This window comes from Astatotilapia calliptera, chromosome 13 (assembly GCF_900246225.1).
Source record: "Astatotilapia calliptera chromosome 13, fAstCal1.2, whole genome shotgun sequence".
Classification (NCBI taxonomy): Eukaryota; Metazoa; Chordata; class Actinopteri; order Cichliformes; family Cichlidae; genus Astatotilapia; species Astatotilapia calliptera.
Window position 1 is genome coordinate 24,317,858 of NC_039314.1, and position 510,277 is coordinate 24,828,134.

General features: G+C 38.4%; 12 protein-coding genes and 4 long non-coding RNA genes across 29 annotated transcripts; 7 read left to right on the forward strand and 9 right to left on the reverse strand.

The window, feature by feature from the left end:
* Positions 1 to 16,421: 16,421 nt before the first annotated feature.
* On the reverse strand, positions 16,422 to 111,482 carry LOC113034749 (contactin-associated protein-like 4). 4 transcript variants are annotated; one of them, XM_026189729.1, is made up of 25 exons: positions 111,465 to 111,482; positions 96,946 to 97,238; positions 79,987 to 80,097; positions 68,516 to 68,709; positions 63,644 to 63,791; positions 61,927 to 62,130; positions 52,750 to 52,925; positions 52,505 to 52,630; positions 50,515 to 50,779; positions 49,688 to 49,837; positions 49,286 to 49,457; positions 43,181 to 43,287; positions 40,835 to 40,954; positions 40,458 to 40,658; positions 39,664 to 39,826; positions 39,265 to 39,392; positions 38,956 to 39,126; positions 34,652 to 34,870; positions 32,681 to 32,920; positions 28,296 to 28,535; positions 22,864 to 22,997; positions 22,560 to 22,647; positions 21,008 to 21,226; positions 19,100 to 19,171; positions 16,422 to 17,284 (listed from the first exon to the last, which is right to left on the reverse strand). In XM_026189729.1, the coding sequence occupies exons 2-25, from the start codon at positions 97,178 to 97,180 to the stop codon at positions 17,088 to 17,090; spliced, it is 4,080 nt and encodes a 1,359-aa protein (XP_026045514.1). In that variant the 5' UTR covers positions 97,181 to 97,238; positions 111,465 to 111,482; the 3' UTR covers positions 16,422 to 17,087. The 4 variants fall into 4 exon arrangements, with proteins under 4 accessions (XP_026045514.1, XP_026045513.1, XP_026045515.1 ...); XM_026189728.1 differs by lacking the exon at positions 111,465 to 111,482 and adding an exon at positions 97,446 to 97,589; XM_026189730.1 differs by lacking the exons at positions 19,100 to 19,171; positions 111,465 to 111,482 and adding an exon at positions 97,446 to 97,590.
* On the forward strand, positions 78,123 to 81,855 carry LOC113034750 (uncharacterized). Its single transcript, XR_003274233.1, has 3 exons — positions 78,123 to 78,249; positions 80,003 to 80,132; positions 81,063 to 81,855. It is a non-coding gene; the product is annotated as an uncharacterized LOC113034750 (long non-coding RNA).
* A 31,586-nt stretch (positions 111,483 to 143,068) lies between the features above and the next one.
* On the forward strand, positions 143,069 to 147,207 carry ciao2b (cytosolic iron-sulfur assembly component 2B). Its single transcript, XM_026190145.1, has 5 exons — positions 143,069 to 143,308; positions 145,751 to 145,830; positions 146,088 to 146,213; positions 146,356 to 146,401; positions 146,508 to 147,207. Exons 1-5 carry the CDS (start codon positions 143,182 to 143,184, stop codon positions 146,606 to 146,608), a joined length of 480 nt encoding a protein of 159 aa, XP_026045930.1. The 5' UTR covers positions 143,069 to 143,181; the 3' UTR covers positions 146,609 to 147,207.
* Positions 147,208 to 149,524: 2,317 nt separating this feature from the next.
* Positions 149,525 to 173,342, forward strand: wipf1b (WAS/WASL interacting protein family, member 1b). 3 transcript variants are annotated; one of them, XM_026190325.1, is made up of 10 exons: positions 149,525 to 149,710; positions 155,960 to 156,067; positions 167,674 to 167,782; positions 168,705 to 168,834; positions 169,010 to 169,159; positions 169,258 to 170,008; positions 171,307 to 171,407; positions 171,573 to 171,749; positions 172,259 to 172,372; positions 173,224 to 173,342. In XM_026190325.1, exons 3-10 carry the CDS (start codon positions 167,720 to 167,722, stop codon positions 173,274 to 173,276), a joined length of 1,539 nt encoding a protein of 512 aa, XP_026046110.1. In that variant the 5' UTR covers positions 149,525 to 149,710; positions 155,960 to 156,067; positions 167,674 to 167,719; the 3' UTR covers positions 173,277 to 173,342. The 3 variants fall into 3 exon arrangements, with proteins under 3 accessions (XP_026046110.1, XP_026046109.1, XP_026046111.1); XM_026190324.1 differs by lacking the exon at positions 155,960 to 156,067; XM_026190326.1 differs by lacking the exons at positions 149,525 to 149,710; positions 155,960 to 156,067 and adding an exon at positions 155,845 to 155,897.
* Positions 173,343 to 176,171: 2,829 nt separating this feature from the next.
* Positions 176,172 to 184,342, forward strand: gpr155b (G protein-coupled receptor 155b). 2 transcript variants are annotated; one of them, XM_026190752.1, is made up of 20 exons: positions 176,172 to 176,303; positions 176,752 to 176,960; positions 177,071 to 177,218; positions 177,306 to 177,435; positions 178,230 to 178,408; positions 178,585 to 178,737; positions 178,840 to 178,907; positions 179,248 to 179,419; positions 179,658 to 179,813; positions 180,016 to 180,099; positions 180,233 to 180,356; positions 180,480 to 180,564; positions 180,759 to 180,846; positions 181,113 to 181,338; positions 181,484 to 181,561; positions 181,827 to 181,981; positions 182,341 to 182,436; positions 182,538 to 182,602; positions 182,698 to 182,835; positions 183,529 to 184,342. In XM_026190752.1, the coding sequence occupies exons 2-20, from the start codon at positions 176,803 to 176,805 to the stop codon at positions 184,037 to 184,039; spliced, it is 2,814 nt and encodes a 937-aa protein (XP_026046537.1). In that variant the 5' UTR covers positions 176,172 to 176,303; positions 176,752 to 176,802; the 3' UTR covers positions 184,040 to 184,342. The 2 variants fall into 2 exon arrangements, with proteins under 2 accessions (XP_026046537.1, XP_026046538.1); XM_026190753.1 differs by having other exon boundaries at positions 183,471 to 183,596.
* A 2,911-nt stretch (positions 184,343 to 187,253) lies between these two features.
* On the reverse strand, positions 187,254 to 194,793 carry LOC113035265 (transmembrane protein 41A-B-like). Of its 2 annotated transcripts, XM_026190718.1 has the most exons (6): positions 194,539 to 194,793; positions 194,250 to 194,445; positions 190,592 to 190,742; positions 190,309 to 190,470; positions 189,977 to 190,115; positions 187,254 to 189,886 (listed from the first exon to the last, which is right to left on the reverse strand). In XM_026190718.1, exons 2-6 carry the CDS (start codon positions 194,387 to 194,389, stop codon positions 189,651 to 189,653), a joined length of 828 nt encoding a protein of 275 aa, XP_026046503.1. In that variant the 5' UTR covers positions 194,390 to 194,445; positions 194,539 to 194,793; the 3' UTR covers positions 187,254 to 189,650. The 2 variants fall into 2 exon arrangements, with proteins under 2 accessions (XP_026046503.1, XP_026046505.1); XM_026190720.1 differs by lacking the exon at positions 194,539 to 194,793 and having other exon boundaries at positions 194,250 to 194,525.
* Positions 194,794 to 195,351: 558 nt separating this feature from the next.
* LOC113035309 (uncharacterized) lies at positions 195,352 to 196,636 on the reverse strand. The gene is made up of 4 exons (XR_003274335.1): positions 196,554 to 196,636; positions 196,376 to 196,463; positions 196,213 to 196,290; positions 195,352 to 195,530 (listed from the first exon to the last, which is right to left on the reverse strand). It is a non-coding gene; the product is annotated as an uncharacterized LOC113035309 (long non-coding RNA).
* Positions 196,637 to 199,446: 2,810 nt separating this feature from the next.
* Positions 199,447 to 256,766, reverse strand: bean1 (brain expressed, associated with NEDD4, 1). Of its 2 annotated transcripts, XM_026189862.1 has the most exons (6): positions 256,172 to 256,766; positions 255,898 to 255,951; positions 248,816 to 248,935; positions 220,814 to 221,017; positions 220,222 to 220,357; positions 199,447 to 203,355 (listed from the first exon to the last, which is right to left on the reverse strand). In XM_026189862.1, the coding sequence occupies exons 3-6, from the start codon at positions 248,838 to 248,840 to the stop codon at positions 202,965 to 202,967; spliced, it is 756 nt and encodes a 251-aa protein (XP_026045647.1). In that variant the 5' UTR covers positions 248,841 to 248,935; positions 255,898 to 255,951; positions 256,172 to 256,766; the 3' UTR covers positions 199,447 to 202,964. The 2 variants fall into 2 exon arrangements, with proteins under 2 accessions (XP_026045647.1, XP_026045646.1); XM_026189861.1 differs by lacking the exon at positions 255,898 to 255,951.
* A 7,992-nt stretch (positions 256,767 to 264,758) lies between these two features.
* cdh5 (cadherin 5) lies at positions 264,759 to 333,688 on the reverse strand. 3 transcript variants are annotated; one of them, XM_026189707.1, is made up of 16 exons: positions 333,559 to 333,688; positions 300,315 to 301,126; positions 289,203 to 289,436; positions 288,682 to 288,961; positions 287,857 to 287,976; positions 287,508 to 287,675; positions 287,161 to 287,342; positions 284,017 to 284,121; positions 283,512 to 283,654; positions 283,291 to 283,424; positions 282,185 to 282,294; positions 281,301 to 281,403; positions 275,980 to 276,110; positions 275,668 to 275,782; positions 271,126 to 271,258; positions 264,759 to 270,108 (listed from the first exon to the last, which is right to left on the reverse strand). In XM_026189707.1, exons 3-16 carry the CDS (start codon positions 289,434 to 289,436, stop codon positions 269,724 to 269,726), a joined length of 2,343 nt encoding a protein of 780 aa, XP_026045492.1. In that variant the 5' UTR covers positions 300,315 to 301,126; positions 333,559 to 333,688; the 3' UTR covers positions 264,759 to 269,723. The 3 variants fall into 3 exon arrangements, with proteins under 3 accessions (XP_026045492.1, XP_026045490.1, XP_026045493.1); XM_026189705.1 differs by lacking the exon at positions 333,559 to 333,688 and adding an exon at positions 332,945 to 333,003; XM_026189708.1 differs by lacking the exon at positions 333,559 to 333,688 and having other exon boundaries at positions 300,315 to 300,721; positions 300,864 to 301,301.
* An 8,428-nt stretch (positions 333,689 to 342,116) lies between these two features.
* mtx2 (metaxin 2) lies at positions 342,117 to 347,090 on the reverse strand. Its single transcript, XM_026190290.1, has 10 exons — positions 346,897 to 347,090; positions 345,727 to 345,774; positions 345,603 to 345,649; positions 344,816 to 344,888; positions 344,478 to 344,554; positions 344,266 to 344,358; positions 344,114 to 344,152; positions 343,912 to 344,037; positions 343,561 to 343,637; positions 342,117 to 343,173 (listed from the first exon to the last, which is right to left on the reverse strand). Exons 1-10 carry the CDS (start codon positions 346,934 to 346,936, stop codon positions 343,014 to 343,016), a joined length of 780 nt encoding a protein of 259 aa, XP_026046075.1. The 5' UTR covers positions 346,937 to 347,090; the 3' UTR covers positions 342,117 to 343,013.
* Positions 345,787 to 353,905, forward strand: LOC113035046 (uncharacterized). Its single transcript, XR_003274275.1, has 3 exons — positions 345,787 to 346,782; positions 349,639 to 349,702; positions 353,631 to 353,905. It is a non-coding gene; the product is annotated as an uncharacterized LOC113035046 (long non-coding RNA).
* LOC113035045 (homeobox protein Hox-D4b-like) lies at positions 351,111 to 353,634 on the reverse strand. Its single transcript, XM_026190291.1, has 2 exons — positions 353,108 to 353,634; positions 351,111 to 352,441 (listed from the first exon to the last, which is right to left on the reverse strand). The coding sequence occupies exons 1-2, from the start codon at positions 353,541 to 353,543 to the stop codon at positions 352,122 to 352,124; spliced, it is 756 nt and encodes a 251-aa protein (XP_026046076.1). The 5' UTR covers positions 353,544 to 353,634; the 3' UTR covers positions 351,111 to 352,121.
* A 16,217-nt stretch (positions 353,906 to 370,122) lies between the features above and the next one.
* Positions 370,123 to 374,622, reverse strand: LOC113035579 (homeobox protein Hox-D9b-like). Its single transcript, XM_026191236.1, has 2 exons — positions 373,277 to 374,622; positions 370,123 to 372,078 (listed from the first exon to the last, which is right to left on the reverse strand). The coding sequence occupies exons 1-2, from the start codon at positions 373,959 to 373,961 to the stop codon at positions 371,834 to 371,836; spliced, it is 930 nt and encodes a 309-aa protein (XP_026047021.1). The 5' UTR covers positions 373,962 to 374,622; the 3' UTR covers positions 370,123 to 371,833.
* Positions 374,623 to 387,371: 12,749 nt separating this feature from the next.
* On the forward strand, positions 387,372 to 399,485 carry lnpk (lunapark, ER junction formation factor). Of its 3 annotated transcripts, none has more exons than XM_026190436.1 (15): positions 387,372 to 387,532; positions 388,501 to 388,571; positions 390,757 to 390,798; positions 390,994 to 391,044; positions 391,137 to 391,273; positions 391,488 to 391,546; positions 392,101 to 392,141; positions 393,254 to 393,337; positions 393,431 to 393,482; positions 393,646 to 393,762; positions 394,007 to 394,111; positions 394,426 to 394,531; positions 395,184 to 395,254; positions 395,577 to 395,747; positions 396,928 to 398,269. In XM_026190436.1, the coding sequence occupies exons 2-15, from the start codon at positions 388,545 to 388,547 to the stop codon at positions 397,050 to 397,052; spliced, it is 1,188 nt and encodes a 395-aa protein (XP_026046221.1). In that variant the 5' UTR covers positions 387,372 to 387,532; positions 388,501 to 388,544; the 3' UTR covers positions 397,053 to 398,269. The 3 variants fall into 3 exon arrangements, with proteins under 3 accessions (XP_026046221.1, XP_026046219.1, XP_026046220.1); XM_026190434.1 differs by lacking the exon at positions 396,928 to 398,269 and adding an exon at positions 398,277 to 399,485 and having other exon boundaries at positions 387,373 to 387,532; XM_026190435.1 differs by lacking the exon at positions 396,928 to 398,269 and adding an exon at positions 398,277 to 399,485 and having other exon boundaries at positions 387,373 to 387,532; positions 394,025 to 394,111.
* A 2,193-nt stretch (positions 399,486 to 401,678) lies between these two features.
* On the reverse strand, positions 401,679 to 421,469 carry LOC113034940 (acetylcholine receptor subunit alpha). Of its 2 annotated transcripts, XM_026190123.1 has the most exons (12): positions 421,211 to 421,469; positions 414,259 to 414,399; positions 413,582 to 413,713; positions 411,036 to 411,172; positions 405,693 to 405,737; positions 405,218 to 405,327; positions 404,876 to 405,071; positions 404,540 to 404,777; positions 404,215 to 404,438; positions 403,995 to 404,109; positions 403,769 to 403,893; positions 401,679 to 403,122 (listed from the first exon to the last, which is right to left on the reverse strand). In XM_026190123.1, the coding sequence occupies exons 1-12, from the start codon at positions 421,263 to 421,265 to the stop codon at positions 402,994 to 402,996; spliced, it is 1,647 nt and encodes a 548-aa protein (XP_026045908.1). In that variant the 5' UTR covers positions 421,266 to 421,469; the 3' UTR covers positions 401,679 to 402,993. The 2 variants fall into 2 exon arrangements, with proteins under 2 accessions (XP_026045908.1, XP_026045909.1); XM_026190124.1 differs by lacking the exon at positions 414,259 to 414,399.
* Positions 405,896 to 434,662, forward strand: LOC113034941 (uncharacterized). The gene is made up of 2 exons (XR_003274265.1): positions 405,896 to 406,803; positions 433,962 to 434,662. It is a non-coding gene; the product is annotated as an uncharacterized LOC113034941 (long non-coding RNA).
* The last annotated feature ends 75,615 nt before the right edge of the window (positions 434,663 to 510,277 follow it).

A 510,277-nucleotide genomic window follows, 5' to 3' on the forward strand; every position in this document is an offset into this window, starting at 1 on the left:
TCGGCAATGGCTGCCCCACCCTGAGCCTAGCTCTGCTGGGGATTAAAAGGGAGTACTTGCTCATAGGGGGTCATATGATTGTTGTGGTGTTATCTATTTTCTCTGTACTAGTGAAAGGTCTTTACCTTACAGTATTAAGTGCCATGAGGTAACTATTGTTGTGATTTAGACCTATATAAATGAAATTCAAACTGAGATCATTTTTTAATAATTAAAAACAAATATCTGTTATATGTTTCACCACAGACACACATACACACACCTACACACAACCACACACTATAGTGAGTGGTAAGGTGAAAACAAAGTGACAACAGCTACAGAGACTTAGGAGCTCATCCAAAGTCTGTGTGCACATGTGCCTGTGTGTCTGTGTGTGTGCGCACGGCGAGCATGTGTGGATCATCAGGGATTCATTATGTGTTTGATCGCTATTCTCTCAGAGGAAGAGGAGGAATGCCAAAAGGAGAAAAGATGTGAAGACACTGCAGCCAGCTGAAACAGTGTCTGATGGATGACCTCAGCTGCCAAATTTGCTAATCAAATTAGTTTCTTGATCAATTCTGCGAGTTGGACGTGAGTCACACAGACTTTGCAGCACTGCTAACAGCAGCTTTTAGATGCTTCTGAGCACATCTTGTTGGGAGTCTGTACTCCCTGCATGCTAAAACAACTAATTGGCTTTCACTAGAACTTTTGTAAAAATTATCAAACATAGCAGCCATGATGCCTCTAGCATTTATTCCTCAGGGTTTGTTTTAAGCTTCAATTTAGTGTTGTCAATTTAATTGCCATTGACTCAAAGAAATAACCATGCTCATTTCTACTCACATTTGCTTTAATTTGATTCTAATTGCTGTGTTCTGTATGGATGGTTCTTGGTCCTAAATTATTTGACGGGTTCATGTTGGGCTGCTCAGACTCATTTGCAGTCCAGACAGCAAAGCGACACAATCCGTATTCCTGCAGCTGGTGTAGACGTGCTCAAGAAAATGGAAAGCCTCCTGATTTTCTGAAGGTTTTATTATCTGGGAAATACAGCTAAAAGAACAAATGTGTGGCCATCATGTTTTGAAGTTGCATGTGGTCATTAATTGCTTTCAATATGCTTCTTTTCACCAAAGCTTGATATCATGCACGCGATTTAGTTAACCACACATTGCTATTGTGTGGATTGTCACAAGCTCCTGAACTGTCCAAGTCCAAGCTCATGAGCACAGCTAGGAGGATGTTCACTGTTTTCTTCAACATTTGGTGAAGGTGTTGGAATTTAAAAATATAATATGTGCAAAGGATTTTTGCACATTTTCTGCTTTTAAGTTGTCACGTCATCCCAGAAACAACACAATAGCTTTGTGCTTTTTTGCTGGAAATAATTTAGCTGAAGTTCAGCTGCAGGACCATGCCTCATGCATTCCCCTCCTTCTCATATGTCTATAAATGCTCCTGTTTGTTCTCATTTCTGTGGTCCAACCTCTCTTTTAGATCAAGAGCAGGAGCGCTCAGAGACTATTTAACAGGGGAAACTGGTGGAGACCAGCCAAAAAGCATAGTGACAAAGAAAAACAGACAAGTGTAATAGTTAAGGAAATAAATTACAAGAAAATATACAATATATAGAAATACTTAAAAGCTCTTAAGCATATAAAAGCTGTAAAAAAATGTGTAAAAAAAACATTTCCACAACAGTAACAGAAAGACTCAGTTTTGCTTTTCGCAGCTGAGTTGACTCTCTGTCTCGTGCTGCATGTTGAGTGTTACTGCTGAATCTGGCCTCTCCTCTATGCTGGATGTCCATAGCAAGCATAACTCCACAGCCTAAGGCTAAGGCTTTCCGGTCACAGCTTTCTTTACATTCCTCTGTGATTTCTGCTCACTCTGTTTTGCGGCCTTTCTTGTTCTTACACCTCCTGTCCTCTCACCTGCATATTAAATTTCTGCACATTAAAATATGGCCTATACAATGGCCTATTAAAAAAATAAAATCACTTTCACCTAGTGAAAACAACTTTGCATAGCATACCAATCAATTAAAGATCTTCTAATTGTGGAAGATCTTTAGGATCGGTGTTTTCACTGGAATACCATTAAGTGTACAGTGCTTTCCCCAGCTGGACTGAGGAATTTACAGGACATTATTTAGAATCTAACCGAGTTTCTTAGTAAACTGTTTCCTTCCTTTTAGAAAGAAGTGAACCCCCGCCACAAAAAAAAGACAAACATCCTAGTAAAATATTTCCGATGGATATGTGCAAGCTTCTTTGTATGTGCATGGTTTGTTGTGTAGTAGAGAATTCCTGAATTGGCCTGTGGCATGGGTTTGTGGGTCAGTCCTAACCAAACTTTTCTGAAACCTCTGATTCAGCCTGGTTTGAATGTTATAAATGTGACCTCATTGTAATATGACTAATTCTTTGTATTTGTTAACCTTTTCCTCACTGGAGTTTCCTACAGCAGTGAAAGTGTGCATCTATTATTAAACCTCATTCTGCTGCCATGGTTAGGGGGCTGGCACATTTAGAGTGGAGGCCACCTGGTGCTACTGTAATTAAAACAGATGCAGGATGGTTGTGCTTCATTTCCATTGTCAGAGCTGAACTTTCAGAACAGGTTCAGTAAAATCAGGGTTTCATTTGTAGAAGACTGTTATTTACAATGTTTAGAGAGTTTCATCAGACGAAATCATGTTTTAGAATTTGCTCTGGCCTGGTGATAGGATCGTTTAAAAACAACATTTTTCTCAAAATGTCTGTGATCCAAGCTGGCTTCACGTTTGGAGTTTTTGATGACTTAATTTTTGATTTCTCTTTTTTTTTTTTTTACGGTTGAAACCATAAGAGATTAAGCCATATATCAGGTTGAAAAATGACAAAAATTCAGTCGTGCAAAAAGCTGCAGTTTCTCCAAACAGTTTTAATATCTATAATTAATATCGTCCTACATAATATCTGCATGTTATTTTTTAGAACTCTTCTGATTGAATTTTAAAGGTTATGGTTCGTGCCACCAGGGCAAAACTATTTTACTGACAGGTGGCTATAACCACTAGCTGCTTGCTAGGCTTCATCTCAGCCAGTCTAAGTTACTAAACTGAGGAGTGGATAGTGTTTGCCTGAATTTTCTCTTTAATATGGGCAAGTGTGTGTGATTATTTGGACCAAGAGACAATCCAAGAAGTCTCGTCCTTCATCTTTGGTCACTAAATTCTACCATTTATTAGTTCATCTCTCTCTTTTTTTAATCTTAGGGATACACTTTATTTTTGTAAACCCTCTGCCTTGGAAGTACATCTCTATATTTACACCTACTGAAAATAAATGATGCCATCATAAATGAAATGATTCATACAACTCACCTTTCACCTTTCAACATACACTAAGGAGTATTTGATAGTTAAAGCTAAAGCAGAAGCCTTAACTATATTATCATTTTCTTTATCAGTATGCCCCATAATTACCTTACGAACAGCCAGGCTGTGTTTGATTCAAATATTTAATAAAAAGAATACCGAAGCAGATTAGGAAGAAGTCAAGCTGTCGCAGAAACAAGACGGGAACAAAGTTCGAAGTGTTTGCTGGTGAGGCCCACAAATCAAAAGTCAGATCATGACACTTGTATTTACACAGAGTCAATGGATTGAAGATTACCCATGAGCCTCTGGGACTGCACTGTGGTATGCTGACAGTGTCTGAGGATTTGACAAAGTAGGAAACTCTCAGTCATCAGTCCACAGGGAGCAGCAACAGACTGAATACTGAGTAAGTTTTAGAGACACCTCAACACTTCAAATACCGATGACTGAACAGCTGCTCATTCTTTAACATCACTGCAGTGATTCAGTACTCTGCCCACCTACACACAGTAAAAAACAATACCACAGATTATTCATACTGAACATTCTGTGCTGCAGAATATGAAGTTTTTAAAACTAGAATAAAACTGAATGCAGGTATGCAAGGATTATTATGTTTCTCCTGCTTGTTTAATACAATTTGTCTCTCTAGGGGCAGAGGTTGTGCAGTTATTAAGTACATATGAAAACCACAGAAGTATTGATGGGATAATGGCCAACATTCACTTTCACTGAAAACCCCTCTTTGGACTCCACCTCCTGTCCGTGCATATTCTTAGAATATCTGTTGGAGGGCTTTTGTAATAAAGACTGGTAACCTTTCCCTGAGCTCTTGTGCTAAACCTTAACAGAAACCATGTGTGTAGTTGCAAGAGATCAACTACACACATTATTCAATATTTAACTTTCTTTGGAAGAATTCGCTGATAAGTCGGATACCATGTTTGAGCTATAAGAGCCTGGCCTTATTTCCAGTGTCTACTTCTGAGGGATGAAGAACGAAGCATGTGCCAAAAACTGTAGCTCCAACCTCGTATGAACTAGGCTAACTTTGCGTTAGTGTATGTGGATTCTTCTCATAACCTCTGTAGAGTGGATGATTTTTTTTACTGCTTTGATTATTGTGTGTGTGCAGCTGGAGCCGATCACCTCACCTCCACTAACTCAACTAACTGAACTGGACCTCAAAATCATGTTTGTGGTTATGAAGCGCTTTTTAAATAGAATTATCTACCCAACAGCATGTTGTTGTGGTGGGGTGTGGTTTGTGGCTCAGCTGCAGGGGAGGGGTGAGGTAGTGGGGGGTGTCAGGGGAGGCTGACTCACACAGCTGTTCTCCATCACCATATCATGCATTCCCTATTTCAATGGGATGCCGAGACCTGACGGGAGGTACTGCATGTGTTGTGCTGAGCTGAAAGAGGCAGCTGAAAAGCTGCGCAAGCTCAAGGGTGAAAAAGACTTGAACTCCATTCAGTCGGTCAGCTGTAAGTCGTGTTTCTTTGCACCACCTCCAGTCTTCACCCTTTTAAGTGAAGACAGGCTGTGTTGTTTCAGAAATGCTTTTATTGATATTTAGTTAAAAGACTTCTTACACATGGAGCTTTTATTAATGCGAAATCTTTAGACATGGCAAGTCATGTGTTTTAACCCCTAAAAACATTTATGGCAGTGACCCTGGTGTGCCTCTTTCTGGGAACACAAAAAGTGTACTACACAAAGAACACCTGCTTGTCTTTGTCTGCAGCTGTCCATGGACCAAAGTAATGCTGTGTTTCCTTGTTATAAAAGGCTCCTTTGGTGCCCTCGTGATACAGTGGGGACCAGAGTCTAGATTTCCTGAGGTATAATAGCGCCATTTTAAAGAAATAAAGTCTGCATCACAAGGTTGGAAGTGTTGCATATGGTGTTTGCCTCTTATTTCTTCCTTATTCTTGCTGAAACCGTTATGTTAGGCATCTGTGCATTTCACTTATTTTCCACGTGATTTTTACTTCTGTTTGACCAGGTTTTGACGCAAAAAATTTCCTAGTTTAAAGCCAGTGGCTTTCACAAAAGAATGGGCTGCATATAGCCATGGCATAGATACTAAGGGTGAAACTTGTAGTTGTATGACATTTCAGTGACTTTGATGAATGGCAGTGTCTGCCATGCTGGGAATAAAACGTTTGCTTAAAATAGCTTAACATAGCATTTACACAAAACACAGAAAGATGCAGATGGCATGGCTTTAAAAATAAAATGTTTTGTACCAGCAAAGCTCCCTAAGGCACCCAACACAGGATATATACACATATACAGTAACCTAGAAAGCTTCTTAATTCAAACAAACAACAAGAAAAAGTGTTTTGTATTCCAGTGCTTAAAAAAAAAGCAAACAAACTGGTAGAAATGTGTTGGATAATTCTGAATCAGAACACACACACACACACACACACACACACACACACACACACACACACACACACACACACACTCCAATTTTATTTCAGTAACAAGTTCAGCAGAAATCATGAATATTTATTGAACCTGTGTGCACTCACGCACAAACACACCAAACACACCATCTGTGGATCTTTCCTGATCCACAGATAAACTTTACAACAAAATTTAATTAAAATGTTCACATTTGAGATGTCGTGCTAACAAAATATAACCTCCACAGAAGACGTAACAACGGTTCAGTGTGGAGCTGAAAAGAACTTGTTTTTGTACTTTGAGCCAAAAGTAGAGAATGTAATATGTTGACTGAGCAAGCAAGATTATTGTTTATCGTTCATCCTCTTGTGTCTAACACAGACATTAGTGAACACGGTCCAAAACTCATTTCTGACCAAAAATGAAGATGTTGCATTTTCTTTTCAGGGTAGAAAATGTAATATTTGGTTTAACAATAATGATGGAGCCTGATTTTTTTCCATCAACTGGGATATTGGTGTAATCTGTGGAGTACATGAAAATTTTAACTTTGGAAGTGTTAACTGCGTACTGAGAATAGATGTTAACGCTTAATATACAATGTGCAGATATCAAAATGAGAATAAAATGATGTTATAAGATGCCATTTTCTGTGTTGGTACGCTTGTGTATGGAACAGCATGCAAAGAAAATGAGTTTCCATTTCAAAAATTTGATAAAAACTGTTTCTGAGGCAGCAGAATTTTCCGAGTCTAACTTTTCTGCATCATTTTTATGACTAACCCACAATAAAAAGCACCCTCTGTGGAAACCTGGCAACTTTCTACCTCTGATCTGCATGTTTGTGTTATCTGTGTGGCTCTCATGTTAGTCCTGAGTTGTGCTTTTAAAAACTTTGGAAAGTAACAATTAAATAAAAAAAAATAATAAAAAATTTATATATATATATATATATATATATATATATATATATATATGAAAAAAGAGGAAAAAAAAATAGAGCCACAACACAGCTTAACAGTTGGAGATTTTTTTTAAACACAAACCTGTAGCCCATACACACATATTCATCAATGAAATGTTACCCAGCTGTTATATAACTTGTGTGGACTATAACACCATCACAACTGTATACTCTCACTAGACACTTTACTATTAGGTACACATTGCTAGTGTGGATTGAGAAAGAGGTGTTCTTTGTATATCCAAAACATAAGAAAAACCATCAAATACATTCTTTCTATGACAGGAGCAGAGTGGTGATCAGCAGCTATAAGAAGGGCCTCTTTCCAGTAGTCTAACAAATTAACAATAAAAAAAAAACAATTCAAAATAACCAAAAATAAACTAATGTGCTGTTTAAAGCAAATAAAGTAACTATTAGTACTATGAAGTTGTTAACCACACACCAACTGCTCTAAAATAAACCAAAATTAATATATTAAAAACAATAAAAGCCTTTCATATAACACACAAAGATGTATGTGTAAATATTTGTTGTTTTAAAAAAACCTGACCGGTTTCAAGACACGTACCCAGGTCCATCAACATCCAAAACAAAATTAAAAAGGAGGCAAAGCAAAAAGCACAGCAGTAGCAGATCTGCTTTAAGGCTATCTGCCCAACAGCTCAAATGTCCTGTGATGTTAAAAGCAATGTTGACATTAAAAAATGATAACCACCAAAATAAATCCAAGCTTGTGACAAGCTGAAGTTACAGATCAAATCCAAGTCATCCCAACTGAAACAGTGTTCTCTGTTTCCAGGACAAATTCACCTGTTTCTTGGAAGCCTTCCAAGAAAGTAAGAATTGGGTTATTTCTACAAAAGCAGCATCAAACAGCAACAATGCAAAACTACTCAAAGTGAGGGAACAGCAGAGACTCCCAGCTATTTATAATGTGACCACATGTGATGGACCGAGTTGAAAAACAGGAGGAGTCCCAGGAATTATTAGAAAAATATGGTTTTCATTTATTTAACCCCCTCCCAAAATTATATTTACAAAAGTAATAAATGTTGAGCTCATAAAAGAGGTCAAAGAAACAAAACTGAATTCAGGCAAACACTGCAATCACAATTATAGTATAAATGACACATTAGGCCAATTACTTTTATTTAAACAGTGATTACATTAGTCAGATTAGAGTAAACTATTCTGAGAGAGTGATTTAAAATCACAGGCAAATATAATTTCAAGTAATTCCAACAGGTTTAGTCAGATAAAGTGCAGGAGTAGGGAACCAAACGCCGGACACTGTAGATTGCAGTGAAATCAAGCTATCTATCATGCAGGAAAAACCAAAATGTGAACGTAACAAAAGTATAAAAGTCATAGACTGCCAGCGGGCAGTGAGAAACCAGCTGTGCACAAGAGACACTGACAGAGAGTGAGGGTAACACAGGACTATATATACACAGAGGGCTGATTAGGAAAGTGGAGACAGCCGATTAGGCACAGGTGCACACAGTTAACAGACGGGGAACAATTAGGAATCATGGATTACAACGACAGGAGGTAAATTAGGATATAAAATAGAATAGACTAGACTAGAATAGAATAACTTTATTGTCATTGTAACCAGCACAACAGAATAAAAATCGTCAATCCCCATGGCACTCATTAAAAAACAAGAAAACATTATTATTAATAGTAATAATATTAATAGATGAAAAAGATAAACACATGTAGGTGCACACATAATAGACATATGACAGACATAGAAGGCTGATCTTCAAAGTAAAACAAGAAGCAACAGAAAAGACACCTGCTTGGAGTATGTAAACAAGAAGACTCGCATTAGAACATGAAAACAAAGAGACAAGACAGACAGGAACACTGAGGGAAGTAAAACATCCATCCATCCATCCATCCATCCAACCATCCAACCAACCATCCAACCATCCATCCATTGTCTTCTTTCCTCTTCTTTTTAGAGAAAAAAAAATTAAACCATAAACCAAAACACGATTACAAAACTCAATTTTATCACTAGACTGATCATCAAGTCAAATGAAAAACCAAAGACTCAAGAATAAAGAACTTAGCCTAATTAAAAAGAGGAAAAGAACGAGCACTAGAAGCTCAGTGAAACCAAAGAGAACTTTTTTAATGCATGAACAGTGCGCCATGCTGAATCTGACTGATTATCATGCTCAAATCTGCAAAGAGACACATGCTAAAACCAACACAAACAACAATCACCACCACAATACACCCTGCACCACGAACAATATACCTTTTACACATTTATCCACATTATCTTTGTGCTTTGTGGTGTTTAAAAACAGAACAGGTTGCACAGACTGTGTTTTCCAAAGCTTAGCGTTTTTTGCTTTCAGGTGGACATGTAAACTCAAACAGTGAGCTCAGAGACTAAAGCGCTCTGTACAATTGAAGAGATTGTTGATTATCTAGATGGAGCAGATTGGGTAAAAGACAAATGAAGGCACACACAGGAAAACTTTTAGGTTGTTTTACTTTGAGAGGTCTGAGGCGTCAATAAAATGACTCAGAGAAAAATGTCTTTTTTGATTTGCTGAAATCTGTCACTGTTCCACAGAGTTCAAGACTCTGAAAAGCAGTAATCCATCACCGCCTCATCTCTGTGGACATTTGGCCCTGACCTTGAGCCATAAACAGCATTACTGATGTATTGTAGCCACCGAGACTGAATAATTACACAGCAGAGGAGAGGAAACTTAGCACATAACCCAGCTGTCTCTCGAGTGGTTATAAATATGTATGGAGAGGTGTAACTTGAACACAGATGCTGCTGCAAAGACGATTATGTGCAGAGTGAAAATCACTGCGTGTGGGTGACCGTGGTGGAGCTGGAACGTCCCCTTGCGAGCATACCGTCACTCTGAACCTCCTATCGGTGTTTAATGAATATTTGCATGACTGAAAATGTGATTGTGGCGGAGGCGTGGCCCCGGGCGCAGCTGCAGGGGAGGAGTGCAGCAGAAGGCTCAACAGGGCGGCGCTGCGAGGCCGGTAAGAACAGCTGATGGTGTTTATGTACTGATGATGGTTTCCCTCCGCTGTTTTTTATAGTGAGACGGGGAGGGGCGGCCAGGGGAGAGATCAGCTGGGCTCGTGAGCTGTCAGACTGTACGACTGAGTCAGCTGTCAAAACTCAAAACTCAAAGCTTCAATAAATGTGGAAGTTGGCAGTACATACCTGTGTGTGCGTGTGTCTGTGCCTGGTGTATTCCACAGTGATATGTAGACACACACTTGATGCACATAACACAATTAGTCGGTGTTACAAAAAGTCATGTGAGACGGTTTTGTAATGAGTGAATCAAGCTTGTGCAGAGGTGCCCTGACTACTTTTGTGGAAGGCAGTGATAAAATGATAATTAGTAACATTACAAGTTCATCCAAAAAATGCTCCTAAACATCATATAGTTCTTTTTGACTTCCCGTGTGTTTCTGCTTCACTACTATATTTAATCATTAGTAATTATTAAACTTGGGATCTCTTGTATATTGTGTCTTTTGTCCTGTCTCTCTTGGTCTGTACTCTTTCCATCTTTCCCTTCACCCCACTCTGAGCCTGGTTCTGCTCGAGGTTTCTGTCTGTTAAAAGGAGGTTTTTCCTTCCCACTTTCAAGTGCTTTGACGTAGTGGGTTGTGTTATTTAAAGTGAAGTGAATAATTAAATTGAAACTGATTATTAAAAGAAATGAAAAGTAGTAGGCATTGTGTAGAGTAATATCTATGAAATTAGACACAACTGCAGTGACATAAATTAAGCATAACATGATGTAAAAAAAGTCCTAAACTCGACAGAGTTAGAAAGTCACTTAGGGTGGGCAAACAGACCAACAGTGCGCTGACTTTTAAAAGGCACAGACACATGGCAGCGCCTAGAATATAGATCTTTGTGTGCATCAGCTTTTCATTTCACTGTGGGACAAAAGCCACTGAATGTTTTATATTCTGTAAAAAGAGTGTATTTGAACTCAGACCAGATCTTTTGCTAACCACACAAAGTACTTTTGGAAAGCTTAAAAAGGAACTGAAACCAAAACTTAATACTGATGTCAGATGAGAGCTGAACTCCATTCTCCTTGTCAAAAGTTGAGTCTACCACCTCCGAACTGACTGCACCGCATTTTTAAAGTATAAACTCAAACTGAACTTTTACTGCTTTTAGAATTCAGTCTGTTCAATAAAGTCTTCTTTATTGAAGAGCTGCTGATCAAATACTCGGACCTGATTACAGCTGCTTGCCAAGTTTCACTATGTTACTACCACAGGCGATGTGGAAGTGGATGAGCTTTGAACATGCTGTTGTGAAGCTACATCTTCAAATCAGGGTTTACTTTAAGTTTGTACTGTGTAAAAACAGAAAACAAGGAGAAACTTGGGAAAATTTAACTCTGCAAATGTATTTTAAAACATCTTTAAACAAAGGTGAGCAGGATCTTTAGAAATGTTAATTAGTCCTGACCTGTCTTGCACAACAGCTCTGCAAAAGGCCAATGTATTCATCCACTCAGAAGCAAGGGGGCTTTTTTGAAGTAAGCAATCAAAGACTGAGCTATTTCAAAAATGTTTGTGGTTACCTTAGGAATATGAATAATGCATTTGCAAATGGATCTGTTTAAGCACTGATAAGTTTTATGCATTCATTTGAGATTTCAGGAACCCAAGCCAGCAAAGATGTGTGATTGCTGTAGTTTGAATTACCCTCCAAAATTTTTTACAACATTTGGACAGAGCCAGTGATGAGGACCAATAGTTTTGTTTTTGTTCACAATGATGTTGTTAATATGTCCATGAAATGACAAATGATCTCATCCATGATGAAGAAAGCCAGGCTTTGTGTTAACTGGCTAAATCTCTGGTTATAGTATGGTTAAGTGGTATCACATTGGTGGTCATCAACTTTCTTTAACCCAGAGTTTCTTTTTCAGGTTCACACAAAAGGGCGTGCCGCACAAAAAATTGGACTCCACTTCCTCACAAACTTGAGTGAGTAAGTAAGTGCACCCCACCCTACTATATATATATACACATATATATATATAATTTTACAAGTCACACTTAACAAGAAATCCTGTGAAACCAGCTGTTTCTAAGTAATATTTTTTGTGGCTAAATCCACTTTGTTTAAAAAAAAAACCCACCCATTTCTTGTGCTTTTCACTCACAAAGAGACTCAGTCACATCTTCAAACACTCTGATTAAAAGTTGTCCTCTAGAGCTGTTATTTGGGAGTTACAGATTAGTGACATCCCCTGGGTATATTCATTCTTCATTGCAGCCAAGCTCAGTTTTATCTCAGTTCAGCTATGCATCTGATGTTCAAATAAAATAATCTCATAGATATTCCCCAAAGACTCATTGCAGTTTGGGGCCATTTCTATAAACCATAAAAGACTGTTAGACTTTCAGAAGGGCCATTTAAATTAACTCTCAATAAAAACAAGTCATTGACTGAGGAAAAAAATGTTACAGAGCCAAACGAGACAGACAACAAACACCATCTGCATCAGCAAAACATCCAAAATACAAGCTCTTCAATTTAATACTGAACATGGTGAATCACGTGTGGGACTGCTACTAAAGTGGTTACACTTATTCCAGTAGTTACATAGTGGCCACTTGAGGCAAGCTCCAAAAGTGAGTCAGTCCCCACAAATTCAACTGAACCGCCAGTGTTGAGGTCCCACAAACTGCAGCTCCTTGAATACTTCAGGCTCAGTGTAATTGTGTTTAAAAAACAAAGAAACAGTTGTAATACGGATTATACACACATCTATACGCCACATTTTCCAATCCAAACAATTTAATTCAATTTTATTCAACACTAAACACAAATGATATGATATATGGCCTGGAAGAGCCATTTACCATCCAGTTAGCTGACAACCCGTCATGCTCTGCCCCAAAGATAAGAGATCAAGTCAAGTCAAGTGGCTGTATTGTCATTTCAAACATGTGCACTGTTACAGTACACAATGAAGCGAGATAACATTCCTCCAAGACCATGGTGCTACATATAATATATAACAGAGAATCAGCACAGGACTACATATAGTGCAAGTGTGCAAAAAATGCAAAAAACAAAAACAGTGCAACACCAGTCAGAACAGATCGATACACACACAAGACAGTGCAGACATACCAGTGCAATAGAAAGTGCAACAATGATGGTGGTTGTGCAAAACAAACAATGACAGTGGGTTGTGCAAAAAGACTGAGAAAAAGATTAATGATAAGCTAGTAGCACTCGATCCAAATGCAAAAATAGTAAATGGCAGGTAGTTATGATGCTGTTTTGATCTGCAGGTTGTAACCACGAAATAATTTTGCATGCGCTAATTTTACATCCACTTTTAAGAGGCCACATGGCGGTGATATTGCTGTCAGTATCTTATATGAAGAATGGACATCAATGGGAACCGGTGTGTGATTTGTCCCACGGGTGCTGCAATCACACAATTCAGAAAAGTAGAAGTTAAAAGAAGGGAGGACAGAATAATAACCCTGCTGTGGTCACTAATGTGGTGGAGGTTTAAAGAAAGAAAAAGAAGAAGCAGCTGTTCCTATGATTCTCGTGGTCCCTGTCTCATTGTGTCCCCGTTGACTTCTTCAGCCACAAAATCATCACACACAAAAATTGTCTCGCCTGAGCAGTCCCGCCTGTGGCCTGCGTGCTGCTGACCCCAATGACATCACTGTTGGTGTGCAAGCACAGAAGGTCTGCATGCTGTCAGCGAGGTTTCTTTAACATCGCTGACCAGCTGACACGAGTCACAGCAGGATCTCGAGTCTGTCAACAGCAGATTCTTACAGTATCAAAAACCTGCATGCACATTGTGGACACCCTTTTCTCCCTCATGTTTACAGTGCATGCAGAAACACAAAGTCAGTGATGATGGTATTTATGATGATGGGAATTTTTACACAAGTAAGTGAGTTTATATTGGTAAACTCCCATGAGATTTACAAATTACACATGGCTGTCTGTAATCCAGACTGTATATATAATGTACTGCTTTTTACAGTTTAAGTACTTCCCAAGCGTGTCTGAGGAGATTACTGCTGACTTGACAAAACCTAAAACCCCAATCAGAGATGATTGGTATCACAATGGTCTTGTGAATATGGTGTATTTTGGCTTTATGTAATTAAACACTGTAAATCTTCTCTATCTGTGTACTATGTATACAAAAGCCCAATAGGGGACCACAGTTGGAAAAAAGCAATACTTGTAAACTCTGTGCAGTACATCAGTTCCATGCTCTGTTTTGGACCAGTGTTAAACTACATTGTCCCTATTAAATTAAAGCTTAAAAAAAAGCTTTTAGTCTTTCCATCACCATGCAATAATAGTCGATTCTGTTTTTCTTCCCTCGCCTTCTTAGAAAATCTGATTCCATCTGCTTCATTGGCTTACAAAAACAATAGCAATTTCTCAAACCAAACCCACAGTTTTGGTGTCAGTATCTCCTTAGGTAATCATCAAATCTAATTTAAGCAATCAGAATAACATCAGCCTTGTCACGCATTCACACATTGCTGAAAACTTGCTTTACCTCAAATAACTGACAATAATCTTGACTCGTGATCTGATTTGTTTCCCTCCGAGTGCCGCAGCATGTGTCATTACAACAAGTCCTTTTCTTGTTCTCCCTAATGAGGTGCTATTAGAGGCACCGATGTGTCTCTTCCTGTAAATAATACCTGCTGACAACCACCCAGCTGCTGTCACCTGAATCGTCATGGCATGTGTGTGTATGTGTGTGAGTGCATACAAAGTAGGTGGACAGCAATCGTGGGAAGCACAGTCATGTCAAAGCTTTGTGTTCACGTGTTATTGTTATAGCTCGGAGAGAGGCTAGGTGCACATCGACATCTTCTGCACCTGAATGCATCACAAAGCAGCAAACGGTGAAGTTATCTCCTCTCTGCAGATAGATGCATATTCATATCCATTAGAAATGTCACATGGCGAAGAAAAAGTCCCACCTAACTTTTATAGAGCCTAACATTCAGAGATGTAAATGTATGGTAATTAAATTTGCTGTTTCGACTTAATTTAACAGAGAAATAATTGATTCAGACATTAGCTGTCTAAATCTCAATTGATGGAGCGTCTTGCAAGTACTAAAAGCCGCTCATTGATCAAGCTCTAAAGCTCATGTTCATCGATTCAACTCTACTCTGTACCATTTCGCAGAGACTGTGCTCATGTTAATGGAGTCAGTGATGGAAAAATTACAGCTTCAGTAACAGAACAAAAAGGTTAATAATGCAATAAAATTGCAGGGTTATAATTCAGGTGAAAGAAAAGATAAAGCCACTTCAGAAAAAGATCATTTATTTTCAATTCAACGAACAAAAAACCGTGTTTGTTACTAAAATAGCTGTACAAATTAAACTCTAACAACAGGTCACTCTAACTCACTAACACCACAGTAAACCTTCAGTACGATTAAAAAGGATTGTGCTGCTATAGTTCAGAAGTGAAGCACTACTAGAAGAGAACCAAACCTATCAACACCACCTTGAAAAGTACTCTTCAAAACAACTCAACACGACATTCACTAAAGAGTTCACACTATATAAACTGATTCAGTGTCCTCTTTAGTCTGTGGTTTTGCATTTAATCAACATTATTATTTGGTCTTCTGTTCTTCATTACATCCACATCCTCCAGGCCCGTCTGCATGCTTCTACATGTAGTGGAGTGATAAAGCTATGTCGTTTTTCCCAGCATGCCCTGCATCGTCTTCAAGCATTTGGTGCCATCACTGAAACACACTTCCACGACTTCTCCTCAGTTCAACTCGGGTTTATCGTAGGGGTCATTTACTCACTTTTTTAATGAAAATTTTTAACTTGCACACGAAGATGCTGCTGAATCAGCTAATAAAATCTAATGACATCTGGGATGAAAAGAGAAAATACAATAAAACTGAAATCCAGTCCTTGCTTAAAATACACCATAGAAAAAGACAACTTACAATGTTCTCAGCAAAAACATGACCATATACTGTGTGTGCAAGCGGTTCACTACATTTAATTTTCACACCATTCCCGGCTAAGAGCAATGAACACAATGAGAGAAACTGAAGAATTTAGATGAGGTTTTTCAAATCTCACTAACCTTCCACAGAAAGGAGATTGGGGTGGAGTGATGGGTTGACAAAATATTTTACATAGTACAGCAATATATTTCTTGTGTTGTTAAACCAAACCTTGATAAACCTAAACAAGTTGTTTTCAATGAAGGTGAAACTTATAGGAGCAATTTGGGTTTTTTATTTGGCCAGAGAGTGGGTTGGAGGTACTTGGCTCAAAATATAATATTTATGTTATACATTTTTCATATAGTCCATTGGTCTGCGCCAGTTGATACATAAAAATGTTGTTCATACTTAACTGACTTTCAGATAAAAGGAAAAAAATGATATTGGGACAAAAAGTGGAATGCCTTCATAGGAACCGGAGGCGGGAAGTAATGAAGTGTGGTGTATCCATTACTGGTGTTTATCATGCGTGATATAAAAAGATGTGATAGAGATGAAAGACGAAAAACATATATGCAGGGAATATGAGTGGAAAGCAAAGACATGCCTGCGCTAGAGAAAAGTGACATCGTGAGAGAAAATGAAGACATTAGTCCGCTATCGTTGAACCAAAATAGTCAGCAATGTCCTTACATAACCAAAGCCTTTTGGTTTTTACTTACTTGAGCAAAGAAGTTAAATCAGTACCTCAACTTCTACCAATCTGTGGTTTCCACCTTTGTTCAGATAACAGATTTCAGAAAATGAATACAAGCCACACTTTGCTTTGTGTAACAATGAAAGAAGCATGAATAACAGATGTTAAAGAAAAGAGAACACAAACATGTTCATTGTGAACAGATACACTTTTCTTTCCCACCATGAAATATAACATTAAAATAAATGAACTGAGCTCACTGATAAAATAGCAGACATTCATTATCAACATCATTCCTGTTCTTGTCCTGTTCTTTCAATAATCACAAGATTGGTTGATATAAAGTCAGAATTGTAACATTTACATCATTTTCTATGTACAGTTTTTCCACCGATGATATTGACATATGACCATCTTTAGAGTCTGTTTAAAAACACTACCATAGAAGCAAAAACAAAGCAAACAAAATGAAAGAACATGAGTTTCTGTCTGCGTCTTCCTGTCTTGTTGAGCCAGTAGTCAGGCTCAGTTTGTTGTGTAAAGCACTGAGGCTTGACAAGGCATCTCTATCTCTGTCTGTCCCCTCAGCTCCAACACTGCCAGGTCAGAAGCAAGTTGAACCGTCACTTAAATAAAATATTCCTTCTGGTTCTCAGTGGGACCGTTCTGTGAAGTGATCCGACTTCTGAATGGCAACTCTGGATTGTCTTCGGGTTTCACTGTTTTTACTTCCTGGCGCTGACATGTGCATTTCCTCCTGTAGAGGAATCGGGCCATTATGGCTAATGAAGACACGGTTACAAAGATCACCACAGCTATCACACCTGCAAAGCAAATAAATGGACAAAGTTATAACAGTATGGCAGAGGCAATATAAGTATATGTTAAGGACATCAACCATAGACTTCACATAAACAGTGGATGTAACTTCTCAGTCTGAAAAGCTGATACTAAAGTGCCTTAAAGCAGCCAATAGGAACATCCCTTAGCTTAGGCTCCAGTTCTGTAGACATAGAGAATTGTTGGAGACTTCTTCCATGCAAACTGTATACGACAACAGCAGCCTTACTTAAAAAAGCAAATACAGGGTATGCAACTATGAGGTGCAATCAAAAAGTTCTGATTTGACTCACAAAAATAAAAAGTGAACAGTGAACAATTCCATTAACACACCTGAACAGTGTTAATGGAACAGTTTTAAAAATGTAATTTTGAAATTCAAAGCATATTTTTTTGCCTTTGATAAAAATGAAAACTCTTGTTCATAATTTCTTGGTATCATACTAGCATTTTTCCTAAAAGTCAGTGTTCGTAGAGACAATCTGTTTGAGTCTATGTTTCTGCTTTTTCTTCATGTCTAATGAAAAACTTGTGAAATTCTCAAGCCAGCAATTTGTGGATTGGACTGAGTTTTGAACATTTCAGGGAATTTCAATTGGCCTTATTGGGACATTTTTTTTGTCTTTCACAAGACTTCCACAGAAAGCCACAGCACATATCACCCTGTTCTAAGGATGTCATAATTTTCTTTTGTTTGCTTTACATGATTCATCAGAACCACAAGTACGGTGTACACAAGCTGTCAGTAAAGGAAAGAGAGTCGGGAGAAAAAGGAGCAGCAGTCTCTAATGAAACACCCAGCCATATGTGTAACATGGAGGTGAGATATTATTTTATAATACGTTGCTGAAAATATACCTGCAACAGTTTAAAATATGTCAGAACTGTATGTGATCAAAAGAAAAAACGTTTTATGCATCATGAATTGTTAACACCTGTTAATTGTCAAAGCTGAAATTAAAAGTTTCTTCAAGTTTGCATACATCTTAACATTTCTTCTTGTAAAAATAACTGCAACTCTCTTAATCCTTTACATATTGAAATAAAACCAGTTATAGACTCATGGCATGTGCCTACCATCTGGACTACTTTATGCAAATCATAATGCAGGACACACACAACCTCTGGAAACTCCTGAAAAAGGCTGAAACTATTCATTGCTGTTCTACAATGAAAGCAGATTCAGGAAACTAAACTGGTTACAATTGAGTGCTTTTGTCTTATTTTCAATTGGAATAAATTATCACCGGAGAGCCAAACTGGAAACAAAACATTATGAAATAAAACTCCTATCTGAAGGCGAGTGGTCAGTGGCCCAACAGACACAGGAAACAAAATTGCTTTGCTTCATCATTAGTACTGCAGGGTCCACATCTTCTCCAGGCTCCCTGGGCAATTTGAGCTATTAGAAGGTATCTACACTGATGTTAGCAATAACAAAAACTGACAGGAATTGTACTTGGAGTCGAACGTAATTTGTATTCTAATTAGCCATGTTTTCCTTTGTGTATTCAGACACAGTCAAGCTGTTTGAGAGGCAGCTGTGGGCTTTCATTTGCACAACCTGCAGTTCAGTTTTAATCATCATTTCAATGCCAGTTCCTCTGCACTGAGGTGTGTCAAAAGAAAGGTATAAATGAATTCCAATAAAGGAAAAAAGATGTGATAGGAGAACAAGTTTGAAACTGTCTATTAACTGACTTGACATCACATTATCCCCGTGGGCTTTGTACACAGTTTCTGTCTCATGATTGATGATAATGGCAGAGCCACATTGAAACAGGTTGCTGCCACAGTACCTCCGATGAGAGCTGAGTCACTCCTGATGGCATTCACTAAAGGCTGACCTGTTCCCACTGATCCAGACTGGCCTGCAGAACAGAGACATAGAAGAAAAGGTGCAGGGAGAATGAAAATATGAAAGAGAAAAGAGGGAATTTGCAGCACAAGCATCACAGGGGAACTGAAAGAAGATGATGAAATAAAGTACAGAGAATAGATAAGAGAAAAAGAAAAATAAGGAAGCAAAGGATGGCCATTAGTGAGGCAAAAAATAGATATTGCGACATGCTGAAAAGAGAATGCAGAGAGGGGGAAACAGGAATCATCTATGGTGGGACTTCAGAGTGGATTAGATGAGTGACCACAGGGGAAGGATATGACAACGCAAACTCTCACCACTGGTTCAAATTAATTGCCTCATTTTCTAGCCGTTACTGCAGTGCACAACAGCATTAGAGTCATCCACATCATGAAGTTGGAGAGGTATCACCCACACAGAAGTGCCTATGATAGGAATTTCAGTAATATTAATTATTTGAGTCTGATGGGAAACATAATCCCGTGGCTGTGCGGTAAAGGAACATTACAAATATTGGAGGATGTGTTTGCTACTCACTATCTGACCTGTGTGGAGGATGCTGTAGCTTTCACAGATGAGACATGTCCAAGCGTTGTCCCCTAACTACAAATCTGTGTTTTAATATATGCCTTTATTTTCTGTAATACGTTTAGGCTGACTTTTACAAGAATAGCACATGACCTTTATGACTGTTGTTGCTCCGCTGTGCAGAAACCTGAGACATGATAAGTCTGAGTGGTAAGCAGTTTAGCATCTTTCTTTTCTTTTTTTGTAGCAGTGTTTATTTGAAAATCTGCAGGGGGAGACCAGACATTGCATTTATGATGATATTCAAAGCTATTTGGATGATGTTCTAATTATGCAAACCACCAGGATAATGTCATTACATTTAATTCCTTTCCCTGACACATGCATTTGCAATTGTAAAAAGAACATCTGTAGAGGCTGGCATAAAAAAACTGATGTTTGACACTATCCTAGTCGCAGGAATAATGCAGAAAAACCATCATCCAGCAGAAATTGCCCCATGAAACGTCGAGATTGTCTTCACCTAGTCGTTATGCGTGGTTCCAGATCTACATATAACACAACTGAGGAAGCAACAGCTCATTAAATAGGATGTGCAGCTTTAGAAATTCAGATATCATTGGTAGAGACACAATATTATATTTTCAAAACGTATTAATAGTTTTAAACACATATACGGTCTAAAGTGAAAGTAAGTAATACTTTTTCTGCCCATGACACACCAGTCCTTTCTAATTTTCATTCTCATTTGGCAAAACACTTGCTGTCTCGGGTGTCCTTTGGCATTTCTGCTGTGGCAGTAGCAGTGGTGTCATTCTTAACTCGTCCCATATGGATGCTTTTAAAGGATCTCCTGATGCCACATGCACATGCACAAGCTAACTGACACTTTGCAACATGCAGAGTTAGTGCAAAGAGGCCTGAATTAGATGCCTAAACTGAGGTGTCCAAAGAAACAAAAATAAAAAGCACCTGAAAAGAAAAGAAATCAGCCAGTGATTTCAAAGCAAATCACTCTGCGTCACGCAAACAGCACCAGCTCTATTTTTTTATGTAAGCCATTTCAAGCTGAACAAATCAGATAAGGGGAGCAGGAAGTCAGATACAGGAACAGCAGAGAAAATCCAGTCAACTCTCAAAACAGATGACCCCATGCAGACAACATGCTCTGCTTCTGAAATTCTCTCTGCGTGATCTGAAGCCATGCGAGGGACAGAACAAAACTGTGTTGGAGACACAGTTTGACCATCATTGCCACCACTCCAATCTCCTTCAATCTCCAATACCAATAAAGAGAGCAAGGAAATAACCCTCTTACCTGATAGATGGTGTGTGGTTTCTGTTGCATGAGAGAGGTTGGCTGAAGTAAAGCCACAAATGGACTGGATCAGCGGACCAGTTACGGTAACTGGACTAGTTTTTGGGTGGAGCAGAGCAGCTTTCAGAGGGCTGATGGAGTTAAAGAAGACAGCAGATAGACAGCCAGTGAAACCCAGAGAAGCAATCTGAGCCAAGTCCGGATCCAACCCTTCAGAATCTATAGAGAAAAGACAAGCACACAGACTGTGATGTTTTATAAAATGTACAGTAAGGATGGTGATTACTTCACTTTTTTAAAATTGATTTTGCTTTAGCAGTGCTACTGTAACTCTGCTAAAGAACAAAAAGGAAAAATAATACTTTGGGCATAGCAAAAGCAGATAATAAGAAAACAAGCTGAAAGAATATTGCTTCAAAGTGGTAGGTGCAGCGGCTGATTTAGAGTATTGACCAAATAATCAGTGTCTGGTTTTCTCTCTTCCAAATAGTCTGAGGTCTATTAACTCCACTACAATGCACTCATAATTACTAGGAGAAGATGACAATGATGAGGTTACTGATGCAGTTTCGCTATGAGGTAAAAACTGGCATCAATGAACCTTCTATTAAAGATGCTAATGTCGTACATTTAGTTGTTACAAATGATCAAATGTTTTACACAAAGACAAAAAAAAGGACAAATAATGCTGACAAATGGCTGGGAACAAAAACAAGGTTACTGGAGGATCCAACAAAACAAACAAAAAAGTCCCAAAATACTCAAGAAAGCATGAAGACACATATGAAGCTTTTCTGTTCTTTGGCTCATTGTCTCCTCTGTACTTTTTGCCTGTGACGTGACCCTGAAACGAATCTTAGTGCATTTGAGGTCACTGATTTTGTTACTTGTTGAAAGTCAAGCTTTAGCTGCTTGGCTGGAGTCGGGACACACAGCTTTAACCCTTTAAAGCCTGAATGATTAAATAGTTGCCAGAAAATTCAAATGTTTATAAAACAGAAGTTTTATTAAGCCATCTGATGAATTTGCATAAAAATAATTTAACTTGCAATGTATTTTGCTGCATCTGGCTTTTTAAAAAAAATTCCTTTAAAAAATATTAAGCAATTGATTTAGTTTTTTCAGAAGGGGAAAATATACATAGATGATCTAGAAGTCTCAAAAACAGAAAACTGAATGCAACCAAGATTGCAATGGCAGAAACATTCGTCTCAGTCTTTCAGGAACCGGTGGGTGATGTCACAGCAGCTTTCATTTTGTATACTGTCTATGGTTAGCACTTAATGAAGTTGTAAAGTTGTAGTAAAGCTGGTGTTATGTTAACAGCAGGGAATAGTTGTTTCTGGCCTGGAAGGAGTTTTGTTCTTGTCATTTTGTGCAGTAAAACTGAAAGCAAACCTTGTGTCGTATACACCCTATAGTCTAGACAACACCGCCTCCAGTGAGGGAACCAGTGAGGAAAGGTTTGAAAGCCTTATTGTCTGATATAGCAGAAAAAATAATATTCTGTCTGAGTGCTCTTCAGCCTGAAAGGCCTTGCTGTCTCACTTACCGTGCACACTGCCAAGAACCAGCGACCTTATGCCATTGAATTCTACACCAGATGTCAGGTTGAAGTCCTCTTTGGGATTCTGGTCAATCTGACAGAAAATAAAAGGTTTCCCTTCAAAACGGGCTTTCAAATAAACGCCAACACTTGAATAGTTAGTAAGTACTTTGGTAAATACTGATTTTCAGAGAGGTTTTATTTCATAAACCTCCTGTCTGTTGCTTTTTCCGCTGACAGAGGCTGACTTATTGTTTATTATTGACTAAGAAGACGGGTTGAGTGCTTTTTGTTTGCACGTGTGTGTTACCTGCATAGAGACAACGTCTGCCAGTCGACTGATGGTAATAACATGCAGCTGTCGGTCGGCGAGGTTCTTCACTTTGCTCCTCAGTATCTCTGCATCTTTGCTGCTGTCCAGTCTGTACCTCACCTCTAGCTTATCTGTGGTTAGCAACAGCACAGTAAACTGCTATATTTCTGTGTGGCACAAAAGACAGGACTGAATAACATTGAATACATGTTTAAATGGGAAGTTTCAAAAGCTCCTGTAGTTGAAGAAAATATTGTCTAAAATCACCTTACATAAGAGATATTCTTCTCCGATTATATTCAAAAAAGAAAGCTTTCATTGCCGCCATGCATCCTTCCTCTTTGCCATCTCTGTCCATTGTGTGGATTCATTGTCCCTGCCTTTCTTTTAATAAGCTGGCGTTAGATATTAAAATACCAAATTAAGTATTGGAATTCCTTCATACCAACTGATTTTTGTGTGGCTGGTGTGGATCTCATGCATATTCTAGACTATGTGATGCTCATTTTCAAGAGCATGCTGAACTTTATAAGGTGAAGAAGAAATAAAAAAATAATTCTTAACCTCCTAGGACCTGGCGTCAACATATGTAGACATCACATTTTGGGTTGTCTAGACCCAAAAAAACAAATTTTGCCCCACAGGGGCCTGATATCCACTTACGAGGACATTATACTGCCACTGTTCTTTTGAAATTTAAAATGAATGTCCTCATATGTGGATCATTTTTGTCAGAAACAAAAATCAGGTAAAAAATAAAAATCAGGCAATTCTTTGTTTTCACATTCATCAGGTCCCAATCAGCCCAAATAGCAAAGAGAAATTAAAAATGCATGCCATGAAAGAGTTCCAGTCTTAGGAGGTTAATATGAAACAAAAACAGCCAAGATTTACATTTTCTGTTTTCAAACTCACACACCACTGTCAATATGCACAGTTTACCTTTTCAACTTTACTGTGAATGTTATCAGTAACTTCATTTATATAATAGTGTGCTTTCATTGTAGGATTGTTTATATGATCCTCTGTTGCTTTTTTGCTTTGAAAGTTATTCGAGCCATCTTTCTGGAAACTCACATTTCCTTTCCTCCACTTATGTGTTAATGAAAATTGCACTTCTTCCCTAGAAAAGTCTCAATTGCAGTGTCTAATAACTTGAGGTGTAAATGGCAAATTTAGATGCAAATTATGAAGTGGAGGAGTGTCTACATCCAGTAAATAGTTTTTGTCATGTCTCAGAACTGTTTATGTTGTTTCTGCCTGATCTCATCCACTCATCAACCTGTTGCATATATAATGCGGTCGTGTCACTTACTCTCCCCTTGATTTTGCTATCAGTGTGGTATCAAGCAATGGTTACATCCTTTTTGCACATACTCGTTCTTACTCTGTAATGTTGCTGTCAATTTATTGATATTTATTTATAATCACATCTGTCAACCCTGAATATTTATTACTTGGTGACTTGTATTTGTTGTATATATTGTGCTATTCCTCATATATTAACATATTATATTGATAAATAGTCTAATTTGTTATTGTTAATGCTACTGTTCTTTAGCAACTGTAACCCACAAAATTTCTCTAGGGATTAATAAAGTATTCTGATTCTGATTCTGATAACATTTGAGTGATTTTTTGCTCTTCTGCAAAGGTTTTTCCACTTCCCTCCTTGTCCACTCTCTGTTGCCATTTTCATCACATTTACTTGATGTGCTTCCTCTTTTGACATTTTGACAGCTCTCTATATTGGTGTTATTCACTCCATTAAACCTTTTTAAATGCTCCAGAGGTCCTTGTTCTGGATCCTCCAGCCTGTGCTTAAAATAAGGGGGGCTTTAGAAGTTCTGCTGCTGAAGTTCAAACCTAGCATGAGTATAAAGGTGTCACGAAGAATTGAGAGATTTTTATAGACAAAACATATTCCTAACCAGTACTATAAAAACTGTAACTAAGCAGCCGGTGAGTGCACAATTCCTAATTTCAAACCTTCATGACTTAATTCCAAACATAAACCTTTTACGTTTGTAGCATTTTAAAAGCCATCTTCCTATTTATATTAAAAATAGACCCAATCAAATTTTCTCCATAAACATGCCTCATTATATAATCATGAATATATTGAAGATTATATTAATTCAAAAGATCTAGCTCTTCAAGGGTATTAGCAACTGAACAATGATCCAAAAAATATCCCGAAATAATTCAGTATTTGGAAAAGCCAGGCTCTCTACAGCATGAAGTACTTTGATTTTCCTCACACCTTTTTTAAATGAATAATGACTGATCTCCATTGGTTGTAGGAAGATGTGTTGCTGATCAGGCTTTTCTCAAAAGCAAATGTTCCGTCATCCACTGCGAATTTAAACACATTATTTTTAGTTTACTCCTATTCATATCAGCATATCTTTAATAATAATTTGCTTATGAGAACAATGACAGGAGAGACAAAGTGAGAGCAGCAGAAAAAAAATGGGGGTGAGAAAGAAACCTGTTCCAACTTTCAAATCATGCATTATTCATATTTTCAGCTCTGCTAATAATTTTTTTTAAACAATTTAATACTTTTAACACCCGTTTGGCTTCTGAACCGTGCTTATTAAAGGTGAAGAAACAGCAGTGAGCCAAAGGCAGTTATAAAGTGTGTTCACACTGTAATGACCACGATTAACAAGTCAGGGGAGGTGATTGCTGAGCTGACAGACTGAAATTACTCCACAGAGAGAGTTTGTCAGCAAGCTTTAAGCTAGTAGGTGGTAAAAAGTTAGCAAATACTGAAGATGAAAGGTTCAGCCATCACTAACAACACCAGGTGCCAGAAGTATAAAACTCTAGAGATTCACAACTAAAACTGTGTGGAAAAAAAGAGAAATTTGCATGCACATTGTTTTTGTTCAGTCTATTAGAAATATATTATCTGTATGTGCCCGAGGCTAATTTCCGCTCTTATCATCATCCACGAATGGATGTAGAGACTCCCTAAAAAAAGCCTATAAAATGCTGTCTAAAACACATTTTCCTGTAGAAATAACAGTTCAAGTGTGGGAAAAGGCATTTCCATGCTTTTACTAGATGGGTCTAAACTAGAATAAGTCTGTTTACAGACAGTCAAATCACTCTTTCACTTTTACCGCTTTCAGGTAGCTAAAATATCCCACGAATGAATCCCAAATTTCAGTGCACCTGTTACCTCTTATGTACTTATTAACCACATGTGCTCAGCGGTGGAGTTATTAGATAAACAAGATGAAATAAGAGGTATTAATTCTGTCATTTCAGCAGTCTGATATTAAATGGTTGAAAGTGAAGGTGGAGCCTCACTGATTTAACAACTGGTTTCACGAATTATAAGCGTAAAAGTGGAAACACGGCTTATAAAAGGAATTTCAGTCAGCTACCGAAGACAAGCCCCTTCCTTCTAACCTTTTTAAAACAAGAAAAAAGTATAATTATGGTAAATTATGTAATGATACTACCACATTCAAGCTGTATTCAGTATAATTTTCACTATTGTAGCTCCCTGAATGCAATGCTTTAAGCTCTAAATTCTTCAGCATCAGGATTTTCAAAACCTGTGTTCACTCACAGCTGTTAGCCTACAAGACAACATTAGCTTCATAACAAAACACTGAATATTAGTAAGATAAATTTCACGAGCTGACTTTTCCACTAAAATTCAAATACAGTGCAAACCATGTTTACGGTCCCAGAATCATCTCAATGTGTGTGGTGTGGGCTAAAACTGCCAAAAGGATGAAGCTGATGACATTTTCTGTCAAAGAACAGATCCAGGAATAGTTTAATCAATCTGGTGTACGACTTCACACTCGCCTCTCTTTACGACAGCAGAGAACAAGACCTGAAAATATTGATTGGTGTCAATTGTAATGGTGCATAGACTGGTGTTCATGCAGTACTTTTTAGCCTTACTGACCATTTAAAGCACTTTCACACTAAAATGCCATTTTACAGACCTTTGTATCTTACTTTTTTCTAGAACATTTCAACATGCAGTCAAGAGGAGACAGGGACCAACTTTGCCTTCTGAGCCCAAGTGCCCCACCAAAACATGGTGGTAGATTGGTTAATCATTGGCTTGATCATCTTTTTTATTGACGATCACAAAAGTACTGAATTTCAGCAGACGTATCCTTTATTTAGACATGCGATGAAATATAATCTTCCTGTTTAAAACTACAGCAAAAATAAAAATGTTACACAGGTGCAGTAACAGCACAGCAGCAGCAGCGACACATCAACCAAGCTGCTCGCAGTCTTGGCACAGAGTCTTTTCACCAGAAAAGGCTTGTCCAAGAGTTTTAATGGGGTGCTTCAGTTTATTGTCATGTTGACTACCTGATCACCATGGAAACTGTGTGACCTCCTGGTCATCAGCTTCCTCCTGGGTTATTAAAGCAGCCGATTCGCAGTCTATTTACAGCTAATTTAGGTGGTATCCCACTTTCAATAGGTCTGTCAGCCTTCTTTGTCCTTTCCGACACAGATGGGCCCCTCTTGTCTCTTTCTTTGGCTGAACTCACAGTGAGTTGATTAAACACAGAAGTGAACAGGAATAGAGAAGAGGGGAACTTGATGATAGGAAAAAGAAGGTGAGTGAGGGCAGGAAGACTCGTTGTATTAAAAAAAAGAAGGATGACAAACGGAGACGAGCTGAAATTATGGATGAGGCCTTCATAGCCTGAATTCTTGATTTTGATGTCATTCACTATTACATGCCTATTACAGAAACACCAATAAATAGCTTTAGGAATCCATTTAAATCTGTTATTTTGATAAGACTGAAAAAACGTTTCATTTTTTGTAACACTCCTCACTTTTTTTTTTTAGTTACACCTGTTCAACTGCTCACTAAGGCAAATACGCAATCAGCCAATCAAATGGTAGCAACATGGAGGCCCATTGACCATGACCATGTCTACATTTTGATGAAACTGAGCATTAAAACAGGGAAGGAAAGAGATTTCATTGACTTTGAATGAGACTGTCCGGGCTGGTTCTGAAGCTTACTGGTTTAGAAGCAGGTGATTTACTGGGATTTTCCCCATACAATCATCTCTAGGATTTACAGAGACGGTCTAAAAAAAGAGTAAATACTGAACACATCTGGTTGATGTCAGAGGAGAATAGACAGACTGATCGAGCTGATAGTAAGGCAACAGTAACGCAAATAACAACTCAAACCCTGAATCATATGGGCTACAGCAGCAGACGACCATACTGGGTGCCACTCCTGCGAGCTAAAAACAGGAAACTGATGCTACAATTTTTGCCTTATGCTACAACACCACTGTTACAACTTATAAATATAAGCAACAAAAGGTCATGGTTATTTTATAAAGGCCAAGTCAAAGTATTTGATGCAAGAACACTTTCCTTATTAAAAATACAGAGAGGATCTCAGTGCTCACCTGGCTTGCTGAGCAGCACAGCAAAGTACTCTCTGTGGTAGGAGCTGACGTACAGGAGCAGAGCAGGACTCTGGCTGGTCCTGAAGCTCAGGGACACATTTTCTGCTTTTAGGGTTATGTCAGAGTAGATGGAGGAGGGGAAGGAGCTGCTGCTGCTGCTGCTCCTGTTCAGCTCGTTCACCATCTGCTCCTTGAAGGCATAGGTGACTGATGTTTCTGACTTGAAGCTGGCTGAAACCTCTGTAGGGAGTAAGTCGATAAATTGAATTACAAACATAGAAGTTACAGCAGTTATGCAGTAGTTGTGGCGGGCATTATATTTTAATATGTAGATGATTAATTTACAAGCTGTGAAAGATTTTACTTGAGCTTTTAGATTTTAGCTAGGAGTTCTTCTTCCTCACATCAAGCATTTCTTTACCATTTCATACACATTATACCTGATAAATAAGCCCCGGAAACATTTTATCCCAGTCGTGTCATTTCACTGAACCACATCATTCTGCAGATACTGTATAGTATGATTTACATGGCTATAAATAATATGTCTTTATACTGACAACTAATCTCACAAGAGACAATATCAATGATTCATATATTTAAATGTGCTGTGCCTCTGTTTCATTGACAACACCTAATTAGTGAGCTGGTGAAAAGGCAGCCACAGGAAACCAGCTGACAGGTGAAAAAAAAAAACAACAAATCTGGCTCTCTAATTATAACAGAGTCGGATGTCAGAGTTATGATTTCCACTGTAGATAAAAATGCAGAGTTATAACAAGCAACACAGCTGGGATTGTTAATAACTGAATATAGATAAGCTGTGTTACTATGCCGATGTAATGACTCAATATTTCTCTGATAACTTAAATAAAAAGAAGTATGGGTGCGCACTAGTGTTATGACAGAATCCCTCCATCAGGATGCCCAGCAGGGGCTTCTTTACTGACAGTTTTCGGAAAATGAAACATTTGTCAGAAAAGTTCAGTTGAAAATCTTCACAAAGCTTCTGGTTTCCATTTTAAAATCCTCCTCTTCTTTTGGCTTCTTTAAGAAGTCAACATAACTGATCTTCCTCTCTCACCACATCAATACGTCTCCTCTTTGGCTCTTATCTTTTCCTCCTGCCTGGGCTGGCTTTACTCCTGCCATTAAGGTTGCAAGCTTTTGCACTCTCAGTGCCGGGACCAAGCCAAAAATGAATGCGAAGCATTTTGGCTTAGATTTGACGGCAGATGCCACATCAAATACACCTGCATGCAGCAGTGTTGGTCAGCAGCGGTACTGATCCTTTTTCATCATAGTTTAAAAAGGATTTGAGTAGATTTTAAAACTTAGTTTTGCCTTTCAGAATGAAGACACAAGTGATAGTACACTATGTCTCAGTCACACTAAACCGAAAATAGGACAGCAACCTGCTAAAGACAGGAAAAACTGGTAGCTTTAAGGTGATAGAAAAGGTAGCTGGTAAGCTTGTATCTTTTATGTTCTAACAGTGTTGTTCATTCATTTGTTTTATTTATTTATATTTTCTCTTGATTTTAGGCACTTTTTGACCTTGTTTGTGTTTTATAAATACGTTTTAATTTTTTTTTTTTTTTTTTAGTATTTATTTATTTATTGTCATTGTCAAGAACAATGAAATTGCGTTTGGGGCTTCCATACAACCCAAAAAAAAAGAAGAAAATAATAAATACCCCTTAAAACCCAAGTGTACATATTTAACCCAGTGTGACTCCAATGCAATAAGACAATCCTTAGCAATAATGTTCGTAGAAATTCAGACAAAGACCTGAGAAACATGACAAAGTACAACAATGCAACCCATTCAATATTATTGTACTGTGAGATATGATATCAGATATGATAGTTATCTATTTAAGAAAGAGGGGGGGGGGGCAGGAGGGGGAAGAGAATAAAGATATGATGCACCAATGCAGACCAGTTCATTGCTATTAAGAAGTTGGATATGGTTATTGTCCGTGAGAGGGGGGCAGAGAGTTCAGGAGCCTCACAGCCTGTGGATACAGGCTGTTGGCCAGTCTGGATGTTCTGGCCTGTATAGACCTGTACCTTCTCCCTGAGGGCAGCAGATGGAAAAGGTGGCGCGCAGGGTGATGTTGGTCCCGCAGGATACTGTGCACCCTCCTCAGACAGCGAGTGGGGAAGATATTACTGATCTCTGGCAGACTTGTTCCAATAATTCTGCCAGCTTCTTTCACCACCCGCTGGAGTGCTTGCTGATCGGCCTTGGTGCAGCTGGGGAACCACACTAGAAATCCATACGTCAGAACGCTGCTGATGGCACAGTTGTAGAAGTTCAACATCAGAGATCTGGGAATGTGTGCGCTCCGCAGTCTCCTCAGGTAGTAGAGGCGCTATTGGGCCTTCCGTGCAACTGAGGTGATATGGTTGCCCCAGGACAGGTCCTCGGTCACAGTTACCCCCAAGAATTTAAAACTGCTCACCCTCTCCACCGCCTCACTGCCAATGAAGAGAGGCAGATGGTTGTTATGACCCCTCTTCCGGAAATCTACAATGATCTCCTTGGTCTTTTTGGTGTTTAAGACCAAGTTATTGTCGTGGCACCATGACTCTAGTTGTTGCACCTCTGTCCTATAGTTTGTCTCATCATTGTTGGATATAAGTCCGAGCACTGTGGTGTCATCTGCAAACTTAACAATGTGGCGATCGCATCCTCGGTTGACCGGTTCTCCCTGTATGCAAACTGGTGCGGGTCCAGAGATGGTGGAAAAGCAGCTCTGATGTGTTTAATGACCAGTCTCTCCAGGCATTTGGCGGGAATGGGGGTGAGTGCCACAGGTCTGAAATCGTTCAGACATGTGACATTTGACTGTTTAGGGATGGGAACGATGGTTGCTGCTTTGAAACAGGATGGTACCAGTGAACAGGACAGCGAGGTGTTATATATAGAGGTGAAGACGTCCGCCAGGTCCGCAGCACAGTCTTTTAGCACCCGGCCCAGCACTCCATCCGGCCCGGCCGCCTTCCTGGTGTTAATGCTCCGGAACACACGCCTCAGCTCATGAGTGCTCAGGACCGGAGCAGGGTCGGTTGAGGGGAGAGGGGACAGGACAGGGTCGGTGTTCTCCCTATCAAAACGGGCATAAAAGAGATTTAGATCCTCAGCCAGAGTAGAACTGTCGGCTGAGGGTGATGGTGTTCTTCTTTTGTAGTCCGTGATAGCCCTGATGCCCTCCCAGACCTGCCTTGGGTTTGTGTTGTTCTCAAACCTGGCCTCGATACGCCTCCTGTGCTGCTGCTTGGCAGTCTTGATGCCTCTTCTCAGGTTGGCCCTGGCAGCACTGTATGCCTCCTGGTCCCCGGATTTGAAAGCGTTGTTCCTTGTCCGAATAAGTTGTTGAACTCCGTGTGTCATCCAGGGTGGATTATTAGGGAACACACAGAATCATTTCCAAGTTGTTACATTGTCCACACAGAAACAGATGTAGTCCAAGACAGTGGAGGTGTAACTGTCCAATGCGACACGATTGTCAGTGTCCTGCACCTTGAATACATCCCAGTCTGTGCAGTTGAGTTTGTACACATTCACCAACTGATTACAAGTAGTTTCAAATAGTTAATCTGAAGTTGGGCATGTGACACTGCCTCTGGGTTACCACTTTTGATTGCCTTTTGATTGGGAAGCAACTTGTCTCCTATTGCTGTCCAGCTTTGACTGATTGCAATCACTCTCAAACGGATTGCTAAAGGTTAGCAAATAATTCCTGTCTAATTCATAAATATAAACAGAAAGGCCAACATGTCACAATCAATTACAGTAGTGTCGATAAGTGCAACTTGTCTATGATGCATCTCTTAATCTTTATCTTTAAAACTACTATTTCAAAGGCAAAAACAGCACACGTCTGATGCACATCATAGCAATACTTTTGGTTGTACTTTGGTCTCCAACACTGGTCGTCGTACATCTACATGTACAAACCAAACCTCTCAGCTAATCCTTGTGTATATACAGTAGAGTATGCAGAGTGTGCCCCAGCACAGCTGGGTGTGACCTCACTTATATATGACATTACTGTATATGTGTTTTATTTATAGGCCATCCAAGTGCTGCACTGTAGCGCATATGAAGGTGGCTGTGTTGGAGGTCAGCAACTACAGTTGCTCAAGAGATGCTGACTGGGTTTTTAAAAATTTCAAAAGATACACTCATTCTTCAGGTTCCTGTGTTAATTTGGATTATGTGACTTTTGATAGAGGAAGAACAAGAACTGCACTACTGCTAAAGTGACCCAAGGCTACATATTATTAAACCCCAAATTTAAGCTTTTAAGTGATTTTTAATGTAATTTTCAATTTGACATTGTGCATCTTTGAGCTTGAAGACCAAGTCTCTGTACCTTTGTTGCAAAAAGGTCCAGTGTAAGCGGATGAGCTGCAGTCGCAGGAGAAGCTGGTGGGTCTCTCCACACAGCGACCCTGATTTTGGCACAGCGAGCCGTAGCTGCTACAATGGCCTGGGCATCCTGCCTGAACCCCAGGGGTGATCTTTGCTCTCTCCTCCAGGTCCAGAGTGACGCCATTCAACTGCAGAGAGCGGATGCAACCTCGAAAGCCCTTCTGCCTTGAAGCTGTGCCTCCTGAACACACAGGAGACACAGAAAAAAAAGCATACACTGTAATGAATTTTCTCTGTTGTCTATTTTATTCTACTTATGTTTTTGTGCAAACCACCAATGTGAAATAATATAATCCCAGTGATGTTTAAACATTTAACAGTTGCCTTGAGAACAAGTTAAAAATTGCAGGTTTGTCCAAGACCCAAAATATATTTAAACACAGTGGCATAAATCACAAATCCTCGCATTTGAGAAACAGTTGCCATAAAACTAATCTAGCAAATATGGTTCTTGCACATGCAGAAAGGCTCTCTTCTTGAAAGCTGATGTATCTATTGCTAATTTAAAAAAGAAAACACCTTTTCTAACTGTGGCAGTCTGTGGGAACATTTTTAGCCACCTGGTCTTAGGTTGTCTAGGATTTACCTGATGAATAGGTGAAAAAGAGATGCAACATTTTGATAATTGGAACTAACAAAGTTATGAATGTAACTGAATGTAACTCTATTTTAACCAGTTTATTTTTATATATTTATCATTCACAGTGAAATAAAAGTGCTGCAGGACAATGCAACTTAGGAGACATATTTGCAGTGCTTTATCTTTTTAGATGTAATTTATCTTAATCTAAAACACTACCTATATGATTTTTATGCATTCATACTGTACAGACACGCATGAATGACAAACAATCTGTGTTATCAACCTCCAAGAAAAAAAGGCCTGTCATCGGTTTCATACTGAATTTTTAAAATGAAGCACAATGAAACCCAAACTGGCAGGTGAAAAATTCCAGAAATTGACATTTCACTGGCTGTGGCTCTGCTCACCCAGCACCAAGCTGATTGTTGTTATCTAGAAAGTTAGCGACCTGCCAATCGCTCTGACAGTCTGCTTGTCCTGTCTGGTTGGCTGACAGTGACAGGAAAATATTTTTTTTTTCCTTCCAGGTCAGAATTTAAACTCAAAAAGTTATTGTTTTCTGAGTTTTCGCATCACAACCTCCAGCTGTCCTCAGAGTTCACGCTCTGCAACATTATAATTGTCTCAGACTGCCAAACTGGCAATCTCAAGACTGTTATGATGAGATAAACAGTTTCCCATGGCTGCAGAGTTGATGAGGTTCGTATCAGGGCCAAGAGTTTCATCAGGACCTGTCAGGAAATGACTACCTTAACTAATGGACTGAGTTCAAACACTCTACCAAGGTTACTGCAAGGACACTGACCACAAAACTGTGACTTTTTTCTACACATCCCCAGGGAATTTCTATCACTTTGTGGGGATTTTCTATTAAGTCTATTAAGCTTATATCGAAGTAAGGTTTAGAAACAAGAACTGCTTTACTGTGGACTTGTTTAAACCTGTCAGCATCAATGCGGATCAATAAGCAGACAATGCAATATGTTCTTTGTGCACTATGAGGGAAGTGTGGAGTCGTGGAAGATTATATATTCTGTGACGAGAATGCAAATCCACCAACCTCCCAGGGGGTCAATGAAAATGTACCCTATGAGCACAGAGCGGTTTTGTGTGTAAAAATAAGGGACACAATGAAACAAAGACCGAGCAGAAAACAGACTATTTGAAAAAGTTTAAGAAATAAAAGTAGAAATCTGACAGCTCCAACAACAAGCATGGACTGAAATGAAAGAAATCCTAATCTCTAATAATAATTACATGAGTAAAAACCAAATGTCGCATTGTTTTTGTTGGGACCTCAAAAAAAGCAGCTTTGAATTGATTGCACACCTATAAATAACTGGCTGTTCAGCTGCAGGTGGATGTGCCCATCAGCCGGCGCCTCCTGCGTGACAGCAGGAAGCTCGTCGAGGCGAAGCGATGCCTCTTTAACGTTTCGCTCGGCTTGAATACGATGCCACCTGTTGTCATTCAGAGGTGATCCAGCTTTCACCGAAACCTCCAATGGACCATTACCCACGTCAAAGGAGAAGAGGACCTCATTGGAGGCTGCATCAGAGAGGAAAGAAAAATAAGACTTATTTTAGAACATGTAAGAAGCACCTTCTGTGTCTCCTGTACCTTCCTGCAGCTTGTTTGGTACTTGTTGCCCTGCACACAAGGCAGCTCACACACAAAGATGTGCTCATTATTTGCATGATTTAACTGAGTGAGCTTTTGTTTGTCTAACCTCTAACTAATTAATGGTGGGTAACAAGTGTAAAGGAAAAAATATTATCCTACTAATGTATTGAGCTATTACCTTGCCAAAAGAAGACCTTCACTGCATCTTGGTATTGATTCTCTGCAGAAACTCAAATAGACTTTCAGGTGGCTTGAGTTCTGATGACTGCAAAGACCATAGCATATGATTCAAATCATTTTCTAACATCATATGGATGGGAGCACTTCCACCTTGGAGGAGACCGCTTTGTTCAGTGGTAATTCTAGAGTCGGTTGAGGCGCCAGGCAACAATTCACAGGAGGCCTCTACAACCAGCATTCATCATAGTTATGTTATAACTATTTTGACACCATCTAAAAACATTGTGAATATTGGTTGGGGGCCATGATTTGTGCAAATGCTGTTTATTACAGTATGTCCCTCAGGCTCAAAGACTGCATTCGGTCGGTAAGCAGAATGAGTTGAGTCAGGCGGGGCCAGGTCAAGTCAGGTCTCTCCCACTGTCACTGCAAATTTTGAGCATTGCCACTGCTAAAGCTTAAAGTTTGGCAGCCCACTGCAGTTTCCTGCCTTGCCTGGTGAGTCTCTGACTCAGGTAGGTTAAAGGTGATCAACTCAAAGCCATTTTGTATTGATTTACAATAACCTTTTAAACTGAAGAGACAGGTGGACACAAACCATGCCAGTAAAACACTATCCACAGCTAAACACAGCCACTGCATCCACTCACTACAATGTCCTTTAATTTGTCATCTGTCTGTCATATTTATTTATTTTCCCCCAGAAAATAGAAAGAAAGGACACAGAGCAACATTTTCATAGCCAAATCTGATCACATCAAGTTGTTTGCATGCCAGGAATTATTACCAGTAGAGCATGTTCCTTTGTTTTGAACACCAGCAACTTTGTGTTGTTTTATAGTGGAACCACAAAGGATCTTTTATCTTGCTAAACTCTTTCTTGCTTTCCCCTTTTACTTGTCAGCATGCTCACTCTGAAGTCCTCATTCTCTGTTAGAACTACAGTACATCATCTGTGGAAGAAAGATAAGGAACAGAGGCAGCTGACACACGAGCACCACTGGAACTCTGATGAGAAAAAACACTTTCAGGCTGAAGTAATGTATCACCTAAGTGATGCAAACACAACCTGACACCAAGCAGCTCGTAAGCATGTCACATAAAACTGCCGACAACTTTGGAAGATAAAAATGAAGTACTGTAGTTGTGACAACCAGCTACAAAGATAAAGCACTAGTTTGTTTTCACAGAAACAAGCTAAAGTTATTGATGTAGAGTCAATGTCCATCCATCTTCTTCTGCTTCACAAGGCCAGCAGCCTAATTGGAGAAGCCCAGACCTCACTCTCCCTGACCACCTCCTCCAGCTTCTCTGGGGAAACACCAAGGTGGGCCAGCACCCAGGGCAGCCCTGGTGGAGTCCACACCTACCAGAATGAGTCTGACTTATTGCTAGCTATGTGGACCAAGCTCTTGCAAAGAATGGGGCAGACACCCCATACTCCAGAAGTACATCCCATGCACCCTCAAATTTCCCTGAGAGGGTAAAGAGCTGGTCCAGTGTTCTGCAACCTTGGACGACAACTCCTGAATCTGATGTTCGATAAACAGATGGACTCTCTTTTCCAGCACCCTGGCACAGACTTTCCTGGGGAGGTTGAACCTGTGATTCCCATATAGTTGGAACACACCCTTCGGTCTTCACCATCCTGGTCTGCCAAACCAGAGGTACCGCCCCTGATCTCGATGCAGCATTGAAGAGCTGCGTCAACCAAGACAGCCCTATAACATCCAGAGCCTTTAGGAACTCAGGACAAGCCTCATCCTGGGGAAGTTCTTTTACTACCTAAGTAATATGAAGAAATATATCACTTAAGTAGTAAAAGAATCAGTCTTGTACAAGGAATTCATGGTGTTCACAGGAGGAGAAATTATGTCAAAAATATATATGCTGTAAATGTTTGCCATTTTAAAATTCTTTTCAGGGTTTGCTTTTAAGGAACGTCAGGCAGGTAGGAAAGTAGGAAAAAGGATATTTGAAAAGATCCTTATTCTTTTCTCTTCTTTTCCTCACTTCTGAGTTCCCATGCTACCAAACTCAGTTTGTTCTTAATTCTGTCATCATTCCCCTGGCCAAATAACCTCCTCATCCACCTGCTATCAGTCCGTTAGTCTCTAATCCCTTTTCTGGATGTTCAGAGAGCAGCAATCCACATCTAAGTTCAAGGCTAGCTCTCCCTCTTCCTGTTTTCTATCTTCAGCAGGACCGGCTCTCCTTTATTGCTTTGTTGCCTTCATCCTTTTTATTACTCAAGCTCTAATTATTCTAACTGAAATATGTTGCATGTTGAGCTAGCTGCTTAGTCTGGAAAAGAAAATGAAACAAATAATATAAGAGAATATAAAAAAGGAAAGGAAGTAACAGTACCTCCACACTGCAGATACTGTCTTGCTTACAGTGCAACAGTTGTAGCCTTACGGCAAAATACTGTGAAAGTACTGAATCGAGTGTCAGATCTGATTGCTAGCCTTAAGCATATATAGTTACATGGACTTCTTTTTAAGGTAAAACCAGCTACAGCGGTAGATTCGATTTCTTTTGCAATCACATGAAGTGAAGCACCTCATCAAGAGAGGAACAAAGAGGAAAGCAACAACAGCACACACATCAGTGTTTGAACTGGAGCAATTCAGTCAAGCTGAACTACAATAGTAAATAGACTTGTAAGTATATAGACTTGCATTTATACAGCTCCTTTGTAGTCTTACTACTCGAAGCACTTTTTGCTGTACAAGGCAATTCAAGCATACATTGCATACACCACTTTATTCTGCATACTTTATCAATAACACTACACACACAATCGATATGCTGGGCATTCAGTAGTTTGCCTGGGGATACTTTGAGCATGAGACCCGTGATCAAACCACACTCTTTCTGATTACTGGACAGGCTGCACTGCCTCCTGATCTACAGCGGCACATCATATGCTCTCAGTGCAAGTTCACATAAACTGACACACAGACCATGCCAGCATCTCTTTTTTAATACTATGCTAGACTAGTCTGTTGTCATATTCAGGGGTACACATAAGTGGTCCGCAGGTGCGCATACACTGTCAAAATAAAAAACGCGCACCAGATAAGAAGTTGCAACACCCGTTTACGTACATAAGATTTTCTGGAGAAAGACAGACATTTGTTTAGAAATTTTAAAAAAGTCGAAGAAGCTCCTTTAAGCAATTACTTTGGTGTTCCTCCACCTCCAAAGAAATTTCAGAAGGAGTCCGAACCGCGAAAGAAGTGTGTATTCTCGGAAAAGTGGTTACTGGAGGTGAGCTGCCTTCAAACAAATAATGAACAGAGATGTGGTGCAAAATATGCCGTGAAAATCCCTCCAGAAAATCTTATGTACGCAAACGTGCGTTGCAACTTCTTATCTGGTGCGCGTTTTTTATTTTGACAGCACATGCACACCTACAGACCATTTATATGCACCCCTGGTCATAATGTCTGCTCTGCAGGGATGTCTGTGGGGACTTCCACCAGCAGATATAAATGACTGCAGGTGGGTCAAATGTTTCTTTTACATGGTAGTTCAGTGTTTTAAGTAGAGTGATAGAGAGCTACACGCTCTGGTGGTTATAAAAGCACTGCAGCTGGCTGCAACAACAACATCAAAAACAACAATTCTGTGATTTCCCAGAGGAGGAGAAATAAATGGCAGTGCTGCTGTAAAGTATTTCTTTTGAAGGGTTGATGGACACCATCACCTCGGCTGAGTTAAAACCACATGAAACTTTAACTCGGAGGACTCTTCTTCCTGCTCAGTTTGTACTCACATCTAAGTGAAGTCTAGATTAGACATCTCACCAGAGAGGTTTTACTCACAGTTGAGTTCAATTCGAATGAAGTCTTTGATGCCCAGGTTTTCCAGGAAGACACCAGATGATGAAGTGGTTTTAAACAGGAAGGAGATGTCGGCACTCAGCTCTCCATGTAATGTAGGAAAGTGGAGGTATGATGTCTCCTTGTCAAAAAATGCAGCATTCCAAACATTTTCTGCAAAATGCATGAAAGCATTTTAAACATGAAGCAAGGTACAGGAATGAGTTTACAACTCTGACATGACACACCTGCATCATTTTAAAAACATGTACAAAGTGACAAACTGACATTGGCACTCTGATTTCGACTTACTGTCTCCATGACAACGGAGAGGTCCCACCTTGTAGGTGCTTTCGGAGCCAGGTCTCTGGATATCACCCAGCACCAGAGATCTAACCGGGAGTGTCTCCTTATGGGTCAACAGGCCTGAGTCATTAGTCCTAAAAAATAAGGAGCAGAATTTTTTTTATTAAAAACAAACTCCAAACTAGAGGAGGGAAAGACATATCTATCTTTAGCATAAAATGTGATTCACTGTAAAGGATAACACATGTTGTTGATTTATGCTCTTGCAGCTGCCACACCTACAAAAATCTGCTGCACTGGCAGCAAATTTGGTGACTTATAAATGCAGTGAGGATATGAGCTATTTTTATAGCGGAACACGTCACACTATAATTGTTTTGATATGAGTATTATGATATACAGTACCATTCATTGCTGTCAGCATCACAGTTGCAGTGATATCTGGAGTCCACACAGTTATTTTGCAGACTGCAGGCACATTGCTGGCTCCCTGGTGGAGCTCCGCCCCAGTGAGTGTGCATTTGTCCCACACCTGGGCCTCCTACCCACCAGCTGAGGGGAGAGCCCTCTGAAACACACAGACATATCACTTATATCAAGTGACCGATCCCCAGATGGTAGCTATGTTTCTATAATGGGACACATTTTTGTAGACTATTGTAATCAATAAAAAAAGAAACACAAAAAGAAAAAGACATGGCTATACTGAATGATTTTATACCACAACCACAACTATATGGTAGTAAATTCAATCAAAAGGTCCATCCAATCATTCGCTTCCACTTATCCTTTTTTAGGGTCATGCTGGAGCCTATTGCAGCTGTCATAGGGCGAGAGGCAGGGTACACCCTGGCCTGATGGTGGAATTGAACTCAGGACCTTCTTGCGGTGCAGCAACAGTGCTAACCACAGTGACCTGTGCTGCCTTGAGTCAAAAGGTCCTACTTTTTTATTACTGCTGGCTGCCAAAGGTAAAACAGACATTCTGTTGATCATATCTCACATTATAAAAAACAATTAATTATTATTAAAAACAGAAACCTGTTATGATGCAATGTGATACACAATACACACTATGCAAGAGTCTTAACTATTGTCTTGAAGTACCCATGCTTGGTCCAAAATAACTTCAACTGCCTGTTTAAACTGCATCACAACAATACATAAATTTGGCGTTAAAGATCATCCAAGGTCTTTACCTGGTGAGGTGAGTAGGCGTGACTTCCTGCAATGATAAGCAATTTCCTGTTCGCAGTGCTCTGATAGGCTTATGATTGCTGCTAGTTGCTCCTCATCAGATGCATATTCAAAATGCACTACATGTGTATTCACTTCTGGTGATGGCTGGACTCTCGTTAGGTCTGTGTTGTTGTGGTGGATCACCATCCATGTGTTGTCCTCTGGTGCAATGAAAGAAGAATAAGGGAAAGCGTGTATTTTTAATTTTCACCTGTATCTGTATTTGTATGTATGCAGGACTGAAAGAGGAAGAATAAGGCAGGATGAAAGAGAGAGGGGAAGAGATTGTGCGCCAGGCATGTTGACGCGTGTGTGTTTTGATGTGTGTATCAGCTACCTGTCATGTTGCAGTATAACAGCTGTGGCTTGATGGGTCCGCTGCTGTCCACATCAATGTAATAATACCCCGAAATGTTGCCTTTGTGTTTGTAAGCCTCGCAGGACTGCTCGTATATTGCTGAGGAGAGAGAGACATCCTCGTCATCATCACTGCAGACATTTAAGTTTGTTTTTCTGTCTATGCAACTGCACAGTGGTTGCTCATTTCGTTTTTCAGCATCTGGTCTTGTTCAACATATTGCAAGTAACTTAAGATTTTTTTTACAATGTAGATGCAGAGGGACCAACTTTTCTCCACTGGATTATCTGTTTAGCTACATTTTAGTGATATTATTGTTACCATTTAATACACTCATCACTTTAATAGGTGCACCTGTGCAACTGCTGCTTAATGAATATGTTAAATTACTTCATCATATGGTTCCAACTCAATGCATGTGAGCATGTAGACATGGTCAAAACAATCTCATAAAGTTAACTATATACTATATAGATCACCAGCCCACTTACTATTTAATTTAATGCACTAGTATTTTTTAATTTATGGAAAACATTATAACTGAGAATAAATGTGACTGACTTTGAACATGACGTGATTGTTGGCGATAGAGGGCTGATCTGAGTATTTCAGAAACTGATGATTTTCCCACACAACCTTCTCTAGGGTTTAGAGAGAATGGTCTGAAAATGAGAAAATATCCAGCGAGTAGTAGTTGGGTGAAAGTGACTTGGTGATTCCAGAGGTCAGAGAAGAAAGGCCAGGCTGCTTTGAGCTGATAGGAAGTTACCAGTAGAGCTAAGGCATTCAGAGGTGCATGTCACATCTTGACGCAGATGGGCTACAGCAGCAGAAGACCACACTGGGTGCCACTGAGGAAGAACAGGAAACTGAGACTACAATTCACAGTTCACCAAGACTGGACAATAGAAGATTGAGAATCATCAGACTAGAGAACATTTTTTCAAGTCCAACCAGGTACAAAAAAGGTGCACCTAATGGTTGCAAGTGTATCTGGCTATATATCTTCAAGGTTTATTGAATAAAGTTTATGCTAATATATCTGATTTAATTTTGCTGGTCTTTTTTTTTTTTAACTCTTATATTAGTGCAAAGCAACAAAAAATGAATTATTGCCTAATAATTGTAATTATTATATTAATATGAATTATGATTGTACTGTTTATACTGGTCAAATTAATGAAAAAAAAATGGAAACCTCAATAAAAGCTGAAGATATATTCTCTAAACCCAAATCTATGTCCACAGGTTGGTGCACCTTGATTAACAAAAATTATTCAGCAGCAGATGAATAGATGTGGATATCATATCTTGTGCTCTTGTGCTTGCTTGAAACCACTTGAAAGCATGGAATAAAGCACACTGTGAATGGGTGAATATAGTGAATGGGTGTAAAGAGCAATTTGAGTGCCCAGTTACAAGAGTGCTACATAAAGCTCTATACAAGCACCAGTCCATTTACCATTTAATTTAATGCACTAGAATCTTGTAATTACCACTTATCGTTTACAGAGGCTGCTGTTGCCACTGCTGAACAAAGACTGCATAGCCATGCTTGTCCTGTAAAATATCCAGTGATTTTCAGTTTTGTTAGATGGTCAAAAATGAGCACTTTACAAAGCCCTGAAAAGAAGAAAAAAATAGCAACGCTTTTGCAAAGGAAATTCATTAATTTGCTAAAAAGAAGCACATGTTACATGCTCGTCTTAGAAACTGCCTCATGGTTTAAACTAAAGTGCTTATAAAGGATGTATTTTCCAATAGAGTTGTGTATCACTTCTTTCATTATTTCTTGTGTGACCTCTAAATCACTCTGTTTTTGTGCTAAGAGTTATTCCATGAGTGCTTACAATCATGACTGCTGGAAAGAAGTTAGATCTCTGCTTGACCTTCTGCCACAAAAATGTCTGAAGGGAAAGTTAAAGCAGCAGGCTGTCTAATTCAGCGGTCCCCAACCTTTTTTGCGCCACGGACCAGTTTATGCCCGACAATATTTAAGGTGTCGTGGATAAATACAACAAAATAAAACTAGTACCGGTACCGAAAAAAAGAAGATTTATTCATAACACACGTGAAAAGACCCAGGAAAACCGAGTTAACGATAAAAACAATGACAACGCTGAAAACTGATAAAAACCCTGAAAACCATACATTTCACACCTGAGCCTCAACTCTAGCGGCCTGGTACCAAACGACTCATGGACCGGTACCGGTCCGAGGCCCGGGGGTTGGGGACCGCTGGTTAACGGAAACTCCCAAACATGAGTTGAAATACAGATCTGTGACCTTTGAACGACACCACTCAAAAAACCATCATGGCCTTACAGCTGTGACAAGTGGCTCCGCTGTACCCGGTCCCAGAGCAGTTACAGTGGAAGGTGCTCCATGACTGACTGCAGCTGCCTCCATGTTCACAGTGGCTGGGGGAACATCTGAGAGAGAGACAGGAAAGAAAGCACACGTCTCCATATCTATGTAAAATACCCCATCGTCATGAGAGAACAGTGCAAGTAGCTCTCGATGCCCAGTTTGGTGGAGAAAGGGAGAGAATGCATCAGTTCTGGGGTCTTATTAAAACTTGTTTGCTTAGTCTCAAAGACAAAGGCAACTGAAGACAAAAGATGGGTACTCCGGCTTCCTCCCACAGTCCAAAGACATGCAGTTTGTGGGGATAGGTTAATTGAAAAATCTAAATTGCCCATAGGTGTGAATGCGGTAGTGAATGTGAGTGCGAATGGTTATCTGTTCCTGTGTGTTAGCCCTGCGACAGACAGGCGACCTGTATAGGGTGTACCCCACCTCTCACCCTATAACAGCTGGAATAAGCTCCAGCACCCCCCGCGACCCTGAAAAGGATAAGCAGAAGCGAATGGATGGCTGGATGAAGGATTTCATAAATCTATTTATAATAAACTTCACTAGCTGGGCCCACGTCCTCATTTTAGGTTTGACAGTGCTTCAGTAGGTAAAGGTGAATGGCTTGGACATGAATTGAGCTGCGGTTTGGGGAAGGCCTCAAAGGGGACTGGTGATGGCTCCCGGGCCTGGCAGATCCCCATGTACTAAATAGAAGTGAAGAAGTTAAAGAATTGAAAAGGAGAGGGAAGGTGGGGCCAGTAAACAAGAATGAACAGCTTGGTGAACTGGGGGAACATACATAGGTGAGAACCGAAAGGTTAGGAGGGGTGGACCCACTCCTGAAATTTATCTCCAGTAATGTGTACATTACACAAAGTCTAATGGGCTTGAATTAAGAATGTTAATATCTGTTCATAAGATGGACTACAAAATGAGTATCTTACCGCTACTCTGTTATTTTAAACTTTTTACCACAACATAAAAATAATGCCATTACAAAAGTTGGAACTTTAAAGATAACATATAGGCTTTCTGCTGGAAAGTAGTCCAACTCAATTACCCCTCCTTGGTTTGGAGTTTTGTGACCAAAGTTAAATTCACTTTGGTCACTTACCACAGCTGAGTCAAAGTGAAAATTAATTCATCATCATTTCCAAGGCATTAGTAAAGACAACTGAACTATAGTGAACTTTAAACACACTTTGATCAATTAGCACATAAACTTGATTTAGAGAGCTCATATAGTTCTATGCTCTTCATGCAGGGGAACATCTGGACAAGAAGCAGATTTTATTACAGCAGCTGCACCAGCTGTGAGTTTGACAGCCTGTTGTTAAAAATTCAAAACATACCAGCAGGTCATGCAAATGGAAAGCAAATTTATTATTAATATTTACATGATGTGTGCCACTTTGCCTATTAAGTTGATATTTTTAATAAATGGTTGGATGGCGCCTCATTTTGACATCTGGGATGGAATGATCTCCTCTCCTCGCATAAAAAGATGGTCAATAAAGGCAGTGGAAAAAAACAAAACTATACACACATAGAAACACAAACCCAACTTATATAAAAATCTAAAACAACAAATATATTACAAACCCCAGTGACAGGTGGAGGGGTTGAAACAGACAGCAAAGCAGACTGGTGCCAGTTGTACAGAAATAGACCACTAAATTAGAAGGTTGGGTTTGCTATTTGTATGTGCAGGTGTGTGTATGACACACATAACACGCCTATGCCAATATCTCAGCTTCTGCGACAATTTTCTTTACATAAATATTACCTTTTTAAAAATACCCACACTGGACGCAAATCATTATTCATTAAGAGTCTATGAAAGCCCACTGCTGGCTAAACCTTGTTCTTAACCACTGTTATGTTTCCTTAAAAAGTCCAGGGGGGTATTTAAACTAAAAAAAGTTCCATCAAAATAGAGAAGTGTCACGGGCTGCCGGGGAAAGCCGTGTGAATTTAACAAAGGACCCAAGATGCGGATATACAGTGAAGTGAGAGGGCTTTATTGACACAGAACCCGAGTGATAACAAACAAAAGGAGAGTGTGGCGAAAAACCAAACTTAGACATAAACTACACTGGGAAAACCAAAACCTAAACAACAAACCTGAACACGAGAGACAGCAACTTGCAGGGAGAATTCACAGGATGCCGGTAGGAGATTCACAGACACAACAACACCAAATAACACAGACAAACCAGCAACAGGCAGGAGAACACACAGGGCTTAAATACACACAGGAGGGAAGCACACCTGGGTGAAATCACAACTGACGAGGCAGGGGAAACGTAAAGTGAACACACTCACATAAGACAAGGACCTTCAGAATAAAACAGGAAACTAACAGACACAGAACCAGACAAGACACTGAACATAACAGACAAGACATAACAGAATAAACACGAACACAGAATATTATAAAGAAACACAGAGCACTGAGTCGTCGGACTCAGGACCATGACAAGAAGACAATAAAACTGTAAGTTTGTTGCCAAACAAAACAGTAAGTCAATAAGACAAAATGACTGAAGCACAAGCCAAACACAGCTCACAAGCAAAAGCTACAAAGGCTCTCAGGGCTGGAGCGCCCCCCCGGTCTTTAATACTGTGGCCTAATTGCTGAGTAAAATCAGCTGCACAGGAGGGTGTCACTTAAGGCCAGAGGGCAAGTGAGACACCCTCATACAGGATAAATCACTACAGGCCCTGCTTGTGCTGTATGGACCTCACATATTAAATACTGCAAAACCAGATTAATCATCCACAAGAAGTGATGTTTAAATTCAGCACAGCCATTACAAAACCTCCTATTTATGGATGCAAACAGAACCATCGGTGTGCTGAGCAAATACCACCTCAAGTTGCTAAAATATTTCATGCCTTTTAATGTGAGTGTGTGTTAAATAAAGTAATTGCACCTAATGCATTGTGATTTTACTTGGATGAGGCATTGACAGCTTCAAGCATGAGAGTCAAGCCTGACCTAAGTGGAAAATATAGAATTATAAGATTGAAAGGAAACTTGCAGATTTACAGTACACAGTTGTATATGTGAGAATAATACATCACTGGACAAAAGTACCTGAATTTTCACAGCAATTCGTGTCAAAATTACACACCATAGAACAAGTCTGAGAAAACTGTGCTGCTGTTAACTTTTTCCTCCTCAGTCTTCCTGTGTAAAACACGGAAAGCAGCAAAGCGGATGACTGGAGGAAAAGAAGCGGAACATCAGAAACAGCGAGAGGAAAAAAAGAACATGGAGAGAAAGGAAAGGGGAAATAAAGTTTGGGGTGTGTTGAAGGAGAGGAATGAGCAACAAAGGGAACGAAGGTTGGATGAACAGAGCAGTGAATGAGTACGTAAATATATTTGGAAGGGGAAATGAGGTCAGCAAATTGTGACTGCGGAGAGTGAAAAAGAAGGGGAGGGAGAGCAGCATCTATTTTTAATCTTTTAGTCAGGGGGAAATTTGCTGTTAGAAAAAGACTTACTCAGCAGCTCTGTCAGATGGTAAAGTTTGTTTTTTTAACACCCAATTTCTTTGCTTCTTTTCTACTTAACCTTTGGTAGAACCTCAAAATCCCATCCTTTCGTGAACCTCGGGACCAAAAATGGTCCCGCCCCAAAAGTGCTCTAAAAATGTTATATATCAATATTTTTTTCTACTTTAAATTAGTCAATCTTTTAAAACTACTTCTGCTTAAAATATCCATGTCAAGTTTTAATTATATTTTCATTGTTTTAACCCTTTAAATCCCAGTTTTATTACATGAGCGCCCTGTTTTTTTAGCCCCAAAAAACAAAAAAACTAAATATTTTCCAAAAAAAACATTTGAAGTAATATTTGTTTGTTATTATAATTAGGCCTTTAGATGGACTAAAGATTGGCACCAACACCAACAGTCATTTTATTTTTTTTCCAGGAGCGCATTTCATAAAATGCACACTATCGACCACGCCCAAAAAGTGCTATAAAAAATGTATATATTAATATTTTATTCCACTTTAAATTAGCCAATCTTTTAGACCTACTTCTCCTTGAAATATTCATGTCAAGTTTTAATTACATTTCGCAGATTTTAACCCTTTATATCCCGGTTTCGTCACATGAGCGCACTGCTTTTTTTGCCCCAAAAACATAAAACATAAAACATAAAATATTTTCCAAAAAAAACATTTGAAGTAATATTTTATTGTTATTATAATTAGGCCTTTAGATGGACAAAAGATTGGCACCAACATTAATTTCGATCCGTTTTTAATTTTTTTTGCAGAAGCCGAAAATGTCCCCAGGCGGCGCTGCTGCCTCTGCCGCGGGTGTGTTTCGCGCAGCGCCGGAGCATATGGTTCGGTTCCCGTGTCTGCAGCACACACTTCCGCTACCACGTGAAAACAAATACGTCATTTCCTGTTGATTAAAAAAAATTAATGCACCCTCAAACGATCCTAAGGGCAGAAAATGGTCCGGAACGAGCAGCGGGCCAAGCTGCTGCTGCACGCGGGAAATTAGTCTGCCTTTTCCGGGTATCTGTCTCGAGCAGGCCGCTGGAGAAGGTGTGTATGTTCCAGCAGGCGTCACATGTGGAACAAGGGCGCCACCCGGTCGCCAAATAAAAAATTACAATTCTAAGGCCCTGAGTCCAGAATGAAAGTGAAAGTTAAGCCATCGCCACGACGTTAATGGTAATAATTGTACAGTGAAAAATAGCGTTTATAATGGGTTTCAATGGGGCACAAATCGGCCACGAGGTTCGATAGTGGATGTATGCCTTTTATTCAGCCATTTAAGCTCATTTAAAAAACTCAGACTGAAATTTTAAAATAAAATGGGAAAAAAATACATGTTTGAAAATTTGGCTATACTCCATTAAACACAGTGGAAATGGCGTGGAATTAAAAAACGGAAAGGCCACGAAATGGTCCCAGGTTCTACCTTAAAGTAAGTTGACATGAAGCCAGGTGCAGCACTCCGTATTTCCTCCACCACTTTAAATATTTGCATTTATCATTCTTTTTTTTATACATTTTTCAATCAAGCCTGAGAGTCCACTGATACATTTGGTATACATATGATCAATCAAGCACCACTTATTTCAACAAAGTGTGCTGTGGGTTGGAGGTGAGGGGTTGGAGAAATGTAAATCAATTTTTCAAGTTGACATTTTATTGAAACAAAAGCTGCTCTGTGGGTAATATGTGTGCCATTCACCAGTGGGCTCTAATGATTTGGAAAAAGGTCTAATGTCATGTTCTGAGAGCAATGTGTTATTGCTCACACACAGCACAACATTAAACTCACACAGAGGAGCTTAACTTGACATTTTCTGCAGTATGGAAAGAGAAAATAGACATGTTAGTGGCTGCAGTTGCTCGACTATTTTATGATATGGAAATCCCAGAAATATCGATTCTGTCAGACGGTAAAAAAGGATTTTTCAGCTACAGCATTTTAGTCCCCAGCATGTATGCATACATGGTGCTGGTGTCCTTATAAAATGTTATACTGTCAATACAAAGCACAGCACCAGATGCAGAGCACAGCCACACAGATAACCACTGGAAGAGCAGGAATGAAGAGGCAGCAATCAGGAAACTTGAAGAAAAGTTTAATCAGCACGCTGCTGAACACTAATTGCTTTGGAGTGTGTGTGTGTGAACGCCTCCAGGTTTATTTTCCTCATACCAGTTGAAACAGAGACAAGCTACATGAAAAATTATGACGTTTTCTTAACCAGAACACATTTCGGGAAACATTGACGCCATATTGCGTTTGTATCATATTCACTGTTGCCTAATAATCCACATGCGACCCCATTTCACAAAAAGGCTTCAGAGGGAGATTAAGGAGGTTTACAAAGCAAGCGTGACAACAAAATCAAACATTTTAATGCCAGTGAATCCTCTTTTCTGACAATCCTCGTTAATACAACAAATGCATTACATAGAATAATGCGTTTCTTTTCCTGGACAAATGGAGAGACAGACATAAGCAATACCCAATACATGGCATTTACATAAATCAGTGTCGCAAACGGCCCCTTTAGGTCTTACCTGTCAATAATGCCGCACATATCGATTTGCAGGTGACTGTAGTTTCCGATCAGCCTCTGCTGCACCTTGATCAGGTCCACTGGCCGGTTGTCCACAGTCAGTAGACGCATGCAGCCCTGGAAAGCTTTGAAGGGGTTCAAGCACTCCTGGCTATTTTCTTCAGCAGGACAACCTGGACAGAAGAGAAAACATCAATCAGTAAATGAAACACAAGAGAAATCAAGCCATCATTCTACCATACCACTGTATTATTGTAGGGTCTCTAACTTGCAATATAAAGAAGTTGTTGTGATTTGGCGCTATATAAATAAAACTAAACTGAATGCGCTGCGATGCAAGATTAGATTATATAGACAAAGATGAATAATGATGCATGTGTTTTATCGTTCATTTCTCGCTTACCACCAAAGAATATATGACCTCCTGTGGTAATTAAAAATGAGGGGCTCGCGTGAGCACTGGCTCCTTCATCACCATCCACTGTGATGGTCAGACGTCCTCCTCCTGATATCAAGTCCACAGAGTGCCACTGACCATCATTCAGAGCTGAACCTGAAGAGCCACACATATATGTCTAAGTGTTTTTATGTTGATATCATGTTTCAATTATAATTTGTTGAAAATGGAAAAAATAGAAGATGGTTCTTGCTCAGGAATGTCTAAGTGTGTGATATTACAACTACTTTAACATAAGAACTCCCAACAATGCTTGAAGAATAATTTGCACTTTCTCAAATGCCACACAGCCTATAACAGGACATAGTTTCATTCAGTTCTATTATCACTCCTGGAAGTAGTTTCTATTAGGAAATGGTGACACTTGGAAAAATCATGCAAGCATACAAAAAGAAGAATACCTAAAAAATACCTGTGTAATTCTCACATTTGAACACTCAGCCATCAAACAGACTTCATACTACAGACTTATTATGGTTCACTTTGGACATCTGATGTTTGGGAGTCAGTTTTAACCACAAAAATGTCTTTCTGGAGTTGGTCAGGATTTTGTATCTTGATAAGTAAATTTGGATGTTTAGATGATATCAGCTTGCTGCCTTCCAGTGTTTTGGGCTCAAAACAGAAATTTTTTATCACGATTTTTGATACTGAATTTCTAACATTAAGCTCCTTTTTTACATCACGGCTTTAAATTAGTCCAGTTAGTAAGTGCAGGCAGGATGGAGGCACCCGAGAAAGAGTTTAACATGATTTTGAGTTGTCAGACTGACCTGCGTTGAGCTCCAGGGGTGCCCTGCCAGACTTGTGGATCTGTAAATGTGCTCTGGCTTTGCTCAGGTAAAGCCAGACTCTGCCTTCTCGATTTGGGAGTTCAAAGGTCAGGAGCAGCCCGGCCTTGTTCCATGTCCGAAACTGAAGTCCCACTGAGATACCCAGTGAAGATTGATCTATCCTTGGTAACCGAAGGAAACTCTGGGGGCCGGTGAACGTCGTGGCAACAAAAACGGGTTCAGAACATGAAAAGGTCACATTGCCCTGAGACAGATGGAAAAGAGAAGAGGAGACAGGAAAATATATGAATAGAGAGGAATGAGTATAGAAAACAATCATGTCTGAATATAAATTAGTTCCAAGGCTGTCTGGTGCTACCCAAATACAAAAAGATGTCATCAGCAATTCTCCTTTAAAAAGCATAGGAGCATTACCATGATGATTATAGTCAGGCTTAATATAAGCACAGATCTTAGTGAAGACCAATGTCAGCCAAAAGATTTCTAAGGTCACACCAGGGAGCAGAAGTTTGGAGAGGCAAAAACAGATAGCGAGAGAGTGAGAAGCAGGCTTCGAGAAGTGGTAATTGCAGTAAATCCACCGCTGGGGCAGCAACAGTGATACGTTCCATTCCGTGTCCTCTAGTGGGAATACTGGGTTTCTATTTTCAGTTCAGCACAGAGCACACTGACACTTGATCAAATCTAAAAGCTCTTTGTGGGGTAGTCAAAGCAATATAGAGTAATGCAGACTGAAGAGGTGAAAGCTAAAGATGGTCAGTTTTCTTGTACATATTGCTGTAGCTTGATGAGATCTAAAAGCCACGCATACATTTTTATGTGCACAAACACACACACACAAGCAAACAAGATTAATTGGTGAATTTAAATTGACTGCAGATGTGGACGCAAGGTAAATAAAACAAGTAAAGTGCTGCATAAATATATGTGATGAGGCACTTTGTGACCTGCAGGCATAAGTACTTTGAGTGGTCCACTAAAGACTTGAACGACACTATATAAATGCCAGTATGTTCTCTTATGTGTTGCATTTGTAGTTTTCCACCATTTTTACTAAAATATTTGTTTTTTACCCGACTTCATCATTTCAACATCCATTAAAATTGTCTCTACAAAGTGTGTTTTTAGTCAGTTTCAGCATCCATGCTCATTATAAACAAATATTCCACATTATGAATAGTTAGAGATTTGTGTAGATTGCAGAAGGGCCTCCAGAATTAATGAGAAAAAAGAAGAAAGTCAAACTTTCCTCTAAAAAAACAGGACAAGAAAAATGAGATACAATATGTGCCCATGCTGTCAATATGTGTAAAGCATAGACATAAATGTAAGATCACTCTGCTAGTAATGAGTCTAGGAGGTGGATGCCATCCAGCCAAACAGGACTGGCAAGTTGGAAGATGATACTCCCCTCACAGAAGGAGAGAGACTCAAAAGCTATCAGTGTATCAACATCTGGAAGTTTTAATCTCACGGTGTGAGATTCAAAAGCAGCTGGCCAGGTGAGGTCATCATAAAATCATCACCAAGCATCACCAGAGAAGCTCTAACATGCAATGAAGGAAAGAGAAAGAAAGGACAGTCAAGAAACACCTGGACAGAGACCTCCAGGCAGACATCAAGAGGACAGAACTTACCTGGAGTTTAGATTGACTAGATGTTGGTCTGAGGTGCCATTTTTATCACAATAGAGGCCTGACAGAAAATATTTAATATGCAGAGAGATACATTGAACTATACTGAACTTTTTAAAACTAAATTAATTCCTAATCACATTTTTACATGCATTTAAATACATGAATATTGTGACATTATTTTTACATCGGCCCCTTTAAGAATTATTTATCTGTTTATTGTTTAAATCAAGTACTTTTACTTATAACTAGGTAGTTCTACTTTGACTCCTGTCTACACATTGTGAAAGATACACAAAATAGCTTTTTCAGCAGCACACTATGAGCAAGTTTACCTTCACTGTAACCCGCTGGTCTTTTTGTTTAGCGAGGTCTACCAGGTTCAGGCCATTGTAAACTGGGTTTTCCAGACAGCCATAGAATGACGTATAGCTGAAGCCCTGCTGTGCTCCCAGTATCATCTGTACAGGAGACAGAGTACACAAACAAGCAGATACAATAAAATGTCTGCAGCTGCGAGGTGGGTGTCTTTCTGCCATCTGTCTTTTCATGAGTTGTCATCCTATCCTCAAATACAGACCTGATCATGGTCCCAATGTGCAAATGTTGGTGAGATGTGCACCCACTCTGTGCTTTTGTCCACTGTGAGCTTGAGGTGATTGCTGTGATGCTCCACTGCAACGTGATGCCAGTGCTGGTCGTCTAGCAGGCTGCCCAGAGTCACAAGATACCGGCTGTCAGGAGACAAACTTTTTCCTGGCGCGTGGGAGGAAGACGAAGAATGACATGATCATGTAGTAACAGTGGTTAAAAGAGAGAACAGTTGAATCTTAAAACCTTTTTCTTTACCAATGGCGATAAGTATTACATCACTGACTTTTCTTTCTGCAGGCTGTCAGGATCTTTTCCATGTAGAAACTGTTTATTTTAATTCTGTTTTCCTCCAAATGATTTCTGCAGTGAAAGAATTTGACTCTGACATATTTATTTCTAACTGCACAGCAGGAGCTATCGCTTCTCCTCCTCCTCCTCTCTGGAAATGAAGTTTCAAATTTCTCATCAACTTGAACTCCCCGCTGTTTTCTAGGTCTCTGAAGTGGTGCCACGGTGTCACAGTTTTCTGCTGGGGTTTATATCTTGGAAACAAAACTAAGGCTAGGTCTACATTTCAGAAAGAACCAGAAAACGCAGATGGCGAAACATTCAGTAATTAACACTAAATGGGGTAGAGAAAAAGAGAAAGAGAGGTAGATGGGTATAAAAAAAATGACCAGTGAAATGCTTCTGATTCTTTCTACTCCCTAAAGTGTCAGAAGAGTGAAGCACTTTCACTGAGTGATGGGGGAGCTAAATGCACTCTGTCATTAAATATGAATTAGATATTGTTTGAAAGGAGACTACTTTGTCTGTGTGGGGAAAGAAAGAATGAGTGAATGAGAAAGGGAGACAGACTGGGGCCAAGTTCACTGTGTTCTGTCATCAATCATAATTGATCTGTCAAACAGATAGTTGGCACAAAAGAGGGAGAGACCTGAGAAAGAGATGGGAGTAGTCATCACTGATCAGCAGACTGATGTCTGCACCGCACAAGGATGAAGAGAAACAGGGAAACTGAGCAAAGGTGTAGTCTACTGACAACTGTTTTTTTTTCTTTTTATACTAATAACTTCTATGTTTTGGGTAAAATATTCACTCACAAGCCACTTTACACCTGGTTCAGCTGCTCATTACACCAAATCACATGGCAGTAACTCTATGAATGTAATCATGTAGACATAGTTAAAACAACCTGGTCAAGCTCACAATGAGCATCACAGTGGAGAAGATGATTTAGGTGAGTTTGAATGTGGTATTGTCACACTATCCCAGGCAGGCTGGTTTGAGTATTTCAGAAACTGCTGAACTACTGGGATTTGTCTGCAGAACCATCTCTAGGGTTTAGAAAGAATCAACAACAAATGCCTTGTTGATGCCAGAGGTCACGGGAGAATGGATAAACCGCTTCGAGCTCATAGGAAGGCAACTCAAATAACCAAAACAGGACAACATCAGAGGGACAACATTCCTCTTCACCCTCTACACTGCAGACTTCTCCATCAACTCCCCACGCTGCCACCTACAGACGTTCTCTGACAACTCTGCCATAGTCGGCTTCATCACAGGTGAGGATGACTCAGAGTACAGACAGTGGACTCTGGACTTTGTGGACTGGTGCCAGCAGAACCACCTGCTGATCAATGCTGGGAAAACCAAGGAGCTGGTGGTGGATTTCCGGAGACGCAGACCCACCATACTGACACCGGTGAACATCCAGGGAGTGGACATTGAGATAGTGGACTCGTATAGGTACCTGGGTGTTCAGCTGAATAATAAGCTAGACTGGAGCCACAACACTGATGCTCTTTACCGGAAGGGTCAGAGCAGACTCTACCTGCTGAGGCGGCTGAGGTCATTTGGAGTCCAGGGAGCACTTTTAAAGACCTTCTATGACTCTGTGGTGGCATTTGTCATTTTTACAGCGTTGTATGTTGGAGCAGCAGTTTATCGGCAGCTGAGAGGAAGAGGTTGGATAAACTCATTGGGAAGGCCAGCTCTGTTCTGGGATGCACCCTGGACCCACTGGCCAAAATAACATCTTTGCTGGACAGAGTCTCCCACCCCATGCATGTAAATGTTGCTGAACTGCAGAGCTCCTTCAGTGACAGACTGCTGCATCCTCGATGCATGAAGGAGCGTTTCCGCAGGTCCTTCCTCCCTGCAGCTGTCAGACTGTACAATCAAAACTGCTCCCAAAAAACATAGATGTTTACATCAGCGCTGTAACGTGCACTATTTTATCAACCGATTCACACTATAACCAGGGTTTGCCTCTTATCTGTATTTAATCTGTTTTTGATAACCATTGTCCTTGATGTAAATATGTAAAAATTGTGTATGTTTCTGTTCTGTGTCTTGTGTACTGCTTGTTTGTATATGTGTCTTTCTTGCTGCTGTTACATCCAAATGTCCCCTTGTGGGACAATTAAAGGATTATTCTAAAAGCAGGGAATGCAGAAGAGCATCTCTGAACACACAACACATAAATCCTTGAAGCAGATTGGCTTAAGCAGAAAAAGACCACACTGGATGCCACTCTAGTCAGTTTAGAACATAAAACTGAGGCTACAATCCACGCGTGCTCACCAAAACCTGACAGCAGATGACTGGAAATATTAATAAAAAAACCACCATCTCTCGTGCCAGCTGAGTCCACATTATTCTTCTCTCATGCACACACATACCAGTGATGCAATACACCTTCATACCAATGGTTTCACAATATTCCAGTGTTAAACAGCTGGCAACAGGTGCCAAAGAGACAAATACATTTATTATAATTATTACATCATTATGGCACCGAAAGCAAGAGAGAGGTTTGGGGAAAAAAAGAACATGGAGGTAAACAATTCAATACAAGTTCAAATTGTGCAAGAAGTCAACTTTAAAAATGTTTTATGAGGAAGGAAATGCATTCAGCACATTTGTTGAATGTATACATAATTTTTATTTACCAGAAAAGTTCACATGACATCTTTAAATTATTCGAAACAGGCCACGAAGATAAGCAAAACAATGTGAAACTCTTGAATTTTTTATCCCACCGTAAAAGCTTTTTCCTGTCCAGAAAATCCTTCTCTGGAATATTTGTTGTATAAGTATCTGATGGACTTTTGGAAATTTCCCAGTATGACATCATCTTAATTTAGAGTATGCCCTCAGAATAAAAAAGATTTTTTTTACTGTGAAAAGTATCAAAGCTGTTTTAATTTTCACATAGGTCCTTGTTTTAAATCATTTCAGACAGCTACCCAGGGCAATACCTCCTCATAATCTGCTGTCTACTTCTGCATTTCAGCACTTCGCTGCAGCTCTAAATCTAATTTTGTTAGAAGGCACTGGTAGATGACAGACTGATATAATTGTTTCAGTGTTTTCATTTTATTCTATTTAGAGTAAATGATTGAGACGGTGTGCACAATCAGTCAACACAAGCATAATGAACAACCTCTAAATGTGCTCACAACACAAGCTGCTGCTCCAGGAGCAAAAGTTTCTCAAGCAAGCAAAAAAAAAAGTAAGCAAAAAAGAAGGAATTACAGTTTAAAACAAAACGGAAGCAAGAAACATAGCAAATCAAGTCGATATGAAGAATTTCCAGTACAACTACTCTACTGCTGGATTGTTTCTGAGATGCATCAAAAAGTAAAGCAAGTGGACATGTACCCGAGTTGTTACATTGTTAAAGAATTGGCTCCTTTGGAGCATAAGCAATATGGAATATCCAGAAGATCATATTCAGTAGTTTTTAAACATAGCAAGCAAATCCAAAAACATTTGGGCCTGCTCCAAACTCAAGACCATCCAAGTCTCACAGGGCTTACAGCTAATCAGTTTACAGTTGTGAGTCAAACATAGCCTCTGTGTCACTGAAATGATTCAGCTGTGGGCTGTAAAATTAAACACAGTCGGCTCCTTCTGACATGAGCATGTTGCTTCTTGGATGAAAGCTAAGCAGCTTATTTGCAACCCCGTAAGACTGAGTAAACCTGCAACGCCTTCGCATCAGTCAATACAGGCAGAGCAGAATAACAAGGTAAGTCAATATTGTAAGACGGTATTGAACATGACATGCAGCCCACCATTCACTGTGACAGCTGAGCTGGCAGAATGAGTCATCACCTGCATCCAACAGCAGGGTCGAGAAGAACAGCCACTAAATGACAGGAAATATTTAAATATTTTACACCTGTAATAATTCATCATGTGCTATAAAAAGCTCTGAGTGCTCATAATAATGCAGGCGATTCCCAGCTGCCTGTTGGGAGTAAAATACGACCAGTCACTTTTGACATGTTCGGCATTCTGATGTGCCGCCTAAGACTCCTCAGTTTGTCATTTTGATTTGTCATGTGTGCCTACATGGACAGTAAATGAACTGTACTCTGTTTGTGCAAATGAGCGTGAGTAAAAGAGACACACTTTATCAACAACTCTAAATGCATACTGTTGTGTACAGTTACTGGCCTTGGGACATGACCCCTCTGTTTAGTGGAACCTCACTATTTTGGGGAAGCCTGAAGGAGTCCCTTTTGGAGTTTTTTCCCCCTCTCCTGTGGTGCCTGAAAAAAGGGCCTTAAGTAGAGCTTTCCTTGTTATTACTGCAAATATCTACAGTGTGTTTGTAGGAGCTATAGCGAAAACTCTGGGGATGTTGTCTGCTCATCTGTCATTTTCTTGATATTACATATTTCTGCAAAAAAGGCATTTATATTTTATACCTGTCTCCTAAGGGATTATTTTTACATGTAGAAAACTTCCAATATTTCCATGATATATATGTATATATTTATATCTTATACCTGGTAGGCAGCTTCTTTATTTTACAAGAGAAAAGTGCTACATTTTTTAAGCAGCACTGTCTTCATTCTTCACCTAACAAAAACACTTGACCAGAGGGCACAAGATCAGTGAACAATGACTGCTGGCAGATTTGCTTTCACTAAATAATCAAAAGCCAAAATAAAAGAGAACTCAGCTTAATTACAAGCTTAAATAGGTATGACCCTGAGAACTATAATCCAAGAATTTGATGAATGTATAGTAACCATGAAATGGTTTGCTTCTGGAAAGAACCCATGAATTTTAATGAGCCAGCGTATTTATTCAAACTGGGCTCGAGAGCTAAGCATCGTCTGTTAAATACTGCTGAAGGCTGCATTGTGAATGTGGGCAAATAAAACTCTCAATCTAATGCTGGTACAGGTGCAAATCAGTCAGTTATTACCTTTGCTGTAATTTGGAAAGTTAAACTTTTAAAGAAGTGCACAGAATGACAAAGGGCTGAATTATCACAGAGTGATTCACTGGGCCAACAAAACTGATCAGACATAGCACGGCCAGCTCTATCCATGCAGTTCTGTGAATATGTGCAGAAAAAGAGGGACATCCAAAAATGCATGTTTCAGCCATGTGTGAAAGTTAAGCTACACTGTCCTTTCTTCTCTTTACCTGTGAAGTGTTTTGAAGAATCTCCTGTCAGTTTTTTTTTACATTAACTCAAGGTTTGATCCAAGGTTGATCTTTGGCTGGTGTTAAAAAAACCTGATTTTCAAATGCTGTCATGATCAAGAGGTCAGCGTTCAAAAAGCTCTGTCATCTCAGTCAACTTCAACCTGATTTTTGAATGTTTTCATAGTGATTATCTCAGTGGGCTGCATGCCTTTTGCATTTATTCTTTTCAGCATCTTGGAACAAACCCACAGATCGAGGATGGATTCTGGATGAACTGATGTTTATTCATATGCTCTCTAAAGAAAAACACATTCAGCAATAAAATTTGCTTTAGGCCAAAATTCAAACACAAATCACAGAGAGCTGCTTCAGACAACAACTTCCACCAGAAACTCACGACAAAGTCTCATATCTGTGTAGCAGCTAAAAGGAAAAAAAGAGAAAAGATCGTGTTACAAAATCAACCTTACTGTCGCCATTCCAACAGTGACATTTTTGTCATGGCCAAAAATGTTTTTGAGTGAACTCATTCAAGCTTGCATGTCCAAAAAGTGAAAAAACATAAATCTATTATCACACAGTTCTTTAAAAACCTTCAACAAATTTAAGCAATCTGTGTTGATCATGTTCAAGCTGAGGAATTTGTTTTCGCTGCAGTACAATCAGGAACTACAGTTGTAAATTAGACATTTCAGTCAGGTCTCATGGGTCAGCATAACTTTGAGACCAGTGTAATTCAAGTGGAATAATGTGTTGCCTCTCACCCCCTATGTTTTGGAACTTTACTACGAATTTCACAGAAATGTATATTTTTAAGTTGTTAGTTGTATATGCAACCTGAAAGTATTGCTTTCAGGTTGCACATATATAGGAAGAAGGGGGCAAGTAGGTGGGAAAATAATGAGAGAGAATAGGACAAATAAGCACAGTCCCACAGTTAATGGAAGGTAAATGACTCAATTTCAAAACAAAACATAAAAAGAAAGGCAAGCAGAGAACTGGAATGACATATTCAAAGGATGGTGATAAATTACTAATGCAGAACTGTTAAGGCAGAAGAAGAGACTGAGTGCAGAGGGCAGAGGGGCAGTCCCTATGATGACATACTGAACCCAGATAGGATCTAGGATATTTTCATTTTATCCACATAAAAGTAAAATGAATATCCTGTTTAGTGAAATAAATTAAACAAAGCGCAGCAGAAGTATAAAGGTTAGACGTTTAATTAAAACCAGAGAATTACTTGAAGGAAGATCTTTTATGAAATATTACTGTACTACACGTGGTAAATGTAAATTCAGCATATCCTGTAGTGATGAACTGAAGAAGCATAAACCATAGATAAATGTGTTCTTCTCCACCATAAAATCTCTGGGATAACATTAATAAAGCTGGCAAGTTTGCCAACCAAATGAAAAACCAATAAAATAAACCATTGAAAGGTTATCTTGTGGCAGCTGGTTCTTACTTGAGTTTTTCTTTAAAAACTATATATATATATATATTTTACAGTTCTTTTAATATTATCTAACATAGCAAACTTCTTTGAAATAGCAGTGTGATGGAATAAAATATTGTGAAAAAGAAAGTTTTCTCATGACTCTGTGCAATAATGGAAAAAACAACCTTGTTGCTTCCAGAGGAATCAGGAGGGTAGGTAGCAGCCAGGTGCTACTAATCTAGCCCACCTAAGTGATCATCATCAGATGTGACATCATCACCTCCATAAAAGCAGAGGTTTTGGCATTCAGGTGTGTGTTACTACACAATGCCAAAATCTTCTCAGGAGTGGGTGTCCTAGCAAATTCACCTCAAAGTCAGAAAATGCAATGCTTCAGATAAACTGCAAGACAAACTACATCTCAGACTCTAAAGTTATCATAACACTGCAATTAGAAAAAGACTGAACAAGTATGGTTTGGTGAAAACCAAACACAGCATATCAGCACCTTATACCAACTGGGCTTCTTTCTGTCATTGAGTTGACCATGAACTCTTCTGAGTATCAAAGTACTCTAGACTCAAACATGATTCCATCTCTTATTTGCCAGACAAAGCTTGAATGATACTGGGTCATGAAACAGGACAATAGCCCAAGCACATTAGCAAATCTATAACAGAATGGGTCATGGACCCCTTGTTGATCCTCTACCTAATCACATGAGCCAAGGTGTGAAAACGGGTGTGGGTCACAATCAGCCAAGGTCTCGGCTAGGGATGGGTATCCGGTGTTCTGACATAAACGGTAGTAACCAGACCGAAAAGCAGCGCACATTTCAGTGCTTTATTTTGGTGCTTTTTTTCCCTGAGATGTCATACACTTTTGATTCGAGCCAATCATTTTCCCTTTCCAAGGATAGTAGGCAGACCCAGGTACGTACGTTCTTTTAGAGCAGAGCTACAGATTAAAAATGCCCAAGGCAAAGCGGTCAAAAGTCTGGCTGTACTTCACAGTAAAAGATACAAACTCAGCAGCCTGCAACAAGTGCTTTAAGCTGATACTGTGCAAAGGAGGTAACACCTCGAATCTGATGAAACACCCGGCAACGCATAGTGTTTTTTTAAAAGCCGAGAAATGCACGTATTTGATAGCTTGCTGCAAGACCTCACACTTAGCAGCACATCTACTGCGGGTGTGGTGCCTGTTATCAGTCCCGGAGTTAGCAACATTCCCCAAGAGTCCTGGCCCCTAGCCCTGCCAGTGTAGCAGAAATGATGACGGATGATGATGGCAGCAGCAGCCGTTCTTCTCTGGGTGAGTGGCTTAATGTTGTTCATGTGTAATTTACGTTGAGTAGGCTAACCACGTTATTAAATTAATGCATGTAAGGTGAACTAGCAAACACCGTCATAGTTACATGCAGCTGTCTTCTTGTTTGATGGCAGATACTCCCGTCACCCTGGCCAAAAAGGCTAAAATGACCAAAGAAAAAGTGGAAAACAGCTGAACATGAGAGGTTTTTGGACCAATTTTGTGTTCTCCATTCCATAAGCACCGGTTTGAGCACCGTTTAAGCACAGGCACCGTTTCAAAAGTACCAGTTTGGCTCCGGTATCGGATAAAACCTAAACGATACCCATCCCTAGTTTTGGGTGAACACACTGTGAAAGCTAGCCTACCCTATCAACTACCCTATCATGTGATTTACTAAGATCAATTGGCCCAGGAAGTGAGTGGGCGTTAAGGCCCACTCACTTCTGCAGAAGAAAGGGATCTCCCAGAAAATGAATCAAGGTGTTGCAATGGTCTAGTCAAAGTCAGACATCAATCCAACTGAAATGCTGTGGTGAGAACTTAAGAGAGCTATGCATAAATGAAAATCCACAAACTTCAAGGAGTGCTGTAAAGTTGAGTAGACCTTGAATGATAAGCCCTGACCTTGAAAGTGAGGTTTCCCTTGTAGTGAAATTTGTTTTCATGTTTTTATATTATTATTATTATTGGGAAGTCTTTGCTCTTTTCATCTAAGAGTTAACAGGTGTAAGATTATGCATATACACAAACCCCTCTGTCTAATAACAATGATGACCAAGCAATGTTCAAGAAATACATCCACCAGAAAATGCTGCAATGTCAACACAACTTTCATTTTATAGCTACTAGTAATTCACCAACAAATTGTTTGTTAGTTCTTTTAGTTTGTTCAATAAAAACAGCAGCACAGGCAGTTTCCACACTGCATAAATAAAAACCTCAGATTTGTACCTTTTCTGATGAGCAATTGAAGTTTTCCTTTTTCTAACTCCAAGGTGAGGCTGTGCCCGTTCTGTCCCTCTGCATGAAGCAGTATCCCAGAGTTCTTCAGGGTTTTAAACTTCAGGCTGATGCTCTCACTGGACATCTGCCTCGGCCTGGGAGTCAACCTGTAGATGAGGCTGCTTTGGCCATTGAAACTCAACACGTCAGAATCTTTAAAAAGACACACACACACACACACACACAAAATCATTACCCTGGACTCAGATGCTTGTAATTGTTATAATTCATTACACTCATTAAATATTTAATTATGCAACCCTGCTTTCCAGAAATCCCATCTGATATGCTGCACATTTTGCAATTTTCTGTTGCAAAACATACATTCTGGATTCTTCATCTTCTACCTGCAGTGTTCATATACATATAAAATATTACAGTAAACGCTTCCCAAAGGCAAATTAATATTTAAGCATCAATAAAAGAAGAAGAGAAGCTAATATTCAAATGATGTCTGACTATAGAAAGCAGATTAATGACCACTGTGCAGCTTTCATGTCACTCTGAAGAAAATTATACACTAATGGTGAAAGTGTTGCTTAAGAACACAAATCTCTAGCCTACAGTGTCTCTATTGAAGCGTCAAATTAGAAACGCCAACTCAGACACATGAGTTATTGGATCCAATGCATTTGAACTTCTACAAGTGACAGAAAGGCTGAAAGCACCAGAAAAAAAATATGCCTTGAAATTGTTCAAAAGTTTGTCTGTCAGGGCTGGTATATTATATGCTTTACATAAATCTTCTTTTCTACCACTGTTACCAAAGTGTGTACACTGAAGTTAGTGCAGGTAAAAAAAAACAAAAAAAACAACTGAAAAATTAATTTAAATTCCTTAATCATATAAGATTTTAATAAGTAAATAAAATGAACTCATATAAGATGCCCTTATGTGGGGTAAATCTTTGGGGATCTGAAAGACTTTTGTTTTTTTATTTACAAAGTGGGAGATCACATACAGTTACAGAGTTACAGAGTTGTGCGGAAAAGTCACAAAACGTTTGCGCGCTGCCAGCAACATGTCAAAGTCTAATTAAACACATTAGCATCAACACCATTAACAGTAAAGCTGCAAGGTTATATTTTCACACCGTGCTGAACCAGCATGGCCATAGCTCCGCCCTAACCCTCTCCATCAACACTTCCTCTGAGCAGGTGTTTGGTGAGCTCCTACTGTCTGTTTCACCTGTGGCTCATTTCTATTGTAATCAGCATTGATCTGCCGCCTCTTCACCAACCCCCAAGGTACATTTACATCCCCTGTTTTATGTACACATTGTTTTATTTACGCCTTTTGAGGAAAGAAATCTTTGGTAAGGTTCCAAAGGTAAAAGAAATGAAATTTATTGTTTAATTCTAAAAATTGGTTAACAAATGCATTGATGTCCAACCCTCTCACAAGGCTAGATGATGCAAACCTGTCCCTATTAGATGCTAAGCATAACAAAAAAAAAAAATGAAAAGAGACACTGAAAAAAAACCATTTTGGTATTTTACCCCCAAAATATGCTTCAAAGTCACACAAATAGGAATATACAGTAAATACAAAGTGTTATATAATTTTTTCAAGACGCAAAAACAAAATTAAGTGTCTAATCTACTGTCATGCTTTCAGTTAATGTCTGTAAGTGTAGAGAAACAAGTACTGAAAAACAAAAACTGACTGTAAGGACATCCATAGGTTTCCAGTCTGAGTCCAATCCGACCATTTGGATTCCAGTTGAGAGGAATCAGGCGGACGTAGCGAGCGATCACTTGGTGCTGTAGCTTATGCTGAACCACACTGTCTGCATTACTGTTACCTGCAAATGCCTTAAAGAAAACAAACAAAGACATAAAATCACAGTTAGCTGGTTTTGTGAATTTGCATTCATGCATCAGTCGACTCATCTTTTGTTTGTGAGACACTACAAAGATAACTAAAATTTCCTCCTGTGGACATTTATTGTAGTAGGATTCTTACAGAAAATGAACATTTCATCTCTTCATTGAAGCTGAACTACTATCCCCAAGGTATCTGTGAGAAGTGATGTGTTTGATTTTTCTCCTAATGGAGGGAATATTGTTGAGATATGGCCAGGTTTCTGGTGAATGGTTTCTCAATCAGGTAGAAAATTAGATTTGTGAAGCAGTAGTTGTAGTTTTATGTGCGTTAAATGCTTTGGTAAACATGTGGTCCGTGGAGAATAACATTTATTAACTTCTGCAATCCTAAAACAGCCTGTCTGCATTTTGTTTTAGCGTTTCAGCTTCAACTTGGACTTAACGTGATGCATTAAAATTCCTCTATGTACGTTTTAAACCTTTAGCTGACTGTTTTTCTTTTCTTCTCCCTCCCAGAACCCAACAGGGACATAAGTAAAAGACTTTTAATAAGTAAATGACTTCCATTATAAATTGCAGAACCTAGTGTGTTTTCCTAAAATACAAGTGCTTATGCTTTTTCTTAATATTCCCTCTCTTGGTGCTTTTCAATTAAAATGTTTCACTTGAAAGGTTACTTTGTGTACCTATTCTGATCATTATTTTTAATTAATATGCAAATACTGTAAACTCAACCTAAACAGCAGAATTGTAGCTCTGCGCGGAAATAAAGGATGGCTCAGTGAGCAACGTCCTTCACATGGAGGACATCTGCCCAGCTGGAAAGCCCTTAAACAAACCATTCAGTCCCCACTTGCTCGAGGCTCTGACAGGAGGGTGTGGAGCATGAGGTTAGCCGCTAATTCAAATCACTGCATTGGACTTCTTGACCTTGTTTGAAGTGCCAGGTAGGTTTGATTAGATAATAATAATAGTAAATTATTACTCAGGTTATCTTTATCTTACATTAACATATGTATGATGATCCAAAGGGAGCAAATACTTCTTTCATAATAACTTGTTTTGTGAGCAGCAGTAGGTTTTTCAGCTGGTTGTGATCAGCTCATATTCACTGCTTTTTGAGGCATCATCACCTTAAATATAGACTCATATCTAATACCCTTGATCTACATCCTAACATTTGACCATGAATGCCACAGCCTCTGTGCACCAAACATAATTCAGCAACACACGTTTAGATATCACTTGCTTTACAAACAGTAGTTTAAAATGAACAAGACAATATATGCATAGTTTAAGTTTCCATTTTTTTAAACGTCACTGATGACACTCAAAGTGTCAAATATGTAGAACAAATGTGAATTTGATAGAGGACACATTTTGTGACAAACTGCACAGAAATGCTAAATGCATCCATGTTTACATATGATGATATGTGAGCTGCTTGAATAATTTCATTTGAAATGACCGGCCTCTTAAAAAAGAAACGTTTTTTCATTTAAATTGTGGCCAAGACTTTATTTACATTTTGACTATGAACAAATTCAAGGGAGGAGAAAACAGAAGGGATGTGTTGAAGGTGTAAGTGGGCTGTGGGATGTAATTATTTTCTTATTACTGGGCAAGAAATCTCCATGCTGTCAATCTACAGCACACAAAAAACGAACTAATTAAATCATAATATGTATTATTCTGTGTATAAGGTTTAATTGCTTGTGAACTGAAGGTGCCAGAATGCTGCTTCAGAACACTTTAACCACTACTAAACCTACAAAGTCAATGAACATCCAGGAGTCATAACATAGACCAGGACAAATCTGCTCCACTAACATTAACAGAAAAATAATTAAGAGACAATCAGCATCAGAAGGAAATGAAAATATGTTATGCAAATCTAGTAAATTTACCTCTACTGACACTTAAAGAATTTGTATTTCTTAATTAGAACAGTATATACATCCCCAACACAACCTGCTCTTTTATACCATAACAGCTGATGCGAAGCATGAAAGAGGAGACGATGAGAGCGAAAATTGGAGAATGAGCGCTTCACTCAGCCTCACAAACTCTGTCCTCTAAGCTTAAAGGAAAAAGAGGTCCTGGAGGAATTGTGACTGATGAAGCTGCTCAGCAGTCGACTCTGTACCCTGAAAGCCGTGATAAACTAGGCTGACTAATATGCAGAGCTTTGGAAGGACTTCTGAGACATGCCACAGATTTATACCGACTTATGCTGTGTGTGAAATCAACAAGCTCTTAAGCTGTGAGAAGTCTTTTTTGTTCTCCCTCAGAAGGAGTATTAAGCTGACATTAGTTTTACCCTTGCTGTGAAAGTCTTAACTCTCCTAATCTTTAAAATAAAGCTATTTGCCACAGCATCAGCATGACTGGGATTCATTACCCACTAGGTGTGGTTTAAGCAAAAAGTTGTTAGATCTTAGAAAGTGATCAGAAAATGCGATGCTAATTACTTTGGCTTTTGTACATTTGAATAAACTGGAAGGTAGTTGTTAATATTCAGTTTCTGGCCAAGCAAAATTATCACTAGTAATGAAATGCAGACTCCTGGAAAGGTGATCTTTTTATTTAGTTGACTGAAAAGCTATCTGCTTTACTGACTTCTGATATTTTATATTTTTGCTGCTTACTTTCAACAGATTTCTGTTTTAGATCGAGCATTTTAGTCAAGACAATGCATTTGGATGTAAGCCCAAGATCACCTAAGAACACACTCTCGGTCATATATTTTTAACAGTTTCTAAATTATTAATGCTGTTATAATAACATAATTTTTTCAGTCTTGCTTCCACCAAAGAAGACATCAGAACATAGAGGAGAAAAAACACAGAGGTTTAAGAAAGAAAGTAACAATAGCTGAATTTCATTTAGCTCCTTCAGTTTCACTGCCATGACATTGCACTGTTTCTTTCCACGTGGTTCTAGACTCCTTTTTTAATTTCAGCATTTTTTTTTTAAACCTTTAAAAGAATAACTGAAAATATAAAAATCTTTGTAATTTTTTCTGTCCTTGCCACAACTGGAAAAATTGGTTTATCAATTCTACAAAATAACATGGAACATTCTCAAGGGCAAAATTGATATATATATATATGTAAAACTTTTAAATGCCACCCAACCTTTAACTCTACCAATTAGTGTTGAAGACTGATGTTATATTAGCAGATTAAACAACATTGGATCTTTGCCACCAATGACGAGAAAGCAGCGTCACCTAAATTAACACTGCAGGGGATTTTTTTAGAATTGGTTCCCCTAAATTTGGTCAGGTCAGAAGAGGGAATGCAAGCTTGGCAACTTACTAAATACACATATTTATATAATACAAAATTAAAAAGCATATATTTTACAATAAAATGAATAATGTATGTTTTATATTTTTCAACAGTAACTCCCTTCACATCGAAATCCCCCAAAATCAGTCTGCAATTCAGCTGGTCAGTCTCCCCAGGCCCCTGCCACTGCACCCCACTTGGGTCACATTGCACCTGACCTTAGTGTCTGTCTTGGCGTGTGGTTAACCCACAGGGCGGCAAATTGATGCTATTTTTTTCCCGCTTCAGGGCAATATCTCCAGTGCAGTTAAGTCAGAGGTCAAAAGAAGCCAGCTGAGATGGTTCAGGCATTTAATTAGGGTGTCTCATATGTGCCCAGAGGCGCCATTTGCCACTAGTTAAAACTAGAAACTGTTAGGGCCCCAGGTCAGTGGGGAGACCCCCAAGGGCTGACAAACTTTTAAACTACAACAGTGGCCGTGTACAAGAGACTTGACCTCCCTCAAGGGGCTCCATCTGACTACACTCACTGCCGTCGAAGTTGTGTACATGATTCTGTTTAAGCAAATGTAATGACAACAAAGAGGAGTTATTCTTCTGTGACTGACAGGAAAAGAGGAAGAGGGAAAAAAAAGTAAGACAGTGGTGAGTGGAGCCAATAATAATCAAATATTAATCAATAGATCCTGCGCCCTGCGTCCTGCATTCGGATTCACTACTGAGTTGAACATGTGGAGTTAGAGTTGTGACACTAGCAGTCAACTTGTTAGTATAGCTAGCAGGGCGAAAGATCATAAAGCTCATAGTTACAGTATTAAAACTTCATAACCAGTAAATAATAACATAATGGTCATGAACACTATAGTAGTTTGAGGGTCTTTCTGTGGATATTTACCTCCATCAGACCCTGAGGTAGACCCAGAACCTGCTCTAGAGATTATATATCTGGTGGAGGAATACATTGGGATCCCTCAGGAGGAACTGGAAAGCATTCCTAGAAAGCAGGACGTCTGGAATAACCTGCTTAGCCTGCTGTTCCCACTTCATATAACCAGTGGATGGATGAAACAACTTCTCCTGATTAGCATTAGAAAAAACCTGACTTAACCAATACACTAAATAAATGAAACACCATCCTGATTTTTTTTTCTTTCTTTTTTTAACACTAGAGGTTTGACTTCCACATTTTAAATCTCTCTTGATGCTCTCCCTCTGCAGTAAATTAATAGCAAACACCTGAAGACTTAGATTTGTTCTCTATTTCCACAGCTCAAAATGTTCACATAATTGTAGATGATGGAAACCTTAATACATTAACACCTTTACTTGATTTTTTCAGAAAATGTTGTTTTCTTTAGTCACGCTTCAGGCTCACTTTCCTCCAACTCTGATGACTCTGAGCTATTACAACAAACTCACCCCTATACTGCCTTCCTGTCGATACTGTTTCCAGTTGTGCCCTGCGTCGCTGAACATCAGCAGGTAGGCTGTCTGCCAGTCAGAACTGCCATAGCGGCCTTGTGTTGCAACAGCAGTGATTCGTGTCCGCCCACCCAGGTCGACTTCCAACCACTGATATCTGTCTGAACTCAGAGGAGACCAACCTCCAGCTCCTGGGCAGAGGGAAAAAGAGAGAGGGGAGGGAAAGAAAAACACCCTTAATAACCAGAGGAATTGAGAGTTGACTTTTCTATCTCATTATATATTTTTTGGAGCTTCAAAAAAAAAAAATGGTTAAACCTTGACAGTACAATACCTTTAAACTTTTCTCAAGAAAGTTAAGACTAAAAGAACACCAAAGGGGAATAAAATAAATTAAATAGTATCAAGAAGCACTAAGCTATACAAAAACATCTGCTGAATGCTTTAAATACAATTTCATAATTAAGAAGAACAAAAAAGCATTCAGGCAAATTTGAGCAAGTTCTTCCGAAACTGATTTCACTAAACAAACTTCTTTTTGTAGTACAAGCACCTTAAATGCAAATGCTTTATCAGCTTCTTTCTTTAATGTTTCATTTGGAGTAAAGAGTTTAATCTCTGGCTTAAAATATTTTCTGTGCATAATAAAAGCTGCAACTAAGACATTTCAATTCAAGTACACAATAATTGCGCCCTGAGCTCATGGGCTCCATATTACCACCGTACATGGCAGAGGCTCATAATACGGTGAAGACAAGATAAAATCAAAGAATTCTTCCTCCCAGGATGATTTCTTCCTGTCAGAAATGTTAAAGAAAGCTATAAGGCACTGCACCAGCATTTTTCTATTTGGCCTCTACCTCATTATGTTTCCTTTGGAAAAACAAATGACATGTTTGCACAATTTCACTGACAAACAAGCAAAAACAAAAACAAACAGCTTGACAGGCAATTATTAAAATACCAAAAGGTGATTTTTATGTTTGCAGTACTGGGTCACGTTCAACTGAAATTAGATAATAACAATAGATGTTACCAAAAAAAAAAAAAGTTTTTTGTATACAAACTATAAACAGATGCTTTTGTTAATCCTGCTTCTCCCTCATTAGCAGATCTGATTTTTTTGGCTCATAACTTAACTGCCTTTCTTATAGAGTTCATAACTCTTTTTCCTATTTTTTCTTTTAATTTGTTTGCAAATTAGTCATTAACACTTTATCTCAAAAATATCCTGCAGGTTGTGACTACAGGATAATTTAAGGACTAAGAGTCCTGGCCCAGTACTTTTGACCATATAGTGTAAGTATAATCATAGGCAAGTCAAGTCAAACTTATTTGTATTGCACTATTCAGAATAAAGGTAATTTAGAGTCCTTAACAGAACGCTAGATGAACACAAAGAGATATTTAAAACCTAACACAATTAGACACAAGAGACAACCAACACTAGAGTTGTTTCCCATGTTTGCAGACACCTTGTTATATATATCTGCCACACTAATAGATGTGACTGTCACTGTGAATACAAGTTGTTTCCACTGAAAGCTTAGTAGAAACAATGTCAGAACAGCAGTAAAACTATGGGAGGATCATGTCCTTTATAGACAGCTGTTTTATTCTGCCCAGTAATGACTGATCTTTAGACCATATGTGGACACAGAGGACAACCTATGAGAGGATCTGTTCACAGATGTCTATTTATATATTTTGCACTAATGTCTTCTGTAGCCTACAACTGTCCTTGTACACTAAGGATAATGGGTAAAGCAATTAAATAATATATAAATAAAATAATATGAAAAAGTCAAATCTGTCATCAAAGTAAAAAACAAAACAATATCTAATGTAACTATAGATATAAACAGTACACAAGTGTTCAAACGTATTTTGTTAGTAAGAAAAAACAATATTTAGCAACTTCCTATTTGATGAATCAGCAACCCCAGTTTGAATAAGATAATTTGTTCTCATAAGACAACTATCTTATCAAGATAATAATTTGAACACATAATATATTTTTTAAATGTCTTTTTGGACTTCAGGGGTTCTGTAACTCTCAGTCAATTGTGCAGCATCAGTCACTTTTTATCCCAGGCCAAGCTGAAATTATAATCAAAGCATAAAAAATATTATTCAACACACTGAACAACTTTGTGAAGGTTAAAGGAAACGGTCCTTATAGAGAAAGTGTGATTATACCAAAAACAGCTATAATTCGTTCTGATGTTAAAGCAGCTTGTGCTCAATTATATGTGTGTTTTTGGCTGACAAATCTATTGTTCATTATTGTTGTTGTTGTTTTTGTTGTTGTTGTTGTTAGAGAAATTAGAGAATGTTACGCCATAGTTCTTTGTTTTTTTGTTGTGTTTTGTTTTGGGTTTTTTGTAGCTCATTCCATTTATAGGCAGCAAAGTATTTAAATCCAGTTTTTCCAAGCTCAGTTTGAATAAGAGGTACAGCTGATGTTAAAGTGTCCTGGGATCTGATATTGTAAGTGCTGTGTTTAAATTGAGTCAGAAAGCAGAGGTAAGCAGGCAGTCTTTGCAGTATAGAGCCTCCTAAATAAACACCGTACATACATGGTTATCACATTTTTCATGGCTGACGAAGAATCACCTGTGATGAGTTGTAAGGTACAGTGATACACAGAATTGAAAGGTTTAAATGTGGATTTAGGAGAATGCATACAGATATCACCAAATATCATCAGTATCATTATCTTCCCAGCACAATTCTTTTTTATAATGAAAGACAATGATAATAGAAATATATGAATGCAATGTCTGCTTTTTTGTGAAAAACTTTTGAGTCTGTGATTAAAGCCCGCTGAGTCACTTGGTATCAGTAGAATTAAAAGTTTGAGTTTGAGACTTAAGCAAAAATTAAAGAAAAATCACTTCTGCTCTGCTCACTTAATCCTTTGTATCTTCTCAAGGAGTAGGAAGTTCCAGAATTTTCTCCGAGAACATTAAAGGCCTCCCAAATCCAATTTAATGTAGAAAAAGTTAAATGTTTTTGCATAGCCAGTGATATTACTTTCACACAGCCAACCCTTTTGGAACCAGAATCTGATAGTTCTTCGAGGAATCAATTTCCCTCCAAACGAGATATTATCATTTTGATTTCCAGCTTTTCTACTTAATTACAGTGAGATTACACATTAGGATTTTGAAGCTGACCTCAAAGTTGGGCCCTGCATGTTTGTCCAAAGAGACAGATGATTGAATACCCTCATCTGGTAGTTCAGATGTGTTCAATGCCATGGCCAGATTGCCTCAATAGTGACAGCTTCACAATTAGCTGCATGTAGCTAACAAAAGTCTGTTTTCCCATTATTTCTGCTATGTGAGGAAAAAAGGGAAAAGATTGAAATGGGGAAAAGCAAGGAATGGACAAAAGACATCAAGCATGTCAGTCTCACTGCATAAATTATGTCAGGCTGAGAAAAACTGGACAGATCTAATTAAAGATTAAAAAGTACTGTTCTTTGTGGACATTTGATCGATCATAAGTTAATAGAAATGGGAAAAAAAGAAAAAAATTGGGCTGTCTGATCAGCTGCTTGATTGATTTTTTTTTTCCAAGGTGTGCTCATCTGTCCAAATCTTGTATACCGCAGCTCACCAAACCTATCCAAAAAATGGCAAGTTATCTTGTCTGTACTTGAATGTTGCAGCAATTTCTGTGTGTAGCAATTGAAGCTTTCAGGTTGAACAGATCAGAATTAACGTATTGGGTGAGAGAGAGAGGACCCAAACACAGGACACATAAGCAGGTTTTAAAAAGAAAAGTGAATTGTTGAGTTTTTGGCTCTACAAAAGTCCAACATGATCTGACAAAGAGAATGCATGCACACATGGAGGACATACATGGGGACGTACATGGGGCAGGTGGAAAAAATTAAGTCAGGATAGACAAACCCAAAGACTGGAGCACTACTGTAAACAAACCACGAGTGCTCTTTTAGCAACTCACTGGTTTTATTCATATGATTCATATCATATGACTGGACTTTGACAGCCCTGTTTCCGTGTATATTCAAAAGAAGGTATAATATCTTATCACATGTTGTGAAATGAATTAAAAGTAGTCATAAATGTAAAAAATATCATTAATACTATTATATGTCATAAAGTAGAGATGTAGTTGGGCGATGAACAAAACTATTTATGATCCGATTGCATCAAACATCATAATTAATTGACACTTTAAAATATTTGATCCAAGTCAAACAGGTCTCATTTTGTTACATATTTTTTTTTTTTTTTTTTTTTTTTTTTTTTTTTTTTTTTTTTTTTTTTTTTTTTTTTTTTTTTTTTTTTTTTTTTTTTTTTTTTTTTTTTTTTTTTGTTTGCTTTGACTCCTCTCCTTTTGCATCTTACTTTTGAAAAAAGTAATCAGATTACAGTAACGCGTTACATGTAACGCGTTACTGTAATCTGATTACTTTTTTCAAGTAACGAGTAAAGTAAGGGATTACTATTGCAAAATCGTAATAGATACCGTTACTTTCCCGTAGGAACGCTGCGTTACTGCGTTACTAAAACCGTGATTTTTTTTGCGAGAATGTCTCATGACAGTGACATAAGCAAGTGCGACGTTGGTGACAGCAGCTGTGTGCAGATCAACAATGGATAATATATCGAGTGCGGGAGAGAGTATGAGCGTGCAGCGTTTAAAGTGTGGAAGTACTGACCTTACTTTGAGTTTGATTCCATAAAAAGTGACAAAAACATTAGCGTCCATCGTGCGTGGGAAGAAAACTTCTTTTTACAGCGAAAAAAACCCCTAAACTTCCGAGCAAGCACCCGAGTAGCTATGACGTGATGGGAAACTCACAGAGACACTCGCGCGGATTCTTCAACTGACCGCAGCACACCTGCACCAGGGTAACCCTCCGCCTACCCTGCTCCTGCTTTACAGGTGAAAATAGAGCAAAAGGACCGCTGAGTCTTTGACTTTATTTATTTTCTGCTGTGTTTTACTTGCATCTGTTTGAAAGAGTGAGTGAAAACACAAAAAATATTTTATTTTATGTGCTGGAATGTGTAGAAAATAAGTTTAAATGTTAAACTAATTTATTCAAGTCAGAGAATGTTGCATATAATTAAATGTTTTGCTTGATGCATAAAGTTAAAAGATTAAAACTGATAAAACAAGTTAAAAAAAGAGACTTTTCCATTTGATTACATTTTGTATGATGGATTATGTAGAAAAAGTAGAATTGGGCTGAAAGATCTATCGCTTTATCACCTCTTCAGGTTGTAAATCGTGTTTTTAAAAAGTAACTAAGTAACTAAGTAACTAAGTAATTAATTACTTTTGAAAATAAGTAATCAGTAAAGTAACGGGATTACTTTTTGGGGGGAGTAATCAGTAATTAGTTATTGATTACTTTTTTCAAGTAACTTGACCAACACTGGTTTTCAGTGCACCCCTGCATTTACTCTCATCTAATTTAAGTACTCCTGATTAGCCTGCAGTTCACACAGAATTACATGGCTGAATAGGTTGTGCACGTTTCTAAATGTTAAAGCAGTTTTTCTGATTTGATTTTGGTGGGAAATCAGTTAATGTTTAAACAGTTTGTTTCCTTCAGCTCATTTTTATTTATTTATTTTTTAGAAATCATAGAAATAATAAACACATGGTAGCTCCATTTTATTTTTCCAATAATTTGTTCCCAAATATTTAAATTAAATTTGCAAAAAAATAATAAACAAAATACAGTAAAATAAGGAAACAATAACTGTTTTAGGATATGAAGAAGGCCAGTTAGAGGTTTAGGCAACATTTGCATAATCATGGTTGCTCACAGGCTAATGCTGGGGTTAACAGTGCAACAAGACTGATGCGCAGTGATTCGAAGCAAAATTAGCAATCCATTTCTCTTAAACATCTGTGTTGTTCCATACGAGTCTGCTAAATGTGCTGGTAAATTAACTCTGAATAAGGTGGCTCCTTAGAGAATAACTATAGAGTATGAGGAGTGTTAGCAGCAGCTGGAGGAGACGTAAATGAACAGAAGCTGCTGATTTATTCACTGATTTCTTTGGAGAACAGTTGGGACTTTAAAATAAAAGCAGCTCTGGTTAATTAATCTGTTAACATGGACAAATTTTGGATTCTTTCTAGTTTTTGTGTTAATACTTTCAAAACGAAATGCAATCTGTTAAGGAATCCATAGTAATTCAGCTTTAGATTTAGAAAACTAATAAGGCTTTGTAACCTTAATGATCCCAGCTGTTAGTGCAAGAGATAAGTAAATGAAGCATTTCTTATTATTAGCAATAACTTAAATCCTCACTGATACTAAACAGTAGAGCCTGCAAGATTCTGTATTAGCAAACAGTTAAACCTCTCAGCTCAGAGGCTCCATACTGTCTCATGTTTAAAACATATTGTACACCTTGCATGCAAATCAGCTGTATCTTGCTGTGCATGTGTATATACCAATCAATATGAGTAAGGCCCTATGGTGGGTAACATATTTCCCTAACAAGTGAAACTTCACTAACTTGCGGGTTGCATCACGAAGGATATCTAGTGTAACAATATGCCAAAACAAAATGTGGAGCCAAATTAAGTACCATAGAGTGACACAGTACACATGTACAGGCAAAATGAGTGCTCTGATTTAGAAATGGTAGTTTCTTGTTTGCACAAAATCTGACGCACATCATTAGCTTCAGTTTCGTTTTTATTCCAAGTTTTATTCTATCTTCATCTCCTTGGTGATTTTTTTTTAGCCGTGCGGGGAAAAAAAAAAGAAAAACTAACTGATGTTGTTCAGATGTACTTAATCTTCCTTCAGAAGCAACACATCTTCTGTTATGCAGATCAAACTCGGATCCGTAAACAAACGGAACAGGTTGACAGAAGTGGAGAAACACAGTGGGTGTGTTTGCTCACAGCTTTTGCCATCAAACACACCGAGGAAACAGAAACCTGCAGGCTGCGCTTCCTGCTGTCTGTTAGGTGGTGAAAATCATTCACATCCTGAGTTGTGTCAAAGACAAAGACATCAAATTTCCTTTTTGATTTATGTCTCTGGTTTGAGTGTAAAGAAGCCAAATGATGGTGACTGATGCACCAAAATTTTTTCCCAGTGACCACGTAGCCACACATTCAGTTGTTGACCTCTATCTTCTAATGTGTTTGCAAAATATTCTCTTTGCCGATTAGTCAAATCACAAGGTGTCAGTTGATGTGAATCCAGCTGAAATGTGTCTTTAATGTTGCATGCTGCACCATCAGACGTGCTGCTGCACCATCAGACGCGCTGCTGCACCATCAGAGCAGAAACAAAGGAGAGCTTCCCTCTACATCTGCTCAAGGAAAACACTGGAGAGTTAAAAAAATGACAATGATGCAGCAATAATTTATTAATGTTAAACTTCTAAATTTTATATGTGAATACTTGTGAGTATAGCAGAGGGAGGGATAGAATAGTTAAACTATTGTAACACTCTTTGGCTTAACTACATCACCAACCTTGCCTGTTACCTTTGAGCCTGTTTCCTGAGATGACGAGTAGATGTCATGAAAAATTTTAATCTAAAACAACAAAATGTTGGTAAATGCCAATGAGATGGCAGGATCCTGGGGTTCTGAAGTGCATACATCTGGTTTAAAGACAGCTACCTCTGAGGCGTGTTCAGGAAATTCGCTCAACCCACCAGTGGAATTAAAGAGTGAAAATGAGAATGTTTATCTACAATAAAATCTATACATCTGCGTGAAGAGGATACATTTTAAAAAGTTATGACTTGATCAGAGTGGAAAGGATTCCCATAGCTGGTTACATTTTGCATCAGTGTCCCAATTCTGGTCAAATAACAGTATTTAATAAGATGGAAAAGTTATTGATTTGAATAAGCAGATAAATAAATAAATGATTGCATCCACTCTATTTTTCATCATAGGATTCAGTGGTGAGTCACAGAAATATGAAAAGGTTTCAGAAGCTTTCAAATCCATTATTTGATTTTTATTAGCTTTAAGAAATATATAATATCTTTGACACAATAGGAGAACGCTCTATGAATCTATTTTGGAGGATCGCACCTTCTATTTTAAAAGTCTTGCAAGCCCAGGATTCCTTTTATACTAGAAGGCACCGGTGAAAGCACAGACTGAAATATGAGCATTGAAAATGTCACTTATAATACTTCTTCAAAAAGAGGGGAGGAATATACTAAATTCCTAATACGGTATATGAAGTTTCCTATACCTCTGTAACTCTGTGTCATATAGTTTTATATTCAGTTTATGTTATTGTTTTTCTTTGTTTTGTAGGTTTTCTTTAATATTCTTGGGTTTTTGAATTCCTTTTATTTTGCATCAAGTCCATCATCATTCTGTGTTTAGTCTTTAGGATTTGTAGTTTTTAGTTCTCACTACTTTTGTATTCTATTTTCTGTTAGTGTTCAGTTATATTTAAGCCTTTGTGCTTTCGTTTATTCCAAGCTTGTATATGTTTGTATCTTATCAATTGGTTGTCTCTATGTTACATGTTTATATGTTATGTTACTTCCTGTCTTATTTTGATAGTCATTTGTGTTTTGTTCCTTACTTTTACTTGCCCATAGTCACGTCCAAATTCGTGGGCTGCATCCTCCTGAGGACCCAGCCTTTGCGGTCTACGTGGGCCGGGTCCTCAGAAGGTCAGGTAGACCGGAAGTAAACGGCTGTGACGGTCTAGCCTTCAGATCTGCGTCACCGCTGTCTCGGTGGAGTTTAATAAACTCAGCTGTCTGCTCCTTCCTATCTAAAATATAACAGGACAGTGGTGTAAATTCTCGACCATCTCTCACTTCTGTTTAATCGGTTTTCTGTTTGATGTTTATTCAGCTGTGTGAAAACCACCCGGGGGATTAAAAAAGTTTTTTTTATCAAATCTAATCTAATGACTTTAATCTCAATCAAACCGATTTACTCACGAACAAATTAAACACTGAAAAAAGCCCAACAATAACATTTTTAGGTTGTCTAAGTGACTTATAAATTACGTTTAACCTGAGTAGCGAAAGAATGCGGTGATCTGAAAATGATGTGCCGGGAGTTGTGCCGTTCTCGGTGGCTTCAGTGACCCTCGAGCTTCCGGCTAGCTATCAAGCTGGTGGATAACAGACGTCTCCGAAGACGTTTTGCAAACATGTGATATCTTGATAAACTGAGCATATTTGAAGTTTACACAGCTACATTCTCGCCTGAAAATATGTTAAAAGTTTATTTTGTGACCCAGAAAGAGTAATAAGAGTAATTTTAAAACTTAGTACCTGTCATGATCCGGAGTCTGTGACTCCGTGTTTATGTTTTAGTTTATTATTATTATTCTGTGGTTTTGGTTACCTTGGGTGTTTGTACTCTTCTGTTTCATGGTTCATGTTCCTATGTTCTGTGTCCCCCAGTCTGTGTTAAGGTTGTGGGTTATGTCATTACGTGTATGTTTTTCCTGTTTTACTTTGAAGATCCGTGTCTGATCTCAGTGTGTTCACTTTACTTTTCCCCTGTCTCGTCAGGCCGGATTACTCCCAGCTGTGCCCTCCTTTTGTGTCTCATTCCCTCATTATCCTTCTGTGTATTTAAATCTTGTGTCTGCCTCTGTTAGTTGCTGGTTCGTCTGCGTTTCTCCCGCCGTCATCCTGTGTGGTTTTTCCCTATGTTCTTCTCGTCGTCGTCGTCGTCTCCGTCTCCCTGTATCTCGGTTTCTTGTCTCAAAATTTCAGGTTTGTTTTTCCTTAGTTGTTCCCAGTTTAGGCTTTCTTAGTTTTAAGCTCACCCTCACCATCTCTGTTTGTGTCTACTTTTGCTAAATAAACTCACTTGCACCAGAGCTGCCGCATCTTGGGTCCTAAATAATTCACACACGGAATTGGTTGAGCCGCGCTATGAATTCTGGGATATGGTAGGCCACGAAGGACACACCGACCCATCCTTCAAATTCGGGGAAAATGAGGATGCATTTGTCGGCTGCATTTGAGTCTACGAATTTGGACAGCCTTCGTCGCATCGCTGTGACGTAATTGGCCTACAAATGCGGCCTCAGGAGGATGCAGCCCGTGAATTTGGACACCCCCTCATGTCTCATTTTCAGACTTGGTTCAGCTGTGTCTTGTTCCCCTGGTGTTTCCACTCTGTCCTAATTAACTTAGTGTATAAATAGCCATATATTTCCTCTGACCTCTGTTAGATTTTTTTTTTTTTGTGTCCCTTGCTTGGTTGTTGTCGTCCCTCATGTTTGCTGGGTGACTTTTGATTCTGCTGTTTATATTTGTTTTTTGGATTTGTGACTGACTTCTATAATCCAACTAACTTAGGTTCAGGTTGTTTATTAAGTTTTGCATTGAAACCTCTTAATTTTTGTCCCTTTTCCACCACTTACAACACTGGTTATATTCTAGTCCATGCATTTCTAACTTCTAGCCTATACATAATTTCTTGTTATTAGCTTATTCTCAAAGCTCCCAGTGAAGTTATTCAGTTGAGTTTAAAAACCACACTGAGAGCACTATCAGGGAGGAGGGAGAGAGATCATATTTCTCCTAAATGTCAATGCCAGATTTAATTTGTGAGTAGAAGGGATTCAAACTCTTGAATGATCAGCCCATAATATTTAGTCATAGTACATCATTCTCAAACTGCAGGCTTACTTGCAGGAGTTTCCAAAAATAAAATGGGAGGCTGAACTTTTAGCTATTGGTCTACTCTGCTGTGAAAACTATTCCTAGTTGGAGTTCAGGAAATTAGGCTTAAAACTTCTTGATTGAGTTTATAGTTAGGGCTGGGTCAAGTTGCAATAGACTGAAACTTCAGTGGGACTCTCAATGACTCTCAATTTTTATTTATTTATTTATTTAAACTCTGCATGCAATCTCTGCCACAACTGCATGTCATTACCTTTTGTCTACTCTGTCCTGTACAGAGGTATTGCTTTTCTTTTCTTTCCTTTCTTTACCCCTAAGCCTCCAGTGTGTGGGAGGGAGATGACTGCTGCTACTTGAGCCTTGGTTATTTCAGAGCTATCTTGCTCCCAAGCATCATGCTGTCCTTGTGCAAAAAGGACTGTTAAATCATTGGCATTAACTCTCTAATATTGTAGGTGTTAAGGGGCTTTTTACCATAATATAAGTGTTTGTGAATCTGTGCTATATAGAAAAACTAAACTTTAGTTTATCTAGCTTCTTAACAACAGCTCCTTTTAGAGTTATGCCCTCCAATTTCATATTGACAGTTGTACATCGGTTGCTGAAACACAGCAGTGGATGGAGTTGCTAAAATCTGCAGAATCGCTCATATCACACAGTTTCACACTTTCGTTTGAGTAAGTATTAATATGAAAAGTAATGCCTACCTTGTGCCCTAAGAACAACACTTAGGAGAATCCATGTGGAAAGCTAATGGAGTTTGATTTATTGATCAAAAACATTTCAGCCAAGACAAATGCAGTAATTACTGTTACTCACCTTCTCTCCGGTTCAGCTTGGCAAAGCCGGGTCCATGGCTGCCGGATAATTGTGATGAGCTCCTGAACGATGATGGTGGCAGGTTGGATACTAGCGGACTGTGACACACCTCTGAGAATCAGAGAACACATAATTTAAAACAATAGGTGAGCATACACCTCGTCATTGTTGCAAATGTTAAACAACAATAGAGATTAATGTTCATGATTAGCTTTAAGCTGTGTAGTGTTCTCGCCATCTGACAAAACACATTCATTTAACATAATGGCCAACAGTGGAGTGGATCAGTCATGTCATGTGAGGCTACTCATACTGTCTAATTCTTATTGACTATATTAAATTGATGCCGAGTGTGGTACGATACAACATTTAGCCTTTCTTTCAATTTACAGACTCAGCAGCATCTTTCAGCTTTATCAGTTTCTCCAAGGATTACATGAATATACATAATTACATTTTTACGTTCATTTAAAAAAACACTGCAAGCATAAGTTCAAGGCAACATTTTGTCAGTTATAAGCAATAAAGAAAAGAAATATGCAGATTTTTGTGCATTCATGTCTGATAAACAGTTATTTAACAAACTAAAATGTTCAGTAATCCGCTGAAGTGACTTGAGGATTGGACTTCAGCTAAATCCTCCTGCTAGATGATCTTTGTGGCCGGGAGCCAAATATCTTAGAGAGCTTGGAGAGAGAGATATCTCTTGGTGAGATTATATAAATGAAGCATCTTAAGCTTTGTTTAGTCTAGATTTAATCAGACTTTGCCTTCCTGCTTTGATATTGGATTTCTGCCTGTTCTGGGAAATTAGACAGAAAGTTTGACTTTGCTTTCACTTTCATCATTTTAATTGTGCTTAAACAACACGGTACAGCGATTTTTGCAATGTAAAAAGTAAAGCATTAAAAATCAAGTACAAAATTACTCTGGATTATAAACAAAAGTACTGACATTAAGGATAAAAATGATCAGAAGCTAAATACAATTGAACTTTTTGATAAAGCGTAAAAGGCATTTGTGTGTTTACACAGTTTAAAGATTATTTGCATAAAATGTTTTTGTTTTTTTTTAAGATTCTACTCTGAAAGATCTACATCTGTGCACTTCATCTCCAAACAAAAGCACCTTTGTCTGGCAGCTGATAAAGGGGAGCAACTTAAAGAGAATGCATAATTATAAAAATCTACTAATGTCTCCTTGATACTTGAAAGGACTTCCACAATTGTCTACAGTCAGGTGTTCCTGTTCCTATGACAATTGATGATTTGCAATATATTTTTAGTTTTTCACCCCACCCCTTCCTGAATGAAAGTGCCATCTAGTCTATCTTTTCAATTATCAACTGAGAGAGGTGAAGCTGACAGCTGCATTTTTCATCCCCTTTCAATGTGTATGAAAAAGACACTTAGAGTCTGGACTTGAAAATTAAGGTGTAAACAGATCTTCTTTCGGTGAAACACCGAAGATTAAAACCGTATATATGTTTAGGCATACCATGGTGTTTGTGCCATTGCCTACACGAAACAAAATACCTATATAGATTTCCAAGAATGCCAAGGTTGGAAATTAATATGAAAGAGAGGTATAATGTGTACTGTTTGTGGTTTTGTGTGTCTAAAATTATGCAAAGATAAGAAATAAAGTTTTCATGAGTAAGAGATCATTTGATTCTTTAAGCGGAGAAGTTATTATGTAGTCGGTTTCCATTTCTGTGTTGCTGTCAAAGCTAATTTTGAATACAAGGTGTCCTTTAGCGGCAGTGTGTAGCGACAGTAGTGAGATGGATAGCTCACTTCCAACTAGTCACATATGGGTGCTCATACGTCACGCTTTCCTGATTTTTTTCAAACATTTATTTAAGTTAAACCAGACCATGTAGTTTTAGTTAGTTTTAAGTAAAAAAAGAAACTTGCAACACAAATGTCCAAACAGGACATTAACCACAACACCCTGCTAACTTCCAAATCTAGACCTTGTGCCTTAAAACACAACTGTTTTAATTTCTCAGGAAAAATATTGCTGCATTAAGTGCATCAAGGACTAAAAGCAAAGGTGACATTCTACATAGTGAGACAGGTATTTCACAAATAGGCAGAATGTGATGATGCAGGATGACTAGGCGTTGGTTGTATTTCCAGCAAACATATGTGATAAAGATATAATTCAAAACTGCAATAATAATAATCAGTATCTTTGAATATATTGTTCGAACTCCTATGAAACATTATAATACAAGATATTTCAGGCATTCTTGAATGTCAACATTTTAATGATTTAAAATATATTTGAAATTTCTCGTGTCCATTTAAAAAGAAATTTAAAGAGAACTTCGAGACCTTGTTCTTATTTTGTTCAGTGTCCAGTTATTCATTTATTACATATTTGAAATGCAGCTTTTTGTGGGTTGAAATTAAAGACCTTCACTGAGTTCACCTATGCACATTTAGCAACAGAAAGCACAGGATAAAGTCATAGGCTGAGGAGTGCAATGCTTCTGAAACTGGACCACATTTCCTGGTTCCACTTCTTAAAAAGGGTGACCACTGTCCGGTGTCAATACAGAGGCACTATCCCTAACGTCTATCTGACGCTGCAGAGGTGTGTCAGTCAACTTTAAGAAACCCAAAGCAAAGCTTTGTCACTTTTTGACTGCTTCAGTGACCTCGGCCACCCTGATAAGCGAGTCATCCCCATCGTCCCCTGCTCTGCTTCCACTTTGAGGATCTCCTCAATTCCTCTCACATTCTTTAAAGTATTCTTTGCAACAACTGACTATAACCTCAGTTAAGGTCAGCACCACTCTGTCCCCACTGTATACACTTTGAAAAGGAGGTTGCTTGCCCTTCTGCAGTTACCTGACGGTTTCTCAGAAGTGCCGTGATGTTGGCTGAAAGTCTTGCTCGATGGCCTACCTAAACTCCTCCTACATCCAAGTTTTTGCTTCACGTACTGCAAGGACCTCACTCCAACTGTCCTTTTTGTACCTGTCAGCTGCCTCCTGAGTGTCACAACCTAACTAAGCCCAATAGAACTTCTTCTTCTGCTGTTTCACACTCATGTATATGAAGCTAAACCTGTGGATTGATAAATGTTGTAATTTTTCCAAATTGGATTCTAATGGTTGTAATACCTTTTAAGGGCTTCTCTTAAGAAAACTTAAGTTTAACTAACTTTAACTATTAGGTCTGCACTCACTCAATCATAACATTTTATAGGTCCATTAGCTGGTGTTGTTAGCTGTGAAGCTGCATAGACAATCACAGAATTGTGCATAATGAATTAAGATGGCTCTGAACACTTACTGCTTACTCAACTGGAGCTCAGTTTCTCATGGAAGAGTTAAGACATAAAACAGAGACCACACAGTACAATTAAATTCTCTGGTACTCATTATACTCACTTTTTTGGTTATTTCTTTCCAGATTTATGTTTCCAGCCTTAGCATATTTTTAACACCATGTAGAAGCAGACAGTGTAGGCTCTCAGAGGACTGGGTGTTAGGGCTAGTAATGGAGTGCTAGCTTGACAGGCCTCAGCCTAAATAGTGATATTGTGAATCATTAGCCCTGACAGCTCTTATAATCATAACTCCTGTGACTTTGAGAGTGCTATAAAAAGAGAACCCCTCCCAGTGCTCTGCACGCCCATGGCATGTATGAAATAAATATATATCCAAAAGAATGAACTTTACACACATTCTCTCATGCATCCTGCCATCGTGTTGTGTCACCAAATAGAGTCAACTTTACTCTGTCAGTGAAATAGCAGAAGCATTTATGAGTGGCTTCACCTAAATGAACAAGAGCTGTCAGATTTATTGGTATGGAGCTCCTTAATGATACTGGACTCTCAATACAGTGGTGCTTAATGTCTAACTGACTTTATTTTCTAGCCAGTAATGCCGAGCAAAAAATATTAGAGCCTCAAACTCAAATCTTCCTCAATCCTCCAATAAGAAGGTGCCAGTTAAGCTCACTGGGAAGAGGAGGCGGATTCGAGTCCGACCTGTGGCCCTTTGCCGCATGTCATTCCCTCTGCTTTCCTGTCACTCTTCACTGTACCCTTTCAAATAAAGCTGTAAAAAGGCATAAAATAGGTTTTTAAATCAATCCTCCAACAAAAATTGTAAGTACTTATTGCAAATACAACAGTTTGTTTCAGTAATACATACCAGGAAGTTAACTTTAATCACAGGATACCAAAAGTATACAAAGAAAAAGCAAAGTATTTCTGGGGATAACATTTAATCATTTGGCATATTATTTATTTCGGATTTTGCAATGCCAGGCTGGCTTGCATTGCTTAGGGGCAGATGTTGAAAAAATTACTAGGTGATAAATTATTATACAGATAATAGTGGAGTCTCTGGATCACTGTGAATTATGTGCACCAGAGACCATTTTGCAGTAACATCACACCGGCAGCAATGCCCATTACGATGTTTATATTTCTATTTGTGAGCACCTAGGGACTACTTGTATTGACAAATCTGTCCAAAGAGAGAAAGACAGACTTCTAAACACCTGTTGAAGTACTTAAATCCATCCCTGTGGTACTTCCCACTACAGTTGGGATCTCAGGACTGCATTTTTTCATGATGGCGCGCTTACACAGACCCAATTAAGTATGTGTGTCTTCAGTTGTGTTTTAATTAAAAATAAGCTTCGTAATGTCACGTTTTTGCTAGTGTATATAGGTAGCAGAATGGGGCATTTCATCGGGGAGATCTCTCTTCTGCTCTGACTTGCGTGCCTTCATTCCAGCATGTATCTCTGGCTTGAGACAGGAGCCTGCCTATTGAATAGCTCCTGAGCTGCGACTGAATGCTAAAAAAAATGTTTCCAGTCCTGCCTTGTTATAAACACCTCTGGCATGCTGGTATTGTTTGAAACGGATGCTTATCCACTCAGAAACTGCCGGTCAGTAGCTCAGTTCACTGTCAAACACAGTATCCAGGGCAAGTCATATCTTGCAAAGCGTATTACATCTTTCTTTCTTTTTTTTAAAGAGGCAACATGAGTAGATTTATTTTCAAATACCTAACAATGACACATAATGTCTTAATGCTGATGTTAAGTAGAGTTATATTTGAGGCTGGATATTGTGTTAGACTGTGTTACATTGCTGTTTCTATTGATCGTGTAACACCTTCAGAAATACAGTCACTACTCGCTGACACAAATTTCAGTTTAGCCAGTCATATGGCTCAAAGCATGTAGGCATGTAGACATGTTCAAGACCACCTACTGAAGTTCAAACCGAGCATCTGAATAGGAAAGAAAGGTGATTTTTGTGACTTTGAATATGGCATGGTTATTGGTGACAGATGTGCTCTGAGTATTTCAGAAACTGCTTTGATTTTCCTACACAACCATCTCTTGAGTTCTTGAGACCTTACTCTAGATGAAAATGACTTGTTGTGTGAGAGGAGAAAGCCCAGACTGCTTCAAACTGACAGAAATCCAACAGAGAATCAAATGAAATCGATTGTTATATCCAAGGTATGAAAAAAAGCATGTTTGAATGAACACATCAAACACTGAAGCAGATGGGCTACAGCAGCAGAAGACCACACTGGGTTGCATTCCTGATGGGAAACTGAGGCTACACAAAGAATTTAGTGTAAACAACATGGATCCATGTATCACCGTAGTGGTAAAACGGTGGGGGGAATATTTTCTTGGTATACTTTAGTACCAGTTGGGTATCATTTTAATGAGTACTGTTGTGTAACCATGTCCATCCCTTTATGACCATATACCCATCTTCTGATGGCTGCTTCCAGCAGGAAAACATTTAATCTAACTCTTAAACTGTCTTCTTGAACATGAGAGTGAGTTCACTGTACAGAAATGGTTTTCACTGTCACCAGATTTCAGTCCAGTAGAGCAATTTTAGAATGTGCTGGATTGCAATAATTGCATTATAGTTGTGCCGCTGACAAATCTGTGGCAGCTGTGGGATGTGTCACATAATAACTTGTACATGTTGACGTGTACAATAAAGCCAACCGGAGTTCTTTGAGTTAGGGAAGATGTTTCACCACTCATCCTACACACGTCTTCAATTCTAAAAAAAAATGAACCACAATCACTGAGGAATTTTCGCAGTTCATTCTTTAAGAGTAACAGATAAAAATAAGTTCACAGAGACAATGTTTTTCTTTAGTATGCAAATATAAGGTTCTGGAAATTCTGGTTACAAATAAAATAAAACAGAGACCAGAGAGAAATCAAAGAAGAAAAAGGAAAAGAAATATGTAGAAATGCGCTACGCATTAAATCTCCACTGGGCTCCTGCACTGAGCAGAAACTGTGGCTTCCTCCCCTGGTGGGAGGGCCTGACCCCTGTGTATGGTGCAGAATTCTAACAATATCAAAGCATCTTTGTGCTCATTGCAGAAATATTTAGGGAACAAGACAGGTAGAAGTCTTTCATGCTGCTGCAAAACCTTGTGTTCGCTCATGCATGTCCTAGGTACAATCCTTGGCACATTCGCATATAATTTAGGCCAAGGGCAAAGAAAAAAGTAGCAGCTCGGTGAAGCATATTTTCTGACCAAATTTAGATTCAATAAGATTTTGGCAGCATATCAAGAGAGCTGTCTACATTACGAAAATGTTTTCAAGTGAGAAACAGACCTTTACTTGAGATGTGCAGGTGACTGTAATCCTTTGAGTACCAGAGGAGCAATACTCTGCATACACGTTTAACTTCCATCCCATCTGCAGTGACAGAAAACTGAAACCCCTGGTTCCTCAGTGCCGGAAAGGTTACAGAATACGGCAAAACAATGCAAAACGTCACAGACTTCAATTACTGATAAAATATTGGACTCCCAACTACTCACGTAATGCGGCATAGAAATCAAAAGGAACATACTAAAAAAACAAAAACAAGTCATTGCTGGCCGAGCTTGTTGATGGTTCCTGTTTTGCATTTTTGAAATACTGAATATTCAGCTCATCACATTAAGTCTGTCATTTGCTGGAATAACTGGGAGCTACTAGTTAATGATATATGCGTGAAGAGGAAGCCTTTTTTTGTCACAGCATGACATTTTTTATTATTATCGTTTTGCAAGTTTTTAGTATTTCCCATTTGAGAAAATAACCAAGAGGCTAATTCCAAAAACTGGATTTTACCAGCAGATAAATTTACAACAGTGCAAAGACAGCACAGCGTGGACTTCTCTTAAGCTGTTGCTATACACCTGAAGCCATTTCATCTTTGTACATTTGTGCGTTAAAGACAGATTGGGTGCATAACTTATATGACAGTTACACCAACTGCCTTAACCTCCATATTTAACTCCATACTTCATTATGGCTTCATGCTACTGCCTCTACCCTGAGGAGTTTATAGAACTATCAACAAAAGATTTTATTTTACAGCGTTCATCTGCCTTTCTTTCTTGTGTCTCATTGTATTGGTTCCTGAACTAGTAATGCACAAGTAGATTAGTCCATATACTAATGATCAGCACTTTTATAGTTGGCAGGGATTCATCGTTACACACAAATACATTTTTAGTAAGGTCTGTTGACACAGGAGAGGATATAAGACTTCCTGTTGGGAGGACATACTTCAAAACTTGATAATATTAGTAATTTCCTAAATTTGGGATAAATTAAGTATATCCCCCTTTAAAAACCAATCCTCAAAGGGTTAATGCTTATTTTGGTTACCACTGACCTTTTCCTGTTTTTTTTAACAAAGTGCACAATATATGTTAGTAGAGATTTAAAACTTTAAAATTCCATTCAATAAGATTCAATGTCTGAAGGTTCACTTAATTTTTTGAGCATGTGAACACAATGTAAACATGTGGATAGACAAAGGAAGTACAACAACAAAAGGAACAAGCGCAAGGAAAATCTTTGGAATATACACTCACCAATCACTGCTAGTATCAGTTTGGACCCCACTTTGCCTTCAGAACTACTTTAACTTTCATGGTATTGATTCAACAAGGTACTGGAAGCATTACTCTGAGAGTTCGGATCATATTGACAAATTTAGTGAGCCTGTGCACATTATAGCCTTAGTTTTCCTTTTCTTAGCACTTGGCACTCGCTGTGGTCTTCTGCGGCTGCTGTAGTTCTTCAGGGTTCGACATGTTGTGCGTTTACAGATAATCTTCTGCACACCTTTGTAACAGTGGTTATTTGAGTTGCTTTTGGCCTCCTATCAGCTTGTCAGTCTGGCTATTCTGCTCTGATCTTTGGCATCATCATGGCATTTTGGCTCAGAGAAGTGCTGCTCATTGGATATTTTTTTATTAGCAATTAGCAATTAGCAATTTCTGAAATCTTCAAACCAAGTCTGTCTGGCATCAGCAACAATTTCACATTCAAAGTCACTTAAATCGTATTTCTTCAACCATCTTGATGCTCGGTTTGGACGTTCACCAGCAGCTGAACAGGGGTACCAGACAAAGGGACCGGTTAGTGTACCTATATCATTAAAATTAAATGGGCTGTAGCAAGCAGTGACCCTAGAACTAGGAAAAGTAAACATGGAAACCAGAAGCCAACGAATACACCAAAAAGCCAACAACATGACAGGATGCAACATTGATGCAACAATAACTGTTATATTTTCTTTTATTTATGAAGAAAAAATTAATTTTGCATGTATTTGTAATTATTTAAGTGTTGCTGCGAAATCTCATTTTCTACACATTAAACTTGAACTGAATTAGGTTACTGATCATATTCTTATATGATTTTTCCTAAATGAAACAATGTTTGCTACTCATTATCTCATCTCAGAGAGACGCATTTATAACCGTGGCTGTCTGCGCCTCTGACAGATTTTATGATTATTACAAACAATTCTCTGCTTGCTTCTGGAAGAAGGATTAGTATGCATGAGAGGGAAGGATGAAAACAATTCAAATGAGATGATGCTAGATTTTAATCAGTGAGAAATATTTATGTCACCAGCTAATTATTATTATGTAAAATGCATAAGTTTTAGCCTATTCATAATTTGGGGTCACAGTAGTTACAGTGGGAGTTTTCTCAGCTGTTTGGTGTAGATTTTTGTCTTTGAATTTTTGCCAGCTGCTGGGATGCTATTCTCAAACTGATTATATAGTGAAGTAACATAAAATGAATGGAACTGAAAGTTTCAGTACTCTGACGGTGCACACTCATCTTTCTCTGCTATTTCTTCAGCCTCGTTTACTGAATCGTTAAATTGCTTGTCAGATATACATTTCTCTTACATCTCAAAGTTTTAGCTTTGACTCAGCTTTATCCCAAGGTGTTCAATATCAGATTATGTTTTGGCATTTCAACCGCTCTCACATTTGCCACGATGCTGCATCTAATCTAATTACAGTGGCAGCTCTGAGTGTGGTAGGTTGCAGAAGATGATTTGCAGTCCAAAGGAATGTGAGGATGACAAAGCATACATGTGGCAAGCTAAATTATTTCTGAATTATGAATACATTACGTTGTCCCTGTTCTTCGTAAAATATGCATGTTAGAGATGACATTCAGCTGTCAGCGACATCCATTAAATCAACCTAAAGTTAATGCATTACAGTCAGGGCAGGTGTAATAAATGACCGGTAAACAATGTACGGTACGTGCAGAATAAATACGTACAACACCAAACACAGAAGGAATACTGCATGCTTACTAATTAAAACTAACAAGTAGAAGTATTATAACAGTACATTATAAATAATAAACTATGACCCAGAAGTACTGTAGAAAGGCTTTTATGTAACTGAGGAGTTCCACATTCTAATTTCTGTGAAGAAATGCATGTAGGTACAACATGTCTATCAGCTAATGAGAGAGATACAGTGCATGAGCTCAGACTTGGAGCAGAATGTCACAGCTGCGTTGGTACAAGGGTAGTATTTTTACAAAAACTGTGAAAATCTTGTTTTTGGGGTCAAGTTGTCAGGGTGTGACTTGGCAGTGTAGCAAAATAGAAATAGACCTTTGTAACATGGGGTTATTATTTGGGGTTAACCCAATTTCTTTTTTCCTAATCCTAACCACAAGCTTAACAAAGAGCAAGTTAAAACAAAAAGAGAGACTTCTTTTTGTTTGTTTGTTTTTTAAATATAATGTGGAGGCCTACATATTTACCCTTCAACGATGTTTTAAGTGAAAAAACTATATCGCAAAACTATCAAGGTCCAACAAACAAAGCCAGTGTCCTTGAAGAAAGGATTTTTACTCACGAACAATCTTCCAATCTTCTTATGAGAACTTTTCTGTTTTTTGCTGTCTTCATTACCATGTCTAATATCCTTTTGTGCAAAGATTGATTTTACGTCCAAATTAAATAAGAATGCACTGAAATTCCTTTTCTTGCTCTAAATGTCACATGATGAGTCTGCATATTTGATTTCACGCAAATTTGATGCAAGATGGCCTTCCTGACACACATCCCTCCCCCGCTGGGAGTGCTCACAAGAATATTTGCTTGTAAGCTGAATGTATTAACCATGACACTATGGAGCCACTCCGCTCATAGCTAATGATGGGATTTTAAATCTGGCTAATCAAACTTTTGAGCTCCTTGAGAGTTTTAGAAATCTGAAAAGAATACATCTGGCCCTGAGTTAGGTTTAACATCACTTTATTCTTCTAGTATGTTGGGATTCTCACACTTTGCTCAAGTGATTCTTTACAGCAAGGTTTAAATCTTCAACCAGTAAATTGAAGTTCTCTTCTTATACAAACTAGGACCCACAACAATGCGGTGACCGAACACAATGATCTTAGCAGAGTTTGACAGATTCTTGGACCAGCTACACATGATCTACAGTGATGACAGGACCCTGTGATAAATGAGCGTGTGTTTAGGGAGCCAGAGATTCAGGGGCATTGGCCTTGAGCAAATATCAGTGTGTCACAAACTCAGATGGATGGACCGCACAGGACTGTCAGTTTTATCACTTAACTACTTGTCTCTGGGTTAATAAATTCTGATTCTTGACTGACAGCTCCAAGTTTACTCTGATGGGTGCCGCCGCCGTAACGTGGCCTTGACTTCATCAACTCACATTCATGACTCGCCTTCTCTGAACACACATTTTCATAAATGACACTAAAGAAGAAATATGACAAGGGGTTCTCCTTAGCTTCCTCTCACTTTTCTCATCTCTGCTGTCACAAACCAGTGTCTCATGAATCATTCATCACCATCACATCAAAGGCGTAAAGAAATGCACAACACTTTCCTCACTAATGAAATTTGCAGGTTTATGTTTATATCAAAACAGTGAAAAGTAAAAATTTTATCTGGATATTCTATGTGAAATGGACAGTCTGAAATCAAATCGAATCTTGAAGGAAAATCACATATCCAGCATTTCATTAATTACCCACTTTGTCTAGTGTAAATCTCTTTAAAGCTCATTCGACAAAAATCCCTAGTTTTGAATTTGAGCTAAACTTTCACACTCATATTCACACCTACAGCCAATTTGGCATCACCAGTTAATGTAATGTGCGTGTCTTTGTACTGTGGGAAGAAGTCATGGTATCTAGACAGAACCCACACAGGGATGGGGAGAACATCAACATTCACAGTGATGGGGGACAGCCGGGCTGTAGATTCAAACCCAGGACCTTTTGGCTGTGATGCCACATTGCTAATCACTGTCTTGATGTGTTGGACCTATGATGTACTGGTCATCTGCCTAGGGTGTTATTTGATGCCCATTCTGGGAACCCATCAGCTTACATCTTTCTGAGGACTAGGGTGAGAAATTAACATCATAAAATGTGAAAATGTAACATCCAGTGACAAAATAATTACTTCTGATTTTCATTTTATGAATGGAATATACTAACCACTTAAATATTTTACTGGAATTTGGCTTGTGGCAGGTGCTAATTTACCCAGCTCATGCAATTTTCAACCAAATTTAATCATCTTGAGAGTACTGAATAGATTTTATTTTCCAAAATGTGTTTAAAAAACAGACACACACTCTATAGTGTTCGAGGGTTTTTGGTTAAAATCAGTTTTTCATATTTGAACATTAGACTATGTTATGAGCACATAAATGTGCTGTGTCAGAAAATGCATCTTCAGTCTGTTTGTGAACAAAAGAATGTCGGCTTGACCAAACTGTACTTCCTCTTGTGGCCACTTGAGGCTGGCTCCAAAAGGGAGTCAAACCTCATACACTAACTTGAACAACTTGTGCAACTTGAAACAAGGCAACATTTTGAGAAAATAACTCAAAATTTCGAGTTAGCCATTAGAAAATCAGGAAACTCCATAAAATATGTAAATTGGGTAGTGACTGTATCAGTGAGCTAATAATATATATTAAACATGAATACATTGCTGCTATGCTGATAATAAGAACAAGCGATTCAGCTAGTGATATAAAGATTTCATCATTTTTAAAACCCCGCAGAGAGTACTCAAAAGTTGATTCATTCATGACCAGCTGCTTTAGCACCGGTAGCTTAGCTCAAGCACTGATGGTAAACTTTCAGCTCCTGCTTCCAGGTAACAAGGAAATGACATACCTTCACAGAGCTTCCTGATTGGCTGAGCTCACTCTGAGAATGATTGCAGATTAGATGGTGATCCATGAGATGAATCCTCTTGTTCATATTATTCCCAGGTTATTTTAATTTATTTAATAGAAAAGCAATATTTGGTTTTCCTGTATCGATACAATATTGCCAAGCAATTATTGTAGTTAAAGTAGAAGGTGGCTGAAATACTGAAGGTTCACATAGCAGTTTCACGTTAATATGACTGTTTCAGTTCCTGCAATTTAAGTTCATTTTGCATTTGTTTTTTTAAATTATGTACATATATTTTCCTAATTTCTTCTACTGGCATAAATATCCGTGCTTGAGATTAATGTCAGTCTTCTATAAGCTTTAGCCTCCGTGCCTTTGATCATGTTTACGTTTATTAGGCTGAAATATCCTCAGATTTTTGTTTTTTACCCTGTCTGAAAATAAGGTGATCTATTTAAGGTCACTGGAAACTTTTTTTGTTCTATTGTGTTTTCCCCAGAATCTCCACAAGTGCCTGCACGACATTAACTATAAAAGGAAACTGAACTTAAAGAAGACAACACTTCCTTGTGCTTTTTTGTTTTTACGAGATGCAGCACCTACTGCCAGTTAAGTACCGTATATGTGTTTCAGTTTGGAAACCTCTCTTCTTGGTTATTAGTATGTGTGAAAGACTGGTGATTCATGCATTATGTAAACATTTTTTAGCCATCATGTGTGCATTCACAGGCACATCTCTTATTAGCATTCCTTTGCTCTGCTTTCATCATGTTCACACATCCTCTTGTCAGAGGATGCACACGTTTCACACATCAGCGCATGCATGCTCCTACGCACAGACACACAGGTTAGAAGAGAAGTGGTATTATCTGTCATTAGGCCCCGGGTGAAACACACATTTCACAGAGTCCAAAATCAGCTGAGTGAAGAGATAATGATCCCACGTTGCACTTTAGAGACAAGTAGAAGAAGAGAGAGAGAGAAAAACATCCCTCGCACCTCTTTTAGGTGTCTAAAGTCTTGTGTGAACAGACACAGCAGTCTGGACGCGTGCTTTGTCTCGTCATTAGCGGTCTGTGTTTGTCAGCATGTGAATTTGGAGGAACGTGGTGTAGATAATTGGAGGAGATAAGTAGTTCTGTGCATTCAGCTGGATGTGCCAGGTTCACACAACCTATGCGGGACCATTTTGGAGCAGAAAAACGTGTCTTTGAAGCACGGTGTAACAGAGGAAGGCTGTGGTTGAAAAAGAACCTAAGCTTTTAATTTTATAGATGACAGAGAAATAAATAAATAAAGCATATTCGTGGTAAGATCATAGCTATAGTAATAACCACATCATTATGCAGCAATATAATGGGAAAGTTTTGCTTAAAATTTTCTTATATATACTGTAGGGAAGGATCATGGGTTGGCTTTCTTAAGCACTCTAAGGTTTTTTGCTGTCATTGTTAAAAAATTCACTCTCGTTGGTTACGGCAGACTTGTAACCTGCGAGTAAAAAGAACCACTTTGACTGTTGGTTTGAAATGAGAAACAAACGGTTATTGAAAGTTGGATGTGAATTTAATGAATGCCTCATAATTAATGAGAAGAGAGTCATTTTTATTGTACAATGGCCTGTGGAGACACGGAAAATGTGTTTAGGTGAGTGGCCTTTTATCATCCAAACAAGATGTCGTTTAATCTGTAGTCAAAAATCAACCACTGTTGTCTTTCTTCAGGTGAGACTGGGGAGACTTGGAACAGGATATCTAGTCACGCTGGGATGTGAATGATTCTGATAAGATGTTAACAGTTAGGTGCAGTGTTAGTGAGATATTAGCTATATCAGCTTCATCTTTCCTCCTTCCTCAGAGTTTTCGTTATCAGCTGTCTTTACTTTGCTGTTCCTACAGCCACAACTTCATTAGGGAGTTTGGTGATCCTGGACAAATCCCACCACTAAATTGCATCTGCGCTTTCTATGATCTGCAGAAAATAACTGTACAAACAGTCAAGGGCACCAACTGAGCAGCTGTTTTAGTTCATCAGGAGCAAATTACAAACAGATTGTGAACACAAATTGATTGAAACACACTGGAGGGAAAAAAAAGTTCTTCTTTGTGGTTCTTTGGTCCAGAGGGATGACTTAAAATTGTAAACTATTCCTCAATCAATGTATATCAGTGTACACAGCCCTAAAACCCTAAGAATGTTAAAACTGGACACTTATGCTAATTCTTAATACATTAAATTACCAGTGGGTGTATGTCCATTGTTAGCATCTTTCAAATTATTCTGTAGGACATGACTGATTGAAGCAAAGCTTCCATGTGTGCAGACCATCACAAAGTCGCTTCCACACAGGTAGCGATTCAATTTTTTTCACATCACTATGAAGCTGACAATTGGTTACTAACGCACATTCCAGGTTCCAGTTGCCTAGGTAACCCTCTAATGCTCTTCTGTCATGTGTCAATCACTCGTATCTTGTGCTCTTAATTTAGTTACTTTAATTGCTTACCTCAGAGTTGGGCATAGAATGTCACTGATTTTCATCCGCGTTTGGTCATCACGCCAGTTCACACAACACTTCCCATGTGGGTACACTTTAATACCCACTTCTTTTTTTTTTTCTGGTATCATTTGGAATTCATAAGATGGGATATGGCTAATATCAAAGAACTTCCTACAACATTAATGATTATAACCTGAGCTAATTCATGTATTCTCTTGAAATCTTTGCTGGCACCCACTAATCAGAACACCTGCTGTTGTTGATGTTGAGCCTTTTCATTCGTTAGAAGTCTTCATAGGGCAAACAGGCTGCCCATCACAGACCTGTCTGAAGCCTGAATTGTCATGTCACAGAAATGTTTGTCCAGCCATCCACCTGCTGCTTCTCCCAAAAGAACATTGCTGCTTCAGTACTTTTGGGAGAAGCAGCAGGTGGACGGCAGGGTCACTGTGACCAGCTGCAGAAACAGAAGCATCTGCCCTCTTGTGACGGTTTTACCTCCTTTGTTCACTCTGACAAATAGCTTGAGTCAGACCTTGCCTATGGCACTGGCTCAGCACTAACACAAAGTCAAATAAAATGTGGAGAGAGGTCTGGGCACTGGAGATTATTAAGTGGATGATGTACTGTATGTTTGCTTTCTGAGAGTGCAGAAATGGGTTACAAGTACGCCTTATTGATTTGAGAGTGACCGCTGCATTTTCTTTTGTTTTAGTTATAGTTTCTGGTAGGCACTTTGTTCAGCCCAAACCATTTCCTCCAAGGCAGAGAAATCTCTTTATCTCTTTTTTTCACTCTTTCAAAGCCCATAATATCAGCACATCTCCGTGTCCAGCGGCTGCTGTCTGTCAAGGGGAATATAAGCCTGACGTAGTAATATCTACCATTTATCTGCCTGTCCAATGCTGCCTCCACCGAATGAAGCCTGTGGTGTTTCTGAAAAGCTTAATAAATCGTATTTGTTCAGGCATGTTGACTCAAAATACAGTTTAATACACCATCACCTCTAGGAGAGGAGAAATTTGCCCACTTCATTCCACTGTGTTAGCAGCTTTGTCACTGATACACCAGTGTGTGGCACATGCAAACAACTCAGATGTAAAGTGATCCCTCTGTTAACATTTCCATCAAAACAGTGTGTGATCTGGATCCCAGTGGTGTAGTGGGATTATGTGACACAAGCATTTTGGGATATATTTCACTTTGTGAGGGCAGGATACTTTGATTCATGCCTACGGTTGATCTTTTATGCTTTGCTAAATCATCAGCAATTGTGCTTCAAAAGTTCCAAATCAGAAAAAACACATGGCAACTGATTTAAAATAAAAAAAGGGAGAAATAAATCAAAAGAAACGTGTTACTGCAAAAGAATTTGCAAAACACAAACAGGGAGAAAAAGATGAAAATAGTAAAACTTAGTGAATTTAGTCTGAAGTTTAAGTTTTCAGAAACAAACAGGCCTTATTTCTCACACTCTGAGCATTTTGATATCTACATTCTACTAAGGAAATAAATGAAGAATTATTAAAGTAAAAAACAACAACTTATTTTATCTTTTTTCCCTGGTTCACAATGTTCATGCTTCTAAAGTATGCAGCTTCACTGGAGCAGGTGCCTTGCTCAAGGGCAACTGCTTAATAAGGTTTGGGAGAAGAAATTGTTTCTTGTTCGCTTTTCCCAACTCCATGCTTCATGCACTGGTTCCCAGTGCCTTCTTTTAACCGAAACAAAATCAATGAAAAGATTTGAGTGCATTTTCCCAAATCCAGATATTGTTTTTGTAAAAAGCATGTGAAACAGCAAAGTTAGTTTTTATGGATGACACACAGAATGCAAAATATCTGAGAGCTCAAAAACTCCAACTCCAAGGCAAATGAGCTACTTGTATTAATGCAAACTGCAAAACAACTTTACATGACATCTCATTCTACTCACCAGCTTTCACTGCCCCATACAAGCTGAATAATATAAGGGCGACATGTGCATTAATTCCCAGGACTGTTTTACTCCAGAGATCCATGACGAAGTGAAACGATGCTGAAGAAAAGCACGGGGAAGGAGGGAGACAGTCTGCCTCTCCACTCCTCTTTACTTCAGTCCTCCAGACTCTCTCACTCCCCAGATCCCTGATGAATTTTTTTGCTTCTGCGTCCAACGTGCTTACCAACATCCGCCTGGCTCCAAAGAGATAGCACCAGAAGCAAGGCTGCTCTCTGTTTGGCTGCACTCTGCAGAGTGAGGGGAAAGAAGTAAGTGAGGGAGAGAGGCACACAGTCAGAGAGAGAGAGAGCGAAAGAGAAAAAGAGAGAGAGAGAGAGGAGTGAGAAAGCTTTCATTATGTCACAGCGCCAAAGCAAGGTACTTTAGTCATTAAGAGGACTTAAAGAAATTCTAGTGTGCTTGAATCCTTTGGTGGAAAACTATGGAAAACCCACTGCAGGCTGGGCTATTGTGTTCCAGCAACATTTGAGAAAAAGAGTCATCTTAGGTCCCACTGGGCTCGGGGCTCCTGCTCACGGTCTGTTTGTAATCCAACAGTTCGGGTCCAGTGGTCAGTGACGGGATCCCCAGCACAGTTACTCAGTCACTGCAAATCAGCCAAAGCAGCACAGTGAAGGATGATACAGGAATTTAAAGGATGACTTCAAATTAAAGGTCTGATTCTCAGCGCTGTTACTTTAATCTTTACTCTGAGCGAAATCTAGATCCAGAAACTGTCCCAAAAATACATGAAAATATTTTTATGGCAATAAATGCAACATATGCACCATAAACTGGTTAAAATAAGGTCAATGCACAAATATATAACCACTTTGAACATACAAGCTAATCACCATCTGTATTATTTTCCAAGTATTTTAGTCAATCAGCTTTAATCAATGAAGAATTATAATTATAATGAGTTTACGCCCTCTTGTAATCACATCCAAAGATTTTAGCACTACACTGGCTTTGGTTTGACAGTATAAATTCCTGCTGGCAATGAGTGCTTCATAGCATGAAAACAGAAGTCCTTTTAATTAGGTCTGAAGTTGTAATTTGCAAGTATTTATATACACTAGTCCGAACTCCTCCGACATCCAGAACAATTTATTCTCTGCTCATGGAAGCTAGAAATCAAAATCTAGGCTTCAAATTTTCTTCATCTCTATATTCATTTGATACATTCGAGTCCAAGCATGGAAAAATCTAAACTCCAACCAATTATAAACAGATATAAATATTTATTGCTTCTAAAATGTATATGGCAATATGGCAACAGCTTTAAAATAGTAATAAAAAAAACTGCCAAATCGAAACAATGCTCTTGGATTGTGACAGAAAGTCTCAGGTATTGTTTTTTTTTCTTCTCGCCACCTCCAGTCTTTGTACTCAAACAAAAAGACAAGAAAAACAGGCCTGATAAAACACCACCTGTCTTAAAAAATACTCTTTATTGTTCACTTGAAAAGTCCGACATTGCTGCGCAGTCATCTGTCATTTGAAACCAACACATAATGAGGAGGTGAGAGAAGTAATTTCTCTGTCTAAATTGGGTTTTCACACATTGATGTGAATACTGTGTAAATAGCTCACTTCTTCTGAATGAAGAAGTAGATAATACGGCGGTCTTTGTGGCATTATCACAGTTAATATAACTATTCCTGGATCACGTCACTGTGCTTGTTTTATCTGCCATGATGGCTTACCATGCAGCCACTCAGGAATGTGAGAGAGGCTTTTCAGGAGCAGGGAGGCAGGCTGCATATGAATGAGTAAGCACTGTGACAGAGAAACTAGAGATACGGGCTGAAGCTGCCTGCATCTTATTGAAGTGTAATTTTAGTTTTAAACGTTTCTGAAAGTGAGAAGCTGAAACCCACTCTCATCCTATCACGCACAAAGAACATGCATTGGGTATTCTGAGTATTTATATGTCAGCAAAAAGGTCATTCAGAGTCAGAATTACATTTATTGGCAAGCTTTTACACAAAGAGACGTTGGCTTGGTGCCGTGCAAAGAGTGGTACAGAAATGGAATATCCAGATGTGGTCAGATGTTTACATAAAACCATCATGAACATGAATGTCATGGTAATTTGGGGGGTTGATTTCTGTTCTTTCAGGGTGGAATGATTGTACAGCATGCACCTTTAATGACTTTAAAATGACTTTTAAAGAAAAGAATTAGGTTAACAAGTTTGAATTTAGTTTGGATTTTCTCTAATCCACACAGGCTTAAAACTCTACGTATAGCCTCAAATATATGCATACACTCATTAAAATATTTGAATAAATGGTACTGAAGAGTCCAAAGTATCTTTTAACTTCACAAGACCAAGGCCTATTAACGTCACACTAGTGATTATGATAAAGTAAGACTAATAGTTTCTCTTTGCCAGAAAAAAAGTCAAAAGCATTCGTTCTGATTGACCAATACAATCAGAACGGAGAAAGTCCAGCAAACTCGGTGAACAGACAGAGACAGAAGACAGAGAAGAGATTTAAGTTGGGATAAAATTGAGAGGATAAGAGAAAAGTTAGGAAATTGGTTAGGCTGATCAGGAATAATCCAAAGTCTCAAGCCTGCCATGCACTGGAAATTGTTGTAACACGAGCATCACTGTCCACAATGAAGCAAGTTGTAGATGGACTAAGAGGGTGGAAACCAAGCTTCCCAAGTCTGGAGAAAAGTTTAATGGTGAGAGGGGAGGAAGATTGACAAGAAGACAAGACACAGGAGTAAGGGTGAAGCTTCATAATCTTAACAACCTGCTGTCAATAATGGTAACCTTCATGTCAAGCATGGTGATGGCAGCATCATGATCTATAATCTAACAAACCATCTTAAATAAATTCTACCAATTTTGCTAAGAAGAGTGGTTAAATCTCCAGCCTTTATTATGACAGAAGCTTACTGACTAAAACATCTGGCAAATATTTATACACTTTTCACTGAAACACTAAAAACATCTGATTGAGGTACAACTTGCAAAGGGACAGATAAAGATAAGATTCAAGGAAGTTTTTGAGCCTGGATGCATGTTTTTGACAGCAGGCAGGGAGATGTGCAAAATGTAAGTGAAAGCATGATCTGCAGAGTTTCTAATCAAACTAGTGTGTAAAATGTTACAGCCTGAGCAAATAAGTGTGTTATCGTAACACATCACCTATGTCCTGACCAATGGTAGGTTTGCGAGTGGGGTGTAGGGTATGTTAAGAAGTCCAATGCATGAGGAAGGAAAGTGCTCATGTGCCATGAGGAATCTGTCCTGATGAACCCTAACTGCAATCTCCAGGGGGATGGGTGGGAGAGCACGCTTTCTTATCTCAGTATCCCGGAGGTGTGCAAGCAATAATTACCATGCATTAAGCTTATCATTGCTTCATTTCTAAAAAGCATGACATTTCCAAAAAGTTTCTACTCTGCATAGACTTTATAAAGTGACAGGATGACACTCAGTGCCCTGTAGGGTAATGACCAAGCTGACTGTAAATATTTCCATGGATAATATTTACTCAGCATTTTCAAATATTTCTGTGTGTCATCAGCAGATTCACTGTGTAAATACTGATGTAAAAACCATCTAGTGATTATCCATCATTTCAGTGGATCTTTGAAAAATATGATGATTTTCTTCTTTATTAGGCCACCCAGTGATGCAGAAGGTCCTGGGCTCAGCAGACATCTGTGGGCCTTTGTACTGTGGAAGGAAGCTGGATAACCCAGAGAGGACCCATGCAGGCACAGGTAGAACAGGCAAATGCCATGCACAAAGGCATATGTGGTCCCTGGGCAAATGAAACTTTACAATAACCAAGATACACAACAAAAACAAAAGCAAATTCAGTATCTTACAAAGGTGAGCTAAATGTGACCACAGATCTGGTTTGCCATCATACATTGTTTGTGTAGAGGATGTGTAGAGGTTTCTTTCATTGCCATTCGTATGCTATTCCAATATTTGGTTCCCTTTACTGAGAGCAGTTTGTCTAAATATGCTGCACCTATGAAGCAACTAAAACATCTGGTTAATAAATTCACTTAATTAATTTATATTTTTTATTCAGATTGAGAGCTGAGAATATTTTTTGATCAAAACTAACAAATACAGTATTTTGTACATAATGCAACAAACGTATCATCCATTCGATTTCTTGTGGTACAACTGAGTACAGCCTTTTCCAACCTAATTTACTTAAGTCACATATTAATAGTGTTCCTTTAAGTAGATCTTTGCTAGTTTCTTTTTCCTGCTGTTTCATCCTGGATGCAGAATTATTTTTTCATTTTTGAATCAACAAATCTACCATCTGGGTTATAATGTGAAAAATATTTTTCGACCAAACCATGCCATTTTTGCTCTCTTAGAAAAAAAAATGGTATAAATTATGCATGTTCCTATAGTAGTTGACTGGATGTCATTTCCAAATCTGCCTGGTGGCAACTCAAACAGCTAATGAATTCCTATGAATTGTATCAAAGTGAAAATAACTGAGATTACTTTGACATTGTGTTTTTGGTGCATTAGTGCTTATTTTGCCTTGACTTTGTCCCTCTGCTTTGCAGCTGTATTTGAGGCCCTCTGAAGCCACGTGTCAGGGATCATTTATTGAAATCGTTTTTATTGTTGCATACCAAATAAAGCCCACCAATGACTGATGTACTCGCACTCTGCTTCACTTCACTGTCTGTGTAAAGATTTTGTCTTTGGGGAAAGCTAAAATTCATCCTGTTTTTTTATATTTATTATTAACTTGCCAAATGTCAAAACAGGGAAATCCAAGACTTTTCTCACAGTCTAAACTAAATATGAATTTTGTGAGGTTACAAATGTATCCTGTTAATGGTACAATCGTATGGGTTATTGACACTATTATCATGTTGTTGTCAGGCATCTCTTAACATTTTTCTCATATGCACTGTTATTGGTTTAAGTACTTGGACATGAAATAAAAAAAGGGGAAAAATATTGTATGTCCACCACATTTCCATCACTGACAACGAGAGCTGGAGCCAATAAATACCCATGACCACTGCAGAACAATCTGATCCAGGAATTACTGCTGATTTTACCCTGTGTAATGACGACCAAGGACAGTTTTTAATGGTGGTCAGTGTTTTGATTTTGCTTTTTGCTTTTTTGCGGTTCATTGTGAAGTGGGTATGAGTGGTTACAGGGTAACAGTGATGTATGGGTTGTTTTCCTAATTACAATTACAAGTGTTTATCATAAATGTTAGGAAGAGATGTTAAGTGTAACTTCCACTGAGAAAAATGCTGTCAGTTTTGAAGTATTTAGCAAATGCAGAGCTGTTTTTTGGATTTGCTTGGAGTTAGATTTTTTTGCTGAGCAGAAAATGTTATTTATACATAAATAAAAGCATGATCTTTTAGTCAAGGTCTAGTGATAGCCATGAAATGGTAAGCATTTAAACCGGTGATGTTGCTCTTTTTCTCTTCATTCACTGCATTACGAAAAAAAAAGAAATTCACAGATTTCTTTGTTAACACCTTAAAAGGGGGAATAGTGTTGGTTGTTAATGTTCAGTCTTTGGTCACCTTGAATATTAATGAAAATTTATCCTGCAACAAAGAAACTGACTTATTTATGAGGGGTATCTGCAAACCACTGGCATGCATTGTTTATTTGGCAGCCTGGAGCACTTTCTTGCAGAAAAGTGCATCTTCACTTTGGTAGCAGCAGTGTTTGCCTAGCTGATTATTTGTTTCAATTGAATGTGCAGCTAATTCTTAAATAATATGACTAAGAGCACTTTAGGTAGAATTCCTCTACATGGAATGCTGCCATGGCTAATTTCACAGAAGTGGCTGTTTCCACTATTGACTTCACTTTTTTCACTTTCATTACTGGCCATGAGAAATGCTTGGTTTCTTTGTATTTCAGCTGAACTCCAAAACAGCTAATGCATGAATAATTTTAATAAACATTGATGAAACAGACTGATTCATACAGCACTTGTGTTTCTTGTTTTGAAAAATCAATGTCATCCATGAAAACTGTGTACATGCATAATGTAAGATTTGGTAGCTTAGCTTTCAGTCAACCCTAAGAATGTGGAGAAAACAGAGGTTGTAATACAAGGGCAAATTAAAGTACAACAGGGCCTCAGGGCTCTGACTTTTTCAAGGCAATCCCTTCCCCCCATTCACTTGCATGACAGAGCTACTGCACCGCTCAACCTACCAAAATATCAGCCACTCTAAATTTCCATATATTAATGCCCCAGCAATCAATCATGACAGCAGATTAATTTAATGACTGTCACGGCACCAAACACAAGTCAAAAACTGATTATGAGACCACAATGGAGCATGCATAAGAAAGAGGATAGTTCCATATCAGTCCAAATAAACAGCATATCTGTCTGTGAAGCTGATGAAAACTCTGGATACTCTCTATGTTATAGAAATGTATCCAATCAGCATTGTGCACTCCTTGTTACTAGTCTACATATGGCAATATTTTGGTGTACGCTTTAATGTCAAAGTATGCATAATAATGTAATTACTGCTACAAACACACAGCCCACTGTGAGACTGGATAATAAAAAAAATCATAATAATTTGGCATGATAAAAAAATATTCAGATATAAGATAAAATGCCTGTGATGGAACCAAGGGCTCATCCTGAGGACGGTCACTGTGTAACAACAAAAAGCTATTTGAAACCTCCATGTTTGACAGCTTACCTGTCACAATGTTAGACAGCTGTGGATAAAACCCAAGCTGCTTCTCTGCAGAGACATATGCATAAATCAGCACAGCTCTCTTACTTCAGAGATGCTCACACTGATCCTGCAGAGATTTAATACATTCAGAAGAAAAACTGCTGCAAACACCTGGAAGCAGACCGTTTCACCTCCTGTTAGCATTTTTTGTCTTCTTCACTTTATATTAAAATTTTAGATGCATTTAAGTTTTTATAAGATTTGAAACAATATTTTTCCACCACTTTGTTTCGGTTTATGGGGTGCGTTTCTGTTACCCACAGTCCAAATCTTCCCACAATCCAAAGACAACTGATGATTTTAGAGTGGCTTTGTGTGTGTTTGTTTGTCCCTGTGCATATGTGTGTCTGTGTTAATCCCATGACAGGCTGGGCACCTGTTCAGAGTGTGTCCTAAAACAGCTGGGATAGGCTCCTGTGTCCTTTAGTTGGATAAGCAGAAGAAAATGGATTGATAGTCTCCCACAATTGCTGATTTCTGTCCTTAGTGAATGAAGGTTCAAAAGCATTAAAATAATCTTCGCATGCTTCAGGCCACACAAAACTTTTTTCTATAAATCTCACTAGTGTGTCCCTGCGTGTTCATTTGGCACGAATGTCTAAGCTGGGCTATTTGCAAAAAAGTCCCTATTACATTAATATGTTAACTTTCAATTGGATAAGATTATAAGCAGAATCAGCCGGTCACTACTGATTAATGATTTTAAAGGTTGTGACATCAAACAAACAAACAAAAATCTGCAGTCGACCACCCGAGCTGCGATCTTTAGCTGAAAAACTGACTTTCATATTTATTGTCTGGCTGTCTTGCTGATTGAGTGACTGCTCTTACACTTCCCAGACATATGACAGCTGATTTGTTCTTGGTGGCTCCGACCTCAGTGAGCAGTGGGGTGAATGAAAGCATGTCCTCTAGTGTTCTGGGGGCATTTAGGCTCAGGCTGGGCTTTTTCACGGAGCTGCTGGGTATTGACCGGTTTGTGAAGCGTGATATTAGCTGCAAGTCTTTGAGCCAAGATGCCTCAGAGCCTTAACGATTTCGGAGCAATGCTTACCCATCTGCAGTGACTGACAGGAGCCACTCAGCTGGAAGAAAACACCACTTTGGGGGTGTGACTTTTACTAGCTAGAGAACAGGATAAGTGCCAGAGGGTAAATTTGCTTGGGACAGAGAGGACGTACTAAACCATGCAACATTTATTATAACATGAATTTAAATCAATTCAGCATACGGTTCCTTTTGTTGTATGCAAACCACTTCAAAACAAGCACATTTCTTGCAAATAAGATGTGCCTGTACCTGCTGAGGCTACATTCACCCTTTATTTACTCTGTCATTATCCAGCGAGATGAGGATCTTGCAGCCAGAACTGGTGCTGAGATAATATGGAGTTGAGTCAGAGGGTTTGATGATAGGAAAGACCTTAGTTCAATGTGCAACTCTGGGGAGACAATGCACATCAACCTTAGCTTTGCCGTTTATAAAAGGAAGTTTCCAGCAAGGCAAAAATATACTGGAAGAGATGTGGATAAATCTCACCAATAACCAGCAAAATTAGTTTAAGGATTTCTCACTCTATCTGACCTGCATTGCTGTTAAGAGCATTCAGTCAGTGAATCTGTCATTGTGGTGACCTCTGACCCTTATAGTGGGTTTGTTTAGTGTATAATCTGTTCATAAAGTTGAATTCTTTCTTCCCCCACCATTAGGCACAGGAGCACTATAAAGTAAATATCCCACATATGAGGCTGCCATTTCATTTCTCAGCGAGTGCTCCATTAAATTTATGTAGGCGACAAAAATCTCTCTGAAACGGCTCGGCAGATTTCTCAATCCTGGCTTATGATGCAGTGATCAAGACCAGGGACAACGATAACCTCTGGTTTCCTACCCACTCTCCATCCACATCCAAGCTAACAATTCTCTCTCTGTCTACCTCAGCTCTTTGTCGTCTCTTCATTTGTGTCTCTGACGTCCTTTTTGTCTGTCACTGCCAACACCAATTTCCTTTCAGACAATCTCCTGCTGACAAGAGCTGTGTTAATCTGAGTAAACTGATTTTCACTCTTACAGGAGGTAAAGTACAGCATGCCTTCCTTTTTGTTATTTTTGTAACCTCTGCAAGTTGCAATTAACTCTGAAGTGTAAAGTAACATATGTTTATTCATTTCTTTCTTCTAAAACCAACCATTTCAACGGGGTTTCTCTGTTCAGGTTCAGTCGTGCTCACAGTGATAATCTCCTAACTTTTACTTGAGGAAATAGCTCCATTACTTGGGTTAGCTACATTACTTTTCAAGTCAAGATATGACGATCCAATATTTCTATACTTGGATGACTGGATGGTTAAGTTCTGGGTTTTATTTTTGCTGTTTACATTATTTCAGTGTCATTAAAGACACGTGAAATCCTTAATTTTTCATTCAAACTTGACAATAAAAATACATTTTTAAATTTAGGACCTTCAGTGATCTCGTATTTAGGATAGGACGTTTTTGTCATTTGAAGAATGAAACTTTGAATTCATTGCCTTTCCACATGTCTTGATTTGCAATTGCTTGTGCAGTGCACCATAAATTCCTATTGCAGTTTCTCTTATTTTACTTTTTTATATTACCTGCAAAGATCCTATTAGTCCATCCTACTTTATATTTTCATACATTCTAAATTATATTCAGCTGTTGTTTTCAACATCATTTGCCAAAAAGGAATGATTGATCAAATAATATTGAAAATAACTATATGAATCTAGGAGAGATACTAATTTGTGATTTATATTCCTTTTCCTCAGTGAAAGTTTGTAATTAATCATGTATTTTGCTAAAGTAATGTCATTAAATGAAAGCTGCTCATAAGTAATTCTTAAGCAGTAAGCCAAATGTAACTGTGTCTTATTGCATACACAGCTTCCTAAAGTAGCTCTTCTTTTAATTATATGAACCTTAAGCTTCTTCCTGTCAGCCAACAAATGACATAATCTCAGTAGGTAACTCTGCAGCTTCATCTTCTAAAATTTACATAGCTTTGTGAAGTGTTATGAATACATTTTCATCTCAAATCCATATCAGTCACTGAATCTGTGCACATTTAATCATTTGGCTGATTGAACTGCCTGCTGCTGGCAGTTTATTGTGGTAAACCAGCAGTGTATGGAGATGACGAATTAATGGAGAGCCTAACGGCATTACAGGATGGTAATGGAGCTTTTTTGTGCATCAGTGGTTCCAGGTTCACCAGGCTAATGGGGTATTACTTATCTAAGACAGCGATGACAAGTAATGCGCTATAGAGAGATGTGAGAAGGACAGGATGAAGCATGTAGGAGACAATAGGAGGGTGAAGAAATGCAAAACTAAGAAGGGAAAACAGAGGAAATGAGACTGAAGCATTATCTGGATACTGTTTCTGTTCTCACTTCTCATAAGTATAGTTAACGTTTGATGACACTGATGTTTGGTTTTAATTGCAGTCAACTACTCATTGCCGTTGATCAATTGCAATATAAACCCAAAGCAGAAGGTTAAGGATCTGGTTGTGTGGAATATTAAACTAGATGAGGGGAATAGTGTGATGACCTTCATGGAAACAAAACCAAATGCTCCACACTACTTTCAAACTGAACATACTCTGTGGTCTGGCAGGATGATGCAAGGTGGTGACCGCCAGACCTTCTGTCTTTATATTTGTTTACCTACATGTTTAGTTACACAGGGAGTGGGTGGGGGTGACTATTCTACTTCAGAAAATGAATCTAGCCCCTTTAGACGGGGTGAAACCTGAAACCTTGAAAATGCAGAGGATAAAGCTTTCTGACATTTTTTAATGTCGTACTTTGAGTGAAAACAAAAGCAAAAAGCAGTTGTAAGAGACAGAGGTTTGGTCTCTAGTTCAGCTCCAGGAAGAAAGGTGGGACAGAATGACTCGGAGAGCAGGTGACTTTGCAGCCTGTGCATGGAACACAGAACAGACCTAGAAAGCTGTGAACCGTCCAAAAGAGACTTTGCTAAACCTTCCTGATAGGTCAAGTGTATCCATGCTCTTTACAAAGTGCACAATGTTGAGTTTGTGTGGTGTGTATCCAGAGGAGCAAAGAAAAGTCAGGTATTCACATGTCAGCAGCCTGTCTATCATTTATACTGAGAAGAATGAACTGCTATGGAAAAGACTCAAAGACCTTTCTAGTGGCCAAAAGCTGTGTGTGTGTCCTGCTTCTTGCTCCCTTGCTTCATATATAAGACAGATTTTATTGATTCTCACTAGTGAAAATGCCCCTAAATGTCATTTCAGACAGGCTCACAGGTATTCAGAATCAGAATACTATTCAATCCCTGAAGAAATTATGTGCTCACCGTTGCTCCAAGTAAGTAGGGACAGTAACTAAACTATATTAAACAATACAACACATTCAAAAGTTACTAAATGTAACAAAATAGCTCTAATTATAAATATCTCACTATTAGACTGTAGTAGCTGTTAGACTGGAGGACCAAATGATAGGAATGATTGCTCAGTTACAGAAATCTATTTTGTTCATCTTGGTTCTGGTCTGAGACAAATTACACACAAAATGAATATGTTCTGCGTAATGTCAAAGACAAAATATTTCAGACATTTTCATTTTCTGTAGATATTCATATATTTCGAGTTTCAATATTAAAATACATGTTATTCAGTGTCACACTCCTAATATCAGCCTGGATATTAGAGTAAAGAGTCCCTTACCATAAATGCACTCGTAACTTAGGCAGAGCCTTAACCTGTTTGTTTTAACCACAATTTAGGTACTGCTACCATTTGATTACACTATACAGTCTTCAGTTGTTTTACTTGTGTGGCAGTTTTGGACTTTGCATTGTCTTTTTGTTGTGTTTCTGCTCACTGTTGCACTGAAGGTCGTCATGTGGGCAATTTTTCACCCGAGCTAAAATTAATTTTAGCTGCCTGCCTCTACCTCTGTCTCTCTCTGTCTGTTTGGAGGAAGAGGATGATAAATCAGATAACTAAACTTTTCCTTTTGTCTGTGGGGCCAAAGACACTTGCAGTGGTAATAATGAAAAAATTAAATAAATAAACAAAAAAAACTTCATTTTTGCTGAAGTAAGACTAACTTATTTTAGTGCAGTGTCATCAGTTATGCTGAATTGTTGTTTCGTTTTTGCAGCTTGGATTGTTTTGTTAATAGCTCTGGAGTTAGCACTTTGCTTGACAGTCTTAGCATAGGCAATGTTTCACAACTATGACAACGTCTGCTATCAGAACATATTATTTTATTTTATTATTTTTAGAATTGTTCTACCAAATCTTGGAAACACACAAACAAGAAAAAAAGCATTTTTTATTTATTCTAAATAAATGCTTTTTTTTTTTTTTTTTTCAAAAACATAGTTAGGGTTAGTTAAGACTGAGACCTCCTATGTTAAATGTTTTTAAAACTATTTTACCATTATAAAAATGGAATAAAGGCATTTTGAGGTGGGCACTTTTTGATTTTCTTTGAAAAGGATTAACCTGAAACGCTAATGACCTGCTGAGCACATGAGAGATGAGCACACGGAAGAGACAAGAAGCTACATGATAAACAGAGATCACTGAACGTCAATGAAATTCGGCAACTTGAAGTGACGGGAAGAAAATTAATAGTGGAGTAAAGTCGATCGGTAATAGGTTAAATTAATCTGAACTGTGAGCTTCAGGTTTGAGGCCAGCATTAGGAGCAAAGGATACTGTTAATTGAAAATATGTCATCTGAGCAATGACAGCATGGAATGTTAAATAGAGACCAGCTGTCTGCTAGAGAGCAGTTTTATACATAGACAGGGTTTCAAGAGTGAAGATAAATTTATGGTCATATTGGCTCCGACAACACCAGAAAAAAGGCAGTTTATCAGCAGTGGTATAGAAGTAGAAGTAGAAGCAGGAAGAAAAGATATCAAGTTGTGGTTTTTTTTCCCCAGTTTGCTCTTGAATGTCTGTTCCAGAACATCACCTATCAAGCTGTTGCAATCTGCAGTTCATGAAAGCCAAAATGATACCAAAGCCTGGTGTGCACCAGCACTTTTGGCCACGGTCCATGAGAGTCACAACAACAAGAACAAACTGGGCTTACGTGTAAGAGAGACTTGTTAAACTTGCATTCCCTGCACGGTTCGGTCTGTGTATCACAAGGCCACCTCCATATCTGAAAAATGAAGCCAACAAAGTGGCAAACACTAAAGGCTGGTTCCAATCAATCACCACAGACCCCCAAGCTAAAATGCCCAACTTTATAGCACAAGAAATTATTACTATTATTAAAAAAAACTGACAGCCTGTTATAGTTTTGGCCTCTATTGATAGTTTCGCCCATTATAACAACTGATCTAAAAAAAAAAAAATCAGTCTCTATAATTGAATAAGGAGTATTACCACACTGATACTGTCTCCTAACATGGGCAGCTGGAGCCAGTCTTTTAGGCCTCATTCACTACTTTGAGTCATTAAACCTGCTGATGGTGCCCTTTGGAGCATTCTAATGGTCCACAAAGCACTAATGAGTCAATGTGTGCCTGTGCATTTTACACATATGGTTTATGAATAAATCTACAGAACATAACTGTAACTAAATACACCGTTATACTGGTGTTCATGTGTGTGTATTGTCCAGTTATTACTCATGGTGTAACAGAGAGTGGTACAATAGATAAAGGATATCATGGTGGGAAGGTTAGGATTGGTGGGAATTTTTGCACACTTGGTGAAAGTATAGACATTCTATACTTTAAGTAGAAGTACAAGCACTACTGTTTATAAATACTCCAGTAAAAGTACTGATTTAACTTCTTTACTCAAGTAAAAGTAAAAATGTACAGTCTCTGAAATATACTCAAAGTAACAAACTAAAGAGTAGCTCTTTGGAAGATGTTTCTATCTTTGTGCAAACCTAACACAACATTTTGCCATTAAAACATTATAATAAGAAAATATCAGTAGATAAGAATACAAACTTCAGTCTAACTTTTTTTATTCTGCTTATAATCAGCTTGAATCTGAAGAAAAAGAAGAAAAATAAAAAATATCTATTTTCTGTTGCTTACACTGTAGAGGGTGACTTTGCCTCTGAACAGCAGTGAGTGGGATTCAGCAGATGGGGGAACCCTAAAATTGGTTGTAATTGCTCAGTTTGAGGAAAAGAATCACAACTCACAGTAATTTATATTGAGAGCTCGAGTAGATTTTCTTAGTGCACAGCTGACCTGCTGCTCTTTGTGGATGTACACAACTGAATTTAACCAGATGTCAGCAGATGTTTCATGAGCTGTCCTGGCTGATTTCCATCCTCTACACTGACAGTACACTGTTTATGCTGTCTTTTTTCTAGATGGTATGAAGGTGGAATTCAGTTGATGAATATAAGCATCATCAGCCAAAATTCATATTTGCTACACTACATCTGCTACACTTGATGTAATCTACCTCTGACCATGAAACCAGTGCAGCAGCCACACACTGCAGGTCAGTGCAGGATAAACAGATTAGATTAGTTTAGTCTACTGTGATGGACTTAAAGTAAAGAACAGAGTATTTTCATGTTGCCTTTAAATAACAGTTAGTCTACTTCAGTTTGTTTTGCATGTTTCACACTATGAAAAAACACAATGTCACATGTACAAACCCAATATCTGATTTAAAAACATGAGGACTTTAAATTTCCAGTTTATTAAACACCACTGAGCAGTCCTTACCTTTAAATATAACATCTCTTCTTCGTCTCCTGTCCTGTCTTTCTAAATTTCTCCATCTCTAAGTGAAGTTCAGTCTCTTTCTTTTCTCTCCCTGTGAAATACAGCAATTGGATCTTTAGCTAGCACACTGTCAGACAAACTCTTTGTTGAGCTGATAGAAATGTTGCATTTTAAATTACCTAACACTTTTAAAAAGTCACTCCCTTTATGTTTGCTCTTCTTTTATAGAGTTAGCCAGATGCTGAGTTGTTCAGGTGCTGTGGCATAAAACAGGCAAAAACAAAACATAAAACACCATCCCACTATAACCCCTGACTTTGACACACATCATCTCTTTTTAAGCGACATCTTCTGGTGATTAATAAACGAACATGAGTGCCATTCATTTGTTTCTATTTGGGCTCAAATCAGTTTGATGTTCGAAGGCTTGAAGTGACGAAATAATAACTCCTCCCAATTGCGTTAAAGCAAAAGTAACTAACCTTTTTTGAAATGTAAAAGTACAAATATTTGTTTTAAAATGTAAGCAGTGAAAATAAAAAAAAACTACCAAAGTAAAGTATAGATACCTGAAAATTGTATTTAAGTACAGTAACAAAGTATTTGTGCTTCGTTAATTCCCACCTCTGGAATTATGGTTAGATGTACAGGAAATTAAATACAGTCCACTGTGGGTTTTTGGTGTTGTGATATTCTTGTACTTGTTTTAGGCAGCAGGATTTTTAGTAAATTTAGTCTCTGCAAAAAGTCAACATGTACTTGAAAGATGTAGGAAGAGACAAACTCAAATCACTGAAAATTGCTTCCAAACAGGGGTGAGATTAACATATTAAATTGCAACAAACAGCTGAAATTGGGTCCTTCATGTGCATTAAATGATTATCAAGAAGTGGTGACAAAACCCAGCCAGATGAAAGGACTGTATTCACTTTGGGACACACAGTGAACAGCCTGTTTAATGCATTCCTGTCCCTTTGTAAATTTGTCATTTCTTGCATTTCATTCTGTTGTGTGCACGCAGTGATAAGGGAAATGGAAAAAGGAGGCTTGGATCTCCTCCTAGTTTTTAAAAATTATTTTCCCCTTTTGTTGTTCTTCATTTGAGAAGGTCTTGCATGCTCTAAAAAATGTACTTTATCTGAGATTCTTTGAAGGTCCAGTGCATGTCATGAATTATTTGCATTACTGCTGAGCCTTTTTAAATCCTACAAAAATTTTGAATAATATACAAGCAACTGATGGCTACACTTTCACTTTCTAGCGCAATCAAAGAAGCTCCAACACCAAAGGGTTTATCAGTAGAAGATACTTTGTCAGGAAGCTAAATATAGACTGAATTTCTTTAAGATTTTTGTCCCATTTTTTCTCCCTAGACTTCCTCACCTTGTGAAAATATTTGTAAAAAGGCAGAAAACATATAAAGCAGAATGTGTGCAGTGAAGACTCCTTTTGAAATATATCAGCAGTGATGCAAGCTTACATACCACAACATGACTGATCAATGCATTTTTTCAAAAGGAGCAGAGCTTAAATGGACGCAAACTCATATATAATCATGTCATCACAGTCAGAGTGAAACCTCTGAAGAAAGCTTCTGCGATTTCCTCTGCGTTGTAGTCAGAAAAAAAAAGAATCCTCTAAATGTTCTTCAAAGCCTTTTCACTTTTAGAGTGCAGCTGCTCCAACGCTGCCATTTAGTATTCTGTTTATGACTGTGGAATCAGAAACTGTGTCATTTTCACTGCTCTGCACAATCAAAGCCAATCCGAAAGCTGTGATTACATCTTAAAAACAAACATTACAGTTTTCTGTCAAACCTGCAGTGGGGTCTGCCTGTGATTTGGGTTCTCTTGTTTGTCCAGATAAATCTGGGATTGAGAGGTTTACCTGTCATCACCGCCTCATACATATATAATCTTAGAGTAATCAGCAGTTGGAACAGCCTCTGCATTGCTCCGTTAACAGAATGAAATGGAAGTTGAGACACCGGCTCAGTGAAATATGGCCCGAAGAAGCCAACTGTGGTTGGACTGCAGAATCACAACTTTTGTCAGACTAACTTTACCTAACTTCTACGAGGATGCTGATGAGCCACATTTGAAATTTAATCCTGTTCCTGTATAGAAGGTTAAATAATGTGATCCTAAATCTTATGAACCAGTAGTCCCACCAGAATCTGTTTTACTTTAACCCTCTCGAGGCAGGCGTTGCCGAATTGCAACAGTTAAAAATTAACAACCTGATTACCCCACATACATATTTTACAAGGTTTTTTTACTCAGAAGTACCACTGCAGGACTTGGTTGTGCATTAGTGTCAAGAAATATACTCTAAAACACTTCTTCAGTAAAGACTCAGAGAAGAGAAAAACACAGAACTTCTTGCTAGCAAGGGCAGCCTCCAGAACTGAGACTCGCACTGAGAAACTGCCCCGGTCTTTATTTATATGCTTCGGTGAGTGTTTGTTCCTTACATTGAAATGTGGAGGTGTGTGTGTGTGTGTGTGTGTGTGTGTGTGTGTGTGTGTGTGTGTGTGTGGTCAGAGTGTGACCCCACAAATGACTTCTCCACACCTGCTGGTCTCGAAGTCCAGTAGTTCATCAAACCAAAAAGCACTTAGACTAAGACAGATATAGCTACGTTAATCCTACCGTAAAACAATAAGACAAGGTACGACCTCTTCCCATGCTCCCAGGATGTGGGGGTGAAGCTAGAGCACCTTGGAAAGTTACAGGCCTCCTAGGATGAGACATTCTTTCAATATGCCACCAACTATATACTTCTAAACACTAATGATTACATGCAGTATTCTACCATATGCAAACTTATATCATTAAAAGATTATACTGACTACTAAGTACAATTTCCTATTGACAATTAGCAACAAAAAGTTTAATTTGAGCCTGAGAGGGTTAAAGGTAATAAAATGTCATAAATTACATGGTACCAACAAGTATATGCATGTTATACAAGCACACATTTACTGCAGGCATGAGCTGTTCAGATATAGTCTTACCATCAGTAAGAAATTACAGAGTCTATGTTCACTGCCTGCTTTCTTCAGCTCCTCTAGACACTTGTCATTTTAGCTTCAGTCTGATGCCGTTTCAAGGCAGACAGCTCATCATGTTGAGTGACATGAGGGGATGTGAGCCACTGAGGTCAAGTGTAATGGGAGTCACGCTTTCAATGGTGCAAGGCAAAAAGCTGCATAAAGTAGTTTTAATCATAATAATGTGCTTTGATTTCTTTCTGTGGGGAATTTATCTTTATATTTGTCCTCCTTCAGGGAGTGTAAAGGTCAAGGGCAGATGCAGCAGCACAACTGCAAGACATTCACAGTCAAGAACACTAGATCAGTGGATATGCTTTCCAAAAAAGCCCAGACTTCCTGATCAGCAAACGCCTTCGTTGCACTGGCTGTCCTCTACTGGCCTCCAGCTGAATCTGGTTGACTTTAAGGTTTGAGTCCTTGCTGCTGAATAAATAACTGGATTTTCCCCAAGTGTATATTGCAGAACTTTCATCATCCGTTAGATCTATACTGAAAGCGTTTTCAAATGTAAAATAGACATAAAAGTCTGTCGGTTTCAGGGGACTTCAGCCTTATCATTCAGGGCTGAAATAAAAATGCATTATGTTTAACTATGTAAGCTATGTAAACTAACTATATAAACTATGTAAGTTACATTATAGGAGCCACAAAATATCTGTGATAAAAGCATAAATTAAATAACTTTTTTTGTTTTGTCTGCTTGGTTAGGAAAGTGCACGCATCACTGGAAGCATCACCGGAAACATTTTTTTAAGAGACATGATTTAGCAATGTTACTTATATTGATTTAGGCCCAGGAAATGCTAAAAAGTTTGATACTTTAATATAAGTAAATCAGGAGTTAATTCAGCAGGGTACAGGTGGATTTGCAAGGTGTGCAAGCAGACCAGTAATCAAAACTTAGACAAGTATTCTCAGGTTTACGAGCAAGCAGGAACGCCACTGAGTGCTGGAATGTTTAGTTATGCAAAAAGATTCATAGTCTCTGGACACTCTGCAACCTACGATCTGTTTCCTGAGAAGGTAGATGAATTCCACAGTAACGACCAATCTCCCTTCTCCTTGCTGGATACCAGTGACTGTGTTTGGCCCTTGTAAAGCAGCGTATTGCACGCAGAAAGGAGTGGGAATAGCAAACAGGCACAATGATAATGGGATGGGTTTTCCAAAGAGGATCCTGAGCAAAGGAGAAGAAAGGAGCACGAATGTTTCATAGATTACTCGGCACCAGCAGATATTAGAACCTGAGCAACACAATACAATTAGATGAGGTCAACAAACTGCAAATGAGTAGTGGAGAAGTTTGAGCTTAAATACCAAGCTTGATTGTAAATGGATGATACTTGTACTTACCAAAGGTTTTCAGGGACCACACCTGCTGTCAGATGAGATAGTTTGTCGCCATTCATGCCCACACTTGCACAGGCAAGTGTCTTTGTCTTGCTGTAATATTATATTGATATTAAGACTTGCCTTTAAGAAGGTCATGGTCCTCCTAGCCACAAAACCTGGATAAGTTCCACCAGTGACTTGTGATGACTGCTGATTTGGTTATTATGCACTTTAATGATTAATTAATTCACAGATTGGTTTACTAACCCAAATTACAAGATAACACCAAAACTAAAGACATGCAATGATTAGTAAATTAAGAGAACCCCTATTGCCTAGATGTTTTTTGCCCTCGTTTGGCGCATCACATCCCACTTCTGAAACCATGCTAACTATGCGTGGGGAGCAGGTGGTTGATTGTTTTTGATATCTTCTGCCTCCATTTCCACACTGAGCCATGGAGATCTGATGAAGTTTAATTAATGATTTGATAACTATCGATGCATTAAGAAGGATGAAGGCATGAAATACCACTGAGGAGTGGGAGCATGGCTAAGCGGGATTTCTTTCCACCTGCTTCTCCATATGCTCTGCATCTTGTTGTGTTTACCCTCTCTGTCGTTGTCCTGCCTTCTCTGTTTTCCATCTGTCTCACTGTTTCATTCAATGTACCTCCTGCTAGCCAGCTTATCGCTCTGTTTTTAACAAACTCACAGACACACGCCTCAAGCAGCAGGAGGTATGAAACTGTGTAGGAAATCTGCGAAGAGCCTTGCAGACACTTTGGTGTCAGAGCTAAAAGGATGCAGTGAGAAGAGTGTGTTATTTTGTCTCATTAAAAAACAGCCGTGGTTCCACTTGTATCAGGACAGTGTCGACAGTGCATCAGTGATACTATCTGGGAGTCAACTTGGATGAATAAACAGCTCTGCACAGTGAGAGTAACACACGATTACCAACTGTGGGCTGTATCTGTTCTATCGGACCTTATCTGTGTGCTAGTGTGTGCAACAGTAAAAGGAGGAATGTGTGTTTTTCACTGTTGGAGGTGATAACAGTGTATTACCTGGGAATGCATATATAAGTGTAACATTATATATTCTGTGCAAATGCTAAAATCTAACTTTATAAATGTTAAAATTGTCACATAACTGAATAACTTTAACGCTTAATTAACAGGGCTGATTCATATTTACACACTGACTTAAAATGAAATCTTCTGAACACCTGTGATAAATAAATGTGTATGTATTATTGTTTACAGTTTAACTGTAGATGGGCCCATTTGTTAAGTCAGTCGTTCCCAACTTACTCCCCAACTTCAGATTTTGAAATACAGAAATCCCACCTGGGATCATCATGCCAGCTTAAGCTTTTTTTTTCCTTCTTGAAAAATTTATGTTGACCTTCTTGAGATTTGCTTGTTAGCGTCGGTTATTCATTAATAGATTCATTTCCACCAGGTAAATCTGAAAGCCAGTGCTTCATTTTATTTGTTTCCTGCAACTGATCATGTATGACTTGAGGTTCAAAAGTTTTTTCATTAGTTCAATTTCTTCTTTTATTATTAAACAATCTAAATTTTGAATTGTATGAAACCGATGACAAATTTAAAAGAAAAACTACTTGGAAGAATATTTATTGTAAATTACTTCTTGTAACCAAATTGCCGGTGTCTACACAGGAACTTTGAGGAATCAATACTTTAAATGCACCCGTCCTTTTCATTACTTCCCAAACTACCGGGAGATGGAACGTCACCTGTCTGGTGAGGATGGAGCCTGAACTAGTGCGTAAGGATAGACATAGTCAAGCTCACCTCAATGCTGTGCTTGGGCTCTGGAACCAGTCTCCTGGAGAGGAGGTGATCTTTATTCCAGTCTGGGTTGCATTCAGAAAAAGCGGCATGTTGGTGGTTTGTTGGCGTCAGTTTTTACCAGTGGATTCGAGGGGATGATTGATCCATACATAAGGGATGTATGGATGAACTGACTGATGGATTGATGGAAGGCACAAAAATTCCAAACCAAACCACAATCCAAACTAGAATATATCAGGAAAGGGATGGAACTTGGACAGAGAAGGACACACTGAGGCTGCTTTTGGTGTGCCAAGGTTTCAACAATGAAATACTCATAGAATTAAAGCTGAAAGTCTGCACTTCATATCATCCCCATCCCCTTAAAATACTCTGTTGTACTGTGAAGAGGCCAAACAAATTAAGGCCCTAATCGTACATGAAATGAATTACACCTATTCTCATTAGTTACAGCTGTACATTATGGTATGTATCATGTCAGTGTAAACCACTTTAAAAGCACTTCATAGCAAGGGTTATTCAGAATAAACTATTTGGCAAAAACAAGAACAAATTCTGTATGCAAATGTTTGCATGCCAGAAATGTAGAGGTGGCAGCTGCACAATAACAAAAGAAAAAGAGAAAACTCTCCAGCTTAGGATGATTAGTTATTAAAATTCCTGAATTTGCATTGTGTAGTGTTGTACTCTGCCTGCTTGAACTAACTGGACTGCCAATAGAGAGGCACTTGCTTCAGTTCTGGCTTGGCTTCCTCATTATGTTCAATATTTCATATTCTGTTTGATTATATATGCACAGAAAAGGGTTCACTGGTACATGTTTCCATCCCACCATCTATGTCAGCTGTGAACCAGGTTCTGAGTTTATATTTCAGAGAGTAAGAGGATGACACATGTGGAATTACTTCCATAAAGTAAAAAAACAAACAAACCATAAAACCACAAACATCCTCATCGCAAGTGTCAGTCTAGATGCTGGACATTTTGGCTTGGCATTCTCTCCACTTTGCCCTCATCTGTGTCTTTTTTCTCTGTGGTTGGCAGTGTGCGAAGAGGAGCCATCTGTTTGGGAGGAAAGCTCATCCTTTGGCTGTCTCTTTGTTGTTAGAAATAAAACATCCCCTGTGCTTATGCTTTTTTTTCTGATCTTTGAAATCTGAAAGCGCCACATGTTTCACAATCGTTGCTTGCCCAGATTTTCAGGTTAGATTTGTTGAATATGTATGGAAATACAGTATATAAGACAAAAGCAGATTTTGAACAATTCTAATTGATAATCAATATTTGGTATGACCACCTTTATTATTTAACAGTCTGAATTCTCTTAGGAAAGCTTTCTTAGAATTTCTTGAAGAAGTCTTTAGGAAAAGCTCTCAATGATACTTGACATTTCAAGTTTGTCTGTTTTCTGTTACAATATCACAACACTGCTTCACTAATGTTACGTCTCAGGCTACGAGGAGGCCAGTCCACTGTGTGGAACACTGTTACTTAAATTCAGGTATGCTTTTACTAAATTGGCTTTGTGGTTTAGATCATTTAAATGTTGAAAACTGAATCAGACAACTTTTCAGATTATTTAGCATGGCGCACTTTTCTGTTTAGAGAATTCCATCAATGTCAACAGAGCATGGACCATGTTTTACAGATGTGTGCCGATCTCATCATTGTTCCTTTCTCTGGAGCCCCCCCCCCCCATTAAACCTACTGCCACTGACTTCCAGTGCTTGTGTAATGTTTCCCCTCCTTCATGCCAGCCACCCTCCCACAGATACCATTTCTGACTTTAGCAAACAGTAGTTGATCACCTAAAGGACCACATGAATCTGTCAGGTGTTCCTCGTGTGACAGGTCTTTGCTGGGTTTTTTTTTTTTCCCATTTTGTATTTTCTTCAGCTAGGTTGTCTATTACATATAGACACTGGTTCATCCCTTGAGGTAGGTGCCTTTTTTTTAACACTTGAATAACTAATAAGTCAGTTTTAGGTGGCTTAAGAAAGGACAAAAATAATGTTTCTCAGAAAATGGTAGAAACGAAGAAGCCTGAAAACTTAGACACTCAACACTGTAAAATAGTTTTGTTGCTAGTCCAAAGAATCTCCTCATCCTATTAGCTAGAAAACAAAAACTTTCATTCTCAAAATTCTTTTTGCTCTCAGACATTTTAACAATTACCAAAAAATATATAAGAAGACAAGAGTATGCTTTTAAAGTCCCATTCTTCTGTTCTTTAGGTGGGAATAATGACATAGAGAATATTTATGCCCATACACAGTCCTATTTGTTAGCAATAATTGCACCAGTAAAACACAACTTGACAGTGAGTTGGTATATATTGCTTATTTAACAACATCAGCAAAAAGTGGATGTCCAGCTTCCAAACTCCAATATGATCAAAGAATCACATCATCTTTATTTAGACAGACTCCACTGGTGGGCCACCATCTCTGAGTCTCAGGAGGGAATTAAGAAACCTGCTGTATATGTAAAATAAAGAGTACCATACCTCATTAAAATGATGCTTTGGCACAACCACTGATTTCTCCTGGATCATCTCATTATTTAATTAAGGTAACGGTGCATAAAGTTATAGAGAGATACCTGGATACAGAGAGACCTGGATGGAACAGTGCTGAGTTTGTTTACAGAAATACCAACATGTGACAGCGCTTTGCCTGCTGTTTACTGCATGAGCACATTTTGGCATTGCTTGCTGTCAAAGAATCACCATAAATATAAACTTGCATTAAAGTTCTACGAAAGCAAATTAAGTTAAAAACAAATTATCCACACAAGGCAGCATATGTTGATATTTTCATTTTATGTACAGAAGGTGACAGACTGTCACATCTTTCTGATGAAAGTAAACTGACCACAAAGTTTTTCAGAAACTGCTGTGTTTGACAAATCTGAGATGCAGCTTGTGTTAGAAGTAAGTGTTAGAACCAACCACTGGTGTAAGAAGGAAACTTTTAACATGTCACCACTTTACTTCCCTTTTTTCCAAACTCTTCAGCTAAGACAGGCCACAGAGTCAAGCTCAGCCATAATCCCAGAAGACCAGGCCAATATGACCTCATGTAAGGTGATAACTCTGCCAATTTCCCTCAATGCATCCGAGTAATCCAGAGCTATTTAAGCTTCTTGAGCCCGTCTGCAGCTGATGCAGAGCTACAAGCCACGTTGCCAGCCACCTCTTCCCCAGCTCATTAAATGAGAGAGATTCTGCTGAAAATGTTTATGTTAACCTCCAATTGATAAGATTCTTTGGTTTATTTTCATACTTATAATCTGAACTGAAACTCAACTGAAAACAACTGGCTTTTATAGCAAGTGAAGTTAATTAGCAGAATCTAAATCTTAGCGTCTGTGATCCATGTTACTTAACTGAAACTGGAGCACAGCAGCTCCAGTTTCAGTCCTGTCCATCTGAGTTACAGAGGCATTTTACTAAAAATGATGTTAAAAAAATTGGTTGGTAGAAGCATTTGCTGTTTAATGTACATAATTTAATAGAGCACTTTGTTCTACCCTGGTAAGTCCATAATTTCCTGTTGGATAACCTTTAAAATTCTGTGTATATTACTCAGTATTTGAGTACCACTGTGGCTTCATTAGCTGCCATTTATTTCCCTAATTGTAGTTTTAACAGGCTCTCCATTATAGCACCCTGTGTTTTGCAGAAGTGCCAGGTTTTATCTAATCATCTTGCCCTCGGCTTGAACAGTAATTCCATAAAAGGTTATTGTGCTTAGGGTCATTGAAAACCTTTCACGGGTAATTATGATTTTTTTCCCCTTTTTTTTCTGAGCTGCTTACATTCAAAAAAGCCATGAACCAACAACTCTGTCTTCCACAACAGGCCCGAGTACTCAGAATGGGAAGCTACCTAGAACAAATTATGTCTATATTTTGTAATAATTTAGTCAAGAGGAGTCAATCACGAGGACCATGAGGTGAGTTTGCAATGTTGGTCATCAGCAAATGTTATTGATATAAGTAGGCACATTTTCCAAAACTAGTGTTTTTAAATAAAACAGAACATCTAAGGGCATGTTGGTGGCTAAATAACTACAAAGTCCAAGGACTAAATCCAGACTGAGATGTTTGTTGTATGTTTAAAACTCTTTGTCTCCCTCTCTCTCAAAGCAATTTTGTGATATTGGACTTTCTAGTGGTCAGGGGGATTGTTAATCTACCGTTTACGTGGTGCCACACGGTGCTGTTTGGTCTGATGTTGCCTGTTTTTCATCAGTGGAATTGTGTGTGCATCTTTGCAGGTGCATCAAGACACCACCTGCAAAGATGCACCTACAAAAGGGTGCTTCTGTTTATTTATTTGTTTTTTTAACTGCCTTTTTAAATTGAGCTTTTTCCTGCTTTTTAGTTTTAAGCATTAAAGGGTGCTTGCTTTAAAGCTTTAAAGCACTTAGGTAAAGAGAAAGATTGGCTGATAACATGGCCTTTAAATTCTTTGCACTGATAAATGATGGGTTGGGAAAGACAGGCCTGTTATACTAATCCCATAAGGTGGATTTTCAGGCACAGCCACCACAGGACATCTGTGGTGTGTAAGTGAGACACCAGAAGCTTTGAAAAAACTGTATTTTGTTCACTTAGAATGAGAATGCCCTGACCAAGCATCAGAACTTGTTAAGCGTCACCATTTGACATCCATGAGGGTAATTACATTTTTTCCCAATTCTTAATGAGCTCTTACTGTCTGGATCCTCAAGACAGAAAGATCAGAATTCTGGATGCAACCATGTGTGGGTAAAGCCAGCAGAGATTTCACTTTTTCAGTAGCTGCAAAGTAAGTGGTGATTTAAAAAGATTTGCATTGTATATAGTATCTTCTCTGTAACCAGATTCAAGAAAACTCTTTTCTAAAGACCTCACAGCAAAAATCAAACTCAGGGGTTTCCAACTCCAGTCCTCAAGACTAACTGTCCTGCAGCTTTTAGATGCATCCCTACTCCAACACGGCTGAATCATAATGCCGTCAAGTTTGGCAATGGCCTAATAACAAGCGATTCATTTGATTAAGGTGTGTCAGAACAAGGATGCGTCTAAAAGCTGCAGGACAGTAACCTTGAGGACTAGAGTTGGACACTCCTGAGCTAAGTGAAGGTAGAGTTATGGAGTAAATCTGAATGCTGACATTGGAACTAAAAAAAAAAAAAAAAAAAAAAAAAAAAATATATATGTATATATATATATATATATATATATATATATATATATATATATATATATATATATATATATATATATTGTGCCAAGCATGAACTGCACATAAATACATTTTGGAGACAGCAGAGGTCAGCTCAGATTGTATATGCATCCCTCAATTTACATCCTCATTGAGTGCATTTAAAAATTTGTTCATTTTCTGCAAAAAAAAAAAAAAAAAAAACCCCTGCTAGTTTCAATTAATCAGTATTTGCTTTAGGGTTGATGATTTATGTTTACTACTTGAGCGTGTAGTGTCCTCTTGTGACTTGTGGGTCATAAAAAAAAAATAACACGTCACAGCAGTTATGTTTGTCTTTTGCAGCCTTTGATTACAAATGCCTAATAAGTTTCATTTAAGCTTCTTGTCCTTTGTGTCGACACATCAGAAATATTCTTCTGCTTTTGTTGCTGTTGATGGAAGACAGTTTCCCTATTTAATCCAGTGGGTTTTGTCAAGAAAAACTGGGAATGAAAAGCAGGAAGTGAAAAGGGAAGTGAAGGGAAAATGAAAGACAATATATTTCTAAAACCTGATCTTTTCCCCTTCTTTTTTCCAAAATCATAGCTTCACCCTTGGCTTGGGAAAATAAAACAAGTTTCACCTGAAACACCCAAACCGTATTTAAATCACCACCAGCAGCTGGGTGATTTCTGCATGGCAGCAGCAGTGTGGTAAAGCAGAACCAACTAATCAGTCCTAAAGTAATCCGCGCTGAAAGACTTTCACGTTAGCAGAGCTGCCTATCCTTGAAGCCGTTAACATGCCTTACATGGAGCAAATTGATTTTTCTGGCCTGATTAAAATTGCCCTGCCTGTGATTGGTGCTGTTGACTGACAGTGATTCTGGAGGCTGTGATTGCTTGGCTTGTTGTGTTGGCAGACACTTCATTTAAACACAGATTAGTAGAAGGGAGCATGGAATCTTTACTTTCAAAGAAAAGGTTTTCAATCTTCTTAAAAAAAAAAGTCTTCTCTCCACTTTTGTTTATTGTGTTCTTTGTTTTATATAATGTCAAAAGTCAGCCAGTAACTGATGGTTAGTGAGCTCTTACAGAAACCTAGCACCCACACATGGAATCAAAATGCGTGAATCTGTCACATTGTATGCAAACTTTCACATGTTTAGACTTACAGAAAATAATTATATTTATTGTAACCTAATTGAAATTCAAAGAAAGAGAAGGAATAAAAGAAATAATCATCGCAATGAAGAGGACGTGTCACTTACTTGTGGTGAACCTTGCTGAGACTGATGAAAGTGAACTTGACCACCAGATGTGGCAGAAAGTCTGTGATGGTATGGGGATGTGAATGATCTTTTGAGGGGGCAAAATCATCAGCCCCTAAACTCAGAAACATTAACAGGTACAAATAGTTACAGATGGCAGATTGTAGAGTTTTGTGATATTTATTGACTGGCCTGTTTTGTAGGTTTAACACATCCATTTCCAAAAGACCAGAGAACACTCTGACGTTCATCGTTCAGATACTTCCTTGTTTTATTATTTTAGTATAAGTTTCCTGGTTTAGCAGTTTGTTTTCTTCCTATTTTCTTTCTTCAGTTGGAAATGAATGATGGTGCATATTTAGTTAGTCGGCATATTTGAAAACTATTCATTAAATTCCATACAATTCCATACAATTCCATACAATAAGATAAGATAAGATAACCTTTATATGTTGAACACCTACATGGACATCAACATCCTCAACTTTGAATGGATGTTTTTAGTGCCATTTATATTATAATTATTTAGAATTCCTATTACAGAACCAGGTTGAATAAGTAGATTTCCTGTGGCACAAGTTGTTGCTGTTAGATCTCTGTCTTTTAATTGGTTATGCTGTTTTTATCCGTTGTTGTCTGTACTTCTTATCGTATTTACCTGAGGTAAAGTGATGCATATCTAACCATGCCTCTTTTCACTACTCAGAGGAACCAGCTGTTTACTGTGGCTTTCAAATGAATAACCCTCATTCTTTAAGGACCCCAATAATGGATTTAATGGTGTGAAGTTAGAGTCTTGTCCTCTTGTTTAGCCTGTGGGGAAAGTCTGCTGTTCTGGCCACTAAATGATCAGTCTAAAAGGGGATGAAATGCCATTCGATCAGCAGATTGGCCTTTCTGGATAAATCTCATTAACTCAGGAACATGCCATTCCCTCGTCACTCGTCAAGCCAAAATGTCACAGAAAATTGGCACCTTTGCTCCGGGTGCACAGAAATTTCATATGAACCCATGAAATGTTCAGCCTCCACTGCACCACTTTGCACGTCTGGGTCTTCTTTTTTTCCACTGAACACTCTTCTCGGCTTTAACTGGTTCAACAAAGTGTTCTGGATCAATTTCCCATTCGAATAACTGAAGAAAAGTATCTTTATATAGCACACATGCTTCTGAGTGAATAAGACAGGAAGAGCTTGGAAATGTGCCTGAAAGACTTTCAACTTGCTATATATTTGACATTTTATATTTTCTGAGCATGATCAAAAAGATCACAAATAAACACTGAATGTGAACGTGCATTTTGTTGGAGCATTGCACTGTACTATGTGTGTGCAATTGTGAAGCATATTATCATCTTTCCTCTATATAATGCTTACTTGGTTTTAGTGATTTTTGTTGTGAACACTTCAGACATTCTCTTGGAGCCTTTTGTTTTCAGTTTTGAAGTAACCCAGTGATGGTGGTCAGGGGTTCCTTTTGTATACAGTAAAGGAAATATTTGTTTACAAAGTTGATTCACTGATGATTTTGCAAGGCAAATCAAAGCAAAAATGAAATAAATACTTATACTTACACTGTAAGGCATGTTATTTAAACCTAATCGAGTACTGTTAACTGAAGAATAAACTAAAAAGTTTGTGACTATTTGATTCATTACTGTTTAAGTGAGGGCCAACTTGCTTCGAAACCAAAGGAGACATCACTTCAATTTGTGTGAATAGAATAAAACTCCAAGAGCACAGTTGCCTGCGAGAGTGTGTGTGCGTACGCCCTACAGCCCTCAGAAAGCAGAGGCTGTCACATGCATGGTGGCTGTTTTGTACGCTTGACTTCTTTGTTCCACACATGTGGTTTGCTGAATTTGCAGATGAGGACAGTAGGTGTGTGCTTGTCTGATGAAATGTATGTCACTCAGATTCAAGTGAACCCGAGCAGATTCACAGACATGGAAAGTGTAATCAAGACTAGAGAAGTTCTTGTTTATTTTCAGGTTCTGTTGCTTTATGATTTTTTGTTTTAGTTTTCCTAATTGTGCAGTTTTACTCAGTGTCATGAGTTTTTTTCCCCCCATGGTTGTATTGTAGTTCTAGTTTCTTTCCTGTATTTATAGAGTTTAAGTTCATGTTTCTATTTTTTTAAATTATTGTTAGTCATTTCATGCTTTACTTAGTAGTCAAGTGTTTCTTGTGTTTAATTATACTTCTTCCCCTGTATGATTAATTTTATTGCCTTCACCTGTGTCTAGTTTTGTTTCCACTACCCCTGCCTGACTATCTATCTTCATGGTGATCTGTTATTTTTAAGGCATTATTGGATTTGTTCTTGCATCAGCTTCTGTATACAAAAAAATAAAAGTTACTTGTTTTTTTCCTGGGAATTATTTTTCTACACCAGAGGTTTCAGTTGATTCACAAAAATAGAAAAAAGTCATCTAATTTGTTTTTTTACTCAAAAAAATACAGTTCCTGTCATGGTGCTGGGTCATTTGACCGAGCCTTTTGAGTTTATGGTTTTTTGTGTTGTAATATTTGGGTTTTTTATTTTCTGTGTGTCTTAGTTACGTGCTTCCTGTTTTATTTTGGTAGCCTCATATTCCATGTTCAGTGTGTTTAGTTTTGCTTCCCCTGTGGCATCATGTTCATTTGTATCACCTGTGTTCCCCATGTGTTTCCACTTCCCTTGTACCCTTCTGTGTATCTAAAACCTCTGTCTTCCTTTGTTCATGTTGTCTGTTGTCATCGTCACATGTCCACAGATTTCAGGTTTCTTGAGTCTCAGTTTTGTCATGCTCCTGTTCATTTATTTGTTATGCTTTTTCATATCTAGTTTAGTTCTCCCAGTCTAGGTTACTGGTAGTTTCACCCTTGCCCTTTGTTTGTAGTTTCTCCTAACAGCTTGAAGAAACTCATGTGAAGAAACTCAGCCTCTCGTGTGTCTGCTTAGGTCTGCTCCACAAACTCACCTGCCACTCGGCCTTGACAGTTCCTAAATCAAGCTCGTATTTTCAATCCTGAATATCCAGAACATCCGTGCATAGGTTATTGCAGAGCTTCAGTATGAGACCCTTAATTTACATAAGATTATATGCAACCCAGGTTTCGCATTGATGTGTTACAAGTTATCGTTTCACCCTTTGTATAAATGATGTCTGAAGTAAATTACTTCACCATATTGTAGATGGGATTCTATACAATTTGTCTCTGTGTTATGAATAATTGATGAATGATATCTTGTTAATTCCAAATAAACTGTCATAATCGCAAGATGAAGTGAAGAACTGATCAAGGAATGAAAAATGCCGCTATAATGTTGGGCACATGATCTAAAGCAGGGGTAGGGGGGGACTCCAGGCCTTAACGGTCAGCGTCCTGCAGGTTTTAGATGTGTCCTTGATCCAACACAGCTGATTTAAATGGCTAAATCACCTCCCCAACATGTCTTGAAGTTCTCCAGAGGCCTGGTAATGAGCTAATCATTTGATTCAGGTGTGTTGACCTGGGGTGAACTCTATAACCTGCAGGACACTGGCCCTTGAGGCCTGGAGTTCCCCAAGGATAATGAAAGCAGGTCTGCTTTTTTGTTCAAGTTTAAAACTTAAAAAAAAAAAAAAAAAAAAATTCTCTCTGCAACCATCGGCCAAAACTCATAAAAAGGTCAGTCCCTTGAAATCTGGATAATGTTGCAAGGATCAGGTCTGGAGCAGCTGTCTCACACACACAACAGGAAATGCCTGGATGTTTTCCCACGACTGGAAACTCTGTTCATTGAAGCACACTCATTCACCCTGAACTCACTGGAAAATTACCTTTTTAGCTAAAGAGTTGGCAGAGTAAAGGCCCTTTAATATCCTGCTTCAGTCAGTTGGAAAAAAATTGGTTATATTTCTTATTAATTAAAAAAAAAAAAAAGATAAAACAAACATGACAGTAAGATCCCAGCATTTTTATGTTTTTGTCTTTTAGCCAAGGAAGAAATGTTTTACACAAAAGTTTCAGAGATGCTCTTCTGCATTCCTTGGTTGTGAGGAGTGGTTATTTGAGTCACTGTTGCCTTCCATCAGTTTAAAGCAGTGTGGCCATTCTCCTCTGACTTCTGACATAAACATGGCAATTTGACCCACAGGACTGGATTGGGAAATTTTTGTTTATAGGACCAATCTCTGTAAAATCTAGAAAAAGCTTTGTGGAAAAATCCAAGTAAATCAGAACTTTTAATGATACTCAGAACTACCTTACCCATTCTGATGCTCGGTTTGAACTTCAGCAGGTTATCTACATGATTAAATGTACAGAGTTGCTGCCATGTGAATTGATGATTACATATTTGTGTTAACAAGCGGTTGAATAGGTATGACAGGAAGAGGAGTGTTTACACTTCAGAATTTAAGCTAAACTCTAATTAATTCCAAAAGCATCTGTTGTTGTTCGGAGACATACAAGCAATGCCAAACAACACAGAAAATGTATATCAGTTTACACACACTGTTATCACAATTTTATTTCTATGCTGTGGGGTTTTAAATTGCTGGTCTTGAAAAGAGGGATGCAAGCATGGCAAACCTCCCTCGTAAACACAGACAAAATAAATAAAACAAAACAGCCGGCCCTTTGTTCTAATAGAGTCCATAAATAGGACAAAAGAGGCCATAAATACAGAACAGTGCTCTGTGAAGCAGAACAGTCTCTCAGGAGGTATATTCAGCTGGTGTTGTGCTCGTCTTCCTCTCTGCCCTGCTTCAGCCTGGTTTGAATTGCTTTCCATAATTGAGGACAGAGGGAGGCTCCTCATCTCCTAAAGCCTGCAGTCTCAGCCTATCTTAATAGAGATCTCCCCTCTCAGACTGAATCCATGGAACCTCATCAATCTGGCAGTGAATGCCACCTGAAAACAAAAGATGCTTAAGAGTTACTACCTGTAGGCTGAAGGGGAAAAACATGTGCTGATGATCAGATAATGATTAATGCTCAGCAGCGTAGGCTGAGGTTTCCAAAATCCACCAGTACCCCAAAATATCAGTGGTGTTTATTAAATAAGTTGTATGATCTGTCATCAGAGTAATTTAAAAGCCTGGTAATGTAAATTAAAGGCACAGAGGACTTGCAGCCCTCAAACAAGGCTCTACATTATCTTAAATTGAAAAAAATGCTTTGGAACTGTTAATCAGATTTCCTTGATTGCACACAGATTGCAGAGAATATATACGGCTAATCTCCATGCAGACATAAAAATCGAATAAGTTAAGGTAGCATGTGCATTTCAAGTCACAGTACTGATGAACTAAAAATGCGTCAAAAAACATAGATACATTGTTAACACTTAGTTTTTTTTTTAAGAACGGACAGAGTTTGGGAGGAAATTTTCAAAGTATTTATGGGCTGCAATATCAAATATTAGCTCTTTGGGATACTGTTAAGTTAAAATTTGAATGCACAAGTCGAGTAGCCTACAAATGTGTGTGTCTGTGAGTGTACCAAGCAATGCAAATCCTCAGATCTCTCAAAACTCAGACTGGACTCTAAACAAAATACTTTTAACTGAGTCAGTATCCAGAGTTGACAGTTATTTTTTGGACACATATTTTTCTGTAAACTGCAGACTTTGCTGCAAACTTGTATGGTCCTCTTCTCTATGCTCTCTAATATTTCTTATCATCATCATTCCTGTTTTATTCAGTTATTCTTGTTTAGATCCTCCACTTTTTGCTCTTATTTTGTGATTGTTTTGCCTGTCAGAATGTGGTCTGTGAATGATATTCTTCACTTATGAGTATTTGAATATTTCTTTCCCTTTTTTCATTGTTTTTCTCCTTGGATAACTAAGATGGGGGGGAGAGCTTAAAGTGCAATGAGTTTAAAAATGATTCAGACGATGACAACAAAGAATGTGAACCAATAAATACAGAGGGTCCAGAAGTATTTATTCACAATTAAAATAACATCCCCAAAACATCCTACTGTCCTTCCATTTTCTTAACCATATATCCGATTCAGAATGATGAAGTGGCTAGAGCTTCATCTTCTCATAGGGCAAAAGGCAGGATTCACCTTGCACAGGACCGAATCCTGAATGACATAAACTCTTTAGGAGTTAAATATAAAATTTCAACTTAAACAGCAGTTTTTTTTTTTAAAAGAGTCTCTGGGGTTTGCTGCACAATTGGCTTGTCCAAGTGTGGCTGTTCCTGCTGCGAGAAGCTCCTTGAAACTGACTTTCTCTACTGGATCAGACAGCGGTCCCTCGCCTCACTGGTTTCAGCGTGGAAAAACACCCTGTCCAAATTGTCCGGAAACAGCGTCTTTTATAAGAGTGGGTGTAAACATGTGCAGATTTTTAGTGCAGTTAATAAGTTAAACTGAAAAGGAAAACTGGGATCAATTAATTTGCCTGAACCCATGACACTAATAAAGTGTAAATAAAACACTTGCTCCCAGTAATGAAAGCCTACAATGCAGTATTATGGCCACATAAGGGCAAAATAAATATTGATCATTCTGAGAATCAAGTTGAAATTTCTAGATTAAATCTATTTTGAGAATAAAGTTGAAATACATTTAAACAACAAACGGTTGTTTTAAGACAACCTGCCCATAACCTCAGTGAAATCGTTCTTCAGATTCAGTATTAGTTACACAGAAGGAAATGGTTGCTCATTTTGCACATAAACACATTGTTGTGGTGACTATAAGGGTGTTAAAAAGATGGTGCAGAAACTGCATCTTGTGGGATGGAAAAGCACACAAATGTGGAAGAGTCAATCGATGCAAGGTTACCCCCTCGTGCAATAAAGAGCATGTATGTAGTATCACAAGGCGGCCAATCAATTTGTTTCATTAACTCATATACACAAGGCATTTTGTAGAGGGTATAACAGCCGTGGCAGTTTGTCTTAAAACAACTGTAATCTGCACATTTCGACTTTTCTCTTAAAGTAGTATTTAGTCTTTTTTGCTATATGCAATTTTGAATTTTTTCAAGATAGTATTGCAACTGCATCTAATATTTACAAAATGATTCTTAATGTAGCCCTAATACTCCTTCCTCAAAGCCCCTAATTTTAGCAGCCTTATCATTTCTTCACGAACCTTATAGTGTGACGTGGGTTTAATAATCTTGGGTATGACATCAAGTCTGTCCATGTTGACTTACATTGATATTACATACTACAAGAGGACCAAAACACTGTAGCTCAGTTCAGCAAAGAAAATGTCTGTTCACTTGCCTCCATTCAAGGACATTTCTGCAACTATTCTGTTCTTTGCATCATTTCCACTTTAACACTCTTTAACCTTCTGAGTTCTCTCAACAGTAAACTGGACTAATAATTTTCATGCTCAAATAATGCAAGCCAATCAGACTCTGCTCCCAGTGCTTATAATATTTCTGCGCTACGTCATTCTGCCTTTCTGACTCTCGTTCATGTGACCTGCCTCCTTTCCATCCCCACTTAATCCTGGTCAATCAGAGAGCTTCATCCAAGTTTCAGACTGCTTCATCTTCACCACCACTCCCAACATCTAGATTCTGCCTTACTTTCTACGATTGCTGGGACTTCACTCTGCTATTATGTTGCTTTACTGAATTCCCAAATAGTTTTATTTAAACTCTGAAAGAACTGGATTTATTAAAGCCCAAATAATCTCTTTATGCTAACAACTGCAAACCATATTTTAACTAATTTCCTTTTATGTTGGCATCCAAAACCTTTCGCTTTGCATGCTTTACTTTCATGTATCCCAGTTGGATTTGTTTTATTTCTTTATTTATTCTCTGCATGTGCCAGTGTTGAGTTGATCAGTACCTTCCTGTTGATCAGTAAGTACAAAGTAGGCACTTTGTGAGATGGTGACCTTGGGTATTTTTTGTGTGGGAGAGTACAAAATCACGCAGTCACCATCCAGTTTTAGTGTTCCCATGTGTTTGGCCTTGTTTGTCCTCCTACTTTCTGCCTCTACCTTGTCCCTTTGGTTTTGTTTGCCTGGCTGAACTGTTCACCCATGTATGAACCCGTTTTTTGCCTGAAGTAAAGTTTGTCTTTTTAAATTTTAACTCTCCTGTCATGTCATGCATCTGAGTTCCCCAGTTTCTCCCTAATAATTATTTCAAAACTATATTTTACACTTGCTGTTTGAAAAATATCTTTATTCCATAATTACATCTGTTAGAAAACATGCCTCTAATCACAATGGGACTCATGTTAAAAATGTGGAACTTGCAGCCTAAATGGCTATCAGTTCCTTTTATGGTTCAGTAGTGCAGGAGACTACACATATGGCCAAGGATTTCAGTACAAACAACCCAGATCACTATACAGAGAATATTAATGAATCTTTATTGATCATATATTCGAGCCAACATCTTTTTTTTTTTTGCCAACTTTCTAATTTGACTAGAAATCCAAAGGCCAGTGTAGTAAGTAGTTCACTCCCAGAATACTTCTATATATGACAAAAATATAGCAGCCCATATATCCCCATAGGAATTTATTCTACTTAAGTGCTTTGAAATTATTCATAATTTATTTTGGTTACACTCTTTAAAGAAAAAAAGTGTTTTTCTTTTCTTTCTTTTTTTTTTAGCCCCAATCTTCAGTTATCTTAGAAAAGTAGGACCCATACTGAGGTCATTTTCCTCCAAAACCCTCTGTGCTGACCTGTTTGCTCTCTCCTCAGCCTCTCCTCTACCAGGCTATCAGGCCAGTAAACCCTGAAAGCCCTCATAGATCAAATCACGGCATCAGAGCTATACTTAAAAAACAGATCCATCCAAACGGCGTCTCATTTTGGAGTTAAATAGGTCGGTGCTCAGCTGGAAGCTTCTACTGCCCTGGAAAAGTAGAGGGCCACACAAAAGAGCGATAGATAGATAGATAGATAGATAGATAGATAGATAGATAGATAGATAGATAGATAGATAGATAGATAGATAGATAGATAGATATTACTTATTGTAAGCTTAGTTTTACAACTGCCTTATTTCTTTGCCATTTTGCAGGGAGTCTGAGCGAAATATGAATTGGACTGAGAGCAGCAGACATGCCGCCCTGACAGAACATAATTACAGTAAAAGGTCAACAGAGACCCAATCTTCTCTAATGACAGGATAGGAAATGTTGTCTGGGCCGGGAGTGTTAGACGCTGGCAGAAACAGATACAGCTGTTGGTCGTTACCGAGCTGTTTCAAGCAGAGCATGTCCACTTTAGAAATTGTATTAATGCGAGTTTATCATTAACTGGCTGTTTATATTTGGTGTTACAGAACATGGTCATCATTTTGCACTGTCAGCATATTTCTGTGTGGGTCTCTTCAGGTGTGCCCTACTTCCATACTGCTTTACAGTATCTATTATTGTATACTAAATTGCATCCTGTAAATGAATAAACATGAAATGAAATTTAATACTTATGAAATTAAGTAAACCAGCCAAGTGTCTTCATAACTTGGATTGCAGATGAGTTTAAGTTTCTTTTTCAAATGCAAGCTCATGCAAATCAGCCAAAATAATAAACAGTTTCACATTCAAACACCTGAATCCCTTGTCCCCTCCCCTCTACATGAGGTCACCAGGCAGCTCTATTATATGCATGGATATTTTAGAGGTATAGTTAGAGACCCTTGTCTCTTTAGAGGAAAGGTCAGTCTGAGTGATAAACTTGATCGTACTATGCATATTAATAGGAGTGTTCTTTCTAGAATGAAATTACCCTAATTCACAGGGCAGAAGGTTTGAGTGTGAAAATAATTTGCTGTGACCTTTAGTCATCAGATCTCAATCTTCAGTCAAACACTTATGGGAGGTTGTGGACACGTTACAGAACATTCACCATCATCAAAACATTTGAGGGAATATCTTTGGGAAGAATGGTGTTTAAACCTTCCTGTAGATTCCCAGAGATTTGAGAAGTTAACACTGAGGTACATCAGGAGCATTAAAGCTGTTCTGGTGTTCAGCAGATCAAGACCAACTTGGGCTTTTTTTTGCCTTTGTAATGTTATTGTCTGTTGATATATCATTAATGAAAAATACAATTATTGTTATATTTATTTATTGAGAGGGGTTGTTTTGGGTTTTCAAAAGCTTCAATGTCTTTTATTGTTTCATTGTTTTACTTTGTCTCAAAAAAGAGATCCTACTACCCTAACACCATGAGACCCGCTTCTACATGTTCTCCAAACTGCATGGCACAAAACACACATCAAAGAACATGCATGCCTGCAGTATGACATCAATGTTTCGTTTATCAAGGGTCTTGTTTTCTCTTGTTAAAGTACATCTCAGCCACCAGACTTAAAACAACAGCAATGTGATGCTGCGTGCTGGAGAAAGGCTGCAGTTATGCGAGGCAAATTGGTCATTGCCCACTTGAACTGTGACATAAGCTTTTTATATTTGCACTTGAGGAGCACTTGACTCACTGCAGTCTTCCCAATGAATTTCAGACAAATTGATTTCGCAAAGTGCCTCTTGGATGGTTTGGGAGACAGTGTAATGGCAAGCTGTGATCAACAGTATTCACGGAGCAGCAGGAAGGCAAAGGTGAGGTTGAGTCATCAGTAGCAAAATGATCACTTGTCACGCAAACCAGTGTGGTTTCAGTGGAAATGTGTATAAAAGGTTATACTCACCAGACACTTTGTTGGCAGGGTGGACCTCCCTTTGCCTTCAGAACTGCCGTAATTTTTGTGGCATATATTCTGGACTGTGTATCCATGATGTGAATCTCCCGTTCCCTCACATCTCAAGGCGTTCTATAGGATTAAGATCTAGTGACGTGGAGGCCATCTGAGTAGATTAAACTCATTGTGACAAAACCAGTTTGAGATGATTTTAGCTTTCTGATATGGCACTGTATTATGCTGGAAGCAGGCATCAAAAGATGGGTACACTTCTGATGGCCTCTGATGGACAACATTACTCAGAACGTGCCATCTAAACAATGCTGATAGGAGTGGCACTCAGTGTGGTCTTCTGCTGCTGTAGTCCATCTGCTTCAAGGTTTGATGAGATGTGCATTCAGATGTTGTTCTGCTTGCATTGGTTGCTACAGTCTAGCCATTTATCTCTGACCTCTTTTCCTACAACAATAATATTTTCACCTAGAGAACTGGATATTTTCTCTTTGAATATTGTATGATTGTTGGTGCCAAAGAGGCTCATCTGAGTATTTCAGAAAGTATTTCCCACATGACCATCTCTAAGATTTATAAAGAATGATCTCACAAAGTCATTTAAAAATCACCATTCTTCTTCACTGATGTTTGGTTTGAGCTTCAGCAGGTCATCTTGACCATACCTTTATCCCGCATTGTATTGAGTTGCGGCCATGTGGTCATCAGATTACATGCTGACATTAAAGAGCAGTTGAACAGGTGAAATTTGTAATGTGGCCGGTGAGTTTGTAACAACATGTAACAACTAACGTGTGTTCTTTGGTTGTTTTCAGGTTGGTGTGAGCTCACCATTGAGCTGATGTGTCATGAGAGAATGACTATAGGATTTAAACACGGCAAGGTTTCAGTTTGTTGCTGGTGAAACTTTGTTGGGCTTATTCTGTTTGTGTGTGAGGCTGAATCAATACAAAATAATTTCTCCCTCTATACCCTCATATGTCACTGTCTGAACTCACTCTACTACAATCTTGTGATCCTTTCAGACTGAAGTCTCCCTCTGAAGTCCTGTCTATGTGCTTCTCCCTCTTCTCTCTATGGACAGAAGGTACATTTATCACAGTCTTTCCTACATAAATCTGACTGAAAGAGAGAAAAACAACCAGCACCCTCTTGTGAAGCTATCCTGAGGTTCACTGACTGGCTGCAGGGCCTCTGTTCTTGTCTTCCTCTCTGCTGTCACTGCTTAGAAAATAAACAAGTTCACAGCAGCTGGCTTCCTTTACATAAAAAGCTTTATATTTCTTCCCCACCTTTGCTAGAGAACTGAATGTTATATTTGACGTAACAACCTTACAGTCACATATAGTAATATTCATTATATTGCGTTTTTTTAATGTGCTCTCATTTGGTAATGAGACATGAGGCTATGGCTTTCAAAAGAGAGCAGAGGCAAGCCTGCTTTAAATATCTTTTTAAAAGGTGTTTTCAGTACAAAACTAACCAAAATGCCCTGCAGAGAGAATTCAAAAGTCCTGCCAAAGCGAAAGGCACTGAGATATAACTGCAGACCGAACAAGAAACATCAAAAAATATTGCAATCTTTCAGTTTTGTGTGCTGTGAATCTCACACACAAGAGCAGTTGAAATGTTTAGCAGTCAGTGTGAGAAAACACAAGGGACGAGAGCAATGGGGGAAAGTCAAAGCATTGATCTATATCTCCAACATCAGAAATATTTCCACAGAAAAAAAGGACCAGCTCATCCTCTGTTCTTGCCAGCATGAGTTGGGCATTAACTGACAACTGCTATGTCTGGAAATGTATGACCTCCAAGGGCTCAGCCCACACCAAACCTCAGCGTTGTGGTGGGAATTTAATGAGCTTTTATTGATTCTAGACTTGTCGGATGGACCGACAGAACAGTTGGTGGGAAAAAGGCCTCTTTCATTTTAATTTCAAACATTTTTGTGTGGAATAAGTTGTTAACTTTTATTTAAATTTATTCAGTTCAAGGGACAGTTTAATCTGGAATTTCCTTCTCCATTGCATTTTCATGATAATTAAATATAAAATACATTATTCACATTAGTTTGAGGTCTATCAATATGAGATCACTGAACATTTAAAGGCCTGGAAGAGTATCCAGAAGTATAATTGCAGCCTTTCTTTGTGATGCACCACTAGCTGTTGAAAAGCAAGTAGTGGTGTAAAGCCCTGTGCTTGTCGTAAACATTTTTATTGGTCAATAATTCATTGTTTGCTCCATAAAATTAAGAATACACTCATTGCATTCACCATTTTCAAGAAGACATCTCAGCATGTTTCATTTTTGTCTGGCCCGCACTGGGAACGTCTCATCAACTGTTGTTACACTAATAGATTAAGATAAAATGGCTCAGTTGACATCCAAAGGCCTTATCTTCTGTATAAAACTCTTCAAATGTTCAAATATTGTGTATTTTATTTAAATATTATAGTCACAAAACATCCTAAGATTAAAAGCTGCAGTGTTGCTAGATGTTTTTAGATTAGAACACTTACATTAGGACCCTTTGTTCCTTAATCTTTCTTCCTCTGTTGTCCCTCTCCTTTTGTTTCCTGTTTTTGCTCCCCTTGCTGTTTCTGTTTGCATCTCTCTGGCTCCACTCCAACCAGTATGTACCCCTGTGGCTCATTGACTTGAGCAGTATATGTACCCTGGCTCTCTGCTTACACTCCTGCTTCAGTGATAGTTAAACTGAGCCAAAGATCAAACCTATATTACCTTTAAAAGCTCCTCTTAAATAATCGTTAACTTGTCTTCGAGTGCTGTGCATCTGGGTCGCGAGACTGACATTGTTAATTAAAGACCAGGTTTTCTGGATGATCTCCTGTATTCTTGATGAAATGATCAACATTATTTATCAGCCACAGTGATATGTGTGTGCATATGTGATTGATATGTATGACTAGTGTTGCCAGCACTGGAGGGCAGATATCTGTGGAAATAAACTATTACATATTAGTTTTCAAGAGCTGTCATGTTGATCATCCCTTATTTAAGGCTCATTTCCCCACAAGTCAGTGAACAGCCAGAAAACATTGATGCCTGATTTGATGTGATGGTGGATAAATACACAGAGAGTAAAGATGTGGGGAGGGAGAACCCCACAGCAGGAGGACTCTCGTGTCAAACCTATACCACCTTGGAGGAGATCACATCTTTTAGAGACGACCTGGTCCCTGTGAAGCTGAATGACACTAAAACTGGAAGAAAGAGAAATAATTGCACTATTAGAGGGATGCAAGTCAAAACATGAAAACAAACAGAACACTGTCCCACTTTTTATTTTTTACAAAATCAATAGGCTATATGAAATAAAATGAAAACAAACCAGAGGGTGTTCCATGTAAAGTTGCTGCAAAAACATTAAGGATATCTAAGGAAAAAATGACTCAAATATAGCTGTGACTGAAAGCATGCTTGCTATCTCATTACTAGTGTGAGGAGTCAGCAGTCGAAATATAGAGAACAGTAGAGATTCAAATTGGCTCCTGAGAGGTTTGAAAAAAAAATGATCAAATTTGGAAGCTGGATTTGCATTTGCAAGACATTTAACACATTTTAACTGGACCCTGAACAGATGAGTTGTTCTTTAAACTGAACTGGTTAGTCTTCATGTTTTTGAACTGGAGTTTACTTCTCTATGTGGTTGAACTTGAGGGTTTTTATCAGCTCCCTTGACATCCAGCAGCTCAAACTATTATAAGAGATGACAAGTGACTGTTCCAAAGTATAAACCTGTTTCATCTTTTACACCTCTCTCTCTTCCTCTGTAAGACTCCCGAAACCTGTGCTGCTCCCCTCCCTGCACAAAAAATGACGAAATTATTAATTAACTGATCCAAAGGAGCAGCCATATCATACTATAGAGTCCCACTAAACCTGCGCTTAAAGAGCTGAGCTTACATCAGCTTAAACAGCCCATGAAAGACATTTACTGTATGCGGTGCTGTTTTGTCGCTGGATGATATTAAATGAGACACACAAAACGCTGAAGCCGCTCTTAAAAATTGTGAGCTAGTTTAATTTACGCCTTCAATAAATGTTCTGCCACATCCTTTTTTTATAAATAGTTGTTCAAATGATAGTCTCTTTGGCTGGTTCCTTCACCTAATTCCCCCGAGGGCGAGGTAAAAGCAGAAAAGAAATTCTTCCTGACTCTTCGAAATTGCTTTCCAAAGTAAGTCATCTTCTGCTGTCACTTTGTGACTGCTGCAGTCACTCTGAATATGCACATTAATGTGAAACAATGAGCAAACTCCTGAAAAGGAAAATGTGAACATTTCTAAAAGGCAGCAATTATGAAACACATAGTTATTAACTTTTCAACTGGAACGATACATCATTCTAAAAGACTGAACAATAATTTGTCAGAACTGATACTTTCCTCTTTGAGAGGAAAATGCAACCTGAAACTTAAAAAGAGGCACGATGTCTCATCCATTCTCATCTCACAGTATGGGGTATAAACCATGAGTTAGATAAATAATTTAAAACTAAAAGATCTTGATTTTGCCATTTCATGTTTAATTCAATGAATAACAAAACATAGGTTTAGCATGAGTGAACACATCATATAAAAGCTTATGTTCAAACTTCATTGTTCACTCTGGTTGTAGCTTTTGTAAAGAGAAAAAAAAAGTCTGGTTCCTATAGTTTGTATTTCTCCTCCAAAAGTTTACCTTTGACCTCGTATATTTAATTCAGTATTTCAAAAATGATGAAAGGCATCTCATTTTCTGACAAGACACAGAAACTCTTTGTGAGACTGCAAAGTTGGCCTCAATATGTATAATATATTTTATGCACTCCAGTGGCCAAAACCCATAGTACAAAAGGTCATGGCTTTCTGGGCTTAATTACAAAGCTGTAGCAAATCTTAAACAATATAAATGTCAACTTGAATTATCAGAATTTACACAATATTGGTCAACTTTTTTTTAATGTAGGTTCACAAATATGACATGGCAGCAGTGTACAGGTGGAAATCACTAACCTGGTAAGGAAAAATGAGCTTTTATGCTGATGTGGCAGAGATTTTTAAAGCATTTAAATGATACAGTTTCACTGATGTCTTTAACTTTATAAACTTAAACCATGATCCTAATAATTCGCAAGTAAAAGTGACAGCATGCAAGACAAGGCTTGTTCTCCTGGAAGTATTTTTGTTTTATTTTGCTTTCATTTCTGTTACAAAAATGAATAATTAAAATGATAAAATCTCTCTAAATTTTCCAGGATTTGTATTCCCACACTGGTGATTTGCGTAGCTGCCTGGATATGCAGAGAGAGGGATATGAGGGATTGAACCTCCAAAAAGCCATCAGTGCAATGCCCTGCACAGGTCAAATAATGACTTGTTGCAAAGTTGACTCGAACAGAAAAGAGAGCACGAGCAAAGCTCACCCTTAACAAGGAGAAGTGTGAAAACATCAAAGATCAAGAGGGAAAAAAAAACAGGAGAAGCACAGAGAGCTGCACTGGACAGTTTCCATTCTTTGATAATCTTTTTCCTTCACTACAAACTTCTTTGCATGTTATGACTTCTTTCTCCTCAGCTGCAGGGGCAAAGCTACAGAGCTACCAAGTAGCCGAATCATGAAAAATAGCAGTTGACATTTCTGGTTATTCAACCTATTTTTTGCCCGGACCCAGGTGACAGTAGACAACTGTTATACACAGACATGGGTCTACAAAGCTCTGCCTGGCACCTATGGACTACCATCACACTAACATGCAGGGTGCTTTAGTGATTGTCTGCTTCTTGCTACTGTTCTTACATCACATAGCAAGAGTGAAATTTACACTCCTAATGTCAAGCACTGACCTCCGTTCTGGTGTGACTGCTGTCCATCAAGTGGATAAATCACATTTACATTGTCTTTAGTCTTTATTTTAATGCCAAAAAATTAGTTACCGTAATTTAAAAGTTGTCTTGAGAGGGAAGTTCAAGCCTTCTATGCTTTTCCATTTCTCTGCACCTAATTTTTGCACTGTGTATTTCAAAAAACTACAAATACAGTCAAACCTAAAGACCTCTTTGCAATAAAATTTGCTAGTCCTCCATAATCCATTTTTGGGAATACATTGTGACATTAAGGAAAAGAATCTACCCATATTTCTTCATATTGCAAACATTTGCTGCTATTTATATGGCAAGCTGTGAACTGGTTGTCTGCAGCTTTGTCTCATTATGCACATCAGGTGTGCTGCTCCGGGCTCAACACCACCAGTGGTTCTCTATAAATATGGAATCCCACCATGCTCTGAACACAAAGACCAAATGAGGAACAATCACATAATGCACACAGTGCATGGCAGCAGCAAGCTGCTCTCCACAGGTAGCTCCATTTTATTATCAGTACTGTTGAGAATTTTAAAAAAGACTTCTTTAAATTCAGAAGCTTAAGAAACCCATGTCTGACAAACAGTGTTCATTTTTCACAAATGTTTTGACTTCAGAACAGGATATTATTTCCTTCACATTCACAATGTCAGACCATGAAAAACTCACCTCTCTGGACTCTCTACATTATGCAGCAGCAAACTCTTACTTCTCATTCTGATAGTGCACTGCATTAATGCGAAACATTAAACTTTACTGTTTGTGCCTCATTTATCTACATGCTTCTAAACTTTTCATCCCCAAATGCTGAAGGTTGTCTAATCAGGTGTTCTGATTAGACATTAAGCTTGTGAGATATTTAAGACTGGTAATGTTGATATGATTTTAATTTAGCAGCTCATTAAGATTTTGCCTTTTATAATGAAAATGTTCAGTCTTTTTCATGTAGTTGCAAGACACTGAGGTTTTGGAGTCATATGTGCTGATAATGCAATTCTTGCATAAATTGGACTTAGCAGTGAACATTTTTTCTATCTAATTTCATAGAAACAACTATTTATAAATAGCATGTTACCACCTGAAACCAGAATTGTGACTCTAAAGGTTGTTAGTCCATATTGTCACAGTTAGGAAAATATTTTCGCCCTTTCAAACTGTCGCTGCCCTTATCCATGACATTTTTGTTAAAACATGTGTCAGCGGCCGTGCGCAGTCTCATTATATGCACATTTTTTCTCAAAAAGGTGAACATATCAGGCTGAAGTAAAACTTCACATCTACCGCACTCCATATTTCCAGTGACTGCAGCAGTTCATTAAGATTCTGACTTGATAGAAGTAGGTGATGGTGGTTGTGTAGTACAGAAATGAAGACCATATGATAATTTAATCTTTAAATAAAGTGCTTCCATAAAGGGGTTTGGCTGAAAGGCTGACACAAATATGTAATACCTGTGTTCTAACCAGTTTGTTTTAATTTTTTCAAAGATAATCATTGCAGTGAGTTTGTAGGGACTTAACATCAAAATGGTGAAATTACTGTGTTTAATTGAGTTGTAGATACCAGTTTAGCTTTGAATACAGTTACAAATTCTCATTATCATACTCGAACTTTGCAAACAGAGAGAAAATTCTAGGAAACTAAAGCGAGAACTTACAGGTAATGGCATAAAAATCAGGAATAGCTAACCCACCAATCTAAACTACCACTGGTGGCTTGTCATAAATTAATTAGGATACACTTTTTACTCTGCACAGATGAAAAAGTAGAATCGCTCTTCTTCCCGCTAACAGGTCAAATGTGTTTGTGTACAAAATAAAAGAAATGCGAGAAAAAGAAATATGTTTGTGTTTAAAAAAAAAAACACAAACTAAAATATAGTAAAACAAACAAACAAAAAACAATAAAGTAATAATGTTTCATGTAAAAATTCCTGTGAAATTAAGATTATTGTGGTCAGTATATTGTTATTGCAATAACACTTTTATTAAAGCGTATTCTGTGTTAGTGTCAAGTGCTAAAATGGGCTGTATCTGCCATCTGCCGGACAAACAGGGAAACATATGCCAGTAAAAATAATATATATATTTCCATGTACAGTCTAAGCCTTCAAAATGGGAAGCCTGGGGAAATTTGAAAATAGCAAGAGAATAAGCAAAGACTAGGAAAGGAAATTTAAATGGTATTTTTTAAACATTTGTATAGGCTTACACGTCCGAAAACGCACGAAGTTAACTGAATATCCTACTAAAAGAATGTGTATTTGTATACGGATTATCCATTGTTTAAATATTATATATATATATATATATATATATATATATATATATATATATATATATATATATATATATATATATATATATATATATATATATATTTTTTTTTTTATATATATTGAACGTCGCAATGTTGGCAAAGAGAGGAAGTGACGTAAGATTTGCGCATGCGGTTACCGATTGGGTTTCCGGTACGGATCGGGTAGAGACAGCAATCTCTAACAAAATACGAGGTTTTTTACTGTTTAACGCGGACTAAAGTAAGCGCTGAAGATGTCCGAGGGGACCCGCTTGGAGAATGCAAACCCTGTGATTTTTCAGCGGTCGGGGGACAGAGTACAGACGGCGTCCGAAGAGGATGAAGACGTCCACGACCCCATCGACGACAGAGAAATATTCGATATCCTGTTTTCATGTTTTACTGTGGTTTAGAGTGCATTTACGCTTTAGAGATATGCCCTTCATCATTTTTTTTTTACTGATGTTCATGTATTCTGTTATTTGCCTGACTTAAAAGCTAATGCCAGTGCCATTCAGCTAGATAATGAAATGGAGGGAGTTAACAGCAGTTTAAGAAGTAGCACGATTGTATCTGGGTTTACCGACAAGTAACAGTAGTCACATTTTTAGTATTGAAAGCGTAACTAAACATTTTGAAGTGCAACTGTGTTTTAATAGGTTAGTTAACCATCGTAGATTAAAATTATAAACACCGTTAATGATTTAGGTTGCTCAATTCGTATTCTCAGGAATGTAAAATTGTCTCATTTTTGTAAATATATTTTATTATATAATTTGAACAATTTGACAGTTTTTAATTGAGTTATTGTTAAGCTGATGTTAGTATTTCTTGGACTTAGGTACAGTGGCTATGCAAACAGCTTAAAGTTTGTCTTTTTGTCCTTTCTTTCCCCTCCTCCCAACTGGTTATGGCCAATCTCTGTACTTTGAAAAGCCTGATTCTGCTGGAGGTCTCTCCCTGTTACAAGGGAGCTCTTCTGTTCCACTTTTACCAAACACTTGCTTCACAGGAGATATCGTTCTTTGCGTTTCTTTCTAATATTTTTGGATCTTTACTTTAATATCATTAGTACACTGATTACAGTAGTGCAGAAACAAAAATATTTATTATTTGTATTACAGAGGTGGGACCAAGTCATTGTTTTGCAAGTCTCAAGTAAGTCTCAAGTCTTTATCCTCAAGTCTCAAGTCAAGTCTCAAGTAATGTCAGGCAAGTCAGAGTCGAGTCTCAAGTCACTGGTGTAAAAGTCCGAGTCAAGTCACAAGTCTGAAACTTTGAATTTCAAGTCCTTTCGAATCTTTAAAAAAAAAACGAAAAAATAATGTTGCAGTTATATGCTAAATGTAAATATTAGACCATGTAATTTTAAAATCTGTGTTTTTCTCAACACATGACAAAATAGTGAACTTAGAAAATATACACAAATTGTGAAATTGCACCTCTTTAAAATGCAGCTCAATTAAACCTAGCTCCAAGAATAATTTTCACCGACAGTTCTGAGATAAGCTGCATGTTATTCTTGGATGCGGTTGTAGGACCGGCTTTAAAATCGCATGACAAAAATATCATACACATTAAAAAAAACTGCATCACCAACGTAGCCTGGACAACATTTGCTAGTTAGATGAAGTCAGCTATCTCATCGTAGCATATTTATATGCATATTTATAATTATACGCTTCTTGGAGTGAGTGCATACACTCATGAAGTTTAGTAACTTCAGGTCACTGCAACAAGCACGGATGGGTGCAGGACCTTGAAATGCACCGTGTAGAACGAAAGACCATCGTACATATCATAAGTTTACCAGTCTCACAAATTCTCGTCATAAATACACATTCGTTAACCGTTTATTAATAGGACCTTTGAGCTCAACGGTAATTAATTAGTAGTGGAAATAATTTCTGGTACCCATCACAGAAATGTAGCAGTGACAATAATATTGTATGCTGTAATCGTACTGGGCAATTAGTGATACAAAAACCTGTTTTATCCTGTGAATAAAAGTATATGTTTTTGTCAATGTACCATAATAACAGAAGCGAAACGCAATATTGTGTCAGGACAATTCACTATTTATGCACAATAAACAAAGGAGCATAGCGCGACAATTTCTGTTCAGCGCCAGACTTGCTTGTAACCTATATCACCAATTATGTTATGAAAATGACGCATTAACTACTACAAAACACTGACCTTCGTGTAAATGCTTGGAGCAGACTAACCTGTGAGCTGGAGTGTTCTGGGACGTTATATTTGATCTTTGAATGGCTGCAATCCAGGCCATCCGTCGCGTCTTTGTTACTTTGGAAACATGGCTCGAACAATTTCTCTTCAACGACGTAATTCGATAACAACCGATCTCTTTACCCGTCGGCTTCCCGTGGCTGTCATGCGACCGGCTATTGCAGTTAATAATACAACGGCTTCTTGACATTTTTGTGTTTCTTTTTATCACTGTATAACTGATTTTAATTGAAAGCCTGCATGCGCTAGTACCGCTTGCCACGAGTTCCCAGAATCCTTTGCGGTTCTACCCGTGAATGACGTCACATTTTCAATCTCTATATAATATGCATGTTAAATTTTATATTTGGGGTGAAATATCAAGTCTTTTCAAGTAAACCGGTTCAAGTCCAATTCAAGTCCCAAGTCATTGGTGTAAAAGTCCAAGTCAAGTCACAAGTCTTAGAACATTTTTTCAAGTCAAGTCTAAAGTCATAAAATTAATGACTCGAGTCTGACTCGAGTCCAAGTCATGTGACTCGAGTCCACACCTCTGTTGTATTATACCGTCTTGAATTCTTTAACTAAAGTTACATCTGATCAGATCTATCAATGACCCAGAGCATCCACTGTCACTGGAAGAGCTCAATGTTGTGGAGCAAGTTCGAGTTAAGGTATGGGTTTTTTTTTTTGCTTCCTATTATCTTATATTTTTCCTATGTTTGTAGTAGTGTGAATAAAGAAATAAAAAGATGCTCTATAACACACTTGCAGATTACTTTAGTAAAGACATGGTTGAAGACAGTTGAATCCAACAACAAACATTTCATTCAAAAGTATTAACAGTGAATTTCATTGATAAATGAATGCAGTATGCTGTTAGGAAGATAAATTGATGAATGAAGTTTATTATTTGTGTATGCTTCCTCAGGTTAATGATGCAGAGAGTACTGTGGGTATTGAGTTCACGCCCACCATCCCTCACTGCAGCATGGCAACACTCATTGGTCTGTCCATCAAAGTCAAGCTTCTGCGCTCCCTGCCAGACAGGTTCAAAGTATGTTTATGCATGTTTTTTCACATGGCATGCACATTTAACCTTAAACATATTTTACAGTGTCAAATTTTTATGTGCTTTAATTTTTTGTTATTTTCAATTGTGGCCTAAATTGCAGTATATTTTTTCTATTTTCTCTCAGATTGATGTTTGTATCACTCCTGGGACTCATGCTTCAGAGGAAGCAGGTAAAACTCCATAGAGAGAAACGAGGCGAGATGGAATTTTAGACCATTTTTACCAGTATAATCGAATGCATTATTTATCATACTGCTTATGTCATTGTGTGTACAGTGAACAAACAGCTGGCAGACAAAGAGAGAGTGGCAGCAGCTCTGGAGAATGCATCTCTACTGGAGGTGGTCAACCAGTGTCTGTCGACCAGGAGCATCTGAACAGTCAGCCAGCTTTACTCTTGTCAGCTTTTAGACTCAGATTTTTGCAGGAGGACTTGTTTGGTTTCTTTGAAAACTTGGTTTGTATCTACCAACTATCTGCACACCCCTACTCCTGGTATGAGTAGTGGGAATGATCAGGATCATACAGGTTCTGTACATTGGCAACATTTACTGAATAAGAGTGCAGACAAAGCCAGTTCTTAAATTGCCAAAGAATAATATAATCTGAGTGTAAGCTCGTAACACAGAGTCGTTTGGACAAATAAATTATTCTTCCACCTGGAAATTTTAACAGTGTGGAAATGCAGAGAAACTCTACCTGTTACATTTGTCATATACACTCACCGGCCACTTTGTCAGGTATACCTGTTCAACTGCTCGTTCATTTAATTATTAATCAGCCACTCTTATGTGAAGAACCAAATGCATTTCAACATATATACACGAGAAGGGTCATCCGCTGAAGTTTCAGTGCTAGACTGGCTGGCCTGAGGATGTTATAAAATGCTTATCTAGTGGGGTTTCCCCACTCTCCATCCACTTGTGGGGTTTACAGAGAATGGTCTAAATAAAAAAGAGAAAATATCCAGTGAGAGGCAGGTTTCTGTTAGATTTGTATTGTTGGATTGTCATTTATGCCTAGAAATATATATTTATATATGCTTAGCTTTGAAGGTCTGTAACAACTCTGTGTAGCATGAAGAGGGGAGTGCGTTCACTCCTCTTCAGAGGGTTCTGGCATAGATCACACACCTTCTAGGAGAGGTCGTATCTTCTCTTGCTGATATATGGTATAGCAAACACATGTATATCTGTTTAAGTATAAGAGCCTTTTGTTCAGATGGACCGCTAGACTCCTGGCACCAGCTTTGGGGAGTCTTCACAGGGTCACATCTTGACCTCACACAGACAAGGTATTCTTTGTCCACATGTATACCTATATGAAATGTCATATGTTAATGAACCTATACATATTCATGTAACCACAATAAAAGGATTGCTATGGGAAACCTGGTTGAGAGTGACGGAGGTCAAGTGGGTGGAACGACACTTGGCTCCAGGCAGGTCTCCCTCATGCATGAGTAACACAAAGAACTTTGCTTCCAGCATCATTCCACAAAACTGAAGTCTACTCACTGGTTTCTTGAACATGCCAATTACTTCACTGTACTCCAATGGCCTCCACAGTCACCAGATCTCAATCCAATAGAGCAGCGGTTCCCTTCATGGGCCACGGACCGGTACCGGTCTGTGAGTGGTTTGGTACCGGGCCGCGAGAGTTGAGGCTCGGGTTCCAACGTGATAACAGTAAGGTGTACCTAACAAAGGCATTTGTGACTCATAATTTCTCTGCAATAACTGTTGTATATAATCTTAATGTTTTTGAAATGTTATTAAAATGTACAGCTTATTAAATGAAAATGATGCTTTTGTCTTTTTTCCCTGTACGTGTACTGTGATGTAGAACTTCTACTACAGAGCTGGTAATTTATGGTTAAACACGGCAACTGTTTATTTAGTAAAACTTGTGTTTACATTAGTCCACCAGGAGGCAGCCTTGTCTTATTCGTGTAAGGCGGGCCACGTGAAGCTTATGTCCGTCAGATGTGAGGAGGCATTCTGGCAGAACAAACTGCACCTCTGATATGTCCAGCATGCTTGTCCACCCACTCACCAATCAGCTCGGGTTTCCTTTAAGTCCTTTTTTGCAAGAAGGGCTTCTGCATTGTCACAAGCATTTCTGAACTCATGTTGTGTAAAAGACGTGTAACTTTAGCACAAATATGAAAATAATATGTGAGTAAGATATAGTTCAAAATGTTAAAATCAAGCAAAAGAATGATAAAACATGGATTTGTTTTTGTTTTTTTAATTTTAAAAGTAAGTATCGCGATACAGCTGTTTGTCTCGCTGGGGGAAAAGGGTTATGTAATCAAACTGTTGACGGTCTTCTCTCTGAGAGTGGAATTTGGTGTTTCTTTCCAAATTCAATGACGTCAGAAACCCTTATATATAGTGTTTGTGTGTCTTTTGAGAAAATAACTTTTTCAGGTTACACTAATGCTGTTTTTTCTCTCTCTTGTTCCACATCTGGAAACATTGCATCACTATTAAAACTCCGGATAAGAGACCCTGCCGGCACAGCTGCATTGGCCGAACCCAGAGTCATACCTTCAAAGAGTTGAGCCTAGGAAGGAGGAAAAATACTGTCATCTGAAAATGAAAATGGCATGAACAGAACAGGATCATTTTAGGTCTATGTAGATGTAAAAGATGGGGGTAGAAATGACATTTGTGGGGAGAATAGGAAGACAAGGGGGGACCAAGAACAAGGCAGGAGAACCCGACAGGAAAACAAAATGTTTGATCAGGGATTTTAGAAAGCATGGAAACACTGCATATTATTGTGTGCATCATTTGCAGGCCTGTGCAGCCAGATCAATGCTAAGACATGAAAAGGGTTACATATCATTTATCATTTTGTAAAGAATAGCTGTTTCCAAAGTGGCAAACAAAGTATTTAGCCATTGAAGAATATGTCAAAATTCTACTGAAGTAGCATAATAGTACTGATTCTTCTAAAAAATAAAATATATAAAGCTTAAAACACCTAAAATACAAATGCATATTTGTTACCTGCCATTCTCTTTACAGTATTTTGGCAGTTAGCTGCACCTACAATCCTTTTTCAGGTCTGGCCAGTGCCACCACATACCTTCCCCTCTAGACACACACCTACATCTTAATATTTACTGGTAACACTACCGAAGTTATTACAATGTTTTATGACTAAATGTCTTGTGTTGTCTATAGAAAGTATAAATATTATTTATGGTCTCATTTAGCTAAACTACATTTTCCACACAGTCACTGTGATCATGAAACTACTTCCTCATGTAGCTCTCCTTCAGCAGTCTTTGCTCAACCCACTGTGCACAAGGCTCTGGATGAGGCGAGTGTGGCAGGGCTGTCTGTCTGCCTGCCAGCCCTCTGCAGACTTCAGGATTGGCTGCGTAGCGGTCCTCAACATCAACCATATTGTGTTGACGGTCGATGGAAGATTACATCGGCCGTGGACAGCAATTCGGTCTTGCAGAGGTAAGTTAAGCAAACATTGTCTTAAATTTCGTTGAAGTTTTGCTTTTGTGTGATTGTGTGGAGAAAATAAAAAGCTTCACTTAAGCGGAAACCGTGACAGACGAGTTCGCTGTACAAGCAGAAAGAAGGAGAATTGTCATCTTTCCGAAAGCAGCTGGGAATGATTTGAGCAGAGATGGAAACAACTGTTTATTTCAAGATCAGAAGAGTAGTTTACACGCTTAAAATACGACTTTAAGGCACTTGCGGGGATCTGGCTGGGACTTTGGGCACAGGCCAGGGTTTTTTTCCTTCTTCATTCCACCCACAAATAGTGCTCAGTGTTGGTTTCTGTTAAAACTTCCGATTTTTCATAGATCATGAAGATGTAGCTCGTCTCTCTTACAGTTAAGCTACACATAAGGCATGCGTTTCGTGTTGCGTAATTGTAAAGAGAGCTACAGGCGTGCGGGGACGGGCTGCAATGTTGGGTTTTATTTTCAAAGAGCCTTGTAAAAAGCAGGGGCCACTTGTGGCAACACACACACACACATACAAAAATGCACTTGACTACAGCTGCACAGAAGAGATATTAGGCTGAAAGCGTATAACGCGAGTTTGTGTGCGTCCACAACCTGTTTGGCAAGCAGTATCTCTGCATGCACTTACACAGACAGATTCATAAACCCGAGCTAGTACTGTAAACGTTTAGTTTATAAGGCTACTTACTTTGAATGGAGGAATGGCGACAACACATTAATCAAATGGGGAACACAGTACTGCTTCCCTTCTCTGCAAGGCCTGGAGAGTCATTTTCACAGTTTAGCAGCCACTTTATCTGACATTTCTTAGCTCCAGTCTGACTTGCATGGCTTTATCAGTAGTTTAAATCAGTTGACTTTTTCTTTCTTTCCACTGTGTAGCTTTTCTTGATATTGTGTAATATCTCACCTGTTACTGTTGTTCAAAAAACTTTACGTTTTGGTGCCTGGGTAGATAACTTTTTTCAGATATGGGGAGTCGGCAAACATGCTGGTATAGTTCGGGACACTTGACACTAAAAGGAACACTTGTAAATTAACCAAGTATACATTTCGTTCTGAATGGTGTGAAATTGACTTGAATTCAGTTTTCCGTACTGAAGCACTACTGAAATGCTATTTGTGCATTTGTCAATATGTAGCCACTTCTTATTTCTTATATCCTCAGTGTATTAATTCACCAAACCTCCTGGTTTGTCCCAGACCTCTCTCACTTTATTTACTTAATTGCATAATGTATTCAGAGCATTAGTGCACCAGTAGCTCCAGGGATGATGATCCAGTGTGATCTGTGCATTTCATCAAAGCAATGTCTAGAAGGACAAAAGAATAGAGTAGGCTGTAAGTATCTTGGATCTTAATGACTCATTTTATTACCCCCCCCCCAAAAAAAAAGGTTTTAAATGCCTCTTTTAGAGGGGATGATGTTGTCGTGTTGTTCCTGGAACTATGGCACCTATAGAGATTTGTTTCTTCCATTAGAAAGTTTTGTTAATTTAAGATTATTAGAGATGCTTTTAAACTGAAAGCATTACCATACAAGCACTCATTGAGCTTTGTTCCATCCTCAGTAAGAAGCAGGCTTTATTGCTCATAAGTAGAGCCTCTTGAAATCTGCAGTGAAGTCAAGTATCCTTAACTGGGGAAATGGACTGTATTCTTGAAATTACTTTTAACTGACGACAGTTTAGAGCACTTTACATTTACCTATGCTGCAAGAGCGCCTGTATCAGCTACTGGGATAATGTTTGGATACATTGTGGGGGCTCAGGGTTAGGATTATGTGTCTTGACCTTTAGTATCTTGCTGAAAGTTACTTGACTGCGTGAGTGAGGATGACTAGAAGTGGTGCTTTTTGGGATCCTGAAACTTGGAAAAAAATCCAATACTTTCACGTCAGTGCCATCACATCTTCTTTGACTTGACCTTTTCAAGCTTTGTCTATTAAGCGGCCTAATAAGGTAGCTGTGTGTAAATATGTGGTGTTCCTGTGTAACCTTATTTTGGACTGAACCTGTTACTTCTCTGGATTACAACCTTCAAAAAGAGCAGCACTGTGTAGAAAGTTTTGTTCTACTTTATGTCCGGGTTTCATTAAAATCGTTTGAGGTTTTGGTCATTGCACAACAGAGGGCAGCCTCGTGAGTGTGCTCATATCGCCCCCGGTTGTATTTCATTCATGTGCCTCGTCACAGAACTAGTATTAGCTCAGAGTTCTTTTCATTCCACAGTGCGCAGTGGGCCGAACCCAGCGTCAGTTAGGAAGCGAGGAGCTTCCACTTCTGTCATCTCCTAAAATAACTCAGAAAGACATGTTCTAAGAAACATCATACCATTTCCTTCTATGAAGGCTATGATGTGAAAAGAAATGCACCACTGTTCAGATGCATTTGTGTAGCATGTGCGGGTAGTAGTAAAACCAAAAAACTTGTTTTTTGTGCTCTGCTCGGTTTCCTGTGTAAAGCATGTGATTCTGGCACCACTGTGTCCGTCCAGTACTGAAATTCATGACCATGTGCTTCATGTGCCATTAATGTAACCAGCCAAAGCTATAAACAGGCACAGTCACAAATGAAACAATGATTTATGTGGTCAGGAAATGCCAGAGTGGTTAAATTCCAACGCTTGATTAGTATTCCTCCAATTCAATGTCACTATTCATTCTGGTACTCTACGTTTTTCCCAACTGCATATCAATCATGGGATAATTATTTTAACTTAACAGATGTACAAGTTAAAGTGTTTCTTCAAATAAGCATTAGCTGTTGCATATTTTCCGATGTTTTTTTTCACACTATTGAAGCATTTAAGTGACACAATTGTGTCATCTCTGTTTAACCTACACTATATGAGTCATATGCGGTCTGATGTGTGATCACAAAGCATCTAAAGTGACTGAGTGGCCTGCAGGCAAGTTCCACTAACACTCATGTGACTGTGACATACAGCAAAGGATGAGTCTCTTCTCTTCTCTTCTCTTCTCTTCTCTTCTCTTCTCTTCTCTTCTCTTCTCTTCTCTTCTCTTCTCTTCTCTTCTCTTCTCTTCAGCCTAATGAGTCTAATAACAGTGTTTGATGTTTGCATCTATATTAATACCATATTTGAGGTTGTGTGTTGAGATGCAAAAAAAATCAATAAGCATTTGAACCCCATGACATTCCTTCCTGAACTCTATTGAGAGTCCTGAACTCTATTGAGACTTCCCTGTGTCTACACAGGGAAGTGTGTAATATATAGACAATATAGACTGCAAGCCGTATTATCACATTAATACCACACTTTTTGTGCACTAGGCTGCTGTGTAGTAGATTTATATGCTGCTGCTTTACACCAACACCTGCCTTTATTTTGTCATATTACATTTTTACAACTGAAAAAAAACCCCACTCTGGAACCTATAGACTTATCCATGTTTGTATTGGTGATGCACTGCCAACATATTCCCCTTACATATATAAGTGCTGATACCTCAGCCAACCCACCAACCCTGGGTTGACTTACTGAGTTGTGTTACCATTCAGCCTGACAAAAGAAGTATAAATGAACCTAGATACATGTTTCCAAAGATAAGGAAAATATATCTTGGGTATGTTGAACTTGCTTTATAGTACATGCTTTAGGTGTGGTTGTGATGTCAATGGTAACAAAGAGGAAATACTGAGACACAACTCCGCTCAGACTGTGAATCTGATAGGGCTGAATATGCCCGAGACACAACAAGAGTGCCTGCTGTGGTTGTGAAGACTACAGAGATGGTGTGTAACCTTTTCAAACTCTTATTACAGTATATTACAGCAGCACTTATATATGTATATATATATATATATATATATATTATATGACACTTAAGTTAATTTAAAATTTGACATGCCACAACAAATACATCAGCATTTCAGGTAGAAGCCTGTGGCAATTTTGGAATATGGAGTCATCCACTTGCTGTTACGAGCTAGACAAAAAGATTGATAGCTCTCTCATATCTGTTAGTTTAAGATCAAGCTACAACCAGCACCGACTTAGCTTAGTACGGAGTGGAAACAGGGAAACGGTTATCTTTGCTTTGTCATAACAGAACTCACCCACAAACACCTGACTAATGAAAACGTGTCTGGTATGAAACAGTGCAGACAGCCTCTGTTCTATAGGGAGGTATAAGAACAAAAATGTGACTCTGTTCCTTTAAAGATGCATTTTCCTAGATTATTTTTGAGATTTACTACAGTTGCAGCCCAAACTGCTGATGCTGCAGTGACTAAACACTGCAACATGATGTAATGGGAAAACATCTTAGACATAGTGTTGGTGCATAACAAAAAATAACCCGTGCATTTCCAAAAAAGTCACACACTGAAAGATACTTAATACTTAATCTCTGGATTCAAAGCTTTAAGACTGTTTAATTTTAGCAGGATCTGTGCAGAATGAGTAAAAATACACTAATACACACTGCATGCTAAAGTATTGTAATGTAAATCACCATGCTATTGCTAGGGATGCATTTAAGCAGGGCTAGAAAACATGGAAGGATTTTGCTGTTGATCTCTTAAAGGTTAATGTTCTTGTGTTTCAGAATGTTTCGAGGAGATATAGAGGGATGTTTGTTTTTTGAATGCTTGCTTCATTCTCAGTCATTTATCAGTCCCATCACCTGCAATGAGTGTTTAAATCTGTGTTTGCTTTGTTTGGGTGAGTGATGATTTAACAGAATAGGCATTTCTTTGATGGATTAGCCAGTTGCAACAGTCTCCGTTAAGGGAAACAGTGGCCTTTTATATGGTTAACTGAGGTAACTACCCAGACGTGTTTTTTCCCCTCACTGGAGACTCGATTCTGGTAAAGAAAAACAGCTGAGTACATGAGAATAAGCCAAGGTGTCTCCTTAAGACGCTGCTCTGTTGCTGTAGTTGGATGGAAAGCGGAGACATGAGGGAGAGTATTGAAGTGCAGCTGACGGTGGCTTGGCAGACCGCCTCTGACTGTGTGGTGAAGCAGGAAGTTTGACACTGAGAGCACAGGAAGCGTCTGCTGTGGAGCTATGCTAACCTTTATGTCCAGCCACATTATGGGCCGGAATCAATCAATTCACTTTCAGTTAAATAACAGCTGCACCTGATATTCTGTCATTAAAAAGCAGGGGAAAATAAATAAATATATATATATATATATATATATATATATATTTATTGTGTGTCTGTGTGTGTGTGTATATGTATATGACACAGTCATGTCCCATTCACCACACAGCAGCTGAAGACACCAAATTGTAGCAAAAAAGAAAATGTTTTGGTGTCATCACTAGGCTTCAGTTTGCAGGATGCAAAAAGACTGACAAAGATGTTAATGTTCCTAGCTGGTTCATCTCAGTACTCACTTGACTCTACTGCACTCAGGTGTTGCATACCAAAGAGCTGTTAATTTTATAAAATATATAAAAAATGTCTCTTGATAATAGTGTAACATCTATTTATCAATTAGTGAAATTGGCCATTAAGGCCACCTTTAGAATCTTAGATCTTAAACAGTCGCACAAAATAACACTGCCTTTCTATGTAAAGAAGTATCGAAATCTGGTTGTGCAGGAAGGTCACTGCAACCAAATAGGTCATCACATCTTGTAAACTGAGTGAAGAGCAAGCGAGCGAGGGTGCGCTAATTCCTCTTCTCTGAGGTTTCACCTTTTTTATAGTCGCTGTTTGTATCACACACAGTGTGCAGATGATCTTTACTTGAAAAGAACGTCCTTTAAAACATGAATTGCAATGCTGATGAACTACTGCATTTAACTTTTAAAAGTATAATATATTATAGATACATTACTTCTAAAAACTCTAGAAGGACCTTGTTGTGCTAGATTATATAACAAAAAATAACTTTGCATATTTCTTCTTATTTAGTGAATTTTGCTGCCTCAGTGTACGATTGCATTCTAATGATATTGCTGGACTCCTACCTGGATGAATAACCTCCACAGAGGTCAGATATTTGCTGGATTTCTATTGGCCCAGACTTCTTTTTAAACTCCAGCTCCCCTCCCCCTCCACCAGGTGGGGGAACTGAAAAAAGGAAGTGGTGCACGCTGTATGTATGCTCTGTATGTGTTTAAGAGGGACTTCTCTGAATATGTGATATGCAACTTTAGAGGAAGTGGAATCAAGAAGTCCTACTTGGTAATGAATGTGTGTTGAAGACTTTTAGATGCTACTAATCTTCCGTTTTTTTCCGTTTTCAGCTGTATGTGGCTGCTGTTCGCATTTTGCCTTTTTATGAGGAATGAGCTAAGGTGCTTTTTCTACTGTCTACTGAATATACTGCTGATTCTTCTATGGACACAGATTGAGTAAGTCCATTCACTTCTATGTTCTTTCCACTGTTTTGCGTCACATTAAAAAAAAAAGACTCTAAATCAGCCTGAAGTCTGTTGTTAACCTGGCGGCCCCTTTTTTGGAGTAGTTTAGTTGAAGTTATGAGCTAAAAAATAATTTGTTCCTATGGTGAGGAAGTTTGAGGGCAAAGCCCAGTCTTGGTTAAAGCCAGCTGAGCATCCGTTAGAATTCATTTCCTGGATTCTTTTAGTAATGTGAAAGTACATTGCATTGAGAAACTAGATAAAACAAATACATTAGGTAATGAATGCTGACCTTTTACAACATAACACTCAAAGTTTAGGTTCTTCAAAAGCAATTAGATGGATAAACATAACACATTGACTTCCTGGAGTTGTTAAGCCCACATTAGCAGACTTGCTATATTGTACATGATGATGATCTTACCGGGCCCCATTTAGCTCTAGCTTATTGTGGTCTTTCGCTGTCTTAAGCCTGGTCTTCACTGTAACAGGTGAGTTACTTAGTATGCTGCAGATTCAGCATACTAGATCAATTTCTTTGCCCTGAAAAGGTCTTTATTAGGTTTGGATTTATGTTCAAGAATATCATGTTTAACAAGGATATTAGTTTTGATGCATTTAACTGAATCTGAGCACAAAGAATGTGAAACAGCAGTACAACAACACAGTAGTTCAGCTGGCAATAATTATTAAGGCAATAGCATAACAGAAACACCACCAATATGCAGTCACATGCTTTCAATGCTATTTTCCGGTGTATTTTTTGCCTTAGCCTTATTTTGTTTCAGCTCATTGGGCTGTGACTCAGGAGCCTACATTTGTATTTGCAAACTACAAATGGGCCTTTCTGCTCTTTGAGGATTAATGATCATTGTGAGTTTATATTCACAGTAATCCTCAAAATTCTAGCAAAAGATAGATATGCATGCCTACATCTTAGATTATCATTATTATTATTATTGATTTTTTTTGCACCACGTAGCTTGACTGTCAATTCAGTATGTTATACAAGAACATTATATATAATAATATAATGTTTCTCCTACTTCCCTGTTATATTTTCTAACATATGTTGTTAGAAAGTATCCAACTGTTTTTGAGTTTCATCTTCACTTGTGTGGTCATCTCCTATCTGAGTCTTTTGTGCATGATCTGTTTTTAAATGACATACTGCTGCCCAAACAGTGTCTCTGGAGTCTATATAGCCTTGAGGTGACTGTTGTAATTTGGAACTATATAATTAAATATAAACTGAAACATAATAACTACATGTCCAGTTACTTTGAAAGCCCTTGCAATCTGGCTGTTGTGTTAAAAGAGGTCTTTGAATAACCAACTCTGTGGGTAGTTATAGAATGTACCATCAATTTAAAAAACATAATTTTTTTTATTTAAAAGGACTGTATTGAATCATCCTTCAGCCTGCTTCAGAAAAAACACACATGATGAATCGTAAAACAAAATCTTTGAATGGTAGCCAAAGTCAAGGTAAATACATTGTCTTTTTTGTAGGAAGTGGTGTAGGTATGGAGGAAAACCAGAAAAAATGGTAAAAGTGGTTAGAAATCACATCACGTCGCCGAGTGGTTTCATATGCCTGTCCAGTCTATATTTGTCTTATGTGAATTTTGTGCAATAACCTTTTTTTCCTTTTCTGCTTAAATGTTGTCTGTCCATATTTCAATGCACGTCAGGGGAAAAACACAAATCCACAATACTTACAATAACGTTTTTTGAAGAAAAACTTAGGTGTTTTTTTTGTTGTTGTTGGAGGAAGACACATTCCCATCACAAACTATTTTCAGCTTTTAATTCTATTTTGGAGAAATGTTTGAGAGGTAAAATTACCCTGCTGAGTCGAAGACTAAAACAGCAGCAATGGAACCACATCTGTCAACATTCAGCTGGTGTGTGTGTCAGCGGGTGTGTGTATGTGAACACACCACAGGATGTTAGCTTAGCCACTCAGCACTGTTTCTGCTTAGTGTCAGACACATTTATTACTACCCTGGGCTTCTTGTAAAGTGTATAATATTACAGTTTTCCTGCAGCTCATGTTTAAAATCACCTCACATTCGGATCCTTTTGGAATTGGCATCAAATTTTTTGTTCGATTTCCAATGCATGAAAATGTTAAAATAGTAATTTGTAGTTATAGAGTTAAAATTTTTGAAATACACAAAATGTGTCTGATTTGTCTTATCGTTTATGGTAACTTAACACTCACTACTGAACCTGTTTGCAGCTTGGGTGGAGTTGAATGAAAAGTGATTGCAGGCTTCCCCTTAATGATAAGCCCGCTTCCACCCAACATGACCCCTTTGAAATTATTACACATGCTTATACTGACAAACAGCTTTTTAAAAAATAGTTTATACACAGTCTTCCACATTTCTTTACTTCCATATGAATGTAGAATCAATCTTTGGAAAAGTTACTATTTTGGCCATTCATCTGCACGTAATCAAAATGTTGAAGTCAGTTTGAGATAAAATCAGCTTTTATTTATTTATTTATTTTTTGCCTGTCCCTGTGTGGGATTGTCAATATTTGTCAATGCCATTTCCATAGAGAAGCACTGTCCACCCTCCCACCCTGCAAGCATAGTGCATGGCACAAACGCAAAAAACACAACAGCTCTTATCAACATTACAGATGGAGAGAAACGCACACTGGTGAGTTCATTTCCCACGTGCAGGAAAAGAATAACAAACAATGTATGTAATAACAGTAAGGGAGCCTTGTTCACATACAGTGATGAATGACTTTTGGCTCACGGTAACGGTGAATACAAGTGGATGGATACCAGAATACCAGCTATATTATCAAGTCATTAAATGGTCCTTGTTTCTTCTTTACTTGTTTCTTTTTGTCTTTGTGCTAACCTGTTTGTTCTTGTATACGTGTAAAACCGAAGTGCAATTTGTGGAAAGAAAAAAATAACAAAAGGGGGGCGGATTCCTGCTCTAATTCACGAACCACAGCGTTCCTGTATGCTCTGAAGCCTGATAGTGTTTGTTACTGCTGTGCATCTAACATTTGTGAACTTTAAATAATCAAGTTTAGAGCTTGAAAATAAAATCACAGCATTTACAATATTGTGATGTATTTTTTTAATTAATCATTATGCACAATATTCTAAATGCCATATATTTCTTTTCAGACATTCACCATCGCATGCAATAATGTAAATGCTTTAAGATGCCAGAATTAAATTTCCCTTCCACTTAGCTAATTCCACTTAGCTATTTGGCTAGTTGTGCCATTTAACTTTAACAGTGAATATGAAATAATGTCAAAATACAGGAGTGCAAATTTCTAAGCTCCATAAGAAAACGCTCAGCTTTGATGATGGACTTTCTGGCTTTCATGTGGAGCATGTCATGTCACCCCTCTTTTATCCAGAAAGGGACAGAGGTGATTCTGTTCGATTAACTGAGAACAGTAGTAGACTTCTGAAGTCTAAAAGTTAATGTGTTAATGTATGTGAATTCACTCTATAATGTTATTTTTACAGTACCAGGCTTTAACTGTGAATGATGCAGTGAATCACAGTCAGATTAGGGTTATTCTTGCCACACAGAAGTGTGGCTGCTCCTTTGTATCTGCACATCATAGCTCCATCGCTTATGAAGCCAACAACCTGTGCACGTTAACGTTTTTTCAGAGACACCCTTTAGAACAAGAGTTTTCAACTTTGGGATATCACAAACAGCAACCCCGAGGTATAACGGCTATTTAACAAGTTGTAAAGAAAAGCTGCAGATCTGATCTTTGTAGAGAATTATTGCTGATCAGGCACATTTTAGACTCAGCAGCCTCTTTGATCAGAAATATTTTTTAGAATTTTTGTGACGTTCCTATGAAATTTGACACTCTGAATCCTTTTAATTTCTCTTTTCATTAGATAGCTTTCTTGTTGAAATGGCAACACTATTATGGCGGTATAATAAAAAGTCCAAATGGTATGGGAGTTAGATGGTCCTGTATATGCAGTGCCATCTCTTCTGTTTACAGACCACAAGCACTCAAAGTCAATTTCTAATTGTATTGTGGTTTGCGACATAGACTATTTGAAGATATAGTGCTAAAAATCAGAGGGTTTGTGGGGGTTGTATTCCTACGAGCCGTAATACATATTTTTGCAAAGGCTGTAGCATGTAGACTGGGGGGTCTGCCCATCCATTTTCACAAAACAGACAGAGATACAATCCCTCTGCTTTCTCTCTTTATGAATAGACACTTCTCGCTAAATTCAAAGAGGTTAGATGTGTGAGCATGTATGTCAGTTTGTATGTGCATGCACGTGTGCACAAGTGTGTATGCACGTGAGTCATGTATGTCAGTTTGTATGTGCATGCACGTGTGCACAAGTGTGTATGCACGTGAGTCATGTGTGTTGGTTCAGTGCAAAGATGCCAAGATGAAAGTATAATGGGGCCGATTAAATTTAATGTGTTAGTGGGAAAACACTTTGACTGGCATTCGGTTACCGATAACTCATTGCAGCAAGCCCAGCCAGTGGTGCTTTGGGGACACATAGACGTGACTTAATAAGCTACCAAAATGTGATGTTTCCATTTTAGGGAGCCTTCAGTCGGTAAAATGCATCAAGTTAGCGAGTCACCAAGCAATGAAATGTGGAGATCTTAACAAAAGAACAAACTTTGTTCTTCTTCAGGGTAGCAGTCACAAAGTCTGTGCTTTGTAATATGAATTTGTGTATGTATGATTTTACTTAAGCAGTAAATCTAATGAGGATGTGGAGCACAGGGGGTTCAGTGGCGGGATGAAGAAGCCTTTTTATGACCATTTGTAAACTGAAGCATATGTTAGAGGTTGAGTCTGTGTTTTCATGGAGTCTCTTCAAAGTCCCTCAAATCTTCCTCCCTGCTTCTCCCTTCTTGCTCCTCTCTGTTTGTCAAAGGAACCATTGTGAAGTGCTTTGCTAATATTAGGCTATGTGTGAATAAGAGAGAGGGAGAGAAGTTTTGAAGCGCATTTTACCATTTCATCACACAAGCCTGTTTCCTTTGGGGAAGTTGATGTCTTTCTGCAGTTAGTCAGAGCTGTTTCAGCATTATTTAAAAATGCAGCTAGCACACAGCTCATAATGCAAATTAATTCTTGTTTTGTTGTTGTCACCTTAAATAACTTACATGCTCACTTTCAACTATATAAAACCAGAAAGGTGGTTTTAACCACAGCTTCACTCCCTTGCCAACATACGAGAGTGGATGGATTGTGCATTGAACACAATGACCAGTTGTCAGCAGTGAATGCACCCAACAATTAACTGCACTCTTCAGATATTGCACCAACTGACATCACACGAACTGTGTACTAGGGAACTGGCAGGTGGAAAATCATTCAACTATGTCGGAAATTTGCATTCTCAAATGCATTCTGTCAGGTATTCAGGGTTCAATGCATGTGTGAAAAATGTCTTTGGTAATCCTGACGCTCACTTACCAGTCTTCTATCTGCAGTTGTATCAGTGTAATTTCATCACTGGGAGAGGAAATGAGTTGATGCAGCAGTCTTGGTATTTGGCAACTTAGGCATATTTGGAGAAAATTTACTACAGATAAAAGCAAGATCAGACATCCCTTGTTGTTAGTCCTTTACTGATTACCAGGATATCATGAATTAACCTCTTGCTAGTAATCTAATCCTTGCGCTGTCTACTGTGATTTCAATGTTATTTTTTTTCTTTATGTAGCATCAAATCACAACAGCAGTCACCTCAATTGTAAAGCAAAGACCCTACAATAATACACAGAAAAGGAATGCCTTAAAATAGCATTCTTTGTAATGTCTTTGAGGGGAATTAGGGGACTTCTCTAGCTTCAAAAATAAATCTGTTGTATAAAAGTCTATAGACCAATAGGCTTAGGGGCTCACTCATGAGTTTCAAATCTTTTTGAATACTGCATAATGTTTATTGTATGATTGCAGGTTGTATGAGCATAAAATCACACAGTTTACCAGACATTTAATTTTAGTTTCTTGAGTTTTTCAGTCTCATCCAACCCTCATCACAGCCAAACGCCAAGATGGATGAGGCTTCACAGCAGGACTTCACTAAGCACTAGTAGAAATCACAGTTGTGTCTCTCTCATACAATGTCTGGTGGTAACTCAAAAAATGAATTGAATTTAATAATTCTGTGGGGTTGGCTTGGGCCAGCTTCATCTTATCAAGACAACTTGGACAATTCTATGTTTCAAAATTTATGGGAGCAGTTTGTTCAAGCATGCCTGTGCCCCAGTGCACAAATCAAGGTCCCTAAAGGCATGGGCTGGGTGCCTTTAGAGACCTTGATTGTGGAAGAACTTCATTGGGTCGCACAGAGTGCTGACCTCTACCGCACCGTACACCTTTGGGACACATTAGATTGCAAGTCAGGCCCTGTTCTACAACATCATTATCTGTCCTCAAAATGCTTGGGAATTCTGGATGAATGAGTAAAAATTCCCACACACATACTCCAAAATTTTGCTGAAAGCCTACCCGGAAGAGTAACGGCCTTTATAACTGCAAAAGTTACTCCACCTATTTAAAGTGGATTGTCCTAAAAGGTTGTGTAGAAGTGTAGGTGGCTTCGTATCTTTTGTCTATGTATAATTTCTATGATTATCATCTACTTGTACCACAGTAGAAAGCGCAAGGATAAATTATATTGCAAGTATCAGGATATAATGCTTGTCTTCAAAGCCAAATACATTGCTACTGTAAGAGGAAAACTCGTTTAAAACAAATATATATGTCATTAACTAACACGTTAGTTTTTCCTGTGTATCAGTGTTGACAGAGCTACTCTGTGATCACAGAGGTTAGGTAAGCTCGGGCACAGTAGGCAAGAGGTCTTTCACAATCTTCAAAAACACCCCACACGAACTGATACATTATATTTCCAAATAAATGTTATACACTGAATTTTTCAACTCTGTAGTTTTTAAAACAGAAATATTTAGGAATTGGTGAACATCTTTGTGCACCAACACACAATTTTCTTCTAAATCCTCTCTTTACTCTTCACCGAATCTGTATTCTTATTACTGCTAAATATGACTAAAGAATGTATGAAAGGAATTGCAAATGAGAAGTTTCCAATTTCTGAGTGACTTAATTACTTGAGGTGGTGTGATATACCAGCCCTGACACTGATGCATGTTTACGGTACATGCTGTCCTCTTTAGACTCTGTTCTCACTCAGTGTTTTATCGTTTGTTTCTGCAGCATTTACAGGCTTTTTCTTGCTCTACATTGAGAAATAACTGCCTAATGTTTCAACTTCTTACTAATAATCATGTTGAATATTATTGTTATTGTTTTTTTGCTATAAACATGTTCTTTTGTCCCTGTAACAGATATACAGTTGTTATAATGGAAGTAAATTTGTATGACATTTGCTGTATCCCTATAACAACCCCAGTACGAGATGGGGATCATTTTTGAAGACCCATGTATGCCTTAAAATAAGATTTGTGTTGCTAGCTTTAGGAAGCAGACAAAATCTAAACTTCACTTTTCGCTGTTTTGAGACACTGAGAGCGACAAAGGACGCAGGAACCAGTGAGACTGGGCGATAGGGAAAGGGCATTGAGTGAAACTGTCCGAGACTGAGAAAAGAAGGCTGATAGTTCATGCAAGGGTGAACATGAAGGCACAAAAAAGGAGGAACATGGGGGTTATACACACATGCAGGGTGTGTGTGTGGAGTTGGGGTGTGGTTTGGCGATTCACAGTTGAGAGAAAGAAAATGAGGTAGGAGAATATCAAAATGATGCGTGGCTGCGATGTAGAGGCATCGGATGGCAACCGGATGGCTGCGGTTCTTGAGGCGCATCGTGACTTCCTGTTTGTCAGCAGCATACAGGAAGTAAGAGGCCCCTTGAGGATGGTCTTTTTTTATGCGTGCAAATAAAAATGAAGTGAGAACGTGAGGTGTGTATTTTTGTGAGATGAAACAGTTGATATGGATAAATACAAGTGAAAGTTAGTCAATAAGGTTAAATGCCTTTTGCCTACTGTACGTGGCCTCGCCTAACCTCTGTGATTAGAGTAGTTATGTTGACACTGGTAAACAGACAAACCAATGAGTTTGTTTGTTATTTGCATTCAGACTAGTTTGCCATTATGATAGCAATGGATTAGGCTTAGAAAATAAATATTATATTATTTATATATTCATCTTTGGAGTAAATCAGTAATCACAACCCTGCCTTGATTGCTTCGTGGCTTTTTTTACATCAACCTTTTTTATCAAACAGGTAATTTAAACTATCCACTCAGATATCGACTCAGAAGTCTTGTTCATTTTCAGTTTATTTGGGGAAGTGTCAAATGTGAGTGACGCACTGGGTTTCTGACACCTTCCTGACATCATTTTCTCTGGTAGTAAACAAGTCTTACTCTTTACTGGAATCTTAGTCCTTTTCTCATAGGGTGAAATGTGACTGGTGACATGGCCACTTGCATTGGTGTAGTGTTCTGGATACATTGCATTACAGACAGGGATTGCATTTATTTGCCTCATCGATGAGAGTTTACATTCAAGAGATCCAATTGAAAAGAACTTTTAAACTTAAGCACGTAATGATGGAGATCCAGCTCATTATTTTTGTTTTTCTTTGCCATCCTTATGACACAGTTACTGTTATACAAACAGACAACTGTACTGAACATTTCTATCTGACTTAACTCTTGAAATGCAGGTAAACCAGTATACTTGCATAACTACACGTCAGCGGTCACATAAAATAATCTTAGATTCAGTTAGATACATTGGTATCTTGTGATAGGTTAAGAAAAACTGAATCTCTCCCTCGTGAAAAACAACGCATAGTGGATGCTTGAAGCAAATGAGTTTAGCAAGTTCATAGTTCTGCCTGATGTTAGAACAGAAAGCTGCTGCTGCACAGCTTCATGGACATGAGAATCAGTGGTCTGCAGCTGTTTCTACATCAGCCATGTTCAGTTTGTCCTTAAGCTGCATGCATTCACTATTCACGTACTGTTTTTCTTTCCCCTATTTTCTTCTCAGTGGAAAAGAGCAATGGTAATGAGAATAATAGCAGCTAATACATTATCACAGTCACAGGATGGTGTGTTAATCATCAGTATTTTATTATAAGCATTATAAACTCTTGGACTTCCCATTGGCATTTACACAGAATGAGCCCTTGTAACATTGTCTTCTGGCTTTGTAAAAATAAACTCTTTATATAGATTTACAACACTTTTTGAAGCTGTGGTTACAGGAACTGAACACTCAAGTTCCTTAGTGATGAAACTTTTACTGTCAGTTTGCCGTTGTATGTGAGATCGATATCAACTGATTTGTTGTTATGACCTGCTACTCCTCATATTTCTGGAAAAAAATATTTCCTTCTCGAGCGATCTTGTCTCCGTCGTTTACTTTCAGTTCCTCCAAGAATTCAACATAGCATAAATACATGACATTATAGTGCAAAGGGTGATACATTTTCCAGTCAGAACCACTTTTATTAGTAATGTTTAGTTAAAAAAAGACTCGACTAAAGAGGAAGTCATATCATAGAGAGCCTTTGCTGCTGTCTTTGCAGTTGCTGGACTCCCCCACTGATTTGTACAGCAGGCTAAAACCCAAGTGGAGCTCAGATGTAGTGAACGAGCACCACCACGATAAATGATTGTGATGTTGTGCGATCCCTGCCAGTCAAACAAAGTAACCTACAGTTTTTGTTTTTTTGTTTTTTTTGTATTCTGCATATTTTCAGACTTCTCACCAAATTTAAGGAAATGAAAGTAACTTTCTTTAGCCACTGTTTTTTGTGTGCAAAATATATAGACGCATGCACTTCAGTGCAGTCAGCTCATAGTATCTACTGTACTTGTCATTAAATAAACTACAGCTTAAAATACTTTAAAAAGGATTTCCTTGTGGTATTTTTCTAAACAGTTATTAGCATCCATATGTAGTCCTATCAATCCCTGCTAGTCTGTGAATGACAGAGATTTTGCTAGAGAAATGATCATCAGAGTGTGCTTTTGCTGTTTGGCACGAACATAATGAGAACTGTTACTTCCACACCAACATTTTGTAGTTTAACCTTTTGGTTTGTAGAAACTAGTTGAGGAAGTCAGAGAGTAACTCACAGCACAATACTATCACATCAAAGCTATGTATAATGTTGCGTTCCTGTGATATTTGAAACACGAAACAGTTATCTGTAATCTACACACATAAGCCACACTATTAGGTACACCTCACTACGTATTATATAGTTGTGGCAAATTTGTCAGATGCACATCCAAGATGCAAATCTTCTGTTCCACAACATCCCAAAGGTGCACTGTTGGATTGAAATCTGATGACTGTGAAATACATTTGAATACAGTGAACTCACTGCCATATTCAAGCAGCCAGTCTGAGATGATTTGAAATGTGTCATCCTGCTGGACGCAGCCATCAGTGGCTGGATGGACAATAGCAGGTTGGCTGTGAAGTTTAAACAATGCTCAGTTGGTACTAAGGCTCTAAATGTGTACCACCAACCTGAACCACTGGCCAGATTGGATCCATGCTTTCATGTTGGTGAAATTCTGACTCTACCATTTGAATGTCATGGCAGAAATTAAGACTCATCAGACTAGGTAACTTGTTTCCGATATTCATTCATGCAATTTCGATGAATTCGTATGAATCCTCAGTTTCCTTTTTTTAGCTGACCTGAGTGGCAACAGGCGTGGCCTTCTAGCCCATGTGCTTCAAGGCTTGCTGTTAATTTAAAGATCCTCTTCTGCTTAACTTGGTTTGTAAAGAGTTCTTATTTGAGTTACTGTTGCCCTTGCATCAGCTCAAAGCAGTCTGGCCCTGGCATCAAGAAGGCATTTTCTCCCAGAGGACTGCTGCTCACTGGAAACTTTCTCTTTAGGACCATTCTCTATAAACTCTAGAGACGGTTGTATGGGAAAGTCATAGTAGTTCATAGGTTTCTGAAATACTCAGACCAACCGGTCTGGGACCAACTGCCATGCCAAATTCAAAGTCACTTAAATCACCTTTATCACTCAATCAGATGCTTCATTTGAACTTCAGCTGGTCATCTGTTTCATGTCTACATGCCTTAATGCTTCGAGTTGCTGCCATGTGATTGGCTGATTAGATTTTTATGTTAATGGGCAGTTGAACACGTGTACCTAACAAACTGGCGAGTAAGTGTATCACAAAAACCGTGTAACTGAAGGAGGAAAAAAATGTCCCTAAAAAGGCAAAAAGCAATGGCAATCACTACATTGTGATGTCAGCAGCATACAGCATTTTTGTCACTATTTTTGTGATTCAGTTTTGTTTGCCGTCTGCCATTTTTTTACTGTCTCTACCATCCTGTGGTGGAGTCATGAATAATATAGTCATCAGAAAAGCCTTTAATTGATAAACAAATTGTAAGAGGAAACACAAATGTACTGCAGTGCAAGCATCCTGCCTCATCCCTAATGGGACACTGGGATGCTTTAAAAATGCAGTCTGCTGCTTAAGAGGTCCAAACATAATTCAACATCAGCTTGTTTTCCCTGTTTTTCAAGAATGTCTGTGATCTGTATTCCAGGGTGCGGCATCCAGTGCAGATAGAGTAAAACAGAGGAAAGCAGAAGATGCCAGGACCACCTCCACCACCGCCACCTCCAGCAGCTCCCCCTCCTCCTACTTTTGCTCTTGTGAGTTTTTGTTTTCATTTATCTAAATCAAGCCAGATCTGTTGCTCTGTTCTACTGAGCTAGAGACATCTTGTGGCCATATAATGTCATAACAAATCTTTTTTTTTTTGTTATTTTTCATTCATAGTTTCATCTACATGGCCTGTCACTTTAAAGTTGAAGTAATTTAAGAAATGACAGTTTTCTCTTTCTTTCACTGACTGTTTATCCATCTCTCTATAAAATGCTATAAAGTAATGTAGTGTTGAAAAGCTTGCTCTAGAAATCTAAAAGCTTACAATTGACTAGGTACCCTGCCAAAAATGAAAGAAATGTCAACATTTTAATCACATCCTCAATGTAATAGATTGACCTTACCTCTTTGAGCATTTAATAGCAACAGCATCTTCACCGTTTCACACTGAAGAATATGTGTTGGAGCTTTTTTTTTATTATTTCAAAAGGAAAATGCTATTTAATTTCCAGAAATTAGTCTTTTGTGACAGACGAAAAGACCACCCACTTTGAGGCATTTGACTGGTTGAAGGCATGGCAGATAGCAATCAGCAGTGATGCGACCAGCAGAAAAAGGGCAGTGTAATTTCTGCCAAGAATTTGAAGGGAAAAGAAAGCTTAAATATGTATTGAACACTGGGTAATAATGAACAGTATCATCCTTTGCTGAGTTGCGTTGTCCAGTAATATCTGAAAAAGAAGTGCAGGCATGTTCAAAACAACAATATTAATGTTAGATGTATTATAAATCCCTTAATCAAAAATATATCAAAATAACTTGTAACCTTGATTTTAACCACTAACATTTTGCTTTAATGTTAATTTAATGACATCTTTTTCCAATTAAGCATAACTAATTACAATTACATGTATTTCTCAATTTGCTAGTGGCTTCCAAAGGCTGACAGTGTTTGTGTGTCTTTTTCAGGCCAACACAGAAAAACCAAATCTAAGCCGTTCAGAGCAGCATGGAAGGAGTGCTCTTTTGTCTGATATTGGTAAAGGAGCCAGACTAAAGAAAACTGTTACAAATGACCGCAGTGCACCCGTATTTGACAGTAAGTCGATGTCATTTCAGTGACTATTTCAGTTATGATTGCAAAGGAGAAATAATGGGAGTTAGTCATATTAACTTAGTCACAAGTAATGAGGAAATAATATGATTCAGTAATGAATGTCCTCCACATGTCGCAAGAATGATTAACTCAATATTTGTTTGTTTTTTTCTATCAGAACCCAAAGGAGGAGGAGGAGGTGGGGGAGGAGGAGGAGGAGGCGGGGGAGGAGGAGGAGGATGTGGTGGTGGGGCTCCTGCTGGCTTAGGAGGCCTGTTTGCGGGTGGGATGCCAAAACTGAGATCTGCAGCGAACAGAGACTCCAATGGTAAAAAAAAAAAAAAAAAAAGATACAAAACAATGACAAACAACAAAGAAAATTTTGTGCAATCTCGTAGTTTATTTTTCCGTTTTGTTCTCTGTCAGACTCGGGACCCAGCCGAGGACCCATTCTCCCACCTGGAGGCCGATCCGGTGGCCCAAGCCCTTTTGGTGGTGGTGGCCCAAGCCCTTTTGGTGGTGGTGGAAGCCCTAGCGGCGGACCACCTAGACTTCCAGGAACCCCTGCTGGTGGCCGTAGCAGTGCCCCTGATCTTCCCAAGGGCCGCCCAGGTTTTCCATCCAGGCAAGACTCTCCAGGAGGTGCTCCTCCTCCCGTACCCAACACACCTCGACCTGCTCAGTCCTTCCCATCTCGTGGGGGCCCACCTCCACCATCACTCCCCACAGGACCAAGGCCGGGCCATGGATCTCCATCTGGACCACCAAGCATTCCATCAGGGAGGCACGGCCCTCTTCCTCCGCCACCAGGAGGTTCCACACCAGGCCCTCGAACAAGCTTCTCCTCGCCTCCTCCACCTTCAAATAGCAGCAGACCTCCCTTACCACCTGCTCCAGGAGGGAGGCCCCCACTTCCTGATGATCGACCGCCACCACCACCTGCCCCTGGAGGACACCGGCCATCCATACCACGTGACATGCCGCCACCTCCTCCTCCTTCAGTCAACTCCAAACCTTCTCCGTCTGTTGCTTCTTCCTCACCTTCGCGTCCCACACCCGGTGGGGGTGCACCTCCTCTTCCACCAGGACGTCCAGGGCCTCCTTCCTTACCTCCCACCCCAGTAGGAGGTGATGACCCCTCACCTCGTCTACCCCAAAGAAACAGCTCGCTCAACAGGTACTGACAAAGTTTTATCTGATATGCCACCTGAAATCTGTTAAATCTTAATGGATGACTGCAAGAAATAAGAAATGCAGCGGTGCATTTCTTATCAGACAATGTGAGCATGGTATCTACTTTGGTCGACATATCAGAGTTTGCATAGATTCAAATCTAATAGCTGTTCTATGATGCTGCAGTTCACACTTCATGCAAAGGAACCAGTACCTTCCTTAAAAAGGCCACTCGCAGTTTGAAAACTTAAGTTGAATGTTGATAAAATCTTTTTTTTTTCTCGAATTTAATTTGACTTTAAACTAAGAGGTTTCCTAGTCTAGTCACAGTCTAAAACATACATACCACTAAGCACTTACTCTAGCTTTGGAAGGTTCCTGTTGCTACTGAGGTGGGAAACCTACTGTTAAATTAGGTGTTTGCTTTGCTATTAAGCAGTAGGTAATCGTCCCAAACCACAAAATAAATGACAAACAGATAAAGCAAAATTAAGTACACAATAAAACAGCAAACTTGCAAATTGCAAGGAAAAATAAAAATAAAGCTAAACTACCTGTCCACACCAAAAAACACAAAATAATGTGTGTATCTATAAAAAAGTTAAGTCTACCCCACTCCTCAGCTTTCAGGATGATCTGATATCGTCGTGTTGGTGTTTTTGCTGGAACAACATAGTAAATGTTGCTCCAGGATCAACATTGCAAGTGACCAATCACATTGTTGTGACGTTATTCTTTGGCGCGCCAAGCCATTCGTGCATTTATGAAATTCCAATGTTGCAAGGACAATATCAATTCTGCTTAGTGTTTATTAAAGGGTTAGGGTTAGGTAAAAGTATGATGTCACAATATTCTGATTGGTCACTTGCAATGTTGATGCTGGAACAACATTTACTATGTTGATCTGGGAACAACACCAACATGACAATATCAGATTGTGGCAGGTTTCATCTCTTAGCTAAACTCCACCTGGTGTCTGCTTACAACATTGGCTGATTTAACAGATGGCATTCAAACATTGCTAACTGTGGAGAACAGAAGGAGAGGTGCACACAGCAACATCCAAGTTTGCTTAACTAAAATGGCAAAAGTGACTGGGGTGCAAATCTGAAAGAAGAGCGATTAGTGTTTGATGCTCTATGAAGTTAAATCTGTATGTCGTATTTCAGATATGCAGTTTAATCCTCAAGGTTTTAAAGTAGTGTGCACAATGATTTATATTTCCTAAGGGATGTGTGCTTAAAAAATAGGGATACTTTAAAAAGGATTAACATAGATTAATATTACATTTATCTTCGCCAGCCATAGTCCAGCACCACCACCTACCCGGTCAGGACCTCTCCCTCCTCCTCCAAATGAGAGACCACCAGCTCTTGGAAGGAACCAGTCATCAGTACGCTCGGGTAAAAAAGAGCTCACCTGTTAATTGAACTATGAATTACTGCAGCATTCTAATTTTATATTAGACATATTTATGATATAGCATGCCCATTAACATCAAAAGTTACTGGATTTTATGCCACTTTGGATCATTTAACATCCTATTGTTTTTTTCTCCCGCTCCAAAGGCCCTCTACCTCCTCCACCTCCTGCAGGTCGACCTATGGGACGGCCAGGCCCAGAGCCCCCTCGTGGTGGACCCGGAGGCAGGCCTCCCCTTCCTCCTGACAGGCCGGGAACAGGAGGTGGGTTTCCTCCACCACCACCCATGGGGAATGGTTTCCAAAACCACAACCAAATACAAGGTGAGAAAAACCTTTAATATGTCATTAAGGTTTATTTGAGTAGTCTATAAAATAATTTTGCTACTTTATGGCAAGACGATGCAAAAATAAAGAGGAAAATAGCACTGAAGTATGTCGAGTCTGTTTAAGGAACAACAATAAAATCCTAAAACCAGCACGTAAGCCCATGTGTACCAGTGGTTACTTTCCAAACAGAAGAGGCTAACTCTGACTTCTAAAGGACTTTTTCAGACGATATCCTTCAGCACTGTTTTTAAGACGTAAAGTCTGTTATGTTCAGTTATGGCAAAAGAACTCACTCACCTCCGCTGCAGTTGTTTTTACTCCTTTAACCAAAGTAGTAAGATTGTAAAACGAGTTTACAGGGATCCATTTTTTAAAATTACATTTTTAGTCATGTTTCATCCAATTCTAAACAAATACAATATCCTTTATACATATACTGTCATAAAGCTAAGTCACTCTCCTGGAGAAATTAACACTGACACCTTCATTCTTTCCATTAATAGATGAGTGGGAGGGTCGGTTCAATTTTCACCCAGTGTCAGACCTTCCTCCACCTGAGCCCTATGTGCACTCCCAGAAGACCTACCCCAGTAAGCTTGGCAAAAATGAAAGCAAAGGTGAGTTCTGCATGTTATCTGCACTCAGCATCGTTAGATGATCTTCATGCAGTTTTCAGTTTGCTTAGTAACCTGTTAAAGACACTGACAGACCAGTGCATAACATTACATATTTTAACATTACTTTGGACATGAGCCACTTGATCCACAGTCCTTTACAGCACAAAAAACATCAGAAAAAAGGAAAGAATACAAAACAGGAAAAAGTGATGCTGATTATAACATTACAAATTAACGATATATTATTGATTTAATATATTCAATATGAGATTCTAATCAAAGCAAAGTAGTTTATCAGCATTCCTTTATGGTTTGTAAATTACTTCTGATGAACTGACATCTGACATTGTAGCTCCTCATTTCAGCCCAGGCCACGTTCTGGTACCAGTCCTAATTGTGTTGTCTGTGGCCTATTACTACTAGCCTCAACATTAATTTATCTCTCTTATAATCGTCTGCAGTACTTTTCCGACATTTGACAATAACTCCCATTTAACTCCCAACATCAAAGTTTGCTGTCCCTCCCAGTTCATTACTTTGCTTTTGTAATCTTCTTTTCAACAATCAATCAATGTCCCAACTGTAAAACGTCACAACATTCAGTTTAGTTCTGTTAAGTCTTTCTGGCTATAATCAGACTACCTTACAATATTTAAGCATTTGTGCACCATTAAATTAAAAATATTGAACTCACTAAAGATTTTGGCTGATATTTACATTATATTAGTCCAAACTTCCAAACAAGTGGGAAAACTGTTGATCTGGCTTGTCAGACACTGCCATCTGGTGGAGGAAAACATGCTCTGTTACTAAAGAAAGCACTAACTTTGTGTGTCTTTGATTCTTTGCAGGTTCTGGTAAAAAGGAAAGAGGAGCACCTCCTCTTCCTCCTATACCCAGGTGAAGATAAGATGGAAGCTATCGCAACACTTGGAACTACCCCCTTTGTCTACCTGCCCTATTTGTCTTTTTTGTTGCGCTCATTGTGCTTTGACCTGCAGCATGTAGTTCAAGTAAGAACTGCAACATGTAAGATGGACCTGAAATACAGTTGTCCAAAAAAAGGACAAACTCACAATGTGGAGTTTACATCATGTGCCTCTGTAACAGCAGAATGACACATTAAATGACCAAAGCATGTTTATATTTTGGTACACTTTGTCTAGGTTTACAACCATGCCGTTTTATTTGGGTGTCCTGAGTCATAGCTGCCTCATGAGCAACAGTGGTTTCATGACCCTTTATGCACATCGACTTTATTCCAATAACTTATTTAGTCTTTGCTTCCAATGTTTGGATTGCATAAACTGCTTGCTAGTTATTCCATTCTTATCAACCAACCAGTTACACTTTTGAAAAGGAATAGAAAAGCATACTTGACAAATGTGGCATGTAGCACATGTGACTTTCTGGGACTATTTATGGATTAAAACGGATTAAAAATCTTATGACTATATTTTAGTTCCAGGATTGTTGTGTAGTGCAAGGCTTCTTATGCAATCAGTCATCTTATACAAGTGTTGAAAAGCTGCAAGCTGTTATTTTATGAACCAGTGTTTCCCTAGTGCCTTTTCTATTCATGATTATACTTAAGGTTACTTAAAGGAATTAGCTAGAGATGCCTTTTGTGCCTTATGATGCTTATGCCTCATCTGTTTGTTAAGTTGGAACAACTCTGGTGATGTCAGTGTTGAAACAGAAGCATTGACTACCAGATCATTTAGAACAGAGGTTCTCAAAGTGGGGTTCAGGAACCTTAGGGAGTCCACAACTTAAAGGTCCACAAAATAATTTTCTTTAAAGAATGTGGTATGACTGAAAATTGCATACGTACATACAGGGACCATTGGCGCAACTACAAAAAGCATCATTCCCACATTATCAATAAAACAGTTAGAACATCAGTACTATATCAGCGTGTCATACTTACATAGACCTAGACATGGAACCAAAGTGTAAAAGGCCTTAACTTCCAGGCTCCACTGCAGAAAACACATCAGGGGGAACATGAATGTCTAATTTGCCAAAACCACATGTGCCTTAACAATGTGCATCTGTGTGTTTCTGTTGGAGCCACTGAATGGTACGTTTTTTTGTTTGTTTGTCTTTTACAGTTATGTGTGACATGAGCTTGCTTCTAATGTTTATGATTGAGGTGTTAAAATAAATTTTGTATGGGAATATGGCAACATAATTGAACTGATTTTTGTTTTGCGTTTTTTTGTTGTTGTTTTTTTTGTTTGTTTTTTTGTCAAAGCTCCCTTGACTTAATATGAAGGTCATGTGTTTGTATCAGTATAATTTCAACAACCAATATTGAATGATGGTATTATTTTAAGTTATGTTTAAGAACTGTGCAGTATTATGTGTTTGCTTCACAAAGCATTGCTTTAAAACTGTCCGGTATACATGATCCATCATGTAGGGATCATGTATACATGATGGATCGTACATATACAGTACATGTATGGATCGTGTATGATCCATATATATGATACATGTATGGATTTTGAAACCTACATGTCAAAAAGGAACTCTTAAAGACAATCATACACAAACTTATTTACTTTAAAACAATGCTTTATGTTCTTTGCTTGGGGGTGAAAATGGAGCGCTTTTATTCTGTTATGCATTGTAAGTAATTTGATATGACTGTACAATGATCATGTGATAAAATGGGAACGATGCATTGTAGTGGCAGGATCCAGATGAAGTGACTTTTCTTTTGTATTGCCAAATAAAAATATGCATCTTTTACATATCTGTGCAATAAAATCAGCAAATACATTCTTCTGAGTGAGATCAAAGAAGGCATTGTCTGTTTTATTGTTGTTTTGTTTTGTTTGTGTCTTCTGTAACATAATTAGGCAGAATTATAGTATGTGCAACTTTCATTACCCAGCAGTATGACTGTTTATTATTTCACATTGTGTTACTGCAAGTGCAGGCTCGATCTCAATCTTTTCTTGAGCTGCAGAACTTGGGAGTCGTCTCAGACATTTTGCTCCTTTGGCATAATTTATCCCTGCTTGATGTGGTGTATCACTCAAATCACAATGTAATGTTAAGAAACCCACCCTGCTGAATTAGAGTTTAAAAAGCCCACATTACAAAACTAAAATATAAGAACTGTTTTGCAAGTATAAGATCATCCATTTTTTTTCTTTCAGTTTTCAAATTTCATTATGTAATCATTTTTAGTTAGATGAAATTATGTCAGTAAACTGTGTCTGCCCCTTAACATGACTGTCACTTCCTTTAGTGATATTGAATCCACACCCCTGATGTAAACTGGATGGATTTTCATCTCCCCATCGTCTTCCCCTTATTTTTACCCCTCCTTCCTCTGAACTGATTTATTGTTTCCCATCATTTCAGTTACATACAGTCTTCTTCACGTTACTTTAATAAGTATATCACTTCTGTGACTACATACCAGTTCAAGTCTTATTGATGGACTTGAAATCCAACAGTTTTCCTTGCGCAGGCTCAGTCATACCTCCTCACATTTGCTCAGTATCATCAAGTGAAGGATTTATTCAGTAATTGCTTAAACCGTAAAGGTATGTTTATAAAATCATCACCTCTGGAACTTACAATCATTATTTGAGGCACTATTTCTTTTTTTCCACAGAAAACGTGCAACAAACATTTATAGCTGATAAACGACAAAAATACCTGCAATTTTTTTGCACACTTTCCCTAAATTCAATAAATCCAGCGCACATGACGCTGCGACACGCCAAACTTTTTGAAAACCCAATCACAGTTGTGTGCCAACATACCTCGGCTCTCATTGGCTGAATCATCTGTCAGTCATTTTTCAGGGCGTTGCCACATCTCAGCAGCTGTCAGATTGTATCCAAATGACAATAACACGGAATTGCACAGCGAGCTTTTCTGCACAACGATGTTCGTCTAAAATAGAGAGGTAGGAGGTGTCGCTGTGAAACAAAGTATTTTAAACAGCACACTCAGTCAGATGTAAAGTTACCGCGCCCCCGTATTCGTTTTTAGCATTTAATTATGCTAGCGCTAACCTGCGGTAGGCAGTAGAAACGGTGCTTGTTTGGAAAATAGCATATTTTGTATCAGCGTTGGTAGACTTTAAATATTTCCGGATATTGCATTTAAAAAAAAGGCACCGTGCTAACATCGCTTATAGTGACGCGGATGCGCAAATAGAGATGCTGGTAACCCTGAGACTCAACCAGTCGCTAACCTTTCATTTACATATTTGTCTAAAGCCCTTTTTAAATTCTATAGACGTGACGTTGCAATTTGCTCTTAGTCTTAGTTTACCCGCTGTTATATTTCTATGTTGCCTGTTTTTGAATCGCTCCAACCTCTGATAGTTTCCTCTCGGCGTCCTCCCTTAGTGTGCTGATATTCCTCACCTGACCTCTCTGATCACCCTGTCCCACATCACAATGGAGACAACCAACAGCTATGTGTTAATCCATGGGAAGAACATCTCCCATAGCACTCTGACAGGGCCTGCTGCAGGACCTCACATGTCCATAGACAAGCTCTTCCCAGCACTCCTGGAGTGCTTTGGCATCATACTGTGTGGCTATATAGCAGGCAGGTAGGTGATTGAGAATTAGACCATGTTTTTGCCCAGTTTTCCCAAAATATTGGCTGGGAAATGTAGTAAGTGCCTAGTGTAAATGTGTATTTATCCCCCCCCCCACCCAGGGGTGACATCATCACAGAGAGCCAGGCTAAAGGTTTGGGGAACTTCGTATCCAAGTTTGCTCTTCCAGCGCTGCTTTTTAAAAACATGGTGCTGTTGGACTTCAGAAATGTCATATGGGCATTTCTGTGGAGTGTCTTGGTTGCTAAGGTTTGTGTCTAACCACTTGTAAGTTTGCATTATGCTGAAGATTTATAGAAAACAAAAACCTGATCATCACGCTTCTGTCCTGTGTAGGTGACAGTCTTTGTGCTGGTATGTGTGCTGACACTGATGGTAGCCAGTCCAGACAACAGATACAGCAAGGCTGGTCTGTATGCCATCTTTGCTACTCAGAGTAATGACTTCGCCCTTGGATATCCTATAGGTAAGTGCAACAAAACATTACTGTTTGCTCTTCATTCAGGGTTAGCAGTGGAGAAAGTCCTCTCATGTCAGGGAATAACACAGAGTATAAACAGGTTCGATATGAGCTACAAAGTGCTATCAAGGCTGCCAAGGAAGCATATTCCCAATAATTTAAGTGCTGCTGCTGAGATATGTGGCAGGGAATCAAAGTTTTAACTACCCATAAACAACGGAATACACACTGGTCAGGGATCCAGGACAACACCCTACTGGAAAACCATAATGACCTTTCAACGTTGATATCAAACTTCAGGTAGCACACATATAGGGTCTCAGGGCATCTCCATCCTAGACTTCCTTGCTCACAGATCACCGTTGGTGACGGTACAAAACAGCTCTGCCAAGCTTTCAGTCAACACAGGAGCCTCCCAAGGATGCCACTTCAGCACCTATGATTGTAAACCTTTGACTGTGCCTCTACTCAGAAAAGATCACCATAAAGTATGTAGATATGGTTATGGCACAGCCATCCTCAGCTGCATTATAGAAGAGGAGTCATGGTACAGGGGACTGGCAAACGATATAACTTGCTATAGACAGGAGAATAATTCCTCTTCTTAACATACGGAAAGCCAAAAAGCTGTCAAAATGGATCTTGATCTTTAAGAAGATAATTTTGTGAGAAAGACTGATAAATCCACCAGCAGCTGTACTGCTTTGTGCCAATGGCAATAAAGTCTATCTTAATCTTATCTAATTAAGACATAGAGAGTGTGTATATATTTCATTGCCTCTCTGTCTTCACTTTTCTAGTTGATGCTTTGTATCGAAGTACATATCCAGAATACCTCCAGTACATATACCTGGTTGCTCCTGTATCCCTCATGCTCCTCAATCCCATCGGCTTTGCTCTTTGTGAGGTGCAGAGGTGGAGACAGGCCAGCCATCCACAGCACAGTAGTCTTGGCATCCTGGGAGTTGTTGTCTTACAGGTACTAAGCATGCAGGTGTTTTGACAAGTGCATTAATACACCTGTATATCCTAAGGTTTACTTTATTTGCAAACTTTAAGGACCCAATTTGTACATTTGTAGCTGTTTCCCACTTTGACCTTTTGCACCAATTTTAGGTCTTCGAGTTTTAATTTTTATTATTTTTTTCACTCTAGGTGTTGAAGAACCCAATAGTGTTCATGGTGATAGTGGGAATCATCTCTCACTTTGCGCTGGGCCAGCAGATCCCTGCTGTGTTGTCAGAGTTTATAGATGGTCTCGCAAACTCTTTTGGAGGGGCAGCGTTGTTTTACCTTGGCCTCACTATGGTGAGTTGCACTCTTGTGTTTGTCTATCTTTTTTTCTTCTCCTAAGGATAACCTGTTTTACTTACCATGAAGGATATCATCAGCTGCCGTCTTATTTGGCAGGTTGGTCAGCTTAGAAAATTAACCAGAGACACTGGAGTTGCCTTGATATTGCTCATCACAGCCAAACTGTAAGTGAAGCCTGAATGGAATAGTGTGAGCGTAATTGGTTTAAGGTGGCCTGAGCTAGTGGGTTTTTGTATTTGACCATATTTTGCATGGTACATATTTTTGTGTTAGTTGCCATTATTTTGTATATAATATGTAATGCAAGATACACTCTGTCTTCAAAAATACGGAAATGCATCTTTCTAAAATGGCAACAAGCCTTTAAGCTTCACCAAGAACTCTTAAAGAAAATGAACAAAATATGAAGTACAGAAGTGTTTTTAATAGTCAGTTTGGTTTTTGGTTGATTACACAGCTCCATGAGTATATTTTTGTCTGTCTCTCTCAATGTCATCCTTTCAGCTTGATAATGCCGCTGGTCTGTAAAGACATGGTGGATATTCTGGACACTGGAGTGAACAGCACGAGTGCCAATCACACAAGTTTGTCCAACTTTGCTTTCTTATATGGAGTTTTCCCAACAGCCCCCAGTGTGGCCATCTATGCTGGACACTATAACATGGAGTTAGAAGTGGTATGTTCTCTTAATGTAACAATCATACTTTAAAAAGCTGTATGAAAGGAATATTACTTTTTGTTGTTGTTGTTGAAACACAAAGAGAAGAGGACTCCCTTGTGACTAAAATGTTCCATCTTTCATGCTACTGGTAATGATGGCATGGAAACCCACATGGTCGACACTTAGCCAGGTATTTTAAACTTGGTTTTTACATTCTCTCACCCCCAAATCCTGTTTGTTTGGGTTTTTTTAGGTAACGTCAGGGATGGTAATCAGTACATTCTTGTCGGCACCAATCATGTATGTGTCCGCCTGGCTATTAACAATCCCTTTAATGGACCCAACCCCCTTGGTTACAGAGCTTGAAAATGTAAGCTTCAACATCAGCATTGTCAGCCTTATAGCTCTGGTAAGTGCCTTTGAATTCACCCCAGTGCTCTGGTTGGATCAGTGGGACAGGGAAGAATTTCAAAATGATAAAGAAGAAGCACAGAAATGCTTTAACAACACCTAGAGCTTAAGCACAGGAAGTTGTGGATGATAGCTGGTGTCATGATTGATTTTCCAAATATAGACATATCAAATGATCGAGTATGATTATCTTCATTCAGGTGTGGACCATAGCGGTGATGCTGCTCAGCAGGAAATTTAACAAACTCCCTCACCTATTTGCGCTAAATCTATTCCTGGCCCAGGTCAGTCTTATTTCGAAAACATTTTTTAAAATGAGATTTCAGTGTTTAATTCAATTGATTCATTCATGAAATGTTAATTGAGAACCTTGTATAGGTACATGTTGTACCTTAAACTCTGTACTTTTCTCTATAGTTCCTAGTGTGTGTCAGTATGATCCTGTGGAATTTCTTGGTGAAACAAGAGGACAACCTGCTCGGCAAAATTCTCACCTTCACTTTGCTCTATGGGTCTCTTTACAGTACATACATTTGGACAGGTAAGTGAATACCTGTAAGTGGTTACACCTGTTTTATGAATGAAATACCCCAAAAGTCAAATGATTTGTGTTTAGCTGGTAGATGTTGGTGATTGTATTTGAATGTTTTGTTCTCTTTTTCAGGTTTAATCCCTCTCTGTCTGGCTCTGACTAACAGAGATGATCTGCTGAGACTCCGACCAGGAGTATTCATGATTTTGGGTTGGGGGTAGGCCACCACAGAGAAATGAATAAGGATATTTTAATTGACAATAGAATAAGAGAATGAAACATTTTAAAACTTTTACTGATTGAAATGTGACTTTCTTTTTCTTTGTGGAGACAAGAAAAGAAGATCATATCAGAGAATATGATCTAAAGTCTAAGTAATAACAAAATTATTCAACCTTTCTCCACGCACAGGGTTCCTTTCCTAATGGTTGGTGGTCTTCTCATATCAGGAGAGAGGAGTGATACGATAGACTCTGCCTTCTTCTATGGCAGAGCCCAGGTTGGAACAATACCTGCTGTAACTCTACATTACACTTTCTAAAGAGTCGTTCTGAACTCTTTGTTTATTTTTGTCCAGTCTTTTTCCTTTTTTTTTTCAGCTCAAGACTTTTTATTTTAAGTTCAGGTTTAATGCGGTATGTGGAGAAAACGCACTGAAATTCTTTTACCAAATTAAAGTAATATTTATAAAAAGCACACTTCAGGAATTCTAGAACAAGGTTTGTTTGGGAAGTTTAATTCATAATCTCATCAATTCTCCTCCAGATAATCAGCACTGCAGTAATTCTTGCGGTCAGCCTGGTTCTCGGTGCAATATCTTTGATGGGTCTCAGCCAGGGAGACTGGGAGCAGAGCGGCTACCAAGCCCTGAGCAGAGCTACTGTAACGGGTATCAATGATGAGGTGAGGGTCCCTGGTGGCCTGGAGGATTCACACCAACAGCAAGAGCAGACACAGATGTCAAATTCACCTGCCTGTGGTATCAACTCGGGTAACTCCATTCTTTCACTTTGTCTTTAGTTTATTCTAACTTAAACATAATCTGAGTCTGAATCTCTGTTATCTGTTGTCATTGAGTTTGTAACCAGATGATGTGCAGTAAATATGTTCATTCATTCTGTTCTGTTGCTGTGCAGACCTCCACGGTTTCTCTCCTCTCCAGCCCATACCTGATATGATAGCCAGTACACAGAGGGACCACACGAACAGCACAGGTAATAAACATACATTTCACCTCACCATTCACCGTTCAGAGTAAATTGTGACATTTCATTAGTTTTATTATGAATTCTGTTATTTTAATTCTAACAATAAGTAAATGACACAAATTTAAATGTTTGTCTTCTGTGGTTGATTATTATGCATTTTTATAACTAAACCAAGTGTATAGCCAACAGTAGTCTGTATAATCCAATAAAGATGGTTTACAACCATAAAGTTGGCTTTGTCATCTTTACTTGGAATTCTCTTCCTCTCTAGGCCACATTGGGGCGCTGTGTGATGGGCATCAGCAAAGTACTTCCTCCTCTGAGCAGCCGCTGAATCTTCCACCACCCGGGCTTCAAACCACAGACGATAAACAGACTGTGAGACATGTTCTGCTCTGTCTGCTGCTCATTGTCAGCCTGCTAGCAGTAAGGATGAAACACTCTTTATGATTATGTGTGAGAAAATGTGTGAATGGACTGATGCTGTTGTCATCCACATTTAAATCACCATTTATATGGACATTACAAGTGTATGAAAATTGCCTTCAAACAGTGTTATCAGTTAGATGAATGAGACCTTTAAATATAATAAATCCTTTGTAGTGTTGTCTTTATCTACTTATCTATCTTGTTTATGATATAAACATCTGGATTAATATAAAAGCTGTTAATAATTAGTAACCTTATGCTACGTTGGATTACCTGTTTGTAAAAATGGAAAGTTGTAATGCATGCCATAACAATGTCCTGGTGCCTGATTGGTGAATGTTTCTGCCTAAATGAAGAACCTGTCCAGCTGTCTGTGGTGGTTGTTCAACAAAGATCCAGGAAGGCTCTACCTTGAACTACAGTTCTTCTGTGCTGTGGCTAACTATGGACAGGTATCTCATACATCAGCTTATTGTATATATGAAGTGTTGCGAGTAAAAAAAATACTATGTTCAGTTGTATCTACTACATTTTGTTTTCTTTTTTCCCCCAGGGCTTTTTGTCCTTTGGGATTTTTGGTCTGGACAGACACCTAATCATCTTGCCTTTTAAGAAGAGGTGATCTGAGACTTCATTGTGGTTTCTAAATTAATTTGTGATCAAATAAATAAAACAATACTAGAACAAGTTTTTTTTGTCTGCATTTTCTTTAGATTGCTTAGCCTGTGGCAGGGCAGGGACATTGATGATTTGAGTCCCTCGGGTGTACCAGAGGAGGTCAGGCTCACCTGTACTCAGTTTGTCCGCTACCACAAAGACCAGTGTGTACAAGACATAGTACACACACGCAGGTATGAGTACTTGTTTACATGTATTTGTGTGGGGTTTTCTTTAAGGACATTTGTGTGTGTTACATAGTACAGTTTGTGTATATGATTTGTTTTTAAATCACCCCTCACATCATCTGCTTATAGAATTTATTCCCTCTAAGCAAAATATTTTTGAAGTAAACACGGGAAAAAAATTATTAGAGATCTCCGTTTTTGAGTTTGAATTCTCTCTCTCTCTTTTTTTTTTAAATTGTGTTCTTGTTCAATTCTGAGCATGTCCAAATAATTACTTCTGATTTTCCAGTTTGTCTCTGAATCCTCTTTGCATGTTGCATCAGTTTCTGGGTTTCCCTCTACATAAGAATGTTATTTTTCTTAAAATCAAGTCTAACCATTTTAATTTTATACTCTGCCGTGCCTGTTTTAAAATACTGAAGATCAAATTTAGTCACCCTACTACAAAACTAAAACTTTTTTTTTTTTTACAAGTCCTGGGTGCTATCGTTCTAACACAAAATAATTTATATTATCTCTATACCTTCTTTATGCCTTATAATCCTTCCTTTGCTTTCTCTTTTATTCCTTTCATGTACCCTTCCTTTCTTTTGCCTGCCCATTCCCTCTTCTTTTCTTCACCATCACCATCATCATCATAGTGGCTCAGGGGAGAGTGTGAACACTTCGACAGGTGAATCCTTCCTCTGATACTAACAGGTTTGGAGGAGGACTGGAGGATGAAAATGAAGTTCTGAGACATTCCTCAGCCCATGAACCCCTTTACCTAAACACAAATTCTAGTGATCAGGGTCAGCTAAACGATCACTCACAGATTCTTAACCGAAACCACAATCCAGATAAATCCAGCAGCCAGTGTTTGCTTCCGAGTCAACCCCACCTAGAGCCCGAGAATGAATTGCAAGCGCATATTTCCAACCCTGATGCACCAGGAACCTCCCTTGACCACGAACCCACCAATTCTCAGCATGGTAATGCTTCAAGCCCTCCCCAGTTTCATCAGTATCCCCAGTCCCATCTTGAAAATGTGTTCCAAGGCAGTGACTTAGTAGATTGGCTGGTGGAACGAGGCCTCAGCGCTGGACGAGCCGAGGCACAGCTGTATGGTGCCCGTCTTCAGCGGGGAGGAGTGTTGACAGGTCAGCACAGCTTCAAGGATGAACCCAACTTTCTTTATCACTTCACGCAGCCAAGACGGGAGGAAGAGTAGGAGGGATCAAGATGATGAAAGTGATGAACAAAGCTTTCGGCATACCAAGCGACGGCCACCATAGCTGAGTGCCAAAGCAGAAGTGCCTTATGGTGCAGCTGCTTCAAAGGCCACTTAAGGTTGAATCTGGATCATATGAGACACTCATTTGCCCACCAGAATTGGGTTATTTGTCCTTGTATATTCAGGGTGGTTCCCAGTTGAATATCAACTTATTAGCTAATCGGGAGAGAGGTTGCGCTTGCAGTTGCTTTAGAACAGGGGTGGGGAACTCCAGACCTCAAGGGCCGGTGTCCTGCAGGTTTCAGATGTGTCCTTGATCCAACACAGCTGACTCAAATGGCTAAATTACCTCTTCAACATGTCTTGAAGTTCTCCAGAGGCCTGATAAGGAACTAATAATTTGATTCAGGTATGTTGACCCAGGGTGAGATCTAAAAGCTGCAGGACATCGTCCCCTGAGGTCTGGATTCCCCACCCCTGTATTAGAAGGAACTTAAACAAGGAAATTGATGGTTGGGGTTAAAAAGTTAAAAAGGCGAAACGATCACTTCCGACTGTTACTTGCCTCCTTTTGGTTGTGGAAAGAGCCCTTTGGAATTTTATTATGGCTATTATATTCTTCTATTTTATTTTCATCGATTATTTTGCTCTCAGTTTTCTCACTGGAATCACTCTGAGATGTAAACAGTACAGAATCAGTCCCAATTGTAGCAGGTAAAAGTTTTATTTCCTTGATTGCTTTCTGGATATATTTTTCAAAGAAATTAACTTAAATGACCATGCTTGAATAAATAATATTTAAGATAAGCATGCACGTGGTGAGAAGACCAGAAAAGCCGTCAGTAAACTACTCAGTGACAGCCTGTGACATTTCTATCAAAGAACAATGTCATATTTTCTTTCAGGGGATATCAAAGCGTCCAGAATCTGCCTGTTAGTTCAGTTATCATTTTGCACGCTGTGTCTTTTTTAAAAGCTCCAGTCTATGCTGACTGCTTGCATGACTCAGCAGTATGGACTTCTCCTCAGCAATGAGCTGTTTGCACTAACTGAATAAATACATTCTTCCCTTTTTTTTTTCTTTTTTTTTTTTTTTTTAAATTATGCAACTCACTGGATAGCTGTCTCTTGGTGATGCTGCAGAGGAAGTTTGTTTTCTTTGCAACTGTAATTGTGTTGCAGCTGTTTAGTTTTAAATATTTGTTCAGGACTGATTTTGAATTCACTCATCCATGGTGGAGCACCACCTCATACGGGCTTAATTTGAGAATTCAGCCAAAATTCCTCTCATGTTCTTTGCCTTTGAGCCCAACCTACACAACAGAAGACAAAAGCACGTACAGTAGTTATTGGAATGACAAATCTGTCCATTTGAATGAAAGACAGGTAAAGCCAGAGGGCTCACGTTGTCACAGATACAGTCCTGTTTTTGTTTCAAATGGCTTATCTTTCTTTACAAACCACTGCTAAACTGTTTACATCTGTAAGAAAGTTCTACTACTCTGTCCATTTAAAAAGATCCTGTTCAAAATGTGTCGAGTCTACGGTAGCAAAGTCTGCGGTCACTGTAGACGGTTACGTCTTTTCATTGGCCCGGAGTCTACGGTGAACGTAGACACTCTACGCTCTGGTCCAATAGGAGTGCTGAATCCCACTGTAGACTAGCCAACATCTAATGTATTACCCCCATTTCTAGTCAGTGGCGACACTAGAAATTTGTGTTATAAATCCAGATGCCCCTGCATGTCGTCAGCAGGCCGGGTGTTGTGAGCACAAGAAAACGATTAGAATAAAATGTGATGAAGTTTGTTTAGATGATAGGGTCCAGCTGTAAATCAGAGGAATAAGAAAGGATTTGTGAATGTGTGTGCGTGTTTTAGGCTGGTTTAGCTATAAGCCTGAGTGTGTGTGTGTAATTTGTAACTGTAATGTAAAAGTGGGGGTCTGCCTGTCATAAAAGGAAATAGGAAGCCACAGTTGGGGGATGCTAGGAATGTATGGAACAGAAACAGGAAAGAGAGAGGAAGTTTGTTACCCTTCTCCCTGAGGTGCAATGAGGGTACGGCATACCCCCACACATCCTGTTTGATAGGGGCTTGAGCATTGGTGTCACACACAGACACATCAGCTACGTATATCCATATATGGTCATTTAGGAAAGTTGTGTTGGATGCTGTAAATGACCATTAGGGGTGCGCCCACCAAGTATAAATGTAAGGATCTGCATGACTGCCCCTAATTAATGTCTAATTATTGGGGGGGTCATACCCCCCTATCCCCCCCTGGAAATTGCGGCCCTGATGGTCACCGTAGACCTTGTGCTACCCTAGACTTGACTTCTCTGTGAATAGTGAATACAATCCCAGTAGTGCTCCAGACCTAGTGTGTTTCCTTTGCGTTTGGAAATCGAAGATGTGCAATTGAAAGTGGTCAAACTGGGATGTTCAAGGAGTGTCATCCTCAGGTGACATTAAAGCAGGCTTGAGCCGAATTTAAAAAAAAAAAAATTAAATGGTTGTTGGATGCAATTTTATTATTATTACTTTTTAAGTGGGCAGAGTTACAAAACTGTGTGGTTGCACTTTCGTAAATACCTGTTACGTTGTTGCTGTTTTACACTATTGCTACTATGAAGTTTACAGTGTGTTGGCGAAGTTATAAAAGGTGGATGGAAATATATGCATGTTTAAAAAATGTCAGGGACACAGATCATGTTAATGTCAAACTAATGTTTGCTGTGATTTTTTTTTTTTTTTTTTTTTTTTTTTGACCTACTAATGTATTTGGTCCCCATGCATATATTTCCATCTTTTGATCCTCTGCCAACAAACACCATACTGGTTCATGCAATCAACATCAGGTCCTTGTGTTTATGATGTTTGATAAAAATGTGATTCACCTTTTTTTAAAGAGTGCCTGCCTCAGTTAACATGAAGGTGTGTGTGTGTGTCTTTGTGTTTGCATGAACAAAAATGTCTGAGTGTGTATGCGCGTGTTGCAAAGCACTGAGATAAAGTAAGACATTTTAATGTCGGTCAGCAGGTTCAGTGTAACAGTGGATGTTTTTAGTGTGTTGCTTTAAGTTAGTCGGGGTCAGTGACTGTAACAGAAGGCATAAATAAAAAATGTTTGCATCTAAATTCGTTTTTACTTCATCACTAAACTCGATTATTGATTCTAATTGGAAATTCACAAGTAAAACAAAGTAAAAAACATTTTAGATTTTTATTACATTACATACAACCATAGAATATAAAATGATGGATAACTCCACCATGATGTCCCATTTTGAAGCGTGTAGATGAGCCTGTAATTTCATCACTAGGCCACTTCCCATAGGCTCCCACAGTACTGAAAATCTTGTTTGCCCCATGATGGGCATTAAATAGAAGGTTTAAGTCAAAAACATTGGCTTCACTTTTCAGATTTGTAAGCTAAATCCATCATTTCTGCTGTCTATGGCTAAAACATGATGGAGGGGGGAAGAAAAGATTTTTGATCAAACAAGAGGAAAATAAAAATCCTCTTCCACCCACACAAAAAGCCCTTTAAAAATAAAGGCAGCATACTTAGCAACTCCCCAGCCCCCCATAAATGTGTAATTTCACGCTGCTGATAAAAAAACAAACAAACTTGAATTTATTTATTTATATCATGTAGCTTTGACAAAATTACAGATAAAAATAAGTTAGGCACTTTGGGTGTTTTTCACATTCACAAATCAGGGAAAGCAGGAAAAGTTCACACACTGGGAGGCTACATTATAAAATGTGATACTCTAAATCCTAAACTGTAGTATATTGTTGAATATCAAAAAACAGTACATATACATATACTCAAACAATTATCCTGAAATGAGGTTGATCATGAAATGCCTCTAAAATACACACCAGACAATTCAGATTTCTGTAAGTAAGGTTTGTCATTTTCTCAGTTAAGGTTATTTGTTGCCCCTCTGTTGCACCTAACATTTGTTTTTGTGTGTTTTCTTTCATGATATAAATAAAAAGCTAGATTTTAAGACTCCTTTCTAAAGACTTTCTTCTCTCAAACATTGACTTAATAAATAAAGAACAATTCCAGTCAAATGTAAAGTGCAACACCACACGTGTTAATAGGAGCACATTATACGATTTTCTCATGTCTGTAGTTTAAATATTTAAAAATGACACAATAAAAGGCTGGAAAGCTGATTTTAACTCTTCACTGAATGAATTGAGTGATTTAAGTGTTTTTCTACAAGTGATTATAATGTCTCTCTTAAAAAACAACAACAACAAAAAACAAGCTAGTTCATTACTGTAAATGAGTCCAGAAAAGCTCCACATTTCTGCAACATTTAGAGCATGTTGCTCTAAATTATCTTTGTTGAAACCACCATGAAACCTCACACCTCTCATGTCAGTGAAAAACAGCTTCATTAAGACACATGTGTAAATGCTTCAGGAAATACAGGTACAAAACATTTTAAAGTCCAAATATATTTTCTCCATGAAGCTTCTTTAACAGCAATGACTACCAAATTAGTTACTAAATAAACATATGTAAGAGAAATGTTAGTCTAGCTGCTCTCTTCTTTATGAATAAAATAAAGAACATTGTTAAACTAATATCTGTAAAGAGATCCAGTCCAGTGTCCATGTAATATGTTAAAGTTATTAGAAAAATAGTTACGTAGGACTTTCAGTCTAAATCTACCTTACATATTTTGTGTGTATTTTCCACCATGACAGATCCAGATCAGAGAGACAAACCCTGAATAGCAGCCAATGGAAACTTAGGGGGAAAAAAAGTCATTTTAAGGCACTAAATTTGATTATATTTTTGAAAGAACACCAAAATGTTGTATATCAGACACCCTTCAGTTTGCCCAGAAATGAAACTCACAGTATGACAAACATACTCATAATCATCATAAAAGCCATATCCATAAGAACTACTGAGACTGCACGGTCCGTTTCAATTATGTTTTGTTTGTTTTAGGATTTAGATTGGGATCTGTAGATGGGGAAGTTCAAAAAGTTTCTCAGGGTCATTACGCAGGGTTAAAGAAAATGACATGAAACAAGGCACTGTCGAAAAAATAAAAACCTGCAACTATTTTTAAGGTAAAATATTTTAGATTTATAGATTGTTTTACCTTCTCACATGCTCTAATGTGCAGCTTTTCTTCATAATATCTGATTAATAATCTGAACATTTCTAGATTTTGGACTGCTTAGCCTTATAAAAATGCCAGTCCTGTCCTGTTTAATTAAGACAATAGGTGCAGATCATTACAGCGTATGTATTTAAACAATACCTTTATTGTTTTAGGGCATTTAATTGCCTCTGTATTGCTGTAACAAAGGAGCCCAAGACATTTCCAGCCCCATCTCAGAAAACTTACCCCAAACCTTTAGGGAACCTTCAGTATTAAAACTTGGTGTAACATGATCAGAAGCCAAGTTCAGAACAGATCGTACTGTAGGTATGATAACTCTCTGGCGTGACCTTACAGAAATCTGGAGTCACCAAAAGGTCACATGCCAACCAGCGGTCAGTTTTTCCTCACCTCACTTCTTCTCACATTAAGTTACATTTAGGTCTTCTTTTACCTCACACTCCGTCATCGCCTCTTCCGTTCCTGCTTGATATCAGTCTCACTGATTCCGTTGCTATCCATGCCATCCACTGTGAGGCGACCTTTGCTGTAGTGTTTAATCAGTGCTCCGGGTAAGAGGGCCACGAGGGCGATGGCGAGGAGCTGAGCCAGCGTCCCCCAGGAGAATATGTCATCCAGTGAGGAGATCTCTGAGAGGATGGCTCCGGTGCGAACACATATGAAGTTGTAGGGGATCAAACCTGAAAGCGAGAGAGTGGTGGCTGACTGATCAGTACTTGTTTTGTAGGTTTTTTAGTCTGCATGTTTCATGTTTGAAACTATGGTCTCACCTATGAACACGGAGAAAAAGAAAATATGCATAGGGATGTTGAGAACAGGACAGGTGATGTTAAGGAACCAGTTAGGAGTCATAGGGAAGAAACGAAGGAAAAGGAGGAAAAAGAACAAACTGCTGCGGTTTTCCTCCACCTGACGGAGGGAGGAGAATGGGTGAGGAGAGAAGAAGATAAAAGGAAATGTGAGAAAATTAAAACCTAGACAGCAAATGATAAAAAAGACATAGAGAGGAAACTGTAATTGGTTTGTCCTTCACTGAATAAATGATTTGCTGCGTAGTATAAAGTGAGAGAATAGGTGAGAAGGGGATTTAAAACATGCCTACCTTCCTCTGCAGCAGGGCCACCTTCTCAGGGAAGAGGTACACCACATACTGCTTTCCAAATGCTGCAGATAGCAGGAAGCAGAACGTGGAGCCTGTGGTGGCGAGCATGCAGGCCAATACCAGACCCTCCCAGGGCCCGAATATTGCACCAGCTAACATGTTCTGAGGAAGAAAAGCAGTCTCTGTTTAAAAGAAATTTGCACGTAGGAATAAGATATTTATCGGAAATCAACAAGACACAGGATTGGTTCGGATCATTGGTTTGCATTACTGTGTGTCTCACCAGAAAGGAGGAGCCAGGTATGGCAAAAGACTGTTTGTACAGGTATGCGCTACAGAAGAGCAACAGAACATAGGCGTAGTGTTGTCTTTTGTAAAACTTGAGCATCTCTGCGAGCTCCCGTAGCTCGACCAGGTCAGATGGGAACTTTAGCCTAGATGGAACAAACACAAGAATGCTGTGTGCATGGAAATACAGTATAAAAGGCAAAAACAGAGTATGTACTATTCTAACAAGTTGTGAGCTTTTTTTTGGTTTGACTACCTTTATTTTTTCAAAATGATTAAAAAAATAAATTGGTATTGATTTTTACCATTGTCTGCTCACATGTGATGCTACTTCGCTACCTGAGTACCGTGAACAATAAATGATCTGATACGTTTTAAATCACCTTCATCATCTTATTTTCTGCTTTGTGGTAATTAAAAATAAATGGAAAAATACAGTGACAGACAGCACGTACATGGCAGTATATAAGTAATCTGGATTTTATATGAGAGCCTGAAATTAAACCCCATTTACTTCTACTGCATTGGTTCAGTGGTTGAACTACAGCACCCATAGGCAAAAATGTCAGCATGACTATGATGCAATTGTTTTTTTGAGTTGTATATATAGTATTTTTTAAATTTGATAAAAAAAAAAAAAAACACACACACACACAAAGTGTAAGAGAAGTGTGTCTATCTGTGCGCATGTGTGCACCAAAGCGAATCAGAGGGTAACAGGATATATCTGATTGAAGGACAGAAATAGTGTTGCTGCCTGTAGACTTGCGCAGAGGGTAGGAAGACACTTCTCAAAGCTCACATGCACACACAATAAAATCCCCCCAGTTGAAACTCAAGATGCCGGCTTCCTCTGCCAGCTGCTCTGGCATTCAGTGTTCCTTGTTCCCACTGGTCAGTGGACGAATATTCTGTTCTGTCATTGGTCCACAAGTTGATGATGCATGAGGGTTCAGATACATGAAACTGCATGAGTGTATGTACTGTATTCAAGCAGCTACAAGTGTCATCATGGGCACTTTTAAATTTTGCTAATACACAACCTTATGCAAAACACTCTGTATCTGCGCACACACACAACATTCATATATAGCTTTCCACTAGCTTGATATTAATATGAAGCCGGACTGTATTAGGCTGACTGTAATCTCCAGCATTAGAAGATGTGACTGGGGCTGATATATAACTATTAATTAATTTCTTGTTTCTTTCAGTGATAAATTTGGTTACAGGTTCTCACTTATTCTCATTATTCAGCCTGAACCTCTGATACAAGGAAGGATGGATCCACGCTTTCATGTTGATCACTCCAAATTCGGACCACAGCAGAAATTGAGATTTATCAGACCAGTTAACATTTTCTTCAGTGTTTTTCGAGTCACTTTTGGTGAGCTTATGTGAAGTCTATCCTCCGTTTCTTGTTCTTAGCTGAGAGCAGTGCCACCCGGTGTGGTCTTCTGCTGCTGTAGCCCATGTACTTTAAAGTTTGATGTTTTGTTCATTCAGAGATGCTATTCTGCATACCTTGGTTGTAATGAGTAGTTACTTGCTTACCTATCAGCTCAATGCAGTCTGTTCATTCTCGCCTGACCGCAACAGGACATTTTCATCTAGAGAGCTGTCACTGGATATTATCTCTTGTGAGGGTGGTCAGGTGGAAAAACCCCAGTGGATCGGCAGTTTTTGAAATACCTATATCAGCCCATCTGGCACCAGCAACCATACCAACCATGTCAAAGTCACTTAAACCACCTTTCTACCCCATTGTGATGCTCAGTTTGTTCAGATTAAAGTCATTTGTAATAAAAACAATAACTCAGAAATTCTAAGATTAAAGTTACAGACTCAGAAGAAAGCAACTAAGATTTTGTAAGGAATGGCATAACCTTCCTGTGCAAGCATCTGATCACATCTCCATCTTCCATGTATCGTACCTGCAGTGGATGACCCTGAAGTTAAAATGATACTTTACAACACAAAAAAGTAAGTGCGTCTGGACTTTCAAAATCCACTGCTGTATACTGGAGCTAAACAAAATGGGGAAAAAATTATGTACTGATGTTGATGGGGTGATAGTTTGTTTAGCTGCACATCCTCACTAATGTCTTTATGGAGCATTCTCTGTGTATGTAGAGTAGTGGAGTAGATATAACATTGCAGAGGCTGTGCGATATGACCAAAATCTCATATCCCGATATAAGAATTCTATCGTCCCGATAATGATATAAATCACAAAAATTTAACATTTTCTGTAAATTCTGTGAATCTTGTGCAGCTCGACTTGCGGGAAGTGTTTCCTGCTGCGCGTCATGTAGCTGGAGTCGAGTGTTTTAACAGAGGCATGAAACTATACATTTTTAGACATAAGTTGTAACGGCCACCGTTTTCTTTGTGAGTATTTATTACACGGCGTGCTGCGGGGAAAAGCCTGTTCTAACGTTTGAGTCTAAGGTTTATTTTTTAGCACCTGGCGGCTCTTTTTTACTTCTCATCAGACAACACTACTTCTCATCCGTAAATAAAAATAGAAATTTTTATTGAAAACGTCACCTCACCAGATCCACTCACGCTATGCTTTTACTTTATAAGTAACAAAATATGGGTAATATCATTTTACTGGGAGTGCACCCTTTCTCTCTCCAACACACACACATACACACTCAAGGATCCTACTCTTGGCTTCAGAGTGCATTGGTCTGCGTTATTCTATCATCTCTAGACAACCTCACACTTGACCGTCTGGCACATTACAACATATCAGTTTCATAACTCTCTCTCTCTCGCTCTCTCTCTCACACACACACACACACACACACACACACACACACACACACACTGAGACACACATATAGAAAATAAATCACTTCAAAACACTAATACACACACACATAAACACTTAGAAGTGAGTTAATCGGTCCAGTATAGCTTGGGTCCAGTATGTACTTGAGGAGACATGATGTAAATATCAAGCAGATAATATTTTAGTGCAACAATAACAATAATAATAATAAATTATTAATGTGATACTTATTGTAGATGTGATACTTTAAAAACAAATATCCTTTATTTTAGGCATATATAATTTTAGACCTTCATATCTTTAGATGAGTTCACATCATGTTCCAACTAATTCAATGATGGGAAGGTTATATGTCACTACTGCTTTGGTTTTCAAGATGGGGGGAGGCCAGGGAATCCCCAAGGAATTTTAAGACAGACTTTAGGGGTGTCATAAAACAAATGTATCCAGGAATTATTTTATTTCACTTTCCTCCTGACTAAAAATGTCTCAGATAAAAGCGTGTAAGTAAAAAAAGAAAAAGATTTCTCTGCACTAAAGCCACAACCCACAACCTTCTCTCAACCAAGATTTTCTGCTTATGAAGAGTATTAGCACCGTGCTTTGGTGAAAAATGCCTGCAGTCCAAATTCAGATTATAGGCAGATAGATTTTAAAGAATGGAGTACCATAAGTACCAGCTTTGTCAAAGACACCCAATAATACTGATAATAAGGAACAGGTTAATGTAATACTGCTATGATAATTGACTTACCTGCATATCCATCAGTAACACCAAGTGGCTCTAATAACTGAAAGTAATATTTTTGCCCAAACTTGAATTCTGCATGTAAAGTATGTAAAGTTTCCTTACCTGTACTCCTGGACCTCCTCGTGCTCCCCCTGGGAGCCAGGCTGGAGCTGCTTGGGTCCCGGGGGAAGATGCGTGGACAGCAGGTAGAGGTAGACACTTGCCGCCCCGACAACTGCAGCCAGTCCCGTTAAGGAGCGCATGTTGCTCCCTACAGAAACTCCGTGATCACCGGATAAAACTCCGCTGACAACTCGGGCTGAATTTAAGCAAAGGGGAAAACCGCCGATGAGATAAAGTCGACGTGCTGCGGTTCAGTTGGACGGCAGCGAAAAAAGTGGGTGTCGCTTACCGAGAACCAGGCTACGGTGACGGCTGACATTCTGGCCGGTGTTCGGCACACGGATCACATGGCAGCCGGGCAAACTTTCTTTAGACTGATGGAAAAGAAGCTTTGTGCCCACAGTTTCTCCCCCAACACGTCTTATTTAAAATAACACCAAAAATTCATCCCAACAGGTCGTAATAATCAGGATGAGTTAATGGTCGGTATATATCTACAGTTACACTTATGCGACCAGCCACCAGGGGGCGCTAAAGTCCACGATGAGTTCAGAGTAAGATGATACGATCTGATATTGTGCAATGGTAGTATTTATAGAGCAGGATCCTAACTGTGTATCATTCAGATTTAAACGCTAGGTTATAACAGTAATAATAATAATAGTTGTTATTCATACATATATAAATACAATAAAGACACTTAAAGCAGTCACACTGGCAACATTTTAAAGCATATATATATATATATATATATATATATATATATATATACATACATATAATATACCTTTTTTTTCATCTTTACAATGCAAAAGTTTTGTTCTTGCAAGTCTCTGTTTAGTGGATTTATATTCTTCTGCAAGGTCCTATGCATTTTATATATTATAAAAGGTAGCAATACTGCAGGAAGGTTTGATCAACCTAATTAAGGTTAAAGTTCTTCATTTGTTTTCCATAGCATACATGTGAGTTCTGTGAGGTAAAGATCAAAAACAAAGTAACGTACCTTTTATTTTACTAATTATTTACCATATAAGAAAATGTATTCTTATAATAATCTAAATTAGAGCATTGTAAATTAGGAATTAAAGATATCAGATTATCCTTTTAAATCCAAGTTGAACTTTATTATTTTTCTGTATATAATATAACACAAAATATTTACATTAGCATTATTTGTATGATTGCCATGTTTGTTTATTCAGCATGCCTTGGGTGGGAGCCACATTTATAAGAAGCTTTTGAAAACCTCTCTTTTCTGTCATGGATCATCAGGTTTCCCTGCAATAAAAAAAACAAAAGATCATTAAGTCACAAACACTACTTCCACACCAAGTACAACCAACATATACTCTGAGAAAGGTTTAGTCTGTTATCCTGAACTCTACAACTTTCTGGTTTCATAGTTGTTCGAGGTCTAAGTAAATACATTTCTGGTAAGTTTATGTACAGCACACCTGTCAGTACTTTCAAAATTGTGCTGAGGTGCAACCCTGAGGTACTGCATGTACAGTTTTTTATGGCAACTTCATGGCCATAGTGGTAAAGACTTTAAACACAAACACACTTCTTTTCATATCTTAGTGAGGACATCTGCTTGACTTTATGTTTTCCCTAGCCACTTACCATAACCATCACAAGTGAATGGCTAACTCTAACCCTTAGCCTAAACCTAACCATAGCCTAACTGTAACCCTGACACTAAACCACATTTTGAGCCTTAAACATGTCTCCAAACTCGTGGGGCTGGGCATTTTGTCCCCATAAGGGCTGTTGGTCCCCACAAGTATAGTAGCATTCCAATTTTTGGTCCTTACAAAGATATCTAAACATGGTACACACACACACACACACACACACACACACACACACACACACACACACACACACACAAATGTGAGCAAACACAAAACTATTCTTAGTCAACATACCTCCTGCGCAAGAAAAAAAAAAAAAAACATACCTCCTGCATTTTCTGGTATAAATGGCTTCAAAGTTCCATCTCTCTCTAGCTCGTGTAGGGCTATGTAATCTGGAATGACTGTAAGATTGAAACCATCATAAACAAACTTAGTGTTTAGTAAGGGCTGTTTGAGTATTCTCTAAGTCATACACACAGGTCTTACCTTTAGAGTCCTCATTGGGATAAGCAGGCATCACTGTAAGTCCGACCACAAGAACAAGGATCAGGAGCACAATATGAGCTTTCATTTTCTACAGGAGAAATGAGGTTTAGTGTAGTCCTTTGGCTTCAATTCCACATTAAGGGGAGAAAAACAGATTTTTAATAATAGCTCATCTTACCTTTTTATTCACGAGCAGTAGCCTCTCAATGGGTCTTTAAAGTTATAACTGCTGTTTACAGTGTCTCAGACTGACTTATAAACCAGTCCAGCAGGACTTAAGCTAGGTGTGCACATGTCAGAAGCATCTTAAAAATCTACCCAGGTCAGTTTTGGGAAATAAAGTGTTCTAAAAATAAATCACATGTTCCCTGTATTCAAAAGCACAGAGCTTGGCGAACTGAACTAAACTGCTCACACTGATATGAGGTATTTGACTGGGTTAGCAATAAAGAGCACTCAAAGCAAACATACTGACGCTAAATAAAAACAATGATTGTGAAATAAAAGACTTGAAACTAAGCTTCAATTTAAATTTGCACGTATAAGCAAGGCAAATAGGAGTTGAAACTATTCATCTACAGTCACTCTGTTTTAATGTTACAAAAAGTCAAACCCTTTTTAAAGTAATCACGAAAACCTGTGTTTTTGTTACAATGAGATCCACCAAAAGGGCTCCGTATAAACGACTCCTTCTGTAATTCCTAGTATTCTATGTTGCAACTTGTAAACAGTAGATGAACAGATACATCATGACTGCATATTTTTCAGCAGTGTAACTATGTAGCTCTAAAAAAAAAAGAAATAGAAAAAGTGTGCCATTTGCATGTTGTTTTTCATTTCCCCAGATGACTGCAATTTAGAAACAGAGTAACTTCATATTTATCAAAGATTTTGTTTTGTCAAAGAGCTTGTTTTTCTTAGAGTAAAATGAGACTCCCCTCCTCCGCAGTTCTGTAAAAAAGTCAATACAAACTCAGAAAATCTCCCTGTGACTCTTCAGCTAACCTCTCCAAATATCTTATTGTCAATACTATTATTATCACTTTTGTAACTGCTATTGTTTTTGCAGAATAACATACCAGACAAAAACAAAATGTAGAAGAGAATAGTATGAAGTTAGAAGATGTCAAGGTGTGTGGAGTGTAAGGCTGAGGATTCAAATGCAGAACACAAGAGGTCGACTTCAGCAAAAAGTGAGCCTTTAATATGGTTTATAAGAGAAAGTCTAAAATAGCAGAGAAAAGTCCAGAAAGTAAAGAAACAATAATCCAATAACCACAATGAGTGAGGCTAACAGTATGCTGAGCACAGGGAACAAACACGGGAAATGGAGTAGATGCTGTGAAAAAGTATAAAGGCTGATTAGGGAATGTCCAACAGCAGAGTAAGGACTGGCAAGGACAATCAGGCAGATGAGAGCAACACTACACAGGGCATGAGAGAAACAAATCTTCACTGTAAAATAGGAAAAAATACAATGGGTACTAACACTTAACATGTATGAAAGAACATGAAGACTAACACTTAACACAAAAAGATGTGACAGAGAGAGGAGCAGATAGGGAAATGCTCAGGGAACTTAAACATCTACCAAAAACACGGAAAATAATAACACAAAATCCACAGAATCACAACAGCCACACAGAGGAAAATGTCAGGTTAAAATAACCCATAATTAGCCAACTTTTAAAAATCTGTTTAGAAAAAAATGGATAAATCTAATCACAAGTTTGAATTTGCAAATGTCACACTGATGCAATATTTCAACATTGTAGAGCCTCTAATGTGGGCCTTGCTAGTGTTTGCTCAAAAAACAATTTATTTAGATTATGATTGGTTACATGTAAACCATCAAAATTGTATTTACTTACAGAGAATGCACCTGCAAAGTAATGCAATCCTAGCTGAACAATTAAGTTAAAGACTGAGACACTTTAACTAAGAAAGAATTCACACAGTTCCTATTAACTGCATTAAATCAGACAAATTTAATGATCTTTCCATTTTACCTTTTGTTTAATCTTATAAAGGTGTGACACATTCCTCCTCTGATACAGAACGTTGTGTAGTTCAGTGTTTCCCAACCGTTCCACCTGATTAGTACTCTAAGCAATCGGCATGAGTAACGGGCAGGATAATTACCTTCTCTTCCTGCTCTAATTAAATGGTTTGCCAACTGCCAGTGAAACAAAGACAAAGAAGCAATTGCGTAATAGTCATGCTGTGAGACGCGTAATAGCAATAGATAAAAAATTTTTTTTTTTTTTAAAGTAGTCAATCTGACCTGGGTCCTGGAGAAAATTCTGACCCAGATGAAGGCCCTAGCATGAGTAGCGATCAGAAGAAAGCAAAAAAGGTATACTGGGGACAAACCAAGCCAATTCCGCTATACCTAATGCACGGGAAAAAAATATAATATGCTTTTTGTGACATTTTTGTTTGGTGGTGTGCTGTTTTCTAATGTAAAATAAGTGCCGTGGCTCCAAAAGGTCGGGAAACACTGCTGTAGTTAGATAAATGTTCTCACCATTCTGTGTAGACTATTTTGTTCTGCAGCGCCCCCTAGTGGATAAATGTAAAACTGGCTTATCATAATGTCTGATTTTTAAATATTCTTCCGAGACCCAGCATATTCATTCATGGTCATTTGTCATTTTGGTCTTTATAACTTTTGACTTATTGGAGCTACCCTACTAAGTCCTGATGTGCCTAATTGTGGAATTTCCTGGTCTTTCTGATGATATCTCATGTGTTTGGGTGGTCTCTTTCAGTTCCGAAGAGACAGGAAATCACAAAAAAGTTCAACAGGAAGATACTTTTTTCCTCGGTTCTCAGGAGAATATGGTCAAAATACATAATTGGTTTAAATGTGCCTGTCTGAATCTTTGCTAGCCTGGGTGATTCTATCACGTTTGTTATGTGGCTTATACATCTTCTCATAAAACCCATCATTTTTATTTCATATTATTTTTACAAATGATTTTACTCTATACTTTTTCTATAGTATATAGAAGTCAGAAACATGAAAGAGAGGAAAATAAGTAAACATGAATAGTGCAGAAACTTTGAAATGGCAGACAAAAACGTTTTATTACAACATATGGTAATCCATCAGAGAAAATTACTCTTGACTGAATGCTTAAAATCTTAAAAGCAGTACTGAGATTCTAACGTAATGAAGTAAATGTTGTGAGTGGCTCGTTTCCAGGTGCTAATTTGAGCCAAAAGACAACCAGTGATTAACTAGAACCCTTAAGAACAGCTTGAAACAGTCAAGAAAATGGTATCCTTTAGTAAAATCTGTCATCACAAGGCATTTAACAGGGATTCAGTTACAATAGCATGCTTTTACCTACATCACAAAATCAGTACATCACCAGAGATTTAGCTCAAAGCAGCAGATTGGTTGCCTTGAGATAATTATGGCTACAATGTTCAAGCTAACAGTCTGGGGGCTAATAGGCACATCTTTAACTAAAACACTATGTCACACGTAAAGATAATTTTAAAAAAATTGTCAATTTCTCAAATTAAACTAACATTGAAAAAAAATGTTATTAAAGCTCAGCCTTTAGTGGCTTCCTGCTTCAATAACTGGTGAATGATGATGTTGTCTACAGGTCTTAGTGTCTCCAGGATAGCCCCAATTTTAACTCTAAACACTTCATTCAAACATTTTGTGTATTTGTGACACATATAGTAAATTATATAACATATGTACACAGACACCTGAGGTGATAGATCAGGTTGCCTGGTGACCATAATGCAGGTATATTCATATTTTGTGCACCAACAGTGGCTGTCTGGGTTTTTGTTCCATTTTGGTTAAGTTAGAAAAGTTTGTGATTTGTTCTGCTTTTATCCAACCGGGCTGTTCAGAGATAACACCCACATTGTAAAAATCCCCCTCTGAACATGTCTATGTCATGGTAACTGTACCATGTTTGTTGTACTTTAAAGAATTTCCCAACTTATTATGTTTCAAACTCAAACACAAAATAAATAATGAACAATTTAGATTTCTTTGGAAACTAATTGCCCTGATGTTTCCCCACATCTCATTAACAGAATGGAGTGTGTAATGATTGCATGGTCCATTTGAAAGAATGGCTGCAGATATATATTAAAATAACAACATTATCTCTCCGTTATTAACTTATTTACCGTTTTAATGCTGACTAATTATTAATTGGCAAAATTGTTCACTACAGATGCTTCCGACTGGCTTTACTTCCCCTTTGCTCAACTCAATTTATGTACAGCTGATGCATTTTAGCTCATATCTATTGCTTTGTTTCTGATTAGGAAATGATGCATAAATGGTGAAACATCGAAAACATTTGTATCTGGATTTACTTTGTTTACACTTTAAGCAGTTTGCTCAGCAACAGTCAGCTCTGATGCATATTAGTGTAAATGACCACCAATACACAGCATTACCAGATCACCCAAACCACCTGCTAATGGGATGCATTTGACCACATATCTGCTGTTGTATAAACTAATTTCCCCTGATGCATCTACAGCAAAATAACAAGGAAATACTGTATCAAGGACACAATGATAATTTTATTTTGTCTTGTCTTGAACCATTTTGCAATTCTAACACTTGGAACAGTCCATACATGTTTATCACCTTAAACATTTTTAAATAATGCCTGTAAAAGAAGTCTGGTGCCTGTCAGGCAGAATGATGTAATAACCTTTCAAGGGGACCCTTTGATTTACAAGTACCAGCAGAAACTTTGCAGCTGACAGTTACATGTTTAAATGTTGAGATACTGTAGCGGAAACATTTTTTTAGAATCAAATGCGAAAGGCTTTGCATATTACAAAAAATCTTACTGGGTCACTCTGTCTCAAATCATCGTTGTCCTTCAGCTCAGCCATCTTTGACTTTCCTAAAAATATTCATGGTTTGCATATATGCCATGATTGCTATGACATTTTGCTTTCATGCTATGACATTTTGCCCCCAAAACCATCTCACGTTGTCAAAGACCACTATTGACAAAGTAATTTAAATGTTCAAAATTTAATGTAAAATGAAACACACAGAATGCTTTTTGACCTAAAAATGCTATTTTCACTAAACTTCCATGCTGTTTTAAATTTTTCATTGTGTTTAGGATACGTGCCTGAATATTACACTAATGTGTAAATTAATGTTGTTGTTTTTAAAATCTAGAAAGGTATTTAATATCTTAAGGTAAAATTTCACAACAATTATCATACAGAATATATACAAACTTTGAACATTTCGTCGAAAACAAAGGTGGCTGAAAAGAGAAGTTACTAGAAATTTAATGAGTTAAGATGGAATGACCCAAAAAGTTTCCACATCAGTTTATTTTGTTCATTAGTAATTAGTTTAGTGGCTATCGCAAGCCATGTGTTGCTCACCTGTGTGCAATACAGAGAACATTTGTAACGGTTTAAGCCAAGTGAATTATTTTATGAGAGCAGAACAAGAACAACAACGCAGAAGCATCCCTTATGAGTGAATAATGTAATAAAGTCTACAGTTTACTGTGTTTCTTCTCCGTTGCATCAACCCAACCTCGACAAGAGGAGAGCTCCAAGCTACATTTTGCTGCTGGGATCCAGTTACAGCATTGACATTAAAACCAGAGCCCTTGATTGGAAGAATTATGACAACTTATACAGCTGGACAAGTTGAACTCCTCTCTGGTGATGACAGATTCAAATGACATGCTAGCAATGTTTTCTATAGCATCATCATGGTGCTAAAAGGTAATACAAATATACCTGGAAAAATCGCATGTTGATAATTCCTTGTCCAGGTAGTTCCCCTGTTATACACAGCCATTTCATCACAAACTCCTTCTAATCAAACTACCACAACCAACAAACTAACACTGGAGGTTGCCATAAACCACGCTACTGTCTGCACACACTATAGAGATTGTAAATCAGCAGTGGTGTGCTGGTAGTTGACATGTTCTATATAACATCAGAGCTAAGTACAGTTTTTTCCCAAAACATTTCTAAATACGAAGATATGTGACATCACAGCAAAATAAACTCAGGGATGGTACTGAGTGTGCTTGTGTATACCTTAAACTAGACTACTAAAACCCACATCTATACTGTTCATACTCTTTCTTGTAAAGACAAACTCAATTTCCTGTTGTCTATGACATGATGGATAAATGTAAATGCATTTGTTTGGAAGCGATTCAGACTAAACTCCACACAAGACACACAACTCTTGTATCAGTCCTACTTCAAGGAGACGATAACAGTCAACACATGGCAAAACTAAACTAAACAACATAGAGGAGAGCCATTGAGAGAAGTTGCCATTCCAGGAACTTTGCAGTATAATGCAGTTCTTGAGTTTTATTTTGTCCATAGTCAAACAACAGTAAAATGGTTGAAAGCTGGAGTTTTGACTGCACTGCAGTCAAGCTTCAGCCTCTTCAGGTCTTTGCAACCGTGTGGAAGAAATGCACATCTTTTGGACCATCGTTTGGTGTCACAGCTGCTAATGAAAGCTATTTTCCACACATCCCAAGTGTTTGTTTAATTCACCAAGCCCACAGGTGAGAGAAACAAATTAACTGTCCTATGAGATCTGGTTCGCAGGGAGTTGCTGGGAGTTGCCATCATCCCCCCTCTCTGATTGGTGTTTATAAAGGTCACATGGCATGAGAGGGAGGGGCTGTCCCTGCTCTGGCAGCATTGACTCATAAGGTGGTGCTGCCTCCAGTGGGAAGGAGATGGATGCAAGATGTTGATGCTCCTGCTCTTGCAGTCCCAGTGGGTAGTGGGAGGGAGAAAACCAGGCAGCACTGGCTGAGGTCTCTCCGCAGTGTGGGGAAGGATCTGTAAGGGAGTAGCAAGGCCGTTCATCCTGCTCTGCTCCCCCCTGACAGGGGTCCACCAATGAGTAAGGAGGTGGGTCATCTGTAGGGATGTAGATCTGAGTCGAACCTGGACCGACACACTCATCATAGCTACAGGCAAAAGGACAAAAATGAAAAAGTTAGATAAATTACAGAACATTGATTTTATATCATAACATCAGTTACTAAGTTATGTTCTTCTTTGCCATTTGTGCATGTGGGTGTCTGGAGGTGGTTTTCTTTTCTCTTTATTATTTTTTTAGCTTACTCCAAGTGCAGGCACATAAAATGTATCCTTCCCAACACAGGAAAAATGATAGCAACTGCAAAATAACTCATACTTAAAGGGAGTAATCTGCTCAAACTCTTAATGGGCATTTTGTAAAGAAACATGTCTTTAGCAAATTTACAGTTGTGCTGACAAATGGTTCATGTCAGGTAGTGCGCTTGCTGAACTCTCCCAATGCTTATCTTTTTAATAAGCCGGCTTTTAATCTGCTATTTCATGATAGCTTGATGCCATTGCCTTAGATTTGTATGTTCATATGTATGTATGTTCAAATACATCCATCCATAATAGAAATTCACAGGAGAATACCATAGGAGACAAGATGGACCCCTCCCACCATCAGACATGAGCTGTTGCACTGAGACATTCAGTTTCAAATATAAAGACAGTTTTAACTATGCACAATCAAGCAATATCTACAATGTGCTCTATATAAAACCATCTAAAACATACATTTGGAAGATAAATAGGCAAGACACAAAAAAATATAAACCTGCAGAATTCAGCTGTAGTCTAGAAAAGGTTTATGTATCTTTAATGCAAATTTTAAATACAGTTGTTCAGTGTTCTGGTAGGGAAAACCAAAGATGCACACTGTTGGCACTCAGGACTGAGCTGTTAATGAAGCCATAATATTGTTTTGCTTGACTAGTGACTCTATACATGCATAGCTGCAGTTATTAAGTCTTAATGAAAAGTGAGATTAAAGTTCCATGGCTTTTGTCAAAATATTCACTTAAGGTTTATAAGTGGGCTTAATCCATGTAAAGAAAACTGGAAATTCAACCTTAAAATTATGAAAGATTTCTGCAGGTTAGATGGATTATAACTGAATAAAAGACAAACAAAATACAAGCCAATGTAAAACGTTTCTTGTTTGACAGCAACTGCGTCATGTTGATGCTGGAAAGATGCAAAGCATGGGCACAATGACGTGACTGGTTCAGCTGCTGTTGTTCTGATCATTGCTCTGCCACTGCAAACCATGAGGAGCCCTAGAATTTTTATTTTATAAAATAGCCCTGTGGAAGTAATGGTAGATGAGAATGGGCCGTAGGAAGAGGTAAATCAGCGTAACTTAATCAGCACAGTGGTTAACAACATCAATACACAGCAGTTTCTTTCTTTCTTTTTCAATTTCATTTTAGTTCAATTCAATTTTATTTATACAATACCAAATCACAACAGCAGTTGCCTCAAGGCGCTTCATATTCTACAATAATAGAAAGAAAACGGAGAAAACCCCAACAATCACATGACCTCCTATAAGTAAGCGCTTAAGCGATAGTTTCTTTCACGTTAAATTTGTGTCTTTCTGTGTATAGAAAAAGTGAGTGAGAGCTACTTCCGCCATGATGTGAAGATAACAGCTAATGTTCACTCCAGTTGAACATTAGCTGACGTCATTAGCTGTTTCCGGGTCAAAACTCTTCAGGTCTCAAAGTCAAACAAACACTGCGGCATCACTAAGAGTTAGAAAACTTTTCAAATAATGTAAATATGTAAGAAAATTGTGTATGTTTCTGTTCCGTGTCCTGTGTACTGTTTGTTTGTATATTTGTCTTTTTGGCTGCTGTTACAACCAAATTTCTCCTTGTGGGACAATTAAAGGATTATTCTATTCTATTCTATTCTATTCTATTCTATTCTAAATTCTTTCATCTTTAATGACATGATCAGTGTTGCTGCTTTACCAGGTGTAACAATTAAGTTTGACATCCAGGCATCCATAAAAACAGGATTTATTAAGTTTAACAGAATTTGAAGTTAGCAGGGAGTTAGCTTGCTAGTTTCCATCTAAGGTCTATATACCATGCTCTGACTGAGAGATATCTGAAAAATTAAAACGTACAGCTCTGCTATCTCTTCCGACATAAATGAAGATAGAAAACTAAACAGTGATGTTTGTAGGGTTACTGAAGTTGGGCTTGCTGGTATATAATGATGTGCTACATGGTGGCTAGCTACATGGCTATGGTTAGCATAATATAAACACATGAAGCTGGAAGATGAACACAATCACTTTTTTCCACTTGATAAAAGTTAACATGAGGAGAAATATAATACAAAAAACATAATATAGAAAAATAAAGTTTTCTGCGATGGCTTTAGTTATAATTATTTATTATTAAATATTGTTTATCATTTATCATTTATCGTCTTTCTCTTCTCTTTCTCACACCCCCATATAACTCAGGGTTTCAATAAATATATTCATGTGGATTATTTTCACTTGCCTCATGCTAAGAAATCTGACTGTAAACATCAGTGGCATGACAGCACGTTGAGGTGAAAATTGAAGACAGAGGGAAAGTGAGCGCTAGGCACGATGAGGTGTTGTAACACACTCTAAATCCCTGTGTCTCTTGTCTCTGAGGAGCTATATGCTGCTCTGTTCCCACTGTGTCTGTTTCTGCAAACACCTCACACTAGATAATGAATGAGGTGTTTTACACCTTTGTGTGTTCACTAGCATGTGTGTTAGCAGGGTGTGGCAGAATAAATAATAATTCGCCCCCTCTGGGAGACTTGCTGGGAGCTGCACAACTGCTTTTCTGTTTGTTGTTTTGTTTGTTTTTATCTGCTGCTTGTTTCTATTTAAAGTCCAGACATATCATGTAAATGAAATTCAATATCAAGGTATTAATTTATTAATAACTTAAGGATGCTGTTGCTTGGTGGCAAACAAACACATTGACACAATCCTCATGCTACAGTTTGGGAAATCCATGTTTCAACGTTTTTCCTGCATAGGCTGGCTGCTTCTGTCAATTAAGGCTAGGTTTATCTACTAGTTATTTTGCTATTTTATGCAGCTGTATGGAGGTTTGCTTTACAACAAAGCAACCCCCCCAAACTTTCACATGCAACCAATAAGTGAAGCCTGTCAAAAGCAATGGATGAAGTAGTTTGCCACTGATACAAGTGTGAAGAATGTTGCTTTTTCATTTTTCCTATTAACAGTCATGGTTTATTTAAACCCAGATATTTCCCAGACTTCTAACCTTGACCTAAAAGATTTTGTCTTAACATTTGTCACAGTAGAAAAAGAAGTCAAATGCACACGCATGTCAGCAGAAAGGGAGGACCTCTGGCATGTATTCATGCAATGGTTATGACGCTCTACAGAGCTGAACACCACACAGCTCTTGCTTACAGCATATGGTCTCTGTGTGTCAGTGCAAGTGTGTGTATTTGTGTGTGTAAAGCCAGCATGTTTCTGCTCTTTACCACTGTGAGAGGTTCTTGCCTGTGGAGTTAAACTGTAGATGGTGCTGCTACTATGTGTGAATCATACCCAAAACTGATTTGATTTTTACAGCATAAAGCAGAAACAATATGAAACCTCTATATGACATTCAACAAATCAGTTTTCATCATATCAAATTACTCTTAGTGCCAGAAAACAATAATCAGGTGTCTACTTTCATTTTCCTGCTTTTCATCTCTTTACATTACCAGTTTGTGCACAGTGGGAAGATTAGTTTCCTCCTATGAGATGACAAGTGACACTGTGCAGAAATTGCTTTACAGCTTAATAACATGAAAAAACGCTTCCTGTATTTGTCAAACACTTGCAGTTAGTGTCACGCAGCCTGACACAGCAACGGGCAAATTATTGCAAATGCCTCAGCTGCTCCTAAACATGTCATTATTGAATGTTACGTGAAAAGTCACAGATGCAGGCTACTGTTGCTCCATCGTGGTTTACTGCTGTACAACTGGTAAAACACAGGTAACATCTCTGACTGCCTGCCTTTGCAACATGTAATTTACAGTTAATTACATATTATATATCAACAAAGAAGCAAATGTGATTCTAAATTCTCTATAATTCCAAGCTTAAAATACAAATGGATAAACTGTAGTTTTCCATCCATAGGTCATAGTATCCATAAACTGCTGACCAGAAACTAAGATGTTTCCACTGTTGTAGGCAGAACTCTGGATCAGAATCGGCAATCAGACCAGCAGCATATGCTGTGACACTCGAGACCAGACATAATAATGGGCAAACCTCAGCCTAAATTTGAGCAACATGACATAAATATTCCTTTTCACATGCTCACCATAACAGAATTGAAAAAATTATATTAATAGATCAGTGTCTGGACACATGTAAGTGGCAAACACAAAACAAATCAAAAGGAAACAAAGCTGTGACGTTAATGCTTATTTAAATCTTCTCAATACACGATGAGAATGTCACACGTGCCTTCCTACACTATGTGCTCACCAATGCTATTATGCAAATCAAATCAGAAAGAAAGGAATCTGTGTCCATGCGTGTGTGTGTGTGCTTGCTGAGCTTCTCCCTGAGAGGAAGCAGAAGCTTTCAGTCTCCACAGGTGAGGCGCTGATCCGCAAGCGTGACTTTTTTTCTTTACCAGACTTTGTGTGTGTACGTGTGTGTCGGAAGTGTAGCGTTCACAGTCGCAGCAGGTGAGCTGTTGATCTGAGTTCTCTGAGTTTTCCTCAACCATCTGTGGCCTACACACGCAAAAATATGCACGCCCACACACGCTCTGATCATATGACTGCAACTACCTGCTTCTTCACAGGGTACCAAACAATAATTTGCCAGCACTATGGTTACAAAAAAAAGTGTGATTCGAATGTATGGATGTGAGTGTATGTGAGTTTATGCATATGCGTTGGTTGGCTGCTGTCCTGTAGTCCAAGCCAAAAAGTACGTCTCACACGCAGGCGGTCCAGAACATTCTGGTTTCCTGCCAGAGTACTGACGTAGCGCTCTAGCTCCCCTTCCTTTTCCCTGCTCTCCTCTTTGCTTTCTTTCCTTATTCTTGATAGAAAGCTGAGGAGTTCTTCACAGTTATTCTCACATTTCCGCTGTTCAAACTGAAATTCTCTAACTGCGTATGGGCACAATTTGTCGCCCACATTAGGCTCAAGCATCATTTAACACCACCAAACCCTGCTGCTACCAGGTGCATCCCTTCACATATGAGGTTTGACCAAAAACAATAGCAAACTTTACAATTGAAGTCCATATGGGGCTTTTTAAACACTGCACAGAGAATAAACTAAAAGGAAAAAAAAAAAAACCCCAATAACTTAAAAATAACAAGGTCATGTCTTAATTTCTTTTTTATTTCTATTGTCATATGTAACAAAAAAAATGCATTTTTGCAAACAGTGTTTGTCAGGGAGACAAAAGGTTAACTCACTTAAAACAATGTGGTTTGTAGTTGTAATACTCTGATAAATATCAGTGGTATTTATTTTGTTTTCATGAGAATAAGTTAAAGAGAAAATAATTGTTCATGGTGAGGTTAAGAGTGGTATAGATATGTGATATAACTGTTTGTATTAAAATGCATAAATAGTGTATGAAAAAATCAGTTACGTTAAAAAACCATAATTTCATGGAATGTGAATGTCTGTTAAAAGAGAAGAAGTGTAACTTGTTTTGTATGCTACGTCACGAGAGGTCATGACTTGCAGATGACTTCCGGGGGAAAGAGACTCGGGAGGAAGAGAGGAGAAAAAGAAGGATTACTAAAATGGCATAGACAAAGCATGGACTTCGGGACTGCTTATGTCACCAAAGTTGTTCGGCAACAACATATCACCCGTCTGCGGACTTCCCGGTAATCATTCGGAGCGTTTGAGCCGGGCTTCCCGTATCTTTTGGTGCTTGGCTAAGCACGAGGCACGTTTGGCTACATTGGCTAGCTGGAGCTAGGCTAACGCCACGGTCCTGGCTAACGGAGATTCCGCCGGAGCGGAGAGACGGAGTTGGAGAGTTGTCTCGGGAGAGAGTCGCTAACCGTGGATGATTCGCTGCTATCTAAGGAACCGGAGATTCGTTGCTCGCTGCCGCGAGTGGAGACGGTTGCTACCACAACGAGCGAGTTATTCATCGGAGGAGGTGGAGACATCACGGATACTCGGAGGTATTGTTGTTATTATTAAGAGCTCCAACTAAAGCGCGCCAACAACAAAAATAAACTAAGAGTGCACTCTGGGAAAAGAATAACATTGGACAGGTTATGGGAAAAAAATACTGAAATCTATCCCCCGGGGGTTTATTGTATGTTTTGTATATGTGTTTTTTTCATGAAGAAAAAAGGGTTGGATGTGAATTTCCTGCAATTGTTTAATACATTTTCTAACCCTGAGATCCTGTGTTGGGTTTATTGCATGGTGTCTTATCATTTGAGTATTCACATGTATTAGCCTTAATCGGTTAAGTGTATTTCCTTAGCCTCCGCTTGTCTGTGTAGACACGAGAATCATATGAACCCTAGACTGATATTTATTTTTCGAGATGTATCTTTTATCACAGAATGTTTAAGTAGAGTCAAGACTGCACCCGAGGGCATAAGGGGGGAGTCTTGTCACACGAGCCGGTGGTAAAAGTGTTACATTTTTGGGGGCTCGTCCGGGATTGTATGTAATTTGTGTTATGACTGACCTGGTTTTCCGTTATTCACCAAAGAGAGGGAACTAATTTTTTTTTTGAGATTGCTAAGGAAATTATTTTCATTGTCAAGTGTGGTTACATTTATTGTGAGATCTCTTACTGTTTGAGCTAAAAAAGAAAAAAAAGAAAAATGGAAGCAGTTGAAATTGAAGCTTGGTGCAAAAGGAAGCAGTTAGCTTATGGACATGCAGTTGTTTTGAGTGATGTGGACCCCGATGTCACAGATGCAGTTCTGCTATCGGCCTTGAGCCAGGTCAAAGTATTTGGAAAATCCGAGATAGTTGACCGTTGTCTTGATGTAGCTTCTAAGACACAGTTGGTACTGATCAAGACTTCAACTGACTTAAAAAATCAAACCGTACCGGATGTTGTTGGACTTCCTGGGGAGGCGGGTCCATGGCCAGCTCATGTGCTCACTGCTCCTGCAGAAAATGATGAGTTTCAATCTAAGCTAATGTCATTCCTGAATGCGGAAGGTAAAACTCTTACTGACGTTGGTGGCTTACTTCAGCCTTCACCCCTTGATGTGAACACGGCTTTGATACATGCTATCAGTTCCTTAGTGGATAAATGTAACGCCACATCTGTTGATTCTCAGAGCTATCGTAAGCTGCGCATGTTCTCTGGTGTGAAACCTACGCCCAATGGGGAGGAAGAGTATGATGCCTGGGCAGAACAGACAACACATCTGCTAGATGAGTGGCAGTGCAGTGACAACATAAAGAAACAGCGAATAGTGGAAAATCTGAAAGGTCCAGCTGCAGACATTGTAAGGTTCTTGAGAGTGCAGCAGCCCACTGCAACTTCATATGACTACATGCAGGTTTTGGAGACGGCTTTTGGAACAACTGAGAGTGCGTCCGATCTTCTGGTGAAGTTCAGACATACCTACCAAAATGTGGGCGAAAAGTTGTCTACTTACTTGTTGAGGTTGGATAAACTGCTGCACTGTATTTTCAGAAAAGGAGGCGTGGCACTGTCTGACATGAATCGATTACGGATGGAGCAGGTTGTGAGGGGAGCACTGCAACAAGACATGATTGCACTCCGTCTTCGTATGACTCACAAGCTGCGAGAACCCCCTTCTTTCAGTGAGTTGCTAAAAGAAGTAAGGGAGGAAGAGGACATGCTCCAAAGCAGAAATGATAGCAAGAACCCAGTAATGTCACAGTCTGTAACTCCTGTTTCTAAGTCGGCACCTGAACAAGAAGTTGATCCTGAAGTGGCAAAGCTGAAAAAAGAGATAAGTGTCATGAAAGCTGAGATGCTTAGTCTTAAAGCTGCTACGGTTGCATCACATCCAGACACCCAGATTTCACAACCAGAAGTCCCTGCCAAGCCACCTTATAAAAGAAATGCTACCCCACAAAGGTCTGGCTATCAAGAGGATAAACCTGGAATATTTTGCTACAGATGTGGGGAGGATGGACATTTTAAGAGAGAATGTGAAGGTGAAGAAAACCTACTCAAAGTCAACAAGCGCCTCATTAAACTGACAAAGAAATCGGGAAACTACCGCGGGGTCCAGTAGAGGAACGGCCTGGCATCCCGGTGGTTGTAACACGTTCCACCAAGTGCAGCACCTTAGAGGGAAAAGTGAAAGACACTGTACCTGCAGGCTTAGTGGGCCCTAGCTCTGTAGTGTCGGTACAGATTGAAGGCATCTACTCTAAAGCCATACTCGATTCTGGTTCTCAAGTAACCCTGCTGTACAGATCCTTCTACGACAGATATTTGACACACCTGCCATTGACGTCTATCGACACGTTGGCGATATGGGGTCTCAGTTCCGCCGAGTACCCTTATGATGGCTATTTGTCACTTAGGCTGGAGTTTTTGGAAGCAGATGTAGGTGTGAGTGAGACCATTGATGCACTTGTGTTGGTATGTCCCGACCCAGTTGTGAGAGGTGAAGTTTCCCTGCTTGTTGGCACTAACACACCCACTGTGAGTTGATTGCTTAGCCACTGCAGGGAAAAGGGAGGAGAAAACTTTGTGAGATCCATGCACATTCACCCAGTCTTCAGAAAAGTTTTCAGTGAGATCTCAGTGTTACCACCTGATGCTGACAGTAACCAGAGGGGAACGGTGTGGTTCACCCAAGCCAAACCTGTCACCATACGGCCTGGGGGAGTCGCCCAAGTGGCTGGGGCACCAAAGTTTCATGGAGTGCTGAGCACTCAGACAATCCTTGTAGACTCACCTGATGACCCTGAGAATGAGTCACGGTTTCCCGATGGACTTCTGGTGAGACCAGAGTTGCAGACCTCCACTGGTGTGACGGCCAAAAGAATTACTGTTCTGGTTAGAAACGTGTCAGCACGGGAAATTACCTTGACCAGAGGGACACCAATAGCTCATCTGTTTCCAGTCGACGTCGTGTCATCTCTACCTGGGAGGGAAGAGTCTGAAGTCGAGTTCCCTGGGAAGCTGAGCCCCTCTTCTTTCAACTTTGGAGACTCACCAGTTCCTAAGGAGTGGAAGGAAAGGTTGGTGACAGAAATGATGGAGCGAAGTGAAGTTTTCTCTCTGCATGAGTTTGATGTCGGATGCAGTAAGGGCACCCAGCACACTATCAAAACCACAGAGGACAAACCATTTCGGGAGAGGTCTCGTCGGTTGCCACCTGCTGACGTGGAGGCACTGAGACAGCATCTAGCGCAGCTAAAAACTGCTGGTGTTATTACAGAGTCACGCAGTCCTTATGCCTCACCCACTGTGGTCGTGAGAAAGAAGAATGGGAAAATAAGGATGTGTGTGGATTTTCGGACTCTAAACCGCCGCACCACTCCCGACCAATACACGGTGCCAAGAATTGAAGATGCTTTGGCATGTCTCAGTGGAAGCAAGTGGTTCAGTGTGCTTGACCTTCGGAGTGGATACTATCAAGTGCCCATGGCAGACTCCGACAAGGAAAAGACAGCTTTCATTTGCCCGGCTGGATTCTTCCAATTTGAAAGAATGCCACAGGGAGTGACAGGGGCTCCCGCTACATTTCAGCGGGTAATGGAACAAACTGTTGGAGACATGAACTTGCTTGAGGTGTTGGTCTATCTCGACGATCTCATTGTGTTTGGAGCCACGCTTGAGTAGCATGAGATCCGGTTGCTGAAGGTGCTTGACCGTCTAAAGGACGAAGGACTGAAGCTGTCACTGGATAAATGTCAGTTTTGTCAGCCATCGGTGACTTACGTTGGGCACATATCTCATATCTCAAGACGGGGTGTCTACTGATCCAAAGAAGACTGAAGCTGTAACCGCATGGCCAAGACCCAACACTGTGACTGCGTTACGGTCGTTTCTTGGATTCTGTGGGTACTACCGGCGTTTCGTGAAAGATTACTCCAAGGTAGCTCACCCATTGAACCAACTGTTGTCTGGTTACCCTTCAACTGCAAAGAAGAAAGTAAAGGAGAGACAGGATGGTCCGTACCTTAACCCCGCAGAGCCCTTTGGTGGTCGATGGAGCGGAGAATATGAGGCAGCCTTCGAGGAGCTGAAGCGACGACTTATTCAAGCTCCTGTGTTGGCCTTTGCCGATCCTCAGCTACCTTATGTGCTGCATGTAGACGCTAGCCGGGAGGGGCTAGGAGGAGTGCTGTACCAGGATCAAGGCAAAGGATTGAGACCTGTGGCTTTCGTCAGTCGGAGTTTGACTCCTTCAGAAAAGAATTACCCAGCCCATAAATTGGAATTTTTGGCGCTGAAGTGGGCGGTAGTGGACAGACTGCATGACTATCTGTACGGGACCAAGTTCGAGGTGAGGACAGACAACAACCCTCTGACATATGTGCTAACGTCTGCCAAGCTAGACGCGACGGGTCACCGTTGGCTTGCTGCCCTGTCTACATATGACTTTAGTCTCAAGTACAGAGCAGGAGTCCAAAACATTGACGCTGACGCCCTCTCTCGCCGGCCACAATCGGGGTCGATATCCAAATCCGAGTGGGACGACGTTCCTGCAGCAGGAGTGAGAGCCTTGTGTCAAATGTCTGGGGTGATGAAACATAAAAACCCACGATCCAGAAGAGCCATTGACTCTTTTGGCACTTCTCCACAAGCTATCCCACAAGCTTATTGCAATCTGGCTTCTTTGAGTGTTAAGAATATGCCCTTTGTGAGTCTTGCTGAGTTGTCGACCGCTCAACGGGAAGACCCCGGCATAGGACAAGTGTGGACAGCTCTGAGTAATGGGAATAGTAACCAAGTTGACAAGACCAAGCAACCAACTTGCTCTTTGCTGTTGAGAGAGTGGGACAGGTTAAAGATGCAGAAAGGAGTGATGTATCGCATTGTAACTCCTCCAGGGAAATCCCGCTGTTCTCAGTTGGTACTACCAGAAAAGTATAGAGTCCCTGTACTGAAATCACTGCACGATGACTCAGGTCATTTGGGCCTCGACAAGACATACGGTTTGGTAAGAAACCGGTTCTACTGGCCTCGGATGAAGTCAGAGATTGAAGAGTATTGCAAGTCTTGTGAGAGGTGTATAAAAAGAAAGACTCTACCCAAGAGAGCTGCACCTTTGTCGCATTTGCAAAGTGAGGGACCGTTCGACCTCGTTTGTATGGACTTTTTGTCCATAGAGCCTGATTCGAGCAGCACAGAAAATGTTCTGGTCATTACCGATCACTACACTCGTTATGCTCAAGCTTTTCCAACAAGAGACCAGAGAGCCTCTACGGTTGCAAAGGTGTTGCTGGAGAAGTATTTCGTTCATTACGGACTGCCACGGAGGATGCACAGTGATCAGGGCAGAGATTTTGAAAGTCGCCTTGTCCATGAAGTGTTGAGTTTACTTGGAGTTGAAAAATTAAGAACGACGCCCTATCATCCTCAAGGAGACCCTCAACCCGAGAGGTTTAATAGGACATTGTTGGACATGTTGGGGACCCTGGAACCGAACAGAAAGAAAAAATGGAGTCAGCACGTCGTTCATTTGGTTCATGCTTATAATTGCACTCCAAATGAAGCTACAGGTTTCTCTCCTTATTTCCTTATGTTTGGGCGTGAAGCTAGGTTACCTGTGGATTTGTGTTTCGAGACTTCTAGTGATGGCACACCACAGAAAACTTACCTCAAGTACGTTTCTGACCTGAGGAAGGAGTTAAAGGCTGCCTATGAACTAGCAGAGTCCGTCGCTGCCAAACAGAATGAGAACAATAAGCAGCGGTATGATAAAAGAATTAGGTTCGCACAGCTGCTACCGGGAGACAGAGTCTTGCTACGAAACCTCGGGTTGCAAGGGAAACATAAACCGGCCGACCGCTGGGCGTCAAAACCATATGTTGTGGAAAGTAAGATGCCGAACCTACCTGTGTTCCGGTTGAAACCCGAAGATGGTGATGGACCAATCAAGATCCTCCATCGGAATCACTTGTTGCCTCTTGGGGAGAGGATATGTCTAGACTCTGCATCCCATACGGATCTCACCCCTACAAGGAGAGTTTTGCAACGGAGGAAACAGAAAGAATGCACAGACAAGCCTGGAAAGGAAAAGACACTATCGCAGAGAACGGCAGATAAAGACTCTGAAAGGGAAGGAGTCACACCCTGGAGCTAGGCTAACGCCACGGTCCTGGCTAACGGAGATTCCGCCGGAGCGGAGAGACGGAGTTGGAGAGTTGTCTCGGGAGAGAGTCGCTAACCGTGGATGACTCGCTGCTATCTAAGGAACCGGAGATTCGTTGCTCGCTGCCGCGAGTGGAGACGGTTGCTACCACAACGAGCGAGTTATTCATCGGAGGAGGTGGAGACATCACGGATACTCGGAGGTATTGTTGTTATTATTAAGAGCTCCAACTAAAGCGCGCCAACAACAAAAATAAACTAAGAGTGCACTCTGGGAAAAGAATAACATTGGACAGGTTAAGGGAAAAAAATACTGAAATCTATCCCCCGGGGGTTTATTGTATGTTTTGTATATGTGTTTTTTTTCATGAAGAAAAAAGGGTTGGATGTGAATTTCCTGCAATTGTTTAATACATTTTCTAACCCTGAGATCCTGTGTTGGGTTTATTGCATGGTGTCTTATCATTTGAGTATTCACATGTATTAGCCTTAATCGGTTAAGTGTATTTCCTTAGCCTCCGCTTGTCTGTGTAGACACGAGAATCATATGAACCCTAGACTGATATTTATTTTTCGAGATGTATCTTTTATCACAGAATGTTTAAGTAGAGTCAAGACTGCACCCGAGGGCATAAGGGGGGAGTCTTATCACACGAGCCGGTGGTAAAAGTGTTACATAGTGTTTTGATTTTTAAGTTCATATATGTAGATCAGTTCCAAAGAGCCCAAAAACAATCATAATCCAGGAAGCACTACATTTCTTATTTACCTTCTATGTGAACTGAGGAGATGAAGATGGGAATCCTTGATTATGTCACATGCAGCAGTTCTGTGATGCTCAATACATTGCACATGACAATTACTTTGTAACTACATAAGAAAAGAGCAAAAAGCTGGATTTCTTTCCGCAATGTGGTGCCACTGTGTCTAATTATTACTATTATTATTAAATTTCAGTGAGTCATTTCAGTAAATTATCTCTCTGATATCCTCGTTATCCCTGTTGTCTGACAATAATTGTGGAAGTGATAAGATGTAATGTCATCTCAATCACGTACTACAGATGGATGATACTCCCCGGATAATCATGAAATAGAGTGTACACTTGGTGCCAGCAGAAAGGGAGAACTGTAAGCAATATCCTCTGATAAACCATAAAATAAAATGATATGTTCAGTCGTATGACAATTATTCCCTCTGAGTTATAGACTACAGATCATCCACCCTTGAACAGAGTAAAATGTTTGAACGGTTCTAAAGAACTGTGATGAGAATGAAGCACACACATATGCACTGCAGGGGAGGGATTTATGTGAATTATTAAAGTTGCCAATTAGACCAGCTGACATTTAGATCAAAAACACCATGACACCAGCTTTTAGCAAGTCCATTCTCTCTCTCTCTCTCTCTCTCTCTCTCTCTCTCTCTCTCTCTCTCTCTCTCTCTCTCCCTCTTTCTCACACACATGCACATATTCACAGCCAACCTTGCAATGGGCACCAAAGTTAGCACTGCTCTCTAATAAATGAATTACCACAGAAAAAGGTCAAACCAAGTGGCCAAAGAACAGTGCATGATAGTGTATGAATGGTCACTTATATTTCATACTTGACATTTCACATATATGTCAAAGGAAAGGCTCTTCTTTCTTATTTTGACAATAGAATGTAGTGTGTAGCTGAGGAAAGGCAAAAAATTCCATTTGACTTGTTTTTTCTTAATATTTTATTTTCAACTTTTGCCAGAAAAAAGGAATTTTCCAAAACCAGAGACCTTCCTGCGCCGTTAAATCTAAGTAATTATCAAATGGTATGTGTAAAAAAACCCAAGCGTCCTTCTGTTTCCAATTTTAACAGGTGTCTAGCAGTATTTTAGTTTCATATTTAGTATACAGACATCACTATGGTACATTTTCATTTACATTTTGTTGTAATAAAGCAATAGATGTATAGTAGATTAAACTTTAACTTTTTTTTTTTTTTTTTTTTTTTTGGCCTGTCCCGTTTGGCTCTTTTGCCATCAGAATTGTTGTCTAAAGGCAAAGAAAGATGCCCAACGGATTTACTTTACCAAACTGACCATCCCAGCCTTGCCGTAATGGTCCATTTGATTCACCTTTTATTGTTTATTTTATTTTCACTTACTGAATACGGGACAGACTTGACTGGGGGAAAGAAGGGGAGAAAGAAAGAGGGAAAGAGAAACAGCTGAGAAGAGGGACGGGGAGAAGGGCAAAAAACAAAAACCAACAGAATGAGCAGAGAAAAAAAATGCATATATCAATCACCTGGATCACCTGCTGAGAAAGAAAAAAGAAAGCAAGCAGAAGAGAACAAGAGTAATAGAATAAACAACATCACAATGATATATGGGAATATGACAGTAAATACTAAATGTTAAACATTATTGTGCAGCACATAAGATCAACAGAACACAGTGTGCTTTGAGGTAGGAGCCAAAAAGGGTGTAGTTTGTGGGTGTGATCACCCGTGTGTACACCTGTGAGCATGGACGCGCTTGTTTTTTGTTTTTTAAAAGGTTCCTTCATGTAATAATCTGCTAGAGGGTGTGGGGGGGGGGGCACAGCCCCGTCCTCCAGGGCGTGAAGCAGGTGTGGAGGAGATCAAAACTCCAGACATCCAGAGGCCCCCAGAACACAAGAGACCAAGGAAGACCAACAGAGGGGCAGCTGCGCCACTGTCCCGGAAAGAGCTGAGGAGAGTCCCAGATGAGGGCTCACTCAGCAGCCGCGGAGCAGAAGCCAGGGGGAGTTGCAGTGACGCGCCCGTGAGCTCCGCCGGCAGCCAGCTGCGCCTGAGTGACCGAGCCCCAGGCCGAGAGGCCGGGGGCACCCCACCTCCGAAGTGGCCCGAGCGAGCCCCAGGCTCCAGGCCCCGATAAGCGGCCGCCAAGGAGTGAGCCGGTGTGTACCTGGACGCCCATCCCCGGACACAAAGAACCACCAACGCACCGATGTCTGAGGGGGTCCGCCACTGGCAGGGGAAGTGGTGGTAGGGGGAGATAGGCCTCCAAACCTTGGAGGGCCTGAGATGTCCCCAGAGAGGTGGCGCCTGACACCCAACCTGACATATAGACACAGACATACGGGCACACACAGATACAAACATCCATTCCCACCCTCATGCTCTCATATGCACTTACTCCACACTCAACCAACGTGGAGACAGACATAAAGAGACGTTGTACACACGATCACACTCCCCAAGCGTACTCTACAAACCGGGTCTAGGTGCCCCCGCCCCTGGAGGGGGGAACTGCACCCAGACCCAGGTGGTGTTTCCCTTTTCCCTGTGGTGGGGGGAGGCAGACCGCCCCGACTCCGCAGCAGCAGGAAGGCTCCACACTCCAGACCGCAGTCGGACGGCCAACTCCTCCTCCTAGTCCTAGCCCCCCTGCTCCAGCAGGTCGCAGAGAATGGGGGTGAGAGAAGACTCCAAACCTCCCTCCACCCGCTCATTGTAATGTTGATGCATGTGTGTTCTAAGGTGCATTTAAAACCCAGGAGGGCTTGGAGCTACCTGCCAGAGAGCAGCAGGTAAGCGCATGGTCCCTCCTGCTAGCCCTCAATGTCTACGTGTATTTAAAATTGAGAGGTGGGCAACGATGCCAGGGGTGGGGTGTACACCCTGATGGTACTTTGGACTCCGTGTATCGTGCCCACCCCCAAGATCCTATATGTATGTGTAATGAGAGTGTGAGTAATGTGAATGTCTAAGTTGTGGGATAAAATTGAGGCAGAGGCAGCCAGAAGGGGACAGAGGGGGGGGTAGCCTCCTCTGCACCCTGGTGACATACCCCTACTCCAAGGCCCTGCATGTGTGGTGGTTGTGGTGGAGCGGGAAGAGGGAGGCAGCTGGAGATGGGGAGGGAAGGAAGGGAGGGGCAAGTGACCCCTCCCTGGGGCCAGCTCCCCCGCTGACCCCAGTAGGCACCCCCATACTCCGCGACCCGCCAGGGAAAGGGGGCCCAGGCCCATCCAGACCGGGCCCAGTGCAGCAGCGCCGCCCGGCCCCACAGAGCCCGGGACAGTCCACCCAACCCCACCACAGAGAAAACTGCACCCACCCCACCATCCACTCATCTTCCAAACTACATAAGACAATAAACACCCAGGCTGAGATCTTCCTCCACCTCTCCTGTATCTCCCCCTCCTGCAGAGGGAGCTCCTGAGGAGAGGAAAGCTCCTGCAAGATGTGACAATCTCCCCCACCAGTTGAAGAGCCCCCCAGGTGGCTCGACGCACCGGCGGCACCCTGCTCCAGGGCTGGGCCCCCATGCACCCACCCGCCCACAACCCCGGCAACACACCAACCAGGACCCAAGCCCCCGAGGCCCGATCCGGGTCCCAGCCCAGAGACGGAGCGCCCCCAGAACCTCACGCCCATCCCGGACCCACCCAGGGGCAGCCAGGCTACCAGGTCAGTAACCCACGTCCGTCAGCACAGACCCTCCCCTAGCCCCGCTGCACGCAGCCGCGAGGAAACAGTCACCTGAGAGCCAACAGAGCCCCTAACCGGACATGACCGCTACCCCGGGTTGAGCCCCCCAAGGAAGATGCCTCCGGGGAAACTTTAACTCTGAAAAGAGGGTTTTTTATTTGAATACTGACATCTGTTACACAGGCTTTTTAAATTCAAAAAGCACTTACCGTGGTGGGGAGTCAGGATACACACTGTTTATCTGAGACTCTCTGTATGAGTCAAAGTCTAAACCAGGAGGAAAGTCTTCCAAGCAGCTAGACCTCAGTTCACCTGCTGAACCTCCATAAGAAAAACTGTCTTGTCCTGTGGAGACACAAAAATCAACTTCATGCTGTGCTAGAATCAGACTTTTGTCATCTGGGGACATTCAGTTACTTCAGCGTGATGAACTATGGTTTATTTGAACCTATTATGTGGTGCTCTTCTACATGGCATCTCATCTCATACTCCAGCTGTGCTTTACAGATCAGCACCGCACCACTGTATTTAGAGCCAACTTTTGCATATTTCAGTCTGGTATCATGTCCTGATCCTCACCGTAATTAACCCCAAACCTAACCAACCAATTTACGTCAATTTAAGCTCGTAGCATGACACTCAAAAAGATTTAAATGTATAGTCATACCTGAAGTCGTGGACATTGTATCAAGTTGCGTATTAACTTAATGTCTTACGATGCTGTATTTACATTCCAATGGGAGTCTGAAAAGCTACCAAAAAGGAAGTTCTAGAATATGTCAAGGTGTGTCACAGACTGACCATAGCTTGCTCGAAGGTGAGGGTTTCGGAGTCGACTGTCTTTGCGCAAGCTGCCGACGATGATGGTGATGCATGAGAGGAAGAGGACTAGACCTATAACGATCCCCGCCACCACCAGCGGAGACACCAGGAGAGATGCCTCCCCTCCTGACTCCCTCTCACTCCGGCAGTCTGGGTACTCCCCATGGCTCTGGTTGGAGCTCACTGTAGGGAAACAGAGAGAGATGGAGATCAGGGTGGAGTGTGTATTTGTGTGATTCAGTGTGTTTAACTACTTTAAAAAATAACTGAGGTTTGAGGGAGTGCACCCTTAAAGTTAAATATTAAACTGTTTGCAAAAAGCCAACAAAAAAAAAGAAAAAATGAAAAAAAAAAACAAAACAATAAAACTTGATAGTCAACACTAAAGAAAATGTAAAAAGCAAATTTCCAAGAATTATGAAATGTGGGCTTAATAGTTTTCCATTTCTGTTTTATTAATAAATACTCATAGACATGCAGCAAATGGTACAATTTCCCCACATCTACAAAGACAGTCTTCTAGTGCTATCTGTCCATCTGTACATTAAACATGTATCCAACTTGGTGTTGTGAAGCTGGAGTTGTGAAGCCAGTGTAACCCAATGACACATTTCTCAAAATCAGTCATCACAAGCTGCACTGCTGAAGCACTTTCAGCTGTCATCTCTTGCACTATCCGCCTCCTGAACCGTCAGAAATAGCATCCATCTATTTTGTGAATCAGTGAATCAGTTCAGGGTCAAAGGAACTGGAGCTAATCCCAAATGTCGTGGGGTGAAAAGCAGGGTACACCTTAAACGTGTCACTAGAACATTACAAGGCTAACACTGAAAAAGACATCTACGTATTTATGGCACAGAATCGCCAAGAATCACCAATTAATCCAACATTCATGTCTTTCCATTGTGGGTAGAATCCATAGTTTCCAGATGAAACCATTGTCCTGTACCTATAATGAGCTGCAGCACAGCTGGATGTTACAGTCATGTCAAACATCCCATGGCTTGTAGAACCACCTTAAGCAGCAATCATTTTCCCTATGACTTTATCAGTTTCTCACGTCGCTGTGGAAGAATTTTGACCCACTCTCTTTTACAGTGATGCACTGGTTTATTGAAGTTTTTGACATTCGTTTGTACACAGCTCTCTTAATGTCCTACCAGACCATTTCAATCAGATTGAGGTCTGAACTTTAACTGGACCATTACAACACCTTCTTTTTCAGCCATTTCGTTGTAGATTTGCTGCTTTGCTTGGAGTCATTGTCCTGTTGCCTGATCCAATTTTAGCCAAGCTTTATCTGTCTGACAAATTGCCTCACATTTGACTCCAGAATACTTTGGTATAAAGAGAAGTTCATGGTTGACTCAATGCCCAGGTCCAGCGGCTGAAAAATCAAGGTTTTTACTAAAGTGATGCTGTGCATTACTTTTCGCAAAAGGTCGGCATTAAGTTCTGTGAAACCTCTCTTTGTCACATGACTGTGGGGGCATTTGTTTCTCAGTAACATGTGAGTGCTTTAAATTAGTATAGTCATGTCCTTCCTGCGAAAAGCCCTGATATTACATTATGGAGCATTATCATACATCATCAGCTGTGCATTTGTCTGTCTCTTGTGGTAGGCAAAGCATGCTTTACCTACTACATATATGGAAGGCAGAAGCATTTGTAGTTATTCTCCACCACCAGATGACACCATAAGTTAACATACAGTGTTGTTTTCTGAAATTTTGTTCCTCTACATATTTGGATTTACTTGTCCATAAATAAATGAAAAATTGGTCAAAGTTAAGTTTTCTACCCATCATCCATCTGTTGATCAGATATCTGGTTTTATGACCACAACAGTATGCCAGGGGGTCATGTTATGCAACTGTTGTCTTGCCCTGTACACATAGTACTGCCTCCTCATTCTTTCTCCTTCCCTTCGTCTTCCCCCCTCTTTTCCAGCTCTCTCTCCCCGAGGACTTATTCCATTTCAGTGTGTGACAGATAATTAGACCTAGAGTCTAGGCACACAGTCCCTCTCTCTCTCAGTCATCATCATCATTAGATTACAGACCGATCCTGTTCCTCTCCATTTCTGTTTAATGTCTCATCTGTCTGTTTGTTCTGCTTCTCCAGCATCAGCCTGTTTCTCTGTCTGCCTTCTTATCTGTCTTCCTGCCAATCACTTGGAATCAGTCTGTCTACATTCACAATGCAGGTGAAAGAGAAGACTTCTTTATTCTTTTCCTTTATTTTTCTGTTGCAGTTGTTTTGTTCACTCTGCACCAAAAGTGTTCCGATATTGTCAAGCTATTTATTTTGTTGTGGATAATTAATGCCATTTAGATTTATTATTTATGTATCACTGTGTAGTTTAGATGTTATTTCTCCATATTATCGGAGGATGAGCTCATTGATGCTTCTATTAAAGGACCATTGTGCAATTCTATAGCTCACCCACTGTGTGTACTATACCAGTTCCTCAAAATAAAGTATGCATTCTCTGATTTGACCTTAATTATCTTCTTAAATGATGCAATGCTGTTTTTATGTATTGTTAAACATGCTGTAAATGTACTGTATTTATTTATTTAACTGTAGCAACACAGTGGAGATGAATATTTATAGAATCAAAACCTTAAAATTCAATTTACTTTTCATGACTAAATTCATGCTAACACATTCATCATGTTTCTTTTTGTCTTTAAAAAGGCAGTGATTTAAACAGAAACTGTATTTAATCCATATATTGAAGTTAAATATCAATAGAAAAAAATGGTCCCATGATCCAGTCACGTTTTGTCTAGTTTTTTGTTTTGTTTTGTTTTTTGTGTTGCTGATGATAATGGTTTTAAATAAAAGCAGTCATCCTAATAATCAGTTTCACAGTTTAACAGGCAGGGTAGAAATCCCTGCCTGTAGAAATCCGTGGGATAGAGGCAATTCGAACTGGGCAAGTCCCTTCACCCATCTGCTCCATTTGAGCTCTGCACTGCCTCCTGGGTACGACTCATCGGATCAGAGACTGGACTATTTAAACAGACAACCGATCCAAACTTCCTGTATTGGGGTGTTGGTTCCACAGATCGACACAATATAACAAAAGTTAGAAAATAATGATGATAAATGAATGAAAGTGCCTATCAATTATTTATTCACATAACATGCACATGCAAGAGACAATGTGGATACTGTGCCCAGTAAATCACTTCCTTAAAATTGTTTGTCTGCTTGCCAATCAATTCCACTTGAACTTGCGGTACAATCAGCTGATTTCAGGAAAATAGTGATGCAGTCTACAGCACGGCTATGGACATCACTTTTACTTTTTTTTTTGCACAAAAGGACAAGAGCATGATGGTAAAGTGCAAACTGTGTCCAAGACAGAACTTTGAAACACGCAGACAGCATCCTAACACTAAGCTAGCCAAAACCAGAGTGATGTTAAAGCTGAGTGAACCGATCTTGAACTTCAACAGGTAACAAAAGCAGTGATGAAGAGTCAGGCTACAGCCTCCATTTATACCTGTTCATGTTTCTCAGGAACCCAATGGGAATCAGTAAGAGCACTGATAAGGAGTCAAGTCGATAAGTGATGCTGACAATGGAAATGGAATTGCTAAATTCTTAATTTCAATTAATGCTTGATTTCCATCCTTTGTGCACATATTAATCACAAATTCCTTCTGGAGTTCAATGAGGGACTAAAATATTATTATTATTAACTTAGGTTTGTGTCTTGCTTGTATGTGCATTTGTGTATTTTAAAACATGTTTAAAACAATTTAACTATTATCTGGACTCAGTATTCAACAAATACTGAGGTTATGGAGGTGCATTTGCATGCAATCCTCCTTCAAGCCCACAACTCAAAGGCTGTGTGTGTTGTGCTAAATGAAACAAAGATGAAGGAAGAAAGGATGGAAATCTTGGTTTATATTTATCCACAGCAGAGGCAAAGCTAAAAAACAAACACTAACACAAATCAGAACTACAGCAGCCCACGTTACCAGTTGCCAAATATTTTTGGCAATGCAGCCAAGTAGCCGTGGAGAGATACAACATATAGAACTGCGCATTTAAAGCTTTGCATAGCATTTACACCAAAACAACACAGGAATATTTTGGAGTCACTAGAACTGGAGTCTGGAGACACAGATGGAGACATCCATCTGATGTTTCCTTGCTGTTTCCTTTTAAAAAAATATTTCTGTCTTCAGCTGCAATGAATGTAAAGCAGGAGGAACAATCAAAGTCTCTAAATGATTTACAATCACAATATTATTTTCATTTCAGTCTCTGGGCTTCTCCATTGCTTTTTTCTTTTCTCTTTCTCCCTTGTATGTCTACGTCTATAATTCTGTTGTCAACAGTAATTTGGTTTAACACATTTCCCCGAGAACAGGAAAATGTTCTCTCACCCCAAATGATTCTCAGCGGACCTCTTTACTCTCTTGGTAATGTTTCCTTTCTCTCACACTTCTTTGTCTCCTCTTTCTCTCTCCCCTAACATGATTTTCTCTTCAATTCTCTTCTCATCTCTTCCTCAAAAACTCCATTTTCTCTCATTCTCTCTAGATAGAACTCACAAGGAAATCTATAATTGTATAGATTTAAATTTGCATAACCCTTGCTTCCTTCCTTCCACACATATGCACATAAACATCTACCTTTGTGAGGAGATTCACTGACATAGCCATCACAGCTGAACACCTAACCCTAGTCCTAACCTATAAAATACACTGCACAAAAACACTGCCTTAAGGGGACACTAAATCACAACAAAACAAAAACAAAAAAGTCAGTTAAACTTCAGGAATATCAGTCTCTGCAGTTAGGAACCATAAACAATTGTGAATCCAGTTCACCTGCTTTGACGTATATGAAAGTGACAACGGGTGCACTGGAAAGGCAGCAACAAGCCAATACACCCCACAGGGAATAGTTTTGCAGGTGGTCCATTCAAGTTGCACAGGCAGTCTAGCTCATGGCACATCAGTAGGTGCTGTCACAAGAAAATTCATCTCCCAGCACAGTGTCAAGAATGTGGAGGAGATACCAACAGATAGCCCTTTATACAAGCAGAACTGGGCAGGGCCATAATAGGACATCAATCAAGCAGCAAGACCAGCATTTGCTCCTTTTAAGGAACATGAACAATGCTTACACAATGATCTCTGGCAATCTATTCATGTGCATGTTTCTGACCAAGCTATCAGGAACACACTCCATGATGGTGGTGGTAGACCCCAGGATACCTTAGTGGGACCTGTGCTCGCAGCCCAGCGTCATGCAACTGGCATTCACCAAAGAACACCAGAAATGTCCACTGACGCGCCGTTCTCCTCACTTAGATTGCAAACATCCTAAATTTTGCAACTGTGTCTCTAGAATCTTTCAAACCTGTCACATGTGAACCTTCTCATGTTTGATTCTGACAGGTTGGTCAGAAACATGGACATGAGCCAGTACTCTGCTGAACGTTATTTTGTAGAGCCCTGGCAGTGCTCCTCCTGTTCCTCCTTACACAAAGGAACAGATACCAGTACTGCAAAGGTTGATGCCCTTCAGTGGTCCTGTCCAGTGCTCCTTGTGTGTCTTGATATCGCCTTCATGCTCGAGACTATGCTGGAGGACATGGCAGATCTTCAGCATGTAAGAATTTGTCATCCTGTTTGAGCTGGACTAACTATTGGTTTAAAACTATTTAGACTATTTACAATGTTATCTTTAATGTCAAATATATAAAATAATAATCTAACACATCTGTTCATTTGCATACTTAAATTTCTAATCTGTTTCCACTCACAGTGGCAATCACTTTTGCTTACGCTTCAATAAAATAAAGTTTTATTAATGACAAATAAAGTGTGACTGGTGCACATGTGGGACATATTTGTCGGGGGTCTCCTAAACGTCTCCCGAACAAATGCAGGAGTAGTCAGGAACCATTCAGTGTGTATAGTTTATTCCTCCCAGGTGCACAAAAGATTATTTACAAAGAAAATAAACAACTTACTTAATTCAAAACAAAACCATAATCTGTATACAAAACACAAGCGGCTGAGCCAGTCTGCATGTTACCCTCAATGTAACATCTCACAGAATGCCCAGGTAGGCCCTGACGGCCCCACTGCCCCTCCCACTAGGCATAATAGTCATCCCTTTATCATTTCTTTCCCCCAAACACTCTTTTTTCCTCAGCATATTTCCAGCTGTATTCCTACAATACATATATATATATATGTATACACACATTTATGGCCACTTCCAGGCAGCCTACAGTGTTTCACAATAACAAAAAACAAAACAAAAACAAAACAAACCAAAATAATGCAGTTCACGTGACCTTTCCAAGGGCGCGCAAACCCACTATTTGAACCCCGGAACACCATACCATCGGCTTGCATAACCACTCGTATGATCGGCGATCACGGAGAGTCTACGCGACCGGCTTTATTAAAGGTGAGTAAAAAAAAAAATATGTTGGCCACCCTCTGTGCCGCTCAAAGTATACCTCTTACCCCTTCCTGTTATCTGCCCGGTCGACTAAAAGACGCGCAGCCATGGTAACCCAGCGCTACAAGTGTAGAAACTAACGGTGGTGGTGCGTGTATGCGCTCAGGTCAGCTGTCTGCGGCCCGGGACGGTGTAACTCCGTCACATATTTAACAGCTGGTTCTCTCAATTGGTCTGCAGCTGACATTATTTACAATTCTGTGTATCTTCACAATTAGAGATTATCGTGCTAATTTAAAGACCTCATAATGTACCTGCTGAGTGATAAAAGCTATGTTGTTAAATCCCTGCTATAAGGAAAAATTGCTCTTGGACATTCACGATGCATAGTCATTTGAGCTTGCTCACTGGGATTGGTCAATGCTCTCTTACAATATCTTAGATCATCATATAGCTTCTTACTTCTTATTGAGGAAGAATTTGCTTCATACAGCACCATGGATTTTATTGTCCTATAAGGCAGCTGGGCAAGGCTTTTGTTCTTTCCACTTCCAATATGATTTAAGACAGAAGGAGAACTTAAGTGATACATAGAGTAAAGTAAGAGCGCAGGGAGAAGGCAAGCACAATAATTTTGGAGTGAGGGCGCAGGAAAAGGAAGAGGGAGGGAACCCTTGTAATAAAAGATGATAGTGTTATATTTCACAAAACCCTGAGGGGACTGGATGCACCTGCAGAGATAAGGTACAGAAGGATGAGAGAAATTTTGCTTGTATGTATGTGTTGGTGATTCTGGGTTAGATGAGCCTTAAAGTGTAAATACTATTTTAAAAAATTACATTTAGATAAATAGGTTATGAAGCTTTGACAACACAAACTTCCACCAAAGCTCACAGGGAGAAGTTTAGTTCATAAACTCAAACTTTGTTAAGAGAAGCTATAAACTTACTATGGTATGGAAAACATGTGGTTTTGTGTTAGAAGGTTTATGCCTATTATCCCCAAAACAAAACATTTGGATGTATTTATTTGTATTTAATCGGATGTATTTATTGGAAGTAAATTAATGCAGACTTTAATTCTAAGAATTTCAAATATACACCAAAAATTATCATAGTAAAATAAAAGCCATGCAAATTCTGACACAATAACCTGAAAAAAGAGAAAATGCAGATTAAAAATATACACTAAAGGTACCGACTCACTCAAGACAAAGCATAAAAGTAAAAACACTTGAGCACCTGTCATTTAACATAAAACATGAAGTAGCACAAAGGACCACTGTGGCGGGGCGTGGTCTGCGATGCCGCTGCAGGCGAGATGGACACGCCTGCGTGGCATCTGCAGTCATGCCTCACCTGCATAAAAAGCTGGTCCTGACTGCCATGATTGTTGTTGTTGGTATGTTGGTAGTTGAACTGGCAGCGGGAGAGCTGCAGCTGTGTGTTTGAACAGCAACCATACGTGTGAAAACTGGTGTTAATAAAGATGGTGAAGAGCACAGGAATGTCATCGGGTCTGCCGTGGTTTGTTACAAGGACTAATAATAAAAATTCCAGACAATTTAAAACAGACAGAGGGAATGAAAAATAAGTAGGAGTCATCACAAAGAACACTTTTCATACAACAGCCACTAAAATTATCTTGAAATTCATTCTGAAGCAGACATGAAGTCAATGCAGAGACTTCATAACTGGTGTAGCCATGTAAACCAGGGTGTCATCAGCATAAGTATAGAAAAAAAATGCAAACAATTGTGATGAAATATTGCAGTTAATTTTAAATTGGTTGAGATGTTCAGTGTGATGACTTGCAAGATAATCTGGAGATTAGTACATCACAGTCATAATGGATTTATGACCTCAAAGTTTGACTGGACAGGAGCCAGGCTGACCCACCAATAAAGGGCCTGCTGAACCTCACAACCAAAGAACAACTGAGTATCCAGTATCCAGTTCTTTTTCTTACCCGTGTTATTATTTTATTATTTAATTTGAGTTTTTGATAAAGAAAAAAAATGTTTCTTTCTTTCTTAAATATACACATCCCAAACATGCTTTTCCTGAAAAAAAGCTCTCTGAGCTGTACTTCATTATTGTTTCAACTCTTACCTGGGAGCATAACTGCAAGAAGTAATATTAGTGCCACATTAAAAAGAAATATATTCATAATTCTGAGAATAATCTAGAAAGTTTGAGGTTGAAATCAAAATACTATTCCAGGAACAGAAACAATTCGGATTGGATAAATCAGATTTATTTAGGTACTTTCAATTAAGACACTTTTACAATACAGAAATTAGAAAGAAGCTCTCGAGAGAAAGAAATCGTATAATAGGAACAATAACAGGTGCATACAAAAATCTTCCATCAGGAATTCTGTCGAAATTATATGTTGGCCTACAAAATTCGAATAGGAATGAAACATTATATATTAAACAAAAGTGGGAATCGGAACTACAAATTGAGTTGTCAGAGGATGATTGGCGATCCTTATGTCTCACACAGCATAACTCCACTAGCTCTAGACGATGGAGAGAATATGGCTGGAAAAATGTGATTAGGTTTTTTATTACTCCGTATATCAAAAGCAAGCAGTTGAAAACACCCCAACAATGCTGGAGATTATGTGGAGACTGGAACGCCAATCACTCACATGTGTTTTGGAAGTGTAAATATATTAAATCATATTGGGAAAGAATCGCGGCAACAATGACGAAGGTGCTGGGGTATGAAGTACTGTGTGAGGCACGAGTAATGTATTTTGGAATATGGGAAAATGTAAAAAAGGAGGACTGGTATTTGTTTAAGATTATGTTGTTGTCAAGCAAAAAGGTGATAACAAAGAATTGGCTGAAAAGCGATCCTTTAAAACTGGAAGACTGGATGGACGTAATCGAGGACATATATACAATGGAAAAAATGACTTACACTCTGAGACTGAAATCTGACAAACACCGAAAACAGTGGACAAAATGGATAACTTATAAGTCTCAGTCAGCCTTATAGGGCGGGACCTCTCGTGGTTTTTTTTTTTTTTTTTTTTTTTTTTTTGTGTGTTTGTTGTTGTGTTTATTATTATTATTGTCTTGTCCGTATGTAATACAAAGGAAAAAGTACAAAATAAAGAGTTAAAAAAAAAAAAAAAAAAAATACTATTCCAGGAAAAAAGAAAAAGAAAAAAGAGAATAAAGTCAAAATGTGGAGATTAAAGTTGTCGTTTTAAGCCAAACAACTGCCTCGACTTCTGTGTGATCTATACCTTGTGTTGATGTATTAGTGAAACAGCTGGATCAGCTGTTATATTATCTCTTGTGATACAACGTACATCCTCTTTATTGCACTGGGGTGTAGCCATTAGTATCATGCCATGCCTCCTGATAACATTTCCTATGGGTAGCATTAGATTTTTCCCATTTCCCATTGTTATTATTTTAAGCTTTTCATTTTCTTACTTTTTGCACTGTACTGTATATATCTACTTTTGTATTGTTTTGACTTTTTTTCAAACTGTTATTTTGATTTTAATGTCAAAATTTTGACTTTAATTTCAAAATGAACTATTTTTTTCCTGAATGTGGCCCTAATGCCCCGTTGTAGTCTGTGTTTATGTATGTGGAAAAACTTGGAATAAACATAGCATTTTAATCAGAAAACAAACAAACAACAAATAAATAAAAGAAAGGTCTGGCATGTACTTTAGAGGTTTTATTAAAGCTGTATTTTAATGGTTATTGGAATTTTTTTTCCAATAAGAATTGTGCTTTGTACATATATGCACACATTCCTGTTTCATATGTCTCATTACTGAAAAAAACAAACAAAACGGATCCTCCAAACAAGCTGGCTAGGGCTTTTGTGCCCGGGCTTCTGTACGTTGATGATTCGGGCATGAATATAAGCATGTATCTAATTTCACAATTAATCCTTGGATATTTATCTGGTGTTAAAGGTCAAACTGCATCTAATAAATGCATGTGTACCTATCCAGACTGGTGACTCACTAAGGGTGTCATAAACTATAAAGGTTAGAAGCTTCTCATATTGACTGCTGTTGTGCATGCTGCATCACTTTATACATTAGCTGCACAAATTATACAGAAGCATCAAGCAGCTGCTCGAATTCAATCTGACAGCTTGTCATTATGTGTTACAGCCACCTTCTCTTCAATATAAAGTATACCATAGCACTGACTCAGTGTACATCCATTGACACTGAGGCAGAAAGAGTTTCTCCTGGAGAAGGGTTTAATAGGAAAAAAGAAAAAACTTAAGAAAAAGAAATCAGCTCAAGCCAATAGTGACAACTCTGTCAGACAACGAGGATCAAAGAAAATATCTTAAGGTATATGACACTGAACTCAAAGTGTAGAAAAAGTTATTTGTGCCTTATTTTACAATAAAGTTTCATTGTGAGGAAGCATGACTGATTCTCAAAAAACTGCTATAGGGCTTATTTGTTGACTCCAAACGACTTAGGAAAATCATGAAAACCTAAAATGGTATTTTATCAACTCAAATCATAAATAAATTACCTTTTATCTTTTCTCTCATCCATCTAAAAAGTTAACATTTTCTTAGTACATCTCAACTGAAAGCATAAATTCATCCTTTATTGTGGGTAGGGTTTTTTTTTTTCTTGAGCGACATTGTGTTTTTTTACTTGTATTGCTATGTATCACTTTTATTTTATTTATCTCTTTAGTTTCAAATAGTTTTACAGCACTTTGTTTGAAAGCTCTTTATAAATAAAGTTATTATTATTATTATTATTATTATTATTATTACTACTACTAATGGAAAAAGTGCTAAAGTGTGCCTCATACGCCAACAGGGAGTGGGTTTTTAAAACTAACAGGGACACCAGTAAGAACACAAAACATAAACATTGCAGAACCGAGAGACGGCGTGCCATGACCCCCGGTGCCATCTTGAACACATACTCGGATCGACTCATCATGGGTTGCCACGACTCTATTCGGATCGACTGGTTTTCCATTACAATCCAGTACTACCTAATGTGCGTGATTTCGTCATAGCAACACTGCAAAGCGGGGTGGGACACTCTCACGACTCATCGAGTGACGCTACTGAACAGCCAACCGGTGGCATGAAGTCTGATGACTTCACATTTTAGTACCTGCTCAGATCACTTGGAACCCCGGCCGAGCAGGTACTAAAAAAGTACCTGGTACCACGTACTATGACCTACTGGAAAACCCTGAAAACCATGGTGAACCGCTGTGACTCAATCCGAGTAGGTACTAATGGAAAAGGGGCTTTTGTGCTCCTTAGTAACCATCTTCTGATGGCTGCTGACAGAAGGATAACATGCCAAATCAGAAAACTCACACTGATGGTCAACCAGATCTCAAGACAATAGAGCACATTTGGAATGTGTTAGAAAAGGAAGCTGGCATCGTGGATGTTTAGCCAACAAATTTGCAGCAACTGTTTGATGCTCTCATGTCAAAAGAGACCACAGTTTCTGGGAAATGGTTCCAAAACCTTTCTGAATCTTTGCCATGAAAAATTTAGGGAATTAGGTATAAGTGGGTCAAATCAAGTGCTAGCAATCTCTAACTAGTGCTGGATTAGTGATTAGTTATATTGTTATGAAAACAATTATTATATATACAATATTATGACATTTTGTTTTTTTTGTAGGTGTACTGCGATATACATTAACATAACAGCTCTGATGAAATATGATTTGCCCTGTAAAGCCTTAACCATTAAATAATTGCCAGGAAATTATATTTTTTGAAACTATAATATTTACTGAACATTCCAACAAATTTAATTAAAAGAAATAAAATATCAATTTTCATAATTTTGTATCACTTTTACTACATTTGTGCAATTTTTGCTCACAGTCACACTGTGTGTGTCTGATTGGTTAGCTACAATGGTAGATAAAGTTGTGTCGAATAGCAGATGTGTATGTTGTGACTTGAAGAAATGTTTATTCTATGTGAGTAATAGCAGAAACAAAATCTCATCTTCAAAAGAGTATTAAAGTTTGACCACCCTTTGTAATAATTATTTAGAAAAAAAGATTAATCAAGACGCACTATACAGTAAGTCATTAGGAGATGTTTCTCATAACATAGCATGGAGGATTGCTGTAGGCAGTAGAAAGATGAATTGGTTTTGGTGATTTTTCTCTTACCTTTAGTAACATACCAAGTTAGTCCTGTTCATCTAAATATTTGCCTAATTTATATAAATAAATGCATTTCTTGCATATAGTTTTTTTTTTCTTAAATAGGATCAAAGGAAGAGTTTTTTCCAAGGTAACAACACACGATCAAAAAATTGCATAGGAAGTAAGTGAGTTGTTTTTAGGTGACTGATTTTTTTCAAAATCTCTGTATGTCTAGAAAATGTGTTTTAAGTGAGCTCATTCATTAGCTAATGGACAACATTTAGCACATTTGACACTGAGGGGCAATTAAGGCAGTTACACATAACAATCAGTATCAATGCAATTCGTTCAGGATGCTCATTAGGGTGCATTATCATCATTGCAAGTGTCTGACTACACAGCAGGGGTTTCAAGCCAATCAGCCTAAGTGATATTGAAGACATCTCAACCACAATATACGGCCATTTACCTTGTTAGCATGCAGTCAATTAATTAAATGTGCTTTTCAATTTGAAATGGGGACATTTTGACAGCAGTATTATGGATACATTTACAGTTGCACATCTTTTGATTTAAATACTATGACTGATTTTGTGTCATTCAGTATTCTTTAATAGCTGTATGTCTGTTTCTTTTTGACCTCTCCAGTCTTCAGCGTTAAAATAAAATCTTCCATTAGTTTTTTTTTATGAACCTTTAAAAAAAATCAAAAAACTCTTTGGCATCCAAAAAGGGTTTAATAAATTAAGCGTTTTCTATCATTGAGGAACACATACATCCTTTCCCTCCAATTTTTATGTACATTTCCTGTTCAGGATTCTGTAGTTACAGGCAAATATGCTTTAAATGTTCCTGTTGTTGCTTTTTTGTGGATGGCTATAGCAGAGGTGCTAGAGTGGGGCATCTACAAATCAAAAGGTCAGTGGCTTAATCCCTGACTCCTACAGTCTATGTGTCAAAGCATCTTTGGGCAAGATCCTCAGCAAATTCATCAGTGTGTGTGTCAATGTTTGATAAAAGTAGTTAGGTATAGGTAAGCTGAATGAAAGTGTGTGAATGGGTTAATAGATAGTAGAAGAACTATGAGTGCTCAAATTGAGTAGAAAGATGCAGTACCAGTATACCATTTGACAATATTTTGACTAATTCTATTCTAGAATTTGGGCCATAGAGCCGGCATTGTTGTGCATCGATCATAGGTAGAGCCTAAGCGCAGCTTAGCGGACCAACATCTAGATGTTGCTGCTCATTATCACCAAGGTCCAGTTTCAAAAATATGTGGAACAATATTTCTGTTGGATATTCTTGCTTGTGCTCTTTTGGGTCTTTCATCCAGCGGCCAAGATAACCAAAGTTGTACCATACAATGAGTTGATGTGAAACTCAGTGTTAAAAACAATGGAAATTACCACTGTCTGTGTTTCTTAAGCTGCTTTTTTGAAAAATGTTTATTCTTTTTTTTCTTTCCCCCTTCGTAGTAAATGACACAGTTGCTTCCTTTTCATGGTCAGGCCAAATTTTTTGCCAATCAGTATTCAACCTGCACAAAGCTTCATCTGTGTCACGCTAAACCCATCTCACTTTTTTGAAGAGTGCATACAAGCACATCTGGTTATGTACGTGCAATTCTTACCTCTCCACAGCTAAACGGACACAAATGCACTACTTTTCCAACCAGACAGCACAGACATACAGGGAGTGCAGCATTATTAGGCAAATGAGTATTTTGTCCACATCATCCTCTTCATGCATGTTGTCTTACTCCAAGCTGTATAGGCTCGAAAGCCTACTACCAATTAAGCATATTAGGTGATGTGCATCTCTGTAATGAGAAGGGGTGTGGTCTAATGATGCACACCCTATATCAGGTGTGCATAATTATTAGGCAACATCCTTTCCTTTGGCAAAATGGGTCAAAAGAAGGACTTGATGGGCTCAGAAAAGTCAAAAATAGTGAGATATCTTGCAGAGGGATGCAGCAGTCTCAAAATTGCAAAGCTTCTGAAGCGTGATCATCGAACAATCAAGCATTTCATTCAAAATAGTCAACAGGGTCGCAAGAAGCGTGTGGAAAAACCAAGGTGCAAAATAACTGCCCATGAACTGAGAAAAGTCAAGCGTGCAGCTGCCAAGATGCCACTTGCCACCAGTTTGGCCATATTTCAGAGCTGCAACATCACTGGAGTGCCCAAAAGCACAAGGTGTGCAATACTCAGAGACATGGCCAAGGTAAGAAAGGCTGAAAGACGACCACCACTGAACAAGACACACAAGCTGAAACGTCAAGACTGGGCCAAGAAATATCTCAAGACTGATTTTTCTAAGGTTTTATGGACTGATGAAATGAGAGTGAGTCTTGATGGGCCAGATGGATGGGCCCGTGGCTGGATTGGTAAAGGGCAGAGAGCTCCAGTCCGACTCAGACGCCAGCAAGGTGGAGGTGGAGTACTGGTTTGGGCTGGTATCATCAAAGATGAGCTCGTGGGGCCTTTTCAGGTTGAGGATGGAGTCAAGTTCAACTCCCAGTCTGCATCCTTCAAGAAAAACATGATTTTCATGCAGGACAATGCTCCATCACACGCGTCCAAGTACTCCACAGAGTGGCTGGCAAGAAAGGGTATAAAAGAAGAAAAACTAATGACATGGCCACCTTGTTCACCTGATCTGAACCCCACTGAGAACCTGTGGTCCATCATCAAATGTGAGATTTACAAGGAGGGAAAACAGTACACCTCTCTGAACAGTGTCTGGGAGGCTGTGGTTGCTGCTGCACGCAATGTTGATGGTGAACAGATCAAAACACTGACAGAATCCATGGAGGGCAGGCTTTTGAGTGTCCTTGCAAAGAAAGGTGGCTATATTGGTCGCTGATTTGTTTTTGTTTTGTTTTTGAATGTCAGAAATGTATATTTGTGAATGTGGAGATGTTATATTGGTTTCACTGGTAAAAATAAATAATTGAAATGGGTATATATTTGTTTTTTGTTAAGTTGCCTAATAATTATGCACAGTAATAGTCACCTGCACACACAGATATCCCTCTAAAATAGCTAAAACTAAAAACAAACTAAAAACTACTTCCAAAAACATTCAGCTTTGATATTAATGAGTTTTTTGGGTTCATTGAGAACATGGTTGTTGTTCAATAATAAAATTATTCCTCAAAAATACAACTTGCCTAAGAATTCTGCACTCCCTGTATTGCTGTGGTTATCCACTGTGTCGGTACCGGAAAGCATGAAGACATGTGTTTACTTATTAGGAAGAGGTAGTTCCTCCACTGTTTATTGCTGCTTTATTATGAAACATCTCTCTCTGCACCATCCACACAGAGGGATATTATGGTGTTAATGTAGTTCTCAGTCACAAGACATTGAGGTAACGTTACTTACCTTTGCTTTACGGATAGTCTTTCTCTGAAAAGATGAAAAATTGCCTTTTTCTTTTCAGTAGAGCTCCAACGATTTAATGCCAAGGCACAGTGAACCTGTGTGTGCTAGCTCACAACCTCACAGCTAGTTTTAATTGGTTTCTCTTTGACTCGTTACCTGACTGTGTCTTTAAAACAGCTAGTGCTCAGCAGGACGCTAATGAAACTAAGAACATGTCACTTTGTGCACATATTCTGAATCAGCATGTTTATAATTGTTTTTCTTTCCTTGGCACTGAATCATTGGTGTCATTTAAACATGATACAATCACATTCTTGTAAATTTCTTCTTCACAATGACTGACATTTTGACACATTCTGTAGTGGGTTCATTATTGTATCTAAAGGTATACAAGGGAGACTACTGAGGGTTTATTAGTCTATTAGTTGTATTTTTCATAACCACATTTTTTAAATAATTGCTGGCAGTGTCTGGTCGGGTGATTTGTTTTGTTTGACATGAAGCCAAAAGTGTTTGTGCTCCACACATTATTGTTTAGCTAATTAAAAAAAGACTAGAAAGAATAGAAAGTTGGCACTTTACTTCAATATGTCTAACTTACCACTGCTGGGAGAGTCTTGACATGATTTAATGCGCCTTTGTACAGAGTTTTCATGCTTAGCAGGGACTGCGGAGATTTGAGTGTATTTGAAAACCCCTCTGTGTGCATCTAACCCATGCTGGATTTGCATCAGCTAGCACAGACACTAATTAACCTCTCAGCTGGTGTTTTTTTTCAAATGCAATGTTACATTTATTTGTTTATCATTACAAAATAAGGAACATTTCCAACCTAATTGTTTTTGGTAGAAGCCTTCAGGGTCTCTCTTACTTTGGCTATGAGCTTTTTTTTTTGATGGTTTCTTTCAGTAAGACACTCTTCCAAAGTATTTCATGAAGCTTAAAAACCCCCCAAAACTAGTGACATACACTCACGCAACTACACATCTGCTTGTTAATGCAAGTATTTAATTAGCGCCATGATGTATTTAAGAATGAAGACCTGCTAGATGGGCTTTTCTGAATATTTCACAAACTGGAAATTTGCAAACAACCATCTCTAGGGTTTACATAATTTTATTAGGGATTATTAAAGCATTCTGATTCTGATACAGAGAATGTTCTGAAGAAGAGAAAATACGTCCTTATTACCCATTGAGAAGCGGCTTTATGGGCCAATATGTCTTGTTAAAGTCAGAGGCCAGAGGAGAATAGCCAGAGTGCTTTCAGCAAAAGGATAGGATAGCAAAATTAATTCAAATAACCACTTGTTACAACTAGAGCACAATAGCAACTCTGACTTCATAAAACCTTGAACCTTGAAGCAAATGGGATAAAACAGGACAGGACCTCACCAGAAGTCACACAAGTTAGCTAAGAACAGGAAACTAAAGGTACAATTTACACATGCTCACTAAGTTAGACAATAAAACATTGGAAAAATGATGCTATGTCCGATGAATCTTAATTTCTGATGTGACAATTTCAATGGTAGTGTCAGAATTCAACATAAACAAAGTGAAAGCATGGATCCATCCCGCTTTCACATTTCCTCAGGCTGCTGGTTGTGGTGTAATGTTTTAGGTACACTTGGTCCTCTTAGTATGAACTGAGCATCATTTAAACTCCACAGCTTACATGAGTAGTGTTGCTAACCATGCCCATACCGTCATGATCACAGTGTACCAATCTTCAGGTGGCTGCTTCCAGCAGGATAACACACTGTGCCATCTCGAATGGTTTCTTGAACATGAGAATGACTTCACTGTACTCAAATGGCCTCCAGTCAGCAGATCTTAATCCAATAGAACTCCTTTGGGATGTGTTGGAAATCTGCAAATCAACTGTATGATGCCATCATGTCAATATAGACCAGAATATTTGAGGAATGTTTCCAGCCTCTTGTTGAATGTATGCCACAAACAATTAAGGTACTTCTGGAGGCAAAAGGGGCCCAACCAATAATTGCAAAGTATAACTAATGAAATAGCCATTTTTACACAAAGCTTATGTGTCACACTGTGAAGTTAACCTGCTGCTTCTGATGCTGAACACAAGTGTTCAGCATCAGAAGCAGCAGGTTAACATCCAGTCTGTGAACTTGTCTGGGTGGCAGAAATATTGCACTGCTTGCAGAAACAATATTTTTCCTCCTTTTCTAACATGTGATCAGTCTTGACACTAAAACTATTGCTTTCAGAATGAATCAAGCCAAACATGGCTATTTTATATGGGATATTCAGGAAAAAGAAAAACCTGTACCTGTGAGGTACTGAAACTAAAGAAAGAGGCTTGCAATGAAAAAATAAAACAAAAGGTAGTTCTATGTTGTCAATGTCCTTCATTTAACTAATTTGCAGATAATAATAATAATAACAATAATAATAATAGTAATAATAATAGTAGTAGTAATAATAATAACATTTACAGTCTTATGAAAAAATGTTGATCCTCTAAATGCAACAGAATTTTTTCAAACAGTGTCAATTTGTGAGTGCTGCAGTCATGACATTAAATGACGGATGTTATCTCTTCACTTGTGCAGTGACTGGAAAAGTTTTAAGCTTCCTACTGCCAGGTCAAAGGACAACAGGAAGCACAAAGAGAACATCTCTCACTCAACCTCCTCTCTTCCTCTCTCTTTCAATGCTGTCTTGCTCTTCTCCTTCCCTTTCGGTCTTTAATCCTTCCTGTTGTTGTATTGAATGAATGCCAGGAAGACTGGCATTGGACGAGGGAGAACATTGTCCATTAAACCATCATGTTCCATTACCAATGGAGCAGGGAATGGAGGAGGAGTTGGAGAAGGAAAAACAGGAGGACCTACATTCGCACTGGAAGAAAACAACAGCAAAGTGCCTCGCATGTGCCGAAATATTTTCTTCTAGTTTCGGGTTCGGAGTAACTTCACACCTCACAAAGAAAAGCTAAAGCACTCCTCTTCTCTCTGGATGAGAGTGTCAAGTGTGTTTGGGTGTTGTACTTTCTGCTACATCCAAAGTGATGCTGCTGAGTCCTGGAGTACATCCACTATACCACGGGCAGAATGTCAGCCATGGGTCACAGAAGCTGTTAGTAAAGCTTTCTAATGTTACCAAACTGTATACTGTTATTTCTGAACACAATACTTCAGTGTGTGTCCAAATTAGAGTTCCACTTCAACAATTTGTCATTTTTTTCTGCTTATGCTCAGCCGACCTTGGTTTAAAACATAATTTTCATAAATTATGTAACTGTGGATTTTATGTTAGAAGCAGGGTTGGCTGTTCCTCGTGTTTAGTGATCCTTGCTCAAAGGTTTAAAGTATTAAAATACAGCACTACAAAATCATAACAGCCATTAATAAATACTGAAGATTACATAGGGTACACCATTACTTCAGCTTTTTCTGATCGATTGGACAATATAATTAAAAAGCAGCACATTAGGTGAACTATTTGTATTACATAACTATCCCCTGTGTATAAGCTTATTTATTGTGGGCTGGCTGGTTATGTCTGTATTCACAGGTGCAAGAAAGTGAAAAATAATGGTAAAAGTAAGAAAAGAGTAAAAAAGAAAAAACATAAATGCATGCTTTAAGCGACTCAGCAAGATGGATGAGGGTGATGCCTGTTTAAGGCATTTTTCATTTATCATATACTGAGGATTTGTTTCTTTTCACAAAGCTTTATGCAAGCTTTACACACGTCATCCTGATGAACGTCATCAAGATGATGGACAACTACAGTAGTATAAACTGAGTGATGACTTGGCTACACAACGCTGATTCAGCAAAGATGTAAAACAGGCCAATGTCTTATGAACAAGAAACAAGCACAAACAACTCGGCAGGGCTTATTCCTGCAGTGTGAGGAATAGTGATGTTTTAAATCACTTGCCCATGGGCCTGTGATCTATTCATATTAAGCTATTGCCATGCTTATTAGGGTCTATACAACTACTACAACTATTCCCAAGAAAGGTTGTGCAATCATTGGTAAGTATAGATGATCAGATTGCTCTCTGATGTTATCATGTAATATAAATGTAAAACTTCTGAAGTGCAACATTGAAATGTAATAAAATAAAATATATTATCCACTATCAAGTGAGCTGCCAGGATCTTTTGAAAGCAAACCACAGAACATAACAGAATGTAGGTTAACCAGCTTTAAAAGCTTCATATTCTAGGTACAACTGTGCGTTCATTCTTGATAACGCACAGAAAGCAGTTAGTCACACACATGTTAGTATAACATTTAGATGTGTAATTGGACGAGGTAGTATGTGGGTCACAAAACATGCTGTGTGTGAGAATATGGGTCAGAATACATCATACATCCCCTTAATCGCTCTCTGTCTCTCGCCCTCCCATGTGAGATAGATGACAGAGAGACATATTATCACACCCTGCTGGCCCATATTCCTGCTTTCCCCTCATTTAATCATCAACCTCTTTTCTAATTCATTCATCTGCTACCATCCTTTATTGTTGTGTTAATCGCTTGTTTGGATTGCTTATCTCCATAAACAACTGCTGGCACACTAACCAGATAATTTAGATGATATTATCAATCATGAATTGTAAAAAATAATCTGTCAGAGGATTTAGGTTATCAGTGTAGCATTGTCAAACTAGCCTAAATACTATATCTGCTTTGTTAGCATTTACATGATGAAGAATGAGTCTGAAGCATACCGAGGTTCACACTTGGCATCAAATTAGAATTTTTAATTCTTATTGTATTCTGGCTTACCTATTATTTAATCTAGGAGGAAATAAATACTTACAGCTGTCAAATTAGGTCAATTCCATGCTAATGACGTAAGACTGGTGCCACTCTCTATATTGGTGATAGGCAATTAGCAAAGATTATCCAAACTCCGAAACATAATTTAATTAGCTAATTAATACAGATTATAGCCAAACATAGTTTCTGAAAACAAGGTCATAGTCATGGTGACATCAGCCAGTGGTTTCTAGGCTTCATAACCCTCAAATTTAGTTTTTTGCCTGCTATGTTGTTGGTTTTTAGAGCTAGAAGTTACTGTCTTGGACACAAGAGCAGAATTAGTTAATGTCAGGGTGCAGGTGCTAAAAGACTAATAGAATACTAGTATGTCACTAAGCAAAACTAGAGCACAAACTATAGCTACACACACCGAACTTTAAACCTGATAAAACTTGCAGTTGTTATGAATTGGGGACCATAAGCATACGACAGGTTTTTATAGCTAAAATTAGGGATTTCAACATAAGTGTCTGTGGGGATCTGTGGTTTCTGGTGCTTTCACATTGGCTTCATTTTTCAGTCCTAGAACATGCTGATTGGTTATAACATGCAAATGTGAGTGCTCAAAGGGTTGTTACAAGGTAACTATAGCCAACTATTTGTGTCCATTGGTTGTAGAAGCAAATAGGCTGCCATCGTGCTGAACACAAGCATAATAAGACAGGTGATCTTACACGGCTCCAAACAAATTCCTTCACTGGTCCACTTAGTTAGTTAGTTCAAAGTAAAATGTACTTGCAGCTGTTGGCGGTGTTGATTTGGCAAGAACCAGGAAGGGAAAGTTTTTAATGAGCAGGTGCATCAGAGACCTGGGAGGTTTACGGGGTGTCCTGTGAACTAGTTGTGTCAATGTGCAGAGGAACAGAAATATGTATTAATATTCTTTCATGCACATATGAACCACATAGTCAGACTGTGGTATCTCAGTGGTGTGCACAACACTGAATAAATCCTACCACTGATTGCAGTATATACTTTTTGTGATTGGTCAGTCATCCCTGGAAATCCAGTTTTGATTTATAATAACTGGAAATTATGATTGCTCAGTGAGCAGGATGGAGCCAGTACAGACTGGAAAATGGGCCATAGGAATTCAGGGAGCACTTTATATCCAGCTATGATTGGTACTGTAAATCAAGACAGCAAAAAATAGCATGTTTGTACACACACACACACACACACACACACACACACACACACACACACACACACACACACACACACACACACAGACAGTAAACACACCATACTGTCTGCTGTGTGTTCCCATGTGCACCCTTGACCATTTTCACTAAAGTCTTGTGGGAAAATTCACTAAAATAAAGTGTTTTCTCACAAGAGATTGTGAAGCTCAGATGCATTTGTAGATTAAGTGACTAATTTCCTGTCGCTGAGTCCTTCCACAAGTCACAACATAACACCTCCAGTCCCCTTTGCCAAGTGGAAAAAAGCCTTGAGCATAAAGGATAAAGGATAACATTTTACTGTTACCCTTTTTACATTTTAGAGCACTGTCACTTCACACAAAACACCTCAGTTGAACTGGTTAGAGTTTCTGCATGGCTGTTTCTTCTTGAGTGACAGGTGCCTTACCCTATCACACTTGACTGTGAGGTGACAGCTGCACCTGCTTACCCCACTTCTGTTCTCTTGTGGTTCCACATTGTTGCTCTAAGCAGCTGACAAGATGGCAGTACACCCTTACTCGCTTGAGAGTGTCCATCACTGTCTGCTTTCATCCATTTCTGCTGTGTCTCTGAAAAGGCACCCTGGGATGCATGCTGGGGCGAACACCAGCATCACTAAACTTCTTTAGTAAGTAGACCAACTGAAAAAGAAACTTCAGATTTTGAAAGCTGCTGGTGATAAAAACTGAACAAAGAGACATTTTAAGACTTTGTGGAACTGTTTCACTACAACTTACTTTTTTTTTTTTAACTTGAAAAGATGCTACATTTCTTTTGTGCATTGCATTTTGGGAGCATTTGTGCTTCAGTAGCACACTCAAAAATGACTCAGAATAACTCTTCTAACAGGAACACATTACAAACTAAAAACCTGTTTAAAGCAAGCGTGTAGTACAGCTAAGATACAAGGTGCAAGAAAGTCAGGTCACGTGGACTAAAACAATTACTTTTTAAAACTCCTGTTCTGCTTATATTACCAGTCATCCATCAGACTTCATGACTTGTATGAAAGCCAAAACACCATGAAGTCAAAAACAACAGCTGTGGCTCAGGAGGCAGAGCCAGTTGGAAGGTCGGTAGTTCGATCTCCAGCTCCTCCAGTCCACATGTCAGTGTCCTTGGGCAACATACCGATCGCCCAAATTGCTCCCAATCCGATTAAACCCCCATGCAGAGTTTGAAACTGTGCATGATAGGCAGAGAATACTTATAAAGCTCTGTCAATGTCTGAATGTGATCAGAGTAGAAATGTACTATGTATATAATAGTTAATGTATCTATGTTTTATTCTTCTTCTTATTTTTATTTGATAAGTTTATCTGATAGAGTAGATTTGAAAATTTGATGTAAGAATTTTGTTATAAAACTTCCAGTTGATATTTTACCTTCATTAGTAACACTGTTGAAACCTGCCAATAATAAACTCTTCGGTTGACTGAAAAAAAGTGGTCATCATTGCGAGTTCCAAAAAATGACTTTTTAACAGTTTTGTGATGACTTTCTTGTTACACAATTATCTCCATAACAACATTATCACCTTTAAAGCCTGACTGAACAGACAAAAGCTGAGAAATTGTTCTGACATTTTAAAAAGAAAGAAGCAGATTCAGAAGTGTCCACTGAGAGTTTGACAGGCGGCCACATGCCCAGCTGGGCAATTTTTAGCCTCTGCGAACAACACTCATAAGGTTAGGTGAAAATTCAACTTGGAGTTGTTTGGAAATGGTGTTGAAATCTATAATGTTTTTTCTTTTGCAACTGTATACTATCTATTACATCTAAATCGGTCTGCTTCTCGCAACTTGTACTGTATCTGATATCCTTCACTTATATTGAATTGCAGTAAATGCGTTTCTGTCTTTCTGTCAGGTCACTAAAGTACGATTATACCAAGTCCAGCAAGTGCTGAGTGCACAGGGCCAACTGGAGCAGTCTGATAAATAAAAAACCAAAAAATCTGTAACATCATATCACAGAATTCCATTTCAGACAGACACCTCCCCTTTGAATTAGAAGACTGATGTCTTTCTTTCCCTGACCCTTTTCCCCTCACATGCTGTCTCACTCTCTCTTTGGGTTTCAGTGTGTAAATCCTTGTGTTGCTTTGCCCTTTTAGGTCTTTCTCTTTTTTCCTTCTTTGTCAGAAGTGCTGTGCAGGGGATATAAGCCAGAAAAGGGTGGAGAGGGATAAGATGATAAAAAAAATTTAAGGGAGGGGATGAAAAGCAATGTTTTAAATTGTGTTAAAACAGCACCTGCACCCCCTTTCCTGTCTGGACTCAGTCATAGACTGATACTAACATTTCCATGGATCAAGATGTTACATAACATGATGGTGTGCTATGAAATTGTATTATGAACCACCAATCATTAATTCCATTAATCGATACAACTGACTGTTGTGAGAAATTAGATGAGTAACATCCTCTGCCTTTGACTATCTAAGTAATCTTTACACATCTAACTAATTTTACATGTGACACTGTTAACCATTTTTGAATGTATTCTAATGTTTGTCTTGATTATCTACCTCTATCTTTCAGAAGATGGAAGCTGAAAGTTGAATGGATGGATTTTTTTTTTCTTAACTGTCCCACCTGTTCCTAATTTGGTTAATTGACATTTCACTGTTACACAGTCCACCCTGTCAGGAAGTAGCCTTGAAAAAATAATTAGTTCTCACTGAACATTGACACTGAATTTAAATCTCAGAAGCTCATATTTCCATTAAGAAAATGTGATGTTTGGCCATCCATCTGTCCGTCTGGCCATCCGTCCGTACAGCCGTCCATCCATCCATCCAATGTGATGACAATGAACAACTGAGCCAACAGGTCCATTTTCTAATGACAGAGCTAACGATCTGAAGAGGATGCAGTAAGTGTACTAAAGTCAGAGGGAGCCAGTGTTAGTCAATATTGGCACCAAAGACATTAGCAAAGACATTTACCCTTCACTTCTCCTTCCTCTCCCCTCCCTTGCACTTTCTGTTTTTTCTTATTCTTTAAACTGTTCCAAGACACCTCATCCAGTTTGGCCTTTTAATCTTAGAAGAGAAGCAGTTGCTTCACTCCTTTTAATTTCAGCCATGATTCATCACTTCTGTCGCTCATTTCTTCAGGTGGTGATAGATAGATAGATAGATAGATAGATAGATAGATAGATAGATAGATAGATAGATAGATAGATAGATAGATAGATAGATAGATAGATAGATAGATAGATAGATAGATAGATAGATAGATAGATAGATAGATAGATAGATAGATAGATAGATAGATAGAATTATTTCTCATACACAATCACTTATAGACATAACTTTGACCACCTGTGGTATGTACTAAATGTCTATGGGCCCTGAGATCAGGGGTTAGTGAGCTGGAACAGCTTTGATATTTGCTGACCTGCCGGGCCGTGAAATATCCCTGTATATGCCCACGCCTCATATCCATTTAAATAGATTTAAATAAACAACCTCATACTGTGTCTGGATTGGATGAGAGCTCAGACAGATGGATGGATGGAGGGACAAAGAGAGATAGGTAGGTGAGGTAGAAGGTAAAATGCCGTTAAATGCAGTTTTTCCTCCTATTACCATAAAGCATGGGAATGTGATGATTGATGGTTTGGTGGAGGGATATGGCAAGCGCGGATAGACGATGTGTGCAGTGAGGAGGAACGGAAGAAGATTCTATTTCAGATCTGCCTTCATCTGACACACACGCATGCCATTGATCTTATATGTAGATTATGTTTAGCTTTTATCTCCTGCACAGACTTTTTCACTTAATACTTAGACAATATAAGTGTTCACTAGAACATAAATTCTCTTAATTCTCCCTGTACAACGCATCCACTTAACACACTGTTTGCTGCTACAACTACACATGTTTCTTTTCCAAATATTTATTTATAAGTGACTTATGTATGTATGTATGTATGTATATATATGTATATATTGTACTATTCTTAGTTAGCGTATTGTCTGTCTTGTCTTAATGTTGGTTTAAAATGGAGCACTGTAACAAAAAATAATTTCCCCCAGGGATCAATAAAGTATTCTGATTCTGATTCTGATTCTGATTAATTGTTCAAATAACCTTTATGACATTGTTACATCTTTACAGTTCAATACCATTAACTATTTCATTATTATACCTTATGATACATTTCAATAGATGCCGTTTATTATATGATCATTAGCAGTTAATGTTCTTAACATTTATCATTTTGAATACTTTCAGCTCATTGAATAGCCATTTTCAGTTGCTTTCAATTTGGTGTCATCCTCTTCCTACAAGGAGTCATTTATTACCTAATCTTAGTTGAAATTTGGTTGTTTTACTGCATTGAATGGAAGTTAGAGTTGGTGTTCAGTTTAATATAGCAACAAAACTCCACCTTTGGAGACTGGTGACAGTGAGTCAGTGACTTAAAGCACTCAGTTGTAACATTAGTTTGAGTGTCAGCATTCAGCTTCAGTACTCATTCTGTACTTGGTTTTGGTTTGGGTTAAAATACACCCATTAACACCTTATTATGACATCTACACAATGAATTTATGGACATGCTGAAGGCGGAAGAGTGTCTGAATAAATCATATATTTACTCCATGAATATCTTCACTGACTGCATTTTCCTGTCTTCAAGAAAAAGAAGACAGATGTGGATGTTTTTACTGGCAGCTGGGAAATGCATGCCCTTCTCAGGGGCACAGCTGCAATGAAGCTCAGGGATAAACTGCTGCCACGTGTCATCCTCAAAACAACCAAATGCAGTGACACTAAGAGCTCAATGAAAAAAATTCACAACATGCTTTGAAATTCGGTCAAATATTGAAAAACACTGCAGTTAATACTGCATTTAAGCTCACTAATGCTGGATACTACGCTTCAGTAATGAGCAAAAAAAGAAAAAAAAACATTTTTGGCAACAGTTCTGTGTTGAAAAACTGCAGCAACATTGCAAATGCTCTCCTTTTCAGCTCTGTCTGAATGCTACCAGCTCAGCCTGGAAGAAATACCTTGGCATATCGATAGAGCCACCCATACCAAAGCTTTTTATCTATCTCTTCACTCTGTTCTTTTATTCATCATTCTATTTCTTTTCCTGGGAGGGAAGCACTGTCGGTGGAGGCCTAAACACCCTGAAGGGGATGGAGAGATTTCAGGTGTCAAGGGAGAAAGAGAAGAGTCAGAGAGGGATGTGAATAATAGATCAGAGAGGAGAACGAGAAAGTGGGAGAGAGTCAAAAGGAGAGAATGACGGCGATATTAAAGGTGTGAGCAACAGAGTGGTGAATAGAGGGAAAGAGAAACTGATAAAGAAACCGAGTCATATTCTAGAGGAAACTAGAGAAATTTACAGGAGTGAAGAAGGATGGATCCTTTTCTCGAAGGGCAACCTTGACAGAAAAAAACACATCTGCAAGAGTCATGCATCTGTCCATGCATCCAGCAATCCATCTGCTTCTCCATCTATCTATCCATCTGTTCCTCTGTCCTTCCATCTCCTGTCTTCATTGTGGTCAGGAGTTGTTGCATAAGACAGCGATTCATCTTTTATTGAGATGGGGAGCTTCTATAAATATGTCTAACTCGTTCTCTGGGGTTTAAAAGCTCAACCTGTAATCCAACTAAAAATAAACAAAGGATTACCTCAATAACAAAAACAAATCTCATTATGTCTGGTACCAGCACGACATAATAACTTTTGCCTTTTTCTTGATTAATTTAGAGTAAAACTGATCAATAGCATTGTTAAAGACAATTTATGTTATATGTGTTTTTTTTCACACACTGTGCTCCAGACTGCATGTGACCAGGTTTGGGTTAGGCTATGTTTTAGCTGCATGCTAAACAAGACATTTTCTAGAAAATATTCCATAAAAGAATAAATTTTCACCTTTTGAATGAAGTCCCATAGATGCAGTTTGACATTACAATTGTTCATTTACAGGCTTTTGAATATCAATATGTCATACTTGTTCCTTACCTGAGCAGATCAATTTCATCAGCATGAACCCCTGTTCAAAGTGTTTCCTATTGGCACATCTCAGCAGGCAGGAAGCCAACTTCTACTGGTCTGTATGACACAGTGCTGCTATACATGTAACTACAAAGACAGACAGAGAACAATGGGAAGGTCAGCACATTAGTGAGAAAAAAATGTGTGGTGTGAGCCTAAAGAGGGCAGGGAAAGAAAACAAACAGCAGGCGGGTGGATGGCCAATGAGAAATAAATGAAAGAACGTGAGAGATGCTGTGTTGCTTTACTGAGAGATGGAGGAAGAGAGGGAGGTAGCAAAGAGTGATGTGTGAATTGCAACCTCCGAGCTTGGCTGTTTAGAAAGCCCCAGGCCACATGTGTGTGTGTCTGTGTGTGTGTGCAGGTGTATTTGTCTGTCTGTGAGGCAGTCAAGTGGCCACCCACACCATCCTTTGAGTGTATCTATGTGTACATTTGAATGTGTGTGTGTGTGTCTTTATTGCTCTTTCAGGAACATGGCCAAAGGGTTGAAGCGTTCCAATCAATAGCTGAACCACACACACATATAAAGGCAAATACTAGTAATTTACTACAAGGATCTAATACTTGTAATACTGTATACTGAAGGCTTTAACTCTTCTACTGTAGTTGTGCAACAGCTATGCAAAATAACAATGATGCCAGGAAAACACGTTAGCATCAAAAGGATAATTTTTGTAAGTACGACTTTGAAAAATCTGAAAGCAAGAAGAAACCTGTGGATAAAACTTTCTCTGATTTGCTTAACTTTAGAGCAGTCTCTCTGTAAAATGATTATGCTTATTCCTCCTCATAAAGGCTTGTATTGCTAATTTATTTTCAGGAACAAACACCAAGATGCCAGCTTGAAGCTTTCTTTGTTATATTTACTTTTTCCATTTATTTTCACCACAACTAAGCTAATGTTTTTCACATTTCAGAAAATGTATTAGTGTTGCTTAGGCTGCTTTTACCTCAGGCATAAATTTTGCATTAATCAATAGAGGCACTTCCTCCGTTTCATTACATGTCGACTTCTCTTATTCATCACATCGCTCCACTGACTCACTATTGACATTAATGACACAGCCATTTTTAAAACCTTTTATTCATCAAGAAAGTATTATTGAGGGTCAGGCTTCTTGTTTTGGAACTCGGAGATGAATTGCATGCCATCCGATGTAGGAGGATCTCTATTTTTACACATCCAACAGGCTTGTTTAATTGTGAACATCTTTTTTCTTCTCAAAAATCATGAACAGCTGCTGTGAACCAGTGGAGACGTAGGTCTGTATCCCGCATTCAGATACAGAAATTGGAAAAGGTCATTACAGACAGAGTTGAGTTTGGTAAACACATCCCGTGCTGTCAAACACATTGTCTTTGTCAAGTCAAAGCGATAATATGTCACGCTACAATTTGTTCTGATTCTGATAAATCGTGAACACGTGGAAGATTGTAATGCCTCACTTCCTGTTCGCAGTGAGAGTGTTAGGAGCCTGCATGTGTGTGTGTGTGTGTGTGTTTGTGACTCATGAACCTGTGATGCTTTCTGCATTGTTATTATATAACTGTCCCTGCACACACAGACCGATATTACGGACAACACACTCTGGCAGCTAGACGGAACGATCTCTCCTCTCTCACACATAGTGAGTTGTTCTCACTCCAGTCTTGTCCTGGACTATGTTTATGTGTGTGTGCGTGTGTGAGAGAGAGAGCAGAACTTTCAATCCCAAACAAACATTCAATAGGATGAGCTGAAGCTAAGAGAGGAACTGCTTAGAGGGATGAGTGAACTAAATTAAGGGGGGTCTGTCTACTGATAAAGCACACTAAATTTCAATTAAATTAAGTGGAGATTTTAGTTTAGTGTAGCTTTGTCTGCTTTTTTGCCTTTTTTGTAGTAACATGTTACACTGTGGGCAGCATGGTGGTTCAGTGCTTAACACTGTCACCTCACAGGAAGAAGATACTAGGTTCCAATCCGTGTTTCCGTGTTCTCCCTCTGGCTTCCTTCCAAGTCGAATGAGGTGGGCGTTAAGTTAATTGGCGATTAAAAATTGGGTGAAGCTGTGGAAGGTTTTCTGTTAGCCCTGTGATATGTTGGTAACCTGCCTATGGTGTACTCTGTCTCTCCTCCATGACAGCTGGGATAGGCTCCATCCCCCCCGTGACCCTGAATTTGATAAGTGGAAGAAAATAGATGGATGCTGCAGTGCTTGGATTTTTGTGTTAGCTGTCAGCCTTTAACAAGACAACAAAGCAGCACATGCTTTGTCCTTTTACTGCATTTTACAAGTTTAATTCATCCATACCTTTTTTTATTGTAATTTCCCAAATCAAAAAGCTGAAAGGAACTTGCAATCTACCATCAAGCATTTCCATAAAAGTGCTTTGAAATAAATCCTTTAAATTATTCAGTACCAAATTAAGACAACAGAAAGTAAAGATTACTTTTGTTTTTTTGTCAACATGTAAGTACTTTGGCCCCAAAATATAATTTTATGTATATAGTTATGTTTGAATTCACTTTACATGAAGCTCTATTACAGATACAACAGCAATGCACATCTTTAAAGTGAAAATTTTGAAGATGCACTTTATTTTTTATTACATATATAAAATGTTATATGTAAAAGTTTAAAAGCTCTAAGCACACAGAAATATATAGCTTTCAAAGGAAAACAAGGGAAGCAAACGAGAAGCAAAGCAAATGGCTCATCACATCACAACAGCTACAAAAACAAAAACAAATACTACCCCCACACAAACACATTATATTTATATACAAGTTACTTCAGTGGGAAAATGGACCGGATTATTTAATCCACTTTATGGGCCAGATTTAGCCCACTGAAGAGTCCAGCCTGGCTGGATGTGTTTTTAAAACACTGCACAGAAGGACTTGTGACAAACTACTACTAGTTCACTATTTGTTTTTTCTTTAACTGGTTTCTTACAGACAGTGACATAACCAATGTCATGCCAGACCACAAAGCATAGAGAGAGCTGGTGCTGGCACAGTTATATTTACCTTCAGTGACATTGCTGAGATATTATGGAAATTTCATGTATTTTGCTTAAGACAAAAACAATTCGAGTTGCCTGTTATTTGTTTTGTAGATGGACTGTTCATTATTGTGATTTAGGTGTTTTCTTTTCATTTCTTTGGTATTTTTTGTGGATTATTATGCAATGGTTTCAGTGGCCTGGCCCTCTTGGGATCAAACTTGGCTCTATGTGGCCAATGAACTAAAGTGAATCTGACACCCCTGATTAAATAGAATGCACACAAAAGGAAAAAATGCACTAGATATTCAGTTTTTATAGCTGTAAATTTCAAAATAGGAATAATGTCATTTCTTCACAGAGCTGAGCTCTACGTAGTTGCCAACACAAGACAACTGCCAATTTCTCAACATTCCATGTAAATGTCCTTAGAGAGAGTTTGTTGGAGATAAAAGGCTTGTGAAAACTCTAACTGGACAAGCAGAGTGGGAAATAGTATTTATATCCTTTAGATTTTGTAATCAAACACAGAAACTCATCTACTATACCACAATTCTCCAGAGCTTCACATATGTTGCAACACATGACAACATGCAGACGGACTGATGACACTAAATACTGTTCTCTCTCTAAGCAGCCAAAGCAATAAAGTGTGGCAATACTACATGCATAACAGTATAGGGTTACTAATAAAAAATAATAATAATGATAATAGTAATAATAACATCAACATCATTTGGAACAATAACAACGATTATTATCAGTTGTAAATTGAAATGACTGTTGCCTCACAGCTGACTGGCTCGAGTGCTTCTATGTGAAGTTTGCATATTATTCTCTGTGTGCCTGCTTGGGTTTTCTCTCATTACTCAGGCTTCCTCCCACAGTTTAAAGACATGATTTTTCGATTAAGTGATTCTTAATTGTTCGTGGCTGTAAATCTGACTATGCATGGTTGTTTGTTTCCCTCTATCCGTGGTGTTCCCTGCCTCTGGCTCCACGACAGCTAAGCTATGTCTCAGGTCCTCTGCGACACTGACCTGGAAGATATGGATGGAGATGGATGAATAGATGTATAATTGTTAATATGAACTAAATAGTAAAAATAATTTTGTATGTAATGAACTGCAGGGTTATTGTAAAGTGGTTTTTAAAACCTTTGTTAATAAATACTATATAGTGAGTCTGTTCTTTTATTTAAATGCTATTATAAAGGTACCATACACTGTATGTAAAAGATGGACATAGTCACTATGACTTCAGTCAGCAAATAATAATTTAATAAAAAGAATGAACGTTAAAGGCGCTTGTACTGTTGCGTCACTTTTCAGACCCAGAACCTACACCCATCATTTATGCACCGTCAGTGGTTTAAATGAATGATTACAATACTATTTTAGAAGATGGTGATAAGCAAACCTGCAGCTTGTGTCTCGTTATACTTACCATTTTGATTTTTTTGATACTTTAGTTTATTTGTGCCTTTACTAGCTGGTTTGGTTTAGACACCAGACTTACTGGGCTGGGTATTGGTGCAACACGGACATCACAGGCTTAATGCTAAAGAGAACTTTGTGTTTAGGCAGCTTTGACTTAATAACTGTATTTTCTGTTCTGGGAGTGAGAATACATGATTCATAAAACATACACCAACCAATGACTGATAAACATTTAGCATTTCATTGGTTGCTAGCAGTATTTTATTTCCTAAATTTTAAAAACTAATAGTTTACGATTTATAAGCAATTTTGGTGGTTTTATACAGAAAGTAGGGCCCATTGTCACAGTAGCTATCACACATTTCTAAGGTGCTACACTCGTTCTGTAGCAAAACAGCTCCAGACACTGTGTAGAGCTTGTAATACCCCATAGATTAGAGAAAAGCAGGCGATGATAGGAAAAGAAAAGGGGGTGAGGGTGAGGGACAGGAACAGTTAGAGAAAGAGAAATTGAGGGAATCAGATATTGCCTGTAGCCACAACAGCACTCCATCATTTCTTCAGCTCTATTTTCTGGTATTCCCTCTCTCTGATGTTCTTTCGGTGTCCCATTCTCCCTCTTCTCATCCATCTCCTCACAGCTCTCTCTGACAGTCTATTTGGCCCACACAGCCCTGTCATCCATTCAACCTGTCAGTCCTGGGTACGGCACCAATCTCAGAGCAACTCCTGATTGGAGCTGGGCAGACAGGACCCTTGGTTAGAATGTCCATGCCACCCTTTAAAGCCCAGGAGTTCAGCTCCTGTGACGGGTGGGTCACAGAACTGAACCCCACAGTGAGGGGATCGGAAGTTCAGTCCCCGTGGAGCTCAGTGTTCATCGCTTGTTTCAAGGTTGTCACTTAATCTACGTTAACCCTGTTACTGCATTAAAGGATCCCCTCTGTGGAAAATCACTAAGTTGTCTTAATAATACATCACATACAACGCAACCACATGTATCACATTTTTAAAGACATATGGTGACATTAGTTATGTAATTTGTAGCATAGAAAGCAGATAAAGAGCATCAATTGATCTAATTCCACTGTGAAAGACACTGTAAAATTGTTGTGCACACAACTAACAAATAATATTTTGCTTCATTAAAGAGAGATTGGTGGGGTTTATGATAATTGCAAGGCTCTGTCATTTTTCCACATCCTCATTAAATCTTTGGATTCAAACATGCAAACATCAATTTCCTAAAGTTAACACATGTTCTTCCTTTGTTCTATTTGCACCTCCAGGCACATTTACACTGAACTATTTAACCTGAAAGGTCACTGCACAACGATACCAAACATGAGATGTCATAAGTTTAAAAAAATGTATAAATAAATTTTTAAGAAATCTCTCAATACCAGTGTTTACTCCAAGTTACAGTGTATGTGTCAGAGTAAAGTCAAAGGGCTTTTTGCAGCATTGACCTTCATAGCTGAGTGGAGACAGGCACCACTTAGATAACCCATGGCAGAGCTTTAATATTCTCGGGGGACTCTGAGCACTAAGAAGTGCCTGCAGCCCTGACACAGCAAGTCTCTTTTGATCAAACCGTCAACCCACATGTCACCGAAAATGTCACACATAATAAAACTGGAAATACGTCTTTTAACACAAGGACATAGCTAACTACACTTTTACCATGTCTGGGGAATTTTATGTTTTTTGTATTCTCTAGTTGATAAGCATTTATTTTTTGCTATTTTGATTTCTCTTATAAAGTTGACCTATATGCTATCTGTACTTCTTCTTCTATGCCTCTTTTATAGACCCGAATATTTGTTACACAACCTAGTATTTGATCTAAGGGATAAAGTGACATTGGGCTGCAGCATTCCTCTTTGTTAGTTTTAATGTAACTGCAGGGTTGTAAGGCTACTGTACTCCACTGCTGAAACAAAGGAGTTAAAGTGTGTGGGAGGAAAGCCTGGGAGGAAAGCTGAGCAAGCGAGATAGAGATGAGCCTATCCAAAAATCACTACAACACGCCTACAATACTCCTATAGGGACCTACGGTGTTTGTGGTACCCAACAGTAAATTTGCCTTACATGTAATTGCCTCCTACAATTTGTGTTTTTTGTATTTACGCTTTTATTTCTCCCCTGTGTCACAGAGTTCACCAATAATGTGCCAGTGTGGTGGATGTTAGATAAATGTAGAGTATGAAAATATATTATTTTACTCACAATATGCATTTATTCAGCATTTGTTCATATTCACGTTATAACTCGTCAATATGAATTAATACTTAGACACTTTTCAATTAATTCAACAGTTCAAAAGCCCTCTCCCACATGTAAAACTTTAAATTATAATTAACAAAACTACTTAAAATAGCAGTAAAAGCCACTAATTAAGCAGTTAGATTCTATTAGAGTTACTATACATCAATTTATAGACTATAACCACTAATTTCACAATTTATGAACAGCATTTGTTTGCAAGTCATGCTGTAGGATATATTATATGTTGTGTGTATGTTTTTAATTCAAATGATCAAGCATGCAGTAACTTTAGTACTTTTAACTAGAGTGCATGTACAGTGTGCATGCAAGTAATAAAATAAATGTACTTACATGGCACCAGCTAACACTTTATAGATTCTTGTTAATCTCCTCTCTGTCCACCTACTGGAATATTACATAATGTTAATCCGTGGGAGGCAAAATACTGTGAGGAAGAGGTCAACATGAACTTACTGCAACCACCCCTCCCTGTAACTCCCTATTTAGTGTTATATCTTTCCATAGAAGGGTGCAGTTTTTGCAGCAATATGATCACCAGAGACAGAGAGAGTTTTTGGATGAGGAGAGAGACACAAAAAGCGATACAGAGCAATTTGCTGCTTACCTGCAAAAATGTAGGAATATGTGTCAGGATTCCTTTCACCAGCTCCTTAATGTCGCCTCACATCACTGACAACAGAACAACAACATCCCTGCTGGATCACCGGCACTCAGTCCAAAGGTCCTCGGAGAGCTCTCTCTCTCTCTCTCTCTCTCTCTCTCTCTCTCTCTCTCTCTCTCCTGGGACTTGGCCCACCTCCTCAGAATAGCGCTTCGTTAAACTCTCGGTGATACCGGAGGTTTTACCCTGCACAATGATCAAAACTGAGCGAGCAGGTGCTCCGAGCGTCCGAGCATCCTCGCCTCTGCGGTCCCGTACTCACAATCCAAACTGCCTCACGATCAGCATCACCACTGTTACTATCCTCCGATCCCGCAGAGCTTTATTTTCCGTTCTTCTTCTTCCGCTTCTTCTACGACCATTCCTTCGTCGATAGCATCATCACTCTCATCTTCATCCCCGTCCTCGCCATCATCATCGTCATCTGTCGCGCTTTTCTTACCCGCATCCTCACCTCCCTCGCCTGCCTCTGTCCTCTTGCTTCCTCGTCGTGTTTCTGTCCCGTGGCTCTGCAGCCAAGTAAGTGTGTCATGCCTGGGAAGAGAAGCGCATCATCCAGGGCAGGCATATGCCAATAGTAAGACAGGCAGCCAGGAAATCCCTCACCAAAAACAAAGCGCAGTTACGCTCCGATACATTTAGGATAGCATTTAATTTAGGATGTATGAAAAAATCAGTAACTGAAAGCGAACTGTTGAAACCATTAAAAAAAAGTTTGAACGCTAATATTTTAATGATGCCCTAACACGCAGTGGTCCACACTCGGTTAATCTTGGAGGTTTGATGGAGGTTACTCTATTACTCTAAGGTTATTAGTTAATGTTTCTCACCTGGACCATCCAGCCTATAAATGATGCCCCGCTAGTTAACCTGCTATTAGGCTTCTGCGTTTGCACTTTGAACAACCTGGCAACTCATATGGCTCACAATCACTCACTGCCTTGCTGAAATTACTGACTTTCCCATATATATATATATTTTTTAAAGTTTAATAAAATACATTTATTAAAACTAAACTACATCCCTTGCCATTTCCAGCTGGCCACTTTCCCAAAGCTAGTTTTTGACAAATGGGGGCCTGTCCTGTATTTAAACCCCCAGGACCTCCTGCACACCAAGAAACGATCAATATTACAAATCCAGCAAATGTCATAGTGTGTTTAAAGCTTGCAGCCTGGAGGTTTCTACTTCAGTCCGAGATGTAACGGGAGCTTCTTTATCACAGATCTTGAGGTCAGACTGTGCATTCCCTTGGGCAGCTTCTGTGTTTGTAGTAAAGAAAGCTAAAGTATAGCATGCATGTGTTTTTCAAATACATCTATGTTAGCAGCATCATTTTGCACAAACCCATGAAAAAAATGAAAATGATGTTCCCAGTTCAATATGGAAAAACAGGCAGCCAGGGCACAGAGCCTTAACCTAGACCTCATCCAATACTGTTGGGCTTAACTGCATCCCCAACTGTTAGCCAGGCCTTATCACCCAACATCAGTTGCCAGACCTCATTAATGCCGTTGTGGCTGAATGGAAATCCCTTCAGCCATGTTCTAAAATCCTGTAGAAAGTCTTCCCAAAACAGTGCAGGCTGTTACAGCAGCATGCTAATGCTTAGGTGTAATACTGAATCCCCACAGGTGAATTTGATTTTTGCTGGTTAATTTACAGGCATATGCGACTGACTTTTCTGTTTGAGCAAGGCTGCACTGTCACGGTAGACCTTTGCATTGCTGTAATAATTATATATCAGAATAGAAAATAAAATGGAAACAAAAACAAACAAACAAAATAGAAAATTCTATTAAAAAACTTGATCAGACCATAAAAAGGATTTTCTATTAAAATAATGCCTATTTTGGTGAGACAGTGGAGGTGTCAAACTGATGTAATGTCATCTGAGATTAATCTTTTAATCTGAAATGGGATTAGTGTTTTTAATGACTGGGGTTAGAAGCATGTAGATGTTCAGAAAGTTGATTCAAACATGTCTTGAAAGACAGTGAGAAATTCAGATTGACCGTAAATATGATCTGTTCGAGAAAGAAGCTTCAGAACTGAGGCTCTTCACAACAAGTATTTTAACATTCGCTTTTAATCTATTTTCCTTATTTACATTTTTATGAGTAAGACGTCTGAGTCTCCTGAGAGTTCTTACAGTAAATCTCATCTCACATAATTTCCAAAACAATAATAAGTAGCACTTTTCCCTACAATATTTGCTGTAATCAAGGACTGTTTTTATAATGCTGTTGTAGATTCACCAACCTTATGGTCTCAACTGGCACCAAATTTCATTCTTCTTGTTGTCTATTTGTCATAATTCTGCCTTGGGGTTTGCCGTTATTGGCCACAACATCGTGCATCACACTATCCACCCACCAGATGTCCTCAGTCTTCCATTGTTTTCTACTAGTCACCTGCCTGCACGAACCCATCGCACCTGGTTCTAATCCCCTTCAGTCAGCTCACTTGCGTCCACTTCCTCGTTTTGGTGATCCCTCAGAACATAGTTCCCCACTCTCCACTTACCAGGTTGCATTTTGACCTTCATGCTGCTGCATCTAAGTGACCATCTGTCTGTTTTTGACTCTGAAACCTGGACTCGGGCTTTGACTGCTCCGTTTTCTGTGGTTGCATTTTGTTCTTTTGACGTTAGACATGACCGGTTTGCTGTATAACTCTTTTCTGTTATACCTAAACAACAAAATCCCATAAACAACATTTAGTTCGGAGATATAATGTGATTATAATATGGAAATTTTCTTTAGATTTATTTACATAAAGTGAGTGTCTCATTTTGTGGTGCTTTTAAATAATCCTTTTCTTGAAAGGAAAATCCTGTTTCATATCGTAATCAGGATATCTTTAAGTAACGGATTGAAAAGTACTATTATGTCTTACTCATCTTCTTAACAAAATGAACCAAATGTCTAGGAAAACCATGGAAGGATGTATTTAACGGTTTGAACCACAGTGTGGAGACAGCGCACTTCCAGTTTTCTTATAGAGCTAGCTGTCTGCTCAGGTAGTGCTGTTTCCCCTTTGCTGGTAAATACTGCATCTCATTTTGAGTGCACATTAACAGTATCAAAGATACAAACCTGTGACAACTGCACCCCTGCTACAATGTTCACTCCTAACCAAAAAAGTATGTATGCAGTGCTTTTCTCCCTGTACATCAATGCACATTTCCATCATATCTGAAATTTATATTTCATGCATAATTAATCAATAGTTAAGATAAAGCTGAACTTTTTTAGTGCTTTCATTATTTGCGCTGTCATCATTGGTGCAATATTTTGACATCATTTAAAATCGCCTTTGATTCAGCAGTACCAGCTGTTCCAAGGCTCCTTAACAGGATATGGAGAAAACAAAGAGTGTTGAGCATGGAGAGGATGGAAGGAAAAAGAATATCTTTTTCTTCACATTGTGAAGCGTTTATTGTTCACAGGCAGGATGTTAGTCAAACAGGTCTCCTTGTTGTGTGGAGAAACATCTCGTAGTGCATTTTTCACTAGAAAATGCCTCGTGTGTCTTTTCTTTAGTCAAACAGGGAACCACGGCATGTCTGTGGTTCCAACAAATATGAGCTTTTAGACATGGGCAGTGTCTGCGTTTGTGCTCCTGTTTTTGTAGGGCTGTTTTGAACTTGGGTTTATTTGTCAGTGTGTCATTGGGATGTTTGATGCAGCTCTGCTTTTGTGATGGTTGACTGCAGTGCTTTTTAAACCAGGAATGAGGGCTAGGACTGCTGCCAATGGGCATACATTTGGGAGGGGTACTGGTAAATTTCAGTAATCTGCTCTGCCATGACTTACACATTGAACCTTTACATCTGGCAATTCCATGATCTACCTATTTATCTACATGCCACAGCTTTATTTCTTCCCATTACAAAGACAACAGCACATCTGCTTTACAGACCGTCAGAGGACATGAAAACAAAAGCAACCCAATTGCAAATCCTCATGCACAACACGAGGCCAGAACCTTTGTATGTCAGTGTTTAGTCTGTAGATGTTTGTGTTACACCACACTGAAATATTTGCACAGACAAGCAAAAGAAAACATTTTTCTCCTTCTGCAATAACAACAGAGACAGACCGTTTTATTTACGAGATTTTATCGAAAGAGCTTGGCGAGAAGACGAGTTGGAAGGCTTTATAAAAAACATCAGTTTATCTGTGACAATGGAAGAAATTCTTCATGTTTGATTGGACAGAAAGAAAATCCATTTTCGAAAGATTGCTCCCTGTTAAAGCCCATTGACATTTATATTGACTTCTTTTTACTGTAAGATCAAAGTGTTTCAGATCCAAAATACCACAGTGCACATGTAATTAGGCACAGGTGCATGAGTTTGTGGAAGGCACAACATTTAGATTTATTCATTTAAAAATAGTTTTTTTTAATGTCACCCTCTTTATGCAACATTTCTTTGAAAGTTTCTTTTAAATGACTTCTAAATGAAAACATTCTTTGGTTGCATCATAGACATTTTCTCTTGGCTGCACATGAGTTGGAAAATTGAAGACATTTGTGCATTTCTTTTCCATTATTTTCTGCTGAGTCATTTTAGATCTGAGATCACAGTTTTGACAGTTTGAAATATTCTTTAACTTTCATCTAGCATCTATAATGAATGTCTAAAGGGTAAATCTAAAGGGTCTAAAATATAAATGTTTCTTCTTACACTAACAATACTCTGTGTAAACTATTAGACCTACAATCTGAAGGATAATGTAAGGGTAGATTGTTAGCTCTTGTTGAAATCTTGAAATAAGGCTGCAAATATAGAATATCAGAAGGAAATATCATGCCTAAAAACCTACGCATATCATATACCTTAACCAAAATAATCTGAAGCACAGATACCTGTGCCACTCTCTCACATTCATCTGTGCTATTTTTTTATGCCAACAAACAACAACAGCCGCTCTTGACAAGACAGAGCGCTCTCTAACTGGATTACATGCTGGAGTCATGTAAACAGCTACCCGTATCAACTCCTTTTGCATGTAAACACATACTGCACCCCACTTCAAAATTCAGACTTTCTTTGATCAGGCTTCAAAGGATTATCCATTTGCAGTCTCCATGTAATCTTTTTCAAGTATAAGCATGCCTCACTTTAATAGTCTGATTTTTGTAGTTTGACCGTAGCACAACGTTTAGCACGTGGCTGCCGGCTAGTCCTGTCCCATCCTCACCACAAATGGACCAAAGTTGAGATGAGGCTGAGACACAAGTAGAGATGGGATGGAAGTATGTCTCTCTCCTCTCTCATTCAACATTTTCTTTCCTTTTCAGTCTCTCTTCTTCATGCAGACATCTGTCACATCTCCCAGCTATGCTGCTTGCCTGAATAACTGATGACAGACTGGTGTCTGTGCATCTCAAAAATCACAGTAAAAGCTATTTAAAAGCATCCCACTTTCTTATTAGACTGAATTAGGGTGTAATTGTAAATGTGAGAAAATATGAAAGCTTGAATGCTGATAAATGTGCAGGGCTTGAGGGTCGTAAAGTCATTGTGCTCTCTAGGTAGAGCTAATGAGAAGTTCATTGTTTAAACATACAAAGTCTTTAAACCAGAGTGTTCTAATGGGAAAAATATGTTGTTCATTCAGATGCTGACAACCACTAATGACTGCTGGTTCTCAGAAGCAATGGTAAAAGTAGGGTGGTATAGAGTGTAGGATAATCAGTATTTTTTAATATGTATATGAATTATTTTGTAAGGCTAATTATGTATTCTGATGTTAACATCAAAAGACTTGTGAAAAGGTTTATAAATATATACAGGTATTAGCTTGTAGGTCGATATAAGGCCAGTAATACTGCACCGAGTAAAGCCTGAGGGTGTAAGAACACTGGTCCTAATTTATAGCATAATTTATCAGCTAGATCAAGATCACAAAATTTCCACTCTCGAAGTCTTAACTCTGTCTTAAATCTGTGTGTGTGTGTGTGTGTGTGTGGCTCCCAAGAAGTCCCAAAAGAGCGGATGTCACTCTGGTATTTCCTTCTTATTCACGTCTGTGTCTGTTTCTCTGTTTTAACCCCGTGGACATGTAGAATGAGTCACGTCGCATATGGACATGATCACATATGGAGGTCTGACACCCAAATCCACTACAGGCCCTACAACAATAAAACTGCACGATCCTGAGGTGAATTTACACTCATGTTAAAAAAGGAGAAAAACACAGGATATCCTCCAACTGACATCTGATCGCTTGTCAAGGATTAAGGGAGGGAGATCAGAGCTTTTCCTCACACGGCCCCACAATGTGTAATCTTTGACATGCTGGATCATTTTACACAAAGGAACAGAGCTGGTCTCACCGTGTTAGAGAACTTGCTAGTATTTTGGTTTTTCAGACCCATGTTGACACTTTAAACCTGACAAAAAACATTTAGTGGGTTATCCCGGTAAATTCCACTTTTTCTTTGCATGAGACTTAGGTGTGTTTTTGTCATGAAAAGGCAGACACACCACATATGGTACCTGCTGTTCTTTTTCTTTGTTTCTTGTTGTTCTTCAACAGAGTGATGTGACAGAAAATATTGTTCATGTTCGCCTCCTTTTCTCTTGGATTTCTTACATGAGTCACAGGCACTTTTGATACTGAGTAAAACCTTAAAAAAACTTGAAGATTAGTTCGATGTTTAAGAATTCTCACCCCTATCATATTAATTTGTTGAACAGTATCTGGCCATTAAGGATCTTGTGATTAAGTTTGGTTGATTATGTAAACAAAAAAAGCTTTGTGTTGAATGAAAACACCCCATTGAGTTGTTTTTAGCCCATCAAATTTTTATTATCAGTCCTTCACATATATGCATATACTATAATCTCAGGGATTGCTATTACTCTGTGGAGCATTAAATATTTTCAATATGTAGTTTTTTAAATGTTCTTTCAAGCTGTATTGTAAGCCTTCCAGTATAAAGTGCTCTAGAAAAGTCTTAAGTCACTCCTCATTTCTTTATATTCTGCTTGCAAAATGGTAAATATGTGCAGCTATCTATTCAATAATGTGCAAACACACATGGAAATACACTATATGAGGCAAAAACAGAATTTGGACAGTTCCAACAAACTTAAAAGTCAATATTTATTATCAGCACCTTTATTCTTCAGTAGAGTCTGAACTCAAGTCAAGTCCTCTTCCAATTTCTTTAAGTACTCTTAATAGTAATAGTTCTCCAGGCTTCTTGAAGGACATTCGAAAGCTCTTCTTTGGTTGCTGGCTGAATTTCTCTGTTTCCTCTGTATTATTGTAGGGTCTTTACTTTACAATATAAAGCACCTTGAGGCAACAGTTTTTGTAATTTGGCGACGTATAAATAAAAAGGAATTAGAGTGCCTTTAGTTCTGTCAAGATCCCACAATACTTCAATAATGTTGAGTTCTGGGCGCTGGAGAGGTTATTCAAAGTGTGTTTTTCTGTCCAGGTATGCTTTTACTGTATTAGCAGTTTTCTTGGCATCACTGTCATGCTGAAAAGTTTCTTAAGGAAATGACTTTCACATGTTCATCTGCTGTAGATAGTCTTTTTTTTTTCTTTTGCCCTTCACTTGTCCAGTTTCATTACATTTTTAAGGACACCCTTGACACCTTGCTGAGATTTGCCAAGTTTGCAGCTAATAGCTCTCTGGGATATTATATTCATTGATTTGGCTGAAGAAATCAGAAAAAATTATGTATTTTTGCGACAGGCTGCTAATAAAATACCTAAAGATACAATTTACAATATTTTTTCTTTGCTAAGTTGTTTGTTATGTGTAGGTACACCACTTGTTGAGTTAGGTGCTTTTTTATGCTTGACCGATTCATAGGTCAGTTAAATAGATTAACAAACACACCAAAAAGCAAACAAACAAAATCATTCCTCTGAAAATGGCCTGGGTTGAAAAAGAATTAAAAAGCAGCCAAAGACCTTCAGAAAATCTATGTGGAGGACTATTGCTGAAGACCACTTAAAAATACAAGAACCTCTGGCTACTTGAAGTCATCTGGGGTGGCTCAAAACTGGAGGCAGCCACTTACTGGCATCATGTATCATATCATCAGATAGTGGAATTTACAAGCTGATGCAATTTGAAATGGTTGTAAGAGCTTACTTGAATACTTTTTAGTATAAAAATAAACCGGTGAGCTAGTACATCCACATTTATTCAGCACAGATGTCTTGGCTGTAGCTCAGGAGGTAGAGCAGCTCATCTACTAATTGGAAGGTTGGTGGTTTGACCCTTGGCTGCTCCATTCACCTATCATACTATCCTCAGGCAAGATGCTTAACCCAAGTTGCTTCTCAAGCACCCAAGTGTGAATGTTTGATCTACCCTTAGGTGTAGAAAAAAAAGTGCTTCTCTGAATGGGCGAATGAAACATGTTGTGTAAAGCTCAAGCAGAGCAGAAATGTGCTGTACATAAACCAGTCCATTTAACATTTTATAGTTCATTTGGTGAAATATTTTCTTCTGTCCCAAAGTGTCAGTAAAAATCACCAGATAAACAAAACATATTTGAGTGGATTTTTATTCTTCTACACTTACAAAAATTCATGTAATAAAAAGTAGTTGCTGTACACCATAAAACACTATAGAAAACATCGTGTTCACCATCAAAAAAAAGCATTTTTCTTTTTCTTTACATGTTTTTTTTTTAAAGAGTAAAGGCACATGTCGCTCCCTTGCAGACCTTAATGTTTTCACACAAGAGAAATGTGGTTTCTTTCCCTTTTTTGTTTTTTTTAACTGGTCTGATACTCATTTGTGTGTATATCTACATGGGTACAGTCATGGTACGATCACAAGCACCCTTGCACACACACACACGCACACACACACACACAAAAGTGGACACACAAGCAGAAAGTTACATATTCACTCGAGGACTCATTCATGCATCAAACACTATTTTCTTTCATGTGCTGAAACTGAATCTAGTTTTCCTTTATACAGCAATTAAAAAAAGAGAGTGTCAAGTTTATAATCCTTTAAATACAGTTATTTAGGCAAAAATAATAGCAACAATAAGAAAAAAATAAACAAGGTGAGGCCAGAGAAAGATCCCTATTAGGCACATTTTTTCTATATACATTTCAAAATAAAATCCCTTGTTGAAACATTAGACAGAAACAGAAGAAAAACACTTAAATGTTGTCTTTTAAACCACACTACATATTTTTGTTTCTTCACGTTCATGTGAAGAACTTTTTTGTGTTGGGATCCCACCCTGAGAGGTTTAATTTTCACTGCTTCCAATGTGACTCCTTCAGCAGGGGAGGTAAATGTCCTCCCACAACCACTGATAACCAACATATCAAATTAATTATGGTACTCGTATGGCTGTCATTGTCCCGTAGCGTGTTATTGTAATACTTGGAAAATGTTGGAAGTTGCAAAATCTGATGAATAAGTGTGGAGAAGCGGGTGAAGAGCTCAAGAAAATTCCTAAAAATGAAAGCATGCTGGGCATGATGGATTGGAAGAAACATGTTAGTCTAAACCAATATGTCCAAGTCTTGGTCCTGGCAGAAAAAAGAAAAAAGAAATATGACACGCTCTGGAAAATATTACGCCATGTCTGACTATATGGTCCATGTTTTGGAAGTGTTTAATGATTGATGTATTCTATTAATGGATTTTTGTCATAAAAATGTATGTGCTACATTTTATATCGTTTTGGAACGAGCTTAACAAGTTGAAAATACTGCTGGCCAAAATTGCTAGCGAATGTCCATCTGCCTCGAATAATGTGCCAGCTTTTCTCACCTAAGTACAGCCAGCACTTGTTGCTTTTAGGAAAGTAGATAATGGAGCACCTGTCTCTGCTACAGCCTGCTGGTTTTTAACAATGAAGTTTTTCTTTTTCATGGGAACACCTTTTAAATAACAGCCATGATTACAATAATAGTGAACATACACACACGCACACACACATAAAAAAGATTACTGTTACTTTTAGAGCCACGAAATAGCTTGAAATAACAAGACAAAAAGTTTTTCTTTCACTGCACAATGAAGCAAAATTGAACCAAAGTTTACAAAGTTTGTTTCCATTCTTTGACTCAAACAAAGATGTCAGACAGAAAAATGAGCCATTGTTTGTTCACCGAGCAAGGACATGGATTATAAAACTAGCTAAGATTCTTAGATTCTAGAAATGGTTTTTTTTTTTTTAGCAGTGGTGCTTGTTGTGCCAGAATTTTTAAGAGATATTTGAAGGTTTTTTTACACTTACAAAACAGTGGGTTGCTTTTGACCAAGATCATGAGTGCAATGCCTAAAAACAATGAGGAGAAATAAACTGAAGGTAAGAGTACTTAAGATTCCATTCCTGCCATTTTGAAGCCACAAAACTGAGACTGTGTTTGTTTGTTTTTGTTTTTTTTAAATAAACGTAATATTTACTGGTGGGATCAGCCTTCTTTCATGAGGATGGCAAATTGTACAGGTCAAAAAAAAACACATCTTTGCTCTGAGGTGTTTCTGTTCAGCTGGAAAACTAATCATTGCTCTGCATTGTTCTTTTCATCTTTCTTTCTTCTTAACCCCCAACCTCGTCCCATGCGGCTCCTTGCCTCGCTCCCTCTTCCTCTTCAAGCCCATTTCTCAGGCTGGACTTGCAGGAAGTGAGCACAATGTGTTGGCCCAGGAGAAAGATAACACAGACAGGAAGAGGCGGGCACAACCTCCCAGATGGACAGGAAGTTGAGTCCACTGTTTGGTCTCACTGATTAGACGACGGAGAAAAAGACAGCGCCGAGGAGATATGGTGAGGCAAACAAGGAGAGCAAAGCTAAGACTGAGGAGAAGGAACTGGCTAAGTGTATATATATATATATATTTAAACCCCAACAGGAAGGCGTTGAGAGGACTTCCAGCTATTGTCTCACTGTTTATCAAAAGGCATTCCAAGCAGGACTGAGTTTTAAGGGAACAAGTTCAACTCCGATTCCTGGGACTGAATAGTAGGTTAAATAAACTGAAATGAAATTACTTTTTTTTAAAAAGAAAAAAGAAACACACTACGCTGTGTGTGTGTTCAGTAGGGTGGTACTATCAGCAACAATTGGTACTAGATTCACAGATGTCACAATAATCACAGACAATGGTGACCTTCTACCTTCGTGGTGCTTTATGAATGAATGCAGAAACAATGGTTTATTTCCTGGGCATTTGTTCGTGCAATAATCTAAAAGATCTGTGATTATTGTTTAAACGCTACCGAGTGCGGCCTTGCGATTGGTTGTTCCTGATTACTTAAGAGACGGGGCAGGCCAAATATCCAGCATATCTGGAAAGGAAAAAAGGAGCTACTTTGGTTTTTGAGAAGCTCTTGTGGGTATTTCTCATATTTATTGACATTTTATAGACAAAACTTCAATTTGACGCCAAGGAGCGCCGTATCCGTTGCTAAGTAGAATATCCTTACTATGTAATGCTAAAATTCAAGGTAGAAATAATCCTACACAACTATTAGGAGAAACTATTACCTAACTTTTAGTAGCTATATTAAGTAATCATCTAGACTATCAAAAAGTTTGGGGTATTTTTCATCTCAAGTTTTATGATCTGATAGCAGCCAAGAAGGTTTAGAGGTTAAAGTTATTCAAGCCACCTCAGAGTCATTGTGGCTGCCCAACTAGCTGCTTTTCCAGCTCTGTGCTTCCTGAGTTGTCTGAATTACTTTTGTTCCAGTAGGCCTCTGAGAATTAGGCTTTCATCTCAACAATAACTGTGATGATGGGTTCTGTCAAATAAACCCTCGGAACATGCTGTAATTCTGTCTGAGAAGCAGTAGCGTCATTTCCTTTCTGTCTGTCGATTGTCTTTTCTCTTTTCAGAGCAGAAGATAACTGAGAAAATGGGCAAAATGACTTACTCGGAAAATGACCTTATTCATATCAGAGGGTTGGTTTCAGGAACACAAAGCGGGAAAGTTTTTTTAAGGTTTTCACCTTAAAAAACAGCAAAAAAAAAATCAGGGACTTCTGATGCTTCTTTTGAATTCTGTTGACTACTGTTCAGACACCTGATGTCATGTCTGGACCTCAGAAAAATCACGAACTCAATGGACGCGTCACAAAATAACCCATCGGACTTGACGCTCTGATGAACAAAGTAGACTTTACAGAGCTGAACTTTCCTCAGAGACGGTCTCTTCTAGTATTTCAGATGAAGAAAACATAACTGGCATCTTGCTGTGATCAAACACTTCAAACCCCTTTGAGCTTAAACTCGCGTGGCTGCTCAGAGTTTCCCAGTACAGTAACCCCCTCAAGCAATCATATTTACAAATCAAATCATCAACTACAGATCAAAAATAAAATCACCTCGTTCTCCCAGTGTTCGTGTCCCTTTTGTCAAATTTATAAAAAAAAACCCACACATCAAAGTTAGAAGAGATCACACGCCGTATACCAAAAGAGACAGAAAAAAAGAACGAAGGGGGAAAAAAAGATCAGCAGTGAGTTGCTTTCACACGCAGCATTTTGCAGCCCCTGTTGGATTGAATTATTACGATTCCTTTAATTCTCTTTGTAGCAAAATGAACTAATCTTCAGAGTCTGCAATATTATATTAGCAATACATTTTAATGTTAAACAGGATATAAGGATTTAAATATATGAATTCAGTTAATCATACATTAACAGGCCAATATGATGGGGAAGGTTAATGCTTATTTTAGGGGATACAAAATGAATCGTTATAAACTTTTCATCTTCAATAGTCTGTGTCTTTTGCCAAAGTCACCACAGGGGGAAAAAATCATATTTCAAAATGCTGCTGCAAAATTATTAAATGCAAAAGAAATTAAGTAATTGAGTAACATCACTGAAAGGGACTGGATTATCCATACCCATCCATAACCAACCCAACTGGCTTCACCTGCTTAGACCTTTTTCAGAATAAAAGGGTTACCGTGTAAAACTCACAACACTGCTGTAAAGGAAAATCCTCATGGTGTGGATCTCGTATTGTCACCAAATAATCAGTCCTCTTGCAAATGTATGAAGCCACTATTTCTATTATTTCTATCAAAGATGTCCTGGTGTTCTGTTCCTTTAAAATTTTTCCAATATTTCACTGGAAACAGGAAAAAAAAAAGAGCCTCCTTGACTCAACTTCATGGAGCTTCCAGGATTTTGATGAAGCTTTTTCTTTTCTTTTCTTTTGACTGGGAGTGAACAGACAGAGGCACAACACACTAATGGATTCACTGAATTACACATCATAACAGAAGTTAGTCATTGTTACTGGATAAAAAGGAGCTCCCTGATTTTGTTTTGAGGAGCTGGGGAAGTCTCTCAAGAACACGGTTATCTACTGTAGGTCTGTTTCTGTGTGAATGTGTATATTTCCTGCATGCTTCTGGTCAGTATGTGAGTGTATTGCTATGGCTCTTTCTGATTACTGTATCAAGCTGTATGTTTGTTATGTATGTGTATGATTTGTCATTATGTGGTGGTATGTGGTATCAGTACTGATGGTAGTAATCTGGGCCATCTACACCATAGAGCTCTGCCAGGGTCCTGAACCTCGGGCCCCAATCGTTGAGAAAGTCATAATCCAAGTTCGAACCAGTAGAGGAACTTCCCAGAGAGCTGAGACTTCCGGCTAAAGACTCGGGTCCCTCGTAGCCGTAGATGTGGAGAGTGTCATAAGGGAATCCATCTCGGTCGTGATCAGCTTCGTCTTTCTTTACCTCAATCATCGCTGCCATGTCGCCCTTACATGCGGTGGGCTGAGTGTGGTGGGGGGGTTTCTGGACCATGGCGTAGAGTGAGGGGTGGGGGCGGTGATCTTGGTGGCGAAGCAGGGAACCGTCATGGCAAGCGGAAGTGAGGATTGAGACATCATAGCTAAAAGAAAAGAGGATAGAGTGAGTAAATTTGCTGATCACATTTCTTCATCACAGAAATTTTCTGGGTACGGACATTTAAATATGTCCACTGACATATTTATTACAGAATGCATAATGCTACAGCTCAACTATCAAGTTATATTTGATCTTTTTGTCTTTTTAAATATATTTTAGAAAGTCACCAATAGTAATGTAATGTCTTGGCTACTCTGCAACTTAGATATTCTTATATTAACTTGCGTTTGTGGCTTTTATCGGCAAACAGTGAGTTCTGGTACATTTAATATGGATAGTTTACCTGAATTATGTGGATCTCTAGTGATATTTCGATTTAGATTAGGTGAAACTAAGTCAGTAGATACATAAAAGATGATACGATTAAAGTGCAAATAAATGGAGATATAGGAGGTAGCACACTTTATTATTTGTTGTCAAGGATTTTATAATAATAAAAAGATTATGCAAATAAACCATAAAAAAGCATAAGAAACGTTGAATATATCTGTTTCATTTATTTTAAAAATATGAATATCAGGATGTAAGCAATAGAAACATAAACAGTATAAGGTAAAGAGGAATGTTTAAATGTTTAAAAAGCTGTCTATGTTCCAGTAGACAGTTTCAATCCTACATTTAAATAATTAAAGCTCCCTTCAGTTTTTGTGAGCTGTTTTTTTATGCATGGCAGCCACAAAAGAGAAATTAATGACATAAAAAAGAGCATTAATGGCCTCACTGGCATTGCTGAAAGTGTGAGTAAGAAGCAACATTTATTTTACATTTTTACTTAAAATGGATTTTCTGTCATTCTTTGTCAAGACTTTATAAATTCTTGGGTTTTTGTTGTTTCATTCAGAGGTGAAAAATCTTTCCTTTGAGAGGATTATAAAGAAAATAGAATCAAATGTAAGTCTGCAAAAAAGGGGGGCTGCTGATAAACCATGTCAGCTCATTTCAGTTATATTCAAGTTGTCAGTTTAAAAGTGTATAGCAGTGCTTCTTTTCATCTGCATACCCATTAGTGTCCATCTCTCCTCCTCCCTCCTCATCGTATGTGACCAGCTGCTCATGAATCTCTCCGCTGTTTTTCATATTGGCCAGAGAATCCTTCTGGTAGCGTTTCCTCATCGCGAACAGGATCACTATGACTTAAAAGCAGAAAAGAAACGTGTGTTTAGAATCTACTCGGCTGACATCCAGCACAGCGAATCAAAACTGCTGTTGGTAGAAAATGAAGACATCAAGAGTAAAACAAAAAGACAGACTGCATTTAATCATTTATCCTTTCAGACCAATGGCTCTATGACTGTGAAATCATGATAGAGACTCGCAACCAAAGCAGAATAAGAATGGGGCCAGGAAACAAGTGAGAAAAGTAGAGCACTGACAAGGGAATGAGACTAGAGAGCAGTGCAGTGACGAAGGAGAGAAAATGAGGAATAGATGGTTTAAGGTATCTGAAACGTTCGCCCCAAGCGTGAAAACCTTAAGTGAATCTACCCAGCCAGAGACATGCACAGAGTAACTGCACAAAGAAAGACAAGAAAGGGGAGCATAAAAGACAGGAAGGGAATTTCAGTAAACACAACGAGGGAAGTGGAAATGAGTGTGAGAAAACAACGTGCAGGGGTGTTGAGAAGGAAAGGAAAGAGAAGCAGATGACGATGACGATGAAATAAACAATTGTGAAAGAGAGAAACGGGGGGAGGGGGTGTAACAATGGGAGTCTTAAATCACAAAATCAATAAAGAAAAAACATTTGTTTCAGTTCAAGAAACAAAGACAATTATCAGACTTGAGACTTTTAATTATGTCTGTCTCAAAAACAATCGAGGTAGCATGCTGTGCACAGGGCAAAATATTCTAGCAGAACAAGGCCTAACTCTAAACCTAATTATACGTGCAAGATTATAGATTATATGAAAGTATAATCTGACTCGAACTGTGACATTAGTAATTTTAAAAATTCCACTGGAACATCAATCAATCTGTGTTCCTGTAGTAAGCAGCTATGAACAAGTATGCTGTTATTCATAAATGTCTTTTATTTCCACACAGGAACCCAGCTGTGAGGGAGGTGGGTTGCAAAGTGGCTTAAACATGTAGAGCAACTGTGGGCAGGTTGAAGCAGCTATGCACTTGATTAGATATCAACCAATTGGATGTGTAGAAGGATAACAGCTGAGCTCGACTTCATAGTCTGCATGAAATAGCTCTTTGCTATTGTGTGTAAAACAATCTCAGAGAGAATGATGGGCAGCCCCTTACGATAATCCCCTTATGATTTTATCTGCAGGCTGTTACACTAGAGCCGGTCTGATCATTCATAAACTGAAGCTATAACTGTAATTGTTTCCAGAACAACCAGGCTTACTCTAAAATTAAACGAATTGACTTGTACACAACATTATGATGACATTAAAGTGGGTTCAAAAGGCCAAACTTGATAAAAAGTAGGGTAAAAGAAGCTCAGTAAAGTTTTTGATTACACGCTGCATGTCAGTGGGCACAGAGTACAGAGGAGAAGGAAGCAAGAGAAAAAAGAAGAAAACAAAAAGGGGGGAGGGTACTGATTGAGGGGAGGAGGAAGTGGAAGAAACTGGCGACTTAGGGGTGAGGAAATCAGGAGAGAAAGAGAGCGACAAGGAGAGAAGGAAGGATACATTTGACATTAGATTAGGCCCCAAGCCTCGGTCCCGATATGAACCTCTTTCTCTCTCAGCGGACGGGCAGCATTAGCCATGCCTTTTAGTTGAGGGTGAGTGGGACTAATTTAAGTTTGCATGGGAAACCAACAGATTAATCTTTTACAACACATGCTCTGCAGTTTAATAAGCTCTGGAGATATCAGACTTAGAGGGACAAGAAAAGAGAGGGGGGGAAAAAGAAGCCCTTTCTTTAGAGAAGAAGGACTGTGAAAAAATGTCTTTTCGTGTGTCAAACCCGGCTTCATGTGAGAAAATGTGCCTGTGAATGGGGAGCACGCTAAATTGCTTTGGGCCCTGACAGATAATGACAAGTGCATTAAATAGTTAATCTAGCCTGTGTTGGGGCTGTTTGATAAAGAGAAGGAGAGATAGAAGGGGGAAGTTAGGGAGACAGAGAGACCCACAGGGAAAGAAACAGAGGAAGGGGGAGATGAAGGGAAAAAATGAAGGGGAAAAGGCCCGATAGTGAAGGAGTGTATTAATAGTTAATAGGTTGAGTGTTTGGTGGTGCTTGATAAGCAGACGCCACCTAAAGAACTGATAAACTCCCCTCATTACCACTCCTATTCTTCTGCTGCTTTTCCCACAATTCTCCTCTTCCATGTCTCTCTTCTTTAACCTCTTTCTGTCTCTCTGTCACTCAGCCGGTCTCATTCCATCTCAATTCACCGTCTTACATCTGTCCGCCTGTTTCACCACTCTCCACATCCAATATCTAAGTCTTGATATACACTTTTTTCCACGTGTCACTTTGCCTCCATCCCCCCTTATCTTAAAGTTCCTCTTCTTTTTTCCTTCCTTCTTCAGTACATCTCATTCCACATCCCTCTTGTTTGGCCAAGTATCTCCAGTGTGCCTCTCATCCAACATGACAACTGTCTCTTTTTCCCAAAGAAATACAAAAAAGGCAGGGGGCGAAGGTATCAAAGAGAATATTGAGTGCACAACTACAGGCATTATTTTCACATCCGCCGCTGCATTATTCATAAAACCAACAACACCAGAAGGGGAAAACGTTCCCCGCAAAACACAAATCTTATTTATCGCAAAGCAAGGGCAAGTGAATCTGTGCACGTGTCCCGATCACTCAGCACTGGCTTTTTGCATCTATCACTGATGCTGTCTTCATGAATTTCTCTCAGAGAATAACAATATATACAGAAGTTCTCTGCTTACCGGTAATAAAGTTAAAGAAGAACGAAGAAAAGTACTATTTTTACATTACTGTCTGTCTAAACATTTAGGCATCGATCTTTGATTCAATCTTCAAATATTTCACAAAAGCTTGTTTATTATTTGTTGTGTGTAAATGCAAACAAACCCAAAACAAGGCGAGTGAAAATGTTGTTTTTTTCCCTGTTGTTTAGAATTTTTTTCAAGTCCTATTGTTCATTTTTAAAACTTTTCCTACTTCCAACAACAACATTTTTTTTTATCCAATCTCTATTCCAGGCATAAACATGGCTGTCTACACAGTGGGTTAAAATGTTTCATTGCCCTTTCTGTTTGAAAGATGTATCTCCTTTTTCACTTCCAGATCCCCTTGGGTGTGCTTTGCTTCATCCATACCCATATTATGTTTGAGTTTTTTCAGCTGCTCTCTCATTAGTTTATTTGATTTGGCACATTTTTCCAAGCATGTGACCCCTTCGAGCATTTTTTGTGTTTCCTCCTGGTCTCAAACCAGAGATCTTTCACACATAAGGTGAAAGTGTTAACCACTACACCACAAGACTCACACCCTGGAGTACACTTCAGTGAGTCTCTGAGGGTGAGAAAACACATCTGACCACTGGAGAACAGTGGAAAAATAGATTTTTAGGTAAGATAAATTTCTAGCTTTGAAATCAGTCAAAATGCTTTTGCATTTCACGAGCCAGACCGAGTTCAGAAATTAAACGATTCTGCAAAATGAAAATGGTTTTGTTTCTGAATGTTTATTGGCTTTGTTATTCCAAGAAAAACAGGAAAACATCTTTTTTGGAAAATAGTCAAATGTTGGAAAAAGCCAAAAATAATTACTATTGTAAGACAGAAGATGACATTAAGCAGGTCCTCTGGTATTAAAGGTGAAAAGCTATAGTCTTAAGAAAAAACTTGTCATTTGGATATATGGATTTTCCTGTTGCATTATAATCCCATCATTATGTGCACTGATATTGCACATGCCATTATGTGTAACTTGGACAGATTCTACAATACGAATGCAAAAAAATGCAATAAATATTTCAATGCATTTCCCATACTTTCAGCATAAATGCAAATATGCTGGGAATGATGTGTTTTCACCTTTCTATATATTCTAACACAGACAAGCATAAATAAACTTAAAACAATATAGAGATAGTTACTCAAGCAAGTTCACATGCAACCAAATCAGGATCTATTACCTAATATCATAACAACTTAAAACTTCATTTTCACATCATATTCATGATGGACGGTCTAAAAAAGGATGCTGAAAAACCATATATATTATTATGCTTTCTTCCTGTCAAAATCTGACACCTACAATACCCAGAATGCAACTCAACCACTGATAGATCTGTCAGATATCTGTTCGGGTTTCTTTTGGCCTCAAGCAAAGATGAGCAGAGAACAGACATCATTGCTTTTTATTAACTCCATACCTGCACAACTTCTAGTCATCTGTGACATCATTGAGGTTCAGATTTTATGAAGCTAAAAAATAATTTTCTTATAAACATTAATACTCTTAAAAAAGCCTGTATACAGACTATAGCATTAAAAATCTCAAGGTTAACCCTTTAAGGTGGCTCTAAAAGTCATAACAATGAAACAAGGTAGAAAAAACAAGTAGTATAACAAAAAAGTAAAAAATAACTTACCGAGAATTGTCAGTATGCAAAGCAAAATGGCTGTCAGGGCATGAACACTGACTCCCATTCTCCGAGCCTCAGGTTTGCAATAAGTACGATTCCGGTTGGGATCACACTGACATATCTACAACATATTACCAATCAGTCGGTCAGTACCTTGCCTGAATGTCCATTTACTGAACATTCATTGAAGCTACATATTTACTGCATTAAAACTGGGTTTACAGAGACAAGACATTTCATCTTTACAATTATTTAAAATTATCAGTGCTAAAATAATCTCAAGCAGCTTTCAATATCACACACACAAAAAATGCATACCCCAACTGATACTGTGGAGACGCTGCTCTTGGAGGGATGTCCTCCGTCACTGACCCTTATATCCACCTTGTAATTCTTGGGGTCATCCAGGCTGAACGGGCCCTGTTTCACAATGAGAGCTGCTGTGCCATCTATACAAAGAGATACAAGAAAATACACATAGTAAGTTAAGTACAAAATATCACACCACCTTTGCTTCACAAATTTCCCTTAATTTGCCTCACCCATCACCTCGTTTCACTAAAGCAAAACTAATGCTCACCTGCTCAGTCTACAAAGTCTATTTATGTGAGTCATGCTGAACAGATAAGACTAGATTTGAGATAAGACAGCGAGGAGAGAGTGACTAAATAAAGGCAGAGAGATCATTTGTGGTTACGGCTTTGATGCATTTCAGATTGGAGTCAATTAGGATCATAAATAATCACAGAACATAAAAAATCTGCAAAAGCAAATCCTACAAGGAGCCAAGGCGGTTTTTAAATGAAGTGGCAGAACAAATGTATTAACATAGATCACTCTCCTTTGCAGAAGAATGTTGTTGTCATTGGAAATATCTCTTCATTACAGACTACTCTGTATGTAATTTGGTCTATCAGTGACCAGACAAAGTCTGATACAGAAAACTTTGGTCATCTCATTGCCGTCGTTTACATTTTGATGCCTCTCCATCGATTCTTTTCTGCTTTTCTTGCCCCTCACCCCCCATTTCCTGGCACATGGGAACCCCCAGTGTTAAGACAGAGGTTTACCTTCTCACTCCCATTCAACAAGAGTAACTGCCATATTGACTTGTTGTAATAATGTATGATCTTCAGTTACAATAAAAAAAGGCACCTTGAGATTACTGTTATTGTGACGTTATTAAAAAAGCTATTAAAAAAGAACTGAACTGAATTGCAGTTTTAGTTAAAAGAAACTTGTTGAGTAGATTACATCGATGTCCTTTTCATAGACCTGAGCAACAATACAGTCATTAGTCAGACTCCTGGCAGGCAGAAATTTCCTGCCAAACGCTTTCCTCCACAATATCCCACCACTAGAGGAATTTCAGAGAACACAATGGCAGGAAGGACCCTTCTGAATACTCTCAAATAAAGAAACACATTCAGTAGCTTTGGTTTAAGTTCAAGTTCAAACAAAAACAACTTTGCGATTTTTGACATTTGGACTTGAAGTTCAAATCCAGAGTGTTTAACAGAAGCCCTGATTTTTCACCAGCATGAATAACTTCCTGCCTGAAAGCATTTTCACAAACACTTGCACAGAGTCAAAGTGTGTTCTTACACTTAAAGTCCTTTAAAGTGTTGCAATTCTTTTTCATGTACAAGTATTTCCAGCGAAAATCAGGTCACACTGTCTTGTGTGATTTATATAGGGGAATACTGAGAATGTTTACTGAAAAGATCTAGTCAAGTATTTGTTCCATTGTGTGTTGAACACCCAATCATTTCTACCTTGGAAATGAAAATATATTAAATACCTGCACCACAATTTAATTATTTATTTATTGTTTTTAAACTCTTCATGAAGGATATGTGATATTGTTGCTCTTTGAATTTGCAGTTGAAAGAATGCTCATGAACACAAATGAGTATATAAACTCTAAAACTGTGCTGCAGGTATTTCAAGTGTCCGTGTATATGGGAAAAGCAGCAATAATGAATACAGGAGAAGATTCAGTTCTGTAACAATTCCTCAATGCTGTATGGGAAATAAACAGTGATGACACTCTGGTGGTATCCAACCACCTTTTTGCATTGATCTTTAAAATATGCAGAGGTTACAGAGACACACTTGTGTGTATTATCCCAAAAGGCCAAGAGCACATAACATGCAGGACAGTGGAGCTCATTTCAAAGAGAAAAAAGTACATGATAACAAAACAAAAAACCAAACATCAAAAAAAAAAAAAAAACTTGCTTGAGAAGCACTGCAATTTCTATTGTTTTTAACCATTTATCTTCACTACAAATACATTCTTTATCTTCTGAATTCTGATTTCTCTGCACGATGAACTAAACTAAATGATGAGACAAAAGCACGAACATGAATGAGACTAGTCTATATACACAGAGTCTTCCACATAATTTTGACTCTATTCCCAGTCACAGGACATAGGGATGAACAAGGTTCTGCATATAAGGTGCTTAACTAAGTTTACTATCTCAATAACCAAGATAAACCAGATAAAGCCTGTATGACAACATCTGCAAAGGTATGTGTGGAAGGATATGGTTGTAAATGAATCCTTAACTAACCGAATAAAAGATGAAACAGCTTCTGTCCGCCCTTCATCTCATCCCTCCTCTCCGTCTCGTCTCCTGCTCCGTTTTTGTTTGATTTAATCTCTTTCCTCTCTCTCTGGATATTTCTCACTATCCTCTCTTTCTCTTTCTTTTTCTATTTACATATTTTTCTTCCGGCATCCTATTCATCTTTTCTTATTTTGTTTCCTTGTTTTCCTACCTCTCCTTCCCTTTTGTCTGTCCAGCATTAATGGGCTAAGCTTCATGTAGTCATGTGGTCGGAACATGGAGTCCTGTCACTTCACTGTGCAGCTACATTGACTGTTGGAGTGTGAGATTCTTTGTGAATCCCATAATGAAGGTTGTTTTTTGCAAGTTTTAAAGAGCTGGTAGTCGATGAATATTTCAAAAGCCTTCACTTTGCAGCTCTTGTTGTGTATGTGTGTGTTTGTGTCTCTAGGCCATGTTTTAGTTTGTGTGTTAAGTGGTGTGAGGTGTTGTCAGATGGGTTTTGGGGGGCACAGTCTTGAGCCACAGAGGAAAACATCGGTTTGCACTGACAACCAGCACTTTATCAAACAGCTACCTTCTTCTCTCTTCTCTCCTTTTCTCTGTCCCACCTTTCTTGCATCCCTGTTTCCTCTTCACCTTTTTAACCACTGCTCTTAAAATGTGGTGTTTCTAATGTTCTTTCATGTCCTCATCTTCTCTTGCTACTTTGTTCTGCAAGTGTCCTTATTTCATTTTTCATCCCATGCTCTTCTTTCTTCTCCTCCCCTCTCAAGGCACTGCTTTTCCTCCCTCTTCATTAGTTTTAGTCCTCTTTTATCTCAGGTTCTCATCTACTGTTATTCTCCTTCTTCACCCTGGCGTTGTTCCCGCTAGTGCAGGGTCCGCTCTTCGGCAAAGGTTTCTCCATTTGGTTCTGTCCAAGGGGTCCTCGGGTGATGCATTGACAGACTTAATGTCTTCCTTGATTTTGTCGGTCCACCGTTTCTTCAGTCTGCCTCGAGACTGTTATTCTCCATTTAGTTGTCTTGGATTTTCTATTTTTCCTTTCCTTCTTTAATCTTTGCCTTACGTAAAGCATCCATTTCAGTTTTATCTTCATTTTCTTTTTTTCTTTTACTGCTTGTAAGTCTCTTTTGGTTCAGTTCCTCCTGCTCTCCTCTTAGTTCTGAACTTCTTGCCTTTTTTAAAATCTTTTCTTGCACCTAAGCCTAATTTTTCCTTGCTTTTGCACTACTCTGTCTTTCTTTCCTCCTTCAGTTCAACAAGTCAACCCCTCTGGGCACGTGCACGAGTGGAATTTGTTGAGTAAAATTCACATCATTTTTCTGTTTATCTTCAATATGGTTCAGGTTTCAGATTAGATAGATTAAATACTAACACCTTACCTAAATGTTTCATCTGATTACCTTAGGCTTTCATTTACTTATATATTTTTTTTATTTCTGACTGCAACAGTTGGTATGAATTTCCCTCTGGCTGTCATGGATAATAACTGAATATGATGATAAAAATCATGAATGCACTTTTACTTCTGCTGTTATGTATCCTATATTGAATGACCTCTCCCCTAAAGCTGATACCAACAAATTTCTCTCAGGATCATACCTCTTCATATGTCACATCAGTTAATTCAAGCTAAACCTTTTTCATTTGTAAATATACAGTACACCTACATATTTTTCCCCAAATGACATCAGTACTATTCACTCTTTGAGCTCTTTGCATATGGAATAATCAAAATGAGATGTCTGCATGCTGGCGCCAACTAGCTGGTTCATTTTAGTGTCTACAGACATACTACATCCTGAAAAAGACCACTTGCATCATTTAATGAATGAGAATCAAACAGCCATCATGCCTTTGAATCCTTTGACTACTTTGAAGACATTAGTTACAGAGGTTTTAGTATTGTGTGTGTTAATATTAATAAGTTTTCTCTGATTAAAATTCTTTGTTCATCCCTAATATATTCCAATGTGTTAATTACTCCTCATTTAATGAGAAAAACTAAAGCATGATATAGATATACTAAATTAAATGAGCAAATTAGCATGTCAGCACAATCCATCCTAAAATACTAACAATACTGGTCAGTTTTACATGTGACCTTTAGCAGTTTCACTGTTTTTTAAGCACAGGTGTAGACAGTTCATCTTCATGTGCAAAACATAAGACGTGCTTTTTTTTTTCTAAATTAAATGTAATCACAATTAGCATCACAATTAGCACTAAACCTGTAAATCAGTTAGCATGTCTAATTTAGATATTCTTATCGTTATATTTTGCACATTGAGAAAGGAACTCCCACTGAGAAATTTTGTCACTGTTCTCTTGGTAAATACCCAAAGTAATTTTTTTATGCCAAAACCCAGTTTGCAGTGCTACAAGTTATTAGTAAACCAGGCCCATAAAATATATATCACCAGTCTGTCACAGGGGGATCATATAGAAGCAAACAACTCACACGCACACCCTATTTAAATTAACCACTTGCTAATATGAATGTGTTTTGCCGTACCTGGTGAGAACCCAAGTAGGCACAAGGAGATCATGCAAACTCCACACAAAAAAGACCCTAGCCAGCCACTGAACTTGAGCCCAGGACCTCTTTCTACAGTTTCCATAGTTAGTAATTGTCCACTTGATGTAGTTTCTCTTTTTTCTGTCCTTGAATGTATTATAGACCTCTCAACAGCACCACTTTGTGTTACTATGCTCATTGAACATCATCAGCTGTGACAAGGTTACAACACAGAGGGAGTTATCTTCAAGCCCATCGAACTGATAGCTCTCATTATTTCCAGTCTTTGTTGTGCATTTTAGATAGTACTTATGGTCCCAGACAGGCTCTCAAAATCTCCCGTCTGGCTTAAAGAACTGAAGGATGTTTTTGGAAGTTAAAATAATTTTACATTTCAAAAACAGAACATTGGGCTTCACATAGAATTCCAGTTGTTGCATAGCAACAAGTTCCAAGGCTAGTGCTTGCTCAGAGCACCATTTAAAGCAACAAGCAAGAAAAGAAAAGTAAATAAATGTTCAGTACACAGAAGGACTTACTGCCATAGTTTCTGATGGAGAAGTTGGAATTCTCACTCGCCAGACTGAAAGTGAAGGCAACTGGCTGATCATCTTTATCTGTGGCAGTCAAGGTTCCAATTATCTGAGGAAAGACCAAAAAATGACTCTAAAATTAACCTTTCTGCACATTGACTGCACATTTCTGCAGTCAATGTGTGCAGTCCATATATGTAAATTATATATGCACTGATTTATGCAGACATGTATGGCATGCATGTGAATCATTGAGTCATCGACTGCCATGTACATGGCACGTGGCAAAAACACCATTTTAGGTTGGGATCCAAATTTCAGATTATGTATATTAAAGTCACAATTGGAAAAAAAATCAAATAAAAACTTAACTGTAAATAATGGAGAAACCTATTGTAGCTTCCCAGGCTCCGTTATTGAGGAGACAGACAGTTAAATATGCGTTTAGGCTTTTATGTAAAATGCATTCATTACCCCAGCTCATCACATGCTTGGCTTCACGTGAGTTTTAATTCAGAAGACACATCAACAACAATTCAGCATGATCTGTTGGCGTTTAGTTTCCATTAAGATGCATCCTCTAATAATAAGAAACAAGCTTCTCCTCATGTTTTCTCCTAACCTGACACAGCAGATGGCTGCCTTTCCCCGAACCTGGGTCAGCAGAAGATTTCTTCCTGTTAAAAGGGAGTTTTTCCTTCCCGCCATCACAAAGTGCTTGCTCATAGCAGATAATTTGATTGTTGTGAGATTTTCCTGAATATTTAGTCTTTACCTTATAGTATAAAGCCACTTGAGGCTAATGTTTTTGTGTGATTTGGTACTATATAAATTAAAAAATATAATTAAAATCTATAAATAGTATAGATATAAAAACTATCACCTCTTACCGTATTAGACTCGTCGTTCTCACATATATAGATGTCGTCAGCTCTGAGTTCAGGTTCATTGTCATTCACATCCTGAACATTAATATTAACTTTTACAACTGACTCTAAACCTAGAGAGGAAAGAAAACATCACATTAATGACACGTCTGACAATGAAAATAGTCCAAATAAATGCGCAAAAGCTGCAAACAGAGATTCAAGAGGGCATTCAGTAGTGATAGTATAATTTAGTCTCATTCAGTATTTGCGGAGGAGATGCAAATGTGGAAACAACTGCACTTTTTGTTTCTGCAACACTTTGTGTCATTTATCTTAAAATACTGAAGCCACATAGAAATGAAATATAAAAGTTCTTAAACTAAGGATTTAGTTGTCATTTACCTTGATGCGCCAATGTAACAGTGACTAACTATGCTGGAGATTAGTGTGTATATCTCTGTCACTGAAGGACTAGATTAAAGGTCAAGTAACTGAAAGCATTTCTATTTGTGAGCTGTTTGTTGGACAGCTATTTTCGTCACATTAAAGCATCTTTTACATTTATTTTATATCACTGATGTTCTTTTTGAATATTCATCTTTTGATAAATATGTGAGTCTCTTTTTTGTCTCTTGTACTAAGATTTTGAATCTATCTTTAGTACAGAACATGTACTGTATACCGAGGACCTTGTCAAGCTCAGGGGACCATTGTCTTCCTTAAACGCTGTGACAAGCCACTAAAATAGATCTCTGTATTTCATTCATTGCTGATCTAAAAATATAGAGTTTGGTTTGGAAGCTGGAAGTGAACAAAGAGGCAGTCTAATGTGATTTTCCTGCTTACTCTCTCCTTCTCATGTGGGTCGACCAGGTGTTATGGTGGTGTGTTAAGTCTGTAAAAATCCCTGTTAATGTGTTACACTCCCATCCTTCAATAAATCTACAAGAGATGTTCAGCCAAGAGAACAAACTGTCTTTTTTGGCCTTTGTACTTTAACTCCCTCCCTGTATGCACATTGCTGTTGTTGTAAAACACGTGGTTTCAATTTTTCATGTGAGGATGTATTGTTTAGAGGAAAGGGATTAATAAACCCTGTACAGCTCTTATGAGAGTGTGTGACATACCACTTGGCTCCTCTTGCGCCTTAACTTGAAACATGTGTGTGGGCTTATCCTCTCTGTCCAGATTTCTCAGAGTGTACAGTTGACCTGTGAGTCGGTTGATACCGATAGGACAGTCCGGCTGCATGATGGAGAACCTAAACAGAGAGACCAAGATCACTCTAACAAACACTTTACAGGATTAGTAACACTATTACTTATTTTGGGGAATGAGTGCAGCATACTGTATGGTTTTGTTGGCTCTGTCAGGATCTCTGGCTTTGATGAATCCTATGTTGTTCACATGCATTTCTTCCTTCACGTTAAAGCTGTACATGTCCTCAGAGAAGATCGGTGGCTCATCTACATCTAACACGTTGATGTTGACCTGGCAATTTTAAATGATTTAAATGATTGCCAACAGTTTAGACCAACATTGGAAATGTAATTGTACTAGGAATATGAAACTATGAAATGTTTTGTTTAATTTTTTTTCTATAATCCTTTACACAGCATCACACTGTGTCCTGCTAATCCGAATCTGTGAAAAGTATTTCTTGACAGTGAAGCATTAAATACATTCCTCAGCATTGATTCTCTTTATTTAGAGAATGAAAATCAAGTCGGCAACTGTCTTTGAAGATGGCTAAAGTGATCAATAAAATAAAGTAAATAATCAATTTGAACTGCAAATCACAAACATTCACTTGCTGACTCATGAAAGTTACAGTTGCCCTGTTTGATATTTACCTGTGCACTGGTGATTGCAGCGTTTGTGTTGTCAGCGGGAGTTTGGACATTTTCTTTCATCCGGACAGTGAAAGAATAGCTGTTTGTCTTCTCAAAGTCCAGAGCCTAGGGAGCAAAGATAGTGTGAGTGAGTAAGCAACATGTCAGTGCTAATTAGATTAGAATTGATAGCTGTGACTCTAAGCTTCAGTGCAGAGTCAATACTATCTTTATTACATAAATATACAAAACAGTGTTCGTAGTGGAAGGTTGCGCTCTTTCAAACATTAAATATTTGAGATTTTTGTTGTCGTTAATTTCCATTTTTTTAAGGCATCTGAAATTAGATTATGCTGTTTGCTTAAAGTTCTCACTAACACAGAACTCAACTGTATGCTGTGTGAATCTGATGCATTTGGGTTCTGTTACAATTTCTTTCAGTCTTCCACAAAATTAATAGTAGTCCTTCAACAATATGTTACTCTTTAAGCCTGTCAACTTTAAATCTTTTGACCTCATTTTCCTTGTAGGTCTTTGCTTGTAACTGGGGACACACTGCATTAGCACCTTAGTGGTTTTTTTCTTCATAAATGTGTCTTGTACACCTGCATCAGTCCACCAAGGACAACTAACGATTTCAGGTGCAAAAAGGCTGTAAATGTCACAAATCAGTCTATGCAACCTGTGTAGCTCACTTTCCTCAATTTTTAAAAGGTTCTATATTTTTGGGTGGGGGGCAACAACAACTTTTAGTTGCAAAGTTTTATGGAAACATTTTTACATTGGCAAATATAAGAGCTCTTACTGTCATATTCACATTGGCACTATAATTTATTTCCTATGTATTAGAAATACACAGATATTCTTATTTTTTCTGGCAGATTCTTTTATCAGTGAATGGGACACTAAAGGTAGAGAGGAATATTCTGCTAACTGGATTATTCATGGTTACAAGGATAGTCAGTCCCAAGGTATCAAAGGCATTTGTAAACAGCTTAACAAGAATAAGACCTTAACCACAGTGTGGCCAACAGCTGGCTTATTCTGTATGTGTAAACACAGCCGTTGAGAAAGATGAGAAGGGCTCGAGAGCTGAGGGGAAGATTGAGGTACGATTTGATTCCAGGCCAGCAAGGGTGCAAGCCATTACAGAGCTCATTTCATTAGAATACATTTCCAGCTCTCTGATGTCCTAAATACTTTATCTGAAGAGCACAACCCAGTGAAGTCAACCTGCTAGAAATCCCGCAAGCATAAATATCTTTAGAAACCAGAAGGAGGCCAGATTTCAAGTCAGTCTTAAACACGTCACACCTTATACATCCTGCAGGAAAAAAAATCTGAAATTTGACATTGCACCTTTTAATGTTATATATAATTAGTGGCCATGCGGTGGCAGAGTATGCAGGAAGGCTTCAGAAACCACTTTGAAAATGTCAGTACATTAGTATTTTGAATTTGTGGAAATCCTGTCACCATGCTGTGGCTATGATCCTCGTTGGTAATGGTAGACTGCAAATCTATTTTTGTGCTAAAGCTGTTTGGGCATGAGGTCCCATCAATTTGGATGCTGTAAAAAGTGTGAGGATACAACACTTCCCAAAACACTCTGATTTACTTGTGTACATATATAAATAAAAATAAAAGCGAGTTGCCCTTTATGTATTTTAGGATATGCATCCATTTCCTGGTGCTGCATGGAAAGACTGAGCCAGTTTACATAGCACATTAAAACTAAATTATTGATTTGATTACATAATATTTATGCGCAATATGTGTTCATGGGGCAGCACGGTGACACGGTGGTTAGCACTGTTGCCGCACAGCAAGAAGGTCCTGAGTTCAATTCCAACATCAGGCCGGGGTCTTTCTGTGTGGAGTTTGCATGTTCTCCCCGTGTTTGCGTGGGTTCTCTCCTGGTACTCCGGCTTCCTCCCACCGTCCAAAGACATGCAGCTTGTGGGGATAGGTTAATTGATTAATCCAAATTGTCACTAGGTGTGAATGTGCGAGTGAATGCGAGTGTGAATGGTTGTCTGTCCCTATGTGTTAGCCCTGCGACAGACTGGCGACCTGTCCAGGGTGTACCCCGCCTTTCGCCCTATGACAGCTGGGATAGGCTCCAGCGCCCCCCGCGACCCTGAAAAGGATAAGCGGAAGCGAATGGATGGATGTGTTCATGAGGAAAATGAACACACTAATAGGATTTTTAAAAATCTATGTATTGCAAAACAGATGGTCATCAGACTGATAAATCTGCTTTTACAAAAGTAATAATATTTCACTAATTTCACCGTTTTTTGTTTGTTTGAAATACAGAAAGAAAACCCACATAAAAATAATGTCTGATGCACATTTATAATATAAATTACTACAATCCCTTGATTGGTAGCAATGGGTCAAGTAGCTAATTGAGTTTATAAGCCTGGTACTGATTAAAATTGATCATGTATAATAAAATTTTTAAAGGCAATCACTCAGGAATGGTGCCACTCCTCATGGTAGCATGAATGATGAAATTTCACCTTTATCATATTTTGACCAACAACCAAACAACTTTGGCAGAATAACATGTTTGAATCAAGTTAAATAAATAAAAGAATAAAATGAAAGTCAAGGTTTGTTTCAAAATAATTCAAATTAATCCAATGAAATCATCATGTCTTTTAAAACCATAAAATAAAGATGAGGTTGAGCAGGTCAGAGCTGTTTGCGTGCACAGGGAAAAAAAATGCTGGGAACCATGTCTCTATTTTATCCCCAAACTGGAGACAGCAATTACAAGAGAGAAATCACTCTCTAAATGAATTATACAAAAATATGGGACAGCCATGGCAGTTCAGGAATGTTAAATTGAAATACAACAGAGAATTATACGTCAAATATGGTTGCCCCACATTCCTCTTATAAGCCAAACAGGAAATGAACCAGCAGGACTGTTGCACAGGTTCAGCTGGGTAGTGATAAACATAGCTATATGCATTAATTGTAGTAAAAATGCTGATAAACGTACTTGTAATTCCATCAGTTAGACATATCCATAATATATACTATATAATACTAGCATGGATTTTATTAACATAAGATTATACACGATTGATGGGAAAAAAAAACAACTTATTTTGTTATGGCTCTCTTTCTACCATTTACACATAAGTCTCCTACCTCTTTGAGCACGAGGTTTCCATCCTTGTTATGGTTGGGTTCAATATTGAATATGTTGCTATTAAGATTTTGAATGGTAAATATGGGCTCCTTGTTCTGAATCTCATCTTTATCCACCAATTCCAGAATCCCAATCGTCTCATCCACCTTGTGGTTTTCTGGAACGTTCAGATCATATTTTGCTGTGGATGGAAAACACACACTAATTAAGACTGAATATTTCTGTTGATTCTGTACAATTTGATAATGTAATGCTTCTAATGGTTCTAAAACCTGACTGATGATAATCTCTTCTTTTTAAGCATCTCTTTATCATTACTGTAAATGCTCATAAAACTGTTCCTTACTTCTGGTAAAAGAAGCAATGTTGTCATTGATGTCAGTTATCTTAATAGTGACCGAGGTGGTGGCTGTGCTGCCAGAGGCCAATCCTCTCATGTCCTGAGCTTTAACCACCACCACATACTCCTCCCTGGTTTCCCGGTCCAAAGTGTTTATCTTGCAGCTGATCACACCTGCAGAGGGACAGAGAAAGAGCGAGACATTTGGAGAGGGTGTTATCTTTCAGGTCAACTCTGACTCATATTACAGTAAAAATAGCTTGAAACCCTCAAGTGATCCTAAATTAATTTGCCAGGATGAAAAAAGGCCGCTAAAGCATGGCAAACATGGTGGGTACCACTGGAGTCAGCCTACCTGTGATGCTGTCGATTTCAAAGCCTGAAATGTCTCCATGGGTCAAAGAGTACCTGAGTTCTGCATTAGCAGTGGTGGGGTCGTCTGCATCAGTAGCTTTCACCTCAACCACTATTCTTCCTAGAAGAAGGAAATAATATACATGTATGATAGAAATCCTCATAGTAAATAGCTGATCATGTTTAAGTGTATGTGTTTTGCAGATGTCAAATGGTTAATGCTTCATGACTAAGTGCCAACACTGTAATTAAAGTCACCGACTTGTGTTTTTCACAGCGAGATGTACTAATGATTGTGACAGGTGTGAGCATAATGTTTCGTTTTGCTTAGGATTTTCACACTTCAGTCTATTTTGAATCTGTCTCATTACCCCTGTTTAGCAGATGCCACATGCATACTTAAAAAAAATAATGTTTAGCAACTCTGAAAATTGTGTTTCTGTACCTTTTCTTTCTGAGTTTGGGTTCCTTCCTTAACATTAACCACTACTTGAGAGTGTGATGCCTCATTATACTTCAACTGGAAGTCTACATTGTAGATTATAACCGAAAACCCCTATTAACTCTACACCACAACCTTCCTTGCCATTCAGCCATTGTAGGCTGCGTTAACCTCATGTGTGGTTACAGTTCTCAGGAGGTGCACGTGGAAGGCTACAATCTAGGGTTAAGAGGGGTTTCCAGTTACATCGTAGGTTTCCACTGCACAGTTAAGGCACGAGGCAGTACAGATAAACGTAAATGCATGAACATCTTTTTTTAACCTGAAATAAGCTGCTGGCAATTCCTTCTACAAAAAAAAAAAAAAATCCTTGATAATACTTACCTATTCTAGACCTCTCCTCAATGGATCCATTGTATGATTGAGTGAAAACAGGAGTGTTGTCATTGATATCTGTCACCTGGACAACAAATTCTCCAGGGTTTTCTATTCGGTTGCCATATGCATCTGACATCATAGCAGTCAAATGGTAAGCATTCTTCTTTTCTCTGTCCAGAGATTTGGTGACAAACAGGTCTCCTTTATTATCCACGATGAAGATGTCGTTTGCTCCCTCACCTTCTATTTTAAAAACCCCACCTGGGTTACTCTTGTCTGACTTGAGCTGAGAAAGAAAGAAAATAGACCTTTTAATAAATTACTGCAAATAAACTATTCTGAAAAAAAAAAATTCAGATATGCATGAAAGAGATTCTCAGCAACAGATAATGCCCCAGATTCACTTTGGATGTTATAGCTTCAACCTGAGGGGGCGTGGCAAAATACCAAAATGCTTTCTCATAGACAGCCATGGCAAGGAGAATGCTGTTTTTGACTCTGAGGTGAAAATACTAATATTAATATACCCGTCCTATCTTGAGCGGAGTCACAACAGGTTTCTCCTCTTCTACATAGAGAGAGTTCCAGATCCAGCCTCTTTTTTGCCGGAACAGCACAGGATGGGATTCCTTTTTGACAATGTCAGCTGGGCCGAGATTCTCTCTTTCTACCCCAGGAAGTCCAGAGTCTTGAGCAGTGATGACGGTCAAGGCCATAGTGGCCATAAGTCCTGTGGTCCACTGCTGGAGCCAAGCCATCATCTGGACAGAAGAGGATAGGATCAAGAAGAGAGAGGAATGAGAGGAAGAGGGGGTAAAAGAATAAAGATGAAAGAAGGAAGAGGCAAGACAGGAGTAAAGGATGCAGAAAGGAACATTGGGGTAGTAGAAAAGAGAGAAGAGAGAGGGACCAGAAAGGAACAGAGAGAGGATCACATTAAAACCACTTATCAGCTACGGACAGACCCCTTCACTGTGCACGGGTGAGACTTAGAGTGAAGGCCAAGGACTCTCTGTCCTCCCCTTACAGTCAGCTACTGAGCTCGAGGTCTAGCTATCATTTAGGACCAGGGCTCTTAAAGCTTTTCATCCTGGGACTCCAATGAAACATTTAGCCCCTCATCATGGGACCTGGAATGAAAGCACATCACCACTGTGGTCATATGGGGATCTATTAAACATAGGCTTGTGACCTATTTTAGGTCTTGACCCACTGGTGTAGTGCGAGAGAGCGGCACAGACAGAGAAAGAGAGACTGACAGAGATGCTACAACCACTTACGATGTCTGTCTTAATCAGCCATTAGAAAGGCCACTTTCCATAAAGGGACTTTTTGACATTTGGATTTCTGGATTTTCTTTCTGGATTTTCTTTGTTCTTTTTCAATATAAGGTAGCTCGGGTTTTGTATTCAAAGTTGAATAATTCCGGCAACTCATCCAACAGCTGTAGAGACATAATACTCAAAGCCAAAAAGTTAGCCAACATCATTATTATTCATCAAAAATGTTTGTACAAAGCAACTATAATTAATATTAGAGATGGCACGATACCACTTTTTTATGTCCGATACCAATACCGATATCATAAATCTGGATATCTGTCAATACCGATATGAATCCGATATAGTGTAGTTTTTAATCAATAAAACAGTTTTTTTTAAATATCTTGCTGCATTTCATATAAGTTCATACTCAAGTTTAAAAAACAAACAAACACTAAAGCTATTCTGTTATACTTGTATGCAAAAAATATACTGCACCCAAAATATTTCAAAATTCAGCAATACTGATCAATCTAATGAACTTAAACCTACACCATCCTCCCTATTCTGGTATTTTAAAGAGTACTTAGCGGAAATATTAAGCAACCTAACTAATAGGGTTGCAAGCTCCCAGCAAAAAAAAAAAAAATAGGGAACCACCCCCCACCCTCCACCTCCTGATGCTTAATCGCGGTAATCAACTTTAATTTAATGCACGTGTAAAAAAAAAAATGCACAGAAATCAATTATTTTTCCACAATAATTAAATAGATTCAACATCTTTCTTCAACAGAATTGCAGACAGCACAGATGGTACCTTCCCAAAGGAAAAAGTACTATAGCTTACTAGGGTATATATTAGACTTAACAGTTACTATATACAGTAATGGACTTCTATACATTTTACATCAGATCAAAACTTTGGGTGTAAGATTCAGATAATTATTTATTAAAAGCTACACATTTTAAATGAGAATAAGAAAGAAAAGTATTTCTTTGTATCCCCACTTTTCCCTGTTAATGCCCTATCGGCCCCCCTGGCTATACTTTGCTAGACCCGCCCCTGCACAGTTACCAGCTGTCAGCTAAGTAGAAAAGGATAATGGTGTAGAAAGTAATATTAAATACATTCTAACAATAGCCTATCAAGCTTAAACATGCTGCTGTTGTTTAGCCGCTGGTTTCCTCTTTCTGGTGCAAAGTAGGCCAAAAACAAACAAGAGAGACCTGAGTTGCGACAGAAAAGCCGATCAGCTGATCATTGATCAGTTTCATGATTGAAGTAGCAGCAGGAGAGGGAGGGGGAGAGAGAGGCACTCGCTCCATATATGGGTTGTTAAGCTTCACGTGGGAACACTTTACAAACATTCAGAGATGAACTTACACACTTGCTTTACTTCCCTCTGGGATAACTTTCTCGGAGATGAAATGCTGCTTCAAATGCTCAACCAGACCGCTGACAGGTCTCACATACCACAGCCGCTCTATCACATGACATACTGCTCCTATGTGCTAAGGTTATGAGCCATGAGTTACGCCATGTCGCAAGTTTTGTGAGGTGCTTTCGTGATATTTAATAGATCGGATTACATTTTTTTTATTTTTCTCCGATATTCGATCCAGTAATTTAGGTCAGTATCGGACTGATAATAATATTGGATCGATCCATCTCTAATTAATATATATGAGATTTTGCATTGCAATTCATTCTGATGCATGAAAGTTAATCATGCTGCTAGTGTAGTTAAAAATATAAAAACAATGGGATTAAAGACATTCATAATACACTGCACGGAAAAGACTGACGCAACCTTCAGATCTAAAAAGTTAAACTAATGCAGAAAAGCCTTAAACCTGCATTATTTCTCATTCCCAGCAGGGGCAAGTGCTCTGGTTGTGAAAAGACAATTCTATAGAAGTCAACAAGAAAACACTCTCACTTGATTTTTGACTTCAGTAGGCATTATCCTGATGTCTTTACTGTATGGTCCCAATTGTTTTGCATCTTCTTTATTCCAGAATGACATTAATATTTAAATGATGGTTCCTTTCAAAGTTAGATAAGCGAAAAAGCAGGATATGAAGTAGGGACTGGCTACCTTGTAACTGACAAGTCACTACACTATGAGAGTGCAAACCCTCACTCATCGCTTCTGATTTCAGTCGAGCGATATTACCAGTATTAACTGATATTGACCATTTTACATACCTCAGCTTTTTTCCAACACTTGTAAGTCTTACTGTTTTCTTACATTTCCCACCACTTCACTCATAGATTGCATCATAAACCATTGATGTGGTGTGTACTGTAACACATGCAAGCGATTCGCATTTACCTTGACCCAAGCTATCTAATCATGAACAACAGCAATCATTGGATTCATTTATATCAAATTCAAAATTGCTTCCATTTATCGTAAAAACTTGGGCCCAACTGGCACCTCGTTTGATTTATGGCTTTTGACTGATTACAAGTTGGAAGGCGTTTCAGTGCGTTGCATCACTTCTTCCTGCCTGCAAGGCATTTAACACCATTTAACCAAAATGAAAGTGTATGTGGTACACAAACACCAGCAGTGCAGCAAATCTTCACTTTTGTTGCCAGTCTTTCTTATACTGTTTCACCCTCTCTGTCTGTGTTTGTCTTCCCCATCGTTCTTGTCTCCCCCCACTGGGCCCTATCTAATAAAGCAGAAATGCCAGGGAAATAATCTTCAAAACACTTTAGTCTATATGCACTCTGTACTTCAGTAGATATTTCAGCACAGCCCCTCGCCATCCCAGCAGAGATTAGTGCATCTTATTGTCTTCCAGCCATTAGCAGCATGGAGGAAGAAAGCAAGATTATGATGAAGGGATTATACTGGCACAAAGTCTCCTCACTCTAATGGTCTAATCTCATATTCTGCTGACCTCCCATGACCTCTTCACACTGCTCCCCACAAATCAGCTCAGACAAAGACTTAGTAGTGTTTTTTGGCCTTTAGTTGACGTCCCTTTGTTTGGGTTTTATTTTTTTCTCTTGTGCTTTCTTTCTTTAGTTTCCTTTCAGGACTAAATTAATTAAACAGAAGTGCATTGTGTTCTATTGCAGTCTAACAGAGACTTGAGTGAACATCTGAGCACCATGTTCATAAAAGTGCATTTGTGCAGCGCTAATAAATATTTGTTTTTCCTGGCTGTGGATCCCCATACGTCTGTCCCCATGGGCAGGTAATAAACACAGTGTGATCAAAATGAAATTAAAAGTTAATACCACTGAGAAATAATGTTGCCTCCAAATACTTTAATTTCACTTGCTATTAACCTTCTTTTGCTTTATGATTTTTGTTACCTTTAAGTAGCTTCAGCATCTGTTTTCCATAACACTGTTATTCTATCTTCTAAGTAAACATTTTTTTTATTACTTTTACTATTACTTTAAAGCAGTAATCCAAGGATTTGGTGATTTGATTTGATAAAATTACTATTTGTGTCGCTACATTTAAATTTTCCTGTGAGGGCAGTTTTAAATCTATCAGGCAACCTACATTTACCTTATTGGAAATGTCCCCCAATCATCAATCACATAGGCTGATGATAAGCACCTGTAAACACCTAAAGTTAGAAACACTGATGGATGGGTAAATGTGACATCAGAGGATACAAGGGAGAGTGTGAGATAGAGGCAAATGATCCGCTGGTGTGACCCTTGTCAGGATCAGCCCCCAAAAATGAGGAAGACTTTGATCTTCGGGTTCAGGCAGCTGTGGCAAGTAGCTGTCTGTTAGGCATCACCTTTTCTAATTTGAATTACTAAAGTGTTCATTTTTTGTTTGCGGACAAGTCAGCATCTTCCGGGCAAATTATGGGAAACCATGGCAACGACAAGCATGGCAAAGCTGCCAAGGAGGTCTCTGTGAAGCACCTTAAACCCCTTTGAGACCAATTTTATTGCTAGCGACAGCCAAAAGCTTCTACCTTCCACTTGCCAAATGGTCACAGAAAACAGTCCTTTGGTCTCTAGATCTGCGTGAATGGAGCTTTAGCAACTGATTTAAAAGCAAATGCCAGCAATCTCCAGTATCCACTTTCAGTGAGTCAGGTCTAGACACTGATTGCTTCAGGTTTCTAGACCTGTGGTAACTGAAAATGAATTTTGCACTAATTAGCAAGTATGTGTGTGTTTGTCTGTGGAATGCAGCCCTACAGTCTATTACTGTAGCTTGCCAATCAAGCTTGTTAGCTGATAACAGCAACCCATTCCAAGTAGGATCACTTCTGGCTCCAACATGACAAATATGCCAGCCTTGAGGTTTTGAAACATCGGTTTGGGCCACAAACCAATAAATGATGCACGGCTGCTACAGCTGTCTCTTATGTAGAGTTGACAAGAAAAAAATGTAAATGATGATCATGAGGAGAAGAGTCTGAAACTATCAAATATTGCCCCTTTTTTATTTTCATGCAATACATTACATCTCAAAGTTTATCTTAATTATATTTCAGGGGTGAGTGTGATGTCACAATGCCGATCTGTAAATGGATGACAAGGTGATTTATTTCCCATTCATTCCGCTCCTTATTCATTTTTTTTCCTCTGAAAAACTGGAAAAAAAATAATAATATGCATTTGGTCCCTTCAAACATTTACATCTTCAGTAAATCATATATTAACAGTACATTTCTAATCACTGTATCACCTTTGTTTAGTTTGTCAGCTTCTATGCTTCTTCTTGACATAATCTGAACAAAGAAAGCAATCACACTTTCTGTTGCCTTTAAAACAAAGAACTGTACTCACTAAACTTGCCTTACCCTAAATTTCAAGAAGAATGTTAGCCAAGACTAAAGCTAAAATAAATACAATTACATTAAAACAAAATAAAATAACTCAAAACAAAATTATTTGAGAGTTAATCAAACTCATTAAACCTCCCTAAATTTCACAAACACCATAAATGAAGCAATTTAACATATAAAACATATGCAGGAAAACCTCTTAGGTGACCAAACCTGTGATTTGTCCCATAGCTGCTTAAGAGGACTGCGACTCATTCAGTGTATTTTGATGGCAAAATGAGCTACTTAACTATTAGAATTTTTACTTAAACAATTGTTGACTTCATTTATGTTATTCCTGAGCAATAGAGTTGAAATAAGCACTAAAAAAAATTAAAGAATTGCTTCACCTTAGTCTCAGCAGCAGCAGGGGACTTTTTAAACTGACAACTCAAACATTAATGGAATTGTGAAGGGTAAATCCCCACCTTAGTTCATAATTTAGTGAGTACTTAAAAGTAAAAGACCGAATCAGAGATTGGCATTATTTTGATTCCTGTGATTCACACCTACTTGTTCATTTTGTGAGTTGTATGTTTAGCCAATATAAACTAATATACCACAAATATAAAGGAGTTTAATAATTAATTACTAATAACCATTAATCATTATTACCTTTATAACATTTCCACCTTAGAATGTTGACCAGCAGTTAGAATGCTGCCCTTTATTTTATTATTTATTTATTTATTTATTTATTTATTTATTTATTTATTTATTTATTTATTTATTTAAGTGTCTCCACAGTGTAATAATTTACACATTTGCCTAACAACCGAATGATCCCCAATTCAGTCATGGAAGGAAACACAAGTCCCCTGGATTGTGTCAGGAAAGGCATTCTGTATAAAAATCTCCCAGATCAAATATGTGGAGCTTCACACTGTGGCAACTAAAAGTAGCTTCAGATGAATAACAATAATTGTTTGACAAAGCTGAACTTTAGCTGTGATTGCATACTGAAAAAAGAAAGATAAAAGTCAAATATCTCACCATCACAACTAACTTTTACACAGAAATGTCACACGTACATTCACAGTTATTTCTGACAGAGAAAAAATCTGTTGGGGGCGTTTTCCCCAAAGGGGCTTTTTTTTTTTTGAAACAGCAATTCCTCCTTCTCTTTATCAGCAAACAGGAAGTGTAAACACAATGCCTTCTGGGAAATGCTGTCGGGTCTACTAATGTGGGGTCATCATTAGTAAGTGGACACACCCTTCCTGGGATTCATTCCTGCTGCTGACTGTACATTTGTCTCAGTTTCAGACTCAGTGTCTCACTGTGTTTGACTAACATTTTGTATTTTGTGTCATTCCTTTTTTAGTTTCCCCGTCTCTTTCTGCCCGTTGACACCTCGCTGCCTCTCTTCCCTCCACGTCTTCTTTCTTTTCTTTTCTCTGACAGTGCTTTCAATACATTTTTCCTCTTAAAAGTCTCCACTTGTGGCTTGTTGTATCTCTCAAGGTGAAAGATGCATGTTGTTTTCATACAGTCTATTTCTGTCCCTGTCTATCATTCCTTCTCCCTTTTCCTTTTCTCACCTTTTTTCTCCCCCTTTCCTTTTCTCCACCCCCATACTCTCTCTGTCTCACCTTAAAAGCAGATCTAGCACCTTATAAGAACCCAGATAAATAAACACACCAGTGCACCCAGTTTACCCAAGTTCACCCCTTTTTTATAGTTTAACTCAAGTTTTTTTAATTCTTTGAATTAAAAATGTAAAAACAGACATGCAGATTGATGTATGAAAAGTTACAGGAGTTTTCAGTTTAAGTGTATGTTTGTTTGTTTTTTTAAATACATGACAGTATATATATAAGCTTATATAATAATCACTTTGTAAACTGCAAGTGTCAGACACACAAATCTCACTTGAGGATTATACAAAGTTATTTATGGCATCATTTATCAAAGGCATCTTTCGGAGCTATGAAGAATAAATAACATTCAGGAATATCTGTAATTACATCTGTACATTGTCCGCAGGCAAGTGAGTGTGTGTGAGTGTGACAGAGGAGCAGAAACAGACAGACTCAGAGACACAGTTGTCATTCTCCGGGATGTTTTGTGACTGGCAGACAGGTCTGACCTAGTTCTTCAGTCTACCAAAGGCTAAAGCACAGAAGCGAGTCAACAAGACTTCATAATCCTAGCGGTCGCTGAAGGGTATTTGAAGTTCACGTTGAAGTCCTGTTGTCGCGTCTGTGTTTTTGAAGATGGAAATATAATTTGATTTAATCCTTTCTCACTATGGTGGGACAAGAAATCTGTCTTTCCTTCAGTCTGTCATTCAGCATATCTTGACACTTGGTGGATTTGAGTCAATGACTTTTTCTCACAAAGAAATTCAGGCAGATTTGGATTTGCAAGAAGTTAATTACACTTACCAAGTTTACTTCTACTTTTTCCTATCTTTGTTTTTGACTTATCCTAAACCAAAAGTTTTAATTAAGGGTGCCACAGTGGTAGGATGTCTCCGCGACTCAAAACACCACCTCTAATGGGCAGGAAATCTGAAGACAAATCTTAACCTAATAACTCATAACTAAATAACTAAAACATTTAAAATGACTAAAATAAAAATGTGTCCATTCAAGTTTAACTAGTTCCAACGCTCTAAAATCACATCACTTTTTTTAGTTGTTAAAACCAATCTGGTCTTGAGAAGTGGCATCTGTTCCTCCAGTATTAAATTGACAAAGTAAGATCCTTGATGATGATGATTCCTTTCAGATTCTTTTTGCCATAATATAATAATAATATGTCTATAGATGAAATTGTAACTAATTTATGATTTCAATATGCATAACTTGAGCATATAAAATCAATATTCAGTAACATCTGTCCAATGCTTGTGTTGAAGCAAAAGATCTCAACAACAAATCACCACATAGACATCATATCTTTGCTGTGGATAATCATCATCTGTACCTTTAATTAAAATAAAACTAAACGTTTGTGTGCAAAAGCGGGATCATGTAAGTGGCATTTACATGATAATCTATTAAAGTTATCAGCTGGTTTATTTAACATGGAGGTTGTCGTAATATGAAGCAGGTTTAGTATGAGATTTGCTTGGACTCCAGATCACGACCAAGTTGTTGATTCTTTTGAACAAATTCTCATAGCTGAGAGCTGGCGAAAAGCAAAGCAGAGCTGGAACCATTTTAATGAATTCTATCTCACTTTAGTGCTATTATTGATCACATTTAAATTCATGTCTTTATCTGTTCTGTCTTCCCCAAGTTTGGATATTTTAATCATATTTTGTACATTAAATAACAAATTATACATGCAAAGGGACACTAGTTTCTTTTTAATGAACACATCACCATCAGTCTTTAGGTTGTGTTACACAAATATCAGTGTTTGGCACTATTTAGCTTTTTTAGCCGTTTTTGTCACCTTAAAATCAGGAGGTTGTTTATTTGTGGGCAGTAGGAATGCAGAGTGATTTCACAGTCTCAGATCTGTGATCTTCGCCTATTGAATAGTGTAGTGTGTGTTGTAGAGATTAAAACAGGTTTAATCACAGAGCAGCTTCTAACAATCTGTCTGCCAGAAAGTCACACCAGGAGTCATTCACACACACACACACACGCACACACAGCGTCCTCGCTGACACAGTCACTGGGTCACATCAGACAAATCCCATTTCCATACAGTGAATTGGTTATGACTGATGTTGGCCAGCTTATAAGCGATGGTGATAACAAACAGTCATTTGAAAGTAATTTAAAGCCTCAAGTCTTATCCTCATTGGTTTGGACTCAGCTGTCAGCCCCTCTGCTGAAGGCAAATTTTGCAACTACAGCGCTACATAGCAGATAAACAAAATAAATGAGTCTAAATACTGGACTTATGAGTTTCCTTTCAAATTAAACATAATTTAAATGACCAAAAATACTATGAGCAATATTTATAATCTAATTATTTCTCAAAAATCGAGCTTCATCTCCAGTAAATACTCCATAACTCTAAGTGGTGCTGACTGAATGTAAAAACAATAAATACATGAATGCTGATTTGCCAGATCAGATCAGTTTGCTGCACTGGAAAGCTTTTAATTCCCCACAGTGGGCATAGTAGTGTGGGAGCTGGAGACCAGTTGGATTATTCCTCACTTTTATTCTTAATTTTATTGATGGCATTTTCCTATTAATCAGTTTCTCAAGCGATCACAAAAAAAAGAAACAAAAACATTTTAAAAAAGTCTGAAGTAACAAATGACATTGTGGAGATACACAATGGAATAAGGTCTACTGTGTAAAACAAAGAATACAGGTCAGTCCCTTTAAGTAAAACCTTAACTGGGTCTTTCAGTAGTAATCAGTAACTTCAGCTGAGCTAACATCGCCACAGCTGGACAGCTTGTCAACCACACTGACATATCTGAATGAATGAACGGCTCTAATCATGAATCTTGTGTGTTTGTGTGTGTGTGTGTGTGTGTGTGTGTGTGTGTGTGTGTGTGTGTGTGTGTGTGTGGGAGGGTGAAGTCTCCCAGATGGCACCCAAAGGATTTCTCTCTCCAGGAATTAGACCACTGGGTTTAGTTGCATCAACGGCTTTCAATGTAACAAACAAATCAAATCACTTCTATCACTTTGAGCCATAGATCCAGAGTACTACAAAACAACTGTTCCCATATATACAGGGCATATATGCAGGTACACAGAAACACTTTGTCTGTGTAGTGATAGCCACAGGCAACTACAGCACACTCTGAATAACCTAATAGAAATTAAAATTTTACTGTAAGGTGTTATTTTCTCTATCCTTTCATGTACAGTTTGGCTTGAAAGGTTGATAAGAGGGAGCCTAAACTCACTATAACGCAAGGAAGTCTTCAGCTCACAAATTGACACCACTCAACTGACAAGAGCTACGCTACCTTTTAATATTAGATGTGCGTCATACTTTGTTTCATCAATATTTAATCGCAAATGAACTTGACATCAGCTTGACAGTTAAGTTTTTTTTTCATTGTTTAACTCCTCAAAATTGAATAACTGAAGACCACCCGGTGAACTGAGATTGGTTCTAAATTTTTCCTGCTGTGTCTCCGGATCATCCTGTATTGTTTTAATGGTTATAACCTCTTGTCTCCAGGAATGACAGCCCAGCCTCTGGGGGGGAGAACAGCACTCAATTACAGCATTCAAATCTACACAGAGCTGTCCGAGATCATTGGCACAGCATATGTGAACAGTGACGGGGGCTGACAGCATGTCCTTAAAAGGGGTTATAACCATCATTTTCAGTTATTTCTGTACCTTCTTGGAGGCAGTTTTACAAGTATTCATGAGCATTTCACCCTGGAGTGAATGGGAAAGTAGCCTGTAGCGTTTTAAAGGGATCTGGGCTACATTTTTCTGGGTACGCTGCAGTGCACTGCTTTTCAATCAGAAAGAACTGCTTCACACTTTCCATTTGCTGAACATGAAAGCGCACACCCTTCACCAACTCACATTCTCATTATTCAGGTACAGACACACACGTATATAACACACATGCACAGTATTTTTCTTTCCAAGACATAAAAAGAGAACTTACCAGTCAAACTGAAGTCGAAGCCAGGCAGAACTGCTGTTCAGATCTTTGTCGAGGTATAAAATGAAGCCCAAATCCTTCAACGTGTTCACTTGCTCAGACTTGAGTTATGCTTTATTAATTTCGCAGGTAGAAATCAGTGGTTGGTGGGTGGTCATGAGCTCAACAGAGGCAAAAACCACCTACTGATACGACTACTTCTTTTCCTCTCTCGTACTCCTTTTTTTTCCCCCTGATGTAGAATGAGAGCAGCAGGTGTACAAGCAGGGATTTCTCTCTTTGTTAGATTTTTACTAGGCTTCTGTACAAATCCCTTCCTGGACTGCCAGAGAGATAAGAAAGTCTGTGATGATGAAAAATGGGTTGATGCCTCTTAAGTTGTATCCCAGAGATGGATTTCCAAAGAAAAACTGAGAATCAAATATAAAAAAAACCCCACTCATCAGATAATTATCAGTTTTTACTCAAGTGGGTATTACAGTTGTCTCTTAGTTAGTAAGATTTTTATCAAAAAAGTAAAAGCTCCAGCTACTCCAACAGTGGAGTTTTTACCCCAAAATGTCTTTGTCACCCTCTTTCTCTTCTCAGGTTGTCGAGGTTTTTCCGCAGGTGTGAATCCAACAGGTTTCGAGTCTCTCTTGTTCTCTTTTCCTCTCTCCCCTCTGATGTGGTTTTCTCATCCAAGACCCAAAAATGGTGAACCACAGCTGTCTGACCGCAGTCCTCTCTCACACAGGTCACTGCCCACTTCCTCTTCCTGTTATTCTGGTCAGTGTTGTCCGCTGGTGCTCCCAGCTACTGCTCCTTTTCCTGTCCTGGAGGGGAAAACAGAAAGAGATGGAGGTATGGGGAGGTATTGGTGGATTGGTGAAAAGACAGAAAAAAAGGGAGAGAGCAAGAGAAGCAGAGAGGGAGTGCATATGTCAAAACAGCTCAAAAACACTAGGAGAGGCAGAGAAAGCAGCCGGCTCATGTTCATGAAGCAGATGGAGTGAGTGTGTGAGATAGGAGAAGGGAGGGAGGGTGATGGAGAGTAAGGTGAGAGAGGCGTTACTTCTCGGTCCTTCTCAGAGAGCGGGAGAGCGACGGGGAGTGGGGGAGAGATTTATTATTCATGTGTGTGAGATAAGGATTAAGTTAAACAGGTTATTGGGGATAATCCTTAGAGATTTCCCCACATGAGGCTAGTAAATATTTCAGAGGGCTGACTTTGTGTGTGTGTGTGTGTATGTGTGTGTGAGTGTATCTGACAGAGAGATGTCGTCTAAGCTGGAAAATGAGATGAGAGGGACGCCTTGCCACACGCACGCACACTCACACACTCCTTATCTTACTCCCCCTGTCTCTTCGGGGGTGAGTTGTTCGTCAGTAATTTGGCGAATTGGACAGGAAAGCCGGCTGTGTGTTTTTAAATTGAAACCTCTCCTGTGGCAATAGCAGTCCAGCCTTTCTTTTTCACTCCCATCTCACCCTCCCTCCCTCTCTCTGTCATCTTTTTCTCATTCTCCCCGTTTGCTCTGTCTCTTGTTTCTTTTATATTTTATTTTGCAGTTTCAGCTCAGTTCTACATAAAATATTGTCATTTCATCTGGGAGCAGCTTTTCCAGACATCATACATCAACATTTACTTTAAATCTACTTTATGTAGTACTTGTGTATGTACAGTCTCTCTCTTGCTCTCAGTTCTCTGATCTGATTAGTGAGGGCAATACTGTTATTTTTTTCTCTCTAGACACAGTCCAAACTTTAAGACAAAAGGACTGTTTGTCATTGCTTTTCAAATAAGAAACAGACGGCCTTCACAAAAACAATGCAAGCTTCTTCTAATCAGGAACTTCTTTAATTAATGAAGGATTTTCTGTGAAGCCTGTGCTGTGTATGTTCTATACAAGAGGATTACAGACTTTATAAAACAGACAAATGTCATGTATGAGGCCGCACCTCACAAAGCAGCCCCACCCACAGCCCTAATTTAAGTTTTTTTCACTATGCAAACACAATGAAAAATCTGCTAGTTTCTCTGTATTGCTAAAACTGACTTCAGCACTGCATGAAGCACAGCAACAGTGCAAAAAGCTCGAGGAGAAAAGAAGTGCAGAGGTGTGAGATGGCTAAAATCTGACCAATCAAAATGATGGAAGCACAAATTTCTGGCCATTTAATTTGCAGTGTGAATACCTTGTGTGTGCAGTTTTTTCCACTCCATTATCGAAATGGAGGATGAAGGGGTCTTGCACTATTATAAAAACGTCATGCTGCCTTTGCATTCGAGAGTCTTGTCTGCTCTGTTCAGTATTCTTGTTCCACCCTGGTGAACCACCCTTCCTAAGTGTTTTCTTGTTTCTGACCAAGTAACATCTACCTTCAGGGAAAATCTTTCACCCGCTTCACTCCTTCTCTGTCGGAAAATGACTGTGTGTGTGTGTGTGTGTGTGTGTGTGTGTGTGTGTGTGTGTGTGTGTGTGTAGGTGTGTGTGTGTGTGTGTGGGAGAGAGAGAGATAGAAAGACTGTCATTTTAAACAGATAAGAAATAAGAAACTAGTGACTTGAATGGCAGCTGCACATCAGGGGGAACAAAGAAAGCTTGAACGATGGTGTTTGAAAATGTGTCGTTTTTTATTTGTTAGTCCATCGTTAGATTTAATGAAAATTAAGATTGCATCCTTTACATTGTGTGCAACATTTAATGACATTTGCATGCTCACATCATAACCATTGTTAAATCTAAAAAGACACTCTTTAAATCACCCATTAATTGGGCTCAGTTTTACAGAGCAGAGGCAGTGATGTATGTGAATAAAGGCAACAAGCGCAGAAATAAGAGGAAGATTTTTTCCTCATGTTGGCTGTCTGTTTTCTTTCAGTAAACAAGGCGACATGTACAAGACTGAGGGTTGTCTCAAGAACAAACAAACAAAATGTCACAAATATGATGGAAACTCTCTTGTTTACACATCTCTTTCCCTCTACCCCTCAGTGTATCTCTGTCATTCTGTCTTTTCAAAAATCCTCATGCTCTTGGCCTACTTTCCTAAATAACACTTTGGCACTAAAAATTGCATCCTCGTTCCACTCATGACATGTAAGGAAACGGGCGATATTCCCCCACTAGTGGTTTGACTGGAAGAAGACCATTGGGGGCTGAACATCAAGGAGCACTGAGAGGGAAGAAAGAGAAGGATGAGCAAGAGAGGAATATGTCTAACATGACAGATGTTTCTTAAATAGTGTCTATGTGCCTAGAGGGTCCACTTTCATCATTAACACATATAATGTTTTTCCTATAAATATAGATCCCTGTTGAAAACACTACCTCAAAGGTGGGTCCACACGACACAGGACTTTTCCTACTTATCTGTTCCAGTATGTTCCCACTGCTCATAACGATTAAAAGCAACAACGTTTCTGAAAAAGAAACACGTTCCCTATTAGGTTCACAAATATCATTCTTTTAAGGGTTCAGTTGCAGCTGACCTTTAAGCAAATTCAGCTTTTAAAAGTAAAAGTAAGTTGTTTTAATTTCAGAGTAAATTATTGGCTTTTTAGTTTGTCCAGCTGACTCCCACAGGCTTCAACAAGGCATTTATTTTAAATGAAGATCCACCAGTTTTATTTTGACTTAGTTTTCAATAATAAATTAAAAGTTTGAAAGCCACGCTCGTACTGTAAGGAACCATATGTTTTTTCCCTTTAAATAATTTTTGTTTTTCAAAACTGCCAACAGGGACTTGGAAATTTTGACATGTTTGTTAATTTATAAGCAGAAGACTTATTTTTCTTTAGGAGAAAAACTGCTCACAACTGGGCTTGATTTACATCCGTGTAATTTTTGCACAAGGAATTCTGCTGCTTCATGACTCTGCGGCTACACCAACCATGTAACATATGCAGACCATTTATGAGACACATGCTACATGATTATGTTACTACCACAATAAGTGAAAGTGGTTACGCCGACATATGCACTGCTAAGATCTGCTCAGATAAACCAGTCTCTTGATTTTATTTTTATCTTTTACCTACACTAGCATTTGGTATTTAGCATTTTGCCAGTATCAGCGGTCACACCTCTCCTTAAATACTCTGCTGTCTCACTCGTTTTTTATTGTAAGCAAAGCATGCAACTCTGCTGTCATTATTATAGTGAAGGAGTCAGTCAGGAATAGCACTACATTTAGCACTTTAAGAAAACAGATCTTTCCATCAATACTACTGCAAATCCAGCATTAGTTCTTATCTGCTGGTTTGTTGGTTTGGTTCTGCTTGGTTTGGTCCAACCTCAACATACAGAAGCCTTGAGTTTGGGTCTCTGTTGGTTGTTCTGTTTGATCTTAATCTTGATTAATTTCTAGTTTTATTATTAATACTTTTGGAGTCTAGTTAGTGTGTCTCTGTTAGTTCTTTGTGTTTTCGTTGAGATTGCGGTGGGTTTTTTGTAGCATCCTGTTTTAGTTTTACTTGCTGACTGTCTTCCCTTTATTGCTTTCAGCAGCTCTTTATTAGTTTCATTTGCATTTAATTTACACTCCTATGTTAAACCCCCCCATTAGTGTGTGTCTATAAATACTTCTATAATTCCTTTGTTCAGTTGTTCAGTATTGCATCATCCATTTAGCTGGGTATCTGCAGCAGTTTGTTCCTGAGCTTGTGATCCTAGTGATTTTTGGATTTCTTAATTCCCTGGACTTTGCCTTTTCTGTTTTCTTGGAATAGAAGATTTTGGACTATGCATTTCTTTGACTTATTAGCAATAAATGTTTATTTTTGTACATCTTCCTCCTGCGCCCTGCTCTTGGGTACTCAAAAAAAAAAAACCAACTACACTCGACATAGAAATCTATTGTCATGACAAGCTATGTCGAGCGGGCAAGAATGATGAAATCCATTTAAACACTGAAAAGAGACATAAAAATTAAGTCATTTTGTTAATGAGCAGTTTAGAAGATAAATGTCTGTATTTGTTAAGCTTTCTGTGCCTCAAATCTTTGGCTCATTCTCTAAAAGAGTGCATCTTCTTTTAAATTATAGTTCCCATTTATATTTTCTTTGTTGTTGTTTTGGACAGTTTTCATCTACTCTTGAGACAAGCATCATATTTTATCCTCCTCAACCCTTCATTATACGAAAAAACCATACTACAATGAACCACAACAAATTCCATTCCCTGCATTGTTATCTATAAGCACCAGGCAGCACATAGTTAGAAAAGCAACAGACTAGAGCATTGTAATCTGCCCATCTGCCCATCCAGTATATCAGAATATTACCTAATTATCACATAAAACTAAAATGATCACCTTACGCATTTATGCCTCCAACAGTCAGTTTAACTTCATGTCAGTCTGGAAGACTGTCTAGAAGAGTTTAAAGCAATTTAATAGGTGGGCATCAAATCAGTATAAAATCAAATTTAAGTATAGTGTGAGAACAGTGACGGCATTGAATTCGATTTTTTCCAGAGAAGTGGACCTTTTATCATGTGGACATAAACTATCATCACATCATTATCATTAGACATTTGCATGAAATTTCTTGAGGAAGGAAAAACGTGTTTGTGAGGTCACTTGACATTTGATTACTAATGTCTATTGAGGTTTTCCATATATATGACCACTTACCACATGAAGTCAACATGTAATCATGGTGAGAATATAAGATCAAGTGAATAAAGCACCAGTCACAGAAACCTAGAGACCAGTCGGTGACCCCTTGGCAACCATCTGTCGCTAGGGAAAAATGTGTATTCTGTAACTAGTCTGCAAAAACGTCCTTTTTCTGCTTTGGTCACAAGCAAATTGTTGCATACAAATTTTAAGTGGAACCAACTGGCTTGTCTATAAACACCAGTGAAACTGTTTATAGACAAGTGTGAAATATGAGAAAAATAATACACAAACTGGACCATAATGGTGAGCATTTGACTTTCAATTAAATATGCTTGTGAAACATGTGGGCTGAGGCAAAAGTCTTACTTTGAAGGCTAACCTCTATTTCTGCTTTGAGTTGAAATTTGTCCTAGTTTTACTATACTGCTCAGGAAGTAGTTAGAAGTATTTGCAGACAAACGTGAAAAAAACAAAACAAACATAGGCCACCATGCTAGCAACCAAGCGATCAATACGAGGTTTTCATTGTAGCACCTTCATTGCAACCAGTTTCACCCAGTGACAGCCAGCAAGCTCCAGGAACCACTGCTAAGTAGTTGGGCGATAGACGTTTCCTTACTGGTTGTAAGTATGTCCGATATCGTCGGGAACCAATCTCTGACACCACATGAGAAACCCCAACCGACTTCAATTAAAAAAAAAAACTTCTCTTGATGCATTACTGAGATTCCCTACCCCAGAGATACCTCATTTGCAAGAACAGGATGACCTTGATTGTTGACCTATTACCGTCTAATCACTTCATCATTGAATGCAAGTGTAAATTTCCATCAAACTTGAAGAAATCCCTTCAAGGTGTTCAACAGATATTGGTTTCAAGAGAATAAGGCAGGCAGAGTGAATTTTTATTATGCCTCTAGCCAAAGTTTTACTCTACTTCAAAATATGATATACACCTTTACGCTTTGAAGTTACTGTTAAAATGTATTTTTTTACATAATTTTTTATTTTAAGATGAATTCATTGGGAAAAACTGCAGTTTCCTTATCTCTCCTCATCAAATTTTCACATTTTTATCTGATAAAGAGAATGATTACAACTCTTGTGACTGGAATGAGTCTTTCTTGCTGTCATTTGGCCAGTACTTGCATCATCAGATGTAGGATTTCAGGTTGTGAACAGAGCCTGCCAAGAAGATACAGAATATTGACAAGTGAAGTGGAGTATAAAGGCATGTCATAGGATGACAAAAGCATGGAGCTACAGTTGAAGAACTGTGAAGTAGTTACTTAAGTGATGAGAAGTCCTTCCTATCTCTTTAGTAAATAATTTGAATCCCATCCATATTGCTAACAAATACTTTGAAAATATATTTTCAGTGGAACAAGTTCTGAAAAGAACATTAAAAATCTTCATTGCACCAGTTAAAATGAAGCTAGAAAAAGATTTCTTACTGAAAAAAATAAAGATAAAAGTAATTCTATTCAAGTCAGGACACCAAGGTTAGATTTGTAACTTTAAGGAACTGAATGCGTAAATTGATTTGGAAATGTTTAACCTTGAAATCATCAGCCTTCAACTACTTTATTTTGTTGCAGATTACACTTTGTACATGCTAGAGTCTGTTAAATCCTCCGTGCTATACACCCACCTCACACCATGCCGAATAACAATGTTTCAATGCTTACTGCACAAGCTGATCACTAAATACATTTCAGCATGTAAATTCAGTCATGATTCATTAGTCATGCTGCAACACATTTGTTAATCGCCTAACCACCACAAAAAGGCTGTTAGAAAAGCATTATGTAAATGGCTGTCAGTAAATTTCAGCATAGTGACTGAAATGGTTTAATGGTTGTACAGACCTCCTCAGTGTGTTATTGCATCAGATTCATTTCATGTGAAAAAGCTGCATATCTTTACTTTTAGATCATTCTTAGCAGCTGTTGTACATTTAGGTCAAACATACTGGGATGCGATTAGATGACCCTTCGTCCTGGCAAGCTTGTATTAGAGACTCATAGCCTCCATGTTTCTAGTCACCCACATTATGCACATCAGCCCTGATTTCCACTAAATGTTGTATTTTGGCTCTCGTTCCTAGAGCAAGTTGGGCAGAATTATCAAATGCCATGTCTGATGTTTCTTTCAAATCTCTACTTTTTCCCCCAAATCTTAGGTCCAAATATTTTATATAATATAAACTGTAACTAATGCAGAGGAACCCCCCCCCCCCCACACACACACACACACACATATTTACAGTAATATAAAGTTAGATCATCTACTACAAAGTAAACGGCTGCTTCCCATTTATAGTCAGTGTTGGCTTCATTTAGCCATCTTGATCCTTGTCTATTTTCAACCAACTATTTATGAACACAACACTCAACATAGATCATACACACACACACACACACACACACACACACACACGCACATAAAAAAAATCTTCTAAGCCACATTTAAAGACAACTTTTTTCACAAACCATCTTAGTTCTTACCAGCAATAAGTAAGATATGTTTCCACTGGGTGTTGGACTCTGCAAGACCTGCACTCTGTCACTAATTCTGTACATAATTATTATAAACAGGATTTCTAGGAGCAGCCAATGGGTGGAGAGTATTGGGTTAGATGGTTTCAGGAGCTTATTTCTGCGTTTTTTGCAGATAAATCACATCTTTTGGCTGGTTTGGGAGCACCTTGGTCTCACCAGAGGCTGGGGAGAAGGTCTGTGCATGTCCACTTAGACTGCTGCCCACAACACAGATCCCGGTGATATCATAAAACTGGTAACATTTTTAACAATTATTTTTGCTAGAAAAATAAATTTTCGAAAGCAGATTAAAAAGCTCATCTATATTGTTCTACCTGCCTGTAAGAGGAAGTAAAAACCTAACCATCCACAGGGAGAACATATAAAATCCACACACATGCAAAATAAAGTGTATCGTCTGTAAAACAAAGATATAATGGAGCTTCCAGTAAAAGAGCTCTTGTATGCCGATCCACCATATATCTTAAATATGTTATGGCTACAAGTGAAAAAAAAAAGATTTGTGGCCATAACATCATTTACTAGCTATCAAAACCCAAATTAGAGCCAAACAGACAAGTTACCCTTTTCTGCTTGGCTGCCTCAGGCAGACTGTGGGCATCTTGCTTCATCACCACAGACAGTTTTAAAACAGGTCAGACTGAGTTGCAGATGTATGATTTAGTGTTTGTGTCTGTATCTGAAAAGCTGAGGTATCTAACTCTCCCTCATGCTGTCAGTCAGCTGTGACTCTAAAGCTTGACACCTGTTCTTGATTTCTCATCACATTAATCTATAAAATTTAAGAACAGCAGTTAAAACAAGGATTGAAACCAGCCTGTTCTGCAAAGTGTACTAGTATCTAGTTTCCTGTTAAAAGATGCAGTATAATATTTGTTCCACTTTGCACTTAGAAGGAAAAACAGAGGAATTTTCTTTAAAATTTAAAGAAAAAAGTCCAGCCTTTAACCTGGAGACTGACTTGATTTGTATCTTTCACGTTATTTTTGAATTTACAGTAAAATCTAGAGAGCTTTTGTAATCTGAAAATGTTGTTAAAATGAAACCAGGGCAAACAAGGCCTCCCTCTCCTATGACCTCAGTTTAAAAAAAAAAGTCATTTCAGTTTTAACCAGCTTGAATTGTTACGACACACCAATCAAGAGAGATATATGTTAGGACATTAACCCCTCCTGTGTGCATGCGTGTGAAAATCTTTTGTGTTACTATACATGCGTCTAACATCATTTGTGTGTGTGTCTGTGTGTCTTTGTGTTGTGTAAATAGACAAGATCCCTGAGGACAAATGATGAGGAGATGATATCTTGTGAAGTGTGCCCTTTAAAAATAGCAGGGTCGCTGTCAACATTACTTGGCTCTGGATGAGCTCTTTGTTTCTGTGTCCATTTGTCCGTGTTTGTGTGTGTATTCCAAGATACCACAATGATCTTTGTGTGCGCTAATGCATGTTTATTCCTGCACTTTTATTTTCAACTTTAATTTATATATTTTGTCTTATTCTTCCCAGTTAAATTTACCCTTCATTCTAATTTGTGTTGTACAGTTATTTCATTTTTAACCTTAATTTATATTTTATTCCTTCCTAGTTAAATTTACCCTTTTTAATTTTTCATATTTATTTCCTATCTTATTCATAGCCTTTTCCTTTTTTGTTTTCTTTAGGTCACGAGCAGTTGTCCAAGCATTTCACTACATATCGTACTGTGTATGACTGTGTACGTGACAAATAAAAATTTGAATTTGAATGTGTTTTCTGCATGTGTTCCGATGAGAAAAAGGATCTGTTTTCAGGCATGACTGATCACTGCATGCCCTTTGTGCATGTGTGTAATAATAAATATATGTGTGTGTTTGCAAAGAGGAATGAGGTGTATTCATCCAGAGCTCCTGTGTCTGATGTACATAGTAATGTGAAATACTGCCCCGGGGTGACTCAGGAAGAGAAAGAATGGGATGGGGGGGTAATAAAAAAGGTAGATGAGGAGCCAAAAGAGCAATATAAAACAAACATGCTAAGTATTTATATTTGTATGTTAGCTACATGTAATTTAATGTTCCTCCATCCCTATTTTAATCCCCACAGTTTTTGACATAGCTTCTGTTATTATCGCCCCATTGCATTTAAATGTGAACAGAAAGAAAGTGTCACCTCTATAGGCTAAATCATACATAATCCCAAAAGCTCAAATGTAAAGCATCCACAACTCACATCATAGGTGTAGATTTAACATTTCTGTGGGGGTTGGGGGTGTGCATAAAAGACAAGATTTATGAATCAACTGTGAAGAAAAGGAAGGGTCTTTTTACTCACAAAACATAAATGATGAGCTCACATAACCAATCTTTTGTGGTAAACAACTGTGACAGAGGGAGTTTTGTGATCTTAGTCAGCAGCTGCAGCATTTCATCTGGTGTTGGCAGTTGATAATCAGGGAGGAGGCACACGGAAAAAAGGGTCGAAAGTCAGGTATTCAGACATCTTTCCATAAGTTTAGAATTGTTGCTGTTTGCAAACCAGCTTGTCAGATGGGTTCAATCATTACATGCTGACTGTCACATCTGGGGGAGTGAGCAACAGACAAAACACAAAAAGGCAGAGCAGAGCAAATTTATGCCTATATGTGTGTTAACTCAGTAGGTATAATAAAAACAAATAAAAACAAAAAGTCAAGAATATTTTTCCCCAGGACTCAGGAAATTGTGCCTGCAGCTCAAAAATGTATAGGGTGTTACCCCACCCAACCCCTCCTCCCGATGCTGAAATGAAGCTCAAGCCCATGACTGTCATTATTAATTATCTTATCTAATTCTGCATACATCAGGAGGGAAAAAAAACGAACCAAACAATGAAAGAATTTGATTTTTTTCTAATCAGTCACTAATGACAGATGTGTGGCTGTATTAGCTGTCTGACAGTGCAAATTAAAGCTGCTTAAGTAAACAGCTTTATCTTAACACTGAATCAAATTATGTTATTTATGAATACAAAGCCAACAATTTAGCAGATAAAGATTTACAGGAAATCTGTGGCAATCATTTCTCTGAGGAGTAAATGAAAGCCAAATGTTGAAAGCTAATGTTGGACCTTCAGGGTTTGGTTGAAAAGATCCAAATCCAAAATCAGAGGCTGATAAGATAAAGTAAAAGTAGCCTTTTATTTAGGCTGAAGGAAAACGCTCAAAAAACAAAGAAAAGACGAAGAAAAATTCTAAACAAGAACACCGAGACAAACAGGTCAAACTAGGGAAACAAAAAGGTGATCTCACAAAAGCAATATCTACACAAAGACACACTGAAGGTAATCATGGGTAACAGAAACACCTGAAACCAATCAAGGATAAAAAAACAGGGGGACAAAGAACTGACAACACGATGACATAAAGGAGGCATCCAGCAAAACAGAACACACATTAAAGGAAATTAAAGCTACACAAAGAAACATGTTTAATCGTAGATTTTTTAAGACTCGTTAAACTAAAGTTCGTTACACCAAATAGACACAGAATATATTTAATTTTAAATAAAGTTCCTATAGTGGCATTTGAACCTTCCACCCCACCGATCCAACTGCCAAGAATATAAAGAAAAACAGCAATAAATATAAAAATGGGAAACAATAAAACAAACAGAGCAAACAAACAAAGCATAAAAAAGAAGCACCATATAATACCTCAAAATCCACAGTCCCAACGCTACCTTCACTGGGTGGCCTGAATCACATCTTGTTGGTATTTGACTGTGTGACTTAGCCAGTTATTTGTTAAGCTGTTTGTTAAAAATGTTTCTGAGAGTAAAAGAGTAGCGTAACATCCTTGACCTAACAAAGTACTGATGCAAAATGATTCACTGGTAATAGGTGCTGCTGTGCTTCAGCTGCTTAAAAAAACAAAATTGGAAAACTGGAAACATGACAGCAACTGGCCTCAAACCAGGGTGTTACTTTCATGTTATCCAAAGAGATTAATATAAAAGAATCCATGTTATTTGGGGTATTTTAAAGCAGAAAAATGACCAAGCTTAGAAATATTTTCTTCCAGTTGATCTCATAATATATTTAGTAGTACAGTTTCCTCATGACACCAGAAAATACTACTTGTCTTTTGTTCTGGTGTTTTGAAAGACAGTCTCTAGTGTAGAACTATAGGGAGAAAATATGGAGGTGAAGAAGGGAGAAAGGGAGGTGAAAAGAATAAAGAAGCGCTAAAGGATACAGGACTCACTTTCTTACACCCACACACACACACACAGATGCACACACAAAGGATTTATATGCAACATCCCCATTAAAATCCAGAGATAATGACCTACAAATTTCTCCCAAACAGACTTTCCTCCCTTCTGCCTCCTCTTGTTTTACTCCCCCATCTCTCCTTCTCTCTCCCACCTGTCTGTCTCTTATTGCTGCTGTCTTTCATCACCCCCTCCACTCTGTGGCCGAAACCTATCAGAGGTTGAATCAATGACGAGATGTCTGAGGATGTCTCTGCATGTATATCTGAGATCTGAGTGAGAGAAAATGTGTGTATGCATTTGCACATTGTGAAAAAAAATCTGTGTATGTGTTTCTTCCTCATTATTGAGAGATTTTGCGATTGTGTGGTTTAATGTGCTCTGCCTAGCTCCCATTTCAGTATTTCATACATCAAAAAGTGTGAAAAAACACATTTACGTGTGTGTGTGTGTGTGTGTGTGTGTGTGTGTGTGTGTGTGCGCGTGTGTGTTTTTGCATGTGTTTGAGTGAGCTTCTTCTTTGAGGATGCTAACTAGTGGATGCTAAATAATGCAGCATTCTGCCGAATGCCTCTCCTCCCCAACAACATCCTGATTAGTGATTCGGGGTTTGAAAATGTTAATGCTTTTAACACAGTCACTTCTCATTCACATCAAACTGTTGAAAACAGCAGGACTGAATAGGCTCACATATAGAGCATACACAAACATGGACAGTGGTAGAACCAGATAGACATACTTGTACCAACTCACATGTAGGTAGACAGATGCAAGCATGGAAAGATACCCCTTCAAAATATAGAAACTGACACTTACATTATTGCATATCCACAGAGAAACAGGATAAAAAAAAAAGACATTGGAAGAGCAGGTTTAAAATTTTTAGCTTTTGTTGGTTTCTTCATTATTGACCTTCATTAAACTATTAAGTAGTCTTTACTGTTGAAGAGAATTTAATTGAATTGTCTTTTTTAGGTTTCGTCAGCTTCACAGACAGAGTTACATCTGTTTCAGTTTTTTCAAGCAGAGCCCTGATGTAAATTAGCCTTTATATGTTTAGTGTTCCTGGCTTCTTTAACCCTGATCAAGACAACCTACTGAAGCTCAAAGTGAACATCAGAATGGGGAAGGGAGGTGATTTAAGTGACTTTGAATGTGGCATGATTATCGGTGCCAGACAAGCTGCTCTGAGTATTTCAGAAACTACTGATTTACTGCAATTTTCCCACACAATCATCTCGAGGGTTTACAGCGAATGGTCCTAAAAAGAGATAATATCCAGTTAGCAGCAGTTCTGTGGATAAACATGCCCTTGTTCACGTCACAGGTCAGAGGAAAATGGGCAATGGGAACTAAAATGTGCGGAAGAACATCTCAGAGCACACAACACACTGAATCAAAAACAGGATACTAAGAGTATAATTCACTTCGGTTTACCAGAGTAGATAATACAGTAGAAGATTGGAAAAATGTTGAATTGATTAGTTTTGATTTCTGCTGCAACAAAACTTGGTGTAACCAACAAGAGAGAATAGAGCCATCCTGCTTTGTATCATTAATTTAGGCTGCTGTGGTGGTGTAAAGGTGTGGGGGATAATTTCTTGCCACACTTTCAGCTTCTCGCTACAAACCAAACATTGGTTGTACTCCACAGCCTGCCTGAGTATTGTTGTTGACCATGTCCATGCTGTTTCCACCATTGTTACATGCCTTTTCACAATCACCTAAAACTGTTTTTGTGAGCATGAAAATAAATTTACTCTATTCAACTCACCTTCACAGTCACCAGATTTCAATCATAAATAGCACCTTTCAGATATGGTGGACCGGGAGATTTGCATCATGGATGTGAGGCCAATAAATCTGCAGTAACTGTGTGATGCTATCATGTCGATATGGGCCAAAGTCTCTGTGGAATATTTCCAACTAGGTCCAACCCAATACTAGGAAGATATACAAAGTGGCTGGTGAGTGAACAATAGGTCCACTTGGTAATCATATGTTGTCTGTGTATGTGGGGACACTGTTCTCCCCTCACCCCTAACCAGTGATGGCAGACAGCCCCTCCCTGAGCCTGGTTCTGCAGCAGGTTTCTTTCTGTTGAGAGTTTTTTCTTCCCAATGTCACCAAGTGCTATCTCAAAGGGGCAAGTCTAACTATTATTTGTCCTTCTGTTATTGTAGGGTCTTTAACCCAAAATATAAAGTGCCTTAATTTTATATGAATAAAATTCATTGAACTGAACTGAACTGAATTAAAACAGCTATACTAATTAGCATTCGGATAATTTTTCTGTGAAGTAGAGTTTAACCGAACGTACGGTATTTGTAACTAGCGTTCTCACAATGCTAATGTAATGCATGATTCCTGTCTATGTATATTTTATAATTTTCATGAGGTTCAGACATTTTCTCTCTCTCTTTCTTGCATTCCAGTAAAAGTACTTTTTTATTCAATATTTATTAACACCATGTCCAATGTGATCAGCTCAGTTTCACTAGTGGTGAGAGAGCAATGCAGACTAATCAGCATGTAAGTATAAATGCAAACCCAATTTTTTAAATTTAACACATTGACCAGCTGTGATGAGCAGAGTGAAAGAACTGTGTTTAACCTTCACACTACTGGACCACCCACACTACCTTGTGGAACACATTCTCACTTTAAATGACAAACAAGGTAAAGTATTACAGCAGTACTTTCTATTACAGCTCAGTAATAAAGTGGTAATAGTAGGGAAACACGAGAGAAATAAGAACCTAATAATGTGGTGATCAGACAATAGTTTTCCCCCATTCACTCTGCTTCCATTGCAGTAAAAATAAAGAAAGAAAATGTACAGCAGTTATTTTGGTTTATTATGGATTTTTATGAAATGTAATTAATTAGTTTAATAATTTATGCTTTCCTTATAGTTGTGAGTGTTGGTCACTTTAAACTGTCCCCTTCAACACTAGGCACTGCGGGAAAGAGCCACCTGCCAGGAGGTGGCAGAATGCTGGGAGTTTGCACTTTCTGTTTTATCACTGGATAAAGACAAAGAAGAAGTGGGGCGACACCTGTTAACTTTAGCCTCCTTTTGCCCCCTTTTTGGCTTAACTCATAGATCCATGCTTGTATAAACCAGTCGATTATAACACAAATATCTGGAATCAAATCCATATGCTAGCTACGGCTGTACTGCAAGGTAAGTTATATTGTCTTGTTGTTATTAACTTAAGCTACATACTATTAGCTCACATTAGAGTATCTAACAGTGCCTTAGCATCAAATTTTAGCTTAGTTCTTCAATAAAGAAATAAAAACTCAGACTGAATAAAAGTAAGGTTGTCTTGAAATAAGTTGACCATTATTATTGTAAATATGAATAGAGAACTAGAGCTTATTAGACAAAACTACCATAGATGTTTTCATTTATTAATCCAGAACATAATATTTAAATTATTGCTTTTAAGCAAAGCAGAATGCTGGGAACCTAGTGTAGGATTCATTCAAGCATTGTAATATAGTAATACTGTTCAAATATGACATGAGCCAATATTACCTATTAATTATGAGGTTATTACAGTGAAAACTTTTAAAAATGTGAAAATTCAAGCTCACAGACATTACTTTCTTATTTCTAGCAGGTTATCATATTGCTACCTAAGTATTACACTACTATCAGCAATTGGTTTTGTCTCATGTGAATTTCTTTATTTCCACATTATTATCCCCAGTTTGGGGGTAATATTGGTGTAATATTACTCAACTGTTGATATTTCTTGGCTATTAAGTAGTCATTACTTTGGTAATTGAGTAGTATTTACCATGTTATTACATTCTTGTTTGTGCCTTGTTACCCTACTATTACCACTTTTTTACCGAGCTGTAACAGAAACTGCTATCAGTATTACATTTTAAAAAATTATTACTATTTAATATTTTTCTAAAATGTTTTCTGTCTTCTTGCTCTACAGTCTCAGCGTTAGCTTACAGAGCCACAACATCCGCATGAAAAACGAGCGATATTTCAGATGAAAACAATGTCTCATTGTCTCAGCTCTCAGCCTTTCCGCCTCATTGTGACAGAAAGGCTGAGAGTTCACTGGAACTGTAGTCAGCTTTTGAAATAACCAGTCATAACAACAGTGTGAGATAGCAGTCAACTACACCATAGCTGCTTTTCCATACCACAATTCTGCCTGTGCATTATTTTAATCAAAGGTATTTGAAAATCCTTCACTTGGAACTTGCAAAATCTTACAACTGCACCAGTGAGCAGCACATATCAACACTTTGTTTACAGGCAAATGGAGTGATGCTCAACTTCTGAAATGAGGCAATAGACAACCAACTCACACTGCTGCATAGAGTATTAAAATGCAGAACCGTGAAACTGGCATGTGTTTTATTCTGCTTTGTTTGAATTTTGGGTAGCGCTCAGCAAACAAGGTGAAAAGAATGAGCTCCTGCTTTTAAAAGAAAAAAAAGTGACAGAGAAAGACTTTATCTTTTCAAATGACTGAATTCAAATGAACTCACAGTGCAAAAGAAAATGTGTTCAGTTTAAACTGCCTGAGGCAGAAAGGGAGAAATAAACATGCTCTGCACGCTTCCTTTTTGTATTCCTCTTGCATTTTGGTTTGAAAATGAAGCATCTTTAGAGACATTCTGCATGTCTCATGCTATTTAAAGAGAAAAAAAGGATCTATATGACGAAGGTATATTTTGGTTGCCTTTGCTTAGTATTAAACATCCACAGTATATTTGCCACATAATAAGTACTTAGCATTCTTATATACCGGTATTCATGAAGCTTTTGTGTGTTTCCGTCTTTGCTTCACAGGCATCCTTATTTATTTATTCTTTTTAATCATTTTGCCACAGGCATAGCAATATTGCAGTACCACGGGAGCAATGCTGTACTATTGGGATTACTGTATGTCTGTCTGGATCTAAACCTCCGCTAAATGTGTTAAAAGGTAAAAATGCAAATGATTTTGTTTTCAAGGTCACCAGACTGTGTGATTTTCTTTGACATCCAGCCATCCAGCTGTGATACAGAGAGCATCAAGGTTAAAATGCTTTGATGCTTCCAGTAGGTGATCTCCCTCCGTCTCTCTCTCCCTCTCTCTCTCTGATGATGCAACCTCTCATCACTCCTTGCCAAACGGTGCTAACTAGTGCCCAGACTCTACAACTGCCTCCTTCATGCCTTTTCTTGATATTTTTCTTCCATATCGCTGTGTTTCCCCCTACTGAATGCGATTCAAATGCCCTCCCTAGAAGCACACAGAGCACCATGCAAGCCAAACAAATCTGACCGAGTTGTTTATCACAAGAGCTTGAATGTCAACTTGGCAAAACCTCCAGCTATAGTGTGTGGAAAGGAATGAGAGTAATTACACAGACTGACAGACACAAAAACACACGCGCACACACAAAATTGCAAGAGATGCAACTGTGGAATCAAAGACACAAACACACACACACACACTGTTTTTGTATAATAAACAGACTGAGGCAACGCTTTCATGTCGTCTCTCAGTTAAATGTGTGTGATGAAGCCATTAATTGTCTTTCTCTCTCTACCTTTTCCCTCTCTTTACTTAGGCTCTATTCACCTCTTTCCTGTTTCCTCTAAACCTTCTTCATTCTCTTTGTCTCTTCCCACCTATTTCTGTCTTTCCACCTCTCTCGCTTTCCCCTTTGCCTCTTTTTCTCACATGGTTCAATGATTGGAGACTTCAAATTGCCACTGAATTTCATCATAGAACCCCACTCCTGCTCTCACTGCCCTTGTAGCCTCCTGCCAAATACACCAAGATATGCAAGAACACACACAAGCTCAATATGCCACCAGGACAAAAATCCATGTCAAAGACAATTGGAGAAAAGAGGGGGTTAGGAAAAAAAATACAGGAAAAAAAACCCCATTTCTTTTGCAAAAAGCAAAAAATATTTGGTGCAATGTTTGATCCACATAAATCAACAAGGGACGATAAGAAAGACTGAAACATTACACTCAACTAGGCAGTGCTTTAAATGTAGTGCTCTTCCTGTGGCCGTAACTAACCACTTTTTGTTGAAAAATGTATAAATTAAAAATTGCCATTATAATTTTGGGCATTTCTTTTTTTCCAAGATGGCGACGTTGTACAGAACAACAGATTTAAATTTATTTTTTCTTTTCTCTAATCCACACAGGTGGTCGTAGGTTTAGGAACGTAGGTGTAGGCTAACAAGTTGCAACTTGTTAAAAGACATTTAAACATATATTGGTGGGGGTGTATATGTATATATGAGCCTAGTTTGAACTAGGCTTAACCTAAAAAAAAATCCCAAATAAACTCAAATTTGTGCGTGCAATTCTTTTTTTGTTTTGTTTTATCAATCATTAAAGATGTATACCCTACAATCATTCCACCTTTGAAAAACAAAAGTTCAAAGGATTTATATAAAACCAAAAAGTACCATGACATTTATGACCATGACGAGTGTGTGTAAACTTCTGACCACAACTGTGTGTGCATATACAGACTCCCTAGGCAAAGGTATTTTACACTTTGAGCTTGACTAATCAGGTTTGAGTAGGTTTGGGCTACATGCAGGTTTAGAGCCCCTGTGGCGAGGACTGTTTGGAGAAAAAGAAAAAAAAAAAACTGCTGTTGCCCTCAGAGCCCAGGGGAACTAATCAGGCCATCTAGTTGTTGATTATTGTTTCTCAAGTCCATATTTCTGTAATGTTGATGTATATGACCAGTCACTTCTTCCTTTGAAAGTTCCTCAGAAATAAAAAAAAATAATAATTTTTTGTTTTTGCCCACAGTTATAAGCAATTTTCAGTTAAACAGGTCACATTATAAGGTGGGCAGCATGTAGATGGGAGATTGTATTTTGAGGCTTTTTTGGGCCCAATTTAAAGTTTCACTTTCGCTCACTGTTCACATTTAGTTAGGGATAGACACAAACAGTTTGTGGTTAAGGTAAGGAAACGATCCAGGTTTAGCTTTTAAAATTGGCTATTTAAAAAATAAATAAACCAAGGCTACAAAGCTTTATTCTACAAATTTCTCTGATGCTAGGTTTCCCCAAATCTAAAGGTAATGGCACCGAGTTCGAGCTAATTTTCACTCAAGGCATTACATCAGCTCACACAGATGGCCTAGCCTCTCCCTTCTGAAGGACAATAGTTTCTGTTTTGCCTAATTCCAACGCAACTATAATAAAAATCCACTTTTCACTAATCTACAGATCTTTCCAATGAAGAATCCTCCTAGAAAGAGAGCAGTGTGCGTTGTGATTTAATGAGCGTTATATCTGAGCTGTGTTTAGCAGATGTTCTTGCAACAGTTAAATGAGTCTTATAGGAGAACAACATGGATCTGGACAAATCAATGCTGTGAATCAATCATTTTTAACTTATCCATCGTTAAATTATATCCAAGCAAAATAAATTGTTCTATCAGTTATACTAATACTGGCAGGGGCAGCAGTGTAAGCAGACATTCCTAGAGCTTCTGCTCCCTGTCCACTGGATCCAGCTCTTCTGGGGGAATAACAAGGCGTTCCCTAGACAGCCAAAGTACATAATCTCTCCAGCATCCGGAAGAGAGTCCTGGGATTCCCCAGGGGTCTCCTCCCAGGTAGACATGCCCAAAACACGTCACCAAAAAACCATCCAGGAAGCATTATAGTGAGACGCCTGAACTACCTCAGCTTACCGCATTTTATTGAATTTTTTTAAAAATATATTTGGCATTAGTCAAAACTGATGTTTTCATATGGGAATCCCAGAAAACTGATTCTGTTCATCTGGATGTTGCATTTCGAATATAACATCCAGATGAACAGAATCAGTTTTCTCAGACCTTACCTGTATGATTGAGCATACTTCAAGACCTTTAATATGGGAGGCTCAAACTACTATTGTCACAGTAAAATAAAATAAAATAAAATAAAATAAAATAAAATAAAATAAAATAAAATAAAATAAAATAAAATAAAGGTTTATACCTGGGACATGGAACATGTCCAATATCTTTTATGGCACCTTAAGAATATAAGATATCTCATGTGTGATTTCAAAGTGTTGAGACCGCGTTGTTCAGCAGTTTTACTGCTCCTTAGTAAATCATATTTCCTAAGAACATGGCCAGTCTGGTGACCTACAGACAAAGAAAGGTAAACTCTTAAAAACGCTATCAGTTACTTTTGGAAAACAATAGATACACGCAGCATTTTTTTTACAAATTCTGTTGTGTTTTTTAAAAACACTATTATTTATGACAGTGATGAATAAATGAACAAACAAACTTCCTCTTCTGATAACTGATAAAAACACCAAGAGGTCTCAGCTCAAACCTTATCTTCTTCTAATTACACTTTGCTCTTTGAAGTGAGGTCATGTTATTGTTGCAATGTATACAAAAGGAAGTTAGTCACAGAGGTAAAAAAAAAAAAACCTCAAATACTTTTCAGACTGAATAAAATGTTACGACATTTACCGTAACAAACCAGTCAGCTGGCTGGCTATATTGACTACAGTTGAATCTAGATTCCCATTTAGGGAACTGAGGCTCATATCAAAAATCATTTCCATAAAAGGATTTCCTCCTTGCTCACATCTGGAAAACCAGTCCCACAGAGTGATGTGTTTGTGTGTATTTGTTTGTGTTTCAGTGTGAACATGTATGGCGTGTGTGTGTGTGTAATGCGCGGACGCACGTATGAGCACGTGTCCACTTGTGCATGTGGGTGAGCCAAGTGAGATAATAGAAACAATACTTAATCTGATCTAGCCAGTCCTTAATCAGGTCTCCCCAGTCCTTCCTGCTGGTGGTTTCCATAGCAACAACCCTTCACTTCTTTCAAGTGCTCCTCTGATTTGTTGTTTTGTACTAAAAGTATCTTTGAAGACACTTGGCTGAACCTCTAATAAAAACATAATGAACAAAATTAACAACATGCTGCTTAAATTGTAGAAATCTTTTATAAAACTTGGCTGTGATACAAAAAACATATCAAAATATATTAATAAGATTGTAAGAACAGCATTATAGGATATATCATAAATACTTAAAATTCACAATGGCTTCATCCTGGTCACATCTGATAGTGTTAAAAATTAGAACCTTTCACTTCAGCTTTACTTTTGATAACATATTCTTATAGACATTACTGACTTTTCTCATTTACCAGTGCATTGTATCAAAGTTGTAAAGTTTTTTGTTTGTTTGTTAGCCTGGGGGGGGGGTCCTAATTGAGTTGACAATTTTAATTAATTTTATCCAGTATTACTTTATTTTTTCACATTAATGTTAACTGGTTTCTATTTTAAACTCCTTTATTTTGCTGTATTTCGTTTTTATTGCTATTATTGTTACAAATTTTAGTCTATGTGAGCTTTAAATCGCAATATATTTTAATTTATTTTTGTCTTTTTATTAGATTTTTATTTAATTTGCTCTGTCTTCTTATGTTGTTAGCATTAGTCTTCTCTGTAGCACTTTGATTTGCACTGATCTCAAGACAAGCCGCTATATAAGAGATTGTTTTGATGACCATGGTTAGCTGCTAATTTACTGTTTTCATTTTAATTTTTATCTTCAACCCTCAAAAGTGGCAGTAGAGGAAATTGCAGAGGAGTTCTTAAAATATTCCCAAGGTGTGGCTGCATCGAGTTGAGTTTTTACAGTGAACTTAAAGTGACGTAAAGTAGTTATCCAGCTGCACTGGTCAGAAGTTTCCATCAACTCAACAGGAAGACAGAGGTTACGGCATTTCACAGTGCTCTCTGCATGTGTGTGTGTTGCATGCTGCTACTGTTTCAATAGTAGGAAGTCAGTGTGACCCCACACAGTAGAAAAATTCCTCGGCCCAAAGCATTTCACACTGGTAACATCACGTTGAGGACATTTACTCGCCTGCAAGTTACTGTTGATGATTTGTGGCAGAAGACTGAACAAGCAGTGGTGGTCCACAACGTTTCAGTACAATGTTTCAGTAAAAGAAGGCACTTCTCACCGGACATCCAGTTATCCGGTTCTGCTTGTCATATAGCATGCTGGAGAAGGTGTTCTTCTGAATCGCTACTGAATAAATAATTATTCAGTAGCAGCACTTGAAGTTGCCATTGTGATTCAAGAACTAGCTAACCAGTGACCAGTGTTGGGGAGTAACGGAATACATGTACCGCCGTTACGTATTTAAAATACAAAATGCGAGTAACTGTATTCCGTTACAGTTACCGTTTAAAAAGGTGGTATTCAGAATACAGTTACTTTGCTGAAATAAAGGGCTTACATGGCAGTATTTTCCTGTATCATATGTTCAGCTATGCCCTCTCTATTTTTGGTTTCCACACCCCAAGCAAAACACGCATTAAAAGGCTCTAATGCCTGTGTCTCAATCCCGCGGCCCATGTCACCCCTACTTGCGGCCTGCATAATGATGTGAAGAAATATTTTTAAAAAGTTATTCACAAAAATTATTTAATATGAGTGTTACAGGCATAGTCCCAAAGAATGTAGCCTCATGGGCAGTGTAGTCTGTGCTGCAGGGAGAATGGACTGCCATACCCGTTATGTGTCTGTGAGCGCCAGGGAGGAAGAAAAAGGAGAGTCGAAAAGTAAGAGATGTCACTGAGCAGAAGTGGGAGATGGAAGCATGTAAATATAATAATAACCACTGCAGCCAAAAAGAATATCTGACGAGTCCAGTTGTAAGTAAGCTATTAAGACTCGACTGTACACTGTGTTCATGTTTTCCTCCGAAACAATAAGTTCCGTTGGAGCAGCCTTTCAACGCCTCTCTCTGTCTCTCGCTAGCAAAGTTCACCCAGACAACAAAGTAAAGCTAGTTTTTGGCTACGAGCCCGACACGAACCCGACGTATTAGCCAGAGGTCCCTTTACTACAATTCGGACTTCGGAGCCGCGGACCTGTTTTCTATACGCGTGGAATAGTTTTCAATACGAGATCGCTGCAAAAAGTGCAGCCTTACCTAATGTCCACCCTACTGTTACTTATTTTATATTAAGATTTAAATCTAGTTGGTATTGGTATGGCAGGTATCCTTCGGTAATAGTAATAATTCACACAGCAATAGTACATTCATGTAGTTGTAAAAAGCATGATAATATAATAGGTAATCCAAAGTATTCCGAATACGTTACTGTTATTGAGTAACGTAACGGAATACGTTAGAAAATACATTTTGGGGCATGTATTCTGTAATCTGTAGTGGAATACATTTTAAAAGTAACCTTCCCAAAACTGCCAGTGACTGCCTGTTCTTCTCTGAGCTGTGACAATGTGAAATGTGTGTGAACATGGGAATGACGTTGAATTGTCCAGTCGACTCCAACACTCTGGGCCTGCGGAGCACAGGTCTATCAATGCCTCAAGCTTGGGTCTGGAAGAAGTTGGTAATTCCTTAGAGCAAGGCATTCAGTCAGCTTTTAAGTGATTCTGACAAAACTCACACTACTCAGGAGGGGGAAGCAGCTTCTTGCTGACACTGCATGCAGTGGGAATGGAATGCTGCTGACTTCAATACAGGACATAGTTGGACAATGGAAGGAATAACTAGACGACCTCCTCAATCCTAATACCTTCCACAGACAGAACAGAGTCTGGGAACAAAGGGAATGGCTCGCCCATCATAAGAGGTGCATGAATCTGTCTGCTTGGTAACCATTGGAACCCGGAAGAATAAAGTGGTTTCAATTGTAGTTAGGGTATGGGGAATGTAGTTTGACGAAATTGTGTAACAAATAGTTAAAATTAGATGAACAGAATAATTATTTCAGGTTTATGAAGTATAATTAGCACACTGGAATGTATATCCCAACAGACATGATGCAAGAGGCTGAGTAGATCCCAGACAGTAGTCCATCACAGGCCTAAAAGATAGACATACATATCCACATAAACTATATAGAATCTCCATTTATCATAACAATGTGGGAGGAAAGTGGAGGACACGGAGAAAGCCTAACTGTCAATCATGTCATTGCTTTATTGCACATCTCGAGTCTTACTATTAAGTTTAGGTAGTATCACACTTTTCTGGCTGCAGATAAAACTTTATGAGTCTATCTATAAGTCTAAATTATTTTCTTTAGTCTAATGTATAACATAATGCATACTTTCTTTCTGTGTATGCAATGTCTAGTATTTGCAGTGTACATCGTTTGAGTTCAGATCACTAATTCATTGCGTTTGCCTATATTTTCGCTGTTTTTTAGTGTGGACACCACTGGAATTAATGCTTTTTGGCTTCTGCTGGTTAGTGTGAAGTAGATATAGATAAAGAAAAACATTTGCCTTTTAATAAATTACCAGGATGTTCTTCAGTTGTTTAATTATTCTGTGATTAAAGAAAATTACTATAAAAGAGATAAGCTGCTAAAACACAACTCAAGTTAAAGTTTTTTTTTAAGTGCCTGAATAAAAAGCTAATTTCTTATCTTATATACTTTCTGTCTACTTTTTGTCACGCTTTCCTGTCTGGATATGGTAGTTTCCCAGTGTTAGTAGTTTTCTTGTTTTCTTGTTTAGTGAACATCATAAAATACTGACCTTTCAATTTCACCCATAAATCAGTTTATAATAAATAGAGAATCAAATACAGGAGAAGAAGTGATAACAGAGGGAGACTAGTGTAATGGAGAAAGCAAAGTCCAATAAGTTTACCTTTTTAAAATAGTATTGCAGTTCAGTCTCTTGGGTGAAAATCATTTCTTTCATATCCATAAGACAGAAAAAAGTCTAATATGCCTCTTCTAGTATATTTAGGCTCTAATGTTTATTTTAGTGATTCTAGCAAATGTGACCAGCCATCACTTTGGTCCAGACTCACAGTCTGAATTGAAAATGATTCCTTAATTTTCATCTACTGCCACTTGTTTGTTTAAGAAAAATAATCATTTTAAGTTATTCAAATTGCAAACTATATATAAAAGAAGGAGGTACCCACTGCAACATCATTCACTCACTATTATAGGAGTATAGCAGTTGTCATCTTGGTTTTCTAAAGCCAGAAGTGGCTATCCTTTGATGAAATGCAAAGATTTTTGGCTTAAATTTAAGCTACTAATGTTGCTAAGATAAGTGTATCCACTGGCGAAAGTTATTATTGGCTAAAATTATTTGCTAAGACACAAATACCGGCTAATAAATGCTAAATGACACTGTAAGAAGCACAGACTTATTGGACTGTGAGTTACTACATAGTAAACCATTTTATTTTTCAGATAAAAATTCAAACAGCACAAACACAGTCCAATTCTATGACTTGAATTTACATAAAGTGAAGGCAGCAGACATCTCAGACAGCTACAGCTGCCTGTGTAGGCATCTATCTGCCAGTCAACATGGTTAACTATCCAAATAATGCACCCATAAACCTATAAATAGGTTTAAAAAATTAAGTTGCAGCTTAGTTATGTTATTTGCTCTTTAGCTGTGGCTTTTTTCTTGTATAAAAAATTACTGCACTTCCATGTTGAGGTTGTTTCCTGATTAGAATCAATAGTTAGGGACATCATCAGCTTTTTCAACAGCTCCCAAAATTAATTGTTCAGGAAAAAGGTAAGGTGCCATAGAGCCATTGGACCTGAGTGCTGTAACCAGGTAAAGATTTAAAACTGGTGACCAATTTGGGTACTTTGGGTACAAACTTTGCTTTGCTTTTTGTATAGTACAAATGCTGGAGAGCAAATCCAGTACTGAAACTCCATTATGTGGACATTCAGTCCCAAACAGATTCTCTGAGAGTTTAGCAGTGACAGCTTTCAAGCCCAACTTTCAAATCCTCTTTCTGTCCCACCCCATTTACACAAATCCTCACCTCTATCTCTGTTTCTTTCGGTTCTGAGTTAATGCATTTTACTTTATAAAGGCTTCGCATTTATGCAGTCATGACAATCCCTCTTGGGGGTTTTGGTGTGTAAAAAAAATTAAGTACGTATATACACAGCTATGCAATTCAGCTTGAAATAGACATACCAAAGCTTAGTTAGCATTAGTTTCATGTTTGTATTTTTGGTCAGGAAACTAGCCTGAGGGGTTTAATCTAAAATGAAAGTAAAGTGGAAAGTTTTCAGAATCTTGCACAATAATAACATAATCAAAGGTTTGGCTCATGCAGAGCAGGGACTGTAAAATCTGAGATAGAAACTAAGTTCCAAGAAATGTCCCAGTTCCACACAGTTTAAAAGCAGTCAGCAAAGTTCAGGGTGAGCAATGCTTCCTCCTCCTCACAACATGTGTGTGATTAAAAACAGCAGCACAATAACAACCCTAGAGTCCCATCACCAACAGCAGAGGGCCGTTAAGACGACTGCACACTCCGTTCACAGCGCTGCCGAAGCAGGCACGATGCAGTCTGTGTCCAAAGGCTGCGACCAGATGGAGGCGTGAGAGGTGAAAGGTTTTCTCATGCTCATGTGTGCTTGTAGTGATTTGTTGGACTCCAGATCAAAAGTTCATGTAAAACGTGCTGATGATGCCAACTGGAAAGAGTTTGGATTTTCACTGGCATGCAGTTGAAACTTTAGTGTACACAAGTAAAATATTCCTGTTATTATTATGGTTGTTTATTATTACTCTGTTATAAAAGGCATTTACAGCTACTCTCTTCATGAAAATAAAGTACCAGGTTGAGTCACCTCTAAACCTATAGGTTTCTCAAAATGTGCTCTCCAAGCCAGAGATGGCCTTTGATAACATTTTGCGCAACTCACACACAACGAGGACTGATATGGTGCATTCATCCACAGTTTGTATCATGCATATTGCATTTCAATTTCAACTCTGTTCTCGCCATCTTTGCAGATTAAATCCTCCTAATGTCGGTTCACTAATGGTAAATGGTAAAGCACTTTTCTACTCTCCTGAAGACTCAAAGTGCTTTATACAACACACCTCATTTACTGATTCACACCCCATGGTTAAAAAATATAAACCAGCACAAAAGATATAATTATAGACATAAATCTTCATCTTCGGACAGATTACAAACATTAAATTGAAAAAAAAAAAGGTTGGTATTTGCATTTTTCTTCTGTAGCCTTAAGTCAAATACTAGCACACTAAGTTGGTGCTTGGTGATCAAAAACCTGCTCTCAGCATTTTTTAATCTCCTGTTTAGTCAATTCAGTTTACTTGCAAACTAATGAAATTGCCACTGGTCATTGATGTACTTTTGTTTTTAGTGCAGATTTTGTAGGGAATCGAGATGTTGAATGTATTATATCAGCTCAAATTTTGGAGCATTTACATGGTGAGCATATTGGTATTCTTAATTTTTTCCTCTTGTGCCAAAATACAGCTTCACACAATCTGAGTGTGGCAGGAGACTTGGAAGATTAATGAGAGCTATTTATGGTTCATATGCAGAAAGTGTATAAAAGTTTTTACACCTTTGTTCCCAAGATCACGTCCCAGTGGTACAGGGACCACAGAATCTTTATCCTGTTACTCCAATTATTCAAAAAGTGTGCGGAGTGTCATTATTCTCAGTCACTACCATCATGAAAAGGTCAGGAAAAGCCTTCAGGTATGAAACAATCACATCCACTCATAAGCACATGAGAAAGAGGGGGTGGCTGACATCGACTTTACCCCAGGCAACAACAGCATCTGGTGTGCGTGTGTGTTTTAATCTGAGCAGAGTGTGTGTTTAAAGCGCAGTGGGATGATCTCCCCTCATATCCAAAAGAAGGAGTGGAAAAGTGAAGGGGGGTGGTCTAAGCTTGTTATTAGGAACACCCAGATTCTGTAGAAAGGGATGGGAAATCCCTTTCTGTCTCTTTTTATCTTTCTCTGGTTTTGCAGTCCAGATGCCCCCTCACCCCATCTATCGTCCACTACTGCTCCTATGATTGCAGCTTAAGCTGCATTTTCCCCACAACAACAGAAAATTGATTGTTATATTGTTAAGCCAGTTCTAATGTCTACATAAAATCCTCTTCCTCACCCCCACCCACCACAAAAAAGAAACACAGGAATGGGATTATAATAAAGTGCTGCAAGTATAGTGAGACCTGCATCCTGTTTTTCATCATCCGAAGATGAAGGATTGTTAAAACTATAAGTGAAAAGATTTTAAAGTTAAAGGAAAACTCCAGCTTTTAAATTTGTTTAAGCCCAAAGTGTGTATTACACAATAAACGTGGCATTTTACAATACAGAGCCTTGTTGTGCTCAGTTGTATTTTTGTAAAAGTTGCTTCATTGTTGGACTGGAGGTTTCTATCTGAGCACCTCTACGGGAATGCGTGCTGATGTCTGGAAGTCTTTTTTGAGAACCGAGTTTCACAATTAAGTGAATCTGATGACTTTCACCCAGGAGACTTGAGCTTGGATCAAGTTTTTGGATTTAAGTTTCATCTCCATAGTTTTCTTTTCACTCACGATTTGGTTAGTGATTAAAGTAAAACTGTGTACTATAATGTAAACCACATGTTAGAAAGCTTGCTAAAATAAAATGATGATGGTTTTCATTGCACTTTTTCACATGACTGCAAGAGATCTCTTGGTTTACTTTCTAATCTGATCACTGATTCTACATTTTGAATAGGTCAGATTGGATGATAACACCTTTTCTGACCTTCTAGTATCCATATCAATGTAAATTATATTGATTTCCTTCATGGCACCACAACAGCTTTGATCTGCCTGTTCATGGAGAAGGGGTGCCTGTCACCCAAATACTGATAAATACGTTTTGGTTTGGTGGTCATTTGTACCCACATGAACAGCTCAGCCAACAATGCACAACCAAAAAAGCAATTATTGTTGTTTCTGGATACAACATTATAAAAATGCCTGGATGTAAAACAGGCAGAAAAATGCAGACATGCTGCTCAGTCAGATAAATGATAGTTAGTGACAAATAAAACAGAGCTACCAGAGCAAAGAGGAGCACCGAGGACAGAGGGCAGAGTATTCATTTAGCACGCAAAGGCCAAGCAACGAGTTCACCAAGTCACTATTTCTGGGAAAGCGGATTCAGTGGAACGATTGGATTTCAGCACCGTGGCCCAGTTCCTCTGAGCTAGTGACTCTTTACTGCAGGCTAATAAGACACAGAAGATCAGTCAGCCACAATGAGAAGACAGACAAAAATAACTAACTAACTAAATAAATAAATAAATAAATAAATGAATAAATAAAAGTAAGACAGAAGGACACAATAGCAGCAGGTGGAGATATTTGGTGAACTCCAGTGGTAATACATGTACACACACACACACGCCCAGGGGGATTTAGTTATTGCCCAGGGGGCAGCAGTTGTATTTGATGTGTGATTAACAGTTTAATCTGTAGTCCTTCTCGATATGATTAATGAGCCATAAATAGCTCTCATTAATCTTCCATGGAAATAATGACATTAGCATCATTAAGAGGATCTAGATTGTTGGCATAATTTGAATTTTTCAAGGCTGCTGCCCACTTTGTGATTGTATGTATGTGGTTATCAGATCAATCATAAAGCACTGTCAAGAACATCTTTAACAGTTTCCAGGTTTGAGTCTGTAAAGTGTGCCACATTGAAGGGTTGGTGCACTGGTTCAAAGGTAAAATGACAGATTAAAGCCCTAACTTAACATTGCTGGAAGCTTCTTCTCCTGATGGCAACCAAATGGTTTTAAAAAGTGAGAACATTTGTCCTCATGCATGTTATTACTATTACATCGAAATAAGGAAACTTACTGCATATGTTTTAATTTAAATCTGAATCTGTTTAACCCGTTTGTTGAAATAAAGTTCAAAAATTTTGTTTTTAGAGAAGGGCCCAGAGTCAGCCGTTGTAGCTGGGTGTGCTCTTGTCCTCTCTGATGCCTGCAATTTGAGACGTGAAGCTTGAGTGAGACATTTTGGCTTGTTCTTGCTTCTTTGCACTTGTAATGTTTAAGAATATGATTCACTTTGTTTGGTCTTCTTTTAGCTTTAACTTTAGGTGAGGCTACTTGCATGTTAGATGAACTGTACCAGCACAAATATTTAGAATAATTTTGCAGTGTGTATAATGCTAGGCTCAGACTATACAGTATAAACTTTACTTTATTTTATTGAATTATACAACACTCTTCACAGGATAAAACCCACTAAGTGCTTCACAATAATATAAAACAAATAAACAAAAACCAACACAATCAAACATACAAGCCAAATCTAATCAAAAGCTAATCTAAATAAATGAGTCTTAAGATGATGTTCAAAAGAATAAATACAATCCAGGCAACGTGAAGATGGAGAGAATTCCAGAACCTGGGGGCCACCGCTCTAAAAGATCTATCACCTCTGGTCTTAAAACGTGTTCGTGGGACTACCAACAGCCTTTGATTAGATGATCTCAGGCTGCAAGAGGGAGTGTGAGGTTCTAAAAGATCAGAAATATAGATAGGAGCATCATGATTCAAAGCTTTAAGAGTCAGGACTAAGATTTTAAAATGAATTCTAAAATGTACTGGAAGCCAGTGTAATGATCGTAAAACTGGTGTAATGTGCTCTCTTTTTCGTGTCTTTGTTAAAAGCCTTGCCGCAGCATTCTGGACTAACTGGAGACGGTCAAGATTCTTTTTGCTCAAACAGAGAAAAAGACTGTTACAGTAATCTAAGTGAGAAGAAATAAAAGCATGGATAATCATGTCTAACTCAGATTTAGACAAAAAAGTTCGCAGTTTGGAGATGTTTCTTAGCTGAAAAAGGCAGTTCCTGCATTTGTGTTGTCTGCCGAGATTATGGGCAGACAACACAAACATTGGTTCGGGGTGGAAATAAAAATGGGTTTTACATTACAGCCAATTGTTTGTTGACCAATATATGTACAAAGCACTTGCCTTCACCTGAGTTTTTTTTCTCTGCTCATATATATACATAGACATGGCACGGTGAGAAAAAAAATAATGTTGCTGGTGCAGTTATGTAAAGCTGTGACACAGAGTACACTAGACAGCTGGTATCACACACACCGCTTCAGTTGCCATTGTCTCTTTACATGATTTTTACATTCTTTTCCTGAAAATGGTGAGCCCCACATGCAAAGGTGAACCTTGCTAAACTACTGCAGTGCATGCTGTGCAGCTTTTAATCGTGTATCTAATATGTAATATATCATGTATGTAATTGTGTAATCGTAGATCCAACCATGTAGTGGACACCTGATCATGACCTGCCTTCACACCTGCCCCTCACCCTCCACTTAGCATGCACACATTTTCCAGCTTGACATTTATCTTTGGTTTTGCTTGTCTTCCTGATTGCTAATGACTCTTTTTGTTTTGATTACCTGCTTGTCCTGATTTTGGATTGTTGTTGTACACTGACTGCTCCCTTGCTCCTGACTCTTTTCTGAATTTGATAAATTGCCCTTTTCAATTTCCTGGTTTAACGTTCACACCAAACACTAACATGCCAGCTCCTAGGATTTTAACACCTTTAAAAAAAACTGTGATGTTTTGTCAGCACATGTACTCAGTTCCTCAGTTTATATTTTGAAGATGCACAGTTTTCTTTGGATAATAAAGGCTTATTTGTTCAGATAGAGAGGGTGACAGCAAATTCATCAAATGCAAAAATCCCAAGCGCTTTATCCCATTTCTGACCCTTCTCCTCTCTCTAGATGTTGACAGCAGCAGTATAAAATGGTAACTCTAGAAAAGGTTCTTCTCCTTAATAACATGAATCGCCACTGTAGTCGTATATATCTAAAAATTATATTACTCATTTTTGGCCATCATCTATGCCAATAAGATATACGAGATTAAAAAGAAAGAAATAGTAACAAAGAGAATGCACCTAATAATGAATGCAAAGCATTAAAGAGGAAAAGGGTCGATGAAAGGAAATAGAGATAAATGAAAAATGACACAGATGCCTTCCTAAATACATATGCCTATCTGTGGAAGGCATATAAACATGACAAGTACATGAAAAACACATTCTTCCACACCCGAGCACACACTACCACTTTCAGCTCACTTTTCCACTAAACATCACTGTCACACAGCCACCGCTGTCCAGCTGTGCTCACAACTGAAACACAAAACACCACTGTAGGATAGAAAGTATTATATATGTATGCCTGCACACTAGTTCAAAAGGCGAACAATCAGAGAAGACCAGATAAAGTGTCTGAATATGTTTGCGAAGGTAAACGTTTTCGCTCAATTTGTATTTAAAAACAACCAAGTGGAAAAAAAACTCAAGTAAAAAATTGAATGTAAAAAAAAGTCACTTACCTTTTCAACCGTGACAATTACAAGCACTTGCTTTGGCCAGCGGGTATGTTCTTGCTCTGCCTTTTGCCGACTGAATCTGAAGTTTTGGTGCGTGCATGTGTTTTAAGGTCTGATGTTAATAGGTCTCGTTATGAACAACCTCTAATCAGTAAAAATAGCAATGTCAGTCAGTGTTTAGTCTGCACACACATTCACGCAGTGCAACACACACACATTTTCAATGCGGTTCACATGATCATTAAATTTCAGGGTACATATGTGTGTGCGTGTGTGTGATTACATGGTGTCGGGGTCTCTGGGGCCACTTAAGCCTCATGTTCGAAAAGGGCCTCAAATGCAAGCGCACTCTAAGAGTGAGGTCATTGGAGAAGGAGTGACAGCTTCAGGAAATGAAACACACCTCAAATTACAGCTAAACAACATTAACTAACATTTAAAACATGTGGTTTCGCATGACTCGCTTTCTCTCCATCAGACCAGCGTGTTTCTTGATTGAAACCTTGCCTTTTTCTGTCGACTGCTTTAAAACACAAACAGCAGAGTGTGAGAATGTCACACCGTGAACACCGAGGACTTTCTCTCCAGAATGAATATCGCACCGTTTTAATACTCACTATTTGTGCCAGACTTGTAGTTTTCCCCTTTGCCTCTGCGTTGTTCCTCTCGGTGCCTGCACACATTCGGCATAGCGGGAGATATCGAGGCTTGTTTTCCTCCCTTCAGAAGCCATCTGCTGTTGTTTAATATTAAAAGACAAGTTCTGGAGTTAAGTAAACCATCATAGTAAACATGCAGGTTTCTGCTGAGAGTTTTTCCCATCCACACATTCATTAAGCCACTTTTTGCTTTCTGTCAATCACTCGACACCACAACAGTTCTCTGCCTGAAGATAACCTTTTAAAGACACGCAATGCCTGAACTGAAAGTACAAAGGATGTAATAATCACCAACTAACTAAATCACATATTTTTGATTATTTAGGACATGATCATTTATGAAATGGCTTTTATGTAACTATGGAAGATGGTGTTGTTTGCCATAGTTTACTGCAGTGTTGCAAAGTTCAGCTTTACAACACTGATGAAAATCTAAAATTGTTATTCCCACAAAAATGACCAGATAGTTTGTGCAGGCTCACAAGACTATAAAGGGGTCTACATTATTGTGCAAAAATCTTGAGTCATATAAAGACATGCTGCTGCATTTAGTGGTGGAGGTACTGTCCCATGGTTCCACAAAATGCTCTAAAAGTGTATCTGTTTCGCTTTATGCCACAGAAACATAAAGCACCTGGGTTACAGGTTTAGTTCAGAGTAGAGCTGGGCGATATATCGAGTTTTTGAAACATATCGATATATTTTATACGAGATATAAGATGTGACAATATCCTTTATATCGATATAGTCTATGTTACGTTATAATTATAGTTGTGGAGCCGCAAGTTTGCCTCTCTTTCGTCCACTTTTGTCTCTACGCAACGTTACTCCGCCTCGCCTTCACTGAAGACAACTCCCCCTCCTCCCCCATCGCTTCACGTGCAGGCAGCGACAAGACGGACACGGCAAATCTCCGTTGAGTTACTGCGCATCGCCCCATGCGTGGGGCTGGACGGCGTCAACGTGCTAATGAGCTAACCGCGCTAACGAGCTAACAGCGCTAACCCTAAAATCCTTTCATTCTCTCAAAAGTTGATAGCGCGCCTTATGTATGAATTCTGGTTGTGCTTGATGGCCGCGAACCGATTTTATGTGGTACACGGCGCTCAGCAATCTGTCAAAAATGTTTGAGTACGACTTTGGTAAGCTACGGAGCTGCACCGCTTGATAGATTGTCGGCGCATTACGGCTACCGAGGAGCTTCGCGGAGTGATACGTACTGTGCATCAACGTAAAATTACCGTACTGTGTGTGTATAAGGACCATAAATGGCACCTGTAAGAGACGTGGTTATGAAGCGGATTTCAAACTCCAGGCTATCAGTCACACAGTAAAACTTGGGAACAGAGCAGCTGTGAAATCTGTCTGTCTTTGTTATTACGCTCAGCGTCTTTTAGTTTATATTTTGACTGCACAATTGTGAGCTCTTTGTTTAGCACAAAAACAACCTTGTTTTCTTTTATTTATGGAGCATTATTTAATGAATGCTCATAATTTAATTTTGAGTAATTTTTCATGTACATCTGTGCTGTATGTTAATAAAAGTGCCTGTGTGACATCTGGGACACAGCTTTGACTAAGAACTCTCTTTTTGTTCTTACTTTATGGCTTAAAAAAATATCGAGATGTATATCTTATATCGCCATCCAGCTAAAAAATATCGAGATATGAATTTTGGGTCATATCGCCCAGCCCTAGTTCAGAGCTGTATATTCTTTATCCTTATTTGTACTCTGAGTAGTCAACATGCATCCAAATAGTAATCTCAAGACTCTCAGCCTTGCTGGATGAATTTCCAACACAGGAAGGCGGAATATCTCTCTCTTGGAAAATGTTGTCATTCAGCTGCTGAGGCCAGGGCTGGAGAGAAGGAAATGGGTGCCACAACGTGATTACTGTGATTACTACGCAGACTAATTTGAGCTGAGTAGGTGTGACTCTATGATAAGTTCCAGTGATTTGTGTGCAGATAAAATGGTATAAACATGAAATATATCTGTCTAAACTGAAAAAGTAAACCCCTTTGCTGACATTTAAATGACTGTGTGTTTGCAACCTGAGACACTGTTGGAAAAGTGACCCTGTGCATTAAAGGATTTAAGCAAGTTGGCAATAGCAAACACACTGACATAGACAGAAATGTTCATTTCTGATTGTTTCCTGAATCTGAGCATGTCTCAAAAAATCGGGGGTGTAAAATAAGAAAAGGAGAAAGAATTAATCTAGTGAAGAAGGTACATCTTTAACACTGGTGGTATGAAGTTAGAAGAAAAACAAGATGGGTTGGAAAAAACTAAACATATTTTTTATACTTTATTGAATGCCAGAACAATTCAAGGATGGCTTATTAAAATGATGCTTTCCTTAAAAATGTGTTATCCCTCCTTAGCTCACTTTGTAGTTTGCTGCAGAGAGTTCCTGGGCCATTTGCTGAACGCCCCCCACCTTTCCCTCCCTTCTGTATGTCTGTCTCTCTCTCTCACTGTCTCTATCCAATAAAGGCAAAATGCCAGAAATAGATCTCAATGTCTCATTTGACAGTGAAAGACGTGCTGTAAAAACTTTGTAGTTTTCTGTATTTCTGTGAAGCTGAGGGCTGGGATCCATTCACAGTGGTTAGAGTGGATTCCAGCTTTCATGGTGGAGACAGTTTTAAAGCTAGTCATATGGCATAATCCACTTCTCTGCTGGAGAACTGTATACTCTTTATGCTTCAAACACTCATATTTTTGACCAAATTTGACTAAACGCACTGTTTTCTTTTCATTTCACATGCATGACACTGCAGCTCAGTTACTGATTGTGCTGTAAACCAGACCCAGATGTAAAAGGGCCATACTGACTCTGAAGGGAACCAAGAGCCTTTAATAGACTTGTCTTGACCACAACGCTCATCGTTAATCATCAGCAGAATCACCGACTTACAAAACAGTAATATTATAGTTTCTTTAAATGTTGGCAGAAAAAATGATCCAATAACCGCTTGCTAAGAAAGTGGATTTAAAGTGTTGTGGAAGGAACCTTTCAACTGCGGTGGAAGATTTCCAATGCAGACTCTTGGCTCAAATCCACGATGTTATTCGTTTTTTGTCCTTGATTACATTCACGGTTACATTGATTTTCCATTGAGTGAGTGCTAGTACATGAAACCATCTCTTTATTTGTACAGAAAATGAATATTAACACTATGTACCTGACACTCCATTCATATTAAAATTAATGCATCTTAAGACCATGGAGGGAATTATTTTTAACTCGTAAGAAAAGACATTTCAGGGGAAGCAGACAGCTTTTGCTATTTATTTTAAACACGTGTCTCTTATTCCTGCAGGGTGAGAATTAAACATTGGGTGATATGTATGTAAAACTGGGAATTTCTGAGAGGCATGTGGGAGAGTATGAGTCTGAAACTTTGAAATGTTTAAGCCTATTAGAGTAAACAACAACCTGCCTGAGACAAATCAGACTTATTGTTTTTTTAACATGTAAATTCTGACTTAAGTCTGCTGCAGCAAAGCAAGTGTATCAGCATAAACTGTGAAAGATGAGGCTGAACATGACAACTAGAAGCAACATGGCTGGTAAGAGAAGACATCATGAAAGGAGACGGTAATAAAATGGTACGTGCGCATGTGTTAGTGTGAGGGGATGGACTTTGACAAGAGGATTATCAACACACAGCTAATCTCGTTATTCCACTCTGATCTACATCAACCCATCACAAAAAAAAAAAACCAAATACACTTTCTCAACAACCATCTTCTCCTTACATACTTATAAAGTGAATCCACACATATAAACACGCATGATCACCATGGAATGTGATGGAGACACACATGATAAGATGTTTCAGGTATACAGAAGTCAACATACTCTCAAAAGCAGCCACACAGGCGTGTATTGGTAACATATTAGATATGAGTGAGAATGACTACCCTCACTGGGGCACTAGTGTCCTTTATCACTAAATTAAACAACAATGACAAAGCAATTAAAGTAATTCACTGGTTTGTGTGTGTGTGTGTTTGTGAATCAATGCTAAAGTTTTGATGACTGGAGTGCAAATGTAGTTGGCCACATGGGAAAATCCACACGCATCAAACATGTTTCATCTTTCTAACGAGTCATTTTAGCCAATAGTGAGTTAGCTGAAGAAGATTTGATGAGCTATAACAGCTGGAGCAACATGAAATGAAAGTAAATAGAAATGCTCTCCTGGTTTCATTCAGCAATGCATTGTCATAGTATAATGTGAAATTAATGAAATGTACAGTGGTGCATTCTTTCCTTGTAGTACTCAAAGGCTGCATAAAATATAACTAAGAGCTGCCCTTAGCTTACTTTAAGAATCCTGCTGGTGCTAAAGGTAAACTGCAGCAGTAAGGTTGGGATCCCTGCTCTAGCATTGCACCTTCATTTGCCAGAGCATCTGTGGCAACAGTCTGGAATCTAGATCCCAGTTATGAGGAATACAGGTTAGTTTTAAATGTTTGATTCTTGTGTTGACCCAACATTATTTCTGCTTCCTTGTGTTTTTTGGATTCTGTTTCTCCTCTCATTTGGAGTTTTTCTTGGACTTGCTACCAGCAATAAAGCTCACTTTTTGTTTGCAACCTCTATCTCCTGTGTACTGCATTTGGGTCTCCTACAAGAGTAGTATGTGAAACTAAATATAGCATTTTAAAGGAAATGCTAGAAACAAGAAAACCTACCTGGAGAAAGAGGTAGAAAACCCTGGTTTGGCTGCAGGGAAAGGACCAAGAAAGCAAAAAATGAGATGTCGTCTGCCTTTTCTGTAGTTTACAATGAAAGTGCTTACGTTTTACTAAACTATATCACTTTTTTATACTGTTTTTCATATTAGATCATACCAGGAGAGGTTCATAAGAAGCACGGGTGCAAAAATGTTTACTTAAGTAAATTTCTCAGTGGCACCAGACAGGGAAATGTTTGCTTAAGTAAATTCTGGTGCATTGAAACAGCTGCTGCAGCTCCTGTGCAGAGTGTTTCAGAATGTGAACGGTTGCAGGGAAACATTTGATCACATAGTTAAAATGTTACACTTTTAAGGGTTTAATATTTAAAGCCAATCATCTCACAAAGGATAATAGTAAAAACAACAAAGAAATTTTAAAATATATAATTGATTTTTTTCTATTGGCATATTCATGCTTCAGTTAGTTTAATGTTTTAAAAAGAACAACTAATGATTCTTTATTCAACTCAAAAGCCAACATGTCCACATCTTTTAACTCCAGTTTATAATCTTGACTGTCCTCGCTGAGTAATCGTCATAATAAATAAAGTAATATGTGTAAAATGTGTAAAAGTGCTTCCTTACCTCTAAAGGCAATGAAGAAAAACTAGCTTTAGAGTTAAGAGATTGCTAATCAGTGAAGACCTCATAAGTTTAAGTCTATACATCTTTGTTTTTAACAAGAAAGGGTACATTTCTGCACGGACTTAGAAAGCTTTTCCGCATTTTCTCCCTGAAAATCATTGCCTGCAAATAGTTTTTGTTTCTTTCCATGAGTGTGAAATGTGAGTAGAGAGGCAGAGTTTCCAGCAGAGCTGTAATGGCAGCGAGTCTTGGCAGAGTGGTGGTAAATTGCAGGGAATGTAGGGGGTTGTGTCACGTCATATTTTGCAAAGTCAGCCACTCAGTCTCAGTGAAATTACTTTTTCAAGGGTGGGATGATTCTGTCATGTTAAAACGTAAGATTCACAGATTTCTCTCTCTCTCTCTGTGTGTGTGTGTGTGTGTGTGTGTGTGTGTGTGTGTGTGTGTGTGTGTGTGTGTGTGTGTGTGTGTGTGTGTGTGTGTGTGTGTGTGTGTGGCTCACACCCATATACAAACCCACAGGCACTTAGCTCAGTGTTTGACTGCCTGAGGTCTCCAAATCACTTAAACCACCCCTATGCTTTGACACCTGAGAAGACATGCTGATCCAGTTTATGTGAATGAGATTAAAGAATTACTGGGTCGCAGCATCAGAAACTACACATTGCATTGATTCAGTTCAGTACTTGCATAGACACACACACAAACCAGCTCATACACACCAGATGCAATTAACATAAGTGAAAAAACAACCTCTTTCACAGAAAGTCCACATTGTGCATCATGACTAACTCTGAAAATCAAGCTGTGTAATCATCAGCCTCCAGACGTATTGGCTAATCTGATATCACAGCACATGTGCAGATGCACATTCACATCCTTGAATACAAAACTTACATTGTCAACTTCTTCCATGATGGGACAATGATTCCCACGATTTGGCAATAATCTTCATTTTTACCTCACTCCCATCACCGCCCTCATATTAACTAATTGTACTATCCTTTGATTTAATCTATCAAAGAGAATGTTGAACTGTTACATGGGAAGACTTTTTGGGGGGAACAAATCCATAAACGTATAAATCGATCAAGAATATTATCAAAAGAAAATGCATCGCCTGTTCCAGGCCATCACATGAAATCCACAGCTGAAAATAATAATTCTAAGTACATTTGGACGGTACAGCTCCACCCACTCAAATTCCTCAGTGGTTTGAATTTGAGTACACACTGACCCAGCATGATCAAGAAACATAATGATAACCAGTGCAACCAGCTGTGTGACTTTCTTTCTCATAATAAGAACCAAATGTTTCTCTCTCCAAAACTGAAAAAGCAGTTAAACTAGACTCTCTCGCCATTTGTTTCATCCTTTTTCTTCTTCTTTCAGTTTTTTTCCTAACCGCAGTTTGAGAAAATCCACGATAAACTTGCTTCGACAAGCTGGCCCCAAATCCCTTAAAGCCCTGCCACTGCAAGATACTTTGGAATCCCAATGCTGCCCCCTTCTGGACAAACGTTTTCAATACAATTTGTAGCTCGGGGTAAACCTGCTTTAGTGATAAATCTTGTCCATGTTTCAAAAATATATCTGTATGCAGTCCCTTCCTGTATGCAAATATTAAGCTTGTGTGGGAGGACAAATGCATGTTTTTCAGTTTTCTGTGCACTTTTATGAACGTAGAATTTGATTAATATCATTTTGGTTTCTAATATTCCTCTGTCATGCTTTTGACTTGAGTTAATTTGTGATTCAAAACTGACTGTAGGTGTGGATATAAGACTGTGTTACCCTGTGATGGACTAGTGACCAGTCAAGGCTGTACCTCTGCCCTTCAACCCCAAACTCATTGCCACAGATTGAACCTGAAACCCTTTGCCCCCTCTAATGGCCTCGGGCATTGTCTCCTTGAAGTGGAAGGCCAAAATAAGAGTTCGGACACAGCATGAGAACATTTTAAAGGTAACAGAAAAGTCAGAGATGTGTGGACTCGGCTGTAATCTTCCTCCCTGCAGGAGAGTAGAATCAAGGGCAATCAGGGAAAATTCTGCTCGTCTGGTGTCACCAGTTTTGACAATAAACCCATTACTATCTCTGCACCATAAAACATTCTCGCTGTCCACTACTGTTGTGACTCTATTTTAGCTTAAAATCAGTTGATTCACATTAGAAATCATGCATTGTTTACCCTTTTTCCCTCATAAGCTCCAAATCTAGAGCTTGCAGTTGGGCAGCATGATAATAATGTGAATTGCTCTTGTAAAGATGTGCTATTTCATATTATTCAGATGTTTGTAGTTATATTGCTATATGTTATATTCGTTGTATTTTGTGTTGCCCTCATGGCCAGGTTTCTTTTTAATCTCTGTGAGACTTTTACCTGGACAAATAAAGGATCAATTTTCATAACTTTTATTCACACTATGGTTTTGCATACATTAAATTTTTTCCTTAGAAATGTTCAACAATAAAAAAAAAACATGAGAATATTTATAAGGACCTAACTACAAATGACACTGTAGGTCTGCTGACAATGTCTCAGCATTGTTCTCCATCATCTGTTCAATTTCCAACCAAAACGAATTCACATTACTTCAGTCTTTTACTTGTATGGTGTTTTAGGTCTATTTTTAGAGGTTAATAATTAATCAAAACCCTAATATAACATAAAGAAAATCCACAAAAAACTGCAGACTTGACTACATGTCTTCAATAAGATGTACCGTTTTGTTTTTCCATGTATTTATCTCTGTCTGGTGCCTGGCTGATGACCTCCAAGTGTGCAGCATTTGGTCGTTGCAGGTCATTAGTCATGATGCCACAGCTCCTGGAAGTTCAAGGGTCAAAGCCCGACCTCACAGGAAACCTGGAAGACAGACTCGCTCTGCCCGTCTGTCATGCACTCACAACCTGTTCAACTCAAGGGCAATCAGAGGTGATCAGACATTACCATTGAGCTTGTATTAGACCCAAAGGTAGAAACAGACACCCGATAACTTGGCAGCATGTTCCGTCTTTTTAAACTTCTCTTTCAGATTTTGTTTTGGCAACATATGAGGGATTAATCCAATAAAACCCGATGCTAAAACATACAGGGGTACCTAATGAAAGAGCCACTATATGGTTTTGTGTTATAATTTCAAACAATATTAAACAAACTTCCGAACACGTATTATTTGGGGGAGAAATGTATTGTGGCAAGTGTATTCCATCATGTAGGCACTTTCTATTCACACAAGTAAAACATGGAAAAAATAAGGAATAAATCACATCTTCATGATTATGTTCATGCATTTTGTACAGAATAAGAAGTAACCTCTCTCTGGATTTTCTCTCTGTTTCACATTTCTTGCAAGCTTTGGGAGTGCCCTGGAGGAAAAACACAGTGAGCCATTTGACCTCGGACGTAGGTCAAGTGGAGTGCTGTTTTTTGAAATGCAGTCATGTCACGAGGCTGAGAAATCCACACCTCGGTTTTCAGCGAGGCGGTGGGCGTTTAGAAACGCACTCATGCACTCTAACACATGTAGACACTACTTCCGTGAAAAAGAGTGTAAAACATGAAAAACCCAAGTGTGTGCAGACATTCTGCTGAGGTGAACTTGATCCTGACAACAAATCTGAAAGATTTGGAAGTCTGATCAGCATTTAATCCTAATCTTTGACGTTCATTTCAGACTGATTTAAGGTTGTATATCAGCTTTGATATTTTTTGTATTCACTTTTTATAAAGCTAGATTCTCAAGGTCTTCCACTAACTGTGATGATCACAGTTACTAGCATATGTGGCATTTGTTCTTATAATATTCTGAAAAATACATTTAACTCAGGACATTTTCTTTTACATATTCTTAATACACTTACAAATTATGCTTACTTTAGGACATTCATAATTCTTAAACTTCTGGAGATGATGTATGAACAGGAAGCCACAAGTGAAGGAAAAATAGGAAAAAGGACACGTATGCATTTTTTTTGTTTTAGGCATTTCAGCTTCTTAGGGCTACAATCTGGGGAATGAGAGAAGGAAAGAATGTACGAGAAGAGGTGATATGTTATTTTCAGTCCTTCAGGAGCTCTTGTCTTCAAAGTAGGTCTGTTCAATGCGTCTGCAGAAGGACAGAAGATTGCTGTAGCTCTTGACCCTCTCTGCCAGCTCAGTGCTGGTGAGTCTAGTAGTCAGTATAGTGAAGAGATGGCCAAACACCAATGCATCCAGCTCTGTAGGCCTATAACACACACGCCACACACACATTCCGTTAATGACTGGCACTCCTTCAGCTTTAAATATAATCAGAAATGAGGTGTTACAGACACTGGCTTCACTTGTAATACTTTGTTCTAACACAAATCAAACATTGCCAGGGAGTACAGAACAAAGCCTTTCAGTTGATTACGAGATCAATACAATTTTAAACCACAAGGTGGTGCTCCAGGAAAACTGCTTGCAATAATTAGAAACATTTCCTTTTTGGTGTGAATGCCTATAACAGGGGTTGGAGAAAGGATTCTGGAGAACTCAGATGTAGATTTATTATTCAGTCGCTATAAACAAGACAAAAGAGAAAGCGATAACCAGAAACATACAGATATAAAAAATTAAAAAAAATACATACTGTTTATTAAAAAAGTATGACTGTGTTCCCAGCCTCTGAGAGAGAGCCTGGCAGCATTGACTCACATCTTCATAAACCTGAAATACATGAGGACATACAGACTTTTAAAACAAGTTTGTTTACTTTATTTTTTATAGACAGACTGGGTTCTTTTTCCTACTTACACAAATAAGAGACAAACACAAATAAGTTAAACTTAAGGGCCTTCAAACAGTCTAAAAGATCAATTCTGTAAAATTTTGAAGAATTCCACCTTTAAAATAAAAAGATAGGAAATTATTTTTCTGATTGCAGAAAGGGAATTGTAGAGCTGGCAAAACATCAACTTTTCACTTCCAGGTTGTTGCTAACCTGCTCCAACGTTTTCCCTCCCCAGCCAATGGCGTTCATCTTCCTGCGCACCTCCCACTGCTTCTGGTAGGCGAGGATTTTATTGAGAGGCCATGAGTATGGACTGCTGTATCTGGGACGAGAAATCTACAAAAACAGATACAGCTGATTAGGAGGCTATCAAGACTTTAACAAGTTTTGTTTTTAAACCTGGTGTACACACCTCAGTGGCTGTAGAATCATCACACCACTGAATGTACAACTGTAGAGAGATGAGGACATGTGTGAGAGGATACTTCTCAGACACATTCATAAAAACTGTACATGTGCTGAAGTTCTAGTATCAGTATGTTATGGTTTTTATGTTTTTCATACCTCAGCAGTAAGCAGCATATTGTTGACCAGCTCCATGTACGCTTTCATTTCAGCTCTCTGGACGTCATCTAAGCCATCGCTCAAAGAATGACCCTAAGTACCCAAAAGAAGACAACAGCAGAAAGAAATATGAAAACCTGCTCCTCCACTGGGAAAAACTAGAAGCAAATTTGCCAAAAGAAACAAACAGCTTTCATCTGTACAACACTTGCCTTAGCTTTAGTAAATTGCACAATCGGCCCCAGTTCTGACACCACCTGGTTGCCCACGTGGATAAAGGGAATTTTACCTGTGGACACAAACATAAAAAGGCTGGGCATTAAAATCATCACATTTAATTCAACACAAAAAGCTAACCTGCAACAAAGTAACTTCCAGATGCACCTACACGAATCCTGGAAGCAAACTTAGCATTTCATTTCGAATAAAATCCTTCCAGCTTACAGTGTATAGTTGTGTAATGTTTTAATGAGCAGAATGAGTGCTGAGATTCACACAGTGTTGAGATCAGACACCCAGAATTTGTCTCTGAAGCTACATGTATACTAACCAGAAGGTGACATGTATTCAGCATTTGCTCTGCAGAACACCTGAACTGGCAGACCACACATCCTCAGGTACGCCTGCACATCAGAAACGGGACAGAATTAAGCAGCTGAGGAATAAAAGCACTAGGAGGACACTAGCTTGTAATTCCATGAGGTTGGGTTTGCATCTCCTCCGAGTCTCAAATAGTTCACCTATGGGATGAATGTGTTAACTAAACATACTGTGAAAGTAAATGAAAAATATTACTTGTGGTATACTTTGATATGCTTTAAAAAAAAAAAAAAAAAACAGTTAACTTTATTTTGCAGCACTGCAGATTTCCTTCTGCAGTAAGGTCAAATCCAAAGTCAGAGTAGAGGTCAAAAGGTCAAATACAGATAATATCAACAACTGCATTTCATACTTGATGCATTTAAAAAATATATATATGTATATATTTTCAGCAGTATAACAACCTAAGATCAGTATCTTATTAGCTGGCAGTCAATTAATAAGATACCAAATAAGTTGACATTAAATCGTTGGCAGAAGCCAATGTTCATCTGTTATCTTATATCAGTTTTGTGCTGGTTAAATGTTCAAAATTGCGCAATTAAGAACTGAAAGCTTTTATACGAGTTCAGTTTTAATTCATTAAATAATGAAAATAGTATTAAATATTTGAATTAAAACCACTAAAACTTACAGAAGCTTTCCTTGTTTCTTGAGCACAACAGACTGAGTTATTAACAAATAAACATTATATTTAAACAAGGTGTTTAAATTGTGTACATGCATGTTTGCTTTACCTGAACAGCGAGAGATGAGGCACAGTCTGACAGGAGAATCTGATCCTCTGCAAAAACAACAAAATATATAAATAGCTATATTGCTATTGACATTATGTATTGTGCCTCCATTTCACTAACTCACCCTTCAGTGGCTGGTACAAGGTTGCATTTTCAGGCCACGGCTCAGCAGCTGTCAACGTCACAAACAGACATGCAGGCAAACACACACAATTATACGGTGATAATGTGACTCATTAATCTATAATGTTGCTTGTGGGATCAGCTGTCAACATTCTTTTACTAATTGTTCTTAGTCTACTTTTGACTCTCCCTTTAACAGTCATCCCGGTGGATCATCTGCCTTCATCTCACAACAACTCTCCCCATGTCCTCCTTTTGCTATATCCATGACCATTCGTGTGGTCTTCCTTTTTTTCCTCCTGCCTTCCAGCTCCATGTTCACTACCCCTCCTCTGCAAATATCTAAACCATCTCAGCCTCACCTCTCTAACTTTGTCAAACTCCTTAACCTGATCTGTCCCTCTGATATACTTAGTTCTAATCTTGTCCATCCTGCTCACTCCCAAAGAAAACCTTAGCACCACTGACCTTTGTTAGTGTACCGTCTACAGACCATACATCACAGCAGGTCTCACTACCATCTTGCAGACCTTCCCTTTCACTCTGGCTCACTTTGTCACAAATCACCCGTGACACTCATCTCCATCCACATCACCCTGACTGCACCCTCTTCTTCACCTCTACTCATATAAAGTTAATCAATAAAAGATTATAAAGAATACAGACACGAGGTGCACGGTGCTCACTCAACGACCTATGCTGTAACACCGCCGTGCTTGCAGTACAGCCTCCAGCCACCGGGGGAATCTCTGAGCATGTCTCTGTTAAAATTGATAGATTTGAGCCGTTTTTGTAACGATACGGGGATGTCAGTAACTTTAGCCCTCTTGAGCCGTTTCCGCTTGAATTCGCCGTCCCCCTGCTGATTTATGATTTTAACAGTAAACAGAAATATGGCGCTATTTACATTAGAGTCCTGTGTTACACCTGCCAAGCAATCCACGACATGCAGAATGACAGAGTGCCTTGGGGCTTTTCCAGGCCAGTCAGCCTTTTTTTAAGAAACCAAGAAAAGGCGAACAAAGGCAGCTATAGTAACAGCTAAAGGTCCATATATGTAAGTAACTACATTTGTAAAGAGCTTATGTTACTGTGAACCTTAGCTCTTGCTAGCTAGCTGGCTAATGTTATTCATAATCAATAGAAAAACGGGGTGAAGTCAACATATTACCTGCCATCTGCGACATGAACGCCTCTGCCGCAAGAGACATGGTGCTGCTGTTGTACTCTTATTGTTAAATAATGATTAGAATAATGAGCGATCTGAGCAACAGCACTGCTTGCAAGTTTAAGGGCAAGTACTTGTTCTGCAGTCACTGACCGGTCCGCCTGCGATTGATGTCCGTAAGAGAAACGGTTGCATTAATCTTTAGTTCCACTTTATGGACGCGCATAGAGGCTACTGTAGCAGTGTTGTTGTATTTAACTAGAAATAATTGGGGCTTTTGATGCATGGAAAAATACATATTATTAAAGTAGCATTTTTAATTTGGGTTTAAGGGAAAGAACTAACCGCACAAAAAGTGTATAGGAAACTGACTAAAACAGACACATCATGTGAGAGAGACATGGACTCAGAGAAGCATTATTTGAAATCTGTGTGATAATTTTGTTACAGCAAACATAGGATTAAAAGGATAATGTCCAGGGCAGAAAACATACATTTGGAGGGTAAAGTCAGCAAAACCTAAATATGAATGGATTTTATCATATTTGACTGGTGGTGTGGGGTGGCTGTGGCTCAGGAGATAGAGGGCAGTGGTTCAATCCCACACTTCTCTAGTTTGCATGTTTAAGTATCCTTGGGTAAGACACCAAACTCAGGTTTGGTGTGAATTTTAGGTTAATAGCGTTTGTAATATTCGTGCATTCATCCACACTCCATGGCTGCTATTACCTAGCAGCAAGTACAATATCCTTCTTTAACAAGCGTACATTTTTAGCAGAACTACATTTATGTGTGTTTATACCTTTATATCTGCAAAGTTAATATACTTGTTATTTTGCCCACTATTTTATTGTTGCTGTCTTATTATATTTGCTATTTTGTTGTATTGTTATTATTTAATTCAGAGGAGTTTCTTTAAGAGTTGCCTCCTTCCCACCAAGTTTATGAACGCAGAAATTAACATCTTCTCACATATATACTCATTTCAATTGAAATGCAGTATACAAGGCACAAACAGGGGTTGTGCAATTCTAATGAGCTTGAAAATCCATATTTGATATGACCACCTTTATTCTTCAACACAGTGTGAACTCTCTTAGACTCTATTAGTTTTAGACTTTCTTGTAATTTCTTTATTCAGGAATATTTCTCCAGCCTTCTTGAATGACACTCAAAATTCCATTTTGCATGTTGGCTCCTTTTTCTGTCAAGATGATCTCACATTGCTCTAATAATGTCGAGGTCTGGGCTCTGGGGAGGCCAGTCCATGACTGATAGTGTTTCATTATGTGTTTTTTTTCTAGCTAGACATGTGTTTACTGCATTGACAGTTTGTTTGGGATCATTGTCAAAAAATTAAGCTGCTGGCAATCAATTGCTTTCCAGAAGGTTTTGGGTGGTGGATCAAAAATGTACTGTACTTTTCTGCAGTTATAATTCCATCTATCAAGATCCCCCAACATTACTGGTTGAAATGCAGCCCCCAAAAATGACACAGATAGCGGAAGCATCTCACTGTTGTACCTGTCTCTTTATGATCTCTGTTTATACTGGGGGTGAACCTAAATTTTCACATTTGGATTCATCACTCCATAAGACATAAGATAAGAAAGTCAGTGATTACTGATTTTCAGTCCAGTTCTTCAATAGTTTGACATACATCAGCCTTTTCTTCCCAGTTTCCTTCCATTGAGATCATTTCTGCAAACAGATGAATCAACTGAAAGGTCAGATGCATCTTTTGCATCCTGTGTCAGTTGATTTTCAGATACTTTTCAATTACACACTGCTCAGCATGCTGAGACATCCCATGTTTTTGTCTAATATGTGTTTGGGAATTGCATTGTTGTTGCAAAAAGACTAAATGCCTAAAAATGCTATTTTAAAATGAGTTCTTTGATACACACCTTTCGTCCCTTGTGAGATGACTTTTTACTCTTAAATGAATAATATGTCGGTGTTAAGTGATGTAGAAACAACAAAAAGAAAAAAACATTTCTCTAAAAATAGTCAGGTACAAGGAAAACGACTGAAAAGGCAGATGATGTCCAAATAAAAGATAAAAACTTTATCTTTAAAAACTTACAAGAAAGTCACAGCGACTGTACTTTATCTATTTAAACATTTCTCTTTTAAATTTTATTTATTAATCCAGACTATTTGCAGAAAAATGCTGCTGCATTCGACCATATCTAAACAAGCCAGTGGCACACCCATGTTTCTGTGTTTTTCTGTAGCTATGTTATTGTCCACACCCTAACAAGAAATGCTTCACTGTTTCATTCTCGTGACATTTCTCACCCTGTCCTGTTTTAAGCTCTACAATCGAACACGTGACTGTATTTAAAGTGACCTGCCATGCTCTTAATCTTGTGAGAAGTATCCAACATTCATTCCCGTCTTAAAAGTCTTACTTGTTGGTAGATGTAGTCGTACATTTTTACGGTTGTGTGTTCACAGTGCAAACACAAGTGGACAAAGTAACTGAGACACATTATGATGCATGGATAGATGTAACAACCCAAAATTGTAACCTTTGCAAAGATGTGTATGTTTCTGGTTCATATACCTTATTATTACTAAGGCTAATTTAGCATTGATTACGGTACATTGTATTATACACATTTCTGTTAATCCAAAGGGCTAATGATAAATATATCCATGTATTTCTAATGTAAATATTTCCATGTTTTCTTAAATGAAAAAATATTATTTATCTCAACCTGAAAAAAAAATCTCTTCCAGACTGTAATACTTAATGCTACCAGTCGGGGGCATTCCTGTTTCATCACAGACTAGAGAAAGATAGGTAGGTGTACACGCACAAACACAAACACATGCATATCTACAAAGTATGCTGTTCAGTATTATTGCATTCTGTTTGCATTCTGTTTCTGTCCATTTAAATGTACATAAAATACATGAATGTGTGTGAACTTGTGGTGTGAAATTTTAGGAATAATTGCATCTCGTTTGTAATCACGCGTGTGTCTTAGTGGGATCAGGTTTTGAATTCCAGATGTTTGACGTGTTTTTGTGGTATTATTCCCCTGAGTAACATCTCAAACTGCAGACATGCAGAACTTCAGAAGCTTTTCTGTTTTTAGTGAAGATCTGAACTTTGTTTGTCATGATTGTGGCAGCTCTGTGGTTGATCTTCAGCGTGTGATAGATAATCCAGGTTGCTCCGTGTCAGCCCCTTTGTGCCTATCCTGCACATGTAACCGAGTCTCCAACGGAAGCCACCAATTATTGGCACTCAGCGCTCATTTCTCTTACATATCAACACACAAATACACACAGCCATGATTTCACTACTTCAAGGGATTTTACTTTGATTTACGTTCCTTTCCCGTAAACTTACTATACACATAGGCCTAACCGCTAATCTTGATCCTGGCACAAACGATTTCACTTAAGTTGATATTCATACAAAAATATGAATATCAACTTAAGTGATATTAAGTTGATATTAAGTTTATATATGAAATTCGCGATTTGGACAAACAAATCTATGAGAAGCCCGAATTATTGTATCTGGGATTTATAAACTTCTAAACAAAGATATCATCATAGACAATACTTAAGTCTCTTAACATAATAATTTACATCCCAAAAAATTTTAAACAGTAAAAGACACAGAATACCCACAAATTTAAATATTTTAACGCCAAATTTTCTCCTTAGTTTCGGCTCCGTTTAATAACTCCTCGAAAATCAGAAAACTGTAAAGATCAACCTAAATCCACCCGTGGGACAGCGTGCATGCATTTTAAAAGCTTGTCAACGGAGCCATGACGCACTAGACATTAGTCTTGGCTTATCTATACCATGAGTCCCCGTTAAGTTGTGACTGCGACAAAGACCGTGCTGCTTAAAGATGACACCGTATTTTATTTATTTATTTTATATATTTATTTATTTTATTTTCTTAAGCCGAAAATGGATATCACGATTTCGCCTTTAACTCACTGTTTCTAATCACACGTCACTTCCGTTGATTCTCTCCCGACCTCATCTTCCCCTATCGCCAAAAAAAAAAAAAAAAATCATCGGTCCTTCGCTTATCTTCTAACACAGAAAAATATTCACACCTTTAATGTTTGAAGTTTTTTATTATTATTATTTTCTCATCTATTTTTATCAAAACATTTCCACATATAAAATTATTACAGGAATACACTTTTTTTTCAAAAGTAACGAAAAAATAACGGAGAAGATGCTTGCTATAAAGAACGAATAAAATATGCTTCTAATTATTACAAATTAAACATAAGTACTGGCGTAGACTATGATAGATATCGATAGCATATTAAACTGGAATCAAAGAGAGAACATACCTATTTATATGCAACATCATGGTATTTCACAGAGGGCTAATTTAATCCTCTCGGTGCGAAATCAAACAAGTTTTTTCAGAAAAAAAAAGATCTCTTTGTAAAACCCTGTAACCCTGAGAAAAGAAGTTGGATTTACAGTCAGGTGTGTGCGTTAAAAAATTGTACCTTCATTTTGTCTCTTTTTTAAAAACAAAATTATAAATGTGGGAAATAAAATCCAAGAAAAAATATGGCTAATTTCCTTCCAAATATGAATTATTTTTGGATGCTTCTCTGTACAAAATCAAAAGCTAAAACATAATTTGTGCAGTCACTCAACACGCAATTTGGTGTTTCTGCTCTTCTACCTACCCTTTAAGCGCCAGTTTATGTAACATTTTGGTAACGTGCATATTCATAAACTAGGATTTTTCTGCTTTTAGGTAGCTGTTATATAACCCTGTATTATGTTTACCCTGTGGAGAAAAGAAAACCCTGATTCATCCTGTTCCACGCAGTCACGAGTATTTTGGCACCGCGACAAACGAGCACTGTTTTTGCGTCTTCATCGGATGTCTAAATATGAAGCAATTCCCTGTCTGCACCAGAGAGATGTCAGGGCCTCCGTGAACTTAAAATATATTCATTCATTCATTAATTATGAGATTCAATATGGATGAAACCTCAAAAAAGGAAAAAAATTAAAATGCTCCAAAGGTGAAGTTAAAAACAAGGGAAAAAATACATAATGGAATTTATAAACGTGTGTTCGTCAAAGCCGTAACTTTAAAGCAGGTGAGAATTGTTTGAGGACTGCAGTCACCCTGGATAAATTAAGCAACATCAGCTTTGGAGAATGAAGGTGCTACCATGGCTGCTTCGACTGCCACACTCTGCGCTCCTGTGTGTTTAGACAGTTATAACCGTCTTCATGCTGTCGCTGCTGCTGCTGTTGCTGTTGTTGTTGTTGTTGTTGTCGGTCGCTTTCTTGTTTTTGCTCTTTCCTTTGGTGTTGGGCAGCTTGTTGTCTTTCTTCCAGCGCATGCGCCGGTTCTGGAACCACACCTTCACCTGCCGTTCGGACAGACAGAGCGCGTGGGCCACCTCGACGCGGCGGCGGCGCGTGAGATAGCGGCTGAAGTGAAACTCCTTCTCGAGCTCCAGGACCTGCTGTCGCGTGTAGGCCGTCCGCAACCTCTTTGGCTCCGGGCCCACGTGATTTGGATTAACTGTAAAAACAAAGAACAGAGGTTTAAAGACCGCTTTAAATTTATTTTATTTATCTTACAGCTTTTATTTTGTTTTGTGTTCCGTAATGATGAGGATGGGCCTGGGTGAAGCCCCATTTTAAGAATATATTTAAAATAAAAATGAGTTGATCTTTTAAAATTCTCATTCCAGATATAATCACGTAGCCTTTCCTGTCGTAATCTTCATTCGTGGTGGTCTGGGAAGATGCCCAAGAAACGATTTTGACTTTTATCTTTAAAGGTTTGTTCCGCCGCAAGCGTTACACATCAGATACACACAATAAGCTCGGTTGCCCCCCCCCCCCCCCCCCCCCCCCACACACACACACACATACACACAAACAAGCTGTAGCAGGGCAGGGTCATAAAACTTTATAGGGGTTGTAATTCTCGCTGACTCTCACTAAGATCGTAAATAACTCGACAACAAAAAGCGATGCTCACAAATGGACAAAACACTATACAAAGAAAGAAAGAAAGAAAGAAAGAAAGAAAGAAAGAAAGAAAGAAAGAAAGAAAGAAAGAAAGAAAGAAAGAAAGAAAGAAAGAAAAATAAAAAACATTAACATGAGAAATACACCAATGTTATGGAGAAATGAAATGGGGAGTGAAGATCGACTGATTAAAACGTTCAGGCTACCCTACCATGAGCGATGTGCACTTTCTTCATCCACGGGTAGACAACAATGGGCGGCTTGTCTTTGCCCTGGCAGGCCGTTTTCCTCTGCACCTGAGCGGGCTTTGCGCAGGTCATCCAGGCCTGGCACTGCAGGTCACCCACGGGAAACCTCTCCTTCACGGGCCCGTCCGTCTCTCTGTAGACCGGGTAGGTTGCATCTTGATGCTGCGAGGCGTCCTCTCCATCTTGCCGGCGATGCCCCTGCAAAGAGTGTTGATAACCGGTTTGTTGTTGTGTATAGGGAGGCGGAGGGGGCTGCATGGACATATAGCCCCCTCCAAAACTGCCACTGTCCTCGGGGTTGTTGTAATACCCCCCTTGTTCATTAAAATTACTGTAATCTTCTTCACATGGCGGGAACTGCGGCTCAGCATATTTACAGCTCACCACGTAGGACTCCATGATTGATTTATAGTGAGGCTGGTAGGAGAATACTAATTTTTCTTTCTCTCCCCTCTCTCTGTCTCTTTTCCCCCCTCTGGCATGAAGCCATCCTGCGGCTGTCAAATAGACGGACGGCCGCTCGGGCCACGTGACCCTGCGGCCAGCCAATGAGAGGCGACACTTTTGGTTGTTTATGTCAGACGTAATGGGATAATTTGGAGGAAAAAAATGTTCATTATAGAACTAATGAAGATTTGCTGGCCGGGTAAGTTGCTACGGTTAGGTGTTTGTGGACACTGAAAAATAATCCTGACAGTTTAAAGTGTTAATATGAGTAATTCAAATCTATCTATCTATCTATCTATCTATCTATCTATCTATCTATCTATCTATCTATCTATCTATCTATCTATCTATCTATCTATCTATCTATCTATCTATCTATCTATCTATCTATCACCCTCTGCCACACAGCCCCTATTGAAGACGCGCTGACTGTAGATTTATGACTTTTAGCTGACTTTTACCCCCACAGATGGCCGAAACTGAAAAATTAATCTGGCCCATATTGAGGGACGGCGGGGCCATATTTGGCCTTGTGGCCAGTCAAAGGACGGACAACAAAACGTGGCCGGTCAGAAAGGCCTCAAATAAAAGAATGGGATAAAAGGTTCCCAGACAGTGACTAGTAGTTGGCTTTGTTCGGCCGAGGTCAGGCCGAGGTGTCCCGCTCACCAGCACGGCTTTTAAAGGAGGGGGAGAAAAATGCATTGCTTTAAAAAAAATGATGCTAAATCAAGCCGAACGAGACAAAAATGCGACGGCTTAAAAAATGAAGCTTAATGCAAAATTAGTGGAAAAAAGGGTGAAAGAGATAAGTGGGAATATGCTAAATGTGTGCCCTCACACGAAGAAAGAGAGACATAATGAGCGTCATTGCGCAAGGAATTTTGCTCTTTTGCTAAAGTGATCCCTTTAAAAATGGTAAATCGCAAATGTCAAGGTCTTGATAGATCATCTTTACACCCAGCAATCGACCATTAATCCGTATGAAATCCTTCAAGATTTCACGAGGATTTCTTTGGCTGCAGCTGCTCTCCGAGGATTTGGCAAGACTGATGCGCAGCTAAAACCCCAGTTTTACTACATGAACTACTTTTACCCCTTCCTATAATACTCCTGTAAAAAGCATTAAAGAGTTCCTATGGAGGATGTAATGCGTTTGAAGTCTTTGCCATGGCTGACAAAATACAACTGGACTCATGCATCTTTGGGCTTAATGGCTCTGATCTAATGAGTCATTTAGACAAAGCAGCCCTTAAAGAGTGACTGATAAGCAACCAAATAGGTAATAGAGTGTCAGAATATTTTTTTTCTGTGTCATGGTCTAGTGCCATTTAAATAGGCAGCTCTTCCATTGTTGTTACAATGGATATTTTTCAGCCGAAGCGTTTGTAGCTTCAGTTTCTATCAGACAGTTTTTGTTCCAGCTGAGATAAAGGGAAGGTGTGAACAGATTTTCACTGAAGAGTTACAGATTTACTACATTTGTGAATGGTCTGCAGAGGTGGTGTACTCAGGGCAGCAAACAGAGTTGCATTTTTTTCATAAGCCAGGGCTTTATCAGCTCTACACCCCAGAACAAGATACTGTGCTGTGGTTCTTGTTGAGATGCTGCACTTAATATTGATTTTATGATTTGTCACTGAGCAAACCTTTACGCTACCATGCAGGAAATTAGATCCAGCGGCATGATCACAATTCATGCCGTGAAACTCAGTATGAGCAAACCATCCTGCCCGATTTGCCAATCCATTTGTATGCAGCAAAGCACAGCATCACTTCACGGACACTTTTCTGTGCTTGACACCGCACAAATGTCAAACAATCCTTCTAATCTATGAAAGTGTGGAACTGTAGGGCTGAAGAAGGACACGTTCCTTTAGCAAAGCTAGAGCACAGTAAAGAGTCATCCCTTTTTCCTCCCCTGTCGTGGATTTTGATGGATGGTTAGTCATCGCCCATAGACTCCCCAAGAACCCAATCTGTGACTGAGGCAGCTCCACACACATTCGGTTCTACAGGGTATATATAGGCGAAGGTTCACTTCATGGCTGGCTGCTGATGACTTCTTTTTGTTGTTGACAGAGATTTACACTCCTGTGCCCTCATTCTGACTTTTTTCATAGAGGCCATTGTGTTGACTAATGCTCTGCGTAAGAGTAATTACAATGCCCAAAATCACTATTCAGCCAGTCCCTTCTTTGTAAAGATGTGCGTGTACCTGTTGTTAAGTGTCATTGTATAATTTATTGAAACCATTAATGGTGCTTCAGCATGTACCTTCTGACATCAATAATTCGTTATAAGGCATAACACATTAATTCTGATACATGTGTGCAATTACTGTAAACTGGTGAGGCCATCATCCAGAAGACTAGCAAGCTCAACAAGAACATCCTGAGACTTCAGACTTCTCCTCGGGTTAAATAATCATAATGCTCTCCACATAGGCATGAATTGATTCCCTGGATCCAGAAGGTTATCTGGAACTGGATTAGTTTATGATATTTTCTTGAAAACTGCAAGGCAGTGTCTTCTAATTATTCGTATATCATTTTAATGTGTACATTTTAAAGATATGCTGCAAAATGTTTCATTTTGTCCTACCTAATATTGGTAAATGTCCTTGAAGTTAATTACTTCTAAATTGGCTCTACAGTTTAACATAAAACCATAAATTCTAGGCAGGTCAGCAATAATTCGCACAAGGTGAATTTCAGGTTTATGAAATTGGTCTTGCTGCATGAAAAATAGCTCACCTTCCACTGGAAAGAGGGCAAACAGTTGCCCATAAGATAACTGCAGCAGAGTATAGTTAATGTGAAACTGAGATGGTCACCTTGTCCTAGCCACATTCTCATTTGTTAATTATTATACAAAGTGTCGGAGTTACTCTGATATCAATTTTATCGTTTGAACACAATTCATTGAAGTTCTGCAAGTGTGACTGTGAGTCTGACCCCGCTTTCTCTTCCATGTCTTTACTGAGGCATACTATTTTGGCTTTCTGAGGTAAAAGCTAGCTTATCAGAAAGACTTTGTTACAGTTTAACACTTTGTTAAACAAGTATGCCACATTTCTTTACGTTAAACATTAGAAATCAAGGAGGAGGCGATCTGTGCTGTTGCCCACCAGCAGTTAAAAGTTGCATGTCTTTCATAATTTAGCCGGCCAAGCTTTGATTGTAGTGTAACTGCCAAATTGCAGTTGGTCTCCTGCCAAGTTTGCTGGTAAACAAACTACCAGCTGCAGTGAAACTAATCCACATTAAAATAGTGGCTGGGGGTAATTTCCAAACTTGGCCTCGACCTCAGATTTATTGGACTGAACTGAAAATTGCAGAGAACTTGGCCCTGAAACTGAATCTAAATTTCTCATTAGTTCCTGCTGAAATACATTTATGGTGGTCCACAGCGCCTCTAAATGTTTACAGCTGAACATCTGCCGTCAGCTGCCAGTGAAGGCACCACAGTTTATACCCAACTGTATTTGAATTCAAGTTGTGCACTTGCAATTGACAGCATTAGTCATCATGTTGACTCTTTTTGCTTGTATATTAAATTTTGGGTAAGATGTATGTGTTACATATGTATTGATTTGTCTCACGTGTCAATGCTCATGCTCCACTGAGGGCAACATTATCCACGCCTTTTTTTTTCCATTCCCACACACTTCACCTCTTTATACAGTAATGTATCATTATGAATATTGCTGACGTCTGCATTGTTTTTCGAGTTGTATTGCAAATTTGGTCAAGATGCCACATAGAGTTTCTGTTTCCATTTCTTCCCCTAGGCGATTTTCTGTGCTCTGGCAGACGCTCATTCCTTGTGTTTACATGTTCTAAATTCCCATGGCTGGTTGAATGAGTGCTTGATGACAACTCCGGTCAGAACCATTTGTTGCGAAAGCAAAAAGCTCGCGTTGCATGGAGTGAGAAGAACAGCAAAACTTTATGTAGAGCATGATTGGTTTCACGTTAAACAGTGGGAAAGCTAAACAAAAATAAAAGAGCGAAGCAAACACTGATCCATAACAATTCTGATTGATTTTGGGTGAAAAATGAAACTGCAGAGTTTAGGGCACCTTTCTGCTGATGTGGAAAATACAAATGGTCAAAAAAAGAGAGTTCATTCACGTTGAACTATTAATCCTGAGTTTTTTGTTTTGTTTTTTGACTTTCATTTTTCACAATTATTCTTGCCCTCGGACACTGGCGTCATTAGCTTACACCTTTGAATGGTGTTCCCTAGCTCTGAACTTTGGTGGATTTCTTTTACAGACAACAACAACGGAGCGATGCTTCGGTTTCTCAAAGAGCATTCTTCTTTAAGAATGTAGCCTAGCTGCCGTCAGGTCGCCAGAGGGTCAATCAGAATCGTTGACCGCTGGTTCACCGTTTCATTAGTCCCCGCGCTGGACAGGCCAACGCAGGGGCTCGAGGTGGGGACCACGCAGAGTTCACGCGGCCTGCGGGAGTCGCGAGCCTATTGTTCCGTGGGTTTCTCCCTCCCTCTCTCCCTCTCTTTCTCTCTCTCTCGCTCGCTCGTTGGATAGTCTCCTCCGATATTAGGGGTTAAAGTGGGAGGATGCGTGCGTGACCGTTATTTGAATATGATCCACTGATCTAAAAGGGATTCTCTACCACATGTATGACTTATTGCTACTTTGGCAGCGGTTTAATCAACCTTCTCGTATCGTTTTTCCATTGTAGGTTGATTATTGATTAACGCTGTAAATCTGGTAGTATAATTAGACGTCTTTAATGTCCCTCTTCACTCCGGTTGTAGATTTAATTCAGTCCAAGATGATCGTCTTGGATACTCTCGCTGCAGACTTGGTGTTCATGTGATACTCCGACTACGTAATTTTTCACCAGGCTGTCTTTGCAGATCTGAATCCAACACTCGGGTCTGCAGATGATATAACCACAAGCAGCAGTAACATAAGCACTTATCCGTATAAACAGCCTATTGCCTTTTAGAAGATCGCATAAATAAATTTTCCTCTCATCCCGAGTTTGACATGAAGCCATTCAGTTGTGGCTTTTCTTTCTGGGGTCGTTTCACTTTTTCATCTTAGACAGGCTGACCGCGGGCTCACCCCTCCACCCCCGGCCCTGTGCCGGGTCAAAGCCGAGCTGAGAGCTGCTTTAACCCGGTTTAGACATTAACTGCGAACTCCAGCCCCGCATGGGAACCCAGGCACCGTCTCGAACTGACCAGTGCGATCGAGCAAAACCCGGAAAATCTGGCTGTAAATTAGTAAAACTAACTGTAAAATTAAATGCTGAGGGCAGTTTAAATGAGCAAGCACTTATGGCAAGACTGCAAAAATATTTTTGGAATTAATGTATTATCTATAACGCCGGAAACGATCCTTTTACATTTAACAAGATACACTTTATTAACTGTGAGACTAAAATGATTTACTTTGAAATTGTTTCAAATATGGTCATTTTTCACTAAGAGGGAATAAATCAACTTTCAGTACAAAAACAACAATATTGACCTCATAATTCTAATTAAAAAAATTTATAAGCTTCTTTTTTAATTGATTTTTTAAGTTTGTTTTTTCCACAAACGCATGCGTAAAACTACAATTATATCAAACTACATCAAAATAAGACACCCCTAGTTTTAAATCCTCAAAAATCACACGGGTTGTGAACATAGCTCCCATAAATATCTGTGAACTGCACCAGTTCGAAATGGTTGCCGGTATGTAAACAATTAAATTCTTTAATTTTACGGAAAAAATAAAATGACATATATACAGTTAAGCCAAAATAAGAATAAGTAACACACACACACACACACACACACTGCTTTTGTTTCCAACAATCCGTCTTCAGAAGACTGAACTCACTTTTAAGTTAAAATGTGAAAAAAGATGCCTCAATTGCAAAATTTGTTGTTGCAGCTTAGTGAGGCTCCCCTCTCCGCAGTCGTAACCATTATTTAGTTATTTAAAAGATTAATGTCCCTGCTGCCATGTATTTTTTAAATTGTCATGCCTCTCTTGAACGGAGTGCCCAGCTGTGAGTATAATCAAAATTTTCCCCTTGCCATAAACCACTGGTTTATAGTTCTCTTCTGGCTTCTGTTTATAGCCTATAGGGAGCGGGGCTTGGCGTTAGAGAGATAGCTGTAAAATTTAACATCTCAACAAAGACGCCATAACTCCTGTTATCTGATTGCGTTTACATATCCATACAAACATGAGCCGAGCAACGACAATAGTAAAATCATTTTGAATGCGCCAAACAGAAGTGTAGTTCCCAAGCAAGCGACTGGTTAGTTTTGCATTATTGCACTTCTCCAGCCTGATTAAATTATTCCACAGGATATTCATATTAATATTATTATGATTTGTTTTATTATTGATAATAATAATAATAATCTAAATGGGAGGTTATATTTTCGAAATGTACACAAGCAAGATAATCCTCAACATATGGAATAAAGCCGCCTCAGAAAGGATGCAGGCTACCGTTTTCCGATTTAGGAACACACACATATGCCACATGGAAATCGTAAACCCACACACCCACACACACACACACGAGCACGGATATAGAGTTTCATGTTAAGGACTTCCTACAGAGCACGTTAAAAATTCTGACTACTGTTATCTTTCTTCCAGAATCAGAGGAACAGCTTTTCGGCATCAATCATCTGTCCGCAATGAGCTGAATGCAGACAGCAACATTAAACCTGTGATCCTAAACAGTCCCCCACTGAAAGAGGGTTTTTTCTCCTTGAAAGAGGTGTAAGTGGATAATTTTGTTTTTGAAGAAAATCATATATATTGAGTACTGGAGTATACCGGCAGTTTCAATATTAGATCTGAGACAATATAAAGCAAACAAATATTTCTTCAGATTTCTTTCTACTAAAACACGCCTTAAATCGAACTAAATGGGACAGTCAACATTTTTCTCACAAATTCGATGTAAGTTTACTTTCAGTCCAAACGTATTTATTGCTTCAGTTAATTCGATTATATATTGGACTACAGGTGGCTCTCTGAACCGCTCTCTCACTCTACCAAGGGCCCTCGGGGGTCTCCCGACCACCGCTTTCATTCGGAGATCACTTCCCCCACCCATGTTCTTCCTGCCCCCCTTGCCCCATAGTCATAACTTCATATCTGCGCCAAATATGAAAAACGAAACACACTTACTTGCTATGTCCTGCTCTCGCGTTAAAACGCGATCGTTCGTTAGTGTAGTGTAAAATCCCGTTAGAGCGGATCGAAGCTGAGCGTGGAGACCGTCTCGGTTGTTTCTCTCAGCAATACAAAGCGCATTCTGTTGATTTCGGACAAATATCGGCTACCAATCCCATCTGGCCGCCTGTCGGCTATTCTCTCTGAGTTATATTTTGGGGCTTGTCAAAGCTCCGGCAATAAAACACACTTTATTACCGTCACGTGCTCAGCTTTTTTTTCTTGCAACTCCCACAAGGGTTCATAAATTATTAGGCCCTGCACCAGAACCACTTTATTCGATAATGGCGCCAAAGGAAAAAAAGGGGAGCTTTAATCTCTGGGGGTTGTGCTGTTGGAGATTTAAAAATTAACCGTTTTGTGGTCTTTTTTAAATATAAATATATATATATGCGTTTTCCTTCTCACTTAAATGTTCTTTGAATACGGGTTTCTCAATTTATTGAAGCTTCAAATCCTTTTCATCTTTCATTTCTAAAATATATTGATTTTTTCCCCATTTTCAATCTAACGCCTTTTTTTACCATTAAAATTTTCTTTTAACAGATACATTTTCGTGCATAAAATACTTTGTGTGCGTAAAATGGGGAGTCTGCATGCTGTCACTCCCATGAGACTCATGTGGTTTGCACTGCAGTGCTTTCCTCTAAAACAAGCAGAGACTGAACGCCTTTTGCATTTTCCGGATGTGTCTGGAATGCTGTTTGGAGCATTTGTTTCCTGCTTTGATTTCCGTAAATGGGGAGCAATAAAGCCATAAAAGTTGCTCTGTGAAAACAGACTGGACACCGGTATGCTTGCTTTAGCAGCTTTGCGGCTGCTGGGCACAAACAAGACATTTAACCAAATGTTACACAAGAATCTCTCTAATGAAGTAGCAATGCTTCAAAAACCTAATAACCGAACTTACTGCTACTAATAATAAGAAGGAAAAATATGAATAACAAAAACAATGGTAACAATTGAGCCTAATTCAAACACACAGGCTACTGGTGCGTACAAGCCAATAACACTTCAATAAAACGCATTTCATCGGTTCTTTTAAACATATCGTTATTCCTAGTATGGCAGATTTTATTGATTTTAGTTTTGGCTTATTCCTTCCTTGAAAAGATGATGCACAATACCCTCAAATATTCAACATTTGGCTAATTAATAATTATGAATCATGTTAGGCCAAACTTTCACTGATCAACAGCGTTCGTGCGCGTTTTGTATAAATCTTTCCATCACTGAAGCTTTAGTGGTGCTTTTAAAACCACAAGCCACTTGACTCCCTGATTTATAGCACCTTGGCTTGGCGTCTTGCCTAATGACTCCCCCTAGCAGCTGTAACATAAAATCCCATCCAGACCAAACAAAATGATCCCGGGACACTAAGCGGGAGAAAATCCCCCTGCTCCAGGTGCATTCAATGTGAGTGGGAGAAAAGAACGTCATAACGGGGCTGGACCGTGAGGAGGATGAAGATGGTGTTGCTACCCCAGTCTGAACAGCGGCTGTTAAAAATCCATAGAGCTTCAATTTGTGCAGCTAGCTGAGGCCATTGTTTAAAAATGTCATCCTTGGGTCTCTAACGCCATCTAGTGGTCAAACGACACCGAATAGCGCCAGCTCACATGTATTCGAAGTCTGAAAAGTACATATGTGTATATATATATATATATATATATATATATATATATATATATATATATATATATATATATATATATATATATATATATATTTTTTTTTTTTTTTTTTTTTTTTTTTTTTTTTTTTTTTTAAATGTGCTACAAATTTGATAATGCTCTTGGGCTTTGTGTTACTGGCTTTTAAAAGCCGTTCCCTTTTCTGTCTTGAATGAAGTGGGATTAAACTGTCTCCTGTATTTTTCTATCTATGTGTTTGTTAGCACTGTGATAAAGGTGGATGGATATTTTGCAGTATCTGCAGTGTGCGCTGCAGTGTGCATTGCCAATTTCCTGGCAAATAGCACCCTCTGCTGGTTAATAATAACATTAGCACTCCAGGCCTAGCAGTTCCCCCAAATTGGTCTATGTTTTTGTCTAAGTTAAGAAAGTTAGATGACAGGATCAATAAGGCAATCACTGCTTGTAAATAAGTATTTGCATTCAGTGATAATGGCCAATTTAGCCGAACTGTGTGAATGCTGGGAAATAAGGACATTTTATAAAGAAACACATTGTTATTTAAATGCTCAAGCATGAGCTGAACTGTGCCGAACACCAAATACGAGCCATGACAGAAGGACTATTAAAACAGAAATAAACAGCAGCCTGCATGATCAAGCCTGAAATTTGATAGTGTTTAAGCAACTTAAACCTCGATGTCTGCCGAGGAAAACTGTGAAATGAAGCCCCCTGGACAAACCTGCGGTCTGTTTTTGTCTTCAAAAACATCCAGTTGAAACTTGGGTTTTTGCACTGCACTGCAAAGAGAGAGAAACAGGCATGTTTTATACTTCACACACACAAACTCATCTCACACATCTTTGTCATTATTTCTCAGGCTTTCTTTCTGTCTGTCACAGGCTTTAATTTAATGTCTGCCCCGTTCTCTGCGTCACTATCTCCTATTGTCTCTTTGTTTCTGTCTTATACGCATTGACCGCACACACACACACACACACACACACACACACACGCACGCACGCACGCACACACACACACACACACACACACACAGAGTCTTTGCCGCATTGCAGTAGGTTGTAAATACTCAGTGCCAGCTGAGCTTGAGTGAGCAGCACCAGTGAAATACTGTCTTTGTTTCTCTGTATCTCTCACACCCCGCCTGCTGCCCTTGTGGGGGAAAAAAAATGTAAAATTCAAAAGAGGGAGAAAACACTGTCTTTCTGTCTCTTTGTCTCTCTGACACTTGCCCTCATAAAAAGGGACATCAGCAAAAACAAAAACATGGGGGAAAGCATTCCTTCTGTATGATTCTGCCCATCTGATTAAGTACACTTACAGGGGAAAGAAGGAGAAATTGAATTTCTGACATAAAGACCTTGAAAAGTATCAGCACTGAGACAGATGGCAGAACAAGCACTAAAGATAACATGTAAGGAGATGATATTTTGTGATAATACTGCCAGATAATCCCCTGAGAATGAAAAAAAAAAAAGCTTTCTGGGGCTATTTTTGCAGTTTGCCTCACAAGAGCCACCAGGTGTCCTGTTAGTGTTGCACCCCAATGGTTCATGGAGCCATTTACAGATAAACATTGCATTGATGGCTGAAACAGACAAATATGTATGAATATTGGGCTAGCATATGCATGTGCACATTGTCATGTGATCTTAAATGTATGTTAAAGACTCAGAGGAATCAGGCCTTATCTCACCGTCATGTACATCATGTATATTTACAATTATATTATTGTTTTACAATATAAATTTTAAATGTATAGTATTTATATAGATTCAAATGATGCATTTTTCATATTTGATTTAGGGTAATTAACCCAATTCAGTTATATCCAAATATGAAGGATGCTGCTTCTCTCTTTTTCCCTTATTTGTTTTTTTATTTTATTTTCTTTTTTTTACAATAGTATTAATATTTGGTTTCATCATTTGGATAAAAAGAGTTAAAGAGGAGTCTGTTTCAGTCTGTTTCTTGTGTGTACAGACAGACCCTGAAGCATTAATACCATCATTACAAATTCAGTTATTTAGTAAGGGTGCACGGTTTTGCACACAGTGCACAAAGTTAAAAATTTCTGCAGCATAACATGAGAGCTTATTGAACCTTGGATATTAGTCGGCAGAAAAACACAACTACTGTGAGGACTCAATTACATTGCTGAATTACATTCTGGATAGTTCTAGATAGTAAAGAATTAGTCAGAAGTAGTACCTGACATCATCAGTCTACTGGACTCCATTTTCTTCCACGGCATTCTGAAATAAGCAGGAAAAAAAAGGAGAAAAAGAAAGGATGATTAAATCAGTCAGAAATCAGCGCAAATAGCACGAGGCTTGTAAAAGGCCTACACATAATGAAAAGAGTCTAAAAATACGTCTCATTTTCAGCACTGCTTTCTTGCCAGCCTGTTGGTTAGAAACTTGTCTTATATGTGTAAACAAGTAAAGTAAACCGTACATATGACGTCTTAACGTTCAAACGAAAAATGTAACGAGTTATTAAAAAAAAAAAAACAAGACCTTAGGGTGAGAACAGTAGAGAGACAAAAATAAAAAGTGAGAAATTGTTTACCGTCCATGGAGGCGCGCGGATGCCGAGAAACACTTCTGTGGTGTCGAGAGCGCGCGAGGCAAAGCTGTCGGCACACTGCACGCGCACACATGACAGTGAGCGGCCAATGGCGAACAGGGTCAGGTCGTAAAATGCTTTTACGACCTGTGAGTTGTGCAAAGAGAAAATTGGAATTTGTGGCAGCTGGGTGCAAAAGAGAGCCGCATTTCCAAACAAACAAACAAACACGCGCAGGCAGGGCTCCAGATAAATCTAAGAAGCAGTTTTAAGAAGGTTTAATCATTATTTATTTAGACCACCATCATCCGATGACCACCTCTGATACTAGCTGTTATTTAACCCTTAAAAATATAAATGTTGTAAGAAAAAACAAGTCAGCTCCTTTAGGCTACATTACACTTACAGAACAAAACGGAAGGCCCCAGAACCTTCAAATATAGGCATCTTGTAACTAGAATTTTAGCTATGACGGCAACAACCTGTCTGGATACACAGTTTATAGTTATGTATTGATGTCGGGTTCGCCGCAACAGGAATATCAGTGTATTTTATTGGAAGATTGGAGTAATTAATAACTACCACAATTTCGGCCCACATGCAGCCCAAACGTCGTAATATTAATAATAATAATTTTGCCTTAATTAAATTTGTTGATTAAATCATTAAACTGGCTTTTTTTTTTTTACCCTTCTTCGGAGACGACTACACAAGTGTCTATATATTAGTATTACTGCCCTTCAAAATACTTTGAACTCTGGCTGGACTTCAACCTAATAAATAAAAATAGTTTTAATAGCAACTATAAACTTTTTTTGGCGTCAGTTTACACGTGTGAAGACAGCTTAACTTCTCTACTGAAATATTCATATTCCTGGCTGATATCGAATAGCCCCAAAATATGAGTGGTGCATTAACTTTAAGTAATTGTAATAACAGAGCTGCTGAATGCATCACGTGTACTTTTTTATTTTTATTTTTTTGTTAAACAACACTAATTTTATTTTTTTAACAAGACAAAACAAACAAAAGTAAAACACTAATTACATTCATGGGAGATCTCCAGACCTCCTTGTGTTGGTGAAAAGTACAATATTAATAGTGTAACATTAATATTTTAGGCTAATATTTATAGTATAATAGTAATATTATAGCCTACAACGCTTTGTTGCAGAACAGCTCTCATATTTACCCTGATTTTCTGGTTATTTCCTGAAATAAAATAAAGTACATTTTATTAAAAAGTCTATATTGGTATCTATAGCAAATTTAGGCTGGCCTTATAGGATGGATACATTTTATATTTGGTTAATGTAATAAATACTGAATTATTGCAGCCTAATTATTTATAAAGTTCAGCGACATCCTCTGTCTGTCCACAGAGAGCTTATAGCAAGGGATAGAAAACATCCCGTCACACTAATCTAGTCATAACGCTCTAGTACATTCATTTTTGGTATGTAATAGTTAGTATTTTACAGAATGAATAAACATAGCTTGTGCAGTGCGTTTTATTTCTATTTTATTACACTGGAAGTCATCATGGCTAGCACCTGTATATTGTGTGTGTGTGTGTGTGTGTGTGTGTGTGTGTGTGTGTGTGTGTGTGTGTGTGTGTGTGTGTGTGCGCACCCCCCCCCCCCCCACACACACACACACACTAATAAACTTAATAAATTCTGATTTTAGATTCCACAATTTCTCCTTTTTTATCTTAACCCTCACACATTCATCTCTTGATTCAGAATTCTGTACATGCGCCTTTATTTCAAATTTTATGTCTAAAACTGGTTGAAATGGTTTTAGACATAAGATGGACAAAGCTGAACACTGCCTGTTGGTAAGGAGTAATGTCGATATTTCTTTTCTAAATGTGTATTTTGTAGGCATTTTGTTTTCCCTCTCATTTTTTTTCTCCTGCTTTAAAATAAATAGCGTCAGATCATTTGGAGCACGTTTCAGTAAAAATAAACCTTTTTTTATTCGATGGACTTTAAGGCTTTGATCATAAACTGCAGGTCGAAAGGAGTTCAGAGGCTTCAATTATTGCTTCACCTTTTATTTTGAAGAGGAAACAGAGCGGAAGTAGCGTTACTATCCCTTTTGACTATTAAATAAGAAACATAACAGGATTAGAAGAGGATTAATTTATTTAATAGGGTGGATGAAATTGATTAGAAACTCGGATCACGGAGTAGCTGTTTGAATATTACTGAGCTGCTTTTTTCCTTCATTGTCTTCCTCCCAAATGAAATGTTCCATTATTATTATTATTATTATTATTATAAATTCTTCCAGAGGTCGAGAAAAGGTTATTGCCTGAACAGTTACAGCTTTTAACATGTCACCAGATGAATACTACAGGTTGGACGTTTACAGCTAGTTTCCCAGACATGGATTAAGTTGTCTCAGACTAAAAGGAAATTTCAGTGACGATGTCCACTGAAAAAAAGGTTCTGTGTCTAAGACTTAACTCATGTCAGGGAAACTACACGTTAATGTAGTAAAATGCTGTGGGGCAAGCATCTGAATGAGATTTTGCCTGTGAAGAAAGCTGACGTCAGAATCTGAGATTTGGACTCATGGCCACAGTAATAAATATCACACCATAGAATTACTGCTCGAGTGCAAATAGCTCATGAAAGACAACACCTCCGCCCAGTGGACATAATGAGTAATTACACATGAAGAAGCAGCCCTGTTTTTTGATTTTTTTTTTTGTTTATGAGGAATTTAAATCAGCTCGTGTCTTGAAGTTACCTAATTCAAAAATGTTACTTTAACTTATCGAGACCACCTTGATTAATAAAACTTATTTTTTAAATTTATCTATGTTAGTATAAAACAGAATATTCATGTCAGGCCGCAGTAGGCTTACGTGCTTTACCGTCTATATTTTTTCTTCATAACATAATAAATGCAAGTGCACATCACTTTTCTACATCAATTGTTTGCATGCAGCTCAGCTGGTGAGGCCCTGGACTCTGTTAATGGATCATTATGAATCTATTTTTACCATACTGAAGAAATGTGGTGGGGAGCATGCAGCACTTAGACAGTTGTAATGGTTTTAACGTTTCTACGTGAAATCCTATCATCCTAATACATCCGAATTTCTGCAGCACTTTAAATATTATTCTTTTGGAGGCTAATTACATGTAAATGCAGATGGAAGAGTTTCGTTTGTGATAGTTTTATTAAAAGTGCACATTAAATCAGAACTTTGGAGGCATTTACTTAAAAATGTTTTCAGGTTATTAGTATTATTATTATCTTTTTTTATATATGTTATCTACATTCAGTGCTATTTTCGGCTACAATAATTCTAATGCATTTGTCCGTGTGCTCTGAGTGAAGTTTTGAGATTTAAATGGTTATAATACTTTTTATTCTTGTCCATCAGCTATTAAAATGGATGCATATATTCGTTCTTTTGTCACTCGTCTGTGCTCCAATACAGGACCAAATTATTTTAATACTAGTCCATAGAAACCAATACCTGTGCCCAGTCAGCACAAAAGGCCTGAATGGTGTTTGCAACTCAGACGGCCATTTCTTAACTTTAAAAATAAGAAGAAGGTTCTGCTCTAGCTGAAAAAAATCAAACTACTGCTGATGTTAAAGCTTCCTGTTTTTACCAGTACCGCTACACCGAGGTTGTAGATAACCTAGCCTAAATTGAACGATTACTTCTGAAACAGGAAAAATACACCTCATCAAGACTCACATGCTTTTTGGCAAATCCGTTTTAATTCCCTCCATAATGAAATTTCCCGTGTTTTGTGCTCTCGCTGTCTGTAAAAGACGTGACTGGAACTGTCTAGTCTCATCTGCAGACAATGACTTTAACATTTAGAAGGACAGTTGAGGCTCTAAGGCAGGAAAGGGTGTCCAATAAAACCATATAGTCACGATGACTGTCTGGGCGAAATTACTTTATGGCACCTCTCTCTGCGTGTCTCTCTGTCTTGAGTTGGGGCGGAAAGTCACGTTTATTCTCCAAATGCATGCTGTTGGTTTATGACCCTGCAGTAGGATGAGCCCTGAGAAGATTATATAGCCGCAATAAATGAAGGAAGCTACGAGGCGCTGCACTGACTTTGACAAAACAAGGAGGCAGAAATGTCTCTCCGTGGGCTGAAACTCCGAACACATACCTGAGAGCAGTGAAACACCTTGACGGTGGAATATAATCATAATGACAAACATAATAAATCGAGTTATTGGCCTATAATCCTGTTTAATGTCAACCATGAATTACTGCCTTTGTTTCCCCCCCTGTAGAATCAGCCGCAGGATAATAATATAGGATAATGCTGTATGTAAGCCTTTTTATTGGGTTGTATTGCGCTATTTAATAAACGACAGCGCAATTTTAACCTTTATGAGTTTTAGGCTACATTGATCAGGGGCTACAAAATATTTTTGCAGTAGTTCTATAGCAGGATATTTTTTATGTCTACAATGTTGCCATGTGATGCTATAAATATTATTAATATGCCTTTAATATCAAGTTAAAAACAAACAAAAAGAAAAAAAACTGATTTGTGCGGACTAATCCGTGCGTAAAATTACCAAGTCGCCAAAAAGAAGGCGCAAATGAACACCGACGCTGTAATCCATCTTTTATTTTATTTAGAAAAATCACCATGAGCAGCATATTGAACTTATAACCTAAATGACAGGATGAAGGCCTTATTTTATCACACTTCGTCTCACAGCACAGCACAGGCCTGTCGCTGTAGGCTAACATAGCCTGTTGTTCTTCCTCTTCTCTCAAGGAGAATGTGGACAAAAACGAAAAGCACCAAAATACCTTTAAAATCCTCACAATGTTCCCGTTGCTGCGGATGTTATACCAACTTACATTGGAAAATGGAAATCGATTGTGCGTTGTTGTAAAACGTCTTAAGAGGACAGTAGCTGGTTACTGGGAGGAAACAGCGAAACAGAAAATCTAACAATCAAACTGCAGTCACACCATAGCTTAGCCATGACTGGTGTGTGTGTGTGTGTGTGTGTGTGTGTGTGTGTGTGTGTGTGTGTGTGTGTGTGTGTGTGTGTGTGTGTGTGTGTGTGTGTGTGTGTGTGTGTGTGTGTAGGCATGACCATATCTGCATTTCAAACCCACAGTAACAACAAATATACACAGCAACAATGACAACAACAGCAAGGACAACAATACCAACAAATATGCCCCTATAAGGCTACATGCAGAGTTTATAAAAACAAAACAAAGAAGCTTTATTCTGTCTTCTGGAGCAAATTCCTTAAAAGCTCCTTTCTGATTAATAAGGGAGACCAGGATTGGTTGTAACACAGAGAACTTCTCCACTAGGAGCAAAGTGAAACAAGTTTCTGTACAGACCTGTCAGGCACCTGAAATACAGCAAGAAGAAGAAGTGGTGTTTTGCTTCCTTTTTTATGTTGCTTATTGTAAATATATAAAATCTCGTAAATTTAGCAAATGCACTGTGGTTACAAGTGCATGACATGTAAAAGGTTGTGATTATACAAAACCTACATCAGTATTTTTAACTATTATGACCCACGCATTTGTGCAGAAACTTCAATGGAGGACCAGGAAAAGACAAGAGCGCCTTTTAAACCCAAACAAGAGGTGGTCCTATTTAAAATGCAGTAGACTCATTTTATTTACAGCCAATAAACCAAAGCCTCAAGTCACAGATAATGTGTTAGACAGAAAATATTCATCTTTAGTCACTTATTAGCCAGTTAGACAAAGTACAGCTGACCCTGGTCTGAAAAAGCCACTGAAGTGGGACAGAAGTGAAAGTATCACATTTAAAACACATTATTACTTTAGCATGATCAATTCACCTTTTAAGTACTTGCGATTTTTAGATTTTTCACATGTGTAATCTTGGTGTTCTCGAAGATACATTTGGTTTTGGTTTGTTTTCTAAGGGTAATCGCATTGTTAAAAGAGCATAAAGAGAATAACTCCAGCCTTAGCGAATGTGTCTTTTATCTTTTGGTAGTGCCAACCCAACAGTATTAACATCTTTCACTGTACATGCATCAGATACAGTCCACTAGCCTGAATCCTGTTTGCTCCCAAAAATATTTCATTTTAATCCCATACAAATATTCTGCAGCTATTTTTCAGGCTATAACAAGCAGGTATTCAGCCATGAGATTACTCATGCGGTTTATCTTTGATAGTTTTCCCTTGTACTTCAGTCCGAGCTTGCACATTAAACATAGTTTTCATGAGGGCGATAGTTTTAGCCTTAAATCATAAAACACCATTCCCATTTTTTTTGTTGAGAGCACAGACAGTTTAAGTATTACGTCTGGAATGTTTCAAGCATTGCCATTTCTGAACATGAGAGATGTGCATCCATATTAAAAACAGATGTGTTTTAAAATGAGTAGTCTTTGATATGAGCTGGTATGTTTGTGATCGGGTTTATTGACCTCCCTGTAAATGTTAACACTTCATTATTTACAACTACCCCGGGTTTCAGATGAGCTGTTTTCTTTTTAAAACATGCAGATGGAAGAATTATGCGCCAAAGTACAGATTACCTAACTTTTTTTAAGACATTAATGTGTGTGTTACAGCACATCCCGGTCTCCCCTGCAGAGTTTATCACTGCAGTTTTCAAAAGCAGCAATGTTAGCTCTACAATCCTTTGCTTAGTCACAGCTGATCTTGCCAGTTCATGTTAGAGATGTTGGCCATCTCTGAGCACTGTGTTTCTTTTATCACCACCACCTCTTCACCTATCACAGGAAGAAAACAAAAGCCCCAGCCTCTAAATTCATCATTCATTCATACTCCTCCTCTCCCGAATCATCAACTTCTTCATCTTCATCCGTCTGTTTTGGAACCAGATTTTGACCTGTCTCTCTGTCAGATTTAAGAGTCCTGCCACCTCCAGGCGCCGATCTCTGGTCAGATACATGTTGTAGAGGAATTCCTTCTCCAGCTCCAGGGTCTGGTGTTTGGTGTAAGGACATCTCTTTTTCCGGGTCGATTTGGCATGGATCCAGCTAGCTGATGGATTTTCTGCAGGAAAAGAGACGAGAGTTGCATAGGTTTTTACTCACACCAAACACCATGTATATTTACTTTCCTCTGGTTTTAAGCATGTCTTTCTGTGTGTGTTGTGAGGAGTTCAAAGGCTGGCATAAGATTCAAAGAAAACATTTTGTGGAGCAAATTTTATGAGCCCACAGTTTTTGGCTCATTAGAAAAAGAAACACATCTACACCTTTTTTCACATACTCCTCCTGTAATTTATGACAAACCCGTAATTTAACATAATGTGACATAATTGAAAATGTGGCCACATTTGAGGTTTCTGTCCTTTTCGATTTGGAAGGACAGTGAGCTGCTATAAATACAGGAAAGTATACCCAATAAAGATGAGCCTAAATCTCAGTATGAGAGGAGACAGGGCTGAAAAACAACCACAGCCACACTCATGCTCATTTTTTCTGTTTTTTAATCAGCTGAGTAAGGATATTTTTTAAACATTTAATAGTTTGATAGTCATGCTCTCACAATGCTATTTTGCATTAAAAAAAATTAAAGCACTTAGGATTCTTACATCATTAAATTAACTTTAGATTAGCTAAAATCTCTCATTTTACAAAAAGTAGATATTTTAATGAAACCCAGATAATTGTTTTGTTTATCCCAAGATAAAATATATTAATGTATCTCTACTACTACTACTACTACTACTACTACTACTACTACTACTAATAATAATAATAATAATAATAATAATAATAATAAAGCTATGAGTCTGCACTCTGGAGTAAGGGTCCAATAATGTGTTTTAAATGGCATGGCATGCTTTTAGAGCATAGCATGACTATACTGACTATTTTAGGCAAAACTAGCTTGGAGTAGTATTTGCAAAAACGGGCTCGCTAACTCTCCTACTATCAGAAAAACCTTCATGTGCAAGTCAACCTGGGTTTTCATATAGCTATTGACAAATTGTTAAATAACAATATCACCTTAATTATTTTAATGGACAATAAGGTTTTATATTTTACAGTTTACAAGACATTTATAGGCCCATAAAAGTCACACTCCCCTCTCTATCACACACACACACACACACACACACACACACACACACACACACACACACACACACACACACACACACACACACACACACACACACACCTGTGTATCGCCACTTCTTAAAGCTAATAAACATTCCTGAGTTTAGTGTATCTGTGTTTACCCGGGTCAAGCTGCTGCTGCTGCTGCTGTGTTTTTCTGTCGTCGTCCTCTTTCTTTGGCTCAGGCTTCCTCCCCAGCTCCTCTACAGTCCCAAGCCGCTCCAGGACCACCTCCGCCGGACTGGCGAAGCTGGAATCTTCAGGACTGTCGTGTGACGGGGGTGAACTCTCGGGCTTAATTGTCTCATACCTCGGGCTCGGATTGGAGAGGTCACTCTGTGCTGGGAGACACGCGGGGAAAGTGGCCGAAACTTGCGACAGAGCGGTCTCCGAGGTGGGGCTCGCCCCTTCCCAGCAGCGTACAAACCTGCTGTCCGACGCGGATGCAAGGTGTTCGGCGTGTGTCTGAGTCTGCGGGCCGTAGTAGGGGTGGTGGCTCAGGAGGTGATGTGGATGAAAAAGGCCGGGGATGGACGCACCGGGGGCGGATTGCCGCTGCGGAGAAGAAGACGTAGAAGAAGTGGAAGTGTTTGTCCAAGGAGAAAAGCCATTTAAACTCGACTGTTTGTTGGAAAAATGAGAGAAATCCGGGATGTGTGAGCCGGGGGTCCCCTCCTCCTCCTCTGCTCCCCGGCCTGGCTTTGCGCAGCCAGCCGTCGAACCCTGCAAGCCTCCCGGGATGAAATGTGCACCGTAAGGCTCCTCGGTCTGGAGACCCATCATGGAATAATAATTCGTTAGCGACATGTTTATTTTATTATTTCAATAAAAAGACACTTAAATGCGACTGTAAAACGTTAGATGGGCTGGTATAGTGGCTTACATCCTCCCCTAAAATGGTAGTAATTTTTTCCTGCCCTTACTTTCTCCTCGGCTGCCCATTGGTTACTCTGCGGATCACATGGTTAGACTGTATTTAGCCAGTATAGAAGATAAATCAATTCATTCTTTTGTTTTCAGAAATGTGATAGCACGCCTACTGCGGATGGACCTGAATGTAACATATATATATATATTAAAAAACAAAAAAACAAAAAAACTTGGACTCTTTTTAGAGGCTGAATAAAAAGTAGCATTGGGCCGTTCGTATGCCCGTTTGAAGAGAGCGTAGGTGCTTCTGCCTTTTGCACTTATTTAATGCAAAAATATGACTTACACTTTATTAGTAATTATGTCATCACAGCCTCAGATTGTCACAGGACTGATTAAAACGGGAGGGGATGGGCTTCGGCTTTCCTTTGTGTGAATCGTGACTCATTTCGAGCTTAGAGTGATTCTCCCTTGAAGTTCATGTTGAATTGCGTGCAGCTTTATTTTGCTGGAACTATTACCCAAGATCAGAAATTGATTTGTATCAGTTCACAAGTTCTGTGCTCAAATTAGTTACTTTTTTCTAATTTTAAAGTGTCGAGTGTTTTGTTGTTGCTGTGCTTTTGTTGTTCTCTTACTAAATAAACCAAATCTAAGAAGATCATTTGATTTATCCGTCATTTTAAGCAGTGGAAGGAAAACAGTGTCATAATCTATATATATAGCAGTGCTTGTGCATAAAAGTGAAATTCCAAGTGCTTTTCTTTGTGGCTCTTATATGCTAGGTTAGGCCAGGAACGGTAAACAGTAAGGATTCATTTTGGCCCACTGACTTTTGAGTTCGGAAAAAGTGTGAAAAGCGTGAAAACTGCAAGAACATTTTTAATATATTGCACTGCTATTTCCAGGGTATACTGGTGGCGTTACACAGGAGTGAAAATAGATGGAAATTTTAAATTATCTCTAGATTTAGTCAAGTTGTTGGAATAATAAATAATAATAGTAAATAATACTGTTGGTTAAATACAAAAACTGTACACGTAAAGGTTTGTGTCTTTATAAATCCACAGTGATCAGCAAATGTTATTGTGCATCTAATGACTGCAGGCTCAAGGAATATAAGTAAAAGTTCCTATTGTCTGACAGATTTTGTGGGGGAGGGGTTGTGGTATCTTAATTGTTTCAGCTTTTCAAAAATCATAAGAGCCACGTGAATGTTTTCATCGTGATATTTTAGTTTTATTCATTAATTTTGAAATAAAAACTGTTTTGTAAAGGTTTTACTTTCTCGCCCTACTTCAGATCTAACTGCTCTTTATGTGGCCCATTCGCTAAAATGAGTTTGACACCCTTGGGCTACACCTTGATCGTGCACAGCTAGCGCCATCTTCTGGCTGAATGAGACAAATCTGATTGAAAGCACTGCAAGGACTCCAAACTTTGCAATTAAAGAAGGTCCAAAGGCTTTCAGTAAATTAATTAATTACTACAGCTAATAATATTCAGATAAAATGAGATTATATGCTTGGAATATAACGTCTTGAAAATAAATAGACACTTTGAGAGTCACTTCCAGCAGGATGAAGAGAGGTATGTGAGCAAAACAGTCCTCTATGTTATACAAAATATCCCAGCAATCATTTATAAATCACTGCAGAAGTGATTTTAAGATCTGAAAATCTTGTTTCTTAAGTGGTTTTATGAAAATACTGACATGGAGAAACACATGAATCAGAATTTATGATTTAATGACTTCAAACCTCATTCGGACCAGAGAGACTTCTCAATGCCCGAATGAAATTCAGGGTATCTTACTCTAGATGGCAGTGTTTTAACGGCTCCTCTGCTAATGGGCGGGGGTGGGGTGGGGGGTCTGAGGATGCTGTAAAAGAATGGAGAGTGTTTGCTGTGTAAAAATTAAAAGTCACTCAAGCTGCTCTTTAAATTTATATGACAGATTGTAAGATATGATGGTACAATGTTGGCACCATTTCCCACGATGCATTTCCCTAAACTGATGCCAAGACGTTTTAGAGATGAGTATTAAGAAAAACAATTAGTGAAGTGTTGTTATTACTATCAGGCCATATTTTACATGATTACTGCTCTGGTTTGTCATTCATCATCTTTTTATTTACTTGTGTTCCCCGTATTGGTAACACTTTGCTTGTGCTTCTGCAAACAACTATATGTTGTGTCTTATAAACATTATAATGGACACTAAATGCAAAATACCTCATTCAAGTGTCCCTGTTAGTAGATTCGGAGTAATTGCTAATGTATTTCTACACAGACTCTTTTTATTATCATGGTTTTAAGTCTTTGAATAAAACAGAATTGTACATTTTAGTCAGTGTTAGAATATTACTATATTAAAAATAATTTGACACGGGACAACTACAACTAAAAGATGAGCCTGGTACCAAAATGTATCTTCATATGATCTTTCATATGCTATAACTTGTTTCACCAGGCATATATCTCAAATGCATCTTTTCAAGTTTCCTCCATCAGATAAAACATCCTAGGCACCAATACCTATTTCTATATCTTGCTCATAGACATTAAATTTTTTATTTTTCCTGTTGGAGCTATGATATATTCCATGATAACGATGCTCAAAATTGCTTAAAAACATAAAAAATGAAATTTTGGCTTTTGATTCGGACACTTGGTGAGTAGGTTAAACTGACTTGTTTAAAGGTAATATACTGCATGGGTTGATTAAATACGCACCAACTTCATTCCACATTGTAAAAAAATTGAAATGTTGATTTTGAAGGTTTCCAGTTGGAACTTTTTTCAGAATTGTTTGATTATTTCTTTAATGAAATGACTGACTATTAAAGCCCCTGCAAGTCTACTTCTACACTCCTTTAATTTTCAATATTATGTAACTAAAAGTTTGCAACAACTACTAGTACGACAGCATCAAGTTCTTGCAAAGGTAAAACACCCCAAAAATAGTTTTATTGGGGGTAGCTAGCTTTGATGTCTTTATTTCCAGCCAGAAACACAATCTCTCCTTTGTCTTTCTTTAGACATCACTCACAAATACACACCCGTTTGCAGTCCCACTCACACACAGATGAGGTGAATGTTTGAGACAAACAAAGCGAGAGGCAGCAGACTGTCTGTATTGCCCCAATAAAAGTCACGAGTTGAGGAAATGGTGGTTTGTGGCCGTGTGGTTTGTTGGGATTTGTTTGCGGTTCAAGGTTCATTAGCAGCCTTGGACTCACTGGGTGTTTCTGCTGTCTGGTCCCATGTTGTTCAGACTCAGCACACCAAGGTGTAAAAGAACAAAGAACAGAAGTCTGAGAAGTTCTTCTTTCCAGATTTTCTTTAATGCAGTACTTCTTCTCTTTGCTGTTGAATGTTAAATAGTATAGTATATAGTATAGTATTTTAGATTGCCTTACATTTCAGTTACAACAGGCGTTTTTAAAATTCAATTAAATCCATTGTCCAGTATGGTTGTCGAGCTCCTTTTTCTGAGTACCCAGGGTTTTTTCAGAGCTTGGTAGAACATCATCCTCTTCTATTACTCCTTAGCCATAGAATAACCTTCAGGAAATACTAACACTAAATAATTTTGGTTTCTCTGGAGTTCAAATCTCAAACTTCTGTGACTGAACAATGACATTTGCATTCCTAAGTTAGATGTTGTGTTACTTGCCTTGATGTTATTTATTTCTGTTCACTGCTTTTGTTATACACTGAGAAATTCAATTTTTAATGAAGTAATTTTCTGTAATATCTTTAACCAGTGATTCTTTTAATTTTAACATTTACAGAATATTTAAATATACTTAAAACTGTTTTACACATTTTGTAACCTTGTAATATTGTTCATCCTTGGCCAGGTCTCCCATAAACAACAGATGTTGGAAACTTTAAAGCTATAAAATTAAGTCATTAAACTGTCACAAATCAACATCTAGGTTGTCACAACTCCCACTAAACCCATTTCAAAAGAAACAAGTCTGTGTTACTATAAACAGTCCTGTCACAAGGGTATTTAATATTATTTCATTACTTTTTACATTTAAGAATATATATGCGACATTAAACGAGACAAAAAAGAGGAATTAGACATTAGACAATGTGTCAGTGGTAATGATAATCTTTTTAATGTTTGATCAACAACAGTTTCCTCATAGTCCTCATATTCATCATCCTTAAATGAGTACATAAAGGAAATCCAGGAATATAACTGCACTTCTGTTGATTTTGCTGATTAGAGGAGAAATAGCAAAGAGGCAAACATCAAACGTTATGCAAAGATGATTGTTTAGACTCATATTCATTTGGTTTTATATTCAGCTTCAGTATACTGAGGTACTGACTACTAAACTGAAGTTATTAGCATTAAGCAGGACATTTTTTATGAATGCATACACATTAACATCATGATAAACACCAACTTAAAGAAAATAACATCAAAATCCAATATACATATTTTTTAAAAGATATTAACAGAAAACTCAAAACATATATTTTGTTTTGTTTGTTTCAAATGAAAATGGTCTGCATTTGTATAGCGCTTTTCTAGTCCATAGGACCCCAAAGCGCTTTACACTACATTCAGTCATTCACCCATTCACACACACATTCACACACTGGCGATGGCAAGCTACATTGTAGCCACAGCTGCCCTGGGGCGCACTGACAGAGGCGAGGCTGCCGGACACAGGCGCCACCGGGCCCTCTGACCACCACCAGTAGGCAAACATGGGGTTAGTATCTTGCCCAAGGATATTTGGCATGCAGCCAGGATGCAGCCTGGGATCGAACCACCGACCTTCTGATTAGTGGCTGACCTGCTCTGCCACCTGAGCTACAGCCACCCCTATGGATAAAACTTCATGCTTGCTCACATGGCCTTGTGTTCAAAGGACATGGCCTGAGGCAGAGAGAGCATTAATGGCTTTGCAGTGAAACCACATGACTTGAAGCTGGAGTTAAGAGAAGCATTCCAAAAGGTTTTCTCAATGGCAAACATAATAAAATCTGTGTTGGTACAAGAGAAAAACACCATGAGCTCTGGGTCTTCCTTTAGCTGGGTTTGTGTATTACCCTCTTATATGTCTCTTACCACCTGCTCATAGGTGTCCAAAGGTTGCAGATGATTGTCTTTTAGTTCTTCTTCCTCACCAGTTCAGAACAGGTAGTCACAGTCTCCTGATTCTTCTCTTCATTCTGCTGTTCTTTAACCAGATTTTCACCTGAAAACAAAAAGATAGCACACTGTTTCCTTGTTTTAAAATGATGTTTTCTTCACAATGTACTGAAATAGAATTAATTTAAAAACATGAGCATACTGAGACATATTTCAATATGTCACCATTCCACACACACACACATCTAACAAAGATTCCCTATTTTATCTGCACAATTTTCATTGCTTTTGTCCTTTTAATTCCTGGAATATCAATACATTTCAAATATATATATATTGATTTGGCTAATTTCAACTCTGGATATATTGGTTATCATTAGTTTCTCATTGTGAAGACTACACAATATTCCCTGCAGCTGAACGTTTAATAGTAACAGGACAGCCCATTATTGGTAATCATGAAGTCACATAGCTTTTTGCACTTTGCAAAGTTGGTAATTACAAGATCAACAATTAGAATAGGTGTCTTTTTGTTTTCATTTAGTACATTAACTGATTAATCATCATATTGGATAATATTCCATTGTATTTGAGATATACTGATATGAGTCTTAATAACATCCAGATCGGATGGTTAATAAAGGTCAGTCTTTTAGCAGGTACTCCGCAGATTTAAAATCTATCTTTAAAAGATAAAAACAGTAAAAAAAATATTATACGTTTATAGTGACGTAGCGCTTTACTCGTGTGCGTCACGTATAGTTGTATTTTGTTTGTATCTAACAGAATCCTGAACACATATTAAAAGTAAAAAATTCCAAGTTAAATTTCACAAGTTGAACAAAACCTCATGGGTGGAGAGCGTTCATCATCACGCCACTCTTAACACAAATCTTTGCCAAGATGTGTAATCACATGCAGCTGCACAGCATATACGAGTCCTTCAGCCAGAACAGTGTACAGAAAAGACTTCACAATAACGAAGCAATACACATCATATAGTACTCGAGTAGTTGCAGTCCAGTAAGCTGCTGACAAAGATGGAATATTTGCGCCTAAAGTCATTGTTGGAATTTATTTTAATTTTGCAATGAAAATTGGGAAAAGCGAAGAGTAGAAATGCCATTCAATTGCATTGAAATAAACTATCAAATCCAGTCATGTGACCGCTAATCTAGAAACCCTTGTCTGATGTGGAGATCGTTTTATACATTCTCGTACTATAATTACGCCGTGACTTCAACTTACTCAACTTCAACTGCCGTTTACACTGTGGCCTACTCTCCGGTGCAGTCTCCCGGCCCTCTGATATGGCTCTGACTGCACCGGCCTCCTCTCGTATCTGCAATGCAGTGACAACTCCTGCACTCGGGCTGTTTCATTTCTTTCTCGTGTTGGTTCCCAGGTGTAAATTCCCTTCTAGGAATCAGTCCTCGATGTGCCTACATCCGTCTGATCGAAACCATCTTCTGTTGGATTAGCGAGGAAAAATTTCGGAACATCATATGTCCTTTGGAGAAATCCTTGGATCTAACGCCTTTGCTTAAAAATGGGTTTAACGCGGGCACTGTAAACCAAGATACTCGTGATAAGCAGCTTCCCCGGCAGCTTGAAGAGAGGGTGGGAACAGATCCTCCTCCTAAAGGGTCAGTTTGGGCCACATACAGCCCAATTTGATGTAGAGTGAGCTGGACCAGTAAATGCTTAATACTGTACTGGAGACAATACACTTGTTTTGCACTAAAAAGTTGAACAAAGAGGTCCAAAGAAAGACATTCCTTACCGCACTCCCTTGAAAAAAATCATGTCACGGAGCACTTAAATTAAATTAACCTTCTTGTTTAATGTGTAAAGCATTTACTGAGACATCTTTTAAAAAGTTAGGGTGATTTTAAAAATATAACTTTGCAGATTCACATTCTCCGTTTGTTTTGTTATAATTTATGTAATTTACAGATTGTAATGGCTCTACAGAGACACAAATCCTTCACACATAGTTTTTGTAAGCAAAAACAATATTATTTTACCTCTTTATGAGCAAAAATATAGAAATAGAAGGCATAATTTTGGAAATTCATCTATTAGGCCAAAATGGACAAATGGCGCCTGCTCCCAGTGTTTGACACCTTTGCAGTTGCTTCTTACACAGGAGTTACAATTAAAATGAACTTGTAGTTTGAGTCTCTCTAGGATGTTAAAACACCTTCAAAGATAAAACTATGAAATAAAACAGAATAAAAAGATCGTGTTTGCATGTGCTCATTACCCTCAAGACAACAGTCAATGGCCCTCAGAAAGGAAAAGCTAGCATTTGACCTTGAGTCTCTTTAAACTTGGTCTTCTGAGTATAATTAAGTAATCCTACAGGATGGGCTGGATGTTTTTACACTGAAGCCACATCAAATAAGGCCTAATAAACACCGTGTAAGTGAATGTCATAAGAAAAATAAGGAATTCTAAACTTTTAATTCCACACCTGATGTCCAAAACAAATTTGGATTTTCCATGGAAAAGAACGAAATAACAAATCTTACTAACACAGATGAGAATATATAGTGGAAGAAAAAAAACTGACTGTAGGTCTTTGATCTACCTGCAATAAGTTCCAGCCCTCTTTTGGACCCTAAAAGAACAATCAAGAATGGTTTATTAGATCGTTTTTAATGGATGAAAAAATGATCAATTACCAATAATCAGTGGTAGTAATAATATTAGCAGTAGGAGCAGTCTCATAGTATAGTCACACAGTGGAAGTAGCAACTTATGAAATATGCTTTTTTTTCCAACTGATGGATGTCTTTTTAAATAGTGAGGAGTAATTTCAACCCATTCTGCTACTATATTTTAAAAACAGTATGAGGTGACAAGTTATTGTCTAATAAATATACAGAATGTGTCTAATCACTTTCATTGAGCATTCACTTATTATGAGAACATCTCACTATGTGCCTTCAGTGAAAACATGACCAGATTTTTCTTTTTAATGGTCTCACTGTAGTAACTTAAAATGTATCCAATTTTGACATTTAGATTAGCCGACAGGCATTGATTAGAAAAGCCTTGTTTAAGGAAAGTGACAATAATGCATGGTTCACATCTTCAAAATACTTTACATTGTGAGCATTTGTGTTGCTTTCACATGATAAAAGTATAGCAAATATCCCTTATATTTCCTGAATACTTTCCTAACTAAAGCATACACTGTCAAAAAATTTAGATCTGTAAGTCATTTTGCAAAAGCATACATATTCATATCAAAATAAGCAACTTATGATGCCCCCACTTCATTGCCTCAAACAATATTGAAATTCACAAGGACAAAAGCTGGTCCTTCTGTAGAAGCATGGGAAAATCCCTGGACTAAACAACAGCCAAATCATGAAAGTATCGCACAAACAAATCCACCACCACTCTCTTGTTTCTAACCTTGGCCTGCTGCCTTAATCAGCTGAGGTTCAATACATCTGCAGCTGTTGTAGGAGAAGACAGAAGGCATTATAGGCAGCAAGTGAGGAAACTGCACCAGAGGTGTGGTTTACTGATTGGCTGATCTTTTTGTGAAAGCTGTTCTTCAAAAGGATCTGTAGCCTCTTATATGAGGCATAAATCTCGACTAGCTTTGCAATGCAATAGTACAGTCCCGAGAAATAGCTATATTATAAATATAAGATGTGTAAATGTAGTTACCATTATGTTGACAGGCCTGCTTTGAAAAAACTATTCTGATCAGTTTTGGATGGTTTGTGATTATGATGTGTACAGATCAGTTACTTAGCTGGTGAATTGACCAGGTTCAGTGGTAACCAAACTAAATTTGCATGAAGTACTTTTGTGCAAAACAAATGTAGAGCAAGCTGATGCAAGTCTTTAAATGAGGCAAAACATCCTTGATGGCAGAAACTACAAAGGACTGGTGTATTTTAATTAATGTATCAAATAAATATATCCAGTGAAAATGATGCCCACTGCTCACCATTTAACCATATGGAACACAATATGCTTTGAGATTTTTTACTTTGTACAATGTGTGTATATTAAACGGTAGTTACTGTAGCCCCTGTGGACGTCTAGGACACACGTGATAATGTCTGGCATGCAGAATAGGCTTCTATAACACCTTCTCATCGCAGAGTGCCAAATACCGATGTTCGTTCTAAACGGCAGCTTACAGTGGTCATAGTCGTTACCTTTGGTAGTGCGTATGTTTTAGTAAAATTAATATAAGGCTGTGTATTTTTAGTAATCTTGTTCGAAAAATGTAGTTACTCTAAACTGCGGTAAGAAAAAAAAATAGAAAAAATAATGTTAGGGTGTGAAACGGCAGTTGTAAAAGCAAAAAAACAAACAAAAAAACAAACAAAAAAACCCCACAGATAATGAATGAAACTTATAGTTCACTAAAAGCATGTGTTGTTTGTCCTCCATCGATTAACTAACCAGATTTTCATTTACAGGAAATCCACCCACGCCAGGAAAATAATATCTTGTAAATTCTGTATCTCCTAAATATCCGCAAATGTATTATTATTATTAGTAGTAGTAGCAGTAGTATTGTGAAATTTCGCGCAATTAATATGTTGTAATATGTGTATAAGTGTTTAGGACAGTGTGTTTAGGACAGTGTATTTAATATTTTGTGTTTTGATATATTGCGACACAAAGCACTGAACATTTTGGCCTCGCACCTCATTCAGTGAAACAGATGCCCAAAACTAAACCAATAAATAAATAAACATAGGCTATATTAAAATAAAATAAAAATGATGCGGGTAGATACATTATTAAGGCAGTTTAGTGAGGGTCAAACAGTCGAAACACTAAATGTAAATAAAACCAGAAAAAGTATAAGAGGCGAAATTATTAACATGTTGCCTAATGCCCTAATCAGTAAAGTATGAAATCCTACAGTTAGAAAGGTAGGCGGAGTGGCGTCATCCAGAACAAATATACGGGCTCTGCGTTGGACATTGTCCATAAAGCAGGTCTTTATTTTTTTAATTACACACACTGACTACGGAGTCCAAAGAACGATCTATCCCCACCACACTCACTTCGAAATATTCGTCTTCTTCTTGTCACGTTTCGCTAATTGAGTGCAAAGTGCAGGGGGCCCCTCATCCCTGACGTGCACCCGAATCAACGTCGCCTGTTCAAAGTCGATTGTAGCGCAGCTTTTAATGCAAATAAGGACTTTAAATGAATGAAGTTGGAGAGGAAGCTGCAAATATCGTGGAAATCATAAAAGATCTGATAACAACATTTAAAAAATTTCTCGTTTTTTAAATTGTTTTTGTGGAGTTATACTTTTTTGTTACATTGTTTCTGTATTTTTAGATACGTATGCAGAATCTGACGTTATCAACAATTACCCAGGCGATGAAATCCCTGTTAAAAAAGCTGTTTCACACATTTTTTTCTAATTCTCTTTAACATAAAAACATCTCTTCTCTACTTTCATCTAAATAGAGGAAAGAAAGATTAGTCTAATTAAAAACTCAATTAAATGCGCGTTTTATTGCACTTTGTCTAAAATTGTCAAACACCAGTGATTATTGTTTAGTGACATCCAGCTGTCCCGCGTAAATTAGCGTGTGTGTACTCTATGCAAGTAGAGCACTGGAGAGTTGGAAAAGTCCCTGTTGCTCATTTTCATTCAGTGTTTAATTTATTACAGGTTAATGAAACGGAAATAACATCAGCATCAGGATTACTCATCAGCTATATATACAGCATAGGCCTATCTTTGTGTGTGTGTGTGTGTGTGTGTGTGTGTGTGTGTGTGTGTGTGTGTGTGTGTGTGTGTGTGTGTGTGTGTGTGTGTGTGTGTAGGAGTGATTGTGTGTGAGAGAGAAAAGAGGCAGAATTTTATTAGGCCCATAACTCTTAAGACTCCAGAGGAAGCTGGAAGCATAAAAGTTGAAGGCCAAATCTCTGCATACTGCAGCCAAATCTGAAACAGCTCGGCTGAGAGCTGAGAAATAAATATTGGTGAGATATCACAACTTCACATTTCCTGCGATGGGATAACAGTGAGACACCACGGGAACTTGTGATTAAGATGCTGAGCTGGAACCCAAATGGTTTTTTCTTTTTCCTTTCTTTCTTTCAAGCCACTTTCATGTACTAAAGGTTTATATCAAAAAGAAGGAAAAAAACATAATTTAGACCTATAATGGAGGCTAAATGTACACATATGCGATTTGTTCAGTTGTTTAGTTTAACACCTAGGCATATACATATTCTCAGTCCTACTGGTGGGTTTAAAGTCCACATCATACAGTAAAACTGCGACATCTAATGGCAAGAGTTGGAATTACAATTTAAAGTTAGCCTGCAGCTTTGTCGGCCTTCAAGGTACAGATGTTGACAACAAACTGGGGAACTACAAGAAAAAGGCTTGACTGGCACTGAGTTGAATGTTTTCATCTGTAGTGTTGTTATGGAAGAAAGTAATGTCTTATTACACAGCTGAAATAACTGTTCAGTTTTATGCTTTTGGAAACATGGCATGATGCAAGAATTTCAATAGAAAATACTCTCCAGTGCTTTAGTATTATTATTATTTAGCTTAGATGGTTCTCCTAATTTGACAAAGACGAGAGAAAAGGCTATTAAAGCTGTAGCTGTTACTTAAAAATGGAGACAAAGCACCATATACAACTCCAGTTTTTTTCTGATGTTCTTGGTTACACTACTAAATTGACCTCCAAGTTACAGCAGTGAAGATGCATTGTGTTTTGATATATTGCGACACAAAGCACTGAACATTTTGGCCTCGCACCTCATTCAGTGAAACAGATGCCCAAAACTAAACCAATAAATAAATAAACATAGGCTATATTAAAATAAAATAAAAATGATGCGGGTAGATACATTATTAAGGCAGTTTAGTGAGGGTCAAACAGTCGAAACACTAAATGTAAATAAAACCAGAAAAAGTATAAGAGGCGAAATTATTAACATGTTGCCTAATGCCCTAATCAGTAAAGTATGAAATCCTACAGTTAGAAAGGTAGGCGGAGTGGCGTCATCCAGAACAAATATACGGGCTCTGCGTTGGACATTGTATTGAAGGGGCCCATGTATATGTATATGTCATCCTCTCATAAGCAGCCAGCTGAGCCACTGTTTTAGCCCATTCATCCTATTTCTCCAGCGAGTAGTATCCGTAAAAGCCCAAACAATCCATCTTCTTTCAAAGAAGAAATCAAAGTCCAAAAGAAAAAAAAGAGCGAGCTTTGTAGAAATCTGAAACCTCTTTTTGAAGACTCCAAACATAATCTTTCAGGTACCATTAGACCAACATCTGAGTGTGTACAATACATTCCCCTGGTTCTGGTTCCCATTATAAAATTGTGTAGTCCATCTCCTTATATTATGATTATTACCTCTCAAAATAATTTACACATATGCATATATTTGTATTGTACTATATGTTGATGATACCCACATAAAGGCAACCTGCAGATATTTGTGCTGATCCTATAAGTCCTCTGGTTTTTCCGCTGAGTTATCAGTTAGTTCAAGACTTCTAAAGCGAGAATGGTTCCTTTGATTCACATTGATTTATTTATTTATTCACCTATTCATTCATTTGTTTTGCAGTAGCATCAAATTCATTAATAGATATGTATGTTTTTCTCTGACAAACCAAATTATATGTTAACCTTTAAATGCACAAGTGGGTCAGAAAAAACCCCGCAGCCTTACCATATAGTTGTATATGTCAGAAAGAAAGCTGCTGTACATCTGAGCGCAATGTATCACAACAAAATGGTGGATGAAAATACCAGAAAGGAGAAAAAACACAATTAATCACATTCTACAACAAGACCAAAGGAGGTGTAGATACTATGGACCAGATGGCTGGAAGCTACACCTGCATGTATGGAAATGGTCTGGAAGGAAAGCCAGTGTTAAGTGAAAAGCAATAGATGCTACTTTGAAACACTAGCAGCGCAGAAAACTATCAAGAAAGTGTTCACATCCATGACTTCATGAAAGTACACCAGCATATCCTATACAAGCCATATACATGTTAAACTTGTGTTTTTAATGTAATTTTCAATTATTGTGGACCAATCTGCCTTTCTTGTTTTCATTAGTCCTGTTTTTTTAATTTTTTTAAAGATTGTTTAATAACGTTAGATAAAAAATAAATTTCACAAAATGAAACGAAAAAGACTACACCGCACAGGACTCTGGGAAATGGGTCAGCCCAGCCACGTCACATACGTTCCGTTACGTCTCAACACCGCGCCAAACTCTCTTTCTGGTTGGCAGTTGAAATGTCAGTTTAGGTAGCATTAGCAGACAAGATGTTCTTGTTTCTGCGTGAACTTTACTGAATGGTCAGTGAACAGAAACACCCAGACATCGAGTAAATGTAAGTTTCCTCTGCGAATACGTATTAATTTGAAAAGACCACGTAAAGATGAATATTATTATCACAGCGTGCCTGCTGCTGATGTCGGCACCAGTATGTTGTTATTATAGAAGCTAGCTTAGTACATCAGTTTACGTACTTTCTTGATCAGAGTTCTGTATATGCCCCAAAAAGTAGTGGTCATGCTAAAGCTTAGTTTTCTAAGGCTCTTCTTTCTTCTGAGTATTTAGGTTACCGTGGCTGATTTGCAGCAGTGTAAAATGAGCAGCTAATACTAGCCATAACTACCTTACGTTAGCAGGAATACAGCAAGTTATATCATTGTTTGCTGCTGCTGTCAATAGGAAATATCTTCTTTAAATAGCTAGGAAATACCAGTTATAAATCTTGGCAGCATCATTAGCGGTTATGTCTTGTGACCGCCCAGGGACTTGACTCCCAACTCTTAAAGCTAGGTCAGCTAGCAAGCTAGGTACTCAGCGGAAATACAGCACAGTTGGGGCTTTATTCATGTTGCTGTGCATGTTTGGAAACTACAAACTGTTTCCAGTTTCAGAAATATTTGTAGCTGGAATGACAGCGGTGACATTAGCCGCGGCTAGACTCCTCTCATTATAGGGTCTGGCCATTTTAAAGTGAAGAGGATGGAACTTGAATCAACTGCTATGCATTGCATTTAACCAGTGAGATTCTGAAAATTTAAATAAGAAAGTGAAAAGTGATATATTTAGCCACCTTGTTGCATGTATAAGGAGCCATAGGGAGAGATTATGTTCGTAGATCCATTGCAACAAGAGTTGCCATTGTCTGTGATTTTGTAGGCAGCTTCCTAAATACTGTTATGATGTAAGTGCATAAATGTCTAGGTCAGGCTCAAACGTGGAGTTTAACATCAAAAGTTGTGTAACTGTTGCAGCAAAGACCGTGTGCTTTGTTTACCTGTAACGTGTTGTTTGTGTGTTTCTTAGTGAACCAAAGAAATCAAAGCAGAGACTTGTGTAGTTTCAAAAACATGGGGGCCCTAATATCTCGATGGAAGGTAAGTGACTGACAGAAAACATGTTTGAATACAAGAAAATGAAACAGAGAAAAATTCAAAATGAAAACTGCATTTTGAATAAAAACATGATGAGAAATTTTCTTGGTTATGATAAATCACAGAGTGACTGGCATTTAAAAAGTTGATTGTATTGGATTGAATCCAAGTGATTATTTTGAAATGAACCACATGCACTGAATTTCCAGTCAAATGTCTAACCCCAATCCACAAAAAAACCCAAAAAACACTTAAAAAGCTTGTCAACTTTGTCCAAAATATGGTTTAAAAGATTTTTTTTAGCTCACTAGTCATACTCCTTACATTCAAAATAACTTAACTGACTCATTACTTAACACACACACACATATATATGTATATGTATATATATATATATATATATATATATATATATATATATAATATAAAAGGACAGGCCCCTGCACGGTATGTACCACCGGCAGATAGAGGAGGTGGCTGATATCCAGAAATCCTACCAGTGGCTGGACAAAGCTGGACTGAAAGACAGCACAGAGGCACTAATCATGGCAGCACAAGAACAAGCTCTGAGCACAAGATCCATAGAGGCTGGGGTCTATCACACCAGGCAAGACCCCAGGTGCAGGCTGTGTAAAGATGCCCCAGAGACAATCCAGCACATAACAGCAGGGTGCAAGATGCTAGCAGGCAAGGCATACATGGAACGCCATAACCAAGTGGCCGGCATAGTGTACAGGAACATCTGTGCCGAGTATAACCTGGAAGTCCCGAGGTCAAAATGGGAGATGCCCCCAAGGGTGGTGGAGAATGACCGAGCTAAGATCCTGTGGGACTTCCAGATACAGACGGACAAAATGGTGGTGGCTAACCAACCGGACATAGTGGTGGTAGACAAACAGAAGAAGACGGCCGTAGTGATCGATGTAGCGGTTCCGAATGACAGCAATATCAGGAAGAAGGAACACGAGAAGCTGGAGAAATACCAAGGGCTCAGAGAAGAGCTCGAGAGGATGTGGAGGGTGAAGGTAACGGTGGTCCCCGTGGTAATCGGAGCACTAGGTGCGGTGACTCCCAAGCTAGGTGAGTGGCTCCAGCAGATCCCAGGAACAACATCGGAGATCTCTGTCCAGAAGAGCGCAGTCCTGGGAACAGCTAAGATACTGCGCAGGACCCTCAAGCTCCCAGGCCTCTGGTAGAGGACCCGAGCTTGAAGGATAAACCGCCCGCAGGGGCGTGCTGGGTGTTTTTTTTAATTTATTTTTTTTATATATATTTATTTATTTATTTATTTATTTATATTTATATATATTTATATTTATATATATATTTATATATATTTACATTTATTTATTTATTTATTTATATATATTTATTTATATATATATATATATATATATATAAATTTAATATTTGCCAAACTCGTTATTTTTACTTCACAAGCCTTGAATAATTAAATAAAATGCTAACTCTGGATGCTGATTCTCAGTAAAGTTTTGCCTTGTGTGACTCTACTGTGAGACAGTTTGATAACTATGAACAGATTGAGCTTAGCACCCAAGCTAGGTGAATTCATACACTATATTTAGACATAGTAACCAAGTCAAAGGGAAAGAAAGAGGAGCAGACAGGCAGCATGAGAGACTTGGCAACAATGAAGGTATTGATTGTTGTTCTCACTCAGAAAATCAAACATCCCATTTGCTTTAAGTTTCCTTTGACTAAAATATTTAGTTAATCAGAAGGGTATACTATGAAGGAAGTTTAGCAAAGCCGGGATTTTTTTGCTGGCTTCTCAAAACCTAAAACCACAGTCAAAGGTAAGGGATATCACAATGGGACTTATCAACTTTTTTAAGTGGGCTTTCTGGGTTCTGCTTTACATATAAACCATATTACCCAAGCAGAAAATCTACATTGCTCTTAAAACATGTTGTTCTAGTCATAACCTATAACCTGGCTCCAGTCAGGTTATGTGTTAAGCATAAGTTGCTACAGTGATTTAGCAAAACAAGAGACACTATTGTGAGACAGAAAACTCAAAGCTCAAAATAGCATGATAAAACCATTAATCTCGCTTTTTTTGCAGACCCCTCTGTAGATGAACTCTTGATAAATCAAAATTGAGTCTTTATTGGCAAATCAGTTGATTACGCTAATGGTGATTTTCTGACTTTTATCTGCAATCCAGGCAAAGCTAACAACAGTTGAACAGCTGGAGAACCTGGACAAGGTACTGACTGTGTATATTTTTTACCTGATTTTATGGATTTGCACAATGTTTCAATTCCATTTTAGGTTTACTAAAAATATGATGTAGTATGCCACCTGGAAACACCAACATACAACAAATACAACTACAAACCTGAGTACATTCCATAGTAGTTCTTTTAGTGTATACATAATCTTTACCATGTTTCTCTTGTAGGAGATTAAAGAGCTGGAAGAGTTTAAAACTAAAAACCAGCGTCTGCAAAAGGTAATGTCAGCAAAACATTAAAGATCTATAGTTGTATTCTTGAGCTGTCCTTTCTTTTTCTCGTTGATATATTTGTATGTATCTGTCTGCAGCTATGGGTTGGCCGTTTACTACTTTACTCATCTGCCCTTTACCTGTTGATCTCCCTGATCGTCTACTGTCTTTACCTCCCCGAGCATTGGTTGCAGAGAATAGCCATGGCCCTGCCTTTCTTCATATACCCTGTGCTGTGAGTGCCATTGTTGCTTTTCACAATAATTCACAGCGTTGTCTTTGTTTTTATCTGGTACAGATAACTTTCAATGTGTCAAAGTAAAAAATACACTTCATATTAGGTCTTATTATTTTCCATAAGTTGTGAGGAGAGAAAAGGGTTTCTGAATGTGACGAAGATGATGAAGACAATATTCTTCTCTCTGCATTTCTTTCTGGCTCTTCAACAGGGTGTGGTTCATCAGAAAGTTATTGATTTTTCTCTTCTCCAAACGCACTGAGAGAAACAGTAAGTGATCTATCAGTCTTCCTTTGCTTGTCTGTCCATTAAACTCAAAAGCACATATATTATTTTCAGGCTTCTATTAAGCTAGAAGTTGTCTCGCATAAGATACAATTCGGTTGGATCAAATCTGTCTACCTACTGCTCGAGCTGTGCCTCCTTCTATAATTAATTAGGTCATACTCATAGTTGAGCACAAGGAGGCTCAGGCAAAGTGGCCTGCTGAGCAGTGGCCTATTGAAAAATGGCTTGAGGAGTAATGGTTGTTGACTATATGATTTGAAGCATTTCATTTTGATTGTCCTTGCTTACAAATGTGTTTTCTTACAACCTAACTTTGCGACTCGAGTCACACTCTTATTGTTGACAGTACATACTGCTTATGCTACAAAGACAAAGTAGCATAATTTGTTCCTGAGATATGTTAAGATACTAGCAGAATCACAAATTGAGCATATAATAATTTAAACTGTGTTTTATTTCCACAGCATGGGTCGATGGAAAAAGGAGCTTATTGGAAATGATGCCAGTTGACTAAAGTTATTCATTCTTCTTTTTAGGTGAAAAACTCGAAGATTTAAAGGCTGCCAAAAAAAAGATTGTAAGTATTCAGTCTTTCACTGTAAAGGCCATTACACACTGAATGCACTGCAAAATAACAGTTTGAAATTACAAACTTTTCACATTTGAACTTGTAGTGTAACACATATGAATGCATTGCGCTTTTGCTGGAAATTCGTCCTCAAAATATGCACTGTGAAAAAAATACAGTTAGTATTAAGTGACGATGAGCTGGTCCTGATGCTTCTAAAGAAGAAAAGGAATAAACAGATTTTGGGTTCAACTCTCAATTCTCATAAGAAGGCAGCAGCAGAGGGAATTTCATTTTTTAATCCAGGAGTTGAAGCTGTATCACAGTCGCTTTCGCGGCCTGTTTTTGTTGATGGCAGAGTTAGGACTGAAGAGGCAGAGAGATAATTTGAGAGAGCCGATGGACCTGAAGCAGCTTTTAGCCGCGTGTCTTAGATAAAATAGTTATTTTATAATTTGTATATTCATTACAGGTTTGTATTTTGAGCTACAGTCTGCTTATTGCCAAATACAGTGGTCTGATTGGTCAGATCTCGTTATTTGGATCTGAAAAATTGTGTGTTACACGTCCAGTTTTATTATTTTATTTAACTGTGATTGAAAAATTGTAAGTTTTCCCCCAGTTTTGTCTGTTTGTTTTTTTTTTAGTTATTTTTTATTTCTCTTCAGGATTGCAGTGGTATGTCAGATTAAAATTTCCACTCAATCTCCGAACCCTCTGTGGTATCAGAGCTGGGTCTGTTCTTTTATTTTGTATGTTATTTAGTTTCACGCCTTGAGAAGCAGAAAGCATCTTCAAGAAGAAAATCATTCTGGCCTTTTTTTTTTTTTTTTTTTTTACCCCTAAGGCTTAATATGTGTATCTGCTAAAATCTCAGATGAATTTGAATCTCAGTGACTTCAGCCTCAAGCTCAAGTTTTCTGAAAATCTTGTGAATGCAATAACTCGAGAACAAAGCAACATAGTGTTTTGAAATTGATACCATAAGTGTATTTACTAGGAGGCTGAGGGGTATCACTGGCCCCATCAGTATTTTTTTTATTCCTCGAGTTACTTCAACATTTCTTATCCTGTTGAGCCTGGATGTTATAGCTTAGATTTCCCTTTTTTTGTCTTTCCAGCTTGAGGAGGTGATGGAGACAGAAACGTACAAAAATGCCAAGCTCATCCTGGAACGTTTTGATCCTGAGGCTAAGAAGAAAGCTGTGAGAGCTTTTCACTTGATGTTTATTTTATCTGTTTATTTTTGTATTGTATTTTTATTTTGTTTCACATTGCTCCGCTTTGTTTTGCTGCAGGAACTTGAGTCAACTCCAGTGCGTTCTCCGATGACTCCCAGGCCAGGACAAGGTACCCCATAATTCTGTACAGTGTTACTTAGATTTACTTGGAAAGTTTCTGATCAGAAGAGTGGAGCTCTTCAAAAGAGAGAGAGAGATTTCTGTGATGGCATAAACAAATCCTATGTTTGGAAAGGACCAAATGCTTCAATTAATTTCTTCCCCCTGGGCAGAGATTCGGCAGAGAGGGGTGGTAATGAGACCGATGCCAATGGGCACCCCGCATGCAATGGTCATGACTCCTCCACCGGGAGCACGTCCCTTGCTGGGACCAGCAGGCACACCTGTGGGTAAGCAGACAAAATGAGACACTTTAAGTATAATAAACGATCCTAATATTTCTTAAATCTCATGCCGTGCCCATTTGTGATGCATGTAAAAAGAATATTCAGCATCAAAATCTATATGAAGGTTTAGGTCAAAGGCACAGAACTAAGTCAAAGGCAGCTGTAGTAAACAGCAATGCCAGCTGCCTTTGACTTAGTTCTCTTAGATGCCAGTTTGTGTCCATCTCTTGTGTCGCTCTTCCAACAGAACGTGTTCCTCTCTCAGCTCCAGGAGGTCCACCAGACAGATCTGCTCTGTCTGCTTCGGTCCTACAGGGCGCAGTACCGAGGACTCCCTCCTCCCCAATGCTAGGTAATGTCTTTAAGAGCATCTTAGCTTGAAATCAGGCATCTATGCATGGCAAACAAGAACTTCTGCAGTGCCTGATTTCTCCTAACTTTTCAAGGTAGGAATTTGGACATCACCACTCTTAGTGTTTATACCGTTTATATTGTTTTGAGGCTGGCAAAAAGCCCACAATCTGTTTTTTTTTGTTTTTTTGTTTTTAACCCAATCTGGTTTTTTTTGTTTTTTTGTTTTTAACCCAATCTGTTTTTTTAAACTTACAAAACAGTGTATTTGTAATGTGAGTCTGTATTAATTTCCATGTGTGGACTTATTTACAGGTATGCACCCTCCAGGTCCTCCGTTAGCTAGACCCATCTTGCCCAAAGACAGGGGAGCTCTGGACAGAGTCATTGAGTATCTGGTAGGGGATGGACCACAGAACAGGTGACGATCCTTTTTTGAATTTACAGCCCTTTGTAGAATTGTCTTATTTCAAACTGATGGATTAGGCTCTACAGGAAGTGTTGGGCAGTCAATGTCAGCCCAACACTGCCATGTATTGAACTGTACTATAATATAGAATCAAAATAAATGCATTCACTCATGGTAAAGGCAACATTACATTATTCTTTGAGCTCTGCAGCTTGTACCTGAATGATCTGCATGGAAATGAACACCATAGCAAAAAATTACACAAGGGTGAAAAGCTAGGCTGCTCATTTTATCTATTATTTGTATGGTAAATGTGTTTTTAAAAAATGTAGTTACAACAGAAACTATAAAACATAAATAAAACCAGGTGGTGCATGCCAGGTTAGCTGCTTCTCCAGATAGAGTGCTGTGGGAAGTTATCCCGCCTGAAATAGTTTATAATGAACTCACACCTGTTTGCTCTTCAGCTGCACTTATAGTATTCACTATGTTTGTCTGTTGGAGTTATACCATTTGGAGAAAAAACATCATGGGAAATCATGAACTGAAAAAGATGAGGCAGGTTTTTGAGGTGTATTTTTTTTCATTGAATAGCTCCTGGAATGCAGCGATCATTATTCTCTTTGCCTCTATATTTTTCTCTGTCCTGTCTTGTTTCTTATAGATACGCGCTGATCTGCCAGCAGTGTTTTTCTCATAATGGCATGGCTCTGAAAGAAGAGTTTGAATATCTAGGTAAGCTCAGAAATGCACTACTGCATTTTTGAAGATGTTTTTTAGGTAAGACAGAAGTGATTGGAAGATTAGCAACGTAAACAATAAAACTGTCTTGACTTCTCAACAGCTCACTGAAAGCTCAGATTCCTGGATAAAGTGTTTCCATGATAAATAGGTTTTCATGGTTCTGAAACCATCTTTATATGTACAACACGTAAATGGTACAGTCCACAAATTGATGAAAATCTGGACATTCACGGATATGTGTACAGAATTTAAGCAATCTAATCGCCAATTCTTTTTTGTGTGTGTTTTCCTTTCTCTCTCCTCCTCCCTGCAGCATTTCGTTGCGCGTATTGCTACTTTATGAATCCAGCCAGGAAGACTCGTCCTCAGGCCCCCCGACTTCCAGAGTTCAACTTTGAAAAGAGGCTGCGGGCTGAGTCACGTTCACCTGGGCCATCACCACGTTCTGGGACAGATACAGAGGAGAGCGCGCCACCTTCTGGAGGTACCGGAACACTCATCACACAAATGACACAGTTGTGTCGCTCTCACCTAACATGCTAAACTCTAACCAAGCAAAAACTAAATGTTATGACCAGTGCCAAGACTGTTCTAGTTCACTTATCAGAACAGAAATCATTGTTTGTTTGTTTTTAATGAATACCTAAGTTTAAAAAAAAAAAAAGAAAATTTAGTCTGAATGTAACCATAGGTTGGTTTGTATTTAAATCTAAGAGAATGGGCACACAGTTATGAGGTTCCATTTATGCCAAAAGTGTGTTTAGCTGTGAATGTTGTTGAACTGTAGTTGGTGACAACATGATTTTGACAACCACACATTTGTGTTATAGTTTGGATTTGTTGCATTTTCTTTGAAAATTGACACTGAATTGTAATTTGTGATCCTGATCTCAAATTTCAATGAGTTTTTTTTTCTAGAGCATTGAGCAAAGTCAGTGTCAGATTTTTAACCATTTAAAGTTTTAATACAAGGCCACAGTCCAACTGAACAAGACTTAATCGAACTTTTTTTAACAAAAGTATAGATAGGAGATGTTCCACCTTTTCTGGTGGGGCAATGAATGACATGACAGAGAGAACACACACTCCTAACTACACAGTGTCAATAATTTTGGTACAAATGGCACCCCGTATGCAGTCTTACACTTAGACTCTCCTGTACATCTTGGCTATTTCTTCCATGTCCTAACACCTGTTTTAAATGCTTCGCTGCAATGTGCCGGTTGACCTTCTTCATTTTTTTTATCTTTGATTTTTTTCAACCTTAATCCTTTTTAAAGCTTTTTAGTGAGCAACAAGTCAGATGAGGCAGCACACGGGCACACTTCGATTGTCACCACTTTTTATTTAAGGGGAATACACCGTGATTGTAAAATCAAGAAATATAATTCCAATGAGCAAGATGGAATGAGTTTCCTGTAACCGCTTTCTTGCTCAGTGCTCATGAAACTGCACAGTCGAACTAATTGAACAGAATTTCTAGGCTACATGTTTTGCAGTTTCTGTTCATGAGGTAGTTGGGCAAGAAACTTCTCTGCACCAAGTAGAAGCAGAAGCAGTTCAGCATGTATTTCAGTCAACAGTTGATCAAAAGCTGCATTCGTGCAAGTTTCACAGTACATTTCCTGTGATCGGTGGGTTTAATGGTATGATTTTGCTTCTAGCAAAAGCTCCAGCTCCGTGGAATTTGGTCCACAGTTTCAAGATCCAACAGAGACCAGAGACTCGACCTCTGCGGAGTCCAGGTTTCCCTGCCCCTTTTCTCCCTGCGCTGTGCGAACTGGCATAATTTGAACTGATTTGATTATCGCCAGATGGGTCCATCTTTCTTTGCTGTAGAATTCATAACACTGTAGAATGCAGCCAATCCCAAACTGCTACCAGTAATCAGACTAAAGCAATGATGGGTGTTAGCTGGTGATGGATGTCACCAGACCTGGGCCCGATAAGAGTCATAAATGGATTTTATCCTGCCTTAAAGAAATTTTAAAGCCAGACTGCAAAACAAAATAAATAGATAAATAAAAAATATAATGTGACATTTTTATGCTTCTGCTGATCCACTGATCCTGTATTTCTTGAGCTGAAATTATCCTTATAGATTATACATTTAAACAACATGACTTTGATCTGACTTATTTGACCCAGGTTTGGTATTCATTGAGTGTGTAAAATATTTAGACCTTCTTCTTAACTAAGTAATTTTTGCTTTGGAGTCCATGTAGAAACGTGAAAATGATCGAAAAAAAACCCCCATGCCATTGTTCCTGATTTAATTCCCATTCAGCTCGAATAACATTAATATACATTTTTGGGGCAATTTTAAATTGCTCAAATATCCAAGGACTGGTAGGTGCTTTCAGTCACCCCATTGGAAAATGTGACCTAAATTTATTTACTCTGCACTTATGTCAGGAGATGTGCTGTATCATGTAATCATTGCCAATCTCCACATGAACTATAAATCCTCCACAAACAGGAATCAAATCTTCCTTTTGCCACAGTCTAGTTCTACAATACATTTCTGTGTAATTGACAGAATTTACACCATCAGATTTCTTTCTTCTTCTTTTTTTCTAGAACTCAAGTGGATTTGCCCATCACTAAATGAATCATTATACATCACAGCGTTTTTCATTTTCATCCCTAAAATGTAATAACATGTACTTGAGATGTAGATTCGTATACCATAGCCTCTGATGTTGATCTTCCTGGCCCTTTAATTTATGGAAGAGGAGAGGTTTCTGGGTGTGTTAGTAAAGCTCCTTACATTGCTTGCTACTTCCAAAATCTGTTTGTAGAACTCTTGTAAACTCTTGTAAGCTTACAGAATGTTAACCTTAACAACAGGAATGCTGCTAATTTCCTTTACCACTTGATCCAAGAAACCAATCATTCGTTGTACTGCAAACTCTTCACGTTACCCCAAAGCTTGCTCTTTCTCACGCCTCCCTTCTGTTATCTTTTTGCTTCGTGGTTATATACCTTTCTTCCTTGCATGTTTTCTCCTCAGATGAGAAGGAGATGGGAGATTGTGAAGGAATCACTAAAGAAGTAGACAGCGAGTGCCCATTAGAGGAGCAGGATCAGCTGCAGCAGAAGGAGGAAGAGAAAGAAGAAGAAGAAGAAGAAATTGTTCAGGAAGAGGTGGCCGAGGATAAACCAGAGCAGAGTCGCAGCAGCCCCTGTGAGACAGGAGCTCAGCCATTGTAGTTTCTAAGAGGCCAGAAAAGGTCCACAAGGATGTGATTGTTCTGTCCAGGCAGAAGGTGATGGTAATAGCCAGGATAGTTATTGATATTTAAAAGCAGCATTGATGGACAAGGATTACCATCATCATTATTTATATTTATTAGTGAAATTGTCCAACAGTATTGCCAAAAATGATGCCAACATATCTTGGTCATGAGTTTGATCCGATGACTGGGAAGGAGTCAGATTGAGGGTTGTAGTTTGAATTTTAAGGCTATTTCTCTGTTGTGTAGTTGGTTGATTGGTGATATTGCTCTGTAGGTGCACTGACTAACTTAAAGTAACGATTTACACTCTAAGGTCCTTTTAGGGTTAATGTAGTTGGATGCTGTATGGTTTTGATAAGAAAAAGTGTTTTAGATAGAACTGCTGGTTCACACATTGTTTTTCCTCAGATGAAATGACGTTAAAAAGAGGATTACTGCTGATTAAAATGACTTCCTGAAGTGGGTGAGAATGTCAGATAGTTGTAGCGAAAGGTCAACACAAACACTCCTTATCCAGTGTGGGAAACACTGGATTTTCCTACACTATCCAAACACTGACATGCATAACACATGAAGTCCATCTCAGGATAAACCTGTTGTGAATCAGAACAGCTTCTGTTGTGTTTACAGTATGTGCATACAAGTATGCTGTTAGGTTTCAGGCTGCTGCTGCTGTGGCTTTTTCATCTTCCATTTTAAGTCCCTGATCCTATATTTCAGGCTGACAATAAAAAAAACATTTATCTCTTTGGATACCGTCTGTTATAGTGATGTTTAGCCAATGCTGATGCATGTATGCTTTTATTCCCATACATTGTAATGCTTTTTGTTTCTCTTTTGTTTTCATTATATTACTGGATCTTTGTCCCAGACTGCCAATAATGAGATATGAGCAGTTAGTTGCATTTAAATCTATTGGAAGCAAAAGTACTGAAACTGAATGCTGAATGAGGGGAATAAACCAGAGTGTGGCTAATATTGCATCAAGGAAAGGAAGGATGCTTATTACAGAAACAATTAGCTGTAGTATGTTCACTGAAAGTGGGGGGAAAAAGACTCATTCTCACTTTTTTTTTTTTTTCTTTTTTAAAGAGGCTGAGAGAATGAATTTAAATAATGTTTAACTTCAACTGTTACGCTAAAGAATCTGTGCTCTACCAATTGGTATGGTATTCACCACTTTTCTGATGCTGATGGAAACGGGTAACATGACTCTCATTACTCTTATTTCCTTTATAATCTGCGTGTGTGTGTGTGTGTGTGTGTGTGTGTGTGTGTGTGTGTGTGTGTGTGTGTGTGTGTGTGTGTGTGTGTGTGTGTGTGTGTGTGTGTGTGTGTGTGTGTGTGTGTGTGTTCTCTTATTTTGTGGCTGGATTGAAACAAACTGGCCATCAAATCTGGAAAATTAGATTAACCAGAGGAAACATGTTGACTCTATTTTTCCTTGCCATCTTTGTGCAGAATACATTTAAACTAAGCTCTTACTTTTAATCAATGTCTGCAAGATATTGCCTGTCAAAAACTGTTATTAGCTTAGTTATAACATTAATATTTATTAGCTGATAACAATGAAAAAATTGCTGAATAAACTTCTGTATAGCAAGCAGAAGAAACAAACGACTTTGAGCTTAAGCTGCCAGTTTATCTGTATGTTTTCATTGCCAATGGTTTTACTCAGTTAGGATTATAATTTGCCAAATCCATTGCTTTGCTTCGTCTCTACTTCACGTCGTCATTTGCACTGAGTTATATTTTTATTTTATTTATTTGGCTATACAGTGTTTTTATTAGTAAATCAGACATTTTTTTTTTTTAAATGTACTCACTTAACCTTTTATTGCCATTGTGTTCACAGCTATTTAAGTGTATTCCTTGATTCTGTTTCGGTAAACATTAGATCATAAAATATTGAAAGAGTTTATGTCTCGGTGTTTACGTTCATTCTAAATGTTCACAGTAGGTACCTGGTGCCATTATTCTAAGTCCTAGCTGTATAGCTTAAGGGATGGGAATTAATTCTTCTTTTGGCTTGTTGTGTTATTAGGTGGAACCAGGAGAAATGGTGAGTGTCTATGCAAATGTAAATGTCCTGCATCACCTGTGTTGCACAGGTTGGGTCCCAGAGACACACCCTGATGACGTGGGGAAAATAGTTTTGCCAAAAGTTGGCTGGTAGGATTGGGACAGCCCAAAGAATCCAGAGGCAAGAATATTTTTGGCTAAACCTTGGTCAAATGTTAAGGAGAGAACACTTTGTGAATTTCAAGTCTCCTGTCATGACACGTAGAGTATCACTTGAATTAAAAAAAAAATTTTAATCCCGTTATTTCCCTTCATCTGATTGTTTTACAAAGTTGGGGAAAAAACTGGTAGCTGCAGCATCTTACTGACTTGTGGTTAGCTTAATGCTTCCAATATCAACAAACCGTTTTTGGTATTTTTACATGCTGGTGAAATATGTGTATAACTTCAAAATATGAGGCTGCCTGTTAAATATTTAAAGAATGTCCCAGATCCTCAACATGGTGTCTCGCATCCTGATGTGTAATACTTGTTTCTTTTCCGTTTGTAGTTTTGTTTTTGCCTTCCTAAATTTATCAAATGGATTTCTACCCATGCTTTTTGTCATTAAATTTGCACTTGGAACGCCCAATAAAGAGTTTTTCAACAACAAAGGACTGCCGTGGTTGTGTTTTGTTAATTGTTTTGATCCTAAATATTATGATCCTTCTCTTAGATTACCGTAAATCACTTTTCAGTTCACTGTCAGACACCACTTGTGATTTTTAGTGGACTTATTAATTATTCAGTCACAGGTTGTGTACTCTAAATGGGTTTTGTGAACAACCAAATTTACTTTGACCATCTTTCACTCACTGCCAGGCACACCTGTTCAAGTGCGTGTTAATGCGTGTAATTAACACGTGTAATCAGCCAGTCACATTAATTTTCCATTTAATCAGGTGCACACGGCAATGATGACCTGCAGAAGTTCAAACCAACCACCAAACTGGGGAAGGCAGGTGATTTAAGTGACTTTGAAGGTGGTGTAATTGTTGGTGCTGTTGTAAATGCTGATCTATTGGGATTATCCTCCATAATCATTTTTGGGGATTACAGAGAATAGTCAGAAAATGAGAAAATATCTAGTCAAATAATGAGTCGTTACAACTAACGAATGTAGAAGAGCATCTTTGAATGCAAAACACATGGAACCTTGAACCAGATGGGCTACAGCAGCAAACCCACCAGGTGCCACTCCTGCCAGCTCAGAACAGGAAACTGGGGCTACAGTTCACACATGCTCATCAAAATCAGACAATGGATGACTGGAAAAATATTGGGTGGTCAAATAAGTCTCGCTTTCTCCTGCAAATTAAGACAGTATGGTCAGAATTTGACAAAAACAACATCCTGCCTTAAATCAGCAGTTCAGGTAATATCTGGTGGTGGTGTAATGACACACTGACTATTGTTGACCCTGGCTGTCCTTTTGTGACCACCATATACCTTTCTTCCAAGTAAGAAAACAACACAAAAACAAATTAAACTGGATTCTTGAACATGACAAGAAATGAAAACATCCAGTGATTTGTCAGTGTAGTCTGAACTTCATAACACTAAAACAAAATGTTATTTTTCACTTTATTCCACATCTAGAAAACTACAAATTAAAACAAAAAAACAAACAAATGATTAACACAGACAGCAGGACTGAACCATATCATTATACTAAAATAAATGGTCTGTCGCAGCTGCATACATACATCAAGCTGTCTTTAGCTTGTTAAAGCACATTGGCCAATACTGCAGCTGTGGTATTTCCATTGTTTTTCACTTAATGGAATCAAAGCTGACTAACCAATCTTAATTATTTGAACCACTTTTACTTGCTATAGGGTAACTAAAGATCCGCTTGACTTTAACATATTTTGGAAAAATTTGCTTGATAAAACCTTGCTATTATCTTGTGAGTATAGTAGAAAAAAACCCTTAAGATATTGTCAAACTGAATGTCTGGCAAAACCAATCAATAAAAGTTCTAAGGGGAAAATAATCCAAGACAACATCTGACAATAACATTTAAGAGAACCAATCACACAAACCTTAAATCAAGCTGCCAAATATGACAACGTAACAACTACTGTTCGTGATTTTACATGTAAAATAACAGTCTGCGCAATTGTGAGGGCAGCAATCACCAACTGTAGAAATACAAGAGAAACAATAGAAAAATGCTGGATTGTTAATAACAAGAACAGCTTTGTGTGACCCAGTATAACCCATCAAGATATTTGTGTATCATCATACCTGTGAGATGCCTGGAGTTTTTACTGCAGACTCCTCAATAAAAGTAAAAAATATCTGCACATTCAAAGTCAACACAATTAAAGGCCCTGAACAGAATTTTGAAATTAGCTCGACCTTTGACTGCCTATCTGTGCGTGAGGGACAGTGGGATAAATGCATTCTCCTCCATCATGAAGGCCTCTACAGTGTGTTGAGCTCAATGAGTCTCCCAGCAAAGACAGCAAGAGTCCCGATGATGCACACAGCCATGAACACACAGAGCAGGATGTGATCCAAAACCATGGCAACGAACTTCCACTCCTCTGCTGCCTGCAATAAGACGGTATGGAAGAAACTTTAACTTTGAGCATTCACATATTTGGAATTTACTGATCAGTTGCTAGGACACAAAAAGAGATAAGCTTTTCAATTGAATCAATAACATTACTAAAAGATGTGGAAAATCAGATTACCTAATGTTGCCCAGTTATCTGTCAGATATGATTTTGTGGACTACATTTATTGGCAGAAGATAAGAAAGACTCCTGTCATTCTCTTCGGTGTAGAAATGATTAATCGAGAATGTAGAAGCCAGTAAGCTTATACATTCAAAACATTATATTAGTTTTATTAATATGAAATAACAAGTAGTTGTTTTTTGGAGAACTGTGGATTAGACGGAGTTTCCCCAGATGGGGTGACTTCCTGGGGCCACACTGTTTGGCACACTTACTGTCATTCTAACCTTCCATTTAATTAATTAAACCATTAAATCATTGTCTTTTTGGCCATTTCATTTAGATCCAGATTCAGAGCAGAAATGTAAAAAGTTTTGATTACTGTGCCTACACTTGTAGATTCGTTTAAGTTTTAGAGAAGCACAAGAATGGCTGGGGAGTTGAATGCAAGGCTCTGAACTTCTAAGAAATTTTATGGATTGATACACTATCAATAATTCATGCAGATTTTCTCTTACATTGTTAAATTCTTCATCTGACTTCATAGTCTCTGCGATGTACTTCACCCCCTCGATTGCGCTACGAACATCAGGGTTTTTAACAATGGGGGACTGATAGGTGACAGCCGTCGGGGTAGGATTACCTACAGAGGAGAGAGGAAGGTCAACAATTTTAGGACAGACTTAAACTAAAACTGTTCACTAGCATGCAATAATGGTAATGGGAGTTGCAGTTTAGCCTCACCTGAGATGTCGGAAATGTCCATGTCAGTAGGGAACAGCCTCTTCTGCCGGATCTCCTGACTGGGACGCTTCATTGTTGAGAAGAACATCATGTTGGGAATGGTTTCAATGAAGACCTGAGATGCAGGGAGATAAAATTATGATATTACTAGTCCTATAAAACAGCAACAATATTTCCCATTTATTACAAGTGGAGAGAGAAAAAATACCCCCATACAAACCTTACGGATCCACCCCGGCATGGTGTGCGTACTTGGTGAGCGATGATGTGTGTTGATGACGATAACAGTGATGATGATGGAGGCAATGACCATTACCATTGTGAAGAGCATGTATTTCCCTATGAGGGGAACAGCACTCGAAGTGGAGGGGATCAGCTCCACAATAACCAGCAAGAAGACAGTCAGAGACAGCAGGACAGAGATGGAGAGAGTCATCTTTTCACCTGCAGAGAAAGTGAATCACCTCTAAGTTCAAAATAATCTGAAAAAAAAAATCACTGACAATTGTTTTCTGTTACCTATCAAGCTTGCAGAATGAACATACCAGAGTCAGTAGGCAAGTAGAAGACCAATCCCGTGAGAAAAGAGAACAGCATGCAGGGAATTATGACGTTAACGATAAAATAGAGAGGCAGTCGCAGCATCAGGAAATGGTAGGTAATGTCCAGGTATGGTGTGTCAGGACAGCAAGTGTAGTACACCCAGTGCTTCCACCCTCTGTAGTCCTTTAGCACCCATTCACCTGACTCCATGAAGTTACTGAGGTCAGGTCGATCACTCTCCTAAAAGACAGTGGTTCACAAACATTTTAGCGTCCCCACGTTCAGCTGTTTTGCACACAGTCTAAATTCCCAGATTTAAAAAAAGCATTTACGCTCACCGGGTTGATTACGACCAGCAGGCCATCGTATGTCCAGGTTCCCAATTTCATAGTACAGTTCTGTAGGTCAAATGGGAAGTGAAGGACAACAATCTCGCAGTAACTCTTAAAGATGGCTGGAGGGTTCCATATGATCTTGCCAGTGTGCTCTAGCAGGACTTTAGTTTCATGGATGATGGCAAAATCACCATCAGCACTGCAGATAAAAAGGAGGGTAGAGGACAGAGGCAAAGGAAAACCAAGCATGTAAGTGGAGCAGCAAGTCATTAATCCCCCCCACCACCACCACCAAATATAGGTTTGTTTGCTTTTTTTTAACACAAAGAGAGAAATGAAAATTACTTGTTGTATAACACAAGGTCAGGTTTCCATATGTCAGATGAAGGAACTCTGATCTTTCTGATTCCTCCATAGTCTTCAGGATTCCACCGTAAGTTAACGTCTACCCATTGCTGTAAAGTGAGTAAAAATTTTAGATCATTATTTCACTTCTAAGGTTGTATTTAGCTATGTGATGCCGATTAGAGGATTAAATGGGATGACCAGATCCCAGTAAAGTAACTGTGGGACAAACACAGTGCTTGTGTGGGACATAGTGGAATGCTGGGAGGAAATCAATTACATTATATTTTAATTTATTTTTTATGACTTATTTTCTTCATTGCTTTGCATCATATTCATCGAAAGCTGCGAAGCTTGTGATTTTCTGGTAACTTGTAACTTTCACTGATGTCCATAGCATTAGGCCAACCTTCAAATGGTGTGTAGTCCCACTTAAAGTTATAATGCATGGCCAGCTGTAGTCACACAGACTTACCTGTCGGAGACGGACATTACTGGTCACAATTTGGTTAACTTCATCCTGGGAACAGACAAAAAGGTCAAGAACAGGTGAAAACATTTTTATGACAATTTATTTTGTGATGTCTACCCCACATACATGTTTACATGACCTGTATTAAAAAGTAAAAAGTAAAAACAAAACAAAATGATGGTAACATCTTTTTTCTTGTTTAATTTCTTGCTGGCATCACCCCATATTTTAGTTATCTATCACAATAAAAATAATCCAAATTTAACATCTTGAACCCCAAAGGTGCCAGCTTGATGACATGCCCAAAATGAATAGAGTATTTCTCTGCAATTACAAACTCTGTGTAAACAATCAAAAATAAACCTAATACTAATGAGACTTCATCATAGGTGTAAATATTACAGCAGATGCTACTGCGTCATAGTAACTGAGGATGGAACACAGGTAAGAAGATTGTTTTCCTGCTTATTTTTTTTGTGAATGTTACAGCATATAACCCCTTTGATATTATCCTGTGGTAGACAATAAATTCCAGAAATCCAGGAATCAACATATAGACATTATTTGTGCAAAGGCTGATGCTGCTGACCAAAGTTACAGATGGTTCTGCAATTTGGCACATTTTGGCTCATCTTGGCAGAATCTGTGACAGCTGAAATTTCTTAGGAATTAAACTGCAAAAATGATCTAAGTTTATTGCATGCCTAAAAATGCTTAGTGGTTTTTTCTATATATATATTGAAGGATTACCCACGCACAGGTATAATGGGCCTTGTTTTTGCACTGCGTCTTTGAGACTTTAAATTCTGTGGAGCAGGCACTTCGGTTTCTATTGGCCAATTTGCATGATTGACCCCGCCATTTAAGCCAATAGGATCACGGATAGCGTCACCACGTTTACGTCACTCCCAACAAAACGCAAATTGCAAAGCCAAAAACTTACGCGCAGCAAACGCATGACACTTGCCATTGTCCAATCTCTGTCATCGGGCTGACTTTGGCGATTTGTTTTTTGACAGAAAATGGCTCTGAGGCATTATGGGAGATGCAGTTATTCAGTTAATGTAGCTGGCAGCTGTGGAAACTTGTTTTCGATGCAAGAAAGACAGCACAGGTAAGACATAATTCACTGTTTTCTAAAAATGAATCATAGTTTTGGTCTTCTTTTGCTGCTGGTCCAGTGAATTTCGGTCGCAGTGTGACGAAACTTGCTGTTTTGGAATCTGCGAGATGTCGGCTTTGAGTCCAGGTGTTAATTGTCCGTGTACCTGCTATCAGGTGAATCGAACATTCGTGCTTTGTGTTTACAACATTTTGCAGAATGTGCTGTAATGCGCTTTTAATTGTTTGTCGTCTTAGTGGTCGTAGCAATGTTTTGTATGCCGTTTCTGTGACATGAAAGCAATTACATATAATGTAGTAGTTTTTTTTTCTTTTAAAGAATTTTTTTTAAAATCTTAAGCAATTTTGCAAAATTCGCTTTTACGTGTCATCTGTTTCATAATGTCTAATAAGCTTCATACAGTTAAGCACAATCACTACATGACAGAAACACAAGCTTTTCTCTCTATTAATAAAAATAGGATAGGTGTGTGTGAATAATAACAAACAGGTGAGATGGTAGAACGGTTTTATTTTCATTTTAGTAGACACTCAAAACTTACAAGCTGCTGAGGTTTGGAAAAGAATTAAACAAATATTTAAAATATAATCTGATCATGTTTGGAGCAGGCTTCAGGATCTCCATGTATTAACATGCTGTTTTTGCTCCCAGTGAAAATGTTTCCTCCTGAATTTAAATATTTTTAATGTTAGATTTAATTCCCCCAGCTTTTTAAATAAGAACAGAACATTTTACTTCAGGTGGTGTGACTGGTGAAATTTAAAATACACTGACAGCTCTCCAAGTAAGACTTAAGTATTAAATAAAACAGTACAGTTATGAAGCTTAACTTTAATCTCAGCCAAACTGATTCACTCAGGAACAAATAAAACACCAAAATAAACCAAACCTTAACTTTTAGAAGCTAAGTGACTTATATATCATGTTTAACCTGTGGTGCAAAAGACCGCTGGGGGGTTAAAAACGATGTACCGGGAGTCCGCTGTTCTCGCCGGTTCCAGTGAGCCTTGACCACCCTGTCACTATTGCAGCGGTCCCCACCCTTTTTCGCGCCACGGCCCAGTAATAATATTTTCACAGACCGTCCTCTAAGGTGTCGCTGTAAATACAACAAAATAAAACCAGTACCGGTACCAAAAAAAGGAAAATTTAGTCATAACACATGGGAAAAGACCCAGGGAAACAGAGTTAAAGATAAAAACCATAGAAAAATAACAATAGAAAAATAATAAAATCCCTGAAAACCATAAATTTCCCACCCGAGCCTCAACTCTCGTGGCCTGGTACCAAACAACTCACGGACCGGTACCGGTCTGTGGCCCTGGGTTTGAGGACCGCTGAGCTATTGAGCTGGTGGGGTAACAGATGTCTCCGAAAACGTCAGAGCAATTTTGCAAATATGCGATGTCTTTATAAATCGAGCAGATATTTGAAGTTTACACAGGTACATTCTCACCTGGAAATATCTTAAAAGTTTAGCTCCCCTCCTCCACCATTGCCGCGTTTGAGTTTTGGACAAAATGCATTCTGGGATATTTGGCTGTACCAAGTTCACCCAAGCCACCACCGATGCTTGATAAAATGGAAGGAGCGAGAACACATCCAGGAATTCTGAGCATACTTGATGCGTACTTTGATTTGGAAGCATATTTGGTCTGCGACTGATGACATATCACAAGTCCACGTGAACGCAGGTACACACAAGTATGTATATTGAGAAACGGTCCATGAAACCAGATGTTCCCCCTCTTGCCCCCGGCTTTGGGGGCGTTGGGGTTTAACAGGTGGCATTGCTCATGTCTTGAAAAATTTTTTTTCCTTGGTTTTGTGGTTAACAGGGAAATTAGCCAACTGTGAACTAGCATTCATGTTTGAGGCTAAAATGGATTTAAATTAACTAAATTTTTAACAAACACTTTCTCATGTTTTTGTATTTTACATTTTTTAGTTAACACGAGATACAAACATTTTTATGATTATTTTATTTTGGTTTGGCATACAAAGCAGTACCCTCTTGACGTTATCAACTTTTCATCTTTTTTGTCAGCACTGGTAATACTAATTTGTTGTCCACTATAAACTGCTTGGAGTAAAACTGAAGTGAGAAGAAGAAACGAGAAGACTTTTTCCATCTCTTAACTCATTCACTGCCATTGACGTCTATAGCCGTCAATTGCAGTGAATGAGTCAATGGGTTTAACTCATTCACTGCCAATGGCTGGCAGTGAATGAGTTAAGAGGAATAAAATGGATGAAGGGACTGTCCCAGAGACTGTCAAACCTAGTCATCTTCATGGACTTAATAAGCATAGAAGGACACACAATGACAGTTGCTCATTTTGTTTTATTTATACCTGTATCGCTTCTTTGAGGCTGCTGTGCCATCCAATATGTTTGTTGTTATCCTGGTTCTTGTGTCTTAAATTCAGTTGTTAATCAAGATTAACAGGATGTCTGTGGAACATGTCTGAGTTCAAGTCTTGGTCTTAACAGGGTGTCTACACCCCCAAAACACCTTGGTTGTTTGGTTGGCTTGTCATCTCCTGGTATAAATGAGATTTGGGTATGTATGTGGCAGATTAAGTAACTGCTTGTGGCGTGATATCTCTTATCATATGTGTTATTTGACTCTCTTGGTTTCTTGGTTTCTTCATGTGTTATCTAGGTTTTCAGAACTGATTTGGTGTGTTCAGTACCAACCAAAGTGATATTGCTGCATGACTTGATATGAATTATTCTAATTTTATATAATGGAAAATGTCCACTCTTTGGAGTTCCAGTTTTATACAGGGCACTACAAAAACATAACTGGTCCTCCAAATCAGCACATGGCAGTCCTCATCTTTTAAAGACTTCATTACGTATGTTCTTTTGTTTGTCTTATCCAGTTCATAACATTTGGTATAATAATTTCTTTCCAGAATAATGGTATTATCTCTGTGGCACTGACTGAGATTTAATTATGTATGGTCCTTTTTATTATTTTGCTTTGCTGTTGAATACAGTCAAAAAAGAAAAGCTTGGGATCATATTGACACATGACTCCTCTCTAAATACTTTATTTTTCAGTCAAAGACAGTGTTCCTTTAACCTCTGTCAATTTTGTGCACTTATTTGGCAGGAGTTACATATGTTTGCATTAATTACTTTTTGGGGCCACATGAGAAGCTGAGAAAGTTGTGGGGCAATGCAGCAATAAGCTCAACTCAGTTCTGCTCAATATTATTTTGATCTCTTTATAAATGTTACTGTTAAGTGTAGATCCCACAATAAGGCAATGAAAATGTAAAACAGGGATAATAAAGGCACTTAGTTTATCATTATTGATTCAACATTACCCAAAACAAATTTAAAGACCCAACTTTGTGCTAATGCTATTTTACTTTCAGTTTTATGATCTAATCTGCAGTTTTAAGGTTTTGTTTTTTTTTTTTTCCTTTTTTTTTTTCCCCTGTTCATTGTGAGAAATCTGGTCTGTTTGGGCTTGAACACGTACACTGCAGTCATGTCCAACGTTTGAGGTTGTAATATGAAGGACAGCAGGCAGGTGATCATGACCACGAGAGGATCTGGATTAGCTTGAACTTCACCACAGAGAATGTTTGTTCATATATGAAGGCAGATCCAAAGAGAACCAATATCGTCTAAGCATATTTCCTTTTCCATGCGTAAAGTTCTTCTCTTTGAGAAAATAAATAATAAATAAAGACAGACCACTGCTTGATTCTTTTTTTTCCCCTAAGTGGTCTAACCATAGTGAATCAAAAGTGCAACAATGTCTGTGATTCAGTGCCTTTGCCCAGTTTTTAGTCCTAACATCAACAACAAGTAAGTTCTGGGTTCATTTCAGTTACTGTGTCTTGCAGCATTTTTCCCTGTCTGATTTAGACAGTCATCATCTGTAACACTTTCCAGTTTGTCCAATTTCAGCCTAAGACTATGAAGGTGCATTTACCTTTGTGAACAAATCATTCCCTGTCACCATAGTCCTTTTCATTGAACACCTTAAGGCCAGCTCCTCCATAATCAAAAATCTTTGGTTATTGTAATTTCATTATATTGGTTAGTATTTGAAATTTAAGCCAACAATTGTTGATTGATTGTTTGTCCTTTTAGAGAAACTGCAATTACAGTCAAAAGGTCAAAGTCAAGAAACAACACAGTGGTGACAGCTGGTCATATCTTTCTTCATGTAAAATGCAGACAAAGAGTTACAGACTTACCACACTTATAAGCTGTATTAACTGTAATCCCACAGTAACCACTACAGCTTCACTGAAGTGGTTAACAGGACGAACCACTTTGTTGTAACCAGTGAACAGTCGTTTCACCAGCGTCGTCTCATCGTTTGAGCAACATTCTACATTTAGAACAAACAAAAATAAAGTTTGGGCAGTCAGGAGGATTGAAACCGACAGCATAATGGTGTCAGACTTTAGCAGACTGATCGATAAAGAAGCTGAAGACAGTCTGGGTTGTCGAATTATTAATTTAAAAAGTGTCAGATTTATTGGAAGGAATTTTACTTATGATGTATTGAGTTTTGCACACTAACTCTTCACCACACAGCCATTACTAATTATATTTTGAAGTCACTTTGACAGCATTACATGATAAGTAGAACATCTTGCCACCCAAGTATCCCTAAATGTATTTTCTCTGAAGTGACAGGGAAGGGAGTAAATTACATTTTCTGTGATTTACACTCCATTTTCCTGATGTAGGGACCAAAATGTGTATTTTTGAGTATTGCGGATGTAGTTCCTTTGGATTATTGCTTTGTCTCACATTTGTTACCATGGTGATATTACTTTCTGGTAAATGTTTCAATGTGTGTGGTTTCCCCTTACTTACCTGGTCTCTTCTCAAGTTTCAGACGAAGTGAGAGGGTGAGAAGGACTCAGATATTTTCTGTTGACTGTCTCATCTGCTCCTGTTCTTATCACTTATACATCAATGTAATATTTCAATGTTTCAAAATTCAGCATCCGTAAAAGGCAAGTGGTTTTCAGAATGGACTTTGTTGAAGTGTACAATGACAATAAAGGGCTATTCTATTATATTCTAGTCTCTATTCTAATTTAGCTTCTCAATATTATTTTCAAAGGTATTTGTTGCTACGCCTGACTTACCACATGTAATCTGAAACATTGCGTTTATCTCAGAGAAAGCTAGAGTGCATATAGAAGAGAGAAGGACAGAGGCGGGGATGGACAGATGCAAAAAGATCAACAGCAACAAATGGTGGTCATTTTATACTGGTGAAAAGCCTCTGCACTGAATGTCCTATGAACACTGTAATCAAATCTGCTTCTATAAGTCTGCAAGTCCTATGAGTCCTTAGTGAACTTTTGGGGTCTTAGGATGTTTGGGAATACCAACCCTGGCTAATCCTTTGACATTAAGTTTAGATCAGCTTGGGTTCCGAAGCACCATGGAGAGCACCATGCCCTGCAATTTTTTTTTTTTTTTTTTTTTTTTTTTTTTTTTTTTTTTTTTGTCTGATAAATAAACCAAGACAGCAAACAACCATCAAGCCAACAACAGGAGTTTTAATAGTCTAGCATTTTCCATTAGCTTCACATTTTTGTCCTAAATTTAGTTTGCTTTCAGTTCTGTTTACAGAGTGGGTCTACTCATTTCTAATGGTACTGGGAGTTTTAACTTTTAATATATTATTGGCATTTGTCAGTTTGTGAGATATAAAGTACATGAATACTTCTGTCACATATAAACTGCTTTAAAAATGTGTACCAATGCACCATTACTTTACTGAAGAAACTATTTACTTTAGTTACTTTAGTTACAAGGCCCTAAAAAAATGAATGAATAAATAAATAATAAAAACAAAGTAAATAAATATTTTATTTACTTGTATTTATTATAAGGACCCAAAAAGCAAAAGAGGCAGTGTATTGGTAATCTTACTGAGTATCATAGCAAAGACATCATGTAATTTTGTCTAACGTGACCAAGCAAACAGCCCTGTGAGCAGGTGACAGCTTTTGCATATTATTTTGGGAATCTGTTGGCTGGCTACATTGAGCTGCGTGAGCTCGGATCTGGTTTCATTTAGCCACCATGAGCAAATTCTCTCTCTCTCTCAGAGGAGCACTCTGTCTGGGCCGCTGATTCACCCAGGCACTCTGGTCCATAAGGAGGCTCTTAGGCTGCGGTTAATACTGATCTACTTTGTGGTTTTATTTGGAAAATTTAGTTTTTGAATCTTACCAATGTCATGCCCTTTAATTGTTTTTGAGGTCATTTAACATCGAATTGCATCCTCCAACAATTGTAATTAATTTACATATTAAAAATAAATTACTTTAGATGACAGCTGATGAGATGAGAGCTGGCTAACTAAACAGAAAACATTTATACCAGCTCATGTTGGGCTTTCATAAAACATAATTATTTTTTCCTGCTGATAAATAGTTTGATTCACTAAGCATTAGATGGATGCAAAGTTGCATCCACTTTAAAGAAATTTTCCCTAATGCCATGAACAGTCCCTTTTTAAAGGATAACGATAGCTGACAGTGGCAAAAATGACATGTCAAAAATGAATGGGGTATTTCTCTGCAATTACAAAGTCTGTGCAAACAATATTGGTATCAAAATAAAGCTAACGCTTGTGACATTTCATCGGAGGTGTAAAAATTTCAGCAGATGTTACTGTGTCAAAGTTACTGAGGCTGGAACACAGATAAAATAAGTAGAAAATCCATCCATCCATCCCTTTTAAAATATGCTTTAATTCAGATTTTACCTCCTTTGGGCCCTTGCACTAATGGCATGGGGGGCTGTAGGATATCCTGTCTTTGTGGAACATCAGAATGAACATTTGAGGTGTAGGGAAGATCCAAGCTGGTCTTGCTCAACAAATGTTGTTTCACGTGCTCTGCAGGCACACACAGACCCATAAGGTCAAAACAGGAGAGACGCACAAAGACATACAACAAAATAAAGAAAAACATAAGCAGACCATTTGCTACATTGTTTCTGCTAGTTGCCTTTTCCTTAATCAGATTTTTCTGTACAGAGAAAATCTTAAATTAACAAAACAAAAACAATGCTCATAGCTTTTCACCCCAACCGGTCGCGGCAGATGGCCGCTCCTCCCTGAGCCTGGTTCTGCTGGAGGTTTCTTCCTGTTAAAAGGGAGTTTTTCCTTCCCATTGTTGCCAAAGTGCTTGCTCATAGGGGGTCATATGATTATTGTCTCTGTATGTATTATCAGTCTACCTTACAAAATAAAGCGCCTTGACTGTTGTGGTATGTTGCTGCATTTAAAAAAAAGAAAAAAGAAAAAAAAAGACATTTAAATTTGACATTTAAAATACATAAAAATGTTAATTATTCCTACAGGGGATGGGTTTTTCTTGCATAGAAGATTCAAGAAAAGCTAGATGCATATAAAATCTAGAAAATCTCCTCATCACTGACCAGGGAGTCTGTTCAATATGGTTTTGAACTCCTCCAAATCTACGTCTGATTCCATGTCCAAGTTCAATTCTTTGAGGAGCTGCGGGTTGTCCTTGACAAAGTTTAACATCACCTGGATAGTATTCAGGGAGAGTTTTTCTCCTGCAGAGAAAGTGAAGAGGAGCGGACAATGGTATTTCATGTTTTTCACAATGTTCGTTAACTCTGAGCAACACACAAACAACAAAATAATAAATCCACTTGATGATTCTCCTAATCAGATGTAACAATACATTGGATCTCTTTTTCATTGACAAATCAGTGAGTTAAATGTACCATCTTGCACTTGGGTAGAAATTAAGACTGTACTATTATTGGCTGCTTTATGGTTTTTCAGGCTGCAGTATACATTTGTCTGATAAACGTAGTGAAGACATTAACAGATGTGCATCAAAATTCTAAACTTAGTGTCTGATCAAATGGGAAATATGGGCACATCCAACCATCAACATCCATGGCAAGAAAAAAAAAAAAAGGAAACTGTGAAGTGTCAAACCCTGCAGTTCCTCCAATGTCCACTTGAGATTGGCTTCAAAAGTAGGTCAATCTCCCAACCCCACAGTGAAGCCATTCTTTCAGCTTTTAGGTATGAACTATAAACACTTCATGATTTTATGTTATTGGATTTTTTTTTTCAAAATTACTATGTGAATTCTTAAGTTATACAGAAACATGTTTGCTAAATTTAAAAAATAAAAGGAAAATCCCATTAATAAACTAGCATCTGAGTGTTATTTGTTTATTTTACTGTATTTGTACTTTTATAGGATGTTTTTCAACATTCTGTGTCTAACATGAAGCTACAGTTTCACTGAAGTCTTATGCAAATACAGGATATCAGGACAGAAAGTCAGATTACTACAGATTATTAATGGGAGCATGCCACTAAACATGTCCTTTGTGTTTGCATGTTCTCTCTGTGCTGAGTTGCAGACAAGAAAGCTCAGATGGTGATTACTGTGAAGGTGGACAGAGAATTTATTTATTTTTTGTCAACAGGACAAAAACTGCATTTAAACGTGGAAATACAAAGCAAAATCCTTTATCTAATGGAAATAGCATCTGGCCATCCATCATTCCTCATGGAGTCAATGTTAAATGGAGGTAATGCCTTTGAGTTCATACGCAGATGTTCTCATTCACTTTGTTCAGCCCTCCAGCTGTAATGGCAGGCAGGTTTGTTTACTTTTGCTGAGAGAGACAGGCTTTTATTTTGAAATGGCTTTGGTAGTAGGAGACACTTAATCAGTTTATCTGCAGTTTGTGTGAATTCAGTTCAGTTTTATAGTCATTTTAATGTCAAAGTATCACCAAAAAGGAAAATCTCAAAAACAGTCAGTGCGTCAAACTTGATAAGTTTTTATCAAACATTTCTGGATGGACACCACCTGTGTTGAAGTTTGTGTGTTAGCTGAACTTTAAAAGCCGGAGAGTAAAAACATTCAGAAAGTGTTTCATTTTGCTGTAATTATTGTTGTAAACCCTCATTAATGGGAACAATGGTCACATCTCTTTGGCTCACTCCTGACTGATGAGTTTTTAATGATGCTGCTGCCCAGTTATTTATCTCTCCTAATAAAATCATCTCCTTTCTGCAGCAGTTAGTTTGTTAAATAGTGACATGTGTTTCTGATGAGGGTTTTGATCCATGAGTAGTGAAGTAAAATCCACAGTTTAGCATTTTTGGGGAATTTGGCTACTTTTTTTTTTTTTTTCTTCCCTGTAGAGGAGTGGGCAATCATTACTACAAGAAAAGACAATCAATCTGTATGTAGGCACAAAATATGTGTGTGTGTGTGTGTGTGTGTGTGTGTGTGTGTGTGTGTGTGTGTGTGTGTGTGTGTGTGTGTGTATATAAATAAATAAAAAGGGTCAGAGAAAGAATAGATGCTTCATTTAAAGTTTAGTGTCCTAGAGTGCTTTATACATCTGTATTCACCAAACTCTGATGCTGTCATGTAGTTTGAAGAACTGAGGCACACATTTAATCTGAATAGAAAACGAAGCCACCTGGTACATGTGAAGGGGCATAATATATTTAATGGGAGAAATTACCAAACTGACACACTAATGTCAAACTTAAAGCTTCAACATAGTCTTTTGCTGCTAGTCCACCAGGGTAACATCCCTCAGACACATTATACTCCCCACCACCAGATTATCAAAACGAATAGATACAAGTTTTGAAAAAGTGAGTGTTATCTTACAATTGAGTGTTATTCTATATTTAAACTGCTTCTCTACAGCTGAAATTTCTCCAAGGAATAGCAACCTTGGGAGTGAGTACCACTTTTAGTCTTTATTAGGTTTTTGAGAACTTAATTTAACCCCTTAGTTGGAGAGGAGGCATTTCTGAAAGTAAGCAAAAAACAAACACTTAGTTGTTGTGAACTCTGACTTGGAGGGGTACTCTACTATAAAATAGCTACCAGCTACAGGTACATGGAGCAGTTTATGTTTGTCAAATCACTGCCACTTTCCTAAAGAGTTTATGGTCTCACTTATTGAACACAATATGAGGTTTATGATCCCATTAGTGTAACCAAAAAAGGGCAATCATTTTAGCTCACTGGTTGAGCAGGTGCCCATATGCTGAAATGCAGCAGCCCAGGTTGAAGGTTAACCGTCAGCTCTTTGCCCTTCCCCTGCTCTCTCCATCTCCTTCATGTCTATTCTTCACTGCTCAACTTTTAAAGGCAAAAAGCCACAAAATTGATCTTTAAAAAAATATGTAAGATAAATTTGGATAAAAGCAATAACACAGGGTGTGCTTCAGGACAGGCAACCTATGCAATTTACAAGTTGTAGTCATATAAGTAAGTAGACTCTCAGATTTACAGACACGCTAAATCTAAGCATGTTATGTTTGTGTGTACAATCTGAGCAATAAGTCTGAGCAGGACTTTATGGTTCAGGTTTACAACTTTTGCTATTTCCCTGGTAAGACTCAACCACCTGATAACGCATCAGGATTTTGCTTGTTTTAGGCATTATTGATGTGTTGTGGTGGGCACCAACAAGGTTTTAGACTCCAGACTGAGAGTGTCTTCTTGAGTTTTAACATGCCAAAGAAAACAAAGTTGGATTCACAACACATAATACATGATGTCTGTGATGTTGCTACTGAATGTTAATACTGAAACTGGTTCCTCACATGTGTTACAAGAACATGCACAGTGCCCAGCCCATATCTAGCTGAATGTAAATAAACATCATATACACATTAATACTACAAGACACACAATTTGTGGTGCACAAAGCAGAACTTGGAGAGCAGTCAGATTGAGTTAAGACGCCAAAGTGTGTGTATGTATGTATAATAGTATAAGCCACTACCATGTACACACACATGCACACAAAAGCATGTTTTGGTTTCCTTTCAAAGTTTCATTTGGGATCTTTATCGAAGATCTGTATAATGAGTGTGGTGTCGTTGTCTGCAATGTTGATATTCATTTCCTTGGCTGTCTGCCATTAGCTGTGCCTGTTGCTGTGTGCATGTCATCTGTCTGTTGCACTGAGAAGCTTTGATCTGACCACATACAAAAATAGAGAAGAGGCGGGACATGGGAGCCACTTGGAGCTGTCAGTCATTGCCCACACTCTGCATTTTCACATGATGCTGCTGCAAAATAAAAATCTTTTTGTCTAATGCAGTTTCATATGGGCTCTTGAAACGTTTGAAAAGAGATCACTAGTTTGAGTGTCAGCACACAGAAGGTGCAGACAAACGCTTCTGGGGAAAATAATTAGTTGTTACTGTGACTGTATTTGAGCAAGTTTTTTTTTTTTTTTAAGATATTCAAGTAACCAGTTACGCTTTAAACTAGCTCATCTGTCTGCCTGGCTTTGCTTTGAATTTTTTGCCTTCCATATAGTGGACTTTAATTGGAGCATCCTGTTAAATATGGTTGAACTGGTATGTTTGTGTCTATGATAACAGTTACGTGTGTCCATAACAGGAACTGGGATTCACTTTCTCTTCTCTTCATGTGTCTTACTGGAATGGGCCAAATTTATTGGGGTAGTTGAGTTGGGGTGTGGATGACACACCAATACTTTATTAACTTAATTATTCAAAAAAGCCTCTAAAAGGTTATTTTCTGCAAATATTCTAACTACCTTGTAACAAATGGAAAAAAATCTAGTAGTATGTTTCATTTCCTCTCCAAAAATTCCTTCTCCTATGGACATAATCCAACATGAAAACTCTACCATCTCAGATTCAGTTAGCTGTGGACCAGCAGGACCATACGCAGCTGGTGTCTAAGATCACAGATTTTCCATTTGATATTTGTAAATTTTTTGCAGTCATGATATTCTGCTTTTATTTACAATTTACAGATTGTTAGAACTTTTTGGCAAACAAGAGCCTTTAAAAAACACATATTTCAACTTATCTCTGGTACCTTGTGAATTCTTAAGCCCAATCTAAAAAGATGGTTTTTGCTCAAAGGGTTAGGGTTATATATTAAAACATGATATGCCATTGTAGAATATAGTTGTTTTTTTTTTTTATCTGAATATCTAATTCTTACTATATTTAAGTAGAGTTTTGACATGCTGAAATGTCGATATAAGACCCTAGTAAATGTGTTTCGAGGAACACTCATAACATCTTGAAATAAAAACCTTTTCAAATTCTTTATGAGCATCCATTTTTGTTTCACGTCTGCAGTGATGCAGATAATATCCAACTGGTGGCTTACATGCTACACCCATTCATCCTGACATACCACCTCCATCTTACATCAATTTATCATCAATGTGTTTCATGAACTCTATCAGTATGAGTCACTGAATTGAAATAGAAAAATATGTTATTCCCGGATTAGTGGTGGACACCAACAGTGTGGACAAGTGACAAACTACTGGCTGCCAGTGGTTGTGTGTTTTCAGCACTTTAATTTATTTATAATATATTAATTATAATTCTATTTAATTATATATAATTATATTTCTGGCAATATTGAAAAAGCAAAGCAAAAAAGTACAATTTGATTGATGCTCGCAAGTAAATGAAAGGCATTTTCCATTCTTTTCTAGTGAGCTACTGTCATTGATGACACACTACCTAATTTGAAGTAGGAATGCATTGAAACAAGGTGCCAGCAGTAGCAGCAGTGCAATAGTTGCGATTCGGCAATATGTGTTTGGAACCTGTGCAATATTGTCACATAATAAAAGTATTTTCTGACTTGGATATTGTGTCCCAGCTGCTTAAAGCCCTACTTTTCCTGCATATAACCACATCAGTAATTTCCATCCACCATTTGCTTTTCCTGTTTTCCAAGTTTCTTCCATATTTTGCAAAGTACAGTGCTTTGTTGGAGGTTGTTGAAGTAGCTTTTTTTTTTTTTTTTTTTTTTTGGAATCTAATAAATTGTCCTAGCTGTTGCCCTCTCATATCTGGGCTTGTCCCCTGTTTGTACACACCAAGGAACATAAAAACATGGCATTTCTCTAGCAATGATATTGCAATACAAAACCTTTACATAGTGTAGAAATTGCTATTAGTGATATGGTGGATGATCTTGCACAGCCCTATTTTCAAGAGAGTGAAAGAAACTTCAGAATAAATTAATTTTATTTATTCCAGTTGCACATACACTAGCCTTATGTTCTAGTCTTGGATACATTTGTACATATTATCTGCTAAATATTAAATCCTTAGGTTTTTTTTAATTTTAATTTTAATTTTTTAAACAAACTCTGAAGTGCTATTTTTATGTATCATCAATACAGAGGACATGTTTGTGTTTGTTCTCCTTGACTGATTTCATGTACAGTTAATCTTATTATAGGTTCTTTGAGATAAAAGTGGCTGAGGTAATTTGATACTAAATAGAACCAGAGCATCTTTCATCTTCCTTTCAAAACAGTATATGACATGAGTAAATGATATGTGTACCGTGCATTCATTTGTATGGGATGAGGTGATGAAAAATACCATACTCCATGGGAAAAATAGTAGCATAAACCTCATGAACCTTGCAGGAATTTATTCGAAAATGCAGAGAATATAAGACTCTGAGGTTTTTGGTATTCTGGTACTGAAGTTGTGGTTATTTAACTATCTAGTACTTGAAAGGTCACAGTTTTAAGTACACCAAGAAACAGTGTGTTGATTAACAACTATGTGTCACAATTAAATGTCCTTGGGCAAAGGCACTAAATGCATACCTGCTCAATGATAAATACACAGTATTGAATGCAAAAGGAATGTTAACAATGCTGGAGAGACTTTTTTTGTGGGTATGGGACATTTCAAGGACCGATGAAACCACAGCGTCATTTTAAAAATGATTTACAAGTAAAACAAAAGACTGAATACCATCACAGTGAAAACACGATACAGCAGCTGTAAACTCTAAAGAGATGGTCTTCACACATACATAAAAAGCACAATTACCAGAGACTTTTTCTTTCTTTTTAGACATTGCTCCTTTGTAAAGGGTTTTTCAGAAGTAGCAAATGCCTATCTCTCATTGTGCCAGTTGTTTCCCAGGGGATTCAATCTTATGATTATGATGCTTCGGGATTTTTATTTGGATTTATTTTTATGCTTTTCATCGATGTGATGAAGCCCTTTGATTTCAGTATAATGGATTTGCCAAAATCAGCTGCTCCTCTGTGATTGTTTAAAATATTATTAACGTTGCTTAACGTGTTTATTTTTGGTCAGAAAGTGATGTCCTGTTTCCTGAGACTGGTCCTATAGAACATAATTTACAGAAGACTAAAATTTTACAGCATGGGAAGTACTTTGTAATTAACCATTTCTAATATCTGATTTTCTAAATAATATATTTCTTTTTCTTTCTTCTTTATCTGTTTCGAACCAGCACTGTTACAGCAAGCTGAAACATAACTGATAAGATTGAAATATCAACACATACTGAGGACTACTTACCAGAACATACACAGAGGATGCATGTCAGTAAGAGGTGGACCTTTGGAACATTCATATTTCCACCAGATGTTTAAAGAAACAGCTTAGAAATCCACGGCATCCGTTTGGTAATGTGTTGTTGACTCGTTATCAGGTCAGAACCAAATCTAACCTGTATGCTAACTTTACATAGACACAGAAACATGCACTAAAGCTGTAGCAGTCACCTTAAAGCTGAAGTGAGTAATGGGAAGGGGATCATCCAGTATGTGAGCTCATGTTTCTTATGGTCAACTCTACTTCCCCCACCCAACAACATCCCGACCTCTCAGCGCGTGTCATGCAGAGGAGACAGCTGGGACTGTGTGTGTGTGTGTGTGTGTGTCTGTGAATTGAATATACACAAATCAGCACAATCATCATTTTCTCTCACTGAACCCAACACAGGCTCTGTCAATGAAACGGAGTAGCAAAGAACAGTCAGACATAAAGAAAGCTTGGCTTAAATCAGTGAAGACAAACATGCTAACACTTTAGGAGACAGAGACGGGAAGGCCAACAGGAGGACAGCTGATAGCTGTCACTGGTGGAATGAGAAGCATGTCCACACATGCTGCTAAGCGGTAATACACACTCTAGCAGACAGACACACACTATACCCACTACACTGCTAGCTTGCATGAAGCAGTGTGCTTCCGATTGACCAGTATTAAACGTTACAAAAAAGTTTTCCTCCTTAAGGTGAATTTTATTTTGTTAAAAATGACTCGGAGCAGTTTTATTTTATGACCGAACCACTGACTTTTGACGAGGCAATTTATTTAATTTTTGTGAAGTGATTTTCATTACTGCTTTTTTCCTTTGAAAAACTTTTTAAGTATACATGTGAGTATGCACTTAGAATTTTCAAAATCACACATTAAGTTTTTTGTTACTTTGGGCTTTTCATTGTATTGATTTGCATATTGGTAGAGCAGTCTAGACAGATTAATCGTGATTTTCAGTTGGTCCTTTTCTAGCAGGACTTGTTAAAATTCAACAAAAGGTATGATTAATTTAACCAAAAGTGGAAATTGCATATTGTTTTTTATAACTGGAGACAATATTACAAACCCCTGAACATTATTTTATTTTGTTCTTCAATTTCTTTTCTTTAAGTGTGCTACATTTCCAAGTAAGTGTCTGTAAAATGTGAAGTAACTTAAAAAAAAAAAGAAAAGAAAAAAGTATAAGGGTGGAAAAATAAATTAAATTTAAAAAGGCCCAACTTTAGGGAATGGTATTTTTACAGGTTGGTAAAAAATATGCTTTTGGCCACTATAGTTTCCCCCTTTATTAAAATTCAACAAGGGGTGATTTTTATAATTATTTATTTATTTATTTTCATTAGTTATCCATTTGGTTTTGACTGACAGATCCCCTGACACGGGCAGCTGAAGCTCATCATTGCCTGCTAGGCCTCACTTCTGCGCACTGAACTGGACCTCTCCACTGTGCCTGCATTCTGAAATATTCTTAATAGAACCCTTTAACACTTACTGTGTAGTATAGGGCATCTAGTAAATTTGTGCTTTAGTTTTAGTTAATGAAATTCTAGTGTTTTATCAAACATTTAACAAAAATATGTTTGACCCACTGTACAGTTTATGAATGCAGTTGCTGTTAGCTGATCATGCCAGCCTCTCTTCTAAATATAGCAACTTCTGGTTACAAATAAAGCCAAAAACAAAGCAAAACAGAAAACACGGTAGTGGCCAAAATGCTAATGTTCAGGCCTCAAAATGCAGAATCCAAAAAGCTGTTCATCCACTAGATGGCAGGATTTGGTTGAGAGCAGAAGCTTAGCGCATCAAACCAGAGAAAAAGCGTGAGAACACGAGCCTGAATGTGAGTAACGTCTTTAACTGGGAGCAGCAGAATATACTGTTGTAACAAAAAACTGCTCAGAAACTTTGCCACAAACTCTGGGCTGCAGTGACAAAGAGCTGGTTTATTTATCTCCTAACATGATATTACTTTGTATGTGATGAAACTGCTCAGATCAGAAGCCTTGTCACAAATCAGTAGGTTTTATGATTAGACTGGGCAGCCATTAGCAGCTGTGAGAATAAAAATTTAATGTAGCTCAACCTCTAAACTCGAATGGACCACAGGGTAAAATATGACACCATTACCATTATATTAATTTATTTTGAAGAAGCAAGTGAACAAAATTTTATGATGATGATCAAAACAACCCAGTGCTACTTCACATTAAAAGTGTACCAAAGACACAAAGTTTCACTCCTAGCACACACAACTTTTACTTCCAGATAATCCCAGTGATGAACAGTAACAGTAATGGGTCTTAAATAGACTGTGTACACTGTATTCTCAGTGCGTTCAAATCAAAACTAAAATCGGACTTTCTCAAAAGCAAATGTAATGCCTTGTTTTTTTTTCTTTATAAACCTTTGCACTAAATGTGCATCAGAAAAACATTTTATCTAGAAGTCAATGTCATTATGCAGGTAATGATAGTCAAGAGTTTTGTATCTCCAACTAATGTGTAACTTGTTCATTATTAGAGGTGGACTTAAAGGTGGTGGTGTTTAAAGAATCACAGAATTGCATTACACTGACATTATAGCACGCGATTAGTGTGTAGCAAGTCATTTAGTTAATAAATATTCACTGAAATAACTCATTAACCTGAATGAACTGACTGCTGCCCACAGTAGATGGCAGTACAAGACTAAACAACAGGGTTTGATGGCACTGTGGCCTACCCTGGGTGTGTGTCTGTGTGTGTTTGCCTCTATTGCCCTGTCTAAAACTCTGTGCTTCTCTCTGCCACTCTGTACATTTCCTCTAGGCTTTCTCTCTGTCTGGCACACTAGTTTCACATGTCTTTATGTGTTTTGCTTCCTGTCTCAGATTCTGTTCAGGACACACGAGCCCACACACCAAAATCTAGTTATCGGTCTCTCCTCTTTCTTGTAAAAGCTGATACTGGTCTTTGAAGGGAATATGAAAGAATACTTTGAGATAAGTGGTGATAACCGCCTGCCACTATCTCAAAGAAATCACAGGATCAAATGTCATGGCGAATTTATATTATTTTCAGTTATAAAAAACCATTTCTGCGCTACAATTATTACCCCAAATTTGACTGTTTTACTGGTTGCACAGTTGACAAGGTACTGCCAATCAAGACTTTACATCTGCACACTCTACCATCTCTTTGAAGTGTCAGATCTCATGTTATAAAACTACATTCCTGAAAAGATTGTCATTATTAAAAAGGACTTTTTTTTTTTTTTTTTTGGTCTTCTTCTGGTAACTCACAACAAACCAGTAACAACTGTTTTCCCAGAGGGATAAGTGACACATTACATGCACTATGTTGTCTGTGTTCATTTTAGGCTGCTAATTTTATCTGCAAATGAGCAACCATGATTTAATATGACTCAAGGCTTACTGAAGGTTATTTAGTAGACACACAGGCGTGATGCTCTAATTGGGAAAGACACGATTTTAAGTTAGTGAGGAAACAAGCTGTGAAAGAAATTTGGTATTAGTGCATCATGAGAGGTTAATTTAGTTGCAGTGTGAGGGAGTTGCCTAGCTGTTAAAAGGACACTCTTTCCTTTGAAAAAATAACCAGCCTGCTGGACTGAACCAGGTTACAATAGCTCATTTGAGCCAACCTAGTGAATTATTATTGTGTACACTTTTTTTTATGAAGTCATAATAAATGTGCATTTAATCTTATTTATTTATTTTTGACCTAAATATAGCTTCCTGTAATCTTGCTGTCAACCAGACTAAGTTAATGGCTTTGATCAGAGATGCTATTAAGCAAACTGAAATCTTTTGAAAAAGCCGATTTGTTTAAAGAAAATATTCTTTGCATGTTGCCATGACTTTTTTTTGTTTCTTTTTTTGTTCTGTGTCTGCTGTTTATTAATAAAAGGGTGGGGGTGGTGGTATTAATATTTGAATCTACTTTGGGTTTGAGTTTTCTGTTTTTTCTCGGTTTACATATTACTTTGTAATTTACTTTACTTTAGATGGTAGTTAAGGAGCCTCCACACTGGAAGTGAGGATCACTAGAAGTGACGTGGCGATGATAACCTACAAAGTCAGCAAGGTGCACAGATTTTTTCTATGTTCAGCTCTTGTGTTTGGAGATTCTGTGAGGCTGGATTATGAAAAATATTAACTACATTGAGCAAAAGGCTGGATGACAGAACCAAATGTTTTAAGCCAGGAATTTACAAAAATGGGTCCAGACAACTGTTTTCCAAATGCATTCATTTGATCAGATCATACAGTTGCTAACTAAACGTCAGTGAAGTCTGTAATACTGATTCCTGTTAGATAGTTTTTATAACAAGCAAAACATGCAGTGCAAAAACACATTCATGGAAATAATTTTACTTCCACTTACTGCTGAAGAGTCAACCCTCAGTGACCCTGTCATCCCAGCTACTTTCTCATCCAGACTTATTTGGCCTCTGCTTTTGTTATTATTGCTAATGTTACAGTTATAATTGTTGAATCACAGCCTTCATTTTTCTTAACATCTCCATTCCCACAAGATCACATGAAGTGGTAAATTGCTTCCTCTGCCAAAACAGTTTTAATATCCTGTAGTGTCTATTTTCGCATTATTTTCAAGTCTTTTTCTTTCTATGCTTAAATTTTGAGAAAACAGAATTTATGTGCATGATGCAAACAGTTTCTAACAGGTTAACAGACATTATTAGTCAGTTTGATGCTTCTTTAACTGCTGTGCAACCTCTCTGCTTGACATCATGGTGAAATCAAAAGAAAGATCTCACACAAGTCTAGTTCATTCTTTGAAGTCATTTTGAAATGTTTGAAGGTATGTTATTCATCTGCACACACAATAATATGCAAACATAAACACAACTCGATCATACGGCCATCACGTAAGTCAGGAAGGAGACATAATCTGTCTCCTACAGATGAAAGTAAATTCCAGAATCACACCAAAGAAACACATGAAGATGTTGGAAGAAATGGGCAGAAAAAAAAATAAATCTGTATTCACAGTAAAATACAGGCTACTCAGTAAGGACGAAGCCACTTATGTTCTGACATAGAAAGGCCAGACTTAGGTTAAAGATGACCTACTTTTAGACACATACACTACATATAGAGAAAATCTCAGTATGCTTAGTTCTTCAGATGAGCTGACAGTTTATCTATAGTAAGGAAAATGAAGGATAGATTATTTTTTCTTTTCTTTGTTGCACACTAGTTTCCAAAACATGAATGTGCACTGAAAAAGGGTTAACAGCAGAATTTCTTATGTAAATTCAACCGCAGCAAGCAAAGTACAATATGACACCATCAGTGTTTGCTAGGCTTAACTGACACTGATCTTTCATAAATACAGCTAACTGTCAAAACAAGAACATCCCAAATGATTAAATTTAAGCTGCACAGTTTCTTGTTTGGAAGATGAAATTGGATGACAAGTAAAAATGTAATGCTTTAACTTGACTACGTGTGTAAAGATACAGGATTTGGTTCATAGATGTTTGGGCCACCTAGTTAGAGTGGGCAGGCCTGTTCACTTTAAAACATGACTGGATCTGGAACAAAAAACAAACTTCTATATTCAAACGTATTTCTAGCGTGCTCCACACATGAAACATCTTTAAAACCTCACAGCTTTTTATTTACTCAGCTATTATTCTGACCAACTGAAGGACTGGAAAGACTCCAAATGCAAAACAGCTTCATTTTAATTTGTTGTTTGGGATAACATATTGCAGATACAGATACTGTGTGTTTATTCAATATACTCTTTTCTCAAGCTGGGGTGTTGATGGTTACCACAGCTGTTGAATGAAACTGGACTGGAACATATGAGAGGAGGTGGGAGTAATATTTCATCCATGCAATATGCTGGAAGTTAAAGTCTGAATACTTTGAGATTAGAAAGAGCAGATTTCTCCAGCTGGCTAAACGATGTCTGGTGAAGAGCTTTCATTCCAGTGGTTAGAGTCTAAAAAGACCAGACAGAAATATGTTTAACATATGTTAAATAAAAATGCTTGCAATTTGAGGTGCTTGATGAAAATTTGAAGTGCTGTGTGAGGGGATATTGGTCTGTTTACTCATTCTGTCTGGCATCATTCAGTCATTTTAAATATTTTGCAATGTAAAAACATCTGATTATCACATGAATACAACAGGCCACATAAAGGGAGGGAGAGACATAAAGATAGACATACTGAAGAAACAAGGATAGTCATTCCAGCCAAGCAGAGATTTTAAAAAATGAAATCTTTTTTTACAGGGTTTTGAGAAAGGCCTTTGTCGTGAGACACCATCAAGAGAATTGAAAGTGTCCTTACGAGGCACAAAAAATCAATTTCATCCTGCCATGGTCTCTGTAAATGTGGCTTTGTGTAATAAATGATTGTGTGTAATACAAATACTGCCCTAAGAGGATGGTTATTTGTAAGGATAGGAAAATATGTGGATGTCTTCTAGACTATTGGGTATTTTTAAAGTATAGTAGAATAGGGAGCACAAAAGATGGAAGTTGTGTAACTTTTTTCCACCCATCACCAAAAATGAAATGTATTACATCACATATCTCAGCTCTTCAGGGAAGTGTAGTTGCGTAGTCTGCTACAAAGTATCTATGGTTCTCAGGAGAAATCAAAGGCAAATTGCTGAAGGTAATTTGACCAGAGTAAACTGCGGTCACTGGTAACAGCAAACGCCATTGCGTAAAATGCAGAGAAAGAGATTACTGATTAAGAGGAGACAGTTGTCAAAAAGCTGCCAGTCTCATTGCTGTCATATAGTCAAGGAAAAGAAATAGGCTTTTGATTTTGTGGATGTATTAGACCCTGTCTTTGCAAAGTTGTTCTTTTGTTTTTTTTTTTGTTTGTTTTTTTTATCAGGAATCCAGTATCCTGAATGAGAACAGAAATGATCTATTTAGGACAGCTGTGTAGCTCACATCCTTTTCGTGTTATTCTTTGCATATAATGTTTTTCTACAAAGACAGAAATGTTTTCAAAAGTTTTGATGTATTACATAAGGTGAGTATCATGTGAGAGACATATGTTGAGAAGAGTTTCAAAGTCAAGCAATCCTGCATTGAAGTCCATGGAAGCTTAATGAAACACTGTGGATGTTCTCCCCAATAGAGCGAGTCAAGATCTAAAAAAGGGAAAAATACAGTTTAATTTTCAGTGGGAGTATATTCAGTTCTTAGAAGACTCCACCCCAACTTACTCTTAAATGACACTCCCACACTTGTGACATGCTATCTTCAACTGGTGATGTGGGTGTTGGACCACGTTTTGCTCATTATTTAAAGGAATTCCACACAAGACTTTTTGATGGTTTTAGGTTTGGCTCAGCATGTTTTTTTTTTGCTTTAGTAAAGCAGCATGCAATTACGCTACACCATGAACACTGGACTGGACTGCAGGACTTCATTCACCTGATGGTTCAAAAACAAAGAACCTATACATTTTAAGATAAAAACAGTCACATCAACCTTTCTTTTTTGCTTATTATTTTCAAACATTTGAAAATCACGATCTTGTCAAATCTGAAATGGGGGGGAAATTAGTTATGTTGTTGATCCTTTTTTTACATCTTTATAAAATCAAGAGTGGATTTTCAAATCTTCTGTGTAGTCAGGTCATACTTGGCTTAATGTATTCACTCATTTTTATAGTGATGTCGAGATATCAGAGTATTTGTGCGATCATGCACTGAATAGTGTTTCTTGGAATGTTGTCCAAAGGGCACTAAATGGTTAAAAGAACAAAAATAATCACCCAGCCACATGCTATTAATCCAAATACAACAGTGTCAAGGGGCTCTATCGTTACAAAATCGAGACTGTGCTTTTTATTGTTGTGTGCTTATATACCGGGACAGTGAACAAAATTGACTTTGTTAGAAAACATGTTCAGTAACTCACCTCTCTGACTCCACAGCATGAGGTATTGACTATAGCACAGTATGAAAGTAGAAGGCAAAAGACAGAAGAGATGGACAGGAAGCGAGATTTAATTTTTCTTTTTTGAGGGCATGCGCCTGTCTTTCTTCTCTGCTGCTTTGAGTTCTGTGCTCATGATTCTTTGAAGTAGGAAAAATTCTCGCTTGCTCTTTTGTTTCAAAGAAACTCTATTAGAGAAGGAAAGTCAAAATCCAATGTCCCCTTGAACAGGCCCCAGGTGAGAGATGATCACTTAAGTCCCTAAATGCCAAGAGTCCTAGTATATTTTAATTAGCCTCAATTCTTGGTAGAGATACTATATTTACTTACATTTTGTCCTTGTAAGATGAGAGCACTGATGTGTTTTTAATTTACCTACATCTACTACGTTTGGTCCCTGGTGGGCATGAGGTAATATGACCATCTTGGTGTACACAACAAGAAGTTTATTTAGTTTGTTAAAGTGTCTAGTTAGAAAGATGGAAATCCATGTCCCATTGATATTGTTTTTCAGTCTCTGTATCAGTTTAACAGTAAAAGATGACTTTTTTGTTTTACTGAAATAAAACTTTCAAGAATTTTAAGATACTGTGGTATGCTTTAAATTGATTAAAGTATACTGGCTTCTGCAAATATACAGACTTGAGGAAACAAGATTTTGGGGGGCTGACAGAAACAGAAGCATAGTTTTAGTGAGTTTATGTCTGAATGTATCAACTTTCGAATTCTTACGATATGCAATGCAGTCTTAACTTGTTTCAAATATGTAGTCTAAGAGTACATACATGATCAGCCCTACATGTCACATCTACAGTTCGTAAGTGTATATATCATTTTCTGGTTCTACTTCAACCCAAATGACCCCCAATAACTACTGTACAAAAAAAATCAATTCTCCCTGTGACCCTAAAGCATGTCAGAGGAGGAATCACAGTACTGATTAATTTTGAAAAAACCCACAGACCAGACTAAATAGCAAAAATTCTGCCTGTAAAAGAAAAAAAAATACTTGTAAACACTATAATAACAATAAGCATTATCTATATTCCTAATCTAACAAAAACTTGCTTAAGTGACTTTACATAAAATAGCATGACCTCCACTTTTTGTGTCTCAACTCCATCCTTCTTTTCCACAGTCATGAATAATCAAAATGTAGTGTCAAAATTTTCATGCAGGATCTAAGCTCCAGTCCTACAAAGGAAAAGAGAACTTTGAAGCTTTCAGGGCTAATACCTGTGAGCATGCTCTAGCTGATGGACAACAACTGGTGCATTGCCAAAATATTCTGGGTGGAGTTCTTAGAGTTCAAGTGCACTTAAATCATTTGAAGGAACTCAGTATGATTTAACCCTTTAAGACCTACCATAGAACCAAGTCCGCCAGAGCTTATATTATATTTTTACATGCTGTGGAGCCATTTTTGGGAGCATTTCAAGTTGCTATACATCAATACAACCATTATAGCCCAAATTTTAATAATATGTATGCATTAAGTGCATAGCACTTGCATAAATTGCAAAGAAGTGCAATAAACTACAAAAAAATTGAAAATCTTTTTTGATTTTTTTAACATATATTTCTAGTTAGAGAAATTTAAGAGGCTTATCCCTCAAAACTGTAAATACAAAAAAGTTGCACAAACTAGTTTCCCACCACAAAAACTTATTTTGAGTGTCTTCATAGTTTTATTTTTGAAATACACCAATTTTCATATACTGCAGGAAAGACGAAAATAAATATTATAATGCAAATTTGCAAGATAACAGCATATACATCAAAATAAACTATTTCCAGCAGTGCAATATGAGTCCTCAGCATCCCAGAAACAACACAGAAAGTCATAAAGTCAAACATAACTTTTAAAAACACCAGTATAGGCTCATGAGGCCTTGATGGTAAAAAACTACATTTCCGCAAAATGACGTCACTTCCGGTTTCGGCCAGGTCATGGCGGACATGCGACGCTGATGGACATAGGAAGTGTTATGAACAGCTGATCGGATCGGCAAAGCGTGTTTCTGGAATATTATGTTTTTGTTGCTGCAAGCGCTTTTTATGCAATTTTTGCAAAGCTATATGTAGAAGGAAACTGTGACCTAGGACAAGTTGATGGCATAAGATGTAAGTACAACTCCTCCGGTTTCATATGCAAAAAAAATTATTGCGCTAGCTTACGTGATTGCAGTGCTACCGGGATTTTAAAATAGTTACGCAAAATGGAGCGTGTCCGCTCCGACCGGCTTTAAAGGGTTAATGAAGTACAGAGTTTGCGTTTTTTTTTGTTTTTTTTTTAAATAAATAAATAATAATTGTCAATTATACAGAGAATGATGAAGCAGCGTAAAGTCCAACACTGGTAGGAAGTAGAACATGGCCCCCAGATTCTAGACACAGGCGGTGACAGAGATGATTGTATCACAGAGCATACTAAGGGCTTCTAGAACAAAGAAGAAGCTTGGCAGCCATGTTGAAATGATTCTATTATTTTGAAATGATTCTATTATTTTGTAGCCACATTCTTAATGAATGTGACAGAGCTGTTACAACACTTGGTCCAGATGTCAACATGAACCACGTTTTTGTTTGTCACATGAAAACACTTAACAAAGGCTAGGCTAATTTGTGTTATAGACACAGTACATAAAGAAAAGCTTAAAAGGTACACTTAGCTATATATTATCCAAGCTATATAACTGCTTATAATAAGCACAGAAGTATGTTGGCCATCACACAGCTGAAATGTTGTTGTTGTTGTTATTATTATTATTATTATTATTATTTTAAATCCGCTCCCATCCATCAATGCATTATGATTAGCTAATGTGTTTCACAGTTTGACTGTTGATTGGCTCTTTGGGACCAGTGAGGTCATCTTGTGCATTTCAGAATTCTCCAGTATATTCTCTCCTCCTTATAAAAAGGATTGTGGGCATATCTGAGGGCTGTTTATATTGAACTGAACATAAATTAGTTAAAATGGTCAAATCTTAGCTGATATTACATTTTCTCTTATATATATCTTTGTCATGATTCACTCGAATACACGTACAGTCATGCACACACGATGTATGTAGTCCATAAAGTACACAACGAGACCACAACCGGACTTTCAATCCCATAAACTCCCACACTAGGGGTCAACGTGTGCGACCTGCGAATAATGGGGTTATGGCCCCTGCAGCCACTGTGGAGAACTCATCACATGGGCTCTGAACTAAGTGCAACTGACAATGCTGGTATTTTCTCTCTGCTCCCTCTACCTTTGTCTCCCAGTCACACACAGACAGCATTTTCACACATTTGCAGCACAAAAACTGACTGTCACATACACATTAGTATGCACATTACACATATGGGCTCACACCAGGCATTTACACAAAGATGTTAAAATTGTGAATGCATGATTACTTGAGTGCATACATACATAGAGGCGCTCTATGCAATTTAGGGTGTGATCCATATACCTGCAGTCTGTTGGGGATGATGTGTGTGCTTGACTGTCATTATCAACATAGCCTCATGCGTATTATTGGCTCGAGAAGGGCAAATCAATCTTTACCCTCTATGAAAAGATTATACAACTCAAAATAAACAAAGTTTTATAGCAGATCTCGCTGCTAGAAAACACCAGCTGTTTATAAAAAGGCCATTCACAAGTGATGTTTCACAGTATGAATAGGTAAGCATTAAAAACAATGTGTTAATTGGCCTTAGTAAGCACACTGAAACATCATTATTATCTTATCACTTTGACATACCATTTAATAGTGTAATATTTAGAGAACATTTTTACAGTAAAAATGGAAAATTATGTGTTCAGTAACATTTTAAAAGCAAAAAAAAAAGATAATTATAAAGATAATTAATTTAATTCAATTTCACTAAAATTTCGCTAAACTGTTCACAAAGAAAACCAAAAATCCTGTCTGTTCATTTTTGAGTAAGGTAAATATTTTGGCCAAATTTATAAAGAAAAAATATTTCAAGGTGTCAAGGACAGACAACCTGAAAACATAAAGCGTCCAGCAAGAACTAACAATGCTGGGATAAATAAAATGCTTGTTGTTCATTTATTTATTTAGTTAGTTCATATAAGACTGAAAACTGGACACTACATCATGCATTTTGCAGAATATTTATTTCATTTATTACATCCTCATCTGTCAGCAGTGTGCAAACAACAAAACATGAAAAACAATGCAAAGCTAAAGATATACAAATCAAAAATGATGCATTTGTTCTGTGTTGCTGATGCCCATGCTAAGTACATTGAGTAACATTAGATACACTTGGCTAGGCTTGCTATAGTGACACTTAATATTTTAAAGTGATTAGATCCATGAGGGAAGTCATGTACTGAATTACAGAGAAATGGGAAGCAACATTTTTTTTTTTTTATGAAACTGTTTCATAATTTATAGCTAAGTTAAATCGTAATGGACAGACTTAAAATTATCAAATTATTTTGTCAATGTTAATCAGTCAAGTCAAATAAGCTGCATTGCTCAGGAGATACTGGGTGGTATACAGGAAGTAGCAGTTTTAAACAGTAAATGGTATCCAGTTACATAATGTTTTTCTACTTTGGGGTTACTTAAAGCACTTCTCAGTATGCACGCAAACACCAATGAAAATCTACTTCACTGCATGCTTCGGCGGTTTATATTTTTTTAAAATGCTAGATTGTGTAATTTTGGTTATAAAGTTTCAGTGAAACAACACTATCTTTAGAATACACTGTAGAGGGAAAAAAAAAGTTGGTTTTTGTCTTCTACCTGACAGATGTGGCAAGAAACCATAGCAGAAGGGTGGGGCTGCAGAAAGATCTGCAAAAGAGCGGAAGAGAGAGAGTAAAATGACAGAAGAAGGAAGAGAGCTGCTGTGGAAATCCTCTTCATGTCTGATATGGAAGTGTTGTGATGTTCCACATTGTAAAACCTCACCTAGACGCAACATCTCCCCAGGGCTTCATGTGTCTGCTCTTTTCTGACAGTCTGTTGATCTATTTCTGTGCTTCCACCTGTCTTCTTTTTTTTCTCTCGCTCTGTTGTGTCTAGATGGTTAGACTTACAAAGTCAGAATTATGCTCGGAAATAAAGATTTAGCAAGAAAATTAAGATTCATTAATCTACAGTAATTGTTATTTTCTGTCACAAAGCAGAATGTATGTAATACTAAGCTCTATGCCAATTTAGGCTCTATTACTGATTTATTAACTTGCATAGCTGAGAGTTTCAGATGGTCTGCTAGTTTGTTTTTCATTTTGCCTGACATGAAACATTTCAGATTGTATTTTCTTTTTATAGTACATAAAAGTAACAATTGTCATGTCTCTCTTTAAATATGTAAATCGCAGCTTGTTGTAAAACCAGGCTATACAGAGTTGAAACCCTAAGCATTGTCAGACCTAAACTAGAGACATAACACTGAGATAATGTCTAGTATGTGTGTTTACTGTTCAAAATAAAACTCTTTTGATGTTTGTGGTACTGAAGCTTTGCTAGCTGAGTGCATTCCAGCAAACTTTTATCTTACCTCAGACGAGTTGATGTCAACGACCAGTGTATGTTCCACTTCAGTCAGGCATGGCAAACTGTAGGACACAAATCTTGATGCGTTCTCAATAATCCAGGTAAGGAAGTCCCAGAAAATTGATTCCATTCATCTGGATGCAGGATTTTTAGTGCAAGAAACTTTTCATGGCCACAACCCATATTCAGTTGCCAAGAGTACCATTCACAGAGATCTCTATGTACTCAGGGCCATGAGAGCCCTCTGAATAGTATTCATGGCCAATGATCAATGATTCATGACAGTTTGCACATTTATGATCATAAAAGCTTGTGGCTCATTGTTATGGTAACTAATGCTAATACTAGTTTTGGTTGTTATGCATCTGTACTCTTTATAAGGTTGGGGAAGCCTGCAGTCAGCTGGACTGAAGAAGTAACTTGGATAAATGATGATGTTTCTCCCACTAAAAACACTCTGTCCAAATGAACAGAATTAAATGTGTATATCAGTTTGAAATAACATACAGTGGCATGAAAAAGCCGTGATGCCGGGAGATACTGCAATGCATAGATTTAGTTCTTGTGCACATAGCATACACGTATAGTGGTCTTCTTCCACACTTATTCTCTGTCTGTACCTCTCCCTAATTAGCTCCTCCTCCTTTTTCCTTCTCTCAGCACCTCTTGCCAGTATCACAGTTCTGCTTCTGAATGAGTGTACAAACAATTAAGTAGAGCTCAAAGAGCTTTTCTTGGGAATTGCACTTTTGTGTCTACTTAGAATAGAAATACACACTAAGCTACTACTACTACTACTGATGATGATGATGATAATAATGCAGGTATAACAGAAATAATTGAGGTACAGCAGGCTCTCTAATGGTGATGGCAACATGGCTCTGTCATTTAGATCCAGGTCGTACTGTAAATTCAGTGTGATTGCGAGTTGCTGCTATATCTAACCCCTGGATTTGCTTCTGTTTCATCTTACTGAATGCCTCAACACCTTTAAAGGTAACTGCAATATTTTCATCCTAAATTAACTAAACAGAAAATGGCAATTTTCATAAACTCCGTCTTCCGTCTTCCTCTATCATGCCTGGTCCATTCATTTTGGAGGTACTTTATCCATTAGCTACCGATGGATAAAGTTCCTGGAACAATAGCTGCCTCAGTAAATTTCATTTAATTTTAATTCAGTTTCATTTCTATAGCGCCAAATCACAGCAGCAGTTGCCTCAAGGTGCTTTATATTGTATTGTACCCTACAATAATACACAGAAAATGGAGAAAAACATTGTTCCAATGATACCTGAAAGTTGATATACAAATAAACTAAAAGTAGGATTACATTTCAGGAATTTTAGGTATTGAAAGGTATTGGATGTGATGTAATCCTTAACTGGCATGTTGTGGGCCCACTTACTCACTGCAAATCGATACAAAGTTTACCTGAGGGATCTTTGTTTTTTTTCTTGGGGGAAACTTTTCTATCCTATTAGGTATTTTTAAAAAAAGGTCTTGGCAATTTGTCAGAATTCAAACCTAGCTACAATTTTTGTTCCCAGTCATTGCAAAAACAAAATATTATGTCAAGATTTTTACTTTTTTGATTATGTATGTTACATCCCGTGAGGCTGTGGGAGTGTGTGGGTGGGGTGTTTGCCCGCTCTCCCCGCCTCCTCCTCTCTTGCCACTCCTACCCCCTCTGTCTCTCTCACTCTCCTCTCTCCCCAGGACACAGCTGCTTTTGATTAGCCTCGTTTGCCACCTGACTCCAGTCAGCAATCACCTCTGAGGCTATTTAAACTGGGGATGAGCTGTGAGCAGGGTGGTTTTTTCCCTCTGTGGCGCTACATGGTTTTGTGCTAGGTTTTGGACAGACAGCCTCCTTCTGACTAGTGAGTAGACGGGCTTGTGGGCCCTGAGAGTGTCTCCCCGCTGTGAGGAGTAGGGTAGGAAGTGTGGGAAGTGCCTCCGTTTTTTGTTTAGTAGTCTTCTTGTCTTTTGTTGCTGCGAGTGTTTCCTTTGTTTCTTTGGCATTATTGGTAAAACGGCGTTGCCGGCTCTTTAAGTTAATGTCGTTTGTAATAAACCTATATCATTTGTAATAAAACTATATTAATACAGAACAACTGTCTGTTTTCCTTTTCACTCTGTTTCCAGACTCATTTGTTACTGGTCCCCTCACTCGCATGCCTAGACCCCTTCGGGGGGAACGTAACAATGTATTTGCTACAGAGATTTCTGTGTTATAAGTTGCTCTTTTCCTGTACAACAGTGCACTTCAAATCAAATTTACTTGCTGTTTAGAGCAGTTTGAACCAACTGAGCCTGAAGTCTACAATAACTATCTAGAAGTAAAACTGTCAGGATTTTGTAGTTGAATAAATTTAAGTAGTATTGGTGTGGAGTATTGCCTGAAGCTGTCTTTGTCTGTGGATTGCTGCTACCTTGGCCTCTCTTCAACCTTGTGGTGGCAGGCTGGCAGGCATCAGTGGTTTCCCCTGTAAGATGGCCTAGAATGCCTTTTTATGCCCAGTTCAATTCATTTGAATTTCTTTTTTTAGTATTTGAAGTTGTTTAGAACCACAGTCTCTATTTCACCTTGACAGCTGTTTGGTCAAAATGTTTTTATCTGACAAAATTTTCATCATTAGGAAAAGTCGCCATAAATTTTCATGAATGGAAAAGTGATCTAAGTAGCTTGGAAGTCGCTTTTCTTTCCAAGCTCCTTAGATTACCATGACCTGGATGACTGAGAACCTTCACAGACAAGTGGAAAAGTGCTTTAAAATAGCCTTTCAGGATAACTCCATTATTTTTGACAGCGGGACGAGCAGACTACATCTACATGTGGCAACCTGACAGTGACAGCTAGCTTAATTGTTCACTCTGTGGCTGCACTTTCTTGAAACAGATGGTGTAAAAGTGGAGTGTAAACTTTGTGGCAGTTTGTGTGTTACAATCTAATCTAACAAGAATTTATATTGTAGTGAGACTTACTGTAATGCATGTTTTCCTGTACTGACTTTTCTAAATTAGAAAATGTTAAAAATGGCAGAAGAGCAGCTTTTTAATGTCTGTTTATAATTCAGGCTAAAAAGGCTAGCAGGCAGAGTGTACCTCTACACTGTAGCAGATTAAGTTCATCAAGAGAAAAATCCCCCATGCATGCACGCCACTGGTCAAGGCTTTCTTTGGTTGAAAACAGCCCTAGACGTATTAGGCTGGATTCTCTGACACCATCAGCAAATGAGGGATTATCTTTAGGAAGAATTGAGTTCGATCTCTCCAGTAAGGCTTCATGGACCCGTAGAATCAACACCAAAACACTATGAAGTAGTTTTATGTGCACATGGTGACCTAACAACATAAGGCTCTTCATGTTGGCTTTTCCTTTAATTTATCACACATCTGTGCTTCATCTTCTGTAAACAGCTGGAAGCTTTGGGGCTAAATACTGCGTAACCTTGAGGAGTTTGATGCCAGTGTATGTCTTCACCCCCGCAGTGAGAATAATTTAACGGATTCCCCCGGAGCACATTAGCAATGCGTGGTGGGTCAGTTCGTTTGACCCAAGCTGTCAGACTAGCAGCATGTGGCAAAGAACCAGAGGAAAAACTCTCAGAGCGAAAACGACAAACAGCAGACAAGAGTGATCTTTTCATCTTGGCACAGAAAACCGAAAGAGCAAAGGAGAGACCGCAGACTGAGAGAACAGAGATGGCACGAAAAAACAATCTGACTGAAGAGCACAGCAAGAAAAAAAAAGTCATCCTCATCTTTTTATGAAGGGGAGAATGGAGGAAAAGAGAGACAGATGAGTACTGGCATCATAACAGTATGGCCCATGAAAGGCACGAATCGGACTGCAAACAGACAGATTTCATCGAAGCTTCCAAAGCCCAACAAAAGTGGAGAGAAAACAAGAGGGAAACGAAAGGAGTGTCAGAAAAAGAGAAACTGCAGTAAACAGAAACAGTTCACTTTCCTATTTCCTGTAAAGGAAGTGACGGGAAAGACGAGTTGAAGGAAGAAAAGATGACGAAAGCAAAAGATACAGGAAGAGGGATGAACATATTGAGCAAAGGGAATTTAGATGATCCAAATACTTAGGATGGGGGGAGGATTATTCTTTGCTTACTTGTTACACTGGCTTTGTGAAGGCTCTTAAATTGGCAAAACAAATCCAGCTTACCGAGAGGATGATGGTCAGTCTAAGCATTATCATATCTGAATCTCAGTTCCTGAAAACCAACCTTTTGTACATGGAAGATTTCATCTGAAAGCAACCGTCATTTCCTTTGTTGTTGGAAAGAAAGCAATCAAGCCGCAATCATGGTTACAACACCCCTACTCAAGTCAACCCTTGTAGTGAGACTTACTGTAATGCGTGTTCCATCTGCTGCTGTCTAAATGATGTCCCAGCAGTAATAGTGTTCGCCGTCTGAAGCTCACTGAACCAATCCCGAGAAAATCCCCTTTTTGTCATCGAGTGTTTTGGAAAATACCTCCTAGGCGCAATAAGGGTCGGCCTGCAGCATCATGAGGACGGGAATCAAAATCAGTCAACGTCAAAGGCCCAGTTACATGAGTGAAGTGCTACCATGCTTTTACTGAGAGACTTCTATTAACCAAATCAAGGAGAGATTGTGAGTGAATTGTACTTTTTGGTTGTAATTGTGATGTTGAAGATCTAAAAAAATTAAAAAATGTTTAGTTCAAAAGGATGTGTTGAAACCAGAGCCATGGCTTTTTAAAGACAGCTCACAAAACGTGAAGAAGTTTAACTCAACATGAAAATCACACTATCAAGTGTGGACGGTAAGTATTTATAAATTTTTGAATGGCCACTCATTTATTTAAAAGAGCAATGCATTATTAAATTTTTTTAAAAATTGGCATAGAACCCATTAGCTTATGTGGTGGTAAGGCATCCATCTGTCCCTCCATGGTTCAAAAGAATTACTACACGTCAGATCAGATCTTAGTGAAACTTGCACACAGCGATAACCGAATGGGTTTTAGATAAAAGGTCAGAGCCTTTGACATTTTATGGGTGCATTTCCACTTTCACATGAAATGTGATTTCTTGAGTACTAGTCTAGTTTTCATTTGTTTGCCGTTTGTGCACAAACGGCAAACAAATGAAAACTTTCTTTCTTTACTTCACATATTACAGCAATCTGTGATGTCTGATGAATTGTGATTATTTGTGGAAAAAAAATTGTTCAACAGTGAATATCGACTAGTGTTTTTCCTTTAAACACTCATCTGAATCATCATTTATCATTAGCAAGTACAAACTTGTGCTTGTGGGGCAGGAGCCTACATGCAGTTATTTTACAAAGGGGGGGAAAAACCGTACAGGCATATGATGCAGAGTTGCTAAATCAAGAAAAAATAGTCTTTAAGTTGACAACAACACAGTAAAAATTTCAAGAGTCTGTGTTGTAATTGATAAAGATATTATCTGCCCAAGCCAAGATAGTAGTCTTAACTAAAAAGGAAAAGATAAAAACCCTAAAAAAACAAAAAAAAAAAATCAATGTTTCAAAATTGAAAACTGAATACATCCAATGAGAATATCCCAATGTCTGGGTTTAGCTCTGATCTCTTCCTTACAAAAATATCCTTTGTTCTGGCACAGAAACAGCTGCCTCTCCACATCAAAATGTTGCTTTTTAAATTATTGCATTTCTGTTTCCTGACCATAGAAGTTAGTAAATATAGTCTGGCCTGTCTGAAGCTGCAGATACAAGCTGTTGTTTAATTTATCAATACTATTGCTATTCAGAGTCAGGGTTTGCCTTATCATATTTCCATGCAAACAGCTTTATGCTGTCAAATGACGAGTATTCCTAGCTGACACCATCTAATGCAAGTCAGTAGCTTTCAACACTTTCAGTGATTTAAAGTATCTGGAGTTAATGTGTCTAGGATGACTTCTAAGTAAAGAAAGGTAGCGGATGTTAGAGGAGGCTTTAAAACAATCACTGTTTTTTAAATAACTTTCTGCACTACGTCTCCTGTAAAATTAATTTCCAGCTCTGTGACTGGCATTGTAATGATGATCCTTTCTTTCATTTCACATTGCCCAAGGTTAATAATACAATATGTTATTAAATAGCATTTTAAGCCCCTTAAGTGGAAAAAATGTAACATGAGTGGAAAGTCGATCTTGTTTTGTTTCAAGAAATTGTTCTAAAGTTCATCTCTTGGATGAGGTGCCACTGTATTGCTTGTATCAGTGCTTTTGTTCCAGAGCTGTTCTGTGTATTCTGTTATATCTCTTTTTTTAATCCTTCCTTTTGTAACTTATCTCCTTTTCATCCTCTCACATTATTTGTGTGCATACTCCTGTCTTGCTCTCTGTCTGTGCTTTAATCTACCTGTCAATCATTTTGTCATGCTGCTTCCAAAGTCTCATTTCGCAGATAGAAATCCATTAGCAGAGGGCTGCTCTCCCATTACCTGTGGAATTGCCAGGCTGTCCCTGACAATTAGCTGAAAGATGGGGGACACCAATCTGTAGTGGACATAGCCCTCCAGACACTTGTACACAAGGCTCAGAAAAGCAGGGTTTGTTTTCCATCAAAGGATATTCCCCCAAAACTATTAGGAACAGCTTTTTTGTTTTTCTTTTTTTCTTTTTTTTTTGTATTTCCAAACAAAACAAAACAAACAAACAAAAAAAAAACAACCAAAAAAAGAAATCTTGTGCCAGCTGAGTGATTGCTAATGTGTTCATCTGCACTTGTGCCTACTATGGGCAGCTTCCCCTGTCATACCAGGGTGATTTTAATACCTCATCCATGTGGATTCTGGAGTTAGGGGTGTGGATGCACAGTTTTACTGTCATTACAGAAGACTGTCAACACAAGCAGATTTTATTCTTTCCCCTTTGCATTAAAGGGATTGGTGATAGTTTGTACAGATAACCCAGAAATTTACCTTTTTTTGTTTCTCAGGCTTTTTAACATCACTAAATCAATCTGTCTTAAAGCAAGTTTGTCACTGCATTTGAAATTAGATTATTGTAATCCTGTTACATCTGTTGCTCCCCAACTTTTGGTGTCTATGCTATCCCAGTCTTGTTCTGCCAGCATAACCTTGGATATCAATTTTCTCAGAGCTATGTGTTGATTGCTTGTTTTTTCTGATGTGAGGTGTTGTGTTTTTATGAGATGTTGAGGTCATATTTTACAGCAGCACAATTTAGTTTTTCATCTTGTTCTGCTTTTCCCTTATTGGTTTCATTATACATCTTTGCATTTTCATTCTAGTGTACATCAACAGAGGAAAACAAACAATATGGGGATTTTTGTATACCATTCCTTTACTAAGCATGGTGCTGGGGAGGGGGGAGTGAAACACTGATCTTTATTGTTAAAGCTTTTTGAATTGCTGAAACAGTAACTTCACCCCACGGAGGGACAAAAGGACCCCCTGATGATCCTCTAATTGCCTGAGCCAAGGTGTGAAACTGGGTGTGGGTCCCCATCAGCCAGAGTTTCGGGTGTGTTCATTGTGAAACCTGGCCCCACCTTATCATGTGATTTCCTGAGGTCAGGTGGCCCAGGATGTGAGTGGGCGTTAAGGCGTCTGGGAAGGGATCTCAAAACTGGATTATAGATGGCAGAGAGTTGGTGTCGTAAACCCCCGCCTCTGTTCAAAGATGGTCGCTCACAGTGGACATAGATGGCTTCTTTCACTCCTCTTTCAAACCATCTGTCCTCTCTGTCCAAAATGTGAACGTTGGCATCCTCGAAAGAGTGTCCTTTATCCTTAAGATGCAGATGGACTGCTGAGTCTTGTCCTGTGGAGGTGGCTCTTCTGTGTTGTGCCATGCGCTTGTGAAGTGGCTGTTTGGTCTCTCCAATGTAGAGGTCTGAGCATTCCTCGCTGCACTGTACAGCATACACCACATTGTTAAGTTTGTGTTTTGGCATTTTGTCTTTCGGGTGAACCAGTTTTTGTCTGAGTGTGTTGCTGGGTCTGAAATGCACCGGGATGTCATGCTTGGAGAAAACTCTCCTCAGTTTCTCTGATACACCGGCTACATAGGGGATGACAATGTTGTTGCGTCTGTCCTTCTTATCCTCCCTCGCTGGTGTCTGGTCTTCTTTTCTGTGCCTCTTTGCTGAGCCTCTTTGCTGACTTTAAGAACGCCCATTTAGGATAGCCGCACGTTTTGAGTGCTTCCTTTACATGTGTGTGTTCCTTCTTTTTTCCTTCAGGCTTAGAGGGAACATGTTCTGCCCGGTGGTGTAGGGTCCTAATTACTCCAAGTTTGTGTTCCAAAGGGTGATGGGAGTCAAAGAGGAGGTACTGGTCCGTGTGTGTGGGCTTCCGGTAAACTTCGATGTTGAGTTTGCCGTTCTCTTCAATGTGCACAGCGCAGTCCAGGAAAGGCAAACAGTTAACAGCCACTTCACAAGCGCATGGCACAACACAGAAGAGCCACCTCCACAGGACAAGACAAGACTCAGCAGTCCATCTGCATCTTAAGGATAGAGGACACTCTTTCGAGGATGCCAACGTTCACATTTTGGACAGAGAGGACAGATGGTTTGAAAGAGGAGTGAAAGAAGCCATCTATGTCCACTGTGAGCGACCATCTTTGAACAGAGGCGGGGGTTTACGACACCAACTCTCTGCCATCTATAATCCAGTTTTGAGATCCCTTCCCAGACGCCTTAACGCCCACTCACATCCTGGGCCATCTGACCTCAGGAATTCGCATGATAAGGTGGGGCCAGGTTTCACAATGAACACACCCGAAACTCTGGCTGATGGGGACCCACACCCAGTTTCACACCTTGGCTCAGGCGATTAGAGGATCATCAGGAGGTCCTTTTGTCCCTCCGTGGGGGGAAACTCCCACTAGGTTTATATCTGAGACTCTCCACCATTTGACCTTGGAACCGAAGAAGCTTCTCGGATGAGAGGTGAAACGTCTTCAAGCAACTTAAAGAAGTCCAGACGCTTTTCTTTGCAAGCTCCTTTGACTGTTCTTAAGATAATTTACATGTATTTAGACACAATTTGAGAATCTCATTCAACTTTTTGCAACAGTTTAAATAGATTCTTAATGACTAATTTATAGTGTTACCCTCGTCACTAACAACATATGTCAGAGGTTAAACACAACAGCAACTTACTAGATAAAGTTGATACAGTTTAATCATCAAGCGAGTTCACAACCAGAGGTGTGTGCCATTTCATTTCATGAACCATGGCTGAAACCCCACTGGTGCCAAAATTTAGAGAATGCTGAAAACAAGCTGTAGCTCCTTACATGTGATGGGGAATCACACTAAGAACTACACTGAATTGACATCCATTTTATAAAATGTTTATCTAACTAGCCGCAGTCCACCCTTTGAACCTGTGTCATAGGTTGAGAATTGGGGTACCCCGTGATTGCTAGTTCATCAGAGGGCTAACAGAGTGAGACATTAGACTGTACACTCTGCCCATACACCTATGGGCAGTTCAGAATCATAAATTCCCATAACCAAAGAGGAAAACCAGAGTACTTGCAGGAGATCCATGCAGTTAGCAATGAAAACAATACCAAGGCCCCAGCTGATGAGCAGAAAGGTTCAGGTTTGAACAGATGATTTACAGAGGATGCAGGTACACTGATAGTCCAATATTTCTTTCCAAAACTAACCAAATCCATTTCCTATGTTTACCATAATCAGCACGAACTGGGCGTAACAATATAAGTATGACATAATTAGCCATTTCCAGGTCCAAATGCTCCTTAAATTCCCCAAAACAAACAACCACGGGGCTAAAAAACGATCCAGATTCTTTCAGCTTTAATAAAATATACAATATGTCTGTTCCTCCAGGTCTTACTGAAAACTGTATTGCCAAGTCCTCCATGGAAAAAATTTTTTTTTGGATTTCCTAAACAAAATGAATCCACAGTCCTGACACACCTCTGAATACACACAAAAAGAAAAATCTCTATACTTGTGATGTTTGGAGGGTTAGTGAAGTTGGGCTAGATGATGTGTAAATCTTTGAATATGCTCCAGACACAGTGTCTGAGGTATAGTCTGGATCCAGAAACGAGGTTGATTGATCGTCACTTAATAAGCAGATACTGTACTCGTGTTTCTACAATGATACTTGGTCTGCATTGTAACCTTAAGAGCCAGAAGGACACGTTTGCACTGACAAAAAGTTGTTTCCTAGTTTATCTGTTTTACATTCTGACCCAGCCTTATTCTGTCAACATGTGACTGTCTGAAGCTGGATCAGACAAAGAGCAGCCTGGACATCAGACCTTTGATCTAACTGCCTTCTGTGTGTTTGACTATTTCTGTGTGGAAGTTAAAGTGAGTGTGTGTATTTTTGTGCTGTGGTTATTCTACATTAAAGAGACACACTTGAGAGGAAAAAGGACAGGTAGATCCTGGCCTTTTGATCCTAACCTTGGATGAAGAGAAAAGGAAAGTATGTGTCAGTGTATATATTCTACCGTCAGAAGACATAACCAGAGTCTCAAGTCTTTTTAAGTGGCTGAAGTGCAAATGCGGGGGAAAAATAGTTTAACGATACTTTCTGAGTGAAAAAAGCTGACATATGTGATAAAACCTTGAGAAAAGGATTCGAAAGATGAGAAGCTAGGAGTGTAAAGGGATAATCTGAGGAAAAAAGATATAAACACACACTTTGAAAAAATGTGTGTTTATATCTTTTTTTTGTGTGTATGAAATGTTTAGGATCAGTCATTAAAGAATAGTAACTCAAGAATTTGCAATATATTCTTCAGTTCAATACATTTGTATATGTACATAAATTAACCTGTGGGTTTAAGCAGGGCCCACAGGTTCTCAATAGGGTTTAGATCATGTGAGGAAGGGGGCCATGCCATTATTTAATTTTATTTTTTTCATCCTTTAGGCCTTTACTGGCTAGCCATGCAGTGGAGTACTTTGATGCATGGGCATTGCATAAAAAAAAAATCATGGTCTTCTTGAAAGATGCAGACTTTTTCCTGTACCATTGCTTGAAGAAAGTGTCTTTTAAAAACTGGCAGTTGGATTTGATTTTGAGGCCATCTTCAACCCAAAAAGGTCCAACTCGCTCATCTTTAATAATACCAGTCCATACCAGTACCTCACCTTCACCTTGCTGGCATCTGAGTCAAAGTGGATCCCTGTGTCCTTTACTGATCCAGCCACGGGCCCATCCGTCTGATCCATCAAGAGTCACTCTCATCTCATCATTGCATAAAACCTTTGAAAAATCTGTCTTCAGATTTTTCTTGGCCCAGTCTTGATGTTTCAACTTGCGTGTTTTGTTCAGTTGTGGTCGGGTTTCAGCCGTCTTTACTTTAATGATGTCTCTAAGTATTGAACACCTTGTACTTCTGGACACTCTGGGTAGGTCGCAGTTCTGGAATATGACAGCACTGGAGGATAATGGGTTCCTGGTAGCTTCACTTCTGATTCATCTCAAATCTTTGGCAGCTAACTTGCGTCTTTTTTTTTCTCAATACGTTTCTCGTATTGAGACACCGTCACTCGTTACGCAAATACACATCACCTGATATGCTTAAATCCAATAAGCACGTTTCTACAGCTTGAAGTTGGAAAATATGCATAAAAATTATGATATGGCCAAAATATTCACCAATAACTATAATTGTGCACACTTTATTAAAACATGTTTTTAACCTAAATGTCCAGTTGAGAAAAAATGATTGTTCATTCAGTATTCAAACCTGAAACCAGCTTATTCTTAATAAGAGATTTAAGGCCCTAATGAAGTGGAAATCTCCTTTAGTGCTTTGAATATCCTAAAAAAAGACACCATACAAAATGGTTCTAAGAGAGCTGCAGTGGAGGTCATTTTCATTGAGCCATATCCAATTGGCATTCTCAGTCAGTTGGAATCCATTCCTGTAGCATCAGTTTGAGCATACATCAACGTGCAGCGTGTACACACATGCTAACACTATTTCTAATGGAAACATTGCGGGCTGTGTGTACGTGAATGATTTTGTGTTGGGGGTACCATTTGTACTGGTTTTGTTGTCAGCTAGGGAAATAAGCATTTTCATCATGTTGTTGTCCCATTACGTTTTAAAATGATATCAGGACGTCATTAAGAGCCGACCCATTCTATTCTGTTCTATTGCATTCAATCCCCCGACACTGGAGATTGATGGTACAAACATTCCATCACATCTCTCCCAAATCCAAATTACACTTCAGGTAAAGCAAAGGCAATGGGGTCAGCTTGTAATCTGCTAAAGCACAATCACTCTCATGCATAATAGAACGGTCTTACGGTGTAATCATAATGCAGACATGGAGATAGCTAGTTGCTCAGGTAATCAGTTATTTGCAGTAGACAGTTCCATTTGACGTTTCAGCCATCTAACTGATGTTTCTATACAGACATACTTACAGTAAGGACACGGGCCAAAAAAAAAATAATTGTGCATTACTTGTACTGCTCCGGTAAAAACTTTCTCCACATGGGAGGCATTTTAATAATATTGGAGGGTGTAGTGTTTGGGGAAAAATGCTTCTAGTCCTTATACACAGGGTTAGCAAGGTGAAATAAAGGAATCCCATCGTTCCCTCTAACTGTTACAACCAATTTTAATTTTGCCAATATTGGTGCAAGAAGCAATTGCTTACAACAGATTAAACAATACGATTTTCCCAATTGGTACTGCCAGAGGAGAATTCCTAAAGAACTTTAGAAATGACTCTGATTTGATGTCTTTGACTGGATAAACAAGTACTTGTAAATAAGAAATTTGACCTAGCAGATTTATTTTAGCTCCAAAAACTTTAAAAGAACACGGACTAAGAAAATGCCCCATGAAATACCAGAAAAAATCCCTTTTAAAGTGTTATACTAACACTTAAGATATATAACTGCATTCAGTAACATAGAACATTCAATTACATTTAAGTATTTTAAGTAATAATTAACAGTGTTATACACTCAAACCTTCTGTCCTTAAAAGAAGATTTAAAATGTTAGCCATAAAAAATGAGCTCAGTCTCAACTAAATTTTCCTTTACTAACCACAAAGACATTCTTTTAAAGTGCAAGGTTAGTACACAAAATTTGTTGAAAAACATCATGCTCTCATCATTGACCTAGCAGATTTATTTTAGCTCCAAAAACTTTAAAAGAACACGGATCTATGCATTTATCATTGCATAGATAAAGCCATCTGCCACACTTTTACAACCATTGAATACCTCTTTCCCTCCATTATGATCAACACACAAGCAGGGGTGTAATCTTCTTGCATGGACAGCCCTTCATTACATGATCTGTCTGTCTGTCTAAAAAATATAGTTTCACATATTATACATATTCTAGGAGTTACCTGTATCTTAGATTAGGTTTAAGCAAGTGCATCAAGTCTTGTGCAATATATGGTGAAAATCATGCAAATACAGTCACTGTCCTCGGTGCGTCTAAATAAAGTTGTAAGGAGCATTTGCATAAATGTGACCCGATTATGGATGACAAAATGCTGTTTTTTTTTTTTTGTTTTTTTTTTTAATAGCTTGATTAAGTAGGTACAGTAATGTATCATCTGCAGATTTTTTTTTTTTTTTTTTTTTTTTTTTCCTGGCTGAAAATAATTACATGTAATTGTTCTGCATAAATGAATATATAAATTGTATGTTTTCTTCCTGTAAACTAACATATTTGTCATGACTCAGGAAATATCCTGACGTGTCTGCAGGAGAACCATCATTACTAAGAGACCTACAGTTTAAGCACACCTTTTTTGCATAATATCCAGTTTGTTTCTCTTTGCTCGACCTTTCAAATTCAAATTCAAATTCAAATTTCTGTCTACCCTGTGTTTAAATGGCAAGGGATATGTGTTGTTTAAACTCTATTTTTATGTATTTGTGTGAGCATCTGCCTGTGCATGTATGTGCCACTTTACTCAATAGCCACCTATGTCGGATAATTGCAACCCTCAGACTGATTTCTACTTGTGTGATTTCAATATATCTGCTCTTTGACATCAAGGCTGTCCATATGAGTATGTGGAGAAAGAGGGTTGGTGAAGGGTAAGAGGAGTTTAGACATAAACGAAAGAGCAAATCATCTTGATTGCATGTCTGTTCTCTTTCAGTCATCTTCTGTATTGTTAGAATAAACAAGTTAAAGCTTGCAACGGAGTGCACACAATACTTGTTACTTTGAGGTTAGTTATATTGGAAAACTTCTAATATAATCAAGCACTCCGTCTCTTTGAACTTTGTGTTTTACACCGGTGAGGAAGTCCACAAATGAATATAGCTGTTGCCATAAAACAGAAATTTTGCAGTCTAATTATTTTTCCTCTGGCAATTTTCATCATATTTTTTGATAGATAAAACACGATCAAGCATGATAAATGATTAATATTAGATAAGTATTAAAGACTTTATGATATCCACAGTTTAGATTGCATGAAGTGAGCAAGAGTGGAGATCCAGCAGTCGCTTGTGGTTTAACTATTGGTCAGACATGGGTTCAATCAAAAAACATTTAAAATCCTAATAAATTAGCTCGCATTAGCAGAAAGCTTCCACTTTATCAGGTGAAATGGCTTCCTTGCGACACTAATAAAATAAACAAAAGATTTTCCTTTTCTAATTTGGATGTATTATCAATACTGCATTTGTGAAAACTAAAACTAAATAATTGCTTTTGTGTAGAAGTAGGTGTAAATGACAGTTTCTACTACTGATTGACGACTAGTTCTAAAATGCTCCCTACCACAGTAGGCAGCGTTGACACTGTGTTTGTAAGCTGAGCAAAGTGCAATTAATAAGACATACGATGACTAATCTAAGAGACTCATTCAACAAGGTGGCTAAAGTCAACCATAAGTTTTTATTTTTGCTTGGTTTTAAGCTGCTTGTGGTAAATGAAGGACTTGATATTTTTAAAAATTTAATGGGGAGTATTTTCTGTTGAGTCAGTTTGATATACAGAGAAGATTCAAATTTTTGCACAGTGCACAGCAAGTGTGATTTTTAGTAGTTTAAGTTACTAACTAGTTACGGACACTGTTATTGTGTTTAAAAGCTTTAATTTTATTGATGGACTTCATGGTTTAAAAGGCTCTCTACTGCATAGCACAGAATTCAATGTTAGTTTTCCCTGCTCAAACCCAATCATTTGGACAGCATGTTGCCTTAGTAGTCAGACACCCTGCTTTGTAATTAATTTCTGTTTTCTTTTCTAAGTCTTATAGTCCAATTGCTAAATCTATTTCTATCAGATTTCTCTTTCCCTCCACCTGATTGGCTAATTATCTGCCAGCTCTCCAAATTTCAAATCTTCCCATCCCTTGGATTTTAAAATCCCGTCTTTTGTTTGAATTTAATTTCAAGCCTTTTTTTTTTTTTTTCCTCAATGCAATTCTAATTTCTTTTTGTAGGAGATGCAATAAAGTAGTGGTACTCTGTGATGTAATCTGACTGTAAAGAAAGTATAAAGCCTTTTTAAAGGCCATGGTCATAATTGGCCAAAAAACACTAAATAAAAAAAAAAAATAAAAAATAAAAAAAAAAAGCTTTTCATTCAGACTGGCCAAGTAATTATTGCTCCATGGTCCCAGAAATCAGGCAGCATATCAGCTTCTTAGACCCGTATGTAAAATCGAGCCTTAGAAACCTTGGCGTCATATTTGACAGCTCGATGTCTCTCGAGAAGCATTCTAAGCAGCTGGTCCGAAACTGTTTTTATCATTTACGGAATATTTCTAAACGCAGACTAATGGTATCAAAGCTTGAACTTGAGATGATTATTCATGTTTTTGTTTCCTCTCGTTTAGACTACTGTAACAGTCTGTTTACTTGTTTTAACAAATCAGCCTTAAATTGTCTTCAGACTGTGCAGAATGCTGCAGCACGTCTCTTAACAGGCACCAAGAGAAGATCTCATATCCCTCCAGTCTTGGCCTCCCTTTACTGGTTGCCTGTAAATTTTAGGTTTCATTTTAAAATTTTAGTTCTAACCTTTAGGGCCCTACATGGTCAAGCTCCTCAATATTTATCTGACCTGCTGAAACCACATTCATCTTCTCGGGCTTTAACGTCATTAGATCAGAGACTGCTCGTGGTACCGCGCACTCGTTTTAAAACTCGTGGTGATTGGGCCTTTCAGACTGCGGCACCACGGTTGTGGAATTCTCTTCCACTGTCTCTCCGCTACACGGACTCCATTGATTCTTTTAAAAAAACAGCTGAAGACATTTTTATTTAGAAAAGCATTTGATTAATTTCCTCTTATGCTGTTTTTATAGTTTTATTGTTTTACATTGTTTTATTTACTGTTATATTGTTTTATATTTCCATTTCCTATGTTGTAAAGCACTTTGATTTTTTTTTTTTTTTTTATCTGTGGAAAGCGCTATATAAATACATTTTACCTACTTACTTACTTAGTTACAAAAGCTAGTTTTGTGATACAAATATCACATTCAGAAATGTCCTGTTAAAGAACAGACTATGAACTGCTTTTCCTTCTTGTTTTTCTCTGCTGTTTCTCTTCGTGTGGGTGTTGGAGAAAATCAGAGCTGAGTGCTCTACTCCCTACACAGTGATCAGTGTTTTCATGGAGACCCTCTTTGATGCCGTAATGAGACCAGTGTGCTAGGTTATTATTATCCAGAGAGACCGCAAGTGGAGAAAAGACGGATGGACAGACAGAAGAAGAGAGGGGGTGGAAGTGAAAACAAGTCAGTGGGTGGCACATTTGGAAGTGTCTGAACTTCTGAGCACTTTGACTCATTTGAGATGATCATCAAAATGCAGTTTTAATGGGTAATTATGGCACAGAGACGTGATGAAAGTCGGTCTTCTTTCAGTGAGACAGCATAATAAAAATAACATTTAATACAAAGTTTGTCTGATATGGACACTGCTGGTTTTGATTAGGTGAATTTGATTAAATTGGTGATGCTGATTATTGGTAATCAAGGAGATAAAAACAAAGATGCTTACATAATTGTTTTTTTCAGTATATATTTGCGATAACAAAACTAAATATGGAAAGTCAGAATCCAGGGTTTTTTGTAGTGTTTGTTGACTAAAACAATAAAAACATTTATTGTGTGCTATTGCTATGTGTTTTGTTACCTATATTTGTAGTTCTCCGTTCCTTGTTTGATGTTAGTTTTGTTTTCCAGTTGTCCTGGTCTCTGTGTTTGGTCCCTACCATTTTCTGTGTGATGTCAGTCATATCTCTGCGGGTTTTCCTTGTTTGTATTTTTGGTCTTGTCTTAATTTGCCAGTGCCCTTGTTATGTGTGCTTTGTGTTTAGTTTTGCTTCCCCTTCTCTCGTTCGTTAGATCCTGTTCACCTGCATCTCGTATTTCCCAGGTGTGTCCTCTCTCCCCAATTACCTCACATGAGTATTTAAACCCTCTGTCTTCTCCAGTTCTATGTTCCATTCGCCCTTCATGCTCTGTGCTCTCCCGCTTCTTTCCTTCCTTCCTTCCTTCCTTCCTTCCTTCCTTTTAATATCAACAATAAAGCTGCCTCTTTGAGTTTATCCTCTGTCTCTAGAGTCCTGCATGTACAGTGGGGCAAAAAAGTATTTAGTCAGCCACCGATTGTGCAAGTTCCCCCACTTAAAATGATGACAGAGGTCAGTAATTTGCACCAGAGGTACACTTCAACTGTGAGAGACAGAATGTGGAAAAAAAAATCCATGAATCCACATGGTAGGATTTGTAAAGAATTTATTCGTAAATCAGGGTGGAAAATAAGTATTTGGTCACCTCAAACAAGGAAAATCTCTGGCTCTCACAGACCTGTAACGTCTTCTGTAAGAAGCTTTTCTGTCCCCCACTCGTTACCTGTATGAATGGCACCTGTTTGAACTCATCATCTGTATAAAAGACACCTGTCCACAGCCTCAAACAGTCAGACTCCAAACTTCGCCATGGCCAAGACCAAAGAGCTTTCGAAGGACACCAGGAAAAGTATTGTAGACCTGCACCAGACTGGGAAGAGTGAATCTACAATAGGCAAGCAGCTTGGTGTGAAAAAAATCAAATGTGGGCGCAATCATCAGAAAATGGAAGACATACAAGACCACTGATAATCTCCCTCGATCTGGGGCTCCACGCAAGATCTCATCCCGTGGGGTCAAAATGATCATGAGAACGGTGAGCAAAGATCCCAGAACCACACGGGGGGACCTGGTGAATGACCTGCAGAGAGCTGGGACCAAAGTAACAAAGGTCACCATCAGTAACACACTACAACGGCAGGGAATCAAATCCCGCAGTGCCAGACGTGTTCCGCTACTGAAGCCAGTGCATGTCCAGGCCCGTCTGAAGTTTGCCAGAGAGCACATGGATGATACAGCAGAGGATTGGGAGAATGTCATCTGGTCAGATGAAACCAAAGTAGAACTTTTTGGTATAAACTCAACTCGTCGTGTTTGGAGGAAGAAGAATACTGAGTTGCATCCCAAGAACACCATACCTACTGTGAAGCATGGGGGTGGAAACATCATGCTATGGGGCTGTTTTTCTGCCAAGGGGACAGGACGACTGATCCGTGTTAAGGACAGAATGAATGGGGCCATGTATCGTGAGATTTTGAGCCAAAACCTCCTTCCATCAGTGAGAACTTTGAAGATGAAATGAGGCTGGGTCTTCCAACGTCATGTTGGAAGACCCAGCCTCGTTTCATCTGATCCAAAAACATGATCCAAAACACACCGCCCGGGCAACAAAGGAGTGGCTCCGTAAGAAGCATTTGAAAGTCCTGGAGTGGCCTAGCCAGTCTCCAGACCTCAACCCCATAGAAAATCTGTGGCGGGAGTTGAAAGTCCGTGTTGCTCGGCGACAGCCCCAAAACATCACTGCTCTCGAGAAGATCTGCATGGAGGAATGGGCCAAAATACCAGCTACTGTGTGTGCAAACCTGGTAAAGACCTATAGTAAACGTTTGACCTCTGTTATTGCCAACAAAGGTTATGTTACAAAGTATTGAGTTGTATTTTTGTTATTGACCAAATACTTATTTTCCACCCTGATTTACGAATAAATTCTTTACAAATCCTACCATGTGGATTCATAGATTTTTTTTTTTTTTTTCACATTCTGTCTCTCACAGTTGAAGTGTACCTCTGGTGCAAATTACTGACCTCTGTCATCATTTTAGGTGGGGGAACTTGCACAATCGGTGGCTGACTAAATACTTTTTTGCCCCACTGTATGTCCACAACGCTGCATACCATACAGCAATATATGACACTGGTTTGTGATGTATTATGTTTGACTAATACTAAAATAATTGATAGTTCTTCAATTTAAAGACTAATAGAAAAATAAAGATAATTGTTAATGTTGTGTTTGTGTGTTTTATTTCTCAATGTTTTTTCAACATATCATTATTGATAAATATTGTTAGACTATTTTTTTCTGGGCTTATGCATTTTTATGTTTTATAAAAGCCATCAACCTGCCAAGAGTTATAGCAGAAAATCACTTTATATGTCTACATCTCATACTTTATGTAAACAGCTTTAGCAATAGAACACATCTTGTGCAACCAATGAGATGGCTCTGTAGGTGAGGCATTAATGTGCTCAGTGGAGTGGTGAGTTGATTCAAAACTGTTTTAAAAAATAATACTGATAATATCGGTAAAAATGTTGAATGTCTGCCCAATAACCTGTAGTTTGAATCATTAGTAAATGTGCCCTAAGTTTTACTGTTTGTAATATGATCCCAGCTAGATTAAAGTGTATTGCTTTGGACTTTACATTTTCTGTCCTGTGTCTTTTAGTTCTTTTAAAAAATGGAACCTGTTTTTTCACTCTTTACAACTCCTTATTGTACATATGGGGGAAAAAAAGAAATTATAGGGCTGAAAATCTTTTAGCTCCAGTGGAATGTGACAGTCCCTGTCACCATAAAGCAGATATGTACTAGACTGAAAAGTGGGAAATGGAAAGAGCAAGGAAGATGCAGAAATGGTGATCTAGAAAGAAAAAGAGGGAGGAAAACCTGAGACTGCAACAAATGTGCCCCCTGAGCAGTCCCATCAGCTCTGTGATAAGTAGCTCTGCACTTAAAATGAACTGTGCATGGTTTCTTCAGTGTCCATACAAGAGTAGCAGAATGACTGCTGTTTCCATTAATGCTAAATTACCTTTAATTTTCACAGACTAGAAAAAGAAATCCAGATCACAGGAGTACTCAGTATTTTTAATGCAAATTATGATTTCATCAATGTCCTGGGGTCTTTCTCAAAGATTTTTTAGACCTGCAGTTTTTTTTTTTTTGTTGTTTTTTGTTTTTTTGAGAACAGCAAAGAAAAACATGGAAATATGATAACTTGAAGTCTAAGACACATGACATCAGCATTATTATTAGATCATTTGATAAGACCTTTTACCAAAACTCTCATTATGACACCAGCCCAGTAAAGTATTTACTTATTTGTCTTATCATTGAATCCTTTTTTTTTATTTTTTTATTTATTCATTACAAAATCCATTCATTATAAAATTATTGTGCACATTTGTGGCCCACCTGCAGTAGTTTAAACTCCCATTAAGATCTGCAGGTCACACTTTGAGATTCACTCTCCGTATCAATTTGCCAATTGCGGCAGATGTCTATGGAGGGCCCTGCTTGCTGGAGGTTTCCAACTGTTAAAAGGAAGTTTTTCAAACCCAATATCCCAAAGTGCTTGCTCATAGCAGATCATCTGATTGTTGAGATCTTTTTAACCTTGCAGGGTCTTCACTTCACTCACAATATAAAGTGCCATGAAGTGACAGCTGTTGTGAATTGGCACTATTTATAAAAAACTGAATTGAATATAAACGAATATTCTTTAACATCAGTAAAAGATAAAAAGAGTAAAACTTTCTTAAAAAGATGTATATCCAACATTTCAACAGACAGGGTAAAGAAAGCAGTACTTCTGAGGACGTCCTGCAAATACCCAGATTGGGGAATATGAGGGATTAAAAATTGTAGGGAACAACAGCATGCCCTTCTTTCTGTAGACTAATACATCAATGCAGTACAAGAAAATAAGGATGCAGATTCATGTTGTAAGTCAAGAGCTACTTAGTGCAAAAGTAGTCGCAGTAAGTAGTTTGCCCTTTTTCTCAGACTGCAAGGTTGCAGTAATTAGGGGTGTTTTTCACCAAAAAGCAAGCAGAGTTATTATTCCAATTGGAGCTGAAAAATCACCCAGTAGCACTCTACAATGTTATGCAGAGTAGGAAGACGACAGGGAGTAAAAGAGAGGCTTATCTGAATAAAAAGCTCTTATCATGTTGTTTCTGCCTCTCTAAGCCATCGCCATATCCCCCAAGGTCAACAGCTAAATAAATGTCTTTATGGGGGGATATTTGCCAGTTTTCTGCAGAAATCTCGTTCAATTATACACGTTCTATCTCTTTCGAGTGACATGCTACCCTTTTTCCCTCCTTTAACGGATACAGACTCAAACGTTTGTTTGTGCCTCTAACGGCGGAGCAAATGTATCCATGTGTGTAACACATTTTCCAGTTTTGCAAATATTCAAATTCAAATTCAAATTTTATTTGTCACACACACACAACCATACACAGTATGACATGGGGGTGAAATGCTTGTAGCTGTACAATGCCCGACCATTAAATGACAGAAGAAAAGTTTTACAATATTTACAATTTACTACAAAAATGTACAAATTAACTTAGGAATTTACAGTAAAGAATGTGCAAATAGCAGAAGAGATTATAAAGATAAGGATTATAAATTATAGGAATTATAGGATTATAGGAAATGTGTGGTGGTGCGTGTGGTGACGTGTGTGAGAGTCCAGTCTTATAGTGACGTGTTTGGGAGAGTCCAGTCCTACACCTGGTTCAGGGCCCGAATAGCCTGGGGGAAGAAGCTCCTCCTCATTCTCTCTGTTTTGGCCTTAAGGGGGCGGAAGCGCTTCCCAGACCTCAACAGTGAGAAGAGTCCATTGTTGGGATGGGAGAGGTCCATCATAATCTTCCCAGCTTTGGACTTGCACCGCTTGGTGTAGATGGACAGCAGGTCAGGGAGCTCTGATTGAATGATGAGTTCTGCCGAGCGCACCACCCTTTGCAGATCTCGTCTGTCCTGCTTGGTGCTGTTCCCAAACCAGGTGCAGATGTTTGACGTCAGGACGCTCTCGATGGTGCAGGAGTAGAAGTTCTTGAGCACCTTCAGTGGCAGATGGAAGTCTCTAAGTCTTCTGAGGAAGAAGAGACGCTGACGGGCTTTCTTAACCAGGGTGTTGATGTGACAGGACCATGACAGGTCCTGAGTGATGTGGACACCCAGGTATCGGAAACTGTCCACTCTCTCCACTGGCGTGCCACTGATGATGAGGGGTTTGTAATTCCTCGCCTGCTTTGTAGTGAAGTCCACGATCAGCTCCTTAGTCTTGCTGATGTTTAGGAGGAGGTTATTCTCCTGGCACCAGGTCTCCAGGTTCCTAATCTCCTCCAGGTAGGCCGTCTCGATGTTGTCAGAGATCAGGCCCACAACAGCAGTGTCGTCAGCAAACTTGACAATGGAGGTGGTGTCGGATGTGGCTACACAAGTCATAAGTGTACAGTGAGTACAGCAGGGGGCTTAAAACACAGCCCTGAGGCACTCCAGTGCTGAGTGAGATGGAGGGGGAGACTTGTTTTCCTACCCTCACTGATTGGGGTCTGTCTGTGAGGAAGTTGAGGATCCACTGACACAGTGATGAGCTGAGTCCTAGATCCGTCAACTTGGTGAAAAGCTTAGAGGGAATTATTGTGTTGAATGCTGAACTGTAGTCCACGAACAGCATCCTAACATAATTCCCTCTGCCAGTGTCCAGGTGACTCAGGGATGTGTGGAGCAGGTGAGATATGGCATCGTCTGTGGAACGATTAGTCCGGTAAGCAAACTGAAGTGAGTCGATGGTGGGAGGAAGTGAAGAAGTGATGTGATCTCTCATCAGTCTTTCAAAACACTTCATCACAGTTGAAGTCAGTGCTACTGGACGGTAGTCATTGTGGCAAGCGGGCTGTTGTTTCTTTGGAACAGGGACAATAATGGACCGTTTGAAGCACGTGGGAACCACAGCTTGGGCCAGGGAGAGGTTGAAGATCTCCGTGAACACCGGTGCTAGTTGATCAGCGCAGGCTCTAAGGACCCGGCCAGGGATTGCATCAGGTCCTGCTGCCTTCCTGGTGTTCACCCTCCTGAAGGTGTTCCTCACGGCATGCTCTGTGATGACGAATGCATTTTCTTCACTGGTGCACTCCGAGCGCGCGCAGCCGTTTGTTGTTTTAATTGCTGCGGCGTCGAAGCGAGCATAAAACGTGTTCAGCTCATCAGCCAGTGAAGCATCGGCATTCATCATTGAAGAAGCTGGTCGTTTATAGTCCGTTATAGTCCGCAGTCCTTTCCACAGGCTCCTAGAGTCGCACTGTCGTAGCTGTGACTCTAGTTTTTCCCCGTAGCTCCGCTTTTCCTTTCGGACCGCGCTGCGCACGTTGTAGGACGCAGCCTTGTATAGGTCCATATTACCGGAGACAAGCCCTTCATTGTAGGCAGCGGTGCGTGATCTCAGAGCGTCGCGGATGTTTTTATCCACCCACGGCTTCTGGTTGGGAAACGTTCGGATGATAGTTCTTTCTGCTGTGTCGTCCGCTAGTTTCCCGATAAATCCCACAACCGCTTCCGTAAACATGTTGATGTCATCAGAGCTGCGCCGAAACATGTCCCAGTCTGCGTCATCCAGTGCGTCCTGCAGCACGGCCACCGATTGGTCCGTCCAGCGAGCGACCTCCCTCCTGATTGGTGGTTGCTGCTTTAGCCTTTGTTTGTAAGCAGGTATGAGGAAGATGGCGGAATGGTCCGATTTTCCAAATGCCGGCAGGGGTTGAGCCTTGTAACAGTTCTTGAACGGGGTGTAGCAGTGGTCTAATGTCCTCGTGCCCCGGGTGGGGCAGTTGATGTGCTGGTGAAGGTTGTGAAATGTCCGTTTGAGATTCACTCTGTTAAAATCTCCCATAACAATGAGTGCGGCATCTCGGTGAAGTGTTTGTTGATGTGTGAGAGCCTCATGTAGCTCACATAAGGCAGTGTCCGAGTCCGCGTGAGGCGGAATGTAAACAGTGCAGGCAATGACCGCAGTGAATTCCCGAGGGAGATAGAAAGGGCGACACTTAACGATCAAATTCCTTAAATTTATTACAGAGAAAAGTGTCATTAGACAACAAGGTCAGCAGTTTATAGTATCATTTACATTTTTTTTTTTCTTCAGTTCTAACATTCTGCCCTGTTTTAGGGTGTTGTCATATGGAGTTATGGAGGCCCTTGTGAGCACAGCTGGCTTTTGGGCTTCACTAACATAAGTGAACAGGAGACTCCGTTTAATCACTTTCATCAGTCACTTTATCTCGGACAGTATTGTCTTCTGAGGGGAAAAAAAAAAGTTGCCATAAGTTGTCGTTTCAAACCCCTTGCTTGGAAGTAAATTTGGATATCTTTTGCATCCATTAAGTACGGGAAGTCAGTGTGGACCCCAATGAGTAGATGAGCAATAATTTGAAAATCATTTTAGTGCAATCATAAAATAAAAGCATACAGCCAAAACGATAAATAAAATACACACTGTTAATGAAAATTGTCAGTAAGCAAATAGAAAGTCAGCCCTTGACTGAGGCTGCCTGCCACCTTTTATTGAATACATGACAGATTGTTTGCATTAATAGATGACCTCTCTTACTCAGCTTAAACCCAGAATCTTTCCCCAGTGAAGCTGTAGAACATAGCTTTGAAACCACGTCCTCTGTGAGTTGTTCTTCCCAGGTTTCTGGCTTAAATTCTGAAGTCCTTGTAAAACTTGCTTTTAGCCTTGAGTAAGATGATTGCTGCTGCCTAAGCCCTGCCCACACTGAAACTCAGACACACATAGCAGATGAGTGAACAGAAGCAGCATGACTAGAAAGTATAACCCCCTCCAAAAACACATGGCTTCTCTGATAGGCAAAAGTTCCCGTATTCCTTCTCTAGCCTGTGTTCATACTCTGTTTTCTCTTTGTTTTGCTGTTGTTGGATGTGCTGTACACTGTAATTCCAAATGCTGAAAATAATGTTTTGTAAAATGTATATGTTAATTCAGAATTAAAATATATACACATCTTAAGTGTTTTGACTTTGTTCTCTGATATTCTTTCTTTTTGAGTTTCTTAATCTGTTTTCTGCATGAAATACGCATCACTAGAAAGTATAGTTTCACTATACTCATTGCTGTTGTTTTTTTCACGAGTGTACGACTACATAATTCAAACAGCTTTGAGAGTATTATGTATGCATTTTTAGTTTTTATGCAGCAAAGGGAAAAAAAGACAGGTTGGAAAGGTGTATAAGGCCCAGCAATACCAGTTTAGTTTCAACTTGAACATTATTTTTGCACAATTTATGAGCTGGCATGTCCACAAATGTTTGCTAAAATAATATGCGTGCAGTCTCATACAAAGCAGTTTTGATGTTTGTTAAATAGTTTATGGGTAAGTTGTTCAGGGTGCGTGTCATATACCTTCATATGGGGTTAGAAAAACTGAGACCCACCATGAAGGAAGGGAGTAGTTATGATGATGTCTGTCACCATATAGCACACATATCTGTGTAGTTATGAGTGTCACAAGTTGACCATGGACCTTCACAGTAGGAAACAAATTCAGCTGCTTGGCTGAAAAGAAGCAGAGAGAAGACGATAGGTAAAATGATCAGACTCCAATTACTTGTATTATGTTTTAACTCGTTTTACTGTAACTATTCATTGGGCCACAAAAAAGAAGAATATTGCAGCTGCTTTTTCCCTTCATCCAATGTCTGCTGATGATGTATCCTTACAGACAGTTAGCTATGAATTACAAATTTTTATTGTTCTGAAGTTATAACCATGAACAATAAGGGTATGCTGTTAACAGCTCTTCACAGTGAACAGTAAAATATTTTTGGTTTCCACTAAGTAGCTACTGTAAATACCCCTGTAACACTTTGGCAGCAGTATAGGAAATTAAAGCTGGTATGTTAGATTAACCTTTTATATCATCTATCTATCCTCTTCTGCTTATCGTTGTCAGGGTCGTGGGGGGTTTGAGCCTATCCCAGCTATCATAGGGCACCTTGAACAGGTCACCAATGTGACGGCTGACACGGTCTGAGTGTCAGCCTGAGTCTGAGTCAAACTCAGGACCTTCTTGTTGTGAAGCAAAGGTACTAACCACTGCGTTACCATGCTGCCCCAGTACTAATTATGGAATGAAAACAGGTATGGGAAAGTACCTGGAAATCAGTTGTTGGCGGCTGGAAACAAATGATGTTACAGAGGTGACTCTTAATGTGTTATAAAAAATACCTTATGTAAACTTTTTGTGAATATTGTAAACTGCTGACTTTAACTTCTGCGTTTCCTCTTTCTCCCAAGGAGTTGTTTCTCCAGTCTTCATCAGTCTATCCCTTACTTCTCTCTTATAATACAGATGTCTTTATAAAACAATAGCACATACAAACATGGACGCGCACACACACACACACACACGCACGCGCGCGCGCGCGCGCCAAATAGCCTTTAAAGCTTAGTTGAATCCTTCTCCCATTCCCTCAACAGAAACACTCACAAACACACCGAAATCCTCAGCTGTCTGTGGATTAACATAAGTATACACACAGACACACACACACACACAAACACACAACCTCTCCTCCTCCTGGTAATCTCTCCTTTTAGTGTCTCCTCTGTCCTATTATGTGGGGATTTTCCTTCTGGTGGGAATTCTAGCAGCAGCCACACCGAGAGGCCATCTAATTAGCCATAGATGGATGACTCCCAATATAAGTAAATGAATAAAGATCGGCCAGTGGACAAACCATTTGAACCCTGATACAAGAAAGAGGCCATATAGCAGTGCTAATCATCATCGTTGGAAACAAATCCTTACATTAAAGAAAACACATCTGCTATAAAGCCACATTGGGGAGAGAATAATGTGTTTTGCCCCTGCTTTTGCAGTTCTAATCAGGTCTTACCATGGTTAAGAGCACCTGGGAACATTTTCTTTTCTTTTTATTGCCACTTGTCACTGCAGGTCATCAAGATCACCTTTAGAATTTAACAAGCACACACATGACTTTAGAAACATAGTAAAACAGGCATTTGTTGCAATATTTCAAAGGCCTCACTCCTGGCAAACAGCGGGTTAGAAAAGCTGATCGTATTTAGGAACTGATCACAGATAGTTACCACCACAGCTACAACAAGCAGCAACCTCTATGGCTCAAAAATAAAGCAAATGTGGAAGTTCAGCAAAAACATCAGTTCATCTAAATGGGCACTTAGCTCAAAAGCTAGTAATTCCCTACAGACTCCTATGTTAAAAAGTTTAGAACATTAAAAGTTTGCAGCCTGGTATAAAAGTGTTTCTGCATTGATGGCTTTCCCCTCCATAACAGTTGCATAGTATGGGGTGATTCTTTTTCTTTTCAATTCATTTAATCCTTTTTTTATATAATATACTTCATAGCCTTGTAGTGGATGTTGTATGTGTTATCATGGCACACAACAGCATCCTATAGAAACCAAACTAAACCAAACACTGGGTCCGGCCACCAGCCTGTATTACTGTATGGTCACTCATGCTTTCATAGAGAAAATCCTTCTAGAAAAGTTGAATTAAAGTAGAATTAGCAGACTGCAACCATCGGATTGATCCTTTAAGAGAACCGAAAGCTCTTAGTGGTCCTTTGGCCCCTATCCACTTCACTAAAGCACTGTTTAATACCCCCTTTCTCTACCAATATCCATCCATCTTTCACTTTATCCCTCTTTCTCTCTTACTGCCTTTGCAGTGCTCTTTCTTTATGACTCTCTTTCCCTTTCCTCAGCCATTACTTTATCCTCCATTCATCCACCCTTCGACTTCTGTTCATCCTGCTGTCCATGCATCCATAATGGAGTACACAAAGCCTTGCATTCTAGGGATTACCTCTACAGATTTCCTCTCCTCTCAGCTACTCTGTCCCTTTATGTCTTCTTTATACTCTGTAGCTCTTTTTAAAAATTTTCACCATGCCATTTGCAGCTTCTCTTCTTCTATTGACATCTCATTTTGTTCCTCTCCTCCTCTCCGTCTACCCCACTCACTATCCACTGTGACTTATCTCTTGTTTGAGGTAGTATTTCTGGGCTGACATATAGAGCTTTTGTAGACTCTTAGTAAGGTAATCTATGCTGTGATGTGGGCAATTTCTTTGGGTAAAACAATTGGACACAAGTCTTAATGAGTCAGAGACAGAGCATGACACACAAGGAAAAAAAACCAGACAATTTTGTGTAATACAGTGAACATACAACACTCAAACTATTGCTCAATCATGTTGGGTGGAAATTCAAAGTTTTTATTGAAAACATTAAGGCATCACTCTTCACAGTGAAACTAGCATGATTGTATGATTCGCACAAAAGCAAACAATCCCATTGATTATCGCCTCCATGATTGTGCTGAACACAGGTGTTTAAAAAAAAAAAGTGAGTCCCTGTCAACGAGATGTGCTTTTGATTTGCTCTGTGCTTTGGTGTTGAATTGATTAAAAGTAGAGAGAAAAACAATAAACTCTCTCAGGACACAATATGAATTAAAAAGACAAACCGATCAACAAGACAAGCAGTCAGATGTTGCAAGCAAGTCCTTGTTGGGTGTTTGTCCATTTACACTCCAAATTCAAAATTGACAGACTCATTCTACACGTCTTTCCAGCTCTCCTGACATGAATAGGTTTTGTGTTGTGTAAATCTGTTCGATTGTAACGTCTTTGGTATTTTCCCAGAGCTTTGATAGATGTAAACCGAAGGTTGGCTGTGCAACTGCACATTCGTCTCACATTTATTCAGAAACTGATTTTTGGAAGGAAATTGATTTTATACAGGACTTTGAGAGTAACACACAAAGACTAAGGAGAACCTGGCATGCAGTTTAGTTTTCATTCAGTCAAATATGATTATGATGTCAGAGTAAAGGGCAGAACTGTCAATCAGCTGTGGCTAGACTGATGTGTGTCTAAGAGTTGATTCATATATTCACCGTTATTGGTTTACATTGGATTTTAATTTTGAACTGAATTTAGTTTAGTTTTGTTTGTATAACAGCTTTTCGTAACATCAATCATCTCAATGTGACTTATATTTCATGATAGAGACCCTACAATATTAGAGTGGGAACACCAATCATCAGGCAATTCCCTGACCAAGCAATTTACAGTTGTGGGGAGAAAGAACTCCCTTTTAACAGGAACAGCTGTCTGTGTGGTGAGAAGGGAAAAAGAAGACAGAAAAGAGGAACACAGATAAGCAACACACAGGACAAAACACAAACTATGGGAGAGAGGTCACTAGTGGCATATAAATCCAGTGGGAGTGAAAAGGAGGGAGTAAAGCAAGTGCGTTATGGAACATTTTGCAGTAGCCTGGGTTTATCCAGTTGTTAAATGATGATACAACTACCCTGTTTCCTGATCCAACATCAAACAAATAACTGAAAGTACTGTATTTGTTTTAGTGTTTGCTGTGGTGGCATGTTTATGAAGTATTCTGGTATATGGGCTGATCAGCATAGAGAAGTGAGTCTGGGAAGGTAAGCTGACTCTGAACCACTGAAATGGCATGGCATTTATGCTGGTGCACCAAAGGACAAGGGCAGCAATCAGCGGAGGGTATGATTTAAGGCAGCGGTCTCAAACCTTTTTTGTGCCACGGACCGGTTTATGCCCGACAATATTTTCACGGACCGGCCTTTAAGGTGTCGCGGATAAATACAACAAAATAAAACTATTACCGGTACCGAAAAAAATAAGATTTATTCATAACACACGTGAAAAGACCCAGGAAAACCGAGTTAACGATAAAAACGATAACAAAATAACGCTGAAAACCGATAAAAACCCTGAAAACTATACATTTCACACCTGAGCCTCTACTCTTGCGGCCCGGTACCAAACGACTCACGGACCGGTACCGGTCCAAAGCCCGGGGGTTGGGGACCGCTGATTTGAGGGGTTAAACTGGAAGACAATAATGAGGTGATAGGAGGTGGCGGTGGTGGCGGCACTGAAGCAAAAGACTCGGAGGATAGTTGTGGTGTGTTCCGGAATAAGTTGGAAGTCAGAATTTCTGAGTTTCCGGTCTGAAGTTTTGTTTGCTTTTTCTGGAGTGCTTCCTTCAGTCAGATTTGCCACTCAGAATGTCGGAGCGAGCACCCGGTACCCCAAGTAAACAATTCAAGATGAACAAATCAACAAATCGCATTTTTCCTTTTTTCTTTCCTGCTTTTCTGACTTTACAACTGGAACTTGAGGGCGACGTCACTCCAAAGTTCTTTTCTTTTATCACCCTACAGTTGTTTATTACTCTAACACTGGTCACTTGTGTTGTGTCTTTAAGCTCAGCTTTAAATAAATAAAAATCACTGTGTAGACCAGTTCGCATTAGCTTACTGTGTCTTAGACAAAAATATTTTGACACTTTTGAATAGATTTCATTCACAGTGAGCAAAACTGTCCTTTTTTTTTTTTTTTTACAGTGAATAAATCAACCTTCACGGCAACATCTCAATGACTAACCTCGTTTTGTGCGAAAGCTGATATTCAGATGTCCTATATCTATATATCTTAAGGTAGACCCTACAATAATACATACAGAGAAAAACCCAACCATCAGATGACGTCCTATGAGCAAGCACTTGACAGTGACAGTGGGAAGAGAAAAACTCCCTTTTAACGGGAAGAAACCTCCAGCAGAACCAGGCTCAGGGAGGGACGGCCATCTGCCGGTTGGGGACCGGTTGGGGAGAGAGAAGAAAGACAGGATAAAAGACATGCTATGGAAGAGAGCCAGAAATTAATAAAAAGTATGGTTCAGTGCAGGTCTATTAACACACAGTGAGTGAGAAAGGTGGCTGAAGAAGAAATACTCAATGCATCATTGGAATCCCCCAGCAACCTATTGCAGCGTTACTAAGGGAGCATTCAGGTCACCTGATCCAGCCCTAACTATATGCTTTAGCAAAAAGGGAAGTTTTACGCTTAATCTTAAAAGTAGAAATAGTGTCTTGTTCTATGATTTTATTGGAGTTGAAAGAATTTGGACTGTTTTTAATTCAGAATTATGCCTCAATGCTTCTTTGCTTTTGGGAACTGAAGGAGCATGTAGCCCTTGAAATGGGTAATGACAACAGACTTAATAAGCACATAGCAGAATAACTGAGAGACAGTTGAGGGTCAGCTGATCCAGCCCCAACTATAATCTCTATCAGAGGCAAAAGTTTAAAGCCTAATGTTAAGTATCTACTGACCATTAACTTTGAGCTGGTTTCACAGGAGAGGAGCCTTCTGTTCTGCTTTTAGAAGTCTAACAACCTTAGATAAGTTTACATTCTGAGGGAGGGCAAAGTCCTCTATTTCATTAATGGTTAAATACAATAAATAATAAACTGTTAATTGTTAATTGTAGCTTTTCTCTTACCTTCTCTGCACAGTCCCAAGTAAAAGAGAACACCCACTCTCCATCGCTTTCTCTCTCTCTTACACACACACACACACACACACACACACACACACACACACACACACACACACACACACACACACACACTAATTTCTGCTGTTAATTTTGCATATGTTGGCTGTGATCGATGGATTTGTAGGCTAATGGTTATAAATGCATTAGCACCAAGACCTAATCACCCAGACACACGTGCACAAGAACCCACATTTGTGCACTTAGTTGTCAAGCCACACACACACACACACCTCCTTGTGCTTTGCTCTCTCTAATCGTTATCTAGTTCAGAGTGTGGTGAGCTCTGCAGTCCTTCCGATTCAATTTCCTGTTGAGTTTTATTTCATTACTAAATCATGAACCGCCATGTTTACAGACCCACACATGCCAGAATTCCATCGCATATGGAATGAAGAGTGGAATAATTTGACAAAAAATATGAGCAGATTTTGCACTCATTAAAGTTTGGTTTAAAATGTAATTAATCAACACAGAGTAATGCTGGCAATGAATACTTTTACATACATGACTCCAGGAGCCTGTACTGCAAAGCAAGTTGCACAGAGCCAGAATACCTTCTTCTCTTCTGGCTCCAGTTACTCTAAAATCAGCAATCAAGTGAAGTGTTCACACGAAGGTGGTTATCAACTCGATAAGTCCACTCAGGGTTTCCCACTTTAGCTATAAGCGCAATCACAGAAAATTATACGTTTCATATGAGGTCAGCTAGTACAAGGCTTAGATGCTCTGTTTTAGGATTATATCAGTATCTACTTGTTAAATCTGACGTCAGTACAAGCCATTTCTGGGTCCAAATACTCTTCTTGTTCAAAAAAAGGTAAACATGCAATGAAACATCATTGTGAGTTAAAGAGTTTAAATTCTTTCAAGTCAAAGAAAATTATCAGTGTGGATCTTGTCCCATTATGTTAGCTAGTTGATATCTAAGATGACATACCATTTTCTGACAGACATGTTTGATACATGCTTGAATTATAGCTTTTCTGGAAAAAACTAAAACTGTCTTTGCACCGCTACAAAGCACAGGTCAAGCCCTAAAGTTATATTGCTAAGCACCAAATCCTTCTGCATCACAGGCCTTCAATGTCTAATTCTTCCCAGAAATACAGTAGACATAACTGTAACTTATAATTATTACTCAGTGGGATGGTAGGTAAACCTGCCTGATTGTAAGCATTAAAATATTATATGTTGTGAAGGACAAACATGTAACATTCACATATGTTCAGGCACAAAAAGTATGGCTTTATGGGCATGTATAAGATTTTACAGTTCTGCATATCTATTAATTCCTTTTTAAGCTGATTTTATTCAGTTCTAACACTTAAACTGCACAATATCAGCTCTTTATATTCAAGACACCAGGACCAAAAAAACAAGAACAAGCCAAAAAAAATGAATGTACCACGATATCTCCTCATGAATCAAAACACATAAAACATAAGTATTTAATTTATTCCCACATTCAAATCTAGTATTTTCAAATGAGAATCAACTGTGCATTGCACAAAATAAATACAGTGTTTTTTTTCTCTATCCCTTCTGTGGCAAAGCTGGATTTTTAATATCAGGGTTTTGTTTGCATATGTAATGCCATCTAAGCTCATTGTGGAAACTTCAGATTAATTTCTGAGGCTAAGATGAGGCTTGAATTATAACAGAGCAGAGGGAAGCAGAGTGAGATAAAGGGGAAGAGAAACAAGGCAGTCGCAAACAAAAAGACAGACAGGCCACGGGACACAGACAGGCATTATCAGAAGAGTATTACTGTACCTCATAGGCTTTCAGGCATAGAGCTCTGACAGCTCTTATTATTGACAGAACAACAAATGGAGCTCTGTGCCAAAAAGAAAAGGTCACATTATACAACTTATGGTTTAGGAGGCAACAATGTCACCTCAAAAAGCATACTGAAAATGTCAGAATGTATTTCGCACTTTATAGGTGGTGATCTTTATGGAGCAACAGTGTCCACAGCAGTTCGTATACTGGGAGAGTGGCCCTGAGAATTGTGAAAACATGGCAACGCAATTATTATACAACTGATGTTAATAATGGACAAATAACATGTTCTGGAGAATGAGGGATTATTCTGAGAATAGGGAAGTGCAAAGCTACAATTGTTACTTACTTTAAAGTAAACAAGTCGGTTGGCTAATGGAACACATTCTAAACAGACTTCATTTCTGGCCAACTGCAGTCCAAAGATTAGCTTAGTCAACCATGCAAGTACTGTTGTATTGAACCAGCAGAACTGATCAGGCCAAAAATAGAAACAAAGAATGGAGGAAAAGGGGGGGAAAAGGAAGAATGGAAGATCTTATGAGTTGTTATTTTACCCTTTTAAAACAAAAGGACAGAAAGTTATGTTTTAAATGGGACTGTATGCAAAAAACAGAAAAAGCAGTATGCAGCATGCGACAGTAAATGAACGTACACGTGTTTGTGCAAAACATACATGTGCTATGTTTGTGCTGTATCCATGAGCGATTGCAGTCCTAATATGTTACCGGTACAGAGATTGAATCCTGTGCCTCAGACATTAATCATGTTTATTGTAAGTTATTAAACATTAATCATGTTTAGAATTACTCGAACATGGAATCAGATTCTCAGGATGCTATTAGTAAAGTTAATTACAGTTCCTGGAATCATAAACAAACAAATGGAACGTCACCATGAGAGGTTAGACTGTAGGCGACCAAGGCTGAACCTGACTATAAGTTGAACCTTGTTTAGAATTGTTGCCCCCTATTTTCTGACTTTAGGTTTTTTTTCTCCAAATTATTCTGAGATATGTTTATACTGTAGTACTGATGGTGTACGTTGGCAAAGTTATGTATCATATGACTTTTATGATAAGCTGTGGGAGGTAGAGCACGGGCAAAGGATGAGCCTTTCCTTTTTTTAATTACACTCTGCAAAATGTAACTAAAGTTTTAGTTTAGTTACATTCAGGGAGCAGCGTCTTTTATCAGTGGGTGTGTTCAAATATGTGTAAGTTGTTGTTTGCCTCTCTGTATTAGAGTGTACCAGGCTCTAATACATGCCCTTTGAGGCCTGAGATACTCTCCCAGAGTGACCCTGAGTTGGATAAGTGGAATATTATTTCCCATGCTGTTATTGTAAATTAGAAAGTGTAGAGGTGGGGTTGTTTTTTCTTTTCTTTTCTTTTTTCTTTACACTGATAAATGAAAGTACAGCCCAGCCTTGGACATAAAGTTGCTAGTTTTTTGTTTTGTTTTGTTTTAAATTTGGAGGTATTTTCAGCTGCTCGATAATTTCCCATTGGGTCACTACATCAAATCTATTTTATTCTGGGTGCCCAATGAACAGAGATTTTATGCTAATGCCATTTCTGAGGCAACTATCCATTTATCCAGGCTTGGGTCTGGCACTAGGAGTACAATGGAGTACAACACAAACATACACATCAATCAGCTTATCAGCAGCTTATATTACAACCTGACCAAATTGATGAAGAACAAAACTAAACACTTTTCCTCCATATCAAAGTTTTTAATTGTAACTTTACTAGATAAATACCAGCTAAAAGCAAAATTTTAAATGTTTGGTGCAAATAAAATATTCTAATACCCATCCTGCTAGTAAGGAAAAAACCATAAAGTGTATGGTTCCAAGAAAACCTCAATATGGTCGTCTCTGTACCATCTTTACACTAACAAGCAGCTCAGCAAATAAGTTTATTTGTGAGTCTTTTCCTTGTAAATGTCCAGAAATAAGCAGAGCAAAGGAAGATGGATTGCTCACTCAAAATGTACAAATATTCTGGTGTCTCTGGATACTTCAGTTATATGGAATAACACATACAAAGCTTTTCAGGTTAGTTAAATTGAGTAAGTTTTGAAGTTCCAATCTAACTGCAGAGCTTTTCATTGCACTGAGACAGCTCTCCCTAAAGTGATGAATGACTCCACTGTTTTAGCTATAGATCTTAATACAGCTGTTGACAGTGTTGATCATGCTCTCCCAGTCATCTCAAGCAAGCATCAAAGTCAAAAATCTGACTTGGCATCTCAGATAATCCTCTCGAGTGGATGTAAACCTCAGCACCCAACTTTCATTCATCATCTTAGTTGATTCAATTCTGTAACACAAAGTGTAAGACAGGGTAGGACAGGCATGCAAATTATAAACAATTTCATGTAGCACTGGCAAAATGAAGGGTCACGTATTGATCACATAAACTTGTGCATACCATGATGAATACGTTCCTACATTAATAACTTAATGTCTGACAAATCATTTAACACCAAACCTAATAAACTAGGTGAAAGAACCATATAGACGTCGTTTCTTTAACACTTTGTGTTCATAGATAACTAAACATGAATAAATAAAATAAATGTAACACTTTCTGGACAGGAAAATATATATTAGAAAGTATATAACCTCACTCAGTCTCAGAAATGGAGTATGTATGTGGCTTTTTTTTTAGTATTATATTGCACTGAAATACCCAAATTCTGTGTTTTCACTTTCTTGAGTTACTGGTTTGATTATGTTATAAAACATAAATTTTTATTGATTTATTTATTTAAATCCCCGTTCTGTCTAGGGTCTCATCTTGCAGAGCATTTCTGTAACTAAACGGCCTCCAGCCTGTCTCAAACCCAGTGTTTCTTCATATTAAACAATGATCCTGTCCCGTGTAACACGACAACAATCCCCTCCAAGTTGATTTCACACATAGCTGATTTCTATACTTTTTTTTTTTTTTGGAAAAAACAATCAGTGTTACTTTTACATAAAACCTTAATCTTAGAACATTAATCTGTCTCATAGTCAGTCATGCAATGCACTTATGGCTTCCCTTTCACGACTGATTGTGTAGAGCACCTACAGTCGTTTATGTTTACTGGATCTCACTTTTTGTGTTGAGATTTGCATTTAATTTCATGCTTTGTCAGAATATTTCATGATAGGATATGGCCACATGTATCCACGAGATGCCTTTTTACAGTCACATAGTTTTCCACACTATATGATTCAGTGAATTCTCCTCAGCAGTAAACAGAAGGATAAAGGTGACAAACTAAAGCATTTTTCCAACTAATGACTGACTGACAATCACTAATTTCATCTTCTCTGTGAACTAAACTAAAACGTACAAGTGAAAATGACTGATTGCCTGTAGCTTTTCTTTTGACGATTATTCCAAAACCCATCTAATTGGAAAAAGATGTTTACCTTTCTATCTAGTTTCATCAGCGTGCAATCAGTTTCCCAGATTGGTTTGCTATAGCCTATCCTTGGAAATATCACTGTTTCCCACAGATTTAGATTCTATTTGTGGCAGAGTAATGGCATCTTCGCATGCATATGCAAGCGGTCGTGTGTCATGTTGCACAACCTTCTTAAATAGGAGTTTCATTAAATAATAGCATCAATACATTTTTTCTTTGCATTCTTTATTTACCAAGTACTTCAATAAATAACTGAACTGTATAATCAGCTGCTTCCTTTTGACTCTTTAATCCTGTCAATGAACTCCAACTCAATCGTCTTGGACTGCAGCTGGAAATTGTTGTCAGTGTTCTGCTCTGTAGTCTTTAACCTTGCCATACCAACGCTCCACCTGCTGCATGTTTAAGTTAGATTGGTCCTCATACGTAGTGTAAAACAGTGGAGTTGGAGAAAGTCGTTGGGAAAGCAGCTAACTGATATTTGCGACTGCACTTGGTCACCGAGCCAGCCTGTAGTTAAACACAGGTCAGGAAGGGCCAGCAATACCTGGTTAGCAGCAACTGAACTTTTAATATAAGAGCAAGATAATTTGTGTTAGTAAATCAGTCAGGGATGGTGTCCGTCTCCCAGATGTACTTGCTGCCATTTTAATACACTCGGGCGCCCCACCCAGGTATCGTTTATATGGGAAATGCCAGCTATATTCCAAGATCTTTCTATAACAGTCATGACTTCATCCCAGCATCTTACGCCACTAGCAATGCAGTGTTGGTTGACTACCTTGGGCAGTAGGCCAGCATCTTCTTTTTTAGTAGTTTAGATAAAATCTTAAATGTCTCAGTTGTTGGCCATCTGCAACACTGAGCTTTTCACATGACCTACTTATTGACCAGATGTAAAAAGCCAAACTAGGTTAACGTAAAAAAAAAGTTGTTGTACTTTTTTGTAATTTTTTTATTATTATTATTATTAATAAGAATATTATTATTTTATTTAATGAGATGTAGTCTAATGTGCTGACAGTGAGCATTTATGCTTTCCTGGTAGTAGTTTGACCACAAATATAGCATATGAGGCAACGCTGCAAATGGCATTGTTTTGGCATCTTTCCTGCATTTGTATTCTGTGCAGGGGAATAAACAGCAGGGTAATATTGGTGAAATATATCAAATGTTTTTCACAAAATGTCCCCCATTTTAGATTGTCAAAGCTGGCAGCCATTATTATTAAAACAAGTGCAAATTATAGACTTCAATATGAAGGATTGGTGGAACATGGGTATATAGATTTCTGTTGCCAGCAGTCTGGCACACTGAGCAACCTTCCTTCCTGAGGAAACTGTAACTCCAGCTGTGACCCGGCATAGATTTCACCCTATGCTCTGAACAACATGGATTTTTATCATCCTCAACATGTACATTGCTTGACACATGCAGTCATTCTCTCCCAGCAAGCCTCCAACAGATGACAGCTAGCAGGAGGTGGCAAAGTCAGAATCAACACAGTCAACAAGCAGAGGGCTTTCATGCTGATATTGTGACAGAAATAATTATAAATTTCACACTCTTTTGTGTGTGCATATATATATATATATATATATATATTCTGTTTTATTATTATTATTATTATTATTTATTTTATTTTATTTTCCAGAATGTTTTTCAGTAATGTCAGGTAATAAATGCCTTTATAAACACTGGTAGAAATGAAGTTTGATCAAGTTGAAGAAAAAAAGTTTACACCTTCACTTAAAAGCTTCTAGATGCATCCATGATGCATACCAAGATGGGGACTTTGGCTTTGGTTTGTTCCTATTTGATTGCTGAAACTATGAATGTGATAATGCTATAAATCTAGGAAAGTGTACCACTGCCAAATATTCATGACTCAATCTGATAAAGAATACCTCCTGTATAAACAGTGAGCTCAGCACACACACTCAACTTAATAATTTAATAGTAATGAGGGTGAACAATTGTTAAGTTTGATACAAATAAATTATATTATTATCATATCCATATATTGCTCATACTCCTTATATATACATATATATGCTTATTAATACTTTAATAATAATATCTTCAGACAGGTCTTGTGATCCTAAAATAGGTCAATGAGGGGAAAAAAGTATCAATCATTAAGTATTTAAGAAAATGAAATGCTCTGCTACTTGAAACAGGCATAAATGCATAACTGAAAAAGAATTATGGGACAACCCCTTTACCTGGCACATTTTACGGGTTATATGACAAAACAAATGTCAGTTACTTTTATCATTCCCCCATATGATTATTAACTTTTATATTTTATGTATTAACTTAACCAGATAACAGGACATTGACTCTGTTCTTTTTTCACTTGTTTCCATGATTTTCCACTTAATTGCCTTTATTCTTTGCTCATACTGAGGCTGCTGAGTTGTGGCTGGCTTTGCGCTCTGGATAGCTTTAACTTTTGTCACTTTGGTTTTTGTTAGTTTCTTTAAAATTTTCATGCACAGCTGGGTGAAAGTGACTCAAGTGTCTGAATAGCTTTAGTATTACAAACATTTTTATGATGGCCCCACCACAATTTGCATGATTTTGTACCTAAGCTAAGAAAAGAAAGGTGAGGGGGCAGATGGAGAAAAAAGGTTTGAGGAGGAGGAGAAAGGAGAACAAAATGTGCACGTCTTTATTTTAGCAACCCACAGTGTGTGAGAAGAGGATGAAATTGGTTTGTTTCCAATTAAAGCCCTCAGTGGTCTAGTTAAAACCCATATCTGCTGGACTTGAGACAGTAGACAGTCCGACTGAAGAGAAATAAAGCAACAAATCCACTGAGTTTTCATTTGCTAATGCAGTTCTGTCTTGCACTGAACAGTCCAGTGTAGATTACAATTTAGTTGTTGCTGTTTAATATATTTCTTTTTTTCTTTTTCGTTTTTTCCTCTGCCTTAGTATGCGTTGGTGGTTAGAATTATACTAGCAAAATGTTTGGGTGTGGGGTTTTTTTGAGTTGAGATAGAACTTTTTAAGCTTGTGAAAGACTTTACTTTATTTGTTTGCAGCTATAACTCAAAATATCTCATCTTTTCTAAGAAAACAAGTGCTTTTCCACAAAACAGATTATTTTTTTATTTCAAGCGTTCTTCCTGAAATCATTACAATCCTCAGACACCCCTGCTAACTACTTTGTCATGGATTGTTGTATCTCTTGGTTTTGCTGTGCCCTTTTGACATTTTAGGAAATATCTTCGATGTTCTTCATATTTTCTATTGAAAAATCTTTCACTTGATACCCATTTAGTTTTTTCCTTTTCTCTTCCTGAGAAAAAACTTGAATCCAGTATTAACGTTCACGTCATGTGTTCAGTGCCAAATTTGACTTCACAGAGTAATAGTCATAATACACGGCAATAAATCATCAATGCATCAGGACTGACAACAGACACGCACGCACACACACCCATACATGCACTAAGATGTCAGCATGATGAGGCCAGATGTAACTATCTGTTTGATGTTTCATGGTTTGTCCAGATGGGACAGTGCTGGAAATGATCAAGTAAATGATCAAGAGATGAGACAAGATGAGAAATGGAGGAAATGTGGTGGAGGGGAAAAAAACGTGTCCATACATTTTGTCTGTGGTTGTGAAGGGAAGAAATAAATTGGTCGGGGAGGAGGTTTAAAAAAAAAGAAAAAAGAAAAAATGTATAATCATCAGTCTGTGTTTTGATACACATGTGAACTGCATCTCTTTCTGTGTGTGTCGATGAGTAAAATACAGTGAGAGTGAGTGCTAGTTTCTTATGAGTTTATAGAATGTTTCCCCCCTTTGTTCTACATGGTTGTCAGCAGAGATGCCATAAACTTTATAGGAGACAGAGGGAGTGGAGCTAATAACAAAAAGATGGGTTTGTGCAGCAAAAAACACAAACTTCTGATGTCTGAGGAAGAGACCGGTTCACAAAACATTTCACACTAAATAAAATCCTTATACAGAAGCTGCTATGGTTGTGGATTCATCTAGTTTTTAATCTCCTATATGTATTTTTTTCTGTTCCAGTACACTCATTCTTATAATAGTGATATGGCTGGTGTTATTTTTTTATTTCTTTGTGCAGTTAAAAGTGCATTTACATGTAAAATACATAAGTGGCAGATGCTTTACCTGAAGTTTATTTTAAACAGCCTGCACTTAATTCTCTGCTCCAAAATACTTACATGGCAAAGAGTAAGGTAAGTAGGTTCCCTCAAAAGATGTCAGTTTAAACAGAAAAAGATTCTTTGGCACATCAGTTTCATTTAATGCAATGTTACTCACTAGAGTTTCCAACTATGGCTCATGTGATACTTTTGAAGATCAATAATATTTCTATGATCCTAGCCTTCCTGTGGTGACCATGTGCTTTTTAAAATGGTGTTTAATGTTTGCCATACAGGTATTTGCAGTATTGCTTGCTGACATATTTCTGTTATAACTGCATATTGCATACAGTACCACACACGGCTGAAAGAAAATGTATTGCCGCTGGTAGAAGAGTTATTACTTTAAACATTGAATGACTTCAGCCACATGGAAGTGGTTTGATTTTATTAAACTTTTATTAAACAATATAAAGCAGAGGCTTTACAATGCACATTTTTTCCCGTCATTTCCTAACTGTGCCGCTTGTGAGGCGAGTTCTGTGGGGATGGTGAGATCTGATTTAAAATATACGGTGCTTTGCTCTCCCAACACAACCTACGAATCCAATCTGTCACACAAACTCAATGCAAGAGCTAGTTATTTGAATCTGTCCACCACAGCTTTCATACATTGTCAGTACTTTGCAGATTATATATGGTACAGCTTCTCCTGTGCAATACATATAGTAGGTCTACAACACATTGCTCTGACAAACAAGGATGATGATAAACAAGTTTCTTTCACATTGCGGAGATGTGTTTGTTGCAGATTCTCAGATACTTTAGCCATGTTTAGAATGAATCTGTTGTTGCATCTGTTCTTCTTTTCATCTCCATCTGTCAAGATATTTTTGCTGTTCTGAGGAAACCATACCACCATACAACATATGGAATGCATATTATCATAATGTTAATGATATAAAATTGTTAAGTTTTAGCAAGTTGTCTACTATTTACATGGATTATATGGATAGGTTTGACGAGATTCTTCACAGTTAGGGTTGTTCCTGGTGACTAAGTTGATGATGACAGTTGAAATGGGGTGTTGGCGCTCTAGGGCCAACTGGTGGTAGTTGTGTTCACACCAGACATGAAGCAATGTTTACTTTTGCATTACTTCCAGAAAAACGGTCTCTATGACTGATAGTTTAAGCCATACAGCTCTGGCTACCCTCAAATCCAATGGGAACAGCAAGCTTCTTTTCAGTTTCTTTCTGAATGCAGGTGGTGTCAGTAAAATCAGTATATGGGAGAATCACAGCTGAAATGCTTTTGTGATGCACCATCACACATATTTGTCTTTAAGCTGAGATATTTTCAGCAGTCGATAATTTGTATGAATTCTTTTCATGGACTATTTATGTAGCTGCACTGTGGGAAAGCGTAAGTGCATATAAATATATAGTTACAATGCCATTACACCCAACTTAATAGTACTTCGGGTGCCAAGGTAGCAACATTTAGCACACATTCATAATTACAGATGTTACAAGCAAGAAACAAGTATTTCAAAGCAATTTTAACAGCTAAGTAATGACAGCTGGTTGTCCTTGAACTGTGCCTATCTATAACAGTAAGGGCCTAGTTTTTTTTATTAATCTTGTTACCAATGGTAGCAGGTTAAACAGGATGTAAGATGTGCTTTTGAAAAGGCACTAGCTTATGCTAATGGGGCTCATTAGCGAGGGTGACCTTTATAGAAGGTATATTATTGCCTCAAAATGAAACCCACATAACTTGAATTTTGACCTTTTTTAAAAGTTATCTTATTAATTGAATCCATCATTAACCCGACTATTGATGACAGTGTGATAGATTCAAAAACTGGATTAAATCACATTTTTCTTTTGCACAAACAGTAACATTTATAATATGAAGGCATACATTCCTGTGCATTTAATGGATCATTAGTATGTTTCATTTAAACCAGTTAAAGGGTAGAGTTCATGCCTCAAAGAGACACAGCTCCCATTAAAAAGTTCTGATGCTATGGGGAATCTCGACTTGGAGAAGAGGCAATGACTCTTTCAGAGGTGAACTCATCTGGCTTGGGACACATAATACATTAAGGCACAAACCTCTTCCCATCTGCACAACCATAGCTCCAGTTTAATGAAGTGGGTTCCCTCTGGTATCTTTGGATCGTATGGTATGCATCATATACCTGCAATACAAAATGAATATTTGATTTAATCAGCGCTTACTTCAAATTATTTTTAAATGAGCATTCATGCCGACTTCATCAACGTCTTGATATTGTTAAAGATATGTTCACTGAACTCTTTGCGCAGCAGGACTGGAGCTTAAATTACTCAAATAGCTGGTACACTGTGACGAACGTCTGAGATCATCAAGAGGAAAATGTGAGCTTAATTTTTTATATATTTGATCAATTCCAGCTCAGATTTTGCAATAATGTATTTATATTCTTCGGCATTAGGCTGTTTTGAAAATTTACTGTAATATCTACAACATGCTTTCAAAATATTTTTGAAACAAAACAAAGACAGTTCTGCTGGTAAAGAAGTCGAACGGGTAAAAGAACAAATGATATGTATGCAGGGAAAACAAAGTGAAGAAAAGGTTAATGAACACAATTCTTGGAGAATACTTTTGGATTCCCTGTGGAAATATATAATAGTTCATTTGTAGCAATGTTATTCAAATCAAATAGTTTTATAGGCAGTCTTAAGAAATAATAAATACTCCATAGAGGTGTTTTCTAAATATAGTCATCCAAATTACTTGTGTAAACAGACAGCAGAGCTGTATGTTGTTACTGAGATGGACGAAAAACAATAAATGTGAAATGAGATCCATTTGAGAGAACCAATGTTTCAAGGTGTTCAAAAAATTATTTTTATGTGTTTGTAAAATGTGAAAACCAATAGAAGCTACAAATGTTGGATACAGCCTGCCCTGCAAGAAAACATAACATTTTAGCAAATACAATGAGTGCACCGTTTTGTTTTTCGTTTGTATTTAGAGAGGTGGAAAAAGAACATGACCTGCAATTTGATTGTCTAAAAAATAGAGAAAGTGTTTTTTTTCTGTAATAACTTTGGTGTAAGCGAACACAGAAATAGATGATGATGACAATGAACAGTAATAAACAGAGAACATGTTTGGAATCATCTCTGGTAGCCAAGAATTGCAATTTGGGGCAACAGTGGGCTCAGACTCATCAAAACTAGAAAGCTGGAGAGTGGTGAAAATATTTCCATATCTAATTTATCACAGTGTCTGCAGAGAAACGTTCAGAATTAAGGTAAAATGACACCAATCCATGAACCTGACCTGCTTTATATCACCAGCACAGGCTGGTGATGGTGTAATAGTGTAGAGATTATTTAGTTGGCACAATTTGGGCCTCTTATACCTTTTAATTATTGCTTAAATGTTGTTATGAGTTGCTGAATGTCCAAAGGTTGTCTCAAGCTACTCTCATGGACACTGTGATGAGTTTGTTATCAGCAGATTTTCTATCTAGTATACCTTTGCAATACTGTAAACCCATAGACTCACAGCATGTAAATATGTAAGTGACAAATCTGAGGTGACTACTTATGTTATCAGGCCATCGTGGATAACCAAGTATACAGTATTGGGATGATTTAATGGAATAATACAGAACAGCCTTTTCCAGGTCTTTTTTTTTATCCATCTATTCATTACTGCTGTGACACTGAAGTTCGTGTGTCTGGACCCTCAAAAACAACCATGCACAAACTCAGTTTTCTCAGTAAGTTTTAGTTCACTTGAAGACAGGTAGGACAAACGAAAATTCCTTTTAGGGCCTGTGGTAAAAAGCACTTTAACTCTTGGCCATTCGCATTCCATGTCCTAAATGGCAAGGTGGTATTTTCAGTAGCTGGGTAAGTTTTTATGGACACTGGGTCACTCACAACATCCACCACAGTTGCCTTGGCCTGCAGCATCAGGTGAAATTCAATCCCCTTACCTCGCTACTGCAGTCTGGCAACCAAACCAGGCAGGAGCACCCTCTTCCCATTATAGAAAAAAAAAATGCATGGAAGCCAAACATGTCGGAAAATTAGACACCTTGAAAATGCATTTTTTTTCCCATCTTCAATTCTGTGTAAAACTCATGTCTGCCCTCCTTGAACCTTAACAGATCTACTTTGTTAAAAAAACGCCTCTTATATTAACAAAATTTAACATATTGTGTGTAGAGGAAGTCTAAGGAGTAAAATGCATGTACTTATTTTGCAAAGACAAATTGGGGATTAAACGGGTTATTAGGTACCACAACGAAGTATTTGGACTTTCTTACTTCCCACCTCTGTCACAAAGTCAGTTATTCTTCATGCATATCAGTCTGTCCAATTAGGAAGCGTAAACCATTTTAGGTCAATTTTACATTCTTTGGTGCAAATAAAAGTGGCAACAGGTGCAACAAGATGATCCCCAAAAAACAAATGCTTTTGCAGGAAGTGACCACAGAACGTTGTTCTCTCCTTATCCTTCCTGACTGATTGTGCTTTAGTTTTGTTTCTTGCTTGTGTCCTTGTCACTGCTGGTACCACAGAAGCCCATTTAAGTTGCACAGGTAATGCAGCTTCTCCTCAAGGGCACATCCATATGTGCTGTCACATAAAGGTTTGCTGTGTCTCTCAGCACAGCCTCAAGAGTGTGGAAGACATACCAGGAGTCATGTGCATAATTCTGACTAAACTGTCAGAATTGGACACAATAAAGGTGGCATGATAACCCTAAATTATTTAGTGGGACATGTGCTCACAGCCCCGCATCCATGCAGATCCATTTTTATTCTTGGGCTTTTAAATGAGTCTGACTTCTGATTACTTTGTATGTGCTTTTAACTTTTGTTTTTACCAATCTGATAGGATGTAATGCAGCTCTACCAGCAGAAGTGTCATGAACGGCTGTGTGTCAGGCAAGGCAGGACCCAAACACAGGACTCAGAGACAAGGGAATTCACTCAAGGAGGAACTTTAAAGTAAATACAAAAAAAAAAAAATAATTACAAAGAAACTCTAATAAGGAAGAAACTATGAACTGGGAACTAGAAAAATGAAAACCACAGAGTACAGGGAAACACAGCAAATGGGCCACGACGTGACAATGAGCAGAGGGACACTGAAGACTAAACTACACAAGAGGAAGGGCAACAGATGGGAATACAGCTGGAACTAATACAGACTAACAGGGCAGGGGAAAGAAAAAAACTAAACACTCTGTACACAGGACAAAAAACTGTCAAAATAAACCTGAATGTACGTTAAACACAGAGACAAAGACTGAGCCACACAAGCTTGACACTGGGACTGGAGAGAAACAGACATGGAAACATTACTGACTTTGGTGTTCCCTTTCTGTCTCCTAACATGGAGACGAGAGAAAAACAAACACGAAGACAAGACTGACTAAACATGGAAGCTGCAACATAGGGGAGGCATGGTAACAGAAACCTAAATACTAGATGACAAAACTAAGAAGCCCTACGACTACATTTATAAACAGAAGGAACTATAATAACCAAAACAGGAACAGAATCTTAACCTCAGAATATTAAATAAACCAGAAACAAAAGACCAAACACATAAACGCTGGGTCTCAGACCCAGAACGTGGACACAAAGTTACCAGTAACTATTTGACAGCTGCCATTAATCAACAAAAAGAGAAAAGGGACAAGTTGCTAACAACTAGTTGCCAGAGTGGTAAAGAAGTGATTATAATGTCAGTTATATTGGTTGGTCAAAAGTTATTTGTCACTAAGCGTGCAATGCATTTTCGCTTCAGCTTGTTCCATCTCTTTTCAAAACACATGGAAGAAAATGCTCTGCTCCCAGTTTGAGCTGAGGAATTTAGACAATCTGATGCTACTGTGTGGAGACTAGGATCTTAGCATACGAGATGACTAAAGTGAATAAATGTATATGCAGTCTGCCAGTGCTAAGAAAAACCTAGAAGAACTGGATATGGATGAACCTTCATAAGAGAGATTCATAACTTCCAAGGGCATTAGAGCTTCTGAATAAACATGGTTTCTCTATTTTCCATAAGGATAGTAGTGATATTAGAATGAATGGCTGTGATTTGCAGCCTATGATTAGCTGATGAATGGGAAGCACAGTCGCAGAACTAAAAGCCCTCCAGCCAACTGGAATAGTCAAGATAATCGCATATGCTCAGCTATTTAATATCAATACTGTGGATATGAATTTCCTTATCCTGAAAAACAAACAGAAATGATTCATCGAGTGCAAAAATACCATTAGAGGCACTACATGTACGAATGAGCTAAATAATTAAAGGTGTCTGCTCTTGGGGGAAACCCCAGTAACTCCATGATTGAAGCAGTCATACAATATTAGGCACATTTCCGGCTGTTCTATTGGTCACCGGCTGGTCACTGCTAAGGTATTTACAGGGTTTATTTTAATTGCATTTTGATATTGACACGTGTCTGCCTATTACCTCTCACATTGTCAACAAATCAGCGTAACTAATTTGTGATGGGAGTGATACTGAGGTGAATCGTTGAGGATGTCTGTAATTTTCCATCATTAATTGCTCTTTTCATCTCTGTTAGCTGCTGTTAGCTTCTGTTCTTCATTATTTGCTGCTGTTACTTAAACCTTTTTTAAGTGGGAAAACTCACACGTAGAAAATAAACTCTCATGTGATGTGAGAAAGTAAACAAACTGTTTATCAGAAGAAAAAGTAGTTAGAGTTTTAGAATACTAAAGTTGGCTTGAGACATTGTTATTGATTATTCGGCTCTTGTCAGCTGTCCAGCAATGAGTGGGTTGCATGTCTGATCTGCTGAGAATAACTAATTGCAACAGTATTGAGAATAACTAAATATGTTCCTGTTGGATTTCTTATGTTAGAACCGTAACTTCAGTTCAAGAGTGAGGCTGCAAGTGAGGTGGAAGAGGATGTGATAATGAGCAGGAGTGTAGGGGTGGAGGAGGCAGATGAAGAAGAGGAGAAAGGGGAAAAAAAAAAGAGAAAATGAAAATAGTAAATGTAAAGCTGTTACTTGTCGACAAATATTACTTGAAAACACACACTGGTCATTTTAAAATTCAAGTAACTTATAACTGATTTTAATTATCTGCTGTATCAGATAAATTGTGTTTTTGGTCTTCTTCTATACAAATGATTAAAAAATATTCTCTTTCTGTTGTTGCTGTCCTGATGATTGCTAAACCCAACAGCACAGCAGAATATAGGGAAAAAAAGCAGAGATATTTCTATGAAACTTTAGGATCAGGACACTACCGGTTCTATTATGGTGGACAGTTTTTTAAGCAACATGTGCATGATGTTGAATGCAACACCTGCATAAAATAAAAGTAGACTGATCTACTACTTAGTAGTCTAGCTTTTTTGTTAAGTATTACTCATATCTTAATATTTATAGGATTTGTTTTCACTTTGTACAAAACCTTGTACATAGTACAAAGTTTTGTGTTTGGAAAATCAAAATCAAAAGTAGTGTATTTCAGATTATACCTTCATAATAAATACAAGACATAATTGTTCTTATTGTTTAATTATGAAAAATTATCATACAAAAAAGTCAGTAACTGCATTTTAAAATATTCAATAAACATTCAAAAACAATGTGAGTGATTGAAAATAATAATAAAGCTGTAGTTGTGTTTTTATGTTTTAAAGCCTACAGTTGTTATTTTAGTGCAAGTATGCTGTATATTTTATCATACCTATGTAATCCCGTTTAAATGCTCTACAATTTGAATGAGATTCTGTAGTTTTAAGGATGCAGTGATTTTCCGTCTTTTAAACATAGACACAAAAGCCTAAACACAGACGTAAGTCACTTTCCAAAATTCAGCAACAGTGCTACACGTTATTACATTTTCTCCCTCTGTACCTGGATAGTGCCTGCAGCACCAAAGGACTCCGTGAGCCCTGGCAGCATCTGTCCCTCTCCTTCTCCTTCAGTTTGCCTCATCATAAACTCATCATCATAATTTGTTTACGATTTACTTTTGCTTGTGTTTGACAAGGCTTGTGTCCTTGCCAGATGTGTCACAAATCGCGTCTTAACTGAAATGGCTCCACACATGACTCAGTTTACGATCATCAACTGAGTGAGCGAACACATGTGAGCCGTAATGCATTTATACAGCCATATTTCACATATCACTATGACAGGCAGAAGAACTAGGAGTTCCTACCAATCATTGAGATGATCCCAATAATTTCGTTACTTTCCACTGTGTTCCTGATAATCATAAACTACAATATTACTCCAAATTACCAAAATGTGGATATTTTAATATGAGAATTGATTTTATGAACAAAAATATCTGGTATCAGAAGAATTGATATTTCCATATCGATCCATGCACCACTAATGCACTGTGTATGCAATACTTCCCCCCTTCATAACATAGATGGTGTGGTTAACAATCCTAACAGCACTTATCCTGCTGCATAAGAGAGAAAAACCTCTGGATAGTTTTCCCCACTTCCAGGAAAGAGCGAACATGTGCAGGATCAGCAGGGGTGTCTTGTTTACATACACTGATGAATGATTTAAGTTGTATTTTAAACTTATACTTTTATATTTCCTGTATCTCATTCAGTCTCTTTTTATGTGTTAAATCGCTCAAATGTTTCTCCTCCACTTTTATCCGTGTCATCCTCACACAAAGAGGTGTCTTTCACACGAAACCAGAGGTTGAACCTACAGACCTGTCTTCTCATATTTTGAAATGATGCAAATTCATTTCAAGACAGCAGCGACATGAGCATGAACTTACGGACACATCTGTGTCTCAAGTGTCATCTTTATGCAGGGATTCTGAAATATAGCAAAAGTAAGGCGAACACATTAAATGGGAATCTTATAGTGACAATGATATTCTTGATTGAATGCATTAGTGGGAAAAAACAAGTTGATGGGAAGATCATAGACCACCAGCACAGCGTTATTAGTTTTATTGAGGTTTAAGGGAAATTATGATTACACGGCTTGGCATTAGCTTGTCGGAGTAACTTGCTTTGTCTGTGAGTTTGTAAGTTAAAGTTTAAATGAAAAGGACAAAAATCCACATCATTACATCACATTCACCCATCTGTACTCTTTGTTTGTTGCCACATTATTTTAAAATCTTTGTGGTGATTTGCATTACTTTACTAAATGTCTCCAGTTCATTAAGATAGCTGATTAGTTTCAAGCTTTTATACCTAAAATCTTACGGAAAAGAATGAACCAAGACTCCCAAAATACATTTTGGCAAGAAACATCCAATCACCAAGCTTCAGCTATATCCATCATTATGAAGTAGCAACAACAGCTGCGGCGTAGATCAGTTCACTTTTATATCCAATTTTACTTTTAATTTTACTTTTGTCAGCAGCCGCAACATGTTCATTGCACAAATTTGGCCCCATGGATTTCACTGAATAAAGTTCACACAGAATGCATATCTTAAAACACCTGCACCAAGTCAGTGACAGCAGATACTGCTTTTTAACTTCTTTTAGTTTGATTGTCTGTTACTGGGAAAAGACTCAAAGTGTTACGTCCTTCTGCCTTCGGTTCAGCCTTTGCGCTACACAGATATTTTTTAACGTTCAGACACAGATTATAGGATACAGACATCCCTATTCCATAAGAACACCCACATATAAAGAACAGAGGTGTATATTTTAATTAGCCAGCAATGATGACTGAAGGTAATATAATCTAATTAGGCAGCAACCAACACAGAAAACATTTTATGATTAAGTTAGCTATTTTTGACGATTGAAGGTGCTATATGTTTTAATTAGCCAGCCATGAAAGACTGAGGATATATGTTTTAATTAGTGTCGTCTCCTGTGGCCTTGAGGCCTAAGGGTTTAAACATTAGGTACACTGTTAATCAAACCTGCAGAAATGAGACTAATTGTTTTCATACTGCAGTTCTCATGTGGCGTGACAGAAATAATCCTTTCACATGGCACATCTTTTTTTTTTTTTTTTTTTTTTTTTACCTTCTACATTTCAGTAGTGAGAGTTAGGTACAACTAGCGCTGCTTGCCCTACTTTTATCTGCTCCCAAGTGACCTGTGGGTTTCAGCAGGTGTATATATATATATACAACTCTATTCCTTAGAACTGCAAAACTGTTGCATCCTGTTTTGATATTCACAGGAACAACAACAACAAAAAAAACATTGTGTATGTAACAGCCTGGGGCAATTTCCAAATTGACTTCCACTATATTATAATGATCCCCAATCCTTAAGTATAGCTACATATTTACAAAGTTTTTACTAGGTTGCAAATTAAACCTCTCATGTATTTAAAAAACAAAAATGAATCTTGTAGTTAGCCAGTCAATTGTAAGTTGACATTTTCAACTATGTAAAAACTATTAGCACTGAGGTAAGATATTTTGTGCACACTGTATGGTTTTGTGATCTCCAAAAAATACTTTTGCAAAGATGTCCCCAAAAAAAAAAAACTAAGTGGAGAATAAAACACTGGCACAAAAAGAGTCTTAAACAATCAGGAAATACTAATGCAGCCTGGGCTACTTCACATGATGTATTATGTTCCTTATGGTGCATTTAACAACTCTGTAAATGATACTACTGACTCCTGCACATTTATTCATCAGGGTGTTGCTCTGTAAAATTGACTGCCTGTCACAATAATTTTGTTATTGTTTAAATTTCTTGTAATTCTTTTTAAATAAAAAGATGTAAAATTTTTGAATGTACTAGAGGTGAAATTCTAGCAACTGAAAACATGACACAGAAAACACTTTGCATATATGCTACTTAAAACAGCAGCCAGGTCTTTTGTTTCTTGCACTATGGCTACAGTTATGTGTAATGGAGCATATATCACCTTAGTGAGAACAGAGATACTCAACTGAATGATTAACCTGGAACTGGATTGTTTATTGGACCATTACATACATGTACCTCAGGTCCTGCCAAGGTCTATTAATTTAAAAGCACAAAAGGGTCATTTTAGGGAAATAAATAAAAAGTCCTGCTTCCCACGTGATCTCCTCAGACTATGCTGTTTTTCTTTTACTATGACTTTACCTTGCAAAGGTTTACTTCATACTATGGATGTTCTCTGAGTAAAATGCTTTTGACCTTGAATGTCATGGTTTGAAATTTTGAGGAAGTTTAGAGAAACCAAAACAGATGATTTTAGCCTATACTGACTAACCCAGACTATTTGCATCTTGAAAAAAAGATACCAGGTTTAAATTTGTATCTGAGTAGAGATGCTATATCCAGTCATCTGATGCACTGCGTTTTCCAGTTTTTCTCAACATCCATATATGAGGCTGCATATGGAACTCATTGACTCGGTCTCTTTCATTCAATAAGATGACTCAAATAAAATAAGCTTTCTTTCTGTCTCTATGTGTTTGTGACCACACATAGGTTAGGTTGGTGTTACTTGTGTATAAACTGGCTTGGTTGTGTGTCTGATTCTGTCTATAGGCAAAGAATTGTTTGGTTATGCATGGCTTCTCTTTAAGAGGGAGTGCTGTGGATTTGATGGGTTCTGGAGACCCGTTTCATTGTCTCATTCACCCACAGAAGCACACACGCATATGCACATACTCTGTCTCACTTTCTTTTGTTCTGGCCAGTTAAATTGATATTCTCACCTCTCAGCCATATGCTGCAGCGTACAGTATGAGTGCAAAACTGGCCAGTGTGCAGTCCAGACTTGTGGCCCATTAAAACCATTTGGAACATAATGAAAGGGAAAATATGACAAAGCGAGCCCTGAAGTGTGGAACAGCTGAAATCCTAAGATGGAACAGGAAAACATTTGGCTTTGAAAAGTACAGATATTGGTCTCAGCAGAGATAATGCCAACGAGTGTTAGACATTACCTTGTCTCAACTTTACTGAACATATTGTTAGTAAAAATGATTAACAAGGATCATAGTTTTCAAGTGCCAAGAAAAATCCCCAGTTTCAAAAATGTATATATATCTTTCCCTTTAAAAAATAATAATAATTTGCATCACTGCTCATACCTCTCCTCTTGCCCAGTTTGTGTTAGGATAGGCTTTGGTTCCCACATAACCTTGAACTAAATATAGTTAAAGACAAGGATGGATGCTTTCTGTCATATGTATATTTTACATAGCCTCTAAACTTTTTGGAGATGTGGGATTCATGTGCATATTATATAGTTTTGTTACAATTTAATCGTAATTGACCATCAGAGTTTATGTTTTACAACATGTTAGAGAAATCATGGATCACCCACTAGCTCTACGGCCCTTATCATACTACCATACTCCCTAATCCAATCTTGTTTTGAATGATTCAATCAAATTTCCAGCAATTGACTTAAATCTCCCACATAAATATATCAAACCAACACAATACCATCATGCTGTTAAGAAGACACCCATTTTGTACCATGCTGTTTGCTTCATGTATCACTCTTTTACAAAGGTAATTTTACAAATAATATACTGATATGTAATATACTATAATACTTCTTGCCATCTTCTATATTAGACCTTACTGTCTCTCTTTGTGTATTTTTATTAGTTTACATTTTTAATAAATTACTCCAGCCTAGCAGGCACCTTAACAAATGTTCATGTGAACTGAAATAATTAATTTGCTCTCTGGAATGTCAAAAAAAAATTACAAAGTAAGTCTGTGATCTTGGGAGCAGTTACACTGATATATATTTTTTATTAATTGTTTTTTTATACTTGTTTGTTTGGAGGGTACACACATCAGTCAACATGGGAACAGGAACTCATATAATTTCAAAATAATAGCAGGTGAGTGCTTCTATTTGGGATAATGACAGGAACAAACAGAAAAGCACGAGTGCTGACACGAATACCAGTGTTTCCAATAATAATAATGTGGATAGAAGAAAGAAAAGAGATGTCCTTTCATTAGTTAGCAGTGGACACAAATGATGACAAATGATGGCGGTTGTGGTATTATCCATGTCAGCTAACCCTGTTGCACTGTTCAACGTGTAATAGCAGGGGATAATAGCTTCTCAATTATTCATATTGCCCCTGCACTCTATGGAGAATACTGTCACACAGCCACTATATGTCTTGATCTAATTAGCCAGAGGACAGACGTAGTGAGAGGAAGAGGGGAAAAAAAGGATGGAGTGATGAAAAAGGGAAAGGAGAACAGCAGGAAAGAGAGAGATGCAGGAAAAAGGAGGGTGAAACAAGAATGTTATCAAGAAAGGGAAGGAACAGAAGTGTGGAAGTCATGTTTTGCCTGGAAGCTTTGTAAACACACTTCAAACAGTGTTTGTTGTAAAGTACTTCCTGAGTGTATGGAATTTTCTCTGCGTGATTCGCATTTTATGTGGTGTGTACATCCGCACATTCATTTACACAGGTTACATCTCTGGTTAATGTAAAAGCAAATGCAGATGTTTTAGTTACTTTACTTCTTCCTATGCATTCTGTTGTCAAAAATGCAAACAATACAGGGTGGGCCATTTATATGGACACACTGTAATAAAATGGGAATGGTTGGTGATATTAAAGTCCTGTTTGTATATGTGAGGGGGCAAACTCCTCAAGATGGGTGGTGACCATGGTAGCCATTTAGAAGTCGGCCATCTTGGATACAACTTTTGTTTTTTCAATAGGAAGAGGGCCATGTGACACATCAAACTTATTGGTAATGTCAGAAGGAAAACAATGGTGTGCTTGGTTTCAACGTAACTTTATCCGGTCGTTAAGTGATGACGTGACAAATCCTACTTCCGGGCCTAAAGTAGTCTGCGTTTAATATGGCTTTTGTGTTGTTAACATGTTTAATGTTTTGTATTTTCTTCTATTTAATCTCAAAAGGCTCCTAAAACAGTCAGTGATCACTGTTGACCTCCCTCGGCTTTTATTACCGCTAATCATTTATTTAAGCTCAGTTTTTAAAACCTTAGGATGTAACTACAGTCCAGCCCATGCATAACCCTAGAAACGTCACTGCTGTTTAGTTTTCTGTCTTCATTTATGTTGGAAGTGATAACAGAGCTGTACGTTTTAATTTGTTTCCAAAACCCCGCAGTCAGTACATGCTATATTGTATTTAGATAGAAGCTAGCAAGCTAACTTCCTGCTAACTTCTAACTCCGTTAAATGTCATAAATTCCGTTTTCATGGACGCCTGAATGTTAAACTCAATTGTTACACCTGGTAGAGCAGAACGCTGATCATTTTATTAAAGATGAAAGACTTTAGACAGTTTTTCAACTCTCAGTAATGCCATAGTGATCGTTTGATATATGGACCTGCAGCGGAGTTTAGGCCCAGACACGGCTAGTGACGTCAGACTTAACGACCGGATTCTTTCATGAGAATCTCTGGCAAGATCTGACAACTGCTGTTCACAAATGCTGTCCATCTAATCTGACTGAGCTGGAACTGTTTTGCAAAGAAGAATGGGAAAGAATTTCAGTTGCTAGATGTGCAAAGCTGGTAGAGACATACCCTAAAAGACTGGCAGCTGTAATTGCAGCAAAAGGTGGTTCTACAAAGTATTGACTCAGGGGGCTGAATAATTACGCACACCCCACTTTGCAGTTATTTATTTGTAAAAAATGTTTGGAATCATGTATGATTTTTGTTCCACTTCTCACGTGTCCACCACTTTGTATTGGTCTTTCACGTGGAATTCTAATAAAATTGATTCTTGTTTGTGGCTGTAATGTGACAAAATGTGGAAAAGTTCAAGGGGGCCGAATACTTTTGCAAGCCACTGTATGTTGTCTGATCAATTTCTGTCATTTAGGCATCCATTCTGCTTTTTATCAATGGTTCATGTAGGTAGTGGTGGCATAATACTGTGTGGGATTTTTTTTTTTAGCCTTGTTTAAATGCCACAGGTTACCTGAGTATTGTTTCTGACCATGCCTGTGTCCCTTTATGACCACGGGATAATGCACCATGCTACAAAGCTCAAATTATCTCAAACTGGTTTAGTGAACATGGAAATTAATTCACTGTAGTTAAATGGCCTCCACAGCCGCGAGATCTCAATCCAGTAGAGCATAATTGTGATGTGGAGGTATGGAAGATTTCCATCATGGCCATGTCGTTGAGCAACAGAAACTGTGTGATTCTAACATGACGTTTTGAACCTAGGTGTTTCCAGCACCTTGCTGAATCTGTACTGTGAAAAGTAAAAAAAAAATAAGGCAGTTCTGTAAGTAAAACAGTGCAAAACCCAGTAAAGGTATAACTAATATAATGATTGACTGGTACCTACAGTAGTTTATAATATTAAGTTAATAATTCACAATAAACCTGATGCTCTTTTTCCCTTTCAGATATCATGCAGCATGTGATTCATGTTTTAAGCATGAATCACATTTAAGCAAAAAATAAATACAAACGGTCACAGATATGAAAATCTATAATAAAGAATACGTTGAGAGTAAAAAAGGTACTTTAACCATTGAGTAAAATATTTACAGGACAATTTGCAGGATTTACTATGACACTGCAATGATTTATGCATTTCTTAATGAAAATTCATATTTATTTATAAGGCACACCTATGCATAATATAAAGAAAATGTAAATTGACTTACTGCACCAAAACCCTGACACAGACTCAGACTGCTTTCAACTAAACAACAGTATATGAAAACACAGCATAATAGTAAATACAAGGAAAACACGCTGTTGTTTTTAATTTGAGTTAAATGAAGCAACCAGACAAAATACAACATTAAACCCAGTGTACCTCAATGAACTTGTTCCACTGAAACTTTTCTGATCTGCCATTGATGCTACTAAGACTGCTAAAGGTGGTCTGTGGTTTAAAGCAATAATATTCTAGCTGCGGTTCCTTAAAAGCAGATCAAGATCATTTGGCAAGTCAACACCTTGAACGCTCATGTTTCTCATACCAGTCCACATCAAGTTTTACAGCGTAAAAGACGACGTTATCATATTATTGCCCAAAGCAGATCCTTAAGTTTGCATACTTCCATGCCTCCATGTTTTACTCTTGCTGCCTCATATATAAACTCAAGAGCTTTTGTAAGGAGGTAATAATTGTTATTCACTTAAACTGTCAGTGGTTTTAATCTTTTGGCTGAGGCATATATAAATGATAAAATAAGGGAACAGGGTGTGTCAGGACAGATAATTACACACTTTAGATGCTCTGGTGTACAGTGTGTGATGATTAGTAGTCATAGCTTGTATAATAAAGGGGGGAGATGAAATACAAATAAAAACAAATTATACTATTTAAATGCATACACAAAGAAAGCAGTGGCTTGACAGAAATCTCAACTCCAAAAACTACTGCCTTTAAAAGGAACTAATAAAAGAGAACTGCAGTGTCCCCTCTCCACTGCTCAGATGAAATGTAATTCAGAAATATTAAGCGTCAGTTATTCTTATGACCTTTCGAATTGTCTTTATTTCTAATTTTACAAAAACCCAAGAAGTTTCTATTCTATTCTATTCTATTCTATTCCAAGCCCTCAGTCCCTGTTGATAAATGAAGTGGCCAGTCAGGTTATGCTAATTGATGTCTCCTCCTTTGCTTCCTTCCTCTTTTCTCCAAAGTTCAATTACATTCATCCACTGCCATCCATCACTGGAATGAAGCTCGCTGTGGGGCAAAATTAAATGTGCCAATTTCAATTAGCCAGCGCGAGGCAGTGCAAGGGACAGAGGTGACTGTGGTGGAAATTGGTTAGTCGAGGGGGTTTCAAAAATAGGGGTGGTGGTGGGAGGAAAGGGTGGGGGCATTGTGTGGCGTTTGGGAAGCAGAACAGCTCTGAAAAGATGTGGCTTTTGTGCTTAATACCAACTTCAGCTGTTTTCAGTCCCCTTTTAAAAGCTGTAATAAATTGCTTTGGAAGTATCCTATTAGCCTATATCAGAAGATTGTGCTGCTTTGTGGGTATAGGTTTTGTGTTTTAAGTTTTATTACATATAACAATTTTGTAAATTATGGTTCCCGTGGGTGACCAGAAGCAGTCTCCCCCGATTTAATAGTCAGCTTTGCCCTGGTGCTCATGATGTCCGGCTTTGAAAAGTCAAAACACCTCATTCGAGGTTTCAAAAGTGCTTCAAGAAAAAAAAAAGCAAAACAATTAGAGACGCCACAGTGCTCTGACCATCTTTTTTATTCACTCCATGGATTAAAGTTTAAACGTAATACTCATTAATTCTAAAGCATAATGGACTAAATATACTTGTGGTCTTGTGTGGCCTGAGATGTAGCAGTTCTAAAGTGTGACGTTGTTTCAGTGGGAGACTGTTGGAAGCTTCAGAGCCATTAACACAATTAAAGACTTGAAGCGATGATATGAAATGTGATGATCAAAATTATTTGGGAGGAGTTAAAAAGCTTGAGCAACCCAGAGATGAAAACAACAAAGCAAAGCTGAAGGGAGGAAATTCTTGAAATGACTGCGGGGAAGAATCCATAAGAATCCATTGTTAATAGATCATCTCAAGTCTTGTTAGGGATGCCAAACCAGCATTAAATGGTTGGCCCACATCTATGAATACTTGTGAATTCATCCTAAAATATTTAGAAAATGTTGCTGTGGTGATTTTAAAAGCTGATACATAGAGGTCAAACGTATTTCCTGTCATCGAGTTTCACATGGACCTCTGTGTTTTCAGTTGTGTATGCACAGGAATGTATTGCAGCAGTCACTGGAGGAGAACCATGACAGATGCATGCCAAAAAACATTCTCAGAAAATATAAGTAGCATATTAATTAGTGTTTCAACTATGCTAAATAATTAATCAGTTGCCACTTTTAACTGCAGGGATTTTGGATTGAATGATACAGATGTTCAATAACCTTATAGGGCATTATTAAAATAAAATGTTAATCTTCACATTGGTGTATGTTTAGTCTGCCACATGCAATGATAATTCAATTCTGTATTAATTCAAGATAAAACAAATCTAATTGTTACTAAATTAGAGTAATCCCCTAAGATTATGTAAGGTTAAAAATACAAAGCTGCTCAGCAGTTGGTTATTTTCTCAGCGCTGATTATATACTCTGCTCACAGATTGAAAGGTGGGCAGCTGCTCCAAAGATCCCATCCCAAACGAAAATAAAACCGCCTTCACCTCGACTTTATGTGCATTGTCAAGACTGCTTGTTTAATAAGCAGCAAGCCAAAGACGTTTCTTTGTTACCAGCTTGTTATTAAAGCTGTAGCGGCATGACGACAACAATCAAAGGAGTTTTTTGTGTTGCTGTTCAAGCGCCTCTCACATGATAACTAGAACTCTTTGAGCACCAGACAGGAACGGCTGATAAATAATCTCCTCTTTACTGAGGACTGGCAGACAGCAAGGCGAAGGAGAAATAATAATTTGCCCTCCCCCCCTTCTCGCAGTATCCCCAGCAATGGGCCTGGTTTAGCCATAACCCCCGTCCTCCCTCCCTCCGGCTGAAACAGGCTGATACTTTACAGAGAAGTGATTTCAAACTTTTAAACGGTTTCTCTGTGACTTGTATATCCTCTAATTGTTATTCATAGCTCTGTCAGGAGAGGAGGAGGAGAGGAAGACGAGAGAATGAGAAGAGGAGAGGGGAAATGTTGAGGACAGACGATGAAGGAGAGGGAACAGGATGAGATAGAGAGGAGAGGAAAGGAGGGTGGATGGGCTAACAGTAGAGATGAAAAAGGAGAAAATGAGAAGAGGAGAAATTAAAATGGAAATAGGAAAATTAGGGAAATTACAGAAAAATAAAGTAACAGGGAAAAAAGGAATAAGGACTCAAAAAGAGAAAAGAAATTAGGTGATTTAATACCTTCTCCATCCTCAGTTTCCTCATATTTTTAAAGTATTAGTCTCTGTTGGGCTGCCTTAATTTTGAAAAATAACTGCAAAAAATGTGTTTACCTGTTCACTTCTGTGTGAGTGAGTAAAGATCAGTTTGTGGTTTTTGCATGTAAAGCAGATTTCAGCAGGTATCCACAATTCACAAGTGAGACTAACATCTACCACAGATATTCCAAAGGCTTTGTAATCATTTGTACTGTACTGTGCAAATGTCTCGAGCCACAACTCACTTCTGATTATTTTTTGGGGAAAATGGGTGCCTTGATTTATTGAAGCATGTGCAAATGTAACTTTTCTGCATTAATTATTCCATTAATTTTGGCGTGATAGGGTCACGTGTCAGGTCTTTGCTGGATCCCCCCCCCCCGGTTTCTTAAAGGCATGTTTTTCAGATACAGTTCTGTTTTTTTAGGTCTATCATTCCTTTTTTCTTCCATTTGTCTAATTTTCTCTTTTTTTTGTCTTACAAGGACACACCAGACACCATATTGACATTTGTCAGGTTTTCAGCTAATAGCTCATTGGGGTCACTTTGTTGAATTACTTTGTTAAATTATTGAAAGAAAATGGAGCAAATGATGTGTTTTTAATGTCAGGCTTCTAGTAACAAAATGGCAATTTAAAATAGGTTCTTTGCTAAGTTGTCTGCTTTGCTCGGATACAAGGCCTGGATGACAGGCAGAGTCTGAAAGACAGTTGGACATCCTGGAATTTTCTTTTGCTCACGATATCATTAAACATAAAAAGAAATCGTGGTTCCCTGGAAACAAAATTCAGGGAAACGAGGGGTGGCTCAAGACTCAGGACAAACTGGAAAATACAGTTTTGCACTGTGCAATTTGACATTTATGCCAGATGTTACAGTGGAAATGAATCACAGCTCTCAAAGGGCATTGGGAAATCTATTATCAAACAGCGTAAGCTAAACAGTGCCTAATCATGTTCCCAGAGGCAGCGCTAAATAGTTTTTCTGTGTCTTAAGGTCCTTGACTGAAATGATAGATAACTGTTAAACAGCAGTAGGTAATTTCCATACATGTCCTGCTTTCAAAGTCACTGTGAAAGCTAAAAGAGCAAAGTCAGACATTCGGTGCACTTGAAAATCTGAATGGTAGTCCTTGACCTTTATGTATATATTTTTAAAATGTACTCACCCATCTTAAAACCCACCTCAATCAAGTCTACATTACCAAAATAAATATCCTTAGTATTTAGAAGTATCTAACTTTGCTGTGCCTCTGTCTCATTTTATTTTACCTGAAGGAAAAAGTGAATATCCGGGGCCTATGACAGGGAATTTGGCTGAACCTAGAGACTTGTGAAAAAGTGACTGTAAAGCAAATCCAAGCTGACTTATTAATGCAGTGTCACACATAAAGCAGTCCTCTGTCATTTACCCCATTTTGACCAGTTTTTATTCATTCTGCAGTTTTTATGACAAATCAATTAGGAATGTCTTAACTGCAGGTACTCTGTGCCTGAAGGTTCAATTATGGATGTCAGTATAGCCTGTCACACCACAACCTCTAGAGACATTGTGTGTTCTCAATTAATCTCTCTGACTGAATGCATTTCCCTTACTTTTACTGGATATAATGTGCAGAACTAAGGTGATTTATAGGTTATGTTTTTGCATGTTGCCATTGTCGTCTTCTTCAGCTGGTCCTTTTAGGGGTTGCCACATCCCCAGCATTCTCTTCGGTCACATCAGCCCTCGGCATGTCCTCTTTTACTACAGCCATTAATCTTCACTTTGGTCTTCCTCTGCCTGGCAGCTCCACATTTATGTGTCAGTGTAAGAGATTAATAAAGAGGCTTTGCTTAATTCTCACAGAGCCATCAAAAATCAGTTAAAAAGTGACTTGTTCAGAAATTAGCAAGGAACTCGAGTGATCATATTACATGTAAGTATAGTGTAAGGTAGCACAGCTGTTGTCTTGAACTGACTCTGCTTTGGGGGCAATTTTGTCTTACCACCTGGTGGTTATAAAATATGGATTTTAGTAGAGCAGCACCGTTTTATGTCAACAAAAATGCAGAGCAGCAGTTTTATGTCTACACAAATGTAAATAATAAATATTTATTAGTTAAAAAATTTAAAATTTTGATTTTTTAAAAATACTAATTATATAGGAGTACAAACTTTATTTTAGAAACAAATATATGTAGAGAGTTGACAAATGAAAAAGAAATGCAAGGGAGTGATGGAATAGGTATGCTTTTCTGGCATGACAGCTTATCCACTATTTGTATGCACTATAAATATACACCACATATAAATAGTATATAACACTTCAACCACTTCATAGATTGAAGCCTGAGCTGGTTAATGGTTGTTCTTTCCCTGCAGAGGACGAGTTGAGTAAAGTGAGAAATGAATAGGATAATGACTACATGACTGTACACGAAAGTTTATTTTGAAAAACCTCTACCTTTTTAAACATCCAGGAGTTTTAGGTTACCAGTAATTAGTCTGTACAACCCTGGCCAAAAGGAAGAAACGTCATGGATGAAGAAGCAAAATTGGACAATTCTTTCTTTATGAGGTTAAAAAGTGCATTGATCAGATTGGCTGTCAATTGTGTATTAATAACAAGAAACAAAAATAAATATAAATATTAGGTAGAAACCCAAACCCAGAAAGGTAAATGGTAACAACTGGATAGAAGGAAAAGAGAACAGGACAGATAGACAAAGAGGAAGAATGACAACAATCTGAACTGGATAGCCCAAGACTTATAGTTAAGTTCATAGGTGTATAAATCCTCCCTGTTGGACACATTCAAGGGGGGAATCTGAGCTGTCGTCAGGGAGTTGTGCTTTGTACTCTTTTACTGACTTCTTTCGCTGGCATAATACAAGTTACAACATGGTACAATAAAACTGGTGGCTGATTTGAGCAGCAACAGTCATTACAGTTTTGCTTTTTAGCTGTAGTGTTGGCATTGTGGTGTGCAGCGTCCCTGGTTATCAATAAACCTTCATTAAATTATTTTACCATCTGGATGGCTGATTAAAATTACCGGTGAGCACAGGCAAAACCAAATTACTAGCCTCTCTTGATAATACTAATATTAAGAGAGAGTTCCAGTCTGCATTTATCTGTAACCATTAGAACTAAAACAACTCCAAGGTCTAGAGGTGAAGTCGATGTTATGAAGGCAGATACAGTGAATATGACTTAAAAGCATCATAATGAATAAGAACAAGGAAGCACTTTGTGGTTCTGGGATCAGATGGAAGGAGCGACACAAAAGACAAACTAAAACAGCGCCAATAATGATACAATTTCTTTCTTTCCATGTGACTGCCTAGCTCACTGGTTGTCACCCTATTCTTTAATCTGTTTAGTATCTAATTGTGAGTAATGACGCTATTGGCTGATATGGCATGTAGCTCAGCCAGACCCTCTGTGCCCAGTCTGCATATCCAAGCCATCTGTGAGCCACACGCAGGCATAGCCGAGGCCATATTAATACACACACCATAACCACTGGCACATACACAGATCAGCGAAACAACCTTAGTTTAACGCAGGCTCACGCACACATACCATAGCAACTGTCAGCTTTAGCACATTGGCTAACCAGTGGATTCATAACACACCGAATTAGCTTTAGATTTGCAATGAAAAATCAGTTCATTAAAAATGCATTAAATATTTTGTGTGTGTGTGTGTGTGTGTGGTGATGATGGTGACGGGGGGTGTTAATCTAGCTTTTTTCCCTCTCCATTTACATTCCCCTCCTCTTTGCTCCTGCCTTCTCGACATTTCTGGTTCCAGCATGATGACACGTCATGTCTTGTTTGTTCATTCATATTACAGCTAGCTAAAAAAAAAAAACCCATCCAAAAACACAAACAAAAAAACAACAACAAAGGTGTATCTGACTGCAGATACACTTTTGGTATGTTGATCTAAACTGCAGAGATCATTGGTGTGTGCCCTCATTTTGCCAAAATGGTATTGGCAGTATGTCTTCAAGTCTGTGTCCATGCATTCTTAAATCATTTTGGCTTGCTTTCAGGCAAACGTACCAAGACTTGCTTATCACAATGCAAACAGGGTTCTTGGATGTATTGTTCTGGAAATCCAATAACAGCGTGAGGTGAAAGGGGGGGAAAAAAATATGATGACCTGTCACCTCATCCATGCTGGTGTGATGGGATGATAGTCAAAGTTAAAGGAAAAATGTAACTGCAGACTAGAAAACCGACAGCTGTTTCCTTAGAAGACAGGAAGGTAATTTGTGAGCTGAATTATGTGAGAAAAAGACAAGGAATGCAAGATCTGCAAGGTCTCTGCATAACTATTGTTATCTTTGTGTTGGTGACAGTGGGAGACAAGGGCAGAACATTGCATAGAGTTGCAAATAAACTGCTGCACACTGAGCTGTTACATTGTAAGAAAAACAAATCCTCATTTGAATGGTTCATGCAGGTCCAGTGGTTCACAAATCCAAAGTATATTTTGGACATGCACTTGTAGGCAAGCACGATGTCAAGACATTTCATAAAAAATTACAAATCCACACACACACACACACACACACACACACACACACACACACACACACACACACACACACACACACAAATGTTGTCACTGTTTTGACTATTAAAATTGAAACCACTGAAAGTTTTAATGTATCAGAAATTGTAAGAAGAGATCCAGAGATGAGGAAAAGGTGGTCCCACTAGATTCCACATAGACTGTTTCTCTGTTTTGGGCTGTTGGCTTTTCGGCAAAGAAGTGTGGGGGATCAGAGAAAGAGAGATGATGATTATGGAAATGAGCAAGCTCTCTTTCTGAAAGATTAAACAGGCCACTGATTGCTTTTACATAACCTTCATTCACAGACACACAGGCTTGCTCTGTCACTCTTCCTCTCACACACACACACACACACACACATTTTCTGCCTTTCTCGGTGCATTGTGTGTCGTCTCTCCTGTGTAAAAGTGCCCTCTTTCCAACCTCTCCTTTGTTGTGTCGAGCTTTAGACACACAACAAAACACTGCCATATACACACAGCGCGGACAGCTGCAGATTGAGTCATGAGACCCCAGAGGTCAATAATGCTCCATAAGAGAGCCTGCTGTCAATTCTCTGTGTGCATAATTTTGCACGGGTGTAATGCTGTGCCCTCGAGAGGATATGCGGTTTTGTAGGCCAGCTCAGAAGTTATCATCACCCTGGTGCCAGTCATTGGAACTTTTCCAGACTTCTGTTTTGTTGGTAAATAAAATAGTTCTATGAGAAATCAGTTTGTGATATTTACACAATTTGTTCAGAGACCTCATTTTCATTTGGATACAGTCTCTCCAGGTGAAATGATTACTTTTAAACCAACTATACTTAAATCATATGACTTAGGATCACTTCAGCTAAACTTGTATTTGCCTTAATATCCTCAACAGCCTCTTTAGTCTCATTTAGTCATTGTTAGCTAACAACTTCTTTGGGATACATAATAGCTTCAAAGTTCCCGAGATGGTATGTACTTACATTTCATGTTTAATGTAAAGTGAAATAGTGGCAGGGCTAGTTCATTAGTTTGTATAGCCCACCCTGCTTTTATGCAAACCTGACAATGTCAGGGCCCGATTCTAATTAAATAATGGATGGTGTCCTGCAGGATCTCTGCCCAAACCTGGACCAGGGCATCGCTGAACTCCTGGGCAGTCTGAGGTGCAACTTGGCAAAATAGTGTCCCAGATCTGTGCTATTGGATTTAGGTCAGGTGGCTGTGGGGGTAGGGTAATGGTATCAATTCCTTCATGTTCCAGGAACTGCCTGCATACTTCATCCCAGTGCCTAATGGCAGTCAGCCTACCCTGCACTGGTCTGTGCATCCCTTCATGGATATACCTCACAAGACTATCACAGACCCACCACCAAACCGGTCATGCTGAATTATGTTACAGGCTGCATAATGTTCTCCGTGGCCTGTCCAGACCCTTTTAAGTGTGTCACATGAGCTCTGGGTCAACTTGCTCTCATGTATAAAAGCACAGGGTACCAGTGGTGGACCTTCCAATTCTGGTATTATATATATATATCACATATGGCAATTCTGGTATTATATATATTACATATGGCAAATGCCACTTGGGCTCCACAGCGCCAGGCAGTGAGCACAGGGCATGTGTGCCTGAAGGTTCATCTTGGTAATAGTGCATTAGTGCAATAAAAAGGGAAGAATGAGTTACAGACTACTTTAATTAAGAGACATGTCCCTTATAATGTTGCATGTTTTGATGTTATGTACTTTATGGATAACATAGTACAGAAGAAGGAAAATTTGTTTGTCTATGGTATAGATTTGGGTATAGGTTTGAAACTGAAGCCAAAAAAAATGTGTTTAAAGTTGTCAGTTTTTAAAAAATTTAAGGGGCAGCTGGGAATGACTCTTCATTGCAAATAGACTTCCTTAATAGTTTGAATGTGTCTGGGGAAAATGTTTGTCAGGTCCCTTTCCCAGTAACTTTAGTAAGTACTTTCCTGATTATTTTATGTGCTCAATCACTAGTTTAAGGTGATATTGAATAGAACATTAAGGACATCTTGTTAATTATAGTCATTATTAGTCACAAAGAAGAATTATTCTGGCTATTCTTATTTAATGATGATGTTGTCGGTTGCAAGTCTTCAGCAAATTTTGCGTTGATGCTTAGTTTCTCAGTCAGATCCACCCCTTGCTTGTCGCATCCAGTTTCAAAACACCAAGAAGGCAATAGAGAAAATGTTCTGGTGGAGGCTTCCCACTGTGACTTCACCTACCAATAAATGTGTCTCATTAAAGAGGACAGTACTGTAAATCCATAAATAAGATTGATTGTATTTAATGTCATAAGTTCCTGATATAGACTTGATAACAGATGGTCATAGAAAAGCAAAGCCAACGTAGAAATGCATTAAGCAACATCATTTCTAATGGCCATTAAGGGGTGACTTACAGTTGCAAAAAGAAGGGTAGATGTCTTTAGGGAAATGACTGCCGGCATAAAAAACAACAACAACAATTTCCTGTTTTCAGTTAATATTTTCAATTAATAGTTTTATGTGTTATTGAATACTGTGCTATGTTTATTTCCCAAAATATGGCCACTAGGATGATAAAGCAAAGTGTTTTATCATCCCTCTTTTGTATAAAGTTTGTTGCTCTTGCCTGTAGAATTTATAAAGACTGCACGTGTTTAACTTATTTGACAAACAAAGACTTACATGCATGCTGCATCATTCAATGTTACATTTTTAAAAATTTTCTGCCAATAGGCTTTGAATTCTAGCTGGACCTCAAAATGGTTGGGGACCTCTTTAAATCTTCCCGTGATACGGCTTTGAGTACAAACCCTGATTCTGACACACAATAGTCCATCTGGTGGCTTCAAACAGTGATAAGCTTTTTACTCAACTAATTGCCAACACAACCTTCAATTTTTCTATAATTGTATGAGATCCCCCTTTTTTTCCTCAGGACATGAAGCAGGTGCATCACACAGATGTTACAACTGGGGCAGAATTGGCTGCTGTGTTGATCCTTGCGAATAAAAAGTTTCCCACCTGAGGCTACGCCTGACAGTCAACATCATTATCAACAAAGAGTTTTCCCTTTCAGCATCAACAAATTTATAAAACAAACAAAGCTTCTTTTTCAAGCATGGGATGTGTTGCCTGGTGATATATTTTTTTTGTCTCTGTTTATCTTTGAATAAAGATGATTAGATTTTTATGTGACTATAAGTACTATACGTGGACCTCATCTGGTAGAAACTTTGACTGCATGGGGACATCATTGCAGTCAGTAATAAAAAGCTATGTTTTGCTCAGTTTCATGTTCTGACAAAACTGAATAACACACACACACACACACACACACACACACACACACACACACACACACACACACACACACACACACACACACACACAATAGTTGTTAATAACATCTAGTTATTTGAATAGAAAAACTATAATTCTGATGTTCATGCTTACTTGCCACCAGAGATGGGCAGTAACGCGGTAATCCGATTATTTTTTTCAAGTAACAAGTAAAGTAAGGGATTACTATTGCAAAAAAAGTAATTTGATTTCTGTTACTTTCCCGTAAGCATACTGCGTTACTAAAACCGTGATTTTTTTTTTTTTTTTTTGTGAGAGTGTCTCATGACAATTACGTAAGCAAGTGGGACATTCGTAGCAACAGCTGTGTGCAGATCAACAACTACTGGTGGTGGTCAGAGGGCCCGGTGGCGCCAGTGTCCGGCAGCCTCGCCTCTGTCAGTGCGCCCCAGGGTGGCTGTGGCTACATTGTAGCTTGCCATCACCAGTATGTGAATGTGTGTGTGAATGGGTGGATGACAGGTTGTGTAAAGCGCTTTGGGGTCCTTAGGGACTAGAAAAGCGCTATACAAATACAGGCCATTTACCATTTACCATTTATTAAGTAGATTTAACGAGGAATTTTTCAAGTGCTTGTTGTCTGTTTAAATAAAATGTAACTTTAGACATTTTTCACAGAGAATATGTGATACTTTCATTTTCACTCCACAGTGACATTGCATATAAACCATTCAGTTATTTATTTATTTTTTATCAGTCACAAACATTATTTAAATGTTGTTTTATCTGTGAAACAGTACTATAAGAGGGTAACATCAGCAAATTTATTAGACTTAATTAAATAACTAGTTGGAGAAGATGGTGGAAAATCAGATGGCTAAAGAGAAAGAAAATTTTCTTCATCCATGGGCTAACCCAATAGAATTTCATAAATATGTGTACATAATACCCAGAAATAAAACAAATATTGATCTGACACAGGCAAACAAACTAAAACAAAAAGCATTTACGTTTTTTTTTTCTTAACAACAAAATAACAGAATATTGTTCTGCCTCCAGTTTTCCAAAACATTATTTATAGGTTTAACAGCCTTTCTCTTCAAACAAACCAACTGCAAATTCCGCAACATTCAGGAGAGAGACAAAGGTTACATGTCCATGACAAACATGCAGCAGTTTTTTTGAAGGAGTTTCTATTTCTGGGAGTTTGTACAGAATATTCAGCAGGAAATTTCTCACAGGTGCCACCCTTTGAGATCTAAATACCTAAAAGATAGAAACATTGTAACCATGTGTCCATGGCACCAACGTGTTTTCATGTAATACGTGAGACTACTAACAATACTGACTGTTGTCTCCACAACAAGAAGCAGTTGCCACCTTCATCAAATGTCTGAATGTGTGAATCCAAACTCATTAAATAGAAGGAACACTTTCGGAAAAAAGCAACATAATGAGAGTTTGCATAAGCAGTTTACTGTATTTATTTTTATTCTAATAAAATATTTTTGATAGAAATTGTGATTGGCCATACATGCAACGTTTGAGACAGAAAATGACTTCCTCAATCTTTCATATACACCACAGACATAGTTTTGCTTATTGAATGATCAATTGAATTTTTTTTATTATAAAAGAATTCTGTTGAATTGCAAACATACCTGAATATGTTTGTTCGTGATAACAAATTTGCGAATTTATTGTTGACAAAGCCTACATAAGACTGCTAGTTTCTATTAAATACTGTAGTTTTTCCATTGCTCATGCATAACCTTGGCTTGTGGAGAGAGAGAGGCATTGTAACAACTTGGTTTACCAGTGTTGGACACTGACAAAATACAAATGATTAGCATAACTGATTGGTAATTTCGTACTGACTGTAGGGAAGAAATAATTTAACCCTTTAAGACCTACTATAGAACCAAGTCCGCCAGAGCTTATATTATATTTTTACATGCTGTGGAGCCATTTTTGGGAGCATTTCAAGTTGCTATACATCAATACAACAATTATAGCCCAGATTTTAATAATATGTATTCATTAAGTGCATAGTAATTACATAAATTGCAAAAAAGTGCAATAAAATACAAAAAAATTGAAAATCGTTTTTGCTTTTTTAACATATATTTCTAGTTAGAGAAATTTAAGAGGCTTATCCCTCAAAACTGTAAATACAAAAGAGTTGCACAAAATAGTTTCCCACCACAGGAAATTTATTTTGAGTGTCTTCATGGTTTTATTTTTGAAATACACCAATTTTTATACACTGCAGGAAAAACGAAAATAAATATTATAATGCAAATTTGCAAAAAAGCAGCATATGCATCAAAATAAACTATTTCCAGCAGTGCAATATGAGTCCTAAGCATCCCAGAAACGACACAGAAAGTCATAAAGTCAAACATAACTTTTAAAAAGACCAGTATAGGCCCTGATGGTAAAAAAGACTACATTTCCGCAAAAATGACGTCACTTCCGGTTTCGGGCAGGTAATGGCGGACATGCAAAAGTTTGCGCTGACGTCTTACGTGTTATGAACAGCTGATCGGATCGGCAAAGCGTGTTTCTGGAATATTATGTTTTTGTTCCTGCAAGCGCTTTTTATGCAGTTTTTGCAAAGCTTTATGTGGAAGGAAACCGTGACCTAGGACAAGCTGATGGCATAAGATGTAAGTACAACTCCTCCGGTTTCATATGCAAAAAAAATTATTGCGCTAGCTTACGTGGTTGCAGAGCTACCGGGATTTAAAAATAGTAAAACAGAGCGTGCCCGCTCCGACCGGCTTTAAAGGGTTAATAAAGGCAATAGGACCACATCATCTGCAAAAAGCTGATTCAGGACTGTTAGACCTGCTAATATGACACACCCCCACCCATTGGCTGTTCCTTGAAATTCAATCCATAAAAATTAGGAGCAGAATCTTTAATTCTGACTGGGTCCTACACCCAGAAATAAACCTAATGCTAACAATGCAACAGTCTTATTATGACTCCAAGGGACCAAATAGCCTAGAATCTGTGTAAGTGGGATTAAGGATATTATGGAATTGTTATTGTAGAAGAATTGTGTGTGTGTGTGTGTGTGTGTGTGTGTGTGTGTGTGTGTGTGTGTGTGTGTGTGTGTTGTTCTCAATCTGTGTGTATTCAGATCTCTCTTTGTGTATTATAATCCATGTGTGTACTGTGATCTGTGTGTGAAGTCAGATTTTAAATGTGTGAATAAATCTGTAAAGAGCTTTGTGAATCTGCAAATGTGTGTTCAGAATGTGTGTTTAATCAGATTTTTAAATGCGTAAATAAATCTGTATGTGTGAATAGATAGTAATGGCTGAAAAGTCTTAAAGTTTTGCTCAAAGTCAGTCATCATTAACTGGCTGTCTTTCTACACATTTGCTACACTACTGCTGTAACAGACCTACATATATGTGCAAAATGTGTGAGAGTTGTCTTTAAATCAGGGGTTCATTAACCCTGAGCTCAGCCTCAAAGGCTTTCACTCACACTCAGTATTTACAAACAGGTGGTGTGTTACTTAGTATTCAAGTATGATATTAGGTGGCTGATATTGGTGATTGTGCTGATGCTAGGCAGGCTCAGATGGACAGACCACAGTTGATTTCTATATATTGAAGCTAAAGTATCTGAATTTCAGGAGCGGGACCACGCCTCCAAACATGCCCCCTCCACTTCTGATCTATATCTGATCCCCCAGTTCTACAAGCTGTTCGTTCTCATTTCCGTGCCCCACCCTCAATCCCCATTTTCAGTTCTTTCACTTATACATTTCTCATTAGTACATGGGGATCTGCTAGGCCCAAACCGCTGCTCAATTCATGTTTAAGCCATTCACCTTTATGTAATAAAAACACTATAAAACCTAAAATGAGGATGGGCCCAGCGAGTGAACTTGCTTTAAGGATGTTTATTTTGTTAGTAGCTGTCATAAATGGCTAACATTGGAGGTTTTTGGAAAAAAAAATGATATAAGTGTTATATTACTGTTATAACAACTATAATGGTCAACTTATGGTTCGCTTATTGTAAATTGTTCCTACTTGTAGCACAGGCTTTTATTTTGATCTTTTAAGATCAAGACTATGCTGAGAAATTGGGATCCCAGGGTTGTGGTTAGCAACGCTGAATTGATTTTCTAACGTGTAGTTCCTGTAGCTATAAGTGTAAACGTACTCAGAAATGTGCTTTAATTTTTTATTTCTGTCTGAATTTATGTCATGATGTTACAACACTGCTTGTGTAGCTGCTGTTGATTATGGCAGTTAATGTGACAGTGGGCCCCTGGAAATAACGTTTGAATGATTATTTATTACCAATTCTTTACAGGTTTGCATAAAATCACTTCGGTAGCTGGAGCACTAAGGGCCATTTTCACAGCATAAATTTCCGCTTGGCACAGTGGGATACTTGCAAAAGAAGACAAGATGGAGAGACATGTTCTTTTAAATCACTTAGTGGATCTTGCATATGGTCTGCTGTGTTTTACATGACTATAGTCTGTTATGTTGTGCAAAAGTGCATCAGTACTTTATTTATGCACTTTTATTTTGTTGTGAAGCACTTTGTGATCCTCGTCTTGATACATCTCATCATTAGGAGTTGATCGGTTGACAGCGCAGTACCTTAGGGTCCAATACTAGAGTCATAGGTCTTGTGATGGAATTACAAAATCAACCTATGGTCTAGGGCGGCGGTCCCTAACCCCGGGGCCTCGGACCGGTACCGGTCTGTAAGTTGTTTGGTACCGGGCCGCGAGAGTTGAGGCTCAGGTGTGAAATGTATGGTTTTAAGGGTTTTTATCAGTTTTCAGCGTTATTTTGTTATCATTTTTATCGTTAACTCTGTTTTCCTGGGTCTTTTCACGTGTGTTATGAATAAATCTTCTTTTTTTCGGTACCGGTACTAGTTTTATTTTGTTGTATTTATCCGCGACACCTTAAAGGCCGGTCTGTGAAAATATTGTCGGGCATAAACCGGTTCGTGGTGCAAAAAAGGTTGGGGACCGCTGGTCTAGGGTGTCCTGGTACCAAATGCACAGTTTTATGCTCGAAAATGATGGTCTTTTGTGGACAATCTGTGAAAGGTGCAGTCCAACAATAGAACAACATGTAGGCAATGAAATTCCCAAGCTAGGACAAAAAGGCTAGGAAGTGTGACCTGTTGTTGGCCCATAAGCTTTCCTCACTCAGGACCAGTTGGGCATAGGTAACCCTGCAGTACCAGAAGAAAATTGTCAACATAGTTCCTAGAAAATCCCGCTCACCATGGTAAAGTTATGTTGTTGTTGTTGTTTTTGTTTTTTTTGTTAATGAGGGGGGGTTGTCATGTCTGTGTGTAGGCAGGCAGGAGGAGAGAACCCAAAACGCAGGACTCACGGAGGCGCAAGTAACTCAAAGCACACAGCTTTATTGCTGGTATGAAACTGAACAGGAAAAACACTAACTAAACTGGGTGAACAGAATAACTAGACAGGTTGGCATGCTGGCAAATGGAACACACAGAGGACGCGAGGGTGAACAGACGTTAACGACGCAACACTGACACAAAGACACACTGGGCTAAAATACACTGAGGGAGTCATCAAGGAATTAGAGACAGAAGGGGAACACAGCTGGGAGAAATAAGACCTAACGAAACAGGGAGAGCAAAGCCGGAACACTGACATCAGACAGGAACAAGAACCTTCAAAGTAAAACAGGAAACAAAACTCACTTTACTAAGACACGGACTAGACAGAGAGAGACAGACTTGACACTGACCAAAGCCTACTAAATAATAATCATAATCAAAACAGTATCACTGATTAATCAAATCATAAATCATAATCTAGAAAAACACCAAAGCATGAAAAACAGAAAGCTGGGTCAACATGACCCAGAACCGTGACAGGGGTAAGGTTTGATTTTTGGACCAGTTTTTCAGCATGAGTGAAAGTTTATGCTGAACGACTATTCAAACAATTTAACTGAATATGTAGAAGCTCTCTTAATTATCAAGGAACTGGTGGCCTCCCTAAATAACTAACTAAATTAGCATTTCACTTATTACCTTACTGACTGGCTGATGGGTTAATTTTACATGTGAATGGTTGCTTACTGTGTGCTTGTTTTCAGTGCATTCAAGGACATCCAGCTGATAGAAAACACTCCCCATGCACCTAACCAACTTACAGACGCCCTGGCAAACTGAATGAATAACTACATTACTGACTGGCTGTGTGACTGGTTAATTAACTTACTGTCTGTCTGTTTGTAGTGTACCCAAGGACATCCATCCAGCTTGTACACAAACTATTTCACTCACAGACATCTCTCCTCTCTGGAGTGACGGGAAGAATATTTCCCTGTTTACTCAAGTGCCACTTCATGATTAAAAACTAATCAGGCTTCAGCCAGGCTGGGATCCCCCTACACACTGACACAGAATGAACTGTAATTATCTTAACTGTGGAGTAAGAAGCGAGCGGCAGGGAGACATGAATAGAAAGAGAAGGGGGATAAAAGAGAATAAAGAAGAGGATAAAAACATAACTGTGAGGAGAAGGTGAGTGGTCCGAGCCAAGATAAAGGGAAGTAAACAGAGGGGAGAAGAGTAAAAGTGTGCAACGCCTAAAATTTAAAGCAGTTAATTATCGTGATAACGCATATCTTCTCACCTTAGCTCCAGCGTTTAGCCACACTGTGTTAATCTTGTGCAAGATTGCAACTTTATGTTTGGTTAAGCTGCAGATTGAAACTCAGCTCAAACATGTTTCCATCAGATATTTTTTAAAATTACACATGTAGGTCAAAAGCTCATCTAAGAAGTTTAATGGTAAATGGGATGAAAGGGAAAATATTATTTGAAAGCGTGCGAACTAGGACTACCACATTCAGTGATTTGCAGTTATTTTTCCACTCTTCTCTCACTGAAGCTGCTGAATCATCCTTTTTTTTATTCCCACAGTGTTCAAATGACCAGGGTATTGCAGCACAAGCCCTGCTGTGTGGAGACAAACTAAACGACAAGGATAACCACTTGAAATCAAAATAAGAATTATTTTTTGCACAAGTTACTCATCCCTTTGTCATTTGTTTTTATTTCTAGGGGTGTCACAATAACTGTGTATCTACTATAACACTAATGCTAGTATTTAAAAGCAAAGCGTGTCAGTCGAGTCAATAATGCACACAGTCTGAAATTCTAAATAACTGTAATCTTTAGCTCATCCAGGCATTGGACCAATGAGCTAATGCCATTGAGAGGCAGCTAATGTCTGTATGTTTGCAATATACAAGAATTGCGACTTGTACTATAGTATTGATCAAAATGTAATTAAACTTGCACACAATAATTACCTTCAACCAAAATGTGCTGAAGGTCACATTTGTCTTTCTCACTGATTTTAATCCTCATTTGTTTGAGCCTAGGAGGATATTACCAATCTTTATATCATAAATATAACTTATTTAACTGCAATCAATCACTCTGCTTTAACTGCTGCTTCTGTCTTTTGCCCAAAGTGTGTGGCTCTGCAATTCTGCTAGCAGAGCTTCAATGTCCATTGACCATTCCTTAGTGTATCAGCATGGTGGAAACAAGGGGTACTGACTAATGTCAGCATATTTAGTTTTCACAGTATAGGACTTCACAGATAAAGGCAAATTACTGCTGTATTAGACATAAAAAAAGTGGTATTGTGCCATCTCTAATTATTTGTGCATCCACTAAAAATCTCTGATGAGTTTGAATCTTTTCTTTCTTTTCTTTTCTTTTTTTCTTTTTACTTTCTTTTTATTATTTTTCTTTAAACACTATACAGGGGGTAGGGGGTAACAACAAAATAGAACAACAACAAAAAAAGAGGAAAAAAAAAGATAAATACAGAAGGTAGGGTACCAAAAAA

Excerpts from the sequence above, each read along its gene's own strand:
- LOC113034749 (XM_026189729.1), bottom strand. The coding sequence starts at position 97,180 with ATGTTGGTAAGCACGTTGGACGCAGAAGCAAAAAAATTCATCAGGGAT. Across the intron at positions 68,710-79,986 it reads CAAGCTGAACCGGAGAGAAG|GAGCTGGAGGTTGGTCTCCT; the intron begins GTGAGTAACAGT and ends CCCTCTGCCCAG. Across the intron at positions 63,792-68,515 it reads GACAGGAAGGCAGTATAGGG|GCATTTGCAGGTAACAGTAA; the intron begins GTGAGTTTGTTG and ends GTTTTCTTTAAG.
- ciao2b (XM_026190145.1), top strand. The coding sequence starts at position 143,182 with ATGTCCGAGGGGACCCGCTTGGAGAATGCAAACCCTGTGATTTTTCAG. Across the intron at positions 143,309-145,750 it reads CGACGACAGAGAAATATTCG|ATCTGATCAGATCTATCAAT; the intron begins ATATCCTGTTTT and ends AACTAAAGTTAC. Across the intron at positions 146,214-146,355 it reads CCCTGCCAGACAGGTTCAAA|ATTGATGTTTGTATCACTCC; the intron begins GTATGTTTATGC and ends ATTTTCTCTCAG.
- wipf1b (XM_026190325.1), top strand. The coding sequence starts at position 167,720 with ATGCCAGGACCACCTCCACCACCGCCACCTCCAGCAGCTCCCCCTCCT. Across the intron at positions 169,160-169,257 it reads AGCGAACAGAGACTCCAATG|ACTCGGGACCCAGCCGAGGA; the intron begins GTAAAAAAAAAA and ends GTTCTCTGTCAG. Across the intron at positions 171,408-171,572 it reads CCAGTCATCAGTACGCTCGG|GCCCTCTACCTCCTCCACCT; the intron begins GTAAAAAAGAGC and ends CCCGCTCCAAAG.
- gpr155b (XM_026190752.1), top strand. The coding sequence starts at position 176,803 with ATGGAGACAACCAACAGCTATGTGTTAATCCATGGGAAGAACATCTCC. Across the intron at positions 179,814-180,015 it reads TTGTCAGCCTTATAGCTCTG|GTGTGGACCATAGCGGTGAT; the intron begins GTAAGTGCCTTT and ends ATCTTCATTCAG. Across the intron at positions 182,836-183,528 it reads GACATAGTACACACACGCAG|GTTTGGAGGAGGACTGGAGG; the intron begins GTATGAGTACTT and ends TGATACTAACAG.
- LOC113035265 (XM_026190718.1), bottom strand. The coding sequence starts at position 194,389 with ATGCGCTCCTTAACGGGACTGGCTGCAGTTGTCGGGGCGGCAAGTGTC. Across the intron at positions 190,116-190,308 it reads TGGCCCTGCTGCAGAGGAAG|GTGGAGGAAAACCGCAGCAG; the intron begins GTAGGCATGTTT and ends TCCCTCCGTCAG. Across the intron at positions 189,887-189,976 it reads CTTTTTCTCCGTGTTCATAG|GTTTGATCCCCTACAACTTC; the intron begins GTGAGACCATAG and ends TCTCGCTTTCAG.
- bean1 (XM_026189861.1), bottom strand. The coding sequence starts at position 248,840 with ATGCTGATGAAATTGATCTGCTCAG. Across the intron at positions 221,018-248,815 it reads GATGAAATTGATCTGCTCAG|TGAGCTCCAACCAGAGCCAT; the intron begins GTAAGGAACAAG and ends GTTTCCCTACAG. Across the intron at positions 220,358-220,813 it reads TCACCTTCGAGCAAGCTATG|GACAAGACAGTTTTTCTTAT; the intron begins GTCAGTCTGTGA and ends GTGTCTCCACAG.
- cdh5 (XM_026189707.1), bottom strand. The coding sequence starts at position 289,436 with ATGATGGCTTGGCTCCAGCAGTGGACCACAGGACTTATGGCCACTATG. Across the intron at positions 283,425-283,511 it reads AGAGCCAACAAAACCATACA|GTTCTCCATCATGCAGCCGG; the intron begins GTATGCTGCACT and ends CTCTCTGTTTAG. Across the intron at positions 270,109-271,125 it reads GGAGAGATGGACACTAATGG|CTATGATGTCTCAATCCTCA; the intron begins GTATGCAGATGA and ends CTTTTCTTTTAG.
- mtx2 (XM_026190290.1), bottom strand. The coding sequence starts at position 346,936 with ATGTCTCTTGCGGCAGAGGCGTTCATGTCGCAGATGGCAG. Across the intron at positions 344,555-344,815 it reads TGAATACATGTCACCTTCTG|GTAAAATTCCCTTTATCCAC; the intron begins GTTAGTATACAT and ends TTGTGTCCACAG. Across the intron at positions 343,174-343,560 it reads TCATACTTTTTTAATAAACA|GCCTACAGAGCTGGATGCAT; the intron begins GTATGTATTTTT and ends TGTGTGTTATAG.
- LOC113035045 (XM_026190291.1), bottom strand. The coding sequence starts at position 353,543 with ATGGAGTCCTACGTGGTGAGCTGTAAATATGCTGAGCCGCAGTTCCCG. Across the intron at positions 352,442-353,107 it reads GAAAGTGCACATCGCTCATG|TTAATCCAAATCACGTGGGC; the intron begins GTAGGGTAGCCT and ends TTGTTTTTACAG.
- LOC113035579 (XM_026191236.1), bottom strand. The coding sequence starts at position 373,961 with ATGTCGCTAACGAATTATTATTCCATGATGGGTCTCCAGACCGAGGAG. Across the intron at positions 372,079-373,276 it reads GCAGCAGCAGCTTGACCCGG|AAAATCCATCAGCTAGCTGG; the intron begins GTAAACACAGAT and ends CTTTTCCTGCAG.
- lnpk (XM_026190434.1), top strand. The coding sequence starts at position 388,545 with ATGGGGGCCCTAATATCTCGATGGAAG. Across the intron at positions 391,547-392,100 it reads CAAACGCACTGAGAGAAACA|GTGAAAAACTCGAAGATTTA; the intron begins GTAAGTGATCTA and ends TCTTCTTTTTAG. Across the intron at positions 392,142-393,253 it reads AGGCTGCCAAAAAAAAGATT|CTTGAGGAGGTGATGGAGAC; the intron begins GTAAGTATTCAG and ends TTGTCTTTCCAG.
- LOC113034940 (XM_026190123.1), bottom strand. The coding sequence starts at position 421,265 with ATGAATGTTCCAAAGGTCCACCTCTTACTGACATGCATCCTCTGTGTA. Across the intron at positions 405,072-405,217 it reads GACCTTGTGTTATACAACAA|TGCTGATGGTGATTTTGCCA; the intron begins GTAATTTTCATT and ends TTTTATCTGCAG. Across the intron at positions 404,778-404,875 it reads TGCTGGTCGTAATCAACCCG|GAGAGTGATCGACCTGACCT; the intron begins GTGAGCGTAAAT and ends ACTGTCTTTTAG.